Raw genomic sequence first — 576,716 nt, forward strand, 5'->3', positions numbered from 1 at the left:
ACTGCCTTGCCTTCCTCAGTGTGCTGAGGTGTTGGGTGGGGTAGCGGGCCTTCAACATCTGACTCGACCAGGCAGGTGAGGCAAACAGGGCCAGGTGTGAGGAAAGTGACTTGCCTGAGGTCATACCTCAGAGGACAGGAGCCAGGCTCTGGCCCGGCTGGACCTCCTCCTCTAGCCCCCGAGTATTTCCCAGAGTTGGAGGAAGGAGCAGGATGGAATAAGGGTGATAGCAAACCTCTTGAGCGCAGGTTGGGACAGAGTTCTTGCTCACTGCTCGGGGACCCTGATGTCCAGGCAGGCCTGGAGAAGAGGGGTGTGTGTCATCACAGCCCCCATCTTCTCTTCAGGTGTCCTGGCCTTGGCGGTGCCTGGACACATGGTCCACCTCATTTGTCTATGCTCCAAAGTGAGGGAGATGGTTCTGGATAGGTAGGAAGGTTGGGTTATTTTAATTTTCCTCCTATTTTTTCCAGCAAGGCCTGTGATTATTACATTAATCTTCCAGGCGAAGTTTTTACGACCAATCCCTCGCTGACTATGAGAAGTTTCTCCATCCATTACAAAGAGGGAAACAGATCCTGGAGGGGAGGAAAATATTTGTTACATCTTATCAGGCTGACACACAATCTAACAACAATTACAGCAGCCCCATTTTTTGCACTATTTCAGCTCCAGCGTGAAAAATTGTTGTAATATTAAAGTGAGTCAGGGTGGGGGCTGGTCACAGGAAGTGGCTGCTACTCCCTGTTCTGGGCCCAAGTGCTCCGGGCACCTCCCAGCAGGCCAACTGGAGGCCAGGAGGAGTGTTTGCATGTAAATCCCAGTTCCGGGTTCCTGTGCTAAGTGGCCCCAGTGATGCTGGAAGAGTTCCCAAAATGTAGCAACCCTGGTCCTCGCTGGAAAGCCGCCTTGTCCCCTCCTTCATCTTCTCAGTCAAAATGCCTTCTGACCGCCACACCTCTTAGGTTGTAACCCCCTAGATTGGTTCATAGGGTATTTTGTTTTTTAGGACTAAACAGATGGTGGCGTCACACCAGAAAGTGGTTAACACTTTCTTGGTTAACAAATCTTTCCTAACCATTTTTCTAATAAAATGCAGCTGCATGATGGTAGGGGTCACACTCCTTGTTGGCTTCTGTGTCTCAATCCCCAAGGCCAGCAAGCATCTGCTAGGAAAGCGGTAGCCACCGGTCACCCAGTATTGCTCAGCACCTCCTGGGGCCAGCCATGCGCTGGGCAGCTGTACCTACCCCAGCAGCCCTGCTGTGGAGGGGTCCTGGGCAGAGAGGTTTGATTGTTTTGCCCTTGGTTCTGATGAGGTTAGCCCCTTCTGGTCTTTGAGCTGTTATTTCCTCAGCCATAAGATGGGGGCAGTCATGTCCCATAGATGGGTGTGAGGACACAGTGGGGTGACCTGTGGCTCCATCAGGCATTCAAGATACTAAAATTCAGTAGAGTTCCCAATCCCTGTCTGTCCTGGGAGAGAAAGCCACAGCTTCACCCCTCAGAGATCCCCCATGGGGGGACCCCTCTGTGTTAAGGCCCAGTGCTACAGCTCAGGCCCTCGCAAGCTCCGGAGCAGAGAGGAGGGAACCAGGGAAGGCGTGGGCTGTGTTCCTCCGAGACATCAGCTTCGGAGAACATTGTGCCTGCCTCTCTCTGGGCCTCTGGGACCCCCATACCCAGTGAGGCCCAGTCAGGGCTGGAGCACCCAGAAGGGAGAAATGGCAGCTCCTCCTCCCCGGCCAAGTAGTAGCAATCGTCAGGCCAGGCCAGCCCTCCCTTTTGGTCTTTGGGAAACAGGTCCACTCCGAGTGTCCACCTTGGCCCACCTGCTCCTCAAGCATCCTTATCCATCTATGCACCACCCTCACTCACCCCTCCTCACAGACGGTCACCTTCCTAGTCTCCAGTGTGGGTCCGCTCCCTACTCCCACTTATTCCGGGGATAAGGCCCGAGAAGGGTGACTGCGCAGCTCAGGGCGCACGGAAAGCCGCGCAGCAGGGCCGGTAGTGGGGAAGGGGTAGACCGGCCGCGGGGGCTGGCTGTCGGCCCTGCTGGCCTTGTCGCCCCTCCCCGTCACTCGGCGGCAGGCGCGGTGATTAATGGCCGGGCCGCACGGCCCGTGCCGCCATCAGCGCGCGTCTCGGCAGCGATGGATGCAGCTGTCAGGCCGGCCCAGCCCGCGCTGACCTCCGGCCCCAGCCCGGCGCGATCAATGGGCAGTGCGCGGCGGGCGGCGGCTGGGCTGGCGCGATAAGATGGGCCGATGTGCGCCCGCCGATTGCCCGCTCCGTCACCCGCCGTCGCCGTCACCGTCACGCTGCCCGCGCGCAGATCGGCGCCGTCAGTGCTGCGTGATTAATGGGGACGCGGGGAGCCGAGGGGAGGGCCCCGGGGCGCGGGCGCGCGGACCCCGCACTGGAGGGACGCGTGGGTGCAGCTGGCCGGCAGGGGGTGCTGGCTGGGCCCCTTAAGCCCACTGTACCACCTGCCGCGAGCCTGGCGGGTGCTCCCGCAAGCACACTGCGCCCTCACACCCCACACTAGCGCGGGACACAGGGGACACCGAGGGGTGGCGCGGTGCAGGTTTGGGGCACATGCCCACAGCACCTGTTCACAGGGGTCGAAGCGCCTAGGACAGGTGTGGGGGACACAGGAACGAGGGCTGGGGCATGAACTTGTACAGCGTGGCCTACTGCCACGGTAGGGGGCCTGCGTGACTCAGGCTGACTGCAACAGGGCGGGCCCCGTGGTCCGGGAGACAACTAATGTGACCTGCCTGGCCCAGGCCTCTGCCACCAGGGCTACCAGCCACCTCGGCTTGTGCAGTCCCTTCCCTACTGACTTAGCAATCTTTGAAAGCCCCAGTCTGACCTTGCCAGGCTCCTATTCAAAACCCTTTCATAGGTCCCCATGGCCCACTTGACAAATGTCAAGGCCCGCAGGCTCCTGGCCGCTGCTCTTCTGTATCTGTGCCTGATGGGGACACCCTGCCACTCTTGGCGCGTGGTCACTCTCGTTCACCCCATCCGCCTCTGGTCGGGTGACGCGAGAAGAGCCGGTAGGATCTGCCAGCGGCCTGTCTACGAACCTCCATCGAAGTGACCCGCCCCCAGGCCTCCCCTCGGGGAAAGAGCCAGGCCCCCGGGGAGGGTCAACCTGGGAGACAGCCACCAGCCCCACCACTCACAAACTGGAAGGAGCCGTGAGCTAGGTCTTAAGAGAGGGGCCCTGAGAGCTTTCCAGAAGAGGTGACAGGGGCGCAGGGTGAGGACCGCCGCCCCAGGTGGCGACGGCTGGAGCGAAGGGTGGGGGGTGGGTGAGGGCCAGGCAGGCGGGAAGGGCTGGCGCGGAGACCGAGTGGCCGAGGGCAGCGCGGGGGAGGCGCGGGGAGGGGTGAGGGGCCCCGCTGGACCTATCCGGTGGGGGACGTGGTCTCTGAGGCCAGCGGTAGCTGGGGCAGACCTGGCCTCCACTTTTCCACTTCGCTAAGGTCTGCGCAGCCTCCCCGCGGCAGCACGGCCCCCGACGTTGCGAAGCCACAGCGCCTTCGCGCGGGCAGACGCACAGAGCGCCTGCCCCGCCCCGCCCCAGCAAGCTCCGCCCCAGCGTCCTGCCAGGAGGGGCGCGGCCAAGGCCGGCCTAAGACTTACCGGGTGGGACTAGGAACGGTTGCTTCCCAAACGTGGAGGCTGAGACCAGGGCGGGCAGGGAGCAAGTGTGTGTCCAAAGGTGCGTGCGGGTAAAGGGCAGTCCGGGAAAGCTTACTGATCAGGGCTTTCAGTTAAAAAAAAAAAAAATTTTATATATATATATATGTACACACACACACACACACACACACACACACACACACACACACACACACACACACACACACACACACACACACACACATGTATTTTAATGGGTAATTTAGATCATGGTTCCCACAGTGAAAATTCTCTTCTCCCCCTGCCGTCAGCCAGCATGTTCCCCTCTTCTGAAGCAACCTGCCTTACACGGGTGTACCCCTGAAGAGATGTCCTGTGCATATACAACCAACACACATGCACAGTATGCTTCCCACCATTTATGAGAAATTTCAAACAGAAGAAAGGTGCAGGCATTGTACAGTGACCACCCATATACACCATCCCCTAGATGTATCCGCCATCCTTCAACCCATTCTTACCCAGTGTTTCATTCATTTCAAAGTAGGGTGCAGACATCAGTACACTTTGTCCCTAAATACTTAAGCATATATATATCATTACCTAGAGTTCAATATTTGAGCTTTTTTTTTAAAGGTTAAATTTATACATAGTGAAATGCACTAATCCTAAGTGGACCATTCCATTAATTCTAATGAAAACCAAACCCTATCAAGGATGTTTCTGTCACCCTGGAAAGTTCTCTTGTGCTTCTCCCCAAATCTCTGGCACACTAAAGGCCAACACTGTTCTGGTTTTTCTCACCACAGATAAGCTCCATCTGCTCTGGAAATTCGTAAAAATGGGATCCTATATTGTGTACATACTCTTTTGGGACTGGTTTCTCTTAGTCCACTCCCAGTAATTAGATCCATGCTTTTGAGATTCATGCATGCCTGTCGTACCTGTAGTTTCTTTTTGACTGCAGGAGATTGTATGGGTAAACTACCCCTCATTTACTCATCCATTCCCACTTGGACCATTCCCACTTTTCAGCTTTTATGACTAGGCAGCAATGAACATTCTTGTGAAAGTCTTTGAGTAGGTGTGTCATTTCATCTCCCTTGGGTAAATAAATACCCAGGAGTGGTGTAGCTGGGTGTAGGGTAGGTGTATGTTCAGTTTCATGAGAAATTCCGGATATGCAGTCTATTTCTTAACCCCTCTACACTCATTTAAAACACAAATATTAGCATACAACATGCCGCTTCTTGGCATTTTCCCCCTTGGAACAGCACATCTTGAAGAAATTCTTCTTAGCATATAATGTCCTTGTAGTTCCTTTCCTTGGGAGGGAGGTGCTGAAATTTATCCAGCCCCCTTCTCATTGGCCTTTAGATGTTTCTAGACTTGATCTGGGCTTTAAAGGATTAGCAGGAGTTTGTCAAGCAGAGGGAAATTGAGAGAGCCCTAAAGGCTTAGCAGACCCTGCGGACCCCTATTGCCAAGGCAGGAGTTTTCAGAGGGTAGAAGCTTCTGCCCCATTTACCCCTAGGGGCTCAGTAATGTGTTGAGTGGAAAGGAGTGGGTGACATGGAGTCGTGCTGGCCACAGGCTCTGGGGAGTAGCAGAGAGTTTGGGGCAAGGGCGAGAGGTGGGCAGTGCCACTAAGGGACACTTCTGGGATTCTCCAGAAACAGGCACTGGCGGAGCTGGGGGGTGCTGAAGTTCAGGCTGGGGCTTTGCTGATCCTCGCACGTCACAGGCTCATCCCCTGGCTTTTGGCCTGTGTGTTGGGGGGAGTGGGGTCTCCAGGTGGAGGGACTGGAACAGGTGTGCCAGCTCAGGCTGAGTCTGCCCCCGAGCCAAGCTTCTGGGAGTGCAGTGGGCTTCCGAGCCCCTCACTCCTTACCCCAACTAGGCCCCTGTGGGAGGTAGTGCCGGCAGCCAAGCAGGAACAGTGCCCTTGGCTTTGTGTCCCAACCCTGCTGCTCAGTGGTCTTGACCTGGGCCACACTCTTTACCTGGTCCTCATGGGGTGGCATGGGGACTGGGATCCTGTGTGGGAAGTGGCCTGCAGAGTGTCTGCCCCGGGGGAGAGAGGGGCCTGTGTCACCACCAGCTGGGAGCAGGAGAAACTCCTGGCTCTGGTCCCCAGGACACAGCTGGGAGTGCTGGGCAGAGAGGCCCGGGGTCCAGCCCAGCATCACGGGCCAGAGTCTGGCAGCCTGCGCACACAGGGCTCTGGGGTGTGGCTGGCCTGGCTGCAGGCCCAAACTTTCCAGACAGCAGGAGGGGCAGAGCTTCCCTGCAGTGGGAGCTCCCCTGACTCGAGAATCTGGAGGTCAAAAGGCACCCTGCCTGCCTCAGCATTTCACAGCACCTGCTTCCCTGGCTCCTGCCTGCAGTCACGGACCTCCTCTGGGCTGGCAGAGTGCAGGGCGGGCCTGGCCACCTGTCTCAGAGTGCAGTGTGGCGCATGGCTGCTGTGGTCCTCCACAGGACCAGGCTCCAATACCCGTTCCTCAGGGGGCCCCAGGGGGTCATCCTGCCCTGGCCCACCACCACCTCAGCAGGCAATTTTCCAAGACAGGGTCTCAGGATGTACATGGAAGCACTGAGGCTGGAGCCCAGTGAAGAAAACCCTGCCGCCTTTCACTTGCGGATCACTAAGGAAGCCCTGGGCCCAGGGTGGTGGCAGTGGGCCTGGGTGAGACCTTGTCTAGGATGAGCTTGTCAGCTTTGAAATCCAGGTAGAGGAGGAAGTTTTCCCCTCACTTCACCCTGGGAACATAGTCCGCCATTCAGCATGGCATGGAAACCCTTGGGAAGATTTCTTTGTGTGGCACCTTCTGGGGGACAGCCACCTGCCTGCCTCTGCTGCCCACACAGAGCTGGGGTGCGGGGCCGCAAAGACCCTCCTGGCTGAGCTTCAGGCTCGGCTGGTCAGTGTGGGATGAGCCCTGGCTCCTGTGGCAGCCAAGGGCAATGGTGCCCCTGGACCTGGCTGTGAAGGGGACCACGAGGCGGGCACATTCACCGGACACGTCAGTCTACTCCCATGTCCCAAGGACCTCGGAGCTGCCTGCATGCTGGCCCAGCTCCAGGGCTTGCACACCCTGCATTTCAGTCTACAGAACATCTGAGTGTGCTGTTTGGTGGCACCACCAGAAGGCAGTTTCCCAGGCAAATGCCTGAGGAAGAATGTCCCTCTAAGGCAGGCCTTGGCACCCCTGAAACCGGGCCCCACCAGCCACAGGCACCCAGCTTCTCCCCATGCTGGCCTGCTCAGTAGGAACTGGGAACCGAGCACCAAGAGCACATGACCAGATGTCTTGTAAAAAGTTGGCTTTATTAGTCACGTATTTACCTTATCTCAATTATGCCGTTTTGGCATCCACAGTGACAGTCCCCTGGAAGCCAGGGTCAGCCCCCACCATGACTACTGACCAGGACCTGAGCCACGCAGGGCCCAGAGTGGTTTGGGGCTGAACAGACCATGTGTTGAGGAGGCACCAGGTCTCTGCTCAGGACTGGGTCTGACAAGGCCACATGTGTGATATGGCGGTGTGCCCTGGACTGAGAGCTGGCAGCTTGCCAGGCCCATCCTGATTCTGCCACTGCCCACTGGGTGGCTCTGAGCAAGCTGCTTCTGGTCCTTGGGCTGGTCTGTTTCCCTCTCAGTGCTGCCAGTGCGGCCCCCTAGGGGATCTCCTGACTCAGGTGCTGAATGGTGACCTGGCTCTGCTTTGGAGGCCGTGCCTGCTGGGGCAGGTGTCTGTGCAGGGGGATGCTGTTACCCCCAAACTCCCTCAGAACTGGGGCACCCTCCAGCAGGAACCCCCCGATTCATGGTGCCCACTCTGCTTCCGGCCACCATGCACTGCCTGTCCCGAGGGGCCTGAGGGTCACAGGAAAGTTTTCATTCCTAAGATCTAAATCACCCGTTATTGCGGACAAAACTTATTTCAGACATAACTGTGAGTCTTTTTATATCAAATTATGGAGCAACCTACCCAACAAACTAATTCTCTGACCCTCATTTTACCACAGATCTCAGGCCTGCACCCTCCTCTCTGCTGGGCAGTTCTAGTGGAAGCTGAGAGGAGATAGGTGTCATCTCGTGGAAGCTGAGAGGAGATAGGTGTCATCTCGTTATTTACTTTACCTGCATTTGGTCCTAAGCATGATAAAAAAGTTCTAAAAATATAAGTGGGACATTTTCACCTGAAGGTACCAGTGGCCTGTGACGCCACTGTGCTGTCCTTCAAGTCTGAGTGCCTGCCCCAGGGCCTCCCTCTCTTTTGGAAAAAGCTGTCCTAAAACTACTTATAAAAGGGAAAACAACTGTGTCTTCCAGAGAAGCAGTTTTAAGCCGGATATTCCTACTCCAGACTGGGAGGGGGCCCCGTGAGTGAGTCACCTGCATCCACCAGGAAATGCACGGGTGCTCCCAGCCTCAAGCCCTACCACTGGGACCAAATGTAGACGTTTCTCAACAGTGTTTGTGCTTCTAACAGGACATCCCCTGCCTGGGGAAACAGCGGAGGCCAGAGCGGCCACTTAGGGCACTGAGAAGGTGCAAAGGTTAAAACAAAAGTTACATGGATGCTGGGGGACATTTACCATCCCCACCTCTGGCAGGCACTGAATCAAATCTCACTTTTGCAATCCTCTTGCCAATGCCAGAAGGAAAGAAAAATTTCAAATTGGAAAATGTCTAGCACTTTACAAAGTGGAATGAAAGAACATGGAACTCAAAACCAATACTAAGAGGCAGCCTGTACGCCACAGCGCGCTCCCTGGGACGAGCAATCCCACAGCGAGGGGCCGCTCCTCCGGCCCCCGCAACGCTGGAGCCGCCTCTGCTCTGCTCCAGGGAGACCCGGCTCAGAACAGAAGTGCCCCCATGCTGCCGACCTCGCTCTGCTCCTTGACGAAGATTTCAAAGTACTGGTAGATGATCGTGACAGCAAGCAGGATCCCGGTTCCAGACCCGATGGCGCCCAGGAAGTCAGCCAGCACAGAGAGGGCCCCGATGCACAGCCCCCCGAAGGCCGCGGCGGTGGGGATATACCTGGGAGTGGAAGACGGGTTAGCTGCGTGCCCTGTGCAGGCCCTCTGGCCCAGCCCGGCTGCTCCACGTGCTCCCCCTCCACGCTCAAGCCGCACTCCCTTACAGGTCTCTCCACGACCTCCTGGGAACGGCCCCCCTCACGCACCCTCGTCTGGACCAGGGCTGTGCCGTCCTGTAAGTCTACATGATCACGTGGAATTTTGAAGAAGTAAAAAATATCACATTGTGACTCCTCTCATGTTAATTACAAATTGACATGACATTCTGGATATATTGGGTTAAGTAAGTTACCAACTTTCCCCGTTCCTTTTTACTTTCTTTCTTTACACATAACTGACATAGGCCATTACTGTATTTTAGGATTTATCTTATTTCTTAAATGTGGCTCCTAGAACTTTAGAAGTTTCATTTGTGGCTTGGGTTATATTTCTACTAAACAGTGCTGCAAATCTAAAGACTTTGGAGAATTCTTATGTAGAGAATAAAGTTGCCCACTGCCCCTGCCAGGGATCAGAAAATGAGCTGAAACTTGACACACTCTTTTCTTGTGGCTCCTCAAGGTGACGGCTGTGGGCTACATACGGCCCACCAGACAGACCAGGCCTGCCACCTGCCACTGAAGTTTGACAGGGACACAGCAACACCCGTTCATTTACATACATCATCTATGGCTGCTTTCAAGTGACAGCAGGAGAAACGGGTCATTGTGACAGAGACGACATGACCTGAAGAGCTTAAAATACTAAGGCCAACCCTGCTACCCAGAGGCAGCTGCCCTGGAAGTGGGCAGGAGGTGCAGACTGCGAAGTGGCACTGGGCCACCACAGGTGCTCCCTCCTGCCACAACCCCATGGCCCTGAGGTGCTGCAGCCAGCCTCTCCTCAGCGCCGCCGCACATGGGCCCTCCACCTGTGCCTGCACAGCAGCTGGTGGTGCTTGATCCCTCTCCCCTCTCTGGGGACTCTGCGTCCAGCACTGACCTTCCTAAAGGGATCCCCGGCTCTGTCCCTTCCCAGGAGCCTCAGCCTCATCTGCACTGGGACACCAGCCCTCTAGAAGGCGCCTGGCCCTGTTCCTGGAGGACGCCCCCAGAGCCCGGCCCGCACCAGCACCGGGGAGGTACCAGCGCCCTGGCCACGCCATCTTGTGACCTCTCCTTGCTGAGTGGCTAACTCTCTGAGGAGGGGGACTGTACACATTTCTTTTTTATCTCCGGTCTCCAGCACTTAGCAAGCTCATCAACGTCTAAGGACACAGGACCTTTTCTAGCCGGTAACCCAGAGATATGATTTCATGAACCAAAGTCCCCCAGGCCAAGCCTGGGGAGTGAGGGTGGCACTCACCGGTTGAGCTCATGGACCATGGATGTCTCTCGGTGGCCTCTCATCACCATCTGCTGCTCTTTCAGCTGCTTTGCAACCTGCAGGATGCCCACCAAAGGGGATGGTGTTAAATTTTAAAGCTGAAGGGAAAACGGCCATTTCATGGTGGTAGGCAACAGCTTTTCCTCCTCCACGCCTAGTGACACTTATATGCTCCCGGAGTCCTGTGACCAAGTCTCACCTCCCAGCTTGGCTCCAGCTTCCCAGACCGGATGCTGATATACTGCTGGGCTCTGTCTTCAGCCATTACTGCTTTGCAACTGCCCTAGTGTCTGTCCGCTCACAGACCTCTTCCTTAAGAGGTGACAAGCTGAGGCCCCTTACACCAGTAACAGATGGGAACTGTGGCGTCCCTGCTTAATTACCCCTCTAGAAACTGTGGCCCATACTTACATCTTTTGCAGAGGAGCCTGAGACCTCAATCCAGGTCTTAGAGAAGAAAGCGCACGAGCCCAACATGAACACTATGTACACAACGGCATGGACGGGGTCTTCCAACACAGAGCCAAAAGACTCTGGGGGGGACAGGTAATAGCAAAGGCCACCAACTGGATAAGCACGTGCCGGGCCCCCGGAGGAAGTATCCTGAAAAGCATCAGAGAGCCTGTGAGTGCTGCTTCTGTGCACCTTCCGGGCAGCACAAAGGTACCCACCAGATGAAAGCATAAGCTTGTTCAAGTGCCCCCAGTGCCCGAAAGGGACACATGCTCAACCTCTAAAAGGCACAACTAGAAAATACCTTTGGGTAAAATACTTGGTCACGAGCAGACACATGGCGCATGCATTGCGACCTGCCACAGTGCTCAGACTGACCCCCGAAAGCGGCCGTACTTACAGACCAGGTGCCCAGCAGGCTGACCAGCAGGTTGCCACTGAAGCGGGCCGACAACATCTGGGAGATGACATACAGGTTGGATACCAGGGCAGACTGCAGGATGATGGGGATGTTGGACGTGTAGAAAAGCTTGATGGGGTAGGTGTTGTACTGGCCTCGGTACCGGGCTGACTTGATGGGCAGGTCCACTCGGAAGCCCTGAGAAGTCAGACAGAGCCTCATTCCAGCTGCTGGGCAGAAACACAGACCAGCCGGGGACGGCCAGGCTCCAAGGGGGAGCACGCTCCTGGCATAAGTTCAGGGCCCTCAGGGCCCTTCCTTACCATCTGCTACACTTGGGGACACACAGACAGAAGGCCCCCAGAAAGGCTTAAACATGCACTAAAGCACAACATAGAAAACAATCCCGATTTTGTCTAAAACACAAAGTCCACCACTGTATGTCCACATCTAAGTGGAATACATGAAGCCTGGGACACAGGCCTGAGTCCTGATACTGGTCCCCTCTGATGCTGACCTCCCCTGCACTTGTCAGAGAGGCACACCCTGCCGTCCACCTCACACCCCAGAATAGCTCTTTAGGATGTTTTTAAAGATAACACAGAAAACCTAGGCTTTTCTAAGAATACAACCTCGCCCTCAGAAACCCTTGGAAAAGAGAAAAGTTTTCTTTTACATTATTTTTACAAACTCCAGTGCCTAGCACAGGGCTTAGAATATAGAGGATTTAAAATAAAATCTTCATGACCCAAACTCAGGTACTTGCCACGCCCCTTAAGAGTTAGCTCATTATTAGGCAGGTGTCTGACTAAAGGTCTTGGCTGAAGGAACGGACTTGTTTGGCGTCAGAAAAAGCATCTTCACAAGCATTTTAAACTGCCTCTTCAACTGCCGTCCCTTCTTTTCAGTAGGTGTCAGAATGCAAAGCGGCCAATCAAAAAGTACAGAGATTCATTCAACTACAGAACAGTGACAGGCCGTCTAGGTCTCTCCTGCAGAAGCAAGTTACACAGACCAGTAACTGGAAAGGTAAGAGCTCTCCCAGGGGAGGTCTTTTCTAAGACGGGGCTAATGCCTACAAATAGTCAATAGACTCTGGGTAAGAGAGTGACGAAGTTTTAGGGTTTGAGAATGTTAGTGTCTCTTGAACTAAGTAAGAACTTAAAAACAGAGCCTCCCATCCAAAGGAACAAGTTTCACAAAGATTAGGTCTGCCTCCACTGTGTAGTTCAGGCAAGTGCCCAGGACTCAGAGGGATACACTTACTTGTCCAGCTTATGTGGAACTTGCTCCCTTTAAATGCCATGTCATTGTTTCAATATGATGCACACAGCACCCTGGGGAGCGGGTGTGGCATACAGAGCAAGGCCTCTGGGAAACATAAAAGCAGACCATCAAACTCCAAGTGCTGGGCATGGACACACCTGGAAGTAGATGACCACCGCAAAGACGAAGATGGTGGCGATGAGGTTCATGAGGTTGGGGAGGTTCTGGCGGTAGAATGCTTCACGAAGGGCTCGGACCTTGTCGGTGCGCGTGGCCAGCAGGTGGAACAGCGCGATGATGGCCCCTTCAAATTCCATTCCTGTTGGTGAAGGAGGGACCACGTGGTAAGAAACACATGACTGCATTCAGCTCTAAGCTTCTTAGTAGCTCCAGCAGGGAGGAATACAGAATTAGTTACACAACTCCTTAAGCAAGGAGACACAGCGGCACATTCCGTACTCCTATTTCTTCAGTAGTGATTTCAATCTGCAGACATGGGCTCTTCTAACTTCTAGAGTGGACCGATCTGTTTTGGCACATATATGCATCAGTGGCCAGCAGGTGGGTGAAGTGACACTCAATTACACAATCATAAAGGCAGGTCTGCTGAGGGGGGTGCAGGGCCGCCAATTCCCCTTCCCGGGCAGTATGTGCATCACCACAGCTCTGGGGGAGGCTGCCCCCACAGGTGGGGCTCGGACTCTGCCCCTTACACATGCCCCACCACGGGGCTGACCTGAATCAGAGTTCTCGCCCTGCCATGAGAAGGTGAAGGAGGCAGGCCCAGATCAGCGCCGGGGAAACCCAGCCAGGAAGCAGAGCACGCTTACCCAGAGAAGGAAGAAAAAGAGCAAGTGTGGGTACCCGACCTGAGGACTGGGCAGCAGAGGGACGAGTGGGAGGAAGCGGGGAGCACAGGGCGCCAGTACAATCAGAAGTCTTATAAGCATCAAGAAATTTACTGAAGTTTAAAAAAAACTAGCAGAAACAAGTACACTGCACTACTGCAGCCTGTGCTGCTCTGGATGGCAGCTGCCTGGCCCTGCACAGGAAGCCAGCAGTGCCCAGGCCCCAGTCTCTGCGGGGGGCTCAGTGAGGGTACTGGGAACAGTACATGGGGTACCTCAACACTGCCCCGGATGGCCATGCCCTGCTGGTTCCCCCCGCGTGGAACACTGCTCCCCCACGTGGTCACAGGGCTCCTTCCCTGTGAGGGCTTCTTTCCTGGGGGGCGGTCTTCTCAGTGACAGGTTCACCCTGGGACGCCCCTCCTGGCATTGCCACCTTGTCCCTCCGCCAGGTTCTTGGGGACCCCGCGGTGACACCTGATGTGTGTGTGACAGGCTCACTTCCCCTGGACGCACAGCACTCAGGACAGCTGACGGCACCAGTCCCTTCACAGGCTCCTGCTGAGCGTCTGCTGAGTGAAGGGCGATGCCAGTCTGGCTCTAGCTCTTCTCATTTATCACCTCTGGAACTCACTACCTGCTGAACCTCTGGCACCAAGACAGTTTCCCAGTGCTAAGTGCCACTTCAGGGACAAAAGCTGTCTGTGCCTGCCCTGTCCCTAATCCCATTCTGGGGTGCTCAGCCCCCTAGACAGAGCAGGGCTCAGCCGGCAGGGTGCCTTGGCGAGCCAGGCCCAGCTGCAGCAGACTCCCTGATGCAGCTGCCCCGCTGCCTTCTCAGCCCTCTGCCCTCCCCAGGGTCCAGCCCCGTGGCCCTGCTCCCTTTCCCCGCACTCCGCAGGTGGGCTGCTTTCGCAGTGGCGCTCCCTCCGTGCAGGCACAGGGCTGTGCAGTCGCCCTTCCCAGCTGCACCTCCTCTACAGCCAGGCCCCAAACACTGTCAGATGACAAGCCAAAACCCCCTTTGCTTCTCAATTTCCCATCACCCCTGCATGGCCTCCTCTCTCCTAATGCCGTCCTTTTCTCCTAATGCCTCGCCCACTTAAGATGGGCTGGCTTGTCAAAAGCCGGGTGACTCAGCATTACCTAGCTGTGTTCCTGCTTGCTGCCCCTCCACTCCAGGGTGAGCCAATCCTTCCAAACTTGGTGCCCACTGCCTCACTGGCCTGCTCCTGAATGGCAGGTGGCTCCTTGGCTGATGGCTTCTAAGCCTTTGTTGACCCCCCAACCCTGTGGGGGGCCAACATAAACCTACCTATGCTGAAGAAAACTCTGCAGACACAAACAGAAAAATCAGAGGGATGTACCATAACATGCCAGAAGTTTTGTCGGGACGGGGTAAATTTGTCTTCTGCTTTGCACACACCAGGGCCTTTTTCTGAAGCCTGTGCCCACGGAAGCCCAGGGCCTTACCTCGGCCGGTGTTGACAGTGGTGGGGCTGAATGCCTTCCAAACGATAGTCTCACAGATGTTCGTGGCAATGAAGAGGGAGATGCCAGAGCCCAGGCCATACCCTTTTTGCAGAAGTTCATCCAAAAGGAGGACAATTAAGCCAGCGACAAAGAGCTGTGAAAAGGATAAGTACAGACACCCAGACAGTTAGCACTCCCCATGGGCATGGGTCTTTCCTTCTTCAGTATAAATGCTGGAGGCTGAGTCGAAATTGGATGAATTTTTTCCCTTTTTCTGGTGAATTCAGAAGGGTGAACATTGGCATGCACTGGCTTCTCAGTTTGCTTTCCTTGTGTGCACGTTCACATTTGTTATTTGGGAAGCATGAGTGTGAGCCCAGTAGAGGGGGTGTCAGCGTGACTGTTACCTGTATGGTGATTAACAAGCAGATTCCAGCCCCCATTTCAGAAGGGTCGCCGTACATTCCCGTCATCACGTACACAATAGACTGGCCAATGGTGATGATCATGCCAAACACTAAAAGTGGAAAGGGAACTGCTTACAAAGTGGGACGCTGCCTGGTCCTGGAGAGATGGTTACTGAACCCCTGCTGTGCCAGACAGTGGGGAGAACAAAAACAAAGAACATGGATGGGGGCTGCCAGGACTGGCCCGAGGGGTACCCAGGTCACAAGGTCCAGGTGCGCGGTAGCTCAAATGCCATCTGATGGCGCACTAGCTCTGCCCTTCCACCTTCTCCTGAATTCCCTTTCCGTCCTGGGATGGAGGAGGAGAGGCGAGCCCAGACAAATCTGGTTCTTAGGAAAGGCGACCAGGGAGCAGAAGCTACTGACGACAATGTGAGGTGGAGGCACAATTTGGGGATGTTACCATCCCGCAGCACCCAAACTCGGGCTGGAGGGCTGGGGTCCTGGAGGGCTGCCCTGCTCAGCTACACGCCGGGGCCGCACTCCAGGCTCCTCTACGAGGTGTGAGTCCAGAGCACAGAATACCATCTCTGGTGCCAAGTGGCCCCTTCCAGCCTAAGTTTAATGTGTTTCTGAAGGAAAAGCCTGGTGGCGCCGTCAGTTCAGTCACCAGTCCCATTTGTAGTCTCTGCCCCAAAGCCCTTCTGGCCTGACAGACACTTTCCTGCTGTAGACTCCCTCTCTTTCTTTTATCTCATTACACGTCATGTTAGGCGTGATGGAACCCAGTCTATGATACTAGACGGGCCTCTCAGGGTTGGGGATGTAGTTTCAGCTTTTCCACTTATTTTGCCACAAAAAATAAAATTTGACTCCAACATGACTTTTAAAAAGTGCTCAGTGACTGAATTCTCAAGGCTGAAAATTTTCAAAAAATTGTCTAAGACCAGTTGATTTGTGCTTTTGAAAAATAATGTATGAATGTATTTTTAAATCCTGATTTATGTTTGAAACTGACAGGCTTAAACTCGATCAGCCTTTCTTGCTCCCTTATTTAACTGATCTGTGAAAGATGCAGGTGCAGAAGAAAATATGGCTTCATAGGAAAGTATCACCTCTTAATTAATCCATTTCAGTCAGTCGAAAGCTGAACACTGATTAATTCTGATGACTGGTCATTGTTACTAGTGACCCTTACTATTTGCTAAGAGGCAAATGCCATTAGTATCCCCATTTATATAGATGAAGAAAGTGAGATCTAAGGGCTGCCATCTAACTTTGCCCGATGTAGGGGGGGTTAGGAGTAGAGCCTTTTAAATTTCCAGAAGAAAAACATCAGTTGCCAAAATGGGCCAGGCGCTGGGATGTGTCAGACACCATTCCACTCTTACAATGGCCTTGAAGAACACAGCACCTTCCTCTAGGTGGGGAGGAAATTGGTGAGGGAAGGGCACCGACACCTTCCCCTTGCCTTGTCCACCCCATCCAGTGTGCCTGGCACCTCAGCTCCTCTTGAAGGGCTCTCCTGCTGACACAGGCCATGGAGCACTAGAGGGCTTGTGTACCAAGGAGGATACCTTGTACCAAAAAACCCTGTAATGATGCCCCAAACTTTATAGCAAATTCAAATTCACAACTATAGAGCTCTGAATATCATTGAACATCTCACTTACACTTCTGGGCTCCATTGAAAAGAGCTCGGTCTTTTGGGGTGTCACCAACTTCAATTATTTTGGCACCAGCCAAGAGCTGCATGATGAGGCCGGAAGTGACGATGGGAGAGATACCCAGCTCCATCAGTGTGCCTAGAGGAAGGGGAGACAGGGCACAGCCACTGTTAGTTTGGGAAAGCATATTATTATGAAAATAAACGAGCAAAATTTGACTGTGTACCCCTTATACAAATCCATTGTGTTTCAGTTTGCTAGGAGCATTTCATTTAGAGAATAAACCCAAAATATAAACAATTAGAGTATAATTTAATTCATACTGTTGAGTCTGCCTGGCAACATCTTATTCTGCTTAGGAAGTCACATGGCATTTAAACAGATTGCTGTATTGAAATACACCATAAACAGATTCATTCTGGTTTTATAGAGATAAGAAAGGTTCGTCTCTTCATCAGTTAATAAAAAAGGCTAACAGCCAAATAATTCCCAGAGTCTGAGAAGGAAACCTGTACAATTGTATCTAGTTGTGAATAAACCTCTACTTCCATTATGCTAAAATGAGCTGTACTTCCAACCGATTCGGAACTTAATTGGGACTATCTTTAAAAAGATAATCAAAAGCAGTATCAACATAAAGGTTCCAAACCGTCCCTTCTGTAGGCAGCTGCTTAGCACATACAAAACACTTATGTATTTTTTGGACATGTATGTGTAACCTACAGATATGAAAAGGATGCAGCTAAGAAACAAATTACATAGTCTAAAGACTGTTACCAAAACAGGAGGGAGGCTAGTAGAAATGTCATCATTTCAGTTGTTTAAAAGACATTCTAGTTTGTCCATGTTTTTTACGACGGTGTGGACTTCTCTTGTTATTACCAGTTCTGTACTACATTCAAGTGTTAATTCTAAATATGACAACATGCCTCTGTGCTGAATCTGGCATTTGCTAAGGCTATTTGGCACAGCACACTGACATTCTTCCCAAACACTCTCTGAACCCCACATAAAGCTAAGGCTTGTCATTTAAAGGAGGTGAGTCAAGTCCACACTGGACAGAGGGAGGCACGGCGGAGGGGCCTACCTCTGTTGGAGGCTAGAATCACTCTCATCCAGTAGAAGGGGTCGGCTGAATCTGAAGACATGATACCGAAGAGAGGGATCTGGAAACAAGCAGAGAGCGAGCAAGTCAGAGCACGTGTCTCCGGCCCACTCCAGTCCCTTGCCCCGGTACTGGAACGTGAAACCTGTGCCTACCTGACAGCACACCAAGAAGATAAAGAGGGTGATAGCGGTCCACAGCACTTTCTCCTTAAACTGAATCTGTAGTACAAGAGAATGAATTAAGGCAACAAGTTATTTTCACATGCAAATACATACAAGGAGACTCGTGTCAGACCCCATTCTCTGGCCATCAAAGGGAGCCTCGAACACTCCAAACCATGTACCAAACATAGGCAACCAAACCTAACAGCATGTACTGCATACTTTCTACGTACATATGCAAACACTTCCATGTGCATCATCTCATTTAATCCTTGTAACACAAACAGTGGCATCATCTTTATTCTACAATGAGAAAACTGAGTCTTAGAAAAGCTCAATAGATTTGTCCCAAATCCCACAGTGGAAGTGAATTCAAGTCCAAAGCAGTCAGCATTCACTGTTCAGGATCAGACCCAAGATCAAGACTGTTGCAACAGAAAGGGATTCCTAAATCAGAGAAGCCCTGATGACAACCAAGCCATCAATTTCCATTTGAAAGGATATTGTAAATGACAAACTCTTGTAATTCTGGAGTCAACTAATTTGGAGTCTGTGATTGTTTGGTAGTGCTAATTTTCTGTGAATTAAGGGCAAAGCAATGTAATAGACAATACTGGGGGAAGGCAGGCAGAGCTGTATGTTTAACCTACTACTAGTTGCATGGGTTCGTATGTGGGACAGAACCCTATCTGAAACCATTTCACAGATGGCTGATAAATATGGTTAGAGATGTTTACACCCTTCTACCTGCACTGGGCCCTCTGGTACTAAGCAGTAGGGCAGGAAGTCTTCTGGGTCTTCTGTCTCTAAAACCCAGTGTCTTCACTGGCACTTGCTGCCTACCATGGCTTTTTAAAGGGCTTAAGAAACACACTAATTATTGTGGACTAAGGATTCTGATGTGGAAATACCTTGTGAGTGACAGTAATAAATGAACAAAACTATGTTCCTAAAAAACACTTTTTGAGGGGAAGAGATGTGTTTGTGAGCACGAAGTCACATCTCTTCCGGGAATGGCAGATGGAGTCCTCTGATCGCCGTTTTGCAAAGCCACAAGACAAGCACACAAAGTTGTTGGGCACTCACTGTCCAGACACTCTGCATGAAGTCGGGGTGAAGTCACAGAACTTACTCCCTCTTGACGATGCTGCCCTTCTCCCCCATCACCTCATCCCGCCCCTGGCAAGAGATTAGGAGGCCCAGGGAAGGCAAGGCCCCTTCAGGCTAACCAGTAACTTAACAAGCTTGTATTGAAGGGCAAAAAAAAAAAGTGGCCGGTTTTTATGAGTCTTCTTTTTTATAATAACCAAGTCTCCTCTTCCAGATGCACCCACATCCAACTGCAGTATTTCAAAAGCTCTACCTCTTAAACAGCCTGAGTCCATTCTTGCTTCTCTCCCAGCCCACTCCCATGTTCACCCTCTATTGCAAAAACCTCTAAACCACTCAAACCCTCTATTCTACTTTGCAAGCAGTTTGTGAATCTGTCTCGCTTCTCACTCATCTACCACTGCTGCCCACCGCCCTTCATGTGCTACCAACACTAAGCTTACACCTAACACCCTCCTGCTTGTTGTCTTTGCCTCAGCACACTGTATATTCCTTATGCCCAGAAACCCTTTCCCTCTCAAGAAAACATCCTCTCCTTCACAACCATCAGACATCACATCTTCCAGAGCCAAGCCCTTTCTGAGCCTCTGCTATACCCTGCACACATCTCCACAGCCCCATCTACCCCCCTTAGTCACAAGGCCAAGGTCACACAGCCATTACGGGACTGTATGAGGGTGAGCCCCAGGCATGTTTGGCTCCAGAGCCAAGCCCTTTCTACTGTGCTGCCCGGGAAGGAAAGGAGAGAACTTTGCATATTGCCTACAAAGGCAGCCCGAATGTGGGTCATTTACATAAAATGATTTTAAACTGAAAAAAAAAAAAGACTCCGAGCCCCCAAGTGTCCAAGTTGATGTCAAGTACACATACACATATGTGAACAGGGAACAATAGTCTGAAAAGACTGTAAAGACAAAAATATCTTCCTATTCGTTCTCTTTAATGCAAGAACCTAATGTAACTTTGCTTCGTTGTTAATAACCTCCCTCAAACACTATCTTGGGCTGCAGCTGTGTAGCAGCAGAAATTCTGATAAAGTTTCAACATGGCTCTACACTTCTCTTTCCATGTTTTAATGTGCCTGCTGTAAAAAGCAGGATTTACAAAATGTCTATTCTCAGCAACTTGACAGTCTACACAAACGGTGCAAGCTCACTTGTACAAAACGAAGTGACTGCTCTTAGCTCCTTTCAGCAGCTGGATACAAAGAACAACCTCTAGAAAAAAAACAACCTATGATCCGTCCCTGTTGGAGGTGAAGGAGGAAGAGTAATTCAATCTGAGGATCCTAAATGAGGCTTTTTGAGGCCTTATTCATTAACGGCCAGGATCCATTTCTGGGACAGGGCAAACCGGAAGCTTTGTTCACTGGAGTAACCTCCAAAGATGCTCCAAATAAAGGTGCAAAGCCCCACAGAACCAGGTCACCTTTCGACAAAGCTCAGGTGTGTACACAACTATACTCCTGGGAGAAGAGAGGAAGAGAGTTTCCATTTGGTGTGTTGAAGCCATTTTTAATTGCACTATAAACTTCAAGTGCCCAGTTTCACGTAGCCTTCTTCGGCGGCGATTCGCGGAACTTACCTTCCTCTCCGGCTTCTGAATTTCCGGCAGGATGACACAGAAGGGCTTGATGACTTCCAGAAATTTGACTTTGGTGGTAGAAACAAAAGCAGAGTTAGGCACAGAGAAGCCTTCCGCGCTCCCCAGGGAAGCCTCCCGCCCAGCACGGAGTGGACCAGGGCCAGGGGAGCGGGCCACGCTCGGGGGGCGCGCAGGAACCCTGAGGGCGACCGGGGACGCGGGCCTGGGTCTGCAGGGCCCCGGGCAGGCCGGCGGGTGGGCGCCCGCCCGGACCGCCGAGCGTTAGGAGGACCCGATGCGTCCCAGCGGCGCCTGTGCTGCCCGGAGGGACTCACTCGCCATGGCGGCGGCTGCTCGGGCTCCGTGTCCCGCTTCTGCTGCGCTCCGCTCGGAGGGAGGCGACGCTGCCCGCGGCCCAGCCTGCTCGGGAGCGCAGCACCTCCGCGCAGAGACACGTCAGTGTTAGCACCACGGTGAGCGGCGCGGGGCGGGGCCGGGCCGCGCACTTCCGCTTCCTGCCACGCGCCTCAGGCCGGCCGCCGAGCTGCACCGGCTCCGCCGGGACAACAACTCCCGGCATGCAGTAGGGCTCCCGGGGCCTGTCGGGAATACGATGCCCAGCGGCGGGACGCCGGCACTGGGAGTGTGCTGCAGCGTGGACTTGGTGAAGCGGGAGCGCGCGGGCGTGGGCGTGTCGGGGGGCGGTGCACCCTGGTGGAAAAACTGAGGCAAAGGAGCGACGCAGTCTGCGCGCGTGGCGCGGGGAGCGAGGCGGAGTCGCAGGACACTGCTGCGCTTTTCACAGTACTTAGAACTCTTAGGATTAGTGAATAGACTGTAAGCCCCTTTGAGCAGGAGCCTTGTCCCGGGGCCGACGGAACACCCTGACATGCTGGAGAGCCTGGAGTTTCTGCATAAAGTTTAGAAGAAATTTGGATGTTTTAATTTGGTACTAAGTTATCAAATTTTTATTAATTGAGGATAAAGCAAAACTGATCTAAATCAAGTAATTCTCATATTTTTCTCAAACTTTATTTTCTATCACATATCAAATATCAGAAATGCAAATTAAATAATGAAAGTTGAATCTTGATACACACCTTTAAGTGCCAGAGCTGCAAAACGATTTGGAAATCAGCAGGTTCTGTGTGCTTGCTGTAATAGAAACTGAAATGGAGTGGTTAGCCATTTGAGAAAAATATATTTGAAGAGTTTTGGCCTTAATGATATTTTAATTGAAACGTCAAACTTTATTTTAGTTTTTATGATAATGTTTTAATTATTAGACCTGATATTTCAGCGAGCAATGTAACAACTGAATATATGTAAACTGTTGTAGTTTGGGCTGCTATGACAGTACTACAGACTGGATGGGTCATATAGAGCAGAAATTTGTTTCTCCCAGGTACGGAGGCTGGAAGTCTGAGATCAGGGTGCCAACACCTGATCAGTTTCTGGGGGGACCCTGCTTTTGTGCTGCAGACTGCTGACTTCTCTTTGTGTCCTCGTGGTGGAGAGTGGAGCAGAGGAAGCAAGCTTTCTTGTGACTCATAAAGGGCACTAATCCTTAGGACCTCATCTCATGCTAATTATCTCCCAAAGGCTGCACCTTGAATTACTAGTAATTGGGAAGGGATTTTGGAGAGATGCAAACATTCAGTCCATAAAGAAGGAAATTTTGAAACAAGTGGAAGATTCAGATATGATAAAAAAGTTACACCGTTTGAAACAAAATGAAGTATCAATTCTAAGAGAAAAACTATAGGATTATCCAACAGATAATATGAAAAGGTATTTGACAAAAGTGAAAAATGTAATGAACTTGTAATTATTCCAATTTATTGGAGTTCTAGAATTTGGCTAACAGGTTTGTGAAGCTCCATGGATTGAGGGTAAACAAAAAGTAGTGAAATAAGCCAGCTGGTTAAAAGGTCTTTAAATAAGTGATTTTTGTCATTTAGCCAGTAATAGAAATACTGACTATATAAAAGCCTCAAACTATTTTATTAGGTTTAGAAAGTGTTTAAATGTAATTGCTGTTAGTTCATCAGTAGCTGAGGATTCAATACTAAACAATATCATTGATATTAGGAAAAATTTCTCAACTAAAAAATTCATCTAGTCACTATCAATAAATTGATGGAGAACTTGTTGGGAGAATTTGATGTCATTCCCTACGACCCAAATCATGACTCATGCGGGGACAAAATTTGGTGACAGCTGCATCAAAAGATGACTAATTTTCCTAATATAAACAAATGATTTATTTACTCTTACTAGAATGATCTGAAATCTATTTTTGCTACAAGTTATATTACTTAGTAAATACTTAGAAAATAAGCCTGAGATTAAAACTTTTTGACTTCCATATTGATCTATACATTGATATTAACTTAGTTCAGTATTTTGAATATCATATCTGCATAAGATAGCTTGTGTTGTTTTAAAAAATCTAGAGATTACTTGAAACCCAAGTTTTTTACATTCCTACATGGCAGAATCAGCTAAGTTGGAGATGCTCTTTAGGTTGGTCATGAGCTCCCCAGCTTCCCACAGTTTCCACTTTATCCCGTCACTTGTCTGTCTCTGTGTGCATTCGAAATTGTGCTTCGGAGTTTGAAGCCTGGGCTCCTGGCAGGATCCTGGTTGTCATTTATTGAGAAACGAGGACGGACACGAGTTGTCTCCCCTGCCACAGAGTAGTGATTGTGTGGGTGAAACAGAAAAAGAGGAAGAGAGGTGAGTTTGATTTAAACATACAGAGTTTGGTGCAGCAATTCATCCGAGAGTAGAGGAGGGCGGAGGAGAGCTGGTGCTTGGAGATGAGTTAGGGCTTGGAGGAGATCTGTGTCAGCTTCTATGAGAGCCGATGAGATGTCCAAGAGAGAAGGTACAGTGAGCAGTCAGAGGTACGGAAAGGCCTTGGGAATGGGAGTCACCCACGTGGAAGGGTGGGAAGGAGGCAGAGCGCGGTTGGCAGGCGGGACAGTCCGGTTCAAGAAGCTGAAAGGCCCAGCAAAGTGGGGTTAGTCTGGCAGGTTTGGTGGTGTCCTGCTTAGAATGTAAATTTGTCTCTTGCTGCAGAGATTCCAAAAAGCAGGACCATCAAGAGGATGAAGCCCCGGGAGTATGCAGAACTCGAGCTCTGTGTATCATCGCTCCCCTCCCTTTAGGGGTCTGCTGTTGCCGACACCCAGAATGCAGGGTGGCCCCTCACCATGTCCACGCTTTGGTACACCATGCCTTTTAACACGGCCTGGAAGTCGAACACATTACTTCTACTCACATCCCATTGCCTATAATCTTAGACATGGGACCACACTTACCTGAAAAGGAGGCTGAGAAATGCAGTGTTTATCCTGGAAGGTTATTTGCTGGCTAAAAATCAGAATTACTGTGGAGGAAGGGGACAGTGTGTACTAGGAGATGGCTGTCAGTCTGTCTATCAAGTGAGGAGCAGTGAGGCCTTGAGGAGAGAGGGGAAAGATGAAGAGGAAGGCTATGACACAGCCATGATCAGGGGAGCAGTCATTGCAGTTGTTAACATGTTGCAGATGCGTGGGGAGCCAGAAGGTCCAGGGAAAATGGCGTCTCGGCAGATAGAGGCCTTCCATTGTTTCCGAGGTGGAAGTCCACTGGAAGGAAAGAAAGGAAGGATAAAAAGGTATGCACTTGGAGACCTGACTCCTAGGGGAGAGTTCAGGAGGCTTTTCCTATTTCAGAGGTCAGAGAGTGCATGGACAGTATGGCTGCTTGGACCAGGGGTCCACCAGAGAAACACAAATAGTAGAGTATCTGTCTACCTATGTGTCTGTGTATGTTTGTATGTGTCTGTCAATCACCTATCACTGTCTCTCATCTATCATCTATATCTCATTCATCATCTGTATATATTCTATCTCTCTCATCTATCGTCTATATCATTCTCTGTCTCATCTGGTATCTATCATCTCTCTCTGTCATCTATCCATCCATCCACCCATCTACTGAGAGATCGTTTCAATGAATTGGTTGCTGTGACTGAGGGGTCTGGCTGGGCAAGTCTGGGTTCCCTAGGGCAGGGCCCACAGGCTGGAAATGCTCAGGCAGAAGCTCTGAGCAGCCTGCAGGAGGTATTTCTTCAGGGAAGCCTCAGTTCTGCTCACAGGGCCTTTCCACTGATCGGGTGAGGCCCACCCACATTATGGAGGATAATCTCCTTTATTTAAAATACCTGATTGTGGATGTTATCAACATCTGTAAGACACCCTCACAGCAACCCCTATTTGCTTGAATACATGGGTACTGTAGCCTGGTCAAGCTGGCACATAAAATTAATCATCACATTGCTTAATCCAAATTCAAAAGCTGGGCACAGCATGTTAACATAGGAATTACCACCAGATACAAGTCAAGGAATTTGGGTTTTGGATCTGAGAGGTACCAAATAGAATTTTTTCTTTTTTTCTTTTTTGTGCTGGAAACTGCTCCTTTACATTTTTTTTAATTTTTATTTTTTAATGCAATTTTTGTTACATCTTCTGATCTTCTTGTCAAGTTAAAAAAAGAACAGAACATCTTTATTCCCAGCACCTAGAATTAACATTGCGAACAAATAAAGATTGTGTACAGACAAGGCCTGGTGCCTAATGGATTTGAGGATTCCCTGCATTAATTTCATCACTCCCCTGGGTCATTCAGAACTCTTTCAGTTGTACATGACAAAACAAAACAAAACAAAACAGTTTGAATAGGTGTGAGAAAAAAATCCTGGAACTTTTTAGTTCATGTAGATGTAAGCAAAGATGGATCTCAGGGTTCAAAAAATATCAGACTCAATTTCTCTCCATCACTTCTATGCTGTCTTTTGTACACAGGCTCCCTCCTCAGAGTGACACTGGAGGGAGCTAGGCTCCATGGTTTCAAGTCCAGCAGGAGAGATTCTGTCTTTTCTATAGTTCTTAAGAAAAATCCTGGATTGAGTTTCTTTGGATTGACTCCTGCTAAGTGTCCCTTCCTGAGCCATCATTATGACCACATGGGACAGAATAAACTAGTCAGTTTGGATGAGTCTCATCCAAATCACATGGATTGAGAATGTGCCAGGAGTGTTTCCATAATGGGAAATCAGGGCAGTGCTTCTAGGAGGACGAGGTGCTGGGTGAGCAAAGAAGAACGCATATTCCTACCTGTCTGCAGCTTGCCGCTGTGCAAAGAGCATTTGATATGGAGCCCACAGACCCCCATTCCCATCCTGGCTGGAATATTGAATAGTCACAAAACTTAATTAAAATCTCTGAGTCTCAGTTTCCTATTCTGTCAGAGAGAGGCGATGATAGCCTTATGGCGTTGCTAAGATTAAGTGAAATCATGCCTGTGAAAGCACCGGAGAAAATGCATGGTCTGGGCAGCCTAATGTTTGCTAATTTCCTTTCTATTAATCCAAGCCTCTTTGAAGCATCCAGATGCAAACTCACCTTTCTTCCAAGACAAAGTTACTGTCATAATAATGATTACACTGGCTATCACTTCCCGTTTGCTGCTAGGCATTGCTGGGTGGGGCCGCCGGGTACGCAGCTCCACGTGCTGCCGATCACAGACTCCAGTGGGGATGGCGCCACCTGGCGGCGCCGTGCAGCACTGCTATTTCACCCGCTAAGTAAGTCCTCACTGACACTGTAAAGAAGGTACTATTATTAACCTCATTTTACAAAGAACTTTGTAAATTAGAGTAAGGAACTTGTCCAAGGTTGTTTAACCTATGGTTGGAAACCATACCCTTTGGGGATATTTTACTGTGGCTTTCTAAAAATTTATCTCAGTATACAGAATTACTCTGGTCTTCCCGCAAGGGTTGGGGAGGCAGAGCCGGAGGACAGGCTATTTCATTTTTTAAAGCCATCTCCAAACCCCACAAAGTGAAAAATGTTACCCAGAACGCTGGAGCTGAGAATCCCGCCGGCTGTCCCATTCACCATCCTTAGCTGCTAGGAAAGGGACCTAAACAGTCTGGGGCGCCTTCTACCTCTTGCACGTGATCTGAAGCAAAAAATACAGCACTTGTGAAATGTGTCCGACTGACAAGGTTTGGAACCACGTGGTTTACTTGTTTACTCAGTGGATAAGGTCTGAATGTGGCAGCAGATGTACCTTCTAGGTCCCGTCAAGGTCAGATGGGCTGTTTCTTGGGTCTTCCACATGAAATAAATGCTCATAATTCTGGGGACTTCCAGCACATTTGTTCCCACCTTGCTCCCGCTGTGGCCTCATAGGAAGAGAGCTGTCTGCTGTCTTATTTTAGGATGGTTTGATTATGTTGCAATGCTTCTCCAAAGGCCAAGAGCCCTCACAAAGTTGTTTACTTCAAAACAATGATTTCAGATACTTTTTAAGAAAACATTTTATGACTCACAAGTAAACCCAGTTTTCCAATTGCAAGGCTTCCATGACAGGTTTTGCCAAAATTTGCAGTGGCTTTCTGTGGCCTTCAACACTTAGGCCTGGGGAAGCATACACTGAGTCAGATCCAGACCATAGGCTCTGTGTGATACTCAACATACTCTTATAAATACTCACCGTGACTCCTTATTTGTTCAGCTGACTTAATGACAACTCAGCTATCAAGAGTGTAGCTGAGAGTTAGTAAGCCATAGGGGACCCCCAGATGGCCACATGACTGTCCCAGAGTTCACTTTAGAAAGAATAATTTCAAAACTTAATTGCTCTTGTAGAGCAATCTACAGTAGTATGCATGTATTGTTTTCTGAGAGATAAGTCAAATACCATAATATTCACCCATTTAAAATGTACAATTCAGAGGCTTCTAGTATAGTCATACATTTAAACAAACATCACCTTGACCAATTTCAGAGCTTTTTCATCACCCCAATACCCATAGTTGTCAATCCTCATTCTATTCCCCACTTCCACTCCCAGCCACTGGCAACCACTAATTCTGTCCTTACGGATTTGCATTTTCTGGATAATTCATATAAATGGAATTAAAGTATGTAGTCTTTTGTGACTGGCTTCTTTCACTCAGCATAACGTGTTCAGGCTTTATCCATGTTGTAGCATACACCCGGACTCCATTCCTTTTCATGGCTGAATAATATTCCATTGCAGGGCCCATGAACTAGCACATTATTTTTTCATTTTTATTTTTATTTTATTTTATAGTATCTTCTATTAAAAAGTTTAAAACTTCTGTGTAGTCATAAACTCATGTTTTTGGGGTTATTTCTGTGGCCTTATTTTTATATTTAAATCTTTGCTCCATCTGGAATGTATTCTGGGGCAAAAAGTGAGGCAAAATCCATGCATTGCTGTTGTTTGCTCACTGGCCTCCTGCAACACCCCCACTTCACTCCCATAACCATGCTTCCTTCCTTCTTGCTGTCTTTGCTGCTGCATGGTTGGGCCTTTCTTATATTCTTCCTGGGTTATATGTTAAATTCCTAACTCCTCTTCACCTTTTTTTAAAAAATTAATTTATTATTTTTGTCTTACATTATACATGCTACTCATAATACCCCCTTTATTCTTCCCCACCCTTTTCCCTCCTTACCCTCCCATTCTCCCCAGTCTCTTTCCCTTTGGTAACTGTTAGTCCATTCTTGGATTCTGTGATTCTGCTGCTGTTTTGTTCCTTCAGTTTTTCCTTTGTTCTTATACTCCACAGATGAGTGAAATCATTTGGTATTTGTCTTTCTCCGTCTGGCTTATTTCACTGAGCATAATACCCTCTAGCTCCATCCATATTGTTGCAAATTGTAGGATTTGTTTTCTTCTTATGGCTGAATAATATTCCATTGTGTATATGTACCACATCTTCTTTATCCATTCATCTACTGATGGACACTTAGGTTGCTTCCATTTCTTGGCTATTGTAAATAGTGCTGCGATAAACATAGGGGTGCATCTGTCTTTTTCAAACTGGAGTGCTGCATTCTTTGGGTAAATTCCTAGAAGTGGAATTCCTGGGTCAAATGGTAAGTCTATTTTGAGCATTTTGAGGAACCTCCATACTGCTTTCCACAATGGTGGAACTAATTTGCATTCCCACCAGCAGTGTAGGAGGGTTCCCCTTTCTTCACAACCTCGCCAACATTTGTTGTTGTTTGTCTTTTGGATGGTAGCCATCCTTACTGGTGTGAGGTGATATCTCATTGTGGTTTTAATTTCATTTTTCTGATAACTAGTGATGTGGAACATCTTTTCATGTGTCTGTTGGCCATCTGAATTTCTTCTTTGGAGAACTGTCTGTTCAGCTTCTCTGCCCATTTTTTAATTGGATTATTTGCTTTTTGTTTGTTGACATGCATGAGCTCTTTATGTATTTTGCATGTTGAGCCTTTATCGGATCTGTCATTTACGAATATATTCTCCCATACTGTAGGGGACTTCTTTGTTCTATTGATGGTGTCCTTTGCTGTACAGAAGCTTTTTAGCTTGATATAGTCCCACTTGTTTATTTTTGCTTTTGTTTTCCTTGCCTGGGGAGATATGTTCAAGAAGAGGTCACTCATGTTTATGTCTAAGAGGTTTTTGCCTATGTTTTTTTCCAAGAGTTTAATAGTTTCATGACTTACATTCAGGTCTTTGATCCATTTTGAGTTTACTTTTGTATATGGGGTTAGACAATGGTCCAGTTTCATTCTCCTACATGTAGCCGTCCAGTTTTGCCAGCACCATCTGTTGAAGAGACTGTCATTTCCCCATTGTATGTCCTTGGCTCCTTTATCAAATATTAATTGACCATGTATGTTTGGGTTAATTTCTGGAGTCTCTAATGTGTTCCACTGGTCTGTGGCTCTGTTCTTGTGTCAGTTCCAAATTGTCTTGACTACTATGGCTTTGTAGTAGAGCTTGAAGTTGGGGAGTGAGATCCCCCCTACTTTATTCTTCTTTCTCAGGATTGCTTTGGCTATTCAGGGTCATTAGCGGTTCCATATGAGTTTTTGAACTATTTGTTCCAGTTCACTGAAGAATGCTGTTGGTAATTTGATAGGGATTGCATCGAATCTGTATATTGCTTTGCGCAGGATGACCATTTTGACGTTATTAATTCTTCCTAGCCAGGAGCATGGGATGAGTTTCCATTTGTTAGTGACCTCTTAAATTTCTCTTAAGAGTGTCTTATAGTTTTCAGGGTATAGGTCTTTCACTTCTTTGGTTAGGTTTATTCCTAGGTATTTTATTCTTTTTGATGCAATTGTGAATGGAATTGTTTTCCTGATTTCTTTTTCTATTGGTTCGTTGTTAATGTATAGGAAAGCCACAGATTTCTGTGTGTTAATTTTGTATCCTGCAACTTTGCTGTATTCTGATATCAGTTCTAGTAGTTTTGGAGTGGAGTCTTTAGGGTTTTTAATGTACAATATCATGTCATCTGCAAATAGTGACAGTTTAACTTCTTCTTTACCAATCTGGATTCCTTGTATTTCTTTGTTTTTTCTAATTGCCATGGCTAGGACCTCCAGTACTATGTTGAATAACAGTGGGGAGAGTGGGCATCCCTGTCTTGTTTCCGATCTCAGAGGAAAAGTTTTCAGCTTCTCTCTGTTCAGTATGATGTTGGCTGTGTGTTTATCATATATGGCCTTTATTATGTTGAGGTACTTGCCCTCTATTCCCATTTTGCTGAGAGTTTTTATCATGAATGGATGTTGAATTTTGTTGAATGCTTTTTCAGCATCTATGGAGATGATCATGTGGTTTTTGTCCTTCGTTTTGTTGATGTGGTGGATGATGTTGATGGATTTTCGAATGTTGTACCATCCTTGCATCCCTGGGATGAATCCCACTTGGTCGTGGTGTATGATCCTTTTGATATACTGTTGAATTCTGTTTGCTAATATTTTATTGAGTATTTTTGCATCTACATTCATCAGGTATATTGGTCTGTAATTTTCTTTTTTGGTGGGGTCTTTGCCTGGTTTTGGTATTAGGGTGATGTTGGCTTCATAGAATGACCAACTTCATCTTTTGCATGTGAATATTCAGTGGTCCCAGTATCATGTGTTAAACAGACTTTTGTTTCCCTCAAAATTCTTATGTTGAAACCCTAACCCCCAGGACCTCCTAATGTGACTGTATTTGGAGACAGGGCCTTGAAATTGTAGATAAAGTTAAAATGAGGCCATTAGGGTGGGCCCTAGTCCAACATGGTTGGTGTCCTTATAAAAGGAGGAAAGTGGACATGCAGAGAGAAACCGGGGATTCATGCACAGAGGAATGGTCACGAGAAGAGGCAGCAGGAGGGTGTCTGCAAGCTGAAGAGAGGCCTCAGAGGAAACCAACCCTTCCAGCACCTTGATCTCGGACTTCCAGCTTCCAGAACTGTGAGAAATAAGTTCTGTCATTTAAGTCACATAGTCTATGATATTTTGTTATGGAAGCCTGAACAAGCTAATACAACGGGATGAAATGGGAGTGGACTCACGAGCCATTGATAGGTAGGAGCCACATACCCTCCACAGCCAGCCCCAAGGTGAAATTTCTGACTTCTCCTCCTGCAGTGGTTGATAGCTTGCTTCCTGGTGCTGTCAGCATTTTCCCCTGGCACCGTCCTGTCCCCTTTACTACACTGACAAGGCCTGAAAACACAGGGCCCACAACAGATGGAAGCGCCTCTGGTGAGGTCAGTGGCATATAGTGGAGTAAGAACCCCCCTCAAAGTTTCTCTTCCAAAAAAGCCACAAAATGGTCAAAAATGGTCACAAACCAACATATACAGAAATCTGGAAAGTAGCCAAGGCTTGCAGCAACCTGGGTGAGCTTTTTCACATTTATTCAAGAAAAGCTCCTTGATTGTGATAAAAGGGGTGAGACTTTAATGTCCATTGGCTTGTCTTCTTACCTACTTCTCACATAGTTGTGACCACATATCATTTGGTACATGGCTTTTTTTATCTTAAGTCAGTTCTCATTTTTAAATATTTCAATATTTAAATAAGTATTCTAAATACTTTGAACAATTCATGTTTTATTTTCCTCCTGTTACATTTTTTTCCCATAAGCCTCATTTGAACGCTGTACCCATAGGCTGCACATCCAGGGAGGCACAGTGATGATTTCCCTAATGTTGTGGGTTTAGGTTGTTCACAGTTTTTTTCTCCCTATTATAAATCAGACTGAGATGGATTTCTTCATGACTAAAATGTTGCCTATATATCCCGTTATTTCCCTAGGAAAGAATTCCAAAACTGGGAATTTCTGGGTATAAGAAAATAGTAATTTATCCTCCATTTTCCCATTGTGCCAGCACATAAGGTGGTGAGAATTCTGTCTGGGCTTGCCCGGGCTTACCCCACCTTATTTCTAAACATCTCGACCCTCCCCCAAGGCAACAGGCGGAGGGGATCTGCCACAATAAAAGGCACCACTCTCTGCACCACGCTGCTGCTCTCTCTCTCTTGCTCTCTCTCTGTCTCTCTCCCCACCCCTCCTCTGGGGCAGCCACTCTCTCTTTTAGATAATAAAGTCTCTTGCCTGGGCCTGTGTCTCCCGAGTCGTTCTGGGTAAGGAGGGTTGCGGCGAGATACCCTTTCATTGGTGCCATGACTTCGGATGAGGCTCTCCCATTGACTTTGCTCTTCCCCCGGGAACCTGAGCTGCTTTGGGAACCCTCACTGCCCGATCCTCCTCCACAGGCTCACCGTCCATTTTCCCAGTTGCTCATCTTCTCGCCCAACACCGGCCTTCGATTTGGTGAGTCTCCCCTTCATGGTCGACTTATATGTCCCTTTGGAACCTGGGAAGTGACCGTTGAGTGTTTGGCACCCCCAAGGGCTCCTCTGGGACAGGGGCACCCTCAACCATGACTTTCAGAGTCACGGTTGATTTTCATAGTCGACCCTTCTCTGCCTCCCCATGGTGAGAATCCTCATCCACTGAGGCCCGGTCTCCCTTTATCTTCGTATCTACTTGACTCGAAAACTCCTGGTACCAGGTACCGAGCCTCCCTGGCATTTTCGCCTCGACCCCACAGTTAGAGGTGACGACGACTCCCTAACTGTGCCTGGTCTTCTCTGTGACCTTCTCAATTGCTCAGGGATGCCTCAGCGACTTCTCAACGGTCTCATTCTCACCATGGGATCTGGCCCCTCCGTTCCCACAGATTCATCGCTGGGGTGCTTACTCAATAATCTAAAGCCCCTCTACTTCACTCCAGACCTCAAACCTTTTAAGCTTGTTCACTACTGTAATGATATCTGGCCACAATATTCCTTGGACAATCAGTCCAAATGGCCCCCAATGGCTCTTTAGATCCTAAAATTCTCCACGACTTATACAACTTCTGTGAGCGTACAGGCAAATGGAAAGGGATCCCATATGAAGGGTCCCCACCAGTAAGATGGCAAACTTCCGGCTTCTCTTCGGGGTCCTCAGTTCCTGCTGGTGCCACCTGAAGCCCAATCACCTCTCGCCCCCCTCCCAATCCCAGCACCTAGCCAACAGCCACCAGCCCCGTAGAAGTGACACCTCAATCAATTCATGCCCCCTCCTATATAACCCAGCACCTTTCCCTAATAAAGCGGAACTCTCCGGTGAATTGCTGCTATGTGTCGCTCCTTTCCTTTCATTGGTGCCGAAACCCGGGAGACGGGACACCCCAACTGGGCCCCGTCTTCCCCCGACACCAGCAGCAGCTTGCCCTCGTCCTCTTTTTCCGGTGCTGGCTCATCACACTCACCACTCCTCTCTGGCCTTTAGGTAAGTTTTCCCCCCGGAGTGGGCCACTCTTCCCCGAGCTATCGCAGTGCCATTGACCGTGATCGTCCGGCAAGGCCCTGACGCTCGGGGATGAGGAGGGAACGCTCCCCGCCTCAGGCCTTCACGGCTGCGTCGGACCCTCAGGCCCCTCCCCAAACAGCCATAAATCCCCGCCTCAAGCCTTTACGGCTGCGGCGGACGCTCAGGCCCCTCCTCCGACAGTCATAAATCCCCGCATCAGGCCTTCACGGCTGCGGTTGACTCTCAGGCACCCCCCTCCCAACAGCCATAAACGAGGTGACTCCTTTGTAGATGAGAACGCTCCCTTTCCCCCCCCTCCTCCTTCTGCTCCGTCCGCCGAAAATGCCTAGCGCTAGGTACCTCGTGACTACGGCACTCTGCCTTCTTAGGGAAGTCTGGGTGACGACCCACACTTCCCAAGAAATTCCGACTCATACGAGTTTCCGCAGACCACCAAGGATCATCGGGGACGCCCTTTGTCTCCTTGTGGTCTGCTTCCAGTCCGAGGATCTCCGTTCGTCTTCCCCTGTTTGTCTCCTTCTCTGTCCTTTAGCCATGGGAGCCTCCTCATCCCTCCCTGAAAGTTCACCTCTTGAATGCCTGCTTAAGCATCTGGCTACCCTCTCCCTGATGCCTGATATAAAACCAAAACTTCTCCATAAATATTGCTCCCAAGATTGGCCGACATACCCCCTAGACAATAAAAACCAATGGCCTGCAGGGGGAACTCTTGATCCTAACATCACTCGCGATCTTTTTAACTACTGCCAGCGCCTGAAAAAATGGAAGGAGATTCCCTATATCGAAGCTTTCTGCCTCCTCCTCTCCCCGCCCCCTCCCAAGTTCTCCTAGCCTGCAAGCCGCCGCCCCCGCAGAAGCCTCCCGTTCACTCCCTTCCCCTTCTTCTCCTACAACAGCCCTTCTCCCTTCCTCCCCAACCATTTCCTCCCCCATCTCACCTCCTCCACCTTCATTCCCTGCAGATTAAGCCTGAGCCTTTCAGCCCCCCTTTAACTAGGTCCCAAGAGCCTCCTCCGTCTTTGCCCTCATCACCTGTTTCTCCCCTTTTAGGGACCACCTTTGTCTTCTCACATGTTTGTAGGGAGAATGGGAAAGCACCTTCCCCCATGTCTGAACGCAGCATAGGAAAGCACAAGCTAGAGAACAACCGGTGCAGTCCTTAGAAGTTATCTGTCCACAAAAACATATCTTGCCAAGACTCCTCACTCTGAAAATAGGGAGACCTTGAAGATGTGTAGAAACACCGCCCCTGCTTCTAGCTATGCCCTTCCCCCACTTGCCGATGTGGCAGGAATAGAAAACAACGCATTCCATAAGCAATTAACTGGAGCCCTGCTGTAGCTCAGTAGAGCATGGGACTCTTAACCTCAGAGTCATGAGTTCAAGCCCAACTAAAGCAGCAGAGGCAAGCAGCTGGGCTACTAGCTGGCGACATGTGGGTCTGATTCTATCTTTCTTTATTTTCTTTGCCCCCCTTCTGCACTTCAGGACCTGCTCGACTAGGCACGGCTAGACTGCGTCACTCCCCCACAGACTGAGCCAGAACCCTTCAGGCCCCCTCAGACTCAGTCCCGAGAGCCTCCCAAAATTATCGCCCCCCTCCGGGAAGTAGCAGGATCCGAAGGCATCATGCGCATTCACGTCCCTTTCTCCTTAAGAGATTTAGCCTAACTAGAGAAATGCCTAAGTTCCTTTTCCACTGATCGCATGACATACATCAGGGAGTTTCAATAGACCCTCCAGTCTTACAGCCTCACACATCATGACATTTTCATGCTCCTGGCCAATACTCTCCTCCCTGAAGAGCGTAGACGAGTTTAGGACTTCGCCCAAATGCAGGCTACTGAAACCCACAGGACTGACCCCACCTATCCCCCTGGCCCCACTGCTGTCCCCGAACAAGACCCACACTGAAATTATAACACCGCCATGAGTCTCCGCTCTAGAGATATTTTTGCCTCCTGCTTAATAGCAGGTCTGAAAAAGGCAGCTTGTAAAGTAGTCAATTTTCAAAAGCTCCAAGACATAATTCAAAAGAGAGATGAAATCCCCTCCGAGTTCTTAGACAGACTCACTCAAGCCCTATTACAGTATACCAGCCTGGACCCAGAAACACCTGAAGGAAGACATGTCCTTATGACATACTTCCTAGCTCAAGGCTACCCCGACATTAAAGCTAAACTCAAAAAGTTAGAACAGGGCCCCGCTACCCCACAGACTGAGATCCTAACAGTGGCCTTTAAAGTCTTCCATAAGCGGGAGGAGGAGAAAGAATGCCGTAAACAAAAGGCTGATCAGGCCAATTTCCAGATGTTGGCCCAGCTGATAAAACCACAACCTGGGCGCCCCTCTACAAACAAGCCCCCCAAGAGCTTGTTTCAAGTGCAGAAAAGAGGGACATTGGTCAAGGGTGTGCCCCTCCCCCAGATCTCCTACCACCCCATGCCCCAGATGCCACAAAAAGGGCCACTGGGGGTCTGATTGCCCAACCACCCGAAGGGGAGGCTGGACGAACAACCCCCATCCTAAGCCCGCCGTAGTGGGGCTGGCAGAAGAAGATTGACGGGGCCCGGGGGCTTCTCGCCCGACCATTTCCATCACCAAACAGGAGCCCAGGGTTACTTTAACAGTAGACGGTCACCCCATCTCCTTCCTCCTAGATACAGGAGCCACCCTCTCAGTCTTGTGAGAATACCGGGGCCCTACCACACCAGCCATTACTCCTATAGTCAGAGTAGGAGGTAAACAGATTTTCCCATTAAATCCCCCACCCACCCTTTTATGCACAATCCAAGACAATCCCATACCTTTCTCCCACTCCTTCCTGGTTATGCCCCAGTGTCCCATCCCTTTATTAGGACGAGACATCCTTTCCCTCCTCCACGTTTCCATAACTATATCCACTCCCACAGCCCCCAGTACTCCCTTTCTGATGGCCCTCATAGCCGACGACCCCTCTCTACCCAATGAAAGCTCTGGTTCTGCCCTCATACACCCTGTAAATCCCAAAGTTTGGGACATTACAAGCCCCTCCGTGGCCCTATGTCCCCCTGCCTCTATCAAATTATGTGACCCCTCTCAGTATATCTGTCAGGCCCAATACCCCCTAACCACTTCAGCCCTCATAGGCCTCCAACCCATCATTCAAGCAGACCCACTCACTCCCCATTTAATACCCCCATATTAGCTGTTAAAAAAACCAACGGATCTTGCCGCCTTGTCCAAGACCTTCGCCTCATCAACATAGCCATTGTCCCTATGCATCCCTTAGTTCCAAATCCATACAGCCTCAGCATCCCACTTCTCAGTCCTAGATCTCAAAGACATACCCCCATATTAGCTGTTAAAAAAAATAACGGATCTTGCCGCCTTGTCCAAGACCTTCGCCTCATCAACATAGCCATTGTCCCTATGCATCCCTTAGTTCCAAATCCATACAGCCTCAGCATCCCACTTCTCAGTCCTAGATCTCAAAGACCCATTTTTCTATCCCTCTAGACCCCTGCTTCCAAGATTTTTTCATCTTCACCTGGATAGACCCATACACAAGACATTCTAAACAACTCACTTGGTCAGTTTTGCCACAAAGCTTCCAAGATAGTCCCCATATTTTTAGATAGGTCCTAGCTCAGGACCTCAAACAGTTTCATCATGATCACTCCAAGTCCACCTTATAATACATAGACAATCTTCTACTCTGCAGTCTCTCGTGGGAACAGTCTCAACTTGACACTGCCTCCCTACTTAACCTTCTAGCTTCCAGAAGTTACTGAGTATCCCCCGTCAAAGCTCAAATCTCTTCCCCTCCTATCACTTACCTCAGATTCCTTCTATCTCAACAAAGAAAGTCCATTACCTTAGACAGAAAATGGCTCCTCTCTGACCTGCCCATTCCCAAAACCAAGACAAAAATCCTTTCCTTTCTAGGCCCTTTCTAAGCCTAACTAGATATTTTAGAACGTAGATCCCTAACTTCTCCCTGCACCCTGTTGGCAAGACCCCTGTACAACCTCAGCAAGAGCCCCCCTAAAAAACCATTATCCTCCTCACCCCGACACTCCTTCATTAAGCTCCGTCAAGCCCTTGTAGAAGCCCCAGCTCTCCATCTTCCTGATTTGTCGAAGCCCTTCTCATTATACATTCATGAGAGGTCCAGTCAAGCTCTAGGAGTCCTAGGCCAATATGCTTTGCCCCAATAGCTTATATCTCCAAGCAATTAGACCCCACAGTTCAGGGATGGGCCCCCTGCCTACGAGCATTAGCTGCTAGACAGCTCTTGCAGAAAGAAGCTCATAAACTGACATTCAGAGCACCCCTTATCATTCTGTCCCCACATCATCTAAAAGATCTCTTAATCTACAAAAGTTTACAGACTCTCCCTCCCTCCAGACTCCTGACCTTACTGTCCTCTTTCCTCCAAAATCCTGTTCACCCCCTTTGCCATCCATACCCGAATCATGACTTTTTCCTCCTTTACTGCTCTCTCGCTTTTTTCCCTCATTCCTATTGTCTTCCCCACCACCCCAGCCTCCTTTGTATGGCGATTCAAAGTCAGACAGACTTACGCACAGCATCAAACAAAAGTTACTGCCCTCATTGCCACACCAGACTGCCCTCTGAAAAGCTGCTCTGAGCCTTTATACCTCCACTTTCCTCCCTCCACTGAAGCATTCACTAGCATCTACCCTTATTCTCCCTACCTCTGCTTCCTCTATGACCAAAGACAAGCCTATTGCAGGCGATGGCCAGATACCTACAGGAGATGTCCCTACTAGTCTTGCACCATTCACTACATGAGTAACTTCCAGTACCCACAGTATTACTCCTCCAACCATTTCATGAAATATCCCAATGGCTCATTCTCCTTATCAATCCCAGATCCCTGGGACTCTCGATGGGCTGCCAGAGTCACAGCCTCAGTTTACTATGGGGGGTCCTTGACCCCCCACAGTACCCTTCATATCTCTCGAAAGTATGTTCCCTCTCATTCCCAGATCTCTCAAGTTGCATCAGATAGCAGACATTCCGAAAAAGTCATTATCCAAACTCTTGATAGCGCCTCTTCATCTTCTTATCCCCACCCCTCTTCCCATTTCTCCTACTCTTCATTACAGCTCATTCAGGACACCACCATCTTTCTCAACCACACCCTTAACACAGCCAATTGTTTCTTGTGCGCATCACTACAGCGCCCACTGCTGGCCGCCGTGCCCCTTAATATTTCCAACTACTCCTTCCATGCAGAAAGACAACCCCTCTGCCCCCTGGCAGACATACCCCTATGGGAACCAGAATACGCAGATAATCTCACCATCCACCACTGCGTAAGCCCAACTCCACCCCCTTCCAGCGCACTTCACTGCCTCTCTATCTACACCCCTACCTCTGGCTCTAAGACTTTGACGCAACCGGGACACTTCTTTTAGTGTAATAGCAGTCTTTTCAACTCACTGCCGCTCAACTCCGATACACCCTGCATTCTCGTCACCCTAATCCCACAGTTAACACTTTACAGCATGGCAGAATTCCTTGAGCTCCAACCTCCCTTGCCCTCGCGCACAAAAAGAGCTGCTTTCCTTCCCATCATGGTCAGTAGCTCTTTGATCACCTCAGCCATTGGGGCAGGGTTTTCGGGAGAAGCCTTGGGTCACTCTCTATAGGCAGTTAGAGATCTCAACGCCAAACTTGAGGGAGCCATGACATCCACTGCCTATTCTCTAACCTCTCTCCAAAGACAGGTCACTTCGCTAGCTAAAGTCACCCTTCAAAACCGGCAGGCCCTAGATCTGCTTACAGCCGAGAAGGGCGGCACCTGCGTCTTCCTCTGGGAAGAGTGCTGCTATTACATCAACGAATCCGGCATTGTAGAAACTGACATTACCAAACTCACCGACCTTGCCTCCAGTCTCCACTCTGCTTCCAATTCCAACCAATTCTCGTCAATACTAACAAACCCCCTCCTCACCTGGCTCTGGCCCATTGCAGGCCCCATAATAATCATTCTTCTCGCCTGTCTCTTCTTACCCTGTATAATAAAGTTCATCAAATCCCAAGTCAGAAAAATCTCTAATCAAGCTTTCAACCAGCTTTTACTTAGGAACTACCAGCTTCTGGCCACAGAAGATCCCTCACCCTCACGTGACCTCCTCACCACACGCTGAGATGGACCCCTCTCTCCACTGGAAACTGTTCCTGGAAACAATAGCCGCAGACGCCTGGCTCCTGACACCCATATCCTCTTGGCCAACCTATGGTTACAGGGAACCTTCATTGATTTCCAAACCTGAAGAAGTCCACATCTACTCGTCCTTACTGTGGGGAGTCCTATGAACCCTTTCCTCCCAATCCTCAAGCCCTCACTCCCTTCTCCACCCCCGTTCAGCAGGAAGCAGCCAGAGAGAAAGCAACATCCACAAACCCATAGAGGAGAAAGGGGGGAATGAAGGGTCCCCACCAGTAAGATGGCAAACTTCGGGCTTCTCTTCGGGGTCCTCAGTTCCTGCCGGCGCCACCTGAAGCCCAATCACCTCTCGCCCCCCTCCCAATCCCAGCACCTAGCCAACAGCCAACAGCCCTGTAGAAGTGACACCTCAATCAATTCATGCCCCCTCCTATGTAACCCAGCACCTTTCCCTAATAAAGCGGAACTCTCCGGTGAATTGCTGCTATGTGTCGCTCCTTTCCTTTCACCATATATCCAGGCTTTCTCCTACCTCTGAACCAAGCTCTCTCTCTGTCCCCCCTGTAATCCTAAACACCTACTACTTGCCTTAAAGTCCTCACCCTCCAACAAACCAGACCCCACTTCATCTTCTGACTTTGACCCCACTGATGAATCCCCACCCTACCAACTCCAAATCCCCATGGCACCTCCTCTTTCTCCTCCTCAACCACCCAGTCTGCATGGTGCTGCCGAAGAAACTGCCCAGCCTCCTCCCCCTCAATCCCCATCCAGTTTCCCATCACAAGCTCCCGTCAGGGGTGGGGCAACAATCCCACCTCCTCTACAGCAACCAGTTTCCCTCCCATCCCAAGATCCCCTACCAAGCCCATCTGTCACTCGTTCTCGAACCCAGATCCTAGCCCCACTACGGGAAGTAGCTGGTACAGAGGGCGTCATTCGGGTGCATGTCCCTTTCTCTCGCTCCAACCTATCTCAAATTGAGAAAAGATTAAGCTCTTTCACCTCCAACCCAGCTACTTACATAAAAGAGTTTCAGTACCTAACTCAGTCGTATGATCTTACCTTTCATGATATTCACATGATCCTATCCAACCCACTTTTGCCCGAGGAGCGTAGGCGAGTCTGGGAACAGGCTAGAATTCATGCTGATGAGGTTTGCCAAACTACTTCAGCTCATCCAACTGGTGCTAAAGCAGTTCCTGACCGAGACCCTAATTGGAACTATAATACGGCAGGGGGAGTCACCAATCGAGATCAATTCATCACCTGTCTCATGGTGGGTCTCAGGAAGTCAGCCAATAAGGCCATTAACTATGAAAAACTCCAAGAGATTATTCAGGATAAAACTGAGTCCCTCTATATTCCTAGACCGCCTCACCAAAGCTCTTTTACAATATACAAACCCAGACCCTGAGACCCCAGATGGGAGACAATTATTAATGACCTACTTCTTCACCCAGAGTTTCCCCGACATTAAGGCTAAACTTAGACGTCTAGAGAATGGACCATTAACTCCTCAAGCAGAAGTCCTGGCAGTGGCCTTCAAAGTGTATAATGGAAGAGATGAAAAGGCCCGCAAACAAAAATATCAAATGATGGCTAAGGCCTTTCAACCTACCCCAACCACTGGTGCTTGGGTATCCTCACTTCCTAAGAAGCAGCCAGGAGGGCCTCCTGGTCCATGCTTCAAATGTGGTCAAACGGGTCATTGGGCCAGAGCCTGCCCAAATCCCCGGAAGCCCCCTAGTCCATGCCTTAAGTGCCATCAGGAGGGACACTGGGCTGTTGACTGTCCTTGCACACCAAGAGGTGCCAGGCCATCCAGCTCTAACACTCCACACATAGACCTTCTGGGTCTGGCAACTGATGATTGAGGGGGCCTGGGACTCCTACACCTGACCACTACCATCACTGTACAGGAGCCCAGGGTAACCATTGTGGTAGCAGGTAGGCCCATCTCTTTCCTTTTGGACACCGGGGCCACCTACTCAGTCCTGAAGGAGTTTTGGGGACCTACCTCCCTCTCACAGTCCTCTATAGTTGGGGTAGAGGGCACACCTCATCAACCTTTACAAACTCCCATGCTTCACTGCATCTTCAGAGGCATTGCCCTCTCTCACTCCTTTTTGGTAATTCCCCAGTGTCCCATCCCCGTTATGGGAAGGGACCTATTACACAAGGTTGGAGCTTCCATTACTTTCGCTCCCGCACCGCTCCTCAACCCCAACTCACCTTCAATCCCACTTTCACTCGCCCTCCAACCTGCTGCAAACCTCCCTCCCTCTCCTTTTCCTCTGCCACCCCATCTGGTCAACCCTGTAGTCTGGGACACCCTCACCCCCTCTGTGGCCACCTGCCCCCCAGTAATTGTCAAACTTAAAGACCCCACCTCTTTTCCCTCTCAACCTCAGTACCCGCTGCCCCTCAAGAGTTCACTGTGCCTGCAGCCAATTATCCAAGAACTTTTATACAAACGGCTACTACGACCAGCCAATTCCCCTTTCAATACTCCTATACTGGCAGTTAAAAAGCCTAATGGTTTTTACAGGCTTGTCCAGGACCTAAGAGTAATTAATGCAGCCATTGTTGCCATCCATCCTGTGGTCCTTAACCCCTATACTTTATTGTCCACCATTCTGGCTTCCACCACTCACTTTTCTGTCCTTGACCTCAAAGATGCATTCTTCACTATACCCCTCCATCCCAACTCTCAAAATCTGTTTGCTTTCACCTGGACCAATCCTGCCACCAGACTTCTACTCAATTGACCTGGACAGTCCTTCCCCAAGGCTTTAGAGATAGTCCCCACCTTTTTGGACAGGCTCTAACAAAAGACCCCAGATCCCTTACTCTCTTGAGCTCCACCCTCCTTCAATTTGTAGATGATCCTGTGCAGCCCCTCCCTACAAACCTCTCAACAGGATACTATTCTCCTTTTAAACTTTCTCTCAGACCACAGCTATCAGGTCTCACCCTACAAAGTTCAGCTGTCTGTGGCTCAGGTCACATACCTGGGAGTTCAGCTCTCCCGCGCTACAAGGCCATTACCACAGACAGGAAAAAACTTCTCCAAACTATGCCTGTTCCAAATAACAAAGATGAAATTCTCTCTTTCCTGGGTCTTGCTGGGTTTCTTCCTTCATGGATCCCCAACTTTTCACTCCTAGCTGCCCCCCTATATGAAGCATCCCTAGGACCTCTTGCTGGTTCCCTCCTGATGCCTGTGGTAAGCCCTTCTATAGACTCCAGCGGGCCCTTCTACAAGCCCCCGCTCTGCACTTGCCTGATCTCACACGTCCCTTTTCTCTATATGTCTCAGAAAGGCAGGGCTTTGCCCTGGGAGTTCTGGGACATATGTTAAGACCCTCCTTTGCCCCAGTTGCCTATCTTTCCAAAAAACTAGATCCTACTATTCAGGGATGGGTTCCTTGCCTGCGAGCCCTAGCAGTGGCTGCCGTCCTCATTCAAGAATCCAAAAAGCTCACCTTCGGGTCACCCACAACTATTTTCTCCCCTCATCCTCTTTCTGAACTCCTTACCTACAAAGGCCTGCAGACTCTTTCCCCCTGCAGGATTCTATCACTTCAAGTTGCCCTAGTTGAAGACACCTCCCTCAATTTCAAAACCTGTCCCCCCCTTAATCCCTCCACTCTTCTTCCATTACCTCCCGATCCACAGGCAAGATCACAAGCCTCCTTCCATAACTGTTTACAAACTCTAGATGAACTCCTACCCTGTCCCTCCCACATTCAGGAGGGCATCCTTCCTCAGGCCACATACACCTGGTTTACTGATGGCAGTTCCTTTATCCATGAGGGTGTTCGATGGGCAGGATATGCCATTGTCTCTCTGGACAAAACTACTGAGGCAAAGCCCTTACCTCCTAACACTACAAACCAACAAGCAGAAATTGCCCTTACCTGAGCCTTCACTTTAGCTCAGGGGTCCTCTCTTACTGTCTATACTGATTCTAAATATGCTTTCCATATCCTGCTGTCCCATGCAGCAATCTGGAAAGAATGGGGACTCCTCAACAAGGGCAGCTCTGTTGCCAACGCCAAACACATTATATCACTGATAGAAACCTCACATCTTCCAACAGCCATAGGCCTAGTACATTGCGGCTCCCATCAGTCAGATCAGTCATCCATCCCCCTTGGTAACAACAGGGCAGATGAGGCAGCCCAAAAGGCAGCATTAGCCCTTGTAATAGGTGCCCTCATTCCAGGCCCAAAAAAAATCCATTCCCACAACTACCAGCCCGCCTTCCACTGAGGCCATACTCTCCTACTTACATCACTTATTCCACCCTAACCTCCAATCTTTACACTTTCTCAAAACTTACCTGCCTCTTTCTCATTCAGAAACTGCCTTCCTCAAAACACTCACCACTTCATGCAAAATCTGTCAAAAAGTCAATCCCAACTCACCTTCTCAACCACCCGCCTTTCCTACCCATCAAGCATGAGGGCTCATTCAGTCTGCACCTTCCGAGGCATCCCATTTACCCATTCCTTTCTAGTCATACCTTCCTGTCCTACCCCTCTGTTAGGATGGGATTTGCTCTATAAGTTAGGGGCCTCTATTTCCCTCCTACCTTTTAAATGCTTACAGGATGCCAGAAACTCCCTCATTGCTTTGGTCGGTGAAGGAGAGTTAGACGACGGGGACCTGAGTCTCCCAGCTCCCTGAACTGCTGTCAGTCCGGTCGTGTGGGACATCTCCACCCACCACACCCCGGTTTTAATATGCCTTAAAGACCCATCCTGCTTCCCCTCTTGGCCTCAATTTCCTATTTCGCAGGCTAACCGAAGGGGACTACAGCCTATTGTTAATCGTCTGCTCTTGCAGGGGCTTTTAGTGCCAGCTAACTCTCCATGCAATACTCCCATCTTGCTGGTAGAAAAGCCTTCTGGAGCATATCACGTCGTTCAGGACCTCCGAATAATTGACGAGGCTGTTATTCCCATACACCCAGTAGTGCCTAACCCATATACTCTTCTGTCTCAGGTCCCATCCAGTACCTCTCATTTTACTGTACTGGACCTTAAAGATGCCTTTTTCACTATACCTCTCCAGTCAGACTTGCAGCCGCTATTTGCCTTCATGTGGGAAGACCCTGACACCAGTTGATCTAGACAATTGACCTGGACTACTCTACCTCAAGGTTTTAGAGATAGCCCCCATCTTTTTGGACAGGCCCTGATGGAGGACCTCTTGCAACACTCAATGGGCGAGACTACTCTCCTCCAACACGTAGATGATCTTTTACTTTGCAGCCCCTCAAAGGAAGCCTTGGTCCTGGACACCACATCCCTTCTTAATTTCCTGGCAGACATGGGATACAGAGTATCCCCTGCCAAAGCACAGCTGTCTCTACCCCAGGTTACATATCTCAGGCTAACTCTAACTCCCACCACTAAAGCCCTAACGGTGGACGGAGTGGCTGTGATTAAAGCTCTCTTGCCACCTACTTCAGGAGCTGAGATACTATCCTTTCTAGGATTGGTAGAGTTTTTCAGACACTGGGTGCCTAACTTTGCCCTTCTGGCCAGACTGCTTTATGCGGCTGCCACGGAGACTCGTACTGAGCTGCTAACTTCACTCACCGAGTTGGCTTCTGCTTTCAGTCAGTTGCGGGATGCATTGCTCTCATCCCCCCTGTTGATGCTCCCCAACTTAACTAAGCCCTTTGCCCTATATACAGCAGAGAGGGCAGGGGTGGCAACTGGAGTGCTGGTACAGCCAGTGGTACCATCCCATTGCCTTTCTCTCCAAACAGTTGGATACCACCGCCAGGGAGTGGCAGCCTTGCCTCCGAACCCTGGCAGCTGTGGGAAGTCTGGCCCGAGAAGCCCTGAAATTAACTCTCCTACAGCCCATTATTGTGTAGTCCCCACACCGGTTACAGCATCTTCTGAGTCATAAATCCCTGGCCTCCTTGAGTCCTTCAAGAATACAAGAATTCCATCTTCTGTTCATTGAGCATCCGCAAGTAACCCTACAAGTCTCTCCACCCCTTAACCTAGCCTCCTTGCTTCCCATCAGCGATCAGGTGGATCAGCCCACTCATTCCTGTGTAGAGGTTGTAGAGGCTCCTAGAAAACCTAGAGAGGGCCTTCAAGACGTGCCCCTCGAGGACCCTGACTTGACTTTTTTTGTAGACAGGAGCTCGGTGAAGGGGAGTGACAGGGTGCGTAGGGCGGCCTATGCAGTGGTGACACTGTCGCAGGTGCTGGAAGCAAACCTACTCCCATCTGGGACCGCCTCCCAGAAAGCCGAATTAATGGCTCTTACCCGGGTGCTACAGCTGGTAGCCGGGAAGAGGGCCACAATTTATACTGACTCTAAAAATGCCTTCCTAATTACACACACTTATGCTGTGATTTGGAAGGAAAGGGGCTTCCTTACCACTAAGGGAACCCTGATCATCAATGGTAGGGCTATCAGCTGCCTGCTACAGGACCTGAAAGAAGTGGCCATCGTGCATTGTAAGGGACATCAGACTAGAAACAATCCAGTAACCAGGGGTAATGCGTTGGCAGATGCCATGGCCTGAAAATTAACATCCGGGTCTAGTCAACCCTCTGTGCTGTTTCTTTCCCCCTCTCTATTGCCCCAATTCCCCGGTGACGAACAGCAACTGCTTCTACATCAAGGGGAGATGTTGGGAGATCAGGGATAAATATATTTCGGGAGATGAATTGCCCTCCCCCAAGCCCAAGGCAGAGATATCATATCCAAAATTCATCAGTTTCTACCCATTGAGCTGGAAGCCATGCACCAGTTTCTCTCCCCTATAGTTGCCCCTTATAGTCTCCGCAAGGCCATAGATCAGGTGCACCAAGCCTGCACTACTTGTCATCATGTCTCATCTCAAGGTGCTCTGAAGATCTGGATAGCCCTCCACCAGATGAGAGGAACAATCCCTGGACAAGACTAGCAAGGTGATTTCACCCACATGCCTAAGGATAAAAAGCTCCGGTATTTACTAGTTCTGGTTGATACCTTTTCAGGGTGGATTGAAGCCTTCCCCACCAGCCAGGAAACAGCTTCGGTAGTGGCACAAACATTAGTAGTGCACTAATCCCCCGCTTTGGCCTGCCTGTCTCGCTACAGTCAGACAATGGGCCTGCTTTCGTCTCTCAGGTCACTCAGCTAACAGCCGAGGCTCTCAATATCACCTAGAACCTCCATATACCCTACCACCCCCAATTGTCAGGTAAGGTTGAAAAAGCTAACGGTCTCTTAAAAAACCAACTAACTAAGCTGTCTCTAGAAGTAAAGCTCTCGGGGTCCGATCTTCTCCCCGTCGCTCTCACTTGTCTGTGTGCTGCCCCCCGGAGACTGGCTAGACTAAGCGCATTTGAGCTGATGTATGGCAGGCCCTTCTTACTGAGCACAGGCCTGCCCACTACCTCTCCTCCTTTGGCCTCCTACCTTCCTTACTTTTCACTGTTGAGACATCTTCTCAGGGAACATGCAGACCAGCTCCTACCCCAACCTACGTCATCCAACAACCCAGGAGATGCAGCGATGCTTCAGCCAGGAGACGAGGTACTTCTAAGAGAACTCCAGCCAAAATCCCTCCAACCCCACTGGATGGGGCCTTATACAGTAATCCTCACTACGCCCTCAGCAGTCAAACTACACGGGCATTCCTCCTGGTATGACCTTTCTAAGCTCAAATGGGCGCCCAGACACGATGATTGGGTGTCTTGTTAAGTAAGTCCCCTTAAGCTGCAAGTTAGTCGTGTCAAGTACAACCAGCCAGATGAATAGCCTGGTGGTCTCCAGGCAGAGTTATTCTGCATAGAAATTTAAGCTCCAACTAACTCTTTATAGAATCAATTGAAAAGTAAGCACCCAAAGTTGTCCACGTGTAAGTTGTGAGGCACCAATTCAAATACCAGTATACACAGACATCTTAAACACTCTCTCAAACCCTACGCTGTGCTTTCCATATGACCAAGTCTCTCTTACATGTATTTTCCAGTCCGACATGTATGGGGGATGTCATCCTGAATTAGACACATGTAGACTTCATGCAGTAGAAAAAACAGCAAGAAGAGTCTCTGACAACATGTTCTTCAGAATACAAGATAAGCTATACATTACCATTAGTGACCCATGAGATTCATGCTGGGAAAAAAGAGTACAGGGCAAGCTATATGATAGTTACCAATAGTCCCCACAGAGCACAATATACATCAAGAGAGAATGGACCACTGTAAATCCTACCCTCACAGAAGTTCTAAACACCCAGGCTCAAGTATCAAGTAATATTCTAAAAACAGAACAGGCTCTAAAACAGAAGATTCACTCGGACCCCTACCCCCACTCTCTACAACCAACAGGAACACCACTTTCCTGGGCCGGAGTCATTAGAGAAACAGTGCAATTTCTTAATGCTTCACATATCCTCAGCAATGTGTCCGATTGTTTCCTCTGTGCCTCCCTCCAACGCCCCCCAATAGCGGCAGTTCCCATTAGTTTTTTCCAGGCTTAACCAGTAAACTCTAAAAAAAACTGCAGCCTCCCTTTAGGTGAGGTACTGATGTAGAAAACGAGCCTTAAGCCTGAAGCTCGACATAAGTCTGGGGCCACCAGAAAACAGCACAAAGAACCATCGTCCCCACTAACCTGCTACCTAACCCAGCCTTCCACCATCTCAGAATTGTCAATGGGAAGCCAATGCTGACAACGAGTAACCATAGACACTCCAATCTCCCTTCAAGAGGGCAAGTTCTTCTAATGCAATAATACGCTTACCCAATACATCAACAGCACCACCAGTAAGACCCTGCTTTTCAGTGATGCTGGTGCCCCAACTAACTTGTACAGCAAACCTGAAGTAAGACAGGCACTAGACGAATAGTCTATATATCAAAATACTAGACAGAAGAGGGCGGTTTTTCTACCTGTGCTAGTGGGAGTGAGCCTAGTTACTGCAGTGGCCGCGGCCGCCACAGGGGCAGGAGCGTTAGGCCATAGCTTAGTCAGTTCTCAGGGTCCAGCAAGTCAATTGGTGGCATTAGACGACAGAGTGAGCCTAACCTTGGGAGAAACCTCGACCTCCCTTATGTCCCTCCAACGACAACTTACTTCCCTTGCCCAGGTCACCCTTCAAAATCGGCAGGCCTTAGATCTACTTACCACAGAAAAGGGTGGAACCTGTATTTTCTTGCAGGAAGAAGGCTGCTACTATATCAATAAGTCTAGAGTCATAGAACAAAGTTTAAAAAAACTACAAGGACTACAAAAAAACCTCCACCAAACACGAGTACCTAAAAGCAGCCCTTATGAGTAGCTTCAGTCTCCCATAATGGCCTGGCTAATGCCTCTGCTAGGCCCCTTAATAACAGTTTGTGGTTTACTCTTAATTGCCCCATGTGCTTTCAAGTTCCTTCAACAGCGTGTGGCAGAAATTTCACACATAAAAGTTAATCAACTGTTGCTGCACAAGTACTTGCCCCTCCCAACTGAACCTCTTCCTGCTGTCAACCAGCCTTAAACCCACCCTCCTACAATGCCCCTTGTCAGCCAGAAGTAGCCAGATCAAGTCGTCACCCATTATGACCAAAAAGCTAGAATGTAAGGCTGGAGGCACCAGGGGAAGGAGTGAGCCTGATAGACAAGCTCAGGCCTCACCAAACAAGGCGAAGAGACCAACAAGTTCCGGTCTGACAACATTCCAGAGCCTGATCAGATAACATTCGAGTAGTGGTAACTTTCCAGTACCTGGCTAAAGGCCAATGAGAGACCTCCGTGTACCCTAGGTGAGCCAATCCTCGCACCACTGTACACCTTTGCTCTCCCTCCCCCTGCCTTCTTTAAAAACTTGCTGCCTGCCCTACTGGGTGTGACTTCCCTGGCCTGTGTTTCAGACCAAAGAACATCACCTGGGAATTGTGTTCAAATAAACTGCCTGGCCCTTTGTTGCCTCTCTTAGCCTGCTTATTTCAGTTGGAATTTATTGAAATTTATCTTACAGGATAAAGGAGCCTCAGTGCAGGGGCTCCTTTGTGCTGTTGAGCTTTCCTGTGGTCTCAAGGGGCAGCGGACACTGAGCTGGAAGCCAGCAAGCCTGCCCTGGCAGGGCTCAGGAGGGGCAGGATGGGCAGCCTGGACTGCAGCCCCGGGGACGTGGGGACGAGACAGTCTGGGGCCTGCGAGGCCAGGCGGTGAGACCTGAGGGATGGCGGGAAAGAGGGAGAGAGGGAGAGAGGGGGAGAGGGGGCGAGGGAGGGAGGGGAGGGGAGAGGGAGGGAAGGAGTGGGAGGGAGGGGGAGGGATAGGAGCGGAGGCAGGGAGGGAGCGGAGAGCAGGCGCCATGCGGCCCTCTCCTCCACTCAGGGTGGGACCCCCGGGCCCCCAGCACCTGGCGGGTGGGGCGCCGGGACCGCTCCCAGTGCTGACGCCGCCCACCCCCTGCCACGCCGCAGGCACCCTGGGCGGCCGGGCACCTGGGGGCTGGGTGGTCACCGTGCAGACCTGGAGCGGCAGAAGCAGCTTAAACTTCGGGTCTCAAAGGAAACCGCGGGGCTCTCTGCCGGGCTTCCCGGCCCCTGTCCTCACCCCTCCCACACACACTAGGGGAGGAGGGGCCCTGGGTCCGTTCTGGAAGGAAAGAGAACAATCAGGTTCCCCGCGTGCTTGGGAGACGTACATGATCCTGGGACAGGCTCATGTGCCACCTGCGCCTGCTGCTCGTGCCCCCCTCCCACCCCCACCCCGGGCCAGCACGTGTGCCTCCCGGGACCCTGCGTGTGCCGCCTGTGGCCCTCCTCACGCCTGTGCAGCCTCCCGGAGTGGGCCCAGTCAGGGAGGGTGCCCCACTGAGAGGCGGTCACCCTAGAGGTTCTCAGCATTATGCTGGTGCAGAGGAAGCTGCTCGTGCCCGAGGTTGAAAACCAGTGGCAGGTTCCTGGGCTTGGCCTGAGGGGGCCTGTGCAGGGGGCGCGGGGCGAGCACCCAGGTGCTGTGCTCAGCGGTGGTTCGGTGAGGAGACCAGAGGCCTCATGGAGCCAGCGGTGGGAATGCCCCTGGCTGCCTCTCGTCCCCTCGGTGGCGGGGCTGCAGGCCTGGAGCCGCTCTGAGGTGCCCCGGCATGGAGCCCGGGTCCACGGCGGCGGCTGAGCAGATCCCATGTGGCTCAGCAGGTCCTGGGTCCCGCCGAGCACTGCTTCTTCCCAGGGCCGCTGCCTCCCTCTCCTGTCAGTCAGCGTACAGAGGGCAGGGACGTGGACAGCACACGGATAGAGGCCTGCCCTGGGGCCCGCTGAACTAGTGTCTTAATATTTCGTAGTTCCTTTAATTTGGACTTCTCAATGTCCCTGAGAGGGGACAGAACCATGTTTTATTTTATTTTTAATTGTGGTAAAATACATATACACAGAACTTGCCATCTCAGCCACACTTAAGCGTACAGTTCAGAGACATTAAGTACACTCACATTGTGTGCGACCACCTCCCCCCTCCCCTCACCCGTCCATCCCCAGAGCTTCCCAGACTGAAACTCTGCCCCCACCAAACACGAACTGCCACCTCCCAGCCGATGGCAGTCTCTGCTCTACTTTCTGTCCCTAGGAGTGTGACGATGCCAGGGACCTCACAGAAGTGGAATCACACGTATTTGTTATTTTGTGTCTGGCTTATTTCACTGAGCAGAGTGTCCTTGAGGCTCATCCATGTCCTAGCATGTGTCGGAACGTCCCTCCTTTTCTTCCTTCCTTCCTTCCTTAAGAATTTTCCTTCATTAAGGTCGAATAACATTCCATGGCATAGAGAGACCATATTTTCCTTATGCACTTATCCATCGATGGACACTCGGGTTGCTCCCACCTTTTGGTTGTTCAAAATAGTGTTCAAGGCCCCCACTTAGGGGTGAGACACGGCTTTGGTGAGCCACGAGGTCCAGGTCCCCACGGGGAGAAGAGGGGTCATGACGTCAACAGAAGCAGCGATGAGGCCAGTGGGGGCAGTGATGGCGTCAGGAGGCGAGAGAGTGGACCCAGGGCTGTGAGGCTCCGACCTCCTAGGGCCTCCAGCCCTGAGCTCCTGAGCCAACCTCCTGGTCAACGCCTGGCGGCCATCAGTCATGGGAGAGGCTACCAGGGCCTTCTAAAGCCATAGACAGTTAATAGCTCCCTTTGTGTACCCAAATTACCCCCAGCCGCAAGTTTTGTTACAAGCAGTTCACTAGCAGGAGCCCAGTGGAAATCAGGGTGGGCCTGAAAAGAAATAAAAAAATTAGGGTATGAGCAAGAGAGGAAAATCACGGTCATTATCTTGCTTCCCGAATCCCCTTGTCCTGTTTTTGACTGTGATCAGTGGCCTTCACTTCCATAATTCCCAGGCATGGGTGGGAATGTGAACCCACCTCACTCCGCCATGGTCACCCATCCACATCCAGTCCCATCCCCGCAATATCTCCGGGGCCCACCCCCCACCATCACTGCCTGGCTGAGGCATGTGGTCCCTCAGGAAGTCATTCGTCCCTCCCAGATGGCTGTCCGGTCCAGCCTCCCCAGGCTGCTAATGCTCTCCTCTCTGCTGCTCAATTGTCCTCTACAGTGTCTGTTTTCAGTTATGACTAGGTTTTGCTATTTATTACAGAAAACCCCGAATACCAGAAGCTCACCCATGTTTTATTTTCATTTCTGTCACTTTCAGGAAGCCTAGAGGTAGTCATTCCAGGGCGGCAGCCATGTTCCCTGGTTTCAGACTCCTAGCTTAGACTCTGTGTGTGGCACCTCATAGTCCAATAGGGCTGCTCAAGCACCAACCATACATCTACATCCCAGCTAGCAGGAAGGTAAAAGAGGAAAAGGTCACACTTTCTGCCCTTAAAACCCTTTCTAGAAGTCACACAAACTTCCATATATATCTCATGGGCCAGAATTAAGTCTATTATCTAAGGTAAGACTGTCACATGGCTGCAAGGGAGGCTGGGGCACATACAGCTTACACTGAGTAAAGTCCGCAAGCCTTAAGTGCAGCTTGATAAATGTGTACATATGTCTGTACCTGGGTCACCCAGGACCAAGACAGAGAGTGACCTTCAGTGCCTCAGCAGGCTCCCTAGTGTGGCTCCCAGTTTTGAGATCTCCCCCAGGTAACCACGATCCTGACCTCTGTTGGCACAGATGACTTCTGCCTCTTCTGGAACTTTGAATACACCGAAACATTCAGCATGGTCCCTTGTGCCTGGCTTCTTGACCTTATGTCTGTGAGATTCATCCCTGCTGTTGCATGGAGCAAAAATATACCCTTTCGAAAAATGCTCTGTAGTATTCCACCACAATTCATCAGTTCTCTTGTTGATGAACATTTGGATTATTTCCAGTTTGGGGCTGCTATGAACATTTGTGTGCATGTCTTTTTAGGGGGGAGCAGAATTGCTGAGTCTAGATATGTAATCATTATTTCAGGTGGTCACGTATTGAGCTCAAATCCATAAATCCATAGTATCCCATTATTATGGAAGAAGAGAACACATACTGGGAACTAACCAGGAATCCTATGGTGCCACACTGTCTACATTCGAAAAACGAACCATCCTCCCATTCCCACATGCAGCTGTCTGCAAAGACCACCCCGCCTCTCTGTCCAGCCAGAGCTCCCACTCTGCCCTGCCCTCTCCCTGTGGTGTCAGATGCCTCCTTCCTGGGGCTCTTTCTCACACTGCCCTGTCTCTTGGGCTGTGCCCTCCTCCTCCTTTCCCCCCTGCAGCCTCCCCTCGTTCAATCATCCCCCTGAGCACAGCACAGGTGTTACCACCCACACACAGCCTGGCCCCCAAGGTGGAACCAATTTCTTTATGCCATTGGCTTCTGTGGTGTGATGTATCTTGGCAAATCCATGGAGCAAATCCACCTTGTTTAATTACCTCATAGCACCCCAGATTTATAACTAGAGGCGTCCTTAGATGTCCTGAAAGCCCACAGCATCTTGTCCAAGTACCTGTAAGGTGGCTGATCCCTCATCTCAGTATCTCCAGGTCTTTACTTCCCCCTGCCTATGTTCCCCTTTCTCTCCCTTTCCTTCCCTGATACATCATTTCAATAACTAAGAACTAATGTCCTAAGATGTAAGAGAAAAGACCTGAAAAGTTCTCATCACAAGAAAAGAATTTTTAAAAGTAATGTGTGGTAACACATGTTAACTAGACCCCTGTGGTAATCATTTTGCAATATATACAAAAAAAAAAAAAAGAAAAAAAAAAGAATTAATACCCTTGCCCCTCTGCCTTTCAAAGCACATGTCTGGTGAAACCTCAGCTGCCGAGGAACCAGCCATCTGCTTTCTCCTCCCTGGGCTGAACGTTACCAGGCAGACTGGACCCGCCGTCAGCCCACCCGACCTCAGGCGGCCCCCTGCTCTGCCCAGAATGTCTCCCTCTGTTTCCTTGGTAGTTCCACACTTCTAATCTCTGTGGTGACTTCCCCACCCCCCTTTTAAATACAAAAGCATAATTTACATACAGCAACATTTTTTCATGTATGGTTCTGCAAAATTTTGACAAATGCATACAGTCAGTCATACAATCACCACCACAATCAAGATACAGGAGTTCCATCATCCCAGCTTCCCGGGGCCCTTCTGTGCCTAAGCCCTCCCCCACTCTCAGCTCCTGCTGATCACTGATATGTTTTCTGTCCCCTGTGGTTTCGCCTTTTCCAGAATGTCACACACATGGAATCATAGTATGTAACCTTTTTGACACTGGCTTTCTCCACTCAGGACAAAGCATTTGAGATTCACCCATGTTGTTGTGCATCTCAGTGGTTCATTTTTTGGGGACAGAGTGGTATTCTGCGGTACAATGGATCCCAGGTTATTTATTCATTCACCAGGTGGACATTTGGGTTGCTTACAGTTTTGGGTAATTACAAGAAAAACCACTTTAAACATTTGTGTACAGGTTTTAATATGAAACTGGATCTTCATTTTTCCTGGGTAAATATCTGAGAGTGGGGCTGCTGGGTTATAGGTTTCACCAAAAAACTGTTTCCAGAGTGCCTGTACTCTTCTGCATTCCCACCAGTGTTGTATGAGGGGTTCAGTTGCTCTGCATCCTCACTAGAAATTGGTCATGTCAGGTTAATATGTCATTCTAATGTAATATGTTATCATGGCTTTAAATTATATTTTTGTAATGACTAATGATGTTTCATGTGCCTATTTGTCATCCATGTACCTTTTTGGTCAAGTATCCTTTCAAATCTTTTGCCCATTAAAAAAAATGTTTTTGGGGTTTTCTTATTGAATTTTAAGAGCTCTTTATATATTCTGGTTAGATATCCTTTATCAGATATATGTTAATGGAATAGTTTTCTCTGAGTCTTTGGTTTGCCTTTTCACCCTCTAAACAGTGGCTTTTGAAGAACACATAAGTTCTTCTTTTTGATGAAATCCAATTTGTCATTTTTTTCTTTAATGAATTGTACTTTGGTCACATCTAAGAAGTCTTTGTCTAATGCAAGGTCTCAAAGACTTTCTCCTGTATTTTGTTCCAGAACTTGAATAGTTTTGTGCATATATTGAGGCCCATGATCCGTCTTGAGTTAGTTTTTGATTACATGTAAGGTCAGTGACTTTATTTTTTAATTTAGTTAATTTTCATGCAAGTAATGCATGTACAGCTTTGAAAATACCACATGTCTTAAAACAAAAGGCAGAATCCCATGACCCATTGTGGAGAAAGGGAAGGTTCCTATGGCTAGGATTCTCACCTGGCCCTGGTCGGCTAGCCCACTGCACACATGTGGGCAATACTTTATTATTGACTCTATATAAAGAGCTCTGCCCCGTGCTCTGGGCTGCACGGCTGCAGGAGAGCAGAGGCTGGGTGGGGCAGCGCCTAGGAGAGACTGAGATGGCTGCACGGGGCAGAGGGGCCCAGAGGCAGGGACGCTCCCTGCATGCAGACTCGCTCTTGAGTGGATGGGATTCTAGTGATTGATCTGCCACCATGGGAATAAAGTTGGATATAAACTCTTTCACCCCGAGAACATTCCGCCGTCATTTTCTCGGTCTCATTGAATCCATAGTGAACTTGCCTGGGGCTGAAACCCATTCGCAAGACACCTAACTCCATTTCAGATCCCCATTCCTCAAAGACAACCATTATCAACTCATTTAATTTTTTTCTTCCTGTATTTACCTTCGTGTCCCTTGCTTATACTTCTCTTATTGACTTTTAACTTCAGGCACTTTCTACTGACTTCCTACCATGGAAAATTAGGTTCCCTTTCTTACACGGCTCTTACCCCCACTCCCACCCCTGGGGTTCCAATATAGCTATACCACCAGTTTGGCTAATTCAGTGTGCAGTGTTAAGGTCATCACGACTATTTATATATTAAAGGCAAGCAAAATAGTGTTTTATGATTCCATTGCCATCCTCAGAATTTTTTTCCCCTCTTACACTTAACAATTCATCTTTTTTCCATTTGTTTGGCCCCATAGTGCCTGTCTCTAGCCCCACAGTCTTTGACAGACTCTACAGTACCTCTCAACGTAGTGAAAAAATCAGGTCCCTTGTAAGGGTTCTGTTTGTTCAGATCCCCGCCTGCTCCTTTGCGTCCTGTGCCGACTGGTGCCCTCAGGCCCACAGCCCACTGGCTGGGCTGGGACTGCTCCTACCAGGGATGTCCCTGCGTGGCTCCCGGGTGCTGCATATCATTTCTTGGACATCAAACCTTCCTCTTTCCTGGTGAAGTTGCCCTTCCTCTAGCATGCCAGCTTGTGTGCCCAATATAAATGTTTTCTTTCTACTTTCGCCCTTGGGTGGGCATTCAGTTGCTCTATAGAAATATGGGATGGAAGTCAGTTTTCCTCAGTGTTAAAGTTGCCACCACTGCCCTTGAGAAGTCTGAAGCTATCACGATGGCTGATTCTTTGTGTGTGTCTTTCCCTCTCCCGAATCTTCTAGTGGAAGTGGGGTAGACGGGGTGCAGGCTGGCAGTCAGGGGCCTCGGAGCCAAGTGGGGGAAAGGGTTGGGCATTTCCTCTTTCACTCTCAGATGCTCTCACAGCTTCCCTGTCTTCAGCTGGGCCTCACTGCCCCATCCAGCCTCCTCTGGTTCATTTCTCCCGACGAAGGGTTGCCTACCAATAAAATACACTTAAAAAAATCTGGCATGCTCAGTTAAATTTGAATTTAAATTTCAGATGAGTAATGATATTTCAGAATAAGTGTGTCCCATGCCACACTGGGGACATACTTATGCTAAAAAATACTGTGTGGTTTATCAGACATTCAAATTTAGTTGGGCATCTTGTTTTTTAATTTGCCAAATTCAGTATCCAGAGGGCAACTTCTTTTTTCCTGCCAGGGAAGGTCAGTCACCTCGTTGAGAGGGCTGGGGGAGGCATCTCTGCTAACTACTCACAGGCTTTGATTTCCAACCCAGATTTCTATATAGCAGCCCAACTGTCAACCAAGGGTGAAGGTCACACGTTTCAGTCACACCAGGTCTTCTGAGCCAGTCCTTGGGTTTCCAGCTGCTCCACACCCGCTACCTTCACAGGGACTCAGGACTCCAGTCCCCGCGGCTCCCTCTCCCACCCCAGTAAGCAATGGGCAGGGAGAGGAAAACGAGATCCCTCTGCTTGTCTGTTTTCCAAATTCTGGAGTTAGTTAACATTTTGGCTACTGTCTCTTTCCTTTTCTCTGGGGCCTGGTGGGTTTATACGTCTTTATTCTTAAATTCTTGTTTCAGTGGCATGTCCTGAGAGAACAGAGAGAAGTTTTGGAGTAAACTTTTGGTAAAAGATACACAGAAAAGCATGCAAGTCATGGGTTCAGAGCTCAGTGAATTTTTACAAAATGAACACAACCATGTCCATTCATTTCCTACTGTCTGAGGCAGCTGTGGTCACACTCCAGGTCAGGACAGATTACACTAAAGGCATTAAAAATGAGATCAGCAAAGGGAACAGTCACACGGTGGGAGGCCCAGGGGAAACGGGCCTCCTCACAGTGGGCTCACACGGGACACACTCAGTTTCCTCTGCAACACGTGTGCGATGCTGCCAGTCAGGACTAGAGATGCAGTGGCCAGTTTTCTTGGAGACTGATCATGTAGGCACCTTCTGCCCAGCATGTAGTGGAATTCTAGATGCCAAAAGGAAAGCAGGTGTTCAACATAAAGCGTATTTATTGTTTGCATAGATAATGAGGCACAAAGAGCCACTCTTGTCAATCAGGGAGTGGGAGCCTTTTGGAAATTGAAGCTCCTAGATGCCAGCCAAGGCCAGCCTGGTAGGCAACCTTTTCAAAAGATAATGGTCAGGCCTGTAATGTTAGCTCTTTTCTGCCCCCAACCTTCACCTGTCCCCCAGGTCCATGTTGCAGAGACTAAAGTCTAGGCCAGTGTGGCCAAGAGGTCAGAGGCTCCTTTTTCCCACCCAGCTCCTGTTCCCGGAGTAAAGGCTCTTCTCAGGCATGACGTGCAGAACACAACAAGGTCCCTATTCCGGTTACTCCAGCTGGTTCATAGGGTGGGATTCCAAGCCAGGAGAGGCAAGCTGAGAAGCCAGAGGCTGCTGCCCCCACCAGGCACCCTGTCCACAAGCACGTGGTCACTCCAGGAGACTCCCTCCCTCTGCCACAAATATTCATGGAGGCTTGTCACGGGCCAGGCAAGCAGGGCCGGGGATGTGAGGCAGTCAGGCCAGGGAGCTCAGTCTGGTGGGACGGCAGCCCCATACCTAGATCAGTGCTCCCCTGTGGACTTTCCAGTGGTCCCACCGGGCTGATGGGAGTGGCCACAGAGACAAGCCTCGGGTTGTGAGTTTCTCGAAGCAAGCACAGTATACTGCCTGTGGGAGAGTTTGGAATGCTTGGGGTCGGGAAGCGTCCAGGCGAAGATGGAGTCTGCTGTCTGCCCTGCCCCACTGCACTGTTCTCTCTCCCTGTGGGGTGCCCGATGAGGTGGGAATCTTTGTCACCCATGTTGTTACTTTTATTATATACATGCACATCTCTAAATCATATATAGTGTCATTTTGCATGGTTTAAGCTTGACCCAAGTGGCACAATCTAAAATCTGTGACTGGTTTCCATTTAGTACTGTTTCTGAGATTCATCCAGGCAGACATGTGTCTGCTGGTTTGTTCTGTTTAACTTCTGCAGGGGGTTCATTGGGTAGTTGCTGCAAGAGTATTTATCCATTCTGTTGAGGGGCATTGGAGTTGTTTATTTACACCCGCCCCACCATGACAAAGACTGCTGATGGGAATACCTAGTGTTTGCCAGGCGGGTGGTATGGGGCAGGGGTTTCTCCTGAGTCTGTACCTAGGAAGGCTGGCAGGGATTTGCACCTACGGCTCTATCAGGTCATGCCAAGCCATCTCCCAAGAGGTTGCTCTACACTGCACTCCACTGCATGCACCGTGCCATTGGGGGTCAGGGCGGCACCCTCAGCCTGGCCAGTCAGTCTACTTTCTGCCAGCGGTGGGGGAGGGACGTGAAGTGGTATCTCTTCCCCGTTGGAATTTGCTTTTCCCTGAATCCTAACAAGGTTGAGCACCTTTTCATTTGTTTATTGGTCACAGCAGGGTCCTTGCTCATTCTTGTCTCCCATTTCTTCCCAATTTGCTTTGCTTGTCGTCTTGTAACCTCTGTTACCCTGTTCTAGACACGTTTTAGGGACTTTATTCTTTTTCTTGCTTCTCCGGACCCCACCTGTCCGGTGGCGTCGCGAGCTTGCTCTGATCCTGCAAGGTGGCTCCCCGACGCTCAGGGAGGGAGCATGGTCCTCGGGTCAGGGCTGCTGCGCCCACGCCTCACTGCAGGAGCGCTTGGCGTCCAGCCACCAGCCGGGGGATCGGTTCACTGCCCGCCGCCCGGGAGCCGCGTCTCCGGGGAGGGCGGAGGGCGGGGCCGGCGCCCAGGAGGGGGCGGGGCCTCGGCGGGGCCCCGTGAGTCCCAGGTGTGGCGACTGGGGAGCCGGCTCTTGCTACCTGGGCTCTGCCCCCCCAACTCTTGGCCAATAGGACAACGACCCCTGTCCTGCCTGAGGGCCCTGCCGGGGGCTGGAGTGTCAGCCGCCTCCCCTACTAGGTCCACGTCCATTTTCCACGTGGCTCTCGGGTTTTCTTCTCCATATGCTGTCCTTCATACTACTTTTAAATGAACCAAAAGCAGTTCTGGCAGCGCGACCTCCCTCCTCCAGGGATCCTGAAGTAATTAGCGTCCTCGGCTCTGGGGTCCCGCGTGCCCCGTGTTTCACACCCTGCTGGCAGCGGCTGCAGGCCCCCGCAGTCTGGTCCGGGCGGGGGAAGCCGGGGGAGCTGACACCCTGCACAAGGCGACCCGGTTGGGTGGCTCCGGTGGAGAGGGCCAGGGCTGCAAGGCCGAGAACTGCGGGCCCCCAGGAGTCAGCCAGGGCTGCTGCTCAGAACCCTGGGGTGGGGGAAGAGTGGGCCCGTGGTTGATGGGCGCAGAGGGGCATCTGGGTGTGAGCCCCGCCCCCAATGTGCGCCCTGCTCTGTGACCACGGACAAGCGGCAGGCTTCCTGTTTCTGAAATGGGAAGGATGCCAGCATCGGCTGCAGGGCTGGGCATGCTGCTGCGCACCTCTGGGGTCTGAAGCACAGGGGAGGTTGGGGGGTGGGGGGTGGGCGGGGCTGGACACCCAGCCTGGAGCTGGGTGTGTTAACTGTTATTGATCATATAGGGAAAAACCTCCAGCAGGCAGTACACAGTGATCTGCAAGGATGCAAGAATCTTAGTGTACAGCTGTGTGAATCCTGACACGTGTACACACACACATAACCATCTCCCAGAGCAAGATCTCAAACATTCTCATTAATTTCCCCCATTCACCTATTTCACCCATTCCCCACCCCCTCCCCATATGTATTTTTCTTTAAGACACTATAAGTGCGGAGTTCAACTGCTATACAGAATATAGAAAACAGAAATCTGTTTTTTCCCTCCCATCCCTGATGCCTGTCTCCTGGTTCCTATAGTCCTGGAGGGATGTGCTACATCAGCTTCTTAGGACCCCCTACCTACACACACTCATATACATACCTATGAAATATACACATATTGGGAAAATGCTTAAATCTTCCAACCCAGAAAACCTCTTCACAAAAGCAGGAGAGAAAGAAAACAATTTTGTTAGTAAATAAGCATGGAATGGGGCCGCCATGTGGATGGCAGGCAATCTGCTAAAGAGATTGCAAAGAAAAAAGATAGCCCACCCTTCAGACAGCCTGGCAGACCCACCCACTGCACATGTGGGAGGTGCCTTCAGCCAAAGGAAAAGGAAACATCTATCCTTCGATAAGCAGGCAGTTGGTACCTTGGGGCCATGGCTTGAAACCCCTTAGGAGAGGGGAGGCAGGATAGGGGAGGCAGGATGCACCTTCCGGGACTTATGTTTTAGAGAAGGCCCTTTGGGCTCTGAGAAAACCAGTCCTGGATGCAAAACTAGCAGGAGCCTCACTTAGCTTTTAAAACAGATTTCCATACATCTCAAAGAGACAGGGATAGCTTTCACCATTTCAGCTTTTCTAAAGGAAATGCTAAAGTCGGGGAGAGGGTATCATTTCCCTTTTTTTGTACCAGATAAGATTCATTTCTTTTCTTTATAGACTTGTATTTACCCTTACAATGCACTGCCCACACCATACACAAACACACATACATACATACACATGCATACACTTATACAGCCATACCCACACTTACACACACTCTCACACACATATACCCATACCCCTGTATGTACACACACAGAAGATATATGCTCACTCATATAAATGCATAAACACATCTACAACATCTACATGGACATGCACATATTTTATGTGTGTATGCACATGGGTGTGTGTGTCTGTGCAAATGGGTTCACGACCTTGTTCACATCCCACAGATGGAATCAGGTTATGTACTTAGTTCTCTGTCCTGCCTTTTCATTCAACATTGTACCACAGAGGGTGTCCCTTCTCAGTCCAGGGAGAATCATGATAATCTGACCCCTAACCTTTTTGCATGCCAATACTCCCCTAGGTGCTTTATCTGTATTCATACTTCTCACCCCATATTCCAAGAAGTACATCCTACTATATCCCCACTTTGCAGAGGGGGCAATAGAGGCTCAGAGAGGCCCAGAGGGACACAGCCAAAGCTGCTTCCTGTCCTCAGGAAGCAAGGCATCCTGCTGCATGCAAGCCTGTGACTTATTTAGCAGACCCACCAGAGCAGGGGGAGCGGGCCAGGGAGAGCGCACTAGCCCTGCTCAGCTGTGTGGATTTGTGCCCTGTTCTGCCACCAGCTCCTGGGTGGCCTTGCATAGGGGCCTGGAGTTGCCCTTTGGTGGGTGAAGGGCATCAGGGCCAGCTCCAAGCGCTGCTGGCTCAGATGACCCAAACCTGCTGGCCCGTTAGCTCCTGAGACCTGAGGCCCACCCCCAGGCTCCACTGGAGGCTCAGGCGTCCAAGGTCTTTCCAGCAGTAACAGGAAGCCACGTTAGGCACACTGAGGGCACCTGCTTGTTGACCCAACCTTTGTCCTCATCCTCAACCAGGACCCTGGCCAACCCTCCCTCCATCCTCTCCTTTCAGTTGTTAATTCTGGCTTAGAGTTTATATTATAAGCGGGAGTAAACACCAGTCCTGGCTGAGCATGTAGTGACCCACGGTTAATTTCCTCTGACACAGCAATTCAGTTTCTCTGGGTTAATGATTACCTTACTGTTGTTAGTATTTTTCCATCTTGCTTAGTCTTCTGTGTTTGGAAGAGACTAGAGAGGGAATTTTCTAGAGCACAGCCTGGACTTTGGCAGATGCCCAACAAGTGCGTGTGGCCAGAACGAGGACATCTTGATGTCGTAAGTGTGGAGGTGGAGAAATCATGACAAAGGGCACCGGCTGCTGCTCTAGCCTCTTCATCACTCCCCACGGGCCTGGCCTGCACAGCAATCCCGAAACAGGTTAGTTTCATCCATTTGTTGCAAAAGGGGAAACAGAGGCACTAAAGGTTCCGGGTCACAGAGTAACTGGCAGAGTGGGGTGGTGCAGGACACGGCCCTGGAGGGTTGCGAGGAGAAACAGTGTCCAGTGCTCCGTGTGTCAGCTGGCAGGGCAACTCCCTGGGGTCAAGCAATGCTGCCCCCGGGCCCAAGGGTGGTACACACACTGCCTCAGTCCATCCTCCAGCATCCTTGCAATTGAGGCAGGAATTCTTAGTGCCATCATCCAGGAAAGGACATGAAGGCTGGGAGAGGGGGCAGGGGAGTGCTACGGCCGCACAGCCAGGGGTGGGGGCTAGGACGGGAACTGGCAGTCCTCAAAGCACTGCCCAAGCAGCCTGGCCTCTGCCTGGCCTGGGGCTTGCTGTGCGGCATCCTGGCTGCTCATAGGCAGGGTGGCGAGCTGGGAGCCCTCGGCGCCTCCAAGTGCCCGCTCCTTGGCCTGCGGGTGGGAGAGTGGGAGAAGGCAGGAGGGTGGGGCCCGCCAGCTGTTCTGAGACAGAAAACTCTTTTTGGTGGGGAGGGGTGCTGATTAGAAGGTATGTGTGCTCATATCTTAATTCCTTTTTTCCTGATTGAAAAGTCATGCATGTAAAGATTGGAAACCACTTAGGTATAGTTGGTGCAAAATGCCCTATAATTCGACCCCAGCTGAGATGATCACTGCTGACAGCTGGTCATGTTCTGCATGGGGTCAGTGGTCTGCTTACTTTCGGTTTTGACTAGAATATTCATTTGATTTTTGTACTTGATTTATATGTTGATCCCACATTTCTCCTATTATTATTATTATTTTTATTTTTAATAAAATGCTGAAGTGGTAGGTAGATGCAAGATAAAGGTAGAAAACATAGTTTAGTGCTGTAAGAAGGCAAATGTAGATGATCAGATACCTGGATGCCCCACCATTTGGTCTGTCCTGACCCTGATTTCCCCACTTGGTGATCTTAGTTGGCATGTGCACATTAACTTCATTTTTTAAACCAGTTTATAGTAATCCATTAAGTGGCACAATGGTTATTTATTTAGCAAATCTATTACCGATGTCCATTTAGAGAAATTTTTTTAAAAAGATCCAGCCTCCTTAATTAGAGAAGTGAAGATCACAATAACAAGAAGGTATCATTTACAACCACCCTACTGACAAGCAGAGGTTGGACAAGCGCAGTGCTCCTGTGACCCCCTTACTCTGCCGCTGTGATGCCGAAGCAGCCGGAGGTGATCCATACATGATGATTGTGACTGTGTTCCCATAGAATTTTACTTACAAAAATGGGTGTTTGGTGGGATTTTCAGAAAATAAGTGTTGAACTACTGAGAGAGAAATAGCTAAGAAGTGACTCAAGATTATAAACCATCAGCCAGGCATGCACAACTCACCTCCCTGCGGTGAACTGCACCACCTTGTCCCTAGCTGCCCCAGGGACCAGGACTGTCCGCGGCCTCTCTTTTGGCAGGGGGACCAGGTGTGGCTTTGGCAGGGGAAGGAGTATCAGGAGATCTGTGGCTGCAAGTACTTCAAGGAGCCCGAGCATGAGGGAAACTCATTGGGCCGGTTAGAGCCTAGCAAATCCTGTGCTGGCTCACCCGGTGGCTCAAGAATGTCCCCAGGACCTGGCTCTTTCTGTCCCCTATCCCACCCCCTTGGGGATGACTAGGGATAGGCAGGGGACCAACAGCAGCCTTCTGGGTCTCGTTCCTCCTCATGGCAGGAAGTTGGCCACCGTTCAGGGCACTTGCAGATTTCAAAAGACGCATGGGAAAAAGAGTCCATCTCTCCCCCGACACCTCTTAACGAGCAAGAAACCTTTCCTAAGAGCCCTCTGTGGACTTCCCTCTATGCCTCTGGCCAGAACTGTGCCATAAGGCCGCATTAAACTAACCATGGAGAAAGGAGCAGGGTTCTGGGGCTGCTTCGTGCTCGGCAGGATTTACCCATGAGTGGGGCAGAGTCCTTGGGGCTGGGAATGAGACGTACAGGCATAGCTGGGGGCACAGCCAGGGTCGGCTGAGGCTGGCAGACAAGTGGGGTGACTTGACTGCACCCCGATGCCTCGCCTTTCTCCTGGTGCCCCCCAGTCGGGCCTGGTGTGAGCAGCAGGGCCACCCCGCTGGTGGGCTCTCTAAGGAACCCTGGTGGAGGGGGCGCACCCCTTGAGAGATTTTTCTGGTTTTTGCTTTTGGCCAACTGGCTGTTCTCTTGTGGAAGAACTGGCATCTCTCTGCCCTGTGAACCGGCCAGCACCCCGCAGGCACCCTGCACTTCCCGCTGCACCGGGTGCGCTGTTCCAACCCGCACTGCGGAGCTGCGGAGGCCACCTCGGCTTCCCCGACTTGGGGTCCCGCGAGCTGTCACTGACACAGGCCTGCCCGTGTCTGCTGTCACCCTGCTCGTCTGCGTGGGCTGTGGGGTGGCTGTTGAAGGGCCTCCTCTCCTTGCCTTGCTTCAGCCGCCTTGGAAGTGGGGCCACTGCTGCCCCTCGCCCACCGCATGCGTCCTGGCCTCTGAGGGCCGCCCCCCCACCATCTCCTGGCTGTTCATCCCCCCACCCCTAGGCGATGCCCAGACTTCCTGGGCACAGGAACCTCCTCCTCAGAGGAAATTTATATCGCATTTGGGAAATACGACCAAATGAGAAAATGCAAGCCATCCTTCATTAGTAAAACTTTATTTTGTAAGTTCAAATTTGAAGCATTTGCTTGTTAGAAAGTCGAACAGTGTCGCTTTCCTGATGGACACAAACTGCGCCCCGGGGAGGCTGACAGTGGAAGCGCCCTGGTCATCCCCCTGCTGTGTTGCTCAGGGTCAAGCAATCCCGCCTCCCCAAGACTGGAAGGAGGGAACAGTTAAGTTTTATGAGTCCTCCGGGCGATGACGGGACACCCTTCAGCTAAAGTGGAAAAAGGAGGGGTGGGGAAATGAGGCTTCAAACTGGGATCTCTAACGATATCCAACACGAGGTGGGCGGAAGGGTCTTGTCTGTAATTACAAACGTGCAGGACAGGAAGCACCCAGAGCCCGGAGCAAATACTGACGCAAAGCCTCGCTTGTTCATCTGATGCCCACCGCAGCTGCCTGGCTGCTGGCTCTGGGAAATGAAGGACTGTGTCCCTGAAATCCCAAGAGATTCCACTCAAGTCCCGGGTTGTTTGGGGCGCTCTGCTTTGAGAAACGCTGGTTTCAATGGTTACGGTAATAAAAACAAGAGCGGCTACGGAAGGTCTACTGTTTCTGAATCTAGCCAGCACTTTGCTCGGCACCTTCTCACTCAGTCCTCACACCAGCCCTATGAAGCATTTTTCTTTCCATTTTGCATTTGAGGAAAATAAGTTTTTGAGAAGGTCATTTTGTCCACGGTCACACCACTAGCTAAGTAGAAAAGCTGGGGGCTGGAGCCTAGATTTTGTACCCAGTGCATCTAGAAGATGTATCATGACACTCCCAGAAGGCCTGCCTGGTCCAGGGAAATGTGGCAGCTTCTGGTTTGTTCCAGCAAGTGTGGCGGTTCTGTTACGAGGAAGTGCGGGAAGCAGAGACCTGGTGGCCCCCAGCCAGCATAGTCCCCCAGGAGGGTCTGCTCCAATTTTGCAGCAAGGGAAAGAATGCAGAGATTATGGCCTCCACCAGGAAGAAGGCTTAGCTTGCTGAAATTCAGATTCCTAGACATGCTCAGAGAGGCAGCTTTCAGATGGAGAAATGCTACCCCACGCTGGCCACACCAAGGTGCACCCATGTGCCACATACCGCGGTGGCACCAGGGCACAGCTACAGAGAGACAGGGTCCCTGCCCTCCTAGCATCCAGCCTGCTAGGGGACAACCACGCTGGTCTAAGTGGTCCCCCCTTAAGGAGTCAGCAACAGGTTTCCATCTGGACCTGCCTCTGCTGCCTGGTGGAGCAGCTGGAACCTGGGCACCCGGGCTAGCGGTCACCACAGACCCAGCAAAGAAGTTCTGCAGCAAAGGAGAGCTGTCTCAAGCCAGGCTGTCCCCCTCTGGGAAAATGTACTGACCACTCCTATTTACAAAAAAGCGCCGTGCAATGTGGAAGCCTTGAGAAGTTGTTGAAGAACAGCTACCAAATGCATTCTTTGAATCCACTGTGCTTCCAGAAGTATAGATAGTAAGTAAAATGGATGCAGTTTCCCATGTGCTGTTTAAATGTCATCTCTGAAATACATTTTGGGAGTAGCTGCTTTCTGATTATGCTCAACTGTGGGCTAAAGAGGTGGCTCCATGCTTTCCCTCCAGTGTTGGGGAAGGTACTGCCAAGGCTGGATCCAAGAGGCAGCAGGCAGCCGAGGCGATGTGCCTCCTGTCCTCCACGCAGGGCCCCAGCTGCTGCTGGTCTAGGCCAGTTGTGTTTAGCCAGGGCCAACCTGCAGAGGTGTGTGTGCTGAGAGCCAGTCAAGGGCAGTCCAGTCCAGGACACTTACCAACCCCAGGGAGGGCTGGGGTAGACCTCCACTTCTCTGTCCCTGACGGGCACCTGACCCGGGGTGGCATTCCTCCTCTCACTGCGGTGGGGCCTGAGTGCCAGAGCCGCTAGGAAACTGTAGCCCACCGCTAGCTCCACTTTGCACAACGCTGCCACAGTAGAAGGGTATATTCTGCATGTGAATGGACAGTGTTAAGACTGAGGCCAGAACAGAGCACAGAGAGACATCTACCCTTAACCTCACAATTTTGAGACTGTGCTCAGAGACCACGACCAGAGTCCTGGGTCGGCCTGGTATTGGTCATTTAGCTACAACCAGCTTTTCCAGCCTCAGTAGCAGAGTGTGTGGCCCAGGCCATCTGGCCGTGCTCTGTGCCTTTGCTCAGCTGTTTCCATGGCCTTACCATGGGACTGCTTCATCCTCATTCTTGGAGGCCCAGGTAATGTTCGGTAACGTGCCCAGCACTGCGAGGCCCCTCCTTCCCCTGCACTCCTGTGGCACCCTCCCTGTGCACTTGTGCCATGGTCACACTCAGCCTTGTAGTGTCTTGTCCATCTTCACCAACTGGAGGTCCCTGAGGGTGGACCGTACACACTGAGCACCCAGCACACACTGCTTTTTTCACATGGGCCACTATGCATGCAACACACGTCCTGGGTGCGGGTGGAAGCTGTGGGCTCTCTGTTCCTAAAGCCTCCTTTGCAGACAAAACAGAGGCCGCAGAGCAGTGCTGACCTCAGTGCTCACTGCCTTCTTCCACCAAATCTGAAGGCGGGGGGATGAGGTCTCGGGGATTCATCCTGGCCACCAGGCAGACATCATAGCTGTCATGCATGAGGACATTGACGGCTACAATGTTCCATTGGTTTTCCCATGGGTCTAGCTCCAAGATTTCTTTGGAGATGACCTCATGGCGGTCTGAAAAATAGCAAAGGAGGAACACAAAATATCATGGGGGTGTTAAATTCAGAAGTCATCATCACCATATTAAACAACTTCCTCTAAAAGGCATTATGCCCCCCAAATGAATTGAAAAGCTGAATAAACATACTTTAAATGGAAGAAACAGTGTTCCTGACATTTATAAAACTAAGCAGGCCATGTTGCAACCCACATTCTGAATTTATTCAAGACATACTGACAGAATGTACTATGTTTAAAGCCGAAAAGCAGTTCCAGGGCCATGTTAATGAGTTATTGATAATGTGAGCAAAGGATGAAGTTGTCCTTATTTCTACACCACAAGAGGAGGTACAGCTGGAGGCATGTGACTTCGGGTGAGTCGTTGACTTTCCTGAGTTTGTTTCCTTGCGTGCAGATAGGGTTGCTAATACACAGCCCTGAAACAGAGAGCGCACACTCTAAGTGGGTAATTTCAAGAGAGTTCAGTGAAGGGACTGTTGGAAAAGTGTGGGCAGGGTCTAGGAAGGCCACAGGGAATGGCACAGAACTCCAGGATAAAGAATAACAAGGGCCATAACCACCCCTTGACTTGAAAGGCAACAAGGGGAAGGAACGGGTACTGGAATTTGAGAGGGCAGCTGCCTGGCAGGAGTGGACTTGGGTAGTGGAAGACAGATGCAGCCACCCTCAACCACCCCACAGGGAGCCCTGAAACAGAGAGCGGTAGGGAGAATAAATTCCCAACTCTACACTCCTTTCACCTAACAATTTCTGCTCTTGCCTCCCCCTGGCTGAACCCAACCAGAAGCCAGAGTGGAAAGCAGCCCACGAATGCACCCTGTACAGGTCAGCTTCACAGGACACAGGGCATGATAGGAAAGGGACAGTGTAAGTTCAGAGGGGCAAAGGGAAGATTTCCAGCCTAGATGTCTATTTCACAACTTCATGTTGATTAGAGGAAAAAATGTGGGTAAAAGTGCCCCGTCCTGCCGTAAAAAGTCAATTTTTGAAAATGGTTCATGTGCTTGTAAAGGATGTATATTTTGTAGTTGTTGGGTGCAGTGTTCCATTTATGTTCATTAAGTCGTGTTATTCAGCTCTTCTACATATTTACTGATTTTTTTGTGGGTTTATTCTGCCAATTACTGAGAACCATGTTAAATTATCCCACTACAATTATGGATCATCTGTTTCTCTTTTTAGTTCTGTCAGTTTTCAGTGTGCACATTTTGAATGTTATTATTAAGTACATACAAATTTTATCATTTAAAATTTATCATTATGAATGATCCTCTTATTCTAGAATAAGTTCCACCAGAATTCTTTTGACTAATATTATAAAGAGTAAAGAGTATGATTTTAAAAACCATTTTGATAATCTTTGTCTTTTAATTGGAGCATTTAATCCATTTACATTTAGTGCAATTAATGATCTATTTCAGTTTAAATCTACCATCTATTTGTAGATTGTCTGTCCTTGTCTCACTTGTTTTTTTCTTTTCTCCTTTAATGCTGTCATTTGGATTGGCTGAATATTTTTATCATTCATTTTCTTTCCCTCCTCTGATCTAAGAATAATAAACCCTGTTTTTATTCATTTGTTGGTTATCCTAGAAGAAACAAAACAAAACATGCATACTCAATTAATCAATATCTACAGATAACCAATACCTTGACCCTCCTCTTAGAGGGCCTCAGAATAGTTTAATTATATTTACTTCCCTTCCAATTTATTAGCTACTGTTGATGTGCATTTTAATTCAATGTATTTTTTAAACTACTCAGTACATTGTTATTATTGTGTTATACAGTAAATGCTCATTTGGAATTAATCCACATATTTACACTTAGATTGTTCTTTGCTCTTACTTGTATCTTAGACTTTTCATCTGAGATAATGTGCCTGAAGTATGTATTTTAGAGGATCTTGTAGCAGTTCCTTTTAGCTTTTGTTTGTCTGAAAATGTCTTTTTTTCACCTGCATTTCCTGACAGAATTTTCACTCCCCAAACACCAAAAAATAGTAAAAGCATACAGTTCATTGTATGCTTACTGTGTACTGGCTGCTTTTGAAGCACTCTATTAAATCATCCTCATAATAAATAACCTTGTGGAGCACGTACTATTCTTATCCCTATTTTACAGATTAGGAAAAACTTAGGCCACCATGGTTAAAAACATGGCAGATGTCCAGTTTAACTGTTCCGTCTTCCTGCTTGTTTCTCTAACTAAGGTGAAATAGCCTTTTCTGTCTCATTTATTGCCTTGATCTTGGAGTGTGTCTTTTATCATTGCCACATCCAGGTTGTTGTTTTCTGTTAGGTGGATGAAGGCTTCTAATGTCCTTACTGAAATTAATGCAGTCTGGCACCCTTTAAAACTTAAGGGCAGACAGAGTTTTCTTCATCAGCTTTTCTTCCTTTTGCTCATTTCAGCATTTATTGGGGAGACTTATTTTTTGAAAACCATGTATGCATATTACCATCTTTCCTGGAAATCTCTTACAGAGAATGAAAATTATTGTATTAACTGGGAAGTAAAGAAGATATGCAGTGCATTTTCTTCACTACAAAAGCTCTGAGAGTTTCCTGGACTACAGAGCTGCTGTGTGACTGGAGATCTGGGCTCTCGAGAAGAACACAGAACAGTCAAAGCTCCTACCCAGAATCCCCTGATGGCCTCAGGGAGCCACCCTGGGTGCTGGCTTCAGTTTCTACCCTTACAGAGCTCATAAAATGAGGGAACAAGGGTTGGCATTTATATTTACTTACTTATGTGAATTTGGATTCTTGAAATATTAACACACTTAATAAGGAGAAAGCCCTTTTCAACTGAATCATTTTCCAGAATTAGACACACTTAATGCAACAGCATCTTAATTATTAAAGGAATTAGGAAGGTCTCCCTGCATCCCACCCCCTCCACCAGTAAGCAAGTCAAAACATTATTTTACATGAAGTAAATAAATTATTCACATGATTTTTTTGAGTTAAATAATGAAATGTCAACAAAATTCCATATGTGCTATAGACTGTCTTGGGTTGGGCCCCCAAGTGTTTTTTTAGGGGGTGCTCTCTGTTGTTGGAGGTATGTCAGTGGAAACATTTGAAAAGCACACATTAGTCTAAATTTCATCCTTGAATTCACTGAGGTTATCATAAAACTGACAACTAAGGGTTTTTTTAGTCCTTTGTAGAATTTTTTTTAAATCTCCTCTTCAATGAATTGCTAACTTGCCATTTCATTCATTACAGGAATATTATTGAGTACATTTCCCATTGCCCTATATGAAGCTATAAGAGAGGCTTCTTCCATGCTTAAAAGATGTGCATCTTCTAAGCAGTAGTTCCTTCTTCCTTATGGACACTGCAAATCTATAACAGGGCTTGCTTTCCTTTTTGCTTTGGCCCCTAGCAAGATCAGAGATAAAAAATAAATCAGAGATCATATGTACATATATATGTATCATATACAACTACCACATTGTAGATGCCCAGCGTGTGGGGACTTTAGGGACATTGGCGTACCAACCTAACCCATGTTGTGCTTGATTTTATTTTTCTATCTTTATTTTCCCTTCATCCCATTTCCTGATTTATTTTAATATCTATCTTATTGTGTTGTATGCATCTCTATAAGCTATATCAAATTTCAGTCTCCCTGACACTTTTCTGATCCCTTAATTTTTGGTCCAAAGAGATGCTGGGGAGTTGCCTTAGCAAAAAATGAATAACAGTCTTATGATACATACACACATTGTAACACTATACAGCTGTAAACATGAACAAGACCCCAATTACCTGATATGGAATGATTTCTGGGAGAGATTGTTAAGCGAAAAAGTTAAAATGCCTAGTTTTAAAGGACTTCCTCACACATTGCCTATCAGTTGTAAGGGGAAAACACAACTATATATAGTGGTAAAACTAGACAATCTCTTGACCAGGTGAATAAAATTAACATAGCCTCTGAGGCCTGATTTGCCTCTAGATGTGATACCGTGAGAAGGACGTAGCAGTTATGTGATAGTCTGGCCAGGGCTATTACATGACCTGAATTCAATCACAGGGAAACACAAATCAGATAGCCCTCAAATGAGGAAGATTTTATTAAAAAGGGGAAAGATTGTATTATTTTAACATGTCAATGTTATAGAAGGCTAAAAGCCATATGGAGAAATATTCCAGAATTAAGGAGACCATGAAGACATGTCAACAGGACACAATAGCTGACCCTAGACTGGTACAGAGAGGAAAAAAACCTGCTATAATGGGCTTTATTAGATCAATTGAGAAAATTAGAATGCTAAGAGTGGAATAAATAAAACTATGAAATCAATGCTAAAATTTCTCAAATTGTTAGTCATACTGTGGTTATGTAAGAGCAAATTCTTATTCTATAATCTCAAGTATTTAGGGGTGAAGACCATGAAGCATGCAACTCACGTATGGTCAGAACACAATCATATCTGTTTGTGTAAGAATGTATATACAGACATAACCAGATGTACAGATTAAGTGATTGTGCGAATTTTAAATAAAATAGGGAAAATGTTAACAATCGTGAATCTGTTAACAATTCAACAAGTGAACAACTATTCACTTAGCAATAAGTACGTGAATAGTTAACAATTGTGTATTCATATACCTTTTAATTTGGCAACTTTTCTTTAAGTTTGAAATTATTTCCAAATAAATTCTTAAGAAGAACAGAGTTCTGTAAATTCTTTTCTCTCATGGCCATTGTGATGTCAATGTTGCAAACAGCAATAACCAATCTCAGGCCTTTTCTGCTGCCTGAAGTCCAGCCAATAGCAGATTTTTTCAGCCTTTCCTAGCTTGCTAGTGCCTGGAGAGAAAATTGTCTTTCAGGCTTACAAATCACTGTCAATCTTTAAAATTTGCAAAGATTCATAAAACCTGTGTAGATCTATATGTCAGCTCAGCACAGCACAGAGAATGAGTTCCTCCTCTCAGATCTATTCTACAAAAAGGAATTCAAAGCCAGTGATCACGTGGTAAGAAGACGCTGGTGTTAGATGAGACAATCCCGGTCGGCTAAAAGCTGAATCTGTTCAGATGTATGTTCTTAGTTAAAAGTAACAAATTTGTTTAGAGGTGGGTGGTTAGGATGGTGTAGGAGAAACTGTTAGCAATGTCACCGACACATCGGCTGTCAGCTACATCCCCTCCTGCGATCACTGCCCCAGAACATACTGACTACATCCGCCTGCTCACCTCTGCCTGAGGAGTGCCTCTCAGCTCACGTGGGGCACATCAGGAACAAAGAAATCAGTGTGAGGATAAATACCTCTGACCCCTCATTCACTGGGAGGGAGCAATTCTGAGGCGTATTCCACACTGTCCCCCTGAGTTTTCCAATGTGACTGAGCCCTGGTGCCCCACAGTGGTCCCCTGCCAGGGAGCGCTCTTTCCTTTTCTCTCTCTCCTCTCCTGGTGCTTCCCAGAATGATTTTTACCCAAATCCTTGTTTCCATGTCTGCTTCTGGGGAAGCCCAACCTAAGACAGATGATTGCTTTTTAAAAATTAGAATGAAGCCAACTAGTGTGGAGGGAAAAGAACAGGTTCCGTGGTGTGGAACGGGGGATCAGTCCCTTAGTGGTCAGCTCTCCCTCTGTGGCAGGAGGTCCTACCAGCTGGAGGGTGTTGCCTTCCTGATGGCCCAGGCATGTACCAACCCCACAGTCCACTGCTCTGGTGTGAGAACAGGGCTGGACGAGCAGCCGGCAGGGCAGGGGAACATGATGGCCGTGGAGCCACCCTGCCCTGGTCATGGGGGGTCCCTGAGAAGAGCACGGATGGAAGAGAAGCAGCAGGCTCAGCATGAGGAGCAGTAGAAACACACACCTGTGGGCTCCTCTCAGTAAGAGTTTTGGAACCTTTCAGTTTCCTCCTTTGCTTTGTGGCCAGGAAGTTTAACTAAATTCTGGAAGTTTTTTCCAGGTTAGGTGTCTTGCTAATGGGTTTCAGCCCTGGGCAAGTTCACTGTGGATTCAGTGTGACCAAAGAAATGACAGCAGAACGTTCTTGGGGTGAAAGGGTTATACCCAACTGTATTTCCATGGTGGCAGGTCAATCACTAGAATCTTGTAATCCCGTCCACTCAGAGCGAGTCTGCACGCAGCAAGCTGGTATCTGCCTCTGGGGCTCTCTGCCCCTGCAGCTGTCTCAGTCTCTGTCTTTGGCACTGCCACTGCTCCAATCTCATCTCTGCTCTCCTGCAGCCTTGCAGCTGTGCCACCGCATCACCCAGAGCACTGGGCAGAGCTCTTTATATAGAGTCATTAACAATGCATTGCCCACATGTGTGTAGTGCTAGCCAACCAGGGCCGGGTGAGAATACTGGCCACAGGAACATTCACTTTATCCACAGTAGGTTTTCTGATAAAATTACCCCCTCTACTCACTACTAAACATGGTTTTAGTTTACTGCATCTATGCTTATTCTACAAATTGCCTCATAAATATATGGTATTGTGAGGGGAAATGGAAGTTCCTATGGCCAGGGTCCTCACCTGACCCTGAACTACTTGATGATGTAACTGGCCTGCTGCTAGGCTACTGCCTCCACACCATGGGCAGTGAACTATTATTGACTGAGTCACTATATAAAGAGCTCTGCCCAGTGCTCTGGGCAGAGGCAGAGACAAAGCAGGGCTGCGGATCTGCAGACTGCTGGAGGTAGACATGATCCTAGTGCTCGACCTACTGCAGGGAGAACAAAGCCAGGTAATAAACTCTTTCATCCCAGGAATGTTCCATTGTCATTCCTCGGTCTCACCGAATCCATAGTGAACTTGCCCTGGGGCTGACAGGTATATGTAAGGCTAAACAAAAGTAGCAACTCTCCTTCAGGATATCACAATTTCAGTTCAGTTTCTCCAGGGAGAACCAACAAGATCAAGGGGATAACAGACAAATTCAATCTGACTATATTTATCTTTGTAGTCAATAGTCCTATGAACTAAGTAAGAAGTTGATAGTATAGTTAGTGGCCACCAAAGCTTTGTTGTTTTCTCAACTTTTATTTTGAGAAATTTGAAACAGGCAAGTTGAAAGAACACCACAATGAATATCTAGAGACTCTACATCTTGATTCAATAATAGTTAATCTTTTCCCATATTGTTACTTCCCCCCATGTATACATGGACACACACACACACACACAACACACACACACACATTTTTCTCCTGAAACCCTTAAAAAAGTTGCAGACATGATACTTCATCCCTAAATACTCAGCATGCTTCTTCTAAGAACAAAGATATTTCTTCACATAATTATTTATCATATCTAAGAGAAAACATTAATTCCATAACATTAAATAATACCCTGTCCACATTCTAATTTCCCCAGTTGTCCCCAAAATGTCTTCCATAGCTGTTCTTTTCAACCAGAAGCCAGTAAATGTTCACACATTCTATTTTGTTTTCCTGTCTCTTGGGTTTCTCTTCATTTAGGAGGGCCCCCATCGTTTTCTCCTATAACATTAACTCTTTTAAGAGTCTGAGCCAGTTTTCTTGTTGAGTGTCCCATATTCTCAATTTGTCTATTTCCTCATAGGTTCATTTAACTTGTTCCTCTCCTGTGTAGTCCTCATAAAATGGAAATCTAGAAGCTTGACTAGATACAAGTTAAGCATTTTGGTGGAGGTTGGGGGAGCACGAATCCCTCCTGTAGTATCACACAGGAAGAAAATACTATACAACTACCTCATTACTGATAGTTATTTGGTTACAATGGTGGCCATCCAATTCTGCCACTGTAAAAGTAGATCTTTTTCCTCATTGTAATTAGTATTAGTATTGTGATCAGTATTGGGTAATGCTTTGGTGTCATGTTAGTCTCCTGTTCTTCATACCCTTTTGATTAGTACTTTTAGCATCATTGATAACTGTGCCTGAACCAATTATTATATTAGGAGTGGCAAAATGATGACTCTATCTAGCCTATCATTCCTTCTACCTTTATTAATTGGATTTTATTTAATTATAGTCAATTTTAACTTTTGATGTTTAAATTATTCCAGATTTGACCAGTAGCTGCTCTTTTAGGCCAGCTTCTCTGTCTTTTAATAGGACTCTTTGAGTCTGACAGCTCACTTGCTTTCTGGCATAATGAATTATCATAAGCTCACTTTGCAGTTCCATGCTCCAACCTGAAATCTGCTATTTTCCTAAGGAGCATGACTACATTCTAAGAAGCTGGCTCAAACCATTATCCCACTAATGTAGCAGCTTCCTATTTTGCCCTTATTTAGCTCCTTCAAGGCTGGGACTGCATACATATTCATATCTGAACCTCTGGAGCTTAACATAGGCTTAATACCTATCAGGCATTTGATAGAGGTTTGTTGAATGAATGAACAACAGACATTAGCCAGGGCAGTGGTTCTCAACCCTGACTGCATATTAGAATGATCTGAAGAGCTTTTAAAAAATACTGATGCCCAGGCCCCATACCCAAATGCTCCGACTTAATTGGTCTGGCATGCAAAGGCAGTTTAGCCTACTGGTTGAAAAATTACAGACTTTGAGGCCAGACTATCTGGGTTTGAATCCCAGATTCAACATTCATCCTCTATGTTGTGACTGCTTTAGGTGGCTTCAGCTTCTGCAGTAATCTGTAAGAGAAATGACAGTATCTACCTCAGGCTGGTGTGAGAATCAAATAAACCAATATATGCAAAGTACTTACAGCAGCCCTCAGCAGGCACCTGTTAGCTGCCCATTTTATCCCACACTTGTAAGGGACACGATTAATTTTTGAAATGATTTCCCAATGCATGATGTCTTTTTGATAATTCAGGCTGTCCTCTGCAGCCTTCCCAGCATTAGTAGCAGGTCACAGGCTGGACTGCAAAGGACAGAGGGTTGGTTTGAGGGAGTTCTTGCTGGACATATGAGGGAGGCAGTGGGCTTCTGCAGTCATGGGTGGAGGAGGGATGGAAGTTATCCCTGGGACACTGGAACTTATCTAAGGAAGATGGTGAAATGTGTCAGATGGGTTGAAGGGGACTGAAAGCACAGGGACTTCGGAGTGGACTCCATTAGGGGACCCTGCCAGAGCCCTGGCCCACTTTGGGAGCTGGTATAGAGCTGAAATGAAGATACACCAGGCTCCCTCAGCCTACTCACCCAGGTCCTGTGTTACCTTGGAAGGGAGGGAAGAGTAGCAACAGATCATAAATAAGTGTGTGTGCCAACTGGCTGCTGCAGAGGGTAGGGGGTGAGGGGACCCTGTACCAGAGAGCTAGGGGGAAAGAGATTAAAAACAGAGGCTGGAAGGAAGATGCAGGTGACTCTCAAAGAGCTAGTAGCTGCAACAAGAGCCAAAGTGGGGGCTTTGTCAGTGGGGAGCCTGCTGAGCCCTCTGGGAGCAACCCCTCTCTAAGGGATGTACATGTATCCTGGGGGCACAAAGGAGCCAGAACACTCGGGAGGGGGGCTTTGGTATTTAGTCCATCATGATTATCACCAAGAGGCCTGCTGTCCAAGTCCACCAGTCCCTTGTAAGGCGGGGCTTGCATATATCAGGCATGGGCACAAGAATCTGGCAAGGCCAGAGTGTTGTCATCTCTTGGAAGCTCTTAGGAGCAGGGAATAGGTTCCTGCCACTAGGTGTCATATGCTACCAGTCTTCTCCATTTGTCCCTGGAAGCCTAAGTTTCTGTCCCTGGAATGAGCCATTCCTTCCTCTTCCACTCAGACCCCACCTGCATATTCTATCCCTTAGGGCAATTCAGCTTAATTCTCATTAGTGTAAAACTCAAAAGCTATGCTAACAAACTGGATAACCTAGAAGAAATAGACAACTTTTTAGAAAAATACAACCTTCCAAGGCTGACCCAGAAAGAAACAGAAAATCTCAACAGACCAATTACCAGCAAAGAAGTTGAACTGGTAATCAAAAAACTATCTAAGAACAAAATCCCTGGACCAGATGGCTTCGTCGCTGAATTTTATCAAACATTTAGTGAAGACCTAATACCCATCCTCCTTAAAGTTTTCCAAAAAAAAGTAGAAGATGGAATACTCCCAAACTCTTTCTATGAGGCCAGAATCACTCTAATACCAAAACCAGGCAAAGACACCACAAAAAAAGAATATTACAGACCAATATCCCTGATGAACATAGATGCAAAAATACTCAACAAAATATTAGCAAACTGAATTCAAAAATACATCAGAAAGATCATCCATCATGATCAAGCAGGATTTATTCCAGGGATGCAAGGATGGTACAATATTAAAAAATCCATCAACATCATCCACCACATCAACAAAAAGAAGGAAAAAAACCACATGATTACTCCATAGATGCTGAAAAACCATTTTGCAAAATTCAACATCCATTCATGATAAAAACTCTCAACAAAATGGGTATAGAGGGCAAGTACCTCAACATAATAAAGGCCATATATGACAAACCCACAGCCAACATCATACTGAACAGCAAGAAGCTGAAAGCCTTTCCTTTAAGAACGGGAACAAGACTCTCCCCACTTTTATTCAACATAGTACTGAAGGTCCTCGCCACGGCAATCAGACAAAACAAAGAAATAAAAAGCATCCAGATTGGCAACGAAGAAGTCAAACTGCCCCTGTTTGCAGATGACATGATATTGTACATAAAAAACCCTAAAGAATCCACTCCAAAACTACTACAACTAATATCTGAATTCAGCAAAGTTGCGGGATACAAAATTAATACACAGAAATCTGTTGCATTCCTATACACTAATGATGAACTAGCAGAAAGAGAAATCAGGAAAACAATTCCATTCACAATGGTATCAAAAAGAATAAAATAACTAGGAATAAACCTAACCAAGGAAGTGAAAGACCTATACCCTGAAAACTACACGACACTCATGAGAGAAATTAAAGAAGATACCAATAAATGGAAATACATCCCATGCTCATGGATAGGAAGAATTAATGTCAAAATGGCCATCCTGCCTAAAGCAATCTACAGATTCAATGCAATCCCTATCAAAGTACCAACAGTGTTCTTCAAAGAACTAGAGCAAATAGTTCTAAAATTCATATGGAACCACAAAAGACTCTGAATAGCCAAAGCAATCCTGAGAAGGAAGAACAAAGCAGGGGGGATTACGCTCACTGACTTCAAGCTCTACTACAAAGCCACAGTAATCAAGACAATTTGGCACTGGCACAAGAAGAGACCCATAGACCAATGGAACAGACTAGAGGGCCCAGCTATAAACTCAAGCATATATGGTCAGATAATATATGATAAAGGAGCCATGGACATACAATGGGGAAATGACAGCCTCTTCAACAGCTGGTGTTGGCAAAACTGGACAGCTACATGTAAGAGAATGAACCTGGATTATTGTCTAACCCAATACACAAAAGTAAACTCAAAATGGATCAAAGACCTGAATGTAAATAATGAAACCATAAAACTCTTAGAAGACAACATAGGCAAAAAGCTCCTGAATATAAACATGAGCAACTTTTTCCTGAATGCATCTCCTTGGGCAAGGGAAACAAAAGCAAAAATGAACACATGTGATTACATCAAACTAAAAAGCTTCTGTACAGCAAAGGACACCATCAACAGAACAAAAAGGCATCCTACAGTATGGGAGAATATATTTGTAAATGACATATCTGACAAGGGGTTAACATCCAAAAAGCACTCAAAAAGCAAATAACCTGATTAAAAAATGGGTGGAGGATATGAACAGACAATTTTCCAAAGAAGAAATACAGATGGCCAACAGGCACAGAAAAGATGCTCCACTTCACTAATTATCAGGGAAATGCAAATAAAAACTACAGTGAGATATCACCTCACACCAGTTAGGATGGCCAGTATCAAAAAGACTAAGAATAACAAATGCTGGTGAGGATGCAGAGAAAGGGGAACCCTCCTACACTGCTGGTGGAATTTAAGCTAGTTCAACCATTGTGGAAAGCAATATGGAGGTTCCTCAAAAAACTAAAAATAGAAATACCATTTGACCTGGGAATTCCACTCTTAGGAATTTACCCAAAGAATATAATTTCTCAGATTCAAAAAGACATATGCACCACTATGTTAATTGCAGCACTATTTACAATAGCCAAGATATGGAAGCAACCTAAGTGTTCATCAGTAGATGAATGGATAAAGAAGACATGGTACATATACACAATGGAATACTATTCAGTCATAAGAAAGAAACAAATCCTACCATTTGCAACAACATGGATGGAGCTGGAAGATATTATGCTCAGTGAAATAAGCCAGCTGGAGAAAGACAAGTACCAAATAATTTCCCTCATTTGTGGAGTATAACAGCGAGGCAAAAACTGAAGGAACAAAACAGCAGCAGACTCACAGACTTCAGGAAGGGACTAGTGGTTACCAAAGGGGAGGTGTATGGGAGGGTGGGTGGGGAGGGAGGGAGATGGGGATTGAGGGGGTATTATGATTGGCACATATGGTGTGGGGGAGATCATGGGAAAGACAGTGTAGCACAGAGAAGACAAGTAGTGACTCTGTGGCATCTTACTACACTGATGGACAGTGACTGCAATGGGTTATTAGGGGGACTCGGTAATATGGGTGAATGAGGTAACCACATTTTTTTATGTGAAACCTTTATAAGAGTGTATATCAATAATACCTTAATAAAAAAAACCCAAAACTCAAAAGCTGATTACCTGTGGGGAGAGAGGGAAAGACTCTTGTTTCTTGAATAACAGCTTTCTTGAGATATAATCCACATAACATAAAACTCATCTTTCAGAAGTGTATCACTCAAAGGTTCTTAGTATAGTACAGAACTGTGCAACCACCACCACCTAATTTCAGTATTTTCATCACCTCAATAAGAAACCCTATACCCATTAGCAGTCACTTCCCATCCATGTTTCCCCTGCTCCTGACAACCATAGATCTACTTTCTATCTACCCGCAGCTGCCTGTTCTAGAAAGGTCATGTAATGGAATCATACAGAATCCTTTGTTGACTGACTTCTTTCACTGACCATAGTATTTTCAAGGTTCATTTATGTTGTAGAATATGCCAGCACTTCATTCCTTTTCACATTCATTAATTCTATTGTATGAATGCACCACATTTAATTTATTCAATTATTAGTTGATGCTTGGGTTGGGGTGTCTCTACTTTTTGGCTGTTACAAATACTGCTGCTATGAATACTCATGTACAAATGTTTGCATAGACATGTTTTCAGTCCTCTTAGGTACATACTTAGGAGTGGAATTGCTGGGTCATCTGACAGCTCTATGGTTACCCTTTTGAAGAACTGCCAGGCAATTTTCCAAAGCATTAGCACCATTTTACATTCTCCCTAGCAGTGTAGGATGGTTCTGATTTCCCCAGTCCTTGTCAACACTTGTTACTACCTATTTTTTCTATTCTAGTCATCCTAATAGATGTAAAGTGTTTTCTCATAATGGTTTTGATTTGCATTTCCTGATGGCTAGTGATCATTTGGTTACATTCATTGGGGTATTGTCTATTCAGGTCGGTTGACAATTTTTAAAAATGGGTTATTTTTCTTTCTATTATTGAGCTGTAAGAGTTTTTAATATATTCTAAATACAAGTCTCTTATCAGATATGTGATTTGCAAATATCTTCTCCCATCCTGTTGGTTGTCTTCTCATTATCTTGATGGCACCCTTTGAAACACAAGAAGGTTTTAATTTTGATGTACAATTTATTTTCTTTTTTGTTTGTGCTTTAGTTATAACTAGGACATCACTGCCTAATTCAGGACTACAAGGATTTATGCATATGTTTTCTTCTATGAGTTTTACAGTTTTAGCTCTTACATTCATGCTTTTGATCCAATTTAAGTTCATTTTTGTGCATGTGTGAGGTAGGAGTCCAACTTCATTCCTTTGCATGTGGATATCCAATTACTTCTATACCATTTGTTGAAAAGGGGACACTTTCCTCATTGGACTGTCTTGGTATCCTTGTTGAAAATCAATTGACCATAATATAAGGGATTATTTATAGACTCTCAAGTGTATTCCATTGGTCAGTGTGTCTAATGTTATGCCAGTACCACAAAGTATGGGTTAATGTAGATTTGAAGCAAGTTATAGCTTTGAAATTAGGAAGTATGAGTCTTCTAACTTTGTTCTACTTTTACAAGACTGTTTTGAATATTTGGGGTCTCTTGATTCCCCTTTTTTTCATTTGTTGGGTGTTTATAGCATGGAAGATGTTGGATTCTACCAAATCCTTTTTCTACACCTACTGAGATGATTTACCTGTTTTTATCCTTTATTTTACTAGTATGGTATATTACATTGATGAATTTTCATATAGCGAACCAATGTTGCATTCTGGGGATAAATCCTGCTTGTCATGGTGCATAATTCTTTTGGTATGTTGCTGGATTCAGTTTGCTAGTATTTGTTAAGGATTTCTGCATCCCTATTCCAAAGGGATAAAGGACTGTAGTTTTCTTGCAATGTCTGTCTAGTTTTGGTATCAGGGAAATACCAGCTTCATAAAATGAGTTGTGAAGCATTCCTTTCTTTCCTATATTTTGTAAGGTTGTGAAGCATTGGTATTATGAACTTTGACCTTTGGACACAATGTTGGCTTCCTCACTCTGTGTGGAGGTGGGGAACAGAGGTTTTCTTTTTACTTTTTTGTTCCTGGTGAGTCCCAATACTCTGCCAAGAACGGTGAAGAGTCCGTGACTTGACAAGTTAGCTTGCTACAGTTTCATGGACACAGATAGATGACATGAAACTCGTGAGTCAGAGATGAAGGACAGCATCACTTATAGTAAATAGCAGCAGTCAGTGTATGGGCATTTGTAAATGCCGGTTATTTGAGACCAGGTTCCTACAGGGCAACATGAAGAGTGTCAGGTGGCACTTGTACAACTGGTGGGCGGCATTACAAGAAAGGAACTCTAAGCTTAGAGAACCTGAATCTTTTATAATGGCCAGTAAGCATGCCTGTTCCTTGCTATGGAGGGAGACACTATCCTCTAAGCCTGTCTGTTATGCACACATGCTAAACAAGATGGTCCAGGAGAAGGATAGTCAGTTTCTCTGCTCACAAGGCATGTAGAAATGTATGTGACCCACAGAGAATATCTCCCAACAAACTTCCCTGTTAATTTTTCCTTAATACTCCTTTCATTATCCCTCTGTTACACATACTGTATTTTAAATTTAGTTTTTGTTTTATCAGTTATACATGCACATGATTTAAAGAGTCAAAGCTTAACACAGGATATTCCTTGAAAACAGTTGTCTCTTACTGAGGTAGGCTAGAATAGGGAGCACAGGGAATCAGGGTTCAAATCAGAAGGTATGGGATAACAAAGTGCTTACAAAGTACAAATTAACAAGATGCTCAGGGTTCAAAACAACAGGTACAAAACAACAGGATGCTTGTAGACCCAAACATACCAAACTAAAGTCTTAATGATCTGCCTACCAAGTCAGTTTCCTCTTAAGAGGAAACATTTTCTCTTTCCCTCACCAGGCATGTGCAACCCAGCCCATTAGGTGAATCACTCACCTCTGCACCATGCATATTCCAAGGAGACCCCACCCCACAGCAGACCAGGTTCCCCATGAGAGACCCAGCTTGCAGTCCCCATGCTGCTCACCTCTCCTGCAGGCCCGCATGTACCTCCTGCATGTGTGCTTTTGCTTCCGTGTGCTCCTGTTTGCTGCCACCTGCTCCACCTGCTCGTGAATTCTTTCTCCGTCAGAGTCAAGAACCCTTCCAGGGGTTGAGGTCTGGCCTAGCTGGCAGGGAGATCTCCTCGCAACACTACCCTAATTCCTATTTGCTGCTGCTCTTTTAGTGCAGGCTGACCCTGCTGGCGCTGAGCACTGATGTTGATATTTCTAACATCAACAGTTTTCTGTGCTACTACCACTTCTTGATTTCCCAGATGAAGGCATTAACTCTTGACTTCCACTGTGGAAAATGGGGTTTTAGCTTTCTTTCACATCCCCACAACATCTGCCTACTTTCTGTTTCCCCATTTTCCCAGGACAGTTACAGCATAATTTTGTTTAGCTCAGTATTTAACATTTGTATGATTAGACATGATTATAAAAGCTATTCATAGAAGATCCTCTCTACAACTGTGTTTAATTCATTCCCTGGGTCCCATGTCTACTCTTTCTTGGTTTATATGTTTATTTTGGTGTAATATATCCTAATAAAAGGGCACAGAGGAGGTGCATTTTTTGAGACATTGCATGCCTAAAAATGTGCCTTCACATTTAATTAATAGCTCAGCTGGTATAAAGGTGTGGGTGGGACATAATTTCCCCATAGAACTTTTGAGGGAATTTGCTTCATTTTCTTCTAGTGTCCAATGTCATGGTGCCATGATTCTTGACATTTTGTATGAAACTTTTTGTTTTGTCTCTGGAAGCTTTTCGGATCTTTTATGTGTCCCTAGTGTTCTGCAATGTCACCACAAGGTGCTTGGTTTGGGTTCGTTTTCATCCACTGTGCTGGGCGCTTGGTGTGTCCTTTCACCCCAGTGACTGCTGCTCTGGGAACCTTTCTTCATTACTTCATGGACAACTTACTCCTCCTCCATTTTCTCTGTTCTTTTTTTACTGGAATCCCTTTTATCCAAACATTGGACCTCCTGGACTTAATTTCCCTTTCTCCCCCTTCCATCTAATTGCTGTTGCTCTGCTTTCTGAGAAGTTTCCACTATATCCTCCAAATTTTCTACTATGTATTTAATTTCTGCTGTCTTATTTTTGACTTCAGAAAACTCTCTTAAATATCCTCTTCCTGTTCCACAGACACAATATTTTCTCTCATCTCTCTGAGGATATGCCTTTTGGCGTGGTCTCTGTTTCCTCCAGGTTGCTTTTGTTTGTTTTGATTTCTGTCTTCTATATACATACTTCCCTCAAATGCCTGATGAGCTGTTTGCTCACCTTTACATGTGGGATACCATGGAAGATTTTTCTGCGACGTCCTCTTCGGGATGATTTGGCTTCCTAATTTTAGGGCTGGTCGGATCCCCAAGGAGTCTCCCAGTCCCCCGTCTGGGGCCAGGGAGAGGGGATCTGGGGATCTTGGCAGTCACTACACAGCTGTTCACTGATCTGCCTGCCTGGATGCCTGGCCTCAGCGGCTGCCCTTGACTTCAGTGCTCACTGGGGAGGAGGAGAGGCTTTACTGCCCCACGGAGAGTTGGGCGGGAGGCTCAGGGCTTTGTCTGTCACCTAACCCTCATGTTTCCAGCATCACCTTTTTCCTCTCCTACGATTATCTGTTGCCGCCAATTGCTGAGACTATCTGGGGTCTGTGGTGCTGACGGAGTTTTTGTTTGTTTGCATCTCCAGTTGCCAGAAAGTTCAGCATTGAACTTTCTCAGGTCTGGTTGATTAGTATTCATTCATCTGCTTTCTAACTTCCAAAATCTTGTTGCTGTTGTCCTCCCTCTTCTTCTGTTTGTCTGACTGTGTTTATTCCATTTACTGCCATTTTAGTGAGGTTTGAGGAGGAAATTGAGGTGTTCAAACTATTATTTTAACCAAAACCAAATTACTATATTTATTACATGTTTTTGTATCTGTCATTCCCATCAAATGTTGAACATCTCAAGACTGTATTCCAAATGCCTGCAAACAGTATGTTTCAATATATTTTTATTCAATTAACTAAATAGATTAAGGGAGATTAATTTTTTGACTCAGTTCTCTGAATAAATAAATGAGTCGAGTAGGTTTGTGTCACCCAAGGAGAGAAAATGCAGTGTCTGTTTTTGGGTCTGATGCTGAGATCTCCACTTTATAACAGGCATGCTATTATGCAATTGTTCCCTTTTTCATACAACTACAGTGATGATCCAGTCAGTGAATCCCAGACAATCTAGCATCTTAGAGCCTAACAATTAAAATGGAATTTGAAAGCTCATTTACTAAATCCCTTTCCTTCGGCTGGAAACATTATTAGTCCATTATCATACCAAGAAAAGAGGCTGGCTCATGGTATAAGTTTAGAGACATTTTAAAAACTAGAAGCTATCAAATCTCTAACTCAATATTATGCAAAGAAAAAAAAAGAAACAAGTCAAAACAGAGTATCTTCTCAATCCTTAGACACTAATTACCACTCCATCCCTCTGGAGGTGCTGAGGCTACCCACCATATTCTCTGCCCTTCTTTTCTGGTCAAGAGAAGCCAAAAGCCAGAGGGTGGAGCTGGAGCAAGTGATGAGCTGGAGGAGAGCCCTCGCAGGTGAGGGGGTCTCTCACCTGAGTCCCCATACCCCCTCACACACAGAACTCCAACAAGGGCGTACTTCTGAGATTTCCTTTCTGTTCTGGGTTTCTTGCTACTATTGATAGATTACTCCCTTCACACAAGCATGTGGTGTTTAATATAAAAGATATTAAAACAGTTTTTAAAAAACCTCTTGGGTAAGTCCTCTGAAGTACAAATAAAGAAAGAAAAATTAAAGCTTTTTGTTATGGGAATTTTCAAGCACACACAAAAGTAATAAAATAAAACCCTAGGTGCCCATTATCCAGCTTTAACAATCACTAACATTTTACCAATGTTCTAAAATCTATTGCCTCTCTGACCCCATTTACTTTTGAAACAATATTTGCTGGAGGAGATTAAAGCAATTTCAAACAGATTATCATTTTCATCTATAAATACTTCTGAGCAATCTCTAATTGTTAAAAATGTTCTTCTTTTTTCTTTCCCTTTTATATAAAGCTACAATGCCATTATTATCATAACCTATCAATGAACAATTCCTTAATATCACCTAACAATCCAGCCCGTATTCAAATTTCCCAGATTACCTGAGAAATACTTTTTATTGATTTGTTTGAATTGAGAGCCAAATAAGGCCCAGTCATTGTACTGGGTTCACATAGCTCCTAAGTCTCTTTTAATTTGTAATGAAATTTTACTCTTTAATTTACAGAGAATTACATGCTTTAAAATGGAGGTAGGCTTCTCAAGGGCCTTGCTTTGCAGCAGCGTCAGCTTTATTTTAACCCGACACACTTCAAAGTTGTAAGTGCTCTTGAGGCATGATTTTCATGGGTATATACTGGCCTAGTGTTTCTATCGGTGGGGTTAGAATTAAACAGTTGGTCATTTTTAATGTAACTGCATTCTGCCTCATTGGCTGCTGCAACCCGTCAAACTTTGGAGGGAGCTGCTTATTAGATTTGCACACATTTAAAAATCCCCCTGGTCCATTATAAAAGTTATAAATCCATGTGTAGATTGTGATGATGGTATAATTTGACATAATGGAAACAAAGTTTGGTGAAGTTTGGTAATATATGCATTAGGCATTATTTTAGAAATGCTCTCAAGCAATTTATTGCAAGTGGCTGTAATGGAGAAGGAACCAGAGTCTCTTGATCAATAAAGACAGGGATAAAACCCAAAACTGGTCATTATTCTATTTGTACCTATTTTTCATGTTTTTAAATCTCTCCTTTAGGCATTAGCCTTTCCTCTCCCATTTTTTCTCTCCTCATAAATAAATAATCTTTGCTGAGTATGTGCTATAAGCCAGACACATTATAAACTAGACCTCATTTAATTCTTACAATAGCCTGTGGAGTTAGCTCCATTTCATAGATGGGAAAACTCAGGTTCAGAGGTTCGGTGAGTTGCTCAAGGTCCTTGAACTCTAAAAGGCTCACACTGCTCCCAAGACTATTATTCCTTAGTGACCGGGTCAGTTAAAGGAGGTCGAAATCAACACCAAACAAGGTTACACAATATTTAAAATTAGACCAGTACCTGCTCCGTGGAAACCCCCACAGACATACAGCTTCCCATCCACAGCTCCTGCATTGGTAGAATTGGTTCGAAGTGAGAGCAGGGGACTTGGCATAGGTGGGCCCTCTCTCCAAAAGTCCCCATCAGGGTTATAGATCTCCACCACGTCAAGGCACTTTCGAACTTGGCCTTTGTCTTGACCTAAGCAGCCAATTCCACCTACAGAGAAAGAAACGAGATGAGCAAGAACTGGAACTTTATTGTGGCTAGCACCCCCTCCCTGCTGTGGTTTGTATCACAGATTTATCAGTCTTGACTTTCCTTTCTTCCTTTTTTTTTTTTTTTGCCTGGTACTACTTCTAAAATAATCTCTAAGCAGTAGTGATATTTACTATGCACTCTATAGTGAAATGTAATATTTTTATTCACAGTGTTCTCTGTTTGTGCTTATGCACGAAGCTGATTCCACTGCAGGCTTTATATTCTACAACATCCAAGAGTGGTTCACACAACAAGCATCCCCTTCAGAATAAGAACTTGAGGTTTGAATGTGGGGGTAACTCGCCTCTGACCTCCGCTTTCTTGCTGCTTGTTGGCAATGATTTCACTGATGTACTGGCTGGGGATATGTGCTTCCCATTCCTCATCATACAAGACTGTATCTTCTTCTCTCCTTGTGTTGCACGAATTTCTCCCCAGCTAGGGAGGGATAGTTTTTTGGTATATTTCAAGTTTGGGGTCAAAAGGAGGCCCCAAACCAAATGCTCATGCATCTTCCATTTTTGGATGATACAGTTCATTCAATAGATATTTGTTCATTGCCTCATATGCAAGGCAATGTGCGAAGTGATAAGGGGTTTAGAATGATGAATGTCATGTTTTGTGAAATTCATGGGATGGAAAGGGCCGTGTATGCAAATAAACAGAGAACATCATGACAAGTACTTTAAAAAGGGATACAAATTAGACTCAGAAGTCCAGAGACTGTAACAAGTAACAGAAATACCATTTATGTAATTACGGCTTTAAGTTCAACCCACCCTAGGAAAAGTAATTGTATAACGATTTCCAATCCACTGCAGTAAGAAACACAAGTTCATCTTCGGCGATTTTTTGGGTCTCTTCTTTTAAGTCCCACAATGAAAGGGCTTCCATGCCATTTCCTGACCTGAAAGATGGATCTTGAGTCTGTGGTGGATTCCCCAGAAGGACACGTGCCCACACGTGCAGACACTCCCCTCATGACGGACCTCATTCCATGCAGAAGCAGTTCGATGACCCTGAGCTGCAGTCAGAAAGACTTGAAAGTGCTGGTCTCAGGCTAACCAGCTCTCTTTACCATAAGGCAGGTCTTACAAGCATCGCTGCATTTGTGCTAAGTTGACTGGTGCTTGGCTCTGTTATTTATAGTGTGAAAACTAAGGGCATCCTCACTGACTTGGTGTTGGGAGGCCTGCAGGGGGGCGCTCCCATGCCCTACACCTTTCAAGTCATTTCACGGTGGTTACTTTCTCCCCAGTAGAAGGAAGAGTTTCTGCCTCCCTGAGCATTAGTCCAGCCAATGAACAGCCATTGACACAGGACTCCTAGTTTCCTCCAATGGGCTTTTTGCTTTGAACAGCCCTAAAGGAGCCTCCTCTCCTTTGTCCTCCCGACATGCACGTGGTTTTGCCCTAGCTTGCTTGTTCCGTTACAGTTCCCTGCTGATTCAGAATAAGCCCATTTTGTTGGTAAAATAACTGACAGTTTTAGTTTTCAGGTTAACAACAGCAATATCAAAAGGAAAGCTAAGAACTGGGCTGAGCTCATGGCATTCCGGAATGGGTCATTTACTGAGAAATTAATCACATGCTGTTTCACAGCATTACTTTCACTGTTGTTTAACACCTTTACCCACCTGCACTAATCAGATGGTGTTCTAGTTGTCATCTGTTTTTCCATCTTTCTGTAGGACTGCGTCCCAGTACCTAGCACGGTGCCTGGCCTGAAATAAATGTATCTGAAATAAATGAATGGGAAATCTAACTTCTCTTATGCTTTCTGTCCAAGTGGATGTATTATTGTAAGGTTATTGAGGACAAAGGCACTTTTAACACATCTTATATTTCACAGTGCCTCGCACACAGTACTGAATGAATCCAAGATGGATGCGAACAACTTACTTTCACCGTGGTTGGGACTTAGGCCAGGTATAGGAGGTGATGAAGAGGGCTTTGGAAGAAGTCTTTTTTTTCTCTGCTTATGGAGCCTGGCCTGTTTCCCGTCGCAGTATGAATCCAGGGACTGAGACTGTGAACTCAGGAAGCTCTTAGCTGCTTTTTCTGTTATCCGACAGTATAAATAATTTAGTCCGTTACAGTGCCAAGTCTGAGCTGCAGCGTGTCCAAGGAGGGGACACACTGGCCTCGGTCAGCAGCACGGCGCTGTGCGCTCTTTCAGTGCGGCGCTGTGGTAGCTGGAGGCTTCTTAGTCCAAGAAACAGCAGAATTTCCTACTTGTGGGGCAAGAAGACGGCCTTGAAGAAGAGGATTGCTCTGTAGCAGTTAACCCTGGCAACCACCCATCAGGTACGAACGAGGCGATTTAGTTACCTGTTCCGCAAGATCCCAGAGAGAGATTACAGACTGGTTTTATATTAGAACCATTTTAGACCAGTAAGTAGAAGCAACCAGGTTAAATGCAAGACACCGGGTGCGGGGGAGAGGGGGTTCAGGCTGGGGCACATGGAGCAACCGATATCAGAAGTTTCACGTAAAAGCCCATTAGAAAAGCTTCCCCAACATAATGCATATAAAGAAGGGGTATTTAGTTTTTCGGCTTTTGAAATAGAGTGCTTGTCATTTCGATTCTCTGTTACTAAGTGTATACAGTCATAATACTCGGCCCTCATTTTACAAAAGGAACCTTTTAAACTCGTGTCCTTTCTATTTGGTTGGCTGACGGTTCACACGCTCCGCTGGAAGGGCCCACCGGCTTACAGGTGCTCTGCCTTTGCTTCTGACCATTAATGCCGGAACGCATGTCTCACTGGATGTAATTCTGTGTCCCCCTTGGATGTAATTCCACAATCAAGCACGTGTGCGGCATCCCTCTATTAACCACAGACTTAATAAGCTTAAGTTGAAGGTGAATCCTGATTAGATAAATAATCAAATAAGAGCATGATCTTTATTAATAAGTCAGCACCAGCACTACAAGAGAATTCTTTTGATGAGAGAAATCCTAGGGTAGGATCCACACATCTGTAGAATTTTAATGAGATACCACCATATCTTTAATTTATATGCTATCAGAAACTGTGAGCCTGACTTTCCTTTATTCAAAAACAGACAAATGATTAGAAATTTATCTTTGCAAGTCAGACCCAAATGGACCTCAAATGCAAAATGTATCTTATTGTTGTTTGATTGGCACAGGGGGAGAAAATTACAAGAGGACAATGCCTCCTACTCCTCTTTTTTGTTTCTACAAGGATGACAAACTGCTCCTGCGTTTGGCTATTACGGATTCATGTTTTTCTGTGGGGTGCGGGAGGAAACCTCTTCCCCAAGTGAAGCCTGGCAGGGAGCTGGCTATGGGCAGAGGGGCCGTGGTACCTCTCTGGTGCTCCCCAAGGACTTGCCATCCATGGGGACTTGAATACAGTGTGCGGCTCTCTGCTTCCTCCTGTAGGGCTGCCTTCAGGGGGAAGGCGTACTCTGTTCTCCCTTGACTGGATCCAGACGGGGTGGGGGGAAACTCTGTAATCCCTCTGACAGTCTTCCAAAGTTGCTGGCATTGCTAAATAAGCTTTAGAGCTTTAGTAAATACATTTACTGTTGTAGGCTCCCATGTGTCACAGAAAAAGCATGTGGGCTTTTGGAAACAGACCCAGTTTATACGCCTGTGTCACCACTTACTAGTTGGATAACTTTGGTTCATATAATTTTTCTAAGCCTCAATTTTTCATCTGTAAATTAAGGGTAATATCAATTTCATAAATTGCAAAGATTAAATGATTAGATAACTGTAAAGAAGGAGAGGGGCAAGGAGGAGCTCACATTTGCTATACACCTATCCACAGGCATTTATTCTCATGTGCTGCATGTAAACAAAACGGCTAGCATGTAGTAGTAGGGTCATTCTTTCCCCTTCATGTCCCAGGAGGTTGTAAAATAAAACCCTCAACTGAATTATTTGCTATGCCTATAACTGCCGGCTTACTGACTGGATGGTCAAATCTCTCTTAAAAGTTTCTTTTTCTTTCAAGTTGGAATGGAGACAGTCAGGTCAAAGGGCTGAGAAATGAGCTGCACCTTCCTCTCAGCCTTCAGGTGGGGAGCAAAACTCCCAAGTAACTTGTTTGGTCATAAACATTTGAGAGAGGTGGGAACTGTCAGGTGACATCATGGAAGCTAGAAAAGGATTTTGCAATCTGTACGCTTCCCGGAGTGAAGCTGGCTCACACCTCTGAGTGGATGGGCTACTTTCTGACTTGAATGTCAAATGCAATCCATTCATGGCTAATACAATGCGGCGACAGCATCATTCTGCTCTGAGTTTTTTCTTTTCTGATTTAAGAGTTCCAGATTTGGGGCTTAAGACCCTAGAAACCATGGACCTAGCTCCTTGTCCCTTTCTTAGTCTAACACAGGGGTCTTGGGTATTTTCAGAGAGAAGTCCTGCAGGACGGGGTTGAAAGCAGGCTTACCCACCTTCTACAGAATTCTGGGGTATGCCAAGCAGTGCTGGTGGGCAGTGTCTTGGGCCTGCAGAACATGGGACGATAGTCCTCACTTGTATTAAGGCCCTATAAAGGCCCTCTCTGCACCTGCTAACCCTGAGTGGCCTTTGCCAGCTCTTTCCTGCCAGGCTAAGAAAACAATCAATCTGCCTGCACTTTGTTCCCTCCTCATAACAGATTACCACTAAAATAAAATAAAAGAGCTGACAGGGAAGCCCAAGGTCCCTTTGTTAGAGCTTGACTTGGCTTGATTTTGGAGGGAAAGTCAAGTGTTTGAAGTATGTTACATTTCCACTGGAACTGGAGTTGAATAGAAAGTTCTGGCACTGAGTGCTGGGTGCCAAATAAGCTGCAGTTACAAAACTGCTGTGCCCATAGGATTCTGAATAACCTGGGGCTCTGTCTCCACCCCGGATTGGGTCTTGGGTATTTTCAGAGAGAAGTCCTGCAGGACGGGGTTGAAAGCAGGCTTACCCACCTTCTACAGAATTCTGGGGTATGCCAAGCAGTGCTGGTGGGCAGTGTCTTGGGCCCGCAGAACATGGGATGATAGTCCTCACTTGTATTAAGGCCCTATAAAGGCCCTCTCTGCACCTGCTAACCCTCAGTGGATTTTAATGTGCAAGTCAAGGCTGGGACTTACCCGTCCGTTCTCTCAGACCTGGGCCCCTCCTCTCCTCATCTCTTCCCCACTGTCTTTACCAGTTTGTCCAGCAGCTCTGGAGGCTGAGCCCAGCCAGGGAGAACAAAGGGAGAGCCTGGGAAGGGCGGGGAGGAGCAAGTTTAGTGGATGACCCATAGATGTCCCTGCAGTCAGAGGTGACAGGGCTCAGGGGCCTCCATCCGCCTTGTCACCACCCTCCTTATCTCATCAGCCACCCAGTTCTGTGGATGGTAGTCCCCCCAGCACTTCTCATTTCTTCCCCTCCTCCAGTGGTGTAACCCAGCTTAGGTAACCCAGCTCTCGCCTGACTCTTACGATCGCCCACTGTCCCTTCTCCCTGCCGAGTCCCCCCTCGCCTTGCGCTTCAGGCTCTCGGCTCCGTGCAGTTCTGCAGCCAGGTGAGGCTGTTACCTCTAGGCCTTTGCTTAGGCTGAGCTCTGCCTGCAGTGGCCCCTCGTGTTCCTCAATTTGATAACCTCTTACTTCTCTTCCAATGCTCGGTTCAAAAGCCACCTTCCCAAGAAGGCTTGCATGTCTCTCTGTGCAGAATTGGCCATTCCCTCCTTTGGGCTTCCCCTGTCCTCTGACCTATAAAACATATTGCTCTTACTTATTTTCTGTGTGTCTCCCTATTTGATTAGTTTGCAAGTCACTTGGGAGCAGAATAATATCTGATTCACATCTGTATCCCCAATGCTTTTTACATGGTGCAAAGCGTCAAGAAATAAAAATTTAATCAAATACATGAATGGGTCAGCTCCTCACCCTTATCCCAGATATCTTTTTTTCTTATACTTTTGAGACAAAACAAAAAGTGATGACTGGTTTTCCAGAACAGAATATGCCAGGCCCTGTGCCCAAAGAGCTGAAAACTCACTTCCTGACAGATTATAAAAGTTATCTTAAGGAATCTCAGCCCAGACATTGTGAGAAATTGTTGGTATGGGTCTGTTGGTGGCTCATCTTTCCCCTAGGTCTGCCTGCCTAGAGAGTCATTAACTTCTCCCAACGTGGCCCCGGCCCAGCCTAACAGGATACAGGCTGGCTCTCTCTACTAATACTTTTCTGAAGTGGCCCTGCAAGAACTATTAATCAAGTAGATTCCACAGCATAAAAATGCAGACACACAAGATGTAAGTCCTTGAAGGCAAGGTGTATAAAATTACATTCCCTGAGGTGCTAACCACAGTGTGTTTCTTCTAAAGGATCCAGACACCATTTGTTGAATAACTATTAAAGAAAAAAGATCATAATGAATCTTTGGCATATTTATCTTGTACATAAACAAAATGATTTATAGAAAGTGATTATTTGTGCTCATTTCCATATTTACCCAAGAACTGGTAGAGGAAGGGAGTGATAAAAAAATATTGTATATATGAATTAGGATAAACTAATAGAAAATAATGCATTTTACTCAAAATGACAGGGTTTTTTGATATTTTTCTCTTTAACGCATCGACATTTTTGTGTTTCAGCTTTTATGATGTTTTAAAACATGTATCACATTATTCTCTGCCTTAGTGAACTGAAAATATCAATATAACTTAATGTTTTCTTAAGGATTCAGAAGTAACATTATGATCTGTTCTCATACCTAAGATTTGCTTTCTTGAATGAATCCTTGCTATTGGTGTGACTTTTAGCAATTTACCTCTTTTGCATAAAATCAAAGCTTAGAATGTACAGTTACACAACCCTTTAGCTCTGTAACATTATGCTTTTCTGCAGATCAGAGGCCAGGACAACCTTCTCTTAAGATATTTCTCACCTATTCTCGATGGCATTATGATTATAGTTCACCAGGGGCTTTCACACTATCAGAGCTTCCAAATATTCTCTGATTTCAGAATCACAAACACTTTAAGCTTTTAGTTAATTTTAAGCAATCTACAAGTAAAATTTGGATATCCATTTCATGTTTGTACTAGGTATCAGAGAAGAACAAATTTAAGACTTTTTGTCCATAAGATGCAATCTATTGGGAAATCAAAGACAAATACAAAACCAAATGTAATACAGCATTATAATTATACACTGACTGAATAATGTGCAATTTCTAACTAATTGTCACATGAAATGTGGGACTGCCAGCTTTCTGTGAAATTTTAGGATATCAATGATAAAAATTACAATAGTTAAGTTGCAATTTGGGAGCCACAGGCAAACTTTGGTCTTGTAGAATACTTAGTTCTGGGCGTCCTGTTGAGAGTGCCAGAGGGAAAGTGACAGAGAGGGTTCCAGATACTATTGAAAATGCATTTCAAAGATCATGTGATTAACTGGAAATACATTTCATGGATACTCAGCACAAAAACATGGTGAGCCATTCAATCCAGTTCAAAGCCACTTCTGAATCCTTAGATTCAGCCTTAGATTCCAAGTCTTCTCTTAGAAAAAGGAGGCACTGGGAAATTAGCCTTATGTCTTTGGCCATTGTAAGAGCCTATTTCTTTCCTTGTCCAGTAGAAGCTTAAGAAATGTATATCTAGGCCCAGAATTCTCTTGGAATTAGGTCAGCACATGCCTAACAGCCTGCTCTGATAACTTGCAACACCAGGGTCCTCTGACCACACAGCCTCCCCCATCTTCCTGGAACACTCGAGTTCAGGGCACTTTCTGGGGGAACAGATGTAGTCTCATTCATCTCTACTTCTCTTCTCAAAGGCATCCCAGGGCTTGGCTTATACAATTTATGCTTAGTAAATAATTCGAGCATATGATACCTCCATTAATGTATTACCTCCTCACTTCCCTCACAGTATCTGTATTTCTCCAAGTGCAGGCCTATGATCACTCACACCAGAATTGCCCTGGATGCTTCCTATAATTCAGATTCCTAAATCCCACTTCAGACCTACTAACTCAGAATTAACCACGGGTGAGGGCCAGGAACTTGCCATTGTATTAAATAACCTAGGCAATGTGAGAAACATATATATATTATTAAATGCTTAGAATTTAATTGAAAGAAAACAAAAGGCAAGATCTTACCACACGAACCTGGGTCCTCTCATCTCATAAAATGACTCACCTCTGCTGTGATCTTTGAAACGCTGCCTGCTCTAGGCGTCACTCTGCCTCATCACCCTAGGGGCCTTCCGTCTGGAATCAGACTTGGAGGGCGCTGCTGTGTCGGCGAGCCAGCGAGGCCCAGCGTGGTCTCCCGGGGGACGCAGCGCCAACAGTCCGGGACATTAGCTGGGAGGGAGACTCCCTAATGGCTGGTTCCCCAGACGGGGAAAGAAAAGTCCCTACTTTAAAAATTCTCAAGACCTGTCACTCTGATGATTTCTCTCTGTGTGTGTTTTACACGATATAAGATTAGGACAGAGATGAGAGGAGTCAATTCAGTAAACCGATATTCACCAAGTATGTACCACCTAAGCCAGGCCCTTGACCAGCTTTTTGAAGAGACGCCGGTATTAGTAAGGCAGGGTGTCCTCCCCTGGACGGTCTGAATATAGCGTGACGAGAGCAGCAGGCTGGGGACAGCCAGTACAATTAACTCTGACCCAGGGGTCACGCACACCACCAAGAGGAGATGGCCTCTTCGCCGGACCTTGAAGGATGTGGAGGAGTTAGCTAAACAGAGGAGGAGAGCGAAACTCCATAGGAGGCGTTCAGGAAATAACTGTCCACACCCCCACCCCCAGCCTCGCTGGAGTTTAGGTTTTGTGGGGTTGGGAGGGAAATGGCTGGAGGAGGCGGGGCTGCAAAGGCCGGCTGGGGTCAGTTCGCGGAAGGTCTAAACAGTTCCACAAATAGAGTCTGGTGTTCGCTTTCCAACTTTGATTTTACCTGACCTGTCAGGCTGAAGCAGCTTCTAAATATAATTTGACTTCTTAAAAAACACTTGATGGAAATTCAAAGTGTGTTTATGAATATCCATTGCCATTTCAGAAGCAAATATTATTTATTCAAAGGTGTAACAAACAGTATGAGATCTAAAATGCTTGCCAGTGTATTTCACAAAAACTTTTTTCAGAGCGAGAACCCTACTGTCATATTTGAATCCGTGTTTTATGACCAAGGCACTCAATGAGAGCTCCTGAGTAGGTTTTAATGAGGTGGAGCCCAGGTTTTATCTTTCTCAAAACTTTACTAATAGGAGTCTGCATTTAATTCATTTCCTACTTTATTATTCATAAAAGTAGAATTTAAAACCTTGAAAACAAGGAGTTGACATTTTCTCGTGGCAACAGGGTATATTAACCTCAGGTTTGGGACTGCCTTTGTAGAAAACTTTCATTTTAGATTAGATTTTTGGATTAAAGTAGCTTAACTATCTCTTACAATGAGCTTTCACAGTACAGATGACAAAAATATTTTTCTTAAAAAAATAAAGCATCTTAAAATGCCTGGCCTCGAACAGCACCTGACATTTGGTCTCTTCCAGAGGGCGCCAGCAGGTCCTGCCGGTAGGTACACAGCACCGTGCCTTCATGTGTTTCCTAAGAAAAATGGGTACGTTCCCAAGAAAGCCCTCAACAAAAAATCTGAAATGAAAATCAGCTTGTTTTAAATAGCTGGGCTTTCAAAAAGGGTATCATTTACTCATAAGGCTTATATAGATTATCTGAATTATTTTATGCTTTCCAGGAAGTTATTCAACATAAGAGTCAATTACAGTGTTGTAAAGCTGACAAAATACATACGTAACTGCATGAGTTACTTAAGCAAACAATGCAGCCATATCTTTTTATGTATTTTTATATTCAGGCAATTTATAGATTTCCAAGAAAAACTATCCAATGTCTGACTAATATGCCTCTTGGCTAGAGCCCTAATTTCAGAAGCCGTTTCCACCTAAATTCAAAATATTCATGGTATCTGTGATAACATTTTCATAGACAAATATTGTCATAGAAATTTAGCACAGATTTTAGCTGAGGCCAATATTCTAAAATCTTTACAACTCACATCAAACCTCCAGGGCCAGTGTTAGCCACAGTGTTCAGAAGTTTAATGTTTTCATCTTTGGTTTCTATGGGAAGAATACATTCTGGACAATATTTTCAGAGTCCCTCATGTGAAAATGTGTACATACTCCACACAGAGAAGCAGGTGTGTGAACGTGCAGTATGGCCCTGGTGCATATTTACAGTGGGAGGGAATGGAAAAGCAACAGTCCTCTGACCCCGAATGCACGAGGGCAGAGTGACTCCCGCGCAAGGTCGGCCCCTCAGAGGGCCATGTGGCCAGCACAGAGATCTGTCAGGAGGAGCTTATTCCAGGCTGCTACAGTTAGTGGAAGGATCTGGCTGAGCACTACAAGGGAAGTAAAGCATAACTGGGCCCCTTGTTACTTATTACAAGTAATAATGATGATGAGAATGATTATAACTATCACTTATAGGGCACTTACATATATGCCAGGCACAGTACTCCTCCTTTGACATGATACTCAACAACTGCATGGGATGACAATATATTATCATCACCCTCATTTTAGGGATGAAGAAAACAGACCCTGAGAAATTAAGCCACTCACTCAAAATGGCATGGTGTTAATAAGTTGCAGAGATGGCAGAAGGATCTTTTCTTTGTATGTCCTACTTGAGGTAAAGAAGATGCCTGGGAAATCTTGTACAGATGGTGTTAACTCAGAAGATTTATAAAAATCTAATAAGGTAAAGGCAAGGGCCATCAACCAAATGAGCCAGATGATCCCTCATGCCTAAATCTCTCCCCAGGGGAGTTCGATGCTTAGGGCTTTCGGGTCCCTAGTGCTCCATTTAACAGACTTTAAGCCAATGCCCAGAACGCAAACCCTGCACAAAGCAAAAAACAACAACAAAAAAGATGAATAACAATGCTGTGACAGGGACCTTGAATTTCATTCTGAAAAACTGGAGACATGGTTAAGGATGTGGCCGAATGGCCTAACTGTAGGTACAATCTGTATGTGTGCATCATTGCTTGCCTGTATGATCTCCTATGTGCTGGGCTGACAACAGTAAGTGGAGAAATGGAAACTGAACAGTGGGAAGGAAGGGAAGAGCTACCGGAATACAGTCACTGGCCTTCTAGCTCAGGGGGCAAATAGTCCTACAAAGTTTAATGGCCAACATACAGCACTCATACAGAGGAGCACAATTTTTGATGCTCATGAGGTTTATTTTTAAACATTTATGGTTGACAGCAATCGACGCCCACTTTTGTAACAACACTGCAAAATCCAAAGTAAACTCCTGCCCACAATCCTTTATAAGATCATCAGTCAATTTGCTCAATGAGAATATCTCTGAACAACGAGCTATTCTGGTGCTTATGTAGGCACTAAATTCAAATTTTTTGATTTCAGATACTTGATGGTAATCAGTAGTTGACATTTAATTGAGAAACAGACTAAATTAATATGTACTCATGAAGATATGAAGGCATTAAAGTAACTCAACCTAATCTTTCTCTACCATGCTTTAACTTCTACAGATCCGGGTGCCAAGTGTATCTTTCTCTTTTTTCTTCATTTGACTAATTCCTACCTGCAGTGGGTGAGTTGACTCTCCACTGTGTTCCCACAGGTGTGCGCTTAATTAGATGCACAACTCATCTGTCTACATCTTGTCTAGTCCATGAGCTCCTCCTGAGCATAGACTGTGTGTTTCATTTCTATGTCTTCAGCCTCCAGCCCGGGGTCTGACATATCATGTGCCACAGTAAGTATCTGTTGAATCAAATTACAGTATAAGAGAATACAATCTCTCTTCAGTGGAGATTATTAGTCTATCTGACACCAATGTTATTCAACTGAATTTCGCCTGTTATTTAAACAGGCTTACTTTCCACCGAATTATTTGTCCCCTCAATTCTGAACAGCCAAACTTTGCTTGTTTTCATTCATCTAGCTCATAAGAACTGTTTTCATCCATAAGCCTCTTGATACTTCTTCCTCCCCATCAGCCCAGGGCCCTTGCAACCTCCTTCCCATTCCCCTCACTGAAATTATTTGCATTTCTATACCATATTTCCTTCCCCCACTATGTGTATTTTCCCCTACCCCTGTACATCTTCACACCCCTTTACATTTGCATTTTAAATAATTAAATTTTATTTTATTGTGATAAGAACACTTAGTATGAGATCTGCGATCTTAAATCTTCAAGTGTGTAATACTGTATTTTCGACGACAGGTACAATGTTGTGCATTAGCTCTCTCTAACTTAGTCATCTTGCTTAAATGAAACTCTATGCCTGTTGATTTAGTAACTCCCCACTTCCACCTGCCCCAGCCCCTGGCAACCACCATTCTACTCTTTGATCCTCTGAATATGACTATTTTAGAGAGCTCAGACAGGAGAAATCCTGCAGTATTTGTCTTTCTGTGACTGATCTACTTCACTTAGCGTAACATCCTCAAGGTTCATTCATGTTGCTACATATTACAGACTTCCCTTCCTTTTTAAGGCCAAGTAGTGTTACATTGTATGTATATAGCACATTTTCTTTATCCATTTATCTGCCAATGATAACTTAGGCTGCTTCCACATCTTGGCTATCGTGAATAGTGCTTTCATGAACATGGGAGTGCTAATATCTCTTTGAGATCCTAATTTCAAATTTTTGGATAAATACTCAGAAGTACGATTGCTGGATCATATGGTATTCCTATTCTTAATGTTCTGAAGAACCTCCATACTGTTTTCCACAGTGACGGCACTATTTTGCATTCCCATTAACAGAGTGCGATTTCTCCATATCCCTGTCAACCCTTATCCATGTGCAAAAAAAGAAAAATGAAATTGGTCCCTTATATTTATATAATACACAAAAAACAGCTCAAAATAGATTAAAGACTTAAATGAAAGTTCTGAAACTGAAATTCCGAGAATATGTAGAAAATCTTCATGATGTTGGTCTTGGCAATGATTTCATGGGAACAACAACAAAAGCATAGGCAACCGAAACAAACAAATGGGACCACATCAAACTGAAAAAAAATGAGTAACTAACAGATAAGGCAACCTATGGAAGATAAATATTTTCAAACCATACATCTGATAAGGGGTTTGCAATTTCTGGAGAAAATATTTTTAAACCATACATCTGATAAGGGGTTTGTAATTTTAATTTTTATGCATATTGCAAATATTATTATATCAAGTCCATATACCAGTGCACAAAATTTAAAAACTACAAAATTACAAGAAATCTCATGATATTCTTATCCAAACCCCACCGGTCAAACTATAAAGCTGTTCTCAAATTCTCATGCTAAGAGAGAACAAAGAAAGCATAGATATTGAAAATAGACATTCCATCCAAGCCGTAATTTAGCTATTGCCTTGGCAAACCTTTTTTTTTTTATTAAGACAGAGGGAAAAATTAGGTAATTTGATTTTCAGCTCCTTTCCTTTCTCTGCCTAACCATCTGGCATATACATCAACAATGTAGTGACTAAAATGCAGGTACTAGGAAGAAGCAGAGACCTCACTTGCTTCAATCTCTAGAGAGAGAATTTCTTAAAGACCCAGTCAGACTTGTACATAACGAACTTCACATATTCATCCATTTTGCCTCTCAGCTTGGATTTTGTGAGAAGGTCCTAATTGCATTATATTATATGTTGAGTTACTGTCCTCACCCTCAGCTGACTTAAAGACAGAACCAGGTATTTTCTAAGGGCCTCTATGAATCACTTAGGATGGCTACTGAAGCAGCCTTAGTAGAATGGCAGGAGGAAAATCAGCAACCTCGATGTAAGGAAGGAATAACAAAGAGGTAGAAAGTAAGGCTTTGACTGATTCTGGTTCTGCTATGCCACTCACTAACTATAAATTTAAACAAGGTATTTAATCTGAGATTTTGTTCTTTCCCTTTTTTCCTGTTACGAAATTATGAAACAAACGTATCATACAAAAAAGAATTGTCTTAAAAAATGAAATGTATAAAACACATGTATAGCAATTATTCCACTTGTTGGTACGATGAAGGTCATGGCAGACTAATGATCCTAATGCAACTAGAAAAGATGGGTAAGTTGAAAAAAATCATATTTTTCAAGATATTGGAGAGGTGTATAAACAATAAAGATGAGATGAACTAAAATTCAAAAGAGGAAAGAGGCCTTCCTGAGCCATTTTCTGCCCTGGGGTTATTTGCTAATTCTGGACCAAGGCTAAGAATTGGATTTGCCACAGACAGGGGGACTCTAGTGAGGGAAAGAGAAACCAGAGGAGTTTGGGGAGTTGTGTGGGGATGGTGTGACACATTGGAAACTAGAGGATCTGCAAACAGGAGCCTCAAACCTTTGGCCAATTTTCTACTAAAAATGAGGCAATCTGGGATTCTAGGCCAAATACTTGTAATGGTCAAAGAGAGATCTTCCAGAGTTGCATGGTTTGTAGGAGACCAAATCCAGATAAACGAGGGAACCTGCCACAATTAAAAGGTCTCCCTCTTGAGATATTCTCAGGTTTTATCTATCTATCTATCTATCTATCTATCTATCTATCTATCTATCTATCTATCTATCTATCTATCTATCCATTTTTATTTATTTTGATATTGTTAATGTACAATTACTTGAACATTATGGTTACTAGACTTCCCCTATTATCAACTACCCCCAAATACCCCATTACAGTCACTGTCCATCAGCATAGTAAGATGCTATAGAATCATTACTTGTCTTCTCTGTGCTATACTGCCTTCCCCATGTCCCCTCCCCCCTACATTATGTGTGCTAATTGTAATGCCCTCTTTTCCCCCCATCCCTCCCTTCCCACCCATCCTCCCCAGTCCCTTTCCCTTTGGTAACTGTTAATCCTTTCTTGGGTTCTGTGAATCTGCTGCTGTTTTGTTCCTTCAGTTTTTTCTTTGTTGTTATACTCCACAGATGAGTGAAATCATTTGATACCTATCTTTCTCTGCCTGGCTTATTTCACTGAGCGTAATACCCTCTAGCTCCATCCATTGCAAATGGTAGGATTTGTTTTCTTCTTATGGCTGAATAATATTTCATTGTGTATATGTACCACATCTTCTTTATCCATTCATCTACTGATGGACACTTAGGTTGCTTCCATTTCTTGGCTATTGTAAATAGTGCTGTGATAAACATAGGAGTGCATATGTTTTTTTCAAACTGGGCTCCTGCATTCTTAGGGTGAATTCCTAAGAGTGGAATTCCTGGGTCAAATGGTATTTCTATTTTGAGTTTTTTGAGGAGCCTCCATACTGATTTCCACAATGGTTGAACTAGTTTACATTCCCACCAGCAGTGTAGGAGGGTTCCCCTTTCTCCACATCCTCGCCAGCATTTGTTGTTGTTTGTCTTTTGGATGTTGGCCATCCTAACTGGTGTGAGGTGATATCTCATTGTGGTTTTAATTTGTATTTCCCTGATGATTAGCGATGTGGAGCATCTTTTCATGTGTCTGTTGGCCATCTAAATTTCTTCTTTGGAGAAGTGTCTGTTCAGATCCTGTGCCTGTTTTTTAATTGGATTATTTGCTTTTTGTTTGTTGAGGTATGTAAGCTCTTTATATATTTTGGATGTCAGCCCTTTATCGGATCTGTCATTTATGAATATATTCTCCCATACTGTAGGATGTCTTTTTGTTCTACTGATGGTATCCTTTCTGTACAGAAGAAGTTTTTTAGTTTGATATAGTCCCACTTGTTCATTTTTGCTTTTGTTTCCCTTGCCTGGGGAGATATGTTTATGAAGAAGTTGCTCACATTCTTGGCAACAAGAAGGTGTCCAAGAGATTTTTGCCTATATTTTTTCTAAGAGTTTTATGGTTTCATGACTTACATTCAGGTCTTTGATCCATTTTGAGTTTACTTTTGTGTACAGGGTTAGACAACAATCCAGTTTCATTCTCTTACATGTAGCTGTCCAGTTTTACCAATATCAGGTGTTGAAGAGGCTGCCATTTCCCCATTGTATATCCATGGCTCCTTTATCATATACTAATTGACCATATATGCTTGGGTTTATATATGGACTCTCTATCTGTTCCACTGGTCTATGGGGTCTGTTCTTGTGACAGTACCAAATTGTCTTGGTTACTGTGGCTTTGTAGTAGAGCTTGAAGTCAGGGAGCATAATTCCCCCTGCTTTATTCTTCATTCTAAGGATTGCTTTGGCTATTTGGGGTCTTTTTGGTTCCATATGAATTTTAGAACTATTTGTTCTAGTTCATTGAAGAATGCTGCAGGTATTTTGATAGGGATTGCATTGAATTTGTAGATTGCTTTAGGCAAGATGGCTATTTTGGCAATATTAATTCTTCCTATCCATGAGCACAGGATGTGTTTCCATTTATTGGTATCTTCTTTAATTTCTCTCATGAGTGTCTTGTAGTTTTCAGGGTATAGGTCTTTCACTTCCTTGGTTAGGTTTATTCCTAGTTATTTTATTCTTTTTGATACAATTGTGAATAGAATTATTTTCCTGATTTCTCTTTCCGCTAGTTCATTGTTAGTGTATAGGAATGCAACAGATTTCTGTGTATTAAATTTGTATCCTGCAACTTTGCTGAATTCAGATATCAGATCTAGTAGTTTTGGAGTGGATTCTTTAGGGTTTTTTATGTACAATATCATGTCATCTGCAAACAGGGTCAATTTGACTTCTTCCTTGCCAATCTGGATGCCTTTTATTTCTTTGTGTTGTCTGATTGCTGTGGCTAGGACCTCCAGAACTATGTTGAATAAAAGTGGGGAGAGTGGGCATCCTTGTCTTGTTCCCAATCTTAGAGGAAAAGCTTTCAGGTTCTCGCTGTTAAGTATAATGTTGGTTGTGGGTTTGTCATATATGGTCTTTATTATGTTGAGGTACTTGCTTCTATACCCATTTTGTTGAGAGTTTTTATCATGAATGGATGTTGAATTTTGTCAAATGCTTTTTCAGCATTTATGGAGATGATCATGTGGTTTTTGTCCTTCTTTTTGTTGATGTGGTGGATGATATTGATGGATTTTCAAATGTTGTACCATCCTTGCATCCCTGGGATAAATCCCACTTGATCATGATGGATGATCTTTTTGATGTATTTTTGAATTCGGTTTGCTAATATTTTGTTGAGTATTTTTGCATCTATGTTCATCAGGGATATTGGTCTGTAGTTTTCTTTTTTTGTGGTGTCTTTGCCTGGTTTTGGTATTAGAGTGATGTTGGCCTTGTGGAATGAGTTTGGGAGTATTCTGTCCTCTTCTACTTTGTGAAAAACTTTAAGGAGGATGGGTATTAGGTCTTTACTAAATGTTTGATAAAATTCAGTAGTGAAACCATCTGGTCCAGGAGTTTTGTTCTTAGATAGTTTTTTTGATTACCTATTCAATTTCTTTGCTAGTAATTGGTGTATTCAAATTTTGTATTTTTCTAGAAAGTTGTCCATTTCTTCTAGGTTTTCCAGTTTGTTAGCATATAATTTTTCATAGTATTCTCTCATAATACTTTGTATTTCTGTGATGTCTGTGGTGATTTTTCCTTTCTCATTTCTGATTCTGTTTATGTGTGTAGACACTTTTTTTTTATTAGTCTGGCTAGGGGTTTATCTATTTTGTTTATTTTCTCGAAGAACCAGCTCCTGCTTTCATTGATTCTTTCTACTGTTTTATTCTTCTCAATTTTATTTATTTCTGCTTTAATCTTTATTATGTCCCTCCTTCTACTGACTTTGGGCCTCATTTGTTCTTCTTTTTCTACTTTCATTAATTGTGAGTTTAGACTGTTCATTTGGGATTGTTCTTCTTTCCTGAGGTACACCTGTATTGCAATATATTTCCCTCTTAGCATGGCCTTCACTGCATCCCACAGATTTTGTGTTGTTGAATTATTATTGTCATTTGTCTCCATATATTGCTTGTTCTCTGTTTTTATTTGGCCATTGATCCATTGATTATTTAGGAGCATGTTATTAAGCCTCCATGTGTGTGTGGGCTTTTTCATTTTCTTTGTGTAATTTATCTCTAGTTTCATATCTTTGTCATCTGAGAAACTGGTTGGTACAATTTCAATCTTTTAAAATTTACTGAGGCTCTTTTTGTGGCCTAAGATATGATCCATTCTTGAAAATGTTCTGTGTGCCATTGAGAAGAATGTGTGTCCTGTTGCTTTTGGATGGAGTATTCTGTAGATGTCTGTTAGGTCCATCTGTTCTAATACATTGTTCAGTGCCTCTGTGTCCTTAATTATTTTCTGTCTGGTTGATCTGTCCTTTGGAGTGAGTGTTGTGTTGAAGTCTCCTAAAATGAATGCATTGCATTCTATTTCCCCCTTTAATTTTGTTAGTATTTGTTTCACATATGTAGGTGATCCTGTGTTGGGTGCATAGATATTTATAGTAGTTATATCCTCTTGTTGGACTGACCCCTTTATCATTATGTAATATCTTTCTTTGTCTCTTGTGACTTTGTTTTGAAGTCTATTTTGTCTGATACAAGTACTGCAACTCCAACTTTTTTCTCCCTATTAGTTGCATGAAATATCTTCTTCCATCCCTTTACTTTCAGTCTGTGTATGTCTTTGGGTTTGAAGTGAGTCTCTTGAGGGCAGCATATAGACAGGTTTTGTTTTTTTAATCCATTCAGTGACTCTATGTCTTTTGATTGGTGCATTTAGACCATTTACATTTAGGGTGGTTATCAACAGGTATGTACTTATTCCCATTGCAGGCTTTAGATTCGTGGTTACCAAAGGTTCAAGGGTAATTCCCTTACTATCTAACAGTCTAATTTAACTCACTTCATGTGTCATTACAAACACAACCTAAAGGTTCTTCTTTTTTTTTTTTTCCTACTTCTTCCTCCTTCATTCTTTGTATGTTACGAATCATATTCTGTGTTCTGTCAATCCTTTGGGTGACATCTAGTTAGCCTTAGGAATACTTCCATCTATACAAGTCCCTCCAAAATGCACTGTAGAGGTGGTTTGTGGGAGGTAAATTCTCTCAACATTTTCTTATCTGAAAATTATTTAATCCCTCCTTCAAATTTCATGATAACCTTGCTGGGTATAGTATTCTTGGTTCAAGGCCCTTCTGCTTCATTGCATTAAATACATCATGCCACTCCCTTCTGGCCTGTAAGGTTTCTGTTGAGAAGTCTGATGATAGCCTGATGGGTTTTCCTTTGTATGTGATTTGTTTTCTCTCTCTAGCGGCTTTTAAAAGTCTGTCTTTATCCTTGATTTTTTGCCATTTTAATTATTATATGTCTTGATGTTGTCTTCCTTGGGTCCCTTGTGTTGGGAGATCTGTGTACCTCCATGGCCTGAGAGACTATCTCCTTCCCCAGATTGGGGAATTTTTCAGTAAGTACCTCCTCAATGACACTTTCTATTCCTTTTTCTCTCTCTTCTTCTTCTGGTACCCCTCTAATATGAATATTGTTCCGTTTGATTGGTCACACAGTTCTCTCAATATTCTTTCATTCTTAGAGTTCTTTTTTCTCTTTGTGCCTCAGCTTCTTTGTATTCCTCTTCTCTAATTTCTATTCCATTTACCATCTCTTCTACTACATTTAATCTGCTTTTAAATCCCTACATTGTATGTTTCATTTCAGACATGGAATTTTTTAATGATTGAATCTCTGACTTAAATTCATTCCTGATTCTCCGAATATTTTTCTGTACCTCCATAAGCATGTTTATGATTTTTATTTTTAACTCTCTTTCAGGCAGATTGGTGAGTTCAGTTTCATTAGGCCCTTTTTCTGGGGTTTGTGAGATTTTGGTCTGAAGCACGTTCTTTTGATGTTTCATAATTCTGTGTGGTGTCCTCTAGTGCCCAGAAGCTCCAGTCTCTGGAGCTTCTCAGCTCCTAGAGTGAGGCTGGGGGTCATAAGGGAGCAGAGCTGGTGCCTGAGGGGAGGAAAGATCTATTTTCTGATTCCCGTCTGTGGTGCCTGTCTCAAATGTCAGAGTCAGTGGGCCAAGCACACAGGTGTAAGCCTCTGTGCTTTACGTCTCTATCTGTTGTAGGCTGAATCTCCTTCTGGCTGGCCTGACACCAGTGCAGTGATTGCCAGTTTGCGAACCAGTGCAGGCAGGCCAGGAGGAAGGCACAGCAGGTTGCATATCACAGTGGGGAGCCTCAGAGCTGAGCAGGCAGCCAGGGGGATGGGGTGCCTGAAGCTCCTCAAAGTTCCCAACCAGCTGGGCAGAGCACACCCAGACAACCTTGTCCAGCTCTCCCCTCTCCTGTGCAGCAAGCTCCGTGCAAACCCCACTCCTTCAGCAGCCCTCTTGCTGCTAGCAAGCCTCTCAAACCACCTGCCTTTCCCTTGCCCCAGAGCAGCCGGGTGTATCCCCTCTTCCACAAATGGCCGCAATCTGTCTCTCAAGCACTCCACCTGTCTGAGCTTCCCAACGTCCAGAGCACTACACAGTGTAGGTTTCTGCTCCCAAAGTAGACCTCCAGGGCTCGATGTTCAGCAGTTCCAGGCTTCTACCAGCTCCCCTACTCCATTTCTCTTCCTCCCCCACCTGTAAGCTGGGGTAAGGGAAGGGCTTGGTTCCTGCCAGATTAAGGCTTTCGTATATTACCCTGTGTTCCTGAGGTCTGCTCTGTTTGTAAGGTCTACATGCAGTCTGGTTCAGCCTTCTTTCTTGTTGCTGTTTTAGGGTTAGTGGTAGCAATTAACCATACTTTCATACTATTTGTAGTTTTGGGAGGAACTCTCCATCTCACCTCTCATGCCACCATCTTGAATCTCCTAAAAGCTGTTTTTAGAAAACTCCTACTGTGTGCAGTGTACTGTGCCAGGAGCTGGAAGCAGGCTTGGCACAGACCCCTTTTCTGCTTTTGCTTTATGGCTTGAGGGAAAATAGCCCTCTTCCCTGAGGTACAGCTGAACTGGTTTGCATGCAGTCACCCTACCCGGCAAGACTAAGAGGGTAGCCCCAAATTTCCATGCAGGACCGATATCACATAAACACACAAAATCTCTAGCCTTCCCCAGAGATGAGCTATTGTCAGGTTTTGAAGCTGTTCTGGGAGGCTAAAGAGCTAAGCTAAAAAAAATCAAAAGGGAATAACTGAATTCCCACAGTCTTTCAGGATAGAGGTCTTCCACAGAGATCATGAAGCTGTCAATCCAAAGCCTGGAAGGACCATGCCACAGGAACAGGGACTAACCACAGGTGGCCTGAGTGTTACTAAGGCTGCAGCTCAGCCCTGGTGCAGCTCAATCCCTGTTTTGATTGAGGCAACCAGTCCCCTCCTCTCTCTGAACAATGAAAGGCAGAATCTTCTCTGGTGGGAGACAGTGTTGGCAGTCTCTTTGGTTTTCTTCCTGTTGTTCAGCATACAATAAAAAATTACCAGACATGCAAATAGGCAGGGCAAAAGAACTGACAAAAGAAAACAACACAATAGAAGCAGACTCATGAACTATCCAAATATTGGAATTAACTGATAAATAAAATAACTGATTAATAAGAAAAAGAAAATTGAGGAAAAGATAGACAAAAGGGATGAGAAAATTGGAGAAATTCACCAAAGAACTGGACTCTATGAAGTAGTAATAAGGTGGACATTTTAGAACAGAAAAATATAGTATTTGACAATAAGAACTCATAGGATAGGTTAACAGTAGTCTAAACACAGTAGAAGACAGGATAAGTAAGCCTGAAGATAGCTCAGTAAAAAGTATTCAATCTGAAGTATAGGAAGAAAAAAGTATGGAAAAAGAATTCACGTAAGGTCATCAGGGACACATGAAATACATCTAAAGGTCTAACATACAGCTAACTGAAGTCTCACAAAAAGACAGAAGGGAGAGAATAAAATGGGAGCAATATTCAAAAAGATAATGGCTGAAAATTTCCCCAAAGCTATTGAAAACATTATTCCATAAATTCCAAATGCTCAGTGGACCCAAGCAGAATAAAAACCAAGAAATCACACTTAGGCATGACACAGTAAAACTGTTGAAAACAAAGGTGAAGAGGAAAATCTTAATGGAAGCCAGAAAAAAAGGTACATTACCTTTAAAGGAACCACAATAAGACTGACATTTGCTTTTTAAATAAACACTATGAAAGGCAGATGCAACAGATGGACATATGTAAAGTGCTGAAACAAAAATACACTGCCAATCTAGAATTCTATAACTAGCAAAAATTTGCTTCAAAAATAGATAACTTTAAAGCCAATTTCAAACAATAAAAATCCAAGAGAATTAATTACCTGATGACCTGTACTACCAGAATATTAAAGAAAATTCTTTAGACTGAAGATAAATTCTCTGTTGGAAGGTTAAAGCCTACAAGATTAGGAAGGAATGAAGTGCACTGGAAATAGCAATTTTGTGAATAATAATGTTGTTTAAACAACAACAGCAATGATGACCACAAAATAAGGATACGTAAAATATGTGGCAACAAAACTACAGTGGGTAGAGGGGAATGAAAGTTCTGGTCAACTATTATGGCTGGAATAAGGTCTGCCATTTTATTGCTTGTGTTCTGTTTATTCTCTCTGCCTATTGGATTATGAACAAGTTTTAGTTTTCCATTTTAATATACTTATTGAAATTTGACTATATGTCTTTGTAGTTTTTCTAGAGGTTGTTCTTGGGGTTAAAAAATACATACTCAACATTTCAGTCTCCTTAGAATCAATGTTTTACCACTGTAAACTTCCACCTTATAGGTCCCTTTATCTTCTCCTCTTTATGCATACATAAAAATTTTACATATCTTTGTACATTGAAAACCCCATCAGAAAGAGTAATAATTTTTGTTTTCAATCAAACATATTCTAAAGAACTCAGAAGGAGAATATCCTAAACTATTTACATAGCTGTTTACCATTTTTGTTGGTCTTATTTCATTCCTGATGTTCCAAGTTTCCTTTGGCCATTATTTCCCTGTCTGAGGAGCTTCCTTTAGTGATTCTTTTAAAGTAGATCTCCTTGCTATGTATTCTCATGCATTTTAGTTTTCCTTCATCCTTGGATGCACTTATTTAATCTCCATATCCAAAGGATATTTTTGTGAGATAAAGAATCCTAGGTTGACAGTCCACATCTTAAAAATGTTTTCCCACTGCCTTCTTGCTCTCATGGTTTTTGATGAGAAAGCATCATGTTTTCATGTGCTTACCAGACATATACCTTTGAAATGCCTATTCAAATCTTTTACCCATTTTAAACTGTGGATTGTCTTCTTGAGTTGTAAAAATTATTTACAAGTTATTTTAATTCTGTATACATATCCTTTATTAGGTATATGATTTGAAAATCTATTTTTCTAGTCTGTGATATTAAGAAAATTATTCATTTTCTTGATGTTGCTTTTTTTTTGCAAAAGTTTAATTTTGATGAAGTCTAATTCAATATTTTTTATGATTGATCATGCTTTTAGTACTTTTGCTTAATACAGAGTCACAATTTTTTTCCCCTATATTTTCTTAGGTCTAGGATACATACTGAGGCTTTTTTTTTTAGCCTATGGTGTGAGGTAATGGGCTAAGCTCACTGGAATATATATAGAGATATCTAATTGTCTTGGAACAATTGTTGAAAAGTTCATCTTTCCCCACTGAATTGCTTTGATACCTTTGTTAAAGATCAACTGAGTATAAATGTAAAAACGTATTACTAGGCTCTCATTTCTGTTACATTGATACATCTGCCTATCCTTAGGCGAATACCCCTATGTCTTAACTACTGAAGCTTTATAGTAGGTTTTTAAAATGGGCTAAGTTCCTCAAACTTCCTTTTTACAAAATTGTTTTGTGTATTCTATGTCCCTTGTATTTTCACATAATTATAGGACCAGCTTTCCAGTTAAAAAAAAATGCTCGGATAGGCATTGCATTCAATCTATAGATTGACTTAGAGAATTGCTATCTTAACAACAATGAGTCTTCATATATATAACCAAGGAACATATCTCCATTTATTTAGATACTTAGCTTTCTTGGGATTGTTTTATAGTTTTATGTGTATGATTCTCACATTTTGGGGTTAAACTTATTCATTTGTATCTTATTTTTTTGATGTTTTGGGAATGGAATTATTTTCTCGATTTCAGTTTTGAAATGTTCATTGCTAGCATATAGACCATACAGTTGATTTTTGTATACCAATCTTATACCTTGTGACCTTGGCTAAAATTATTAGTTCTTTTATCTTTTTTCCTTTTTTAAAGCTTCCTTAGGATTTTCCACACACAGGATTATATGATCTGTGAATAAAGAATTCTAATACTTCCTTTCCAAACTGTATGCATTTAGTGTCTTTTTCTTGCATAACTACATGGACTAGAACCTCTGGTTTATTGTTGAATAGTAGTAGCAAGAGGAGGCATCTGTCCTTTGTTCCTGATCTTTGGAAGAAAGATCTGTCTTTCACCACTACCATGTTAGCTATAAGTTTTCTCACAGATAATTTTACAGGTTGAGGAAATTCCCTTCTATTCCCAATTTGTTGAGAATTTTTATCATGCATGGGGGCTGGATTTTGTCAAATGCTTTTAGTACATCAATTGGGGTGGGCATTTGGTTTCTGTCCTTTACTAATATGGTGTATTACATTAAGTGAGTTTTGGCTATTAAACCAACCTTGCATTCCTGCAATAAAACCCACTTGGATTCAATTTACTTATTGTTTCCTAAGGATATTTTATGGCTTATAATAATTATTTTTCTATTGCTAGATTCAGTTTGCTGTTTCTTAATGCTTTTTGAATCTATGGTCATGAGGGATATGGATCTATAGTTTTCATTCAATTACAATACTTTATTTCCTTTGTGATTTTTTTTTGGACCCAAAGGTTATTTAGAAATGTGTTAATTTACAGATATTTGAGGATTTCCTAATTCTTTTCTGTCATCAATTTATAATTTTATTGTCATGGTCAAAAAATATACTTTGAATAACTTCAATTTTTTAAATCTATTGACACCTATTTTAGAGCTTGGCACAAGATTTACTCAGGTAGGTAAAGTTGGTTGACAGTGCTATTCAAGTCTTCAATAATTTTGTTGATTTGCTGTTTAGTTGTTCTATAAATTATTGAGAGTGGGATGGAAATCTTCTAAGGTGATTCTCTGTTTTTTGCCTCATTTTTTGAGGGGTCTATTGTGTGTGATACATTTATAATTGATATTATTCCTGATATATTGACCATTTTATTACTATGAAATTTCTCTATCTGAAGTAACAGTTCTTGTCTTGAACTCTATTTTGTCTGATAGTGATATAGCATCTTCAATTCTCTTAAGGTTACTATTTGCATGGCATGTCTTTTTCTATAAAATGATAGTAAAACTTTCAACCTATTTGTGTACTTGAATGTAAAGTGTGTCTCTTACAGACAGCATGTATTTGGTCTTATTTTCTTACTCAGTTTGAAATCTCTGTCTTTTGATAGAAGTGTTTCATCCATTCTCATTAAATGTAATATTTGATATGGTTGGATTTATATCTGCCATCTTGTTATTTGTCTTCTGTGTATCATAACTTTTTTGTTCCTCTGTTCCTCCTTTACTGTTTTGTGTTTAACATTTTTTAAAGTACCATTTTAATTCTTTTGATTTTTAAACTATTGGAAAATTTTTCTTTGTCATTGCTCTAGAAATCACAATGTGTATGTTACTTTATCACAATCTACTTCAGGTTAATACTGGCTTAACTTCATAAAAATATAGCAACTCTGTTTCAATATGTTTATATATATTTCCTTCCTCCCACATTCCAATTTTGTTATATATACCATATCTACATATATAATAAACCCAACAATATAGTTCCACAAATTTTGCTTTATATGCTCTTATATCATTTAAAGAAATTGAGAAAAAAGAAACATTTTTATTAAATATAAAAAGTCTATTATATTGACCTACATATATATCATTCTCAGTGCTTTTCATTTCTTCCTGTGGATTTACATGACTATGTAGTGTATTTCATTTTAATCTGAAGGATTTTAGTCTTTCTTTACTATTTATAACTCTGTTAGCCACAAATTATCCCAGTCTTTATTTATCTGGGAATGTCTTTGTTGTTCCTTCATTTTTGAAGAATAGTTTTCTGGACATAGAAGCATTCTTGGTTGAGTGTTTTCTTTCTTGCAACAGTTTGAATATATTATTCCAGTGCTTTCTTGCCTCCACTGCTCATGACGATAAGTCACCCGTGGAACATAGTGTTGCTCCCCTCTATATGATGTGTCATTTTTTCCCTTGCTGCTTTTAAGAATTTTCTTTCAATAGTTTGTGATGTACTAAGTTGAGGATTTCTTCTGTGAATTTATCTTAATTGAAGTTTGATGAGCTTCCCGAATCTGTACGTTAATATTTTTCCCTCAAGTTTGAGAACTTTTTGACCATTATTTATTTGAAAAAAATTTCCTGCCCTTTTCTCTCCTTTTGGGATTCCTGTAACTATGTTAGTAGGCTTTCTGTTCTTCCATGTCTCTGAGGCTCTGCTAACTTTTATTCAAATTTTTCTCCTCTCTTCTTCAAGTTACAGAAGTTCTATTGATCTATTTCACATTCACCAATTCTTTATTCTGACAATCTCAAATTTACTCTTAACAATTATAACTTACAACTTTTGAAATTCCATTTGGTTCTTTTCATTTCTATTTCTTTATTGATGTCACTGTGGAGTCACTGTCATCACATTTTCCTCTAACTCTTAAAAATGGTTTTTGTTTATTCTTGAAACATATATTTAACAGCTACTTTAAAGGCTATGTCTGCTAAATCCAACATCTGGGCCCACTCAGAGACAGCTTTCACTGAATGCTTCCCTACCACCTCGAGCATGGATTACATTTTCCCACTTATTTTCCTTTGTATGTGTTGTAAGCTTTTGTCGGTAACCATACATTTAAAATAAAATGCTGTAGCAGTTTTAATTCTGATTTTTCCCCCTGAGGTTATTTTTTCCTGCTTTTTGTTGTTGCTGTCATGTTTTTACATAATTCACTTGAATTTTACCTGCCTCCTCTGTGGTTTGCTCTGTTTCTGTTCCATTTTTTAAAACTCTCAATTTTATTTTTAGCCAAGGGGCTACTCTTACTTCTTCACACCTCAGTGGCTAGTCAATGGCTAGTTGCTTGTCTTCAAACACCAGTAAGGCTTCCACCCTATCCTGGTGGGTCTCTGGGTGTGTTGGGAATGCATTCAAAGGTCAGGTAGTTTTCAAGTCTACCATGACTTACTTTCTTTCTGGCCCTCTTAGCTCTCCTCTGTATATGTGCTCAGCCATCCAGCCACCCAGGTGTGTGTGAGGCGCTTGTGCCCTGTTGGGGACATGTATTCAGGCCATTAAGTGTAAGGGTGTCTCTATGGTGGTTTTCCCCATGTAATTTACCAAAAAGACATCATTTTTATTCTACATTTAGCCTAGTTGTGGCCCCACATTGAGAGGAAATCTCATTTTTGTTCAACTGATACATCACTTTTATGCTACTTTTGAGTACCTCCAATTCTGATATAATTAGAAGCTGGGCCCTCCACTCCCTTGAGTCTATGTCTATCCTCAGCAGTCTATCCTAGGTTAGATGTGGTCTCTCTGGGCCTGGACACAGCATGTGGTAATAGCAAAGTAACCAATATATATCCCGAGGAGAAACATAATTATCATTACAAGCTAGTCTCATAACTGAGGGAGTCATAAATTATGTTGCATAATGTTCTTGCTTAAAGTCCTGAAACTATTAATATCTGAGTGCATTAATTATTCTGCTTCATGCTGTGCAGGCAGCCAAGAGACGATGGCTGCCCTTTAGCAAAAAAAAAACAACAACTAACTCTTCAAATGCTTGGTATGCTTTTAGCCCATATTTCATGTTTTTGCCAGTTAGCCATCACTGTGGATGGGATGCAATAAAGAATATTGGTATACTTCTCATATTACCTATTATCAGTCCAGACAGCCTCCTTTTCTCAGTCTCATTTTTTCCCACAGTTATGTGGGCGAGGGAGGGAAGGTATAGAGGATGGAGTTAGGGAGATGGAATGTGCTTAGAAGAGCAAAGAATTTCACAAAGAGGAAAAAACAAGGAGTGGAGGAGGATAGGGGAAATATAGGGAATGTTCTAGAATTGCTTTCGCCCACCTTAGTGGAAATGAACTTTCCCCAATCCCTAAGAGCTAATGCAAGGCCACACATATTCAACCAAAAAAAATCCAAATAGCATTCAAATAAAAATTTCTTGATAACACCGCTACAGAGATTTGGTGGGTGAGGCAAAATGAAGAGGCCTGGCACAATGTGCAGCATTTTCCTACCTATGGCGGTTTTCTCTCCAATTAGCATAATCATAGTTGGTTGCATAAACTCACATTTCACCCACTAAAGATGGCCCAAGGCTTATTCCCATTTCAAAATATTTTACTTGGTAGTGTATATATGGATGTATCACGACTGTTCTTGCATTCCAAGAAATGTGAGAGTTCCATAAAAATATTTTGCTTTCAATAAGTCAATGGACTTTCATTTAATCTTAACTGTGCTCTAGAAAACAAGAAACAAAAGAAGATCTTTGGCAGGTTATGTATACATTTGACTGGGATGCAAGAGGAAGGAAGAATATTTCATTTTTACTGAGGCAAACTGCTGAGAAAAATAAGAGGTTATATTCTTTTTGGCAATCTGCTTCTTACCCAAAACATAAATCTCACTGTTGAGGACAGCTGTACTGAATCGGTACTTGGAGTACTTCATGGGTGCCCGCTCCGTCCATTGATCTTGGCTGGGGTCATACTGCAACAGTTTGCTGCTTAATCGGTCAGGTTCTTCATCAGGAAGATCCATCTGTATGAAATATGACAGCCAGTATAACAACATACCATTTAAGATCTTTTGTGAATCCATGAATGCAATTAATCAAAGCGGACAGCAAAGAGATAAATAGAGGTTAACTGTAGTGGCTCAAACAGACCACATATTGTGACTTGGGGTTATAAGTACACTGTCAACATCAGAGGAATTTGTATGCTGCAATAAAGGGGCTAAGCGTTGGGTTATAGCAAACAATCTGGGATCCAAGCAATGAGACAATATAGCATGTTTTAAAAAATGAAGCAGCTGCAAAGCCTTAAAAATGAAACCAAGCTTTCTTGAACAGTATGTGAAGTGCAATTTTATTTTACCAAACATTGTAGTGGTAGATTTTAATAATAATATGAGAAGCTAATTTTAGTAATTTATAAGGCATTTTTCATTATAATGTTTTCTAATCCAAATGGAACAAAATTACAGAAACATTTTAGTGTTTTAGTAGTAAGAGTATTTTTATACCATAATTTTCACTGATAATATAGGAATGGTCTGATTAGATTTTCAAAGAGTATGGATTAATATAAATTACTTAGTTATTTCATGTATTTTACCTATACATACTTTAGTGACTAGAGACAGTACAAATTGAATGACAGTGTACTCTTACATGGATGTATGTGGCTTTTCCTACTCATAAACTTCAGGTGAAGAGATGATCTTTATCTACAATGTGTCAGGAATTTTTAGACTTCATGTTAAGGATGCTTAAGTGTCTTTTGTTGCAGATGTAGGTGTTCAACACCTAAATAATTGCCTTATCTATGAAAGTTGTATGCAATTAATTTTAGTTAACTACTTTATATCAGGAGTTATGATCATCATGTGCAATCACAACCCCGTGTTATCTTGCGATTTAATATGTTGTATTAGGAATAGGCTAGCAAAAGCTTTTGTTAGGCAATAAATATCGACAAGTCATCTGTTTAAAGATATTATAAATTAATACCAACATTATTCTTTTAATTCTCCTTCCAATTTAAGTATTTAATCTCTATTTTAGTGAAAGAAAAGCAAAGAAAGGCTTCTAAGTTGCCTTTGGAGCTCATGCATGCAAAAATTGATATGTAATGGCTAGTTCTGAAAAAGCTTACTTACAAATAATTTGTCAAGTTTCAGCCACTAGTTGTGATTCTGTATGACCTTTTGCTACACTGCACAAATCTAAAGATGTATTAAATGTGAAGTTTATGTTTTAAAAACAGGTATGACATGCTATAAATGGCAAAATCCAAGCTTAGGCAATGAATGTGAGAAGCATCTGTTTTATCATGAAGCATATCTGGAGAAACAAGAAATGAAAGCAGCAAAAATAAATTTCCTTGTTATGGGGCTTGGACGATGAACTAGTAAGATTATTTTTTATTGGAAAAACTGGATGGCCAGGGCAGGAGGCCGCTGGAGTGATACTCCCCTGGGAGATCTGAGGCCCCGGGAGGGACACCCAGGGGAAGAAAAGGTCGCCGTGGTCACGCTCCAGTGACTTCTCAGTTTTGCTGTGCCACCCCTTGCCGGGCTTCAATATAAACAGTACTCTGGTGCTCTATCTGCTCATGCCCAGCAGAAGATGTAAAGGGTTTACTGTGGAAATGATTGTGCTATCACAGAATGAGTACTGTTGAGTTTCAAATACGGAAAGGACCAAAGAGCTACTTGCCTCACTCAGGCCATACAGCTTTTAAGCAGACAGAAGTGGACGAGGATCCAGCCTCTGCCTCCCACTTAGATGCTCCCTCCAGATAGTTCCTCAGCATGAGCACCTCTCATCATTAGCAAGGATGGGAAGGATTAGAAAGAATACAGCGAGAATGCTGAATGAAGTCATTTCTATGAATAACATGCTTTAAAATTCATCCTCCCAAATGGCAACATTTGAAGATCTTAAGTTTAATATTCTATAAAATGAAAGGCATTTCACCAAAACTTGGGCCATACTCTTGCAGTGTTCAACAACTACATTTTTTTTTTGACTTTTTTTTTTTTTTGAGAGGGCATCTCTCATATTTATTGATCAAATGGTTGTTAACAACAATAAAATTCAGTATAGGGGGGTCAACACTCAATGTACAATCATTAATCCATCTCAAGCCTAATTCTCGTCAGTCTCCAATCTTCTGAAGCATAATGAACAAGTTCTTACATGGTGAACGAATTCTTACATAGTGAATAAATTCTTACATGGTGAACAGTACAAGGGCATTCATCACAGAAACTTTCGGTTTTGATCATGCATTATGACCTATAAACAATCAGGTCAAATACGAATATTCGTTTGATTTTTGTACTTGATTTATATGTTGATCCCACATTTCTCCTATTATTATTATTATTATTATTTTTAATAAAATGCTGAAGTGGTAGGTAGATGCAAGATAAAGGTAGAAAACATAGTTTAGTGCTGTAAGAGGGCAAATGTAGATGATCAGATGATCAGGTGTGTGCCTATGGACTAAGTATTAATCCAGGCTAGACAAGGGCAGCAAGACATCCACGGATGCAGAAGATTTCTCTCAAAGCAGGGGGGGGTGAGGTTCTGAGCCTCACCTCTGAACAACTACATTTTTAAACACAGCAGCCAGACTCAGCATAGCCATGCCAAGTAGGTACACAAGAAATTTCTTAACCTGCGGGGTCCAGCCTCCCATCACATAGAGTTTACTATTGACTGTTACCACAGCATGACACGCCAACTGTAGTGGAAGGGGAGACACCCTTTTCCAGTTGTCCCGGTCTACAGAGTACTTATCAACACAGTTTGTAATAAGATACTGGTGCTTAATTTTCATCTGTCCCCCTATAACATAGAGGTCATTATGGACACTGCCCAAAGCATAGAGCTCTCGAAATTCAGTTGTGCATAACTTTTCCCAAAACTGGTTTCCTCTATCGTGATACCTGTGAATTAACAGAGAGAGAACCAGGATTAGTGTTAACATGAAAACAATTTACCCAAGTAACACTCTTCTTTTCCAACTAAAATCAACCAAACTTGGTTCTTCTAATTGGAGAGGAAAAATCATTAAGATAGGGATACAGGTTTGCACCTCTTTTTTTTTTTTAAGAAGACTGATGAACAAAATATCTTCATAGAAACAACTAACCACCCAATATAAAAAAATAATATATTGAAGAAGTCTAGATTATGCAGGACTAGCCTTCATTTCCTAAATCTGGGGAAGAAAATCAAGAACAGGGACCTTTCAGCAAAGCACTGGTAATTTTACCTTAAGAGAAAATAAAAACAAAGGTAGAAAAATGTCTTACTGTGTGGACAAAAAGTCCCATTTAATACATTAATCAGCTTTAGAGCACAGAATCTTGAACAGTAGATTCAGAGATTTCTAATGGGATGGTGTAGGGTATGTAGAATTTTAAGGATTGTCCTTGCAGTTCTTTTGGCTTAGAACAGAGTCAAGGTGTATAAAAAGGCACCTGGAGGTAGGTGTTTGCTGGGCATTTAACAGCTATCTTAATCCTTCAGGTGTGGTAACTTCAGTAATTTCTTCCATGAATAATTATGTTGGTCTAAGAAGGGTCTTGGGAGGTGGAAACTGGGATATACTGTCTCTCAATACCTCCTAGAGTTTAACACATTAACTGTGTGTGTGTGTGTGTGTGTGTGTGTGTGTGTGTGTGTGTGTGTGTGATTATATAATCACCAAGTATACTGTGGCTATTCTTTTGCCTCTTGATAACGGTAAGTCTATTTTCTCCAGTCATTCATTGATTTGGGACACATAGTCTGAGAAGGACAAAATACTTATGGGGATAATGGGATAAGATATGCGAAGTTATATCTGTTCTAGAAAACCCAGAAAGAATAACTGAAATTCAAAACGAAAACAAACAAAAACCAGGAAAATATGGAAAATAAGAAAAAAAAAGTTATGTTTGGAAACAAACAAAGAAATTATGATTGTGTTCTGTACAGAGTACAGTTTTTAAATATGGACTACTTATTATATCAAACATTCAACAACTAATCATGTAAGAGGAGGTTTTTCTCAGTTGTTCTAGGCCAACTCTTACATTCTTCCCCAGGGATAACTTTATACTACAGGCTTGCCAGGGAGGCTGGAAGATCATGCTCTTTTCCTAGAGGGCATGCCTGGCTTGTCACAAACAGAATGTGGAAATGTAACAAACCTCGTGAAAGCACCTCCTTGTGATTCTGGGAATGAAACTGAAGTCCTGAGAATCACAGATGATATTTTCACTACTACTTTTAATTTACATTTGAAAGAAAAAGGAGGATTAGGTAACTATAGGTGGGGGATACCGAAGTAAAGCCAATGGATGGATATATAAATACAACTAAAAATGGGTTTTGAGTTTCTGAGACATGGCTTAAGAAAATAGGCCAAGAATGAAATACATCTCAGAAAGGCTGGGAAGTACATGTTTGCTGGGCAACTTGCCAAATCTGATTTTCGTTTAACATTTTGAACTGAACATGGGGACTGATAATGCCCAGATAAAACTATGAAACTCTTTATTAAGAAAAATGGATATGACATAAAAAAGAAAATAATGGTGACAAAAGCATTCGATGTTTGCAGAGGTTGACAGCTTCAAGACGACACTTACATCCTCAGCTGTTTGTACACAAAGTATGAGAGAGAATGAAACGAGATGGAAAGGCCTATCTTTTTTTTTAAAGAAATGACCTACTAGAGTCTTTATTTATAGAGACCTACTAGTCTGCTTTATTTTAAGTCAAGAAGAAATATATATGCACGTAACTCTATGAACTGTAGGTAGAGGAAAATTGAAAAGCACTAGGCAAAGAGGAAAGAGCTAAGAAACAGAAGAGGGTAGGGTAGGAATGTACCACAAGGTGATAATTTCTTACACAGATCACAAAATAGGCACGAAGTGACCTTTAGTAGTGCTGTAAGATTTGAACTATCCAGACATCTGCTGGAAGTCCCACTTGAGGCCAAAGCAATGCTTCTGGTAATTGTGTGACTTGCCTTGCTGACAACTTCATCGCTGGAGGAAATGAGGAGGGCAACTGATACTTGTACCCTAATTCTGACTAAGGCAGAAGAGCTGGTGGGTGATGAACCTGCTGAGTTTGGGATGAGTGAGAAGCAAAACATGGGGTATATATTTACACATACACCAGAAGAAAGGGAAGAAGGCTTTAAAAAAAATTAAGAGGAAAGATGTTTGAGGACCAAAATAGAAAGGTACACTGACAGGGTTAGACATGTATTAAAAATAGATCTGACGGCAGAATTGTGGACTGTTTTGATAAGGAAGAAAAACGCTATTTAAGGACCTGAGGTACTTGTACAAGAGGCTCTAAGGAGGACAGAAGGGCACCTGGCCAAAAGCAAGTATAAAGCACATGGCACGGACCTATGACAGCCATGCCAAGAAAGCCCAAACTCCTTCCTGTAAGCATCTCTGCTCTGGCTCTGTGCTCTGTAATCCCTGATCACTCTGAGGAAGGCTGCTTGGGCTGCTCACTGACATGCTCTGCCACCACAGGCACAGGGCTGGGTCACTCATCCAGGGCTCTGCATCCTCTCCTCTATATGACCCGGGGAGATGAGACATGCCTTCCAAGTGCGAATGTGAAAAGGGGACAGGCCCATAGCTTGAAACACACAATGGAATGCCAAGAGATGACAGAAGAATAATAGACCTCTTAATTCTTTCTTTGTTCCAACTTCAATGTCAAGAATTACTTTCTGTGTGCAAAGTGTGCATAAACCCTGCTAAGAGGGAACTGAGAGAGGAAGGTCACTGAAGGACAGCTTCACTATCTAGTATTTATTCCGTGTGCATATTTCTTCCTTATCCAGTTAGATTTAAGAGCTGAATACTCACTGAATTCTTGCTGAATAAACAGTAAAGGAATGTATGCATCCTCACATACAAGACCCAGATGCTATGCTACTTCTTAGCAGACACTCCTGTTCCTCTTGCAATTCTAGGATTGAAGCACTTTTAGGTGACAACATTTTACACTATTAGAGGTTTAGGAAAGATCCACAAATGAAGGATACTGAATGAAAGCTGACAAGTAATTAGCAATTTTTAGATAAGAAAAAAAGTTACTTATTACTCTGAATAAAAACTAAAAAAATTCAGTTGAGGGGAGTCAGTATTAGTAGACTTGTGTTGTTAAAAACTGTATCAAGTGTTTCAAAAACAAAGCAATTACACCCTATCATATGGATAAATAATGAAAGCTAAGGGTGTAAATATACAGTGGGATCATATGTGCACTTAGCTTATGTAAATTCAACTATATGTTCTTAACAATTAAAAGGAGAGAAAAAGAATTTTCAAAGTATTTCATTAGGAATTTTACATATATGAAAAGTATGTCATTACAGGTTAATTCTGATTACATGCAAGTTAAGATGTGACCACTCTTTGACCACTTTCTTCTATGACTGCTAATGTCAATGCAAGATAATTAAAACCCATTTACCAATACATTGCTAGATACAAACCTATAGATTTCAACATTCTTGTTCTTTTGTCTAGAGAGTTTGGAGGCACTTGCTTCTCCAGCTACAATTATAGCATTGTTCTCCATGACAACACCAGTACACACGGTTCCTAAACCCTCTCCATACTTGGGAGACGAGATGAAATAGGTCTTCTGTGACGTGGGGTCGTAACAAAAACTGGCATCCCCATAGTTCCTGTGCCTTGACCTGATTCCTGACGAATTGTTGCCAATGCAGAGCAAAAGGCTAGTAGTCTCCATGCCGTAACGAAGATTTGGGGAGTGTGGCTGGGGGGTCTTGAGGGCTTTGAATGCATTTTGAATTATGTCGATGCAGTCCGCATCACACAGAAGCATTGTGTTCCTTTTCAGGGCTTGTCTTAAAAAGGAAGGATTTACAAGTTCCAATCTGACTTGCTTCAAAAGCTCAACAAGATGCTCGGTGCGCAGTACTGGGTTATGATTTACCCATCTCAGAACTAAGTCCAGAATGCTCTCCTCTCTGGATATGTTAAGGTCATCCGATTTAATAAGCGTCAGAAATTGGTACAATTCAATTTCCAGGATTTCTTCATGTAAGCTCACCTCAGCAAAGTGTTGATACAAGTATTTCTTTGAGTGGTCAGATAAATCTTCAGCTCCAATCTGCTTTGCAAAATAATAGATACCTACACAGTTCGAAGCATCCATATGGTCCATCATGTATTTTTGACACACACCGAAGATTTCTTCCATCTGCATAAAATAGGCAGCCATAGCTACGGTCTGTACATTGGCATTATTGATGTCCAAAGCCGCGTTGTACATGTAATTTAATATCACTGATATGCTTTCTGCTGTCATGTCATACAGTATGACTTCCCTCTGAGTACATTCAAGGAGTCCACAGGTGAACATGGCTTTGAAATAAGGACTAAACGTGGCGAGGATCAGTCTGTGGCAAGGAAATCTCTCCCCTTCCGCTATGAGTACCACATCAATCATTTCTCCTAATTCTTTCATGTTCTTAACTTTATTCAGTAAATTCAAGCTATGCTGGCATTTTTCTTTTCCCTCGGTCTTGTACGCCATGATACACCCTCCAATGTTTCTAAGTAAGTCTTCTTTAAATTTAGTTTGATTCTTGAGGGGCTGTTTGCATGTCTAATTTCTCACAAAACAACAGAGATGTCGTGTAACATTCCTGAGGGAAGGAAAAGAAGCTGTTTTCTTCTAAGGAAAAAATTATCTGTAGGGAAGGAAAAGAAGCTGTTTTCTTCTAAGGAAAAAATTATCTGTAGTTTAAATATACAGCATTAGTACTAAGAAGTATTTGTAAATAAATGATTCATTCCAGAGTAGTAACTACAAGTAGACAACTACTTGTATCTAAAGACAATGTCATGATTCTATATATGTAAACTATGAACTAACAATACTTTCCTAATCAGCAACAGAGATTTTTCTAGAAGGCTGGGAAGTCCTCCCTCAAGTTGAATGTGATAAGATGGACACATTTTTAATTCCATTTCTGGTCACCAAATACTGGCAGAGGGCATAGGGGCATTAGGTAGCACTCTCTCTCTGAGGAAACAGCATTGCTGAAAAGGTTATGTACAGATCGCCAAAAATGCCCTCAAACGTTATAACGGCCAATGCACAAAATCATCATGGGGAGTAGGATGGCTGGAAAGTTCACTGAAATTCTGCTCAAACTTTGCTATGCAGCAAATAATTCAAAACATTATTTGGAAAGCACAATAAAATTCCGCTGATCTGAGAATTCACTCTACTTGACACTGACAACTAAATCATCCTAACTCAGAAAATGCACAAAAGCCATCCTGTTTTTCTACCCTCTCTGTACGCTCAAAGACCGAATCACTTCTAGCTTTTAAAAAGCACTCGTCTAATTAAGTCTCTTTAAGCTAGCTGTCTCATTTTCACTTTCCTCAGGGGAAGTGAAACAGGATGTTTCAAGGAAGTTAATTAACTGTTTTGATTTAAAGAAGGACATTTGTAGAGTCAGAAACCCTAATATAAGGAGATCTCAAGTCTGTTACCCTTTCTAGTTCTTACTTGGCTGCAAGGTGCATGTAGTAAGAATAAACATTGATGATAGAAAGGTCAGTAGTGGGAGTTAAGAACAGAAGGAAGCTGATAATTTCAATAACGTGAAAGCAAAATTTGTCCATTGCAGTTTATAAATTTTCTAAATTTCTGTAATCCTGTAAAGGATTAGAAATCTCATGTTTCTCAAAGAGACATGGGGCCATTTTCAGTGTTGAATTAAAGTTCATTTTGGGAAACAAGTGTTAGGCATGACAAGAATGTCTAATTATAAAATGGCAACAATAAAACCTAAAAATCACTGTGCTGAAGTATGTGGAATTTTAACAAATAGCCAATCTTGGAATCTGCATACTTGAAATAGGAATGAAACACTTCTTGCCAGCTTTTCTGGCATTAATGGTTCAATTTTATTTCATAAAATGGTTAAGACTTTCTTTGCAAGGGCTTGCAGGTTGAAAGTGAACCTTGGCTTTTTGCTTTGTTTTAGATTTTTACAAAGAGAATCCAATTATGTGTAATTAAGAGGTCATTATATTTCTGAACTCTCCTACAACACATCATGACTAGTCCAAATCATACTATGCAGGCTTCTTTATATATAAATACATCATATCAACTATATAGATGATAGCTGTTACTCTGAGCTGAAAAGCATAAAAGCTTTCATCTAAGAAAATATTTTTAAAAATTTTACTATTTCATTTGTACTGATATACCAGAATTGCTCAAAGGATACCAATACTTAAAAGCTACAAGGCCAAGTGCACTTTCCAGATAGTTCAGATGCATCAGTTCCTACAGCATTGATCTTAATGTTGCTAGGAAAAAATGAGATGCTAGGGACCCGAACGTTATGACCACAACCCTAGGATTTCTCTCTAAGGCAGGAACCAAATCACCTTTGTTTAACTTTTTCACATAGGCTATTTAAATAAAAACCCAGGTGGCATTAGTTTCAGAGAGAGGTTAAAATGGAATAATGAGCTGCTTGTCTTCTTTATACACACGTTATAGGTAGTATCTTACAGACAACTTTGTTGTGGACAACGTTGGGTTCCCCCAGTATCCCACCTAACCTCCCTTGGAGCAAATGGGGTGGTGCTGATTCCCAGCCCCCGCACCACTGTGTCTGATTCAGGGACAGGTATGAGACACGAGACTGGCAAAAGCAGAGTGAAACACAGGTCTCTGGTTCAATGGTTGTGGGCGTGCATGTGCTGCATAGATGAGAGGGGTCTGCAACTGCTGCAGCCATGTCCCCATAAGCCGGCATGAGGATAAAACCCGAATGGGGAAGGAAGAGAATCCAGACTATGGAGTCTGAAACACATCTTATAGCCATGTTTCAGTTTTGAGAGGCAACCCTTTCCCTTTATTGTTTAAGCTAGTTTGAATTGGGATTGCTGTTATGGGCACTTAGGAGTCTTTACTAGTATAAGTGGCAAAGGCAAAAATATGGAGAACAGGTTGTCTAGGCTAATGGCAATGATATAGTTTGTAAAATTCCACCTTTGTTATATTCCCATATTTTCTATTATTACATGGTCAAGTAAAAGAGCCTTTGAAACCTCTACTTATATTCATTTCTCCTTGATAGAAGGGCAATGATCACTAAGTCACCCTCTTGGTTGCCCTTTCTTCATTCAGTGGTCACAGCGTTTGACAGGAGCAGGAACTGAATCTTGAGCCCAGTTCCATCAGACACCATCTGCACTCAACCCCTCCATCTAGTGTGTCAGCAGACTAGGGCCAGAGAGTAAGTACTTCACACTCTGTAGGCCACAGGGGGTCTGTTTTAACAACCCTGCTCCACTGATGTAATACAAAAGCAGCCGCAGGCAACACATACACAAAGAAGCCGGCTGTGTGCCAATGAGATGTTTTATGGATACTGAAACTTGGATTTCATATGTCATGAATTATTTTTCTTTCTTTGACTTTAAAAGCCACTTAAAATTATAAAATTCATTCTTAGCTCATGGGCTATACAAAAACAGGCAGCAGGTCAAAGCCTCCTGCTCTACTGTTAGAAATAAATCCATTTCCTAGATTGTGAATAGGATGATATCCTGCCTGGGTGCCTGTGCTCTGCTTCTGTGCTTAAATGCAGGCAAAGAGTTTTGAGAATGAGCATATTTTTAAAAAATCATGTGGTTGCCCCCAAGATTCCCAAATACAAATCAATTTCTTAAACAAATACTTAATTCAGATGCAGCTTCTCTGCTCCAACACCACCACAAATACTTTTGAAAAAGAAATAGCTGTTTCAAGCATTCTGAGAAACATTTTAAGAGTTTTTTAGGTTGGTGTATGCATTTGTTAAGTATCGCTTCCTTCCAACTGCCTTTTATACAACTCCTGAAAGCTACTCTAATTGCTATGGATTTACAGACCGACTGAATCTACTGATGGAAATCCTGAAAACGGCCTGGGCAGTTAAATCAGCCACCCTAGTTCAACCGTTTTCAGCATTTCTTCTTATACATATAAGGTGCATAGAAGACAGTGTCCCTGCAGGTGGGGGTTTTCAAATGAGATAGTCCTGGGTTTGAGTCTCAGTTTAGCCACCTACTTGCTGTGACCCTAAAATTATTTAACTTTTTTAAACCTTGGTTTCCTCATCTGTAAAATGGGGATAGTGCATATAAATAAAGTACTTGGATCAGTACTTGACACACAAGTGCTCAGTAAATGGAAATTGTTTGTTTACACTAGTGTTGCATCATGTAGCTCAGAGGTTAGAGACATAGGCTTTGGCTAGGCTTACTGAGGCCTGGGTTTGAATCGTTTCTCTACTATCCAACATGAGCAAATCTCTTAGCCTCTTTCAGCTTTCTGACCTGAGATTAGTTTTAAGAATTATTTAAGGATAATTAAGAGAATTAAATGAGGCATCACATGCAATATATAATTTGCTTGGTAAGAGTTGCTTGCTAAAGCTGTAAGCAGGATATACCTGTACAAATAATCTTCAAATAATAACAATGTTTGGGTCCATACACAAACTGCTTGTGGGCACAGACACAGCTCTTAAATAAAAGAGAGCTGACAGCAATTTCTTCTTGTAATGAGGGCATAGAGGGCATTCTCCTTTCATCAGCAAAACAAAATTATATAAATGTTCTCAATGATATGAATGGGAAGTTATTCTCTGCTCCAATTTTTAAAAGACTGAACTGGTGCATTCATATTAATAGTACCCCATAATAATGGAGAAAAAAATGAGTGGCAAAGATAAACATAAATCACAAGAATAAAGCCTAATTACTCTGCAAATCTAAAATGCAGTTATTCCCATATCCAGTAAATTTAGCTTTGAGAAATAGACTGCTACAGATTTTAATGTGGCATAAAAATGTTAATTTTCTTAAACTGCCAATGTTTTGCTTTTACAGTGTTTGCTTTTATAATCTTTACATTATCTTTAAAGTTTCTACTTTTTCTAAATAGTATTTGACACATGACCATGCCTCCATGTTTTGCCAAAGCTAAAACTAAATTCGTAGCAGTACTGTTTGCAATAGCAAAAATTTGGAAATAAGCTAAATACCCATTAACAAGAGAGAACAGACACTGTAGGCTATTCACTCAAGAGAATATTGCACAGCATGAAAAAAGAATGAACTAGAGCTACATGTATCAACAAGGATGAATTTAACAAAAATGATAGTGTGTGAAAATGACTGTACAAGAAAAGATGCAGCCTCCCATTGATATCATGGTTGAAACATGCAAAACAATGGTATATTCTTATTCTAATAGCATATATTTTAATAGAGTAAATATAGATGATATATTTTGACAAAGTAAATATAAATAATTGCTATATCTGGTAAAGGATACATGGGAGTTCTTTGTACTAGTTTTAGAGCTTTTTTGAAGTTTGAAATTATATCAAAATAAAAAGTTAAGAGTATCATATATTCTTTAAGGATAATATAACTGTAGTGTAATACAACGAAATGGAAGGTAATTATAAACATCCAATTCAGATAGTGGTGGTTACCAGTGGAGGTGTGGGAGGAGGCGGATGCAATTGTAGGGGAGTAACGAGGACTTTCAACTGCATAATTAATGTTCAACTTCACAGCTATATGGCAGTTACTCAATACATACTTTATTTTTTATGCCTTTTTACATGTCTTAAATATTGCATAAACTAAGTTGGAAAATAAAAAGTTGTAGTAACATTAACTTACAGCTTTTGCAAACCTAACCCATATTGTAAGTAAGCCATGTCTGTTTTTTGTGGAGAGAGAGAGAGACAGACAGACAGACAGAGAGGATACATAGGTACATAATGAATTTTCTTTTAACTCATCAGAGTATATGCAACCCAACTTATACGTGATTGGAAAATATAAAAGCTTACCACCTACTTATCCAGTCTGAATAAGAACTGCTTTGGGGGAAAGGCAGAAACAGTTTCTCCCTACTCCTGCTCAGGTGGGAAAAATAGTTACTGGATTCCCGAATACGTGTGCATTTCCCCCCCGCTCCCCATAGAAGGTAGGTTATCATATGAAATGATAGAATTAGTCAACAGCAAAGCCTCAGTGAAAAAATTGAAGACCCGAGAGATGACTTGGACAGGGACCTAAATTCCAGCATCTAAAACTCCCTCCAACAGACTTCGTTGACAAGTCAAGGAATGCAAACACAATACCAGAAAATGAAGTATGTCCTGTTTCAGTGTTTTAAACAAAACCCTCTGTAAGTTGGTGACTATCATGCCACTACAGGAATCACTACCCCACATTTAAATAAATTATCCTGAGCCTATTTCACCAACACTACCCCTCATTTAGGTCCTTCTAGGCACTTCACAATCCAGCATCTCTCAACCTTTGCTACTTTGTTTTCTGACTTTCCTCCCTTGTATTTTTCAGTCATTTAGTAATGATGACCCACTTAAATTCTAGTGCATGAGTTACCTTTACACATATTGTTTTCTCTGTCTGCAATATCCTTCCCTTTCCACCTGAAAGAGCAGCTTGTCCTTGCTTGTACCTTGACTATAGATGTTGCGAAGTTGTAACAGCAACTGATTCATGCACAGGCCTGCCTCCCCTTTCATGGGTGAGCAGATTGAGGGTGGGGACTCATGTCTGAATCATTTCTGTATTCTTACTCATCTGCCTGCCATGATGCCTGGCACATTAGAGTTATAGAATAGTTTGTAAAATTAAATGAATGCTTTGCTTGGTCCTAAATTACAAGTTCATGACCTTTTTTTTCCCTTTATGTTTGATACATGTTCATAAAACAACACCTGGTTTTTTTTTCTACATATAAAACTCATGCGTAAGTCTTCCAGTTGCTATCCTTTCTCGTCCAAGTCAATCATCCAGAATCATTAACTTGATTCCCTTGCATATAGCCTGATGCAAGGCTATACTGTGACACCTGCTTAATTATCACTCCTACTCTCAAAATTATTTCTCAGACACCAGGTGCTCTGATGATTGGCCCCATTCTTAGAGATCCGCAAACCCAGCTGCTCAGCTGCTTAGACTTTATTGTTGTTGCTGTTAAATTGTCAACATGCAAATTTGAAACATTCCAGCATCTATTGAAAAAAGCTGGGAACAGTGGACCCTTAATTCCCATGGTGACAACAGCCTGCTGGACCTGAGTAGCCAGTTGCCACCTCTCAGATGTCACTTTTAATGCCCCAGCCCCCAGCCCCATCGAGATCTGTCAGTCATCATTTATAATTTTCCTTATGCTGTTGCTCTTCTCACCCTGCCTCCTTCAGTTTTCCTGCAGCCATTTAAGTTTGTGACCCTTGGTTTTTACCATTACATCCCCATATCCTGTTTTGTTTCAGCATCACTATCTTTCACAGAAAATGGCTCAGAACACCTGCCGCGCCCTTGTTGCGCTCTGAGTCTCCCACTAGAATGGAAAAATACCTGATTCATTTCATAGCAATAATACATCCCACACAGCAGCATTTAATAATGGCCAGGCCTGTGGATGATAAAGCTAAGAAAGCAAGGCAAGTTTTCTTCTGCATTTCCTTGGAGTTCACCTTTTGCGTTCTCACCATGATTTATACTTTCCAAAGTGCTTTCATATGCAAGATACAGTAGCTCATTAGTTCCTATCACCTGCGGGGAAATGCAGGGCAATTATAGCGTTGCTTTAAAGTTTAGAGAGTTGCCTGGGGTTCCATCACAAGTTTATTGAAGCATTTTTTTTTAAGTGCCAGGCGCTGTTCAAGGTTCTAGGAAGACAGAGTGCCCCTACCTTTATGGAGCTTACAGTCGGCAAAAGATCAGGTAATTCAGAGAACTAGGCACGCTGTGAAATGTATTCATAACGTGCCCAAAGGCCTGAAGAGGCCCCTGGCTGGGCAGACGTGGGCTGCAGGAGGCAGCGACGGCCGGGCGGGGCCCTGAGGGCAGGAGCTGCCGCGGCCACCTGCAGGGGCGCGGAGGGGCCTGTAAGTCAAGCTCCCCGGTGAGGCCCCGGCTCCCGGCCGCGACTTTCCTCCACTGGCCTGCACCTACAAGGACCCGCTTTCCCGTTACTTCTGTTACTTACGGACCACGGGCCCCCTCGCTCCTCAGAGGCCGCCCGCGATGGCGCCGCGACCGGGCCTGGTGGCCACCGGGACGCTCCCGGGTCGGGAGGGCCCGGCGGGCGGCCAGCGGGACTGGCCCACACTGCCTAATATGGGCTTGTGCCGGCCGAGTGATATAAATAGACGGCGCCGTGAGGACAGGGGACCCGGGGCCCACGCCCTGCGGAGCGGGAGGGAGGGCGCTGGCAGCAACTCTGAGGTGACAGGTGCTCGCCATCGCCGCCTCAGGCGGCAAGGACCACGCCGGCACAAGGGCCGCTCTGCGCCTGCGCGGGGCAGGCCGCGCTGGTTCCAGACGGGGACTAGTCAGCCCGGAGCGCCGCTCTGCGCCTGCGCAAGTCGGCCCGCGCGGATCCTAGACGGCAAGTCCGAAGGCCGCTCTGTGCCTGCGCGAGCCCTTCCGCGCCAGCCCGCGTGCCAGGACGACTAAATGTCAGTGAACCTGGGCGAGGACACAGTCTTAAAAAGAATCTGGACATGGTATTTTAAAAAGCGACAGATCTATCCATTTAATCTTCTTATAAAATGACAAACGACAAAAACCCCTGTGTGTCATCTCATTGAATGTAGCCCAGGAATAGGGTTGCCAGGAGAAATCCTGATGTTAGTGCCTAGTTTCATGTAAATTTCAGATAAACAACTAATAGTTCTTTAGTATATATCCCAACTATTGAATAGCCAATTCACATTTAACTGGGTGTGGGATTCTGTTGTCTATTCTTGATTCTGTTGTTTAATTTGCTACATCTGGCAACTTGACCTACCATCTGTGAGCATGGTGTCCTTCCTGCTCAAATGGGAGGTTTCCTAGCAGCCTGAGAAAGGACTGGTCAGCTGTGCTCAGGTTTGGGATGATATGGACAAGGGGAGTGTTCCCTTGAGGAAAGTGTCACAGAATATCTACTATGTGGATAACACAGAAGTATTAGGTCAGCTAATATAAAACAAATAATTTGTTTTTGGTGGCGGTAACACAAATATTTTTTTTTTGAGAGAGCATCTCTCATATTTATTGATCAAATGGTTGTTAACAACAATAAAATTCTGTATAGGGGACTCAATGCACAGTCATTAATCAACCCCAAGCCTATATCTCAACAGTCTCCAATCTTCTGAAGCATAACAAACAAGTTATTACATGGTCTTACATAGTGAATAAGTTCTTACATGGTGAACAGTGCAAGGGCAGTCATATCACAGAAACTTTTGGTTTTGATCACGCATTATGAACTATAAACAATCAAGTCAGATATGATTGTTTGATTTTTATACATGATTTATATGTGAATCCCACATTTCTCCCTTATTATTATTATTTTTAAATAAAATGCTGAAGTGGTAGGTAGATGCAAGATAAAGGTAGAAAACAATTTAGTGCTGTAAGAGGGCAAATGTAGATGATCAGGTCTGTGCCTACAGACTAAGTATTAATCCAAGCTAGACAAGGGCAACAAAACATCCATGGATGCAGAAGATTTCTCTCAAAACAGGGGGGGTGAGGTTCTAAGCCTCCCCTCTGTTGGTCCCCAATTTCTCTCCTGATGGTCCCCCTGCGACTGTGCCTGTCTTAGGTTGTTCCTCCCTTGAGGAATCTTACCTGTCTCTGGCTAACCAGTCATCTTCCAGGGCCATACAGGGAAATGTAAAGTTGGTAAGTGAGAGAGAAGCAATATTCTTTCAAAAGGTTAGCTTTTTACTTCTTTGCAGATTTATGCCCTGTGGCTTCTATGTCCAGCATTTGTCTTGAGGTATCTTTACCACTTGGAAGAATTACGATACTCGGTAATTTTCAATATGAGGCACTAATTCTACTAAAGTGTTATAATTAGGAAGGAAGAAGAAAAGCTATAGAAGTAGCAGATGGAAGAAAACATGGGAAGATGGATTATTTCTTTGACATATCTTCTTGTAGAGTAACATAAGCATGTATAGGTTTTAAACTACTAATTAAATTGCGCACATACATTAACTTAATAGGAATACAGCTACATAACAAAGGCAGACCTACAATTACCAGCCATATCCAGTGAAACCAAGAAAACCAGTTAGGTACCCTAGGCATCTGTGAAAACTTATCAATGATATGATGGATATTATCTAACTGAATTTGAATAGTTTGAGAAAAATCAGACAAATTAAAACAGCACATTCCTGGGAACTGTTCACATCCCATGTGTTCTTTTAACAGTAGATAGTTTATAGTTGCACGATTTTGGAGCACTGCAACTTGCACTTCTCCTAATTCTTGGTTGAGTTCTGACAGTATAGATCCAGTCAAATTTGTTGTTTTACTGTATGCACAGGCCAGCTTAGATATCTCCTTCTTCATTCCAATGGCAAGTCCAGGAACCGGTGGGATGACTGCAGTTACAACTGCAGCAGTGCCAGGATCTTTGTTGAAGCTTTTTTGATGTTCATCTTCTGGAATGACTCTTCCAGAGGATGTTGATGTTGGAAGTTCTTCTTCATATTGTATCTTAATTCATTTTCTGTGTAGCCAAATTAGGCTTTGCTCCCCTGTTAGTCCATTCTTGGGTTCTGTGATTCTGCTGCTGTTTTGTTCCTTCAGTTTTTCCTTTGTTCTTATACTCCACAGATGAGTGAAATCGTTTGGTATTTCTCTTTCTCTGCTTGGCTTATTTCACTGAGCATAATACCCTCTAGCTCCATCCATGTTGTTGCAAATGGTAGGATTTGTTTTCTTCTTATGGCTGAATAGTGTTCCATTGTGTATATGTACCACATCTTCTTTATCCATTCATCTACTGATGGACACTTAGGTTGCTTCCAATTCTTGGCTATTGTAAATAGTGCTGCGATAAACATAGGGGTGCATCTGTCTTTTTCAAACTGGAGTGCTGCATTCTTAGGGTAAATTCCTAGGAGTGGAATTCCTGGGTCAAATGGTAAGTCTATTTTGAGCATTTTGAGGAACCTCCATACTGCTTTCCACAATGGTTGAACTAATTTACATTCCCACCAGCAGTGTAGGAGGGTTCCCCTTTCTCCACAACCTCACCAACATTTGTTGTTGTTTGTCTTTTGGATGGTAGCCATCCTTACTGGTGTGAGGTGATACCTCATTGTGGTTTTAATTTGCATTTCTCTGATGACAAGCGATGTGGAGCATCTTTTCATGTGTCTGTTGGCCATCTGAATTTCTTCTCTGGAGAACTGTCTATTCAGCTCCTCTGCCCATTTTTTAATTGGATTATTTGTTTTTTGTTTGTTGAGGTGTGTGAGCTCTTTATATATTTTGGATGTCAACCCTTTATCAGATCTGTCTTTATGAATATATTCTCCCATACTGTAGGGTACCTTTTTGTTCTATTGATGGTGTCCTTTGCTGTACAAGAGCTTTTCAGTTTGATATAGTCCCACCTGTTCATTTTTTCTTTTCTGTCCCTTGCCCAGGGAGATATGTTCATGAAGAAGTCACTCATGTTTATGTCCAAGAGATTTTTGCCTATGTTTTATTCTAAGAATTTTATGGTTTCATGACTTACATTCAGGTCTTTGATCTATTTTGAATTTCCTTTTGTGTATGGGGTCAGACAGTGATCCAGTTTCATTCTCTTATATGTAGCTGTCCAGTTTTGCCAGCACCATCTGTTGAAGAGACTGTCATCTCCCCATTGTATGTCCATAGCTCTTTTATCGTATATTAATTGACCATATATGTTTGGGTTAATGTTTGGAGTCTCTATTCTGTTCCACTGGTCTGTGGCTCTGTTCTTGTGCCAGTACCAAATTGTCTTGATTACTGTGGCTTTGTAGTAGAGCTTGAAGTTGGGGAGTGAGATCCCCCCTACTTTATTCTTCCTTCTCAGGATTGCTTTGGCTATTCGGGGTCTTTGTTGTTTGGTAACACAAATTTTATCTTTCACAAATTCTTACAGTTCTGGAGGCCAGAAGTCCAAAATGGGTTTCACTGGGCTAAAATCAAGGTGTCAGCAGGGCTGTGCTCTGTTCTGGAAGCTCCAGGGAGAATCTGTTTCCTTCCCCTTTCCAGCTTCCATTAACCATCCTCTTTCTGTAGCCTGGCCTCTTCCTCCATAGAGCTGAGTCCTTCTCACATTGCATCATTTTCTGCTTCTCTCTTCCATTTTTTTAAAAACTGTGGTAAGATATATATAATATAAAATTTAGCCATTTGAACCGTTTTTAAAGTGTATAACTCAGTGACATGAAATACATTCACAATGGTGTGCAGCCGTCACCAGAATTTTTTCCATTGTTCCAAATAGAAACTTTGTACCCATTGAACAGTAACTCCCTATTTCTTCCTCCCTCACCCAGGACCTGAGACCTCTATTCTACATTGGGTCTCTATGAATTTGCCTATTCCAGGCACCTTATAATAAGTGGAAACACATAGTATTTGACTATATGTGTCTGGCTTATTTCACTTAGCATGTGTCCTGAAGGTTCACCCATGTCGTAGCATGTGCCAGAATTTCATTACTTTTTGAAGTTGAATAATACTCCATTATATATATTTATATATATAAAGTCCACTAAAACATTTGAGAAGCTCTTCATGTCAATCCTTGCATGCATTTGTGTTTACATGTACATATTTACAGTTATTTGGTAAAACCACAGTCTCCCTTTCCCACATACATCTCTTGAACTGTTAGCCTCATTTTGGTCCTGCTACAAGCATTTATATTCCTGCTTCTGGTTTTGTTGCCCGGATATTTGTGAAAAGCTAAAGAGGCTTTCTGAGCTCGTTTTGAACGTCGTGATTGGCTTTCTATTTGGCTACTTTAATTCACCCCTTTCATTTGTTTCAGGATGAAGTGGGACAGGGTGTGAAGAGCTAGGGCTTGGGGTCCACAGGATCTGTTGGAATCGGGGCTCTCATTGAGAGACCCTCATTGATTCTCAAAATATCCATTTGCCAAATGATTAATGGAGGATTAATATTATAAAATACACTGATTTGCCAAAAACTTGTTTAAGGAAAATGCTTCCTGAATGTTATATAAAAAAACAATAAATTGTATGCATTTACTCAGCAGTGGCCCACTGCTCCTTCTGTACTGCTGATTGCTCTCTTTTCTGTGGTCTTTTCCCTTCTCTTTCTACTCAGAGCTTCATTTTCAGACTTTGCATTCTCACAATGTTGTTTTCCTATGTTTCTTTGGGCAGATTTTGCCATTCTGGTTTAACTTATTCCTTCATTCTGGCCCCTTGAAGCTGACTTACCCCTGACTTACCCCTTTCCAGCTCCCTTTTCCTATGGTTTGCCTCTGGGCAGCTTTTCCATGATACAGAATCACTTTTCTTCTCACACATGTAGTCCCACCCATGTCACCCCACCTTTTACAGGGCAGTGCGCACCTGAAATTCCTGACTCAGCACAGTCTGGGTCTCCTCTTGAATGATGTCTATGACTTGGCTTGAGCAGTCTCTTGATTAGGCAAAACCAGGGTCCTAACAAAAACAATAAGCAACCAACCTGTGTTAATTCAAACCCCATTCAACCTCCCAGAACAGCCTGTCACAGAATAACAAGTGGACACGCACCAGTGGTATCAGCTTTTTTTCCCTCTCCATGTCTTCAGTCTACCATCCTGGTGCAGTTTTCTGATGTATCTTATTGTTTGTGGAGTGATATTTTAAAAATGTTAGCTGGTTCTTCCCATCTCCTTCCTTCATCATATAGCTCTGTATGATGCTTTGCTCTTTGCCATTTCAAATCGTTTAAACTGCTTTAGGTTTGTTGCTTCCAGGAGAGATTAGGAGATTAGGACAACAGAAAACCTGGGGTGGGTTGAGGGAGATGAAAGAAATGCTGTCTTCTGATTCCAGAAGCCCAGACCCTTTCAGGAAAGGAATGCGTTATTGACATTTGTAAAACAGTTGAGAGAAAATCTAATTTATAGTAATGAAGCCTCTTTCCATATCCCCTTAATAGTAATAAAGAAGAAGGCCTATATCCTGTTATGCTACTCTACAGGTGGGGAGGTTTTTGAAATTTGAAGAGAGGCAATGGATGTGTCCCTCTCCGAGAAGGGCTTCGCGGAGGCAGGCAAAACCCACAGGGGGCAACTACTCCATATTGTGCGGGACAGTAAGTGCTCCAGGTAGCTTATCCCTGAGGCCCCATCAGGACGGAGAAAGCTGCTGAACCACAGAGAACCACGCAGGCAGGTACATGGAGGCCCTCACGCAACCCAGGACCCAGAGCAGTGGCCCTCTCCCTGGCGTGTCAGTGCACAGATGACAGACGTTGAGCATACAAGGCATGCCCCTTTGCCTGACTCCAGTGCCTGGGTAAGACATCCCCACCCCCCAGGTTTAGATGCAACTCTGGGGAAAGGGGATGGTCTTGCTGTCCTGGCGGCGTGGGAACTTCAACTAGAACTCATTAATACTAATAAAGAGCATTTCGTGTGCATTGTGGTGTTAACCTTAAATATGAAACTCAGTTATTTTACCAGCAAAAATGGGTATATTCAGGAATAACAGAGGATTGCAACTCAGGGAAAGCAAGCTAAGGCAAAATCATAGGCAAGTCTGGAGAACGAAGGAAAGCGGGGAACCGGAAGGGGCTGTTATAAATGAAAGTTCATTGGAGGAAACGGGGAGTTTGGTGTCGTGGCTTTTCATTGGCTGAGTTGGGACAGTCTTTCAGTGGCTGGGTTGTTGCTGGAAGTGGAGGAAAACCTTCCTCCAGCTGGTAGTAAATTAGGAGCTAAAGCGGCAGTTGCCCCATCTTGCAAGGTCCTTCTCTTTTGATTGGGTCTGCAGTTGAACACCCACGGTAGGGGGGTGAGAGCGCCCCCTGCTGGCCCCCCAATTCCATATCCAAGAGTTTTCCCTTTATTAATTTTCACAGTTGTTTGTGCACTGCAGAGTTGGAGGGCTTGACATAACACAAAGTCTGGTGCAGAAAAATGAGCAATAGCAGAAATGGTTTGTCACCCTATGGGAGATGGGACGTGCAGAGAGATTTTTCTTTCATCCTGAGTTTCAGCAAGCAACAAAGAGCAACTTGAGAGATGAGAAACAGCAACTACATTTATCACTACTATACTATATGACTGACTGACGTCTTTTGTCTCTTGTGAGTCCCCTTCCCCCGTGGGAATGTGAGCTCCTTGAGGGCAGGGATTATGTCTGTCTTGTCCACTGCTGGATCCTCAGCACCTTGAAGAGTGCCTGGCACTAAGTGGGTGCTCAGTAACTATTTGTACAGTGAATGAACAAATGAGTGAGTGCGAGTTCTTAGTTGCAGAGTGGCATTCAGTCTGGCTAGTCTGGCAGTGCCACAGAGCCAGACCAGGTTGTCAGAACACCAGAGGCAGGGTGTCCGGGGGTAACACCGAAGAAATGCTCCCGCCACCCACTGCTTTGTCCTTGTGAGGGGATAGGGCTTCAGACATTTCCACAGCTGCCTCACACGCTCCCTTCTCAGAAGACCTTGATTCCCCTCCAGGTGACTTGACTTACCTCCACCTCCAGGTGTCCTGCATCTGCACCCTGGCTTTGGGGAGGGGGCTAGGAAATGGCGTTTTAAGAAACAAAATCATTCATACTTTCCAGCTCCAATAGTTGGAGGGTTGGGGTGTGTATTGTCACACCCGCCTCGTCATCCTGAGGTTTGTGGGCTCTGATAAATGAAACCCCCACCAGCTGAGAGGCCAGAGGTAAGTGGTGTCCCAGAGAGAGCTGGGGTAACCAGGTGGGGGACAGTTCAGAGAGCGCAGTGGGAGGGACTGGGCACTGAAGGAGGAATGGAGAGACGGGTTAAGGAGAAGCAAATACAGAGCACTACATGGGGATGGGAAAGAACGGAAGTCTGGGGACTGGGAGGCTTGACCTGGAGCTTTGACTTCCGCACCTGTGAGTAAGGGAAGGTGGGGGTTCTGCAGTTGCAACACCTTCATTTTTTTGTTCTTACTGGCTGTTTTCTGGTCTGATGGGGTCAGAACGCTATTGCCTGTGTTCATCACATGGCGCTTACTCCACATACCTTCATATTGTAACCACACGTTCATACCTAAGATATTTACCCACTATCGTGAAAGCTCCCAGAGGCCAGGAGCTCGGTCCTGCCCACCTGCATGGCCCACTTCCATGCCTGGCTCAGGCCCTCTGGAGACAGACGGTCAGGGAAGGCTTACTCGTTTGGGTGATGGAGAGGCAACACTGCAAGTTTCAGGGTGGCCTGGAGACAGGGCCTGGCATATCCCAACCTGGCTCTGCTGCAGAAGACCTCATGGCTCACAGGAGTGACTGAGATTCTTGGACTAATTTATAGGCAAAATGGTAATGCATCTGCCTCACATCCAAGTCATTAGGAGGATGAAATAGGCGACTTGATGGGTGTGAAAGTGTTTCGATAAACTGTACAGTACCTCGAAGTCATTTTCTCCTTCTGTGTTATTAAGTGGAAAATGCCTTTCCTCAAAGATCTTGAAAATGGGACAGAAAGCCATCTCTTACTGATAATATTTATTGTGTTCCGTCTTGAGGCAGAGGTATGGACCATATTTCTTCTGGAGCCTCTTTCCCTTTAAGAATCCATCCCAGGGAGGCTTGGGGAAAGGAGTTATTGTCTGTCTACTAAGCCACATTTTCCCACTTCTGTGATGATAAACCATGCTCAGGCAGCCCACCCTTCCGGTATTTGGGGCTGCACAGAACTTAATCTAATAGAGTCAAGGGTTTTTGAAAGGTCATGGAACCTCCTGGAAGCCAAATTTTTTTCCACATCCCAAGATTATTTCATTTTCCTCCACAATGAAATCTTCAAATCCTGAGTATATGAGTAACCAAGTCCTGTTTTAGGCAGCATCCATGTAGTTTAACACAGGCATGACTAATTGTGCGTTACTAATGACCCAGTATCTTATACACTGTGGAAGTTAAGGTGTATCGCTGTATCCACTCTAACATGGACTCTGAATGATAGTTCCTAAAGAGGAAAGAAGTTAATTTTTCTTTCACACATAATTACAGGGAATGAAGGAGAAAATGGGGCAGTGTGGGAACAAGTTAGACTGCAGTAATACCAGGCTTCTACATTTTATGGCTTCAAATGGTAGAAGTGTATCTTTTGCTTATGAAACAGCCCCAGGCTGGTATTTCCTCCATTTAGCTGCTCAGGGACTCTGGCTGATGGCAGATCTGCCAAGGTCCCCAGATCTCAATCTCCTGGTCAGCTAGATGGAAAGGAGGTGGGCAAGGGTGCATAAGAGGTCTGTGGGTCAGACCAAGAAGAGGCAAACCTCACACGGTTCACGTCCCATCGGAAAGGATGAGGCCACATGGCCACACATTGCTGTGTGGAAGGTTGGGAAAAGGAATCTAGCTCTGTGTCCAAAAAGAAAGGGAAAAGAATTTGGGAGGGCCAATAGACATCATCACAGACTGAAGGGAAGCAGAGATGTTGGGTGCAGACCAGCACCTGTGAAAACAGGACATGAGTTCCTCAAGATGTTTGGAAAGTGTAGTTCTAAGAACAATTTGGGAAGTCCTGCCACCCATACCCCTTTGGGGAAAATCAGAATGCAAAATTAAAGGTTCGATGAATTCTGCAGTAAAGATACAAAGCATTTCCTAAACATTCTAGATTCTGGGACCTTTGGTCTGTGATGTGAATATGGGTCCAAGTATGATGCAACTAAGGCCCTCTGGGACCCTCCTGGGAAGCTCTGATTGGGTGGAAGAGGACCCAGGGCAATTTAAGGGTTTGTTAAGATAGAAACTTTAATCTCGATAAAAGCAAAAGCTGAGACACCATTGGAAAGGGTGAGATGCCAAACGTTCGAGGGGGAAGAAGATGGTGGGATCTGGGCTGGAGAGGTCAGAAACCACAGTGGAGGTTTTCTTCCGAGAAGAAACTTCGGTCTGAGAATAAAGCTATGGAGAATCTCTTAAAAGGACGGAATGTTCCAACTCGTTCAAAGACTCGGTGATGGATGGCAAGCTCCTAAATATGTCTTATCAGTCAGCACACGATTAGATTTTGTGAGTAAGTCCCTGTGAGTAAGTCCCTGTCTCCCAGACCGGGTGGAGACAGCTGTGCGAGCCACAGGCTGGCCGCGCCGTGAATGCCGGCGCCCTCTCATCGTGACCGCGCAGGCCCCCGCCGGGCTCTGACGAAGACCCCTGGCGGGGGTGGGGGGCTGGGCGGTGCCTGTGCCCGGTGGGTCACGTGGGGCCTGCAGTTTGCGGAGCCTCTTGCCGGCTTTCTCATTGTCCCAGGGTGGCAAATGGTGAATAACGGGGTGGCCCGGTAAGCCGGTGAGAAAGGCCATTGGACCCCCGCCCTCTGGCTTCCTGTTATAATGGCTGCCTCATCACCCTATGGTTATGTCCCATTTGCTTCTTTAGACAGTCCCCGAATTGCTAAGTGGGTCTTCTATTCTTTTCTTGATAGAGTTTAACAAAAGAAAGCTGGTAGACTTCTGATAGACTTCTCCCCCCATCTTTCCTATTATGGATTAATTGCATCCCCTAAATTCATAGGTTGGAGACCCAACTCCCAGTAACTCAGAATGGGACCTTATTTGAGATAGGGCCTGTACAGAGGTAATTAAATTGACATGGGGTCATTAGAGTGGGCCCTAATCCAGTAGGATGGGTGTCCTTATAAAAAGGGTAAGCTTGGAGACAGGCAGGCCTACAGGCAGAATGCCATGTGAACTTGATGGCAGCCGTCACCAGTCAGAGAGGCCTGGGACAGATCCTCCCTCAGCGCCCCAGCAGGAACCTGCCAACACCTTCATCTTGGACTTGCAGCCCCAGAACTGTGAGAGGATGAATTTCTGTTGTTTAGGCCACTAGACAGGAGTACTCGGAAACTGATACATACACCCGCCCTCAAGCAGTCAGTTAATTCTCTGAGTGGTGGTGTTCAATTTGCTGTAAAAATGCCCTAAGGTGCTGTATTGCCTTCTTATCCATGAGGATGTCATGAACAACTGAGTCAAAAACTGCCAAAATCAAGATGCACTCCACTGATGATCAGTTCTATAATTTACTGTAGAAAAGAAAATTAGGTTATTTAATTATTTAACCTAATTTGCACATATTTGTTTATTTTGGTGGGGTAGTTGATGTTGATAGAGATCCTCACAATCTTTTCTCAGTGCTCTGAAAATACATTCCAGAATTTTTCCAAGGATCAATTTCAAGTTTACCAGTCTACAATCATCAAAATCCACTTTTTATCAGTTTCAACACTTGCCCATCAGGAGCCTTATCAGACCTAAGTTCCTTTACTGTGGCTGGATACTCCTGTCCTACTGGCTTTCCTATTTTAGGGGTTTTTTTCTTTCTCCTTTAATTTTGAAGGAATTTCAAATATACAAAATAGTTGCAAGAATATTGCAATGAATTGTCATTTACCTTTCACTAGGTGCACCAAGTACCTTTCTGCCACATCTACTTTCTCTCTCTCTCTCTCTCTCTCTCTCTCTCTCTATATATATATATATATATATATATATATATATATAACATTTATGTTATATATAATATATAACATAAATGTTATAAATGTAATTTTATTTTTTATTTCATATATAATTTTATTTTTATGTGTATATTTGATGTTCAGCTACTTGACCCTTTGCTCTTAAACATTATGTCCATAATCCTAAGAACAGGAATATTTTACATATCCATGGTATAATTATCAAAATTATAAAATTTATTATCAATAACAAAACTATTATCATACATGCAATCTATAGTAACATTTCCCTAAGTCCTAATATTTGCATAAGCCCTAAATTATCCTTTGTCCATTTTCCCTGATCTAAGATCATGCTTGTATTTACTTGTCATGTCCCCGGTCTCTAATCTGGAACACTTCCTCAGCTTTTCTTTGCCTTTCATAACTCTGACATTTTTGAAAATTTCAGGCCAGTTGTTTCGTAGGTTCATTTGGTGTGGGTCTGTCTAATGTTTTCTCCTGCATGTACTCACGTTATGCATTTTGCCATACATAGGTTCAGTTTTAAGAGCATTCTCTTCTCTGAGGAAGATTTGAAGAACAGTAGTGGCTGTGTGCAGTGATTCGTCTATTATTAATGTTTGCATTACTCTTCCCTTATAAGAGAACTTTCCTTTCTTTGTTCTTATTGTTATCATGGTTTTAAAAGTCTTTTTCCATGCCTTTAGCAATTTTCTTCCTTGTAGGTCCAAACAGCATCTCAATCCTCTTGACTAATGCTGAAGATAAAACTACATTTTGGAATAAACTATCCCTGTCTGGGTTTGGATCCTGGTTCTGTTGTTTACCTACTGCTGCTTCTTGAACAAGTTTATCTAATATCAGTGAACTTGTTTCTGTATATATAAATGTGGTGAATTAAGCATGCCACTTGCAAGACTATTGAAGAAGATTGCATTCACAGTGACATAACCATGGCACGAAATGTGTGTAAAATGGTGTCTGATTTTCCTTTCCTTCCTTCAGGCTCCAGGCCTGGTCTCTGTCCCTCATGTAGTGTATGCCAGAGCACACTACCTCAGTCTCACCTTTAGCACGGAGATACCTTACCACCAACCGAGTGTTAGCTGCTGAGGGTCCATAGCTCAGTCCCCTTCTGGACTTACTCTAGGCCCAAAGAAACTGCCTTGCCCAAGATTTCTCCCCCTCCTCAGAGGCAGTCTGCACACAGACTGGTCATTGATGGGGGTACAAAGGCCCTCAGTTTGGGATAACTCTGAAGGGCCTTCCCAGACCCAGTGTCTCCCATGGGTTACATGTCTTTCATTAGGAAGTCTCTGATCTTAGATTTAGTTTGTCATTCATTTTGGGAAAATGGCTATATTGAAAAACGTCTATTATAAAATATTCTATCAGCACAGAAAAGCTCAAGGAAGTGAGTAAAACTTACCCAAATTCCCTGTCTTTTTGGAAGTGTTCTCCCATCCATCAAGGTGTGTGTGAGTGTGGGTGTTGTATTTTTAACAGTGGCAAAGACTGGTGGTCCTTCAGTGTCCTCCTCTCCTATTCCCAAAGTAATACCATTTCTCTACATGACTGCCTGGAATAAAGACTGTATCTCCCAGCCTTCCTTGCAGCGAGGTATAGACATGTGACTTAGTTACAGCCAATGGCATGTGAGAGGACGTGGTGTGGGCCTCTGGTTGGGCAGGTCCTCAAGGAGGAAGGGACAAACCCAGCTCTTGCCCTCTTTCCCCTTCCTACTGATGACAGTACTGAAGGGCCTTTTAGCCCAGAATAGCAGACTGTGTTATTCTTGATTTATTCATTTTAAAGCTGTATGTTGACCCCATTTGGTTTTGGCAGTTATTTTGTTTCAGTGGTTGAGGTTGGGAGTGCACTCACCCCCTGTGGCTGTGGGCACCAAGAGGCTGAACTGTGCTCAGATTAGAGTTGAGATGTCTACACACATGCATGTGGAGGTTTCAAGAGTGCTGTTGTCTATGTAGTCTGGTCCCACCTAGGAAAGGACTTTTTTTTCCTTTTCTCACCTCCAAGCTTGCTTAGAAAGTCCTACTCTCATTCCCTATTTCAAAAATTTTTATGAATAATTTTATTTTATTCCAACATTGGGTTTTAAAATTTTAAAAGGTTTTTTTGTTTATTTATAAAAGTATTATATTTGATGACAAAAATTAAGGAAATACCAAATAGCCTAAAGAAGGAAATAAAGATTATTGGCTTGAAGTTTGAGATATAAATGATATTAAACAATAACTTTTTCCCCTGTAATGCATTATAGATATTCTCCCGCTGACTGTTGTCTTTTAACTTGATGGGATTTTTGAAAGTTCTGTTGTTTTCTGGGTTTTCCAATATGGGTACAGATGCTCTTCCTATCCCAAGGTTATCTTAAAAATGCATCTATATTTTTCTTCTATTGTGTTTATGGCCTTGAATATTTAAATCTTTTTTTTTTGACCCATTGGGATTTATTTGGTAAAGAGTGATGTGGGGATCCAGGTTCGTTTTATTTTTTTCCAAGTGTTAGTTATTCCAATCTTGTTTATTTATTATTCCATCTGGAGTGTTCTGATATGAGATTCTAACTTTCTGCTCTACCACACTTCCTTATTTATTTCTGTCCATTTCTGTACTCTCTTTTTTTCCTGCTGGGCTGTGTATCCTGTCTCAGTAACATCTACTTTAACTCCTACAGCTTTATAATATTCTTTAACTCATGGTAAGTTTCTCTTCTTTTTCAGCATTTTCTTGACTACCTTGTACATCTATTTGTCTACTTCAATTTTAGAATCATTCTGTCAAGTTTCCAAGAAAAATCACTTTGTACTTTTATTTAGAATTGCAAAAAACCGAATATATTTTTTTTGGGGGGAAATAATTTTATAATACCGAGTATTCCGATAAGATCCAGACTCCCTTTCCATTTGTTGGAGTCTTCTCTTACGTCCCTTGGTAGCATTATTTTTCTTATTGTAAAAGATGCTCTAGCTTTCGATCTGAGGAGATCTCACTGAGGGGCAGTACTACAGGCATAAACCATGTGTCATGTACTTTAGAGAAAATTTAAGAAAATTTTAAGGACAATTTGGATGATAGCTGATTTCTCTGTACATGTGTTAGGGGGAGAAATAGACAGGAGCAGGGTGGAGAGAGAATAAAGCCAGTAAAGCCCACTTTAAGGGACTCAAAGAGTTAACCAGATAAAACCAGAGAGCCAGAAAGGACTCAATGAGTTAATTAGTTGAACTTTCAAAGGCCAGGAGTGACTTAGAGTGTCCAGATAGTCCCCAAATAAAGAAAAGTATCAGAGCGCAGCCCATGTTTTCATTGTACCAATTAGATCATGCCATTGTAATATCTACTTAGCCTACAAAAAGGCCCAGCTTATTCTTTAACTTAACCTATATGCTGTTCTTCCTCTTCTTCCAGCTCCTTAATCAAGTGACTTTGTAATCTGCACAGGAGACAGACCTCCAAAGTGTAAAAAGAATGCTGAAGTGTTAACCAACACAGTCACCTAAATAACCCTACTCTTAACAAAACTTCAGAGGAATTATGAATTACCTGTATACATCATGCCTTATGCTGACTCCTACCTACAAGGCCCTATAAAACCCAGACCCTACACCCTTAAGCATGCCTCCTCTCTGAGGCTGCCCGCAGTCCCCTTTCTTTGAGTGTGTCACTCTATCTGTCCTACTCCAGACAAGCAGGGAGGGGCTGCTGAGAGCTCTGATTTGGGTTTCCAAGTTCCCGTTGCCTGGGTGACCCGGACAGGACTGCAGTTGTGCAATTGTGCTCCTTAGTAGCCTGCCTGAAAATCTCCTTTCTTTGCTTTTGGGAAGTTCCCAGAACATCATCTCACTCCACCCAGTGCTCTTTAGCTTCCCCAAATCCTGGGGGTAGGGACTTAGTTCCCACACCATGCAGATTCAAGTGGCCACCGGACGCCAGGTGACCCTGGCTTTAGGAGTTGGCAAGAGATTTGCCCTCTGCCAAGCAGGAGTTCAATGAGCTTCCTTTTCTTGTGTTTGTCTACTTTACTCTGGCCCACTCTTCTCTTGGAGTGTATTCAAATATTTACATTCTGCTTCACTACTGTATCTCTGCCTTTCAATTCTTTGTTGCAGTGGGGACAAGAACTGAGGAGAATAAACTCAGCCCCTAACACATGCAGACTTTGGAAACCAACCCTTGTGGGTATAAGACAGTGCATGCTATTCCAGTGACCTCTGGAGGACCAAGTGGGCAGAGGCATTTTTCCTTCTTGTTTTTACTTTTGTGTTTGTTTTGAAATAACCCTAAATTAAGATAGTGATCGCAAGCCCAGTCTCATGCCCACCTGGACAAGTTGCAATGGGCAAGTGCTCAAGAAGCCAAAGAAAAGACATGATGTACTAGACATGAGGGTTTATTGGGACTTACATACAGGGAGTTCAGGAGCGGCTGGCTGGACGAGGCTGAGCACTGATCCTGTAGTTAGAGGGGGAACTGATTAAATGGGATGAGGAGACAAAGGCTGTGTACATACCAGAAAGGGCATGTGATTAATAGCCACTCCGTATATCTGTCAGAAGGAGTTGCTTTTGCTTGACCAGCACCCTTACGGACAAAACCTTCATCAGAGGGACCTGGATTTCCTCACACCAGGATGTTCCGATTGATAAGGCAGGTCTAGGTTGGCCAGACCCACGTGATTAACATACCACAAATGGTGTAGGTGCCCTGAGGGAGGGGTCATGTGGACATATGGTTATCATCAGACAATAGGTTACAAGTGGGCAGTGCTTGTCCCCACATAAGCAGAGTACAATTGAGAAAAACAGTGATCTATTTGGATAACATTTAATCAACAGTGTTGATGTAGTTTTTGGTGCTATGTAATGACAAATGGAAAACTCTAGAGACCAAGTGATCTCTGAAATAAAAGGGTTTATTGAGCCTTTACAGCTGCAGCCAGACGAGGACTGAGTCCTAGGACAGGAAGTATCTGCTTTACCAGCACCAAGGCCAGTTCACAGAAGCAACTTGTCTGCCAAGACTCAAGAAACAGGGCACAACATGTCATTAAGACTCAAGAAACAGGGCACATTTATGAGGGTGTCCTACAGAAAGAAAGTGTTGTGAATTCACATTGACCACAGGGAAGGAAGGCAGGCTAATGCAAGGTGGGGAACATCTGGGGCAGGTGCTCAGTCCATACACCCATTTTGTAGATGGTTGATGATGATGGTCAGACACTAGTCACATGCAAGGAGGATGCAGTGGTCCTGGGGACCTTCTAGATGCTTGTTGAAGTGACTTCATCCAGGAATGTGGAGTTCCTGGTTAGCTATGGCCCATGGCTATTGACTGATGACCTTCCCTTATCTCTCTCTATCATTCTCTAGCCTATGTCCCTTAATTTAGGACTTTTTGCCTTCAGAATTTTTGCCTTGTAAGTAATTTGCCATGATTGGCTCAGTGGTCCTCTGGTTTGTGAGGAGCTCCCTGCAATGCCATGACTTCTGAGGGCAGAGGTGCTGTTAAATTTTGAGCCTGTATGAATCTGCTTTACTCCAAGTGATAGGCTATATGCAGCCACAGCAACGATCAGGTTGTGAGAGGCAAGATACAGTTTATTACCAAAAAGAGTTAAAAGGTGTCTTGTAACCTCAGCCAGTGCCAAAAATAAACAATGCTCCTCCCTGGAACACTTCAGAACTTTGCCTTATTATTGTGGGTCCAGTCACAAGTTCTAATCAAAGACCCAGTGTTGTGGGGTGTATAGCAAGATAACCATGGAGTCTTTCATAGGTTAGAGAGACTTTGTTCAGCTGAAGCAGTGTTTTCATTGTAATTATTTCTGACCTGTTTAGTGGCTTCCTACCACCCCGCCCCCCAACCTTGATCTTTTTCTTCCCTTCAAGTGTGCTTTAGCCATAAAAAGGTTACCAACCACTGGGTAGTCAATTAAGGGAGAAGGTGGAATTGAAATAGAACTGTGTAACTGACAGAATGATTCATTACTTTGTAGGTCATTGGAAAAGAGCAGAATTTCTCAAACTGTGTTCCATGAGCCCAGATTAATCATACAAATGGCCTAAGCACAAAAAGTTCTCTGGGTTCCAGGGCCAAGTTGGCTTAGGAAATGCTGCAATGTTAATTCCCCCTCTCCGAGCTTTACAATGTACATTAGCATATTAAAAGCTCTGAGAAGTACAGCAGTAGAGAATCCAGTGTCAATTCTGCTGAGTGATTAAGCAAGTATATTCATACTAGGCACAAGTTGCTCTTAGGCCAACCAGGTTTCCCTTAACACCAATTTTGGAAGAGCTAGACGAGATTTAATAGAATTTCACCTCTTCTTTTGCCCCGGGGTCCAAACAGCCCATTAAAATGTGTGCAGTGTTGGAATACAAGATTTAGATTTAATGAAGTGCAATCAAAGTCAAATTCCACTGAAATAGAATTTTGTGTATTTATTCATATCAATGTTCTATCTAAAGTGCATTAGACAAAAAAAAATGGTGGACCTCTTAAGTCACACAGCACTTTCAGAAAATGACCTTCTGATGCAGTTACTGATTAATTTATTCAAACAATAGGTATTAAGGGACTTCTGAATCTTCAGCACTGTGTTAAGGAGTGAAAAAGCTAAAGATCTTTTACAGTCTGGGAGTGGTAAGGGATAAGAGAATTTGGGGAATACAAGAAACCCAGGGGGTTCAGATGGTTCCTAGCTACTCCCTGGGCAAATTCTGTGATCGTCTTTGGATGGCTGTGGGAAAAGTTCCGCCAGAGGCTGAGAGGGTCAGTGACTCAAGTCAGAAAGTAGGTCGTCTTTTCACTGGGGCCCTTGAGGGTTTTGCCAGGCACACAGACACTCACACTAAATTCTGACATGTATCAGTTCTCAATGACAATGACACTGCTGTGTAGCAAACGACCTCAAAACTCAGTTCCTTAAGACAACAGTCATTTATTATGGCAGGTCTGCTTGGGTTGATCTGATCTAGGGCCAGCGGGGTGGCCCTGCTTCAGGCTGCAGTGGCTAGAGCAGCTTAGCTTACTTCAGGTCTGTGAGTCAGTTGGAGCATCTCTGCGCACATGTCACTCATCTCCTTGGACCAGTGGACGGACCAGGCGTGTTCTTATGAAAACGGCAGAAGCAAAACGATGCAAGCACTTTCAAGCCCCTGTTTGCACCTCCTCTGCAAACGTCTCATAAACCGAAGCATGTCAAAGGATAGGACAATATACCTCGCTCCTGTTGGGTAGATATTACCTGGAAATGGGAAGTAGGGGATAGTTGGAACAATAATCCAGTCTGCCACTCTATGTAAAGGACCCCCTAAGAATCATGCTGGCTTCCCTTCAGGAATGCAAATTCCATTCAGGGCATCTGGGACCTCAGCTCTGGCTCCTGGATATGAGAAAGTTAAGTCTGCTGCCAGGGCTGGCAGCTGACTGAATATCATACAGCAGCTCAGAGATGGAATTTTGGGTGATGAGCAGGCTGATCCCCGAGCCTATATATTCTATCCACACCCTTCTCCTTTTCAGACTCAGGCCCTGGCTGCAGATAGCACACATGGTGACTTTGTGCAAATTAGAAGGTCACTCCTACATCCCACCCCTGCCTTCATGAGCCCCTCTTGAGGGAACCATAGGAGGATGAACTTCAACCAACCAACTGACCAACCAAGAGATGGCAGAGGAAACTTCAGAATAGGATTGAATTTTGAAAACATTGAACAAGAGACTTAAGGTAAAAGCAAAGAAAGGAACAAGATTAATGGAATAGAATGTGGGATAGACCCTGCAAAATGGCCCTTCTCCCACACTGATCTGGTCTTGCCATGGGACTCATTTGGTCAATAGTAGATGTAAACAGGGACTTGAAAAGTGCTTGTCTATGGGGGCTTGCCCTTGCTGCTGGAAATCCTTCTGCCTCCATCCGAACAAGCCTGGGCTAGCCTGCTGGGTGATTAGAGGCATGTGGCTCTTGCCTCAGCTGACATCAAGCCCACTGCCATACTGTGAGTGAGGCTGTAGCCAACTCCAATACTAGGCCACATCGCCAAGCTGGCCCAGAGGAGCTGTTCAGAGGACTTTGACAAACAATCAGTGTTCACTGTTTTAATCCACTGCGTTTTGGGGTGTTTTGTTAAAAACGGAAAAAGCTAAGTGATGTATATACCAATGTATATGCCTTGGAAGGTAAGATAGATTGCCTTGTCTTTAATACTGTAGGGAAAATAGAGGTTATGTGGCCAAAATCCTCACCTGATCCTGATCTACTTGCCCACTGAGTACGTGCGATGATGTAATACTCAGCCTACTATGCACGCGCATGCTCGTATACCTGTTGGCAATAAGCCATTATTGCCGGGGTTGCTATATAAAGAGCTCCTCCCTGTGTTAGAGGGAAGCAGGAGAGCAGAGGCTGGGAGCAGAGACAGCCTGGAGTGGAAGCAGCACCCGGGGCAGAGTCACTGGGCCTGATGCAGACAGGGAGACTTGCTACTTGCAGACTGCCGGGTGCAGACGTGATTCTAACACTCGACCTCCTGCTGTGAGAATAAAGCTGGTATGAGCCCCTTTTCACCATCAACGTTCCGTTGTCATTATTCGGTCTCACTGAATCCAGGGTGAACTTGCCTGGAGCTGAAACCCTCTTTAACCTGGAGCTACAAATACTGACCAATCATGTTGTCCAAATCTAAGAATATTTAAGGATAAAAATATAAACATTAAGAAAAACAGTATTAGTAACTAAAATTTGGTAGCGAAAGATAGGAAGGGGTGAAGGAAGAAGAAACAAAAGCTAATTCTATTGTTCACTTTTTAGGCAAGTGAAAGAGGAGATTATAGGTTTTATATAAATATAAAGATAAGCACTAGAACAGAATGCAAATCTAACTTAACAGATGAAGAACTACAATAAAGAGTAAAATATATTACAGATATATTAAAATAATGTATCATTTTATTGATTCTTAAGATTGAGTCAGTTGTAAGATCACTGTTTTTTTAGTCATCACTGTATAAGGAAACAGTGCTGCCACTTGAACCGTGGTGCCGCGTCAGTCCCTGAGACACATCCCGATTTCAAAGATTTAAGATGTGGAAAAAGTGGCAAGAAATTGTTACAAAGTATTTAAAAACAGAAAATATCATACAAAATATGACAGAATCATATAAAATAAGACCAAACACATGCCATACTAATAAATATAAATACAATTCTCCCACTAGAAGAAAAATATTTTTAGATCAAGTCATAATGCACAATAGAACAACTACAAATAAAAGCATGTGCAAGGGTACAACCACAAAAATCCACAGTGTGTGTTCGTGTGTGTTGGGGGGATGTGCAGCATCATGATGTGAGTATAAAATCTAATATAGAAATATAAACTATAAATACATGAAAGGTAAAATTCAGGCCAAAAGTATTAAGAGAAAAGCTGGCTCCTGATACTAATGGATACATATGACCATGAAAATATAACAATTGCACATATCTCTGCATCAAATAGTAGCATCTTCCATTAAATATAAACTAAGGAAATACAAGGAGAAAGACAAACACATTAAGAATAGATTCACCTATTTCAGTAAAGACAGATTATGTTGACCAAAATTGTATCAACTCCATTAAATATTTTGTAGTCATTATAAATGAAGATTACAGAGTTCTCAGGGTAGAGTTTACAACATGAGAAAAAATAGATCAAACCTGGGTGGCTGGTTGTAACTTGCAAACTGAGTATTTAGAGGTGCACAAAGATCAGAACAGCCACAGGGACGTATCCTTCATTGTATGAGTGAAAAGAATTGTGAAGCTGTAGATTTTAGCAAATTGTTTTGAGGTTTAAGTATTTAAGAAAAGTGCTAATTAATTCTTTAGTTTAAGTCTGTATGTTCAATATAGAGAACAGCTATGGCAATTCTAACCTACATGAAGGTCCATGCAGGGACATTCAAGCATGAAATACAGTGATTTATTAATTAATTCATCATATGACTAACCTCAGAGCATCTGAATTAAAACAAAATCTGAAAGGTCAAGCATGACAATGAAAGTGTAACCAGGACATGGAGTCAGACATTTGCTCATTGTTTTCTGTGCTCTAAACATTAGACTTGACATGGGAAAAATATTTCCTACTAACCATTCTTTCATTGTAGTCCTTAGCACTTAGCTAAAAGTCTGCAGGTATCTGAACAAATATATTAAGTTCCCAGAGAATTACAGACTTCCAGGATGGCAGGGGTGGGGCAAGGAGGAGGATAAAATAATGGAATTCTGAGGAATCACTTGGTTTCAAACAAGGAAACTAAGACAACTCAGGTTGTTTAAATGTCTTGCTGATGGTCTGTAGGGGAAATGGAAGTTCCGTGGCCAGGATCCTCACCTGATACCCATTGTGTATGTGCAATGAGGTAATATTTAGCCCAGTGGGCAGGTGCATGCTTGTATACCTGCTGGCAATAAGCCATTACTGCTGGTGTGGCTGTAAGAAGAGTTCCAACCGTGCTGAGGGCAGAGGGAAGCAGGAGAGTTGATCCTAGAGAGGAGAGCAGAGCCCGGGGCAGAGGCAGAGGTGGATGGGATTCTAGCGCTTGACTGACCACCGTGAGAGTAAAGTGTGCTATGGGCCCCTTTTTACCTCAACGTTCCATTATCATTATTCGGTCTTACCGAATCCATAGTGAACCTGTCTGGGCTGAAACCCTCAGGCAAGACATGGTTACATAACTATGTGAGAGCAGAGTTAAGATTAGAACAAAATTACTACTTTCCAGGAAGAAAAATGTTAAATTTTTTCCAGCTCCACAGATGCAAATATCATTAAACTTAGAACCACGCATAGTTTAGGATGAATATTACATTTCACATATACACTTTATAGGTGTTAATATATCCATGAAATGTTGCCAATATATCATTTTTTGAGCTTGTAAGAAGTCTTGTGCAGAAGTCCCATTCTTTAGTACTTTATATCTTTAATTTGGTTGCTTCTTCTATAATATCACATTAATAGAGCAGCAGGCTTTGTCATTGGGTGTCTCTCCTGGCCACTGGTCCCTTTTCACTCTTGCAGCTGTTCTGCCAACCTCATTTCCTTACTGGGAATGTGTCCAGTCGGCTGTGGAAAACAGAACCCAAGAAGCACAAAATTGAACAGTTGCATACATTTATTTAAAAATAACAATGCATGCAGGGCTTCTTATGTTCAAAATCTTCTATACACGTGTTTCAAAGCCAAAGCACACCAAATTTCCAAAATAAAGCTTGTGGAAACATTAGCAGGCATGTGTGGACTCAGAAATCTGATGGTCCCCAAAAGCAGATGTGAACATAAAATGCTGTGGAAAGATGCAACAGTATTTTCCAAGTTAAACAAATTTTCACAAACAGTAAACATGGTAACTGGATAAGATCCTGGGTCAATGAAGGGAACCAGGGAAGAATCGAAGTGCAGCCTACAAATGGATGAATGCTGGAAGATTTGGGTTACATACATTTATTCAAAACTACTGTAAACCACCTATAGTGCTCCCAGGACTGCATATAATGGATTGTTAAGGTTATTAATTGTCTATATGTTGATTTCCATTTTATAGATTCTTTGTAACTAACCTTTAATCCCAATCTTGGCCAGTTACAGCAGGTGCCCAGAATATGCCTGGGGCTTTCCTGACTGCCCACCTGGAACATGCCTTTTATTTGTATTTTTAACCTCAGCTGGAGATTGGGAATGGGAGGTCATTCATTACCACTTCAAATGTAAGATATCTATGTACGGTTTTTCTGTTTTGAATCAAATAGCTGTTTTGAACTGTGAATTGTCATTGCTATTCTTCTGCTATGGCTTATTATCCAGAGGATTTTCTGTCTTGTTAAAATATAATACAATCTAATAGATATTCAGGGATTTCTAATTTCTCATGTTGTATTTGGACTTCAATAGAATACTATATTTAGAAGCCATTATACTATTTTTTATTATATTTTATGATGATTTTTATATTTTGAGAAGCTTTTGAGTGTTTTTGTTGAATTTTACTTTCCTCCAAATGGACATTTTGCAAGTCCTGTGTCCTAGGAAGGGCTCAGGATCAAAGGAATAGGGGAAATGGATAGCGTGTGAACTTGAATTGGATTGGCTGTAAGACACAGCTATTGGGAAAGAAGAAGCTGGAACCTATTCTGGGGGCACCAACCCAGCTATAGGGTAGGCCCAGAGGAGACAGGCAGTAATTTAGTTTTTAATGGTCAGTTATGTTAGTAACCTTGAACTGCCCTATTTGATGCAGATATTCACTTATTCAACAGACTCCCAGTCTGATCATGATGGACTAGTTGGTATTTGACTCAACCTTCTATGACTGATAACTATTAAAAAATGGAGGAAACATAAGAAACAATGGTTTTCAGGCATTGAACAGTGGTTCACTTAGAGCCATGATCGTTGAGCTAAGGGAAGTACTTGAGATGACTTCTGTGTTTACATCCGGCCTATTGCTTGGGGGTGATTTGCAAACCACAGTGCAAGAACATTTAGTCAAGTGAAGACTGGCAGTCTTCTAGGCAGAGGAAACAGAAAGCAGAGACTATGGCTGCTAGGATGGTTGCAATTTGTGTTAGGGAACCATATGGGAAAGAGCAGCTGAGAAGGAATTCCTTAATGCTATATAAGGTTTCCCTTCAGGTGCTTGGCCAGATTCTAAATTGAGCATGTTTAGAGCAAGATGCCATAAGGCCTAATAGAAAACACCTCCAGTGGAACAGAGAGTTGAACAAATAATTCAGAGGTCACATAGTGCTTAAGAATTTCAACCAGCCAAGCCAGAGACTTTGGCAAAAATCCCTGGCATTTAATTATAACTGAAGAAAAGCCATTAAAAGTAAGAGTCATGCCATGGGAATAAGGGTTGTGCCTTATGACTAAGAGAAAATTGAAATAGGCCAGACTGGAAACCAAGCCTCAACAAAATTGAGGTGGTTTGTCAGTCACCCTGAACAACACTCAACACTCTTTAGAGGAAAATAACAAAATCCAGAGTCTCTATTAGGAATCACACAATGTCCAGCATATAGTAAAAGATTACTTTTATATGTGAAAAAGGAGAAAAATGTGACTCCTGACTAAGAAGGAAAAAAAATACAGCCAAAAGAAGCAGGCCTACAGATGAGCCAGATGTTGGAATTAGCAGACAAGAGCTTTAAGATAGCTGATAAAATATGTTAAAGAATTTAACATATTCCTTATATGGCTGGAAAAAGTTGACAAAATGAATGAATACATGAAAATTTTAGCAGGTAAATGGAAACTAAAAAAAGAACCAATTAGAAATTCTAGATCTGAACAATTTCTGAAATGAAGAACCATCAGAAGTGGTGCTTAACACAGACTGGACACCAAAGATGAAAGAATAGGTAAACACAGAAATAGATTATAGAAATTATCCAAGTGAAGCACAGAAAGGAAAAAGAACTAAAAAAAAAAAGCAAAAAACAGAGAGCTGATGAGCTATTAGTTAGTATTAAATTATCTAATACATGTACAATTGAAATTCCAGAAGGAAAAAAAAAGAATGGAGCAAAGGAAACATTAGAAGAAATAGTGGCTAAATATTTCCTAGAACTGATGAAAGACATCAGCCCATGGACCCAAGGAACCCAGTGGACTCTGAGAAGGATCACAGAGAAAACCTAGGCACATTGAAACACATCATAGTTAAACGGATGAGAACCAAAAATAAAGAGAGAAATCTTAAAAGAGGCAGAAAAATAAAAACATTACATTCACAAACAATAAAAAGACATTAATAATAACAGCAATAAAGACATTGCATCCAGGAAAACAACAACAACAAAATGATGGTGGTCCATCAGAATTAAAGGAGGTCACAGGTCAAGAGAATGACATCTTAAAGTGCCAAAAGAAAAATACTGTCAAACTAGAATTCTAAATTCCAGTGAAATGTCTTTTAAAAACGAAGATGAATTAAAGGCATTTTCCAAAAAAACAAAGGCTAAAATAACTTGTTGCTCATTGGCGTGCATTACAGAAAATACTAAAGGAAGTTCTTTAGGATGAAGAGAAAAGATCCTAGTTGGAAGTGCGTATCTTCAGGAAGGGATGAAGAGACCACCAAAGGTAAATATGAAAGAATATTTTTAAAAAATACACTTAAGGAAAGCAATATAGAGGCTCCTCAAAAAATGAAACATAGAAATACCATTTGACCCAGGAATTCCACTCCTAGGAATTTACCCTAAGAATGCAGGAGACCAGTCTCAAAAAGACACATGCACCCCTATGTTTATCGCAGCACTATTTACAGTAACCAAGAAATGGAAGCAACCTAAGTGTCCATCAGTAGATGAATGGATAAAGAAGATGTGGTACATATACACAATGGAATATTATTCAGCCATAAGAAGAAAACAAATTCTACCATTTGCAACAACATGGATGGAGCTAGAGGGTATTATGCTCAGTGAAATAGGGGGGGCAAAGAAAGAGAAATACCAAATGATTTCACTTGTCTGTGGAGTATAACAACAATGCAAAAACTGAAGGAACAAAACAGCAGCAGACTCACAGAACCCAAGAATGGACTAAAAGTTACCAAAGGGAAAGGGACTGGGGAGGGTAGGTGGGAAGGGAGAGGTAAAGGGAATAAGGGGCATTATGATTAGCACACATAAGGTGGGGTGGGGCACACGGGGAAGGCAGTATAGCACAGAGAAGACAAGTAGTGACTCTATAGTATCTTACTACACTGATGGACAGTGACTGTAATGGGGTATGCAGTGGGGACTTGACACTGGGGGAAATCTAGTAACCACAATGTTGCTCATGTAATTGTATATTAATGATACCAAAAGAAAAAAAATAGAAAAATACACTTAAGCAACTACTGACCATTTAAAGCAAAATAATAGGTATACAGAATGATTTATATCATCTGTAAAAGTAAAATATATGATAATATCAATCCAAGGTAGCATATAAGTTAAGGAGACATATAATGCCTAGAGCAACCAGTAAAGAATAACATGAAGAGTTATAACTAAAATCCAATAGAGAAGATTAAAAGGAATACTAAAAAATGCTTGAATAATTCAGAAGAAGTCTGGAAGGAGAAATAAAGACAATAAAGGAACAAAAGGAAAATAAATAGCAAGGTGGTATACTTAAATAGCAAGATGAATAACTTAAATGTAAATGGAATACATTTACGAAAGAAAAGGCAGAGATTTTTACATAGAAAAAAGGAACATTGAATGCTAATGTTTACAAGTCTCTAAATATAAATACAGATATAGATATAAATATGAAAATATGTAGGTTAAAAGTAAAAGATCAGGAAAAGAAATAGTTAAATTATAAGAAAGCTGATACAGCCATATTAATGACATTGCAGTAAAAATATAGCTGATGTGGTTGTGTTAATATTTGCATGGATAAAGAGGTACTTTTTATAATGATAAAAGGGGTAACTTATCAGGAAGTTATCTCTCCTAAAGTGTGTGTGCTATTTAATGACTTTGAAATATGTGAGGCAGAAATTAATAATACTAAAAAAAGAAATAGTCAAATCCATATTACACCATTCTTTTCCTAAATGAGAAAACAAGCAGAGAAAATATGAATAAGGGTATGTAAAATTTGAATCATACAAACAAACAATTTGGCCTAACAGACCTTTTAAGAACATTATATCCAACAACTGCAGATATGCATTATTTTGAAATGATTATGAAACACTTGCCAAAATGGATCATATTGGGGGCCATAAACAATTCTTAATAAATTTCAGTGATTTTAAATCAAATAGATTTTTCCATGTGGGAAGTAAACTAGAAAAACCAACAAATAGATAATAAAAAAACCCCTAGTATTTGGGGATTAAATAATATACTTCTATATAATGTAGGAATTTAAGAAGAAATCATGAGATATTAGAAAAATCTTTTGAACCAAGTTCATTTAAAAAATACCACACATTTAAAATTTAGGTCTCAGCTAAAGCAGTTCTTGGAGGGAAATTTATGGATTTAATTGCATATATGAGAAAAGAGAGATTTAAAGTTAGTGACCTAATTATACCTCAAGAAGCTAAAAAAAAGAACAAATTAAACCCCAAAAAAGTTGAAAAAAGAAAATAAAGTTCAGGGCAGAAATCAGTGATACGAAAAACAGGCACTCAAGAGAGATAGCCAGTAAAGAAGAAAAGTTAGTTCTTTGAAAAGATTAATAAAGTTGACAGAGAGAGAGAGAGAAATACAACATAACAGTTACCAATATCTGGAATGAAAAATGGTGAAATAACTATAGATCTTAAAGATATTAAAAGGATACAAGAAGATATCATGAACATACTGAAAATGGAGAAAATGCTTTGAAAAAAAACACAACTGTTCGAATCTGATAAAGAAGTAAAAAACACTTCAGTAGTCCTGTTTGTCAAAGGAATTAAATCTGTAATTTAAAACCTTCCACATTCGTGAATCTACCAAAGTTTTAAAGAAAAACTTATGTAATGTAAACTCTTCTACATAAAAGGGGAGGGGAATGCACTTTCCAACTCATTTTGTAAGGCCACCTTAATGCTCACCTGAACCTGATCAGGACAGCACACACATACAAAAAGCCCCACAGTGACAGATCAATATGTCATGAATAGAGATGCAAAAATCTTAAACAAATAATGCACGAAATGAAATCCAGGTATATATGAAAAGGATTCTACATCATGACCAAGTGGGGTTTATCCCAGAAATGCAAAGTTGGTTTAACCTCCGCAAATTATTCCACTACTTTAACAGAAATAAAGAGTCCAAATGATTACCACAATAGAGAAAGCACTAGATACAATTCAACCCTGCTCATGGCATTCATTCATTCAACAGATATTTACTAAATGCCTTACATGGGAATCAAAACTAAGTGTCCCATGAGCTTACACTAAATAGGAGAGAGATGATAAACCCAAAGATAGAGATAAGACTATAAGGAAAAATAAACCAGCAAAAATGCATAGTGATTGATGGTCGGGGAAGCCAGCTACAAGAAGGTGACATTTTATCAGATGCCTGAACAGAGTGAGTGTCTTGGTTTTTCTAGTGCTACTATAACAAAGTCTTATGAATTTAGTGGATTAAACAACACAACTGTCTTACAGTTCTTAAGGTCAAAACTAATGACCCCTTTTTACCTTGTAATCAATCAAAATGCCCTTCCTTACATGATGGTTAGGCAAACTGTAACACATTTGCACCATAGAATACTACTCAGCAATGAAAATAAATATCTATTGAACCATGCAATTATTTGGGTGAATCATCAGGCCATTACAGCTGAGTGGAAAGAAAGTGAATGATTTCATTGGTGTAACATTCTCAAAATGACAAAATTATAGAGATGGAGAACAAATCTGTGGTTACCAGGGGTTAGGAATTGGGTAGGACAGTGCATGGGTTTGACTATAATGGGGCAGCACAAGGAAGATTTTTATGGTGATGGAGTAATTCTATATCTTGATTATTGTTGATTTTACACAAATTTACCCATGTGATAGAACCAGACACACACACTGTGCCAGTGTCAGTATCCTGGATTTGATGCTGTTCTAGAGTTAGAGACTACAGTGCAGTATATACGTAGGTACCCATTTGTGGGGAAGTGGATGAAGGATACGTGGAAACTTTCTGCAGTATATTTTCCATTTATGGAGCCTCTCTGTACCGTATTTTTAACTTCCTGTAAATCTGCAATCATTTCAAATATTTAAAAATGCAAGGAAATGATAAGCATGAAATTCAGAGAGTTTGCTTCTAAAAGTGCAGAAAGAAAATAAGCACATTGTAGAGCCAAGATAATGAGAAACATTCTCATGCTGGGGGCTGGGTGGTGGGTTCATGAATATTCATGGGGTTTTTATGCTTTTTTTTATGTTATATATTCTGGGTGGGTCTCAAGTATTACATATTAAAAATATAAGGACCATTAGATTAGTAAAATTCCCAGTTGTCATTCCTTTATAGGAGAAACTGGTTAGGGATATTTGGGGACTTGGATCATCGTGACTCCCAGGACACGGCTCTCATGAATTGTCATACCTGGTATGGTGTTGAGGCTGGTTCTTCTCTAAATGGATGTGCCTAAGGGTACCCAAAGCTTTGAAGCATCCTAAAATATACGAGCCAGATCTGAGAGTTAACTCTAGATCACATGTGCAAAATTACTCCCGATTCTGGATTTGACCTATATTAATTTGGGGCAGCTCTGTTCCTTAGTGATTCATAATCAAGTGAGAAGTCAAAACTTCCGGAGTCCTCAGTGAAGCAAAGCCTCCCAGAGTCCCGTGGTTTTTTTGAATCAACTTTACATAAATTCAAAATCTTAACCTTTATTCCACTTACGTTTTATCTTCTTCTACGTGACTAGCCTACCAACGTCCTGAAGTCTTTCTTAGAATGTGTTTGGGTAAAATATTATTTTTCATAGTTCAGTGTGTCATGTGGAAATTTGATTATCCTGTTATCATTTGTCGTGTCTGTTTCACTAATGTAATTAGACCTTTTCATGAGTGTCATAGCTGAGACTCAAGTCCAGGGTTTTGAGTATCCCCATTGTGGTTTGGAATTAGCTAATTAAAACCTCTGTCTGAATTCAACCAGTTTCAAACCAATCAAAAATTTGTCATTTATCCTTTATTTTTGTAATATGTGCACAAATATATTATGAGTAACTGATGGCACTGAATTATGAATTATGGATATGAAATACCTTCTTTAAATAAGCTTTATGATAATCTCATTCTAAACATATAAAAAAAGGAACAGGAAAGATCCAAGTAGATAACAGAAAGCAGCCCACTGTGGGGCAAATGGAAGTTTTCACTCAGAATTTCCCACCTGGCATTAGTCATTTACATACCAACGGATGTTTTACCACAGCAGGGCCTCTGCTGATCTGGGGCAAAAAGTGGAAAGAAAAACACCATTCCCGCCTCCCGTCTGCTCCTGGTACCTATTGGTTTAGTGCCTGCCAGTCACCAGGGCTGCGCCTATGGAGTTCCTGCTGGGCGGGGCGGGCAGGAGGAGCGCGCGTCGCTGCGGGACGGGGGAATGGTGCGGGCCTGGCTGGCAAACCGGGGCTGGCTGTGAGCAATAAACCCCTTAAACCCAACCTGCTGTTCCCCTTTCCCTCTTCTGGTTTCACAGGATTCATAGGGAACTCGCCCTGGGCCGGGGAACCCCTTACTCCTGGAGCTACACCCACCCTTCCCTCTGATCAGTTCTCTGTTGTCATCATCACCACAAGGGGACCTGACTCTCAATTTCATTTTCTGGGAAGTAGTTTTTCCATTCATCCAGAAACATTTATTTACTCATTCTTATAGAATAAAAATTCGAACTATGCAGAAGGCTGAAAAGTAGAAAGTAAATGCCCCCTGAAGCCCCATTTCCAAACCCAGAGGATAACCATTAACATGTAGCAATTTCTTTTCATCTAACCAAACCTTTCCTTCAGTGTGCACTGTATCAGTAAGATCCTTCCAGCTGCTGTCAGTGCAGGTGAGTTCTGCACAATTCAGGCAATGCTTTGGCTTAGGTGGTTGAAAAGCCCAGAGGCAGGATTTGTTTTGTAAGAGGCTTGATCAGAAGCTCAGGAGTGTCACTGAGACCTGATTTTCTCTCCCTCTTTCTGCTCTGCTTTTGATGGGGTTGTCATTTCATCTTTTTTAGCTGTGCCTGAGGCCAGGTGACTCTTTATTCAGGTCCAGTGGGGAAGAGAGCACTTTTTTTGTTCAATATTTCCTGCAGAAGCCCTGGGATTCACTTGGATTGAACTGCTTAAGATTAAACCCTCAAACTGTATGTAAGAGTAGACTTGTATGTTGCATGTATTCAGTCACTTGCTTTTCTATTTAATGTACCTTGGATGTCTTTAGCTCTGGGACTTGAAGACACGAGGAGAAGACAAGTTGCTGAGATGACAGTGTGAAGTTAGGCAGCATGGGCTAGTGGGCAGTTTATGGACTGGGTGCTAATGGCTTCTTGACTTGAGTTTGCTTATAAACTGGGCATCTCTTCTGTACCTTGGTTTTCAGGTGTGGAATGAAGGGGTCACTGGACCCCCACGATTCCAGCTCAAAGATATCACGAATAAGCCCAGGCCTTCATAAAGACACCTGTTTTTCAGTTTTATGTTTTTAAATTATTTGGGGAATGAACCAGAGTGTTAGCTACAATAACAATTATAACAAATGTGTCATAAACTAGACAGTGGTTCTAGTCTCTGAGTTATTTTACTCAAACAGTTTCCAATGGTCCAGGGACTCCCATGTTTGGGAAGGGACTTGACAGCTTTCAAGGACTGACATGGTGCCAGCATGTCTCACATGATCTTTGGGCCCCTCTTGGGTTTCATTTCTCTTCTGAACTAAATGTTTTTCCCTCCGGCCTTCTTGACTCTCATCACAAAGTAGTTTGGCTTATTTATAATCCAGGATTTAAAGCCATTGACCTGAGCCTCACACAGTCCAATAAATGGATCTGGTCCTAACTGCTTGGGAAGCAAAGCACATACAATCCCAGACCCGCTTTCCTTGCAGCCTCTCCCTCTCTATCCATTTTAGGTTTATAAGGACCCAGTTGCAAGGGATCTGTGGAAATAGCTGTTACAGTGGAGGAGGAAGAGAAGCAGTTCAATGACTTCTAGGAGGAAAAGGGTAGCCCCATATTGGGGCTAAGAAAAAACCAAGCCTGCAGAAGCTAAGTATGAGGGTAACTTCCTCAAAAAATACCTAGTTCAGAGAGCTGGGAATTGGCTTTAAAGGAAGTTCATGCCCATTAAGAGAGAACAAGGAAGTTGGAGTGCAGCAGAGGAGCAATACATGGCCGAGACAGTTTAGCAGGGCCTAGATTTGTCACACGGGTCCATTTCATTACCAGTTCGGTAGGACACTCCCTTGAATATAAGTGTGGGGTGCTGGAAAGAACATGGGCTTTGATGCCAGGAGACTGTAGGTTCAGGTCCTGCTTCTGCTCTTTAATAATCTTATTACCTTCTGCAGATAATTTAACCTAATTCAGCTGAGGCTCAGAGAGGTTAAGCAAGTTGCCCCAAGTCACACAGCTAGAAAGAAGACTGCAGGGGTATAACTAGGACTCTGGTTTGTCTCACTCTTAAGCCCATGCTCTTCTCATAGAGTGCTTGTCTATACCTGTCTGGGTATAGACATTATATTCTATGCTGGTGATAATATCATAACAACTGAAGTTTATTTGGTGACAACCATAATAAATGGTTCCAGACTCAAGTGTTTGTATTAACTTCTGCAAATTTACTTGAAACACTGTATGTAAAACCACCAGTCCTGAACTTGTATATACCTAGGGTGTGGTATCAAGAAGAAATTTCATTTTGTGTGCATAAAGCTTGACTCTGAAATATAAATCAGTTAGGTGCTATTGGCTGCAGTTAACAGGAAATCTAATTTGGATTTGTTTAAATAAAAAAGAAATGTGAGGATGCTGAGGTAAATGGCTGTCCAGATTTACAGTTGACTGTCCAGAATGGGATCAGCCCAGGGGCTCCGGCTTCATTTCTCTGTTGGTCCCTAGCTGTGCTATTTTGAGTGTTGTTTTCTATCAACATTGAAAGGAAGAGACAGTGGCTCTTTAGGAATGGCTTTCCCTGTGGACCCACAGCAAACCTCCTGTGCACCTGTGTGTCTGGCTCTGTCACAGCCAGGGGGAAAGGAAGCAGTTCATGGTAGCCCATAGGGAGAGGGCAGAAGGAGGCAACCAACTTTATTGTGATAAAATACATAAGACCCCATTTAAACCATTTTTAAGCATCCAATTCAGTGGCCTTAAAAACATTCACACTGTTGGGCAGCCATCCCCCCATCCATCTCCAGAACTTTCCATCTTCCCAAATGAAACTGTCCCCATTAAACACCAACTCCTCAACCCCCTGCCTGCTGATAACCTCTAGTCTACTTCCTGTCTCTAAGAATTTGCCTTTTCTTGGTAGTGCATAAGTGGAATCACACAGCATGTGTCCTTCTGTGACCCGCTCACTTCACCAAGCAATGTCCTCAGGGTTCATTCATGTTGTAGCCTGTGTCGGCACTTCCTTTGTTTTTAAGGATAATATTCCATTGTATGGATGGACCACATTTTGTTTATCCAGTCATTGATGGACACTTGGGTTACTTCCACCTTTCAGCTATTGTATATGGTGCTGCTGTAAACGTGGGTGTGAAGTATCTGTTTGAGGGCCTACTTTCCATTCCTTGGGGTGTATACCCACAAGTGGACTTGATGGGTCATATGGTAACTCTGTGTTTACCTTCTGGAGGAACTGCCAAACTTTTCCACAGAGGCTGCACCATTTTATATTTCTATCAGCAATGCACAGGGCTCCCAGTTTCTCCACATCCTTACCAACACTTGTAATTTTCCATTTTCTTGATAAAAGCCTTTCCTAATGCATGTGAAGCGGTGTTTCTCTTTCTTATTATGCTGTTCCCACACATTTTTTCAATCTGATGGTTTTTTTTAAAAAGTTCTACATATGCTAATTCTTTTGAAAGTTTATTTGCCTCATAAAATTATAAAATAGGTTGTGATTTTTTCCAGCTTTATTGAGATATAATTGACCTATAATGTTGGTAAGTTTAAGGTGTCCAGTATGTTGATTGGGTACATTCATGTATTGCAAGATGACTACCACGACAGCACTAACACCTCCATCCCATCACATAATTACCATTTCTCTTCTGTGGTGAGAACATTTAAGATCTACTGTCTTAGCAGCTTTCAGTATATGACACTGTATTACTAGCTAATAGTTACCATGCCGTGCATCAGCTCCCTGGCACTTATTTACCTTGGAACTAGAAGTTAATACCTTTAACCACCTCCCTTCAATCCTCCCTACCCCCATCCACTGCCTCTGGTAACTATAAGTCTCATCTTTTTCTACAAGTTTTGGCTGTTCTTTTCATTTTGTTTTTAGAGTTCGTATACAAGTGAGATCACACAGTATTTGTCTTTCTTTGTCTAACTTACTTCACTCAGCCTAGTGCCCTCTAGGTCCGTCCATGTTGTTGCAAATGGCAGGAATTCCTTTTTATGGCTGAGTAATATTCCATTGTGTCTATGTACTACAACTTCTTTATCCATTCATCTGTCCATGGACACTCAGGCTATTTCCATGTCTTGGCTGTTGTACATAATGCTGCTGTGAACGTAGGGGTATAGATGTCTTTTCATGTTAGTGTTTCCTTCGGATATATTCCTAGAAGTGGAATTGCTGGGTCATATGGTAGTTCTGCCTTGAATTTTTTGAGACTCCCCCATACAGCTTTCCATAGTGGCTTTACCATCCCACCAGCAGTGCACAGGCTCCCCTTTTCTCCACATCCATGCCAGCATTTGTTATCTCTTGCCTTTTGGATGGTGGCCATTCTAACAGGCATGAGGTGACATCTCATTACAGTTTAGATTTGCATTTCTCTAATGACTGGTGATGCTAAACATCTTTTCATATACCTGTTGTCTTTTCATATATCTTTTTTTTTTTTTTTTTTTTTAACTGGTCATTGTTTTTTATTTAAGAAACATACAGTCATGTTTTGTTCTAACTTAAATAGTTCTCTACATATGGTTAACTCTGAGTCTGATTTTTTTTTTTTTTTTTTTTTTTTTGAGAGGGCATCTCTCATATTTATTGATCAAATGGTTGTTAACAACAATAAAATTCAGTATAGGGGGGTCAATGCTCAATGTACAATCATTAATCCATCTCAAGCCTAATTCTCGTCAGTCTCCAATCTTCTGAAGCATAACGAACAAGTTCTTACATGGTGAACGAATTCTTACAGAGTGAATAAATTCTTACATGGTGAACAGTACAAGGGCAGTCATCACAGAAACTTTCGGTTTTGATCATGCAATATGACCTATAAACCATCAGGTCAAATATGAATATTCATTTGATTTTTGTACTTGATTTATATGTTGATCCCACATTTCTCCTATTATTATTATTATTTTTATTTTTAATAAAATGCTGAAGTGGTAGGTAGATGCAAGATAAAGGTAGAAAACATAGTTTAGTGCTGTAAGAAGGCAAATGTAGATGATCAGATGATCAGGTGTGTGCCTATGGACTAAGTATTAATCCAGGCTAGACAAGGGCAGCAAGACATCCACGGATGCAGAAGATTTCTCTCAAAGCAGGGGGGGTGAGGTTCTGAGCCTCACCTCTGTTGATCCCCAAATTCTCACCTGATGGCCCCCCTGCGACTGTGCCTGTCTTAGGTTGTTCCTCCCTTGAGGAATCTTACCCGTCTCTGGCTAACCAGTCATCTTCCGGGGCCATACAGGGAAATGTAAAGTTGGTAAGTGAGAGAGAAGCCATATTGTTTGCAAAGGTTAGCTTTTTACTTCTTTGCAGATTTATGCCCTGTGGCTTCTATGCCCAGCACTTGTCTCGAGGTATCTTTACCACCTGGAGGAATTATGATACTCGGTAAATTCGATATGAGGCACGAATTCTATTTAAAGTTTGTAATTAGGAAGGAAGAAGAAAAGCTATAGATGTAGCATATGAAGGAAACTTGGGAGGATTGATTATTTCTTTGACATATCTTCTTGTATAGTACCTTAAGTATGTATAGGTTTTAAACTACTAACTAATTTGCACACACATATTGACATAATAGGAATACGGTGACATAAACAAAGCAAATCTATAATTACCAGCCATCTCCAGTGAAGCCAAGAAAACCATTTAGGCACCCTAGGCATTTGTGAAGATTTATCTATGATATGATGGATATTTTCCAACTGTACTTGAACCATCAGACAAATTAAAGCAGCCCATTTCTGGGATCTGTTCACATCCCATATGTTCTTTTAACCATAGATAGTCTATAGTCATGAGATTTTGGGGTGCTACAACTTGCACCCCTCCCAACTCCTGGTTGAGTTCCAACAGTACAGATCCAGTCAAATTCGTTGTCTCACTGTATGCACATGCCAGCCTAGACATCTCCCTCCTCCTTCTTATGGCAAGTCCAGGAGATGGTGGGCTGGATGCAGCCACAACCGCAGCATCGTCCGGATCCCTGTGGAGGCTTTTTGATGATCATCCCCCGGCACGAGTCCTCCAGAGAGTGCTGATGCCGGAAGCTCCTCCTCATATCGTATCTTAGTTCATTTTCTGGGTATCCAAGCTAGGCCTTGATCTTCTGCATAGAAACAAACAGACCCTTTGCCCACACTTTGACATGCCCTCTATACCACTGTGCAGAACTCATTGGAGGTCAGCACACAGTAACTGCTTTTTTTTTTTTTTTTTAATTAAGAGAAAGGAATATTATCAGAAAAGAGTACCTCCATAGCTGATCATCTGACACCCTTTAAGTGATCAACATTAAGGATATTTAAAGCATGCGTTGATCTTTGATTTACCAATAGTTTTATCCTGTTAAGGAGTAATCCCCCTTTTCTTTCTTTCTTTCTTTTTTTTTTTTTAAATTTTTAATCTACACTTACCTGAAGAATACTATGTTTACTATGCTCTCCCCTATATCAGGTCCCCCCTAACAACCACATTACGGTTACTGTCCATCAGTTTAGCAAAATGTTGTAGAGTCACTACTTGTCCTCTCTGTGTTGTGCAGCCCACCCTCCCCTTTCTCCCTCCCCCCCATGCATGCTAATCTTAATACCCCCCTTCTTCTTCCCCCCCCTTATCCCTCCCTGCCCACCCATCCTCCCCAGTTCCTTTCCCTTTGGTACCTGTTAGTCCATTTTTGGGTTCTGTAATTCTGCTGCTGTTTTGTTCCTTCAGTTTTTCCTTTGTTCCTATACTCCTCAGATGAGTGAAATTATTTGGTATTTCTCTTTCTCCGCTTGGCTTATTTCACTGAGCATAATACTCTCCAGCTCCATCCATGTTGCTGCAAATGGTTGGATTTTTCCACTTCTTATGGCTGAGTAGTATTCCATTGTGTATATGTACCACATCTTCTTTATCCATTCATCTACAGATGGACATTTAGGTTGCTTCCAATTCTTGGCTATTGTAAATAGTGCTGCGATAAACATAGGAGTGCATCTGTCTTTCTCAAACTTGATTGCTGCGTTCTTAGGGTAAATTCCTAGGAGTGGAATTCCTGGGTCAAATGGTAGGTCTGTTTTGAGCATTTTGATGCACCTCCATACTGCTTTCCACAATGGTTGAACTAATTTACATTCCCACCAGCAGTGTAGGAGGGTTCCCCTTTCTCCACAGCCTCGCCAACATTTGTTGTTGTTTGTCTTTTGGATGGCAGCTATCCTTACTGGTGTGAGGTGATACCTCATTGTAGTTTTAATTTGCATTTCTCTGATAATTAGCGATGTGGAGCATCTTTTCATGTGTCTCTTGGCCATCTGTATTTCTTTTTTGGAGAACTGTCTGTTCAGTTCCTCTGCCCATTTTTTAATTGGGTTATTTGTTTTTTGTTTGTTGAGGCGTGTGAGCTCTTTATATATTCTGGACGTCAAGCCTTTATCAGATCTGTCATTTTCAAATATATTCTCCCATACTGTAGGGTTCCTTTTTGTTCTATTGATGGTGTCTTTCGCTGTACAGAAGCTTTTCAGCTTAATGTAGTCCCACTTGCTCATTTTTGCTGTTGTTTTCCTTGCCCGGGGAGATATGTTCAAGAAGAGATCACTCATGTTTATGTCTAAGAGGTTTTTGCCTATGTTTTTTTCCAAGAGTTTAATGGTTTCGTGACTTACATTCAGGTCTTTGATCCATTTTGAGTTTACCTTTGTATATGGGGTTAGACAATGGTCCAGTTTCATTCTCCTACATGTAGCTGTCCAGTTTTGCCAGCACCATCTGTTGAAGAGACTGTCATTTTGCCATTGTATGTCCATGGCTCCTTTATCAAATATTAATTGACCATATATGTTTGGGTTAATTTCTGGGGTCTCTAATCTGTTCCACTGGTCTGTGGCTCTGTTCTTGTGCCAGTACCAAATTGTCTTGATTACTATGGCTTTGTAGTAGAGCTTGAAGTTGGGGAGTGAGATCCCCCCTACTTTATTCTTCTTTTTCAGGATTGCTTTGGCTATTCGGGGTCTTTGGTGTTTCCATATGAATTTTTGAATTATTTGTTCCAATTCATTGAAGAATGTTGCTGGTAATTTGAGAGGGATTGCATCAAATTTGTATATTGCTTTCGGCAGGATGGCCATTTTGACGATATTAATTCTTCCTAGCCATGAGCATGGGATGAGTTTCCATTTATTAGTGTCCCCTTTAATTTCTCTTAAGAGTGACTTGTAGTTTTCAGAGTATAAGTCTTTCACTTCCTTGGTTAGGTTTATTCCTAGGTATTTTATTCTTTTTGATGCAATGGTGAATGGAATTGTTTTCCTGATTTCTCTTTCTATTGATTCGTTGTTAGTGTATAGGAAAGCTACAGATTTCTGTGTGTTGATTTTGTATCCTGCAACTTTGCTGTATTCCGATATCAGTTCTAGTAGTTTTGGAGTGGAGTCTTTAGGGTTTTTTATGTACAGTATCATATCATCTGCAAATAGTGACAGTTTAACTTCTTCTTTACCAATCTGGATTCCTTGTATTTCTTTGTTTTGTCTGATTGCCGTGGCTAGGACCTCCAGTACTATGTTAAATAACAGTGGGGAGAGTGGGCATCCCTGTCTGGTTCCCGATCTCAGTGGAAATGCTTTCAGCTTCTCGCTGTTCAGTATAATGCTGGCTGTGGGTTTATCATATATGGCCTTTATTATGTTGAGGTACTTGCCCTCTATTCCCATTTTGCTGAGAGTTTTTATCATGAATGGATGTTGAATTTTGTCAAATGCTTTTTCAGCATCTATGGAGATGATCATGTGGTTTTTGTCTTTCTTTTTGTTGATGTGGTGGATGATGTTGATGGATTTTCGAATGTTGTACCATCCTTGCATCCCTGGGATGAACCCCACTTGGTCATGGTGTATGATCCTTTTGATATACTGTTGAATTCTGTTTGCTAATATTTTATTGAGTATTTTTGCATCTACGTTCATCAGGGATATTGGTCTGTAATTTTCTTTTTTGGTGGGGTCTTTGCCTGGTTTTGGTATTAGGGTGATGTTGGCTTCATAGAATGAGTTTGGGAGTATTCCCTCTTCTTCTATTTTGTGGAACACTTTAAGGAGAATGGGTATTATGTCTTCTCTGTGTGTCTGATAAAATTCCGAGGTAAATCCGTCCGGCCCCGGGGTTTTGTTCTTGGGTAGTTTTTTGATTACTGTTTCAATTTCTTTGCTTGTAATTGGTTTGTTTAACTTTTGTGTTTCTTCCTTGGTCAGTCTTGGGAGGTTGTATTTTTCTAGGAAGTTGTCCATTTCTTCTAGGTTTTCCAGCTTGTTGGCATATAGGTTTTCATAGTAGTCTTTAATAATTCTTTGTATTTCTGTGGAGTCTGTCGTGATTTTTCCATTCTCATTTCTGATTATGTTGATTTGTGTTGACTCTCTTTTTCTCTTAATAAGTTGGGCTAGAGGCTTATCTATTTTGTTTATTTTCTCAAAGAACCAGCTCTTGGTTTCGTTGATTTTTGCTATTGTTTTATTCTTCTCAATTTTGTTTATTTCTTCTCTGATCTTTATTATGTCCCTCCTTCTGCTGACTTTAGGCCTCATTTGTTCTTCTTTTTCCAGTTTTAATAATTGTGATGTTAGACTATTCATTTGGGATTGTTCTTCCTTCTTCAAGTGTGCCTGGATTGCTATATACTTTCCTCTTGAGACTGCTTTCGCTGCATCCCACAGAAGTTGGGGCTTAGTGTTGTTGTTGTCATTTGTTTCTATATATTCCTTGATCTCTATTTTGATTTGTTCATTGATCCATTGATTATTTAGTAGCATGTTGTTAAGCCTCCATGTGTTTGTGAGCCTTTTTGTTTTCTTTGTAGAATTTATTTCTACTTTCATACCTTTGTGGTCTGAAAAATTGGTTGGTAGAATTTCAATATTGTGGAATTTACTGAGGCTCTTTTTGTGAGCTAGTATGTGGTCTATTCTGGAGAATGTTCCATGTGCACTTGAGAAGAATGTATATCCTGTTGCTTTTGGATGTAAAGTTCTATAGATGTCTATTAGGTCCATCTGTTCTAGTGTGTTGTTCAGTGCCTGTGTGTCTTTACTTATTTTCTGCCCGGTGGATCTATCCTTTGGGGTGAGTGGTGTGTTGAAGTCTCCTACAATGAATGCATTGCAGTCTATTTCCCTCTTTAGTTCTGTTAGTATTTGCTTCACATATGCTGGTGCTCCTGTATTGGGTGCATATATATTTAGAATGGTTATATCCTCTTGTTGGACTAAGCCCTTTATCATTATGTAGTGGCCTTCTTTATCTCTTGTTACTTTCTTTGTTTTGAAGTCTATTTTGTCTGATATTAGTACTGCAACCCCTGCTTTCTTCTCACTGTTGTTTGCCTGAAATATGTTTTTCCATCCCTTGACTTTTAGTCTATGCTTATCTTTGGGTTTAAGGTGAGTTTCTTGTAAGCAGCATATAGATGGGTCTTGCTTTTTTATCCATTCTATTACTCTATGTCTTTTGATTGGTGCATTAAGTCCATTTACATTTAGGGTGACTATTGAAAGATATGTACTTATTGCCATTGCAGGCTTTAGATTCGTGGTTACCAAAGGTTCAAGGTTAGCTTCTTTAGTATCTTACTGCCTAACTTAGCTCGCTTATTGAGCTGTTATATACACTGTCTGGAGAGTCTTTTCTTCTCTCCCTTCTTATTCCTCCTCCTCCCTTCTTCATATGTTGTGTGTTTTGTTCTGTGCTCTTTTTAGGGGTGCTCCCATCTAGAGCAGTCCCTGTAGGATGCCCTGTAGAGGTGGTTTGTGGGAAGCAAATTCCCTCAGCTTTTGCTTGTCTGGGAATTGTTTGATCCCACCATCATATTTAAATGATAGTCGTGCTGGATACAGTATCCTTGGTTCAAGGCCCTTCTGTTTCATTGCATTAAGTATATCATGCCATTCTCTTCTGGCCTGTAGGGTTTCTGTTGAGAAGTCTGATGTTAGCCTGATTGGTTTTCCTTTATAGGTGACCTTTTTCTCTCTAGCTGCCTTTAAAACTCTTTCCTTGTCCTTGATCCTTGCCATTTTAATTATTATGTGTCTTGGTGTTGTCCTCCTTGGATCCTTTCTGTTGGGGGTTCTGTATAATTCTATGGTCTGTTCGATTATTTCCTCCCCCAGTTTGGGGAAGTTTTCAGCAATTATTTCTTCAAAGACACTTTCTATCCCTTTTCCTCTTTCTTCCTCTTCTGGTATCCCTATAATACGAATGTTTTTCCTTTTGTATTGGTCACATATTTCTCTTAGTGTTGTTTCATTCCTGGAGATCCTTTTATCTCTCTCTATGTCAGCTTCTATACGTTCCTGTTCTCTGGCTTCTATTCCTTCAATGGCCTCTTGCATCTTATCCATTCTGCTTATAAATCCTTCCAGGGATTGTTTCACTTCTGTGATCTCTTTCCTGACATCTGTGATCTCCTTCCGGACTTCATCCCACTGCTCTTGCATTTTTCTCTGCATCTCATCCCACTGCTCTTGCATTTTTCTCTGCATCTCATCCCATTGCTCTTGCATTTTTTTCTGCATCTCTGTCAGCATGTTCATGATTTTTATTTTGAATTCTTTTTCAGGAGGACTAGTTAGGTCTGTCTCCTTCTCAGGTGTTGTCTCTGTGATCTTTGTCTGCCTGTAGTTTTGCCTTTTCATGGTGATAGAGATAGTCTGCAGAGCTGGTACAAGTGACCGCTGGAAGAGCTTCCCTTCTTGTTGGTTTGTAGCCTTTTCCTGGGAGAATAGCGACCTCTAGTGGCTTGTGCTGGGCAGCTGTGCGCAGACAGGGCTTCTGCTTCCTGCCCAGTTGCTTTGGGGTTTATCTCCACTGTTGCTGTGGGCTTGGCCTGGCTGGGGCTGTTCCTCCAAAATGGTGGAGCCCCGTTAGAGGGGGAGCAGCCAGGAGACTATTTATCTCCGTAAGGGGCCTCTGTGCTCCCTGCTGCCCAGGGGGTTAGAGTGCCCAGAGATCCCCAGATTCCCTGCTTCTGGTCTAAGTGACCTGTCCTGCCCCTTTAAGATTTCCAAAAAGCGCTCTCCAAACCAAAACAACAACAGCAACAATGAGAGAGGGAACAGAAAGGAAAAAAAAAAGAAAAAACACGCGATTTTTTTTTTTTTTTTTTCCTCAGGTGCCGGTCCCAGGCACCCGCGCACTGGTCCTGCTGCCCTGTCTCCCTAGCACCAGGGTCCCTGTCCTTTCAAGGCTTCCAAAAAGCACCCACCCACCGGTCCCGCAGGGAAGGAACGCTCAGTATTCTTGGTCCTCAGGCACTGGTCCCACGCACCCGCTCACCAGTCCCGCCGCCCTGCCTCCCTAGCACCGGGGTCCCTGTCCCTTCAAGGCTTCCAAAAAGCACTTGGCAAAAAGAGAGAAAAAAAAGGGGAAAAACGCGCGATTTCTTCCGTCCTCAGGTGCTGGTCTCAGGCACCCACCCACCGGTCCCACAGGGAAAAATGCGGGATATTCTTTGTCCTCAGGTGCCGGTCCCAGGCACCCGCTCACCAGTCCCGCCGCCCTGCCTCCCTAGCACCGGGGTCCCTGTCCCTTTTAGGCTTCCAAAAAGCACTCGCAGAAAAGAGAAAAAAAAAAGGGGAAAAACGCGCGATTTCCTCTGTCCTCAAGTGCCGGTCTCAGGCACCCGCCCACCGGTCCCGCAGGGAAAAACGGGGGATATTCTTTGTCCTCAGGCGCCGGTCCCAGCCACCCGTTCACCAGTCCCGCCACCATGCCTCCCTAGCACTGGGGTCCCCGTCCCTTCAAGGCTTCCAAAAAGCGCTTGCCAAAAAGAGAAAAAAAAAAAAGGGGAAAAACGCGCGACCTCCTCCGTCCTCAGGCACCGGTCTCAGGCACCCGCCCCCAGGTCTCGCAGGGAGAAACGCGGGATATTCTTTGTCCTCCGGCGCCGTTCCCAGGCACCTCCTCACCGGTCCCGCCACCCTGCCTCCCCAGCAACGGGGGCCCGTCCCTCTAAGGCTTCCAAAAAGCGCTCGCCAAAAAAAAAAAAACTGCTCCGGTTTCTCTCCACCCGCCGGGAGCCGGGGGGAGGGGCGCTCGGGTCCCGCCGGGCTGGGGCTTGTATCTTACCCCCTTCACAAGGCGCTGGGTTCTTGCAGGTGTGGATGTGGTCTGGATGTTGTCCTGTGTCCTGTGGTCTCTATTTTAGGAAGATTTTTCTTTGTTATATTTTCATAGCTCTATGTGTTTTTGGGAGGAGATTTCCACTGCTCTACTCACGCCGCCATCTTGGCTCCCCTTCATATATCTTTTTTAGAAAAAAATCTATTCAGGTCTTTTGCCAATTTTTTAAATTGGATTATCTGAACTTTTACTATTGTATTGCTCCCTATTAAAGCTGTGGGCCAAGTATGATTTCCCATACACAGCCAAAATGGGACAGAGTTCTCAAAAAGGCCTTATTAAACATCAAGGAGAACAAAAGAGAAAACCAGGAACACATAAGCAGCATAGAAGGAATTACATCTACTAAAGATCGTAGTGTACCAGATCTGCTTGGGTTGCAGGCCCTGTGCCGTTCACGTCTTCCTCCCCAGCCCCCAGAGGCTGGCACAACTAGTCAGGCTCTTGACACAGGCTCTTATTTCCGTGCTCCTGGCCTGTGTCTATGTGGACAGCATTGCCAGCTACCACAGTCAGCCTCTCAGACTTGCCGCGCCGCTCACTGCCTGGCCAACAGAGTGGCTCTACCTCCTCTGCCTCCAAGGCCTGTCTGCTTGGTTCTTCATTCCAGATTGACAGACATCTCAGTCCCCAGGTGACAGGCAAGGCTTCAGGGCCCACATGATGAGGTACTTCACTTTTCAGAGAAGACCAGGTCCGCGGGATACAAGTCCAGCGGAGAATGACACCTGCCCACATGCTACCCACAGCATCCATGCACGTGTGTGATGAGCACATCACCACGGCAGGTCCCTCTGCAAACATCTCAAACTGTGAGCCTGCTGGGTTTATTCTCCGTGATGCTCTCTGTTGATGTCTCACCTGGTGTTTCAGGTATCTATGCCTGAGTAACAAACCACTCCAACACAGTGGCCTAAAAAGTAGCAGCCATTCATTTTGCCCAGGCATCTGGGCAGATGGTAGTCCTTGCTTGACGGCTCCTGTGAGATTGTAGGCAATCAGTGCCTGGGGTGGTGTTGTCTTGAGAGCCTTTTCAGTCACCTGTCTGGCACCGGGGCTGGGAAATTGAATGGCTGGGGCTTCCTGGGCATCTCTCTGTGTCTTTCTGTCTCCACCTGTGTCTTTCTTTTTCATATTTCCACAAGTGGTCAGACTTCTTTCATGGCCACTGAAGCCTCCATTCAGTGGTGGCCTGTGAATCTCTGCATGTCCTTGTAATATCACGGCTTGGGTATGAAGGGGAACTATTAATACTCAGCCCTAAGGAGCATACAACCAAGACCATAGCAGCTGAAAATCTATATAATCAGGAAGATTTCAACAAGGCATCCAACATGTAAGGTTGGATTTTCAGTCTTTGATTTCTCTATCATGTCTTTAATACCCATATGCGACTTCCTGAGGAACATGCCCAGGACTCCTCCCGGCAGGACTAGGAGGGGGTGAATCTGGGCCTCCTGAGTACCTGGGAGCTGGCGAGGAGCACAGTGGTCGGTGGGAGGCAAGGCGCTGTGACCGGGGCCCTGGCTGCCTGCATTTAACTCACAACTCAACCACACCCAGGGTGGGCTTCACGCAACTTTCTCAAACCCTTCTCAGCCTCCTTTGAAAAATTAGAATCCAAGTAGCACCAACCTCATGGCTTTTGTGAGTAACAGATTAGACATTTCATTTAGAACAATGTCTACCACAGAGTAATGCTCAAAAAACAGTTAGCTGTTATTACCATTCGCATAAGATCTTAGAACTTTTGCCACGAAGCATTGGATTTTTATTGAAGAGATTTTGGCCTGACATCCCTGGCTCTCAGAAAACGTTGATGCACATACGAGTAGACATAAATAGAAAGAAGGATAAAAATGTTCAGATGAGTTTGACACAAAGACAATTCTCCTTGAGCAATTATGAAGCTATAAAAAGAACGAGCACAGTGTTGGTCTTCTCGACACATTTCCAAAACAACGTGGCTCAAGGATAAATTACAGTACAGACAAGTACTAAGGACCCTGGAAGCGCCTTTGCACAATCCTACAGAAGTTTCAGGGTTGAACACATTTTTGGCAGGAAGAAAATTTGTCAAACCAGCGTGTGGAAATTGGAACTGGCCAGACTGAAACAAAAAGCAAACATGTTTCCCCATTTTGAAGAGGCATCAAGGTTGAGCTCTGCAGATGTTGTCCGGGATGAAAGAAAGCACAGTCCCCTGGCTAGAAAACAAAGGCACATAATTAGGTTATGAGGAGCTGGGAGAAAATGGCAAAGAAAAATTGTAATGCAAAGCATGATGGATGTTGTCCTGTCACTTGGAGCTGCTGGAACGCAGCAGTGGAGCAAAGTAGCGCAATGATGCTTCTCTCCCAGGTTGCCAGGCAGAGAGGTGGCAGCACATGCTTTGGTTTTGTATTTTTTTTCCTTGGCAAAATTATGTCAGGTTTGTGGAATGGATTGTCAAGTCATCAATAACGAAAATAAAGTGGCTATACCACTGGGAGGCACAAATCTGTCATCCTGTTGAGTAGAAATTTCCTGTTACTCATTTACATTTTGAAAATGACACGGGGGTCTTCTTGAAGGTTCATTTACATGATGGCAATCCATCCGTCTTTGAATACACGGCTGCCAGGTAGTCTGGATTTTATTTACACTGAGTCGGTGCTAATCGCATTTGAAATCATGATTTATGTCACAGTCAGGCTCAGCTCAAACCATTCACCAAGGAGACTCACTTTGCTGTTCGTTCTGCAAAGGGTGCAGTGTAGTGGTTTGGTTTGGTTTGGTGGAAGTTAGTGAGTGTTCTTCGTAAGTCGGTGTGTATTCTGTTTTAATGTAGTATTTTAACTTCATATGTTTTCAGCATTATAATTTTGTACCTAGATGAGAAATGATTCAGATATTTGAACAACCAAGTTATTTGCAGCATATTCTTTTCTTTACTGGGGGAGTGATCAATCTAATTTAACGGAATAACCATGGATATATGGAGCATATATTTGCCATGCCTTATTAAAGAGAAACTACTAAGGTATTTGAACCATTTTATTGAACAGAAGGAACAAACATGTATAAAATGTGCAGGTGTATGTTTTAAAAAATAACTTTGGAGTGCTAATTTGGTAAACTGGCTGCAGAAAGACTGGAGGTACAGAAACCAGTTAGGACATTATTTCAGTGGTCTGGTTAGGAGGCAAGGAGCACCTGAGCCCTGGCAGTGGTGGTCAGTTGGAAGCAAGGGGACTGCTGGATGGACAAGAGACCTCTGAGTAGAGCGAATCGTGAACACGGGAGAAAGTCAGGGGACGGAGGTTAGACAGGGTGTTTTACACAAGACTGCAATCAGACTGACAGGTTCTTTCCAATATCATTTTTCTTCACTAAGAGTTGCTACCATGCTTAAAAATCAAATCATTATTATAGTAGTACTTAAAAACTCTTAAGTGTCCAGTGAATTGTTAGTGCTCCTGTGTTACCGTGTTAGTGAGCTGTGTTGGTGCTGTGCCCCCTCTGTGCTTGGTCAGTGCATTTAGAATGCCAGAATTTTTAAAAAATCACATAATCAGAGTTTCATAACGATTTGCATCTAAATGATTCACATCTTATATACATATAAGGTGTACTTGCAGATCAAATATTGCTGGAAGAAGTTAAAGATCTAAGTGGAGAAATAGACCACGCTTATGAATTGGAAGTCTCAATTTAGTTAAAATGTAAAATCTCCCCAGGTTGATTATAAATTTAATCTGATCTCAGTCAAAAGCCCAGCAGAGTCTTGGTGAAAACTGGTAAGTGAATTCTAAAATGCATATGGACTGCAAAGAACACAGAGCAGCCAAAAGAATCTTGAAAAGGTACAGCAAGGCTGAAGACTTCCTGCAATCTGACTTCAGGACCTACTAGAATGCTAAAGTAATCAAGAAAGAGCATAGTGTTGGTGTAAGAATGGACAGATGGGTTACTGGAATAGAAGAGAGTCGAAAAATACAATCACACATAGTCAATTAGTTCTTCAGCAAATGCTGCTGGAACCCAATTTTTAAAAATGGGCAAAAAACTTAAACAGACACTTCAAGAAGAAGAAATTAAATAGCTAATGACACATGAAGAGATGCTCATATGTTAGTCACCAGAGAAGGGCAACTTGAAACCAAAATAAGGTCCTATTATGCCCAATTGAATGGTTAATATTACAAAGACTGACAATATCAAGTGTTGATAAGGATGTGAAGCAAGTAGAACTCTCATATATTATTTATGGGACTATAAAATGATATAACCACTTTGGACAACCAGTATTTTCTGATAAAGTTAAGTAAAAACCTACCCAGAAATTCTACTTCTAGGTTTTACCAAGTGAAAAAGTATATGGTCATAAAAAACTGGAAACAAAACAAATGTCTCATTAGGAGACTATATACACAATTTGCAGCATATCTGTAAAATGGAATACTAATCAGTAATAAAAAGGAAAAAACCACCAACAGGAACAGCATGAATGAATCCTCAAACCAATATGAGCAAACAAATCTCAAAAATAAATTGAGCCAAGGAAGCTAGATGCAAAAGAGTACACACTGTATGATTCTATTTATGTCAAGTTCTAGAATAGGCAAAATGATCTATGGTGGCAAAAATCAGAGTAATGCTTGTTTGGAATGCAGAGAATAGACTAGAAGTGGGTACACAGGAATTTTCTGGGGTGATACATGTTCTACATCTTGATCCAGTGTTAGTTGTATGTGTGTAGACATTTTTCAAATGAACTGCATACTAAGAATGGTGAATTTCACTGTATGTAAATTTTACCTCAATAAAAAAATGCAAAATCCCCAAAGAATAATAGTTTCATCTAATATTTTTATACAAAAGGTATTTAAAAAGTCTTCTGATGTAGGACTCCCATTAATAAATCAGGAAGCAATAATAACTACCATCCCACATATCAAAATTAAGAAAACATGGATGTGAACAAAACTGTGTCAAGGAAAATGTATAACTTTTACTGTTAAATATGTGGAACCATATGTCACCATCTTGGATGTCACCCCACCCTCCCATTGGCTTGTAAGAAACCTTAAAAACTTGTTTTCCCCAGTAAATGTTTCCAGGGTTTAATAAGAGAGGAGGAATTATAATTCTCTTGATCACCCCTGATTTTAAGTTTCTGCTTCCACTAATTGGGTGATCTCTGTTATGGGTTCTTCTTTCTTGGGACAGCATCCATAAAACCACATGTTTTTAACTCTCCCAAGCAGCTTGTGTGTAGAGGCTTTGTGTCTGAAATTTTGAAGCCATGGAGCAGATTAATTGATCAACATGCTTCAGTGGATCTTCCACTGTGTTTTTTCTAACATTTGGTGTCCATTATCTGGCCATGTAGCTGGGCTGTCTCCTTTCCACCTTTAATATTTTCTCATCTCCTCCTTAGCTTCCTGTAATCCCCAACACTCTTCATTTGCTAGTTTCTCTCCTTAGCAATCTAGGCTAGACTCTGATATGTCTAACTTTTGGTATGTCAAATAGTCCACTAAGGTACTTTACCAAAGTCCCTGTGAGGGAAGTTTTTTTCTTTTGATATCATTAATATACTATCACATGAGCAACATTGTGGTTACTAGATTCCCCCCATTATCAAATCCCCACCACATCCCATTGCAGTCACTGTCCATCAGCGTAGTAAGATGCTATAGAATCAATACCTGTCTTCTCTGTGCTATACTGCCTTCCCTGTGCCCACCTCCCCTACATTGTATGGTGCTAATCGTAATGCCCCTTTTTCCTCTTCTCCCTCCCTTCTCACCCATCCACCCCAGTCCCTTTCCCTTTGATAACTGTTAGTCCACTCTTGGGTTCTGTGAGTCTGCTGCTGTTTTGTTCCTTCAGTTTTTTCTTTGTTGTTATACTCCACAGATGAGTAAAATCACTTAATACTTGTCTTTCTCTGCCTGGCTTATTTCACTGAGCATCCATCATGTTGTTCACTCTAGCTCCATCATGTTGTTGCAAAGGGTAGGATTTGTTTTCTTCTTATGGCTGAATAATATTTCATTGTGTATATGTACCACATCTTCTTTATCCATTCATCTACTGATGGACACTTAGGTTGCTTCCATTTCTTGGCTATTGTAAATAGTGCTGCGATAAACATAGGGCTGCATATGACTTTTTGAGACTGGGCTCCTGCATTCTTAGGGTAAATTCCTAGGAGTGGAATTCCTGGGTCAAATGGTATTTCTATTTTTAGTTTTTTGAGGAACCTCCATACTGCTTTCCACAATGGCTGAACTAATTTACATTCCCACCAGCAGTGTAGGAGGGTTCCCCTTTCTCCACAACCTCGCCAACATTTGCTGTTGTTTGTCTTTTGGTTGGTGGCTATCCTAACTGGCATGAGGTGATATCCCATTGTGGCTTTAATTTGCATTTCCCTGATAATTAGTGATGTGGAGCATATTTTTGTGTGCCTGTTGGCCATCTGAATTTCTTCTTTGGAAAAGTATCTGTTCAGATCCTCTACTCATTTTTTAATAGGATTATTTCCTTTTTTGGAGTAGAGGTGTAGGAGTTCTTTATATATTTTGGATGTTAACCCTTGTTGGATATGTCATTTAAAAATATATTCTCCCATACTGTAGGATGCCTTTTTGTTCTGCTGATGGTGTCCTTTGCTGTACAGAAGCTATTTAGCATGGTGTAGTCCCATTTGTTCATTTTTTATTTTGTTTCCCTTGCCTGAGAAGATGCATTCAGGAAAAAGTTGCTCATGTTTGTATTCAAGAGATTTTGCCTATGTTTTCTTTAAGAGTTTAATGGTTTCAGGACTTACATTCAGGTCTTTGATCCATTTTGAGTTTACTTTTGTGTATTGGGTTAGACAATAATCCAGGTTCATTCTCTTACATGTAGCTGTCCAGTTTTGCCAACACCAGCTGTTGAAGAGGCTGTCATTTCCCCATTGTATGTCCATGGCTCCTTTATCATATATTATCTGACCATATATGCTTGAGTTTATAGCTGGGCCCTCTAGTCTGTTCCATTGGTCTATGGGTCTGTTCTTGTGCCAGTGCCAAATTGTCTTGATTACTGTGGCTTTGTAGTAGAGCTTGAAGTCAGTGAGCGTAATCCCCCCTGCTTTGTTCTTCCTTCTCAGGATTGCTTTGGCTATTCAGAGTCTTTTGTGGTTCCATATGAATTTTAGAACTATTTGCTCTAGTTCTTTGAAGAACACTGTTGGTACTTTGATAGGGATTGCATTGAATCTGTAGATTGCTTTAGGCAGGATGGCCATTTTGACAATATTAATTCTTCCTATCCATGAGCACAGGATGAGTTTCCATTTATTGGTATCTTCTTTAATTTCTCTCATAAGTGTCTTATAGTTTTCAAAGTATAGGTCTCTCACTTTGGTTAGTTTTATTCCTAGGTATTTGATTCTTTTTGATGCAATTGTGAATGGAATTGTTTTCCTGATTTCTCTTTCTGCTAGTTCATCCTTAATGTATAGGAAAGCAACAGATTTCTGTGTATTAATTTTGTATCCTGCAACTTTCCTGAATTCAGATAATAGATCTAGTAGTCTTGGAGTGGATTCTTTAGGGTTTTTTATGTACAATATCATGTCATATGTAAACTGTCATATGTAAACAAGGACAGTTTAACTTCTTCCTTGCCTATCTGGTTGCCTTTTATTTTTTTGTGTTGTCTGTTGCCGTGACTAGGACCTCCAGAACTATGTTGAATAAAAGTGGGGAGAATGGGCATCCTTGTCTTATTCTTGATCTTAAAGGAAAAGCCCTCAGCTACTTGCTGTTAAGTATAAGGTTGACTGTGGGTTTGCCATATATGGCTTTTATTATGTTTAGGTACTTGCCCTCTATACCCATTTTGTTGAGTTTTTATCATGAATGGATGTTAAATTTTGTCAAATGCTTTTCAGCATCTATGGAGATGATCATGTGGTTTTTGTCCTTCTTTTCGTTGATGTGGTGGATGATGTTGACAGATTTTTGATTATTGTACCATCCTTGCATCCCTGAGATGAATCCCGCTTGGTCATGGTGTATGATACTCTTGATGTATTTTTGAATTTGGTTTGCTAATATTTTGTTGAGTACTTTTTCATCTATGTTCATCAGGGATATTGGTCTGTAGTTTTCTTTTTTTGTGGTGCCTTTGCCTGGTTTTGGTATTAGAGTGATGCTGGCTTCATAGAATGAGTTTGGGAGTATTCCCTCCTCTTCTACTTTTTGGAAAAGTTTAAGGAGGGTGAGTATTAGGTCTTCACTAAATGTCTGATAAAATTCAGTTATGAAACCATCTGGTCCAGGCATTTTGTTCTTAGGTAGTTTTTGATTACCAATTCAATTTCCTTGCTGGTAATTGTTCTATTCAGATTTTCTGTTTCTTTCTGGGTCAGGCTTGGAAGGTTGTATTTTTCTAGAAAGTTGTCTAGTTCTTCTAGGTTATCCAGTTTATTAGCATATAATTTTTCATAGTATTCTCTCATAATTCTTTGTATTTCTGTGGTGTCCATGGTAATTTTTCCTTTCTCATTTCTGATTCTCTTTAGGTGCATAGACTCTCTTTTTTTCCTCATAAGTCTGGCTAGGAGTTTATCTGTTTTGTTTATTTTCTCAAAGAACTAGCTCCTGCTTTCATTGATTCTTTCTTTGTTTTATTTTTCTCAATTTTATTTATTCCTGCTCTAATTTTTATTATGCCCCTCTACTGACTTTGGGCCTCCTTTGTTCTTCATTTTCTAGTTTCATTAATTATGAGTTTAGACTGCTTATATGGGATTGTTCTTCTTTCCTGATGTAGGCCTGTATTGCAATATACTTTCCTTTTAGCATGGCCTTTGCTGTGTCCCACAGATTTTGTGGTGTTGAATTATTGTTGTCACTTCTCTCCATATATTGCTTGATCTCTGTTTTCATTTGGTCATTGATCCATTGATTATTTAGGAGCATGTTATTAAGCCTCCATGTGTTTGTAGGCTTTTTCATTTTCTTTGTGTAATTTATTTCTAGTTTCATACCTTTGTCATCTGAGAAACTGGTTGGTACAATTTCAATCTTTTAAAATTTACTGAGGCTCTTTTTGTGGCCTAAGATATGATCTATTCTTGAAAATGTCCCATGTGCAGTTGAGCAGAATGTGTATCCTGTTGCTTTTGGATGGAATGGTCTGTAGATGTCTATTAGGTCCATCTGTTCTAGTGTGTTGTTCAGAGCCTCTGTCTCCTTTCTTATTTTCTGTCTGGTTGATCTGTCCTTTGGAGTGAGTGGTGTTTTGAAGTCTTCTAAAATGAATGCATTGCATTCTATTTCCCCCTTTAATTCTGGTATTACCAGTTCCACATAATGTAGGTGATCCTGTGTTGGGAGCATAGATATTTATAATAGTTATGTCTTCTTGTTGGACTGACCCCTTTTTCATTATGTAATGTCCTTCTTTGTCTCTTGTGACTTTCTTTGTTTTGAAGTCTATTTTGTCTGATGCAAGCACTGCAACACCTGTTTTTTTCTCCCTATTAGTTGGATGAAACATCTTTTTCCATCCCTTTACTTTCAGTCTGTGTATGTCTTTGGGTTTGAAATGAGTCTCTTGTAGGAAGAATAAAGATGGGTCTTGTTTTTTTTATCCATTCAGTGGCTCTACTTCTTTTGATTGTTGCATTCAGACCATTTACATTTAGGGCGATTATTGATAAGTATGTACTTATTGCCATTGCAGGCTTTAGATTCATGGTTACCAAAGGTTCAAGGGTAATTCCCTTAGTATCTAATAGTCTAATTTAACTCACTGAAGGTTCTTTTTTTTCCCCCTCCTTTTTCTTCCTCCTCCATTCTTTATATATTAGGTGTCATATTCTGTAGTTTTTTCCTATCCCTTGATTGACTTTGGACGTAGTTGATTTGATTTTGCAACTGCTTAGTATTAATTGTTCTACTTTGCTCTGGTTTTATTTCCCCTGGTGACATCTGTTTAGCCTTAGGAGTGCTTCCATCTATAGCAGTCCCTCCAAAATGCACTGTAGAGTTGGTCTGTGGGAGCTAAATTCTCTCAGTTTTTGCTTATCTGAAAAATTTTAAATCTCTCCTTCAAATTTAAATAATAATCTTGCTAGGTATCTATTCTTGGTTTGAGGCCCTTCTGCTTCATTGCATTAAATATATCATGCCACTCCCTTCTGGCCTGTAAGGTTTCTGTTGAGAAGTCTGATGATAGCCTGATGGGTTTTCCTTTGTATGTGATCTTTTTTCTCTCTCTAGCTGCTTTTAAAAGTCTGTCCTTATTCTTGATCTTTGCCATTTTAATTATTATATGTCTTGGTGTTGTCTTCCTTGGGTCCCTTGTGTTGGGAGATCTGTGCACCTCCATGGCCTGAGAGACTGTCTCCTTCCCCAGATTGGGGGAGTTGTCAACAATTATCTCCTCAAAGACACTTTCTATTCCTTTTTCTCTCTCTTCTTCTTCTGGTACCCCTATAATGCAAATATTGTTTCTTTTGGATTGGTCACATAATTCTCTCAATATTATTTCATTCTTAGAGATCCTTTTTTCTCTCTGTGCCTCAGCTTCTTTGTATTTCTCTTCTCTAGTTTCTATTCCATTTACCATCTCTTCTACTACAGCTTATCTGCTTTTAAATCCCTCCATTGTATGTTGCATTTCAGATATGAAATTTCTTAATGACTGAATCTCCATCCTAAATTCATCCCTGAGTTCTTGAATATTTTTCTGTGCCTCCATGATCATGTTTATGATTTTTATTTTGAACTTTCTTTCAGGAAGATTGGTGAGTTCAGCTTCATTTGGCCCTTTTTCTGGGGTTTGTGAGATTTTGGTCTGAACCAGGTTCCTTTGATGTTTCATATTTCTATGTGGCACCCTCTAGTGCCCAGATGCTCTAATCTCTGGAGCTACTCAGCCCCTGGAGTGAGGTTGGGGGTCGCAGGGGAGCGGTGCTGGCGCCTGGTGGGAGGAAAGAGCTGTTTCCTGCTTCCCGGCTACAGTGCCTGTCTTCACTGTCAGAGCCAGCAGGCCAAGCATACAGATGTAAGCATCTGTGCTTTGCATCTGTAGCTGTCATAGGTGGGGCCTCCCTCTTCCTGGCTTGACGCCAGGGCAGTGACTGCTGGTATGCGAGCCAGTGCCATCATGTCAAGAGGAAGGTGCCCCCAGCTGCGTATCACAGTGGGGGGCCTCAGAACCGAGTAGCCAGCCAGGGAAATGGAGCACCTGAAGCTCCTGAAAGTTCCCAACCTGCTGGGCAGAGCACACCCAGACAACCTTGTCCACCTATCCTTCTGCCGTGCAGCAAGCTCCATGCAAACCCTGCCCCTTCAGTAGCCCTCTCTCTGTTAGGAAGCCTCAAAGACTGCCTGCCTTTTCTTGTCCCAGAGCAGCCAGGTGTGGATCCCTGTCATCCACAAACAGCTGGAATCTCAGTCTCTCCAGGTATTCCACCTGTCTTAGCCTTCCAACCCCACTAATCTCCAGAGCACCATGCAGTGTAGGTTTGTGCTCCCAAAGCAGATCTCCAGGGCTGGGTGTTCAGCAGTCCTAGGCTTCCATTTCATCCCTGCTCCGTTTCTCTTCCTCCCCCCTGGTGAACTGGGATGGGAGAAGGGCTTGGGTCCTGCCAGATCAAGGCTTTGGTACGTTACTCTGTTTTGTGAGGTCTGCTCTCTTCTCTAGGTGTATGCAGTCTGGTGCAGCCTTCTTTCCTGTTGCTCTTTTAGGATTAGTTGTATTAACTATATTTTCATACTATATGTGGTTTTAGGAGGAGTTCTCTGTCTCACCTCTCATGCTGCCATCTTGAATCGATCTCCTTTGTGAGGGATTTTAAACTGTTGAATACCCTCCCTTTTATCTGCTTCCACACAAAGAAATACATAAAATTCTCACAAACATCTTCCAATTGGGAAAAAAGTAAATGGAGCATGAAGCTATATAGCCCTGGGGAAGAGGGAAGGAAGGTCTTTGGAAGTGGGAAATCTTACATATCACCACCAAGTTACAGAGGAAGCCATAAAGGGCCATTTTCTAGGATTCTTTTCTGTTTTACCCAGAGCACTGAGAAAATGATTCAAAGCCCATAGGATGAAACATACCTCTGTGAGGATAGTCGTTTTAGTTATAAGACGTTGAATGAGGGCTCAGAAGAGGGAGTGGTGCTCAGAGCCCCATAAGGTCTTTAAGCAACTCCAGCTGGCTCAACACTGCCCCCTACCCACACCCTGCAAGTAACACAAAGTTTAATATAAAAAACTCTTAGGCTACAGATTGTAGCTCAGAGAGGAAGAAAAATGAATGTTAGATCAGATGGAAAAAAATATCAAGGAAGACTTATCCACATGCCCAAGGGCAAATAGAAGACTTGGAAAGATGGGCACCACCATAAACATCATGAGCATGTGCAAGATGAAAGGAAACAACGTGCAGAGTGCAAGTTCACAGCAACAGAAATGCAATACAATATTGTATGGAAATAACAGCCAAAGAACACAGTCCAGAAGAAAACATAACATAAGGAACTGAAGAAAACGTCCATGTGTCTTTCATGATATGGAAAAACTAAAACAGACTGTGAGCTCAATAAAACTAGCTCAGTATTGAGGAAATAAAATAATAGAGATGAAATGGAAAGAGAAACAGAAAAATAATGAGACTCCAAATGCTATTGCAGATTTCATTAAGTAATTTAGAAAGAGCAAGAATCAACTTCCTGATATAGGAAAAAAGGTTTGAGATAATCACAGTAATTTCAGCAGTAAAATAACAGAGACTAATGTAGTTAAGGAGAAGGTGGTAGATTTGAAGGATTGACAAAATGAACCAGCATGATGATGACTAGCGTATCTCAAATACAGAACTCAAGACATTGAACAGAAAGAATATTCATAAATATAATAGAGAAAAAAAATCCCTGTAGTGGAGGAACAATGAACATTTATTCATAGGGGCACATATTGTTTTAGGAGGAAATTTATACAGAATCATCCATATCTTGGACTTTGTTAAGTTATTGAACTTTAAGATTAAAGACAATTCATCAGGCATCCATCTACATGGAAACACAAGTCACTTACGAGGGAGGACATCACTTTGGATTTCTCCACAGCAGCAGTGGGGCAATACTGGTAATGTTCTGAGGGAAGAAAGTGTGACCCAAGGTAATTATAGCCAGCCAGCGAGTTCTTCAAATAGAAAGAAAATAGGAAGTCACACTCATACATGAAAGAATCCAAGAAATACTGCATACAGCACTTGTAGAAAAATGATTTGATTATAGATAGAACCAAATGATGGAATGAAAGCTTTTCTATTTTTATGTATTAAAAAAAGAAAAGGTCAGTGTTATGTGTTACATCTACATAAACAAAGAGTAAAACTAAGCAACTGGAGAAATGTCTATAAAACTGAATGTAAATGCTGTAACACTTGACAAAATAAAGATGAAAACAGCTAACAAAATGCTGGTGGTGAAAGAAGTAAGGAAAAAATCATGTTTCATATCAAGGAATCAATAGTTTTTATCCAACATTGACACATATAGATAAAAACATAATCCAGTGTTCTAAATGTTTTACAATTTTAGAGAAATCTTTTAGGGACATCTTATAAAATTTTTTTTTCTAAAGTTCAGCAACTCCTTCAATTCCAGATTTTATTCTTTTGTTAAAGCCAAATATTAAATACAAATCATACAACTTAGATATATCTTTGAATGTATGTCCGGAATGATATTCATTCCACGTTAACGCTATTTTCTTTTCCTGCTTGGTGGGATTCGGCACAGTGTCTTGGTTTTTTGTTTCTGTTTTTATCTTCTTTTAATTTTTCCTATATTTCTTAAATTATCTAATTTTTAATTTCTATTTTTCATTTTATGAAAGCTTTAATGAGATGTTGAAATAAATATGAGAATGGCCAAAGCAATTCAGAAGAGACAACTGCAAAGAGAGGTGACTTGCCCTACCAAATACTGAAACATAATCACGATACTGCAGAAATGAAAACAATCTGGTACTGAAGGAAGAGCTGGTAGCTATGTCACGGAAACAAAGGGAGTCTATAAACCAACCCATGCTTAGAGGAGAATCATTGTCTGCTAGCTATGGCACGTTAGATCAATGGGATTCTTTAACAATTATGTTGGAAAAAAATTCTAGATATTTGACAAATAAGTTAAAACACTATCTCATATGACACTATCTTGTATTAAGCAAGTCCTTAATACTTAAAAGAATTAAGTTTAAAAAAGGAAAGATAAAAGAAAAAAATAAGAAGAAGAAGAAATTGTAGGTAATTTCTGGATAAAGAACACCTTTATTACTATGATACCTGAAGAAGAAACAAAAATGGTAGTAAGATGGATTACTTGAAATTTTAAATGTTATGTGAAGAGCCACCAAAAAGTGATTAAAATCAAATGGGATATGGGGAAATATAAATAATAGTCCACTAATTAGTATCTTTAACATATAAAGAATTTCTGTAATTCAACAAGGAGATGAATGCCATGAACAGATTAGTCATTAAAAGAAGAAACCAAAATAAAGTAAAAAATGAAGTGAATTTTAATTTTTGTGGACAAATAAATACAATTTTAAGACTGGGTGATATCAAGTTTGTTTCATACTATCAAGTGAGCAATTAAAAAAACTGGATAACATGCAAGGTAGATAAAATTTTAGGGAAAGGGCACTTTGCCACACTTTCAGGGGAACTATAAAATATACAATTTTTAAAGGATGACTGCAGTATATTGCATCAAAACCTTAAAAATATACAGAAATTTTACTTTTAGGAACTTATTCTAACAATGTTGCAGCCTTGTTCCTGGTAATTGAGAACCTCTCCCCAACTAAAAAGATACCTCCCCCTAGCCCCTCTGGCCATCCACCCAGAGAGATGACGGAACTTACCTACTTACTCTTTTCCCTCCACTTATCCTATAACATAGAATTTTGTGTAAGTCCCATTATTTTTAGGTTGCCAAGTTTATATTGCCTACGTCTGTTTTGTAATTGTAAGTCTTCCATGCTCTGACTATAAAAACTGAGAGCCAGTGAACATCGTTTACCCCGCAATGACTGTGGAAGTATTCCTTCTAGAATTAAGAAAAAGTTCCATGGGCTGGGCTTCCCATATGTTTTGACATGGATGTAGCCCCAAAGCCTAGAAGAGAACAGTGCTTGACACACAATAGGATTCAATACATATCTGAATAAATATTTGTTGAATAAATGAATGCTAAGTGGTATGATTGCATCCATTGGGAAGACAATGTAATTCTGTGCCATTAAAACTGATGCCAGAGGGAGGCCAAGGGACCTTGCTTAGGATACAGCTTCCTCCCTCCCCCCACAAAACTGCCCCAGAATCTCTGGAAGAGCCTGTGGGAATTTGCATCTTTAATATGCACTGAACGTGATTCTTCCACACTGAAGATCAAGCACCATCATTCTGCTGATCCTGTATATTTTCATTCCAGCCTCATTCATTTCTTCTGGGTCACATACAGCTGACACAATTTATTGTATTCCCTGCTGTCTTTTTATCAGAGTCTTTCCTGTGTGTTCCCAGAATACCTCAAGTAGATTTCTTTTTAAACATAGAAAATATGGGCAATAAACACCGACTCCTTGTCTTTTTAGGTATCTTTCTCTTACTTTGGTTTTCATATATGCTGGGGGTGGCCTAGAATTCTATGATCCAAATTCTTCACCCTGGAATTCTGGTTCATGGCTCCATTGCTGTCTTGTGTCTCGTGTTGCCAGTGAACAGCTTGCTGGGAAAGCAATTCCCTCACCTTCTAGAAAAGCTCTTCTATCTCTCTGAGGCTTTTAGGATCCTCTCTTTATCTTTTAGTTCTAAATTTTCACCAGGATTGGTCTGCCCATGAGAGTCCATAAGAATGAAACCCTGCTTGGCCCCAGCTTTCTTTCAGTGTGAAGACCCTGGTCCTTAGGGCCTGGGCTGAAGACAAGGGTGTGATGCTAGCACCCGCTAGGCTGGAGGTGGGCAAACTTCTGAAAACATGAAGTCTTCAGTGAGCACTTGAGGCTCTGCAGGCTGGGTTGCCAGCCAGAGGGTCTGTGTTGCAGCTGCTAGTAGCCACTGCAATATGTAAATGCATGAATGTGGCTGTGTTCCAATAAGACTTTACTTATGGACACTGAAATTAGAATTTCATGTATTTTCATGTGTCACAAAATATTATTCTCATTTTTATTTTTTCCCAACCATTGAAAAGGCTTTCATAGCTTGCAGGCTATATGAAACCTTATTTTGCCCAGCCCTGTTCTACGCCAACAGAGAAAACACAATATAGCATTTTTTGCAGTTGGAGAGGGTCTCTTCAGTGTGTTTATTTTGTTTACTCTGTATGTTTTTTCTTTTTGTCATTAACATCCTCTTTCGTAAAAAAAGATTCTTTGATTCCCAGATAATAGGTTGTCTTTTAAAGGATAAGCAAGCTTGTGATTGCCTATGGGGCTACTCTGCTAGTTCCAGGGCCTTGCACGGTCACAGATTCAGTCAGGTAGGCCTAGGCCCTCAGATTTTACAGGATTATTTAGACAATTATCATGAACAAAAGAAGATAAAGACCTAACTGTATGGGGCCCATAGGTAATAAATTACTATATCAGAAACCCATCTCATGGAGTCCCATGTTTTAGTGATGATGTGACTGATCACTCCCATTTCCAAAAGGTATGGAGGGGCTGAACAGGATATACACTCATTACTTCTAAAACTATTTCCCTTAACGTCATTGTTTCTTTCTCTTCCTTCTAGAATTCCGTATAGCTGAATATTGAAGCTTAGATCTTTCATGCCTGAATTTTTTTCCAAATGAAAACAGTTCTTTCATCTTTTCCATCTCTGTCTTTTTGCTCTACATATTGGGAGATTTATTTGACTTGATTTTCCAGATCATGAACCTGGTGATCCCCCATGCCCATCGTGTTCTCTGTGCCCACTGAATGTCTGATTTCAGGAAGCAGTTTCTAATTTCTAACAACTTTGGGGTTCTCATGATGCCTTTTCCACAGCAGTAAATAATGCTGTGCATGCTGATTAGATTCTATCCTAAGTATGTCCATACTGTGGTCTCTAAATACCATTCCTACAGAAAGGAAATGAGGACTCCTGGGAAGAAAGGCTGATTCCAGGTCTGCAACAGGGAATGTGCAAGATGAACCTGCCGCAGTACATGTGGCCAAATAGCAGGCATAGTGAGCCATGGCCAAGGCTGTCTGAAGGGCTCAGGTGCCAGGATGGGGAGGCTCCCGTGGACTAAAGACGACAATCGGAGCATCAAAAAGTCCTTTGTAACTATGCTGGAAGGAAACGTGAAATACGTTAAAAGAAATGAGTTCATAATGGTAAAAATACAGCATCCCCCTTTTGGAGTATCCTGGAAAGCCAATTCTTCTTTTCCTCTTCTTTTCCGCAAAAGAAGCAAACACTTATCTTGCCTTTGTTATGTAAATGGCCCTTCTGTTAACCAAACAGTTCATGAGGGAAGCTTCTCGTTAGAGGTGTCTTCCAGCAAATAAATGAAGGAGGAATGATGGGATTTGAAGGCATTATTTTGCAACATCTAAGGTACTGATGGATTAGTCAATGATCGTCAATAGTTGCCAACACCACGAAAAGAGAGACGGCCCGACAGGATGCGCCTCTTAAAGGAAGTACACGACACACTCCCTATGAAATGTCTTGCCCCCTGCCAGCCAAAATCAAATCTAAATCTAATAATGCTTACCAGTCTTCAGAAAGTGCTTCTCAGTGTATCTCTCTTTTTATTTTTCTTTGGTTTTTGAATCATGCAAGTATAGTACAGATATTAAAAGTTAAAAATGAAAATAAATTTAAGATTTGTATTGTATTTTTCTCTAGCATCCTGAATCACCTCCACGTCCTTCAGGATCTTTAGTTTCTCTCTGTCTTGCTCGGTGGTGGTTTTCCTCCCATGGCTGGTGACCATTAGTGGCCGTGCGTATTTATTCAAGAAGGATGATCCCAGGCAGCGTTGGCTCTTCTGCTGTGGGCTTCTGCCCCCTAGTGCCGGATGGCAGGCTCTATGTGAACAGGACGTGGGAGCCCATGGTGGGCAAGGGACCCCTGCATGGCACAGGCCGGCAAGCTAGCTGGCTGGCTGGAGACCCCACAGGCACTGCAGCCAGAAGGGCTGTGTTCTGCTGTATCCCAGTCCTAGGCTCAGCTAGCTTACCTCTTTGTACTGCATCCTTCCCCTGTGTCTGTGCTCTTCTCTCTTCTCACCAGAAACTTACGTGGGGCCCTCCCCTTTGGAGCTCTTTTGCTTCTAGTAACTGTATTTACAGAGAGGAGGGACTCTCATTTTCCCGGCAGTCCTGCGTGCAGCTTGGATGTCCTGTCTCTGCACCTACTGATACCCATCACAGGGCTTCTGCAGGGCTGCCTTGGGAAGAACAACCTCAGTCTCTGCCCTGATGTCTCCATCCATGGGTCTGCAACTGCTTTCTCCCTTCCTAGAATTCCTCTACATTTCTGGTGTGCAGGGGGCACCCTTTCTTGTCTGCCAATGCTATTACAGCTCATCAATTACAAGAGTAATTTTTTCTCCCATCATTATGAAGTGATCTCAGGGAGCAAGGACGGCAGATGTGTGAGCTCCGGAAACAGGTCCCAAAGACCTCACCTTACAGCATCGTGATTCTGCCTGTCCGTCAAGGCAAGGGCACACATGACCATTATATTCATTTGGGAAGGCAGGGAAATGGGATATATCTAAGTGAGGTGTCAGAATCCATCAGTGTTCAAGAAAAAGAAAGTGACCTACGGATTTCAAGCAAAGGGGGACTGGCAAAAGAAACTGGTTTTCAACTAAGGAAGAGCTGGAGGTGCATAAGGAAGGACGGCCGCTGGTGCCGAGAGGCCAGGGAGAAGAGACGTTGCGCGGTCGCTATGGCGACCGGGCTGCCTGCTGGTGGGAGCTGAGGTTGCCTCTGGTCCTGTAGGTGGCTGGCACCTGCCTTCGGTGTCTGTGTCGCATGAGCGCCCCCCACTGGAAAAACCCAGCTGGAACATTGCTCTCAGGGACATTTGGACGAAGGGGTTTCTTGCTTCCAACTCTTCCCGCGTGAGGGAGAAAAAGAAAGCGTGGAGTTGAAAGACCAAGAGGTTGACTCCCTTGCGGCAGCAAAGCTCCATGTGGAATTGATAGTAAGACCTCGAGTGGCTTGCACTGGGGGTTCAGCAAATAGCCCAGGGGACGGACGGCCTGTTTCAATCTCTGCCTTTGAGCAGCACAGGGATCGTCTTGCCTCAGTTTCCCCGTTATAGCAGTGCTTAGAGCAGCATTAGGTTGTTATGAGAATTAAGGAGATAATACAGGCACCGCCCTTAGAACAGTGCTTGGAACATTCATTCTTTTAGTTGCTTTTCAAATGATAGGGCATTCAGAGAAGTGATTCCATTAAAATTATTGGTTGGCAGTTCATTTTACAGAAGAATATTTTGATACCTTGCAGTGAAATAGCTCATGTGTTCAAAATCCATAAACTCCTGGGAAGTGTCTCTGAACAGAGAGCCATGTGAAGGGAGATGTGTTTGCTTGAATTAGACCATGGATCTTGAGTTTTACCCATTCTGAGTGATTATTTTTCCACAGACATTTTGTCTTACAAAAATGTTTAAAATAATACTAATATTAAAAGATTTTAGATTCATTTTTACTTGCACCCTTCTCTCAAGAAATGCAAAATGCTGATTAAGAAAAAAAGAAAAAGAGTGGAGGTTTTAATAACTGACCATACGGTATAGAATGAAAACTGAATTTAGAATTAGGAGATTTGGATCTGAATCTCGACGTTGCCTCTTACTAGCTGAGTAACTTCAAGTCACTTAAATATTTCCTACTTTTATCTTCTTTCACCATGAAGTGAGAGGGAATTGGATGAGGCAAATCCTATAGCTCCCCAGCCCTGTTCAGTTATGGTTCTATGTTAAACTATTGTATGTTGAGATCTAATTGGTTCAGCCAAGAGATACGGCTCCATACATGTGTGTAATCAAGTTGCCCACTGATGAAATAAAGACCACTTGAGGGTAAGGGGTCTTACTTTGAGTCTCAAAGTCACTGAGGGTGCAGTGTTACTGCCTCATTGTCTCACGTGCTGTGGATCACATCCTTTCCTGACAGGTGCTCAGCTGCCGAGAATTATCTGTAAACAGGGCTGGTTTTGTAATTAGTACGCTTTACTTTAAGAAGGCAAGGTAGGTATAGGATATGTTTCTAAATATGAAATGATCAAAAGAGTAAAAATTAATGATTTTCCATGTAAAATAGATTTTCTTTTCCAAAAAAGACATCCCATTTTTAAAAATCGAAGTATTGCTGAATACAATCTTATATTGGTTCCAAGTATATAACACAGTGGTTCAACACTTACCCATATTATTAAATCCTCACCCCCACTAGCACAGTTATTATCTGCCAGCTCCCATATTGCTTTTTAAATTTCACAATCTCCTGGGCATTTTTATAAATGTCTGAAACATGCATTGATTTCCCCCACAGTGTTTCAGGAGGGCTTGGAGAGCTCTGCCACTTTGAGAACAGAATTCAAACCTCTTAGCATGACACAAAAGATAAGATCATGATTTGACCTGTCTTCTCCATCCCTACCCCTCATCCACCCCAAAACTTCCCATTCTGGTCATTAAGGCAACTCCTAACCATTTCTTAGTGCCCTCTGTGTCCCCACTGCCTTGCATAAAGCAAATGGTCCCCAGCTATTTGCTAAATGGACATCTCAATTTTTGATCTACATTCATGTTCCAGACTAGAGGACTTGGAGACACTAGTGACCAAGGGCTGCTGGGTTACCTTAAATGAGTGAACAATATATTTGTTACCCCACAGATGCACCCGGCTAGACCAGCAAGGAAGGCAGCATGAGCCAGCAGGCAGAGGTCCGCACATTGCGCTGGGGACAGGTAATGCCACACAAGTATTCAGGCCTAGTCGATCACTGGCACCATGGGGCCCCTCAGGCAGGAACCTGGGAGCTCCAGTCTACCCCTCCTGTGGTTGTTGACCTACACATTTCTCCCCCCAGTATTTTGTTTTGAAAGTGTTTAGGCATACGTCAAAGTTGAAAGAACTTTACAGAGAACTCCCATCCATCTATCACTTACGTTTTTTTTTGTTATCATTAATCTACAGTTACATGAAGAACATTACGTTTGCTAGGCTTCCCCCTTCACCAAGTCCCCCCAACAAACCTCATTACAGTCACTGTCCATCAGCGTAGTAAGATGTTGTAGAATCACTACTTGTCTTCTCTGTGTTGCAAAGCCCTCCCAATTCCCCAACCCCACATTATACATGCTAATCGTAATGCCCCCTTTCTTCTTCCCCACCCTTATCCCTCCCTTCCCTCCCATTCTCCCCAGTCCCTTTCCCTTTGGTAACTGTTAGTCCATTCTTGGATTCTGTGATTCTGCTGCTGTTTTGTTCCTTCAGTTTTTCTTTGTTCTTATACTCCACATATGAGTGAAATCATTTGGTACTTGTCTTTCTCCACCTGGCTTATTTCACTGCACGTAATACCCTCTAGCTCCATCCATGTTGCTGCAAATGGTAGGATTTGTTTTCTTCTTATGGCTGATTAATATTCCATTGTGTATATGTACCACATCTTCTTTATCCATTCATCTACTGATGGACACTTAGGTTGCTTCCATATCTTGACTATTGTAAATAGTGCTGCGATAAACATAGGGGTGCATCTGTCTTTTTCAAACTGGGCTGCTGCATTCTTAGGGTAAATTCCTTGAAGTGGAAATCCTGAGTCAAATGGTATGCCTATTTTGAACATTTTGATGAACCTCCATACTGCTTTCCACAATGGTTGAACTAATTTACATTCCACCAGCAGTGTAGGAGGGTTCCCCTTTCTCCACAACCTCACCAACATATGTTTGTTGTACAGATGTACCGTACAACATGAATTCTGAAACACTCCCATTTTTTTCTTTTCTTATTTTATGCAAACAATGTTATTCACATCCATCTTTGATGTCATCATCCCATTTGCTCACAAGCAGGTCTTCAAAAACACGTCATCTTCCTCTAGGTTGTTTGAGTATCTCCTAGGTTGTTTGTCTTTTGGATGGTAGCCATCCTTACTGGTGTGAGATGATATCTCTTTGTGGTTTTAATTTGCATTTCTCTGATAACTAGCGATGTGGAGTATCTTTTCATGTGTCTGTTTGCCATCTGAATTTCTTCTTTGGAGAACTGTCTGTTTAGCTCCTTTGCCCATTTTTTAATTGGATTATTTGCTTTTTGTTTGTTGAGGTGCATGAACTCTTTATATATTTTGGATGTCAAGCCTTTATCGATCTGTCATTTACAAATATATTCTCCCATGCTTTAGGGTACCTTTTTGTTCTATTGATGGTGTCCTTTGCTTTACAGAAGCTTTTCAGCTTGATATAGTCCCACTTGTTCATTTTTGCTTTTGTTTTCCTTGCCCAGGGAGATATGTTCATGAAGAAATTGCTAATGTTCACATCCAAGAGATTTTTGCCTATGTTTTTTTTAAGAGTTTTATGGTTTCATGACTTACATTCAGGTCTTTGATCCATTTTGAATTTCCTTTTGTGTATGGGGTTAGACAGGGATCCAGTTTCACTATCACTTACATTTTAAAGTATTTACTGTGTACTTGCCTCATCACTGATCTGCCCATCTGTCCATTACTCTGAACGAGTCCAGGCTAAGTGATGCATTTCATGCATCAGACTTTACCTCTAGACGCATCAGCATGGATATACCAGGAGCTGGAGTTCCATGTTTGCTTTTTCTTTGGAGGTGAAATTCACATACAAAACCCCATTTTCAAGCAAATGATTCACGAGTTCTGACAGATGTATGCACTTATCTAACTCAGACCCTCATCAAGACACCATCCCCCAGGGAGTCAAAGGTACGGCCTTGCTGTTCTGAAATGCATCCTGGGGATGTACCGTACAACATGGTGACTGTAGTTAACACTGAACTATGTATCTGAAAGTTGCTGAGAGCGTGGATCTAAAAGCTCTCATCTCAAGAGCAAAGATTCTGTAACTGCATGTGGTGACAGGTGTTACCTACACTTACTGTGATTTGCAACATATACAAATATCAAATCATTATGTTGTCCACCTGAAACTATGATAATGTTGTGTGTCAGTAATATCTGAAAAAAAGGAGCTACAATCACCCCCAGAAATTCCTTCTTGTTCACTCCAAGTCAAGCCCTGCCACTACCCCCACCTTCCAGGGCAGAACTCTGCTGTGGTTTCTGCACCCAGCCCATCTGGCCCCTTCTAGAACCAGTAACTGGAGTAACAGAGGATGTACTCTTTTGTCTAAGACTTACTTCAGCCACCACAATGCGCGTGAGAGTCATCCACGTATTGCATGTGTTTTTATTGTGGACAGTAGTCCGTTGTACAGGCACCACGGGTTGTGTATCCAGTCCCAGCTGAGGGACACCTGGGTTGTTTCCAGCTTGGAACTATTATGAATAGAGCTGCTATGAATGCTCTTGCACACGTCTTTGTGTTGACATGTTTTCATTTCCCTTGGTGAACAGTGCTGGGTCAATGTATGACATTGCCAGGTCGTTCATTGCTGGGTCATGGGTGAGGCGTGGGGTTTGTTGTATAAGAAACTGTCAGACATTTTCCCAAAGTAGCTGTATTATTCTACACTTAGACCAACCATGTGTGACAGGATAGTCACCCTGTGCCCTTTTGCTGGCATTAGGTGTGGTCAGTCTTTTAAATTTTAGTCGTTCCGGTGGATAGGCTGTAGATTTTTGGACCATGATGATGTCTGGAAGGTTCTAGGGGAGGAGCATGGCAGCCAGGAAGGGAGGTGGGCCCTCAGAGGGCTCAGGGAAACAGTATTTACTAAGGCAGAAGCAGTGACTCTCCTGGCAACCTGCCATGGCCGTGCCAGTGGGCCCCACCCCAGCTAAAGGGCAGCTCTGTCTGGAGGTGAGGAAACAGATTTTTATCATCACCCTGTCACCACCTTGGGGTGTAACCTGAGGCTTTCCTATCATTGAACCCCATTTGTCCCTTCTGACATAGGAGGAGATTGAAATAGATCATTTCCAAGGTTCCCATCTTCTTTTAAATTTATTAAATACACTGTAACCAGATGACCTCATTGTCCATGGAGTTCAGACTTCCCAGGCGAGGACTTGCTGGGGAGAACATGCTCTAAATCCCCTGCCCCAAACTTCACAGGAAATGTGTGAGTGCCCAGGAGGGATTGAGTTTTAATCTGACCTAAATCCTGAATGAAAATACTATTGGATGGTAAATCTTTGGGGTCAGGGCTTTATAGTTCATTTAAGATGCAGTTCTAGACTCTTCAAATTCTATAAGAAGCAAAGACTAAGAGAATTTCATGGGAGAAAGGATGCAATTCAAATTTTTTGCCTTGACTTCCCAATTAGCCTGGGTGACTTGCCATGACACAACCCTACAAATTAGGCAATCCTCTGTTTTTCCCAATGAAAGGATAAAAATAAGTTTCATTTTTGCTCATTTGAATGTATAAACTTTTAGGGACATTGATTAGTCAGTGACCTACTTGCATAATTCAGTTATACACATACTCAAAGCCACATACAGTATATGAATTCTGAAACACTCCCATTTTTTTCTTTTCTTATTTTATGCAAACAATGTTATTCACACGCATCTTTGATGTTATCATCCCATTTGCTCGCAAGCAGGTCTTCAAAAACATGTCGTCTTCTCTAGGTTGTTTGAGTATCTCCTCCTGAGTCTTTGCAGGTGACTGAAACCTTCAAACATTTTGGAAACTTTCATTTTGGAAATTTTTAACATATAAAAAAGAAAAGAGAATATTTACCAGTTTTGTCAATTATAAACTAATGGTCTATTTTGTTTCACCTGCCCCTCCCCCATGTTGCAATAGATTATTTTGAAGTAAGTCTCAAATATCATATCCCTTAATCCATCAATACCATCACATGTCCCATGTTCATATTCCCCTCCTTAACTCACAAATAATTTTTAGATTTGATTTATGTGAATCAGGGTCCATATATTCACACACTGCATTTGGTTGGTAAGTCTCTTAAATCCCTTGTACTTTACAGATTCCCCCTCCATCTTTTTCATTTTGTACTTGCAATTTGTTTTGTGAAGAAATCAGATCTCTTGTCCTGTAGAGTTTCCCACATTCCGTATTTTGTTGATCTCACACACACACACACTGACCCTGTTGGTCCAACACCGTCATAGTACTCAGTATCCTGCATCTCCCAGTTTTCGTACGGACATCAATTGTTCCTGAGGTCCATTTTGTGACAATGAGTGGCAAGGTGGTGAGGCTCTAATTCCATCGTTTCTTTGTTTGCTGGGCTTCCCCTACAAGAAGATGTGCCCCTTTCTTGACTGTACGATCATCCCAAAGCAGAGTTCCTGTAGATGTTTGCTTTTTTTTCTGTTTTCCAGTTTTCAGAATAGTGAGTTAGTTTTCAAATATCCTCCAAGGATGACAAATGAGATTTTTAAATCTTGGTCTCATTTTGATCGCATGGGTTCTAAACTATCTTTCATGAGTCTGTTCTTTCTGACGACTAAACTGCTACATTTTTGGCTGGTGCGAACCTCTTCAGAGCGGCTCCTGAATCCTTCTGACATGACCCTGGGTTCAACAAGGTGCTGCAGGCTCATCTTCTCTATTTCCCATTCCAGATCTGGAGTTGGCTGATGTCCAAGGAGCCTTGCTAGGCTCCGAGTAGGAAATGGCATTTAGAGACGGCAACCTGGGTGCTGGGGTGCTCATAGCTACTGGGTGGAGCACTGCCAGACTTGGAGCGCTTCTAGCTAGGAAACACTTTATTCTTTGTAAGAATAAATATGTAATAAGTTTATAATGATAATTTTCATTCAAATGAAGGATTATGGAGTTTTTCCTTAGCTTGTTAGATGCTATCTTTTTTAACAGAAAAGTCTGGTTCCTAGTGATATTCCTTGCATACTTATCTACTATAGATATGTGCACATGTTTCAGAATCACACTACCAGTATTATTACCAACTGTGTGATTATTGAAACACATAAGATTTCTTTGCACTGGTTTTGTTTAGAGTGTCTCTTTAGAGGGTCTCTCACTGGGAGTGCAAATTACTGTTTCAAAGTCAAATCTCAAAACCAGATATATGTGTAGCTTCCGTTCCTGTCTCCTCCTAACCTACTAGCTTTTGGGTTTTCCTTCCAAGGTTTATACATATAGACACACACACATATATAGTCATATACATGTATTCATATATACATGTATTCATATATGTTTGTGTGTGAATATATATATAAAATATAAGCACACGTATTCCCCTTTTCTTAGATAAAAGGCATCTGGTCTGCTGTACATAGTGTTCTGTCCCTCACTCTTTTCACTTATCATAACAGCCTTTGGTAGGAGATCATGTCTTCATGGCAGAAGACAGTGCTCACTCTTGCTTATAGGTGCATAGTACTCCACTGTGTGGATCTACCCAGTTTATCCAACTAGTCCCAGTCGATGGGCATTTGGGTTGTTTGCAATCCTTTATATTACAGATGAAGCTGCAAAGAGTGGCCTTGGGTGTATGCCTCACTGAATGTACTTTGTCTTCAGCCTAGACTTGCAGAAGTTGTAACTGGTCGAAAGCCGTATGAGTTCCCTAGATATTGCTGGATTCTCTCAGTGGGAGTTGTGCTTTTGCATCTTACCAGCAGTGCGCAAGAATGCCTGTTTCCCCACAGCTGCACGGACCGAGTGCATTGGCTTCCCAGTCCAGTTTGAATTTGCCTCTTATGCTGTAGGTTGAAGCTGAGGTTTCAAAATCTTTTTATTGGTGACTTTTTAGAGCACTTTAGAGTCAGATAGCTTTATTTTCTCTACCACCAGGGCATCTTGGCCCAGTGCAATGGCTTGTGGAGGGCCTGAGTGGTCCAATGTGCAGGCGGGTAATACTTTAACATTTGGATCCTGGAGAGTCAGAAAAGTATGGTCTTGCTCAGGCTGCCGTTTTTGGGAGTGGACTGGAATACTTTTGCTGTTTCATCCTGTCTCACCATTAGCAAGCCCTCCACATCCTTGAAGGCACAGCTCAACTGTTCTTCCCACCATTAAAGCAGAATTAACTTCCCCCTCTCCTGCAAGACTCTTATCCTTGGCCTTTCTTAGCACACTGACCATCTCCCCATGTGGTCTCCTGAGCTGGGCACGTTTCAGTGGTGTGAGCTCCTGGGACGGCAGGCACCTTACCCTTTGCATCCTCAGATCTCCCACAGCACCTTGCAGGATGAAGGGTCCTCAAGTTGCCTGGGAAGGGCCTGAAGGAATGTGCATGGGGAGAAATAATATGTCATAAATATGAGTGTCTGGGGAAGGGCCTGATCAGTAAAGCAGGTGAGGGCTGTGTTTCAGGGAAGTGCTTGCTCTGAGCTGTAAGACTGTCCACGAATGAAGCCACCTTCCTCTGAAGGAACACACAGAAAGCCGCCTGTGGAGAATATCATACCCAACGGGGGTGTTGGGGTGTTGAAAGAGTAGCTGCTTTAGAAATATGGGAATCAGAAATCTGGTCATATGGAAAAGAGCAGCTCATTAACATGTATCAAGTATGGACTAGGGGAGGGGGCGAACTTTTTAATATCCCTGAGTGTTTGGGTCACTGGGCAGGAGCCCCCCACCCCCCGCAATTGTAAAATGGCATAGTCTCTGTGTTCCCCACCTGTGCATCCTCAGGTGCCTTTGCATGAGACCCATACCCACTGAGATCACCTCAGATTTTTACCATTTTCCAAGCAGGCTTCTCTGTTTAGGAAGAAAACTTGTCAGCTCACTGCCATACTTGGCAATTATATTTAGTTTAAAAATAATAGTGCTTATTTTTTCAATTATAAAAATGATACATGCTCATAATAGAAAATGGGGAAGTATTAAAAACTAGAAAGGAAGAAATAATTATACATGATTTCACTGCCTGAAACACCCACTGTTAACATTTTAGTGGGTTTCCTTCCTGTCATTTTCTATGAATATTTATAACTGGATTCATTTTCTGGGTACATGCTTATCTTGCACTTTAACTTAAAGTTGTAACATGAGCATTTTTCCATTATGAATAACCATTGTAGATATTTATTCTCTAGCTCTTTACCTGAATCCTTCAAAAATGTCAGTGAAGTTAAAAGTGTATGTAGTTTTCTGTTCACCACAATGAGCAGCAGAAGCTCATCGTAACAAGAAAATCAAAGATGACAAGGAATATATCATTTTGAAAGGATGTTCTTTATACCCCCTCCCCTCAGAAATAATCACCATCATTGGTTGAGTTTTTCTATACATATGTTGCTATTCATATCTTCATATATACATACAATTTTGGTATTTGTGTGCTCAGTGCCTTGTGAGGTAATCCCAAAGCTAGGTGAGCAGTGTGAAGAATAAAATGTAAAGAGCTCTCATATGCCAGCCTCTGTTCCATTCCTTTCCCCAGAGACAATGACAGTTAAGGATTTGGAATGTGCTCTTCTCATTGTTTTCCTGGGCATTTTTGTGCATAAGAACATGTGCATTTAGGAATTGCTGATGCCTGCTTCTGCAGTAGAGTGGCACAATGGAGCACATGGGAGAAAGATGGCATGGCTCTCAAAGCCATGTGGCTTTCCTGTCTGGTGTTATGCCCAAGAATATGTTAGTTTGCTTGGCATAGGGGATTTGCAGATGTAATTAAGGTTACTAATCAGTTGGCCTTAAAATAACAGTGTTATCCTGCATTATCTGGGGGGCCCTAAGGCAAGCACATAGACCCTTCAATGCAGAAGAGGAAGTGGGCCACTTTCAAGTGGATCTTGGAAGTTCTTATCACAAGAAAAAGAAATCCTGTAACTCTGTATGGTGATGGATGTTAACTAGACTCATGGTGGTGATCAAATCACCATATACACAAATATGAATCATTATGTTGTACACCTGAAACTAATATAATGTGATATGTCAATTATATCTCAGTTAAAAAAAACAGAAGAAGAAAATATAAGATATAGGGGGCCATGTGGCAGGAAACAGGGTCCTCAGCCCTACACCACAGGGAGCTGGATTCTGCCAGCTTCCTGGAGGAAATGGAAGCAGGTTCTCCCCCAGAGGCTCCAGATAAGAGCCTGGTGGCCAACAAGTATTTCAGGCATGTGAGCCCTGAGCAGAGAATCCAGCCATGCTGTGTCAGACTTCTGCTCTGCAGAGCTGAGAGCTCATAAATGGGTGTTAAGTTACTACACTTGGGATCATTTGTTATGCAGCCTAGAAATTAAATACAGATTTATGTTGTGTTGTAGACATTATCTGGCTCTTTGCAGGGAAAGTTTGGCAACCTTGTACTACAGCCCCCAGTTCTCTCTCTCCACCCAGATTTCCTTCACCTTCACCCCTTCTAGATGTCTCCAGGGCCCTAAAGACCATCTTCGTATCACTCCTTCCTGCTTTTTCAGGTTTTGTCTGTATCTACTGATCCCCAGTCTGAAAATTAAGGTCAGCCCTATTTCCCCTCCAGCCCATCCCTCACACCCCCATGGTTGTTTTAGCTTGATTTTGATTAAACCGATGATCAGCGTTCACATTATCCTGCTGTGCACATACTATTCACAGCTATGAAACTGCCAAATGAGGTAACCTATGATTACCTTTTCTATTCCTGCACAACTTTTGTTTTCCTTGGTGTTAATAACTGTCTTTCATTTTCTTGTGTTTGGTTTTCTATGAATTTACAGTTAATTTAATCCCAAACCTTTACACCTTGGCTGTATGTCCTCACAATGAGGTCTCGTGCACTAGATGTGCTATCAGTTCACCTTCCTGAGAAAGTCCCTTCTGGAACCTCCCCAGCCACTCCGGTCTGGGCTGCTGCCCCTCTGTCCCGGAACGTCTCTTCAGCGCGGTCTAGCTGATGCCCCTTCCTTTGTCCCTATGTCGGGTCTGCTGTTCCCTGTATCCTAACGCCTTCCCTTTTTTTTGAGAACATCCTCCAGGAGCTTCTTGAGAGAGGATGTGCAGGAGGTAAATTCTCTGAGAACTTACATTGGAAACCATCTTTATTTTAGCCATGCCCTTGACTGAGAGTTTGGCTGAGGAGAGACCCCTCTAGGCAGAGATTTTATCACAGGATGGAGAAGGTTGCTCCACTGCCAGCCAGGCTGCCTTTTGGTCTTCAGAAGTTCAATGCTGGTGTGGGTAGAATAAAGCCACTGCCCCAAAGAGAACCCTGGCCATAATCCCTGGAGCCTGTGAACAGGTCACTTTACATGACAAAAGGGAGTTTGCAGGTGTGATTACATTAAGCATTTGAAACTGAGAGATTATCCTGGTGGGTCAAATGGAATCCCATGGGTCCTTGTAAGAGAGGGGCAGGAGGGTCAGAATCCGAGAAGATGTAAGAGTAGAAGCAGAAAATGGGGTTGGGGGACAGAGGACTTTAAAATGCTACACTGCTGGCTTTGAAGAGAGATTGGCCACAGGCTAAAGAATGCAGGCGATCTCTAAAACCTGGGAAAGGCAAAGAAACAGATTCTGTGCTCAGGGTCCCTAGCCTACACCATGGTTTCAGCCTTGGTGATTTCCTTTGGGAAAATCCTTTGGTATTTCTGACCTCCAGAACTGCATAAGATATCAAATTTATGTTGTCATAAGCCACTGGGTTTGTGGTTGTTTTTATAGCAGCATTGGAAAGGTAATACAAAAGTCACTCTGATCCTTGATCCTTATTCCTCAGTCTTTCTCCAACTCTGGAAGCTTATAGGATGTCTTCTGTCCCCAGGGCCCTAGGGTTTGGGGATGTAGGCCTCTGTGGGCACTTGGGGGCTCTTTGCAATGTGGCAACTCATCTTCTGGGGGGTCTTTTAGACACCCCCCCAACTCTATCCCACCCATTCTCTGTTTCATTCTCATCTGCCTGAAATTCCTATTATTTGAATGAGCGTCACAGACTAGTCGTTTAATTTTCTAAACTCTTCTCCTTTATTTTCCAACACTTTCTGCCAAGTTTCTGATCTTAGTTTTATCTCCTAAATGTTCTCTTGAGCTTTTCACTTTAGCTCTCATGATTTTAATTTCCAAGAATCCTGTTTGTTCTGCGAATACGAGTTTTTCTCACACCCTGTGTCTGCTGCACGGTTGCAACATCTTCTATCTTTCAGAGGATGTTCGTGTTCTTTTTGTTCTAAAGCATCCTCCCCACAGACGTCTCTGTTGTCTCCAGATTGCCATTCCCTGTCTCCATCTTGGTCCAGGCCATCCGCGTTTCGGTCTCCAGGTTTCATATCTGGGCTTCTCTCCGATGGCCGCCGGCCCCGGATGACCCCTTTGTGCTCGGGAATGGGGCATTGACACGATCGCTGGAAACCCGGGACCGCGGTGGGGCCTGTCCGCTCTGAGCTTCACTGCAGGGTGGGGTGGCCAGGTCATTTACTTGGGGATGTACCAGTGTCCTTCCTCTGATTCCATCCAGAAAGACCCTCCAGCCTCAAGGTGAAGCCTTCTGGAAACTGAATTAGGAGGAGGGCTGGGGGTTCCAGCATCCAGTATACATCATCTTTGTGTCCTTTTGATATGACAACACTGGCCTCAATTGTGCCTGGTGTCCCCCAGTCCAGATTTTTTTCCTCCTCCCTCCCAATAGAAATTTATTGTCCTCTGCTAGATTGGGAGAAAGGCAGTCCTGGACGATGCAGGGTGGGGAGGGGTCTGAGTGACCCTCTCCTCAAACCCTGCTCACGGCCCCCATCGTCTCCTCTGCCGCCAGAGCCGCTCAGAGCCTCTCAGCCCTGGGGATCCCGCAGGGTAGGCCTGGTTGGCCCAGGTCTCTCCCCACTGCCAGCTCAGGACTCGTCTTCCCGGTAGGTGGGCATCCCATGGATGGCTCTTCCCCTGCATTCCAGCCTCCAAAGGTGTCTAGTGTTGCCTCCTTTCCTGTTGCCTCTCCCAGCACTTTATGGCTTTAAAGCAACCTTTTCACTGGCATTGAAAGGGGCCTTGGAAGGAAGCAAAGCAGATGCGTGTGCTCAGTTCTTCTACCTCTAACTGGCATACCCAACCTATTTCGCACATTAAGAGAATACCTTTTTTAACATCTCTCTCCTTACAGAACAAAATTCTTTTCAGTAATAATCATGAAATGATAATGAGGAAGAAGAAGGATATCCAGAAGAGAGATGCTGAGAAGATGAAAGATTTTCTCTTTTCTCTTGTTGAACTTGGTGTATAGAACCATGTCAGACACACAAGCAGACACACAGGGGAAAATCAATGGCTTGGTATTTTCACTTACATTAATTTTAAAGATGGAGGGATTTATATGGCATGCATGTTCTATTTCAGCATTTTAAATTCTAAACAGAAATTAAAACTCCAAGTCATGACATAACAGAATAACTGAACTGACATAACCCAAATCCTCTTCCTTCCTTTGTGAAATCACTGTGCCAGCCAACATTGTTTATTTTGAATTTACTGTGTAAAACAGGAATATGCAGTGCCCACACCCGGGATAGGCTAGAGATTGGAGCCCAAAGAGGGTGTATGTGATTCCAAACATGTGAGGAGTGTTTACAGCTGGGCCTGCCTCCCCTGGAGGCCAACGTGTACCTGGAGGTTCTCCAGATTAACCGGACAAGCGGCCACACTGCACTGCCTTGAGGACACACATCACATTCTGGAAGTTTCTTAAATTATTTGCAATGTAAAATTTGACTACTCCAGGTACTGCTAGGAGCTCTCACCTCTGTTCTCTCACTATATGTAATTGTAATCGAGTCTCCTTTGCTGGGTCGCTTTAGTGATAGTCACTGTTTGGCAGGTCCCTGGTGCCAGCAGTTAAACACTGAAACAGAAAAGCCTGTTGTGTGTCTCTGCATCCTCCAGCTGCATGGAAGTAGATGATTTCTACAAACAAATGGGAAAACAGAGGGCTTGCAAATCCCCCAGAGAGGATTCCTAGGTTCTCCTCCATCTCCAGTGGCCAGAATTCCTGTCTTGTTAATCATGAGCCTCTGTTCTCAGGCTCAGCCTTGCCATAAGCTGCTTGCTGGATTTTGATCCCTCTTGTGGAAATCCATGTTTGTCTGAATGTATTTTACAAGACATTTATTTGCTCCCTTATATTTCTAGAAGCCTCAGCTGGTAAACTTTATTTGGTGCATTGTTATCAGTGTCCCCAAGAGAGGCAGTGAGGCTGACAGCCCTCTCTTCCCTCCTGCCTCATCTACTGTCACTGGGCTCACTGTGAGCAAGAGACCGTTGGTTTTGGGCTGAGTGTTTATGTCCCCTAAAATCCATAGGTTGAATCCTAAGCCCCAGTGTGATGGTATTAGGAAGTGTGGCTTTGGGAAGTGATTAAGTAGTGAGGGTGGAGCCCTCATCAATAGGTCAGTGCCTTTATAAAAGGACCCTGGAGAACTTTCTAGTCCCCTTTCTGCCACACGAGGACACAGCAAGTCAGCCATCTGCAACCTGAAAGTGGGTGCTTGCTGGACCCCAATCATGCTAGCATCCTGACCTCAAACTTCCAGCTTCTGGAACTGTGAGAAGTACACATCTGTCATTTAGATGCCATCCAGTCTGTGGCACTTTGTCCTGGAGGCCAAAATGGACTAAGACGTCTTGCTTTTTTTTTTTTATGTAAATACTTTTATTTATATTCCACATGGTCACTGGAAGAAGCAACAGGTCAGTAGAATCCAGAAGCTCTCTTGAATACATTGCCTCAAGTCAACCTCTTGCAGAAAACTCACATTCTTCCTCTTCAAAACATCTTTCCCCCAATGTTTAGTCTGACAAATTTCAAATCCACCTCAAAAATTAACAGTACAATGAAAAATTATACAAACTGTGCCAATTTGCCAATTGCCAACATTTTGCCACGTTTCGTTTTAGCGTTTTCTGTCTCTCTCTCCATACTTAATCACAGACACACATGTAGAAAAACCATTTGAAAACAAATTTCAGTAATCATGTTTTGTCTCTAGGTATGTCAGCATGTATTTCCTAAGAGAAAGGACATTCTCTTATGTAATCGCCACATGATTATCTCAATGAATTTAATAAATTTAATTTCAAATTTAGTTTAATGAACTAACTTAATAAATTTAACCTCCACACATGCTATTGTTATTTAATAGAGAGCTTTAAATAATAATTCAGTTTCCCCCATTGTCCCAACAATGTCTTTCACAGTTTTTTGATGAAAGATTTAATCAAATACTTGCATTCATTTGTTGTACTGTATCTCTTTTTAGCTAGAATAGTTCCCCTTCCTTTGTGTGCACAGGTGCATGGATGTGTATGTTTGCGCTTGTGTATTTCATGATACTGATATTTTCCCAGGCCAGTTGTTTTAGAGAAGGTCCTTCAATTTTGGTTTGTTTGCTGTTTCTTCACGATTAAATTCAGGTCATAGGTTTTCCGAAGGATGGTAGACGTGATGCTGTGTCCCCAGTGCAGCACAATAGGTGGTACATGATGTAATTTTGTCCCTTTATTACTCATGTTAGGACTGATCACTTGGTTAAGGTATCATTGCAAAGGTGCCCTTATCTCTTTGCAAGAAACTGGGTTTTAAATCCTTTCTTGGGGTGTTGTTTCTGTCCAAGTGCTATGCACATAGCAACTGACCATCAGGGGCCTGAATTAGACAGGAAGCAAATACATATTGAGCTCCCTCTATGGGTCACATATAGTATCCCATTTAATCTGCCCAAAAGGGTCACCATTGTCCTGATTTTATAGATGAGGTAGTTGAAGCCAAGAAAGAGAAGTGATGCGTCCCAAGTAAGTAGCCCCCTGAGCGAGACCCTAGGATTCAGACCCAAGACGGTGTGAAGCTGACATCTGCTGTCTGCCTCCTCCCTGCCTGCCTTGCCTGCAAATCAGATCCTGGGTCCTTAGTCTGTGGCAATGCAAACGTGCTGATGACTTGCTTCTAGAAATTTGGGCAATGGATCCAGTGGAGCTCGTAAAATTTCACAGGCCAGAGATGTCACAAAGCGTCCTTTAAAACAGTGTCAGAATTTGTGCTTACATGAAACATGTGATGGGCGGCAGTTGCTTATTACTTGACAGCACTGAGTAACCTTTCACATCCTGACAATCCCAGTTTTGAGAAATCAAAGATCACTATCAGGCCGGCATTCATAATAAATCAAGCAGAAAGTGCAAACCTATTACATCAGTTTATCCCAAAGGCATTTCCAGAGATCAGTGATGCAGCCTGCGGAGGCAGAGGCTAACAGCCCCTAGAGGCTCCACTCTCCCCTTCTTGCTCGTGGAAAGAGGGTCTTCCCCTTTTAACTGGGCAGATAGATGGCTGGCTCCCTATGTGGCTGCCCAAAAGAAGAACTACACTTCCCAGGCTTGGTTCTTCCAGTGTCAGTCAGCCAGGTGAGTGGGAGGTGCCCTTAGCAGGTGTACCCTTAGCAGAAAGAGGTTTGTCCTCCCCTTCCCCTTCCAGCCAGGACACAGATGTGAGTATATGAAAGTGGCAGAGGTGAATATAGAATGCTCTGTGACTATGGTAGTGGTAGGGGTGAGTAGAGGGAGCATGTTGACCACCCCCCTCCTTGACAAGGTAGAACACAGAGATGGGGGATGTAAAGTACAGCTGTGCCTTGGTGGGCCCTGTGGACAAAGGCCACCCTCCTGGCATGGCAGGGCACCAAGATGGAAGCAGCCTGGGTGTCTGGCACTGAGAAGCCTCCCTGTCAGTCCTAGGCTGCTCATGTCCATCCCATTGTGCGTGAGAGAAATAAACGACTTTATTTATTTATTTTGGTATTATTAATATACAATTACATGAGCAACATTGTGATTACTAGATTCTCCCCATTATCAAGTCCCACTACATACCCCGTTACAGTCACTGTCCATCAGTGTAGTAAGATGCTGTAGAGTCACTACTTGTCTTCTCTGTGTCGTACAGCCTTCCCCGTGCCCACCCCTACATTATGTGTGCTAATTGTAATGCCCCTTTTTCCCCTTCTTCCTCCCTTCCCACCCATCCTCCCCAGTCCCTTTCCCTTTGGTAACTGTTAGTCCATTCTTGGGTTCTGTGAGTCTGCTGCTGTTTTGCCCCTTCAGTTTTTGCTTTGTTGTTATACTCCACAGATGACTGAAATCATTCATATTGTCTTTCTCTGCCTGGCTTATTTCAGTGAGCATAATACCCTCTAGCTCCATCCATGTTGTTGCAAATGGTAGGATTTTTTTTCTTCTTATGGCTGAATAATATTCCATTGTGTATATGTACCACATCTTTATCCATTCATCTACTGATGGACACTTAGGTTGCTTCCATTTCTTGGCTATTGTAAACAGTGCTGTGATAAATATAGGGGTGCATATGTCTTTTTGAAACTGGGTTTCTGCATTCTTAGGGTAAATTTCTAGGAGTGGAATTCCTGGGTCAAATGGTATTTCTATTTTGAGCTTTTTGAGGAACCTCCGTACTGCTTTCCACAATGGTTGAACTAATTTACATTCCCACCAGCAGTGTAGGAGGGTTCCTCTTTCTCCACAGCCTCGCCAAGATTTGTTGTTGTCTGTCTTTTGGATCGTGGCCATCCTAACTGGTGTGAGGTGATATCCCATTGTGGTTTTAATTTGCATTTCTCTGATGATTAATGATGTGGAGCATGTTTTCATGTGCCCGTTGGCCATCTGAATTTCTTCATTGGAGAATGTCTGTTCAGATCCTCTGTCCATTTTTTAATTGGATTATTTGCTTTTTGTTTGTTGAGGTGCATGAGCATTTTATATATTTTGGATGTCAACCCTTTATCGGATCTGTCATTTATGAATGTATTCTCCCATACTGTAGGATGTCTTTTTGTTCTACTGATGGTGTGCTTTGCTCTACAGAAGCTTTTTAGTTTGAAATAGTCCCACTTGTTTATTTTTGCTTTTATTTCCCTAGCCCGGGGAGATATGTTCATGAAAAAGTTGCTCATGTTTATATTCAAGAGAGTTTTGCCTATGTTCTCTTTTAAGAGTTTTATGGTTTCATGACTTACATTCAGGTCTTTGATCCATTTTGAGTTTACTTTTGTGTATGGGGTTAGACAGTAATCCAGTTTCATTCTCTTGTGTGTAGCTGACCAGTTTTGTCAGCACCAGTGTTGAAGAGGCTGTCATTTCCCCATTGTATGTCCATGGCTCCTTTATCATATATTAACTGACCATATATGTTTGGGTTAATAACTGGACTCTCTATTCTGTTCCACTGGTCTATGGGTCTGTTTTTGGGCCAGTACCAAATTGTCTTGATTACTGTGGCTTTGTAATAGACCTTAAAGTTGGGAAGCGAGATCCCCCCTGTTTTATTCTTTCTTCTCAGGATTGCTTTGGCTGTTCAGGGTCTTTTGCGGTTCCATATGAATTTTAGAACTATTTGTTCCAGTTCGTTGAAGAATGCATTTGGTATTTTGATAGGGATTGCATTGAATCTGTAGATTGCTTTAGGCAGGATGGCCATTTTGACAACATTAATTCTTCCTACCAAGAGCATGGGATGAATTTCCATTTATTAGTGTCCTCTTTAATTTCTCTTGAGAGTGTTTTGTAGTTTTCAAGGTGTAGGTCTTTCACTTCCTTGGTTAGGTTTATTCCTAGGTATTTTGTTCTTTTTGATGAAATTGTGAATGGAATTGTTTTCTTGATTTCTCTTTCTGCTAGTTCATCGTTAGTGTATAGGAAAACAACAGATTTCTGTGTAGTAATTTTGTATCCCACAACTTTGTAGAATTCAGATATCAGATCTAGTAGTTTTGGAGTGGATTCTTTAGGGCTTTTTGTGTACAATATCATGTCATCTGCAAACAGGGACAGTTTCACTTCTTCGTTGCCAATCTGGATGCCTTGTATTTCTTTGTGTTGTCTGATTGCCATGGCTAGGACCTCCAGAACTATGTTGAAAAAAAGCGGCGAGAGTGGGCAACCCTGTCTTGTTTCCAATCTTAGAGGAAAAATTTTCAGCTTCTCGCTGTTAAGTATGATGTTGGCTGTGGGTTTGTTGTGTATGGCCTTTATTATGTTGAGGTACTTGCCCTGTATACCCACTTTGTTGAGAGTTTTTATCATGAATGGATGTTGAATTTTGTCAAATGCTTTTTTGGCATCTGTGGAGATGATCGTGTGGTTTTTGTCCTTCTTTTTGTTGATGCAGTGGATGATGTTGATGGATTTTCTAATATTGTACCATCCTTGCATACCTGAGATGAATCCCACTTGGTCATGGTGTATGATCCTCTTGATGTATTTTAGAATTCGATTTACTAATATTTTGTTGAGTATTTTTGCATCTATGTTCATCAGGGATATTGGTCTTTAATTTTCTTTTTTTTTGTGGTGTCTTTGCCTGGTTTTGGTATTAGAGTGATGCTGGCTTCATAGAATGAGTTTGCAAGTATTTCCTCCTCTTCTATTTTTTCAAAAACTTTAACGAGAATGGATATTATGTCTTCTCTAAATGTCTGATAAAATTCGCAGTGAATCCATCTGGTCCAGGTGTTTTGTTATTGGGTAGTTTTTTGATTACCGATTCAATTTCATTGCTGGTAATTGGTCTGTTTAGATTTTCTGTTTCTTCCTGGGTCAGTCTTGGAAGGTTGTATTTTTCTAGAAAGTTGTCCATTTCTTCTAGGTTATCCAGATTTTCATAGTATTCTCTAACAACTGTTTGTATTTCTGTGGTGTCCATTGTGATTTTTCCTTTCTTATTTCTGATTCTGTTTATGTGTGTAGATTCTCTTTTTTTCTTAGTAAATCTGGCTAGGGGTTTATCTATTTTGTTTATTTTCTCAAAGAACCAACTCTTGGTTTCATTCATTTTTTTTATTTTTTATTCTTCTCAATTTTATTTATTTCTTCTCTGATCTTTATTATGTCCCTCCTTCTGCTGACTTTGGGCCTCATTTGTTCTTCTTTTTCCAGTTTCAGTAATTGTGAATTTAGCCTATTCATTTGGGATTGTTCTTCCTTCTTTAAATAGCCCTGGATTGCTTTATACATTCCTTTTAGAACTGCCTTTGGTGTGTCCCACAGGAGTTGGGGCTTTGTGCTGTTCTTTTCATTTGAATGACTTTATTTTTAAAGGCACTTTTATTTGGTGGTATTGTTTTAGGATGGCTGAACTTATGACCAAACCAACAGCCAAGGCCACAGTCAAGTTCATCCTACCCGCATTTCCTTCCTCCTCTCTCACTGAGGTTCTCCAAGGACGCCCTACCCTTCCCTGCATGTGTCTGCTTAGGAGTTCTGTTCATGGGGCCTCCTCTGCCTGCCTGTGTGTTCCCTGCACCCCACCCTCTTCCTGGCAAGCTCCTTCTTGCCTTCCCATAACCCCTCCTCCAGAAGCCTTCCCTGACTCCCATCCTTTGTCAGGGAGGATTCATTTTTTTCTCCTCTTCGAGCCCACATTAAAATGTCCAAACATTATTAGCACTTAGCCCATGGCCCCATAGTTACTTGTTTACATGTTGATCTTTCAAACTAGACTGTAGTTTTTTTAAAGTCAAGGCCATATTTTATTCATTTTTGTGTCTGCAGTACCAGAATTGTAAAAGGCACTAATTGGTCTTTGGTGACTGGATGAATGAACACAGATGATATTGTGTATATATACTCATATAAATCCTCATTTAATAAAAAATGTTTCCTTCTTTACAAGATACTGCTTGTGAATAGCACACCCATTCCTCCTACAGAAATTTAAGGAGCATAAATTCACTATTATGTAATTTATAAACCAGGGGAGTGATTATACATTGCCTGAAAACTTGGATTACACATTTGTTAGGCCTCCTGAGCAGTGATCCTGTAAATGCCCCACCCCACCCCCGGTATCGCTGTGCCTGCAGAATGTAACACCCGCGCCTCTGCTCCATTTGCTTCTGTTTCATTTCAGCTCAGTGCAGGTGATCCGAGCTGCAGTACTGGCAGTTTCCAGAAAATGCTCTGGTGTGCTCACAGCTAACAGAGACTGGCATATTCTGTCTGGGAACACCATACAGTTCAAGGAGTTTTCTGTTCTGTTCCAGTGGGTACCACATTCTACTTTTCTTTTGTTCTGTGCCAGACATCATACCAACACTAACTACTCAGCACATGCATTTTGTACTAATTTTGTGCCAACGTCTATACTGGTAAATAAAAAAATGTAAATAAATAAGTAAAAAAAATAAAAAACAAAAAAAATAATAAAATTGTTTTCCCCTCTAGAAATACAATATTAACATTTCCTAGGTTTCAATATGCAACTTGTGTGACAAGTCCTGAAGCCGCCCTATGTCGATGGCACTCTGCTGGAACAGGTGCCACATCCATTCTGCATGCTTCTTGGATGGTGGCCTCTGTCTAGCCTGGATTTTATTTTTGCACAGATTTATCTTAAATATTCCTAATTTGTAAAAATCCTACAATTATCTCCCTCCCCTCCAAAATTCCATGGCCCAACTTTATCCCCCAAACTGTGGGTTTTAAAAATTAATTGAGAGCATGGATTCTCTGAGCATGCAATAATAAAGAACATAGATGCATATATATTTATGTGCTTATTTGCTCATTTTTCTGTCTCCTCCAGGCAGAAAAGAAGCTCCAATAAGAGGAGGCATCTCTGTTTAATCTGGCTGTATCCCCAGCACCTGGCCCATAGGAGGGGCTTGATCGATCTGTGGAGTGTCTCTTGTAAAGGTACTTGCGGTATTAGCCGCCTGCTCTGAGCGCGCATGTCTGCGCCGATGAGGGAGGTAAAGGCTTGCTTTCGGCGCTTGCCCCTCCCTGCATTGGCTCCTCGCCCTTCCCTCTGTCAGGCACGTGGCACTCTGTGACTGCCAGGCGCCCCCTTGGCTGCCGCAGCAAGCTGGCTCTGCTATGATGCGTGCGTGCTGGGATTTCTCCCTTACACTTCCAGGTGTTCTCTCGAGTGAATTAGATTAGCTAATTTGCACAGAAGATGAGCTGTTCAAAATGCAATAACTGTTTTGGAAATGAAGGTTATTTTCTGAAGATAGTGTTTTTAAAGCACATTTTAAAATCTAACCAAGAAGGGGCCAAATCAGACTGGGGTGTAGCTAAGTAGACAAGGAAAGCTGGTAGTTTCTAATGTAATGAAGCTATCAGAAGGCAAGGAATTGAGAGAGAGAGAGAAAGAGACAGGGAGGGATGGGAGAGGGCAGAGGGAGGGACTGCATATTGCTCCGTTTTTAACAAACACAGTCCGAGTGCACAAATGTATACTAAGCCTCTACTATGTGCTAGGTGCTCTTCTAGAAACCAGGACAAGACAAAGCCCCTATTCTCATGGAATGTTCATCCACCATCGCAGCTGTCCAAGGGAAACAGAAGGAAATAAAATATGCAAGCCCCATGTGGAACATTAAATTTTCTAGTAGGCACATTGACAAAGTAAAAAGGGGAAAATGAAATTAATTTCAAAAATAAATTGTAACTAGCCCAACATACTGGGTTAGTCTAAATGTATGGTTTCAACACGTAATCAATATAAAAATTATTAATGAGATACTTTACATTCTTTTTTTAATGCTGTCTTCACACTCCAGTGTGTATACACTGCTCAGTTCAGACCAGTCATGTTTTCAATGCCCCACAGCCACACCTTTACCCTATTGGAGGGTGCCATTCTAGATGATAAACAATAAATAAAGATGTGATATGTAATAAGTATACTTAGGAATCATACAATTTTAGTACTGAGAATTGTGACATATTATGAAGCTCTCACAATAGTAAGGGTATTAAGAAGAAAATGTAAACAGGACCATGAAAGAGGATAAGGGAGCCCTTGGCCAGGGCGGGAAGAGCAGGCTTCTCTGGGAGCGGAGGCTGGAGGGAGGCAGGGAGGGGGGCCCGCTGAGAGTGGAAGGAGAGCTTCCCAGGTGGAGGGCCCAGCGAGAGCAAAGGCCCTGAGTCAGGACCCTGAGTGGAGTATTCAAGAAGGTGGGTGCAGCTGGGGCACTGGAAGGTGAGAATGGGGGGACACGGCTTGGGCCCAGCTCCACAGAAGCTCACAGACTGGCCAAGACATTCGGCCTACCATCTTGTCGTTGGAGGACATGAATCCATGCTCATGTCTCCCAGATGTCCCATTTTTTTCCACATTGGAGGGGACATATAAAAGCCTTTCCCTGATGCTGTCTTAGGATCTTAGCACTTTAGATGTAGTTGTTAGCATGGCTTTTCTTTCGGGGTGCCTAACAGTTTCTATATTACAATGACTGCCATGAATCCATGGTGCTCTGGACACATGGACACCACGTCTGGGGGTTGGAGGGCATTACATGCCAATACTTACCCAAATGAAGGCATTTTCTCCCATAAAGGCATGGTGTCACAAGTCACTAGTACACTCTTGGAGTATCTTTATTTCAAAGGTACTATAATTGTGCTTGAAAAGACAGTTATAAATGCATTATCGGCTTTGCTCTAGTATCAGATATTTGGAGGGTTTTGTCTTCTTCCTTAACCGAGGAAGCCTGACTTAACCAGCTCTTCCTTGTGCTACTGATCAACTCAATTCCCTACACTCTTTGAACACCCACTGGTATTGTAGTGCTCCCCAAGAGCAGCCCTCAAAGTTGTGCATCAGGTGAGCATCACAATGGAAAGAGCCTGGGTTCCTGAGTGACCACATGGAGCAGAGAAACCACCTGTGGGCCGGCGTGAGCATCCCCAGGAGGCTGAGTTTTTGGATAACCCTCTGTGTTTCTTTCTGTAGGCTTCCTCGGTGTTTTACAATGGGATTTTGTCACTCTTTCTCTTCCCTTTTCCTTCTTTCCCAAACCCTTCTTTTGCAAAGCCCTTCTCAGCCTTGCTCTCTGGCCTTCCGGGATTGGGAGTCAGTATGTATGGTCGCCTCCACTTCCTGCTGCTGAGCATGATCACTCCCAGAAAGTGATGTAAGATGTTTCTGGGCTCAGTTCTACCCCTATCTGATGGTGTGACTAGGGTTCCTGTTAGTGTGGGGCTGCTGGCCATATGAAAACAACTTTTCTTAGCTCTCCCCAAAAGAAATTCTAAATGTTACTACCTCTTATAATAGCTTTCCCTGACTAGTGGCTCCCTTCCTACCCAGGCAACTATCTCTTCATGATCTGGCATAACTGTGCTACTTCATTTCAGTACCATTTCGGGGACTGTAGCAATGTTCCCTATTGTTCTAGCTTAATTTCTAAATAAACATTTATTTTAGAACTGCACGTTATTGCCAACATTTTTGAACTTGGTCTTTGTGATCTTCTTTGGATGCCAGAATTTGAAGAATTTTGTCTCTCCCAGCATTTTGCCCTGCTTTGTCACATGCCCAGGCCCTCCCTCTGTTCTTATGTCTCTGAGCACAGAGGGGCAGTAGCCCAGATGTGGGTTGGTACACATCTTTACAGCTTCATTTTTGCATGTTCTTGTGTTGATGTATCACATAAATACTGAGGCAGGAAAGAACTAAACAACTTAAAAGGGCTGAAAGGGCTTCCCACTAGAATAGCAACAGTTCAAATACCGTATTAGTCAGAGCAAGTAATGCTAGCTGCTGTAACAGGCAAAAATTCAATTCTCAGTGGCTTAACGAGTTAAGAAACAGGTTATTTCTCATTTGCTTCAAAGCCCAGTGCAAGTTGGTGGGGGGTCATAGTTTCTCTGCTCCACATGTCATTCAGGAACCCAGGCTCTTTCCAGTTAGTATTTCTCCACACTATCTTCTAGGAATCCTCAACTCTTCCTTCACCCTAAACTGCAAGGGTGTCTGGAAATGTAGTCTAGCAGTATGTCAGTGAGAAGGAGGAGTGTTAGCAATCTCCACCACAAATATGGCTTTACTTCATTGTGTATATCACAGTCTTGTTCCATGCTGCATAGTTAGGTAAGCCAGGGGTGGCTTCAAAGGCATAAAAAATGCATTTGTTCTCAGCAGGTTGCCTTAAGTTACTTGGCCAAAAAATGTTGGAAGTCCAGCATCTAAGAGGAGGGGCCTGAGAACTCAGTACCAGTGGTTTTCTAGTATTTCTTGTTTCCTTTTTGACATCTAGATCTCTATCCCCTTTAGAATTTGTTCTTTAGTAAGGTGTGAGCTGTGGATCCAATGTTATCTTTTTCCAAACAACTAACCAGTTGTCCAGGGCTATTTGTTAAAAAGTCTGTCTTTGCCCCAGTGATTTGAGAAGCAATCTTTATTAAACACCAAATCCCTATATGCGCCTTGGTCTGTTTTTGGACTTTCTGTTCTTTTCCACCAGTCCATTGGTCTATTTATGTGGCAGTATCACACTGTCTGAGAAGGTATTGCTTTCATGTCTGGCAAGGCATTCTTGCCTCTCAGACATTAAATACTATTCCTGCATTTTAAAAATCAAGAGCTCTTGTATCAACTGGCTAACCCCACAGAGAAACTTTTTGCAATTTTTTTGAGATTGTTTAAGCTTTGAATTAATTTAAGGAAAACTGGCATATTTATGATGTTGTCATTCTATCCAAAGGCAAGGAATGTGCTCCCATTCATTCACATTTTTTTCCTGTGTCTTTTAAAGGTGTTTAATATGGGTTTGCATATTGCTTGTTAGGAATAAGTTTTCCTCCTAAATATTTTCCTGCTTTGTCATTATTGTAAAAGGGACTTTTCCTTAATATTCTCTAATTGAGTATACATGTTTTATATAATATATTTAAAAAATATATATATATTTATAACATGAACTAAATATTATATTTATATATTTATGATAGTATAAATTAAATATTAATTGTTAATATAAATATTTATAATAGTATATATGTTAAATTATATACATGTATTTTTTAAAGGCTATTGATTTCTATGTGCTGATTTTATATCCTGCTATCTTATGGATTTTTTTTTAAAGATCACTATTTTTTACCTGCAAAGTTCTTAGGAACCACCTAAGGAATATTTTCAAAAAGAAATGCTGAGACTCCTCCCCCGTCTAAGGTTGGCAGGAGAATGTCAGGGGCAGGGAGAGTTTGGATGGTATTCTGCTTCTCTGGCCAAAACCCACTGATTGAGACCTGGAATGTGAGCAGCTCAGATCCACGTCGGATCAGAGCAGAGTCAGAGCTAGTGGGCTGGGCTGAGCAGTGCGTTCGCCACTGTGTGTTCGCCAGAGGCCGGCACTCTCAAGCACTGGGGAAAAGTGAGAACCTCAGAGGGACCCCCAAAAGGGGACCAGGACGGTGACTGTAGACACTTGCAGGTACTTATGTATTTACGTGTTTACTTTTGAACTGCAGGTTTAGGGGGCTGAGCCAATCACCCCTCCCCTGCCATTTCATGCTACTTTATCACAGTTGATTCTTTCTTCTTTTATTTACATTTTTCTTCTCTCGTATTGACTTATTATTTTATTGTTTGCTACTTATTACTTTTTCTTATTGCTTTTCATTTATCATTTTCTGTATCTCCACATCCCTCTTCCAACTGTCCTTCCAAGCAAATATCACACTTCTGTTCTGTTTATAGCTCATGATTTTAAAATATATTTTGTGTTTGTAAAAAAGCATGTAAATGGGAGAGTGTTACAGATTCCATTGTTTTTGACTTTGTTCACTCAGTGCTTGTAAGATCCATCCTGTTACTCTGGGTGCATCTGACCATTGCTTTGAATTCTGCAGGATGTTCCATGGTGTGTTCACTGCCCCAGGTGTGCCACTCAGGATGCAGGGCCAGTCCCCCACAGGGACTGTGCTGCCCTGCCTGCCCTGGGCCTGCATGAGACTGTCCTGGTGGGGGCCGGCCCCTCCTGGTGGGGGCCGGCCCCTCCCAGCAGCCGGGTGGCTTTCCTGTAGCCCCGCCCCTGCCACCCTGTCCTTCGGCTCAGCTGTCACCTGTTGCTAGGCTAATCCAGTCTAGTAGTCAGGGGCATTTATTCATTGTTTTGATTACTGATAATTTTGAGCATCACTTCAAAATGCTTATTAGCTCTTTGAGATTCTGTTTCTATAGATACCCCGGTCATGTTTTTTGCCCATTTACTCATTTTATTTTTCCTTATTAGGACAGTTGTCTTTCTCTTGTTGATTTTCATAAATTATACTTTTCATAAAGTAATCCTTAATTTGACTTGGGTGATATCTTCTCCTTTTCTTCATCTTCTCTCTTTGTTGAAAGGAAATCCTTAATTTTGATGTAATCTATTTTTTTTTTTTAATTTTACAGTTTGTGTTTTTAACTTTTAATTGAAGACATTCCTCCCTTCACTTGGTTAACAAAGATATTGTCCTGCATTTTCTTCTATTAACTTATAAAGCCCTTCACTTTTGGGCCTGTAACCTGTGTGGCGGTAGGTAGAGATTCAGTTGTGTTTCCCAGTGCCATTCACAGAACCATCTGTCACCTGTTTCTGGCTCTTTTGTGGAGAGAAACTAGCGATTCACCCACATTTGTATCTGGGCTGAAAATATTATAGTTAATTGTACACATGTCCCTATATGTAAGTCACTCATTCTGTTCTTTTGGCTATTGTTAATGAATCCCTTTGTTTTAATAGTTTCAAGCCCTTTTAGATATTGAAAGATAACATTTGGATCCTGGTACACTAGGGTGGCCAGATTTAGCAAATAAAAATGTAGGATATCCAGTGACATTTGAATTTCAGATGAACAATGAATATTTTTTTAGTCTATGTCCCAAATACTGCACGGGACATACCTATACTGAGAACTTTCATTGTTTGTCTGTGGACTTTCATTGTACAACTTTCATTGTAAATGTCTCTGGACATCCCACATCTTATCAGGCAGCTCTATCATCCATCCCATTCATAAGCCCTGCCCAGACTGCGTTGTCTTGCTCTCCGTTGTCCCCACTACTAACGAGGGCATTAATTATGCACTATTCCTGGCTGACATGGCTTGGTTCCTGACCTGAGTCCTTCCAAATCACCTGTCCTTAAATGAGTATCTCAGTATTTCATCTAAGGGTTTAACTGGACTAACGCTTCTCAAAAGTTAACTTGGTTACGATTCACCTGGGAATCTTGTTAAAATGCAGACACTGGGTCAGTGGGTGTGGGTGGGGCCTGGACTTCCGTGTTTCTAACAAGCTCTCAAGACAGGCCGATGCTGCTGGTCCGTGCACCGTGCTTTGGTAATAGGAACTGCCGGGTCCTGTCATGGCCCTGGGGCCCTGGGTGCTCAATCTTCAGGCCTCTGGGAACCAGAGCAAAGCCTGGCGTGGCCCACATGCTCCTTTCCTCCGTGCTAAAGCCCAGAAGGGGACAAGGGCTTGAGCTGGAGAGAAGATAAGCTGTAGGCGTGCTTGTGACTCTCCCGGTCCTCACACGTCCTCTCCGATTGTGGAAGGCGGGTGTCCACATCACGTGGTTTATTGTGTGGACTCGCGCTTCATCCTTGGGGGCCTCTCCCTCCACACACACGATGCCCCCTCCCAGGCTGGCACTGTCTGCTTTCTTGCTCTGGTCAGGCTGTGAGTCATGTGTGGGCGCGGATGGTGGCGTGGAGCTCCACAGCCCAGCGTCTCGCACAGTGTCCGGCATATAGCAGCTGCTTCATGAATGCAGGTTGAAAGACTGAAAGGAAGCATAAATGAATACTGACTTCTTGGTCAACACTGTCCTTAAAGTAATTTTGGATTCACTTTTAAGGGCTCCCTGTACAGGACTGTCCTGCTGTGGCTGTTGGCTGTATTTCCTGAGGGGGAAAGAGTCCTCGGGTGATTTCCTCGGTTTCTCGTTTTTCTGTTTCCCAGGCATCAGCTCCGTGGTACCACCTTCCCCCACCCCCACTCTTGGGGACTTAAACGTGCCAACTTCTTGGCTTGACATAATTCCTCTTTCCCAGTCTTCCTGCTGCTGAGTCTTCTCTGCTGGTCTGACGAGACTCTTGTTTTACTCTACTCTCGGCTCTCTCTGTCCTCCCTGGACACCTCTACAGCATGCCTCTCAGTTCCCATTGCCCAAGGCTCCAGCCATCTCTCTCCCTGCTAGAAAATTCCCCAGTGGTTTAAGGTTAAGGATAGGTTAAGTCAGTAGGTTCAGTCATATCTGTTGAGGTTCTTTGATGGCAAGCAAAGGAAATCAAATCTGGCTGACTTAAACCCAAGGGGACTTTATGGTGGTCTATTGGGGAGCTCATAGAACACAGTGGAGATTGGAAGGCCAGCTGGGAAACCATAGATTGCGACCCAGGATATGCAGCAGGCCTCTGCCAGCAGAACACCCAATCTCCTTGCCCAGAAAGCCTCAGAAAGAGAGAGTGCTCTCTGTGCCTTCCATCCCATGTCACTTGGCTCAGGAGTTAGTCAGAGAGGGTCCAGGGGCCTTCTTGGGCCCTGAGTCTTGGCTCAGGCACTTTGACAGCTGTCACAAGAATCCAACAGTGGTGAAGGGTTCCTGAAAAGGAAATACAGCTGCTGTTAGAAAAGAACAAGTGTTACCTGGTGGTCAAAAAACAAACAAGCAAATAAAAGAAGGCAAATGTCCATGGATTTGAAGGAAATAAGAGGGAAAAATCTGACACAGGTCTGTGGCAGGGTTTGGGTGAGAGACCCCAACTGCCCTAATTCCTGGTTTCCATTTGATTTTCACAACGGAAACTCTACGAATCCCCTGGGAACGAAAGGAGGTGATAGAAATACTATACACAGTTCAAAAGGAGGGGCCTGGACCCTTGTTCTAATTCAGATTGTGCCACCACATGCTTGCTGTGCAATGTTGAGCAAGTCACCTCACCTCTCTGGTTTCAGTTGCTTCACCTGCAAAATGAGGGCTATAGATCAGATGATGTCTAAGACACCAGCCAGCTGTAAAGTCCACCCCCAGGCTTGCCAGTTTTGCTTGATATGTAGAGAAATGTACACCTAAGCTTGTAATAAGGTAACAAGATTTCATAAGACACAGGTTCTCACATGTGTGGCATTTGAAAAAGGCAATTTGGAGGGGAGAGTTGGTGCTCTGTTATAAACAATAATGGTAATAATTATAACATGGCTCACACATAAAGCATTTGCTATATGCCAAGCATTGTTCTAAGTACTTTAATGTATTAATTCATTTAATCTTCACAATTCTAAACAAATACTATTATTACTTCCACTCTACTGATGAGGAAACTGGGGCACAGAGAGGCTAAGTAATTGGTAAGTCCACGAGCTGATTCCTACCCCAAGGTCTGTGTCCTTTACAAGCATGCCGCATGGCCTCTTTGACCAAAACCAGCCAATTAAAAACAGATTAGAAAAAAAAATGCTGTCATTTAGAAAGCTGTGTAGTATGATTCTGTCCCCACCAGCCCATGCCTCTTAACCTTGCCTAGATTATCTGGAAATATCTATACATATGCAGCAGTTTCTGCATAGTTACTCAACCCATCACTGGACTTCCCCTGCCTAAACATAACCACTGCCTCATTTGCTTTCAAAGACTAAAACTTAACATTACATTGATGGCATTGACTTCAAAAGAAGTAAAACAGATTTTTCTCCAAAAAAAATGAAGTAGGAGGATACATGGGTGGTCCACCACTGTTACTTGCTAGCCGAATCCATTCTGCTTGTGCTTGGAATGACCCCACTGGAATATTTTTCAGCGTGTATAGCTTTTAACTGCTCCATTAACCAGACTAGTCAGTGGAAGAATTTCTCCTTTACGGCCAAGTGCAAAACTCATTACTGTGACTGGGCCCGGTTGCTAATTGCTGATGTCCTGGACTTGCCGAATGCGTGGAAGGAAGGTGGCATGTGGGTGGGAACCTGTAGTTTTGGTAGAGTTGATTGTACTTAATGGCCTTTCCCAGTAGGTGCTTAAATACATAGTGGAAATAGAAATTCACAGAATGACTGCCTCTGAGAGCTGGAGACCATGTGGGCAAATCCTTACGCTGACCAGCAGGGGCTGAAGCCCAGAAGCTCAGGCTCAGGCCGAGCGGAAGGGGCCTGGACCAGGAACCGCAGTGGCAGATCAGAGGCAGAGCAGAGGTTGTGGGGGGGTGCACGCCCACACCAGTTCTCCCCCCAGGACTCCACCCTGTGTGTCCCCTGCCTGTTACAGCCACACCCCTGACATTATGACTTTGCGTTATCCGTGTCCCACGTACACTGTAAGTTACTTAATATCCTTCTTTAAATCAACCTGTAACAGAGTGAAAAACTTGGCATCTCTGCCTTTCCATCATCTCTGTCTCCTTTGCTGCCTTGATCTTTGGGTCATGAAGCTTCTGCTCAGCACTGCAGCCCTGCCCACGGGCTTGTCAGTCGTCAGAAGGGATCCTGCTCATGATAGAAGATGGCTGCATCCAGCCCCTTACCTGACACTCGCCTCCCCGAAGACATAAAGAAGTCTGTACAGCAAGGATGACTGGATGGTCAAGGACGTGTAGGAACATGTCCTGACCTGTGGTGACAAAGTGACAACTAACTAAGGACAAGGGGCTTCACCACCCTTCTCAGACCCTTGCTGACCCTGAGGTCAGTTGTCACCTGCTGACTGCACCCCTGCTTCCCTGATATAAAAGAAGACTGCAATCAACCCTGAGTTCAGAGGGCACTTAGGACATTGGCCCACATCTTCTTGGGCTGCCAGCTTTCTGGATGAAGTCACTTTCCTTGCCCCAGCACCCCGTCTCTTGACTTACTGGCATGTCGTGAGGCGAGTGGCACAAGCTTGGACTTGGTAGCACACCCATGTTTTAAACTTCATTTATTTTAATAGGAAATGAACAGTTCCCACAGACTTAAGATAACTCCATAAATAAAATGAATGAAAAGAAAGTCCAGTGGTTAAAAAGGGAGACGGGCAAGCACTGGAGTGTTACAGACACGTAAAACCCAACAAAGACTTTGCTTGTTACTCATCAGAAAGCTGAGCGAGAACCGGAGGGGGCTTCCTCACGAGGAGGCCGAGCAGCATTTGACACCCTGGGCCCTGAACACCTGCATCTATTTCCCGGACATTCCGGGTCCATGTACTAGTCAACAGGAGGGAACACAGGAGGTGAACGGATCAGGTTCAAAGGCTGCTCTGCCACGTCCCCACGTGTGACCTTGGGCCAGCGAAGGAACCAGGGCAATTTCTGCAGCTGTAAAATGCCATGCTAGAGCCAAGCCCACAGGGTCTTTGCATGTAGTGACATCCCTATTTTGGTTCCAGAAAATGCAACATTTGCTGAAAATGCACTAAAAAGGCTAAACATTCACTGTTATGTTTTTTCCCGTTTAACTGTTAATGGCCAAGGATGGGCAGCTGAGTGCCTTCAACCGCCACCCCTGCCCTTCCCCTACCATTGCTTCTGATGATGTTGGCCTCGGTGTCCATGGAAGAGTAACTTGGAGGGTTGAGTCAGCCCTCAGGAGCTTGTCTGCATCCTCGCATGTTGTGGAACTCATATTCATTTAATTCTCAGCAGCCCTTTTTCAACCATGGGCATGAGTGGCCCCAAATCTATACAGGAAGAATTTGTGAAAAAGGAATGCAACACTCTATAGGAAAAACAGGAAAAGAGGGCCAAGGTAGAAATGATTTGGGAAAATGTTTATATACATTTCAAGTTAGACTAAACAGCAGGATGAATATACCCCCTCATAGCAACATTAAGAATATTTATGACCTCTTTATTTACAGCGTTGGGTACATCCTATACATTTGTCCTATCATTTGTAAATTATTTTTTGTAGATAGTGTATTTATTACAAAGTCTTTCTTTTTTCCTTTCTCTTTGCATTGGAAAAACCCAGCAGTCTTCCCAAGTAGGGAGAAACCCAGTTTTCCCCTCAAATCTCCTTTACTTTTACTCAGAACAGTTCTGATGCTCCTGGTCGCCAAATGTGTGTGTGGAGTTTCCCACACCAAGCAGTCTGTGACATCAGCTGGGTGCCCTATAATTTAATGCACTACCTGGAGATAGTGGGAAGCTCTAAAGTCACAATGCAAATGGCACGGGGACAAAGCAATCATTCACTGGGGCCACTGAGTCAACAACACTCCACGCCTCGCTGAGGAGATGTTTCTCAAGCTCTGACCTGAACACCTATGCTTAACAGTTTGGTTCTGACTTTTGAAACAGCCCAGCAGCATGGAGCCACCGGAAGTTCAGTTACTCTCACTGCTCTTGGTTGGCCATGTGTCTTACTTGCTCCCTTCCTCCTCATAGGTGTTTCTGGCATGTTCCCCTCTCCTCAGACCACAGAGCATCTGTGGAGAGCCATGCAAGAGCTGGCAGGAGGGACTGCCTCTGGGGCCAGGGACCATGGCACAGGAATGGGAAGGAATTCAATGGGAATGTTTTAGTTCTCACGGGCACTTTTAACATCCCATATATTCCCTTATCTTAGTAATGGTGATATTTTCTTGCCCCTGATCTGTCAGGGGCCAGGCACTGTACTAAGTAATTAACCTGCACTATTCCATTCAGTTCCATGAACTGGACAGGAGTCTTAGTTATCCCCATTTTGTAGAGGCAGAAAGAGGGTAAATCAGCTGTCCCAGACTGTGTCCTTGAAGTCAGCAGAGCCGGGATCGGACCCCAGGCCATCTGGCTCCCAGATGCACAGACCTCGTGCCTGCACTCCACTGCCTCTTCCCCAGAAAGTGTCATGGAAGAGGTGTCTGCACTTGCTGTATCCACTTATTTTCCATTCACATCGTAACTCAGCACAGGCTGTCTTCTGCCCTGATTAATTCATTCACTGGGTTCTCTCTAAAGTCACAAATGGTCAACTGGTCATTGAATCTACTGGACATATCCTGGTCCTCTGGTAGGACTTCCAGACAGCATTAGATTCGGTTAGTCCTTTCTACTTAGAAGCTTTGGATCCTGTGAAATCCCACCTTCCTGGTCATTCTCCTCTGTCTCCATCTGATGCAAGCCAGAAACCTGAGGGTTTTTTTTAGATGGACACAGCAGAGGGCTGGGCAGGTGGGCAGATAATGCAGCTTCTGCAGGGGGCAGCTTCTACTCGGCTGTTGTGCAGTCACTGCAAGCCACAAATGTGGCCTCTTATTGCCCCCAGACTTTGGCCTTTTACAGGAAATCCAGAAGCCAGCCCTATTATGTGAAATGTCCTGGTTTTTTAATGTTGGCTACTAACTCAGGTATTTTTGAAGACCAGACTAAACCCCCGTAGACACAGTGCCCAGGCTGCCAGGTTACACCTCCACCTGCCCACTCTCCCAGGTGAGGGTATTCTCTCCCATGGATGCAAGGACCGCTCTGCTTCTGGGCCAGTTCTCAAGTCTCCAGCCTGACCTCTCTCTTCAGTTCTAGAGCCACCAACCCAGCCTCTCCTACAGGCCCTCGTTGCTAAGGCCCCAGGTGACTGTATCCCTCTGCTCTTCAAGAGAAACTGGGAATCTGGATTTGCATGCAAAATCACCAATTTTTAAAATTCAATCAAAAATTTCTTCTCAAAAGCAGAAGTACTTCTTCCTGGGTCAGATTCAACATCAGGGCCACCAAGCTGCCAGCCCAGGTTTAGTGTGAGCTGGCTGCCCACCAGGTGCTGTGCTGGGGCTCCATTGACATGATCTCAAAAACTGCCCTTGGCCAAGGCCTGAAGGAGGCATTCACGTTGGCCTGTTTCAGGTGAAGAGGCAGGGTCAGTGGGGTAAAGTAACTTGCCAGGAAGGAACCGGCTAGTCAGGGGAGCATATTTCTAAACTTAGGTATTTTTTTGCTTAACTTAATTTTCCCCTAAGTTTGATTGCACAATCTTACTTCTCTATCATGCACTCTAATTACCATCTCTGTTTCCAACCTCCACTTCTCTCCTACCAGGAGTGATTTATAATTGAAGTATACAGCAACCGAAATCCCTGTGAGTGCAAAAACCTGTAGAAGTTAATTTGCACATACTAAAATATCTACTAAGAGAAACGCCTGATTTTCTTGCTGTCTTCTGGCTTACTCCTTCTCCCTTTCCCCTCACAGGTGTTTCTAACATTCTCCACTCCCCTCAAGCCCCAGAGCATCTCTGGAAGGGCACAGTGAGGACACATGTGGGGCCAGAAAGACCCCAGTTTTACTTGTCTTGCCACCCTGCCAACCAGCATTGCTATGGGAGATGACTGTAGTAGAGTAATCCTGTCCAGGGACACTGGGGCCTGAGGTCTCTGTGGGCACGTGGGTAAGCAGGGACTACTGAGATAAATAGCTAGATACAGGACCTCTGCATCTGCATAGGCAGAGATGTGCCTTTCCTCCCACAAAGCACAACTAAAAACCTCGGACATTACATAGATAACAACATATGGAAACTCTGAAAGGTAGAGAGAGAAGGCGGACCAGCTAGGGACCTCCGGAACCGAGGAACGACCTGGTGATGAGTTTCCTGAGTGTTTGTTTTGCCTTATATGTGCCAGACTTGGAGCTAAAGAAGCCATCAACTCAGATATGCCATGAGCATATATCAAACAATATTCAACAAAACCTTGCTCTTTGTGGCCAAATGACCAGGAGAGGGAAAGCTGAACAAGACAGAGAACTTCAGACATTAACCTTTCTATACCAGTCACGCAACACAGAAAAGAATGTGGCCCACACCCACACCCACACCCTCACACCCATACAGGCTGAATGGGAAACTTGGGCTTCTATCTCCACCCAGAAGTAACAAGGCAACACTGCCACCCACCCAGCTCCTGGCCTGGAGCAGTGTCAGAGAAAGCCAGCTAAAACGGAAGGTCTTTAAAATAAGACCCAGAGTCTCACAGCGTAATACAAAACTGTCCGGTTTCCCATATAAAATCACACATCTTAACCAAGAACCAGAGAGAGACATTTGAATGAAAAAAGACAACCAGCATATGGCAACAGAAAAAACAGGTTTTTCAAGCAGCCATGATAAAAATGCTTCCATGAGCAAATATGAACACACCTGAAACTAATGAAAAATAGAAAGTCTCAGAAGAGGAACAGAAAGCCTAAATAAGAAGCAAATGGCAATTTTAAAACTGCAAAATCCAATAACTGAAATAAAATTTCAGTGGACAGGTTCAGAGATAGAATGGAAGGAACAGAGGGAAAAAAAATCAATGAATTGAAAGATAGGACACTAGAAATTACCCAATCTGAACAACATGGAGAAAATAGAATTAAAAAAAAAATGAAGAGAGCTGCAAGGATCTATGGGACTATAAGTGATCTGACATTCATATCATCAGAGTCCCAAAGGGAGGGGAGGAAAGAGGGTGGGGCTAAAAAAATACTTGAAGAAATATGGCTAAAATGTCCTCGATCTGGTAAGAGACGTAAGTGTGCAGATCCAAGAAACTGAACAATCCTCAAATGGTATGAAGTCAAAGAAATTCTTGCCAAGAGACATCATAGTCAGACTTCTGAAAACTAAAGACAAAGAGAAATCTTGAAAGCGACAAGAAATAACATCTTATCCACAAGAGAAAAATGATTTGAATGACAGTGTATTTATCAGATACCATGAGGCCAGAAGGAAGTGGTAAAGCATTTTTCAAGTACTGAAAGAAAATGATTTAACCACAAATCTATACCTATTTAGGAATATCCTTCAGGAATGAAGGGACAGTCAAGATATTTCCATATGAAGGAACACTAAGAGAATTTTTGCCAGCAGACCTACCCACAAAAAATGGCTGAACCAAGTTCTCTAAGCAGAAATGAAATGATATAAGGAAACTTGGAATACTAGGAAGAAAGACCATAACGAGCAAAAATATGGGTAAATATAATAGGCTTTCTTTCTCTTCTGCAGTTTTCTAAATTTTATAATAATAGGCTGATATGGTTCTCAATGTATAGAGAAGAAATATTTAAGACAATTATAAATGGGGGAGAGTGAAGGGACAAGATGGGATGTTAGGTTTCTATATTTCACTGGAACTGGTAAAATGACATCACTAAGCTATGATACATAAAAAATTAAATACTAGAGCAACCACTAAGAAGTCTATATAAAGAGATATTCTCAAACACAGTGTAGATAAGTAATAATGGAATTTTTAAAAATATTCTGTTCAAGTAACCTACAGGAAGTCAAAAAAAAGAAAACAGAAAAAGGAAATATAGAACAAAAAGTAAGAAAATAAAATGGTGGACTTTAGCCCTAACATAATAATTGTGACAATAAATGTAAATGGTCTTAACACCAATTAAAAGACAGAGATTGGCAAAATGTGTTTTTAAAATGATAAAATATGTTCTGTGTACATGAAACTCACTTCAAATACAATGGTCTCTGTAGAAAATCCCAAGGAATCTACAAAACCAAACAACAACAAAAACTAATATATGTATAATAAATGAGTTCAGCAATGTCTCAGGATACAAGATCAACATACAAAAATCAATTATATTTCCATACACTATAAGTGAACACATGGAAACTGAAATTAAAAACATATAACATTTGCTATTACTAAAAAAAATGTAAATCTGACCAAACATGTACAGAACTTGTATGCAAAAAACTATATAACATGGGTGAAAGAAATCAAAGAAGGCCTAAATAAATGGAGAGACATTCCATGTTCGTGGATTAGAAGACACAACACCATAAAAATATCAGCCTCCAGCAAACTTACATACATGTTTAACACAGTCCCTATTGAAATCCCAGCAATATTTTTTTGTAGATATAGACAAGATCAGTCTAAACTTTATATTGAAAGGTGAAGGAACAAGAATAACTAAAGTAACTTTGTGAAAGATGTATAGTGGAAGGAACCAGTCTATCCCATTTCAAGATAAGATAGTGATAGTAATCAAGACTGTGTGGTATTGATGAAGAAATAGACACGTAAGTCAATGAAACAGAATAGAGAACCCAGAAATAGATCTACACAAGTAGGCAACCTGAATTTTGACAAATGTGCAAAAGCAATTCAAGGGGAAAAGGTAGCTTTTACAACAAACTTTGCTGGAGCAATTTGACATCCGTAGACAAACAAATGAACCCCTATCTTAATCTCGCAGTGTATACAAAAGTTAACTAAGCATAGATCATAGACTTGAACATCAAATGTAAACTGTATAGCTTTTAGAGTCAAAGATCGGAGAAAATCATGAGATGTCAGACTAGGTAGAAAGCTTTTAGTTCTGGCACTAAAAGCATGATCCACAAAAGGAAAAATTGATAAATCATATCTCATCAAAATTCAAATCTTTTAGTTTGCAAAAGGTCATGATAAAAGGATGAAAAGACAAGGTAGAGACTGAGAGAAAATATTTGCAAATCATGTACCTAACATGGGACTGGTATGTAGAATATATAAAGAACTTTCAACACCTAACAGTAAAATCAAACAATTCAATTAGGAAATGGTCAAAGACAGGAAGAGACATTTCACCAAAATGGAATATCATGAGAAGATATCCAACAACACTAACCATTAGGCAAATGTGAATTAAAATCACAACATATTATCACTGAACACCTAAAGGAATAACTAAAATAAAAAAATAGTGATAACACTGATTGCTGACAAGGACGCTGAGAAATTATATCTCTCATATATTCCTGGTGGGAATATAAAATGGTATAGACACTCTGAAATACATTATGGCAGTCTCCTAAAATACATGCAATTTCTGTCCAGCAATTGCACTCTTAGGCATTTATTCCAGAGAAATGAAGACTCATGTTTGCACAAAAACCTCTACGTGAATGATTAAGCAGCTTTATTCATGATAGCCCCAAACTGGAAACAACCTGAAAGTTCTTCACCTGGTAAATTGTTAAACAAATTGTGTGGTATGTTCATACCATGGAATGCTCCACACAACAACCTGGTAATATTGAGTGAAAACGGGAATCCTAAAAGGTTACACACTGGGCAATTCAATTTATGTAATGTTTTTGAAAGGACAGAAATTTAGAAATGAAGAACAAGTAAGTCATTGACAGGGTTTATGGGGCAACGGGAATGAGAAGAAAGCAGATGTGGCTATAAAAAAGGACCATACGGGATCTTTGTGGTGATGGAATGTTCTGGATCTTGGCTGTGCCATGTCAATATCCTGGTTGTGATATTGTCCTGTAGTCTTGCAAGATGTTACCGTTGGGGGAAACTGCGTAAGGGGTACAGAACACTTCTCTGTAGTATTCTTACAACTGCATGTGAATCTGTATCTCAAAATAAAAAGTTTAATTAAAAAAAAAAGCCAGATACAGAATAGCACAAATCCCAATCTCTTAACCCCTAGGTTCCCAACCTGCTGCCCACGCAGCACATTCACATTTAGGTTAGTAAACAAACTAGAAGCAGCTCTTCAAGTTCTCAATCCCCATTTCTACTAGGGTTCTGCTGACAATTTAGCCAAAATCTGTCCTCAGAACTTTCACATTGTGTATTCAAAATCATGTGTTGGAGCTGCGAAAATTCAAAACAGCAGCTCTATAAGAAAAGGTGGCTTGGTGGGCTCTGGGTCCCCCACAATATCCAACAGCTCCCCAACTGCCCCCATTGAATTCCCATCCAGGTAAGTCCAATGTATTTAACGAGGCCAGAATGAAGGCCCACGGGTGGCTCGCTGCCCCGGAATGCTGCCTCTGGGTCACTTTGAGTGGGTTTTGGAAAGTCACCCCTTCTCTGCCTCAGGTCGGTGACCTGCTAGAGGTCAGAGAGCTGGCTGAGCTACTGGACAGCCCTTACAACCCAAGCTGCTTCTCAAAGGCTATTGTTTTATGTCTTAAGTGAGATTGCAGGCCCTAAACGGCCTGTAAATCCAGACAGTGTGACACTGAGATGCCAGTTTCAGTTTTTCTCAACATTACTAGAGTGGAAAGTTGCTTTCAAAAGACAGAAGGACACGAACACATGCTGAGGTCTGTGTGAGCAGGGCACACTTGTCCCACTCCAGGGGGAATTTAGGAATTGTTACCCCTAGTTTGCAAGTGAGGAGACTAAGGCTGGCAGCGCAAATGGAGGAGCTGATGCTCAACCCAGGTGGTCTGGACTCCAAGCCCAGTGCTCCTTCCTGGACATACCCCAAGCTCCATTGCCAGTTACTGGACAGTGTTCAGACCTTTCCTGGCTTGTGTAGAGGCACCAGAGGTTTTCTTGGGAGGCCCACCCCTTGGGCCATGGGGAGGGTTGCTAGGGATGGGGGTGGAAGAACAAGGCCTGCACCAGTCTGCCTCTTGCCTACCTCTTGGGGATTTGTACACCCCCAAACCCTAGCTTTAAATGTGCGTGTGTGTGTGTGTGTGTGTGTGTGTGTGTGTGATTTGAGTGTGTCTGCCTTAATGTGTGTGTCACCTGGGTATGCCCGGGACATGGGGACATGCCTATGTCTGTGTATCTGCCAGGGGTGTGTGTCTGAGTGTCCCTCTGTGTCTGTGTGTGTGCTTATGTGGGTTTGTGTGTCTCTGTGGATGTCAGGTGTCTGTTTCTGTGTACTGAGTGTGTATGTGGATGTGTAGTGTCCACGTGTGTGTATGAGGAGAGGTCGGCGTGCACCCGTGCACATGGTGTCCGTTTGCGTGCTATCCGCCTGTGGGTTTGTGCGCGCGTGCACGTGTGTCATCTGTATGTGTGGTGTGCGTGTGTCCCCATGTGTGTGGTGTGTGTCGTGCGTGTGTGTGTGTGTGTGTGGAGAGTCCTCCGGCGCTGAGACTCGGGAGAGCCCCGCTCCCTTAAGGGCCCCGTGACAGTCCCTGGGCGGCTACTCTGGGGCGCGGCCGCCGCCAGGCGCGGCGGGGAGGAGCGCGTGGCCAGGACCGCGGGCTGCACCCCAGCTCCTCCCCGCGGGCCGGGCACACGTGGGCCCCGGGCGCCGCCTCCCCGCGCCGCCCGCCGGTCCCGCGCGTCCCCACCCACCCTGGCTGCCCCCGCCGCCGAGCCGGCCCGGGGATAAAGTGGCGGCGCAGACGCCGCGCCCTGTCGCCGCGGAGCCGGCGGCGCGCAGCTCGACCCTGCTGTCCCCAGACGAGGACCCGCGGCGCTCGGGGAACGCAGCAGCGGCTCTCGTGGCCCCGGTAACTGCCTCCCGGTCCCCGCTCCAGCCTGCGAGTGCCGTCACCAGGGTGGGGAGCAGCCTCGGGCATCCGGGGAGCGCTCGGCGTAGGCTCCCGCGCCCCTTGGTGCGCGCGCGTGTGCGCGCGCGGGGCCGTTTGCGCGTGTGCGCGCGCGCCCCGCGGCTCTTTCGCACCAACCCCCAAATCAACTTGTCCCCATCAACTCCATCTTCCCAGTCCCCGCGTCCGCACGCGGACACCGGGAGAAGTCTCCTGGCTTTTCCTGTGGCATTTCCAGTGACAGCCGCGGGCTCCATTCCCCGTGCTGTCGGAGACAGGAAGCAAAGTTTGTCAGGAGCCTCGGGGGTGACTTTGCCTCGGGGAACCCGTATTTGTGCTTGTGCGAGGTGCCTCGGGGTGAGCGGAGCTAGTAGCCGGTTTCCCGGGCAGTGGCGCCGCGCTCCGTCCCTTCCCTGAGCCCCTCCAGCGATGGTCTAGGAAAAGTGGGGACAGGAACTCGTAGTGGAGATTCGCAGGCGCCGGTTCCCCGCCCTGGGGAGGGACGGAGCCCCGGAGAGCTTGTCAGTGAGAGCTGGAAGCAGGTTGCTGGGCTCAGCACCCCTAACGCCCCGAAAGGCAGGATCTGGGGATCTGGGTGAGGAGGCAGGGCGTGTGGTGGGGGACAGGGGCTCGGAAGCTGCTTGAATACTGCCCTGTGACCGCGGAGATGAGGGAACAGCCCTTACTTGCCTGATTCTCCATGCTGTGTGGTTGTGGAATGCAAAAGCCAGGACATGATGAAAACAGGTTTGTCATGGCATCTTTGGGATTTCAGACAGGAGGAATTAATTGGAGTGTCATCCACCCATTATTGTGCCCCTTTGAAACTTCCTTGGGGATTTTAAGATAGATGGGTCTTTTGCAGCTGGGTCTTTATACCCGCAGAGCTGACTATAATTTCCACTTGATTACAGCTAAAATAGTCTTTAAGATGAAGTTTCCTGAAATGATTTAAAATAAACACAGATGGAAAGGGGTGGGGGAGCTGTAATGAGGCACTTAAAAAATAAAGTGAGCATTTTCTGAACAACAAATGGGATTTTTCAGTCTTGGAGAGATTGCAAGAACTATATATTTTAAAAACAATCTTTGAAACGGAGGGTTTTTAAAAACTGCCTTTTAACAAAAAATGATACCCCAAACAAGGCTTTCCTCCTCTGTCTCTATGTGTTTTTAACATACTTCTGACTTCGGAATATGTCCACCTTTCTTTCAAGGACTTCAAGATCCTTTCAGAATGCCAGAGAGAAGTTCTCCCAGGCGGACCCCGCAGAGTGTTCCTTACCAGGACCTCCCTCACCTCGTCAATGCCGACGGACAGTACCTCTTCTGCAGGTACTGGAAACCCACCAGCACACCCAAGTAAGTCCCCCCACCCATCCACCCACCAGGGCTGCCCCAGGTGCGCATGGGGACATTCACGCCTGCCTCTCCTCTTTCTTCATGTAGCATCTCCTATGGGGCCATGTCCTCCATGACCTACTTCACATGCCGTTTTAACATTAGGCTGAACAAAGCTGAGATTTGTGCTTTGATCATCTTTTTTAAATTAAGAAGCAGGAGTTCTATTTTCATTATAACAACTAGGATACAGACCGTATGGCAGTTTTCAAAAATTCCACATGACTTTAGTTTTTGTACTGGAGTTGATTTCCTGTTGGATGGGCATTCCTTGAAAAGCAAACCCAGAAAACCATCTAATCAGATAAGACAGTCACAAAAATATATACATACACATATATATAGTGACCTTTGTTTTCATTTCCTGTTTGGTTATGAGCTTCAGAAGGTGTCATACATGTGCATCTAGGAAGAAAGTGGTCTGGATATTTCCTTCTGGTTTCTTGCCAGCTCAGTTACTTTGTACATTTACCATCAAGGATTTGTCTTGCTGTTAGAAGCAGGCATTGGGAGTATACACAGTAAGACAGCTGGTCTCTTGCTGCTTCCCTCCTCTTGTATGAAGCAGGGAAAATCCTGCTTGTTTGTGTTATTCTGGGAAAGAAATTATCTGTGGCAGCCGACTGGCCTTGAAAAGAGTGAATGTTTTCTGGTCCATGGGCATTTCACCTGTTCCATAGGCCTCTGGTCTCTGAGGGGACATGGTGTGGAGTGGATTGCATATCTCTTTGGTTTCAGTAATTACCCAATGCTAGCACAGCTATAAAATTTCTCCCATATTTTCAACAAGATATGTGTAATCCAGGTACCTGCACATTTGAAAAACAGAGGGAGGGACTTGTAAAGATGGGGATTAAAATCATAGCTTCAGGGCAGCTATTCCAACTGGCTGTGGTAATGAGCTGTTCATAGTTGCTCCCAGTTCTGGCAATGTCTTTCTTAAAGATTTTCTCTGGAGGAGAATATGTATGTCTGTATGTGTCAGATGCAGGGAGGGAGGCAGGATTGTTAATCATTAGCATTAATTCCCTATTCCGATTTAACTTGCTGTAGAATTGCATGTTCTTGGTCTAGTTCCTAACAACTTCGTGGTGTGTGCTGTGTTATTTGCTCAATAGACAAAAGGAGGACAAAGCATTCAAAGCCCAAGTTTCTAATGTCCGAGTCTCAGGCTTTGGGGGCTTTCTCAGTTGAGTGGGGAGGCTGTCCTAGTTGGAGGTCAGTGAAATAAAGAGGGCCTGCCACCCTCGAACGGACACAGGCCAGTGGGTGAGTGGGTTGGAAAGGGCCAAACTGGCTCCCCTTCCTGGGCTGTGAGTGGTTTCATAATACTTTTGTGGGGAGCTCTCTCTGTTCCCCTGCTTTTGCTCCAGGTAGAGATGGCAACCCCCGCATGGGTGAAACTGAGCTGTCTCTTGGAAGTCAGGGTTTGCGTTGTGGCCGGTGTGAATGGAATTAAGAATGGGGCAGACTGTGGGGGCAGTTGCACCCTGTGCTTTGGAAGAGACTAGCTGACCTACTTTGCCTCCACCCTCTGAAGATGGTGCAGATTCCCAGCCTCCCTTATGGAAGTGGGGTCTGCCTCTGTCAGAGGATCGTAAAAACATTCACAACCAACCCTGGACAGTCAGAAAGCCCTGGAGGCCGCTGGGTGACAGGTGGTAACCCTGTGGTTGCTGCACCTTGGAGAAGGGTAAGGGATCCTGGAGGAGGGATCCTGGCAGCCAAGGTGGTGGGGAGCAGGGGGCCTTAGGGCAGAGGGGTATGCCAGCTGGTGTAGAAGCATGTCCACATCTTAATAAGGAGACAGCAGTTGGGCAGGCCTTCCTTCTTGCACACCTGGGACATCTCTGCTGTTGTTTAACATTGGTGCCTGAGGCTTTGAGGAAGGGTCACCAGCAGCCTCAGTCTATATCCCTCTGGAGAGTGTCCTCCATGCCCTTTCCCTCAACTCAGCTCATGGTCCTCCCCACCTGCCTGTCAGCTGCCTCTGGCTTGTGCTGTTTTTCTGGTCAGTATGTTACCTCCACCTCCTTGGGCCCACCCAGAGCACCTGCTGAAACATTCTGCTGTCAGGAGACTTGCTGGGCTCCGGCACCAGCTCTGCAGGTGGCTCAGAGCACCGCCGGCTCACAGATACCATCCACAGCTGGAAAACTGGCTGAATCTGCTTAGGGAAACAAATTATGTTTTTAATAAATGCTGGCTTGCTCAGAATGGACCCTGGGAAAAAGAGAAAGCACTTCTTGCAGTCATTACAATGCGTGTGTCCAAACACATAAACAGTGCTATTTTTAATACAGCAGGCCAGAGACTCAATCTTTAGTTGTTACGAACTAGAGATTTTTAAACTTATATTTGGCAGTGTCATGGCAAATTTATGCTCGTCTACTACTATTAAAGTGATAACAGACATACACTTAACATAGCAGAATGATCTTGGTACAGAATCCTCTGGCTTCTGTACCGTCAGTTGTTATTCCTAACACACCCCTGAGCAACACGCACTTTCGTCTTTATGAAGTAGTGTTTTCCTGAACAATTCTCACATTTTTCTCCCTATGGTAAACAGTAATAGAATAATTAATTCTCCCTTGTCGTTTGCTCATAATATACCATCAGTGGGAAATAAATTACAGCTATGTATCCATTCCGAAACAAAAATCTCTTGTGATGCCCTGGAGGACTGGCTGCTTGATCCAGATTTGGTATCTTGGAATTTTAAAATACTGGTTCTTCAGCAAAATTCCACTGATGCTATGGGCAGGGTAATGAAGACTGGCCCTCGTGGGGGGTGAGCTGCCTTGTGAGCTTTTCTGCTTGAGCACCTTTGAATTCAGTCCACCAAGCGGCCCTCACTCCATTTAAAGATGACTTTAAGTTAACTTCTGAATCTTACTTAGCTGTCCCCAAACAGTGGCAGTGTACCTGGCCCTTAAGATGAATGTCTGACTGCATCACATCGTTGGGTGGAAGCTGGGGTGGCCTGGGACAATACTCAGTTTGATGACGTAGAACCCCAAAACACCCTCCTTTGAACCTGTATGGCCCAGAAGGCCGGAGAGTGCCCTGTAGTGGTGTGATTACACAGCTGCGATCCCCACCAGACACTTGGTTCCAGGCATGGGCCAGAGATTGTGTTCATCTGTTTATCCCCAAGGGCCGACGTGCAGCGAACCCGCGTGGAGTACCGTCTCTCTTTAGAGCTGGTACTTCCCGTCTGCTCTGTGCACTTCGCCTGGGGGTGGCCCCTGCAACTCCCAAGAGCTGACAAGCTTTCTTTTCTGTAACTTATGCTGTGGAGAAGACTGGTGTGTGCAGGGAGCTGTTTCAAAGTGCACTGTCCCTCTGCCTGCAGATGTCCTGAATGTAAACCTCAGGGACGTGAGCCCTCCCACCCTGCCTGGGGAGTCTCTGTAATTCACAAGTGACTCATCTTTGAAAGGTCCATTAGCATTTTGTTCCATATTCCCCTCCGTTTAATAGAGACCTTCCAGAGCACAGGCTCCTGGGGTTCCTTCTCCAGATCTTGAGGGCTTTGCCCTCTTCCTTTTCTCCTCTGACTCCAGTTTCAGAAACCTGGCTGCCCCTTCCCGCAACCCTGTGGCCACACCCTCGTCGTGGCGGCGCCTCCCGTTTCCCCCGCCCCGTCCTCCAGCCTGAGGGGCCCCCAGCAGTGGGCGCCCGTGCGGTTTTCAGGCCTTTCCCCTTGGTGACTCGGAGTTGGGCTTGGCGGGGGCACACGTGGCAGGGACGGACTAACAAGGCTGATATGGCATCCTTTCTGGAACCTTTCCAAGTTCTCAGAGCCATGGCTGTTAGCAGTGGCTATAGGATCAACAAGCCGCGGTCCCCGCCTGCCACCCCTCCCTGCTCCTTATTCCTTACTTCCCAGAGCCGGGCTCAGCGGACGCCCCCTACCCCTGCCCTGCCCTCTCCTGGATCACATCGATCTTGTTCTCCCGGAAGCCTTCACAATCTGTAGCTGCATTTCTGGGCGATGCCATCTTAGGACACGTCCTCCCACCTATGCAAATTTACCTGGAGGAGAAACGATTCCCCAAAGTTGGGATATATTTAAACTCTACAAAATCCTCCCTTCTGGACACCCTCATAATAGCTTCTTCACATGGGCCACCAGCCACTTGGGTGTGGCACCAGTGGCCCAAAAGATAAGGGCCCTTCCGTGCCAGCCGGCACCCAGACCAGAGAGCCGCAGAGGCTTTACCATCTGCCTGGACATGATTTCAATCCCCACTACCTTCTGGAAGTTTCATTCTCATAGATCAGAGTGGCTTTTCCCTGGTCTCTCCCTCTCTTCCAGTTTTTTATAAGTCAGTACTTAGTGCCTCCCCCTCCCACCCCCCCTCCACTTAGGGTGTTGGTTCAGTGTTCTGGGCAATGTTCTGTGGGTTTTGCTTCCGTCTTTGAGTGTTTCTGCCTCCCTGTGCAGCCCCTGATAACTCCTGCAGTCTACAGGACCCCTCCTCCCCCGAGAATTCTTGCCACCTGTGTGACTGTGTCACTGCATCACTCACCTCAGTGGATACATCCTCAGCATCAAACAAATTGCATCCTTTATGTGTTCCTAAAAGTAACTGTTTTGAACTCATTTCATCGGTCCCCATGGGTATGCGGACAGCCGGGGTCCCTGCCAGCCCAGCCCCATGGACCTTCGGCCTGACTGTGAGGAGCTGGGCTAGCTAATGCTCTCTGATTGAAGGCTGCATCTTCCAGACACTGTGTTGGGCACCAGGGTGGGGAGACGGCAGCAAAAACCCCTTTGTTTGACAAAGGGCTAGGGTAGATGAACACATGGATAATTATAATATGATGTGGCAAGTACCTAGAGGTAGGGACTGCTGCTAAGACATGTGGAGCCTTTGTGCAAATTAGAGGGCACATCCAGGAAGACACAGCCCTCTAGGGTGTGGCTTGGTGAACAGATCATGGGATAGATTTTAGTTCCTATTCACCCTTTCGGCCATGCCCTTGAATGCCATTCTACCCACAAGAGGGGCAAGGGAGGAAACTGAGGCAGAAAAGCATGGGCAGCATGAGATTTTAGGAGCCTCAGCAGCCTGGTATTACTGGAGCATAAAGCATGATGCAGAAAGTGGCAGGAGCCCAAAGCAGCTAAAGAGGTTGGAGGGGACAGACCCTGGGGAGTCCCGCAGGCCAAGCAACAGGCTTGGACTTGAACCTTCAGGGCTGCAGAAGTCACAGTCAGGATTTAAGCCAAGAAGTGGTGCAGTCAGACTTGTAACTTGGACAGCCCGGACTGGATGTGTTTGCATAATCCAGGTGAAGGGTGAAGAGGGCTGAGTCACGGCAGAGTGGTGGCACCATGGTTGTGGCAGTGGACAGGGAGATCAAAGCTGTCCAAATCTGATGGTGACGGGTGGTGGAGGGAGGGAAGGATGCTCCCAGGTGTCCCCCTGAGCGTCGATGTCCAGGGACCATGGAGTTCTCCTTCCCAGAGGGCGGCTTTAGATTACTCTGACGAAGGTTGGGCTGCTCTCTGACAGTGAGAACAGGTGGGGGCCCCCAGGAATAAACCAGCAGGAGAAACGGAGGAGAGGGAGCATAGCACCGCAGACCCAGTTACCAATAAAACGTGAACAACAGGGAGTTCAATTTCGTGAACATGAGAAAGAAATCATGTCTTCCATCGTCCCCCCACGAGGACTCAGAAATTCCACACCTTCGACTTGTATGTGTTATTCCATGAAACTTACACTTAAGCTCTGAGAAAGTGGACTTTACTACGTATTTTTATGGCAACATCGTCATTTTTAATCAGATTACATCACAACCTTTCAGTTGCCACCTGCATTTTCTTTTGCCTGTCTTAAGAATTTCCAGAAGTTTCTTTCTCTTGCATGAAGCTGCTAATTGTTTCTCTTTCTGATGCTTCCGCCTCTGTTATCGCATAGCAAACTGCCTTATTTTTAAATAGGGCATCACTTCTGGGCTTTTTTGTTGTTGTTTAAAGACTTTTTGAATAACAAAGATCTTTTGAAGGCAAGAGGAAAGGCCGGCTGCTGTTCTTGCAGTTCATTTTTCCAACAGCTTCGTTAAGGGATAATTTCTTCCAGTTGCTATAAGAATGTTCTGCAGATACAAATCTGGCTTTGTTTTGCAGTAGAGCCTAAGAAAAAAAAAACAGCAAAATAAGCTGCTTCCTGAATAGCACCGTTGTCCACCATTGTCTATTTATCGGCACCTTTTAGGTTTCAATCTCAATCCCAGATGCATTTTGTCCATGAATGCAAACCAAACTATTGGTTATTGTAGAAGAGGAAGCGGGCTTTAGTGGTGCGAATTTTTACAGCTGAGATTACAAGACAACCCTTGTCCCATATTTTAGGGTCGTCCAAGGTTCTTCTTGGTAGGAGGTTCTGTTCATTTCACACAGCCTTGTTCATTAGGGGCTGGGGGTGGGGATGCTGATGGTGGCCATCCACTGGGACTGGGGGTGACATTGTTCTCTATGTGTTTGGGGGCCTGACTGACTACAACAAGGGGCTGTGTGTAGCTGGGAGTGCTGCAAGAAGCACTGTGAGCTATGGGTCACTCTATTTGCAGCTGCCCCGAGTTCACATTAGCAGCCATCTCCTAACAGGCCTCTCTCCTGCACTGTGCTGACCGTTCGTTTTGCTTTTGGCACCTAGCAGATCCCGTTGTGTGCTGTTGTGGAAAGGCATGCCTCATTTCCCTCAAGGTTTAAATGAGCTGTTTCTCATGGGGTCACAGCTCTGTCAACATTCAGGAAGGAAGGAAGGAAGGAAGGAAAGAAGGAAGGAAGGGAGGGAGGGAGGGAGGAAGGAGAGAAGGAAGGAAATAAAGGAAGGGAGGGAGAGAGGGAGGGAGTTGGGTGGGGAAGGAAGAGGAGAAGAGGAAAGAACAGAAGAAAAGAAAGAGAGCTTGGAAAATGAAGTCCTTAGTTGATGTTAGGGTGAAGGGCAATTCGACCTTCCATTCTTTGGTCAAGCTTTCGAGAACAGAAATATGTACAAGGTTCCACCGGGCAGGGTTGATGGGTTAGCATGGAAGTCGTCCGCTTTGTGGAAGAGGGCAGGTGTTGGAGGCTAGCGGCCCCGGGAAAGGCTTTGATGGCTGCTGCTGGGATATGCCTCTCCCACCAGGCTCTCCAGTGTTCGCTTCTCTGCGCGCACAATGTGTCCCTGGTGTCCAGACCAACGGGCAGCCCTCGGCAGGAGCTTAATGAATGTGTTTTAATGAATGAGTGAGCCTGCTCCAGCAGGAGGAAAGGAGCATGCGAGCACGTCAGGAACAGAGAGGTATTTTCCTCCTGGGGGAGGAGCCCGCGCTGGGCACTAAGGTTTGCCTAGAGTTCCCCAACTCCCCCAAGCTGTGGGGACTTCCTAAAGTTGGAGGTGGTGAGTTTTAGGGGGGTTGGTCCGGGGACCTATTGACTTACCCGGTGTTTGAGCCTGCGCACCTTTCTGGAAAGGACGGATCACGGACCCCCCCAGATGCTCTCAGTGGGAGCGCTCCATAACCCGACCTCTGTGCCGGCTTCAGTGCAGATGGAAAGACTGAGGTTCAGAGGGTGAACACGAAGTCACCAAGGGGGCGGGCGTGAGGCTGGAGGGCAACCACCTAGACGGGTGCGCAGTGCTATCTCTCCTGAGATGTTCCCGTGTCTACGGGTTTAAACTGCAAGTTAGCCCCTCCCAGTAGTGATTTAAACAAATGTCCAGTTCGGGGCGGGGCTTGGAGAGGTTTTACTTTGCCAGCTCTCTTCCCACTGCCAGAAGCTGTTAGACAACCTCTGTCTTTTGGTGGTTCTGTTTTCAGTGGTTGGAGGTGTGTGGGCACCTAGGCAATGCCCCAGGAGGCTGACAAATGGTCCAGGAGGATGAATGTCAGAAAGATGGCAGGAGACTGACTTAGAGGACCCCAGAGGTGGGTGGGGGAAGGAAGGGGGTAAGTAGTAGGAGGAAGAGAGGCTCAAGAGGCCTCTAGGGAAATTAGAGAAGATTGTGGCAGAGGAGGTAAGGGGCCTCCAGACGACAAGGGAGTGGGTTGTGGGGAAGAATGGAAAGAGAGGAGCTTAAGGCCAGGGGAGACTGCACACTTGGCCGTACAGAGCCTCTGGTTTACTCTTGCCTTGTCAGACATGTCAGCATTTCCAGGCCATTCCCAGCCTGCTAGGTTAGATATGAAAGACCCCTGATTAGGAAATTACTGCCTGTACATGTTTCAGAAGTTTCACTTTGTTGATCCTGTTCAGCTGATCTGGAAGAGACATGTTTCATGGAAAACGGTCTCTCAGGAAAGCAAAGCAGGATGGTGCAGCATAGAACAGCACAGGCCCTGGAGCCCGGCCCCTGGGACCGAGTGGGCCCACCTGCACGCTGCATGGGCCATGAATCTGTTACCTGACCAGTCTCTGTGTCCGTTTTCTCATCTTTAAAACAGGGAATAACAGCACTTTTCTCCTAGGATGGCTGTGAGGGTTAAATACAGGGTCAGGGTCAATGCTTGGCATGTAGTAACTGAGTGTGAGTGTGAGCTCTTCTTAGTGTGACCTCCAGCTGACTGTCCTGTTGGTTCCGTGGGCTCCACGAACTGTGTGCCAGACTTGTTTGTTCCCCACCATTACCCCTTACTTTCTGCCACGCTCCTAGCAAACAGCAGTCACAAGACCTAGAGTGAAAGCAATAATGATCTTCATTAATTCCACCTTTACTGCTCTTTCCCATGACACCAGGTTTTTTCCCCAGCCCTTGGGTAATTTACTTGTTTTTTCTTAACAGTTAAAACCCAGTTCCATTTCAATGAGATCTCAGACTCCCCCAGTAAACTTGGATAGATGCCAGGCCCTTAGTTTATCAGGAAAATAAAACAAGAAAGCCGATTGGTGGTAAAACTCTCCTTGGAGATAACACAGGTTAATTAGACACTCTTCTTTTATCTCATGTAAAACTTCTGTGACAGTATTTGAGGTATCCCTCCTGACTGGCAAGATAACCAAACAATCCTTAGCACGCAAGGCTGGAAGTCAATGCAAAACAAACTTCAGTAAAAATATCCGCTCAGTTTTCAGTGGTTTGGGGCCTACCATTATTTCAGCCCTTGGCATGTATTTCTCCTGTGGTCCTGATTGTGTATCAGGTTTGTGTGGAAATATTTGTGCTGCAGAGAATGAGATTGTTTCTACAAACACCACCTTGCCATTTACCACATCTGCAGCGGGCAGGGTGGTCCAGGTGCATTTGTTACCTCTTGCTGTGTACCACCATTTATCTCACACACAGTTCTGTGGCTAGGCTTTGCTGAGCAGTTCTGTGGATCTTGGCTGGGCTCCCTCATGCCTCTGTGGTCCGCTGCTGCCTCTGCAGCACTGGCAAGCCCACTAGGGGCTTGCTGATCTGGGATGGCTTCACTTACGTTCTGGCATCGGCAGGCTGTTGGTGGGGGACCTCAGTTCTTCTCCACGTGCTCTGTCATCCTTCATCAGGCTATCTCAGACTCGTTCTTCATGTGACAATGTTTTAAGAGCAACAGGAAAGCAGACCCCAATGTGCACGCACTTTTCAAGTCTCCACTTGTGTCAAGGTCACCAGTGTCCCACTGTCGAGTCAGCCCTCAGGTGGTATGTGAAGGCATACCCAAGGAGCAAAGATAAGGGGAGAGAATATTTTGTGGCCTTTTTTTGAAGTCAGCCATGTGGGGAAAAGACCTTTGTGCTAAGAGCTGGGAAATCAGGGTTGCAGTTTTGCTTCTGACACTGCCTCTGAATAATGTTAGACTTTCAGCAAGTTCCCAGAGGGTTTTGCATTTTATGTAAGTTTAGAATAGTTTTCATCTTGCAGTGGTAGAGCATCCCATGAACTTCTCCAGGGCAGAATTCATGTGTCTTTTATTCTGTCTTCTCCAATACCCATCTGAATTACCTCCGTAAAGGCCCTATCTCTAAACACCCCATCATATTAGAGTTTAGAGCGTCAACATATGAATTCTATGGGGATACAGTACAGTTTGTAACAGTCATATTTGACATGATAAGGGATTTGGGCCTTATTATGTAGGCTGCTTGGGAAGCAGAGAGCCCGGGGTCAGGTAGGATTGGCTGTGTTTACATCTAGTATATTCGGAGCAACTGGGAATATCTCCCATGGCTGAACTCAGATGAGGATCCTGACTTTTCACATTTTTGCTTCTCTGTGATTTCATGGTGGACTTCCTAGCCTGTCCGAAGTTGCTGCAGATTTATTCTTTGCCTTGATGTCTTGTGTCTAAGGCCATCTAGTTCCAGCAAACTTCACTGACCAGGTTGGCCCAAGGGCAGCATTAAACACAAGAGTGGGAGCATGCCAGGGATAAACTCTGTCTTTACAGAATGTGCAGACCCGGTAGCTGACTTCTCTCTAGCCATTCCCCTTCTTTCTTTCTGATTGTTGTCCCCAGGGATAATGCTTCATGATTGGTTTTAATGGTATGTGACTACTCCATTCTCCTTTTCAAGTGTCATTTGCAGCTAGAGGGGCTATAGGACCAGTCTTCCACCTTAAGACACTAGAAAAAGAAGAGAAAATTAAACCTATAACAAGCAGAAGGAAGGAAATAATAAAGATTAGTGCATAAAATTAATGATATAAAGAATGGAAAAACAACAGAGAAAATAAGCAAACCTAAAAGTTGGTCATTTGAAAAGCTCAACAAAATTGACAAATATTTAGCTGGATTGATCAAGAAAAAAAAGAAGACTCAGATCACTAGAATCAGAAATGAAAGAAGGAACATTATTACCAATCTTTCATAAATAAAAAGGATGATAAAGGAATACTATGAATAATTGTATGCCAATAAGTTAGATAATTTAGATAAACAAATGTCTAGAAACTACCAAAATGGACTTGAGAAGAAATAGAGAGTCTGAATAGGCTTATAATGAGTAAACAGATTGAATTAGTAATCAAAAAACTACCCACAAAAAGAAGCCCTTGACTTCACTGTTGAAATCTATCAAACATAAAGAATAGTTAATATCCCTCACACTCTTCTAAAAAGAAGGACAAAAGGGAATACTTTCCAGCTCATTCTAAGAGGTCAGTATACCTGGATACCAAAAGCAAACAAAAATGTGCAAGAAAAGAAAATTACAGACCAATATTTCTTATGAATATTGATGCAAAAATCTTCAATAAAATATTGCAAACTGAATCTAACACCATAAAAAAGAATTATATGCCATTGCCAAGTGAGATTTATTGCAGGAATGCAAGTGTGGTTTAATATCTGAAAATTAATTACTGCAATTCACCAATTGGTAGGATAAAAAGAAAACCACACATGATCATCTCAATATGTGCAGAAAATGCATTTGACAAAGTCCAGCACACTTTCACGATTAAAAACATTGAACAAGCTAGAAAGAGAAGAGACTTTCTTCAGCCTGATAAAGAGCAATGATAAAAAACTCAAACTAATATCGTATTAATGAAGAAAGACTATGCTTCTCCCCTAACATCAGGAACAAGACAAGAATGTCCATCTCACCATTACTATTCAACATTGTACTAGAAGTGCTAGTCAGGGCAATTAGGCAAGAAAAGAAAATATAAGTCATCCAGGTTGGAAAGGAAGGAATAAAACTATCCCTATTTGCTGATGACATGATATTGTATAAGATCTTAAGAAAATCTTAAGGAATCATCTAAAAACTATTGAACTAATAAATGACTTTAAAAAGATTGCAAGATGAAAATACAAAAATCACTTGTATTTCTATATGCTTGTAGTGAACAACTGAAAATGAAATCAAGAAAACAATTCCATTTACAAGAGCATCAAAGAGAAGAGAAATTTAAACTTAGAAATACATTTAAGAAAATAAATGCAAAATTTATGCTCTGAAAAACTGCAAAACATTGCTAAAGAAATTAAAGAAATTGAAATGAGTGGAGAGACTTCCTATATTCATGGATTGGAAGGCTTAATATTGTTAAGTTGTCAACACTCCCCAAATTGATCAATAGATTTAATGAGATTTCTATCAGAATCCCAGCTGGGTCTTTCTATAAATTGATAAGCTGTGCCAAAAATTCATGTGGGAACTCAAGGGGCACAAAAAAGCCAAAACAATCTTGAAAAAGATCAAAGTTGGAGGACTCACTTTCTCTGATTTCAAAACTTACTGCAAAACAACCATAATCAAGACAGTGAGCTACTGGCATAAGGATGGAAAAGAATAGAGAATTCATAAAAACCCATTATCTATGATCAATAGATTTTTGACAAGAATGCCAAAATAGTTCAACAGGAAAATAATAGCCTTTTCAACAAATGATGCTGAGACATTTGACTATCTATATGCAAAACAATGAAGTTGGACCTCTTCCTCATACCATGTACAAAAATAAACTCAAAAACCTATAAGAGCTAACACTATAAAAACCTTAGAAGAAAACAAAGGAGTAAATCTTCATGATCTTGAATTTGACAGTGGTTTCTTAGATACTACACCAAAAGCACAAGTAACAAAAAAAAATGTTGATAAATTGGACTTCATCAGAACTAAAAACTTTTGTGCTTCAAAGTACACTATCAAGAAAGTAAAAAGGCAGTTCACAGCAGGGGAAAAAATATTTGCAAATCATCTATTTGATCAAGGAATTGTATCTGGAACATAAAAGCATGCTTACAACTCAATGATTAAAAGACAAGCCATTTAAAAAATGGGCAGAAGACCCAAATAACATTTCTTCAAAGAAGATATGCAAATGGTCAGTGAGCACATGAAAGATGCTCAACATCACTAGTCATTAGGGAAATGCACATCAAAATCACAGTGAGGTACCACTTCACACCCACTAGGGTGGCTATAATAAAAAAAAAAACAATAACAAGTATTGGTGAGGATGTGGAGAAACTGAAACCTGCATGCCTTGCTGGAGGGAATTTAAAATGGTGCAACCATTTTTGAGAACAGTCTGATAGTTCCTTAAAAGGTTAAACACGGAACCCTATGACCCAGCAACTCCTATGTATATACCCAAGAGAACTGCAGACAAACCCCAGTCCACAAGAACACTTTTACAGGAATATTCAGAGCAAGATGATTGATAATAGTCAAAATGTGCGAGCAGTCCTGTTGCCCATCAATAGCTGAATGGATAAATAAAATGTGGCATATCCATACAATAGAACATTATCTGTACCTACAGAGGAATGAAATACTGATAAGTCCTACAACACTGATGAACCTAAAACTGTGATGCTTAGTGAAAGAAACCAGTTGCAAAAGACCACATATTGTATTATTCCATTTATGTGAAATACCCGGCATAGGCAAACCTTTTGAGAGAGAAGGTAGATTAGTGGTTGTCTAGGGCTTGGGTGGGTGTTGGGGAAGTTGGGGGTGACAGCTAAGGAGTGTGGGGTTTCTCTTGAGGGGTGTTTCTGATGCTGGGTCTCTGCTGTTGATCTCAGCTATAGGGTCTAGGTTATAAAATTGATTGTGGCGAGGGTTGTGTTGCTCTGTGAATATACTCAAGATCATTGTATCATATACTTGAAGAAGGTGAGTTATATGGTCTGTGAATTATATTTCAACAAAGCTATTACCAACAAATGTAAATACCTAGGGAAATGAGTGAAGGAATATTATGCCAACATTTTAAATAATAAATGATGTTTACCCCCAAAATCTAATGGCACAGAAAGTTGCTTAGGGTACAATGATAACATAGAAATAAGAGAATATAAAGCTATGGTCTCAACCATATTAAAAATATAGCCATGGAAAGAAAACTAGAAATACAAATAGCGGCCATTTCCAGATTGTGGAATTGTGATAGGTAATTTTCATTTCTGTTTTTCCCACATTACCTAAGAGGAGTGGTTTGTGGCAAGACTTTGGGGAGCTTTATGCCTGAGCTGGGTCTTGAAGGATGATGGATTTGAACAAGGAAGGTGTGTTCCAGACAGAGGACTGAATAGCATCAGGAGGGGTGCAGAGCAAATGGCTGGAGCACTGGGGGATGAGGCTGGGAAGGCAGGTGGGTGTCTGACTAGAAAAAGCCTCCTGTGCTTTTTGGAACTTTAACTTGTAGGCAGTGGGGAGGTCTCTGAGGCTCCTTTTTTGGGAGTTGGTGGGAGTTAATACAGGGAGAAGAGCAGAGACCCTGTAGCTGAGATCAGGTGCAGAACCAGCATCAGGAAGCATGTAAAGCATAGAAAAAAGTGGGCAGAGCAGAGGGAGCATCGAGAGAGAGCACTGTCCCAGAAGGGAGAGCGGGGCTGTCCGGGCCGGCAGCTGGCACGGGAGTCTCCTCTCTCGGACTTTGGGGGTATCAGTAATAGGCTGGGAGTCTGAGGAGATGGCTGAGAGGATGCTGTCACAGCACCCCTTCCTGCAGCTCTGCTTGAATGATGCAGGGACAGAAGAGTGTGCATGTCAATAGGCCCCCAGCTTCCAGGTCCCAGGAGAGAGGGCCTGGATGTTCTACAGCATCTGTGACAGAAGAGATAACTGTTTGCCTCTAACCACACCCCCATCCATCCACTCATCCATCCACCCACCCAGCCATCCTTCCATCCACTCACTCATAAATCCATCCATCCATCCATTCACCCACCCATCCATCCATCCATCCACCCACCCATGTACCCATCCATCGATCCATCCATTAATTTCATTCAACAAATATTGAATGAGCACCAGCTCTATGCCAGGCCTCATACGGGGTCTTAAGAGACCGAGGAATCACTGAGATCCAGTGATCCCTGTGTTCTGAGAGCCCATGGTGGAGGGAGAATGTCAGGAAGGCGAGCCACTTGCGCATGCGCTAGAGCCCAGCAGGGCCCGGGTTCTACACCAGGAGCTTTGCCTAGAGAGCTTCACCAAGTATTCCCTCCTTGCAGCCCCACACTCATGCCCTGCCTGGCCATTTGGTACATTTAGAAATCTACACACCAGACCAAAGATGGGCAAGTTAGGCTCCATCTCCACAGGCACCAGTCAAGAGTTGGGAGATAGCCTGGCTGCACCTCGGAGGGCTGGGGCTTCCTTGAAAACATCTCTTCCTTGAATGTGTGTCTTTAAGCCTGTATCATCTTTGGGAAGAGGAAAGGTGCTAATCTGCAGAAAGGCCCAAGCCTGAGTCTGACACCTTGCTGGATACCTCTGGCCTACCTCCCAGGACCTCACAATGCCATGAGGTCATCAGCATCATTCTTGCTGTTTTATTGAGGTAGGAGCAGTCTTGGAGAGCCACATCCTTAGAGAGGCAGTCAGGATTTGAATCCACATCCGTTTGCTTTAAAGGCGCTGTTCTCTCTCCAACGCCAGGCTCTGTCTCATGAAACACAGAGCCATTCATATAATCAGCTCTGTGGACAGGTGCCATTTAATGCTCATGACCACCTGTGGAGGTAGAGAAGACAATCCCATTTTACAGATGAGAAAACTGAGGTTTGGAAAGGCCCAGCAGCTCTGAGGAGGTCCCATGTGGAATGTCAGGTCTGTGGTGTGAGCCTGTGGTCCATGGTCCGTCCGTCCTCCACAGGTGTCCAACTCCAGCGTCGGCTCTGAGTATGCCAGCCTGGCTGCAGCTGCCCGTGAAGGGAATAACTGGGTTCAGAGGCCTCACTGAGCCCATAAAATTGTGACTATTTCCCTTAAACTCATCACCATAGGCGCTCCTCACCTCTCCTGCATTCTCAAAAAATTCCTGATGGTTTATTGCCATCCGTTTGGCATTTCACCACCCAGAAGAACTCAGAACCATCTGCAGACTCAGAAAGTTCATGCTGTTCTCCTTCCAGGAAAAAAAAAAAATCGATGTTACATAAGATGGAACCCAGCATATTCTTATAGGAAACATCGGGCAGACGCTTCTCTGACTAAAGGAACTCCCCATTACCTCTACCTGCTATTTCCTGTTTCAGGCGCAAAATCACATCACAGCTGTCTTCTAAAATATTTTTCCTTGCAAAGCCTTGAAGAAGAATTTAAATGTGACCCATGTGCACATAGAATCGCCCCTGTCCAGGGCCTCCTCTGGGTCCTGTGGAGAGAGTTGCTGCTGGAGAGCGCACGGGCCTGCCTCCTGGCAGCATGCCCCTTTCACCTGGGGTTGTCCTGGGGGCCCTGGGTCCCCATACACCCTCACCCACTTCTTCCTGGTGCCTCTCCAAGGTTGCTGGCCTGCCCCCATTGTTGCCATTTCTCCTCCAAGGAACAAGCTCTTCCTCCACCTGCTCGTGGTAGGTCATTTAATTTTGTTGTAAGTAAAACTGGGTCTATTATTTTTGTGAGCGTGTTCATTATAAGACATTGAGAAATTAAGGAGAAATAGAAAGCACCCCAGGACAATCATTGTCAACAGTCCCAGGCCTGAGAAGTTGGAAAGCAATCCCTGGAGATCATCTGGTGCAGTCCCTCAGCTCTGTAGACAGGGAAACTGAGGCACAGGGCAGTTGGGATTGTTCCTTTGCAGAGATGAAGCCAGAAGTCGGCAGGCGAGGAAGAAAACAGCAGAGGGCTAGGTGACGTGGGGAAATGGGGACAGCTGACAAGTGAGCAGAGGGCATCAGCTGACTCTGCCGGGGTGGCCAGGGCGGCTCCGAGCCAAGGTGACATTTGAGCTTGGGTCTGGACCTGCTGCCAGCAACAGAGGCAGGCCTGGGGCTCTGCGCCTACCTGCACTGCTGCACTCTACCTGCCCTGGGGCTGGCCCCACTGCAGCGGCTTGCTTCCCCGTCATCCTCCTAAGACCGTTTTGCAGGCTTGCCTCCTAACTGACCACCTCTCATCCGGGTCATTTCTGTCCCATGCCTGGGTCCTCCATCTCTATTCCTGAGCGAGGCTTCAAATGCTTCCATGGGCTGCAGGGAGCAGCCCGGCGGTGAGGGGGGCCTGGTGACCCTCCAGCCCCGACAGAGCTCTGCTGCCAGGTCACCGAGGAAGCCCTGCATGCTCTTCCTTGCTCTGCTTCCCCCAGACCGTGGGTGCCGCCACACCACCTGTGTGATTTTCCATGCTGCTGTTTAGGTTAGATATCCTAGTTCTCTTCAACTCAGCTCTCTTTCTCACTTCAATTCTATTTTAAGAAGAGATGTTATTCTAACTCCAGGAATGGAAATCCTGTCTCAGAGGCCACTGATAGAAGGTGTCCACAGGAGAAACAAAACCAGGTGCTGAATTCCAGTCCTATGCTCAGCCTACCAGAAACCCTGGGCCTGCAGCCCCTCTCTCTGTCCTGAAAGTGGAGACTGGCTAGGATTCCAGAGGTGTTCAAGACAAATTGGCCCCTTGCTGAGACCCTCCCTTACATAGTCACCCATGGGGATGGGAAGAACTTAGGGAACAGGTAATGTTCTTGGTGCTTTAACGTAATTACATGCTTTGTCACCAAACCATCGACATTTATCCCAGGCACTGGCACCCGTGTGGGAGTCTAAGAGCTTGAGAGCCTGCAGAAGTGAGTTTTGCAGTCATACCAGTTAGGAAGGGTTGAGGATTTAAGCCATCCGTCCAAGAGACTCAGAATGTAGTCCTCTTTAAAAAGAAACTGGGGGTAGGGGGGAGACGGGGGCAGGGCTTGGCATATATGCACGTCTGCATTTAAAAGCCCGCCTATAAATGAGTGCTGTTTTCATTTCCCACGGACCTTGCTGGGACAAGAGAAGCATCCCAGATGGCACTGAGCCTGCATGCATGGCAATTGCTATGAGTCTGGGTGGTGCCGAGAGGATGCAGGGAGCAGGCGGAGGCCAGGGCTCTGCCCCGTGCGCTGGCAGGTGGCCCGCAGGTGGGTGCCCTTCTGCTGGGAGCTAGAGCAAGCGCAGGCCTTTTTCTGCATGTTAAGGAAGAGACTCGGGCTCAGAAAACAGAGCTCAGAGCTCCTTCACACAGAGGCTGAATCAGCTGCACCGACATCTGACCCCTTGGCTTTCCTTGCTGGGGACTTGGGGCAGCTGCGAAGTTCTTCATTAATGGACCACCCTTAAAGTCGTGTTGGTGACACACCATTAGTGATTTCCCAGAAGACCGGTTCCAATTATTGATCTGGCGGCAGCCTCTAAGGAACCCTTTGGCAGAAGAACCTTTTCAGAGCTGGCCAGGCTGCTGCAAGGGGCCTCTGAAGAGATTCCGCATGTTAATGAGTGGTCTTAATCTCTTGGCCTCATACAGCCCAGAACAGCTTTTCGATTAAAAATAAATCATTCTCGGAGGTTGCATCTCCCAAAGCATAGGAAATTTCTCTGAGCAGGACATATCTGATGTTGGAGGAATAATAATTTCCATATAAGTTTCTAACTTGGTTTATGTAAGGTAATTATGCACCTCATTTCACAGGGGCTGACCTATTTCTACACCCCTAGGAGATTACAGGAGGGAGGGAAGATGTGGGAGAGGCTAGTTAAACTTCACCAAGGAATCCAGGAGGTCACTTCTGTTCATAATCACGTTGAAGCCCCGGCACCAGCATTGTCCCCATATGTGGTCATTTTTTCATTTTATTGGCAGCAATAGGCATGCACGTTTAAGTTAGTGGAGTCCTCTTCTGACCAAATTCCCTTCAGTGTTTTTTTTTCCAGCTTTATTGAGATACAGGTAAAATTTGTTGAGCTGTAACTGACACACACACCATTGTGTAAGTTTCAGGTGTGCAGCATAATGGTTTGATTTACATATGTTGTGACATGATTATCACAGAGTCAAGTTAACATCCATCACCTCATTTTGATACAAAAAGAAAGTTTTGTTCCTTATGATGAGAACTCAAGATCTACCCTTTTAACAGCTTCCCTGTGTATCACTCAGCAGCAGTAACTAGTCGCCAAGCCCTACATCACCTCCCTGGTATGTGTTTATCTTGTAACTGGAAGTTTGTGCCTTCTGACAACCTTCCTCCAACCCTCCCTACCCCCACCTGCCGCCTCTGGCAATCCCACATCTGATCTCTTTTTCTAATGAGTTCTATTTTTTCCCTTCTTTTTTGTTTTTAGAGTCCACATATAAGTGAGATCATACAGTATTTGTCTTTCTCTGTGTGACTTATCTCACTTAGCATGATGCCCCAAAGGTCCATCCATGTGCACAAATGGCAGGATTTCCTTCTTTTTTTTTTAAATTAAATTTAATTTTTTATTAAGGTATCATTGATATACAATCTTATGAAGGTTTCAAAAGAAAAACAATGTAGGTGTTACATTCACCCTTATTATCAAGTCCCCCCGACACCCCATTGCAGTCACTGCCCATCAGTGTAGTAAGATGCCACAGAGTCACTACTTGTCTTCTCTGAGCTACACTGTCTTCCCCGTGACCCCCCACATACCATGTGAACAAATCATGATACCCCACAATCCCCTTCTCCCTCTCTACCCTCCTGCCCTCCCACACCCCTCCCCTTTGGTAACCCCTAGTCCCTTCTTGGGGTCTGTGAGTCTGCTGCTATTTTGTTCCTTCAGTTTGGCTTTGTTCTTATACTCCACAGATGAGGGAAATCATTTGGTACATGTCTTTCTCCACGTGGCTTATTTCATTGAGCATAGTACCCTCTAGCTCCAGGATTTCTTTTATTTTTATGGTTCAATATTCTTCTTTATCCATTCCTCCACTGAAGGACACTTACGTTGTTTCCATGTCTTGGCTGTTGTAAATAATGCTGCTATGAACATGGGGTGCTGTGAACTCTTCAACATAGTGTTTCTGATTCCTTTGGGTAAAGTCCCAGAAGTAGAATTACTGGGTTGTATGGTATTTCTATTTTGAATTTTTTGAGGAACCTCCACAGTGCTTTCCGTGGTGGTTGCACCAATTTACATTCCCACCAACAGTGTAGGAGGGCTCCCCTTTCTCGCATCTTCACCAGCACTTGTTATTTCTTGTCTTGTGGATAGTAGCCATTCTCATTATGGTTCTGATTTGCATTTCCCTGATGATGAGTGATTGGAGCATCTTTTCATGTGCCTGTTGGCCATCATGTAATTTCTTTGGTAAAATATCCACCCAAAGTCTTGAACCTCATGCGTCTAGTGTGTCTAGCATGGTAGGAAGCAATTCTGTGCTGTGAGCGATAGAGCCAAATCTCTCTGTGTCCCAGTCCTGATTATTTTTCATCCCAGTGCTTCACATGGCCTAGAATATATTAATTTGCTAATTATTTTGGCTCTGGCTCTAGACTGGAATCTCTACAAGAGGAGGGACTTTATCTCATTCAGATGTGTCGCAGAGCCCAAACTAATGCCTGGCATCTCTCATGGCTTCATCTTTTCTAGAAACAAAAAATGTTATATATATTTATATGCAAAATGTAAATATAAATATTTTAAAGGAAATAGATCTTTGGGAAATATTCCAGAAACTTGCATGCATCTGAACTGTACTCCACAGTTCTTACTACCAGGCTTTATAGGGATCTTGCATTAAAATGGATGTGAGGACAGTAAAATCAGGTGTGACAGGAGGACAACAGCTAACCACACATAAAAGCTGCTGGGGCTGACACAGGGTGACCTGGCTGGGGCTGTATCAGCAGGGAAAGATTTTGCCACGATGCTGGTAACAATAGCCAGCTTTGTGATATGTGGTTTATGTAATTGAATTCTCACTGCCACTGCTATTGTTATCCCCATTTCACAGATGAGGACACAGAGAATTCAGCAGCTTGCCCAAAGTCACAGAGTTAGGAAGTAACAGAGCCTGGGTTTGAACCCAGATCCACTTGCTTCTCCATGTATGAGGGATCATATTAATGAGAGCCTGCATTTGTTAAGGTACAGACCGAGCATTGCAGAAGAGAGACCCCCAAATTTAGTGGCTTATATAAGATGGAGATCTATGTCTGTCTTCCTTCCCAGTCCGGAGATGAGTTGTCCAAGTTGGCAGGGCCAGTCTGCTCCACACGGTCACTCAGGAGCCCAGGTTCCTTCCATCTTGTTGCTCCATCACCGCTTAGGGTGTGGTCCACGACCAATGCTAGGTTGTTGCCATTTCTGTGTTCTAGACTGTGGAAGGAGGAAGAGAGCAACTGTAAAGAAAGTAGATTGTTGTAGAAATCACATAGATCACTACACTCAGATTCCTTTGTATGTGATGATGGGTTAAGTTCAGAGAAGTTACATAAGCCCCTGGAATCATGCAGGTGAGGGATGGAGCCAGGATTAGGGGCTAGATTTCACGGGTATTGGAGTGGAATGGACAAAGCACAGATTCAAGATCACGTGGGTCCAAATTCTAGTTCGAACTCTTCTGCTAGCAAACAGCCTCATCCCTTTGACCTCAGTTTCCTTACCTGTAACGTTGGTGCTAAGGCTACTTATGTCAAAGAGCTACTAGGAGGAATACACTGGGAGAATGGATTAGTCTTTGGTAAGTGGGCACATCCTAGGCACACATATCCTTCCCTTCTGGCTTCTTCTGAGGTCCTGGTCTCTGAAAAATTGTCCTGCATCTTTGATGATATCCCATGAATGACCTGGGGGAGCACTGAGGCTATAGACCCAAGAAGCTAGGCAAGTAGCCTTGCCTGTCCCTTCAAAAACTCACTTCCTCGTGGGAATTCTGCCACCCTCTGGTCCTGACCCTTGTTTGTGGCCCTACGGTGGGACTCCCCCCATTCTTGCCTGCTCTCCCTGCTATTTCTCTTGGGTGCTCCCCAGCTTGGTGGTGTGATCCGTGGCCTCAGCTCATTGGAAGCACCCTGACCACCCCCACCCTCAGCCAGGCCCCAGTGGCCGGAGTACCCTGGGAAGGCTGTGGAGCAGAGGCTCTTAGGATGGGCAATCTTTGTAGAGGTGAAGAGGATGGGAAGCACCCCAGGGCCCTAGCAAAGGTGTGGGGCTGAGAATGAGTCAGATGTAGGAGCAGAGTGGTGGACGACTTTTGGCTGTCAATACAATAGAAAGCTGGGGTTTGTGTCAGCACAGATTTGAGTGGGAGAGGCTGGGGGCAGGGTGTAATCATCCAGGTCTGCAGGAATGAGGGCTGAGGGTGGTAACAGAGGGAGTGGGGAGGACAAATGTGAGAGAGGTGAGGGCTGGGGGAATCTGGGGGAGTTAGCTGGGACCTCAGTGTCCAGAGGCTGCTGCTGGAGTGGCAGGTGCGATCACAGAAGTGAGGACAAGGTAGGAGTCCAAACCAGGCCCCTAGGAGCCAGGGGTGACCGAGACTTGGGGCTCAGAGCAAAGCAGAGACTCAAAGCCACAGGGGAACCCACACAGACCTGCCTATGACAGCATTCCAAGAATTGCCCTTGGGCAATCTGATGCACAGATTGCTGGAAAGGAATCCAGACCTGTCCTGTTTTCTAAAGCCAAACTTCCTTTCTACCTAAACCCAAACTGCCTTGTGGTGGAAAGAATCAGTTTTCTCTAAACCTGATGAAATCTATCAACAAATATAATGAGCAGCCACTCTGTGCCAGGCATTGTTCTGAGCGGTGGAAACAAGGGAAAATAAGGGTGATTGTCATTGACTAGCAGAAACAATAAAGAAACAGGTTATTCCGGCCCAGGGATAGTGCCACAGCCAAGCCCAGGGATGAAGAACGACCGACTGCTCTGCTGGGAGAACTGAGAGGATGCCGACACCCCGAGGGTCCCATTGGAACTGAGTGTTGAATGAGTAGGAGCTCACTGGGCAGAGAGGAGGGAAAGGGTACTTCAGATGGCATGATCACAGTGGTGCAAGACAGTGCTGCCTGGGAGACTCAAAACATACACCAGGAGTGTTCAAACTCATCCGTAGCTGGAGAAACAGGAGTTCAAACCCAGTGAGATACCACTTTGCACCCATTTGACTGGCAAAAATGAAGTCTGCCATTACCGAGTGTTGACAGGGTTTGGGCAAAGGAATGTTTATCCATGATAGGTGGGAATGTAAATTGGTGTAACCTCTTTGGAAGACAATTAGTCATCAGCTGATAGAGCCGAACATCTCCATTCCCTACCCAGTGACTCTACCACCAGATATACATCAGAGACACACTCTAGTCTGTGAGCACCAGGAGACACTCCCAGGAATGTCACAGCAGCACGTAACATACCCGATCTGGAAACAAACCAAATGTCCACCCAGGAGGGTGGACAAGTACATTACAGAATATTCTTACACTGGAATATGATGCAGTAGAGAAATGACACACCTGAGCCACATCCCAAGCATACTGAGTAAAAGAAACAAGACCTGGAAAAACTGCTCAGGTGAGTCTGTTTACCTAAAATTTGAACACAGGGCAAAACTGACCAGATCATCGCTTACCTATGCACAGAGGTGGTTAACCTATGAAAAAAAGCAGGACATGATTATCACAGGAATCAAAACAAGTAGTGACTTCTGGGGTCTTCCACAGTGCCAGCAATGCCCTGTACATGGGTGTCCACTTTATGATGATTGTTTCACAAGCACAGATGAATTCACAATGAGAAATCACACCACCCTGCTCACCTGGCAACACTAAGCTTGGTGGCATTGTTCTTGGGCTGGGAACACACTGGGAAGGCTTCCCTGTGCCATAGAGAGAATTTGGTTTTACATTGTTTCTGGTTTTATGTTGTTTTTCTGACCTGAAATAGTTTAGGATATGAGTGATATTCAGAATATCTAAAATCTCAGGTATATAAATAAGCAATTATAGACAACCATACTAAAAGGATTGGGCTAGATCTCAGTGTTTTTGCCCCAGGTTTCTGCTTTCAAAGGCCTTCCAGCTCAGAAATTCAGCTGTGTGCAGAGCAAGACTAGACTGAGTCGTGAAAGGGCGAGAGGAAATATTATTTAGGAGACATGGTACTCTTGTGCATTTGGGCACATTTTTCTTTGCCTGCAAAAAGTGGGACTGTGGGTTGAGGAGGAGACTGGGCCTTGCTCTGCTGTGCCCAGGGCTTGTTGAGGACAACCACAAGGGACAGAAGAGAGAGGGGAGGTCCAGAAAACGGGAGGTTGGCAGGGACTCAGGAATGAATGTCCTTGAAGCTGAGTGGAGAGCAGTCCTGGGATATGTCCTCTGCAAAGAAACAAGGACAGAAGAGGGTGGGAGGGTGATGTTAATGTGGTCACACAGCCCACATAACAGGTGTGTACGTGGCATGACATGCCTCCTGTGCCAGGTGATGGTGTGGCATTTCATGCCTCTGTTCTGCAGCTTGACTGCAGACAGCCCAACTGATCACAAGCTCCTATGAGGCTCTGCAGAGTGGGTAGGCATGGCCTTCCAGAAGCTCTCAGCTTAGCAAGCTAGATAAAGCAGGCATCTGTGTGTCCCAGGGGAGAATGTGATAAGTACCCAAAGAGAGATGCTAGCAGTATGATAAATTAGGTGTTAAGATGCATCAAACTGTCCACCCCCCCTAGTTTTGAGCTGGTTGATGCTGAATTTGCTTTTGCACATTTATATGGAAATACATCTTTGCTGCGGCTTGTAATTTTCTAGTTGAATAACTTCAGGGCAGGCCCACTTTGGAATTTAATTATCCTTACACCAGGAAGGCTCTACTGAGGTTCAGTGCTCAGAAGACTGGATGGCTATAGACATCACGTGGCACTGATCGTGGACACCACTGGCTTCCGTATGTTGCTGTTTTGAGGGTTTTATGATAGAGAACAATCCTTTGATGGCCCAAGAATCAAGATGGAACAGGTCTCAAACAAATTTTGTCTTTTTACTCTGTGCACCAGGGCGGTCTCTCACCTACTGGATACCTAACCAGAGGTGTTGAAGCCAGATCCTCTGGATGCACCAGCTCCTCAGTGCTTCTTAGTGAAGGCCCAAGCTAAACATAAAGATCCAACTGTAGCTTCATTGAATGTAAGAGGCGTGACACTCCAAGAAATGGTAACATCATTCTTGGGAGAAATTGGGAATTGAATATACTCGCAACCAGCCTTTTCAAAACCAGGGACCAGTGGGGAATATAGGAGGCTGTCTGGAGTGTGATGCAGACTTCCTGGGGTTCCGCAGAACAGGGAGCTGTGATTGATTAGTAATGTCTGCTCTGAGTTCAGGAGGGGATAGTGGCCCAAGAGCCACATGTTTGTCGTTTCCTAGACACATCCCAAGTGCTGGGCCTTGTGTTGGGGGCTTTCCTCAATGTTCTCTCCATTCATTCTTCAGAGCAATTTATAAATTCTGATTTTATAATGAATTTTTCACTTCATAAATTCGCTAATTTGGTCTGGAAGTCATTGGTGGTGCTCTTCCCATGGGAAAATGTTGGTGGAAAGATGTTAAGGAATCAAAAGCAGGATCCCCAAATGAAACATACAGTGTGATTACAATGGTAAATTATCACCACAATTGAAAGCTGTAATTATAAACTTATAATTAAATCATAAGTAATGACAATGGCATTTTAAGGAAAGGAAGAACCTGGAAGGAAATATCTCCTAATGTTCACCCTGGTTATCACTGGGTGGTGAGATTTTTTGGATGAATTTTAATTTTCCTTATGCTTGTCTGTATTTTTCCATGTTTCAAAATGACCCACATTACTTTCTCAAACATACATAAATTACGTGTGTGGGTGTAGGTGTGTGCATTTTAAAAATATATAGAGAGAGAGATGTGGTGGCATGCATTTTCCACTTGGTAAATTCACCAGAAGCACTCGGCGCTCCTCTTCCGTGTAATTCTTAGTAGCTGCTTGGAGTGGTGCTACAGCCTTTGCTTCATCTGGACTGAAGGACTTGGGCAGGGACCCTCCTCATACCTCCCAACGTCTACTCCAGGATGAATCTTGACCTTCTTGGGAAGGGACGAGGGAAAGGCAAGAAATCAGAAACCCCAAAGACTTAGCATCTCCAAAGAAGGGCATCTTCCTGAGAAGTCATGGAAGCAATCTTCTTAGGAGGTGGTATGGCTACAAGAAATTTGGGGACTTTTCAACACCTGTGGCACAATCCAGGAAGACATGGGCCCTGTCAAATCAGAATGGGGACTCATGAGTGGGGAATATACAGACCTCTGAGAAGATCCCACGGGATCCAGAGCTGTTCCAATCGGGCGCAGTGAGCAAGATTGTGCATAGAGAGTATGTCCCCCAGCACCTGGCACAGAGGGACTCAAAGTGCATTGTTGTTATAATTTTTTAAATAAAATTATTTTTATATTATAACCTATAACCTAGACACACACACAGACACTGCCTATATTTCTAATGCTTTAATAACTTTAGGAGTTAAGCTAAGTGAGGTTTGTGGGAACCTGCCGAGCCAGGTCCTTCTTTCCTTCTCTGCAGACACATGAGACCTGACGGTGGCAGTGAGAGCTGCCCAGCCAGCTGAGGTGCAGGCAGCTGTTGCCCTGAAATGTGCCTGGTCGCACTCTGCTTTATTTCTCTGGTGGGAGCTGCTGTCGTTACTGTGCTAGAGCTGGCAAGAGTGCCGTCTGGCACGCAGCCAGGGGGAATGGAGAATTCCTGCAGGCATAGGTAGGCTGACAATCATCACCACGGCTCCCCAGTAAAAATATTTCAAGTCATGACTCCCAAGGGGATGGGGGGTGGGATGGGGGGCATTAGCCCCAACCATTTTTGGCTCAGGTGTGTCCACCTTGTGCGAGGCAGTATAAAACCCAAATACACAGACCAGGAAGCCAGGAGGGGTCACCTGCCATGTAACCAAAATGTTGTTTGGAGCCGTCTTTCCAAGTGGAAGCATCCTTTGCATGTACTCCAGTGACTCAACTTAGACTATCCTGACATGCACATATGGGCAAAAGCATTTATCAGGCAGGTGTGGTGCTGGACATTTTGAGAACATTGTTGTTTAATTTTCAAAACACCTGTGCAAGGCAGAGCACCTGAGGCTGTGAGTGACTCAGTGACTCTCTCACATACCAAAGGTAGGGTTCAAACCCAGCTAGATCTGATTTTTAAAGCTTGCCCCTTTTTCCATTACTCCAGGTTTTCTCTAACCCCTTTCCAGCTAATCTTATAAATACATGTTTGTGGACTGTGACCATGTTCTTCTGCCATATTATTTCTTTGTGAGTTAAAAAAGAAAATGAATGGGTTGATTTAACACAAGTGTCTTGAAGCCAGATTCATAGATATGTAGAGAGATGTCAGCATAGACCTGGGTGTGGTGAAGGGCCCCCAGAGGCTGGCATGATGCACCTGAAAGGGAAGGGAACCATACTCCTCCTTCCCACGAGGACAGACAAAAGCAAATGGACACGGCTGTGACAAGAATAATTTCCATGAAAGGTGAGCAAGAAACTCCTGGCCTCAGGAGCTCAGTCTTGGGCTAAATGGCCCACACTGGAATTAGAATGATGTCCTGGTCCTGGGAAGAGGCAGGGGTGGAATAATCAAGGAGCTTATTCAACGGTATAACATATGTAAAGTGCCTAGCTCAACAAATAAGAGTTTCTCTGCTTTTGCATAGTAGGGTAGCCAAAGAGATGCACAGAAATTCTAATCACCATGGGGTGAAATAGTCAGGACATGAAATTTGAACTCTGGTTGGGTCTTAGTTACCCAGGAGGCTACAGATTCTTCTCAGACTGCTTTAGAATAGGAGGATGTACAGACAAAAAAAGGAAAAGTTTGTGGGGGTGGGCCTTGTGGCTCTCTGGTGCCTGGGGCAGGTGGGGTGTACAGGATGAGCGTTCAGTTTCTTTTAGGTTCCAAGCTCTCAAATGATCCAGAAGCAAGCTTGTAATGAAAGGACAGCTCTGTGGTCTCCACTTCTGCTTGGCTTCTGTTTCCGAGAGCCTCTGAGTGTGGGGTGGGGGGTTTGTTTCATGAAAAGGAAGAGGAGGATGGGCTGCCCCCGGTGCTCAGCCAGACACACCCCAAGCAGGCACTCTGGGGGCCCCAGTGGGGAAGGGAAGAGCCGGTGGCATGGAGGACCAGGGTGTGGCTGGGAGCCCCGGGGCCATGTGGGAGCAGTAGGCAGTGTTGCCATGCCCACAGTGGTCCTGGGGGCAAGTGGATGGCGGGGTGGGGGCAAGGGTGGGGAGCAGGTATGGGAGGAGGAGTCTAGGTTCCTAGCCCAGGTCACATGCACAGGGTGGACAGGGGTGTGTGACAGGGTAGGGATGCTAAACTGGAAGGCCAGACCTTCCATGGGGGGTGGGGAGGAGGTTGTGCTGTGGGAAATACGGGGGTGAGAGGAATTGCTTCCACTGTGACCTCCCTGTAGGCTGTGGAACTGTGTTTTTTTCACAGGATCCTTGGATGCCCTGACACACTGGAAGTCTAGTAAATCCCTGATGAATGAATGAATGAATGACTCAGTACATTTATTTCGGGGCTGTAGGATAGAAGCAGACCTTCAGTAAGTCATCTCCAGTCAGTTTGGGGGTGTCTAATGTTCTCTATGAAGTCCTCCTCGGTAGCAGAAGCCATTCCCAATCGATCACCCCTCCGGAACACAAAGAGCCCCTCCAGCCTCCCATCTCCCTCCCCTGTGAGATCATTACAGTTTAATAAACTGGTCAAGAAAGAGTTTCCTTGAGTCAGATGTTCCTCCTGCAAAGCTTGGCATGTGTGTGATTTTGGCTAAATATTAAACCTCCCTGTGCCCATTTCCTAATTTGTAAAAATGGCATATAATAGTCATGCTTAGATCACGTCTAGCAATTGAGCGCTCACTACCTGTTGGGCGCTGGCCCAGTGTTTCGCATTATTGCCGTAATCCTTATGACCCCGGGAGGTGGGTGCTATGATTGGGGCCCTTTTCACAGATCAGGAAACTGAGACAGAGGGGTGGAACCACTTGTCCCAGGCCTGTGGCTAGTGAAGGGCGGACCCAGGATTCGAGTCCAGAGCCTCCAGGGCCTCAGGGCACAGGGCTCACTTCTGAAGCCGTATCTGCTGGCACTGTTTTTGTTGATCAGGGTGATTGTCAGTTTCTGTGCATTGCACAATCTTTACTGAATTATCTCATCTTGGCGTAGACAAGCTCTTCTGTTTTATAGTGTTCTTTATTGAAAATAAAAAAAATACGTGTAATGTGGGGGTGGACAGCAGCATTTGAGGTAAAATACACTAGATACAAAGCCATTCTGGTTTTGGGTTGTGAACATTTCAAAAGGGGCATTACACGAAAGAGCGCAGGAGGAAACTTACTGCGTGGTCTTTTAAAAATTCTTATAATTATCGTGTTTTCTCCTTGGAAGATGCCAAGGAGATCTCTGTTGAATATCTACTTAAAAACAAAAACAAAAAACTTAGATTGGTTTGGGCTTCGGAGGCGATCAGCCTAATTCCCGTCTTGTTCCTGAATCTTGACTCTCCCCTCCTGCAGTAGGTGTGTTCCCTGCCTTGTCGACCCCTCCCCAGAAGCCTTCGCACCTGTGAGCCGCTGGGGGGTGTCATCAGCGGTTGTCCTCCTGCATCTGGGGTGCTCTGCAGTCTGGGTCCTCGTCCCCCTCCTCCCAGCTTTTCTCTCTGGCCGTCGAGTGTCCTTGCTTCTCTCTCTGCTGAAGTCTTTGTAGGGTTGCAGACAAGGGCAGCCTCTCTCACCGAGGACACATAAGGGAATGTATTGGGAGGATCAGGTGCTCTCAGTACAGCCGGAGGGGCTGCAGGAGGGGTGTACAGACCCCTGCCTCCCCCAGCCCGTGGTTGTCTCTGCTCTCTCTGAGCCGCTTCATTCATTCATTCACACATTCGTGCATTTGCCCGGCGTTTGTGGAGCAGAGGCCGTGCCAGCTGCTACGACAGGACACCAGGATGAAAAAAGAAACCATGGTCCTTGGCCTCAAAGAACTCGGGGTTTACTTACACTTGATTAGGATGAGTGCTGGAGAAAAGAGCTGTAAGCAGAAGGGTCCCAGGAGGGAGCAGCTACCGCAGCCTCGGGGGCAGCGGGGGCGGACCACAGAGTTCACAGAGGGCAGAGTCAGACCTGTACCCAGTTGGACAGAAGTGGCCAGTTGAGGAACCAAATGTCCTTCTTTGACTGGTGTACAGGGTGGGAGAAGGGGAGGGCTGGGAGGCAGCTGGCCAGGGTGAGGGGTGGCCATGCATCGTGACACAACCACTGGGCTTCTTCTTCTTATTATGTAATCACGCAGTGGTCAGCAGGCACACTTGAGAGCCAGCCTGACTGGGTTCAGATTCTGCCAGGTTCACAACCTGCTGACTGTGTGGCCTCAGGCCAGCTGCCTCACCTCTCTGAGCCTTGCTTTTCTCATCTGTATAATGGGGGAAATGGCTGCACCCACCCGCTGGGGTTGTCCCGACGGTTAAGTGAGTTAGCGCTGAACACCCTTGGCTGAGTAGCTGGCCAAAGTAAATATCAGCTGTTGGCAATGGCTATTATATAATGCCTGACTCTGCGTCGGCATCCTGCTGGGTTACTTTCCATAAATTCTCTCTGTCAGCCCTCACAAAGACCCTGGGAGAGAGGCGTTATTGATCTGCTTTACAAATGAGAAGCCTATTTCTAGGGCCCTCTCTGAAATGTTAGACCCCTTCACGGTTTTGTTCTATTTCTGTCCCCGCTGGCTCTTGGTGCAGCAGAAGCTCTGCCAGAGGCGGAGAGGAGCAGGGTCACCCTGGGACCCTGGGGGAGAAGGACAACGTTACATTTGGATCCCAGCAGAGCCATCTGCCCCTGGTTCAGCTGCAGGAAAGGGGTCCAGCTCAGCCTCGCGGTCCCATTTTCAGGCCAGACAGCAAATGTGCCGGGGAGGTTTTTTAAAGTCATAAAAGGTTGGCAGTAACAGGCTTGGTGGATGTGAACCCATCCAGTTGCCTGAGTGGAATGTCTTGGAAATAAGGAAGAACACACAGCACCCCCTGCCCCCGGAAGAGGCCAGTGGGCACCCTCCCACCCGCTTGTTGGATGGTAGGGGTCGGTGGGCTGGGGTCCATCCCCTGGCGGGGTCAGGGGCTCCAAGTCTCCTCCTGAGCTGCTCCCTGTGGGAGGACCGCCTACTGTGTCCCTCTGACAAGTTTGTTTCCTCCAACAAACGCTTGGGTTCCTGAGTTTTTCCTAATAAAATGAGCAGAACGTCTCTTCAGTCGGCCTTGCAGCTCTCCCTTTAATGAGGCATCACTGTGGGAAGGGCAGGCAGGACAGGGGTGCCAACCCCTGCTAAGCACTTCCCGTGGCTCATCAACCCCTCCTGATGGCTTTGTAGGGAGGTGCTGTGATCCCCACTCCACAGATGTGCACACAGCCGGGGGAGCAGGTCCCGGCCAGGGCCACCGTCCTGCAGGAAACAGGTGGGGCCTCCTTGGTGGAGACGAATTCTTTTCCTCCCAACGCTGGCCTCTGTCCTTCAGGGCACTCATGGCTGCTGGCCTGCTTCCCGCTGCCCTTCCTGGGTCCCCGCCCAATGTGGGAATCGGGATGGGCCTCTCCGTCCAGGTGTGAGTGAGGCAGAGTGGGTGGCTGGAGGGGCAGAGGCCTCTCAGCCCTGAGCTGCCTTCGGGGACACTTTGATGTACTATCTCTCATTTCCTCTCGCAACCCCAGTGAGGAGGTGCCAGCTACCCATTTCACAGGTGGAGAAGCTGAGGTCCACGGAGATGCAGCCACCAGCTTATGGGAAGGCTAGAGCATGAGCGCAGGCCTCAGGACTGCAAGCAGGCCACCTGTGCCACCTGAGGAGACAGGCTCAGGGCAGCTGCAGGGTGCTTTCTTTGTGCTGGGCGAGACCCAGGGCGCCCCACACACATGTCCTCACCTATCTCAGGGTGCCCTCTGAGATCGGTGGTGGTAGATTGTCCCCGTTGTACAGGTGAGCAACAGAGGCCCAGAGAGGTGAGTCCCTTCAACGATGAATAAGCGAAGGAAGAAAGGGGAGAATTAATGTCTTGATGAAGAGACACTCTACTTCATCAGACCTGGGCACAGATATGCCAGCCTGGTTTATACATTCTGAGAAGTGCTGCAGCGTCTTCATCTCAGGCCGGCATATCCTTTATTGGGAGCTGCCCCGCCTCCCAAGGCTGGATGCCAGACGGGCCATCTGCTCCCAGGGCCGGGCCTCCCCCTCTGACAGTCATTGCCTTCTCCTGGAATGACTGTCTCCCAACTGGCTGCAGCCGTTAAAGAATTCCAGGAAAAAGATCTTCACCAGCCTCTTCTGCAACCTAATTTCTGCACTGTGGGTTCTGCCTTGTCTGCATAAATGGCCCTGCTAATCTGCTGCTGTGTTTTGTCGAAGTTGCAGAATGCCAGGGAAGAAAGGGAGGAACCCGCTTGCCTTGGCACCTGCTGAGAGCCCAGCCATGTGGGTGCCTTGACAAGCATCATTCTGTCTCCTACTCCATGCTCCGCATGCCTTGGGGGCTTCCCAAGGTCATATCAGGTCACTGGCCGCCTCCAAACGACTCTGTATGGAGAAACCTTGGCCCCTGGCTGCCCTCTGTCCTTGGGCCCTGCAAGCTCTGGCTGCCTCACCTCTCAGAGCTTATTGCTGTGTTCTGGATGCCAAGGACTTCATTCTGTGCCTGGCGTCCGCACACCTATGTTGCCCAGGGCAGGACCCTGCACCCAGACAGCTTCCATCCCACCCATGACTTGTCTCTTCTCAGCCTTAAGTTCTCAGCCTGAAAACCCTAATAGGTCTTCCCAGGCCACTCCGTCCAGGCCAGTAAGGCTCCCTGTGGTCCCCTGGCCTGTGTTCATGGCACTTCTTGGAGTATACACTTACATGAGTGTTCTCTGCTGAGTATCTGCCTGTCTGCTAGACTGTAAGCTGGGAGAGGGCAGGGCCTCTGCTCTTTGTCCCTCTCTGTGTCCCTGGGCCTGGCACATGATAAACTTTGCGTTGATATTTCCAGACGGTCTCAGGACCACAGCTGCTGCCATCCTTTGAACACAGGTTCGGAGCCATCAGGTGATTTGCCCAGGGCCACGCATGGTGACGCCTGGAATCAACCCAAGTCATCTTGGCTTCAGCGTTTGCTCTCTGCTCTCAGCCTCCGGGCAACTGTGATGTTTATTTACTCTATGTCTTGGTGCCCTGGCTTCGTGTTCATGCTGTTTTCAGGGCAGTATAATCATGGAAGTATAATCATGACGTCTTGTGAAACCCCAAAGGAGAAGTTCCAAGCGGCGGCCGGCATCCAGCGGTGAATGTGGAACTCCATCACGAGTGTCAGGCTGGGGGCTCTCCCTTTCCCCAGGGAGGCGAGCCAGCTTAGGACAGGGCTGGTGTGCCCATGGTGACAAGGTGTGGGGGCCAGGCAGGGCTAGGACTTGGGGTGCACCAGGCATCAGAGAGCCCAGGGAGCAGGTGGGACCAGGTCAGGATGACAAACAGTGGCTCTGCGTACAGCAGGTGTGTGGGACAGAGCTTCTCTAGGACCCTGCCCCTGGGCCCGAGCTCTGAACCTGGGGGTCTACAGTGGGCAGACAGGTCCCCAGGGTCATCCAGGCAGCCACCAAACTTGTGAAGCTCCCACTATGCGCCAGCATTTCTCTCAGCTGAGGATATAGTAGTAAATGAGAGACGAGCCCTCTGCCCTCCCGGGACACGCTCTAGGTAGGGAAGGCCCCAAAAAACCTGGCAATGGCTGGGGGATTTTAGCCAGTCACAAATGCTAAAGACCGTTTTAGTCCTGAGTGATCAGAAAAGGCCTGAGATCCAAATGAGAGGTAACATGGTCCCCAGTGGCAGTTGGTGCCGGGGCTGGAGTGGGGAGCAGGCTCGCTAGCCGCGTGGGGCAGCGGCCCGCACACCTGCTCTCAACCCCATGACCGCTGCTGCTACATTAACAACTTGAAGGCAGCCATGGCGAGGGCATTTACACCATGAAAACTGGCAAATGCTACAGATCAGGACCCTGCACCCCAGCTGCTAAACTCTGAACAGCACATCGAGTTGGCATATGTGAGCACCTGAAAGGCCAGGGCAGAGGGGAGGGGGGAGCTGAGGATGTTATCACAGAGGCAGCAGGCTTTGTTCTCCTGCAGCTCAAAGTCTTTGAAGGATTTAAAGCAGAGTACTGTGATTTGATTTTTACTTTGCCAGACAGATTCTACAAAACAAAGACTCAGGTCCGGGGAAGAAGTGTGGGGAGGGGGAGGGGAGGCTGATTTATCAGAACTGGGGGCCAGGCAAGAGCCTGAATCCAGGAACCAAGGAGAACCCCACTTCCCACAGCTGCAACTTAAGACCAGAATGAGTCAGAGTGTGTCTGACCTGGATCTGGTGGGGGAAGGGGGGCTGGGCCCGCAGGTGCTGCGCCGCCTAGGCAGACGCTGCTGCTAGCTGCAGTGGGCAGCCATGTCACTCTGCTTCATTTCCAAAGGCATGGCTGCAGCAAACTCCAGAAGCTTCTACATCCCTACAGTTGTAACCCATGGTTTACCAGCATGTTCCCCAGGGAGGTTAAGTGGCCCCAAAGTGGCTGTGTCTCCACAGACTGGCTGCATTCTCGCCACTGGCAAGTTGCACGTGGCATCTGAAGAACATCATTGCCCCAAGATATGCACTGAGATGAGGGCAGGCACTTCCCCACCTTGGCTGCCAGTCAAACACAGGGGCCCCTCTCCCACAGACCAGTTAGACCCAGTAGTTCTTCTGGGGGTGGGACCCAGCCTCAGCATTTTTGAAAGTTCTCCGGGTGATTTTAAGGTGTGGCCAAAGCTGAAAAGCACTGGATTAGAAAAAGTTCCTGTAAAGTGAAAGGCTAAGTATTTTTCCACATATTGCCTCAGGACTGGCCTCTATTAACAGGCAGTCCAGCACTGAAACAATGCCTTGTGCCCCTCCTTTGGATACTAAGTGGAATCCTAAAGTCTTTCTCCACCAATCTGGACCCAGCCCGCAGTGAGGGGCCGACCCGGCTCATTCGCTTGTCTGACTGCCTTAATTGTGGGCTGAGTTAACTGGGCAGCTGCCCCAGGCCCAAAGGATGTTAAAGTGGGTGAGCCATCCCTTCTGGAAGCACACCTCCTTTTGCAGATGGGAGATGATGATGACTTAGAGGTGTCAGCTATGCTCCTTGGTAGCTGAGAGAAATCCCATCGGCCGACCCCAGCAGCCCCTGGTGGGCAGGTGTAATTGCCCAAACTGATGGCTGATCAAGCAGAGGTGGCTGGACATCCCACAGAGCAGTGAAGAGGGTGTGAAGGGTTTCTTTTACGTTTTTAGGGAAAAGGCAGGGAGGAGAGATGCCAAAGGAAAAAGAGGCAAAGGCTGGTAGTTTGTGCCCTGCTCACAGAATAAGAGGCATCGCGAGGTGAAACAAAGCCGGGTGGTTCTGCCCCTGCCCAGCCTGGCAGAGAGGAACTGAAGGAAGACCATAGGCTCTTGAATGAGGTGATTATTTGCTCTGTGCACACTCACCATCCCTGCTCGGTGCTGCTAAACTGAGATACTGCTACCTGGGGCTCTGCTAGCAAGGTGGACAAGGCTCCTGGCTTACCTTGGTTTGGAGGAGAGAGCCAGGAACCAAGCAGTCAGGTGAATGAACAAAACAATGCAAACTGTGATGTGCAGTGAGGGGCCAGTGGAGGTCAGAAAGGCCCAAGGGAGGGAGGCCACTCTAGGTGGAACGGAAGAGAGGCCTCTCTGAGCTATAACATCTGTCCTGAGACCCAAGCAATAGGATCAGTTATGGGTGATCTGGAGGAGAGCACGCCAGGTAGGTGGGGTTGGCAAGGCCAAAGGCTCTGAGGTGGGAAGAACCGGTTGCTGCTGAAGACTGGCTGGAAGCCCCAAGTGAGGAGGGCAAGGTGGTCAGGAGGAGCGCTGAGGTGGGCAAGAGACAGATGGCTGGTATTCTGAGTCCACCGGAGGGCCCACTGAAGCCCTGAAATCTGAGCAGTGAATAATCTAATCTACATTTTACCAACTTGCTGTGTGACTTGGGCAATTTACCTAACTTCTCTGAATTTCCTTCTTAACTGTAAAGGAGATAGAGCATAACTAAGACTATTAGGGTTGGAAATCCTGTATGTGTAGTGAACAGAGGAAGGAACACGTAGTTAATGTTCACTACAGTGGCAGCTATCCTCCACCTCTTCCTCCTCATTATTGGCAGAAATTGGGTGGATATGGCTCACAGCACTCACTTCTTGCCCGTAGGAGACCCCTTAGGTCTTATGCTAAGAATATGAGTCTTGCCAATTGGATATTAAGAACCTAAATGCCTTCTCATTCGCCCCCCACCCCTGCTGGGCTGACTGGCTGGCGGAGAGGCTGGGATGAGCCGCAGCTCAATGGTTGGTACTGTTCGTGTCCCAGCGGGGCTCTGCCACGTCTAAGGCTCTCCGTGGGTACTGAGCACCCAGCGTATCTGGCTTCCACCTCCTGACGCTTGTCCTACACAGATCTTGGGTGTGAAATACAGCTATTTATTTTACAACCTCACAACCTTGGTCATTCATTCATTCATTCATTCATTCATTCCAACGGCATTTGCAGAGGGCCCACTATGAGCTCAAAACTGTGCCAGCCACCGGAGACCAATTGAGGGGGATGTCTCGGCGTGCCCTCAGGCAGGTTATAGTGGTGGAGGTGGGCAGAAAGCAGCCACCACCCCTGTAGCGGTAGCAGGGGATTACAGAAGCCCAGAGGAGAGAGGAGGCTTCACAGCCTTTCTGAGGCTGCAAAAAAAAATCTCAGAGGAGGGGGACCTGGAGGCTGGGTCTTGAAGGAAGGGGAGTTTGCCAATGGAGAAAAGGGGAAGAGAGGAAAAAGCACACACATAATAAAAATATCAACAGCCTATGGATGATGAGCGTGGAAGTAAAATCAACCCCCACAAATGCAAAGAGCTGCACGGCATTAAGATTCTTCTCATCACGAGGGACAGAAAGCCCAGTGACTTCAACAGCACAGCAGAAGGTGGAGGTGGGGGGGCAATTCCGGGTCCAGGTCCAGGTGGACTCAGGGCTGGCATGACACTGTCAGGTGTGGGTGTCCCCTCTTTATGTGGTTCTCCTCTGTTGGGGCGACTCAACCTCAGCTTTGGCCAGATGGCTGGGACCACCGTAGGCCCCCAGCCTCGGACGCTGAGGGAATGGAAGTGCCTTCCTCTGGCTTCCCAGCCAGAGCTCTCCGGTCAGCTCTGTTGGACCCAATCGGCATGGCTTGAGCCACTTACCTGTCCCCAAACCCCTCACAGTGGCCATGAGCACGGAGGGTCCTGGCTGGCTTACGTCCGGGCCTCCCAGGCAGCCAGCTCCGGGGAAACCAGCACAGGTGGAGACCCTGGGACCCTCACAAACGATGCCCCTGGAAGGAGATACTGTCATTATGTATCATTCGCAGATGAAGAAATGAAGCTTCATGTTGTGGGTACCTTACCTGAGAGCTCAGTGGAGAGCCAGGATTTGGGCTCTATCCCACGGCACCCTGAAGCCCAGCGTTTTAATAGCAATCACCTTCACTTACCCGATCAGCCTGTGATTTAGTCCTTGACTCATTGCTGATGCCGTGACAGCTCTGCGCTGCTCAGCCTGCAGCCTCAGTGGTCTGCCACCTTCCTAACTGGCCTCTCTCCCCCTGCAGGGCCCTCATCTTTGTGTCCCATGGAGCCGGGGAGCACTGTGGCCGCTACGATGACTTGGCTCAGATGCTGGTGGGGCTGGAGCTGCTGGTGTTCGCCCACGACCACGGTGAGTGCCCCAGGGCCCACACTGCTGGGCAGCACCTGGGTCTGGGGATCCCCATTTCGAGTCTGCCTCCCGCCAATATCTTTCTCCTTCCTTGGTTATTGTCTTCCAACTCTGCAGGGAAACTCAGAAAAGGCATTCTGCACAGGATACTTCTAAGTAAAAAAGAAACAGAGCTGTGTAAACAAAAAAGATGTCTGATCAGCAGTTTCTGTTGAGCCTGGAACTGAATGCAGGCTGATTAGAAACCTCAACTGCAAAAACACAAAGTCGGCATATGTTTATATAAGAACTTGCCCCAGGCAGCATAATCCTCTCTTACATTGATAAAGCTCTTCCTGTATAGAGTGGGGCCTAGTTTCCTCCCCAGGGATTTTAAATGGATGTACTCATGCAAGTACAGGTTAAACCCCAGTCTAACCACGCGACATTTATGAAGCATTTCAGACCAGAATAGTAAATGTCTCAAAAGGCCATATTGGTCACAAGAAAACCCCAGATACACAGACCTATGTGCACACATCCCCGGGGTGCATAACAAAATGCGCAGTAACCATCATACTGCAACATTCATGCCTAAGTCAGAAATGCACTTCCTTAATGGTTCCTGTGACATTCTCCACGGCTGGGAAGGCTCCCAATTCAGACCTTCCTTTGCCTAAGAGTCTTTAAAATGGAGAATTCCCTGAGGCTGAACCTGGTGATTTCGCCCCAGCTTCAGTGTGAAAGTCTCTCATCCTGGCCCAGACACAGAAACATTGCTTCTGTTTTATCTGATTTGAAAATATATGATGAAGTGATGTTGCCGAAGAGAGGGAGAGAGGATCATGATGGGGCCCTGGAGTCCCTGGAGAAGGGCCGCTTCTCCGCACAGACACAGTAATGCAGGGGGTGAATCACTCGCTGGGGCGTTCTGTATATAAAGACCTGCCCATCTGGTTTACCAAAAGCACTTTGTAAGCCAGGTATGTGCAGGCGTCCTCGTAACCAAAAATTTGACCAAATTCTTTCTTGTTAGGATTGTAATGTGCTGTGGCTCTTTGCAAACAATCCCAGAAATATTTATGAGACTGTTTGAGAAACACCGTTTGCAGATTATTCTGATTTTCACTGTGGGGACTGTGTCATTATGTACTTTGACACTTTGCACACCATGTAAAGGCCCAAGACAGAAATGACGTTTTTCTAAGGCATTTGTCACCATTAAAATTTGTTGCAATTGTTAAGTTCAAACTGAACAATATAGGGACATTCTGAAAGAAAAGCATATTTATACCATGCAAATGTCAACCACTGCCAACCAGAATTTCAAGCATGTGTTTTGAATCTTGGTGACAATTACCTCCTTATCAGCTACCTTTGGCCAAATCTGTGGGAGCAAGTAACTATATTTATTTTGTCTGACTGTGGAACTTCAAAAAACAGTTTAAAAAGGCTTCTTTTTTAGAGTCAAGGGAGAAAAGAAACAGCCCACCTTTTGATGTTTTCAAAATGCCATCCAGAACTGAGGCGTAGCTCTCAGTGACATTCTAAATATAGTGGGAAACCAGTTGATTTGGGAAACTAGTTGCTTATGTTTACCTGTTGTAAGTTCCTAGATTTATCAGTTTCTTCCAGTGACTCATGGGAAATCTGTCTGGCAAGTGCCAAAGAGAGGTGTTCTAGTCAAGAAATGAACCCAGTAGAATGCATGTGTGACTTCTGCCGCTGGACAGATGAAACTGACCTTATGAGTGGGCTGTCATTGTGAGGCTGGGGGGCCCGGTGCAGGCTGGAGAAGGGGACACTGGTGCTTAGTGATCTGTGCTTTATTCCTTTTGCTGAGAAGTGTAGGGTGGAGAAGGAGGGATTCGAACTGGGGATTGCTGGTTCTAAAGCCTGGCTTCCATGATGACACCATATAGATGGTTCAATATTCCTACCAGGCAGGCATGAATACGTCCAGAGACACACGCAGACTTCATTCTTTTCAGCACAACTTTTAAATTTCAGTAAAGCATATATGGGGACAATGTCAGGGCATTTATTGGGTCAGTTGGAGACTTACGAAGGATTAAAAACACAGGGCTGAAAAGGCTGCTCAAAGTCCCGTGGCCTCTGCATAGACAGGCCAGCCCAGGCCCCCCCATGCGTGCTACTGGATTCTTCACCCCGGACAGCAGAGGGCTCAGGTGCAGACACACCCAGGCCCAAGCCCCCATGGTGGTGCGATTCCAAGCCATGCCATCTTGGAAACCCTGTTTAACTATCCCAAGTCTTAGTTTTCTCATCTGTCAAATGGGCAAGATGGTGCTGTCATTAAGGGCTGTTGAGTGCACCGGGAGAGCCCAGCAGAGTGGGCTGCCTTCCTTCTCTCTGCCGGCTCTGTGACGCCCTCCAGCCAGGATGTAGACCAGCTGGTGCGCTGTGTACCCAGTGGGTCTCCAAGGCTCTGCCCAGGACCTGCTGAGCTGAGGCTGGGAGTCGTGGGCACTGGGTTCTTGTGGCAGGGTGGTGCCCTGTCAGGCCTGCAGAGGCTGCTGTGCCCATAGAATGAAGCAGTGAATATGAAATGCATCTGCTTGTGTCCGGTGCGAGCTCTTCTCTCTACCCTACACCGTTCTATATGCCATGTGGAGCCCAGGATGGAGAGGAGTAGAAGCATCATCTGTGTTTGTTGAATGAATAAAGGAGTTTATGATCCAAAATAGATCAGACCAGAAATGTTTTAAATATCAATAGTAAAACATCCACATGAAAGTATCCACATTAGGAAGGCTCTGCTGGGTCTCATCCCTGTGGAGAGAACCCAGCAGAGTGGCCACTGGAATTCTCAGTCTGGTGGCCAAGGCTGGGGTAGCCAGGGGCAGCTGTCAAGGGGAACTTGAAGTGATGTGGATGGGGGCTGGCTCAGGGGGCCACCACAAGGCCTGTGACTTAGGTGTGCCAAGGGGGGCTCTGCACCTTGGTGCACAGGTGTCCCCAATGCCTTGAGGACTGGCATGGTAGCTAGGCTTTGTCAGGTGGGTAGGAGCTTGCCGGAAGAGGGAAGGGGGTAGGGGGGGCGCCCGTCACTGTGAGCCATAGTGCTGGCCTTGGCTGCCCATGGACATCACTGCGGAGGCTTGAAAGGTACTGATGCCTGGGTGCCCTCTCTCCACAGAAACTGAGATTTCTCTGGTCTCTGACGTGTCTGGGGCTTCAAGACTTTTGAAATCACCCTTGGTGAATCTAATGTGCAGCCAAGGTTGGGAACGGCCATTCCAGGTGGAGGAAACTGTACAGACAAAAAACAGATGCGCCATTCCATGCTTCTGTTCAGGCAGAAATCCCGGCCCAGGGATTTTGCTGAGCCCTGAAGTTTAGCAGCAGGAACAAAGGGGGAGCGAGCCCCTGGCCTGCAAGGCGCAGGGCCCTCTAATGAGTCCCTCGGGACTCTTGGAGCCCGTGAAGGAATTCAAGCAGGGAGTGACAGGTGGGCCGGGGGAAGCTGGGGGTGAGGGGGGGACCCCAGGAGACCTCAGCGGCTGTCAGGAGACTGGATCCTGCAGGACAGGGCCCAGCACCAGAGGGTGCTGGCAGGCAGGGCTGGAGGAGCTTCGGGGACGTCTGAACAGGTGGAAACACCAAAGGATGGGATTTTCTGTGCCATTCTAAATATAGCACGGAGAAAACCAGGGCCCCTGTTTATGCGGTCCCTCAGTCACCAGCTGCTCGCGATGACTCACTGGAAAGCCCTCGGCCATACACACAGGCAGAGCAGCTGGTGTGACTGGGAGAGAGGGACAGGGAGCTGGGGCGGGCTCCCCAGTCCCAGAAGCCCCTTCCGTCCTGGTACCCAGACATCAGGCCCGCGGCCCCAGCCACAGGCTGCCGTCAAGGTGCCCTTCCCAGTAAGCTGCCTCCCAATTGCACATGGAAACACCCTGTTTGCAGGGACTGGAGCTGCTGCTCTCTCTTTATTTACAAAGTATAAAAGACCCATTCTCAACTGATTAACAGTGAATTAATTACCTACAAATATTTGAGGGAAAGTGTTAGAACGAGTTTTGGTTTTTTTTTTTTACAACTCAGCTGGGGCATGTGAGAGAGAAGAGGAAGTTCCGAGGGAATGTCCGCGGGTGGCGGTTCGCCTGGCCCGCTTGGTGAGGGGGCTGCCCCGTCCGAAGGGCGCTGAGGAGGCTCAGTGGGGGACGGTGCTGTTTGTGTGTCTGCAAACCGGAGACAGCATGGGGTCAAGGTCACCGGCCAGGCTGATTCTGAAGCGGGGTGCCATCAGGTACAGTCGCACACTGTGGTTTGAGATGTCTGAAAAATGTGTTTCATTTTCCCTGCCTTAGTAAATACGAGAGTGAAAATAACGTACGGAGTTGTCCCCTATGCTTCAGGGATTCCCGGGGCCACTGAGGATGCAGTGGGTGCAGGAGGATGTGCTGGGCCGCGCGGTGCCCTTTGAGGTCTCTGCAGTTTCCTCCCCCTCCTCCCCCGTCCTCCGCTGTCTTCCCCCACAGGCCTTGCCAGAACCTTCCATCCTGGGGGTCCGTCTCTGACACGCATTCAGTCACTTGCCTCGTGTACAGTGAGGATGGCGAATACATCACAGTGCTGGTGACAGTTACGCTGAGGCTCCTTTGTGGCTGTGGGATAAAAGGGGGAAAGCAGGGTTCTCAAGCCCCAAAGGCATCCGTGCTCCCGGAAGGCTTGTGGAAACCCAGATGGCTGGGCCCCACCCCCAGATTTCTGGATTCAACTGGGCAGGTTTAAAGGAGAAGGGGAGGGTCACCACAGGGGTTTCTTGGGTAGAAGTTTCTTTAAGGGACAGTGTAGATGTCATTGAAATTGCAGGTATTTGTAATAAGCAGCTTTGGCTTATACAATATTTTATTGATTATAGATGGTATAAGACTCTAATGTGTGCTGACTCTGTGCTGGGTGTGGGACTGTGGAAACCACAGGACGCTGGTCCTCCCTCCAAGGACCCCAGAGCCGTGAAGGAGACAGACTGGCTTTAAAAGAACAAGAAGTGAGGAGTTTATGACCCGGCTTTGGGGGAAGTGTGCAGGGACAAGAAGAGCCGGCGGGCCGGGTCTCCACCCTGCAGAGTGGCCGCAGGGAAAGTCTTCAGAGCGCCGACGCTGTGCGCTTGGACAGGACTCTCACTGAGCCTTCGTTTCCCCACCTGGGCCCGAGTCTGCATCTGCCTGGTGAGGACAACGTGACTGGGGCAGCTGCTGGGCACAGGACGAGGGCTGCCCACCCCCCCACAGACCCCTTTGCCCTTCATCATTAGACACTCTCGTCAAGGAGAGAAGCTCTGTTTTTCGGTTCCCTCAGGTTAAAGAGACAGTTTCCATCTTTTCTGCAGCAGGTGGCTCACACTTTATGTTTTATCTAATCCGAAAGCAGCTCAGCCCACGACGGGCAGTCCCTGCAGAGCCCGCTGTCCTAGACGCATCTTTATCAGCAGCTGGGGGCTTCCCTGTGGTGATGGCTGGTGTAGTCACTCTGGTCTTTCACCCACTGTTGACTGCATTTTTTAAGAAATTTAGAAAGTGATGGTGGGGAAAAATACCCCAAGAGTGCCGAGTTACTCATGTCTGAATCAGGCACGTGGTTTACTTAGCTTCAGTGAAGCGACAAAACCATGGAGCCCCTTTGCAGGCTGGATCCCGAGTCATGAGTGCTAAGGGCTTTGAACACCAAATGGATGCTTCTGGAAATACATTGCCACCTTTGTCTGCTCAGCACTGGAGTCCCTGATAATGTGCCACCTAAACAAAATTTACCCCAAGGGCATATTCATTCATTTGAACTTAGTCACGTGGGTGGGTGGTGATGGAAATACTTAGTTTTCTAATAAGGAGAATACAGATATCACTCTACGGTTTTCTTTCTGGAAGAAGGAGTTTCTGAAGTGTTTGAATGAGTCATTTTTTGGAGGATGAAAAACAGTCAACTTACTTCCTTGTGATGCTGTTAAAAAGGCTGAATAATTCTAGGGAAGGAAATTCTTCTCAGCACTACCGCTGCTCTTTGCCGTGGTTCAGAAACTGTGAGAAGATGTGCCTAATTGTAACATATGTGTGGAAATAAAGTGAAAACATAGACTAGGGCATCTGGAAGACCTGGGTTCCAGTCAGTTCTACGACTTACTTGCTGTTTGACCCTGCGCAACTTACCTAACCTCTCTGAACCGCAGTTTTCTTATCTATAGCAAGACAGTAATCAAAATGAAGGCCCAGTAGTTACCGCTGTGGGCATTAATTGTGCACCACGACTCTCCTGGGCATTTCCCATCCTGCTTCTCATTTATTCTGCAACACAGATCTATAGCCTAAACGTTTGTGTGCCGATTCTCCAGACAGAAGCTGGCTGGGGCCCTTCCACTCCAGGTCTGTGGCCCCTGAGCCCCTGTCCCTTCCAGGGCTGTTTCTCCTGGGAATGCGACAGAGCTGCAATTTCTCCTTAAGCTTCATGGAGTCCGAGGAGCTTGCTCTGAGGCCAGATGTTCATAAAGGAAAGTGTTTTCTTCCTGTTTCTTTCTCAGCTGAGTTCTTGCATCTGGGAGGAGAGGGAAGAACAGTGGGCCCCTAGGGCGGCGGGGCGTGGTATTCAGTCACCTCGGCAAACAGGCCTGGGGTGCCCCTCGGGAGGCCCTGGGCTGGGATTGGACATCCCAGACTTGGACAGGCCCTGCCTTTGCTCGAGGCACAGGTCATGGGTCAGGCTGGCTGACCCCGCAACGCCAAGAGTACCAGGCGGGAGGAACATGGAAGTCCATGTAGAGAAGGCCCCATGTGGGCTGATATTTACATTTTGACTGGGACACCCCAGGCAGAGTGTGGGTGGGAGAAAGGGCACCCTGGGCAGAGGCCAGGGCAGGACACGGGTGGGCTTCCCTGCCTCTGTGAGCCACAGCTGTGCCCTCCCACTCACAGAGGCCAGGGCACACGGTGGGATGGACACACCGGATTCCTCCCGTTGTCCAGGATCCATGTGGTTGAGAAGCCACAGTCCGGTTGGGTGGCCAAAGCCTGAGTTTGGAGGTGACCGTCCAGCCACATGGAAGGAGAGGCCAAGGGCCTTGCAGATGGCCTGGCCCAGGGCTCCAAGGCAGGGACTAGCTGCCATGAAATGAATCAGCTCCTGAGATTCTATCCCCATCTTCAGGCAGCTTAGCATTGTCCACACCGCCAAGGGTATCTCAGGTTTCTGGGGGCATCAGCCACCTCCCAACATTCATCTTTGTGCAGACACTGGACCAACGGCCATGGTGGGCTGAAGCCTCCCGGGCCCAGCCACCTCCAGTGCCGGCGGCTGCACTCTGTGGCCCTTGCCCTCATCTCCCAGCCCCAGCTGCCCTCTGTGCTCCTGTAGCAGCTTTTACTTATCTGAGCATAGTGCTTCTCCCACTGTGTATTTTTAGTTATCTTTTCAGGCGCTTGCTTCCCCTGCTAGACTCTAAGCAATTGTACATCGGAACCTTGCCTTCATTTTTTTTTATTCCTCTATCCCTAGCACAGCTGAGATTCTGGCCACTTACTGGGGGGAGGTATAAGGACTTTATGACATAAATAAGCTCAGTAGCTGCCTGGGGACAAGGCCCAGCTTCCCCCCTCCAGTAGGGCCTCCATCTCGGGGAGAATGACAGGATGGGGGAGCAATGTGAGGGAGCTAAGGGGCAGGAGGGGGAGGAAGGAAGCTAGGAGAGACTCCATGGAGGGCAGGGGCATGCTGTCAGAGCTCAGGGCAGAGGAGGAAATGACACTAACCAGGGTCTGGACCCGGTCAACAGCAGGACATGTCCAGGCGGGCCTTGTGCTTGGACAGCTGAGGTCCCTGCCTGCCTTAGGAGGGCCCGGATCCAGGCAGCCTTGGCTGAGGTGGCCCCTTGGGAGGCAGAGGGCACACTCCTGGGCATGCCTGGGGCCCCCTATTCCGGGCTGAGTCAGAGCTAGCCTTGACTTGCGAGCCCCCATTACCCTAATGACTGGACGCTGGCCAGGCGATTTCAGTTTCCCGTGTGGCCTCATGGTGTTGGGAGGGTTGATGGTTTCCACGGTTGTTGTATAACACCCTCAGTGTTCCAGCAAATGCTTGCTGGCATCTTAAAAAAATTGGAGATGACATGCCCCCTGGAGCCTTTTCTTCCCGGGCATGCCTGTTCCCTGGCCGCTGGGCGCATGTGTGGGCAAGCCTGGCAGAGGGCTGAGGGGCATCAGCACGTACCCTGCAGTGTGCCCCATGAGGCCAGCTCCTCCCCACCATGTGCCAGACACCTTCTAAATTTAATCAGTCAGCACCTGGCTTAGGCAACGCTGACCTTGGTTCAGTTTTTTTTCTGCATCTGCAAACACTGTTTTCCTAAACACATTCAAGTCAGGTGCATCAAGCTTGTGTTCCTGATCATATTAGGGACATGAAGACTTTTTAAAAGGGCCAACTGAGACCCAGGGCAAGAGGCGGGGAATGGCCAAACCTGGCATTGCAGGGTAGGAGGCAGATTCTGGAGCAGTGGCCTACGTTCAAATCCCAGCCCCTCCACTCACCTGCCACAAGGTGTGGGCAAGGGCCTGCCCAGGTAACCTTGGTACCTGGATATATAGCTTCTGCAGCCCCCATCTGAAAAGTGCTCAGAGCAGGACCTGCCCCAAGGGGCGCATCAGCAAGGGGTGCTTGTTCTTATATACACAGTCATAACTGAAGCTGAAAGGGTGATCGTAATTACCATCATTTATTCATCACCAACCAAGCAGTGAGGTGAAGTGGTCCTGTGGTGGGGAGAGGCCGTATTCTCATGCTTAGTGCAGGCTTCCTGGTCCCAGCAACAAATGGCAGGGCTCCAGGACCCCAGGACTGGGTCCCTGTGCATCTCCCTGGGCTTGGAAATTGCTGCCACTGCCCTTTTGTGAATTGACATGCAAAATAATTCTGTCTGTATGGAGAAAGACAAGTACCAAATGATTTCACTCATATGTGGAGTATAAGAACAAAGAAAAACTGAAGGAACAAAACAGCAGCAGACTCACAGAACCCAAGAATGGACTAACAGTTACCAAAGGGAAAGGGACTGGGGAGGATGGGTGGGAAGGGAGGGATAAGGGCGGGGGAAAAAGAAAGGGGGCATTACCATTAGCATGTGTAGTGGAGGAGGGGCCACAGGGATGGCTGTGCAACACAGAGAAGACAGGTAGGGATTCTATAGCATCTTACTACGCTGATGGACAGTGACTGTAATGGGGTTTGTGGGGGGGACTTGGTGAAGGGGGGAGCCTAGCAAACATAATGTTCTTCATGTAATTGTAGATTAATGATACCAAAAAAAAAAAAAACCACTGGTAGCTCCTTTAGAGCATAATCAGAACTTGATTCACACATCCAGAAGGTTTTACTTTTCTAGGAAGCAACAGCCACTAACTCCTCTTTCAAGAGTTTTAGTCAATGATGTGGAAAGCTGTCCTGAAACATCTGCTTTGTGGCAAGTGCAAGAATGCACACTCATATATCCTAAGGTGATAATCTCAATGGTTTAAAGCCCTACATATTAATAGCCAGAGACCACTAGCATAATGGCATTTTACATGGTATTTTAAGATTTAGCACTATTTTGCAAAAAAAAAACTGCAATAGAAGGGGGTAGACAAAAAAGAGAGGGGAAGAAAAGTCTAAATTAAGAACAAGCCTAAACTTTCCCCTTAAGCATGGTATTTCCACTCCTCTCAAAAAGACGTTAAGTTTAATTAAAATCTTTAGAGGACACTCCAGCAAGCAACAAGCACACCCAGCCCCCACGTCTTGGTCTAAAAGCAACCAGGGCTCCTTGGAGAAAGGACTAATTCTAAGACTGGGGCAGCAGACACACAAGAGAGCCTGGAGCACCTTATAATGCTACAAAGTTAGAAAATGCCATAAAAACAAAAAAGGTAATTAATGGAGGTATGTCAAAGGGACACAAGAGTCGACTGAAAGAGCTTCCAATGACCAAAGCTGGGACAATCTGAGCAACAAAATATAATATTGGACTGTACCCAAAATAGAAAATATTCATGAATACATACTGATATAAATAAATGACTGAATAAAATAATAATAATAATAATTCTGCCTGTAGATGGACCGGATAAAGGAGCTACTCAAGGAAATTTTAAAACAGGTCGGGCCAGGGCTGGCTGCATTAAACCCACCCCAGGGAGAGGCCCTGTGGCCCTTAGGCCTGGGGGAGGGGGCGTCATCGCCGTTGGAGCCAGAGCCTTTCTGCAGCGGAGCTCAAACAGCACGTGACCGGGAAATGGCCAGCCCGCCGAGCACTAAAAATAAATGGCTGTGATGCTGCCAACTGCCGGGCCGCACCAGGAGAACGCCGGCAGGGCAGCAGCCAGCGGGGTCCTCTCAGGCTTGAAAAAGGGCCCCACTGTGGCAGATGAGGTGCTGCCTCAGACTCTGGTGGCACTTCTTATACGTGCGTGTCACTAACTTGGAGATAATAAATAACCGGTGCACTTTCGTGACACCCTTCCCGAGGGTTTTCATAGCCTTTGCTGAATTTCATGCCCACAAGTTGCTTCCAAAACCAGTGGAGCAATCCTTGGCTTTGTTTCCAGAGGGTAGAACAGACCAGGAGCGGAAGGGCCAGGATCAGAATTCCAGCTCCCAGCTCAGAGAAGCCACGCTGTTGGTGCCTTGGTTTCCCTCCTATTGGCATTACAAGGAAGGCTTAAACACCAACCTGAGGGCCCCGCCTTGCCTGGGATACTCAGGGGCACTCTGGCCCTTGCCAAGCACCCTGGAGGCACCCCAACACTCAGTGCTTGCCTGGCCATTCAGGCACGAAGAGCTGTGGGTGTGAAGGCAGGGCCGGTCCGAGCCTGGAGAGCTGGGCTCCGGGGGCCAGGCCGGGGAGTGAGCGGGCAGGACCTGCAGGGACAGAGGGCGCCCGAGGGGCCATGCCTTGAGCTCAAGCTGAGCACAGCTCTGCCAGAGACTGGCTGCTGCCTGACCTCTCTGGGCCTCTGTTTCCTCATCTGCAAACAGTGAGACTGACTTGTCACACCGTGGGCACACATGGAAAGTGCTCCGAATGGGCCTGGAAAGACAGTGTGCGGTGTGCCAGGCCGTTCCATGGCTGTGGGGCTGCAGAAGGTGCTTCCTCTGGAGCCCGGTGGGCTCTTGCCTGATCCTGGAAGCAGAGCTTGGGAGCAGATGATCCTTCCTGCTGGAGGAGGAGGAGCCCCAGAGACACAGAATCCCACCCGGTCCCAGTCCACAGCCCCAGGGCATTGCCTCTACCGAGACACAGCAGCAGGGAAGAAGCATTTTGCCCGGTGAGCTCCAGAAAGCTGGGCAGCCTGGCCTTTGGTCTCCCCAGGGCTCCCTCCCACGCCGCGGGTCCCTCTCTCAGCATGCGTAGACACAAAACCCCTCTGCAGGCTGCGAGTTGCTCTGAGAACAGCAACCCAGCTAGCATCCTGCCAGTTCTGCCAGTTACTAGCACACAATAGCTGCTCAATGAATGTCTGCTGAATTACAAGGCATTTGATAGATACTGGCTTCTCTGGGTTTGTCCAAATTCAGAATCATGCATTGTATATTTCTGTTTCAAGAATACCAAATAAAGTTTTCCCACCTGGGAAAATCTGTCATCTCTGTGTGAGTGATTTTTCCATGATCACCACCCCATTTCATACTCACAGCAGTGGCAAGGCAGGCAGCGTGCCCAGTAGGGAAGCAAGCTCAGAGATGCAGAGTAACTTGCTCAAGGCTGCACAGCCATTGAGTGGCAGGGCCAGGTTCAAATCCCACACTCTTTCACCTTGCTAGTATTGTAACTTTTGTAAAACTGCTTTGGGGCGGGGTGCCGCAGGCTCTGCCCAACCGGTGGCACCTCTCTTGGTGCTGTTCTGTGAGCAGGCTGGCTTGCAGTGCGGTCCCCAGGCAAGTGGCCCTGCGGTTTCTGTGCCATCCGGCAGAAGTGCCAGAGCAGCTCCAGGAATAGCTCATGACACGCAGTCTGTTGGGGGTGTGGTGCCAGCTCCCCACTGTGCACCTTCTGCCAAGGCTCAGCTCAGAGATGTTCTGACTCCCAAAGGCGGCCCCCATGCCCAGGCAAGGACAGACACAACGTCAAGGGTCGAATCCAGGAGTGGAGACACAGTCTGTTGGTCCTGATTCCCCGGCTCCCACACTGGCAGAGTCAGCATGGCCCCGTGCCCCCTGCTAACTACATCCTGTGGTCCTCACACCAGGGCAGCTCCCTGTTTTCAGATTGGCCCACTGTTTCTGGCTGTGCAGCCAAAACTAGTCAGTTATCTCTGAGCCTCGGTTTTCCCATTTGTGTGATGGGCCTGAGGCTTCTGCTAGAAATTTTAAATCATTCACAGAACCCAGCACAAACTCCACATGTGATAAATGTAGGCTCCTGTGCCTGTGTAATTTCATCCCTTCCTTCTGCTCTGCTTTAGTCTGAAAGGTTGCACGCACAAGTGACAGCCCTCTCTACCCTGTCGCTAGATTCCTTTCTTCAGTGCGGAGAACCGAGCTGGCTAGGCAGGGCCTGACAGCAAAGCCTGTGAGCCTGAGAGGCAGCGGCCAGCTGTCTCTTTCCCCAGAGCCATGGAGAAGGGCTGGGTCATCTCGGCTCCATAATAATTATTTCTTTCCCCAGTTACTGTGCAGAAGTCACCAGATCAGAAAAACCGCTCAGAGGGTTTATTCAGTGGAAACTTTCTCTTTGACCAAAAAAGGAGAGGAATCATCCTGGGACCTTCATCTGCAGGCCAGAGGGGCAGATGCTGAGGCCCCTGGGCTGATTCGTGGAGGAGGGGCGGGCTGATCCGCAGTAGGTGCGGCTCTCGGCAGGCCCTGCCTTCCTCCCAGCGGACCCACCAACCCAGAGCGGCTGAGGCCACCAGGCTGCGGGGGTAGAAGCATCTCCATGAAATGGCACCGCTGCCGTGGACTTAGAGCCTCTCTGAGCACCAAACGACGTGAGATGTGGGAACACGCCTATGGTTAAGATTTCTGAATGACTGCAGGTGGACACAGATGTCCCTCTGGGGCACGTGACCCAGGAGGGCGGTGAACTGACCATTGAACACCTACTGTGTGCAGGGATAATGCTGAGAGCTTTGTCACACATCTGTTTGTGGGACAGGGGCCAAGAGAGCAATGAGGACCGGCCCAGAGACTCGAGACATCAGCTGGTGACAAGGTTGAGACCCACTGTTTCTGTCGCAGAACAGGGGAGCTGGTTTACAAGCATGGGAACCGTGTTAAACAGCTGTCAGGAGTCTCCTTGATCGATAGCACCCCCACCCGCACCGCCCCTGCAAGAATAACGTTGGCAACTTGCAGCTAGTGCATTTCTGCATGTCTTCAAGAATATTTCTCCTTTAGCAATTGCTTGTCACTGACAGGATTAATCGACTGGCTTCTGCATAAAAGAGATCTTATTTTTAAAGACCTTTTTAAAGAGCAAGAGAGAAAAGAAACTTGTGAGTAACTTCCCCCATTTTCCTCCCTCCACCCAACAAAACTGGTAAGAAGGAGACTGACACTTTGTCTTTTAAAGCTCACAATGGGATGCACCAGAAGAGAGGCGTGGCTGTAGGTTTAATTACATGAGGCATCACCGGCTCTGTGCAGGGGTCCAGGCAGACGGAGTTCCATTGGCTCAGAAAGCTTCTGGCTGTTGACATTTTGCTAGTTCCTTGACCTCATCGAGCCTCATTCATTCATTCATTCATTCACTCGTTCATTCTATAATTTATTGAGCACCTGCCATGAGCCAGCCTGGTCCTAACCACAGGAAATGCAGCTGTGAACAAGACAGACAAAAACCCCTGCCCTTGTCAGGCCGTCACAGACACGAATGACTTGAGACTATGTATCAGGGATAGGTGTTCCAGAGAAAGATGAAACACGGGAGAGATAGCAGTGGAGGCAGGGTACCATTCTAAAAAGGCTGGTCTCACTGTGAAAGTGGCAAGTGAACATAGCCCTGAAGGAGGGGAGGAGGAGCCATGCAGGGATTTGGGGGAAGGGGCAACAGCCAGTGCAAAGGTCCTGAGGTGGGAGAGTGCCTGGCTCATCAGAGGAGCAACCGAAAGACAGTGGGTGCAGCAAGAGAAGGAGGGAGAGGTAGATGAGAGAGAGGTGACAAGGGACAGGCCATGCAGGGCCCTGTGAACCTCAGTCTCCTCATTTGTAAAATAGAGATAAAAGACCTTTCACAGCTATTGTGTAGATTTGATGGCATTACATACACCGAGCACCTACACGTACAGTAGTCACTCTACCAATATGAGCAAATGTGCATTCCTTTCCAGCGCAAAAGTGCAGTTATAAGGGTACATACATATTCGTGAAGCTATACACTAAGATTTGTGCATTTAATGATATGAATCTCAATATAAAAAATAATAATTAAGAAAATGCAATTAGCTCTCCATTCACAGGTGTCAATGACATATGGCTAAACACAGCTGAGTCAGGGTGAGCTTGAGTTCACATCTACCCTGATTGGGGTCAAGGAGTGCTATCTTATTAGCAGGTCCCCAGCTTCATGACGGTCACAGCTTCCTTAGTTGTCCCCAATAAAGCCTCTGAGAAGAGGCTTTATTTTTTAGGGAGCTCAACAAAGAGTTTCTTTCTTGGATGGAATCCATTCAGTGGGGGTATATAACACAGTTCCTACTGGAGCTTGCAACTGGGCATCGTGCTTTGCGGGTGGGGAGTTCTGAAGTTAAGACATAAAATCCTTGAGGCCAGGAGGCATGTCACCAGTTGTATGTGTGTGTGTGTGTGTGTGTGTGTGTGTGTATTATGCATTATGTATTTTATATATAGGCATTGGAATGTCCACAAACAGCAAAACATCAGTAAGTATTTGTAGATTGTTGCTCTCCTGACTGAACCTATCAGCTCTTGCCATAATAATACTGTGTAACAAAGTCTGCCCATATTCATTAGCCCAAGACAACAATAGCTTTCTTTTTCTGGTGTGTATGTAAGTCAGCTGATACACGCTGGGTTTGGCTGGCAATCAAGGGTGGAACCCGAGATGATCTTAAATAATATCTTAATTATCTTAAATAATGATCACCTTTTGTTTTAAAAAATACATGTTTATTTTATGATTTTTATGTCAGTTAGGAATAAAGCCTGGCTGGTGGAATAGACATTGGTCATAAGAATGGATTAAACAAGAAAGAGTTAATTTCTGTCTTACTGAAAAGAAGTCCGGAGATATTCAGGGCTTGTGTTTTTAAATGTACTTTTTATTATTACTCAGGTCTGGTGAGGCCAGTAGATCAGGAGTTGTTTGCTATTGAAAAGACAGCTTGTTACGCAGAGTTCCCAGAGGAAGGGGCATGCCATGCCCCAATGGGGCCACACAGGAAAGCACCAGGTTTGGTCAGGAGGCAGAGGGAGCAGGGGAATGAGACAGGAACCTTTACTGTGGTTTCCATGGTGTCCATGGGAAGCAATGGATGAGGTCAGGTGGCTGAGCGGGCTCAGGATTGGTCATTTTCAGTGATTTCAGTGGGCTCTGGGGCATAGGGGCTGTCCCGAGTTGTCTGGTATCTGACTGTGTGATTGGGATAGGGGGCTATTGGCCTAGTGTAAGAGCCAGACAGAGTAGATGGGGAATGGTGGGCTCTGAATTGGTTAGTCTGCATATGAAAGGTGCCCTTGAAGAGAAGCTGTATCATCCTCTCTAGGAATTGGCTAGTCCTAGGAGAGGCAGTTCCCCCAGGGTCAGTTTGGCCCCAGAGGTCAAAATATCAGAATAAAAGGACATGCTCAATATACCCTGGGATAGTAGCTCCATTGTTATCAAGAAACCAGCTTTCTTCTGTGTGCTCTGTCACCCTTAGAGCATCTAGCTTTGAGTCACCCTCTCAGTCCAAGATGGCTGCTAGAATTCCAGCCATCATATCACATTTCTATTTCAGACATCAGAAATGATGACTATCTTCTTTATTAAGAAGACTTTCTGGAAATTCCAATTATCAACTTTCTCTTATATCTTAATGACTTATCTTAATGATGTAGTCACATGGCCACACCTGATTGCTATGGAGTCAGAGAGATAAAGTGCTTTAGCTAGGAACATTGCTAATCTGAATAAAATCAGGTTTAAGTTGCTAAGAAGAAGGGAGAGAATGCATGTTGGTAGGCGACTAGTACTCTCTGCTCATTACTCTCTGTTTATGGGAAGTGACTCTGGTGTTCCATTGTGGTAGTGTTAGAAAGTATCTTTGATGAATACATTTGATAAAAGAAAAAAGTGAATTCATGTAACAAATCTATTAGGTAAACCACAATACAGATGGTGTGTGGCCAGGATGAAGTTGGAAAGGGGGTACCCTGTGATGAAGACTGTGCAACTCTGAGTGCTAGGGGAGAAGTTTGGGGTGTGTGCAGGGACCCGCAGGGCTTCCTCTTCACTCCAGGGTCACAGCGTCACTGATATGTGCCCCCTCAAGTCCTCCTGTGTCCAGCTGCCCTGAGCCACACCACCAGCTCGTAGGTTGTCCTCTGACTGTTCATGGCGTTGGTGTGCCCCCCACCTGCACACATTCAGAAGCAGGCTTCTCTTCCTTGTGCTTGTCATGAGAATAGCCTGTGTCATGACTTGGCATCCTGTGTGGCTACCGTGCGTGGGAGACCTCCTCGGTGGGTGGTGGGGCAGGCCCTGAGGCATGGGAGGGCAGGCTGGCAGGAGAGGCATGGTATCCTTCCCCAAGCCGTGAGCATATATATATATTAAAACCTTTTCAATGTTTTAAAACATCCCTTCCCCTTTTCAAAAAGAACCGAGTGTAGCTACTGTGAACACAGTTTTAACTTCGGTCTGTCTACTATTCCAAGGTGATAGTGGCTCATGAGAAGTGAAATTGTTTGAATTGAGGTTTTATCTTCTGCTTTTCCTTCTGAGGCTGAGCCACAGAAGGGACGCCCCCGAGCAGAAGCTGCTGTGCAGGCTGAAGGAACAGCCCCACCTCTGAGGGCCCTTTCCACGGTCCCTCCCAGCTGCCACAGCTGAGGTGACCTAAACGGCCACCATTCCCCAAAAGTCTGAAGATGCCCCCAAATGCAAAAACACCCCCAATCTTGCCAAGCGTTCTCCTACTGAGTCCCCTACTGGGGCTCAAGGTGGATGTGTAAGATGGAATGTACAGCTGGTCAGGGGAATCTGACAGCTACAGGGGCGTGGGCCGTGCGGCCGTGAGTACATACGCTTAAAAATACATCTTCCAAGACGCCTACCCGAAAACCCCATTCATTTTGACATTCCCTTGTCTCCGCATGGCTGGTTTCCTCAGCTGTTGGGTGGGAGGCCGCATGGGGCGGCTGGCTGACCAAGCACGCCCCTCCACTAGCCTTCCAGGCCCAGGGTGGGCCTGCAGCCCAGCCCTCAGAGAATGCAGGCAAGCCTTCTGCCTCCCGGGCACAGCGTTTGGACCCCTGCTACCCACAGCCTGCAGGTCAGCCTGCAGCCCTCACTCAGGTAGAGCAGAGCTGGGCTCGTCACCCCACTGCTTCGGTTTGCACCTGGGTAAAGTGGGGATCGTCCTGCCTGCCGTTGGCAGGGCCCCTGTGCGGACTGATCCATTAGAGTACAGGGAGGCTGGGAAGCCCTAGGTGGGCATGCTGTTTTCCTAACACCACCCCCAAGGCCCTGCAGCAAGAGGCTTGAGCTTTCTCATCTTGCTGTTGAGGAAACTGGGACAAAAATGAAGTTGGGCTTTTTTTGCAATCTTGGAACATACTGGTATGGAGTTTTTTATATAATTTGTTCTTCCTTATTTTGCCTTTTATGGTTGTAAGGGTGACAGCAGGACTGATTTCCTAAAAGGGAGAGATTTGCTCACTGGGTCTAGACACCTCCTTCTCCCAAGGGGATCTGAGGACCCATGTGAGCTTGGTGGGGATGTGGGCAGCCGAGCCCATGGGTCATGGGGTTGGGAGGTCAGCTGGGCGGCCTCTCGCAGGCCCTGGGCTGAGTCCCCAGAAGGAAGTACTGGCCAGAGAAGGAAGCTCCGAGCAGCAGATTGAAACCGTGGCTTGGCTGGTGGGAGGGTGCGGCCTCCAGGTGCTGAAGTGGCCACGAAGTAGAAGGCACCGAAACTGAGCATGGGGACATGGGGCCTACGGGGAGGAGAAAATGGTAGAGAAGTGCCGCAGGGTGGAGGTCAAGGGGGCAATCCCCGAGGGCTGTGATGTGGCTGGGGGCAAGGAACCACCCAAGGGAAGACATGGCTCGTCAGGTCCCAGTGTGGGACTGGAGACCTGCCATCTTGTAGCCCGTGGCTTTGATGAAGTCGTCGGGCGGTTTCTGGGCCTCGTCTTGTTTGCAGAAGGAGCCTTCCTCCCGTGGACTCTCTGCCACGCTCAGTATTGTCACTATTCTCAACAAGGAAAGTGAAGGGCAGAGAGGTTATGGCATTTGCGCATGGCTCCCATGGCAGAGCCAGACCTCAGGCCCTGGGATGCCCAATGCTGATTCCATGAAGCAGAGCTGCAAATGCGCCCGGCTGGGCAGCTGAGCTGGGTTCTGCTCTCAGCAGATGCGCAGAGAGTCAGTGGGGCACAAGGGGCTGTGCAGGCTTGGAAAACCCAAGATCTAGGGCCAACGTGCCCGGGTTCTCAGAATTGCCAGGGACATTATCTTCCACATGGTCAGCTACAGGTGTGGAAGGCCACTCGCCCTCCACATCTGTCGTCCACACTTGTCTCACACCTCTGCCCATCCAAGCAGCGGCAGACCCCCTGGGAAGGGTTTCTTTTGTACGTGCTTCTGCAGCACATTGTGTCTCACATTTTTGTAGTGATTCACTTCCTAGTCTTCTTCCTGTAAGATCTGGTGTTTATTTTATAATGCAACAGTAGAGAAGTCTTTGTTTTTTTTTGTATGCAAGACCATGAACTCAGAGGAAGAAATCAATCAAGGACACAAGAGTAAGTAGATGGAGGGCAATGTTTTTCCCCTCTTAGGAAAATAGAACAACTTCAGCACACATGTTAATTTAGGTGAAGAGGTAGAGAGAAACCTTTTGGAGGAGCCCATTGCTAGGTGCACTTAAGGTTGTGAGAGGCAAGCGCTGAGAGGGAACCTGAGAGAGGAGGGAGGTGACAGAAACCAGAAAGTGCAGGACAAGGGAAGCTTGGCTGGTTCTGCAGGAAGGGTCGATTCATTGGTCTGTGGATTTTGGAAACTCTCCGTGTGCCACTATCTTCCTTTTAAAATGCTCACTCGACCAGTGGTTCCACATTTTGATCAGCGTCCTGGCGTGCGTGCACAAACCTTGTTTGATTGGAAGTCTGAACAGTCACATGCCCCCTATCAGAGGAATAGTTAGGCAGACTAGAGCCATTTACGCTTTGCTGGTTAAAAAGAAAGGGAGAGGTCAATAATTTTGGCTACAGAAGGGTCTCCAAGACATATCGTCCCGGGAAAAAACATAGAGTATATTTTAAAATAATGTTGTAAAAATAGTGTTTTTGGAAAGAAAAGGATCATAACAAAATTATACAGAGGTTCAGACATGTGAGTGTGAGTGTGCAGGAAAAGGTCTAGCAGCATAAACACCCAAATGATAACGTGGGCAAATCTGAGGCTGTTTTTGTGTATTTTGTAACTTAAAATCAATGACAGTTTCAAAATTAATAGATGCAGTGCTTTTGACCTAGTTCTTATTTGGGGCTCTTCACGTGCCACAGCGCTTGCCCTCTGAAAGGCCCCACTGTGGACTGGGAACCCCCAGATGTGCAGTACAGGAGAACATTCTCTGGGGGCCAGTTGAAGTTGAGCCAGGGTTTTCTTGACCAGCGGCATTTGTGACAGTAGTCAGTTCATCAATTATTGCTGTGTAACAAACCACCCAACACTGAGTGGCTTAAAACCACAGTCATTTATCAGGCTCATGGTTCTTCCAGTCAGTGAGTTCGTGTGGCTGTTGGCTGGGGCGATGGAGCCTGCGGGGGTGACTGGGCTGGTCTCTGTGACCTGGCAGGTTAGCAAGGTTTCCAGAAGCTTCAAAACCCTTTAAGCCTAGGCTCAGACCTGGTCAAATGTCACTGGGGTGGTCAAAGCAAGTCCTGAGCCCAGATGCAGGCGTGACCGGGAGGCCCTTCAGGGCACGCTGGAAAGGCGGGGAGAACTGTAGCCATTTTTGCAGCCAGTCTACCAAGTGATCAAGAAGACAAGCTTACAGGTGTGTTTCCAAGAAAGCAAAACTGGCAGAATAGAATGAAAAGCAATTCTTGGAGCTATTTCTGATAATTGCTTTTTCCATGCCAGGACGTCTCTGCGGCGGTGAGGGAATTGTCTCGATGGCTCTGACGCAGGCGGGCAGAAGCATCATTACTCTACCGAAGGGCTCGACTGTCATTATTTCCTCACCCCTCTACCCCCTGCTACTTAGCTCATTCATTTCCATACCCTCAACACCTAGCCGAGTCCTTGGCACACTAGCTAAATGCATAACGCACTAGCTCCAATTACAATCATTTCTCAAGAGCAGATGTGATGTAGGCTGATTGCAGAGTCCCGTGATTTTGTTTCCATGCTTTATGTATCTGTGCATGGGTACAAGTGGGATTTCTTTTTTAAAAGTGCCTTTGTTTTTTTTCCCTGATGACAAAACACCAGGTCATTGTAGAACTTCTGGAAAATGTTTTTAAGAGAACAAAAGAATTAAAATAACCTTAATCTGATTATTCAGAGAAAAGCAGTACTCCATTTTATAGTGCACCCTTTTAGCTGTCCATGTGTGTGTGTGTGAAGGACTAAGACCAGTGGTTCTGCCAACAGAATGGACAGATGAGCCGCTTGGTCCGCCCCCACCTGCCATTCCGGCTTACTCTCTGCTTCCCCCTTCACCCTGGCACTCTCTCCCTCCTCTTTGCACTTTCTCTACTTTTTTGTAAGTTGCTTCCGACCCTGGAAAACAGGAGTACTTGAAGCTTGATAGGAGCAGACAGGGACCATCTCCTTAACTGCACACGTGAAGAAGCAAAGGCCCAGAGAGGGCATGGGTCTTGCCCAGGGCTGCCCAGCGAGTTGGCAGAATGGGGACACTTGTGTCCCAGCCCGGTGTCCCAAAACACCCTCTGTAGTCTCCTTGTCACTCAGATGCGTCCTTTACAGCAAGTCCAGAAGAGAAAAAGGACCCTCAATTTCTCAGGAAACAAACTGGACACAGAGGTGGCTCCCCACAGGGCGCCTGTGCCCCTGCTCCTGCCCCCATCCTCACCGCACAGCCTGTTACCCATGGGGAGTCTCTTCCAGGGACCCCCCTCCCTACCCTGTCCCCTGGTCCCAGGTCCCTGGCTCCGCTCTGCTCCCCACCCACAGGGCTTCCATCTGGAGCCTCCACACGTGCTCCTGCCACCCAGGAACATGTGACCCAGCGGTCTGAATGGCTTCCTCTGTCACCTTCTCATCTTCACTGAAACATCACCTCTTCCCAAGACCGTCTCTGAAGCTGTAAACCCACCCCATCCACACACACACTCATGCATGTGACTCCCTACCATCCCCTTTGCTGTTTTCCCCAGGACGCCAGCAGACTTGCACCCCATTTTCTGTGTTTCTTGTCTGGTTCCACTGGAATGACAAAAGGTCTGTGCTTGGGGGACCCCACCCTACTGCTGACTGCTGAGCTCCTTCCTCAGCACAAAGCTAATGGTCAGTAAATGGCTGACTAAAAGGTGAATGGGATTTGAATGAAGGAACAGAGGAGGGCGTCGTGCGCGTTGCTCTGAGCACAGGCTCTCTCTGAATCCATCCGCTCTGAAGGCAGGAGAGCCAGAATGTTGCTCTGGTCCCCTCAGAATGGTTGCAATCCATGCTGGGGGTTCCAACTTTGCACCAGACCATAGACTTCTCAACACATTGCCATTCGCAGGCTGCAGAGGGTGATTGGGGCTGTGACATCGAGATAAGTGAGCAGCTCTCCATGGAAGGGGCAGGGGTGAGTGAGGTGAGGTATGTGGACTCGGCAATATCCACAGGGAGCTCTGGTGGCTGAACAGCAGTCTGGGAGGCGGGCAGAGGTGGGCAGAGGTGGGCAGAGGTGGGCGGATTCCAAGCAAGGAGAGTCAGACCTGCAGAAGAGCAGAGGCTGTGACAGTGACCCTCGGGCCCCTAACTGGGGTTGGAGCATCAGGGAAGGGATGCCATGCACAGTGGCCTGCTCGGGCTGCTGTGACAAACACAGACTGGCAGCTCGCACCAGACATTTATTCCACACAGCTCTGGGGGAGGAAAGCCCCAGGCCAGGGCTCTGGCAGGCTGGTCCCTCTGAGGCCTCTCTCCTTGGCTGGCAGACAGCCACCTTCTCCTGTGTCCTCACATGCTCGTCCCTGTGTCCGTGTCTGTGTCCTCATCTCCTTTCCTCATAGGGACACCAGTTCTGTTGGATTGTGGCCCCTCCTAAAGGCCTCATTTTACCTTAATTACCTCTTGAAAGGCCATATCTCCAAATACATCACACTGGTGTTTACAGCTTAAATTTATGAATTTTATGGGAGCCACAATTCAGGTCACACAAAGACACTGGAAGGCCACACCTGATGGGGAGTGAGTCAGTGGGGTGTGGAGGGCTCTGGGTGCTGCAGCTAGGGCTTGGGGTTTCTCCTGGGGGTTACAAGGAAGGAACAATACCCATAGGTTCTGGTGTTCAACCCTGAATTCAGAAGAACTTGTATTTAACTTGGATGTTCCTTTGAATGCTGGATGCCTCCCCATGGTGTAGAGGGAAAACCAACCAGAGACCATGGAGGGCGGGCACGCTTTTATGGGAAAAACTAAAATCACCTTCTGTGTAGTGCATAAGTGAGGTCCACAAAGTGTGATCACAAAATGCTTGATATTCATTGCCAACCACATTCAGTTTTGGTCATATCGGAGAATACTTCTCAGTCTTCGTGCTTATTCATTTATCCTCAATGGAACATCTTTGGGGTCCCTTCCCTTGTGACATCCCACTCTGTGGGGAGAGCCTCCCTTTCTGTGATGGGTGAGGTCACTTATCTTTGAGGGCTTGGGAGTCCATGCCGGTCCCAGGAACTGTGGGGGTGGAATAAGGCTCCTGTTGTTTCCTCTGAGACGGTCTTTGAGGAACTCAGGCAGGTATAATGACGGAAGCCTGTGCCCTGAGGGAGCCTGGGACCTTATTGCACACAGCTGTGCACAGCCACAGCTGGAAACCGCTGTGACTCCCCACTCGGGGCTCAGCTGCGCTTGAGACCCTGTGATCACTTCCCAGTGAGCCTTCTGGTTGACGTGGGGCAAGCTCTCCTGTGTTATTCAATAAACTATGATCTCTAGTTCCCATTAGTTCTCTTATTCTTGAGAATTCACTGTGGGTGTGCGTAGCTCTGGGTGGAAGGGGGTTTCAGCTCCAGGCAAGTTCACTCTGGATGTGATGAGATCAAAATATGACAACAGAACTTTGGGACTGGGTAAAAGGGCTTTTATACCCAGCATTATTCTCATAATGGTAGGTCAAGCGCTAGAATCACATCCGCCTTCAGCAAGTGTGCATGCAGCAAGCCCACCTCGGTTTCTGCCTCTACCTCTGCTCCAGGCTCTCTTATCTTCTAGCCTCTGCTGTCTGCCTCCAGGCCTGGGCAGAGCTCTTTATAGCAATAGGCAATATTGGTTTATTGCCAGCAGGTGTGGAAACATTAGCCCATGCAATAGGCCAATTACATCAAGTAGATTAGGGTCAGGTGAGGATCCTGGCCATAGGAACTTCATTTTTCCCTACAGCCTGGCACTTTCTAGATGTGGGAGATTCAAAGATAGTCTCAGGGGGTGTGGTTCTACAGTGGAGAGCTTAGGTACCCTGTTGTGTGACTACCCCAGGGCTGGGGACCCAGGGAGAAGTCGGGGTCCTCCTTAGGAGAGATTAGGTGCGTGGAGTTCCACGGAGTCAGGGGGAATGTTCAGAGGGGGGCAAGAATGTGTGCAAGGCCCAGGCAGGAGGAGAGCCTGCTGGCTCAGTACGTGGTGCCTGGGGCCTGGGGGGGCCAACTGCAGAGCCCTGGGAGAGTGGCCTTGGCTTCTGGCTCTTCCTCCAGGCCCCAGGCCATCGAGGGACGGGACCCGGAGAGGCACCAAGGAGCCTCCCTTTTCTGCTGAGTGAACGGGACAGACAGAGCGTGAAGGAGAGGAAAGAACTCAACACAAAGCGACCCCCCTCCTGGCAAGGACGGCTCCGTGAGCCATGGACTAGGGTCAGTCAGATCCGCAGACCTCTCCCTGTGGAAAATTAGGCAGGAGGAGAGGAGGAACTTGGAGGAACACAGGGAGGGTGATGTGTGGAGTTGTCACGTTAGAGGAGAGGAGGGAGGCGACTGCATGTGTGTTTGTTGGTTTTCCCCTTAGGAGAGTCCAGAAGACTGTCCCGCTCCAGCCAGACTCTGGTCCATTTCTGCGGCCCTGCAGCCCCGTCTTGGGGTCCTCTGGCACTTGCGCTCTGTCATTTCTGCCTTGCTGGTTTCCATCTGGGCCACCTCTCCTGAGCGCCTGCCCGCTGGGCGTCCCATTCTATTCGGACTCTGTTCTTTGCATTTGCTTCAGAAAAGTCAAAATCACTTTTGTTAACACGGTGGGCAGATCAGGACATTTCTAGGCGGTCTCTGAGAGCCACGGGCCCGTTCAGACTCTTCCTTCCACCCCCCGCGGCTGTCTGCTGCTGCCGCTCAGAGGGAGGGCTTGTCGCCGAAGCGGGATTTGCTCTGCGCAGCCTCTGTAAGGCCTTGTTGGGCCGGAGGAGGAAAGGCTGCGGCCTCAGGCACCTGAAATCCCCCCGAAGGATGCTCCGGGGATGATGACGGCCACGGGTGGGGAAAGCAGGGTCGCAGCCCAGCAGCAGCTGCCCACGTGCACGGCCGAAGCTCAGCAGCGGGTGGGGCCCCGGATCTGGTGCCGAGCCTGGGACCTCCCTGCTGTCTTCCAGAGACTCCGTGGCCACTGGGGGCCTGGTGTGGAGGCAAGCGCATTAGTCAAAACATGATCTACTTCATCATTTTTCTAACAAAAAAGATGACCTTAAGAGCACAGAGAAAGTAGTTAAAAATGACGTATTCTGTACAAGCCAGACGAGGACAGGAATTTGCCTGAGTTGGCATATTGTTACCCAGCCCTTTGGTATTTTCCCCTGCATTTGGTTCTGAGTATAGGAAGTTGTTTTTCATATACTAAACGTTTTTCTGAAGTCTCAAACCCCTGCAATTGCTGATCTTGTGGAGTTCTGTGATTTGCCTCAAGCATTACTGGGACTTTGCAGAGCATCCTGTTATTTTGTCACAGGCTTTTTATTCCTTGATCTCATTACATCCTGGAAGTTCCTGGTAATGAGTGCCTCTCCCCCACCCCACAGCTGTTGCCTGTTTATAAGACAGAGGCACTATCTGTATATTCAACTTTTCATCGGAAAGATCTGGGTAAAAGGTCTGGTGTTTCTGGATGATTCCAGCAGACCCAGCATCACCCAGAACCCCACTAGTTCATGAGACAGAAAATGAGGGAAGACCGGCCCCGGCGGGCAAGACCCGTGGGAAGGTGACCACTGGTCCCACCGTGGGAAGCAGCCTCCCTTGCCCTCCAAAACCAAATTGTTGCCCTACAATGTGATGCACAAGGAAGATCATCTTGCTAGACATCAAGAACCGTAGTTATGACACTTTTTGTCATGCTGTTTTCTTGTATTTATACAGTGGAGAGCAGGATGTTTTCAAATAAACCTTCTAAATATGAAATCCTGAGAATGCATTATTTCTAAAACGCCGCACCGTTAACAGCCTTTTAGCTGGTTACATTATAAAGCATGTTGTAACAGCTTAAAAAAAAAAATCTGAGCCAAAATGTGTTTCCATAGCCCATATGCTGAATTCTGGCATCTTTATACCTTTTTCAAGCTGTTGTCAATTAGTAAAGAAATTAATTTCCAACTTTATGTCCTTTGTGAAATCGAGCTCATGCTCGGATGCTGCAGGGAGTAACAAGGGATACGTTTTCCTCCGGTTAAAGGTGACTCAGTGGCACGGTAGCTGGCAAGACAAAAGCGTGTGGCTCCAAGTGGCCACGGATGGAGACCTGGACCATCAGCAAATAGAAGAGGAGGAAATGGCTTTTGTTGAAGCAAACAAACTCTCTTCCAGGCCAACAAGCTGTGATCTTGGACTTTTTGCCATATGCACATTTTTTTTAAAAAAGAGAGAGAGACAAGTGGAACCTTCATAATCAACAGCATTCCTCACGCTGCCTGGGGGACAGGCATCCGTGCATGCAGCCCTTGGCAGCGTGCAGCTCTTGTCTAACCCGGATCAAATCGCCCCCAGAGTCCCTTTTCCCTGGGACTTGGAGTCTCCCTTTGTTCCTATGCTCTGTGCTCTTGGGACCTAATAAGGACATTTTTAGCATTATTGGAATGTGTCAGCTGATGACCCAACGTGCTTTTCTGGTGGCAGCAAATGGACATGTGGCCTTGTGGCTTCAGGATGCAGTTGCTTTACTTTTCACTGGTCATCTGTTTTGGGTCCTTACGCTTTGGCATAGAGTGCCACCACCGATGGGATTTCTGCTGTTGGGTGTTACAGAAGTGCAGAAAACCAACCAGACCTTCCTTAGAAAACAGGCATTGGAACCGTGATAGCGCAATTCTAAACATCACATTGCAGCCTTCAGGAGGAAGGAAATCTGGGGATGCCGGCATCCTCGTTCCAGTGAAGCACTGAGATTGAGGACCAAAAGCAGAAGATGCATAATAATCACGGGGAAATCTGGAACCAGAGGACCATGGCTGGGCGTACAGGCCACTGAGCTCGTCTTCTGTCACTTCACATCTGGGTGCATTTGATTCAATTTGCAGTCATATGGATTCTGTCTGCAGTTGGGACTTCCAAATGAGCCAGCCCAACACCTGGATTATTTCATGAACCACTGTTTGGGTCACATACATATTTCATGGCTCTCCCTCTACCAAAGATGGAGAAATGGGTTGCCTTAAAGTGGGGAGAAAAAAACATATTACCTAAGCTTCATGTTCTTCAGACCCAAATAGTAGCTTTCCTAGGGTTTTGACCTAGAAACACACTGGGTTTGCCATCTCCTACTTAATAAACAAAGACGTAACTCCCCGGGCTGGCAAAGATGTAATGAAACTCAAACATCCTTACTTGGCCTGGGGATGATAAAAATTGTTCAGTTAGAAAACATTTTTGGTTCTATGAATGAAGACTCCCCAAAACATCTCTGGTAATCCAGAAATCCCGTTTTTGGCAAATGTATCCTAACTATACGTTTGTAAAAAGATGTTCATCTCAGTGTTATTTATAGTAGCAAAGATAGAGGCAGTCTCGGTGCCCTGCTATTCACAGCAAAGGGAGGCTGGATTTCATTCCCCTGATGGTAATTCCCAAGTACAAATCATGCAACAACGAGGGGAAAATATTCACGTATTTTATATGTTAGGGTAAAACTCAACTCCAGGCCCCCAGTACCTAACCAAGACCTGAGGCACAACAAGTATTTAGGAAATGTTTGTCAGTTGAAATGATCCGCTTTTACCATCTTCCTGGGCAGCCCTGGTAGAGAAATTCCTTGTCCCCTTCCCACACCCTTAGATATGCCCCTTGGGACCATTAGATAACAGGTGTTGACTGAGTGAGGACTCAGATCATACGCCCTGGCTCTTCTTGCTGGACGGCACACCCCTGGCTACCTCCTGCCCCTTTGGAAGGCACCGCGTCCCGCAGGACCCTGTGCCTCAGGGCAGAGTAAATGCATACCAGGTGGCTTTGTCTTGCCTGGGGGAGCTTAGGCTGGCTGGGAAGAGCCTGATAAGGCCATGTCAGCCTGCTAGGGCCCCACTGAGATGTGCAGAGCCTCCCGGGAGGCCACAAGAAATATGATGACTTTTGTGGGTTGTTAAAAAAGTAAGTGGTGAGCTATGAAGGTATCATTCTGCAGTTGGAGTTCTTTCTCTCAGCAGTGTCTTTGAGGTCCTCCCAGGCCTGTTCAGCCAATTCCTGCTGGCCAGCTCTGGAAATGAGACCAGACTTTAATAATACTTCTGGTGGGCGAGGGCAGGCGCGGTTTGTCATTCGTTGGTTTGGTTTTTATTTTTCATTTCTGCAACTACTCTTTGCTCTCTAATATTTACTGCAGCTAATACTTGACTCCCCTGTGCCCTGAGCACTTTGTGCCGATAATCTCAGTGAATCTTACCTCTGAAGAGGACTGTTATTACCCCCACTTTGCAGATGTGGAGACTGAGGCCAAAGAGGTTGGAAAGCCCACTTGAGGCCTCTCTCTGAGGGAGCCAGACCGCACCCAAGGAAGTCTAGTGCCAGAGTTGTCCTGCCCAATCCCACACTCCAGAGCTGCCCCGATGCTTTTCAGGTTTTCCCCAGATATCTGCTTTGAACATGTATAACCTCTAATCGGAGAAAGGATGCTGGTCCATGCATATGGGTGTTTTTCTTCATTGCACATGGTGCCTCCCGAATAGAAATCATTGCCTAGGGGAATGTTCTACATCTGCCCTACCTGTACAGCTGCTATGCATAACATATGGCCATGGGGCACTTAAGGTGCAGCTGCTGAGTCTGAGCATCGGAGTGTTTAGTGGTTTTCATTTTAGTTCATTTAAAGTTTAACTGACCCATGTGGCTGCTGTACTGGACAGGGCAATTTGGTGCTGCACATTTGCAGTCACACTGTGGGCTGGCATAAGGAACTTGGTGCCCTGCTGGTATAAAGGGACTTGGCGTCTCCGGGAGTGCCCACTTGTGCAGGGGCTGGGTGGGCAGCGGCAGGAACAGTCTATGCCTCTGTGCTGGGAGAAGAGCTGCATGCTCAGATGGCCATCTCTAACCTCTTCCCGGGCAGGGCCGGGAGGGGTCAGGGGCTCAAGCTAGCAGGACGCCTACAATCCTGGCGGATGGATTCCGCCAGAGTCCCCTGTGCCTTGTCCATTATTCTGACAAGACTGAGTGGGTGGAGAGTGTCTGCAGCCAGATTCCAGGCCCTGGGCCTCCACCCCCACCATTATCATGTGGGACCCCAGCAGCTCCTTAGGAAGCAGAGACTTGATTCAGAAAGTAAGGCTCCCTGGGCTGTGGCTTGCTCTTGCATTTGCTTGAGGAATGGACAAAAAAGACCTATATCACCTTTTCCAGACTCCCAGAAATCACAAGGAAGCCTTCAGGGATCAAACTCCCGCCATTCTCCTCACATACCAGCACTGTGTGCCGCATGTCAGTACATAGCTGATGCCGGTGTAGGAGCAGGAGGCGATTTCCCGGGACCCCGGGGGCAGCTGGTGATGGCTTGGAACCGAAAACAACGATGATCCAATGCCAAGAACACGGGCTGCTGCAGGTCCTCGCCCCGTCTTCATGATAACCTGATAACGTTGGTCTGCATTTATTGAGCACTTACTGAGTACCACCCACAGTGCTAACTGCCTGACACTCATGCTCCTTTAATCATCAGGCACCCAGTGGAGGGCACTTTGTGAGTGTCCCTGTGCTCAGGTGAGGTGAGACTCCAGACCTCTGCCCTAAACTCCAGGCCTCAATTGCACATCATTCTCTCTGGCTTCTGTCTCCTCATCTTTAAATTGAGTGGTGACACCTCCCTCCAGGTTTGAGTCATGATCAAACAAGAGGAGGAAACCCAGGTCCAGGAGACTGACATAGAAGTGCTTAACGAAAGAGTCTCTGTCTCTTTGCCTTCATAACACCTTAGCTGCATTTGAATTTGCAGTAGTGTTTATTCATTCACTTGTTCACTGAACAACTGTGGAAGGGGTGCTCACCCTGCTGGCCCTGGCTGGTGTGAATGCAGAGATGGACCTGTTCCCTTTCTGGGAGGGGAGTTTGAGCTCTCGAGGGCAGGAGCCATTTGTCATGGCTGATTTGCTCCACGACCCCATGCACGTACTCTCTGTGGTTGAGCAAATGCTGACCCACTTCCCGCCTTTTCTAAAAGCCCTGGGTTCCTGACATTGCGGGTTCTAGTTGCTTTGCATCTCCAAGGCTTCCAGAAAGCTCCACTTCTTAAATATTAAAACTATCATGTCTCTCATCCTGGAGAAATGAATTTGCACTTAAAGCAACTCACCTTACCTTGTGGAATCTCCTTTGGGGTTTCTTTTTTTTCTTTTAAATCATGTGTGTTACAGTTTCATTACAGTTTCATCAGAAGTTAAGTGTGGGTTGCAGTGTTTCTGTTTGTATCATATTTTTCCAATCCTAAGCCCCAAACAACTGTAAAAGCACTACATGGGAATCTGGAGGAGGACACCACAGATGTAACTGAATGTTTTTTCAAGGGAGCCAAAAGTCTGTTACATGTTAAACCTGGGCATTTTTAGTTTGAAGGAAACTGAGCTGGAAGGTCATTCAGTGCCTGTCTGTAAGAAAGCCGTGATTATTCTGAGGGTATAGACCGGTTTCCATCTCTCTGGAGAGCTGAGCGGGAGAAAATCCTTGTAGGTGTGAGAAGTACAGCTCAGACATACAGAAGACTCTGACGGAAACGAACGCTGAACACCAAGATAATTGATGACTTTTCTCCTCTGAAGCTGGAGGTAGGGATAAAGGGGATGGAAGGCAGCACTTGAAGACTTAGTATATGTCAGGGATGTTATACAATTTGTTTATTCCCCCCACAACTTTATGGGACACGTAGATGTCTCCCAGTTTTACAGATTGGCAAGTGACCAGCAGTAACAACCACCTTAAAATTTGTGTTTTATTCCCTTGCTTTTTTATTTTATGCTTTTATCACAGAGCCATGGCTCTAAAAATACATATTGTTCATTTTTGCTTGTATATTTTAGTTTTATATAAAATGGCTAAACTGAATACCTGGGCAGCCTTCTATGACTTGCTTTTCCACTTTATATTTTATTTCTAAGATTCAGCTATATTGCTGCAGGTAGCTTTAGTTTATCCATATTTCACTACTGTGGAATAATCCCTTTGCTACAATGTGTCCATTCTCTAGCTGTGACAGCAGGCTGCTGTGACAGTCTGTGCCTGTCTCCTGGTGCATGCACAGGAGTTGGGCATATGTATACCTGGGGTGGATTTATGTGATTGTAAAGTATGGAATTTGAATCTGACAGTTCTCCAAATTGTTTTCCAAAGTGGTTGTACCAGTTTCTCTCTCTCCTGTAACGTGTGAGTTAGTGATTCCCTATAAATTTAAAATTTAAATTTAGGACCCCTTCCCCACTCCTACAAGCATTTGTTCCACTTTGGCCCTCATCCACAAGTGGCTTTAATTCTCTCCCTGGATCTGAGGAGCTGTGACTTCCACCCCAGGCTCCTGCCAGTCTAGCCATGTGGTTCTCAAGACCAGAGGCTCCATAGTGATTGTCTGTCTTTATGGCCGGAATCACACGTCCCACAAGAGTCCCCCCTCCTGGTGCCTGTGGGTTGGCCAGGAATGCAGGGCCAATACCATGACTATGGTGGAAGGAAGTGTCTCCTTGCCAGGCAGATGTACCCAGGGAGACCAAGTCAGCCCTGCCAAGCTTCAGCCCCACCTTAACCCCAACTCCGAGGCCCTATTCCTCCCTGCTGGGAATTTCATCCACTCTGTCCCCAGGTCTGAGATTCCCTTACTCTGCCCTTCCCTGCAACCTGGCTATCTTCCCAGCTCAGCTCAGACAGTACTTCTCCGAGGAAACACTGGGTCAAGGATGCTGCTGAACCTTCCAGAGACCAGTCTTTATGTCTGTAGAGAAAGCTCACACATGTGCCCAGGGAGCTGCCCATGGGAAACATCTTTGAATGTGGCAAGCTCACAGACATGAGGTCTTCAGTAACTGTCGGTTGCTATTGCTGTGGTTAATTCCCACTCTCTTCCCAGCCCTGTGTTCCCACTGGACCCTGCTCTCAAATATTTGTGAAGGCTCCAGAAGGATGCTTCCTTGGGGCCTCTGTCTGCACGTCTGCAGGCGCTAAAGAGCTCGGCCACACGGTGAGTGTGACTGTCCGTGTGAGGTGCTGCTGATCACGCACAGGACTTGACTCAGGTGTGCGCAGCTCTGGGGACAAGCGCAGAGGAAAGGTGCCTCCAAAGCTGTGTGTTTTCACACCTATTGGGAGGGCTTTCTTTTCACGCCATCAGTGTCTGAGTCTTCTGCTCGCTGCCCCTGTCTTCACCGAGTTGTGACAGATAAAGTGCAGGATTTGACATCTGAAACTTGCAGGAGTCCTTACACCATCCCTAACTCACTGGGAGGCTGAGCTCTCCCATCTACCCTGAGGGTCAGTTTGCTCAGCTAGGAAATGGGGGAAAGAACCCCTAACTCACAGAATTGGGAAGATTAAATGAAATACACTCTGGGAAAAGAGCTTTGAAATTGGAAACCACCAGGCAAACATCAGGTGTTGTAATCTACTTTTTGAAAGCTTAATCTCTCCTTCCTTATTCAAGCCTGTATTTTACCAGCTTTTTCTTCCGTAGGAAAATGAATACTTGAGTAGAACCTGTTCCCTAAGAAAAGGGAAGTGGGATGTTGGTTGCTTCCTAGTCTAACACTCACAGGATCATCAGCTGTCTGGGTATTCCCCAGTGATCTCTTTTTTTTTTGCACATCATAGCTGCATGCAAAGTAGAAACACTTTGTATGAGACAAAGAGACTGGGATTATTTATTCATTCAACTCAGAATTATTAAGTGCTTATTTTTCATCAACCTCAGTGCTAGAGTTTTAAGGGTACCTGAGATTTATCTTAATCAGATTTGATAAGACACAAAGACACAGAAATGGCTGTCATGAAGGAAGAATTGTTATGCTTATAGATCCCTAGAAACGGGCAACATGGCACACCATACAGAGCCACATGGGGAAGCACCAGGGTCGGTCTGGGGGCGAGGGAAGCAAGAGGCTGCGGGCGAGGACCCTTTATTGTGGTTTCCTTGGGGCGGAACAGTGAGGCAGGGTCAGCAGGTTTAGGATTGGCTAGTTTGAGTGATTTCCATGGGCTCTGGGGCAGAGGGCCATCCCCGGTTATCTGGTCTGTGACCTTGGGTGAGTAAGGCAGGGAGCTAGAGGGAGACCCAGGGGGCTTTGGGGTGAGGCCACTCTGGATTGGCTGGTTTGCATATGAGTGGCTGACTCACAGGTGAATTCTTTCTTATCTCTAGAAATTAGCTGGTGCCTCCAGGGTCAGCATCAACCAGATTAAAACATCAAAATACAAAAAATAAAAAAAACATAGTATGTAGCAGAAGCAGGGTAAAGAAAACTTAAACTATGTTGGATTAAGGTCTGGTGCAGGGTTGTTTCTTTAAAAAAATATAAGGGAAAGAAGAATTTTAATTGCACACGCAGAGGAGCTCCACAGTAGACTCAGTCTACGAGGTGGGAAAGGGACTGTGTCTCATCAGTTATAGCTGGAATAGTGGAATTGAATCTCTTTAATGAGTGGCCATTATGGAAACACTGCCTATGAAACAATTCATTTCAACAAGTGTTTATAAAGCACCTGCCTCCTGCCCGTCCTGTGCAAGGGGCCCTGAGGAGTATGCAGATGAATAAAGTTAGATCCTTGCTCTCCAGGGCAGCCCTGGCAGATGGGGGCATATGCATGCGGAACCTCCCCTAGGAGGCCATGGCAGACATCACTGATTGCTCACACCATTCTGCCCACTGCAGCCAGGCTTGCCTTAAAATCCTCCATAGCATACCACCAACCACCAATCACAGCTGCTTGTCTCTAGGGACCCTTGGTCCTCAGGGGAGGGGTGGTGCTGGAGGAGAGAGGAGGGGAAACTCTAATAACTCATGTGTGGTGGAGACTGGCAATGCTTTGGGGTGTGGAAGGGAAAAAAATCGCACCTGGGTTGCGGGAATCGCAGCAGATTCCATGGAAGTGCTAGCATTTGAGGTGAGCCTTAAGGGGCATCATTCTTGGACTGTTGCAGAGGTGAGGGCACCGCCGTCTAAACAGCAGGGGGTCTTTTCAGTGGGAGACACAGGAGAGGAAAGGATGGAGGTGCTTTGAGGAACAGTGAGCAGGTGCTCTGAATGGGACTTGGAAAATGCGTTCCAGGGAGTCAGAGGGACCAGTAGGAGCCTTTAGTGGAGGCCCCAAATGCTGGGCTAGAACGTGTGGACCGAGTTCTGAAACAGCAAAGGTCTGACCTCTACAAGATCAGGGCAGCTTCCAGAAGAGAAGGCGACACAGTGCAGGGTGAGTTAGAGCCCGGGGAGCTTGGGGCATGTAGGAGATGTGTTCGGAAACTCTTGCCACTTAAAAGACAACAAAGGCCTCCCCGCCTGAGTGTGCTGTAGAAGTGCCAGAAGGGAGGCTGGCTCTGGAGGCTGTGGATCAGGATATCCAGGATTTGGGGGCCAGCTTGCATGGAGGAATGGAATTAAAGTCAAAGATGACAGCCCGTTTTTGAGCATGAATGGTTCAGAAGGACGATGGAGCCATAACTTAATGGGGAACCTAGGAGAGGAGCTGGTTTGGAAGCAGTTTGAGGAGCCAGGGGTCAGCAGGGGAATCCCTCTGACCGGGCGTTGGCAAGGCAGATCTGCAGCTCTGGAAGGAGCCCAGAGCTAGAGACAGCAGAGCGAGGAGATGTCCGCTAAGAAGAGAGTCAAAGCAGGGGGCTCTGGACGCGGACGAGGAGAGCTTGTGCAGGGACCAGGGACTTCTGCGGGTACCACATAGGAAGGCTAGGCAGATGCTATAATGTTAGACAGTAGGGGTTAACTTGTGAATAAGCAGAGGGCAGCATTGCGCAGAAACCCAGTAACAGACGAGACTCAGGTGCAAGGGAACTTTCCTATATGATAAGCAAGACCTCACCATTCAATGAAGTAATGAAGGGCCTTTTTATAAATTCCGTGAAGACAGTGAAGACCCATCTGCGTAGAGGTGGTCATTGAATAGCATTGTGAATGTACTAAATGCTACTGAATTGGTGTACTTCACAATGGTTAATTTATGTCATGTTATTCTTCCCGCAATTTAAAGAAAAACAAAGAACCATAGGGCCATTGGGAAAGAGATCCCTGTCTCACACCGTATACCTAGATAAACTCCAAGTGGATCAAGGATGGTGAGGATGATTGTACAACAATAATGTACTTAATGCCACCGAGCTGGACACTTAAAAATGATGAATGTAAATTTGACATTATGTGTTTGTTACCCTCCCCCAAAGAAATGAAACCATAAAAGAACTCACAGAAATATGGCTGACTTTCTTTATAACTCTGGAGTGGAGAAGGCCTTTATAACCAAGAACCAAAATTCAGAAGCCATAAAAAGGAGATAATTTGACTGTTTAAAAACAAAAGTCTTCCATACAAACACAACATAAACAAACTCAATGGACAAATGACCAACTAATAGACAAAGAGTTCCTAAATATTAAGAAGAAATATACAACCCTGATATTAAAAATTAACAACATGAATTCTCAGTGTACTAAAAAAGAAATAGAAGTGGTTCTTAAAATATGAGGTGTTCAACCTACACTTTCTCCCATCATATGGGCAAAAGTCCAAACACCAAACAACACGCTCTGTTGGTAAGGCTGAGAAAAATAGGTCCTTTCCTACCTCACTGATAGAGTAAAAGCATATCCCCCATGGAGGGGAAATTGTCAATATCTACCAAAATGATGTATGCAGGTACCTTTCAACTGAGCAGCCCTGCATCTGGACACATACCCTGAAGATGCACCTTCATAAAGGTGATATAAAGTGTTCCTGGGCTTGTCATTACAGCCAGCTGTCTAATAAATGAGATCAGATAGCATGCAAATGTCACCCTATAGCTCACCCACACAAAGGAGGACTATGCAGCAGTGAAACAGAATGAAGAAGAGCTCTGTAGCCTGTTTGTGATACCAAGCAATCTCTAAAATATGTTAAAAGTGAAAAAAAAAACTGGTATAGAATAGGATGGATGTGTGCATGCTACCTTTTATGTAAGAAAGAAGGAAAACAAGAATAGACATATGATAGATAGGCAGGCAGACAGATAAATAAGTAGGTGGGTAGGTACATGCATAGATGATAGAGGAATACTTTCCTTATTTTTGTGAAGAGGAGTGCTTCAAGGAACCAGAAAATAAATAAAATGATTAAACATATGGAATGAGGGGATAAGAATAGGAGCATGACTTCACTGGATGAATCTTCTTGTATATTTCTGTTGTACCAGGTAAATGTTTACATACTTGGAAAAGAAAATTACATTGCAAAAAAGCAAACCTTCTAGTTGGAAGCACATTTATTTTGAAATGAATGTATCTAATTGTCTGTCAAATCAGTAATATAAGGACACAGAAAATAATTATTACATTACTTGTAATAATTTAAACTTTAAACACAATACTCTGGCCATCTCATTATTGAACCATACTCCAAGGACTGGGGGAGAGGGAAGTGGGGATTACTGTTTAATGGGTGTGGTAGTCTTCTCGGGCCACCATGAGAAAGTGTCACAGGCTGGGGTCTTGAACAACAGAAATTCACTCTTGCATGTTCTGGAGGCTGGAAGTCCACGGTCAAGGTACCGGCAGGGCTGGGGCCTTCTGGGTCTGTCCTTGGCTTGCAGATGGCATCTCCCCTCCCCTGCCACTGTGTCCCCACGTGGTCATCCCTCTGTGCGTGTCTGCGTCCTAGTCTCTTCTTATAAGGACAACAGGCAGACTGGGTCAGGTCTCACCTAAATGGCCTCATTTCAACTTAATCACCTCTTTAAAGATCCTCTCTCCAAGCATAGCCACATTCTGTGGGGAGTTTAGGACTCAACATAGGAATTTGGGGGGCACACAGCTCAGTTCCTAACAAGAGAAGTACAGAGCTTCAGTCTGGGAAGACGAAGAAGTTTCGGAACTGGGTGGTGGTGATGGTCACGTGACAGCGTGAATGTGCTGAATGCCAGTGACCTGGACACTGAGAAGCCATTCAGGTGATCATTTTGGTGTTATGTATATTTGACCACCATAAAAAGCTAAGATAATTCTAAGAAAGGAAAACACTCCTCAGAGAGGCCAGGGCACTGGCGGTGGCTCTGAGAGGGCGCTGGAGTCACGGGCCATGCGTGACAGGGTGGTGGTGGGCGGTGAGCGCGTGGTGAGCGCCGGGCAGCAGTCGGGTCCCGGCGATGACAAGCCTTCACCCCTGCTGTCCAGGAGATGAGTGATGGTGTCATTATTACCATCACAACTTCCCAGCAGAGGCAGCAGGAAAGGTCTGGGCAGATCTTCTTACTGTGTGGTCCCCGTTCTCTGGGAGCTTTTATTTTCTGCCATTTTCAAACCACCACTTAGCTGTTTGCAGCCGAATCAGGAAGCCGCAGCAGCCAGCGCATCGTTCCTATAGTGACTGATGTCCTTCAGCGAGGGCCGACGTGCAGAGACCCTAAGTAAAGAACAAGGGGAGTGAACAGCACAGATATATGACAGATAATAAACTCCAGGAGGAATATACTGTGACCTAGTTTTATGGCTGCTTCGTTGAGATTTCTGGCAAGCACACTTGACTATTTTATTTGATTTTATGTCTGTCATATTATCTTCACCAAAGGCTAATATTAAAACACAACCATGAGGGCCAAATGCAGAAAAGTCCAAGCCCCATCAGTCCTACTCCTGCCCACTCTGTGGAAAATCAGGCTTCACTTTCCATATGCCTGTCCCTTCTTTCTGCCTTGGAAACGGCCACACAGAAGGCTTCCTGGCTGTGTGCACAGGCTTTGTGACACTTATATCCTGGTTTGTCACTTCCTGGCTGTGTGGCCTCGGGCAAGTTCCTTAATCACTCTGTGCTTCACCTTCCTAATCTGTACAATGGGAGTGAGGGAACTGCCACTTTCAAGAGTGGTGGGTAATCCTGGTGAGGGAGCCGCTGAGCTTGGGCAGGAGGCAGCTCCTGGTAACCGGTTCTTTGGTCTCCCATTCCCTTCCAGTTGGCCATGGACAGAGCGAAGGGGAGAGGATGGTAGTATCTGACTTCCACGTTTTCATCAGGGATGTGTTGCAGCATGTGGATATCATGCAGAAAGACTACCCCGGGCTTCCTGTCTTTCTTCTGGGCCACTCCATGGTAAGTAGGCCACAGAACAGCCGGTCCAGATCCAGCCCAGACCGCAGCCCCCCAGCGGGTGGGAGGTGGAGAAGCTATGATGGCGAAGGGGCAGCCCATCCTGCTTGCCCCGTCCGCGCTCTGCCTGGCTGCCCAGACTCCCTCTGCAAGCTTTGCACTCGGAGCTCCCAGGCAATTTAGTGCCGAGGAAACAGGCCTGGTTGGGTCCTGGAGGCGGCCCCAGTGGGAGCCCGTTCATTCCCGTCCAGGGCCGGAGGCGCCAGGAGGTCACCAACCAGGCCTTGCTGACACGGACCTCTTCTCCAAGCCCCGTCGGCTCCTCGTGAGGACAGTGCAGAGGGCTTCTCAGGGTGGGGACAGCGCTCCGCCAGTGAGAAGCACCTACAGTGTGTCAAGACCCAGCCTGCCTGCTTCACAGGGTCTCAGGGCAAAGGGACGGAGGGACACAGGCTCCCCGAAGAGAGAAGGCCTCAAAGGTCGTTCAAAATCCTATTCACCTTTTAAATGTAAAAAGTCCGCTAAAAATCAGTCAATCTGATCTTGTGGAGGGCTCCTCAAACGGGCAGTCTGCAGGGCAAATCTACCCCGAGGCAGCCCGGACGCTGGGCTGAAGAGATTACTGAGCTGCTTGAATTTGAATGCCGGTGGGTCGGGGTATTTCTCACCCTGAGGCAGGGCTCCCACCCCCTTTATCACAGCCTGGCTCTTGCTACAGTTCTCTTACCCGCCTGGCCTCTGTAAGCATTTGCGATTTTCACCCTTGGTTCAAATTACCGTCAGCTCCAGCAAACAGCCACAGCCTCCCGCTTTCAGAACCATCCATGTCCACTAAGCATTTTTCTCGAGATCTAAATCTCTGGGACCTTTACTGAATCTGGACAAAAAAAAAGTGTAGCCATATCTTATTATCAGATTTAAAAAAAAATCTCATACGAAGCCTGATGGAATGGATGAATTGGGGGTCTGCCAGCTTTTGGCTTGAAACGAAAGAGGAATGTGTTATTGTTTAACTTGCAGCCCACAGGCAGAAACCTTATTTATATCTCTCTGAAATGTTTGCTCTTGGAAAACCCAGAGAAAAAAAAAACATGTGTAATAAAATAATTGCAGATTCAGTTTAGCCAACATTCGGTGCTGTCTATTCCAAGGTGGACGTCCTCTGGCTTGGCCGGGACTGCAGTTTAGGATTAGTTGATGGTGCTCATCAGAAATATACGTACTGGTGGAAACCTGCATGTGGCAACTCTGGCCATTTGTGTTGCAGGGAGGTGCCATCACCATCCTCACGGCTGCAGAAAGGCCCGGCCACTTCTCCGGCATGGTTCTGATTTCGCCTCTGGTTCTTGCCAATCCTGAGTCCGCAACAACTTTCAAGGTAAATGGACTTCCTGTTCTGTGACACTGCAGCAGCCTCCCCAGGACCCGGAGCATCCATCTGTAGCTAGAGTCTGGGGAAAGGCCACCGTCCTTGGACCTCATGCAACTCTTGTGTGAAGGTTTGGACGAATATCAACGTTGTTGCCACCAAGGTTCTATAGTTTCTAAAGTCAGGCGCCTTTTCCCCCAAAGACAAAAGAAAAATGACTTCCTGTTTGTCTGTTTTCTTGGTGAAAGTTAAAAGGAATAAGGTTACACGTGTTCAGAATCCAGCACAGTAACCTTTGTTAGCGAGGCGCATGCAAGACTCCAACTGATTCTCATTTTTTGCCAACTTCAGCCAAAAATGCATAGTGAGTGGGACTGTGGACAAGTTATGATTCAAAATAGAGTTGTATTCACTGTAGCTCTCCTCCCTTCCAAAGCACACACGTTCCCCTCTGACTCTAACTTTAACCTAACTCTGATGGTCATTTTGATTTTCTGGTTATAAAATTGCACAATGACACCCCCATAAACCCTCTTTGTCTGGAGCCTTCAGCTACTTTGCCAAAGCAAATAAGCCACCAGATACTACCTAGAAATGGAACAGATGCCTTCTCTCTCTGAGAAAGGAGATGAAACTGTTGACGGGCAGCTGCCTGGGGAGGTCTCTCCCTGTGCACCAGGTGAAACCTCAGCCTGGACTGGGGAGGGTTCTTGACTCTGATCAGGAAAGAATTCTCAAGCAGATCAGACAAGTGTAGGTAAGGAAGGGAATTCAATAAAGCGAGAGCAGCAGGGAATGGCAGCAGCCCTGCAGGCAGCAGAGAGTAAGGAAGAGCAGAGGGGGGAAAGGGAAGCTCACTGACCTCCTGCTCAGCATGGGGCAGATCCCTGGCCAACTCCTGAAGCCAGGGTCACCTTGAATCTGCACAGCATGGGGACCAAGCCCCTACCACCCCAGGATTTGGGGGAGCCACAGAGCACTGGATGGAGTGAGATAGGTTCTGAGAATCTTCCAAAACAAAGAAAGGAGATCTTCTGGCTGCTGCTAAGGAGGACGATCCTACAGCTGCAGACCTGTCTGGGTCACCCAGGCGACGGGAACATGCAAGCCCAGACTGGAGGTCTCGGTAGCCCTTCCCGACTTGTCTGAAGCAGGAGAGAGAGTGAAGACTTGTGCTTAAGTCTAGAAAATAGAATGCACCAGCAAAGTAACAAAGATGCTTATCCCCAGAAGAGCATAGAGACAACACAGTAAGTTGAGCAGTGAGATGTCTTTATTTAAGGCAAAAAGTACACATTCAAAGAAAGGGGAGTGTGGGCAACCTGAGAAAGGGGGTACACTCAGAGGCTTAGGATTCTGTCCTTTGAGGCTTTCCAGGATTGGGCAAAGGGCGGGGGTGGGGATAATAGGCTTGACAGGTGGTCTCATGATGTCCATCTCCAGTGAGAAACACTGTCACCATCCATAGTCCTCTAGATGGTCTGTAAGATAAACTTAACACAAGGGATTTCTTGACCCTGTTCTTCTCCAAGAGGGTGGTTATCCTCAAGCAGTGGGTATCACTTAGGACTGCTGGCCCTGCCTTAAGATAGGGTGGGTTATTGGCTGATTACCATAAAATACTTTAGGAATCTTAACCTCCGAACTCCAGGGTTTTTAAAACAGACTCTTAGCTTTAAGATGGTGTCCCTCCTGTTCTTACTATATACTGTTTATGTCTCGGCATTTTTCATCAAGGCAGGAAAAATTAATCACGATGCTGCCCTTCCTCAAAACCATGGCCTCAGCAGGGCTGCTTAACTGTGAATGTGCACTGACAGGTCACGGATCTGTCCTTGAGGGGCATGAGGTTTAAGAGAGAAACATAACCAAATGAGAGTGGAGAATCCCAACCCTGTGGACCCCCAAGGCACGCTTGATCCCTCTCCATCTCTGGGTGGGGGCCGCTGCCTCCTGGGTCAATTCTCAGGACTCTCAAAGGAGATCCAGGGGTGAGGTGGGGTGTCTTGGGGCCACGGGAACTGGGCAGCCATCAAACCATGGACCTACCCAATCTTCCCTGGCCTCACTGTCAAATGACAGCAGGATCACTTAAATAACTGCCTCAGCTCTGATGCCTTGTGTGCTCTCCAGAGGACCCAAATTGGGGACAGTGTGCCAGCAGTGGGCCTTATAAAAACGTCCTGAATGTGTTCCTCCTGCCCACAGCCACAGACTTATTCCTGGCCCTAGAAACGGGGGGGCAGGTCCTGTGTGTAAGGGCTTCTGGTTAGATACAGACAGTCTCATGACTTTGAAAAGGCGATGGGCTGAGCAAAAGGAAACCCTGGAATTAGTCAGTAGTTTAACCAGAGAACAGTGATTTCTTAATCCACTGAAGGAGAGGGATGCCTGGCTCCTTTGAACTTTACACCAGTGACTTACTGAAATGGGCTGCCATCAGTAAATTCCAGAGTATGTGGGACATCAGTGCAGGTGGGAGCCAGCCTGCCCAGAAATGAAGGTCATGCAGGTAATGCGGGGCTGGACTGCCTCTTGGTCACTTACATGTGCTGTGACGGTGATGATATGAGAGGCCAAACCATTCCAGGGTTCTTGTCCAAGCAGAATAAGCAGCCCGGGGCCACAGCAGGTGGGGTTCCTGTGATGTTTCACTCAGGACTCATCATCACCCCAGGGAGAGGTCACGACCTCGTTTTACCCAGTGACACAGAGGCTTGGGCAGGATGGGTGATCCACCAGGCCCATATACCCTGCGCAGTGGATTTGAATCTGGGGCTGTCTGCTCCCAGGCCAGGATGTTCCCTGACAGAGAAGAAAAGGGATGTCTTCTGCAGCAGACGTTAGAAAAAGCTAGGGTCTGTGGGGCTTTTCAGATGAAGGACCCATGGGGCCTGGCCACTGGGCCCGCAGGGGGAGCCAGCATGGTTTCTGCCAACAGTCGCAGGCTGAGGCAGAACTTCTGGGCTAGGCCACCAACGTGACCTTTCAGAGCCTTGTGCTAATAGATCACCTTGTCAAATCAGGAGCCAGTTGTCCCCGGGGGTTGCAGGTCTCCTCTTATTAACCAAGACAAATTAGATTCCCCATGGCCCCCACACCCGAGGACACACCCCCTTTTACTGTGAAATCTGTTGCTGGGTCCTGGCAATCTTGACTGACAAGTCTGTGATTCATGTGTCTCACCGCCCCCAGATGACCTGCTTACCCTGCACACATCCCGTTTTGTCTGACAACCTCCCTAAAAGCATCTTGTAGAATCTTCATTTGAAATTCAATTTAAACATTTTTGGAATAGTACACTTACACAGTTTGAAATTCGGAAGAGAAAAAGAGGGCCTACGTCCTCGTTGGAGGTGAGCAGCTGGCATTAGCAGTTTATGCTTCTACTGTGGTTGCACATCAATGTCTTATGCAAATGACAACGTGCTCTCTGCGCGTTTGTTTTGTTCTTTTGGCTGCCTTGGTCGTTTTGCTTACGGATACCTCTTGGCGCTCCTTCCTGTCAGGACTAACAAGGGTCCTGCTGTAGGGAAGCGTTCCAGATTAGGTGGGGTCCCGTGGACTGAACTTCGGGTGGCTTCCCCTTGTTCGCTTTTACTGACCCCAAAGCTGGACAGATGCCGAGAGACCACCTCTGCTAAGAAAGTGGAGGCACGGGAGGGGGCCGTTCCCTGGGTGGAGTCGCACTGTCGGGGGCCCAGAGCTCAGCTCATCAGCTGTTCATTCAGTGGATCGTCTCTTGACACGGGGCTCCTGCTGGAGAGATTCCCAAAGTCATACACGCGGGCAGCATGAGGTGCCTGAGGCTTTGAGTACAGGCAGGCATGTGGACGGTCACAAAGCCCTCACCTTGAATGAGGGGAATGCCAGATCCCCCCACCACTAAATCCCACACACATCCAGTTCTTCCCTCCATGCCCCGTTTCCAGCAAGCTGGCTGTATTTAACCTGGAGAAGGGGCCAGGAGGAGAGGGGCTCGGCTGTCAGTCTGGGCTAAGAATGCAGTCGCACAGGGACAGTGACAGCAGGAGAAATTTGGAAACAAAATCCACGGCATCAGAACAAGTTTCAACTGTTCATGAGGTCACTTCATGGGGTATCAGTGTCCCATGTCCAATGCTGGAGAACCCGACAAACAGAGGACCTGGGGCTGCCCAGCTGGCAGGGCATCTGAGCTAGATGCGGGTCTCCTCACCTGACTTATCAGTATAACACAGGGTAGGGTACAGGGTGAACAGCCTCTTCCTTATCTGGGAGCCATGGGCAGGTGACACCGACATCCCCCTGGGCAGAGCCTGGGGTCAGGGTGGGAGCTCCACCTGCCAGGAAGGTCATCTTCTACATGACCTTCTCTGCCTGTTGCCTGAAGGTTGTCCCCAGGGTCAGGGATGCAGGAGCCAGCCCAGTGCTTCCAGATGCTTCCAGACCCCTTCAGCCAGGGCACCTGGCCAAGTAGGGAGAAGAGCATGGCTACTATGAACCTAGCACGTTGTGGGTAACACATACTGTCTCATTTCCTCTCTGTCACCCACCCAAAGGAGGGAAGATTGCTCCCAATTTACAGACAAGGAAATGAAGCTGATAATCCTTCCACATCAAGGCCCGCTTGAGCACCAGCTCTGGCAGGTGCCGTGGTCCGGGCTCTCTTTCACCCTGAAACACACCCAAATTGGCTTCCTTTGACTTTAGCCTACTTCCCCTCTGAATGTCACACATCTGTTTTTAGTCACTAGAATTCCGAAGGCCCTTGGGGGTGGGGGTGGGGGAAACAGGGAATTACTCCTCTTTCAAACTTCAGGTAAAATTGGACTTAAGCTGTGATCATGAACTGGCCTGTGGATTTGGCAGCCCTGATGCACCACGAGGAGTTGTTACTCTGTCCCGCAGGCACCTGCACTAGTTTGATGGCTTCAAATGTCTAGACACTTGGGATAAAAGGAGCATGTCATCTCCCCAGCACATCTTTGGGAGCCCCTGCTATGTGTTAGGCACTGGGTGTGTAGCAGTGGGAAGTGTCCTGTCCTCCCCAGCGTGGCTTACCCAGAAAAACACAAGGCATTTTGCATTCCCTGTCTGCTGAGGGTGCCCTTTCCTGCCCCAGAGAAGATCAGGCTGTCCCCGGGCCCTTGCACTGATGCCAGCCCCACAGAAGGTGGGGAATCTGACCTCCTTTTGCACAGGTCAACTTACTGGAGCCACTTTGGAGGATGGTGATTGTAATTACCTCCCTCATGTAAAATCTTTCACTGTAGAAGCTTAAAAATGATCTTAGGGAGCCATTAAAACCTTTCAGATCAATAAAGGTATTTGTGCAAGTCACTAGCATTTAAAGTGATGAGTGCTGCGGTTAATCGGGCATCACGCCAAGGGAGGTCAAGGGCAAATGACATACTCTGGTCTCTTGCTTACCAGGAGATGGACCTCACTTCTGGGGGAGTTGTCCTCTTTTGTGGGTGACATAATTTTGGGTTTTTCTGTGACTGCGACATTGGTTGCAAAGCTTCAGGTCATGCATTTCCCCAAGTCCCCCCTGTGAATAATGTCAGCACACGCTCAGTCCGCCAGCACATATTTGGTGAGCTGCTCCTGGGGCCAGGAGCCAGAAGCGCAGTTAGAGGAGCTCTGCGGGAGCCAGGTCTTCCCTGCAGCCTTCCCATAACAAGCCTCCTTATCCCCATTTTAAAGAAACTGGATCATAGAGGATCATAAACTCTCTCCAGGATGCAGAATACATATTTGCTTGCCTCTGAATTCCCAGGTCTTAGTCTTCGACATCATCACCTGCCTTTTCCAGGGCTGGGGGCCAGTGACAGTGCATCCAGGCAATGTAGGTCCCCCCAGATTGTCCTCAGGCGATCAGACCTGGCATCCCTGTCGAGTCGGGGCCATGGGGGCTCTGTGGTTGCCCAAACCTGACTTAGTCTGTTGAAGTCTTGATGAGGGGAGGGGGTCACCTCAAGTGGGGCCTGTCCCTCTCCTGAGCAGGATCCGAGGCTCCCTCCACACTCCTGCAGAAGAGTTTGGTCGGAAAGGCAACAAGAATGCCACTGTGTTGGATTCCCTTTGCCTTGGGAGAGCTGCACCCCCCACTCTGCTGCCAGCGTCCTGTGTCTGCCTTTGGAACCAGGTCGTGGGGCTCTCACGGTAGTTGGTGGTGGCTGGGCAGCAGCAGCCTCTTGGCAGTCTGGACAGAACTGATCTCTTTGGGTGTGGGGTCTGTCCGGCGCTTTCTGTCCTGCTGCTTCCTTCCCACATGACCTGGAGAACCCCTGTCCACCCATGGGCTTCCTTCCTCACTGTGGTCAGCCCGCTGCCTCTGCTGAGTTCTTTCTGCTCCCACCCCACCTTTCCTCCTCCACCAGCCCTTAGGCTAATGAAATAAACAAGCCCAAAGAACAGCGGGGCAGAAGAATATCTGTGCAAAGCATCCTACCCTACCTGCATCTTTCTTCGATCTTTTGTGGGGAAGAGGCTAAGCACCTAATTTTTTTAAGCCATGACATTGTCACAAGAGGATCTGCCACTACCCAACTGGGTCTTGTGAGAAATGTGGCTTGGAACTTAAATGCAGGTTTAGAAAAAGAGCTGAGGGTCAGAGCTGTCCAAACATCTCTTATCATGGCTCCTTTAAAAGGGCAACTTGCTCTTCAGAGACATCCCTGTGCCATCACACACCCACCGGCCTAATGGGTGTGGGTCAGAAATACTGTCTCTACTCGGGCTGCACATTGGAGCCACCTAGGGAGCTTGGAGGGAGAAAACACGGATGCCAGAGCCCCACCCTACCCCAGACAACTCGATCAGAACCTCTCAGGCTGGGCCCTGGGATGGGATGTGCATGATGCGTTTGCCCCTCAACCTTAAGGGCCCATATGACTGGCCTGGGGGTCCTGTGAAAGTGCAGACCTAATCTATACCCCAGAGTCCCCAGGGGCTGCCAGGGCTCCTGGCCTTAGAGCACAGGGTAGGGGTGGCAGTGCCATCGAATATCAGGAAAGGACACCCGATGGGTGTGTGGTGCCCTAACCAATATGCTAACTGGACTGCAGACACAGTAGGTCCAGGTCAAAGCACTGTCCTCCTGGGAAGACGGGGAGCCGCAGGCACTTCTGGACCCTGGCTCCCCACGTCTCCCTCAGTGTTTCCGCTCCCTGCACCTGTCCTGGGAATCGAATGTCTAACTCGGGCCCCTTCTGTGCCCTCTCAGGTGTTAACTCAGCCAGGGTTAGTGATCAAGTCCACGCTGCGACCTTCTGGTCCTAGGGGGATGCCCTGCAGGGAGGGCTGAGGGCCAGGACACAGCCGAGCAGGTGGAGGGAAGGCTGTGGGACCTGCTCAATGCAGTGCTGGAGCGGAGAGGTCTGACCCCTCATCTCTACTGGTGAAGGAACAACCAGTTCTGGTTACTAGGACACCAGTCTCTCCCCCTCCCCTCCGCCTGTAGTTGTATTGTTGTGAGGTGGTCCTTCTGGGCGCGTGCACCCATCCTGAAGGCCCCAGCACCCTTGGGAGCGCTCAGCAGCTGCCACCCACCCAGTCCCAGTGGTGGGACACAGACGGCAGCCCAGGCACCTGCCACCTCCGAGCATCATAACACCTTGCCACGTCCTTTCCTGTTTGTGCTCTGGGTGATGGGCCATTCGCAGCTGCAGGAGAGTCCTCACCGGGACTTGGCTTACTGGACTGGAAGGGGGAGCTCAGGTGGTCCACTGATCTGCCAGTAATTGTTCAGTTCCCTCTCGGGATGAAACCCTTGTAGCGTTCATTTCATGCACAGCGAATTATTCTCCAGAAATGGCCCTCCTCTTGTATTTTTCTTATTAAGTTCTCTACCCAACAGCTTCCTGTAGCTGCAGAAAGCTCCCCTGTGGTGCTGAGAGAGAGGACAGGACAGGTTTTGCCCCGGCATTCTCTCCTGGAGGCAGGGTCCCTCCTAGCTCTCCGGTCCTCTCACACACCCACCGTGACAGCAGGTCAAGGAAGCTTCAAGCCACAGCACTGCGTTTTCTAGTCTTTGTCAAGGCTAAATTGTCAGCATCTTCCCCTGGAAATGGAGATGTCAGAACTTTGGGGTATTACATTTTGGTTTAAGTGCCAGCAGCATGAGCATGGGATCAAAGATGTAGGTCAGTCAGTCTCTTCACAAACAGCCAGCACCCTGTGTGCCGGGGTCCATGCAGAATCAGCTGATGAACAACAAAACATAAACTGTTGGCAAACGAGAAATCTGGTGGTGGGCTTAGGAGAAAAGGAATCAGGGCTGTTGCAGGGTGAGAGCTGAAGTGGCATGTCCCTCGGCATTTTCCCGGCTGTTGGCCTTCTAATCTGGGCATGGGTCGAAGCTGGCTTGGAGAGAAACAGCCATGTCCTTGAGAAGACCATGGTGGGCCGAGGAGGCAGACTGGCATTTACACAATGGACCATGCCACACAGCTGCCCAGTGATTCCTGGGCATGGCAGGAATCCTGTGTCTTTCCAGGGAGCTGTGGTGACTGTCCTAAAGAAAAGCAGAATGTCTAGAAGTCTGTTCTGTGAACTTGGGGAAGCACATTAAGTTTTTTCCTAATAATGTGGCCCCTGGGCCACTGTTTCTGAGGAGCTAAAAGTCACCCTCCTTATACAATTGGCACCCAGTAAAGGCCATAGAGCTAAAGCCCATTGCCTCTGTGGACTGGCAAAGTGCTTCTCATCTGCTGCATTTCCTCTTCATCTAAACATTGTTTTAACCTTTGAAATCACAGATCCCCACCCCCGAATTTAGGTTGCCAGAGGAGCCTCCTTTTTGGGGCTTGCACACATTTGATCCATATTTGGGAACACCCAAATCCTTTCCTTTTGTAGAGCTCCCAGAATCCCAAGCCCTTCCAGTCCTGTTCTTGTCCACGGAGCTGGCCTCCAAGCCCCACCTTGACTCTCGAACCTGCCCAACAGATAGTGTCCACCCCAGAAGGCTCCAGACTGGGTGGCCTGACTCAAAGCCCTAATTTGGACTTCCCTATATTTCTACCCTGGGTGGTTCCAAGTCAGCCCAGGGCTTGGCATAACACCTGGCATGTTGAAGGCCGCATTTGTCACAAGTGGAGTTTGTTTGCCTGGATTTCACGCTTGGGGCGCTGTGAGCTAGAATAGCCTTAGCGGCAGGGGCTGAGAAGTGGAGAGTCGACAGTTTGGATCTCAGAAAGGCACCCATATTCCTTTGGGAAGCCTGATCCCTGCAGTCTGAGAAGCACTGCAGTGAGAAGTTACATCACACCCGAGCAGTCCAAAGAAATAGGATATTGTACAGCTCTGAGAGTACAGGGGATTTGGGGGAAGTGCATGGCAGTGTCTCCATGGAGAACGTCGGGCTGGTGCCTCTGAGCATCCATGTGGATGGCTAAGCCTCCCCGCTGCATTCAGAGAGGGAATGATGAAGGCTGTTTGGCATAAAGGGAGAGAGTGCCTTGCCGAGACCCTTGCTCCCCTTCCAGCTGACGCGCAGTGCGGTACGGAGCCTGTGTCCTTGTCTGTAACACGAGGATAAGCCCTCAGCTCACAGCATTTGTGTCAAGATTAAAAGACGGCACCCAGCACTGTGCTGCCACACCACAGATTGTTCCGTGGTGTGTGTTCGCGCCCCACCCACCAAGGGTACTGAGGGGACATTGCTTCTTAGCTCCATGACGTGCGCCCTCAACATGGGCCGTGAATTCGCTGCTTGCCACCTTCCGTGTGATTCTAATTTCAGCATTTCACAGCTTACTTTGAAAATAGCATCTCAGCCCGGAGTGTGTGCACAGTGCAAAAATGAGACTAGCTGCCCCCCCTCACCCCCGTGGGAGGAAGTGTGAGGCCCAAGTTCACCAGGTCCAGCAGGAGGGATGGGTGGGGTGGGATGGCCCATATGTGCTTCCAGCTCAGGTTCAAGGACCGCAGGGGGAGCACCTATTGTATGCCAGGTGCTTTTGCACAGAGTGGTTCTCTGGGGGGGCCCCTGGGGGCTGGGGAGATGGAGGATCAGTGACGTTCAGACCTCACGTCCAAGGGCACAAGGGACCACAGCCCGGAGCCAAACCGGGCCTCTTTCCATCTGCCGCACATCTGTCTGCTAATCAGACTATTGACTGTTTCTGTCTTCCTCCAAGAGAAACCAAGGCAGTCAACAGGTGCTTTCTGGCCAGAGCAGGCTCCCCAGCTGTCTCCGAGCCAGCCTGCGTCACGCTCAGGTGACCTGGCAACTCTGCTCCAGCTGGGGCTTTCTAGGGCCCCTGGAGAAGTGGCTGTGCCCAAGTGCTCAGCGAGGCAGATCCTGCAAATAATTCACAATTACAACCGATAAGGGACTGCAGGGCGGGCGACCGCACAGAATCCAGAGCAGGCAAGAAACAGTCGTGGCATTCCCGCCATCAGCCCCGGCAGCCCGCCTCCCACCCGGCTCAACCACGGCAGATCCGCGCCAGCCTGGCTGGAGGCTGTGTGAATCAGAGCACAGGGAGTCCTAGGGTGTTCAGCCCTGGGAAATGAACCTACCTGGCTGGTGTTCAGCCTAGACATCACTTTCCTCAATTTACTGTAAATTGTCCTCTGGGCAGAGGTGGGTGTGGATCCCACTGAACTCACACCCTTGTTTTCCCTCTCTGCTAGGTCTTTGCTGCGAAAATCCTCAACTTTGTCCTGCCAAACCTGTCCCTGGGCCCGATCGACTCCAGTGTGCTCTCTCGGAATAAGACAGAGGTGAGAGTCCTTCTGGAAACCTGGGGTTACTTGGGGGCTGGTGAGGGAGTGAAGGCAGCCGCTGAGTTTTAACTGTGTCTGTGGCCTTCTACCACCCTTTCCCTGAGCTCTGTGCCTCGTGATGGGGACGTGAGGATGTGTGAGGCACCGCCTGGCTGCAGGGGTGGCTGGGAAACGGTGAGTGATCGTGATGCCTGAACTGTTTCCTAAACACACAAATCTGCTAACCGGATGAAGCTGCATATGTATCAGCCAAGTCTCTTTTGGTTGCAAGTGACAGAAACCCAACTCAAAGTGAAATTAGGCAAAAAGAGGGATTTATTGGTGAATGTAACTAAAGGGTTCAGTTGGATGGATCCAGGGGCTCAAAGTGTCATTGGCCATCTATCTCTCCCCAGCTCTCATATCCCCTGGTTTGGTTCCATTCCCAGCCAAACCTTCCCCAAGGGAGGCACAGATGGCCACCAGCAGTGTTACGGGAGGAAGCCCAGCAGGAAGACAGCACCTCTTCCCAGCATAAGTCTCAGGACTGAGTCCTATTGACTGATTGTCCAGGCCTGAGTTATTTGTCCAGGAAAGGAGGTAGTGTCAACCCCACCCAACCTCCTGGACTGAGAGTAGAAAAGGGCAGTTCCTGGCAGGCAAACTGGGATAGTGGTAGCAGAGGGTGGAAGAATAGATACTGGTCAGGCCAAATATTCTATGGGGACGGGAGTGGTGCCGGGGCTGCAGGAGGATCAGAGGAAGAGGGTTCCCAGTGGTGCTAACAGCACCATAAGGACCCAGCAGGAAGAGAGGACAACTCATTTGCAGGACAGCCAAGGGTTTGGTTCAGCCTCAGTATAAAGGGCAGTGGGCGGGTGGCTGAGGTCAGGTCACAAGGCACCTCGTGAACCCAATCTCCCAGGAGCGACTGACCTGCTGGGAATACACTTTAGCCCCCCAGGCAGAGCTGTATCCTGCCTTCTATAGAAGCAACACCAGCTGTGAGAAGCTCAGAAAAAAAAAGGTGGCTTTGGGGGAGACAAGCTGGGAGGTTGCAACCAGGCACTGAGGTCAGACAAAAGGTCAAGTAAACTCGTGTACCTGAGAGGTGAAATGGGTTGTCTGAGGTTGCATGGCTAGTAGGGGCAGAGCTGAGTCCTTCTGAGTGAAAAGCATGGCTTGGGTGTCTCCTTCCAGCCTGTGTTTACAATCATTACAGTCTTTTTCCTGTTCACAATGAGTGATCCACACAGCCTGTGGCTGGAAGCCACCACCCTGCGTGCAGGATTCATTGTGTGAGGGGGATCAGCACAGGGCAGGGGCTCCTCCACCTGCCAGCAGCCGCATAGAGGCTCTGGCTGGAATGTGCAGTCTCTAGTAAAGTCAATCATCTTTGCAGCAGCTGCGCTAGGACGACGGTGGGTTGAGAGCGAGGGGGGCCTCCCTTTGAGACCGTTAAGACAACACATCCAGGTGCAAAGCCACATTGTTCATTTTACCACCTGAAAACACATGAGCAAAGGAAAGGGGAAAAAAAGAGATTCCAAACCCTTTTTGTTTAAAAGTAGCAAATTTCAGAGCTCATTTCTCATTTTTGAAATAATGGAAAATTCCATCGAAAGCCTCATAAAATGGGAAGAGTCTGGTGTGAACATGAGGCGTGCAGACCCTCCCCTTCTTGGCTCTGTCCCTGCCCGCATCCCTCGGTTGCACACCATCATTTAGCAGGTGTCGTACTGGTCAAGTAAAAGGGGTGATTCTTTGGAAACACTAGTGAATTTCCTGGTGGGAAGACTTGGAGGAAGGGAGGTGGCTGGTCTGCCTGCAAGCTGGACTCCAGTCGGAATAAATAAGGAGCAAGGGTTTGCATCCTTCAGCAGAGAGAATTCGCCCCTCGCCTGTCGCCACTCTGAATCTCCCTTTGAACATTCTGCTGAGCTTTAAAAATAGCAACGGCGAGGGAGAAAATGTGTTCAGAAAAGGCACCCCCCCCCAGATCTAACATCGGGGTGTCTTAAGGCACATCTTTAGCTGAGATCTTTCCTGTGGAACCCTGCAGCTATAAAAGTCTCAGAAGGAGAAGAAACGCTTGCCTAACAAGCTTCCTAAAGCAGGACAGTGGTGGATGGGGCCGCGGGCTCAGGATGAGGGGGTGTCGCAAGCTCTCTGGGAAGGCTTGGGAGCCCGTCTCTGGGTAAGCAGGCTGGCTCTGTCGTTCGCATGTCAAAAACGGGATGTTTGTTTGGGGTTTGCTGTGGCAAGTGTTCTCACAGCCCACCCAGGACTGTTGGCGCGACTGCCTGCAGGAGCCTTTCCTCACATGCTGCCAGCCCACATTCTACCCGCCTGTGTGAAGCCTCTGGGAGCAAAGGCAGAAATGCCTTGTATTGTTTCAGTGTCATCCACCACATGGCTTCTTGTGCCCTTGTTCTGTGTCAGATACCCTCGCCCTTTCGTCTCACCAAAGCCCCGAGAAGTCAGTCTTGTTACCAATATTTGCATGTGTGGAAGCTGGGGCCCAGAGAGGGCAAGTCACTTACCCAAGGATACACAGCTACTATGTAAGGAGGTGAGCCCAGATCTCTCTAGTCCAGGCCAAGTGCTTTTGGCCCTAAAATCTTGAGAACAAAGAAGTTGCTACTCAGACATTTTTTATATTTGTTAACACATTTAGAGCCCCTGATTAGAACACGGGAGTACTGACATTCTGCTCTCAGCACTGGGGTTTTCGGCATGTGATGACTCCCTCCCACTCTGAAAATCCTTGAATGTTCTAAATAATTCTCCGGTCAGGAGGGCTGAGGGGAAGAGGTGAGGAGGGGAAGGTGCCTCGGATCTCCTTGCATCCCCAGACCACTATGACCGTTCGGTTACTCAGAGACAGAATGCCAAGCTTTCCAGGCCCGGCCCTTTGGCCCTGAGATCTGGGTACAAGCCCGGAGGAAGCGCTGCTGAGCTCTGGGCACACCCTCTCCTAGGGACAGCCACTGTTTACATACCGAGGCGATTTGTCTTCTAGACCCAAGTCTCTGTTCTCTGTAAATACGCACGCTGGCAGGCCATATGGCAAGTTCTGGGCACCCAGGGAGCTGTAAGGAGTGGCCAACTCTGCTTCCTTCCATTGCACTAGGTGGGTACCCCTCCAGACCCCAACTCAGGATTCCAGACGTGCCCAGCATCAAGGATTAGGCCCCCTACCCTTCTCTTCCCTCCACACCATCAATACAGACTGCCGGGGGCCATACCTGCCCATGGCCCTCAGAAGGCTCCTGCCAGGTCTTGGAAAGTTCGGTCATCCGGAGGCTTTTGACTAATTGTAACCTCAGCTAAAGATAGGCCGTAGCCTCCCACTCTGTCCCCAGGACACAGCCTCCCACAGAAAGTCTGCCTTGAGAACCGGTTATTAACTTTTCAGGACACTTGGTTTGATTAGCTGATTTTTATTTAGTGACTTTCCATCATTCATATCTCATATTCCCCACAAAAGATTTGTCTATTTGAGGCAGCTAACAATTTACCATTGCCTAAAAAAAATAATAACGAACTATATTAGACCATCTCTTGTTGTGTGTATCTCCATATGGGGGCAGCTGGCGGGGAGCTACGTCGGTCTGGGGCCCTGCGCACGGGGGCCTGTTGACTGACACCCACCTGCCCCGCCCTGGATGTTTCCTGCCCCCAGCCCCAGTCCCACCTGCAGCTCTGGGAGAAGCAGCTCTGAGCTCACAGGAGGCAGATGCTGCAGGGAGGCCGTGGAGAGACTTCCAGGATAGTCCCAGCTGCCAGCCAGACCCAAGACAAAATGTGGCACCTCCCTGCCCCGTAGGCCCAGCTAAGCTTCTGTCCCAGGTCCTTTCACATGGTTCTTGTCTGGCTCAGGAATTTCAGCCACCAAGGTTGGGTACCTGCTCCGGTGGTCGGAGCAGAGTGGTGGACCCCTGGGAAACAGGGCTTGCTTTGGCCAACCAAACTGGGGAGACTTTCTGCCCAGTCTGGGAGACCCCTTATGTCCCCTCTGCCAGCCTACAGATGGCACGTCAAGTCAGCAGGCTTTCACAGAGCTCGTGCTTCAGGCCAGGCCACGAGCCAGAGGCTGGGGACACCCAGTGAGTCACTCTGTCTTCTGGGGTCACAGTCACAGGGGAGGCCTGCACATTAACTGTTCTGTGTGAGGACAAAGTGGCACACAGAGGGCCCAGGGGAGGACACAAGCCTTCCAGCAGAAGGGCCCGAGTCTGGACCCAGCTCTCTGGCCCTGTCTCTTTATGCTGCAGTGTGACCTTGGCAGCCACACTTAGTGCCACTGTCCTCTGGCCCCTTGGGGGCTCCAGGCTGCAGCCTGGTGCAGGTGGATGCTGGGTAGATGGGAACTGTTGTTATCATAGCTGTTTTTAAAGAGGTGTCAGCAAAGTACAAGAGGCTGGGGGAGGGAAGTGCCAGTGTCACCAACCGTGTCTGGGCACCTGTCAAGGGGAGGAAACAGCTGAGACTCGAGGGGAAGGGGTTTGTTGGCAGACAGAAAGACTGGCAGGGGAAGGGGGCACTATGGATCCTGGAAATGTCAGGGGCAGGCCCCAGTCTGGAGGGACAGAAGATGAACACACAGAAAAGGACAGGAGCCAGGGATGGCACACAGTGCCCCTGGGGAGAGCAGGAGATTTATGGAGGGAGGGGCAGCTGAGCTGAGTGCCAAAAGGGAGGAGAAACTCTACAGGCAGCCAAGGCTGAGGGGACACTGTGCAAGGGCACCAAGGTACAAGAGGTTGGGGGAGTGTGGGGGACAGGAAGGTGAAGGGCTGGCTGTAGCCCATCACATACTCTCTGGCGAACCACAGGAGCAGTTTGGATTTGGCCCTGAGGCCGGTGCAAAGCCTGGCAGGTTTCTCTGGGAGGAAGGAATGGGAGAAATCTAAGTGTGGTGTGCAAGGGATTGATCTGGGTGCTGTACGCCAGCTGGGGGAGAATGGTGAGACCCAGGAGCAGATGGCACATGGAGAGAAGGAGCTCAAGCTGGCCATACCAGGCAGTGCTGTTGCCAGTGTCCAGTATTTCTGTATTCAGGCCCATTTCTATGGTAAATTCTTATCTGCATTTAGAATATTCCATAAGGCTGGCACTGGTGAGAACACAGCCCAATAAGCCACAGGGAAAGCCATACCAGGCAGCTCCAAAGAGCTGACCTTTGGGAAATGGCTGGCTCTTTCATATCTTGTCATCCTTTGTCAAATGAAGTGATAAGGGGCCTTCCCCTGTAAGGCTCTCAGCGTCATCTGCGCTGGGGACAGTGCCTTTGCCAACACCGGCCAGCAAGCCCGATGCAGAGGCACCAGCTGGCTCCCACCTGCGCACAGCGGTGCTGCTTCCCAGGCTGGGTTGGAGGAAGGCCGGCCCGCTCTTGCACCCATTCATTCAGCCAGCATTTCTCGAGGGCCACCTGTGCTGGGACACAGCACGAGGAGGACAGATAGAGCCTAACGCTAGAGGCTGACACTCGAGCGGGGAGACAGACAGATGCACAGACACCTGACTGAAGGCCAGGACGAGTGGGCTGGAGCGGGGCGGCTAGCCACGGGGACCTGAGGAGTCTGGAAGGCTTCCCTGAAGGGCAAAGCCTGACCCAAGGCCTGAAGGAGGGTCAGGTTAATTATATTAGGAGAGACGGGCTGGAAGCCACCATGGGAAGGAAGGGGTTTTCTCTCATCCGATTCTTGCCACAACAGATTGTATCCCCTGCCATTCAAGACAAAGGTGGACAAGGAAGAGATTGTCTTTGCAAAGCCATGCCAATTCATTTCAGGGTTCCCACGGGTTTCTAGATTTCACAGAAATCACTTGGGTAGAGCTGTTGTGCACTCCCTCTCCAGTATGCCAGAGAAGGCTATCTGATTTCCCTGTGGTGAAGAGGGATGGATTAAGAGAGATCTAAACAATGAGGAAGGAGGTGGGATCCCAAAGCTCAGGTGAAAGGGTAAGGCTTCTATGAAATATGCAAGGGGATTGAGGGAAAGAGGGTCAAGAAGACCCAGCTGTACACACATCTGTAGGTACCTGAGGAGAAACCACAGATTAGGCCTGTGGGGCTGTATTTATATGTGAAGTCAGTGGGGGGACGGTGTGCAGGGGCACAGGGGTGCACATGTCTGTCTCTGCCCAGGAGGGTACCCCCATCTGCTCTGGCAGTCTGTGAAGGGTGGCAACCACTGGGATCCACCAACTCACTTCACTATCTATCAAGCCCAGATGTTGCTGATCCTCACCAGGGACCCACCCCTTTCTTTCTGAGGAGTGCCACCCCGACGGCTCTTGGCTGTCCAGGCGCACAGGACTCGCCCTTTCTTTCTCCTCTGTAGACAAGTAGCCTAACCTGGTGAATGGTTCAGAATGCTGATGGTGGAGTCTGACTGCCTCGGTTATTATCCTGGCTCTGCCCCTTACTTGCTGTGTGACCTCAGATGAGTCACCTAGCCTCTCTGAGCTTGTCTCCTCATGTGTAAAATGATAAGAATAGTAGTTCCTACATAGGCTTCTTGCAAAGGTTTTATTGAGAAAGCACAACTAAAGCACTTAATATAGCACCTGGTATAGAGCTGAGGGTTCAGTGTGTTAGTTATTTTTAATATTATTCCAATTTAAAATGTAATTTTGCTTTCCATCACAGATTTTTAAAAAAAATAGATCAAAAGGTTTGACTGTAGGGGTGGGGCCTAGATTTTGCTCAACCAAAAGTTTAAGAAAGCTAGCTGTGGATTGCAGCTGTATTTGCTATGCTTCAGGGCAAAGTTTCTCCCCACAGAGAAACAGTGTACAAAAGTCAGAAGCCCTGCTCGGCCTGCTCCTAGCTGTCATGTTCAACCTTGCTGGGAGCCCTCAGAGCTCCAGCAAACAGTGGAGGTACTAGAGGATCAGCAAGACCCAGGCAGGGGGCTGGGCAAATATTCACAGCCTGTGAAACATATAACCCAAGAGGAATTCTCCAGGTCCCCACTGTGGGGAAACTGAGGCCCAGGTCGGAGTAGAGCCCCAGCCAAAGATGTGTGGCTTGGGGTCTCTGAGGCAGAGAGGCCTCCAGTGCAGAGCAGCTCTCCTCCCAGTGCCAGGGTCAGATGCAGGCCGCACATCCACGCTGCAGTGAGCCAGACCCTGGGCCTGGCGCTGGGGCTGCATCATCTCACTGAATCTCCCTGGCATCCTCGGAGGCACTGACACTGTCACTCCCACTGTACAGATCAGCAAACTGAGCCAAGAAGAGAAGCTCCTTGCCCAGATTGCACAGCTAGGGAATGTCAGGGCAGGGTGGTCCTTCTGTCTCCCGTCTTCTTCATATTGTTCCGTCAACCTCCAACCAAGAAAAAAGACTTCAGACCTCAGCCAGTGGAGGACCCCCTCCCCAGGCAGAAGTCTGTCATCTGGAGCAAAAATGCAGCTATGTGGACCCGGACCCACAGCCTCCAGCTGATATGGCCCCAGCAGACACTGGTCTTTGCTGGCAGGAGCAGCCATGGTCCAAAAACTGCAGGCAGGTGGCTACGAGAGATGGTGCCAAAGTCTGGGGCTTCATTGTGTGTTTTTAATGAAACTTGTAATTTTGAGACAGTTCTGATTCACACGCAGTTGTGAGAAATCACACACAGGGATCCCGTGCACCTTTCACTCAGGCCCCCACAATAGGTACATCCTGCAAAACTGCAGGACAACATCACAGCCAGGTTGCCGACATACAGTCAAGCCACAGGACACGCTGTCTTGCTTAGCCATGTCCACGTCGCTTCTGCTGCCCCATGCCTGACAGCCACTAATCTGTCCTCCAGTTCTGAGTTTGTCACGTCAAGAACGTCATGGAAATGGACACAGACAATAAGTCATCTTGTGGGTGTGACTTTTTGGTCTTTGGTTTTGGGTAGGCTTGTTGTGCTGCCCAGGGCTCTGGGCTTGAGCCTGGTCTCAGAGGGAGAGCCCCATGCACCTCATTTCCTTCCTGGGGGTGACAACACATGCTCCAGCCCCACGGGGAGGGCCTTTGGTGGGCTTAGGTCTTAAGCTGTCAAAAAAACAAGGCCCCGTCATTGGGCCAGAATGATTACAGTAAGGGGCGCTTTGGGCCCTCTGAGCCTCAGTTTCCCTGTGTGGTTTGGCCTTCCTCTTCCCCCCTGGTTCCAGTTTCCCCTCTGCCCTTCACCTCCTGCCCTGGTTGTGGTTCACACCAGGGGCCTGCCCTTTCCCGGACACATCTGGCGGCTCCTTCCCCAGGCCCAAAATAGGCCATTGTGTAAACAGGGCCTACGTGAGCAAGACATGGAAAAAGAAGCCAAGAGCAGGAAGCTGCTTGGGCCATCAGAGCAATGAAACCCAGGAGCACCCTCCCTGAGGGACCTCGCCTGCCCCACACGGTCTGAGTCAGCAGGGCAAGGTGTCAGGCTGCTTTGGGAAGGAGGTGGTCTCTTGCCCTCTAGCTCTGTGTGCTCACAGGACATGCGCCCTGAAACCAGGGGTCTGCAGCACGAACGGAGCACTGGTGTTTCCCGGGTGCAGCCCCTACTCTCCCTCTACTCCCCCATGTTCTGGCCAGTGGGAAGAGGGACAGGGCAAGGCTGGACACGCCTTGACCACAGGGTGCACGTGGCTCTGCTGCTCGCTTCCTATTGGTTAGAGCATGGCCACGTGATCACACCTTGCTCAAGGGAGGCTGGGAAATGTGGTCTATTCTGGGCGGTTGTAGTCCACACTAAACACCAGGTCCTGTAATGGAGCCCAGGAATGGGTAACCGAGGCTGTTTGCTCCTCTGCAGAGCGGGGGTGCTGAAGGCCGTTGCTCAGACTGGGCGCTTAATGAAGGTTATGAACACTTCTTGCCAAACACATAGGAAGAGCTCGGCAATTTTACTATTACTTCTTTTCACTAAGTGAGATCCTGCACGTGATGCCCGGCACTTGTGGGCCACAGAGTGTGTGCCTGGCCAGTGGGGCCGCAGTGGCCATTGCGCTTGTTGGCGTCAGTTCTCAACAGACTCCGAGCTCAGGGTTCTCTCGTGGGCCCTCAGCTCTCTTCCCAAACAGGGCTCCTGGCAGACCCTGAACAGCTCCCGCTGCGGCCATGCACTGCCCGTACACCGCCCCTGCCAGTCTCCTGTCCTCTCTGCCCCCAAACAGATGGTCTGGCCCTGCAGGATTCCTGCCAGCTCATCTGCAGGAAGTGGCTAATCCACCTCGTGTGGCTTTCCACAAATGGCCTGGTTTGCCGTGCTCGGTCCCCATAGCATGGGAGGAATCCAGGGATGGCAGGGGTGACCCAGGATAGCCTGCCCCTCTCGGCATGGATCCGGAATTCTATCTAAGGCCCTGAAGGGATGGTAACAGAAGCAGAGAGGTAGCCCCCGCCCTTGGAGAATCAGAGGGGGAACACAGTGGATACTGGCGGCCATCCCTGCACTCCTTGTCCCCGGGGAACCCTCTGCTCCCTCACCCAGTCCTGACACCATGTGGCACTTCTCCAGCCAGCTGAGAACCCATCAGCAAGGATGAGGAAAGCAGTGAAGAGGCGGCATGGCCTCACACATGCCCATATGGGCCTCTGAGAGTTCTAGAAACTTCTCACCCATATTCTATGGGGCAGATGCCTCATCTTGGGCCACAGTGCAAAAGCAATTCACTGTCCCCTTAGAGGCAGGAGGGGTGAAGCCAGAAATTTGGGCCAGGGAGAGCAAGAGCAGGGTGCAGGATGACCCCCAAAGTCTGGGCTACATTCTCAGCTGCAAGCTGGGAGAGTGTCAGAGTCAGGTCCTTGGCCGGCTGATGGTTGAGGAGAGGTGACCAGCCTCTGGCAGGTCTCACAGAGTGGCAGACAGGGCCGAGGACGTAGAGATGGCAGAGGGGCATCCTGTCAGAGGGGCAGGGCAGAGGGCACAGAGGAGGAGCCCTGCAGCCCAGACCTGCCTTGAGCTTCAGTCCTCCTGAGGTTCCTGGGGCAGCACCCAGCCAAAGCACCTCCAGGGCCTCCTCACATTTTCCAGAAGGGCCTCCATGGATCCCACAGTCTGTGTGCCTCTCAGCCACTCCAACCAGGCGGACACCAAGTCACGGGAGAAAGAAGAAACAAAATCCACATGAATTAACACAAAAACATCCTCAGAGTTATTCCTGAGGGAAATCATCAGAACAAAGATATGATACTGCGCTGTTTTCAAAAATACAAATTAATGCTTGAAACTGTCAAGGGGCACATGCATAGAACAAAGCCTGGAAGGAGAGGCACCAAAGACAGGGCAGGTGCTGGCCACAGAAGGACTGGGCACGCTGCAGGCTCTGCATCCCAGACAGGGCAGGCTTGAATGGAGTCAGCTCTTTGGGCCAGAGCAGCAGGAAGAGCTACCAGGAAATAGGTCTGGGCCTGTGGGTAGAGTGTCCCCTGCCATGAGCTGATGGAACCCTCTCTTTCTTCATCCAGGTCGACCTTTATAACTCAGACCCCCTCATCTGCCGGGCGGGGCTGAAGGTGTGCTTTGGCATCCAGCTGCTCAACGCCGTGTCGAGGGTGGAGCGTGCCCTCCCCAAGCTGACACTGCCCTTCCTGCTGCTCCAGGGCTCCGCTGACCGCCTGTGTGACAGCAAAGGGGCCTACCTGCTCATGGAGTCTGCCAAGAGCCAGGACAAGACACTCAAGGTGAGCAGCTGCCCAGACCCCCCTGGGCCATCCGCGGGTCAGGCAGCTCGGATTGGGGGCCGGCCCCGTCCCACCGGGAAGTGACACCAGGAGTAGGAAGCATCTATTAATTCTAAGGGAGTATGTGAGTCATTACCTGATTGTTCACATGAATGAGCTTGAAAGGAAGAAGGGGAGAACACTCAGATGTCATGGTCAGAGAAAGAACTTGCAACCAGGCACTGAGCAAAAACAGGTAAAAAAAAAAGGGGGGGGGTGTCTTCAGCTTTCTCATGTCCAGGGTCTTAGGGCAGGTGTGGTGTCTGGCCTCCCCGAGCCTGGCTTCGTGCACCAGCAGCAGCTCCCAAGCGGCCACTGCCCCCAGGAACTGGGGATGCAAAGGTGAGGTGGGCTTGGCAAGATCTGGTCTGCAAGGGAGGCTTCAAGAGCATATCCACAGAGGGGCCATGCCTGTGGCTTAGCCTCAGGGCATTCAGAATCAGGAGACCCTGGTGGACTGACCCGGAGGGCCTCGTAAGGTGGCGAGTGTTGTTTGGGACTCAAGACGTGTGGTTTTTTTGCTCAGACTGAACTGGGAAGAGGTGGCTCTTTGTGGTCAGCAGGGCAGACCACAGCCCCAGAGCGCAGTCCTGACCATCATGTCCCCCGCCGTGCCCCCACAGCCTGGCAAGAGCCTGTGGAGGCCCTGAGTGTAGGGCTGTTTCCCACTAGGTCATAAAGAGAACAGGCCAGTCATGGCAGACCCAATACCTGCTGAGCAGGGAGTCTGTATTTGAACTCAGCTCCTCTGCCTGACCCACTGGCCCTCTCCAGGTGGCGCTGTGCTCACAAGGGTTCTCACATCTTAGCAAACTGTCAGGCGCTCCCCTCATGCCATTATGAGTCTCAAGCCCTGGCCCACACCAGCTACTAGATGTGGACTCATGGGTGACGATAAAGAAAAAGAAAAAGGAAAAAGGGAAACTGACTGGGCTCAGAGAGCAAGTCGAAGTCCCACGTCCCCCACGCGTCCCGACGGGCTTAGCAATAAACAAGTGACTGACAGACTGACGCTGGAGAGGGTCAGGGCCCAGAGGAAATAAGACAGGGCGAAGGAGGGGTGGGGCTCAATCCTACGATCTGGCTGTGACAAGAGCAGTGGAAGAACATTCCAGAACATAGGAAGGGCAAGTGTGAAGAGTGACATTGTAAAGACCGTGGTGTGTGCAAGAGCCAAAGAAGGTGGGTGCGGCAGTGAGCCGAGCTGGGAGGGGTGGTGTGTGATGGGGCAGCAGCCCCTGCAGCATGAGATGTCTACGCTTTTTCTCTTAGTACGATGACAAGCATAGGAGCATTTTGAGCTGGGGAGTGACGTGCACCAATTTCTGTTCTCCAAGCACCCTCCCTGCTGCCATGTGGAGGTTAGAGTGGAGGCAGGGAGACCAGTGGATAATGGGACTTTGACCAAGGCATGGGGTGGCCTGTGGCAGTGCAGCAAAGCTGGAGAAGGCCTGGCGGAATGGGGGAGGCTGAGGCTGCAGGCAGTGATGCTGACGTGATTCAGGGTGAGCCCCAGGGCTGGGCTGGCACCAGTGAGGAGACCGAGACAGCCTGTTCTGAGATGGGCAAGATGTGGAGAGACAGACTTGGGGTCTTTCAAGAGTTCCATGTGGAGATACCTCTTAGAGCATCCCATCCAATATTTGGAAAAAGAATGGAAAGCAGGAACTTGAACAGTTATTTGCACACCCACACTCGTAGCAGCATTATTCACCATCACCAAGAGATGGAAGCCACCCAAGTGTTCATTGATGGGTGAATGGATAAAAAAACAAAATGTATGTTCCCTCCATACAGTGGAATATGATTCAGCCTTAAAAAGGAAGGAAATTCTGACATGGCCTACAACACAGATGAGCCTTGAGGACACCATGCTCAGTGAAATGAGCCAGTCACAGAACAACACATACTGTGTGATTCCACTTCTGTGAAACATCTAAAGTAGCAAAAAAAGGACAGAAAAAGAGAGTAGCATGGTGGTGGCCAAGGGCTGGGGAAGGAGGAGGGAGCAGCAGGAATTTAATGGGGACAGAGTTTCAGTTTTGCAAGACGCAAGTTGTAGAGATCTGTTGCACAACAGTGTGACTATAGCTAATGCGACTGAACTGTACCCCCCAAAATGGATAAGATGGTACACATTGTTACGTTTTTTACTAGTTTAAAAAAAATGGAATGTGGAGTTACCTATGAAAAATGTGAAAGGAATAGGAAATAGGCAGTTGGATATAGATGTGTAATTTCAGAGAGGTCTGGCTGGAGATAACAGTTCCAGGGTCACCAGCACGTGGACAGGTTTTAAAGCCGCAGGACAGGAGGAGATTTCTCGGGACAGACAGCGGGCCTCGTCTACATCCTTAGGCTGTGCCAGCCTGCAGAGGCCGGTAGGGTGGTGCTGTTGAGCCCCGGCAGAGAATGAGCAGCCAGGGAGGTAGGAAGAGAGCCGCGCAGACCCCCAGGGGAGTGGGTTTCTGGAAGGTTGGCACCGGTCGACTTCTGAATGATGCTGAGGAGTCAGATCATGTGAGAGCAGGAAGTGCCCCCTGGCACCACCGTCACGGGGGTGGGGGTGGAGGTGCCAAGGCAGCCGCTGCAAGTCGGTGGGAGCGTCAGTCAGATTGGAAAGAACCGAGGACCACATGGAAGGCGAGGGAGGGAAGACAGAAATCCCCCTTCGGAGATGGAGGTGTGGACCGGGTCCAGGGCTGGAGAGAGAAGCGCTAGGACACTGTAGGGCGTTTTCACTTATTGGAACCATTATGTGCCCCAAAGGACTGACACCCTAAGGATGGGAGTCCTCGGGGCGTGGGAGAGGGTGTGCATGGCCTCCCTCCCTGCCCTTCGCTCCCTAGGCCTGATTCCTGTCTCTCTGAATTGCAGATCTACGAAGGTGCCTACCACATTCTCCACAAAGAGCTTCCTGAGGTGACCAACTCTGTCTTTCATGAAATAAACATGTGGGTCTCTCAAAGGACAGCAGTGGCGGGAGCAGAGTGCCCACCTTGAGCACACTGGCTGGGTGGCTGTCCCTGGCCGGGGAAGCGGGCAGACAAAGGGCAGAAGCTGGCTTCTCTGATGTGGCTTGCCAAAACAAATCACAAATTGGAGGAATTCCTAGCATAATTTACTACCAAAAACTATATATTTTCTTGTCATATATTCGGCTGTCCGCCACCAGACCCACCTTGAGGGGTAGACATTTTATCCCAAAACAGAGAAGGGTCACAGACCGTGTCCCAGAAAGGGAATGTGCTGAAATGTCCTCAAACCAAGCAAAGCCTCTGCCCCACCTCTCCCAGCTCCCCCAAGGTTCCCAGGAATTCCTGGTGTGCCCAGGGCCCCTGGCTGCAATAACTGGAGGACTGTCCCCTCCAGCACCCATCTCCCCCTTTCCCTCCAGATGGCCTTGCTCCGTGGCCTTTTTCTGGCCCCGTGCGGCCTCACATGCCCTCTGAGGCCCAGAATATGCACAGTACTTCCTCAAAATGAGTGCCCACCAGTGACCCGTGTCAGCTCCTTGCCAGGGGGAGCAGGGCTTTGGGAAGGGACAGGCCTGGCCCTGAGACAGCTCAGCAGGGACCTACTCCTTCCTGCTGGGGTGGAGGTGCCTGCCGAGTGCTGTATATATTCAGGCTGCCTTTCTTGACGTGACTAATTGCCTGCTGCTCTGAGAGGACAGTTATATTGAAGATGAAATGTCTAATATATAATGTATATTCTAAAGCAGAGACTATTTTGGTGGGGGGTGGGGGTGGGGGTGGGACCCTGGGGGAGGGGCTTGAAGGCCGGGGCCTCAAGGGGGACAGGCTGGCCAGGGGGCCCTGTGCTCCTGGCGTGACGGTGGAGTCCCTGGGAAGCAGGGCCCGCAGCACCCGCAGTGGTGGCCTCAGGCCGTCCCCGGTCCCGCCCGCCTGGGCCCACAGCGCCGGGGGCCTCGCTGCTGGCCGGACAGCTACCCCTGGTGGCAGAAGACAGCCCGGCGCTGTGGCCCGGCCCAGGCACCGCAGGGCTGGCGCGGCCGGCTGGCAGCTCCCGGCCACCTTTCTCAGGTGCCGTCCCCACCCTGCCCGCCCTTAGCCCTCACGTAGCGCCAGCAATAAACGGGGGTCAGCGCCCTCCGGAGCTGTACGGCCACCGTCTAGCGGGCTCTCTGTTACCTCACGCGGCTCCTCGTGCAGAGGACTCCGGGCGGGGGCGGAGCCGCCTGCAGTCCGCAGGGCCCCTGCCGGGCCCTCCTGCAAGGAGGCTGGGGCCCCACTTCCTCCAGTGGCTTCCCCCTCAAGCCCTGTGCTTCTGGGGCTTCTTCAGGTCCCCAGAGAGGGGAGCCCCTCCACCATCCTTCCAGGGATCCTGACCACACCATGGTCCAGCCAAGAGCTGGTCACCTCCTGCTGGCGGCCCCTGGTCCCCAACTGAAGGTCACGTTTGCCGAGGGGCCAAGGTTTGCGTTTCCCACCCCCCAGAAAGGGGCAAAGCCCCAGCATCCAGCCCAGGTCCCACGGAGAGGGGTGCCATAGCCTCATCTGACCTCTCTGGCTCCTCTTTGGAGGCGAGAGATGTGAAAAACGCGCCGAGAGGGCTGGACGCCCACCTGCTCTGCTGGGCAGCGGTGGGAATGTTTCTCAGCCCAAGACAAGCCGAAGCTCCACCCACAAATCCCAGCCCCGAGACGCCCCCAGGCCAGATCTGGGACTCTGCCTGGGGCTGTGCTAGCACGTGCCACACAAGCCCCCGAGCCTCCCATACGCTGCCCAGAAGCATGTGGTGGCCACTCCGCTCCCCAAATTGTCAGGCCCACAGTTTGACCAGGTTGCTTGCAGGTGCATGAACTTGTATGACAGCTCATACAGACAAAGTCAGCCATATTTACATATCTGGTCAAGTAATAGCCTGTATTAAAAAGAAAAAATATTTGAAACTGGGACAGTCTATCTAGGAGATGGGACAGGGACATGGCCATGCCACGCCCACCTGCTGAACTTGGGGTGGGCCTGGGAGCCAGACACCAGCTGTAACTGGAGCTCACACAGGACCCCTCCAGGGCAGTATGGCCCTCCCATTCTTGGAAAGCTGAACAGGTCTTGAATTGAGTTTTTTCTCAATGTTGGCAGCTCCATGCGGACCTTTGGAGCTTTAAGGTCATACCTTCACCACAGCACCACGGAGATGGGTTTGGAAGGGAAGCAGGGACACACATGGCCTTGCCTTGAGAAGGTGGGAGGAGGGCAAAGGCTATGGAGTGCCCCTGGGGGTGCAGCTGATCTAAACCCAGGCTGGGGGTTCCGGCATTTCAGGACACTTGGCCCAAGCACTGGTGTGAACACAGAATCTTCTCCTGTACCTCAGAGGCCATGCTGGTCCATACAGAAGGGGGTGGAATGCCTGCAAATCTTTTTAGGAAAAGATGCCACCTGCAGCCAGTGAGGTCCAACCGCCAGGCCCATTCCTTTGCCGTCCTGCGGTGACCCCAGCCTCTCCCTCAGCTTCTGGGGGATGCTGGGGGTCACGGGGAGAGCACAGGATTCTATGAAAGCCTGCCAGGCTCTGCTCAGCACCCTGCAGCAAGGCCCACACTACTGCTAACATAAACCCATCAGGATCACCGTGATTTTCCAAGCAGGTTACAGTTTGCTGTTGTCACTGAAGCTCAGCCACGTCCCTACATGTATACTATTAGTGAGGACCTGGCTGTCAGATTAGGTGTATTAAAGGAACTGATGTATACCACAGCTAATCCTAATAAACCAGATGTTTACTGAATGGTGGTGTCCGTCTGTCTGATTCCCTTTTCAGAGGTAGTATTGAGCGTCTGGGCTGAGCCAGCATCTGCCATAAACCCATGTGTGTGGATCTGAGTTCTCTCCTCCAGACGTGGGGACTTCTACCCCAGGAGCAGACTCCATGCCTTCTCTCTCTTCCAGACTCGGCCACTGCTGGGTACCCATGGATCTGGGCCTCCCCTGGCTCTGGGCTCCGTGGCTGAGCGCTTCCCCCACAGCCCTCGGGGATGTTTGGTACGTCCAGAGACAGCCTTGATTACTCCACCCACGCGGGCTCCACCTCCGACCCGTCCATCTCAGCTTAGGGAACCAGCTCTCTGGCCCTGCAGCCCCGAGCCCCGGATGTCCACCTCCATGCCTCGGGCCCTCCGGCCCCTCCTGCTGGGTGGCAGCCTCTTTTCCCAGCCCTGTTTCACCACCCCTTCAATATTCCCACTCAGCACAGAGAGGGTGTTAAATGAGTCAGACACTGGCCCTTCCCGCTCAAAATGCCCCCACGGCTCCCACATCACCCGGATGAGGCCCTGGGCTGTGACCTCCCTGCCTGTGTTCCCAGGGAACCCCGCACCTGCAGGCCCCCACATGATCGCCTCCCTGCTGGCTACCTTCTCGGTGAACCTTTCCTGGCCATCCTAAAATCCAAAACCCGCCCTGGCACCTTCCCTGCTTCCCCTCCTCCAGCACGTGTGTCACCATCGGACAGCCTCGCGGTAGCTCTCTGACCCCCCACACCCTGAGCTGAGCTGCAGGAGGGCGTGTCCCTGCCCGGGACCTCTGTCTGGGGTCCAGAGCGTCCCTGACAAACACCTGCCCAGTGAGGGTGGAGGGCAGGTGGGCTGGGGTGGGGGAGTGCGTGGAGGGCCCAGTGCTCTCTGGCCAGGCACGGAGCTTGGCCCTGGGGTCATGGACACAGGGCCAAGCCACGTGGCCACCCAGGGGCCCACACTGGGAAGGGCCCCTCCTTGGGTTCAGTGCCCCACTGTTGCTGTCCTCAGTGTCTCAGTTGTGTTTGGACAAGGGCCCCACAAACACAAAGCAGGTCCTGTGGGATGGCCAGAGCTGGCCCTGCCCTCCGTGCAGAGGCCCCTGGGATGGCATTAGACTTGGGCAGGCCCTCATGTTCTACTTAGGCCTGGCCAAGTTCTACCCTGAGCCTGAGCCAGACCTGGGCAGTGTCCCACCTTTGTAGGCTTTTCCTGCCTCCTGTGAGCAGTCAGCAACCATCAGAAGCTCCTACTGAGCGTCCCTGATGTGCCAGGAGCCTCCATGCTGGCCCTGTGGCTGTCCCTTAGAACGAGGTCAGAGTGACACCAAGTTGTCACCTCACAGCTGTGCGGCAGGAAGAGAGATGGTGGGAGTCTGCAGCAGGCCAGCCAGCAGCCAGCAGGCTCTCCAGAGGCAGTCCTGTAGTTGAGCACACAGAGGAGCAGGTGGGGGGTGGGGTGGTTGCATGGGGTTCCAAGGGGCTCAGGGAAAGGCCTGAGGGGAGTTCAGGTGGAAGGAGCTTAGGCTGGTCCGAGAACTGAGACTTCTGTGACGGCTGGAGGAAACCAAGGGCCCCCCAACCGCAGCAGTCAGCCAAGCAATAGTGTAGTAAAGGGAGCTCACCAAGTAGGTGCAGCGCCGGGAGCAGCCACAGGGGGGAGCCAGCCGCCCTACTGCAGGGTACAGGTGGAACCCAGGACACAGCCTCGACCAAAGTGGAGGCGAGCTGTGGAGGCAACTGTGCCTCCTTCTCCTCCCATCCCCTCTCACTGCCCTGCAGTCTTCAGCACGAGGCTTCCAGCCGGTGGTCCAATATGGCTTCCCCAGCTCCTGCCACAGTGGCCTCATTCCAGCCCATGGGAGGGGAAGAAAGGAAAAAGTGGGTGTGAGCTTTTTAAGGAATAAACCAGAGACCATTGTACCTAGTATTTAGCTCACATCCACAGCTAAAGCAAGGGAGGCTGGGAGAGGAGTCAGGTCCCCGAGGAGAAGGAGGGGCTTAGATATCAGGGGGACAGGCTGTGCCCAGGAGCCTCGTGCGTGCATCCAGACTTCCAAGGAGAGGCGGCCGGGTCTCGGTATCTGCCTGGAAGATGCCAAGAGGGTTGTGAGAATGAGCTGGAGGTCAGGCAGTAGGACAGGGAAGGGGAGACGGAACCAGCAGCTACTAGAGAGGCCAAATCCACAAGGTTTGGTGCCCAGCCACCTCTGAGGGCCAGGGGATTGGGACAGAACAGAAGGAGCACATTGTGCGTCTCTGGAAGTCTACAGACAAGGTTACAAAGTATGTCCCAAACCACGGCTGTTCCATCTTCAGGAGAGGGTGAAGTTCACATTGTTTGAGCCCCATGCCTGCCCTGCCAGGAGGTTCCTTGCTGCTCCTGACCTCTACACCGGCTTTAGCTGGTTGGCACTGTGGCTCCCGTTTAGACTGATGTTAGAAATGACATACACCTGTATGGGATTTATTCCCAGAGGAAATAATGTTTAGATAAAAGGGTATTGACAAGATGCCTACATGTCAGAACATGTACCAGAGAGTCACCCCAGCTGGGAGGAGGGAGCTTGAGAAAGAGCGGGCTGTGCGTCACTTCAGAAGGATGCAGAAAGAGTTTTGAGCAGCCAATAAACTTAAGACAAATGTAAAGAAAGCCCAATATGGATATAAGCTGCTTAGGTGACCTCCGGGGAAAGAATGTGAACCCTGTAGTGCTCAGCCAATGAGGACCCAGGGGAGGGGTTCGCGGGCTAAGGAATAAATAGCTTGTTGTGATCCTGAGGGTGCCTGCTCACCGTGACCCAGAGGGTGCCTGAGCAGGACCGCCATTAAAGCCTCGCTCCGCTGTTCTGACTCTGTGTCCACTTATTAGGGTCGGACCAGTGAGCGCATTTCTCACAAATGATAAGTAAACTGAGGTTCTGTGGGCCTCAGTGATTTGCTCAAAGTCCAGGAGAGACGCTGAGCTCCAGCCCACATCTCAGGACTCAGGTGCAGGACTGCTCGCTGCCTCCCCGAGAAGGCAGGCAGGGGAACAAGCCCCAGGTGCACAGGGCCACACTGCCTCTCAGACCTTGAGCCACCAGCAGGGACTGGTATTGCCTGAGCGTAGCCTCCTGGGAGATGCAGAAACTCCGAAGCTCTTGGGCCGTAGGGCTTCCTCCTTCAGAAGTGTGCTTCTGAGGCCTGTTTGGACTTTTCCCCCAAAGTGAGAAATGTTTATGCCTTCAGAACGTTTGTCCCCAGGACTAAAGGTGCCCCTAACCCAGGGGAGAACACTCCCAACTTTGTGATGCCAAAGGCTGGACGGCAGCCTTACCCCCCCTTGGGTTCCTGTCCACTGCAGTGAGATGGGGCCTTGAAGGCTATGTTGGAGTTTTCCAGGCAGCAAATAAAAAAAGCAAATACTTCATTCTTCGTTCCTTTTTTTTTTCTTGTATTTTTGTGTTTTTTGCACGTGGAAGGGATATTCTAGGATGAGCAAAACAAAATTTTCTTTGTTCATTATAGACTTACCTCATGTGACAAATGTTTGGGTCAGGGCTGGGACTAAAGGGTGGCAAGTGAGGTACTCTCTTCAATTTAAGGGGGTACAAAATCTTAATAATCAAGGTAATATTTTCAAGTATTATTTTTTAAAAATCAAAATTAGTGCAAGAATATTCATGAAGAGCCAAATACTGACATTTTGAATAAAGAAAGGCTCCAGCTTACTGACCCTCCTTTTGCTTGGGCCCCAGCAAGACTCAGCGCAGCCCTGCGAGGGCTCCTCGCCACCCCCGCCTTCAGCCTGTTCCCTTCTGGGGCCGGAGGGGGCGCAACACGCCCTCCCTGCAGGACGTGGTAGGGAAAAGCGGTGCTTATTTTCTATTGTTCCTTATTTTGTCAATGTTCAGTTGGTCTATTCCCCCATCTGTGAAAAATGTGGGGAGTTCTTGAGTTGGAAGAAGGCGTGTGTATTTCCTAATAAAATTTATGGAAACAATTTTTCATTCAGCAGTTTTTCACTTAGAGGCAGGCAGGAGTGAATTAAAGTTATGTGAGGGCGAGATGTGCCCTTGAACCCTGAAAGGAGCACAGCCCTGCTGTGAAAACCAAACCCAAGTCCGATGAGACGCCGACTCTCCCTCAGCCACTCCTGCGTCCTTCTGGGAGCGCGGCCGTGATGGCTGGGATGGGGGAGCCACCGAGGCAGGCAGACGGACCCCTGTGTGCACTGACCGCCTCTGAGGCCACAGGAAACTCCCGTGCATTACCGTGACTTCCTCGCTGCTCAGTGCGGCGGGCCGTGCATGGGGTTTCCTGTTCATCTGCAACACCGCCCAGCACCTTCCTACCAAGAGCCTTTCCTCACCTTCAACCCACAGTGCAGACAACACGAGGAAGGGGTGGCGTGGCTGGGGAGTGGCATGCAGTCCTGGGGACCGGCCGCCCGCCCCACGCTGTCCCCGGCTGGCACACCTCACCGTTCTTGCTGTCTGTGAGCCACTAGGGTATCAGTTCCAGAGTATTCTTCCTCAAACCCCCTTGCTTACGTTTTTGCTTAAAATGTTATAAAACTATATAATTTCAAATAATTTCTGTAAAAATGATGGGTTTGATGTATTAGTTTTTTCTCCCCCTAATATCTTGTAAAATAAATGCATAGTAATTTTAAACATTTTCGTTTAATGTTTAAAACCTTACTGCATATACCTTGGCACACGTGGGGCCAGTGTGTGGTCTGAGGTGAGCCCTGCAGCTCTTGGGCCACGGGCCAGGCCCCGCCCTTCCTGTTTGTGTGTCCCAGGCTCAGAGCAAACTTTCAAAGATGCAAGTCAGGCCCTGTCACTCCCCAGGGCGGAGCCCAGCATCTAACAAACACAGCAGGCTCACTACCACCTGTGCTGTGCTGAGCCCTTCACAGGTGGTCACTCACTTACTACCCCAGGCAAGGGGGGTAGTCCCTAGTATGGTCATCCCCATTTCACAAATAGGAAAACTGAGGCAGAGTATGACCAGGCAGGAAGAGGCAGGACCAGGGTGGCAAGTCTGGTCTCCGGCCCACCGACCTCTCCCGCCTCATCGGGCATTGCAGGGTCCCAGGCCCTTGCACAGACCCTCCCCTCCCCCAAGCTGATCCTGATCACCACTCCTCCCTGCGAGCTGCTAACTCATCCACCTCATCACTGACTCATCCCGGTCCTCGGAACCGCATGCTTCCCCACATGACCAATGTGCCAGACCAACACGGATGAAGGGCACGGTGGAGGGAAAGGAGAAGATCCTGAAAGTCTGGGAAAATGACACAAAAGTCAAAAGGCACGGAGGGCTGGGAAACAAATGCAGGGGGGCCGGGATCCCAGTGTGAGGAGCCTGTGGGGACAGTGAGCTTCCTTCTCTCCCGGAGCAGTGGAGCCCAGGCATGCCTTGGGTGGCGGGGCAGGATGGGGGTGTGCGTGGGAGGGGTGCATGCAGGGCCCCCTGAGAAAGCCACCTCTGCCCTCCCTGATGTCACAGCTCCTGCGGGAGGGGTCAGGAGGGCCTCCCCAGGAAGGAGGCTGCTCTTGGGATGAGGGAGGTTGGGGGTCAGTGCCAAGCCCCCTCCTGGGACAAGGCCCACCAGTGGGGCGGCTAGTCACCCAGACTGCGGCTGGTGTCAAGGGCACCTCCTCCAACCCCACCCACTTCTCTGCACCCACTCCTCCCTGGCCCTCATCCTGGGGCTGCTCCCCCAGCCCTGCCCACGGCCCAGCCTCAGCCCTGCACCTGTCAAGGGTATAAGCGGCATGAGCATCCTTTGGTACAGAGGTGCTCAATAAGTGAGTGCTGAGAAACATTCATGGCTCAGAAGCCAGGCCCTCCCTGGTGCGGGAGAAGCAGCCTCTGGCTGCTCAGTCGGTCCTCCCCAGGGCCACTGAGGGTGGGCAGGGGGTCGGTTTGGCCTCACCACGAGGAGCCCAAAGCATCGGGAAGGCTGAGCCCAACTGGGAGACCTCAGGGCCTCTACAGAGAGGGGCTGCCCACGCAGACCCACGGCTCCCCACGGAGTCCCTGCTGGGCACCCAGCACCCTCACGCTGGAGGAGGTGCCCTGACTGCAGAGCTGCTCCCCACGGCCCTCCCCAAGTCCTGCTCCTGTGCCCTGGACGCAGGCTCAGGCTCCCATAGAGAATTCAAGCTTTATTGCCACACAGATTTCCCTGCTTCTTCCGGGCCAGCTCCGTGCCTGGGAGAGGCCGGCTTGGCTGCCGGGAGCCTGCCAGCCAGGGCCCGGAGAGCAGGGGTGAGGTGGGGAGGGAGGCCCTAAGAGACCCCATCCCAGGTTTCCCTGAGTGGTGCCCAGCCCCAGGGTCTAGGGGGCTGGTCTGTGCACTGGGAGAGGGGATTCATCCAGGGGCGACCGTCCCCCGGGCAAACAGGGGACAGGGAGCCCCCCGCTGACCCCCCTTGGCTCCCACAATGCCTTTGGGTGCAAGGGGTGCAAAGAACAGCTGCGCACACAGCCACCCACGTGTGTCATCCCCAGGGGGCCTCTCGCCCAGAGGCGATCAGCAGTCCAGGCCGATGGACACCAGCAGGTCCTCAAGGGCCCGGAGCCGCTGCTGTGCCTCCCCGATGGCACTGTAGGTCTGCACTGTGCTGGCCACATGGAAGCGGATGTCATCCACCAGCGGAATGGAGTCCGTCTCCTGCCGGGCCGCCACTGCCGCAGCCTCCTCCCTCACAGCCTCTGCAAAGTCCTCCCGCTCCACCAGCTGTGGACGGGCGGGTTCAGGGCTCAGGGCTCAGCGCTCCGGGGTGCCTGCCCTCAGCCGGCTCCACCTGCCTTGGCCCCACCCACGGGCCTACCTTCTCGATGACCTTGGCCATGTACTCGGTGCACTGGTCCTCCAGGCGCACCAGGCGGAACAGTTTGGCCACGCGCCACACCCCCACCACACTGTCCTCATCCAGCAGCTGGGCCAGGCTGCGGCCACATAGCCGCTTCAGGCCAGGCAACAGGTACATGTCAGCTACACTCAGAACATCGTAGGCCACCTCAGGGGGTAGCTGCAGTGAAAGGAGGGGTGAGGGCAGGTGTGCCCCAAGTCACCAGGGCCTCAGGCCCAGCAGCAGGGTAGCTGGGGAAAGGGTGGAGGAATCCCCTACTCATGCCCCAGGTGCCCAGATCCCTGCAGGCACCCACACGATCTGAAGGGGCCCAGGAGACCAGGGTTCCCATGCCTGGGGCAGGCTGGCAAGGTGCTGGCAGAGGCAGGAGCCCCTGAACCACACAGTCCTGGGCTTTCAAATACTAGCCATGGGAGCCTGGCCACACTGTGCCTCGGATTCCTCTTTGTGAGGTGCAATCGTGCTTGCCCCAAAAGACTGTCAGAAACCAGAAGGTGCAGTTCAAAACCAAGGCAGTACCCTACTAATGGCTGGAGTACCCTGCACCCTCCCACCTGCAGAGGCTGTGGGATTTAGGGCTCACCCACAGCTATGCCCTGCACTGGGAGAGGCCATGCACTCAACTCATGTCCAGACTTTGAAGGACCACGGGAGCTGGCTGAGGTGGAGCACACAGGACCTTTGCCAGATTGTAGGAGGCCACGCACGGTGTGCTTACTCATGCCAGGCACTTCACTGGTGCTAACTACCCATATTCCTGTCTCGTGGGGGGCGGAGGGGCAGAACGGAGGCATGGAGCCATTGAGGAACTAGCCCAAGACCTCACAGCTCGTGAGGGGCTACCTCAGTGTCAACCCAGGTTTGCAGCCCAAGTCCCACTTTGGGCCGGCCATTAAGCATCTGCACTCAGGGTGGCAGAGCTCCTAGGGGTTGCAGGGGTGGGCCAAGCTGAACACAAGGTGGCGGGGCAGAGAGCTCGACCATGCTGCAGATGTGAAGGAGAGGAGGCAGGAGGCATGGAGGCCTGGTGGCCAGTGGACTGGCAGGACGGGGGCACTGCAGGAGGCAAGGGAGGGGCTGCCACTTGGCCCAGCTTGTCCCTGTGCCTTCTCCTATAGGAACAGAGACCCAGCCAGAGACCACCCTGCCCAGCCTGCCTTGCTGGCAGTATAGCCACTGACCAAGTTCTCCCCAGCGCAATGTGAGAAGTGGTGCGTGAACTCCCACCTGGCCCACACGGGCCCTGCCTTCCCCTCCCTCTTAAAGTAGGAGTTGGGCTGTACCCTGATCTCCACATGCAAAGAACAACACCCCAGGGTTGGATGCCCTCTATGAGGCCCTCTGCCTGCTTTTGTGAATAAAGTTTTATTGGAACACAGACAAACCCACTCATCTCTGTACTGTCGACAGCTGCTTTTGCACAATAGCTGAGCTGAGCAGCTGTGACAGGAAGCCTATAGCAAACAATATTTACCACCTAGCCCTTCAAAGAAAAGGTTTGCTGCCCCCTGCCCTGGGGAATGTCAGGGCAATGAGATGGAGGGGACAGCCAGCTGCCTGTCCTGGGACACTCTCCTCAGACACGCAGACACAAAGGAGAAACAAACTTCTCTCTTAAGTCACCGTGGTTTGTGCGCTTTGTTGCGGTGGCCTCTGCTCACCCCCCACAGCCCCCACAATGCACACCGTTAGCCCTGTCTACTGCAGGATAGTTAGGGATGCCCCAGGGTAGCAGAACTGGGGGCAGAGCCCAGAGCCCTGGGAACCTGCAGGCTTGGGCTCCCTGCTTTTGTGAGAAGTCAGGGTTACTGACCCCACCCACCCTCCAGCTGGAAAAGCTGGAAACTCCAGGTAGCTGCTACTATGTCCCCAAGTATCATGCTCATGTGGGTCTTATTACTCATTCCTGCTCTGGAATCTACCAAGGTCACTCTGCCTGGAAGAAAACTCCAAATGGGTCCCACACTCTTTCTCCAACCTCATGGAAAACTCACCCCAGAGAGCCACTGGGGACCTGAGGACCTGGGCCCTCCCTTTAAGCCCCGTGGTGACTGTTCTGTCCCGCCCCCAGCCCCGTGCCCTCCCGGTGCGCGCAGCTGCCTGGAGCCCGCACCTCCGTGTGATCACTGTATATGTAGTAGAGCACGTGGGTGAAGATGTCGGGTGAGATGCCGTGCAGGGTGACAGCTGGGAGGCCACCCGAGGCCTCCAGCCCCTCATTCTCCTGGAAGTGGTCGTCCAGCAGGGCCCGGAAATAGTCACTGCGGCCACAGAAGAAGGCCTGGGGGAGGCTGGGCTCAGGAAAGGCAAGGGCCAGGGCTTGTGCTCAGGGGAGCCAGCCCGGGGCTTAAGGCGAAGGAAGAGGGGATTCGGGAGAGGGACGGCACCTTGTGGCAGAGGAAGCTGCAACCGTCCACTCGGAAGCAGACGTCAGGACAGCTGTTGAAGCTGTCAGGGCAAGGGAAGGGCAGCTCCCCGAGATCACCCTGGGGGACAGGGGAGATGCTGTCAGCACAGGTAGGAGAAGGGAATGTGGCCAGCCCCAGCCAAGAGCCCATTCTAACCTGAGCCTGGACAGGTGGACTGCAGCCCCACTTGCAGACTTAAATACAAAACAAACCACCACCAAAACAAACAACTAGGCTCAGAAAAGGGAAGTGACTTGCTCTAAGTTGCACAGGGAACTGAACCCCAGTATGGGACTTGCCTTCTACAGCCCCATCCCCAGGCCCAGCCTCAGGCTACCGGATGCTTACTCGGAGCTCAGGGGGCAGAGCACAGTCGGCCAGCAGGGCCATGTCCCCCCGAAGCCGGGGGTCTGCTGCGGGGGGCTCGATGGTCAGCACCTTCACACACGTGCCTGGCTTGGATGCCACTGCAGGGAAGACAGCACAGCTACAGAGCGCTGGGTGGGCCCTGCCAGGCCAGCCCCAACCCCCAGACTCCGAAGCCTGGACGCACCAAACTCGGACACCTTCTCACACTTGGCCTCCAGGTCACTGAGCAGGTCCCACAACTGGCACTGCTTGGCCAGGCGCTCGCAGTCACTGACGTGTTCCACACCCACGTCCAGGCGGCCTGTGGGGGTGCAGTGTGGGGGCTCAGGCCCAAGAGGGACCCTCAGCTCTCCCCAGGCACAGTTCCATAAGAGGTGGCCTCCTGCCCAACCACTTGGCTACAGGGCCAGGACTCCCAGGTCCACATGCTGCCCTGGTTTCGCCATCCTCAGTTCTACAGGCCCCAAGACAGATGGAAAGGGGCTCAGTTTGTTGGGGGTACAAACTCTTCCAGAGCAGACACACCAACTCACTGTCTCCCAAACCAACCCAACCCAGGGGCACCTGGACAGAAATGTGGCCCCCTCCCAGCTTCCCCATCTGGGCCTGGAGTGTCACCTGTGTACAGGTACTGCAGCAGGGCCCCAAAGGCCACAGGATTGATCTGTGGGCAGAGACAGCCAGGGGGAGGTCAGAGGCGGCCACCCCACACAAGACCCCTGCCTCCCTCTGCCCCCGGGAGAGACGGACCAGTGGGTGCCTGAGGACCACAGTGCTCTTGCCCTTCCACTTGGTGTCCAGCATGTTGGCGAAGTAGGTGCTGCGTGCACCCAGGACGCAGCGATGTGCCCGGAAGGGCTTCCCGTGCACCACAAAGACCACGTCGCTGTGGATGCCTTGCTCCAGAAGCCTGGGGAGGGGTGAGCTGAGGGAGGGTGCTCAGCAGTGCCTCCCCTGGTCCCGTCCCTCCAGCTCCCATCCCATCCCACAGACAGAACCTCAGCCCTGCTGCACGTGCCCCACCTGCATCCCGCTCACCTCTGTAGGAAGTCGTCATAGTAATCCCGCCTCCTGCAAGAGGCTGTCACCTGCTTGTAATCTCGCAGGGCCCTGCGGATGGTATCACTCAGTGCCCCATAGAGGCAGCGCTCCCCGTCGAAGGTATTGGCCTCGCAGCGGGCTCCTGGGGGCAGCAGGGCTCACCAGTCAGAGAAGCCACGGGCCTGCAACCTGCAGCTGGGCTGAGGCCTCAGAAATCCTAATCTCCCTCTCCCTTCCCAGCTCTTCCCCACACGTGGGGCCCATAAGCCCTGGAGACTATTTCCACTTTACCCTGGGCCTACTGTGACCCCAGCATCCTCCCTGCCGAAGCCCCAGCACACAGACACCTGTGAACTCAAACACACACACACACACACAAACATACTTACACATACCACAGCCTACACAAAACATATCAGGCTCAGAGACTGGCGCTGTTCTATGCACTGGGGACACAGCCATTAAGTAGACAAGTCCCTGTCTGCAGTGAGCTGACACTTCAGAGGGGCAGTGCACAGTAAACAGCTTAACCAAAGATATTGAGTGCTATGAAGAAAAGTAATGCAAGACAAAGGACAACAGCGGTTGCAGCTGCCATACAGGGAGGCCAGGGAAGGTCCCTATGTCAGTAACAAGGTGCAGAGAGCTGAACATATACAGAGCCTGCCATGCAAAGATCTAGAAAGGGCAGTCTAAGGAGGGGGCACACCAAGTGCCAAGGTCCTTTGCAGGAGCAAGCTTGGGGAGCTAGAGACAGGGACTGGAACAGCAAGAACACGGGGGAGCCAAAAGAGGTGAGGCTGGAGTCCTGCAGAAGCTTATAGGCATGGCAAGGCATTCCAGTGTTTAACTAAATGCAGAGAAAGTCACTGGAGGATTTTAAGCTGGATCAGACTTAGATCAACCCGACTGCAATATGGAAAACAGACTGTAGGTGGGGCAAAAGGGGCAGCCAGGAGAGAGGAGACTAGCCTCGCTTCCAGGAGAGATGCTGTAGCTGGGCTGGGCCGTGGCAGAGGAGATGGGAAGGGGACCGCGGAGAGGACAGGTTCTGAAAGTAGAGCTGACAGTACTTGCTGCTGGTGTAGGGCATGAGGGAAAGAGGGCTCGCGGGTTTGCAAATGCATACCCATGCCTCTGAGCCCCTGCACTCATGTCAACACACATGCACACACAGCACCCCCGCCCCATTCTCTCACCATTGGCCAGAAGGTAGAGTACCAGCTCCTCATGCCCACAGAGGCAGGCGTAGTACCTCGGGGAGGGAAGGAAGGCATATGGAAGACAGGTGTCAGGACTGAAGCCCCCTACCCCCTGCCTGCCCTGACCGCCCATCCCCTGGGCACTCACAAGGGGGTGCTGTCCCACTTGTCCCGCACGTTCACCTCCACATCTCGCTGCTCCAGCAGGTACCTGGGCGGGAGGTCAGAGCCTGGGTCAGGACAGGGTCATGGTCTTGGAGAGGAGGTCCGTGCAACAGGAAGGTGACCAGCCCTTTTGGCTGAGGGACACCTCCCCCACGTGAGAGCAGGGGACAAGAGAGCAGAGCAGGAAGGGCACACAAGGCAAAGGGGCCAGCTAGACAGCGAGTGGAGGCCAGAACCCTAGGCAGATGGCAGACACTGGGGCTCAGGCCCCAGGGCTGAAGAGGCTGAGACGCTGGCCTGGAGCGTCTGGCAGAGGTGGTGGTGATGGGCCTCTGCTCCTGGCAGAGCCCTCTGACTGTTGGGGAGACCGGAGGAAGGCAGACCAGGGGGAGGCTGCCGGTGTCCTGGTGCTGCGGGAGCGTGAGGTGGACAGGCTCTAAAGCATGGAGGTCAGGAGACAAAGGTGGGCTGTGAGAGGGCAGGGGGCTGGCTCATCGATGTGACAAAGCCACCGAGGGGCCACCTGGGGGAAACGTCCAGGGTGTCCAGGCAGAGCTCTGAGCTGGATGCAGCTTCAGGGGTCAACTAACTCCTACGTGGCCTGGGTGCTAGGAAAGCTGTGGGGGTCAGGAAGCCTGGGACTGGCCCAGGGGAAATGGGAAGTGGTGGGTCACGACCAGAGAATGGGGAAGGGTCAAGAAAGGTGCCTCCCATCCCAAATGGGCATTCCTCCCTCCCCGTCTGGCCCATGGAGATGGCGATTTCAGCGACAGATTTGCTTTAGCTGCACTTATGAGTTTTTGAATCCCCGGGGACAAGAAGCCAACTGTGGGCCCAGGGGTGTTCCCAGCGCCAACTCCAGGGCGCATCCCTAAGAGGAGCCAGGCCTGGAGTTCCAGACCTGCCCCTGGGTCTGGCGTCCGGACCCAGGGCGCGACCCTCCTCTTCTCTCCGCTCCCCTCTCCCCCCCCCGGCCTCCGCGCGGCGGTCCTCTCCTCCAGGGAGCCCTCCGGGGCCACAGGCAGTAAATCACCGCTAGCACACGCCCCGCGCTCCGGGTTCGGAGCCGCGGCAGTCCCTGACGCCTGTTGGCGAGTGACCAGCGGCACATCCCCGGGCGCTCGCGCTGCGGCAGGGCAGAGGCGCGCGCCCCTCCCGCTGCCGTCCCTGCACGCCCGCGCCAGACGCGCTCCGAGGGCGCCCCACCCGGGGCCCTCCCGGGACGGCGGGGTCCTCACCGCACTCGGCCCACATCCCCCTTCCTGCAGCTGGCGAAGAGGTCGCTCGTGTCCATGGCGCAGAAGGCTCGGACCCGTGGCGCAGAAGGCTCGGACCCGGGCCGAGCGACCTCAGGCGGCGGAGGTGGCGGCGGCGCGCCCGGGCCGGATGTAAACACGGGGCGGCCCCGCCCCGCGCCCGCCCCCACCCCCGCCCCGCTCGGCAGCGGCGCCTGGCGCCCGGAGGACCGACCCGGGCCCCCCCCACCGCGGAGCAAGAACGAGTCGGGCAGGCGAACGGGCTGGGCCCGGCGGGGTCTCCGGGCGGGTTTAATCGGGTTCCGGGGCCGGCCCCTGGGGCGTCACTGGGGTGGGAGGGCTGTGCCGAGGCTGTTTTGTGAGTTGGTGGGAAGCGGGAGGCCCCGCACCCAGGGCCAGGCTGCGGGGGGCGGCCGAGGCCGGGAGGGGAGGGGAGGCGCGGCTTCTGCTCCGGGGCCGCCCTGCTCGTCCTGGCGCAGCCCCAGCGGGGCGAGGGCATATGGCCTTGGGGGTGCAGCGGGTCGGAGCCGCCCTCACAGGTGCGTGTCCTCCTCGAACACGTCCGAGTCCTCGGGGTCCCGCTTGCCCCCCATGAGCGCGCTCCAGCCCCCCGGGCCGTTGACAGCCCCGCCGCCGTTCAGGCTGGGCTGCTTCTCCTGCATCTCCGACTGGCTGTCGCTGGCCACGTCCAGCGTGGGGTTGTCGTGGCAGCCGTTCTCTACGAAGCGCAGCTCCTCGCCATGCGACTGCGGCGGTGGAAGAGGGCCGCTGGGCGAGCGCCGCCGCCCCGGCCCCCACCCGCCGGACAACTGCAGGCACGCGCCCAGGAACCGGCCTGTGACCTTGAACAAGTCACTTCATTGTTCCTAACCTGGTCTGTAAAACCCCACAGGGAATGCCCAGGGGACCGCCCACGGATGGCACTTCTCTTCTGTTCCCACAACTCAACTCCTTAAAATAATTCTAATGACCTTTGCACTAAACAATCCCGTGGCCTCCCTGACATCATATGATCCCTCCCAACAGACAGCCCCCCACCCCCAAAAAAGACTTCTGGCAAACATGTGGGGTGTGCCTGGCCCCTCCTTTGGGGGAAACTGCAGGGATCTGGAGCCTCTTCCTGAACCTGGGCTCCGGGTGGGTTTAATGGGGGTTCCTGGGTCACCTTGCCCCAGGAGGAGCTGGTGCCATGGAGGTCCCATGGGTGGCCTCCTCACCCCTAGCACCTGTCACAGGGCTGGTGCCCTGCAGAGGGACAACTGAGTGCCAGAGTCTAGATGGTGGCTTCACCCACAGTACTTGTCCCAGGACAGTGACTGCCATCCCACCTGCACACGAGGACACTGCATACAGATGACTGCACTAGTGGGCACGCAGTCCTCCAGTCCGCCCCAACGCAGGCCCCTTCCCCACCTGCCCGCACACTCACCACATGTTTGAGCTTAGGCAGCCGGCGCTGCCAGCAGTTGTAGAGCAGGCCCAGCACGATGATAATGACACAGATGGCACCAATGACCACCAGCACCACAAACAGTGTTCCGTAGTCACTGCGAGCTTGACTGGCCCGTGCCTGGCAGCTGCTTGTCGTGGAGTAGTTCTGGATGCCAATCTGAGGGCAGGAGGAGCCGAGTTTCTCAGCTGAGGCCCCAGGTGCCATAGCTCCCCATGGGGCCTGTGGGGTTGGGGCTCAGGGACAGGGGACAGGCTTTGAGAAAGAGCTGGCGCACTCCTGGCTCCTGAAGCCCCCTGAGAGACCTGCACCTGTACTCATCAGAGTCTATGCCCTGTTCCCATCCCGCTCCCCTGAGGGCAGCCCAAGACCCTCTCACCCAGGCCTCCATTTGCAGCCTTCCCTCACATGCCCATGGCTCTGCCCTGAACCCGATCCTGCCAGCCAGAGGTCTGGCCCTAAACCCACCTGGTTGTGGCCTTAACCTCCCAGTGAGGCTGCCAGTCATGATCGAAACTAGCTAGAGCCCCCAAACTTATCCCTAGTGGTTCAAAAAAAGACACTTAAGGGCACACACTTGCCACTACTACTTAGGTCCCTGAAATAGCTTCCACCCTGGGGCAAGGGTGCTCTGGCATCATCTGGCCACTGAGGGCCAGAGACAGTGCAGGGGGTGCTAGGGACAGCCCCACATTCTGGGCCAACCCTAGCATCCCAGCTTCCTCCCCTTCCCCATTGGAGTGGTCCCCAATGGTGTTTGGTCTCCCAGCACCTGGCCCACACTGCCAGGTGGGCCTGCCTTCTCTGGCCAAGAGGCTGCTGTACCCCTGCTGGGCTGGGCAGGGGCTTGCTCCACAAAGCAGCATCTCAGGCAGAGGGAATTAGGGAAGGTGAGGTGCCACCCTCATCAGACAGCAGGTGCCATGTGAGGGTGCTGTCTGCTGCCTCCCAGGGCAGAGACCTGAGAGCCTCCTTCTACTGTGGGCTGTCTTTTCTAAGGCCAGGTATTCAGCTCTTGGTTTCTGAGAACCGCCTGTGTATTTCTAGTGCTTTTTATTGACTCTTTAAGTTATCAAGAAACAGTTTTTCTTGCTGGATTCACCCACCAAAGAACTCACTCAACGTGCCCTCTAATACACTTCCAGACCCAGCAAGTCAGTCTGAATGAAAGGTCTAGTAAGGCCAGAATACCCAGGGGCAAGGAGAAGAGGCAGGAGGGTCTGTAAAAAAGGTCAAGGCCAGCCCATGGTTCCACCAGTCCCATCCCGTCGCATTCATGAACCCAGAATTTCACAACTGGAAAGGCCCTCAGGGGCTGTCTGGGTGGTTTACAGATAGTACTGGGTGAAAGTCCTTGGCTCTGGATAGTTCAGGCCTGGTCTAAAGCTCGGCTCTACCACGTACTAGCTGTACAATCTCAGGTGAGTGAGCTCCCTTCTCTGGGCTACAGCTCTCATCTTAAACAGGGCACCAGCAGCACTCACTGGGGGGCCTTATTTAATCGTCACCAACCCGGAGTAGCTGTAAGGCTACATGAGAGAGCCCAGTGCAGTCTGCACTCAGGAAGCCGTCTGCACTCAGGAAGCCGTCAGCACGCTTATCATAAAAAACAAAACCACCCCTGCACCCTGCATGTACGAGATAAGGAGGCTGCGCCCAGGGTCCTGCTCCGCCCATCCCTGCTGTCCAGCACTGCAGAGCCCTTGGGAAGGAAGAGGTCTCATGGCAGGGCTTTGGGTTTCACGGTGCGTGCAAGTGGTTTTGCTGGAGACAGTGGCTGTCCTCAAGGAAGGAGGTGAGGGACCTGAGGTCTTCCCTTTCGGGGAAGGTGGAATGAGGAGCAGGGGGCCCACGGGGACCTGTCCCACCCACAGGCCCTGGCTCTGCTCCATGCGCGGGCATGGACGGCAGCACAAGTGAGGGTGACCAGCCTGTCTCCTAGGCCCAGGGCTTCAGGACCAGCGAGCCTGCCACACTGGTTCAGTTCGCCTGTGGAGATGGCAGAGCTGTCCCCTGAGTCCTGAGCCCCGTCCCCCTCCCCAAGTGGTCCCCTGCTGGCTGAGCAGCACTAAACTCCCATGGGAAGTGCACGGTTGATGGATTCTGAAGCATCCATGCCTCTCTCTTGTGGTTTCTGGCTCCACATCACACTCACTCACCTCACTGGGTTTCTGCACAATTCTTTGCCCAGACGTGGTGCTTCTCTAAACGTTGTCTACCCAGAAAACTCCCACGTCCCTGTCAAGGCCTCCCTGAGAGTCCCCTGTCGTCTGTGCCCCCTCCCTTTCCATCCCTGGGTTGCAGCTGCTGTGTGGCTGGTGAGTTCTCATGTTATCTCTTCGTGGCAACTGTATCTTAGACCTGAAGAGGTGCTGCCCAGAGCGAGTCTGTCTTTTTTGTTCTTCCGCACCTCTGATGCAGGTACCTCCCGCCCTCAGGGAGGCTGCCCTGCTCCCAGGGCTTACGGAACAGGAGAGGAGCGTGCCTTACCTCCACCAGACTCCTGCGGATGTCACCCAGCATGGAGAGGACATCTTGAGTGGGCACCACCCCTGGGGGCAGATACCATCATCAGTACAGCCTCGGTCACCAAGGCGTCCCCATAGGCTCCTGGTCCCTTGGATAGCCTTGGCCTGGGCTTTCAGAGCCTCACTCTGGCTCCTGGCCTCACGTGCATGCACCCTACTCTCTCTGCTTGCTTCCCAGTGGCTGACTCTTGAAAAGGGATTTAGTGAATGCCCCCTAAGCCCCCCGCAGCATGTAGTGCGCATCAGCCTCTGCCTGGGCAGAAACCAGACCTCTTCCTTCCTTTTCCCAATGTTCACACCCCACCTCTTCTCCAGATCTCACAGGTTTCAGTACCCACTGAACCCTAAACCAGGGACCTGGCCAACACCTCACCCTCCTCTCCGAGGGGGCCACGTTCAGAAGCCCTGTGTGCACACTTCCCCGGAGCTCTGCGGGACACCTCCACGGCCCTCAGGAAATGCAGCTGGGTCACAGGCCTCCCATCTGCCACCTTCCTGCTGGCCCTCCCTGTGTCTGGGCACTGCCCCGCTCACCCTGCTCGCCCACTAAGGCCATCAGGAGGTGCTGCTCCTTCTCGCTAGGCTTGCTCAGGGAGATGTGCCAGGCCCCGTGCCGGCCACTGCCGTGGCGGGGCAGCACCTCCTCCACCAGGGCCAGGAGCTGCAGCCCCCGGTGCTGCCGGAACACCTCCTGCAAAGGCAGAAAGAGCATCCCACGCTCAGTGAAGGATTGGGCTCCACTGACCCCTGCCCCTCAGCTAGCCCACCTCTGACTTCTGTGCAGCAGCCAAATGCTGGAAAGGCCATCTGGCCCCTTGGGGAGGGGGCTGCTCTGGCAGCTCGGGGGACCACTGGGAGGCTGTGAGCACGGCCTCTGGGTGGGACTGTGGTAACACCGAGATAGACCCCCATCTGTTCCCTATAGGCTTCCAGGCACTTCTTCCTGCCTTGGTCTCTCACCATAAGGAGGGCATGGCACCTGCTCAGAGACACACTTGAGCTGGGGGACAGAAGTGCCACATACACAAGTCCAGGAAGTGGGTGCAGGACTATGGAGACCCCTCATCATGCCTCAGAGTTCAAGTGTATAGTGCAAGGAATGAATATATATATTGGGGGTACAAGCTAAGAGATGTATGCAACCACACAGCCACCACAGTCCAGGCAGAGAGGTGGAAAGCAGTCTACCCAGGCTCATCGCTGGCCTGTCACTGCAGAGATGCAGCCCAAAGGTGGGGAGTTGGGAGAGACATCTGAGCACTCTTATGGTGGCCGTGCTGACCAGAACAGAAACAGATGGTTAGAATGGCAATCCCCAGAGGCAGGGCCAGGACAGGACGAGGAGCACACAGAGGCTTCTTTCTCACCCGATGTGCTCTTGTAGTATTTAGATTCTCTTGACCTTGTGTATATGTAATTCCATAATTTAAAAACAAAAGCAAGAGGCCAGCACTGAACAGGAACTGAGTGAGTGGTGGGGGCCCATGCAGGGTTGGAGGCCCAATCTGGGAAGAGACGCTCTGTTGGCCCTGTGGCTGCTCCCCACTCCCTGTTGCCCCCAACCCCTGACGCTTCTCCAGCAGCCTTCTCCCTCCTGTACCTAGAAATCACCAGTCCCCTGCTCCTAGCCTCCAAAACTCCCAGCCGACACCCCTCTCCCAGTTGCTCAGCTCTCTCCAGGGCCCCACTGTGGGGCTGCCAGCCAGGGCTGCCCTCGAGGCACAGGTACTCCCCAGGTGACCCCTGTGGGGCCCTGACACTCAAGTCTTTCTGCTAGAGCTCAAGCCAAAGAGCTTCCCCTAGTTGTCATAACTACCTAAAGGCTACCAAGGTGACTGAGTTCCTTGTTACCATGGCAAGTGTGGGGTGCAGGCTCAAGCCGTGGCACTCACTGGCCTAACGGAAAGCCAACTTAGCTTTGAATTTGAAAGACTGGTACTGGAGAAAGCCACGAGCAAGTGGGAAAAACCTAGTTCCTGAAATAGCTCATACCATCCTCATACATGGGTGTGTGTATGCATGTGCGTGGGGAAGGGGTGCATGCCCACACCTGCCTGAGCAAGGTGCATGAGCTACCCAGTAGCTCCACCGCTTCCAAACAGACACCCTTCTGCCGTGGGCAGTGCCACCCCTGTGCTGCAGCCCTGTGCTCCACCACATGTGCATGCTCCACATTGTGGGTCAAGCTGTCTCTCTGGCTTAAGCCCACAGACCCACAGTGTCAGTTCTGGGAGGGTCTGATGACTGTCTATTTCATACTACTTATTTTGTAGATGGGAACTGAGTGTCAGGGGCCTGGGGGAAAGCTCTGGCTTTGGGATCAGATAAATCTGGGTTCAAATCCTGGTTCTGTCATTTATTAGCTCTGTGACCCTTAACAAAATAATGCTCCTCTCTGAGCCTCAGTTTCCTCATCTGAAAATGTGGGTGTTGGCCCTTATATTGTGGTCTTACTGTGAGGATCAAAAGAAAAGTAAGTATTCAATCACAGGTGCTAGGACAAATGCATATCCCAGTGGAAAAGAAAATATATACCTTGACTCATACTTCACACCACACACCAACTCAGTTCCAGATGGATTTCAGATTTGAAGCTTTTAGAAGTAGCACAGAAGGTTATCTTCATGACCTTGGAATAGGCAAAGCTTTCTAAATTGGACCCAAAAACACTAACCATAAATTTAAAAATTGGTAAGTTGGACTATTTTATGATCAAGTTTTAAAAAATTAAGAACTTCCATTTATCAGAAGGCACTATCAAGAGAGTGAAAAGGCAACTCACAGAATGGGAGAAGATATTTCAGTATAGATATTTCAAGGAGCTCTTACATCCAGAATATATAAATAATTCATGTAAGTCAATACAGAAGTCAGATAACCCAATAGCTAAATGGGCAAAAGACTTGAATAGGCATTTCGCTGAGAAGAGGCTATCCAACTGGCCAAAACTCACATGAAAAAGTGGAGAACTATAGCAGAGAACAAGGATAAAGCTAGAGGCCTCACAGAACAGTCCTTTCAGTGCAACAGGGACTCAACACACTTCCCATGCACCTGGAGGAGCTCTGCCATCTGCTCCTGTCCATGGGTTGGAGAAAAAATGGTCACCTAATCATTTAAAAACCCAGGCTTGCACTTCACCTGGGTGTGGAGTTCAAATTTTCAGTCCTTTGTGGTATAGAAGTCTAAGCAAAGAAATTAAGATTAAAGCTGGCCTAGGACTATTGAAACTCCTGAAATGTCCCTGAAACTCCTTCATTGGAATTCTTTCACAACCTGGGGCTGAAGATGAGAACACAATAATAAATTATGAACCATACAAGGGAATAAGATACAAATACAAAAAAAACCAGGAGAACTGGAATCCCAAGATGTGGTGTTACTAAATATATAAGATCATCAACTAAGCATGTTTAAATTAAAAAGATCAAGGAATAGAAACCATAATGAAAGAGAACAAACTGAATAGGGACGGGAGAGGTTTGGGGCCAAGTAGAAATTCTAAAAATATAAAACATTTATCTCTACCAGAGACTCAATGGATCACTCGCAGAAGATTAGACACATCTGAAGAGAGTTACTAATTTAGAAGACAGAGCTAGGAAATCAGTCAGAATGTATCAGAAATATTTTAAAGAGAGAGAAAACACAGAAGTGTTGTTAAAGAGACACTGCAGGTAGAAAAATAAGGCCTAACAAACTTCTAATATGAATTAAGTAGAAATGGGAATTGGCAATAATCTAACAAACTAGATATGCAATCCCACATCTAGGAATTTACTCGGAAGACACATCCCAACAATACAAAAGTATTTGCATGCACATTTATCTACTGTAGCACTGTAAGCAACTACAGAACACTGGAAACCTCCCAAATACACAAAGGACGTTTAATGGATATATGGAGTATTATTAGTTGTAAAAATACAATGGTTGAGAATCGTCTCTGAAATTGATGTAAAGTGATTTCCAGAATATCTTGTTAAGTGAAAAAAGCAAAATGCAAAAGAGTATTATTAAGGGCTGAGTTGTGTCCCCCAAAATGCATATGCTGAAGTCCTAACCCCTAGTACCTTAGAATGGGACTGTATTTGGAGATAAGGCCTTTAAAGAGGTGATTAAATTAAAATGAGGAGACAGAGACACAAATACCCACAGAGAGATGGCCACTAGAGGACACGGGGAAGACGGCATCTGCAAGCCAAGGAGAGAGGCCTCAGGAGAAGCCAACCCTGCTCGCACTGTAGTCTTGCACTTCTAGCTTCTATAACTACAGGGAAATAATCTTCTGTTCCTTAAGTCCCCAGTCTGTGGTACTTTGTTACAACAGCTGTTGCAAACTAATAAAAATATAAATAGCATGCTACGTTTTCTGCAAGAAGGAAAAGAAATTGAACATCTATTGCTTATTTCTATGAAAAGAAACCTACAAAGGATAGCCAGAAACTGAAGAGACTGATTACCTAACCTAAAAGGAGTATGTGCGAGGGGAGGACCAGATGAGGAAAGGGGCATTTCTCTACATTTTTTTTGTATCATTAATCTACAATTACATGAAGAACATGATGTTTACTAGGCTCCCCCTTCACCAAGTCCCCCCCGCATACCCCTTCACAATCACTGTCCATTAGCATAGTAAGATGCTGTAAAATTTCTACTTGTCTTCTCTGCATTGTAGAGCCCGCCCTGTACCGCACCCCCCCACATTATACATGCTAATTGTAATACACCCTTTCTTTTTCCCCTTATCCTTCCCTTCCCACCCATCCTCTCCAGTCCCTTTCCCTTTGGCAACTGTTAGTCTATTCTTGGGTTCTGTGATTCTGCTGCTGTTTTGTTCCTTCAGTTTTTCTTTGCTCTTATACTCCACATATGAGTGAAATCATTTGGTATTTGTCTTTCTCCGCCTGGCTTATTTCACTGAGCATAATACCCTCTAGCTCCATCTATGTTGTTGCAAATGGTAGGATTTGTTTTCTTCTTATGGCTGAATAATATTCCATTGTGTATATGTACTACATCTTCTTTATCCATTCATCTACTGATGGACATTTAGGTTGCTTACATTTATTGGCTATTGTAAACAGTGCTGCAATAAACATAGGGGTGAATCTGTCTTTTTCAAACTGGGCTGCTGCATTCTTAGGGTAAATTCCTAGAAGTGGAATACCTGGGTCAAATGGTATTTCTATTTTAAGCATTTTGAGGAACCTCCCCTTGCCAACATTTGTTGTTGTTTGTCTTTTGGATGGTGGTGATCCTTACTGGTGTGAGGTGATATCGCACTGTGGTTTTAATTTGCATTTCTCTGATGACAAGTGATGTGGAGCATCTTTTCATGTGTCTGTTGGCCATCTGAATTTCTTCTTTGGAGAACTGTCTGTTCAGCTCCTCTGCCCATTTTTTAATTGGATTATTTGTTTTTTGTTTGTTGAAGTGTGTGAGCTCTTTATATATTTTGGATGTCAACCCTTTATCAGATCTGTCATTTATGAATATATTCTCCCATACTGTAGGGTACCTTTTTGTTCTATTGATGGTGTCCTTTGCTATACAAGAGCTTTTCAGCTTGATACAGTTCCACCTGTTCATTTTTGCTTTTGTGTGCCTTGCCCAGGGAGATATGTTCATGAAGAAGTCACTCGTGTTTATGTCCAAGAGATTTTTGCCTATGTTTTTTTCTAAGAATTTTATGGTTTCATGACTTACATTCAGGTCTTTGATCCATTTTGAATTTCCTTTTCTGTATGGGGTTAGAAAGTGATCCAGTTTCATTCTCTTACATGTAGCTGTCCAGTTTTGCCAGCACCATCTGTTGAAGAAACTGTCATCTCCCCATTGTATGTCCATGGCTCTTTTATCATATATTAATTGACCATATATGTTTGGGTTAATGTTTGGAGTCTCTATTCTGTTCCATTGGTCTGTGGCTCTGTTCTTGTGCCAGTACCAAATTGTCTTGATTACTGTGGCTTTGTAGTAGAGCTTGAAGTTGGGGAGTGAGATTCCCCCAACTTTACTCTTCCTTCTCAGGATTGTTTTGGCTATTTAGGGTCTTTGGTGGTTCCATATGAATTTTTGAACTATTTCTTCCAGTTCATTGAAGAATGCTGTTGGTAATTTGATAGGGATTGCATTGAATCTGTATATTGCCTTGGGCAGGATGGCCATTTTGAAGATATTCATTCTTCCTAGCCAGGAGCATGGGATGAGTTTCCATTCATTAGTGACCTCTTTAATTTCTCTTAAGTGTCTTGTAGTTTTCAGAGTATAAGTCTTTCACTTCCTTGGTTAGGTTTATTCCTAGGTGTTTTATTCTTTTTGATGCTATTGTGAATGGAATTGTTTTCCTGATTTCTCTTTCTATTAGTTCATTGTTAGTGTATAGGAAAGCCACAGATTTCTGTGTGTTAATTTTGTATCCTGCAACTTTGCTGAATTCCGATATTAGTTCTAGTAGTTTTGGAGTGGAGTCTTTAGGGTTTTTTATGTACAATATCATGTCATCTGCAAATAGTGACAGTTTGACTTCTTCTTTACCAATCTGGATTCCTTGTATTTCTTTGTTTTGTCTAATTGCCGTGGCTAGGACCTCCAGTACTATGTTGAATAACAGTGGAGAGAGTGGGCATTCCTGTCTTGTTCCCGATCTCAGAGGAAAAGCTTTCAGCCTCTCACTGTTCAGTATGATGTTAGCTGTGGGTTTATCATATATGGCCTTTATTATGTTGAGGTACTTGCCCACTATGCCCATTTTGTTGAGAGTTTTTATCATGAATGGATGTTGAATTTTGTCGAATGCTTTTTCAGCATCAATGGAGATGATCATGGTTTTTGTCTTTCTTTTTGTTTATGTGGTGGATGATGTTGTACCATCCTTGCATCTCTGGGATGAATCCCACTTGGTCATGGTGTATGATCCTTTTGATGTATTTTTGAATTTGGTTTGCTAATATTTTGTTGAGTATTTTTGCATCTACGTTCATCAGGGATATTGGTCTGTAGTTTTCTTTTTTGGTGGGGTCTTTGCCTGGTTTTGGTATTAGGGTGATGTTAGCTTCATAGAATGAGTTTGGGGGTATCCCCTCCTCTTCTATTTTTTTGGAAAACTTTAAGGAGAATGGGTATTATGTCTTCCCTGTATGTCTGATAAAATTCTGAGGTGAATCCATCTGGCCCAGGGGTTTTGTTCTTTGGTAGTTTTTTGATTACTGCTTCAATTTCGTTGCTGGTAATTGGTCTGTTTATATTTTCTGTTTCTTTCTGGGTCAGTCTTGGAAGGTTGTATTTTTCTAGGAAGTTGTCCATTTCTCCTAGGTTTCCAAGCTTGTTAGCATATAGGTTTTCATAGCACTCACTAATAATTCTTTGTGTTTCTGTGGGGTCCATCGTGATTTTTCCTTTCTCGTTTCTGATACTGTTGATTTGTGTTGACTCTCTTTTCCTCTTAATAAGTCTGGCTAGAGGCTTATCTATTTTGTTTATTTTCTCAAGGAACCATCTCTTGGTTTCATTGATTTTTGCTATTGTTTTATTCTTCTCAATTTTATTTATTTCTTCTCTGATCTTTATTATGTCCCTCCTTCTGCTGACCTTAGGCCTCATTTGTTCTTCTTTTTCCAATTTCGATAATTGTGACATTAGACCATTTATTTGGGATTGTTCTTCCTTTTTTAAATATGCCTGGATTGCTATATACTTTCCTGTTAAGACTGCTTTTGCTGTATCCCACAGTAGTTGGGGCTTTGTGTTGTTGTTGTCGTTTGTTTCCATATATTGCTGGATCTCCATTTTGATTTGCTCATTGATCCATTGATTATTTAGGAGCGTGTTGTTAAGTCTCCATGTGTTTGTGAGCCTTTTTGCTTTCTTTGTACAGTTTATTTCTAGTTTTATGCCTTTGTGGTCTGAAAAGTTGGTTGGTAGGATTTCAATCTTTTGGAATTTACTGAGGCTCTTTTTGTGGCCTAGTATGTGGTCTATTCTGGAGAATGTTCCATGTGCACTTGAGAAGAATGTGTATCCTCTTGCTTTTGGATGTAGAGTTCTGTAGATGTCTATTAGGTCCATCTGCTCTAGTGTGTTGTTCAGTGCCTCTGTGTCCTTACTTACTTTCTGTCTGGTGGATCTGTCCTTTGGAGTGAGTGGTGTGTTGAAGTCTCCTAGAATGAATGCATTGCATTCTATTTCCTCCTTTAGTTCTGTTAGTATTTGTTTCAGGTATGTTGGTGCTCCTGTGTTGGGTGCATATATATTTAGAATGGTTATATCCTCTTGTTGGACTGAGCCCTTTATCATTATGTAATGTCCTTCTTTGTCTTTTGTTACTTTCTTTATTTTGAAGTCTGTTTTGTCTGATACCAGAATTGCAACACCTGCTTTTTTCTCTCTGTTGTTTGCATGAGATATCTTTTTCCATCCCTTGACTTTAAGTCTGTGCATGTCTTTGGGTTTGAGGTGAGTCTCTTGTAAGCAGCATATAGATGGGTCTTGCTTTTTTATCCATTCTATTACTCTCTGTCTTTTGATTGGTGCATTCAGTCCATTTACATTTAGGGTAATAATTGAAAGATATGTACTTATTGCCATTGCAGGCTTTAAGTTTGTGGTTACCAAAGGTTCAAGGTTAGCTTCTTTAATACCTTACTGTCTAATTTAACTCACTTATTGAGCTATTATAAACACAGTCTGATGATTCTTTATTTCTCTCCCTTCTTATTTCTCCTCCTCCATTCTTCCTATGTTGGGTGTTTTGTTCTCTGATCTTTGTAGGAGTGCTCCCATCTAGAGCAGACCCTCTAAAATACCCTGTAGAGGTGGTTTGTGGGAGGCAAATTCCCTCAACTTTTGCTTGTCTGGGAATTGTTTAATTCCTCCTTCATATTTAAATGATAATTGTGCTGGATATAGTATCCTTGGTTCAAGGCCCTTCTGTTTCATTGCATTAAGTATATCATGCCATTCTCCTCTGGCCTGTAAGGTTTCTGTTGAGAAGTCTGATGATAGCCTGATGGGTTTTCCTTTGTAGGTGACCTTTTTTCTCTCTCTGGCTGCCTTTAATACTCTGTCCTTGTCCTTGATCTTTGCCATTTTAATTATTATGTGTCCTGGTGTTGCCCTCTTTTGGTCCCTTGTCATGGGAGTTCTGTGTGCTTCTGTGGTCTGAGAGGCCATTTCCTCCCCCAGTTTGGGGAAGTTCTCAGCAATTATTTCTTCAAAGACACTTTCTACCCCTTTTTCTCTCTCTTCTTCTTCTGGTACCCCTATAATGCAGATATTGTTCCTTTTGGATTGGTCACACAGTTCTCTTAATATTGTTTCATTTCTGGAGATCCTTTTATCTCTCTCTGCGTCAGCTTCTATGCGTTCCTGTTCTCTGGTTTCTAGTCCATTAATGGCCTCTTGCGTCCTGTCCATTCTGCTTTTAAGTCCTTCCAGAGATTGGTTTATTTCTGTAGTCTCCCTCTGTACTTGCTCCTTTAGCTCTTGCATATCTCTCTGCAGATCCAGCAGAATGTTCATGATTTTTATTTTGAATTCTTTTTCAGGGAGACTGGTTAGGTCTGTCTCTGTAGATCCTCTCTCAGGGGTTGTCTGGACTATTTTGTACTGGACTAAATTTTTCTGCCTTTTCATGGTGATAGCAGTGGCTGAAGGCAGGTTGCGGGTGTGTCATCTGGGAGAAGAAAGTCCTTTCCTGCTTGCTGGATGCCTTGCCCTTCTCCACTGCCTGTGTCAGTTACCCGCACTCCTGGAGCAGCCACCGGGTTAATCCCTAAGCTGCTGTGGGTGGGGTCTCCGTCAGAGCAGTGCAGAGCCCTGCAGGGAGTGACAGGCACGCTGGGTGCACTCCTCCGCAATAGCGGCGCCCCTGTAGGGCAGCTGTGTATCAGCAGCGGCCTCTGGGTCTGGCCCAGGGGGCTGTGCATCGGGATGGGTTTCCAGTCGGCTGCTAGAGGCACAGCTGCTCCCTCTGGCACCACTGCAGGTGCGCGTGGGCCTCTCCCATGCTCCTTTGGCACCACTGCCGCTGGCATGTGCAGGCTGCTCCTGGGCCACTCGGTCACCGCCACCACGGGCTCACATGGGCTGCTCCCAGTCCCCTCTGGCGCCGCTGCCCCCAACGCGCACTGCCACTCTCCCACTACTGGGCCAGTGTGTCGGTGTCTGTCCCAGTTGGGGGAATGACTGGCAGGCTGCTTAGTGCCGTGAGGGGCTTCAGAGCCGCACTGCCACCCAGGGGGTTAGGGCGCCTAAAGTTCCCCAGGATTCCCAGCTGTTGGCTAAGTGTGCCGGGACGACTTCGTCCAGCTGTGGGGTCCCTGTCTCTTTAAGACTTGCAAAAGCACTTGCTTTTCTTTTGTCTCAGGGCCGTCAGTTGCAGGGACCCGCCCACAGGTTTTGCTTTTCCGTTTCTCTAATATCCAGCACCCCGTGCACCTTGTGTTTGCGCTCCGGGTACGGATTTCTAGAGCTGGTTGTTTAGCAGTCCTGGGCCTTCACTCCCTCCCCGTTCTGACTCCTTTTTTCCCGCCAGGTTCTGGGGTGGGGGGGACGTTAGAGTCCCGCCTGGCCGGGGCTTGTATCTTACCCCCTTTGTGTGATGCTGAGTTCTTGCAGATGTAGATGTAGCCTGGCTGTTGTACTGTATCCACTGGTGTCTCTTTTAGGAATAGTTGTATTTATTGTATTTTCATAAATATATATGTTTTTGGGAGGAGATTTCCACTGAACTACTCATGCCGCCATCTTGGCTCCACCACCCTCTCTACATTTTTGAACCATACAGATGTTTAGAACCACATTAACAATTTACATACTTAAAAAATTAAACAAGGATGAGGGAAAAAAACTGAAATTGAACACAAACAGAATCAAACAAACCTAATTAAATTTCAAATATATAACTATACCCAAAGGGGAAAGAAATCTAACTCAGGTAACTTCTGAGTAGTCTAAAAGATAAAAGAGACTGCAAATAAATACTGACATTTACTTAATATGTCTGTTGCTGCAGTGATATGGGTTAAAAATTCTGAAACTACTTTGTGTATTCTAGAACTGGACAAATGAGTAAATATACTGAGGATGTGGGGAGACAGGATTATGTGAGCAAAGCCTGATACAAACAAGGCACAGAACAAGGCAGGAAGAACCTGATGGTGATGGATGGGGTATGGAAGCACTGAACTCATTGTTTTAAATATGTATGCGTACATATATAAACACATATGTATACATGCACATGCATTATGTATACATATCTGTATAGCTGTGTATCTCTCAGCTTTTCCTCTAAAAGGGCCTAGAAGCAATGACACTGCAGTAGCCACGAGCACACCTACAGTCCAGATGTTGGTTTCTAAATACCTTTCTTCATCAAAAGGAACCAGGGCTCCTTGGAGAAAGGGCTAATTCCAGGGTAAAGTCAGGAAAGTACAAGATAGCCTGCAACATCTGCTCATAAGTATGTGTATGATGTGCACACTGTGTAAGTATGTGTAATGACAACTCAATGCCCTCAGATGAAAGATTAATCCCTCACTCAGCTGTTTGAGACCTTGGTGATCCAGTCCTTTGTGCTGAGGTGCTCTTTCAGGATTCTCACTATAGGATGGGCAGCATTTTCATGCTGTTTTGCTTTTCTCTGTTGTGCTGGGCAAAGGATCAGGTCCTTGCACCTCCACTACAAAGATTTCCTTTTGCCTTCTAGAACTCAGAGACATTATCTCTGATTTACTACTTTATCTTTCTGCTTCCTCTCCTGGATTTTCTTTGCAGGCTTCTTTGCAGTTTCTTCTGTATATATTATCAATGATATCTCAGGTAAAATAGGAGAACAGTGAGTCTGCAATACTTTTTCCAGATCTTGAGAATCAGATCCTTGGAACTGAAGCTCTATCTTGCAAGACTTTCCCTGAGAAACTGTCAACACTTTTCACCCTATCTTTTTCTGAACATGTATTCTCTGTATAGTCCCATCATTTCTCATTTACCATTACTCCTATACTATTCAACAATGTCAAGGTTATTGAACACACAGAAAGGCTGAGGAACTGTTGTTCCAGATTAAAGGAGTCTAAAGAGACATGACAACTAAGTGCCATGTGTGATCCTGGATTAGACCCTGAACCAGAAGGAAAAAAGCTATAATGGACATTACTGGACCACTGGTGAAATCTGAATAAGGTCTATAGATTAGTTTTGGGTCAGTGCTAATATACTGATTTTGGTATCTGTTATTGGAAAGAATATTTTGTGGTTGTCCAAAAGAATATTCTTGTTCTGAGGAAATATATGCTAACGTATTTAGAGGTAGGAGCAAAATGGAATGATGTCTTCAACGGACTCTAAATTGGTGAATCTGGCTGAAAGATACATGTGATTTCTTTGTGCCATTATTTCTATAAGTTTGAAATTATATCAAAATAAAAAGTTACCAAAAAGAAGAACATGAGGAAACTAAAGACATTTTTACACAAACAGATGCTGAGATAACCTTGCAGTAAGAGATACTTAAAGGATGTTATTTCAGGAAAAAGGAACCTAAATCCAGAAGAAAGGACTGGGGATGTGAGAAGATGAATGAGCAAAGAAATGAATAACTATGTTGATAAAACAAAATAAGTATTGACTATTAATAATACAGACTAATGCTCCACATCACTAATCATTGGAGAAATTCAAATGAAACCCCTAAGGACACTCCACCTCATACCCATTAGGATGGCTACTATTAAAAAACAACAATAGCAAATGACAAGCATTGGTGAGGATGCAGGGAAAGTGGAAGCTTTGTCCCTGTTGGAAGGAATGTAAAATGGTACAGTCACTGCACAGAACTAATGGCAGTTCCTCAGAAATCTGAACATAGAATCACCATATGATCCAGCAATTTGACTTCTGGGTATACACCCAAAAGAACTGAAAACAAGGTATTGAAAAGATAGTTGTACACTCATGTTCATAGCAGCATTATTCTCAACAGCCAAGCAGTGGATGCAGCCCAAATATCCAATGACTGATGAATGAGTAAACAAAGTATGATCTATACATATATGGATACTATTCAGCCTCAATAGATAAGGAACCTCTGACACAGGCTATAACGTGGATGGATCTTGAGGGCATTCTGCTCACTGAAATAAGCCGGTCACAACAGGACAAGTACTGTCTGATTCCACTTAAATGAGGTCCCCAGAGAAACACTTACAGAGATAGAAAACAGAATGGTAGCTGCCAGGGGCTAAGAGGGGAGGGAAGTTTAATAGGGACAGAGTTTCAGTTTTATAAGATGAAAAAGCTCTGGAGATCTATTTCTTAACAATGTGGATATACTTAACACAACTATACACCTTAAAATGGTTAAGATGGCAAATTTCAGGTTAGATGTTTTTTACCACAACAGAAAGAAACCATAAAAATAATAGTATAATTAGGTGGATATTGGATATCAAATACTAAATGAGAATAACAAAGAAGACAAAAACAGGAAGCAGAATGAAAGCACGTTTATGTGTCATTTGGACAGAGATGAGAGATACTAGCTTTAGAATTTACTGTTCAAGTGTGCATACCAAAAGTTTAAGAGTCCGAAGTGGCCATATTGATAACTCTGAGTGCCAGTTTCCAATAACAGGCACGAGGGTGGACAAATGTTGCTTCCATTGCCTGGGGGAAGGAACATACAAGATGAGCCTGGAGCATCTTATTGCACCGGAAAGTAAGGAACCTACCGAACACTAACAGGTGGGCCAAACGGCCTCAGAAGGCAAGTCAAAGGGGCTTCACCGGCCGAACGCAGGGAATCTGAGCAGCCATAAGAAGGGCCACGAGGGATTAAAATACATCAATTAGGGTCAAATCCACCTGTCCATAATGATGCTGGGAAAAAAGAAAGCCACTTCACTGGTCACTTCTGGATTAAACACACTCATGTACTTTCTCTTTTCCCCCAAACCCACTGAAAAAGAATAAAGAATTTTTTTCAAGGTCTAAAACCGCAAAGACGAAAAACAAAATAAGAAAGAAGAGGAGAGAACAGCAACAAAACCTGGACACTGGAAGTAGACGGATGAGTTAGAATTTCCTGATTTAGCCCCAAAGAGCTGAATCCTGGGCCAAAATGGGAAAAGCTGAGAAGCTATCAGTCTTATACCATTGAATCCCCCAAATGCTCTGAAATAAGCAGCATTGCAAGAGGGGATGAAAATGGTACTCAAGACAGGAGAACTGTTGGGAAATCTGCTTAGGAAGCACCTGGGTCCCTAACTCCTTTCAACACTCCACTGCCAACCAATGTCTCCTCTTCTTGGCAGGAGACTGGACGTTTATTCTTTCAAGGGGGTAAAATAGATGGTCTCTGACCTGGAGGACACTGGGCACAACTGTGGGAAGGGGAGTGACTTTACCTCTGCACATATGTTCCATACTGAGATGCCAGCCCTCTCCCTACCCTGGCTCCCAGAACACTGGCAAACTGCCCTTTGCCTCCCAGGAGGACAGGAGTTCCTTTTCCAGAACATCTAATAACCCTGGAGGAAGGACCTGTAAGTGCTGACAGTGGCTCAGCCACACCACCTTCCCGAGGCGCTGCATTAATAAACCCCATCACCCAGCTCAAACCTCTTTCATGGCCCTCCTCAAACAGTTCTGAACAAAGGCCACCAGAGATTTGAGGAGTGTGCACGTGGGAAAACTGAGACAAAAAGTAGCAAATGGAAAGCAATCTAAATGGGGAAAAAAAACTTAAAAAAGCTCTCCCAATATCCTCAGAGATAAGACATTGCACACATGAACAAAACCACTCCTAAAGATTATGCAGGTCGGGGGCACTGCAAGAGCCCCAAGAAAGCTAACTGTAGGGAAGCACTCTTCTCTGGACATGAGCAGGTGCCGCATGACCCCTGTGTTGGGCTGGCCCCCCACTGTCTCCCAACCTTCCCTGCGGCTGGTGCCCGGCCTAGCTCGGCACTCACACAGTCTATGTTCTCGGTCATGTTCAGAATGATGTAGTTTTTCCCCGCTAGGTTGCTCCACTCTTTGCAGATCACCTGTATGATGACAAGAAAAGAAGGGTGACTGTCACCGGGGCATAAGGAGGGCATCTGATGAGAGCATCAGTAGGAACACTTGGAGAAGCTAGAAGGTGCAGGATAGGTGTAGGTTTGCGACAGCTAAGTGGGAGTGATACACCCAGACCCTCTGCAAGGTGGCATGCCCAGGACCCAGCCCAAGGTTCACAAATCCAGATGCCTCAGGGACAAAGCAAAGAATGTCTCAGGGAGAGGTCAGGCGTGACACCCAGGAAGTAGGGACTGTGTCGAGGAGGCCAGACTGCCCAGGGCCCACCCCAGCTAGAGGCTTCCAATGGCAAACTTGTTTGTGCTGTTCTGCAGGCCAAACGAAAATATGCCTATGGGCTGACGTGCAGCCGACAGCTTGGACCCACTCTCCCTTCCGTCTGTGTTGGCGGGTGTGAGCGCTGACTTGGCATGCATTTGCACCAGGCAGGGACTGAGGAGAGCAGAGGCAGCTGCACGTGCAGGGCTGGGCACTGGGAAGCATGCAGGGACAGCACAGCTCAGGCACCAACTCTCAGCCACTATTCTAAGCAGTGAGAAGGCCAAGGGTGGCAGCTGTAGCGCCTCAACAAAACCAGGCCAGGGCACCAAGCTTTTCCAAGGCTTTTCCCTCTGCCTGCAGTGTGCTGAGACCACCTGTGGCAGGGCTGGGAGGTGTGCAGCCCAACAGTGCAGCTGGGGTTCCGCATGCTGGAGAGGAGCCTCACATGTGGAGGGGCAGACCCTCCCTGCACTCTGTGCAGCCAGGGTGACTGGGCTCCGCAGGGAAAGGTGCAGCCCCAAGGCCCACATGCATCCCAACTCTACCTGAGTAGAATCCCAGGGTATTCTGGACTGAACTTCAGCAGCCTGCCCTTCTTGGGGCTGCTGGCTGAGGTCTTCTTGCCCCACAGTAGCAGAGGAAGGTGTCAGTTCCATGCTTCGGGGGGCCAGTGGGAAAGGGGCTGAGTCTCCAGGATAGAGGGAGTCTTCGTCGGGGGCCTCAGCCCCGCTGGGAGCTTCCGTTAGAGGGAATGAAGCCAAGGATGGCGCCTCCCCTTGCTTGCCCGCCAACCCCGTGGCTCCCACGGTGGCCTCCTCACTCGCCTCCTGAGGGGCTTCAAACTCTACCCCATGCCCTGTGGCCGGCAGCACTGTGCCCCCTGCCTCCCGGCTGACGACGTCCTGACCCCCCAGGGTCACTGTACCGGGGGTGACAGAGGGTGGTAACAGGCTGGGCTCCATGCTGCTTCCCACCTCCACACCAGAGTAAGCGTGGTCCCCAGAATCTTCATGCCTGTGTTTGGAGGCCCCTGGGGCCTGGCTGCTGCTGGTGGGAGCAAAGTCATGGGCCTGAGTTTGAGCTGCTTCCTGGGGTCCACTCACAGGCAGCAGTCCCTCCTCCGCCTCCTCTTCCCTCTCCACCGCCTCCTTCTGCTCCTCCTCCTCTTCTTCCTCCTCTCTGGGACCCATATGCCAGGGCGGCTCCACCAGGTTCATCTTGGGCAAGGGAGATGGGGGGCTTGGCATCTCCTGGCCCTGGCTGGTGTCTTCTATGGGGCCCGCCTTCTCAGTCAAGTCTGGAAAAACATAGTCTAAGGGACAGAAACACAAAGTTCACTCACTAGTTCCATCACTCACTGGTGGGTTCAGTATTCACTGAGCTGATGATATAAAAGAGCCCTGAGGCCCACAGGAAGGTAGGGGGGTGAGATAACTGGTCCCTCTAGAAAGGAGGGGGAAGCAAGGCTGGATGGGGACCAGGGGCCAGCTGTGGGGAAAGGGGCCATGCTAATCCTCGTTTCCTTTATAATACCCACACGACTATTATGCAGCTAAAATCCCATGAACACAGGAGTGGATAAAGTATAGGGAAAGTTGTGTGCCTGTGCCCCTCAGACACAGCCATTGTTAACAGTTTGATCTTCTCTAGTGTTTTTATAATGTGCTTGTATTTCCTCATCTGGGCATTTCACCAAGAAGACCCCATAACAACCATGGGGTCTTCTTGGCAAAATCCCCTAATGAAGTCTGAGAATGCTCTGATCACAGGAACAGAGGAGACCCATAGACTATGACCCCTGTTCCTCAGCTATGCTCTTATTCTGTAATGTAAAAGAGGCAAGGTGAGCTAGAGAGAGGCCAGGGGCTGAGCCCAGAGGTTTCTAGAGACTTCCAGAACTTACAGGGTCACTGCTGGCAGTGGGAGAGGGAATTTCTATTCTCCATGCTATTCCTCGGAATTTCATTTTGAAGCAGGGAATCTGGCAGACCTCCTAGAGACCAGGACATTTTCTGGCTCTTCAGTGAAACTTAGGCCTCTTCAGGATAACAACATACAGAAATTACAGACCAGCTATGCTGCAAATTCACTCGAAATAACACAAGTCATATCCAGGTAGCAACTTTTATTGGCTGCCATTTTGTCTCAGAATAATAAATATCAAAGACAGTTTTAAAATATTCTTCATAAATGAGAGGTGGGAATAACTTAAGGTGGTGAACTGAGCCTACTCATTGTCCTCCTTCTCCTCCAAAATTCCTGTCAAATGAAGGAAATTTTTTTCACTGTCAAAATGAAAGTTTCGAAGGTTTAGATAAATTTTATGGGAACATGGAAAGCAGATGAGATCACAGGAACAGATAACCCCTCAGCCAAAATAAACATAAGAACGATAGCAGTGTAGGAAGAAGGTGTCTTAGCAATGAGGGAGAACTCTGTGCATTAGCAAGGAGGCAGAACACAGACCTTTCATGGAACAGAAGATAATTTGTAAGTTCTAATTATTATCCTCAGAAAGACCCAAAGATATTACATCCCTAAAATAAGAATAATCTAATAAGAAAATCAACTAATCTTTTAAAAAGTTCTTTGAAGCTTAAATTCAGTTGTTGAAATGTAAAAATTCAACAGAATGGCTGGAATAAAAAGTCAAGGAAAGGTCTACAGAGCAAAAGCAAAGAGAGAAAAGTTAAGATATAGACAACCAATGTGAGAAGTCTAGAAATATGACTTCCAAAAAGAACCAATAAAATGGAGAGAATAAACAGCCAAACAAAGAAAGTTTCCCAGGCCTGGCAGTTAGCATGAATCTTCATACTGAAAGGGCATATAAGCAAGATAAATGATAAAAGACACACCTGGCCTATTCTCATGACATTTCAGAATTCTAAGGGATGAGAGAAGATCCTAAAAGCTCTCAGAGAAAAGAAAAAAAACCGGTCACCTATAAAGGAACAAGAAACAGAGTATCAAATTATCATCAAACTTCTAATTAATAACAGTAGATTGCAGGAAAGGAATTGAAAATTGCATTAAAAATTGTAAGCCTATTTTAAGCTTGGAATTTTATACCCAACTAAACTATCATTACAAAATAAAGACATTTTCAGACATGTAAGGACTTTAATGGTTTTACTATCCATAGATTCTGAGAGAGTTACTTAAGGAAGTTATCAAGAAATCCAAAAAAGAAGACATGGGAAATAAAGAAATATGAGAGAAATGTCATGAGAATAAATCTCGGGATGGAAGATGGACAGCAGGACTAGACAGCAAGTGTTCAAATCAGAACAAGGATCCAGAGGGTTCTGAGAAGAAATATTACATGGAAAATAGATTTTCTATAAGAAAACATATAATTTTTAGAAGCTGAATGATCTTAGTGATAATTGAAAGCCTATTATATGTAAAAGAATACTAAAACATCCTACCCATCCCATTTTTGTTAATTATACCCCTTTTGAATAGCAGAGACATACCAACTTGAGTTCTCTCCCTGCTCTTCCCCCGTGTATACACTGTGGGAAAGCTCCCTATTCCCCATGCAAAGCAGCGAGTCGTGTCCATGGGAGAGGCCTGCTGGTGCAACAGTGACCACAGAACTGCTGAAGAGACCCACACCAGTCTCTAAATATGAGCGGCCTAGTATTACCCTTATAACTGTGAAAGAACAATGAAGACTCACAGGACACTTGAGGACAGCCAGGCTCATGAAGAGGCATAAAGGTGAGCAAAAGCAGAGCATCTGACCTCTAAGGGAAGAGTTCATCTAGTAAACAAAAGAGAACTTAGAAAAACTTATTAACACCTTCAGAGAGATTCAAGAGGAAATTACACCCACAAATTAAGTATATAAAAGAATAAAAATATGTCACTTCAAATAATTTTATAATAGATCTGTTTAAACTGAAATTCAATGCATTAAAATGTAATGGAAATGGGCTGGATGACCATTCATGGGAACACTATGCAACACAATGTCAGATGGGTACTTGGGAAATGCAGCATATAAAATCCCTTACAGTCCTGAGACTTCAGGATTAAATGAACCTGGCAGCACTGTGCAAAAATCAAATGAAGGAGATTAATGAAATTGGAAAAAAGAAAGGCGCATTACAATGGTTCAGGTGAGGGAAACGTAGGTGATGACACTGGAAATGAGAGATGAATGGATTCTAGAGATGACCCAGAGGCAGAACTGATCAAATGCATGAGTTGACTAGCTAACAGGAAGAAGTGAGTGCTCTAGCTGATCATGACAGCAAGCATGACATTAAAAGAAATGGTGGGGCTAGAGGAAAATGCACTGGAAATGCTCAAGAGACACTTGAAATAGCCAAGAGATTAGATGGAGCCTGGGATGTGGCAGGAATGTGGTGGGTGGCAATGCAGAACCGGCAGGCAGAATCCCACGGGATGCAGGAGTTCCCGAGGGCAAGCAGACCAACACCAGCCCTCTACTCAATCTGATGCTGACTTCCCCAAAGTTGGGGTCTCTGCACCTCCAGAGAGAGCCTGGTTCCTAATAGAATCTGCTCAGCTGCTATGTCCCGTAAGCTGGCCAAGAGTACTCACACTGTGGATGACAAGATCTGGGAGCCAGAAGACTTAGCCGGCAACTTACTTGTCAAAGCAATGGTCAGCCCCTTGGCTTCTTGAGCTTCAGTTTTTCATATAACAAGTGAGGGTGCTGGAACAGCTGATTTCCAAGGTTCTTTCTAGCACTGATATTCTATGCTTTGGAGACAGTTTGGATAAATGTGCCTTGCACACCAATGGCGTTAAAAACAACTCATCTACAGTCTAAAATAAGAATAAAGTAAGATTCATGAGATTACAAACTCTCATTGACAGGCAAGGTGATTTTCTTCATCTCTATGTTCCCAGCACCTAACACAGTGCCTGGCCCAGAGGAGAAAGGAGAGGAATGTGTGTTGACTGAACTCTTGACTCCCATCTTCTGCCTCTTAGACCCAGAACCTATCCCCTTTGGGGAGAGAAAAGAGCCTCCATCATGACCCAAACTTCCCCGTTTGCTGTCCTCCTGTCCCCCTAAATGTGATCACTTCCAAAGACTCAGCCCTTGACACACCATTTCTGCACTGATTGCAAAGACTTCATCTATTGCCTCTATGCTAATGGCCTCCAAATTTACATCTCCACCAAGGCCTCACCCTTGTCCAGTTTCTTCCCTTGACACATCACTAACAATGCTCCGTGATGCTTGGAATCAGCAGGATTTTTTCCTGCTTTTTAACCACCTCTCATAATCCTAAATTATTTCTTTTCCTTAGTTCTACTGCTTATCAACTATATGGCCTTGGACATGGTACTTAACCGCTATGCGTCTGCTCTTCCTTCTCTGTAGAATAATAACGGCACCTAGCACTGGTATATCATGGACACTGTGGGGCTTCTGCCAGACCTTACTAATTTTTGTTATTCTCCCACCTCCTCCTCCTGTTATTAACATCGTTAAAGGCATTATTATATTGTAAAATCATAAAAAGGAAAATAGTACCATTCTGGAAGTCTGCTCCACAGGCTGAGGAGCAGGATAAGCACTGAGTGATAAGCCCAAGAGAATCCACAACAGGATTCTGGGCAGGTATTTATGCAATATACACATATGTGGGCAGGGCAGGAAAGGATGGATCTATTGCCAAGTCTAGACGGATCTGAATATCAGAAATGCCTACACCAGAAACAAGAATTTAATGCAAGGCCCAGCGGGGGCACAGACTAGGAACCAAGGGTGTGTGGGGAAGTGGGACATGAGCAGCTGTGGGACAGACCCCCATGGGATGACAACGGGGTCCTAGGAGAGTGGTTAGAGGGACTGATCCAAACCTGAATGTGGAACTAGCGAGCAAGTAAACCAAGCTTTATCCAAGAGGACAGCCATGGTCTGATGAACTCTGAAGATGCAATGGCATGTCTATGACACTCCTGCCAGAAATGCAGACCCTGAATTTAATCCCTGGCAGACATGAGACACACCCAAGCCCCTCTCCTTCAAAAATGTCAAGGTCATGAAAGACAAAGAAAGACTGGAGAATTTTCCACAATAGAAGAGACAAATGAGGCATGACAACTAAATGTATTTCGTGATCCTGTAGTGAACTGGGAAACAAATCCTTTTGTTTCTTTCCCTAAAAAGGACACTACTGGGAACACTTGCCCAAGTCTGAATACAGTATGTAACATTGCATCAACACCAACTGCCTGAGTTTGAGTACTGTCCTGTGGTTTTGGAAACGAATGTCTTTGTTCTTAAGAAGTACACACTGAAGAGTGTGGGTAAACGAGAATTGTGTCTGCATGGTTTAGAAAACATTACATGTCTATACACTATATACACAAATACAGGGAATTTTTTTAAATGTGGCAAAATGTTAACGAAGGGGGGGATCTGAGTGAGGGGTACATGGGAATTACCCTTGCAAGTATTCTGTAACTTTGAAATTCTTAAAAAATACGGAGTTACAGAGGGAAGCACTTCACAGGCTGGTGGCTTTAATGGGAAACAAAATCTTCCCTTGAGCCCTGGGGAAAATCAGGTCTCCAAATCACAGACTTGGGGTATTTTATACTAGAGCTACCAGAGGAGAAGAGAGACAAGGCGGGGCCAGGGCAGGCCACCCGGGACTAAGAGCCCCAAGAGGAAGGGACACAGATGCCAGGAGACAGGCGAGCAATCGTGGACGGGCTGTGCCCAGGAAGGGTGACCAGGCTTCCAGGCACTTGCGACACTGAGAGGAGGTCTCAGTAGTCACTAGGAGGGGAAAAGGAGTAAGCTGGCAACAGAGGAGGATGCCCCTCCTGGCCCATCTTCTTCCTGGACTGGGGGCAGTAGGGTCCCACAAGCCTGAGCACCTGTCTGGGGTGAGGATGAACCTGCAGAGCACTCTGTATACACCCCACATCTGGACACAGGCATGAACAAGCAGAGATATCCGGGAGACATGTTCAAGACTGTAAGAGCCAGTCAAAGCCTGTCCCTGTCCCCAAGACGGTAAGACAGCCGGACACTGAAGAGATGCAAAGCCCCACAGCCCAGGCCAGGCCCTCCATGGGGGGTGCTCCGGCTTGGCCCCAAAGCATGGGGGTGGGGGCCGGTCAAAGAGTGGCTAAGCTGCAAGGGGACTCAGAAGACAGCTGATTCAGTCCCCACACTGTCCATGAGAGACACCAGCGCGCCACCCAGGACCTGGTCCTCCGCCTCGCCTCCCAGGCAAAGCCAGACAACAGCGCTGTGATGTCACAGCGCCCCCTGGTGGGTTTAAAGGGAAACAAAATCTTCCCTCGAACCCTGGGGAATATCAGGTCTCGAAATCACAGACTTAGGGTATTTTATACTAGAGCACCCGTAAGATCATCATCCCCATCCTACAGACGAGGAAAGAGAGGCCCAGAGAGAGGAGGGTACCTGCTCCATGTCGTGACGATAGACTTACCATCGTTGCAGAGCTGTAAAACAGGGCTTGTGTGTGTTCTTTCACGATACCTCAGGGGTAAAAGGGCCTCCCCATTTTCTTGGTTGTCCCTGTTCAGCTTTCTTTCCTGGGGCTAAACAACCATAATGATTCCTTTTCCCAGTCCTTCCCATTGTCATTATTCTTCTCTTGTGAAAACTGGATTTGCCACAGTTTTAAGAGTCACCTCAAAATTAGAGTTGGGTACACGATAAATATTTGCTAAATGAATCATTGGAGATCACTGAACAAGATTCACTAACTCGAGGTTAACTGATGCAAAATGCAAGGTGAGATTTCCTGACTCTCTCGCACATCACTGGAGCTGATCACAGCGCTTAGGCTGCATTCTCCTCACTGAGGTGATGGGGCGGCTCAGAGGCAGCTGGAGGTCACTTTGATGAAGCTCCAGCGTCCAGACAGCTTTTTTTTCTCCAGGCCTTTTTTTTTTTCTTTTAATCTCACTATGGGGCTGGCTTTTGTTCCCTAAATAGATCATGTTGCATTTTCTTTCCCTCTTATATTTCATCAGTTTTGTAAGTCTCTTTGCCCAATTTATCAAGGTCACCCTGGACTTTGTATCTGCCTTCCAGGGTAGCTATAATCTCATGGATGACCTTTGGCATCAGCTGAAATATTAATGCACTGATTCCCCTGTTTAAGACATGGAATTAAAACAGGCATCAGGGCTAGTGGCTTTGTAAGATCATAAATGTCCCTTCAGGTTAATGTCCAATCACTGATAATTGTCCCCCGAGTACAACACTCAAGCCAGTTATTCAACCACGTGTTAATACAAAAACACTCAAAGAATTCACAGATTTGTATAAAACAAAAGTGCAAGGAAAGAAGCTTTCAGTATAATTAACAATGACTTTTTAATGGTCAACCTCAGTGGTCATCAAGGAAATGTAAATTAAACAAGATAATAAATTTTTTGGACTACGAACTTGACGATCTATGTATGTATTTAAAGATACCACCCAGTATATTGTTTAAATGCAGGAAACAGGCACTCAGTCTGCTGCTGATGGGAACAGAGATCGGGCCACATTTTGGAGGAGGGAGCAAGACAAATGAAAAGCTTTAAAAACAAACACTCTGAAACTACAATTTCACTTCAAGAAATGCACCCTAAGGAAACAATTAAGGATGTTCATGACAATTTGGTTTTAAGGATTCCCATCTTGGCACAGTTCACGTTACAAAAGACTGGAACCAATCTAGCTTCTTCCCGGGGGGGACTGACTAGAGAAATGGGAGCCCACCCATGCATGGGGTGCTGTGTCAACCTTAGAACTAAGGTTTGGCGAACTGCATTTGCTGGCTTGGAAAAATGCTGGTGAAACTGCAAGATATGAACTGTGATTTCATTTTTAATTAGAGCATATTTTATGTACTTCCCATATGGAAAAAAGTCAAGAAAGATATATGACAAAATGTTAATGTTAAACTTGTGAACTCTGGAGGATGGGATTACCAGCGGTTTTTATTTTCCTCTAATGTGTTTGCATTTTCTAATTTTCATATAATGATATCTATTACCAGCATAAAACAAAAATATTGGGTATTTTTAGTGTGTATCCACATGAAAGTACTTCTGTCAGCTGGGCTTCCTCTTATAAAACATGCCTGATGTGTGTACTGTGCCCCAGCAGGTCAAATCATTCTATAGAAGATAAAATTTCAACAAGGATTTGCTGTACAAAGACCTTTTCAGGTCCTGCAAGACAGCTGCTTTGATGATATGGCTTCTAAAAATGCAATAGTAATTAAAACACCTAATGAATGCTTTCATAAAGAGAAGGTGGTGGATCTTGAAGTAGAAATCTCAGATTTGAAATTCAGCTCTGCCACTTATTACCTGTGTAATTTAGTGCTTTTAACCCTCTCTAAGCCAGTTTCCTTAGCTATAAAACAGTGACACCAATCATGCCTGCTTTTACAGAATTCGTCAGGTTGCGGAGATGTAAAAAAAATTAGGTGAAAAGGATGCATAAAAATCTAAGCACTTTCTGAATGTTCCTTACTCAAGTGCATTGTGGCTTATGCCCCACCATCATTTCCTTCCCTTTTCTGTTACTGGCACTTCAGTACTCCTTTCAGGATGCAGGAGAGTGGGGCTCCACCCCCCAGCTTCAGGGGCACAAGACCTAGCCTGGGCCAGTCAGAGAACTCCATCCCTCTGCCATCAGGATTGGTTCAGAGACAGGCTCTTGACCCAGACCAGACTCACAAGCCTCCATCCTGAGACAAGTGCTGGGGAAGTGGCTGGGATTGCAAAGTGAAAGGAGATGACAACAGACCTACCAGGGGCTCTCTAAGCCACCACAGGGACAATCTGCCTAAGAATGAAGCCAGAAAGGGCGGGCAAAGCACTCAGGAGCCCAGCAGGTTCTGACCCCCACCCCCCCTCCCACCCCCCGGTTCAATACCTGGACCACCCCACCCCACCGCACCCCTGCAGCTGGGAACCGACCCTGGGCTCACCACTTACTGAGCCAGTAAATGCCCCCTTTCCACACAGGCCTGTGAGTCTGAGTTGGGTTTCTAGCCCTTGCCAGCCCCAGAGAGTTCTCTCTTCTTGTAAATGACAAATCAGCTTGTTCCCTAGGAAAATTAAAACTGCAGGCAGAGGATTTTATTAGGGAGATTAGAAAATGAAAGGGTGGAGGGCTACAGTAGGTGCAGGTCTTGGAATGAACAAGTAACCTGGAAAACTGTCCTTAATCATTAACAATTTTGCATGCATTTCATGGATCTGGCTGTAAGTCGCCTTGATGCTAGCTGGTGGAGCAGCAACTTACATTCCATTTCTTTTTCCCTACTTTGTTGAGACCACTCTTTCCACCTGAAACGGCAGAGAATCATATTTTAAAGCTGGAAAAGACTTCAGGCTATCATTGCCATGGTCTCACAGACACAGAGACTGAAGCCAAGATTAGCAAAGGAACCCACCTGTGGCACTCGCGCTCATCATGGCCAGGCAGACACTTGCCTGCTGCTTTGCCCTGGACCCCGAGGGTCACTGCTACGGGAGGAGAAGGCAGGCAACAGCTCCAGCTCTTCTAGGCCCAACAGACTAAAAATGAGGGGTATAACAAAGTACCAGGGACAATGAAACGGCCTGGATTCCTCCCTAACACACACCATCGAGGAACCCCCAGGGCAAGAACCCAGGCCACAGGGCATCACGGCTCAGGAGAGCTGATGGTAGGCTCTGCTCTGCCACACCTAAGCTGCGTGGGCTTAGGCAAAGCTCTCAACCTCTCTTGGCCTCAGTTTCCTCATTCATGATACAAAGATGGAACTGCTGTCTTGTGACCTCATGAACTGCTTGTGAAGTTCCAATGAGCTAACCAAAGAGGAAATTCTATGAAAAAAATGCATTATACATAATACAAGACATTATTGCCAGTCCCTGGTAAAGTCATGGAGCTGAGAGGCAACATAACAGAAAGACTCAAAGGTCTGGTACCTGACAACTTGGGTTTGAATCCTGGTTCTCACGCTTAGCAGCTGGGCAGTTACCTAAACTCCCTGAAACTAAGGTTGTTCACTGTCTCTTAGGAGAAACAAGATACACTTAAAAGTACCTGTGAAGATTAAAGGAGATAATATACTAAAAGTCCGAACAGTGCCTGGCACATACTAAGTGTTCAGCACATGGGCAGGAATCACAATTATTAGGACACCAGACCTGGGATTGGCTGTCCTTGCTGCTGCTGCACAGAGTTACTGTGTCCCGAGCGGCCGTGTTAGATGGCCTTTGGCACAGTCACTGTGGACTATGGATGGACTCCTTCCAACCAGAAAAGCAAATTCCAGGAGGCAATGCCCTCCTTCTTCCAGAGAACCCCAAGATGGGAGCCTCAGACTTTTAGGGTCACAGCAGAAGGCGGCAGTGGGGAGCCGCACACACTGTCCTCTCTGGGCTGCCTCCCCATGCAAATCAGCCCCACGCCCTGAACACTTCTGTCTCTGTCATGTCCTCATAGTGTGTTATCAAGGTGCTGGAGGAAACAGAAGCAGGATGACACTGTTAACACATATAGATGTTCCCTCTGCATGGAAGATTCAACAAAAAGCACTCCTTCTGTCTGGCCCACCACCCAGTGAGTGAGTGGTGCAGAGGCTGGTGTCAGCCCCAGCTTGCCTGCTTGGCATGTATCCCACCAGCACAGCCACCTGTGGTGGTCCTGCACACTCGGCAGAGCTGGAAGAGGCCTTGCAGAGGTTATATCTTTTGAGCTTGAAGCTGAAGGGTGACGCTGGGCAGCTGGGGTGGAGAAGAGCACCCCAAGTGGGTGGGGCAGAATAGGGAGTAGACAGGCAGTAAGGAGACACAGATTCTCCATCCAGCTCCATCACAGACCAAGTGTGACCTTGGGCAAGGCACTGAACCTCCCTGCCTGCCGAGCAGGGCTGATGACAGGCTCACTAAATGATACGCACTGGACAAGGGAAGGCGCCAAGGCCAGGGGCAAGGCCCGTGACAGACCATCAAGAGCAACATCAGCAAAGCTATGAGAACTGCCTTTACCCTGTGGGTCCTGTGCTTTCACATCGCCTTGGAGGAGAGACCGGGCTGAGGAGAGGCAGTGGCCTGTTCAGAAGATGAGCATGGAGGGGCCTGGACAACAGCGGCCCTGCTTCCTCCTCTGCTGCCCCACTCCCCCTGCAGGGCACTCTGCCCCACCTACAGCCCCTTACGCACAGCACACATGAGGCAGCACACGTGAGGAAGCTGTGGGGCTGCGTGAGGAGGCCGGATGTCCGCCAAGTGCCTGTGACATAGCTGGTACTCAATGAATGGCAGCTCTTTTTATTACTAAGACCTAGAGAAGCCAAGGGGAGAGGAAGAGAGAGGTGAGAGCAAGGGGGGTGGCACAGAGCAAATCTGAGGGGCTGGAAGCCCAAGGGCTCTCCCCTCACCACCCTGAGGAAGGCCTGAGGCCCTCTGAGCGACTGCTTGTCTTAGACCCGAATCTCAAAAGTCGGACAAAAGGAGAAGGCCAGAGGAAGAGCCCAGCACACACAAGGTGAGGTGGCGTTTCTTTTCAATGACAAGAGGACAGCTTCATCGGTGTGCGCTGCTGTGATGGGGGGGTCTGTCTGTGGGAAATGGCTTACATCCCTATCTCAACATCACACGCCAAAATAAACTACAGCTAGAATAAAGAGTTAGTGTGAAAAGTAAGCTTAAAAAAGGATGCAAAAAATAAAGGTGCATGTATCTCAGTGAGGGAAAGTCTTGTTTAAACATAAAGCAAAGAAAAACACATATAAACATTTAAAAACATTTCAATAGAAAGACTGTCCAAGCTTACAAAAAATTATGTGTATCAAAACTTATAATAAAAATAAAAGTAATTAATAAACTAGAAAAACATTTTCTATATGGCAGAGAGGTTTCTTTCTATCCTTTTTACATGAAGATTGGTACAGTGATGAGAAAAAGCCTCAATAGGAAAATAATGGAAAATAGTAAAACAGATAATATTTACAGAGTACTTATGACATACCAAGCAGCATGCTAGTGCTTTAACTATTATTGCATGTAAACCTCACAATCCTATGATACTACTTCCTAGATGAGAAAACTGAGGCTTAGGTTTTACTTGCCAAAAAGCACGAGATGCTAAATGGCAGTGCTGGAACTTTTGAATCTGCCGGACTCCAAAGCCTGCTCTTAATTACACTCTGCTTGAAAAGAGGTGTGAATGGTCAGAACATACATATTCCGTATGCACATATTTAAGTTTAAATGTACTAGTAATCAAAGGCCCTTGTAATTTTGCCTATCAAATCGACAAAGTTCTAAGTGACAAAATCAGTGGCAGGAAGGATTCAAGGAAACTGGCGTTCCTTCCACCTCCGGCAGGTATGCAAACGGGAACAGCTTCTCTGGAGGGTAACTTGGAAACCTTTAACGGAAGCCAGAGGAAGATTCACATTCTTTGTGCGGACTTGCTCCACCCCCTCCAGGCCTACTCTCCTCCCCTCTCTTTCCTGTCCTCAGCCCAGGCGGACTGGTGCAGTGCATTACATCAGCGGCCATGTCCCTGCTTCCTGACCAGACTCCTCAGCAGAGGCTGGGGAAGAGAGAATGACAGGGACCCCAGCAGGAAGCGGGGCAGAGCTGGGGGGCAATTCGGGTACTTATTCTCTGGGCTTCATCTCTGCTGGGTCACTGCTCTTGCCAGGACCACCCACCACTGGATCCTTGCAGCGTCCTCCCATCGGTCCCTCCCTTTGTCACAGTGGGTGTAGAGGCGCCAAGCACTCCGCTGCCACTAGCCCTGGACTCCTTGGTGGTTTGCCGATCCTCTGCCCAAAACTGTAAATTTGTTGCTCTATAAATAGACCCTCTTTGGATTATCTTAGTCTGATCCTATATTTTGTTTCTAGGTAGGATGCTGATGGATGTATCTTTAGACCTAGATAATTTTACTCTAGACATTTATCCTTAGGAAACAATCAGAAAGGTACAAAAATATATATAAAGATATCTGTAGCAGCATTGAAACTAGAAACAATATAGATATTCAATGGTAGGAAACTGGTTTCATACATACAATGCTCCACATGATAAAATACTATGTAGTCATTAAAGGTCAAGTTATAGAAGAATATCCAATAATGTGGAAATAAAATAGAAATATTTTAAGTGAAAACCTGGTATAATCTATGATTCCAGTTGTGCATATAAAAGTGACTGGAAGGATGTATCCCAACTATTAGTAGTAATTATCTTTTAGCTGAGAGACCGTGGTGGGTTTTATTTTCTTCTCTGTTTTTGTATTTTCCATATTTTCTACAATTGTCATGCTATCATTTTTGTAATTAGAGAACACAAATCTAAACTATTACACATACTAAGAAGAAAACTGAGGGCCAAGTTCCATAACCCCTGCCCCCTGTGCAGGCACACACACGATCTGCCGGCAGTTAAAACGGGCTCCAGCTGGCCCAGAATACTTGCACAGCTGCTGTGGCTGGAAGCCACCAGAGCCACAGTCAGTGCGGCCGTGTGCATCCCGGACGGGCTCTAGGCCTCGGGCTTGCTTCGGGCCCCCATGTTCATTAGCTGTGCTCTGCAAACCCAGAAACCAGCTCTGGGGCTTGAGCAAGGGACAAGCAATTAGAGCGCCTTGACTTGGGGGTTAGAGAGACCTGAGAAGGGACACAGGACCTACAACAGAGACAACACAGCACAGCATAGAAAACAAACAGAACCCTAGACCTTGGAAAGACCAGGTTTGAATCGGAATCACGACTGAACACCTGAACAGCTGTATGCCCTTAGGCATGCTTTTAAGCTGTCTCAGCCTGTTTTCGTGTTTTTAAAATTGGGATAACATTATTCCTTTCACAGGCTATAAGCATTATATTGAATTATCTGAGCACAGAATAAAGGCTCCCTAAACAGCAGTGAATATTAAGGAGAAAAGGGTCTCCTAGGCCAATAAGACACTGGAGTCCCAGGGACCCGGCGCTGATGGACAGGCGCACAACAGCATGGTAGGAGCCAGTGAGAGAAGCGTGTGGCTCATGCAGGGGAACGGTCGCATGGCATTCTGCCCAGACTGCCTCACAGCAGCTGCAATCCGCACACGCTTGGGGGAGGAGCTACCTGCAGTGGGCCCCAGGTCCAGACTGGAGTCGTTGAGCCCCTCCTCCTCTTCCCAGAAGTACTGTGGTGGCTGCAGGATGCGGGACTCTTCACTGTCTTCACTGGGGAAGCCCGAGCCAGGGGCTCCCAGGCCCGCCCCCAGTCCCATGGCCTCACTGGGCTCCTCCGCGTCCAGCGGCTCCAGGCCAGTGGGCAGCAGAAGGTCCAGCAGAGAGGTGGAGGTGAGGCCCTCTGGGCCTGGCTCATCAGGCCCAGCTGCACGCACACCCAGGGACACTCCTGTACAGACACGAAAACCGGACGATTATGAGAGGCCAGAGAGGATAGGCTGGCGCGGGTCAGACACCAACAACAAAGAACCAGGGGGCAGGGCTCCGGGGACCCTCCTGACACTCAGGGCCCGCAAGGGGGTTCCGAGATGCCGCCCTCATTTCAGAAAGGCCAAGCTGCTTCACTCTCGCTGTGGCAGGGGCAAAGGCGAGACAGAAGAGTGTGAGGAACTACTGACTCAGCACCCGCCAGGCATCTGTTTGCTCAGAAACACCCATCAGGCACCCACTCCAGGCCACCACCATGCCAGGCACTGGGGGCACAAACACAGCCAGGAAAGGGTCCCTACTTTTAAGGACCCCATGTGGATGTTGTTCCCCCAGCTTCTAATTTGGACTGAAAATTTTCCAAAACTGTATTAAGACCATGATTTGTGTTTCATCAATATGGTATACTGAACGCAGTCTTTAAAAAACCCTGGGAGGGGAGAGCTCAAACTCATCCAGTGCTGGTAATGACAGGGCTCATTTAAAATCTTGATCCTTCTCTCCAAATTTTCAAAGCAAATAAACAAATAGACAAAAAAATTAAAGGGCATCTTTGTTACAAAACAAACACATGAACAAGCAAAAACCAGAAAATTAAAGGGCATCTTTCTTCTCTCTCCTGCTCACCGAGGAGAGAAATACAGCCCTATCTGCCAGTTTCACAACTTAATTCCTAACTTCATTACAGGAATATTACTAACTTGCTACACATCTTCTGGAAAGTTGATTAAACCTCTACATCTAGTCTCCTCACCTGAAAGGAAGGTAGATAAAATGACCTCCAAATTTTCTTTTCCAAGACTAACATTCTTAGTCTTATTGAAGCAAAGAGAATTTCGGGAATTATAGGCTCTACCTCTGTGACCTGGCTTCACAGGTGTTCGTGGACATTTTTAGTGGTGTTCATAATAAAAACGAGAGCCAACATTATTGGCCTGCTAACTGCTCTGCGAGTGTTATCTGAGTTTTAATCTTAAAACCACCTTATGAAGAAGTCAGTCAGCATGGTTTGGCATGCACAAGCCCAGCGAAGGCCTCTGAAGAAAACGGACATTGCAGACTCAGAAATGAGTTCCACCAGAAATGGACAAGCATCTGGATTAGGCTGTGCACCAGTCAGACAACACAGGGCCACAAACACATCTAGTCATAATGAAAGCATCCAGGGTCGAGCATAAGGGACTTAACAAAGTACAAAGCGTGCAGAAGAGGATACACAGGTCTTGAAATCAGACACAGAAGGGTGTTCTAGTAGAGGGAGCTTGGCGCCATGAAAGCTGGCTTCCATTCCGGCTTCGCTAGCTGTGACTGGGGGTGAACTGCTTCACCACTGAGGCCTTAGCTTCCTCCTCTCCACAGGAGGACAATGATCCGGGCAGCCCTCACTGGGGTGGGGGCATCACATGAAGTCCGCTCCCTGCAGCACATGCAGACTGTGCTATAGAGCGCAGATTGTAGTCTATGAATGTTAAGTACTGTTATCCTATAGAAAGAACAGAGAACAGGGACCTTCTGGCCAGGAAAAGAGAACATTTAAGAAAGACAGAGGTCAGTATCTTCAAATACAGTAAAATAAAAGGTTGATGTGGATAATAAAGATCAGAATTATTCTATCAGACTTCAAAGAAAAAATGAGGACTAATGGGTGGCAACACAGGATAGCAAAAAGCCTTTATGCCTAGGAAGCTTGTAATGCTTAGGTCACCTCCACCCACCTGCCTAACTCTTATTACTCTGCTTCCACCTCTGCTTCTGAGAAGTGTGCCCTGGCCACTCCTAGTCTAGGCCAGGAACCACTCCAAGGACCTTGCCTTCTGAACCAACTACTGCACTTTTCTCCCTGAGCTGTGACAGACGGTCACACAGCTGCCTTTGCTGAGCTGTGAGCACGTAGCCAGGCGTCCTGTGTTGGTTCAGCCTTGTCATTCCAGTGTCTGGACAGTCTCTGAAATGGAATAGGGGCTCAATAGATGTTTGGATAAGTGAATGAATAAATGGATAAATGCCCCTCTTGTTTTACAGAAGAAATAACTGAGGCCTTGTGAGATGAAGGTCAGTTACTTAATAGAAGAGCTGTAATTAGCTGGCTTCTCTTCACAAAAAGGTCTTGCAGATGCTCCATGACGACCGGAAAGCCATTAATTGCTGGACTGGGCACGCTTCTTCCAAAGCAGTAGTAAGGGAAGACATGTCCAAGATGGCATAAATACAAATGCTGAGATTTAACGTGCAAAGGAAGAGGCCAGAGCTGAAGACTGAGCCACCCCTCCCCGCCCCGGCATTCTGCTCAGGGTCCCCGCGGCTGACCCAAGCCACACTGCGCCTCATGTGCAGACGTCTCTCCTCTTCTCCAAAGGCCTTATCAGTAAGGTGGCTCCCAATATTTTCACCAAGAATCCCCCTTATTTCTACTTCTGTGGGGACCCTGTTTTTGGAAATACTTTCCTTATAAACTGTACTCATTTAACAGTTATTTTCTAATTATACAAAAATTAATGGGACTCATGTAATACACCCATCAGATAGGCTGTCTGAACTACCATTAGTTTTAGATAGACTGCTGTGTCTTAGTGGAGGTAAAATTTGCCACAGACTTTCCATTGGAGCAGAATGCGGTCAGCCCCAGTTCCTCCTCTGGGACCAGGGCAGTGCCTGACCCCTCTGGAGACACAAGGATGAACACGAGACAGCCTTGGGGGATGACCATTGTTTGGAAAGTGTAATCTAAGTTTTATATATGATACCAGCTGACATAACAGCCCTAATTTGCAAAAGTGGTATGTCCAGGATAGGGGCAACCAACTATGTTCATCTGGAAAAACTCAGCTGATGAGAAATGTTTGTGATAATTAAATAACAGAAATGTTACAGGTTCCCAGGGCACCTGAGCATCCCGCCTTTGAGAAGGCCACGAACTCACATCTTCATCTCCATCCCAGTCCCTAGCTGGGATGTTGGAAAAGCCATGACTGCAGCCTTTTTAAAAGAGTGTGAACTGATTTTAAGAATTCTTGTATTTTAACCTCTACAAAACCATTAGGGTATTGAACACACATTGTGCGTGGCAGGAGAGAAGTCACTGCTATCTAGACCTTGGTCCGCTCTCCAGAACAGCTTGGATCTTGAAAGAACTGTCTACTCTCTGGAGGGAAGTCTGACTAGCAGTCCTGTACATTTCCCACCTCTGGGGATAAAATGTTTAATCAGTGAAGCCTTTAAGCAGAGGTGTGAGGTCTGCTGAATTCACTGGGTCTATTCCCTACCCTTACCATGACTTAGGCCAGTGCCTCCATTCCTGAACCTCCCCACCTGTCAAGTGGAGAAGCCACAGTCTCCCTTTCTCTTCTCTTCCTCTCCCTCCTTGTCTTCCTGTCCCAATGGTCTGATTGGAACGAGAGATTTTGATAATTCTGCTGAAAAGCTGTGCATGAAAAAAAAGGAATATGGTTTTTCATTCCTTCTCCAGTAACTAGTCCCATGTTCCTGAAGTTATTTTTCCCTGGGATGATTTTTTCTTTTTATAGATCTTGATGTTTCCAAAAGCCTTGGCAGTGGGTAACTACTTAGGTAATTATGAGAAGTTACTTATTTTCAAACTTCCCCACCAAAACAGTAGCCGAGACCTAACCATTCTGTGTATAATTACTTGTGCACTTAATAATTAATCTGCCTTAATCAAGAGCCCACCTGATTTAAAATTTCAGAATGGCACTCCTTGGGATTGATTCTCTTTTCTTCTCTAACACCTATAATTTCTTCTTTTTCAAGCTATAATTTTCTGTTACTTCATCACTCCCAACAGAGAGAGGAGAGAAAAGGAAGGTATATGAAAAAGGTTCAGGAATCAGACTCACAGAACAGAAAGTCTGACCCAAACGAACCCAGAAAGAGAGGCAAATGCAGCAGGCTTGTATCTGACTGGCACGAGCAAAACAAGGCCCTGGTAGTGCCCATGTTTTAGCTCCCCTGCAATCTGCTCCTGATCCAAACATCCTTCTCTGATTCCCACCATCAGCCACACCCCCTCCCCCTATCAGCTGCTCAGAGTCCAGATCTGCCTGAGCCCTCGCCAGACACAATATGGGAGCTGCCGGGCAGCATCTGTCATAGTCGCCCACACCCTTGAGTGTCAGCTACAACAAGAATTGTCTAGCATTCGTGTGCGTCTGTATGGGTCTGAGGAAAGACGCTGAAGGGTCCCTGCAGGGTTTCCACACAAAGTGTGTAAGAACGATGTAGTGCTAGATGCACATTTCGTCCAAGCACAGGAGCGATAACGTGCCTCACGCAGTGTGCACGGAAGGGGCTGGGAGGGAACGGAGGGAGCGGAGCTGTCCACAGTAATCCACGGCACACACCTCGTGAGGGGGCCCAGCAGTTAGCGACGGGTGCGAGTCCTGACTCATTTTGCTGGCCGGTGCTGTGGCTGTCACACAACAAAATAGCAGACGGACCGATACCCATCTGCTGACTCTCACCTACTTCCAAAGAGGATTAATGGTACGTGAGGACAGAAGGAGGTGTGTGTGAGTGTCTGAGACAGACGCTCATGGGCACACCAGTTCGGTCCTTACCCATCCTGGGTTCATGGTGGAGAAAAAGCACCCTTACTGAACTGAGCCTTTAAGGGACATGCTCAGAAGCAAGGGGCCTGTTTCTCCTCCCAGCCATTCTCACTGGGGTTCTGTCACCGTGGGGCCATGGCAGTGGCCCATCTCATTGCCACCATCAAGCAGAGCTTGCACCTCCCCTCAGGCAGAGACCCTTCACAAGTCTCTCCATGCACACATGTAAGCATACAATGCACCCATGTCTTTGGTGGCTAACGACATGAGAAGTGCCTAGTAGCCAGTGTTCCCTGCATACATCTACGAAAACACAGGCACACACATTATACTCCTGTGTGTCCGCTGGAAGCGGAGTCACTCAAGGCTACCTGATACGTGAGCGTGTACACACAGGCACACACACACACACACACACATCCCAGTACTTTTCTCCATTGACACCAATTAACCATCACACTTTATACTGCACACATGTCATCCTCTCCCCTCTGCTGTGTCCCCCACATGAAGATGCTGTTTGGCCATGTCCTTATTTGACCCACCCTTGTAGAGAGCCCTTTCCCCTATCCCCATTCTGTGGAGGCCTGTCTCATAAGCTGTCACATACCTTGCATGCACGCACCTGCCATGCACACACCTGAATCTCGTGTCTGACACTGGGAAGCCGTTCAGCAGGCTTGTCTCTCTTTCGGCCGCATCCGTTTCACACATGCTCCATCCCCAACCTGTCATCCACACACATCCCAATGCCCTGGGTAGCTACTGAATGGAAAGCACATCCCTGCTGGTCAGCTGCGCAGGGGCTATCCAGCACTGTCACTGTCACAAACAGAGACCTTTCGGTGGCTATCAGACCTAATAAAGTTGCCCAGCACAGTCCAGGACACGCATTCACAATGACACACCCCCACCTCCTGCCCGGCAGCACCACACACGTAAACACACCCCCACTGTCGCAGCAGCTGTGTGTAGGGGCTCTCTGGCTGTTTCCCCTTGTAGTCGTGGACACCCCCGCCCCATGCTCATTGTGGTGGCCCCGTGGGGCCTGTAAATGACCCTCTCATCCCTGCATGGCCCCACTGAGCTGGCAGGCAGGGTCCGCACTTCCCTCACCCACGCTCCCGCCCTGCCCGCATGAACCCCTGCACCGCGCCCCGGGGGCGTGTACGGGCGCGCCCGTGGCCACCCTGGGTGCCCACTCTCCCGCGCGTGCGTGAGTGTCCCGCGCCCTGGAACCGCGCACCACGAGGCCCACGCGGCTGCCCCACGCCCGGGGAGCTCGCGTGCCGCCGCCGCTCAGCAGCCCCGCCGATCCCCGCGCTCCCGCGCCCCGCGCGCCGGCCCCTTTGTTGGCGGTCCGGGAGCTGTCCAGCACCGCCGCCCGCCGCCGCCGCCGCCTCCCGGCCCCCGCCCTGCAGCCGCCTGCCCGCGCGTCGCACACTCACCCGCGGCCAGCAAGAGCAGCAGCGGCGGCAGCCGAGCGGCCCGCAGCACCCGGCCCATGGTGCAGCCGTCGCCGCCCGCAGCCACAGCGGCGCGGCGCCTCGGCCGGCGTCAGGGGCCGCGCGGGCGGCGGCGGCGGCGCGCGCCCGCCCCATTGGCCCCCGCGGCCGTCACTCAACTCCAGCCCCGCCCGGCCGCGTGCCGCGGGCGCGCCCCCGCGTAGACGAGGCGGGAGCGCGGGCGTTCTCCCCTTTGCCGCGGTCCCCCGCTCCCGCTGGCCAATCAGAGCCGCGGAAGCCTCTGGGGGGCGGAGTTGCGACCGGTAGGCCGCGGCCTCACACCTCGTGCCTGGTGGGACCCGTGGACACTCTCGGCGGCTCCCGGCCTCAGCCCCAGGGCGCAACGACAGGGGAGGGTGCGCCGGGGCTGCCCCCAGCCACTCTGCTGGAAACACGGCCTGCGCGCAGGCAAAGCGCGGTCACCTGCACGGAATGAGCCTGACCAGAGGGACAGAGGAGTGACCAGTGACGCTAAGGGGTGGAGAGTGTCGCTAGTCGTACATCAAGAGTTGAACGGGGGCTCTAGGAGAAGTGGGGTCAGAAAAGGCTTCCTGGGGGTACCTGAGCTGGGTGAGACATGAAGGCCAAAGTAAGAGAAGGACGAGCAAATGCCCTGGGCCAGGAGGGCGCAGAGAGCCAGACTTGGAGCTAGGCAGGCTAGTGCACACCTCACTTCAGACTGGCTCCGAGACCTCAAGCGAATCTCTTCTCACCTCTGTGCCCTGGGTGCCTCATCTGTGACATGTGGGTTTTGGGGTTTTAGACCGGTGTTTCTTAACTTCTTTCTGTTAAGCTTTTTGTCCCTTTGGCGACCGAAGTTCATCCATGTTTTGTTAGTGAACAAAACAGTCACAACTCCCACCCTCATTCAATCTAGGGAAGACAGGCTCAACACCACGCACATGACTGCATCATTTCAACTGCAGTAAGGTCTGTTGAGTATAAGGGGCTGTGAGACCGTGTAAAAGGGAAACTTGACACTTGCCTGCCTGAAGAAATGACATTTAAGCTAGCACCTGAATGGATGAATGGACATTTGGTAGGAGGTTGGGTTGGGGAAAGAACATTCCAGGAAGAGAGAAAAGCACAATGGGAATTTCTAAGTTTGAAAGGTGCTCAGCCACCTAAATGAACAGAGAAAAGTCCTGACCCTTTTGGAATTACTGCAATTTAAATATCTCCAGCAGCCATAATTTTGCTTTATATATAGTATATTTGGAAAACACTTTAAGATAAATTATTATATTGAATCTGCTTTCTCCTGAGCAATATCCTCACTCCTCAATCCAGGAGAATATCACTACACATTGTAGATGATCACAAAGGACTCTTCCAGGGCTAAATACTTAGGAGAAATAGGAGTTGGAGTGGAGGGGGGTAGGGAGAAATGGGTCCCAGGCAAAGAAAGAACATGAGCAGAACATACCACAGTATGATAGTACACAGCATATCATATTTAGCGGATGATGAGTTTCATGATGAGAATGGGGGCAAAAGACAAGGCTAGAAACATAGGTGACTTACTTACTAGTTAAATATCTTAAAATATTAAATCCTCATTTATTTTACTTTTCAAGTGAAAACAAAAAATGAATAGTCTAAAACATAACAAAAAGTAGTACCATAAAATTAGAATTTTTAGGTAAAGATATTTTTACATAATTCACAGAAGTACATCATGTCATTCAGCCTGTGGCCAATTTACACTGCACAGCCCATTTTTAGTCCATGGGCAATCTGGGTTCTGGAAACATAGGTGAGGACCTGGACATTCATCTTGAGTGTCATAATGAGAAGCTTGGACTTCATGCTCAAGAAATTCATTTCTTACAGAGGAATCATGGCATGATTAGTTCTGTATTTTAGACAATTCTGGCAGCAACTGGGAGGAAGGTCTTGAAATGGAAGAAGGAACAAAACAGCCAGTGAAGAGATGGCCATGGCTCCAGTGCAGGTGGTCAAAGTTGGACTGGGGCAAGTATGGCAGATTTAAGAAAACACTCCAGAAGAACTAATGGGACTCAGGCAATGCCTGAATTGAGTCGTGCCGGCTCTGGTTTTGGTGTTATTCTCTCTGCAAGCATAAATTAAAGGAGACCCACTTTATAACAGTTCACACGAAGAGCCCACCATAGGTAATGGCTGCAAAGTGTAAGGCGATTGTGGACTTTTAATATGAGTACAGTGTCCACAATAAGAAAGTTAGTGGTCCTGCTGTTCTGAACTGTTTGAACTTCATCAACATAGTGTTTCTATAGTAACCTTTTTTTTTAGGAAGGACCAAGTAACAGGAGAGAAATCCAGGAGGATGTCATGAAAACAATCGTTGAAGCAGAGCATTTGCCTAGGAAAATAGAAGACAAGGGTATGTCTAGACCATCATCTGTCTCCCTCCCTCTGCTAGAAGGAAGGAGGCATCCCTTCTTCATCAGCGGCCAGTTTTATCATCCCTTCTTTATCACTTCATCACAGGCTCATCACTACATTATCTGTCTCCTTTTCAAGGATGTCTCAAAGACATCCATTTTAGCAGTCTCTTTTCCAACAGTGTCAGCCTCCCTTCTGGATCATTCTCATTAGATACAAACATGACCAAGAACCCCTCACCTTAAAAAAAAATCATGATAACTGAGGAGATGAGTTCACACTGCTGGTACACTGAGTACATATGCCTGCTTTCCCCTCCTGCTCTTGAGTCCTGGAAATAATAGCAAAGATACATATACACATGTAAGTCCAAAACAGCACTAGAAAAGAAGATGGAGTCAGTCACGGGGTCTAAAATGCTGAGGAACCACCTGAAAGATAAAAAGCAATTGAGATTTAATTGATGGAGGAAACCGCAGCCCCAAATGCATATGCCCCCTCTGAATAACTCTTAGGTTAAAGAGTAAATCACAGTATAAACTTTAATCTATTTAGAAATTAATGACAACATGAGAACATTGCATATTAAAATTTATGCAATGCAACCAACAATTCCCAGAGGAGATTTAACAGCCACAAATACATTTATTAGGGAAAAAAAACACAGTAAATGAACTAAGCATTCAACTAAAGAAGGTTTAAAACACACAAATCAATAAATTTCTGTTTTTAAAATAAAAAAACCTAGTAGAACTGATTGCTAAAATTCTGTTATTTGAAAAGATGAACTGAAACAGTCAAACCTTTAGGGTCAAGATAAAAAAGAGAAGACATTAGGAATGAAAAAAGGTAGAAAACTACAAATAAGATTACAAAGTTAAATGCAAAACTTGGCATATATCAATAAAATTTAAAATGTAATTGAAATGAATATTTTAAAGGAAAACACAAAGTACTGAAATTGATTCAAGTAGTAGAAAAGCTAATAAACAAAAATGGGGAAAAATAAAAAGACAATAAAAACCCATCCTTAAAAATGGCATAAGGCCCCTTGGAATGAGTATCCTATCAAACCTACAAAATATAAACTCTTCCAGAACAACATTAGAAACTATCCCAACTTACTTTATGAGGCTAGTATAACCTTGATACCAAAACAACTAAGAATAATACGATAGGAAAATAAAACCGTAAGTCAATCTGCCTGAACACAGATGCAACTTTCATAAAGAAAATAGGAGCAGGTTGATTTCAGCAATGTATTAAAAATAATAATGTATCATGATTAAGTAAGGGTTATCCTAGAGATACAAGATTGGTTGAGTATTAGAGAAAGCCACTAATTTAGTTCTCTGTATTAAGAGAGTCAAGAAGAAAAAAGATCTTTTTCAGGAGATGCCAAAAAAGGGCATGCAATGAAATTTAGCATCTACTCCTGTTTAAAGGAACAAAAACTTAAGAAATAAACAAAAAGTAGAAGAAAAATGTTTTTATTCAATAAGTGGTATCTCCAGAAACCTACAGCAATCATCAACCTTACAGGAGAAACAGTAGAAGCATTCCCGTTTAAGGGAGGAAGAGAAAATGATAATCATTACCACCACAAATAGTGAATATTCTGTAAGAGACAATGTAATAAGTCATGATAAAGGAAATAGATGAAAAATATTGGAGAAAATCTGGTAAAACTAATTATTTGTAAGTGTAACTAATTACTTGCAAGTGTACCTAGAAAATTCCTGACAATCAGCTGATACAGATTGAAGACATTTAGTAAGAATTCAGCAAGATTGCTGTATATGAGATAACATACAGAAATCAATAAGTTTACTATGTATCATCACTAACCAATTAGAAAATATAATAGAGGAAAATATGCCAGTCACAACAACTATAAATAAGAGTAAACCAAACTAGATTTGTAAGAACTAAAGGAAGAAAACAGCTTCATACAATAGCAGAACAAAGGGGAAAATGTATCTTGTCCCTGGAGAAGAAGATTCAATATTGTAAAGATACCAGTTCTTCCCTGATTAATTAACAAATCTGAAGCAGTGCTGACCAAAAATCCTAAAAGAATATTTAATGGAATTTGACAGGATGATTTAAAACTTCATCTAGAACAGAAAATGTTTAAGATGTGTCAAGGAAATTTTTATCAAAACACAATATGAAATATAGAAATTAATGTGGTATTGAATCTGGAATAGATGCACAAATCAATGAAGTAAAATAGAAAGTTCAGAAAACAGACTCCTGTACACATGGAAATTTATGATAAAGCTTTTCAAAAAAAATAGAAGAGCAGGAAAACACTTCTTAAATGGGGAATGGCTATTCACTCAATAAATGGTGTTGTGTCAATTATATTTGAAAATATAAATTTAGAACCATACTTCATATAATCACACCAGTTAGACTGAAGAACAAAATATAATAATTTTTAAAAGCTATCTTAACTAATGGTAAGTAGTATAGGAAATATATTAACCAAATGCAAAGACATCAAGGAAATGATTGAGTTTTATAACTATATAAAATGAATACCAAACATTTAAAAAAGAATCAATACCAACTCTTCATATACTCTTCCAAAAAATAGAAGAGCAGGAAACACTTCTTAAATCATTCATTATATAAGGCTAGTACTACTCTGATACAAGAAACAGACACAGATATTACTAGGACAAAAAATATACAGGCCAGTATCTTTTGTGAATATAGATGCAGAAGTGCTCAATGAAGTACAAGCAAACAAAATCCAGCAACACATAAGAATTTTACACTATGACTTAATGAACTTTATCCCAGGAATGCAAGGTTAATTTAACATCTAAAAATCAGTTAATGTAGTATATACTGTATCAATTGAATATAGGCTAACACCCACATAATCATCTCAATAGACACAGAAAAAGCATTTGATGCAATTCAACACCCCTTCAGGGACTGTTAGGTGTGATTAAGTTAAGGATCTTGCAATGGGACAGTATCCTGGATTATATGGGTGAGCTCAGTGTAATCACAGGCTCCTTCTAATCGAAAGGGGAAGAAGGCGGGCCAAAGTCAGAGGAGATACGGTGATGGAAGCAGAGCTCAGAGGGACACAACTGCTGGCTTTGAAGATGGAGGAAGGGGCCACCAGCCAAGGAATGCGAGCAGCCTCAAGGAGCTGGGAAACACAAGGGAATGGGTTCTTGCCTGGAGCCTCCAGGAAGGAGGGCAGCCTGGCGGACACCTTGATTTTAGCCCAGTGAAGTCCATGTCAGACTTCTGACCTCCAAAATTAAGATACAACTTTGTATTATGTTAAACCAACTTGTTATAACAGCAATAGGAAACTAATACAAATGAAATTAAGACACTTCCATTTACGACAGCATCAAGAAGAATAAAATATTCAGGGATATATTTAATAAAAGAGTGCAAAACTCACTCTGAAAACAAAGTAAACATTGTTCAAAGATATTAAAGAAGACCTAAATAAATGGAAAGACATTTCATTTTCATGCTTCAGAGGACTGAAAGTGTTAAAATGGCAGTCTCCAAAGTGATCTACAGATTCAACACAATCCCCATCAAAATCCCAGCTGGCTTACTTTCAGGAATTGGCAAATTGATTCTAAAGGTCACATGGAAATTCACAAGATCCAGAATAACCAAACCAATCTTGAGAAAGAAAGAGTTGGCAGTAGCACAGGGACAAACACATCCTTGGAATAAGATGGAGAGTTCAGAAATAAGCCCTGTTCACAGTAGTGGTCAGTTGATTTTTACCAAGTGTGCCAAAGCAGGTCAAAGGAGAAAGAACAGTTTCTTTGAAAAGTGTGCTGGGACAACTGGATATTCATATGTAAAACAAAGTTGGACCCCTACATTACACTATGTAAAAAATTAACTCCAAATGGATCAAAGACATAAAAATAAGAGCTAAAACTATAAAATTATTAGAAGAAAACAGAGGGGTATATCTTCATGACCTTGGATTAGACAGTGGCTTCTGAGATGATACCAAAAGCACAAGCAACAAAAAAAAGGATACATAAATTGGAGATCTAGAAAATCAAAAAGTCTATGCTTTAAAGGACACAATCAAGGAAGTGAAGACAATCTACAGACTGGGGAAAAACATTTGGAAATCATAAATCTGATAAGGGACTTGTGTCTTGAATAAAGAACTCGTAATTCAATAAAGGACAAATCAATTAAAAAATGGGCATATCTGCACAGACTTTTCCAAAGAAGATATACAAGTGGCCAATAAACACATTAAAAGATAACTTATCTTCATTAGCCGTCAAGGAAATAAATGCAAATCAAAATCACAGTGAGGAAACTCATGAATAAGATGGCTAAAATCAGCAAGATAGTAATATGTGTTATACAAAATGTACAGAAATCGACTCTGATGCACTAATGATAAGAGTGCAAAATGGGGCAGCTGCTTTGGAAAACATTCTGCTGGTTCCTCAAAAGTCTTAACATAGAAAGGCCAAAGGCCCAGCAACTTCAATCCTAGGTACGTATCTAAGAGAAAAGAAGACATAAATCCACACAAAAACTTGTTACAGGGATGTTTACAGCAGCATTATTCATGGGTGAAAGATGGAAAATACCCAAATGTTCATCAGTGAATGTGTGGATAAATAAAATGTGGTCCATCCAAACAATGGAATATGATTCAGCCATAAAAAGGAATGAAGTACTGATCAGGCTACAACACAAGAGGGGCCTTAAAAACATTGTTACATGAAAGAAACCCATCACCAAACACCATATATTATAAGGTTCCATTTATAAGGGAAGCCCAGAATGGTCAAATCCATAGAGACAAAAAGCAGATTAGTGGTTGCCTTGGCCTGCCGGTGGAGTTGGAAGGAAGGGCAGTGACTGGTAACAGGTGTGGGGTTTTTTTGGTGGGGGCGGGGTGGTGAAAATGTTCTAAGATTGGTTATGATGATGGGTGTACAACTTTGAATATGTTAAAACCATCAAATTGTACATTTTGAACCATATGGTATGTAAATTACATCCCAATAAACCCATTATTTTAAAAAAACAAGTATATATAAGCATACACTTTATATTATCTGTAACATACACACACACCTATAAACAGTATATATGTAATTTAAATTTTATATATATGGTACCTCATCATTTGGCATCTTATTTTTTCACTCACAGTTATACCTCAGATTAATGCATTAATAAACTCATATCATACTAATAAAAGCTTTGATTCTCCAATTCTAAAAGACATAAATATGAAAGGAGAGCCTCCCCTTGGTTCCATATACCTCACCAGCTGTCCCACTTCACTGCTCCCTTTAAAGCCAGATCTCTCAAGACTTCTGCCTATACAGTTTCTACTTGCTTACCTCCCCTTTATTCTACTCCTGTTGCATTGAAACTGCTTGTCAAGGTCACTACCAGCCCCCATGTTACCACAAATACCGTATTTCAACTTAAAACAATCTGCCCACATTTCTAAACTGGGATGTGATGGTTACTGGCATCTAATAATTCTGAAAGTTAGCATTTTTGTCTTAGCACATAAAATAATGATGATTTTTGCAATAGATGACATCTGGGATTCAGTGAAACCTGGTTCAGTGGACAGCTTGTCATTTTACCTGATCTTTCAGCTACATTGGCCCCAACTGACCTCAAACTTCTTGAATTTTTTCTGGCTTCCATAACACCCTCTAACCCCTCATTTTCCCCCCACCTTTTGCCCACTCCTAAGTGTTCTTTGCTGGTTCAAATAACAGGCACTCAAGCCTCCGTGATGTTTCTCCTCTGCCCTCTGCAGGGTGATGACACCCAGCACCACAGTGACAGCTATCAGGTGATTGCTTACGCTTACAGCTCATGCCCAAACCTCTGCTCAGCAGTCCGGATGCCTGCTTCCCATTTCTACTTGGATGTCCAAGAGGCGTTTCCAGCCATATGGCTAAAACAAAGCTCCTGGTTCCACTAAACCCCAACCTGTTTCTCAAGCTAGAAGCCTAGTTGTCATCCATTGGTTCTTCTTTTCTCTCACTCATCACTGAATCTCGTCTAACCTCTCTAATACATCTAAAATGCACCCACTGTCCCCACCCCCAGTCCAGATCATTGCCATTTCTAGGCTACACTACAGCCTTTACTCAACTCTTGCACACTTTTCTCTGTTCAGTATGATTGGTGGTGGACAGATGGGAGCTGCCTGTAAAACACGCTGAACCATATTACTGTCCTGCTTACAGCCATCAAGGGCTGTCACTGCACTCCTACCCAAGGCCTTATGGGGCTTGTGTGCTATTGGGATATAAGAAATATATAGCCTGGTGACTATAGTTAATGATGCTGTATTGTAGATTCTAAAGTTTTTAAGGGAGTAGATCTTAAAAGTTCTTAATACAAGAAAAAAAGGTTTACAACCAAGTATGGTGATGGATGTTAGCTAGACTTACAATGATTTCACAGTATATACAGACATCAAATCATGTTGGACACCTGCAACTAATATGTGTCAATTATGTCTCAGTAAAAACAATAAAAAAGATCAAATAAAACTTAGGTTTGTAATCTTGGTTTCTAAAAACAAAACAAAACAATACATAGAGATAGATGTAGATATGTATATTTTTGGGTCTTTATCTCCAGCTCCTGGCCAGAGCCCCTCACAGTCTTGTATTTTCTGACTTGAGTGGGTCAGAAAATATGGATCCACAGGACGGTGGAGTAATGAACTTAACACCCTTAAGGTTGTATGAATCACAGAGTTTATTTTGCACTTTCCTCTCACATAACACTCAGGGGGAACACACATATCTGAAAGTCACACATATCAAGGATCAATGCACCTCATACTGGTCATGACAGACGGTTCGGGTCTGGGCTGTCCCTATCACCCTCTTGTCTTTTCCAAGGGGAAGGTGATGCAGCAGCCGGTTCCAGCGGAGTGATGATCCATGAGTGGGCAGGAGCGCGGGCAGATGAGCAGGAGCAAGCCTCGGAGCACGCGTCAGGGACCCCTGGGACAGGCTTGCTGCAGATGGTGTCCAGTCCCTCATATAGTCCAGTCCACCCATCTGGGGGTCAGAGATAAGAGGGGACAGTCCACATGTTGGGTTATCCAGTTCAGGCGTTCATGGCACACGTGACGTATGGAGTTACCAGGTCTGGGTGTCACTGGCGCTCCTTTTAGGGTTGGGTATGTTTACAGAGGCAGTCGCACAAAAACAGGCAAGTCTGACATAAGCAACTCCATACTGGACCCTCAGACCGCTTCCCTAAGAGGCAGGAGCGCCCTGCTGGAATGTTTGGGTGTTTGGGCTCTATCTCCTGAAAAGGCTCTGGAGTAACAGAGATAGAAGAGCCTCTTTTGTTATTATGAATAAGTAATAGGACCCTAAGGGTGGGGCCTGGTTGCCAGGGAACCATGTGATTAGAAGGTTGGACCTTTCAGCTCCAGCCCCTGACCTCTGGGAAGGGAGCCGCACTAGAGGTTGAGCTCATCACTAATGGCCAATGATTTAATCACTGTGTCTACATAACGAAGCCTCCATACAAAGACATAACTGAAGGGGTTTGGAGAGCTTCCAGGTTGGTGAAGAACATATCCATGTGCCAGGAGGGTGGAGCACCCCAAAGTCTAGGGATGGAAGCCTCTGCTCAAGGATGCTTCTGGACCTTGCCCTGTGTATCTCCTGCTGGCAGTTCATTTGTATCCTTTTATACCCAGTAATAATGAGTAATCTGTTGCTCTGGCTTCTGAGAGCCATTATAACAAACTTACCAAACCTGAGGAGGGGAGCATGGGAACCTTTGATTTGTAACCAATCTGCCAGAAGTGTGGGGGATCTGGGGGAACCAATACTCCCATGCAACTGGTGTCTGAAGGAGGTGATCTTGTGGGACTTAGTATTTAACCGTTGGGGTCTGCACTCCGGGACACCCAACCACAGAAAACTGGAGAATTGATGGGTGGGGAAAACTCACCTATCTTGTGTCACAACTGTTCTTCTGTAGAAGAAAACACTTTCCTTTGAACCTGCATGCCCTACACGGTCTGGGCCCTGCCGCCCACACACTGCTACACTTTGGGATGCCCACTCCCTCCCTGTGGCTGGCTCCTTCCCATCCCTCCCACTACCCACTCCACTGTACAATTGCTTCCTCGTGGTTCTCCCTGCCCTTTGCTGACAGGTCTACCCACCGACCGAGTGGGAGAGACCAGGTATGCTCGTTCCCCTTAGGGCCTGCTTATCAGGCTCTCAAAAAGGATTTGGGGAAGGAACTGAGTGGGGGAATTCAACATGCCAGTTTCATCAAGTTATCTTTAGGACTTTCACAGGAAGGACTCATCTTGGAAGGCCCCAGAAAGGAAACCTTGGACGACAGAGGACGCAAGACCATCTGTTAAATCTCAGGTCAGAAACACTAAGAATTGTAGGTGTCTACCCATCCCCGAGTCTGGCACTTCAGGTAGAGGCCGATGGCACTGCTGGCAAGATGAACAGTGTTGCTCTATTTGGAGGTGGGGCCAGGTGATCTCCAGTCCCATGGCTGTCCGAGGCTGTTCTCTGGTTCCCATGGATTCCACAGAGATCACAGGCAGCAGCTGCCAACTGAATGCCCAGGGAGAGCCAAACCGATTTTGCTTCTACACATCCACAAACAGGTCAGCTCTTCTAGCCTGATTTACCTCCTACCAACAGTGGAAGGCGGACTTCAGGGGAAGTCCAGGAAAGCCTGCATTAGGCCTATTAGGACAGGATTCAGATCAACAGAGACCAGTATTGAGATTTGACTTCATTTTATTAAAAATTAAAACCACCACAACAAAAACTGAATGTATGAACAATGAGAATGGGGAATCGGTCAGGCAGGAGAGAGCAGACTAACAGTAATGGTGATGGACTGTCCCGCTAGGGGACAACGGGGCTGTGTGGACAGGCTGTGCTCCCTTCTGCCCAGGCGTTTACTCACAGAGCCTATAGAAACCTGCAGGACAGAGCTCAGAAACACTCCAAATACCCTGACCTTGTTTTTCTGCCCAAGTGGCAGAAGCAGGCAGCACACAAAGTCATGCCAAGAGGGCAACAGTTCTCCCAACACCCTTATGTGCTTGGTCACCTAAACAGACTGGGTATCCTCAACATGGGATGCCAACCCAGGAAGAAGAGGGGACAAGCATCCCACAGCTGGCGCTGCCAAGAGAGAAACACCAGCAAAGTGGGCCCATCCAACATGGTGGTGCAAGATGCTCAAACTGGAGCCAAGGAAATGAACACCACCGCTCCTGGCCCCGGCCGCAGCCAGGACACCGTGGGGCAAGCCAGATGGTTCAGATGCGAGCCCTGGCCGCACACTTGGCGTGCCTCAGCGGTTCCATTTTGCATCCCTGAAGCTAGAGCCGCATCTGACTCCCCAGCTGGAATCCCGGTGAGCTATTGGGGCTGGCCGGCCTGGCCTCAGAACTGCTGCAGGATCATTTTCCGCCTCAGGTCGTGGCTGAACTTGTTCATCCTGAAGAGCTCACTGTCGTAAAAGGCAGAGAGGTTGTGGATGTTGATCTGACGAGCCTAAAACAGGAAACGTCAAGTGAGCCCTGAGTGGGCTGCCGCACATCCAGAGCCCTGGGCCCAGGGCACCGAGGCCGTTTGTGGGGACGCAGGCATAACGCAGAGCGGAGGCTCGCTGAGTAGGGGTCTGGAGCTAGATGCAGGGCTGAAATCTTGGCTCCCAACAGCCTGTGAACTTGGGCAAGCTACTTAGTTGCCCTGTGCCTGTCTCCCTTATAAAGTGGGCTGACAGGAACAGGCCTGCTCCTCTGGCTGCTGCCAGCCCATTATGAACACTCAATGAGTGGCTCTTCTGCAAGGCAATCCACATAATGACCAGCAAGGGCTTTCAGCCCCACCTCCCCATGACGGACAGCTCCCCAGGTGGCAGACCCCCACCGTCCCTCCCCTCCCTGCCCATACCTTGTCCACCAAGTCCTTCTCAGGAACTTCGATGGTGTCCTGCTGAGCCCCAAAGCGGTTGCGTTGGTATGTCACCTGCTCTGCCACTAACTGCTTCAAGATGAAGAGCAGCAGCTCATTGTTATCACGCCGGAAGGAAAGGTAGCGGGCGAACGTCTGCAGGGAGAACAGCAAGAGTCAAATGACAGGCCTCCCCACCAGGCCCCCAGAGTACCACAGGACGGCCAGCGCCCATTTCTGCGACGCTCCCATCGCCACCTGCCAGAGCAGCCAGGTCAGGGGTGGGGTGGCCAGGCAGGACGGCAAAGCCCGGCGTGCAGGCCGGAGCCTCGAGGCACCCAGCTGTGGCCTCCTGTGCTGGGCCCTGGGCCTCGGCTCACACACACCTTCCGCATGCTGCGCATGACGCTGAACTTCTGTGTGTCGATGAAGCTCTCCAGCATCACGCGGATGGCCATGTTGACATCATCTTCTATCACATAGTCACGCAGGTGGATTCGCGCATGGGCCTCCGCCATGCGGATCATGGACTCGATGTGCCGCACCGTGATGGGGATGCTGCTTGTTGCCTGGAGGGAAGGATGCGTCAGGCCCTCTCAGCCAGAAGAGGCAACGAACAGGAGATGCCTCACTGCTGGCGGCTGGACCTGGAGGCCCACCCAGCAGTCCCACTGCAGCAGCACTAATGGAACCAACCACAGGGTGAGCTCACACTTCCCGGTCCCTCTCCAAGGGGGAAGGTGCTAGTGGCTTGCCCTCACGCGCCTGTACGCTCTGCTCCCCCATCACTGGTGCGCAGCCCAGAGCCAGTTCCCTCTGTGGCCAGTGGCACTCAGTACTGTCAGAAACTAAGCACTGTGCCCTCCAGTACAACATTGAGAAAAGCAAGTTGTTTCTATGCAAACTAAGTTGAATGCTTTGAAAGGCCTAATAAAGTTAAAAGGTTAAAAAACAAGTTACTCTTATTAGGTGGGGAGATTACGGGGCCTGTAAGAATGCTACATCTCAGCGCCTGCCTGCTACCCTCAAATTCCCACTCCACCCAGTGGAAAGAACCAAACTAGCCCAGACCACGTGATCACTGGGGGATTTAGGCAGAGTCAATAACGACGTTAATCCGTGGCCCATCAAAAGACCTCTACCCCAGCAGGAGAGACAAAGGCACGCACACTTAAGTAAGCTCCACCTAGAACAAAAGGGCCAAGGCACATGTGCAGCATGTTCCTTGGGGCCGTCCTGCTCCGGCACCTCCTGACTGACCACATGGACGAGGCAGCTTCTGTGTGCCCCCTGGCACCCCGCCCAGTCCTCTGGCCACCCCTGGGCCCTCACCATGGACTCTTTCCTCAGGTCACTATACATCTTGGCCACCTTGTCCTGGTCCATCTGGTTGAGCTTGGGGTGGACCTTCTCCTTGGCATAGATGACATACTTCTTCAGCACTTCCTGTGGCAGGGGCTCCACACCGTACGTGTTGGGCATGGCAGGCTCCGGGGCTCCTCTGTGGCCCGGCGCCCTCTCCTCCTGGTTGCTGGGGTGGTGTCTGATGTGGCTGCCAACCACAAAACGGGCCAGCATCTCATCCTAAGATAACACAGGTGAGGGCAGGTTGTGGGGTGAGTCTCGTGACCCAGCGGGTACCTGAAAGCTGTATGTGCTTGAGAATGACATCCTCTTAATACATATCGTATGCCTACCAGATGCTAGGGGTACAAGAGGACTGTGACGAAGCCCCCAGGGAGCTCACCTCCTAGGGAGGGGACAGGAGACACACACAGTTCTTAAAATAACAGCAGAAAGTAAGATCTGCTATGGAGAGAAACAGGGCCGAGGAGACCCTCCAGCTGGCTGCCAGAGCCTCAGTCACACGAGTCTTCGAGAAGGGAATGCCAGGGCGAGAAGAGAGCAAGCCTGGCACCTCTGAGGGGAACAGAGGGTGGGGTGTGTGAAGGGAGCAGAAGGATGAGCACAGAGGTCCTGCAGGCCAGCAGCCACAGCAGGGGTGGCAGATTCTCTGCTGGTCATGGCAGAAAGCTGCTGGCAGGTTTTTGAAAGGAGACCCATGATCTGACTTCGGCTTTCAAAAGATGAGCTGGCCTCTACGTGGAGAAGCCTAGGTGGGCTGAGCGCAAAAGCCCAACACGAATCACCAGATACTGTAGCATCGCCGACTTGGGTTGTAGCAGAGAAGGAGAAAGAAGCAGGTGGCCACAGGCAGCAGGGCCAACAGGATGAGGGGGCCGAGTGTGTACCATGCTGGGTGTGTGGCCAGGGAGGGACTGGGAAGGAATGAGAAATCAAGGACCCGTGGGCCCAAAAACAAGAGTAGAAACCACCACATGCTGTGTGGTGCCCCTTCCCCGCATCGGGCACACCACAACCCCCGAGCTGCACTCTGCGTCCCGGAGACTTAGCGCACAGAGGCCAGGGCACGGACTGTGTACCTGGACTGGGTCCACCGTGTCCCTCACCACACACAGGATGTCGAAGCGGGAAATGATGGGCTCTGTGAGGTCAACGTTTTCTGAGAAGGTGAGCGAGGGGTCATAGCGGCCTCCTGTAACACAAAGGGGTCTCTCCATCAGGGCTCCTGCACCCCAGATGCTCCCCTCTTCACTGTTGAAAGTTCTTTCCAGCCCCACTTTGCTTCAGGGACAAAAGGGGAGAACGATTCTGGAAAAGGAACCAGGAGAGGATGGACACTCGGCCACTTAGCACAAGACAGAGAAAAGGGCTTTTCCCAGGAAACTGCCTGAAAATGGCCTTTATACAGAACACAACAGTCTCTCAGCAGGAAAACCCACGAGGAAGGTGGGCGAGGGTACCTGGGCTCTTCACTGCGGGCTGGCTGACACCAACAGTCAACTCCGCCCCAGCTCAGACAACGCACTAGATCCTTCTCCATTCTCTGAGGACTATGGCCAAGTGTGGTTCTGAGGAAACAGCTCAACACAAAGCCCTGGAGTCCCAAGTCTAGCTTCCATTCTCCCAGGCCAGAAATGGAGGAGAGAAAGGCATTCTGTTGCTCAGTTCCCTCCTCAACCCCGTGCCTGGCTGAGGGGTGCCCCGGGCTCCTGACTCCCGAGGGTGGGATCCCTCTGTGTGCTGTATACCCCAGGGGCTGTGGCACCCGGCATACCTATGGGGTTGGCGGCGGCGATGACGGTGCAGCGAGCCTGCAGGGAGGTAACAATGCCGGCCTTGGAGATGGAGATGCTCTGCTGCTCCATGGCCTCGTGGATGCTGGTTCTGTCCTGGTCATTCATCTGCATGAAACCCCAACACAGGAGTCTTGCCCTGACTGCCCTCTCGGATGAGGTCCCAACGCTCCCCATTAGCTAATACAGGCTCCCCCATGAGGGCTAAGCCAGCCACCCTGCATCACAGCAGTAGCATGGCCCAGGGGCCCACCTTGTCAAACTCATCGATGAGACACACCCCTCGGTCGGCCAGAACCAGGGCTCCAGCCTCTAAGGTCCACTCCCTGCTCACAGGGTGCCGCTGGACATATGCTGTGAGGCCCACCGCGGACGCCCCCTGGCCGGTGGTGAAGATGGCGCGGCTGGACACCTTCTCGATGTACTTGAGGAACTGAGACTTGGCCGTGCCCGGATCGCCACACAAGAGCACATTGATGTCCCCTCGCACCTTGTGCTTGCCACCTGAGGAGGTTGGGACGGCAGTGGGTGGGAGGGGCAAAAGGGAGGCACTGCTGGATTACCTCCAGTTTCTCAGCCTGCTTATTACAAATGGCAAAGCAATACTCTTTCTAGAAAGGGATGTAATACCCTGGGATCAGCAGTTCCCACTTCTGAGCGCTGACCCCAGAGAAACAGGTATACAAGGACGCTCGTATAAAGATGTTCTTTGTGAGCGTAAAAACTGGAGGTAAACCTTCTCCAACTAGAAGAAGGGCCAAATGCACTACACTGTGTGGACCATGACACAGTAACAGTAACTTAGGAGGAATTTGTTCTGTATGTGCCAACAAGAAAAGGTGCCTCGGGTGTAGGAAATACTGCTTGTCAACAGGAACATGCATAGGTAACAAAATCCCGTTTTCTGTGTAAACACAAATCTGTGAGCGTCCACATACAGGTCAGCTATGCACACACCACGCTAGTCAGAAAAGTGGGCTTCAGGGAGGGGGCCAGGATTAGACAGGCTGGTCAATGGTGCCTCCAGCCTTTCTGTGACTTCTAACAATTTAAGAGGATGTAACATAAATATACCTTCATGTATCATTTTTATAGTTAAACAGCCCAAGATGCCACACCCATGGGTTATGCCCCCCACCAATGACTGAGCCACACATCAGTCATCTGTCAACATGCTGGTTCTCCCCGGCCCCAAACTTTACAGTGCAGAGCCACCTTGTCTGACACCCCAAATGCTGGCTCCCACTGAAATGCCTACAGAGGAAAGGCGATGGTGCCAGGAGACGGTGTTCACCTGGGTTTTTGGGCTCCCCTCCAAACAGAGCCAGTGCCAGGCCTCTCTTGATGCCTTCGTGCCCGTAGATGGAAGGTGCAATACTGGCAAAGATCTGAAAGAAGGCAGGACAAGCCAGTGGGGACAGGAACCTCGGCCCCTGGGTCTGGCCAACGTGACATACTCAGCAGGTCACCCTGGGCTCCGGCCTCACGGAATGGGGACGTCTCCAGCCCACGCCACAGCCGCTGCAGGTCTCCCGGCCCCGGCGCCAACAGGCCCTCCCCCTGCTCGCTGGCTCTGGGCCTCCAACTAGTTGGTTCTTCCTGAGAACTACAGAACTTTACAGCCTAACAGAACCTTGGTCTGACCCCCTCTGTCCTGTTTCAGAAAGGATTCCCCAAGGTTGCAGAGCAAGAGTGGAGAGGAGGCAAGACCCAGGCCCACAAGACAGGGCACCGTGTGAGCAGAGGGTGGGCTCTGACAACACGAAGGCAGGGGGGCCCTCACACAGGCCGGGCCTGCCTAAGCTTCAGTTTCCTCAAATGGGAGAGAGAGAGGACACTACTCCGTTCCCAGGAGTGTGTGAGCGCTATGCTAGAGGTTTATAAAATGCCTGGCTGGGCTGTGACAGCAAAAAATGATATGGAGCATCTGGGAGATGGGTCCACCAGGAAGTCGTGGAACAATTCTCCATTTCTGTGCATGTGGGTGTCAGGGAGGGAAGGGGAGAATATCTTAAAATCTGCATGAATTTTAAAGATAAAGCAAGAGATATCAAATAAATGTCTTGCTGGTAGGAAGCAGCTTCCACCTCTACCTGCAGCACAGATGTGCTTTCTGCCCTGTGCACACATGAACCCCTCTCCTTGCACGTTGGAGCCAGGTTGGGTGGAAGCACCAGGCCCCAGGGGAATGGGGCACCGAGAGTGTTAAAGACCTGCGCCCACTAAACTGAGTCCAGCTCTCCTGCCTGCACCACCTGCCAGGCCAGAGAGTTGTTCCCTCTGGGATCCCAGGAAGAGTAAACTGGAACTCCAGGCGGGGGTCAGCAGTCTCTCCTGTGTATGGCCACACTCCACTGCCACCACAGTGGTGCCCCTGGAAATGACCCCTGCCATTATTTTTTTATAAGCAGCTAGGAGTGGAGGTCAGTTTCCACAACACGCACAACTTAACTGGTTCATTCCTTGGCCCTAAAATTTACTGCAAAACCCAGTCAAATGAGAGGCAGCACAGCATTAAGTGGCCAGCCCTGGTCTGGGCCTGGTGAATTGAGAGGACTATGTTTCTAAACACTTATTTCCCACTGAAACAAAGTCACACTTCCCACAGATTTTTTCGGAGAAAGGACCGATTCTAGGTGTGAGGCATGAAGCACACAGGAGGAGCCTGCAGGATCTTACGCTAGTAAGCAAGCTGTCAGAGACGACTGGGACCTGTCAACAGGATGCAGGAGCTAATGGGAATAGGCTCACCTGGCAAAAAATGGGAAACTCGGATCACCACCTGGATGCTAAGTGTAGCTCCAAAACCTCAATGAGTCCATTAATTTGTGGGGACACTGGTCACCCTGGGAGGTGAACCATTTGTGACTCTGAACCAGTTCATTATTTCAACATTCATAAAGGGAAATAACAAAGTATTTATCTTGGTTTGCCTATAGGAGCTCAGCCTAACATCACAGAGACAAGCAGACGGGGTCTGCTTCCTCGTTGAAGTCCACCCTGAAGTACCCTGCCACAGTCTCAACCCAAAAAGGAAAAGCAGCGCCCAACAGAAAAAGGCCCCGAGTCTGATGAAGCCTGCTTCTAAGGGCCAGTTTTCAGAAACAGGTGACAGAGGAATATGCTCAGCAAGGACATAATCAGGCACTTCTCGACTCTGAAAACTCAGCAGGAGAAACCACCCACTTTCTTCCACAAAAAATCGCAACAGTAAACTAACAGATGGAAAGGAGACCTGAAGATTACAAGACTCACAAGACAAATCAACAAACCACAACATGTGGGCCCACTTGGACACTGACTCCAAGTATTGTTATGGAAGAGAAAAAAGTTAAGATACGCTCGGAGAACCGTGGACACTGGACAAATAGTTGATGTGACGGAGCTACTGTGTGTGACAGTGGCGCTGTGGTTTGGTAAAGAGAGAGCCTTTTAGAGAGACATGCTGACACAGTTGCAGGTGAAATGCTATGTCTGGAATTTGCTTCAGAATGAGGGGCAGTGGGCATCAGTACTGAGGAAATGACTGGCCGTGGCTGACAAAGGGTTTACAGGGGTTCATTAACTCCACGTGCACGTCTGAAAATCTTTAAGATAAGAAGTTTTACAGCACGGGTCAGGACGTGGGCTATGGTGCCCCACAGAACTCATAATCACCAAACACTCACATGTATATCCTCCCAGCTGGGGCCACTGTGGGGTGAGGGAGCAGAGCGCAGCCATGCGGAGCAGGGACTGAAGCCAGCCCGCCCACATGATGACTGCATCTCTGCCACAGATTAGCTACATGACATGGGTAACTTAGGTAACCCCTCATGCCTCAACTGATTCATTGATAAGGGACACAGGTGACACCTTCTTGCAGGATCACTACCTGGAGGTTACCTTGACAGGGCCAAGTGAACTCTTTGTGCTCAGGGCACGAACTGACTCTCATTAAACCCTTTTCTGTCAGGTGTGTTGGGAAAGACAGCCTGCCATGGATCTCACATCCTCCCCACATCCTGTGGGCGTGCCAAGACTGCCCGGCCCTGGCTTCTCTGACCCAGACTGCTGCTGCCCAGGGCTGTTTTCACAGCGAGCTCCTTGCCCATTGAGATAACCTCTCTGTCCAGGACAGAGGGCAGCAGGCCCACCCCCTGCCTGCTATGCAGTGCAGCTTCCCAGGCTCGGTTCTCCCGTAAAGCAGTAGCTGCTCTCAGCGGGCCTCCCTGTGGGGCTGGAGGACAAGGAGCTACCACGCTGATGCCTATGGAGTTGCTAGGCCCCATCACTGACCCAGTTACACCCACAGGCCAGCTTAGTGGCCGCAGAAAGGGTAAAGTCAAACCCAGACCTGCGGGGTGACGACTCAGCAGTCTTCCACTGAAACAGCATAACTACCCTGGTTCTTCCAGGTCACAGAGGAGGAAAATCACCAAGCCTCAGGTCAAATAATTTTCTCCTAAATGACAGAGGCAGGACCCAGCCCGATTCCTTTGCACTGGAGCCTCATGCTCTTCATTCTGTGTGTGCACTTGGGATGCCCACCCATACACAGCGCCACGCAGCCACCATGAGCACCGCACAATGCCCAGGAGACACCTAGTGTGCCAGCCCAAAGCTATTTTTATCCTCCTTTGGTCCTCTACGCTTTTCACATATACTGCCCTGGGTGCTCCATCCAGTTTTTGTACAAAGAGCTTAAGTTTTGTTAACAACCTGAAATAATGACAGATAGCTGCTGGGCACTCTACCTGCTGAGCATTCACGTGTGTTCACCTATTTCATCCCTATCACAGCTCTGTGAGCACATACTTTCATCGTCTCCTTACTGAAAGAGACAGTTCATCTGATGATACAAAGGATTAGGCCAGAATCCAAACCTATGAAGTCTGGCTTCAGACTGCATGACTCTCCTGTCAGTTCTTTAAAATCAAAGGGTAAGGCGTGACACACATTCTATGAGGGACCAGGGCCCACAAAGTCAAATGCCCACAGAAGGCAGGCCAGGCTGCCAACTTGAGGTAAGCATGCTGGAGGGAATAAGGCAGTGAGTGGGTGGCTGGGGTGACCAGGAGGGGGTCCCAAAGGGCAGCAGCCCCAGCCCCAGTGGTGCTAGAAACACATAACCAGTACTGAGGGACACCTGGATTGGCAAAACCCTGGATGTCCAGATTTTTACATGAAATCTCCTGATTTCTAAAGGATAACTAATTCAAAAAGAAAAGAAAGTCACAAACCAACTGAACAAAACCTGTCAGGAGGCTGGATGTGGCCCACAGGCCACCACTTCACAAGCCTTGGGCTTAATAGTTCAAAAAAGTCTGATCATTTCTGGATCTTGTCTGTCATCTCTCTGATTTGTCCCTGAATTTGCTGACTGTGCCTTCTATGTCTCTGTCCAAGTTGTTGGTAGAGTATGTACCCTGACAGTGGAGGAAGGATGAGGCCAGTGCAGATCAACCCTCCCTGCTGTCACCCAGTCCTCCTTCCCTCCAGGGCTCAGGAAGGTGCCACGCAGTTATCCTCCTCTTCCACCCAGGGAACCACTGGGTATGTGGAGAGATATGTGAAATTGGACAGTCAGCACCTTGCTATTGGCATGTGTCTGCCTGGAGTTGTCGGCTAGATGTACAGGGGAGAAAAGCAGACAAAAGTAGCAGGAATGAAGGCACAGAAGCATGGCAGAGCCTTCCATGTTTAGGCAACAGTGAGTAGTTCTGGAAGTCTGGGGCACAGGCACACATGGCCTTGTCTGACGCCCTGGGTAACGTCCAGACCCCGTGTCTGCTCCCCTCTCGTCTCCAGGTTTCCCAGTCTCCTCAACCCACAGAGTGGGAATCAGTGGCTAAAAATCCAAGCAGAGGAAGGAGGGCATTAGCAGTGTGTCCTAGAAGCATGCCACTCTTCAGCATGTCAGGTCCTGTGCACATACTGATGTACGCACAGAGCATAGGCGGGGTGGAGTCTACCACCCCCGGAGAAACCAGCTCAAATCCTCCACTGAGACTGAAGAAGTATCCTTCATGTTAGCATGAATTTTCCTCTGGGAGTGGTAAGTGCAGAATAGTGGGTAGAAAAGAATCACTTTTTTTCCCATGTTAGCTTTTTCCCATGTTACTCATGTCATGAAAAGACCCTATTTGCTTTCTTATGACCAGGAACCCTGATAAAATGGGCCCCAAGAGGACCAGGACTATATCTGACTTCTTAACAAGCTCCCAGAACGTGGTCCCAGAAGGTGTTCAAGGACCTAGTTCTTTAGTTTGGTAGGACTGAAGTTCTTGTCTCCCAGTGTTGGGGAGACACCCGCCTCTCCCGCGAACACCCCCAAATCTGTGGCACACTAACACAAAGGCAGCCCAGGGAGACTTGACAGGTGAGTGTGTCAGACATGGCCCTGCCCTTGGGGAGTTCACAGACCACAAAGGGCAGGACGCCATTCGCTCAACAAGCCAATCAGAATGTGAACCGACCCCTGTAAACTGAGGGCCTGGCTCTCCAGCAGAAGAGCAGGGGCAAGAGGGCTCCATGGTTGTGCATGAAGTAAACACAGGGAGGGCTGACGAAGAACAGGAAGGAAGGGAGGAAGAACAGGAGGACCATGAACTTTAGAACCCTTAGCAACCTGGGAGTTGATGCACCCGAGTGGCTGAATAGACATTTGTCATTTGTATTTCTGCAACGTAAAAATCTCTCCAACCTTCAAGAAAAGGTCTACAATTAAAAACCAAACCGAAGCATATTGGGGAGATATTCTCCCCAGAGACTGTTGGTAGCAGTCACCCTAGGGACACCCACTCGAGGTGAGTTTTCCCGCTGCAAGGCCTCCCTTCCCACTCCGAGCTCGAGTGTGAGAGGACCTCGACTCCTTAGCAGAGCCCTGTCCTAACTGGGTGGGGATACGGGTCAGAGAGCTTGATCCCCGATGCCCCATTCGTGCTGCTCCCTGCAGTACAGGGCTCCTGTCTAGGCAAGTTTACAGGGCTGATGTTGGGAAGGAAAAGAGTAGGAAGAGGCCCAGGAGCCAGGTATCAGGACTGAGGTCCCAGGGGCAGCCTGGAGCAGCAGCCAGCCCCAGGTGCCCACCGCTGCCCCCTCCTCCTGGGAGACCACCTGCCTTCTCGCCGATCTGTTGGTCTTTGGAGAGGCTGGTGATCATCTTCACGTCCTCGTCAGTCAGCTCCCCCACGGCCACCTTGTTGTCCTTCTTGGCCACGTGGTTGGCTAGGATGACGGTGGCAAAGATGGGGAAGCCATTGGCAGTGTTGAGGGAGCCGTCGTAGTTGTTGTGGTAGATGCCGGTCAGCTCCTGGGCAGGGGGCACCATGCAGTCAGAAGGGCCAACCTGGGCAGCTACGGGAGCCAGGCATACCTCCACACCGGCCTCACCCAAGTCCTCCACGCCACAGGCAGCAGGATGGGAAACTCAGCACAACACAAAAGCAAAACTACTCTTCAACCCGACATTCCAATTGGCCGGCTCATTCTGAGGAGGGAAACTCTTCACCCAGGGATAAAGAACTGACCTCAGCCTGGTTCCCATGGGCCCTCTCCCCACCACAAAGGCCCACGCTGATTTCCTCGGCAGCCTGGCTCCCTCCTGGCCCGCTCCTGCCACCTACTATCTCGTCTCCCGGCTTGCAGCTGTCCACCAGGTCGGCAAGGAGAATAGCATCCTTGGAGCGGGGCAGCCGGCCGGCCGCCACTTTGCCGGGACTCTCCTGGATTCGGATGCGCTGGTAGTTCTGATAGACGGTCTGCGTGGGACAAACAGAAGGGCGCAGGGGCCGTCCCCGCGCGGCAGAGACTCTTATTCTATCACCTGACCTTGGGCACGGCCCTGAGAACCAGCAGCGTTATTTCCACCTCCTGGCTAGGAAACGGAGCCAGACAGCACTGTGGCCAGCACGTCAGTAAACCGTCCCTGCCCCTGCCTCCACCCCTCTGGAAGTCTCCTGACTGCTCACGATAGAGCACCTGTTAGAGGCCCAATGGCTGAGTCCTCGTGTTTATGGGTGCTGGAGCCAGGCTGCGTGGGTTCAGATCCTGGCTCTGTGGCTTGAGCTGTGTGACCCTAGGCAAGTGACCTCCTCTCCGCAGGCATGTCCTGAAGAACAGGGACACTAACACTGCAAATCCAACCTCATGGTGAGGACAAAATTGTGTCTCTCCTAAAAGACACTTAAACCAATGCCCAAGAAATATGAGCTACACTAAGTGGGGGCTCTTATTGTCAAGTCACCTGCCAGCATTGTGGTGTGTAATGTGACATCTACTATTTCACTTACTGTCTAGAAAAGAAGCCACAGAATACAGCCCTTAAAAGCATATGCTCTGGATCCAAACACCTGAGTTCTTATTTATCATTTGGGCCACTTCCTGCTGGGTGACCTCAGCCAATTTACTCCATTGGCAAAATGGGGTAACAGCACCCACCTTACAGGATGTGATAACAACTACACCACATATCACCTACCCACCACTAGGCACCCAGAGAATATTCCAGAAATTTCAGCTACGCTTTTGGATCCTCTACTAGTTACTGTCCAGGTACTTCAGAAACAGAGCTTGCAACTCTGCTCTTGTGCAACAAACTTCTGTGAAGGTGGACCCCATAGAGGAGGGCAAGTGAGACAGGGTCGGGGAAAACCCTGGACAAAGCGCGGGCTCAGCTCAAGTCCAGCTGTACAGCTGTCCCTCCCCAGGCAAGGTGCACTTGACCTCTTAAAGAAAACAGGTCTTTGGCTGTGGGCTGCCACAAGCATAACCTCCCAGGCACTCCATGGCAAGGCGGCTCCAGCGCGGGCCCTTCTCAGAAGTGTACAGCAGTGAGAGCTGGGCCACCAACACTCACAGAGAAGCAGTGAATGGAGTCTGGGCGTCCAGCACCCATCCTGTGATGACCCCTGCCCCCCGACCATACAGGTGAGGTCACTCAAGCATAAAGGCACCTCTGATGTGCCCAAGTCCCAAAGCCCAGAGGCTTTTGGCAGGATGCCCTGAATACGGCACAGTGTTTGAGGTGGTTACAATCCAGGGGCCCCCAAGGAAAGGCCCACAGAAAGGAAGGTACCAGAAAGTGTCAAGAGGCAGTCTGGATGGGACTGCAGCACCCCATGTCAGTGATGCACTGGAAAGCAGGTGCCCTGCTAAGGGGGCAGCTGGCAAGAAGGGGGCCCATTTGTCAGGCCGCACCATTCTCTGAGAAAAGCCATAAGCTTTGACATTTAAGTTGTCTGGCTTTTAAATATTGGCTTGAATTCTTGAAAACACCATGGGAACCAAACCAAATAGGCTGGCAAGACAGATCTGGTTCCCTCAGGCTGATTCCGATGGCAGGGAACGCAATTCTATACTGCCTAAAGCCAACCTGGCTGGTCCTCAGAAGAGCTATGGGGCAGGCAGGCCCTGCACGCTTGCCCACGGAAGGACAGTCAGGAGCAGGCTCTCACCTCTTCCATGTTGACTTCGAAGGGGCCAGCTGACTGGCACTCGGGGCAGGAGCCCGGCTTCACCTCCTGATTCTGGGACTGACAGAAAGGCCCCAGCACGAAGCTACATTTGTTGCAGTTGTATTTGACCAGGCTGAGCTGCGGCAGGACACCCGTGCAGCTGGTCACCACCCCACTGGTGCGGATCAGCTGGTTCAGATGCAGCTGCCTGCAGGGACCAGGGGATGTCAGGGGCCGGAGCCCTGACGCCTGACCAATGCCCTCTGTACAGGTCAGGGCATTCCAAAACACAATCCCCCAAATCCAGGGCCCAACCACCACCAGATCCATCCCATCACAGCCCTGTGCAAGCCAGGACTCAGGGGGCGAGGATGCTCCGTGGCCACAGCCCACCCAGCCCACCACCGCCTTCAGCTCACCTCAGCGAGCGCAGCTCCTCCACCAGGGGCAGGTGCGAGATGCGCACGTGGATGTGGTCAGTGATGCGGTCGTACTTGGGATACATGGCCAGCACAACCTCCAGGGCAGCCTCGTCGAAGATCTGAAGCAGCTCGGCCGGTGCCTCCGGGAGGAAGTAGGCCAGGACATGCTCCCTGGCCGCCAGGTCCTCGTAGTTCACCACCAGGCTCTCCCGGTTCTCTAGGGGCAGGTGAGGCGGGAAGAGAGACCAAGTACTGAACTCGGTTGGGGCCAAAGGAGGCGATTTTCATCTTACCACATGAGGAGGCAGGTCTGCCCACCCAAATACTTGACTTTGAGCTGGAAAGCCCAGATCTCACTTCTAGGTCCACCTTGCTTTAGCCAAGTGACTTGGTAAATGATAGATCTTGAGACTCAACTTTCCAATCTGCAAAGTGGGGATGTCACCTGGTACATGAAATTGCTGGGGAAGTAAAATAATGCATGTAGGGGCCCAATACAGCAGGGCTATAAACTCTAAATGCAGCCTAGGAAGAGAGAGGAAGGAACTTATGAGTCAACCATGTCAAATATAAGACAGAGGGAATGGAGGGGATGGCAGGGAACCAAGATTTGCATGGCTCCTTTTAAAATTAATTCCTGTCCCACAGAAATGCTTCTACGTTCTGATCAAAGTAGTAATCCAGATTTTTATGTAACCTGCCAAATTTTATTTTGCCAAAGAACACTTCTTGGCCAGATGTGGCCCCTGAACAGTCAGCTGGAGAGTTTCAGGGCAATCATGCGCTGTTTCTCGTATCTGCTTGTTTTTGTCTGAAGACAGACACCTCAGGCTTCAGGTCCAAGCTCCTGTCTATGAAGCAAGTCAAAAAATCCCCTGCACTTTATGTCTCCACCAAACAGGCTGCAGAAGCCGAGAGCCGGGGTGCAGAAGACACACCTTTGCACATGTCGCTGATGCGCTCCTTGAAAACGTTGTGGCCGTGGCCATCCACGTGGGTGCGCAGGAAGCTCTTGAAGCGGTGGTGAATCTCCAGCCGGGGGCCCGCCATGCTCACCCACTCGCGCACCGAGTGGCCCTTGAGGTCCTCCAGGTTCTCGATGCTCTCGATCATTTCCTCGTCCTCCTCGCCGTCCTCGGTGGCCCGCTCCACCTGGCGGCGCTTCCGGGCAGGGCGCCCCTCGTCCTCCTCGTCGCTGTCTAGGGACGGAAGTGATGCCTTTGAGTGACGTCTTCCTGGGATGCTGGGAGCCAAGGCCAGCCCCTCGGGGGTGCAGACATCAGCACCTACCGTACAGGAGCCCGGGGCGCATGCGGCCCAGGCCCCGGCCAGCCTCCCGGTCCCGCTGCCGCATGACTCTCTCCGCAGCTTCCCTCTGACTGGCTGTCAGCTCCTCGACATCCTCATCGTCCAGGGCCAGTCCCTCGGCCTCATAGGTGTCCAGCTCTGGGATGGCACGGTAGTCCCTGACAGAGCCCCCAAATGGACCCTGTTAATACCAGAAAAAGCAAAACAACCCCCTCTACCCGCCTCCAGAAGGCTCAGGAGCCCTGGCCTGGGCAGGCCTGAGGACGCTCCTGCCAGGAACACAAAAGGCTCAAAAAGGACCTGCAACAGATCAGTGAAGTGTGGCCTCTCCATGCGATGGAATGTCATACAGTTTCCCAAGGGTGGAAACATCTGACATGTGCTACAGCATGGAGGAACCTTGAGGACACTGTGCTCAGTGAAATGAGCCAGACACAGATGGACAAATACTGTGCAATTCAGTTTGGGAAGATGCAAAAGCTCTGGGTGGGTGGTGGGGATGGTCACAGAACAGGAATGTACCTAATGCTGCTGAACTGGACACTTACGTTGGCTAGGATGGTCATTTTATGTGAAGTGTATTTCACCACAATGAAAAAAAGTGTGGGGGTGTGTTCTCCACACAGTGCTGAGCGCGCAATTAAGAAAAAGGAATTTTGCCTTCAGGAGAAAGGCCTTCCAGAGAGCCAAGCCCAGCTCCACACAGGGAAGGGATGCTCCTTCCACCTTCTCCTTCAAGGCTGCCTCAACCCCCAGGAGTCCCGGGAAGGCCTGCGGTTCACACCAGCCAAAGCAGCCTCTTTGAAGTGCCCGCCCACTGCCCTCTCAGCTACTCCAAGACCTTGAAGGACCCATTTTCCACAATGGCAGCACTCAGATATGTGAAGGGGAACGGTGCCTTAACAAGGAACCCATGGAGAGCAAGCACCGCTTTCCTCCATGCGAGTCTGAGAGGCAGACATCACCCACGCCCCCGAAGGAGGAGGGAACTGAGGATTAGGTGGGAAAGGATTTTTGCCAGTGGCTGCTTGGCAGAGCTGGATGTCAAAATACAGTCGCACCACAAATGGCTGGCTCGTTCCCTGACATGGGCCTCCGCATAGCCTCCCTAAGACGGTCCTCTTGAATTCTCCCCCTTTTCTGGGTAAGTGGTAATTAGGAGAACTGATTATTTTTTTTTGCAGCAAATTGTCAAACTACACTCTCAGAAGTAATCCCACCACTGATGCCAGAAACAGAACCCAGAGCCAGGTAAATTTCCAGGCTGGTCTGTTTCTGAATTCTTACATGTCCTCAGTGTAAAGGTATCTGTCTGACTCTCCTAGAATTTTAAGTCACATGAAATGCCCTCAGATTCTAACTGGTTCAGAAAATTTTTTTTTTTGACAAACTGGACTTCATCAAAATATAAAACTTTTGTGCCTCAAAAGACACCCCTGAAAAATGAAAAAGATAAGCCACACATTGAGGAGAAAATATCTGCAAATCATGTATCTGATAAAGGACTTGTACCCAGAATAAATTCTAAAAAGCTTTACTACTCAGTAATAAAAAGTTAAGTAATCCCATTATAGAATGGGCAAAGGATAGGAAGACATTTCTCCAAAGGTATCCAAGTGGTCAATAAGCACATGACAGGATGCTCCACATCACCAATTACCAGAGAAATGCAGGTCAAAACTCCCAAGAGACACCACCTCATGCCCATTAAGATGGCTACTATCAAAACCCAGAAAATAGGAAAGTGTAATATAATCAAAATTTATGAGAACGTGGAGAAATCGGAACCTTCATATGCCACTCATGGGAATGGGGCAGATGTTTTGGAAAATGGTCTGGTGGTTCCTGAAAAGATTAACCATTGAGTAATCACATGATCCAGCAATTCCATCCCTAGATAAATGCCTAAGAGAACCAAAAACTTATGTTCATACAAAAATTTCACAGCATCATTATTCATGAGTCCAAAAGTGCACAGAACCCAAACGTTCCCAGCTGATAAATAAAATGTGGTCTATGTGTACAAAGCATATTACCTAGCCATAGAACAGAAGGAGCAGCAGTACACACTATCACATGAAGACGCCCCTTGCAAAAGGCCATTCATTACATGATTCCATTTACATGAAATGGCCAGAACTGGCAAATTTAAAAGGAAAGATTATTGTATAATGTAAGTAGACTGGTTGCCTAGGGGTGAGGATGGGGATGGGAACTAGGATTAACTGTAAACAGGCACAGGGGACCTTAAGGGGATGTATTTCCCAATAAGGAAATGTTCAGTTCCAGCCTGTGCATCTGCACAGTGCACAACAGAGAAGCTGCCCAGGGCTGATGTGTTCAAAGACTCCTTTTCTTCCAGTCTGGCATATACTGCACACACCCAGGCTCACCATCTAGGGTGCCAGCGCTTAAAGACCCGAATGGTCCAGGGTGCCCTTGAAAGCCCCTTGGACGGTTCACGGAGGGCACCCCCCACACACACTGTGCACTGTGGGTTGGCCTCATACACACCAAGTTCGGCGGCACTCCTGAGTCAGAGTAAGGAAAGGCCCCAAAGGAGAATCTCCATGAGCTCAGGTGTTCACACAAGTCTACTAATACCCACAAAACCTGGTCAGAAATTCAGGGTGAGGCAGCAGCAGAAATCTAATCTTGCTCACTGCTAAGGTTCCCCACTGTCTTAGCCTTAAACCTCGATAACCTGTAATACAAGTTTGTATGTTTACAAGTAAGTGTGAAAGCATCTAACACAGGGTCTGGTACAGATTAGGCACAATAAACATTTGGTGATTTGAATCTAAATCTTGACTCCTTCCCACCCTATATCTTTGAAGTTTGTAGAAAAACACTCAGTTGCCTGCTTCCCGTCCTTCCCAGCTGGGACCCCTGATGTGGTCCACTAGATCAGAGCCCCTTGTACCCCCTGGGGTGCACATCTCATGGAGGTGGGCTTATGCAGGCCCTAAGGTTCTAGTCTAAGACACAGCAAGTCATGTGGACCTACACTGTGGCTCCGTGAACATGCCTGCCTCTCCCCAGACCCTGCACCCAGGCGCACTCAAACACTGATTCGTCTGCTTTCCTAGCACTCAAAGAAGGCTGCTGGCTGGACACACAGTGGGCTCTCTGCAAAACTGTCTGTTGGGTGCAGGGCCTTGAATAAAAATACCTCTCCATGCCATCTCCGATAAGCTCCTCTCCATCCTCTTCCTCTTCCTCCAGGGGCCCCTCTGTGCCTAGTAGACCCTCGGACTCATCCTCAAATGGCGGGAGGTCACGACCAGGGCTGGAGGTCAAGGCATCTGTGCGTCGTGAGTTTTGCCCAGGGCTGGAGGCGAGAGGATCATTGCTCCGCCGACGCTGGGCCGGGCTGGATGCACTGGTGAAGGATTCAGATGATTCCTGTGAGAGAAGTACACAAAGGTGAGGGCTGACTTGGCTTCCTCTCTAAGGTGACCATGACCCTGTTCTACACTCCAAATCCCTTCCCGTGTCAAGGCTTTGCACTTGCTGTTACATCTGCATAGAATGCTCTGTGAGCCAGTGGCTTCCCAACAGACAGGTGCCAGCTCAAATATCACTTCCTCAAACTCAGCTCACTAATCACCCTGTGCTCCTCCATGCCAAATCATTTACGTACTTGTTCATCATTTATTCCTCCCACTTAAGTATGAATTCCCACCCATTTGAGAACCCACAACGTGTCAGGCACTGCGATAAAAAACGAGGTATCAGTGACCAAGACATAATAGATCTGGAATTTGCAGACTGGTGGAGGGAACAGACAATAAAAAACACAAGAATTACAATAAGAAGTGCACAAAGACATGAACTAGGCATAGTGAGGGCGCCCTATACGCGTGTGTGGAGTGGAGTGGATAAACCAGTGGCCAGGGCAGGCTGAGCCCCGCTTAGGCAACCCTGCGCTCCCAGGTTGGGGCAGGGGGTATCACCGGACAGCCTAGAGCGATGAGGGGCTCGTTGGCTTTGCAGACCCCTCAAGAGCAGAATAAAGGAGAGAAATCTGCTCCAAACCAGACCTCACGGGCCCAAGCTCATCTGGAGGACCGATCCCGGGCGGGGCGGGGGCAGGGAGAGGGCCGGAGGACCAGAAGCGCGCACCTCCGCGGCCCTGTTCCCGGCGCACGCCTCAAGCCTGCACACGAGCTCAAGCCCTGCACACGAGCTCAAGCCCTGCACACGAGCAGGCGCGGGGCCCACCCGCGTCCGCCCACCCCCACGTCTCCCGCCCGGCACACCCGTAAGCCCACAGGGACCCTCCGCGCGCCCGTAACCGCGCGCTCACCGCCATCGCAGCGCCGCGCACCTCTCCGCTCCTCCAGAACAAGCAGTTTTCGCGCGAAAAGTGGTTCACGTGACCTGCGTAAACCCGGGAAGCGCAGGAAAGAACATGGCGCCATGACGTAAGCGTCTAGTGTGTCAAGCAGGCGCTGGGGGGCGGGCCAGAAGGGAGGCCCTGCCCATACCGCACGAAAGGCCCCGCCCACACCCCCAGCTCTCCTCCCGGTGCCGGCCGCAGAGCTGTCCCTGGGCTCTGAGTTGCTTAACTGGCAAAGGTGAGGGAGCGGGAGGGGCGGGTGGGGGCTGTTTGGACCAGCCCCACCTGCTGGCTGTCAGACCCTGGGCACGCTACGGCCAGTTTACACGTGAGGCGACTGCACCAGAGCCTTGTTTTCCGAGGTGTTCTCACTGTCTTAGGAGCGGACTTTCCGTTTCAGCTTCTCCAAAAGCTCTCAGGCTGAATACCTCAGGCACCGACACAGCTCCAGGATTGCAGGAGGCCGCATCTCATGTTCTGGTAGCTGTCCTCAGCGCCTGGAGCAAAGTTGCAAAGATATTCCATATAGAACGAATGTTATTTGTGAAGATGTAGGGAGCTTGGCCCGCAGGGCAGGGATCTGCAGGCAATTCCTTAGCTCTGGTTGAACAACTTGGGATGCGCAGATAGGGACAAGACTTGAGGTTGGAGCGCCCAGGTGACAAACGCTGCAAGTCTTTCTTGGGAGCTGGAGCTTTATCCTGAGGGCAATGGGGAACCACAGGAGGATTTCGAGCAGAGTGAGATGAGAGCAGTGTGGGATTTAGGAGAATCCTTCAGCTTGCTTCTGCACGGAGGTGGGTCAAACCAGGTTGGAAGTGGTTGCTGCGCCTCTTCCTCCAGTTCCAGGCAGCTCGGATTAGGGCGGGCCCCTTGGTGAACAGGGCAGGCCTGGATCGCAGCCCTCTTGGTGCTGCTGTGCAGTGAAGGAGCTCTGATGGGGCCCAGGGCTGGGGCAGGAGGGGGATGAGGACTAGAATTATCCAAGAGATATTCAGGAGATGGAATCTGCTGGCCTTAGGGGTTGAGGACAACAAAAGGGACGCATCTAGATGACACCAGGATTCTGGCTTAGGAGACTGGGTGGACGATGGGAAACTCAAAAGGAAGACAAGTAAGTTTTGGGGGATAGGGGATGAGTGTATTTCCTGCTGTGTTGAACTTGGGCTCTGAGTGGAGATACCAGATACTGAATTCAATAACAGATCTGGGGCTTGAGAAAGAGTTTGGGTCACAACTGTAGACTGCCATGAGTGTAGCTAGATAATCCAAAGAGTGAGTGCAGTGAGAAGAGAAGAAAGCCAGGTCTGGGGCCCCAGAAACCCTAACAGTTCAGAGGCACAAAGGACACGGGCAGGAGCTGGGCTTCTGGGAGCTGCTGAGGAGAAGCCAGAGGAGACGGTGGGGCAGATTGTATTAGTTATCTCTTGCCGCATAACAAATTGTCCCATGATCTAGCAGCTTAAAACAATGACTGTGTATTATCCCAGTGTGGGTCTGTGATCTGGGCACAGCTCTGCTGAGTGCCTCTGCCTCAAAGTCTCTCACAGTGCTGCAGACAAGGTGCTTGTGGGGACTGCAGTCTCATTTGAAGGCTTGACCCTGGGGGGGATCCTTTTTCCAGGCTCTCTCCCATGGCAGGATTCAGTGCCTCCTAGGCTGTTGAACAAGGACTCGGTTTCACACTGGTGCAGAGGTGGGGGCCTCCTCCACTCCTTGCCACATGGGCCTCTCTATAGGGCCTCTCACTACATGGCAGCTGGCTTTTCCCAGAGCAGGTTTATGAGAGGGTGAGAGAAGCCATACAAGGCAGAAGCCATATTCCTCAAGTGACATCCCATCACTTGTGCCATATTCTGTTTTTTAAAAGCAACTGGCTAGGTGCAGCCCATTGTCATGGGGAGAGAATTGATTATTGCGGGCCATCTCAGAGGCTACTGACTAGATAGGCAAGATGACAGACAGGGTCAGAAGATGACAAGCTGCCAAGAGTCCAAGTTTGGGAGGACCAGAGCCATTGGTGGTGCCCGTGAGAGCTGGTCTGTGCCGAAGGGGTACTGGACACCACAGTGGAATGTGCTCGAGGGCTGACTGCAGGGAGGTGAGAAGGGTAAATGTGGACAGCTCTTTGAAGGAGTTGGCCGTGTGGTTGAGGAAGGGCTTTTGTGAGGGGAGAGGCCCTCTGGGCATACTGATGTGAGGAGGGTAGGAGGAATGCAAAGGTGGACCAGGGTGGAGCAGCCTCTGTTACAGCCCACAGTGGTCTGCCCGCTGGTACTCGCAGCTTGTGTCATCTCCTCCCGCACTGTACCAGAGTTGGTCTGTGTGGCCAACACTGATTGGATGTCACTGCAGAGATGAAGTTATGAAGAGATTGTGGCTTCACTCTCCTTCTCACTCTGAGGGGAGCCAGCTGCCATGTCCTGAGGACACAGGTGGCCCAGTGAACAGCCCCATGGAGAGAGGAACTGAAGACCCCAGCCAACAGCTATGTTGGACTCTCTGGAGCCACGCCACCTTGGGGTTTATTTTTCACACATCAGTAGGCATCAGGCCCTGGACATCATCAAGGACAGGTGTCCTCCTACCTCCTGGTTTCATGTCTTCAGCCTATGGCTGTTGTCCTCAAGGTCTTCTTATAGCTGCTGCTGCTCTGGACATTGCATCTGATCATTAGCTGGCTCATCTCTGGTCAAGCACAGCCTTTTCGCTTCTTTGTCAGCTGGTCATGAGGGCCCTCCAGTTGGCTGTAGGTGTGAATGAGGGAGAGGTGCTGATGTGACAGTGGTATATGACATGGGTCCACAACTGATCGCTTAGTCTTACAACAGATGGCTGCTGGGCCCACCTGAATTTGCAGCTTAGTGGGCCTGATAGAACCCAACTCATTAGGGCCTGCTCTGGCTTCGTGGTCGCTTGATGTACCCTAGTCATCTCTACCAGGGTCCTGTAGCTTGGGGAGGTGCCTTTTGAATTATATGTGGTTTTCTGGTGTCGTTGCCCTGGCCTTCTAGAACCCTAGGGATCTACATCATGGTTTCAGCACTTGGGCTTGCCAGAAACCTTAAACAGCATCTTTTTTACCACATATGCCTCTAATACCACAGGGTCTATTGTCCTGTGGCCCATGGGACAGGCCTTTCTTGCTGTGAGCCTCATTCAAAGCTGGAAGCCTTTGGGATGTATGGGTCAGAGCAGCATTCCTAGGTGTGGAATATGCCACCTCCAGAACCCAAAGAGTAAGTCCCAGCATTGTGCTTCCTTTCCTGTGATGGGGTGTACCACATTTATCCCTGACTGCAGAGGGGTGTCCTGGCATTCCCAGACCACGAGACCCTACCAATTTCACTGAATGCAAGCCCCCAGATTTTCACAGGGTTTATCTCCCACCCGCTAGAGCACAAATGTCTCATCAAGGTCTTCATTTACTTGTTTCCTCTTGTCCGTCCAGCCAGGTTAGCAGGATGTCTCCGGTGCAGTAAAGCAGTGCATTGCTCTGCAGATGTCCAGATGGCCAGAGCCCTTCAGATTTAATATGACAAAGGGTGGGAGGGTGACCACGGGCCTGGGGCAAGACCATAAATGTGAACTGCTGTCCTTCCCTGTGAAAGTCATGGTTCCTGATGGGGATGGCCAGATGGAAGGAAGGCCACGCACTGGACCTGAGGCTGTGTTGATCTGTGCTGGCATGACTTGCACCACTACTGTTTGGGCTGTTAGTTGGTTGAGTCCGCAGCAGACCTCTCCCATACCCTGTATTGTTTTAAGGTCAGACGGATGGATGAATTAAATAGGAATATGATGGGGTCCAGCTCCACACCCCCTGCCCCACTCAGAGGCTCTAGGCCTTCAACAGAAACACTAATCTCTGCCATTTCCCCCAGTTTGTGATACTGCCTTTTACTCACTTCTTGGCTGAGGTGAGATGGTGGGGGTAAGATTCAGGACTGTCACTTAACCTTCACCTCTCTGAAAACTGTCATCATACAAACCAAGTGTTATTCTACTGACTACAGAGTCTGTCCTTCTCAGTGATCAGTCAGGCTTCGTGGCTGGTACTTTGGCCTAGATGGTTCTGTGATGGCTGGGCCCTCTGTCTCTGACAGCTGAGCACTACCATCTTGTCTCTATTATTTTGGGATCCCCACTGCTGTCAGGAAGCCAGGTTCTGTAACAGCCTCTCCTACTGTCAGCCGTGTCCTCAAGAGAATGACCACTGCCCTTGAGCTTGGTGCCAAGCAAGGAACAGAACCCGGGTGTCAGATCTTTGTGTTTTAAACAACCATTCATTGAAATTCGCTGATGCCACACTCCATCCTGTGCGTAAGGGATACCGCAGTGAATAAGCTGCTGCCTCTGCCCTGAAGGAGAGGGGGTGGAATAGATACGCTGTTATTCCACAAATACAATCTCACAAAAACTCACGTGTGGGGCCCAAAACTCAGAGAAAAAAAACACAGAATCGTGCATTGTGATAGTAATAGCAAACTCCTCCCCACCCCCACCCCAGGAAGTCTGTAGTGTCTCAAAACACATAAAAGTAAAGGTTACTCATTGCACCACCACCCCCTCAGTTAACTCCATCTCTCCTCCTTCCTGGCACTCGGTAGGAGGGAAGTTTCCTGCCCCCCTAGAGGTTAGAAGTGGCCAAGGACTTGTTTTTGCCAACATGTGGGTAGGGATAATGCCTGAACTTCCTGAAGGAAACTGGGGGCTGACCTTGACTCTGCACAGCCCATTCCTGAAGGGACACATCAGCATGGAGCATAGCCTCTCCTGGCTGATACAGAAGCTGATCATGCCAACCACGGTCCAGGCTGGGAAAGTCCCAGCTAAACCAAGTCCCAAATGGTTACAAGGCAGTGACTTCCTTCCTAGTGTACAGGAGTAGGTGAAGACAAGGCCCGGTCTCCTTGCAGCTGCACTGGAAGCAGCTGTGCTGCCATGGGGTGTGTACCTTGGGGTTGCTGTCAGAAGAGGCTGCCTTCAATTTGCACCAGGCAGTGAGTCAGCCATAGGACATTGCAGGGAATGTGACAAGCATGGTTCTGTCCCCTGACACTGACGCTCTAGTAGGCGGAGGCTGATGACTCACTAGGATACAAGTAAATGAATATAATCATGTTAGAGAGATGGTGCTGGGAGGGAAAGAAAAGGGCATTATGTGACAGAGACTGGACAGCTACTTTTTAGCTGGGGTGTCAAGGAGGAAGTCATGTGATAGGGAGTCAGTCAGGCAAGGGACAGATGCAGAGATCCACAGGCAGGAACAAGCTTGGTGTGTGTATATATACATATTCAACGAAGAGAAACAGAAAGCAGTGTGGTTTGAGCACACTGAAGGAGGAGGAGGAGGGTGGGAGGTGAGGACTCCGAAGCAGGGAGGGCCAGACCATGCAGGGCTAACCGCAGAAGAGGCAGGAGTAGACACATGTAGATGTCAGGAGGGCGAGGACAGGGGCAGTCAGGAAGGCTTCCTAGAGGAAGCTGAATGCTAGAGGAAGGATTGTTGATGTTAGAGATGGAGGAAGGACAGTTCAAACCCCTGCGTCTTGATTTTGACACTTCCTGGCTGTGTGGCTTTAGGCAAGCTGTTTAACGTCTCAGGTGCCTCCCTTGTAAAAGGCGACTGATAATAGCTGGCCTGCAGGGTTGTGCAAATTAGTCTCTGCAATCTGGGTGGTGGTCAACGACGCCCGAGCGCTTTGATGGTGGACGTCCAGGCGGCGTAGCAAGCTGGTCAGAACGCGTCGTTCCTGGGAGGGGTGTCTCCTACCCTTCCTTCCTCACCCAGGTGACCAAAGGTCACCCGGCCGGTCAGCGACTGCCGGACGCCGGAGGCGGTGGCGCGCTAGGGGGCCGGTCTGCCGCGGCTCCTCCCCGGACCGTCAGGCCGCAGCCCGGCCCCGGAGAGGAGCGCTGGCCGAAGCGAGCGGGTCCATTGAGAGCTGCTGACAGCTGGCCAGCGAGGGGCCGAAGTCCTCAGCTCTCGGGTCAGCGATCAAGGCGTTTTTCCGGGTGAGAAACGGAGCAGCTATCCTCCCCCAAGTGGCTTTCCCCCAGTGCCTGCGTGCTGTCTCTTTAAGAGGTCAGCGGGCCGCTCCGCCCCTTAGGGATCTGAGTGGCTTCTTCCGTTGTTTGTGCCCTCTTTTAGGTGTCGCTCCACTCCTATAGGCTACTGGAGGCTTGGGGGCGGGCCTGAGCGCTACAAGTAGGGACTGTGGATGTTTTTGTAGTTTTGGCTGAAAGAAAAGGACGCTCCTGCCTTCCGGGTTGCTGCAGCTGGCAAGGGCTGCACGGTGTCCTGGGGGCCGGTGGGCCCTGCGGGCCCGACGAGCTGAACACTCTCGACGACGCCAGCTTGCCCCGATTTCCGTGGAGCCCGCCTCCCTCGGCTCTTGCGCGACGCTCCCCGGCCCCGTTGTCAGCTCCGCGCACGGGAGGCCGGAATCCCGGAGCCCCTGCGCGGTCAGCGCACCCACTACAGCGGATGGGCCGCCCTGGCGGCGGGGCCTGAGAACGGCCTGGGGCCCTCAGGTAAGGAGGTGACCCTCTCCCAATCCTGCCACAGCTGGAGGGGGGTCCTATCCCAGCGCGGTGAAATCCTACAGCGCGTGGGGCGCCTCCTCGCCTCTGCCCGGGCTGGGACCACCGCTCCATAGACGCCTCGTCAACAGCCGCTGTCCCCCGACCCCTTCCGGGAGGGGAGCTCCTGAAGCCCGGGAGCATCTAGTGACCCCCCGTGACAGCTGAGAAAGAGCCCGGCGTCAATGGGGACCCTCACCCCCATCGATTGGATGGGCGACCACCTGTCCCCGCTCCTTCCTCCGGGAGTGACCCCTTCCCGCTCAGGGCACAGCCTCGTAGGACACCCTTGGGGGAGCTTCAGAGGGCAAAGAGATTCCTGGGTGTAAGGACTAAAGGGAGAGGGGTTGGAACTGGGAGTCCCGCGGGGGAAGGGGCAGGGGAGGGAGTGCGGACCCTCACAGCTGGACAGAGTCTGGGGTTGTGGCCAGCAAGCAGAGCTGTGGACCCTGTGGCTTGAGCCTGTGCACGGGAAGATCTGGCCTGAGTTATCCCCCCACCGGGCCTGTGTCGCCATCTACAGTGTGATGGGGCCTGCCTCCAGCTTTACGGTGGCCTTCAGCAACCTGAAACGGGCCAGGGAGTGTGTTTTTACCCACGGGGGCCCATGCCGCGCCCAGCACTCTGCTGCTGGATTAGGGGAGGAAGGGTAGGAGTGACTGCCGCCTGGCTCCGCAGCAGGGGCTGTGGGGTCCTGCTCTCACTCCCCACAAGGTCTTGGCTGCGCTCTGCTGGAGATTCATCTGTCTGCCTCTTAGGTATTGTTGACAACTTATTTTGTGCCGGGCACTGTTCTAGGGGATAGGGTCATGAGCAGGCTGGGGTAGACAGCCGGTGAACCCATAAATAAATACACAGCTAGGGCCACCACTTGAGGCAGAGGCCAAGTGCTATTATTGTAAAGAAGCACAGGGTGTGCTAGCTGTGAGAGATGGTTCAGGAGGGCTTCCCTGAGGAGGTGGTCCGAATGTTGAGGTAATGGTGGGAGAAGAGCAAGCACAAAGTTCTGAGGTGGGAATAAGCATGGCAGCTTGGGGAAAAAGACTGAAGCCAGGGGCCGGGGAGTGGCAGACGAGCAGAGCAGCAGGCAGGGGTCAGGTCAAGTTGGGCCTTGAAGGCCGAGGGAAGGGGTCCAGGGTTCCCCTTCCTTCTGGGGAAGGAAGCTCCCGCCCAGGCTGCTGCAGTTTACCAGGAGGGGCCTCTCTAGGTAGTATCTACTCCCAGCTCTAAGGCTGTGGAGTAAGGGAGTTGGCCTCTGTCTGTGGAGGTTTCTCACCCTGTTTTGGTTCCAGGTTTAAAAGCTCAACAACCAGCTTGGGTTCGGAAGCAGAGGAACATTATAGAAACTAAGAACCACAGCTTCGTTCTTCTGCTCATGGTTTTCAGTCTTCCTCGGGGTTTCCCATCTAGCAACTCCCAGTCAGGTTCGGTCAATCCCACTGCATAGATGAGAGATGGGAAGCTGAGGCCCAGGAGGAGGGGCCTTGTCCAGGAGCTCACAGCAGACCTGGTACCTCAGGAGCAGAGCTGAGCTGGTGTCCTGCTCCACAGGCCGGCCTCGGGTGGAGGGAGTGTGGGAGGGAGGTGGAGGCCCATGTGGCATGGGAAGATGGCCTCCGGAATGTTAATGCGGTCAGGAGAGTCCCTCCCAAGTGAAAGAAGCAGCCATCCTCGTTGCCCTGGTCCTGACAGGTGCAGGGTTGCCCCAGAGAGCTCAGCTCAGTACTCCAGGACCTCCTCCTCTGACAATTCCCTTCCCCACCCGTTGTGTCTGCCCTCAGCTGGCCTTCCCTGGTCCTGTTTCCTGAGCCTGCAGACCCCGTGCTCTGCCACTGTCTGGATTCTTGCCCTCCCCCTCCCACCCTCGGGGGCCAGGAGCTTACCCATGTGGTGGGAGGAGAATGTGGGGCCAGTGCCTTACATTCTGTGCCTCCACACAATGCGCACAATACTAGGTCCCTCTCTCTTAGCGGCTGCCATGATGGTTAAGTGTGCTACCACTTGTAAAACATCCAGCCCTGGGTCTGTACCCAGTGGGCATCGTTTTATTTATTTTTTATTGCTTCAGTTATTTTGATAAGTGTTGACACAGAGTGGCAGCCCTGTTAAGGCTGACAGCCTCATAACTCAAGTGTGGTTCCCTGATCAGCAGAGCAGCGGGCACCACCTCGGAGCCTGTTAGAAATGCAGACTCCTAGCCCTGCCCCAGGCCTGCTGGATCAGAACCTGCATGTCCACAGCCCTCAGGTCTGAGAAGCACAGTCCTAGATGGAGCGTATAGCCCTCCGTGGGAAGGTGGAGAAGCTGAGGCCCTGGGGGGCCACCTGGCAAGTTGCTGCCTCAGGGTCTGAGCACTAGAGGCAGACAACCTGGATTGCAGGCCTGCCTGGCTCTGAGCGCGGTACAGTGGGGACAATGGAAGTACTTCCCCTAGGGCTGGGAGGGCTCAGTGAGTGTTCTTGCCGTGATTATAGAATTAGTAGGGGAATTGGTGGAGGGACAGCAGCTGACATTGTTCCTCACCCCAGACCCTGGAGCAGGTGAACTTTGAAGGGGGCCTTTGGACCTGTGAACCAAATCCTTCCCTCTCCATGTCCCTCAGGGAATAAAAGCAGCAGTTACCTTTGTATGGCCTTTTGTAGGCATTTATTTCTCTGGACTTGTTTGATTTTCTGAGCAGCCGTGTTGGGTAGGTGGTGTCACCATGATACTCAGAGAGAGGAAATAGCACAGAGCAGAGCCAGAAGTGCAACCCAGGTCTGCCCAAGACCATAACCTGTGTCAGCTGAAAGTCGTACAGTGGTAAATAAGAGGAATCAGACTTAAACTGATCTCAGATGAGAAGGGAATTTGTTGGATTTATAACTAACAAGCTCAGGGGGGTAGGACTGGCTTCAGGTATGGTTGCACCCAGGGGCTCACACGACGATCTATTTCCATCTGTCTCTCAGCTCTGTGTTCCTCTGTGCTGGCTTTGTTTTCAGGTGGGTATCCGTGTGTGTGTCAAAGTGGTACAGCTCTGGCTTACTGCTCTTAGCAGAAAATGTAGCTGTTTCCTAACAAATATGGCAAAAGTCTCAGGGCTGAGTCTCATTGGCCAGGCTTAGATCACAGGCCCATTTCTTAGCTTTGTAAAGGGGTAGTAGTTAGCTCTATCTAAACCTCATGGATAGAGACTGGGGTAGCTGAGGTTACCCCTGAGAAAAATGGGGTACTGGACAGGCAAAACCAAGAGAAGCCCCCCACTGTGGCTTCTCTTATTGCTGGCTCCTGTTCATCCCCACTGGCTCCTCTTTGCCACAAGGGCCTCTCTGTTCCTGCAAGCTGCTGGATGCTGGGCCGGCACCCCTCAGTCCTGCCCTGCCTGGGGCTGCTTGGCCCTCTGTCCCAGGCCAGAGCTGGTATCAGGTTGCTGGGACAGAAGACTGTCCCACAGGGAGTGCTGAGCAGGGTGGCTGCGGAAGCCCTGTCCTTCAACTCCAGTCACTTTCAAGTTAGCATCTCGGGTCACTGGAAGTCTTGAGGGAGGAGGCACACCCCCTGCCCGCTGTGACCTCCCTGTGTCCAGCATGGCCTCATGTGGCTGCAGGTTGGACTCACACCTTCAACGGCCACATAGAGGTGCAAAGAAGGGGGCCTTTCTCCTAGAGGAGACTTCTGCCATGTGACATCACATGCCCTTGCCTGAACCTGCCTCTGGCATGGAGAACATGCCCACCGTTTTTGACTTGGACCAGAGTTTCTCTGCAGGGCGCTCTTGGCAAAGGGGAGGACAAGCATTTGGACTGTCCCGAAGGTTGCAGAATATTTGGCAGCCCTGGACCCTGTCCATGAAAAATCAACAGCCCCCTGCCGCCTGCAGCCCCACTGTCAAACTGGAACACCCCTGTACCCAGCTGAGGGTCCGGGACTGCAGCATGCCTCGCTTCATGTGGCCCCACCCCAAACCACTGGCTTGCATTAATTGAGATTCCACTCCCAGTGCCGGGGAGGGGCCCCGCCTGTTCAGCAGGGCATCATGGAGGGAGTCAGAAACTAAACAGCACCTTGTTAGCAAGGAAGAAGGAGGCAGTGTTTGGTGGGGACCCCGACACAGTGTCAGCCTGGCCTCTGCAAAATACCTGACGTCTCAGGCCAGAAGCTGTGATATCAGCCTCCCCAGCTCTCTCCCCTCACTCCCGACTGGTGTCTGTGGTCTTACTGGCCGCGCCTCCCAGGGGTGTTCCAGATCCCTCCATCCACCCCAACTGCTACCACTAGTGAGGCCCTGTCCTCTCACCAGGACGGGCACAGCCGCCTCGGTCTCCCTGCCTCCACTCTGCCCCCGCTTCTGTCCATTCTCCACAGCAGCCTGAGTGATTCCCTCTACATGGAAGTGGGGTCCTCGGTCCTGTCACCTGCCTTCAGAACAGCCTTCTGCTTGCACTTGGAGTGAAATCACATTGTGTGTGGTTATGTGGCCCCACCAGCCTCTGGATTGCACCCCAGCCACTCTGGCCTGCTTTTTGCCCTGTGAACAGGCCAAGCCTATTTCTTTCCAATGGTCTTTGCATCCACAGTCCTCCCACTGGTATGCTTTTTGTACAGATTTTCCCAAGGCTGGCTCCTTCTCAGTTATTTAGATCTCAGCTCAGATGTCACCTTGTCTGACAACCCAGTGCAGAGCCGCACCCCTTTATATTCACTGGGCTTCCGGCTTAGCTGTTGAAACAAAGGCCAATGTCCATACTTGGGCCTGGCTCCGCTCAGCATCATGTCTGTGAGGTCCTCACTGCCTGTAGCAGTCTCTTCTCTTTATTTCTGCACTGTTTGAACTGTTTATGGAATGCTGCCATCTGTGTGTGCATTCTGCTGATGGTGGGCACTTGGGCTGCTCCTGGCCTGGCCTGTAATGAATGTGCCTGGAAGTGGAGACAACGGGTCATAATGCCAAGTCTATTCAAGTTGTCATTTGGAATGCTGGCATCTGTTATGTCCTGGTTCCCAGCCACACCTGGCTCGCCTGCCTTGGGTCCCCATAAGCTCCCTGTGAAAGTCCCTGCTGCTCTCAATGTGGACCCAGCTCCTCTGCTGCCATCCCTGAGAGTCCTGTGACCCGGGAGCCTGCCTCAGCAGCCCTGTGTTGCCAATATAGTGGCTCTTTCCCCCAGAGCCAAGGTAAGAAGATAGAAGATTATTCCTGTCTGTTCCATGGCAGTCAGTGTGCAAGCTGTCCAGGACATGCATGGAGGCCCTATCATGTCTGGGACCCAGACACCTTCTTATTGCTGTTATCCTCAATATGTGGCGTCTGTCTTGTGGTCTAATATGGCTGCTGTTGCTCCTACCACCACATCCCATATTGCAAGTGGGACAGGAGAAAGACATGACCTGAAATTGGCAAACCTCACCACTCATGTCCAACTGGATAAAACTCAGTTAAATGGCCACAGACAGTGTGGCAAGGGAAGCTGGGAAAGTACTCATTGTTCTGGGAAGCCACATGCAGGCTAAAATCCACAGGCTCCAGCACAAAAGGGAAGGGGGGACGTTGGGGGGCCCGCAAGTCTCTACTGTGTTCCCCATCATTCTGTACCACTCCTTTTTTCTTAGCACTTATCTCTGGGAGAAGTACAGTTTTTTTGTGTGCTGGTGGTTGGCACCTTGAATGAGGGCTTGTGAAAGTCCTGTGTGCCCAGTGCCTACATTCACCCAGGGTGCACAGAAGGTGCTCAGCCGTGTCTGCTGTGGTGGGAGAATGCAGGAATGAAGGGGGTACTTTGGTTGCTGTTCCATCAGTAGGGAACAGGGAAGGAGCCAGTTTCTTTCTTTGGAACTACTATGTGTCTGGCATGCTCTGTTTAATACTCCCTGTCATTGGCATGCCCACATATGGGGACGTGACCCCAGAGCCAGTCCATGGCCTGTTGGAGGGAAGAATGGAGGGTCCTGAGCCACAGGTCTTGGTCCACCTGCTACAGGATCCTCCATCCCTTTTGACCAGAGGCGGCATCATGTTCCATGACTTGGACCAGTAGTGAGGGTATCCCTGTGTCCCCTCTGCCCATCTGGGGCCTGCTGCTTGGGGGTGGTGCTGGTGAGGGTGCCAGCTCGGGTCCTGCTTGATCTGCAAACCCTTCCTGCCAACTGGCGCTGAGCACCCTGGGCTGCTCCCTGCTGGAGGGGAGGCCTGTACTATAGGCGTTTAAACAGAACACATCTTTTTAATTTTGAAAAGTTTACTGAAGTAAATCCCATACAGAAAAGTGTGCACATCACAGGTATGCAGCTTGATGAACACAGTGAGCTTGTCTGCGTATTTGCATACCCACCACCCAGATCAAGCATCCAGAAGCTGGTGTGCCTCCCCTCCACTCTGCACTTCGTCCTTTGCAAGGGGGCCCCTAACCTGGATCTCCACGGGGGTCAGACCGCGTGTCTGCACTTGGGCCTGGCTCTGCTCAGCATCATGTCTGTGGGGTCCTCACTGCCTGTAGCAGTCTGTTCTTTTTAGTTCTGCCCTGTTTGCACTGTTTATGGAGTGTTGCCATCAATGTGTGTATTCTGCTGATGGTGGGCACTTGGGCCACTCTGGCCTGGGTGGTTATGAATGTACCTGGAAGTGGAGATGCCGGGTCACAAGGCCCAGTCTGTTCAAGTCATTTGTGTGCAGGCATCTATTATGTCCTGGTGCCTGGCCACAACTGGCTCCCCTGCCCTGGGTCCCCCTGAGCTGTCCGTGTGGGCCCAGCTCCTCTGCAGCCACCCCCGAGAGCCCTGTGACCTGGGAGCCCACCTCAGTTGTCCAGGGTGGCTTCCAGGGCCCAGGACACCAGCTGTCCTGTCTTCCGGCTGGATTCCTAATGTCTCATTCCCAGCTCCTCCCTCTGCCTCCTATTCCCTCTCCGGGATCTGCGTGGAGGCCTCCTGCGCGTCTTCCTTGGTGCAGTGTTCCCTCCGTTTGCATCTTGCCTTTCCAGGGTGGAGCAGAGGAAGGCAAGGTGTTGTGGTCCACCTGAGGTGTGGCCCTGGGAAGCCGTGTGACCGCACACAGGTCACTCGGCTACCCCGGCGGTTCTGCGTCCCTGTGGAGGGTGGCACTGCGACTTGCAGTCACTGAGGACCGCACACGTCAGGCTGCAGGAGACACTCCATCCACATCGCTTAATTATTGTTCGCCACAACCTCACAGGGTGGATGCTGTCATTGTGCCCACTTCAGAAGTAGGGGAAACTAAGGCCCAGGCGAAAAGGAAGTAGGAATAGGCTGGGACGTGAATGCTGGCTCCTAGCTCCTCTGCTTCCTTCTCCCTTGACCCTGGGTTTGGAGGGACTCGCTGGGGTGACAGCAAGTGGCATGCATTGCTGGGCCCAGCACACAGATGGGCTCCGTCACTGGGGTGGCTTTTATTGCCTGGGACTTAAGGGACAGAGCCTGACATGAAGGGCTGGGCCCCTGTTGGGGCTTGGCTTGTGGCAGGCATGGGCGGGTGGGGGAGCGGTCCGCAGGCCCACTGTAGGCAGCCCCTCGTGTATCCCACGGGGAGCCTGAGACCCAGCGGCCCCAGGCACACAGCCCCTGCACTGCTAACATGGCGCCTCTCACTCCCTCAGGGCCGGCTGCTGGCGGGATGGACACTCTGGGGGAGGTTATTGGCCTGAACGGGAGCACAGTGCTGCCCCCGCCCCTGGCACCCAACCTCAGTGTGCCACATCGCTGTCTGCTGCTGCTCTATGAGGACATTGGCGCCTCTAGGTGAGGCAGGGACAGCCCCACAGAACAGGCAGGCTGTGTGGGGGGGTGTGGGGTGGGGGTGGGTGGGGCATGGGTGCACAGCCTCACCAGTGAGCCAGCCTCTGCTTCTATCTGCTAGGGTCCGGTACTGGGACCTCCTGCTGCTCATCCCCAATGTGCTGTTCTTCATCTTCCTGCTCTGGAAGCTTCCGTTTGCTCGGGCCAAGATCCGCGTCACCTCCAGCCCCATTTTTATCACCTTCTATATCCTGGTGAGTTTCACTCCAGTTGGTGACAGAAAACCCAACTCCAACTGGCTTAAGCAGAAAAGAGCATTATTAACTGCTTCTGTACTGGCCAGCTTCAGGTATGGCTGCATCCAGGGCATTGACGGATGTCAGCAGGACTTGGTCTTTGTCTGCATCCCTGCTCTTCTCTGAGCTTTATGTTAGATGAGTTGTCCGCTAGGGCATCATGGACAGCCAAGAGCAGCTTCGGGCGAGCTGACATCCTGCCTCCCTGCCAACCCCAGCACAGTACCTCTTTCCTGATGGTGCCAGCATAGACCTGGAATTGCCTCCGATTGGCCCATCTTGGGTCCCATGTTCGTCCCTGTAACAATCAGGGGAAGAGGCTCTTTGGAGGGTGAGGTTGGCCAGGTAATATGGACTGAGGAGGGTCATAGTCCTTGGAAGAAAACTGGGGAACCAGAACTATGGGGAAGGGGAATAGATGCTGGGAGGGAAAAAATGCTCACTGCAGCTTCCATCCATCCATCCATCCATCCATCCATCCATCCATCCATCCATCCATCCATCTGTCCATATGTCCACACACCCACACATTCTACAAGATCTCTTTGGAGCAGACTTACCACCTGTCAGGAGAGCCTGAATTTTCATCACTCAGTGGTCCTGTGCGTGTTGTCTGGGAGAAGTAGCAGGGCTGTGGGTGAGAAGACGGCCCCAGGTGCGGCCCCAGGTGCGGGGTGACCAGCTCCTTTCCTTCAGGGCTCGGGCCTTACTGACCGGAGTCCCCCTGTGGTGACTCTTACTTACCACTACTGAGAGCCGGGTGGCTCCCTGGTCCTCCTCTCTGGCCTGGCTCAGAACATTCCAATCGTAGGAGTGGGTAGTGGGCAGGCCAAGAGGCAGAGGAGGCTGTGGAGAACCTGGGGGGACACTGGTTGAGGCCCCAGGGACCCCTGCTGGAGCCCCTTCCCCTGTGAGGTGGCAGTGGGCAGGGTGGGGATCGAGGCCTGCTTTCCTCTCTGCTCTTTCCCGCTGCCTCTCTGACCATTTACTCATTTGGGTATTTACTCAACAGATATGAGGCACCCATTGCTTGTCAGGCAGATGTGTTTCCTCAGGGAGTGGGTGGGGAGGAAGGACCTGGGGCCAGTACCCAGGAACAGGGGGTAGGGCCAGGGAGTCAGCACTGCTCGGTAAGAGTGCACTTGGGCAGCTTGCCTTCCAAAAAGCCCACTGTGCAGAATGACCTTGGACCAGCGGCTTGGCCCTCTGGGCCTCAGTGCCTCCTCCGAGATGCATGCTGGCCACTGAGTTGAGCACTGAGTACCACGGTGGGCCCAGCTCCAGCCCAGGGGTGCTTGGCCTGCGGTAGGCACACCACAGTCTGTGGCTTCTGCCTCTGGCCCTGCTGGGTGGCGTCTGCTTCCAGTGGTTGGACACGGTTTTCATGGCACAAAAGATGGAGTGTGTGTGAGTTTGGGCTCTCTTGTTTGTTTGTGTCAGTGAACCCAACCTAAACTCACAGAAGCTGGAGACAAGGTAATTGGTGGGAAGCTGACAGGTCCTAGGGCTTCAGGCATGGCTGGTTCAGGGACTCAGTAATGCTGCTGGGGCACCATTTCTGCCTCCCTCTCGGCTTGGCTCCCTGTGATGGCCCTGTGTCTAGCAGCCTCTGCTCTCATGCTGGCTGGTGGCCCCAGCAGCTCCAGGCTTGCATCCCCTGAGCTTCCTTTCCCCAGGGCTGAACCTCATGTCCTGGGTGTGACTCTCACTGGACTTCCTTGCCCCCCGCCCCCAGCCCCAAACCAGGGGAATGGCATATGCTGAATGGCCAGCCCTGGGTCGCCAACCAGTCCCTGAAGCCAGGAGTGGTGGGTCAGCCCAAACCATGTGAAGGAGGAGAGGGCAGGGTAGAGGAAGGAGGCTCTAGCCAGAGGAAGGGGCTGATACTGGGCTGATAAAACCGCAGATGCCGAGCACAGGCAGTTCTCTACAAGCTCTGGTGCAGCAGCCTTCCCCAGGGTCACTGACGCCTCTTCCCTACAGTCTCCTTGCACCTAGCACCTATGTCTCAGAAGGAAATTCCTTAATACGGCAGTACTAGCAGCAAACGTGTACCTAGCCCTTATGTGTGCCAGGCACGCTTCTGCTACGTACCATTCTCCATTTGGTCCTCCCGACGGTCAAATGCAGCAGGCGCTGTTTTTACCCCATTTCACAGATGAGGAAACTGAGGCATGGAAGTACATTTCCTTCCCTGAGTTCACAGAGGCAGAAAGTGGCAGAGCTGGCGTTTGGACCTAGGCAGCCTGGCTCCACTATGTCACCCCTACTAAGTGTTCCAAGGTTGTTGGTGTAGCCAGGAAACTGATGCCTGAGAGGGGAGGGCCAGGCCTGAGGTCCCCCCACTCACCTGCATCCCACCCCTGACTTGTTCAGTTTGGAATCCTTCCCTTCTGAGGAATCAGGCTCCTGTAGTTGTGGGGAATGGGCTTGCAGTCCCCCGATTCCCAGAGGTCTGGGCCCCGATTCCACCACCCCACCCCCTCTCCCACCAGGTGTTCGTGGTGGCACTGGTGGGCATCGCCCGGGCCGTGGTGTCCATGACTGTCAGCACCTCGGATGCTGCAACTGTCGCAGATAAGGTGTGGCTGGGCCTGCCGACAAGGGGGCTGCTGAGCCCTGGGGAGAGGGGTGACTGGCCCCTGGCTGACACTCTGCCCCCTCTGTGTCCAGATCCTGTGGGAGATTACCCGCTTCTTCCTGCTGGCCATTGAGCTGAGTGTGGTCATTCTTGGCCTTGCCTTCGGTGCGTGTGCGGCCTGGGCCGATGCTCTCCCTGCCCCTCCCTGGCGGACACCTGGCTGGCTTCTGCTGGCTGACCAGCATGTTTCTTCCAGGTCACCTGGAGAGCAAGTCAAGCATCAGGAGGGTGCTGGCCATCACCACCGTGCTGTCCCTGGCCTACTCTGTCACCCAGGCAAGGGTGGGCTGGGACAGCCCAGGGGCCCCCTGAAGGGGCCGGGGATCAGTGAGGGCTGGGCACCCACTGCTTCTGGTCCTGGGTCAGGCTGTGAAATTTAGCAGGTGTAGTGTTCTCAAACTTTAAATGCACCTAAGGGATCACCTGGGGTGCTTGCTAACCAGGCAGGTCATGCCCCCAACCCATCCCAATCTTGTAGGTCAGGGTGGGGGCAGGGAGATGCCCAGAACCTGCCAGTTTAACAGGCAGCCCAGGTAGGGACAATGCAGGTCTGCAGACCTCCCTGAGAGCTGTGCATTCAGAGACCCCTTTCTTAGGTTGGGCAGGGGCTGCCCCTTGCCCAGCTCTACCCCCTGCCAGGCCTGTTCTGGGTGTTGGAGCAGGGAACTCAGGACCAGGCTGGGGAGCTGCGTGGATGGGGTGGACAGCTTTGGGGACTGTATGCCAGGGGGAAAGCTCCCAGGAAGAGGGCTTTCCAGGAGACAGGAGCCTGTGAAACCCTCCCCTGCCTGTCCCTACAGGGGACACTGGAGATCCTGTACCCTGATGCCCACCTCTCCGCTGAGGACTTCAACATTTATGGGCACGGGGGCCGCCAGTTCTGGCTGGTCAGCTCCTGCTTTTTCTTCCTGGTGAGGTGGCGGGTGTCCCCCCACTGCCTTGGGGGAGGCTGGGTGAGCCTCTGGGCTGGAGGCAGGGGCCCGGATGCCTTGGTTTGGGGCTTGCCTCAGCCTGGTGCTCCCCAGCATCCTTCTCAGGCCCTCTGTGCCCCTGCAGGTCTACTCTCTGGTGGTCGTGCTCCCCAAGACCCCACTGAAGGAGCGCATCTCCCTGCCCTGTGAGCAACTGGTGCCAGGCGAGGGGTGGGACTGGGCCCAGGGCAGGGGTCTGTTTGGGCCACTGTAGCCTAGAGCTGGAGAGCCCTGGCGAGAGGGAGGGTGGCCTCCCGGGGGACCCAGAGGGGTTCCAGGTGATATACTGGGCAGGAAGGGTGGAGGCCAGGGCAGGATTTCACGCCCCCTCACCCCCCAGCGCGGAGGAGCTTTTACGTGTACGCAGGCATCCTGGCGCTGCTCAACCTGCTTCAGGGGCTGGGAAGCGCGCTGCTCTGTGCAGACATCATCGAGGGCCTCTGGTACGCGGGGCAAGGCCGGGCTGGGGGCGACAGGGAGCAGGCTAGCCCCCCTTGGCATGAGGCCTCACCCCAACCTGCCCCTCCCGACCCCTCCAGCTGTGTAGATGCCACCACGTTCCTCTACTTCAGCTTCTTTGCGCCACTCATCTACGTGACCTTCCTCCGGGGCTTCTTCGGGTGAGTCCTTCCGCGGAGGGAGTGCGGGTTGGCGGGTGGGGGTCGCAGCCGGTTCTGGGGTCTCGCCGCCCACTGCCCTGCAGTTTAAAGGTTGCGGGCGCCCCCGCGTGGCTGCCGATGGAACTACGCCCTCAGCTTCTGCGCTTGCGCATAAGCATGCTGTGGCGTCCTGAGCCTCCCTGCTTCCTCCGTGCAGGGATGGCAAGGGACAACCGTGGTGGATGGGGTGTACGTGTGTACATATACAGCCGTGCATATGTATACATGTAGATATACACACGCGCACGTGCATGCACACACGTCCATGTATACACCTAGAAACATACACATATATATATATTTTATATGCAACAGACATACTTTCCCCACCAGAGATAGTAGCTATGCACACTGTTCTACACGTGCTGTTTTTCATTTAAGGATGGATTAGCTCATTCCTTAAGTGACCATTCATTGAGCACCTGTGTGCCGGGCACCACTGTAGCCATCAGACACGACAGGAACAAAGTAGACCCCAAACCCCCAGGCTCCTGCCGCATGTATTACCAGGAGAGGAACAGGGTTGGGGGAGTCCCGTGAGTATTTGGGCATGGGGCGGGGTGCACTTGTATGCATGTGTGTTTGCAGGCATGTCAGGAAGATGCGATGTTAAGGACATGTGGGGATTGAGGCTTGGACCCCTGGCCTGTAATGTGGTGGAAGGGCTGGCGTTTGCCCCCACCCCAAGCTTCAGGGTCTTCTTTGTACACTGGGTGCTATGCTTCCCCTTCAGGGCTATCCTGAAGACTGAGGGACTGGGCAGGCACACAGCGGGTAGTAACAGCTGCTGGGTGGAGGTCACCGCCACGTTTGCCGAGCATTCTGCGCCCCGCCCCGGCTGAGGCTACCGACTTATCCTATTCATCCTTGGCAAGGAGCCCCCTGAAGTTGATAGTTGCACCCATATTGGAGTGAGAAGGCAGGTGCAGAAGCACCTGCCCAAGCCCACACAGCCAGGAGTGCTGAGTTTAAAACAAGTCCTTGTGGCCTAGAGTCCAAGTGACAGGGCCTCCGGGTGAGCATTAGCAGCCATTAGCCCCTTTCCTCCCAGTCTGCCAGCCGTACTGCCCAGAGAGGGAGGGCCTTTCCTGACTCCTGTGGTGGGGCTCCCCTGCCCCTCTGTCCTCCCCACCAGCTCGGAGCCCAAGATCCTGTTCTCCTACAAATGCCAAGTGGACGAGACCGAGGAGCCGGACATGCACCTGCCCCAGCCCTACGCCGTGGCCCGGCGCGAGGGCCTGGAGGCGGCTGGGGCTGCCAGCACACAGTTCGACGTGGCCGGCGGGGTGGCCTACCTGGATGACGTGGCCTCCATGCCCTGCCACACGGGCAGCATCAACAGCACAGACAGCGAGCGCTGGAAGGCGATCAATACCTGAGTGCTGAGACCCAAGAGGAGGCCAGGGAGCAGAGAGTCCACGGGGAGAAGGGCAAGGCCATGGCAGCAGCCTTGTGCAGGCCCTGTCCTGCCCTCCCGGCCTCATGTTGCCCTCAGCCACCTCTGCTCTAGCTGGGGGCTACCTCCCGTCTCTACCTGCCATCTCCCTGCTCAGGGACATGGCCAAGACTTTGATCAGGACTGGTCTGGCCCTCCCCACCCCTCTGCCCACTCCCCATGGCACTGTGGCCGCCACAAAGTCTGCTCTGGTGGGTGGGTTGAAGTGTGTATATTTTCTTGATCTATTTTTTAATAAAAAGGAAAATGAGAGGAATGTGACTCTATGGGGTTCTGTAGGAACTCTGTGGCCAGCTCTGTTCAGGAGCCCGAAGGCTATTCTGAGGTCCCTGTGCGTCCCTCTGTGTCCTGGGCCTGGGAGAGCTTTAACCTGTTTAACCAAGGCCATTGGCTGGTGCCCAGGCCCTGGGCTGGCTGCCTGGAAGTAGAGAGTCGACCCCAGCCTCCCAGCCAGGGGCCTGTTTGAGTAGGGGAGACACACGTGGAAAGAGAACTGTGTCCCTGTGCGCCATTGCCCCTCCACCCCGGTGCAGGGCGTGGGTTTGGAGTGAGCCCTGTGGGTTCCGTCCTCTCTGCTCCCTTCACTCTGTCTTCCTAGGCAGCCACAGCTCTGGTTTTGGCCTCTGTAAAATGGGGATAAGGACGCCTGCCTCGCAAGGATATTTATAAGGATTAAGAGGTAGTAAGAGTGAATGGCTGGCATAGCGTCAGGGAACAGTAATAACGAATTATTTTTAGCCACTAGGATAGTGTGTGGCACATAGTAGGCACTCAGAAATAGGGTGGTAGGGAATGACAGTTATAATCAGGATGGGTGTGATGGGCTGGGTATGGGGATAAGTCAGCATAAAGCACTGGGGTGGTAAGACAGTAAGGGGAGAGGGGCTGCCTGTGTCCACATGGCTGCCACTGTGCCTAAGTCTGGCCTTGAATCTGGGCAGCCAGAGGAAAAGGGAGTTTCCAGTTATGTAACTCCCACTGCCAGAGAGAGGAGGTCCAGTGGGGCCATGGGGATGCTGAGGGTCCAGCCTGGCTCCTGTCTCCTCTGCCAGCTGTCCTTTCTCATGAGGCTTGTGCATGTCGGGCTGACGTGCCAGGCTCCCTGGGATCCAGGGCGCAGAGGGCTCTGGTGGGTGTGGGTCCCAGCAAGTGCAAAGGCATGGCCAGTGAGCTGGACTCCTGGCCCCATGGGACCACTGGGGGCTCCTGGCAGGCTTCTCCCAAGCTGCAGGTTTCGCTGCAACCTCTCAGACCTCGCAGTTTTGTAGATGCCCGTTAGGCAGGGAGGGAAGCCTGCAGGGCAAGTGCTGGGGGCCAGAGCCAGCAGCAGCCTCTGACGTGTGCGCCGATCTGCAGCCTGGGTTTGCCCCGTACAAATTACTGAGCAAACACCTGGGTCGCCAGGGAGGCATCAACAGAAGAAAAGAGGCTAGAGCCCACTGGTTCTGATTTAAGTTTGTTTTTTTAAATAGATAATATATGTACATGGCAAAAAAAAAATTCATTCAGTGCAAGGACGTATACAGTGGAATGGAAGGTGACTCCCTCTTACCTTGACATTCAGTTTCCCTTCCTCCCCCACTTCCCAGAAGTACCACCAAGGCCAGGGGCTTCGTGACCTTCCAGAAGTGCCTGTGTGTGTTCATGTGTGTACATCTATTAGCCGCTGATTTGGGAATGTACATAACCTGGACGTTTTCTCCACTTGGCAATTGATCATGGGATCATGGGTGGTGGGAGAGCTGCTTCCCTCTCAGCTGTGTACTTCATGCATATGTGGCAGTTAATTTAACCAGCTCCCTCAGGATAGACTTGATTCTACTGTATTTTGCAATAACAAAGCCATGACAAAAACCCTTGTAAATATGTTTTTGGTGACTCATGCAAGTGGACTTGCGGGAGCACACCATCTTCATTGGTTTTAATTGGTCTTACATCTTCTGGCAGAGTTGAATAGCTGTCCTCCAATACGTGTTCTCCTTTTCTTCCATTGTAATGGAATCCCAGATTGTTCACTGGATACACAACTGCCTGGAATGAGACTCCATTTTCCAGCCTTCCTTGCAGGTGGCTGTGGCCATGTATCCAAGTTCTGGCCAATGGGATGTAAGTGTGCATACAAACTCCTTCATGAGAGGCTAGGCTCCATTTTTTCAGCTAACTGGGATGTGGTTGCAGTGGCTGGAGCAGAAGCAGCCATATTGAGCCACAGTCATCTTGGGAATGGAAGTCTCATGGAAGTGCAGCAAGATAGAAGGAGCCTATGCCCTGATACAGTGGTACATTCATAATAGCCTTGGGCTTTCTACCTTCAAACAACTTCTTGGATGTAACAGAGAAATACATGTCTCCTTTGCTTAAGCCATTTTGAATTTTTCTTTTACAGCTGAAACTAGTCTGAAAGAACAGAGCCTTCAAAGAAGCTGTACTAGTTTTCACTCCTACTCACTGACCCTGGGTGCCTTTGTAATTTTCAGTCTTCCTGTAAAGCCCTGCTCATGTTGGATCTGCTAGGACCACAGCCCATGTGCTATGTCTGGGTGCAAACAGGCATTAAAAGGAGTGGCCAGGATGTGGGGGATTCTGGGAGCCTTGATGTGATGATGGAGTTCACCACGTGTAGCCAAATTTCAGTATTACCTCCCTCCTCCCTGCTGCTGCTGCTCAAGGACTTCGAGTGAATCCATGGACTTGTGGGCAAACACATCTTCTCTCTGACCCTCTGTTTCCTCATCAGTGACATGGGTTGCAGAGGACTGGTAGCCACCTGATACCCATTTTTATCCAACTGCACCCTGATTTTTTGGGGGTCTGTGAAGCACCCAGGGAAAAGGTAACATTCCCTAACCCTTTGCTGTCACTCATGTGACTAAGTTTGGATCAATGGGATGTTAGTAGAAGAGGGACTTTTGTTTTTTAAGCACCAATTGCTTAAAGGGAGCTGATTCAGCAAGGAGATGGACTCTTTTCTCCTCCTACCTTTCTCCTTCCTACTTCTGGAATGCAGATGTGAAGGCTGACTCTCCAGCAGCTGTACTGGATGATGAGGTGACTTTGGGAAGCTACTTATCAAGGATGGTCAAGTAAAAAGACAAAATATGGCATTGCCATACCAGCAGTGAGCTGCTACCAATAGACTTCTTTTACACAAGAGAAAGAACCTATCTTATTTACAGCAAACCCAATCCTAACAGAAACACATGGAGATCATAAAATTCTCTCCAAGGGGTCACTTGAGGGAGATGGATAATGTTTCAAGGTAATACTAATTTGTGTCTGTTCCTTTCTGAACGTCAGCCACCTTCTCACTCCTGTGTCGGTGGGAGTTTGGCCCTGGGGTCCAGGGAAGCCTGCTGCTCATAGGTATCTTCCTGGCTTTTGTTTCCAAATTCTTTGGGTAGCAGAGGGCAGCAGGGGTGTGTGGAAAAGAAGAGGTAGGAATCCCCTTGGGAGAGAGCTCTGTGTGCCCCTGAGGACCCAAGTTCAGGTGAGGACCCTGGAGTTAGGATCCTCAGCTGCTGCAGGTGTCTCCCAGCCTGTGTGGTACCGATGCAGCAGAGTTCAGAGACCTATGGGTCCCTGTGGCCAGGAGCACTGGGGGGCTCAGTGTGAACAGGTGTGAACACATGACTAATGGGTGTATTAGTCTGCTCAGGCTGTCATAGCAAAGTGCTACATACTGGGGGGACTTAAACAACAGAAATTGATGTTTTCACAGTTCTGGAGGCTGGAAGTCCAAGATCAAGGTACCTGCAGGGTTGGTTTCTCCTGAGGCCCCTCCTGCCCCTCCTTGGCTTGCATGCTGTGTCCTCACATGGCCTTCCCTCTGTGCATGTGCATCTCTGGTGTCACTGTGTGCCCAAATCTCCTCTTCTTCTAAGGACACCAGTCAGATGGATTAGGGCTTACCCAAATGGCCTTATTTTAACTTAAGCACTTCCTCAAGGACCTATCTCCAAATACAGTCTGAGGTACTGGGAGTTAGGGCTTCAACATGTGAGTTTTGGGGGGATACAATTCATCCTATGGCACTGAATGGCACTAAAGCTTCTCTCCCCCACATCCTGACACTGTGCAAGATCCTGGGGCCTTGACCGGATCTATGGGCCAGGCAGAAACCCCCCAGGAGTGACTGAGGTTAAATCTTCTGCCCACTCAGAAGAGTAGGGTCAAGTCAGAAATTAAGCAGCATTCTAGAAAATCACTTGTCTGGTTGTGGACTGGGATTCACAGCACCTGTGTAAGGGGGTTCCCTGAAGGGTCACCCACATTTTCTGCTTCTCCTCCTTCTGGACACACACATAGGATTATTGTACTTCCCTGCCCTTTAGGGAGAGGGGTAAAGCTATGGGTCTTACTTTGGCCAGTGAAATGTGCACAGAGTGAACTGCCAGTACATTACTCTGTCCTGCTGCAGAAATGTGGGAGCTCATATCCAGATACAGCCTCCGTCAGCGTGGGTTCCTGGGACACCTCCATGAGAAGAGTTCCTCAGCTAAGCTGCACTGAACATGGAGCAGACCCAGAAGGAAACCTTGTCCTGGAAGATTTGGGGCTGTTACTGCAGCATATCCTAGCATATTCTAACTGATACACGATTAAAGAATGTAGACCACTTGGTACATAGCAGTGCTCAGTTAATTTGATTTTGAAAAAATAGGGTGAGCAGGGTCTGGATAGGGGACAACTAATAGCTCTGGGGTTCATGGGGTCATCCCCTTATCCTGAGTCCCATGGGCCTTATTTTCAAATCTGGTGGATCTTTCTGTTGGCGTCACACAGAAGTTGGCCCCTGCTGTGTCTGGCTTCCCTTCCTTAGAGATGCCTGGGCCGGGCCCTGAACCCCAGTGCCCCAGGCTTTCCTCCAGCAGCCTTCCCTCTGCCTTGGGGATCAGACCTGTGTGTTCTTCAGGAGGAGCAGATGCATCGTGGTGGCACAGGCTCGTTTTTGGAGATGGTGCCTGTGGTGTTGAGGAAACACTGAATCCAGGCTACTGTTTATTAGTGTGTCCCCGGTACCTGTGCTGGAGGTGCTACCATTCATCTTCGAGAATGCCAGCAGAGGAAGTGTCATCTCCTCCCCTGGCAAGGAGTCACTGCTGTGCCCAAGAGGGGCAAACCCACTTCCCTCTTAATGAGCATGGAGCAGCCACCCAGCTTCCTGGGCCCGCCTCCAGTGATGCTCAGGTGGCCTGCATCTGCTGCCTGGAGGTCCAGCGCCCCGTCACCGAGCCCGTCAGAGGAGGACTCCTCTTCCTGCTTTTCCCAGGAGACCTGCGCCTCCCCTCTGCCTCCCCAGGGCCAGTGATCACGACAGGCACAGCCAGGCCAGAGAAGCAGCTGCTGATCCCTGGAGGGCGCTGCGGCGGCCACAGGCCTGTGCTTCCTCAGTCTCAGCAATGGATGTGGGGATGGCGAGGCATCAGAGATCCCTGCTTGGTCCTCAGCCCTAGTGAACAGATTGGCGTTAGCACCCTGGTGCTGAGTGGCCACCTGGTTCTCCCCATGGCCTTAAAGGAGGACTGGGCTGGAGACTGGACCCACACTCCCCAGAACTGCAAAAGCCCAGTAAATCTGAAAGGTTGTAGTCCTGAGCACCCTGCATCCTTGGGGATGTACGCAGAGCCTCTGCCCCCAGACCTGGACCTGCGCCAGGTCCCAGCAGGGGCAGAGGCAGGGCTGCTTGGGATTTCAAAGGGTTGCTGCCTCTCAGAGAGGGGGTGTCATCTTGAGAGGCAGTGGCCCTCATTTCACACCCATGTGTCATCCACTAGAGGTCAATCTGCCTACGTCTGGATAAGTACCCAGCAAGACCTGTATTCTTCCTGATCCCTAGTTTACAGATAGGGACACTGAGGCTTAGAGACGTGCAACTACTGTCTGGTGGGAAGCAGAGCTGGGAGGTGGGCCCAGGGGACAGCGGGTTGCCACACTGCACCACCAGCAGCACCAGGGATGGAGGGTGTGGAGGGAGCTGACTCGAAGGGTTACATCAGAGAGGAAGTCGGGGCCATTGGTAGGGCCTGTGCTTCGGAAGTGAAGCCCCACGTTGTGAGCTGGTCATCCTGGGGAAAGACGACAGGTGTTTGTTGTCCAGGGGGCTATGGTAGTGGCAGTTCCCACCGCTGTCTATGTCCAGGCGGCATTCTAAACACTCCATGTGGGCAGGTAGGATGCTCACTGCACAGATGGGGAAACTGAGGGGTGAGAGGTCACATGGCCAAACAGGAGGCAGGGTGGAGCTTGACTGCAGGCCTCTAACCACTGAACTGCACTGTCAGTGCTCAGAGAAACACCTCTCACATAGAAAGGGCTCTGAGCCTTGCCGCTGGGACCATTGGCCCAGGGTAAGGAATCCGCAGCCACTCCACAGCCAGTCTGGGGGTGCAGAGAGACCCCTAAAGCATCCCTGGTGTGCTTATGGCCAAGCTGGGTCTGGAATGCACACTGTTCTGGCACGGAGAAGACAACCGGCTCCCAGTGCCAGCTCTGTTTTTCCTCCCCTGTGATCTTGGCAGGGCCCCTCCCTCTCCAGGCAATGGTGTCCCCACCTCTACCATGGCACCAAGCATGCCTCCTTGGCCTCTAGGGAGCCCCCACCTCCCCACCCCCATCCCGGGCAGGTCCTGGCACCAGACAGCTTCGTCTAGGGGCCTGTCCCTCCGTTTCTAGGCAGGACCTTCCCCTGGGGGGGAACCAGTGTGGTTTGCGGGGAGGGGCCCGTGTAATTGGCCCTGTGGATCAGGAGGTGCCTGCTGGCCACCCGAGTGTGGCCAGCGTTTTACTTCTTATATTGTTTGGGGACAGTGACTCAGCTGAATGCGTCTAGCAAATCAAGACCCCATCACCCGCTGTGCAGAATGTTTAAAGCCGGGCTCTAGTCAAGATCTTGTTAGGTGCTCCAAGAGGCCCTGGATGCAAAATCAGTTCCGCTTGGCTGGGGCCAAATGGCATTCTAGGGAAGATGGGCCTGAATCGAGGTGGAAAATTTGAGAGCTGCACTGAGGAGACAGCCCTCTCCGTGGGTGGGGGCCTGTCTGGGCTGGAGCTGGGCCCTGGGCTGGCCTGGTGCACGTCTCACACGTGGGCCTGTCCCTGGAGATTGGTCCTGGAGACCCTCGACTCCTCCCACCCTCTCACAGTCATCCAAGTAACCCTTGTGAAGGTGGTCTCCCGGAAGTTTCCCGCTCTCCCCTCTTGCTCTCATTTCGTATATTGTCATCATCCTCATGAGCAGAGGTGGCCTGTGGTTGTGCTACAATGTTTTAAAAAATTAGTTGTCGGAATTTAAATACTAGATTTCACAAATATTCAGATTTTCAGCTTCTCAAAAAATAGTTCACAAGATGCAACAATCCCAGATTGGGGCATTTCCTGCCCCCTGTCCCCCATCTCCGAGCTCTGACAGGGCCACCTGGTCCGCATCTGTCACGTCTCCTGCCTGGCCCCTCTTTGTACCAGAATTTGAATTGTCTGAAAAATTCTAAGAACATGGCATAGAGGTGACCTCTCCCAGGCTGCCTCTTGTACTTCCCACTCTCGTCATTCTATAAACGTTTACTGAGCACCTACTATGTACGGGGCTTTGTGTTTGGCAGTCTGGACACAGAAGGCACAAGAAGGCACACAGAGAACAAATTACTAGCTTGTGTACAGTGGTCTTCCGTGCCCGGCTAGTCTGCTGATGAGAACTCCCTACCTCCTTGCCCTTTCAAGGATTGTCCTTCTGCCTCCTCAAGGCACCCGCTCCCTCAGTCTCTGCACAAGCCCAAGTGGGGCCCATGAGAGGCTGCAGTGATTGGTTCAAAGACCCACGTGACACTAGAGCAGAGCCAATCAGAATCACCGAGCTGCTTCTGGATTCCCAAGAAAAAGATGTTTCTTTCCGCAAGGTTGGCTGAGCTGTGTACTACGGGCCTGGAGCGGCTGTCACCCTGAGTTAGAGCATTCTGAAGATGAGGCTGTCCCAGGTCCCAGCAGAGCCTGCACAGTGGGCAAAGAACAGGAGCAAATCGTTGTCCCAGAGCCTGGATCCCTCAGAGCGTGAGTGCAGGTGCCCAGGGTTTCCAACGTGGCTCCTTTTTGGCTCAAACTAGTTGGAATGAGGCTCCTGTCCCGTGGAACCAGGGGAGCCCTGGCTGATGTGAGTGAGGCTCGCAGACGGGGAGATGCTCGTGAACTGCAGGAAGCCGGGAAGTCCACCTCTTCAGTGGGGAGGGTCATTCCACCACGGAGAGCTCAGAGGGAGAGCTGGTGCTGCTGAAACGGGGCGGGGAGGGGGCAGGACCTTCTGGATGACGAGCCCTTGAGCAAAGGCTGGTAGATGAGTGCTGATTTAAACAAGATGAAAGTATTGGAATCTTGGTTCCAATAATAAACCTAGGAGCTTCTTAGCTCTTATTAATGTTTTTTTTCCCATTCAGATGGCAATGGTCCTCTTAGGGTTTGACCCAGAAATTCTAGAAAATAATGGAAGAAATAACAAATGCCAAATTAAATATTATCAGCAGGGTGAGAACTGATCACATAAGACCCCTCCATCCTACAAGACTCCTTTGTACAAACAACCCTTCTAAGGACACTTTGATACTGACAGATAATAGTGCAGAATTTCACACTTTCACATCAGTCCCCACACTGAAGAGGAGAACATACACATTTTTTGGCAAATATTCTCAATTCACCGCTTATCAGAGCTAGCTTTAGATTCTGAAGAGTGCCTGTGTTTTTGCAGCTGTTGGGGAAGCAGAATCTTCCTTATCTTGCTGAGATTTCTTTTGCCAGTAGTTAAGGAGGGCTTAGAGTTTTCAAGGCTCAGTGCTGAAATTTCATTATTTGGCACAAAGAGCAAGGAGAAGAAAAATGCAGGCTCAACAAGCTTGAAACACACACTACGGAAGGAAAAGGAGCAGAAGAGACTTAGCAAGTATGGGAAGTGGAGCACCTGCCATTTGCATCCACGGTGGCAGAGAGCATGCTCCCTGCATCTGTGGGGAGCAGTGGGTCCTTGAGGCTGCTGTGATGTGAGTGGGCACAACCTGGAGGTTAGGAGGCAGCTGCTGAAGGCTGGAGCAGGGCTCTGTGATATCATCAGTGCCCAGGCTCCCTCTACCTTTCTGCTCTGCCATCTTTGTCTTGGCTTCCAGACTCAAGGGTGCCTCATGGTCACAAGACAGCAGCCACAGCTCCAACAGTCCTGTCCTATCTCCTTCCAAGTAAGAGGAAGAAATGGGTAAGGGTGCAGGGAGAAAAAGTCTGCTGTCTGTTGTTACCCCTTATGTTTGAGGGTCTTTTCCATGAGTGGCAGTTAACATCTTTCACTTCTACCTTGTTGGCCCGAAATTGCTGATATAGCCACCACACTGCAGGAGAGGCTGGAACATGTGGAGTTTCGATTCTCTTTTTTTGAGCTGGCCCCAATAAGCCAGTAAGAAAGAAAGTATATGGATATTAGCAAGGCAGCTGGCAGTCCCGCCACACATACTCCAAAATATAACTTGGTGAATCAACTGGTGGTGGCACGTGTCACTGGCGTGTCCCAGTTTTACATTTTCCCATAGTCCCTGAGGGATTTTAAAAACAACTTTATGAATTAAACATCACAGATACAATGAAATCTCCCATGTATCCCTCCCAAACTCCCTCCTCTGACCCCGCAGCAGGTGACTGCTATCCTACTATCTTGAATTTCGTGTTGATCAACACAGCAAATCAGTTTGTCTCCTTAAGCGATGTGGAGCACAGTCTTGTGCACTTTAATCAAGTGGGTTCATACTGGTCCTTTTCTCCCACAACTTGCTGTTTTCCTTCAATTTTTTTTTTTTTTGGAGGGGACATATCTGTTTGGAAATGTCTAGCTACTGTAGAGTATTCTGTTACATGGATTTGTTGGTGGTGACATTCAGGTAGTTTCCAAACTGGGGAAGCAAACTGTGCTCAGATGCACATTCTCCTGTCTGGCTTTCTGGTTTACACGTGCGTGTAACACTCTCTATGGTGATCTGGAAGAACAGAACTACTGGAGTCTTGGCTGGGGTCATAGGTGGATGCATCTTTAACGCCATTCGCTGCTGCCAGAGTTTTCTCCAAGTGGCTCTAGGAGCAGGGCCATGGCAGAGAGGGGGGCTCTCACACTGGGGTCTGTACCCCTTGGGGCTTCTGAGACCCTTTGAGGGGGTTCTAGGAGGTCTAAGCTATTTTCATAATAATTTAAGATATCATCCATCTTTTTCATGTTTATTCTGTCACGTGAGCACAGTGGAATTTTCCAGACCAGATATGTGATGTCAGAGCTCCGACAGCCAATGGGATGTGTGCTTTAATTTTAATGAAGATTCCATTTTGAGGATTCTATTTTGAATGTGAAAAATGTTGATAGACAACACTGCCATTCACAAAAGCTCTCCGGGGTCCTCAAGTTTTCAGAGTGGTAAGGGGTCCTGAGGCCAAAAAGCCAGGGACAGCCGAGGGAGAGACCCACCCTTTAGACACACCTGGCGTGGGTGTGGAAAGGATGCATGCTTGAGTTACGTGAGGGTCCTGGCAACTGCGTGGTCCCCTTCCCCTCTTCCCCCCTCCCCTTCCAAGTCTACCTCTTGGGACACTGATGACAAGCGACTTCCAAACGAAAACGCCTGCCTGTGCTGCCTGCCCCTGCCGTGCGGACCCTCGGAGGACAGCTCAGCTCTGGGAACCGTGGTGCTCGGATGCATCTTGGAATTCTCGGTACCTCTTGAACAACTGTAACCCGCCTGCACAGCCGGTGTTGGTTGCCAAAGGTGTGACATGGACCGGACCTCTCTGATTCCATCCCCACTTGGGGAAACTGAGCATGCAAGCAGAGAATGCTCTTCTGGGCTAGGAAGGTCAGCGAGGTGCAGAGGAGGCAGGAAGTCGGGAAGTCTGGGGCAAGTCGGACTCTGCTTCTAAGAGCCATCTGGGGTGAGTCATTCACCCTTCTGTCTCACTTTCAGATACACAGAAAACGTCAAAGACGGGACAAAGATCTTTTATTCTCTGGACAGTGTGAGAATAATGGTCGAAAGGATGCCCACCACCTGAAGACTTACTTGCATATTTCCCTCCAATGGCCCTTTCTTGCACAACTGCAAGGCCACCACCCAAAGCCACACGGATGGGGCTGCCATCGGATCTGCAGGCCCTGTTCATGTGCACCCGCTGTCCCAGGAATGTCCTCTTTGGCAAAAAGATCCAGTTCAGGACTACGTGGTGCCCTGGATTTTCCTGTGTCTTGAGTCTCCTTCAATCTGGAACAGCCTCCAGTCTTTCCTTGACTTTCATGACTTGTCTTGGAACATGAGTCTGTTTTATAGAGTAACTGCTTCCCAATGATGGGATCCGGGTGACCTGACTCAGAAGCTATGCCACAGGCGCGATGCCGTGCCCTCCTCACTGCCCCCCGTCGGAGGCCTACGGTGCCGCCCTGCCTCAACACTGCACTAACCCTCGTCACCTGGGTACAGAAGGAGGCACGGGCTCCAGGCCTCCCCACTCTTCCTAAGCAATGCGCCTGTGTGGGGAGGCACTTTCCCGGAGGGTACTTTGGGCCTGTAGAGACACGTTGCTCTTCATCCTCCTTTTACCGGGTAATTTCAGTATATCTTGATTCCACACCTTGGACAGTTGTGTCCAAGCTGATTGCCAAACGGTGACTTTCCAATCATATTGTTCCATTCGTCTACATCACAGGTTGGCTTCCACAGTAAGAAAAAGTGATCACTCCTCCGCATTCATTCATTCTTTATATTTATTGTATTTATTCATTTATATATATTAGTCAGAGGAAAACAAGGATCCTTTTGAGAGTAAAAGGAGGCACGATGAGTAATACCGCAGGGGTGACATGTGTGAGCCAGGACCGTCAGTGAAAGCTGGGCTGTGTGCTCACCCGTGACTGCTCTGTCCCCAGCCCGCGGCTGCAGGCCACAGGGGCCGCTCCGAAGGGGAGCCCGCCCACCCTGGAAGTCCCGCCCGCTGGGCGGTCGGAAGCCGGGCCTGGGAGGCTCTCCAGGCGCCTCCGCTCCCTCACCCCTCGCATCCATTCCATCACCAAGCCCCGCGGGTCCTGGTGCGCGCTGCCATCCCCTCCCTCTGGACCAACGCTGTCATTTCTATCCTCACTGCAGCAAGAGGAACAAAGGCAGCCCGAGTCTGCCCCTCCGCGTGTCCTCCCGCGGCTCACAGCACGGCTCCCGAGGGCCTCAGCAAGGCCCCCGAGGCCCCGGCCTCCTCACCTGCCTTACCTGGAGCCACATTCCCCGGTCTACGCTCCTGCACCCCGTGGGTCCCTCTAACTCTGAGCTTTCCAACACTAATCCGCCAGTCATTGAGGGTAGTAGATAATGGTGAATTTTTATGGTGGCAAAATAATTTTTTTACAACCACTCAAATTCGTTTGTAATTACATCGGGGCATTGTTTTGGCACCCCTCTGTGAACTCTACGCAGTCACGGCAACTAGGACCTGTGGACTCCCCACCTGCCACTAGAGGGCGCGCTGCAGCGGCTTCGCAGGGCGGAGCCCGGAGCGCGCTCTCTTGCTGACACCCGCGCGGTTCTCATCCACAGCGACCATCACGAACTCGAAGAACCCGTGAAACAAGCGTATATCTATCTTAGGCACGAGACCTGACATACTGCTGTAAAAAAAGGCTGTGTTTGTAGAAGCCAGCTCAAGATTCATTTACATATTTAAAAATGTTTTATTTGGAAATTTAATGTGCATCCAATATTGAATATCATCTTTAAATGCTTTGTATGTTATTCTTGTCACGCTTTATGTATAAACAAAGTGTCATCTTTTTCTCACCATGTCTCACGGAGGTTGCACTCCACACTCCCCATTTCTTCTTGCCCAGGTGCAAAAGGTGGAATGTCCAGCCCCGGGACTCCAGCTGATCAGGGGCTTTGCACATGCAGCTCCCTCTGCTTGGAATGTTCCTGTTTATCCACCAGCCTCTGCTCAAACACCAGTTGCCCTTGACCCACCAAAGAAAGTATGTGCCCCTGCTACTTACACTCAGGTGTTGGCTGGAAAGACATGCGCATAGCTCCTGCCGTGGGCCAGGAGCTGCCCTGAGGTACTTTATGTCTGCTGGCAGATGAATGGGGTGGACACTGTTTCTACCCCTATTTTACAGATGATGAAACTGGCTGACAGAGTTTTAGTGGCTTGGCCACCACATTCATCCTCCTGGTAAGTGATGGAGCTGTGAGTCAAGCCCAGGCAGTCTGGCTCCAAGCCTGTGCTCTCAGGTGTGTTCCACTGTCTCCTCCATGCACCACCCTTTGTAACGCTGCATGCACTTACTGTATTAGCTGGTTATTGTGATCTCTGTCAGGACACCTAGTACGAGGCCTGGTCCTTGGTGGGCACTCAATAAATACTGGTTGAATGAATGAAAACACTTTTATTCCTTTAGATGACCCAAATATCCACCTCACTCTAAGTTCCCCTTTCATGGAAAGAAGGAGTATAAGGCTGGGGGAAGTCAGAAGCCCTAGGCCTACAGCCCAGGACACTGATAGGTGATGGATGTCCAGAGGGCAAAGATGGGTCACCCTGGGCTAAGCTTGTCAGAGGAAGCCAAGGAAGGCTTCCCTGAGGAAGTGGCTTTGGAATAGGTTTTGCAGGATGTATAGGAATTCACTAAAGCATGGGAATCCAGCCTGATAGGATCTGGGGTCTGAAGGACCATCTGTGGTGAAGGTTCAGTCTTGGCTTCAAATGGCCACCCTTCATTCAGTTTGGGAGGGCCAGTGCAGGAAAATAGAAACAGCACTGGGGACACTGACAGATATCTGTGTACCAGTGAAACAATCACATATTTTCTAGTCATCCCTTTTGCAAATCATTTTGTGCTTTTCAAAGAAAAGTAAGTCAAGTCTTGTTCCCTTTGACCTGTCTCTCTTGAAATAGCTGCTTCTGGTCCCCAGCTCCTTTATTCCTCTGTGGCTGGAAGCCTTTTGGGGGGCCTTTCCTTGGAGACTGCTGCTACTTTAGGGGTGGGGCAACTGCTGAGTGATGTTGACTGCTGAACTCTTCACTGCTGGCTGTCAAGTGAGCAGATGTGGACAGGGACATGGTGGGCAGGGCTGTGCCCAGAGAGGAGCTGGCAGAGCTGGGCAGGGTGAGCAGGAGAGCTGGCCCTGATCTCATGGTGCAGAGGTAGCCTGTAGTCCAGGCTGGGCAGCAAGAGTGCCATGGTCCCTTAGGTGCAATGATGCTTCAGGGGTGGACATGTGATCTACCTGGTCCAGTCAGAGGATCCTATGCTGTTGTTTAGGAAAAAGAGAAAGTGCTGGGGTCATGAGTGGGAAGCTGGGGGCCCGGAGCTGGCAGCAGGCTGTCTCTGCCTCCATGTGCGAGGGCTGACCGGAAGTGCAGCCAGCTCAGAACAGGCCAGAACCAGGGGACTGACGTATATGCCGAATGGATTTTTCAGTGCCTATATCCACCTGGGCCCAAGGTCCTGGATTCCCAACAACTGGAACTTCTCCCCTGCTCTGTAAAGCCAGTGTGGGCCAGCTTTCTCACCTAGGCCACCAAGAGCGACCAGGCTGAGGCATGTAGACCCTCCGCCAGCTGTGTCCAGAGCAGAACAGGCGCTGGGGACACTCCTGCATTTTCCCAGCTACTAGGCAGAGGAGGGGTAGTGTGGAGTAGTTTCAGAGACTAAAGGTGGAGAGAAAGCACACACACCCATCTATGCAAAACCAGGCAGCAGACTCGCTTAGGTACCTTCATGAATCTACAGGCACAAGCCTACAGACACACGATGGAAACACACACACAAATATTTTTCAAGTGGTTTAAAATATGCAGCCCCCAGTAAGTACACACCCTCTGACCTAGAAATTCCACTTCTGGGAAGCTGCCCTGAGGACAGAATAAAGGATGCGTGCCAATACTTAGTTTCAAGGACTTTCCCTGCAGTGCAGATTGAAATAAGAAAAAGTTGGCAACAATCTGGATTCCAGTGAGGGAGTGGTTAAATCCACCCACAGTGGCATGCTATTCAGCCCTCAAATGAAGGAGCTGTTTACTTATATGGGAAGATGAGTGTCATTTATTGTTGAGTGAAAAAATAGATAAAAAAGTAAAAAGCTTGTAAAATAGTTGGAATGCTCTGAACCCATTCAGGTAAAATAGGAGTCAGAATCAGCCTGGATTAGGGTCTAGGTTTCATTGAAGGCGTTCCTGGGTTGGGAGGACTGTGGTATGCTTCCTTGTCTTGTAGGACCCTGTTGTTGCTTTGTAGGTGGGAAAAGCAAAACCCCAATTTGGAAAAGGAGTATGAATTCTACACACATAAAGCCTTGTGTGTGGGAAAATGAGGTATGTACACAGACTGAGATGGCAGCATTGCTTATAAAGCACGGTATTGGAGACAACCTGCATGTCCAGCAATGGGGGATTGAGGAAGGGCATCAAGGGGCAGTCATTCACTGGAATGACATCGCAGCTATTACAAAGCTGAGGAAACTCTAGATAAACTGATGAGGAACAGTAGCCAAGATAGTGTAAGTGGGGAAAAATCAGAGTGGCATTTATAGTATGCGATCATCTGTATAAAAACAGTTTTATGCATGTATAAACATAAAATATCTCTAGAAGGAACCACAGGAAACATAACAGCCTATGCTGGTCCAGGATCAGGGCGGGAGAAAGGGAGGCTCATGTTGACTGCAAAACGCCTGTACCTTGAATTAAAACCCCATCTGTGCATGTTCTGTATTCAAAAGCATGACTTAAACATAAAAAAGGAAGCACAGCCGTGCTTAGGTAAGCACACAGCAGAGAGGTCCAAACATGCTGGCAGGAGCACCTGCTCATCCCAGCACCCAGGCAGCACCCAGCAGACCCACATGTATCTGCATGTATGGAGGCTCAACTCCATGCTCCCCTTCCTTGTCCCAGACCTGCAGGTGGTCGAGGCCTCACATGGGGCTGGGATGGCAATGCGGGGGCCATCGGGGCAGCCAGGAACGTGGCAGTTCAGTGCTCTGCCTCTTTAGTTCCACTGGCTGAAATGCCAATTTTCTGCTAGGCTGGCCCGGCTGCCGCTGAATTGCTTCTGTTAACAAACTGCACCGAAGAGCAGAGCAATTAGGCAATTAAACTGTTTTAAATTGAATTTAGAGCCCTGATATTTCCCTGGGAGGGTGGCCTCTTGGCCTCACCTCTGCCCTGTGCAGTGGATGGGACATCAAGGGGGCTAAAGGGCAGGGGCTGGTGACGATGCCTGGGTGGGGACTGCTCAGGGCAGACTCCAGACATGGACACTTGGCCCCATGGCCCTGTGACATGCAGCTCCTCTGGGCTTGTCCCCGCAAGCTAGAGTTTGCAGGCTCTGCATTCATTCATCCATTTATGTATTTATTAATCATCTATGTGCCAGGCACTGTTCTAGGTGCTGGGATTCAGCAGTGAGCAGAATGGACAAGATCTTTGTCCTCTGGAGCCCATATTCATCAGGGGAGACAGATAATAGAGTAACAACACATAAGCAAGATAGTTCCAGAATGAAATGGGAAGGCAGGAGGAGAACAGATGGGGAGCAATGTCAGCTAGAGGAGTCGGTGACGGCTTCTCCAAGGAGGTTACATTCCTGCTCAGAAGCTGAGGATTGGAACATGCAGACATAATAAGAACTTTGTAGATCAAGCAAACAGGAAGAGCAAAGGCCCTGACTTATGACCTTTCCCCAATCTTGGCTAATGTGGGCAGGAGAGCCTGGGGCTTCCCTGCTCTGGCACTGCTCCTGTGAAGCTCACAGCAACCTTTTGGAAGGGATGTGCTTTTGGTGTTGCTCAGAGAGGGAGAGGGACTTGCCTGAGTTACCCAGCAGGGGCGCCACAGGAGCCAGGATGGCTCAGCCTGAAGAACAGGCCTGGTCTTCAAGTTCCCATGTGGCTTTCTTTGGCGGAGGGCGCAGGTGGACCCAAGGGCACAGCCAGGAGCTGGGAGGCCCTCCCTCTGAGGGAGGAGGAGCTTTGAGCTAAACCATCTGACCCTGGAATGCTCTGCCTCTAAGGGGCTGAGCTTCCTGTCTTGAGAGGTATTCAAAAAAAGGCCAGGCAACCAGTTGAGAGAACTTTATAGAGGGAGCTCCTGTGCTGAGAGGTGTGGGACCATATTAGTGTTTTCCATCTGTTGGCTGGGGGCGGTCTCGGGAACTGGAAAGTGGTGTGCCCACTGGTGCGTGACACCGGCAGGGCACTGGCCTCTCACAGCCTCAGTTTCCTTGGCTATAAAGTGGAGGTAACGGGGGTTCTCGCTGTGCGCGCTGAAGGAGCTAAAGCGTGCAGTCCCTCAGGCAGCGCCCGGCTCGTGGCAAACTCCTGGCCTGCGGAAATGTTGGGTTATTTTAACAGCCCTTGGGTTCTTCTCTGCTTCCTTTTTCATTTCTTTTTCTTTTAATTTGAAAACTTCAAAACATGTATGTGATGAATAAATAAAAAAATATCCAACCACTCAAAGTGTCAACAATAAAAGGCCAGAGTCTCTGTCCTTGGCCCCTGGTTCCTCCTAGCGGTCCCGGGTGCTGGCATTTTGGAGGGGTTGTCCATCCAGGCATACTCCATGAATAAGGAAACGTGTTTTCCCAGGCAAACTGTAGCATTCTACATATACACTTTTCTGCATTTGGCTTCTTTCTCTTACTTCTCAAAGCCATATATGTTGATTTAAAAAATTTTGATTTCTGAGTAGAAGACATATTCTCACAGAGTTAAAAAACCACAATGATCCACAGTGAGAAGTCTCACCTCCTCCATGCACCTGCCCACTCACTCCCCAGACAGGTGAGTGCTTGTCCTGGTTTCTCAGCGATCTGTTGAGTGTTTCCTTACCCAAATACGATTACACACAAACAGGCGTTTTGGCCCCATATCCCTTTCCTGCACAAGGCCTCACATATACATAGCTCTGAGTGTTGCTTTTTCCCCTCTTCACATCTACCAGCATGCAGATCATTGCCATGAACAGCTGTGAGGTATTCCGCCATGCACCCAAAACAGACTTTCTGTAACTGGCTCCTGGGTGGGTTGTTTCCAATTTTTCACTGTTATAAAAACAGCAGCAGTGGCTTCCCGGATGTAACTTGAAATCGCATAATTTCTTGGTACCCGGCATGCCCTGTAGGACCTGTGCTCGGCATGGTTCTGGTGCTGGTTCTTAGGGAAACCAGGGCAGACAGATACAAACAGCCTCCTCTCTGGAGGGTGTCACCTTGAACTCCCACAAACAACACGAGGACCTGTCCCCAGGGTGTCACCAACAGTGTGTTGGCACCTGATGAAGGTGGCATTCTGATAGGGGAGAAATGATATCTCAATGTCATCGATTTCCATTTCTCTTACATGTGTGAAGTGAGGCATTTGTCATATAAACAAATGCTTTTTAAGTTTCCTTTTCTTTATAAACTATGTATTCTTGTACTTTACCCATTTTTCACTGGGTTGTATTTTTTGATTTCTAAGAGCTTTTTATATATTAGTTAAATTATATAAAACTATGGCCCATGGGCTACATCAGGCCTGCTAACGTTATTTTTTTGTGAATAAAATTCTACTGGAGCACAGCCACACTCATTGCAGATCTTTGGATGCTAGTGGCAAAGTTGAGTAGTTGGTGGCAGAGACCTTATGGCCTGAAAGCTCAAAATATTTCCCATGTGGCCCTTTTACCCAAAAAGTTTGCAGATTTCTGTATTAGACTCTGTGATATGAGTTGCAAAGATTTTCCCCAGTCCTTCATTTATCTTCTGACTTTTTTCCTTTAGCTCCACGTGCATTTTAAATATTGAGCTATTTACTTGAACATCTTTTAATAGGGCTACAATCTTGATTTTTGGAGGGTTTTATCTCTCCAAACCATCGTCTTACTGGACCCTACAGTTCAGTGTTAAGATGTTTCATTCCAGAGCGAAAAGGAAATGAATGGAAAAGGCAGATTTAAACTAAAACTATCTAGAAATTGTTGGAGACTTTGGCACTTGCATTCTTACTGCTGAGATATTAATGGTTGGAGAGCCGAAGATTTTAAGCCAGGTGGGTTCGTGATGACGCCTGTTTTAAAGATGTGGGAACCGAGGCTCAGAAAGTCCTGCAGCCCCGCACCCTGAGTGGACAGCGCTGCTGGACAGCCCTGGCGCTGGGCCTGCCTCTCTCCCTGGTGACCTTGGCCGTGTCCCAGTGAGGAGCCAAATCAGAGAGGGGAGGGCCTGCCGAAGTCACAGGACCAGTGACCCCAGGGCGGGAGCTGGATGTGCGTCTACTTCCCATACGCTGCTCCCCGCAGCCCCGGGGCGCCCCTCCCAGGAGCAGGCGCCCGGGCGCGGTGCAGCCTCGGAGCGATTCTCGGTGCGGACAGCAGGGGGCGGTGCCGCACCGGGCACGGCGCGTTCGGTTGGTCGCCGACGGGCCTGCCGAGGCCCCTGGCGGTTCCGCACTCCGTGGATCGAGCAGCGTGCGCTCTGCTGCCCGGTCCCAGACGTGGCGGAGCGCTCGCTCCGAGGTGCACCCACACCGCCCTGCTTATGCCCCGACTCCGGCCCCTGCTCCTCTCCCCGAACCCATGCTCCCTCTGTCCGGCCCCCGGGGCCTCCCTCCGGCTGCATTTTCTTGCCTGGAGATGTGGGCATGGAGACAGGCTCTCAGGGTAGCAGTCGGGCCTGCCACTGGCCTCACTGCAGAACGGAAAGCCCACCACTGAGCTCCACGTCAGCCCTCCAGGGGCTCCTGTCCCCTTAAAGTAGAATGCCGACGCCTTACCGTTGCTTAAAGTCCCGCACGAACGCCCTGCGCCAGGCTGACAGCACCTCCCTCCGCGGTGCTCTGACAGTCCGCGAGTCCGTCTTCTTTCCGGTCCACCGAAGCGTCAAGGCTGTGACTGCCTGCAGGCCTGTACTCCCCTCCACCCGGACTGCCCTCCCTGGTGTCCACCCCACCTCAGTCCTGATGTGCCTCCCTCAGAAAGGTCTCCTCTGACCACCGGATCTGGAGCTGTCCCAATTCCTCGCTGGAGGTTTCTGTTCCACTCCCAGGCACCCCCACCCCCCAATGTCAGGGGCAGCCCCCTCTCAAGACCAAGAGCACTTTGGCCTCCACTGGTCTCTGTCCAGTGTCAGGGTGCCTGGCACATGGCAGGGCCTCAGTGACATGGGAGTGAAGAGTGGGCACTGCTCAGATGGCCTGGAGTCCATAAGGCCTCCATGCCATAGTCTGGGACACTGGCCATAACCTCAGCCTACGCCCTTGGGGACGGGGACCCAGGTCTGCTCACACTGGCTGAGCACTGTGTGCCAAGGGCTACTCTTGAATCAGCCGATGAGATCTCCTCACAGCCTGCGAAGCACGTCTCTGGGTTATGGAGGAAGCTCAGAGAGGTGCAGCTGCCTCACCCAAACTCACACAGACAGAAGGCAAGGCGGCAGAGCCTGAATCCAGAGGGACAAGCTGCCCCTCTCCTGACCTAATGGGCACACGGGATAGGAGAGCCCCGGAGAGTGTCGCAAGGCCCCTTCAGTGAGCAGATGGGAAACCGAGCCTGTAGCCCGAGTGTCCCAGGTGCACAGAGGTGGGGTTGGGGCTCAGTCAAGGGGTCAACAGGGGGCACACTTGTTTCCAGTGTCTCTCCAGAAGGACTCCTGGGAGTGAGTGATTGAGAGACCCTCCTGGGCCTCGGTTTCCCCTTGGGGGATGGTCCCATCATGTGAGGGCTTCTGAATGCACATGTTGAGAGCTGGAGATGGATGTCTCAGGTGGTGGTGGTGAGCAGAGGGGTTGCTAGTTCCCTGGGAGAGTCCCCGGTGGACAGCCCCCCTCTAGCTGTGCAAGGGAGGGGCTCGCAGTAGCCAGTGGCCCAGCCGGAAGCAGCCAGGGGTGCAACCCTAGATGCTGCGGGGCTAGGGGGAGAGCATGAACCAGGGCCAGGCCAGGGGTGATCTAAAGGGGAGCAGCTGGTGGCGCCAAACCAGGCTGCCTCACCCCCAACCCCACCGCCCATCGGAAGGGGCAGCCACGGCCTGCTGCCAGGGATGGTTATCCAAGAGATGCTGGAAAGCCGAAGAATCTTTTATGTGAAGTTTTCCAATTGTTATATGCTGTGCTGGCAACTGATTCAGAATTTAAAAACTATGCAGGGAAAACAAAGACCTCTCTGGGCTGGATTCAGCTGGAATGACAGGACTCTGTCTCTGCCAACATTAAGTTCTGGTCATTATCACTTTGGTTCAGTAACCTCTACTTTCTGAGCCTCAGTTTCCTGATCCATTAACTAGGCACATCACCACCTTGTGGGGATAATGTGGGCCAGTGGCTCGGCCACACGGCCTCCTTGCTGGAATGTAAACAGCCCCACACATTTCAGCTGGTCCCCTGACTTTTGCACCTACTGTTCCCTCTACCAGGACCCCTCCCACCTTCATCCCCAACACTGTGGCTCCATCTGGCCATTCAGGTCTCAGCTTAAATGTCATCTCCTTAGAGAAGCAACCTCCAAGCCAACACTATCTCTGTGCTGTTAACTCTCTTCCTGCAGCACACTGCATCAGACCTTAGGGCAGGCCCCCCAGCCGTATGTGTGTGAGCCCCATCTGTGCTGTCCATTATCTGTTCATTCCAGCATCCCCAGAGCCGAGCTTGGGGCCCTGGTCCACATTGTAGGTTCTCAGTAAATGAATGAATGGATGGATGCGTTGGCTGAGGATGGTGGCTGTTTCCCTTCCTCGGGAGATCCAATTAGCAGAAAGTCCCTGAGTGCCAGTGTAGCAGCCAGCCGGGTTAGCGCAGCAGCCATCGGCCCTCCCCAGCAGCCCAGGTCCATCTGGAGGCTTTGTTTAAAGATGCTGAAATCGGCAGCTCAGCTGTAACGCCAGAGGAGGCACAGCTCTCCCAGGGCCACAGGCCTGCCCTGGCCCAGCGTTGCTGGGCTCTGCAAGGAGAAGCTTGGATTTAGGACCGGCTGGGTCCTAAAGGTCGTAGGTCCTGGGGCTGACAGACCCTAGGGTCCGCCCTTCCCTGCAGACTTAGAGAGGGCAGGGGACTTGCCCACTGTCACATAGAGTGAAGAGAGGGGCAGGCACTGGCTTAAGCCAGGGAAGGTGGGGGGTCTAGGTGGCAGGGCACAGGGACTTCTGTCTTCCTCGGGGGTGTGTGTGACAGACTGAGCCCTCCTGCCCTAGCTCAGACCACCGTCCCTCCCGTCTCCTGCCCAATGGGCACCAGGGGGCAATGTCTTAGCCTTTTAGCCCTTTAATGTGTGCCCAGGGGCCTCAGGACCAAGTCCACATGCTCAGCCAGGGGTCGGCTCTGAGGTCCTGCAGCCCTGTGCCCAAGCCCCGCTTCCTCTCGCAAGCCCGCCACGCAGCCTGGCTGCACTTCCCGATCTTGGATCTTGGCCCCAGCACCCCTTGGTCCCCGCATCCTTCAGGACTGGGTTCACTGTCCCTGCCTCCAGCAGGCCCCCTCCCCAGGCCGGCCCTCTGGGCTGTCCGTCTGGATGGGGCTGGGACCCCCAGGGTCCTACAGACCTAGTAGGGTTTCCTTCCGCACTGGGAACTCCCTGGGGACCTGCTCACTCATTGCACAGCTGAGCATAGGTAATTTATTTATTACCCCATTGTTACAGCTTGTGTCCAATTTTACTCTTACAATTAATGTTGCAGTGAATTTCTCTTTCTCCCCCCTACTCCCTCCATGCCAAAAATACAAAAAAAAAAAAAGGAATGCACGAATGAGTGAATGGATAACAAAATCCAGCACTGTTTCCGGAAGCCTGGGACCCAGTGGGGCCCTGTCCTTGCCTCCTCTCCAGCCCTCCTCCAACATCTGTTCTCTGAAGAAATTCTGCCATCTCCACCTCCAAAATGCACTCGGAGTTTACCTCGCTCCTCATGCCCATCATTACCACGTGGCCTGGGCTGCCCTGCTCCCTCTCTCCTGGGCTTTTGAAATACCTTCGCTCCTGCTTTTGCCCCCACAGCAGCCAGAGGGATCCTGTTAGGACTGAAGTCAGACCCACACATCCATGCTCCTACCTTCCTCAGAGGAAAAGCCCATAGAAAAGCCCAGTGCCTCTCAGGGCCCGTGGTCAGCCTGTCTCCTTGGCTGTCACTCTGCTTCAGCCTCACTCATCTCATACGCCAGCCCAGCACATGCCAAGCACAGCCTTGCCGCAGGGCCTTTGCGTGTGCTGTGCTCGGTCTTCATGCTTTTCCCCAGGTCCCCCACTCACTTCCTCTGGGCCTCTGTTCAAAAGGCTCCCCAATACCTTCCCTGACTGCTGTCCATCACACTAGATCCCCTTTACCTTGTGGCTTTTTATATTTTATATTTTTGTCTATTCTCAGCCTCTCCAAGTAGGATGTAAGGTCCACGAAGGCAGGGCTTTTGGTTGCTTCATTTCCTGTTGTATCCCAAGCTCCAAGGCAGCACCTGGCATACAATAGGTGCCCACTAAATTCTTGTGGGATGCATATATAGATGCCAGGTTGGGCAGGAGGGCCTTGGGGCACTGCCTCCTTCTTTCCTCTGAAGCCTGAGTGCCCAAGTGTGGCCATGCCCTGGGCCCACACCTGTTCGCTGGCATGGGACATGCCAAACGTGGTGCTTGTTTCAGCAGAGTGCTTTTCCCCCTGTGTTGGAGGGAGAGGCTCTGCTGTGGAACACAGTGCCGCATTATGGGCCACCTTGGTGACAGCTGAGTACTGCCGCTATTGCTGGGTGCATGAGGCAGGCCTGTCACAGTATTTGTTTAACAGATAGTGCCTCAGCCAGGCTGCAGACACAGTGCTGCCAAGAGGGAGCCTCGCGCCCTGCTGGGCTCCCTTGTGGGGCTTGGTGCACACTGCCCCCATTCCAGTGTGTCTGGCCTGGCCGCCTTGCTAGGGTGTAAGCGCCCCCCTGCCTCTGCCTCCCTGCCTCCTTTCCAGCCCTGGCTCGTCTCTGGCCCAGCTCTGACTTTTGCATGCACAGGGCCTTTTGAAAGATTCTTGGCTCCCCAAGACCTGTGGCCAGCACTGGGGAGCTTTTCCAGGATCCCAACTTCTGAATATCCTGCCACACAGGATCCCTTAGGACTTGGCCAGGCCCTGCAGCCTCAGACTTCTCACCTCTCTGAGCAGGGCCAGAAGCAGGGAGACCTGAATCTAGCTGTTTGTCTATTTGACTGTCTCTTACTTGTCTGTCTGCCTGTGTATATCACTGTCTGACTCTCTCTCTGCCTGCCTGGACTTCCTGGTGTCCCAGACACTGCTTGTCTGTCCACAGACTGTCCCTTCCAATGTTCTCAGCAGCCCATTTCACAGATGAGATATCCAAGGCCACACGTGCCCACCCAGCATAATCCCGTGATCCCTGTCTGGCTCTCACCCACCACTTCTCTTGCAAGACTCGGGGTTCTGCTCTCCTTATTGCCCCTGCAGCTCCCCTTATCTCTGCCCTGCCCCCTGCTTAATGCTCTGCCCCCAACTCGAACCCGTCCCCCCTTATGGCCACCTCACCTGCACAAGCCACCTTCCCCAGCCACTCCAGCCTGGCATGACGGCGCCTACCTCGCACTCCCGCAGCTCAGCCAGTCTGAAACACACAATTTACCACTTAATTATACACTCTGCTCACTAATTATTTTGTGCCTTATCTCAACTTGCGTGAGCTCCTTGAGGCAGAGCCCTGCTCTCGGCCTGGCACAGCCCTCCTCACATGCAGGGCTCCTGGCTGCCTGGGCCAGGGTATTAGAGGGCATGCCCTGAGCCGGGAACTCACCGTGTTGGCACTAGTGGCCAGGCCTGGGGCAGGGGCAGCCAGTCCATTCACTCTAAAAATACTCATTGGATTCCTGCAGTGAAACACAGGATTCCTGGAGTCGACTATGGGAGATGGACTGAGACCAACAGTCCTGGACACATCTGGAGCCGAGACGGGGGTCTGACCACCTCTTATTCCCCCTTCAGTCCTTGAATCTCCTCAAAGCCTGCAGCCAAGCCAGCAGTGGGGTCTTGATTCTGCCCCCAAGTCCACCTAGAATTGCTATGCCACCAGCTCCACACCCATCATGCTAGTCCAAGTGGCTGTCCTCTCATCTGGATCATGGGCCTCCTCACGGGCCTCCTGCCTCCCCTGGGCTCCCGACAGTCAATCCTACCCAGCAGTCAGAGGAGGCGTCACTAGCCTCCCAAACCCTGCTCCATGCAGATCAAAGTGGAAGACTGTCCCACCCTCATGGGCTCCACACCGCCCTGAAATTTCTCCACCGCTTGGCCTCCTCCCTGTCCCTGGAACATACTGAGCTTTGTGCCCAGGTGCCCGCGTGGCTGCCCCCCCAACCTTCATTCAGGCCTCTGCTCAAAGGGCACCTCCTCAGTGAGGCTGCATTAGCCAGGGTGTCCCCCAAACCAAGAGGATGTGTGTGTACAGAGAGAGAGAGAGAGAGAGAGGCGTATAGAGGAGGAGAGAGATTCTTGAGGGAACTGGCACACGTGGTTGTGGGAACTGACCACTCTGAAGTGTTTAGGCCCCAGGAAGATGATGCCGTGGTGGGAGTCTGAGTCTGAGGGCAGGACTCGGCCTTCAACTGCTTGGATGAGGCCCACCCACATTCTGGAGGGGACTCTACTCCTCCAAGTCTACTCATCTAGGTATTAATCTCATCTAAAAAAACACCTTCACAGCAATATCTATACTGGTGTTTGGCCAAAAACTGGGCAGCATGGCCTGGTCAAGTTGACATGTGAGATTAGCCATCATGGAAGTCTTCCTAGTTAAAATGGCACCTACAGGGCATGCTGCCCAGAGGCTGCTGTGTGGGTGAGGGCCTTCATGCCCCCAGGTGCAGGGAGCTGTCTTGCTGACATCACACCCCGCGAGTGATGGCTGGGGGTCTCCTCTCAGCAGGGGCGGCCCTGAAGGACTGGCTGGCTGCACAGCCTCGGGCGGGGCAGGCCAAGGCTTCTGCTGTGGGTGTAACACGGCATGCTCCTCCCTGCCCGGGCCTGCCTGCTCCTCCCCGTGCCTTTGTGTGCCCTGAACATTTGTGTGCCCCTCAGATTCCTGTGTTAAATCCTAACACCCCATGTGATGGTGTTTGGAGGTGGTTAGGTATGAGGATAGAGCCTCATAAATGGGATCAGTGCCCTTCAAAAAGGGACCACAAGGCTCCCTTGTCCCTTCTGTCACGTGAAGACACAGAGAGGGGAAGGCGTGTATGAACCAGGAGGCCTGCCCTCACCAGAACCCAAATCTGCCAGCACCTTGACACTGGACTTCCAGTCTCTAAAACTGAGAACAAACGTTGGTTGTTTGTAAACCAGCCTGTGGCACTTTTGTTAGAGCATCCTGAATGGACTAAGACACCCTCCTGTGTCGACCCAAGAGCCCTCCCTAACTGCCCCCCTACCCCTCTCGGTTTCTGGACCCTCTTCCCAATCCTGACCCGGGACCGTTCCATCCTCATTGCCTGCTGGAGTCTTTCTTCGGTCACGCTTCTTTGCCTGGAGTTGACCTGCTAATTTGGTTGTTTGTATATTGTTGGTCCCCTGTGCTGGGATGTAGACCCCCTGGGGCAGGGCTGAGCCAGGCTGTCACTGCTGTCTCCCCAGCACCCCAATGCCTGTTCCCTAAGCACAGGGGTACCTCATTTTGTTGCACTTTGCAGATACTGTGTTTTTACAGCGTGGAGCTTTGCGGAAATCCTGCATCAAGCACATCTGTCGGCACCATTTTCCCAACAGTATTTGCTCACTTTGTGTCTCTGTGTCACATTTTTGGTAATTCTTGCAATAATTCCAATTTTCATTATGATTATATGTGTTGTGGTGATCTGTGATCAGTGATGGTGACTCACTGAAAGCTCAGATGAGGGTTAGCAATTTTTAGCGATAAGTATTTTTAATTAAAGAATGCACATTGATCTTTTTAGACATAATGCTATTGCACATTTAATAGACTACAGCGTGGGGTAAACATAACTTTTATTTGCACAGGGCAGCCAAAAAATTCACTTGACTCACTTTATTGTGATATTCGCTGTGTTTTGGAGGTCTGGAAGTGAACCCACAGATAGGCCTGCATTTGCCTCATAAACAGATGGATGAGCAGCTGGCTCCTGGGCCCTGGTCACAATGGAGGCCCAGACTCCCAGAGGCCGGGGGGAAGCTGGACCATCAGGGTACAGCGTTGAGGCAGGACCCTGCTCACAGGACAGGCTTGGGTTCAGGGTTCAGGCAGAGCCTGGTGGGTGTCAGAGTGGGGTGGGCTGCAAGCCCGGCACAGAGCTGGTCTGTGGGGCCAGTTGCATTTCTAACACTCCTATCCCACAGGCTCTACTGCAGTGTGACCTTGTCCAACTCTCTCAAGAAGAGGTGTCTGATCTCCTGCCCCTGCCGCTGGCCTTGCTCCGGGGGCCTTAGTGATTCTCCTGTCATCCACAGGTGGAAGAGCGGGTTGGAAGGTGCTGCCTTGGTCTCTGGTACACTTGCTTTTGGAATGTTTCTCTGGGAGCCCAGCTGCCATGTTGTGAGGAAGCCCAAGCCACACAGAGGCCACACACAGGGACCTGCCCGGTCCATGATCCTACCTTCAGGTTGGCCCGGCCAGGCCCCAGGCTGGTAAGTGATGCCGCTTCTGGCGATTGCAGCTCCCAGCCTTCAGTCTGCCCAGTTGATGCCTGAGACATGGACAGCAGAGTCTGGCCACCCCATTGGGCTTTGGCGGAATTACTGATCCACACACTCAGAGCAGCACGAAATGGTTGTTGTTTTATGCTACTAAGTTTGAAGTGGTTTGTTAGCCCAGCAAAAGATAACTTAGACAGAATCCAGTCCCCCCAGATGCTCCCCACCCTGGGCCAGCAGACTGCTCCTGCTTTGTAGAAGTGTGCAGAGAGACAGAAGGCATGGAAGCCCCAGGATGGATGGAGGAAGGTGGCCTGTCCACCCCTGCGTGGCTTGGACCAAGAAAAGGCCTGCAGGATTCAGAGAAGACTCAGGCTTTGAGCTCCACCATGGTCTGGGCCTGGTCTGACCCAACTGTGCCACCAGGACCAGCATCCTTGCCTCCAGGAATCCTGCACAGGGGTCTCCAGGACCAGAACATGTGGGGGCCTGCTGTGTGCCTGGAGTCAGCTGGCATGAGATGTTCTGTTTGTGCATCCCCCTCCGGAGGCGCCTCCACTTCTGCGAGTGGGTGGGTTTGGGTGTGGAGGGTCCCTGGAGAGCAATTGTTAAGGCTTTCTGCTCCTTCCAGGGAGAGGGGCACCTCTCAGTGGCCTGTGTCATGCTTTCTCCCCTGAACATCTCCCCTCTCCTCTCCTACTCCTCCCCCATCACCGAGGCATCGCCACAGGTCTCCCAGCTGCCTCTGCTTCCTCTGCTTCCTCCCTTGGCCGCTGCCCTCTGTGCACACAGGTGCCATCAGGACTAACGCCACACAGCCCAGCCTGCTGTGTTTCGGCCTAGCACTCCTCAGGCTGCGCTTTGCCTCTGAGAGAAGGTCCCAGCCCACAGTCAAGGTCGTGTGTGACCCGCTGGTCTGCCTCTTCCTCCTCTGGATTTCTCTCTCCCCTGTGAACCCTTAGCTGCATCATCCACCATGTGGGCACCAGGCACCCCTGAAGTGGTGTGCTGAGAGGGCGCCCACCTCCTGGTCTTGTGCCTTCACACCACAGCTCAGTGTCATTGTGAGAAAATGACAGACAAACCCGAATTGTGGGACATCCTGCAAAACACCTGGGAAGTGCTTTGCAGATGGGTCAAGGTTGTGAAAGGCCAGGAGCCACAGAGCCATCTCAGACCAGATGACCAAGTGTGACTCGGGGGCCCGGACTTAGTGGTGAATGGGGGAAATCTGAACCTTAGGTAATAGCGTTGGCCAGAATCTATTTTTCAGTCCTGAGACTGGCATGCACTGAGTCAGCATTAGGGGAAACTCCCGGGAGGGCTCTCGGAAACTCTGCCATCTTTGCTGTCCTTGGGAAATCAAAAATTATTTTACAACAAAACATTTAAAAACTCCAGACATTTAAAGATTCTTCATTTCTAAAATTGTCCTGCACTCTCATTGTAATAATTCAAATCAGCAGAGCCTGCCCCCGCAAAGAGAAGCCTGGTGTGTGGACATCCCTCCAGGTTTTGTGCATACATTAACGTATATTATTCTCATTATTTTGGTTCCATCACAGGGGGGCATATAAAGCATATCTGTCCTGCCAACCTGTTACCCCGGGATGTCCTCCAGGTCCAGCCATCATTAATGGTCTCAGACATAAATGCACATTTGGAATAGACTTCTCCATAAGTTTATAATTTTTGGGCTGACTTTGTTTCAGAGCAGATTAGGTAGATGCTGTGTGTACCTCACAGTGTGCTTGGTGAGTGCGCTCCTTCCAGGAAGGATGGGGCAGGCGTTACCATTTTTGTTCTAAGCTCGTGCTTGCACTACCTTCCACATTTGCTTCACGGGAACCTACTTAAGCCACTTGGTCATTCTTATTTATTACTCTAGGGTGTGTTTAATTAAAACCAGAGTATAATCCACAGATCCCCTTAGCCTGGTGATACACTGAAAGAGAATGAACCTGTGTGAGCGAACCCCTGCATTCAGGCCTCTCCTGGCGGGGACGTGGCTGCCTCACACTTGGGCCTGTAGGGCCACACAAGGGCAGAGTGTCACCTCCATAGGATGTGCTAATAAGCTGCTTTCTCTCTACTGTTTTTGAGAAACATACATACAAAATGGATATACCTGTGGGTGTGCATAGGAATTCTAGATATTCCTGTAGCATACTTGCCATGGCTTGGCCAGCATGGAGGGTTGGTGTTCCATTCTGGGGACCCTAGGCTGGATCACCCCAGCCTTTACCAGACAAATACGTCCTCTAGCCTCTAGGAAATCTCCTGCTTCCCAGGAAGCCTTGCCCGATCCCCCAGGCTGAGTCAGGCACCCCCACCCCATTCCGGTCCCCCAGCCACCACTCTCCTTTAGGACATGATGCTGGCCGGAGTACCAGTCAGGAGGTTCGGGTCACCCCCCTGAGGCCTGGGGACAGCCTCTGGTCTCTGTGCTCACACTGCCCAGCACAGGGCTTGTGCTGAGGGAGTGGGGGAAGAATTTAGATTTGCAGAGAACACAGAAGCTGGTGGTCATGGTGGGGAGACGTGCGGCCCAGGCAGGGCCAAGAAGGAGCCCTGGGTTGGCCTGGCCCCAAGCTGTGGTGCCCCAATGTTTCCATGCCAGTGAGGGCACCACATCCATCCTGATGCCTGACTTGAAAACCTCCCTCCTCCACCCCATGCATGAAAGGCACATGATCCTACACCTGCCATGTAGCTCAAATCTCTCCCCTTTCCCCACCCCCTCACTGCTCCCTGGTTCCCTGGCATCCCCTCTAGACGTCCACCCAGAATTCATGCCACATGCCACTCACTGGCCCGATCTTTCCATGGCTCCCACTGCATTTAGAATAAAGATGACATCCTGAGTAGGCGTGAGGCTTGCCTGCTGGCCCGCATCTCCCTAGGTCCTCATTCACTGGCTGTGCACCAGCGAAACTGCTCACCTCCCTTCATCCCTTGCATACCCACGTCTTCTTTGCCCTTTGCACCTGCCTGGAACCTCCCCACCTCTGCCACGGCCACCCCCACTGGAATGCCATCTCTTCAGGACTTTTCAGCCCTGAACTAGGTTAGGGCCTCCTATTATAAGCATGATGTCTTCATTTTCCACTAAACTAAATGCCACGAGGGCAGGACAAGCTATCATCTTCCAGTAGTGTCCCCAAACACCCAGTGATTTATCAGTTAAGGCACACGTAAATGAACAGACGGGCGTAGCAAGGAGCTGGCTGGACAGCGGGGCAAAGCCCTGGATTCGGGCTCAGATGGTCTGCCATTGGAGATGACAGCTGAGATCAGGTGTGGGCTGGGCGGGGGTGGGAGGTGTACCTGGAGGGCGTGGCAGAGTGGGCAGGGCTGGAAGCGATTTTCCTTGGGTGTCCAGGTTTTCCCTCCCCGGTGGGCGGGCCCTTTTCTCTGTTCTGGCCCAGGCAGGGTGGTAGGCCGGCCCCTTTTTCCCTGCAGAGAACTCTCATGGAGCCCGGAGCCGGCAGCGTGTGCTGTACACCTGTAATGTGTTTGTATGAATCAGGCCTGTCTGTCACCCTGAGCTTTGTGTCTGTCTGGATCCGTGCGGGGGTGTGCGTATTTGTATACGAGTATGTGATTGTTTTGGTGTGATGGGTGTGGGTGTGATTATGCAGGGGGACCTCTGAGGGACTGTGGGGCGTGTCTGCAATGCTCTGAGCATGTCTGGGGGTGTGGGGGTGTCCCCACTGCCTGCAGGGCTGCATGTAGGTGGTTTCTGTGTGCCACCCATGTCTGGGTATTTAGGGACCCCCACTGTGGGGCCCACCAGACTCTTCCCTGCTCCCCACTCTCCTCCAGCCCCCAGTTCCATCACCTAGCAACCGAGGGACTCAGCATGGTGGCCTTGAAGACAAACACTGTATCACCGAGAGAAGAGCTGTGTTTGGAGCCGGGAGGGTCTCCAGACCTTGTTCAGAGCAGAGCCTTGTTCCTGGCCTCAGGCCCACAGAAGGGCTGCCTTCCCCCACTCACCCCTCATCACTGGACAGAGCTGTCCCTCCAGTGCCCCACCCACCCCTGCCATCCTCCGGGGGCAGGCAAGGACAGGTGCTCGTAGACACACTCACTGCTCCAAACCTGCCCCCCCAACTCACCAGGGAGTCTCGTGTGGGCCTCAGCTCTTGGGGTATGAGAACAAGATGGGTGTGAACACTGAGTGTACCATCTGGGAGTCTCAGGTCCATAGACTGAAGCCGACCCTGAGCATGTTCTGGAGAGGGCAAAGCCATCCCGCAGCCGGGCGAACAGCTCCCAGAGCAGTAGTATCTGCTGATCCAGGGATGGGGTTTCCTTCCCCAGAGGCTGAGCAGCTTTGGGGTGAAGGACTGGTGGTCCTGGGGACAGGAAAGGGAACACCTCCCAGTGCCTCTCAGGGGTCATCAACGCCCTGTGAGACCTGGCATCTCCTGGGGTCTCCAACCTTGTCCCAATGTACTCCATCCCCAGGCCCCAGCCCCGGCCTGTCCTTTGCTTGCTTCCTCGCCTGCCCCATTTCCTGCTCCCCAGCCCTTACTGTGCTCCCCTGGGAGCACTACCTTAATATAGCACATGCACTTACATGCTCCTGGGGACTCTGACCAGGGACAGATGGGTTCACTGTGGAACCAGAGGGGCATGAGGAACAGCATTCTCAACAGAAGGAGGGGCAGGGGAAAGGCGGCGAGGGGACGAACCTGGTGTGCGGCTGCTTGGAGGGGGCACAGGGAGTGGCAAGAGATGAAGCTGGATAGGGAAGGATGTCCCAGAGTCCCTGGTAGGAGAATGGAGGGCAACCCGGAGCCATTCAGGGTCCTGTGCAAGGGGAGGGCACCTCCAGATTTGTGCTGTCCAGTGGTGCCCACCCAGGTGCATGGTGTGTGCACGCATCACACCAGGATTATTGGGGCAAGGTGACCCCTTCCCGCCCAAGCAGGAAAGTATTTAATATGGGGAGTTAGGGGCTTACAAAGTCACTGGATCACAAAGCTGGAGGACTGGCACTTGCGGTTCTCTCGTGTACCAACACAGAGCTTTCCAAGAATTGGGAGGTTGTGTCCCAGACTGGAAAAGTGCTGAAAACTGCTGCAGATGTTCAATGTTTGGGACATTTTTTGGCTCTCAGTCAATATTTATGGAATGAATGTATGCATGCTTTCAAACATTTATATCACATGGAACCATTTTTTCCAATTTAATAGTGATTTATTAAACAGATCAACAGAATAGTAAACAGCGTCATCATTGTTGACCTTTTAAACCTAAATACAATCTTTGGGCTTTCCTGATCATTACCCTTATGAACACATATGGATATAATCAATGTAAAGAAAATGACTTTGCATTCTAACCTCCTTTTCTTAACTTTTTATTCTGAAATAAATTTAGATTTATAGGAAGTTGTAATGATAATATAAAGAGGTCCCTGTACCCATCATCCAGTTTTCCCAGTGATAACATCTTATTGACTACAGTAATTTTAAGACCAGAAATTGACATTGGTATGATGAGTGTATCTAGTTCTTTATCCTTTATCATGTGTAGATTTGTGTAACCATTCAGTGATCAATATATAGAACCATCTGTCATGCTGCCTCTCACAGACATAACCTCCCTCCCCTCACCATTTCTAACCCCTGGCAACCACTCACCTGATCTCCATCTCTGTAGTTTTTTCACTTCAAGAATTTTATATGAATGGAATCATATACTATTTGAAATTTTGAGATTGGCTTTTTGTACCCAGCATAAAGCCCTTGAAATCCACCCAAGTTGTTGCATGTATCAATAGCTTGTTCCTTTTTGGTGCTAATACAGGCGTGCTACAGTTTGCTTAAACATTCACCTATAGTAGGACTTTTGGGTTATTTCCAATTTTTGGCCATTGTAAATGAAGCCCCAATGAACAATTATCAACAGGTGTTTGGGTGGATGTAAGGTTTCATTTCTTGGGGATAAATGCCCATGAGTATGACTGCTATGTTGTATGTTAATTGCATATTTTGTGTTTTATGAAAGTGTTAAACTATTTTCCAGAGTGGCTGTATTGTTTTACATTCCCACCAACAACCTATGAGAGTTTCTATTGTTCCACACCCTTGCCAGCATTTGGCATGTTTCTTTTTACATCTTTTTACTTTCAACCTCCTATATCATTAGATTTGAAGTGAATTCCTTGTAGGTGACATATAGTTGGGTAGGTTTTCTTTTTTGTCCACTCTGTCAATCTCTGTCTTTTGATTTGTGTATTAGACTGTTTACATTTAATATAATCATTGATATGTTAGGATTTAAGTCAACCATTTTATTTTGTTGTCTTTTGTTTGTTCCCTGTTTTAAATTTCTATCTTCTTTCTCCTGCCTTCCTGTGGGTTACTTGAACCTTATAAAAAATTCCATTTTGATGTGTATATATATATATATATATATATAGTGTTTTTCATTGTAGCTTTATACAGATTTTTGAAGTGATAGTCTAGGTATTATATTATGCATTCATAACTTATCGCAGTTTACTGATGTTGAGATTTTATCAGTTGGAGCGAGGTATAGAAACTTAAATCCCTTTATGTCCTTGTACTCTCTCCATTTCTAATATAATTGTCTTAATTAGTTCCTCTGTATACACTGAGAATCACTTTAGATAGTATTATAAGTTTTGCTTCAATTGCCAAACATAATTCAGAAAACTTAAAAGATGAAACCTGTATTGTATTTGTCCATATTTTTTGCTCACTGTGTTCTTTCTTCCTGACTGATGTTCCAATGATCTTTCTTTTAACTTTTGTTTAAAGAACTTCCTTAAATTATTCCTTTAGGGTGGGTCTGATGTTAGCAAATTCTCTGTTTCCTTTCTTCTGAAAATGTCTTGATTTTGTCTTCATTTATGAAGGATATTTTCACTGGATATAAGATTCCAGGTTGACATTTCTTTCAGCACTTGAAAAATGTTGTGCCATTTCCTGGTGGTCTGTATGGTGTCTGATGAGAGATCTGCTGACATTCAAGTTGTTTTCTCTTTATGCGTAAGATGTCATTTCTGTCTCACTGCTTCCAAGATTTTTTCTTTGTCTTTAGTTTCCAGAAGTTTTAATATGCTATGTCTTGGCATAGATTCCTGTGCTCTATCTTGTTTGGGATTTGCTCAGCTTCCTGAATCTGTAGGTTTAGGTCTTTTGCCAAAATGCTAAAAAGCCATTGTTTCTTTGAAAACTCGTCCAGTCCCACCCTCATCTTCTTTTTCTTCCTGGGACTGTTATCATACTACTGTTAGATATTCTGTTACAGCTCCTTGGCTCCTTGAAGTTGTATTCATTTTTTTACAGTCTGTCTTTTCTTTGTTGTTCAGATTAAGTTATTTCTATTGCATTATCTTTAAGTTCATTTATTCTATCCTCTGTCCCCTCTGTTCTGATGTTGAGCCCATCCAGTGAGTTTTAAATGTTGGTTTTTGTGTTTTTCAGTTCCAAAATTTCCATTTGGTTCTCCTTTACAGCTACTATTTATTTGCGGAGAAATTCTATTTTTTCATTTGTTTTATTTGTGTTTGTTGTTGAAAGCATGCATGTTCATGATCTTTGTCTGCCTTAAAATCTCTGTCAGTTAGTTCTAACATCTACATCCTCTGGGGTTGGTTTCTGTTGATTGTTTTTCCTCATTCAGGCTGGGATTTTCCTGGATCTTGGCACAAAAAGTGACTTGCAATTGAAACTTGGGCACTGGGGATTTATACCATGAGATTCTGAGCCTTATTTAAACCTTCTGTGTTAGCTGGCCTCCTCTGATGCTGTTCTGAGGGGGAGCGAGGGATGCTGCCTCATTGCTGCCAGCTTAGCGGTGGAAGTCTGGGTGCCTCACTAGGCTTTATTTGACCCTGGGGTGGGAGGAGTTTCTTGGACCTTCTGGGCAGGGGGGCACCTTCCAGCTCCCCACTAGGCCTCCTGTAATATGGACCTTGCTGGGAGGGATGCCTCATTACTGCATCCCTATGGCCTCCACTGGTATTCCAGGGTAGGTGCCTTGTTGCTGAGCTGTGCTGGAAGTCCCAGCTCCCTGTTGGCCTCTGATGGCCCCCCAGTGAGGGAAGGATGTCACCTCATTAGAGCTAAGCATGGGTGGAAGTCAGGCTTTCTATAGGGCCTCTGTTGGCCAGAGTGGGGGTGGGACCTCATTTTTTTTTCTTGTGTTGTTTAATGGTGCAGCCTGGTTATTGTTGAAATGTTTTCTGGGCTGCCCCTTTCCTGGCCCTTTACCTGGAGGGAGGAGGATCCTCTTGGGGACTTTTGCCTGGCCCTGATGGTGTTTCTAGGTTGCTGGGTTCTCCAGCACCCAGGCTGGGATGTGTGGGGCCACAGGCCATTCCTCTGGTCTGAGGTCCCTAACTGATCTGCTTTCTTCTCGCTAGCACTCAGAGGGTTTTTAAAATTATTTTTTATATACAATGTCCATGACTTTTAAGTGTACATAGTGAGAGGAATACAGAAAGTTGCTTATGTTCCATTTTCCATGTGTGGAGTCCCAGTAGTCCCAGTACCCAGTTGCACAGACTACCCTTTACCCCAATTTCCCTCAGGACTCTCATATGCATGACTGGTGTTCATACTGGTCATTTGCTCTAATTGTTCCATTTCTTATGTCAAAATATTCTCATGAGGTGTTGGAACACAACCTACCTTGTGTGATGCACTAGGGTGCAAAAAGCAGAAGGCCAAGCTCTGTGAAAGGTCCCCTGAGCAATGTCTGTCATTCCTGACTTTGGTCCCCCTCACAAGAACAACTAACAGTCACTCAAGAACAGACACCACCGAGAGACTCCTAGCACATGGGGTGAGGCTGAAGCACCCCCTGCATCTCAGAGCCCAAGACAGACCAAATTATCAGGGCAATAGGGGTTGCTATACATTGACCGCATCTCCTGTCTCCCATGCTGGTGCAGCACCGTGTGGGGACGTTACCCTTGAGCCTCCAGTTCCTCCTGGGAAAAGAGAACCTGGCAGTACCAGTCTCTACAGCATTGTGGGCCACTTTGTCAGAGCCCATACACCACAGGGATTGCAGGGATCTGCAGGCTCAACCACTACACTGACTATGATGGGCAAGAGGGAAGGGCTTGCGACAACCAGCACATGGATCTCGGCAGACCTCACCTGCCCCAGGACATTACCAGCAGACACACCCAGAAACCCAAGCTGATCTGACTGGTGAGGATCTGTCTCTGGCAAAGCTGACCTGTATAAGGTCTGCAAGAGGAACTCTATTACTCAAATGTACAGATATCAATGCAAGGAATCAAGGATTCTATGAATAATCAGGTAAACAGGACACCTTCAAAGGAAACTAATTCATACATGTCCAATAACTAAAGAAATGGAGATCAGTGAGCTATCAAAGAATTCAAAATAATCCTCTTAAGAAAGTTTAGGTAACTACAAGAAAACAGACAACTAAATGAAATTAGGAAAGCAATGCATGAGCAAAATAAAAAGTTTGACAAGGAAATCATAACCATCAAAAAAACCCCAAACAATTCCAGATTAGAAAAATATAATAACTGAAATAGACTCAGCCATACAGAAGAATCAGTATTCTGATTATAACACAGGATGTTACCAGTCAGAGGAGAGAGAAGAAGAAAGAACTAAGAAGAGGGGAGAAAGCGCAGGGGAATCATAGGACACAATAAAAAGAAACAATATCTACATTATGGGAATTCTAGAAAAAGAAGAGAAAGAGAAAGGGACAGAAAATATATTTAAAGTAATAATGTCTGAAAACTGACCAAACCTGGGAAGAGAAATGGACATCCAGAACCATGAGGCCCAAAGGACCCGAACAGATGGAACCTGAGTAGGGAGATAGCGAGACACATTATGATTAAGTTTCCGAAAGTCAGAGACAGACGTGACCCTTGCTCATAGCGGCGGCGGCAGCCGGAGCCAATCCTGTAGCTGGGGTGGTGCGGCCACAGCCGGCCGAGCTGGAGCTGGAGCTCTCGTGGGGGACATCACCCAGAAGGGATATGAAAAGGAAAGGTCGAAACTCCTCTCACCTTACGTCCCACAGACACAAGAAACTGACTCAGCAGTACAGAAAGAGCATAGAAAGCAGACACCTGCTTCACCTGCAGCTCAGACTTCCGCCCCTTCTAAGTACCACGGAACACCATCTGGGGGAGCCAGGGATCAGCGGTATCGATCAGATATCCGCACAGAAGCAGTTCAAGCTGCACTGGCAAAGCATAAAGAACGGAAAATGGCTTTGCCCATGCCAACCAAGAGGCGGTCCACGGTTGTGCAGTCTCCTGCGAATGCTTGCACACCTCCTGAGGGCTCTCTGAGATGCCAAGCTGCGCTCTCTGCTGCCTTGCAACAGAGTTTACAGAATGCTGAGTCCTGGATCAGCCGTTCAATTCAGGGATCGTCCACTTCTTCATCCGCATCTTCTACGCTGTCCCATGGAGAGGTCAAAGGCACCAGCGGGTCCCTAGCTGAAGTATTTGCCGTTACTCGAACAGAGAATTTCTCTGCTCCCCCTGACGTCACTACAACTACCTCTTCTTCATCATCATCTTCCTCAGTATGCCCAGCAAATATTGACCTGCCCCCCTCGGGGATAGTAAAAGGCATGCACAAAGGGTCCAACAGGTCCAGCCTTATGGATACAGCTGACGGTGTTCCTGTCAATAGCAGAGTATCCACAAAAATCCAGCAACTTCTCAACACTCTAAAATGACTCAAAAGGCCTCCCTTAAAAGAATTTTTTATGGATGACTCTGAAGAAATTGTGGAAGTACCTCAGCCAGACCCTAATCAGCCCAAGCCTGAGGGATGGCAGATGACGCTTGTGAAGGGAGAGCCGCTAGGCGTCATCTGTAACTGGCCTCCTGCTCTTGAGTCTGCCCTGCAGTGCTGGGGCACCACTCAAGCAAAATGCCCCTGTCTGACAGCACTGGACGTGACAGGAAAACCAGTTTGCACTCTTACCTATGGAAAGTTGTGGAGCAGAAGTTTAAAGTTGGCCTACACACTGCTTAATAAACTGGGGACCAAAAATGAGCCTGTGTTAAAACCTGGAGACGGGGTAATTGGTTTTTTGGTTTTAAGGAAGTAATGTTTTACTGTTTTCTAATATGCACATTCTGGATTTTTAATGTACAACAACTCAATTTATATAACTCTTAGAAAATGAAACTGTTTTGATTCTAATCCATGTTAGGCCAATGCCAGGTGATAATTCTTGCATTCATAGACTAAAGGAAATTCACATGTCCCTTTCTCTAGCTGCTAATTAGTAAACTCTTGAGGTGCTAATAAAAAGAAAGAGAAACCTAGTCTTTCTGCAAGGAAATATTTCAATATTCAGACAACAAAAGTAGCAACAAAGTTTATTCTGTTTTGTTTTTTCTTTAGAAAATGCCCCATAAAACTTTTTAAAACAATTTTCTGCGGTATTACATTGAAAAAGAAAGGACACCCTAGGTGACTTCCAAGAAGAAAGAGATTGGCATCATTTAACTACTTCTTTAATTGGAAGTGACATTAAAATTTTTCTTTTTTAATATATGGAGGTTTTTTCCTCTTAATGACTTCCTAAATATGATTACTTCTTACCTCAAACTTACTTTTCATTTGGAATTTATATAATGAAATACCAACTGCACAACAGACTTTTTTTTTTCATTAAACTATCTCTATTTGCAGAAGATATGATTTTTTATTTTCTACCATGTGCACCAATCATGATACCCCATAGTCCCTTTCTCCCTCCTTCTCCACCAGACCTCCCTGACCCCTCCCCTTTGGTAATCACTAGTCCCTTTTTGGAGTCTGTGAGTCTCCTGCAGTTTTGTTCTTTCAGTTTTGCCTCATTGCTATACTGCACAAATGAGGGAAATCATTTGGTATTTGTCTTTCTCTGCTTGACTTATTTCACTGAGCATAATACCCTCTAGCTCCATCTATTTTGTTGCAAATGGTAGCATTTGTTTCTTTCTTATGACTGAGTAGTGTTCCATTGTGTATATGTATCACATCTTCTTTATCCATTCGTCTGCTGATGGATACTTAGGTTGCCTCCATATCTTGGCTATTGTAAATGGTGTTGCAATAAACATAGGGGTGCATAAAAAAAAGTCAAAGACAAAGGATTTTAAGAGCAGTAAGAGAAAGGAGAAAATATAACTACAAGGGGATCCCCACAAGGATATTGGGCAGATTTCTCAACAGAAGCTCTTTAAGGATGATAAATTCAAAATACTGAAAGAAAATAACTGTCAACCAAGAATTCTATACCCAGAAAACTTGTGCTTCAGAAACGAAGGAGGGATAAAGACTTTGCTGAACAAACAAAAGCTGAGGGGGTTCATTACCAGCAGGCCTACCTTACAAGAAATGCAAAAGGGAGTTCTTTGGAAATGAAAAAATGCTAATCAAGATAATAAAAACATAAAAAGGTACTGTTTATCTCAGTGGTAATGGCAAATATACAGTCATGGATTATGCAATATGGAATAGTGGTGCATAACTCACAACTCTAGTTTAAAAGTTAAAAAAATATAGCAAAAATAACCATAAATACAATCTATTATTAGTTACACCATATAAATGTAAATTTTAACAGCAGAAGCCTAAAATGTGAGAGAAAGAAATAGAAGTGTAAAGCATACAAATTTTATTGAAGTTAAATTATCAGTTTAAAAATAGTGTCTTATAAGTTTAAGATATTTTTTGTAAGCCTCATGGTAACCACAAGGGAAAATCTTGTGGTACTTTTACAAAAGAACATGATAAACAAGTCAAAGCATACTGATACCAAAATTCACTGATTAATTTTATTAAACATTTAAAGAAGAATTACAATCAATCCTTTTCAAACTCTTCCAAAAAATAGAAGGGAAGGAAACACTATCAATGGGACAAAATTCAACATCTATTCATGATAAAAACTCTTTTAAAAATTTAGTCACAGAAGGAATGTACTTCTACATAATAAAGGCCATATGTGAGAAGCCCACAGCTAACATCATATTCAATGGGGAAGGGTTGAAAGCTTTTACTCTAAGATCAGGAACAAGACAAAGGGGCCCACTCCCACCACTCTTATTCACCATGGTGCTGGAACTTCCAGCTAGAGCAATCAGGCAAAGAAAAGAAAGAAAAGGTGTCAGAATTGTAAAGGAAGTAAAATTATCTGTATCTGCAGACACAGTGATGTTATATATAGAAAATTCTAAAGACTGCAACAAAAAACTGCTAGATTTAATCAATGAATTCATCAAAGTTGCAGGATCCAAATTAGCATGCAAAAATCAGTAGTATTTCTATATACTGATGATGAAATTTCCAAAAAAGAAATAAAGAAACCAGTTCCATTTATAATAGCATCAAAAACAATAAAATACTTAGGAAAGGTCCCTTGGATCTCAGAGGAGAGGTGGAGGCTGGAGGTAGCAGCTGGGCAGGGGCTAGGCTGGGGTCAGGAGAGGCTGGTGTTCAAGCAGGAGGCAAGCCAGTCCTTGTGTTCACTGACACCAATATCTTATTCTGGCTGTAGTCACCAATTATCCTCCCAAATCCATGGATTTATCTCCTCTCCAAATTTCCCAAAGACATCCCCCAACTCCATCCAGGCCAGTGTCCATCCTATCCAGCATCCTGCCATTCTCACGGTCACTTCCTTACCACTGACCAGGCCATTCTGCTCTCCAGGAAAGCCTTTCCTCCTCTTCTGCACTCAGAGGCCACACAACTCCTGGGCCACCTGCTCCTGCCCAGACTTCCTTCCCCTGGTGCCTGCATGTCTGAGGGCATCGCAAACCATCACAGAACAAGTGTGGTGACTGTGCTGGGGTCTCTGATCTGCTGTGCTAGAGTCCTGCCAGGTCACGTTCTAATTTACATGTGTTCAATGTTCCTGTTGAGAGGGAGAGGCCTGTTTCTTTACCTGTCAGCCTTTGCCTTGGTTCCTACCAGGTCTTAACCTCTCCATGGAAAGGAAGATGATATGTTAAAAGTAAATAGAAACACAATGAGTTAATTAAGAAGGAGTTAATTTAGAATTAAGAATTTTTAGGACTCAAGGCCTACAGTTTAAGGGACATTTTTCTTCCTGTAAAACAGAACTATTGGGTACAGTGAGACTCATTGCAAGTGGTCTCACTTAGAATTTCATTCTCATTTCACATATACAAGCACTGAGGTTTTTTGAGGTAAGAGACTTGCTGCCACAGGCTATGATGAGCACAGCCAGTGAGCATTCAGCTCAGGGTACCTATAATGCCTTTACTGTTGCTCTGCTATTCTGTGGTCTAAGATGGCTGCTGTAGCTCCAGCCATCCCATCTGCATTTCAGACAGTGGGAAGGGAAAATCATGATCTTCTTTTTAAGAGTGCAATGCAAATTTACCCTCATTTCTGCTCATGCTTCATGGGCGAGTATTTAGACACAAAGCCACAGCTAGTTGCAGGAAATGCTGGGAAATGTAGACATGATTTTGGGAGACCCTGCATCCAGCTGAAAATCTGGAGTTCTATTGCCATGAGAGAGACATTGACAACAGATACTAGAGGACAATGAACAGTTTCTGCTTCATCTTCTAGGTGTGACCAGTGGAGTACTGGTCAAGTGCTGTGTATTGGCTCAATCCAGAGCACACTAGCACCTAATTCACATGAGGCCTTGGCTTGGGCCCCATGGAAAATACAAATATGTGTAAGACTAAATAGCACAGAGAGGTCAGAAAAGGGGAAAAATAGCATTTATTGAAGACTTGCCATGTCCTAGGCTAGATACTTTGGATCCATCTTCTCTTTTAATCTTCATGACTTTGCATCACCATTGTACATCCGAGGAACAGTCTCAGAGAGATGAAGTGTGTCTTAGGTCAGGTTTCCTGGGAAATGGACTGTGGGATGGAGATTTGTATGTGGGAGGTTGTTAGGGAGTACATGCAGGATCAACACTTTTGCGGAGAGAAGTAAACAGAGCTGGGCAGAGGGAGCTGTTGGGCTGTGATGTGGCCACCACAGAGGTCTCAGCCACAGAGAGCTGGGATGGCCCTTCAGAGCTGTCCTAATAAAGGACAGCTTTAGTTCTTCCTAAACAAAGAGGCAGGACTTTGGACCCCTCACTGGCCAATCACTGCATGTGGAATGCCCACTCCAATGTCCCCTTCCCCTCTGGAAGGGGCATGACCTTGGTCAAAGCAGTCATCATCATCTTAGACAATTCCCAGGGACTCAGCAAACAGCCGTCCACTTACAATACTCCTAGCCTCTGGGGAATGAGCACCTTCGTCCAGAAGTGGCTGCACAGGACAGTGTTCCCTACACAATGACATACTCAAGGTCATATAGCTTGCTAGCTCAGAGATGAGATTCCAACTTAGTTCTGTCTCTAAAATTCATGTCCTTCCTCACATCCCTTGCTGCCTCCCAGAAGGCCATGGAGGTGGATGGTGCTGGGGAGGGGGCGAAGGGCCTGGGGCCTGGATTCTCCCTGACCTGCTGCTCCTGAGGATGGATGAGACAAGGTCCTCACTGCCCCTGGGCCCCGCGATGGCTCCACCCTAGGCTGTCCACTCCTCCCCACCCTGTCAGCATGTCCCATCCATGCTGCCCTCCATAGTGGGCTTTGGACACCTCACACTCACTCCAGTCTCAGGGCAGTCACTTGCTGTCCCTTCTGCCTGGAGCACACCCCCTCCAGCCTTCACATGGCTTGCTGCTCTAGGTCATTAGGGTCCCAGCTGAACTGTCACCTTCTCCAGCCACCTTGTGTAAAGTCATCTCTACTCAGTCCCTGTCCATCCTGTTATGTTATCCTCCTAACATTTAGGTTTCTCTAAAATGATCTTTTATTAGGCTCCATGGGTATGGACTGTCTCCCCTACAAGGTGAGCTCTGCCAGGGTCTTGTCTCTCTTGTTCCCCACTGTCTCCCCAGTGCCTGACACATAGTAGGTGTTCAATGAATATGAGTTATCTAATGGAATGAATGAATATATGAATGCAAGCATATAAATAATCCTCATCCAGGGAAGAAAACACTCAGGCCTACAAGGAACTGCCCAGACTGGGGTGTTTGAGGAGGGGGCATCCTTCCTCCCAGCTGACCTCACAGGATGTCATCCTCTGTCTCAGTTTCCCCAACTGGAACCAGCAGGGTGGTACAGCCTTCCCATCTGTAGGAAATGTCTCAGGGTCCTTTGGGAGGCCATGGCTCCCAAGATGAGCCGGTCCAGGTTCAAACCCTGACTCCAGTCACCCTCTCCACCCACCCCTGACCTCCTGGAACCTGGCGCCTGTGCCTGTGAATGTGTTACATGATAACACCAGCTCCCTACAGGGCACATGAAGGGGAAAGGATGGATGGGGTATATCAGTTTGCTGTGTCTGCCAGAACCAAGGGCCACAGGCTGGGGGCTTAAACAACAGATATTTATTTTCTCACAGTGCTGGAGGCTGTAGGTCCAAGATCAAGTGTCAGCAGGGTGAGTTTCTCTAGAGGCCCCTCTCCTCAGCTGGCAGTCGGCCGTCTTCTCTGTGTCCTCACATGGTTGTCCCCCTGTATGTGTGTCCTGATCTCCTTCTATACGGACACCAGTCAGACTGGATCAGGGCCACCCTGACAGCCTCGTTCCATCTCAGTCACCTCTTTAAAGGCCCTGCCTCCAGGTACAGCCACACCATGAGGTACAGGGGTTAGGAATTTGGGGGGGACAGGCCCTCTCCAAGGTGGAGAGATGCGCTGGCAATTCCAGTTTTTTCTTTTTGTTTTTTTTAGGATCTTGGCGTATTAAGCAGTGATGACATGCCTCAGCAATTTAAAAAATTAAAAAAATTAAATAGTTACGTTCACAAACTTTAAACACACTTCACACAAATAATACATTACAATTGTGCGAATAACAAGATAATTCCAATATTTTTAATAAAATATTCATTGCATGCATCACAGATGGTCTGTTCTAGCCATGGGACATGGTTTTTAAGTTCTGCAATGAGCAGTTTCTTCTTTTAATCTTATCAAGCATCTCCATATTTAGGGGTGAAATAGTCTAATACTTTTGACTCCCTGAGTCTGGATGACCCAGCCCTCATGACTGGCTCCCCAGGCACATGGCAGCGTTCCTGAGCAGACAGGAGCCTTCTCCCAGGCTGTCTTAGTGCAATGAGCCTCCCTCTGTCCCCTTCCTCACAGCCTGTAAAGTGTCTGCCTGGGCTGGCGGCCCCAAGGCCAGGAGAGCCACTCAGCCAGTGGGACGGCAGCCAGGGCCTGCTTGGGTAGCATCGCCATGGCAACGCTTTCCCCAGTCCGCTCCTCGCTGAGACCCGGGCATCTGTGGCCATGGAGACTGGTTGCGCCAGTGGTGCATCTGCATAGCAACCAGAGAGGTTGCGGAGCGCAGCTGGGCCCCGCTTCAGGAAAGCAGGTACACTTAGAGCTTTTATAAATCATTAAGGAGAAGATGGGCTCCTCGATGGGAAAACGGACAAAGGAGCAGACAAAAGACGAAACCACAAGAGGCTGATAAATATATGACAAGTGCTCAACATTACCAGCAGATCATACAAATGCAAATGCAAACAACAATAAGATACTTTTTTTTCTCACCAGTGAAATTGGCAAGAGATGAAGAAAACAAAAAGATAAGACCAGGTGTTGGGGTGTGTAGGGACGTGGGGATTTGCATACCCTGCTGGTCTGAGTGCACATTTGTAGAACATTTCTGGGAAGGCAATTTGGCAATATGTATCAAAAACCTTTAAAATGCACATACCTTTTGAACCAGCAATTCCAGTTCTAGTAATTTATTCCAAGGTAATAATTAAGTGAGTAAAGATTTAGCTACAAGTGTGTTCCCTGTAGAAGCAATTATAATGGTAAAAAGCTAGAAACAACCATAATCTGGAAAGAAAAAAGGTAGTGATTAAACCATCTATTTTACATTCATACAATGGAATGCTACTCAACCATTAAGAAATGTAGAAGACCATTTAATGACATCAGCTGCAATGCAGTAACATGTTAGGTGGGAAAGAACAGGTTATAAAACAGATATATAGTGCACAGCAGTTTAGGGGGCAGAGCATTCATGGCCATGCTCCCAGCACAGCATGCAGGTCCTTGACACCCCCTGTGCCTGGGGAAGAGGCATTCCCAGAAAGTGAAGCTGGGTGATCAGGATGAGGCTTGCTTACTGTGTGGAGAAGTCTGGCCTGGTAGGGGTCTGTTGGAGAAACACAAGGCAAACCAGGACACACATGAAGGCAGTGCAATCATCCAGAAGAAAGCTGCAGCTTGGGGAGAGCCTGGGAAGACCATGAGACCGAGGCCAAGAGTTTTGTGCTTTCTCATCTTCCTACTTGAATCTCTAGCTTGTTCAAAATGGCAGCATAATGATGTAAACAATCATCAGAAACGTAAAAATAGTGAGAAGCCATATAGAAATAATAGAAGTTAGAGACCTCTCAGGACATTCACTTTATTTAACATAAAAGAACTCAAAGGAAGACAAATCCTGTGGAATTAGGTCGATTTGTTAGCCACAGTACATTTACACATGAGGCAATTCACAGGGAGGGGATTATTACGTATAAGGTCTGTGGGCAAGTTTGGAACCACAGTATTAACGGGCATCAGAGAATTTGTGACAAAAAGTGTTCAGATCATTGATAGGTGAACTCCATCTGAAGTCTTTTGGCCATTTCTGATCTTTTCTGGCTTTTGCCAGCTCATGGTTTGTCTTCTTTCTCTAGCTATATCTTTGTTGAGATCTTGTGTCTACTTTGTACTCTTGTTTTATACTGGCAGTGACTTCTTTAAGTCAAGGTAATTTATGATGTAAAATTCAGTATCTGTATTCTGCTGCTCAGGAGCGATATGTTTTCTAGTGAATGATACATCCTGTCAGATAATTTTTTTTCTGTGAGATTTCTCATTTTGAATTTATTGTAATACTTTATGAACATCTGGTACTCAATTATTTTTGATTACTCATCTCTGCATAAGGAAGTTTTCACGGTCAAGCTGTTTATTACAGATTCAACGGAGGAAAGCAGGCTTGTACCCAGGTTTGGCTGTGTTAATGTGTGCATGTGCTCCTTTCGGTATTAACTTGTCCCCTCCTGACAGAGCGGTGAGCTGTAGGCATGGTGGCAGAGCAGAGTCTCTCATCTTGTCATATGGCTTGGTGGCTTGTTGCAAATATGGTCTCCCTCTGTTTGGAATTGCTTGTGGGGCTCAGCCCATGGTTTTTCAGACCGAAACTGAGAACAGAGAAGATATGGCAGCATAATGATGTAAACAATCATCAGAAACGTAAAAATAGTGAGAAGCCATATAGAAATAATAGAAGTTAGAGACCTCTCAGGACATTCACTTTATTTAACATAAAAGAACTCAAAGGAAGACAAATCCTGTGGAATTAGGTCGATTTGTTAGCCACAGTACATTTACACATGAGGCAATTCACAGGGAGGGGATTATTACGTATAAGGTCTGTGGGCAAGTTTGGAACCACAGTATTAACGGACATCTTTTTTTTCTTCATCAAAAAGGATTTTGGTCTTAGGTTAATAAGGATTTTGGTTCTCACTTGGATACATGTGCCTTGTCTTCTCTTTCTGATACCTGTAGCCTTGGACACTTTCTCTGTGTTTTCTCCTACATTCCTGCTCAAATTGTATTGCTTTTTTGTACCTCAGCTATTTTTTGATTCGGTGTTTCATGTAAATCCCAGTTTGATCCAGGTAAAGTTTGATTTTCTTGCTACTTTGAAGAGATTTCAGTGAGAAGAGGAGAATGCCAACTTAATAGGGCTATTTTCAAGTCTTGTTTGTATTTTAAAATTTTGTAACAATTTTGCTGCCAATCAATGTCATCCAATCTATATATCATATTTAGTACAGATGATAACAAATTCATACCTAGGTCTTTAGAAAATACAGATTTCATGAAAAACTTCTAGGTTATTCACAGAGGTTAAATGATACTGTTTTATCTTAGAAGACAGTGTAGGTTTCATCACTACAGAGCATGTTGCTATTTTCATTCTCCAACAATCTGCCTTCTTAGTTGGAAAGCTCAGGAAACAACTTGAGCTGATTTACTCAGAAATAGATCTTGTTAAAAGGATACTGGGTATCTCACAGAACTGAAGGAAGATATGCATGATTGTTTTCAGGGCTCAATCCCTGGATGCTACTCCCGGAGTCCTGCTACGGGACCTGGGACTGTGCCTCCGGCTCCTGTGTGCTTACTGGTCAGGCAGAGCCTGGATCGTGAGTGCTTGCTAGCTCTGGGCAAGGCTGGGAAGCAGAGTCCTGGTTCTTGGCTGGTTCAGTAAATAGTGGGTGGGCTATGTCTCCTGCCAAAACTCATAAGGCAGCAATTTGTCACTCCCAGGAGGGTGTCTTACATGTTGCTGTAACAAAGATACCATACACTGGGTAGCTTAACAACAGAAATTAATTTTCTCACAGTTCTGGAGGTTGAGGTGTCCTAGATCAAGGAAATGAACCAGACTGGCTGGTTTATTTCCTGGTGAGGACTCTCTTCCCGGGGTGCAGGATGGCTGCCTTCTTGCTGTATCCTCACATGGTGGAGAGACACCATCTCTTCCGAGTCTCTTCTTATAAGCACATTAATCCCATTCAGGAAGGCTCCATCCGCATGACATAATTACCTCCCAAAGACCATCCTTCCAAATGCCATCACATTGAGGGGTAGGGTCGTAGTGTGAGTTTGGGAGGGACACAAACATTCAGTCCATAGAGGAGGTGGTTCATTTGCTAAGAAGCAGAGCGAACAGATTTTCTTCACTACACCATTCTTTGACTACCCAGGGTCAGCACGGACTTTACCTTCCACCCTTTCATGTATTGAAATGTACGTGCACTCTTCCTGCTGGCACAGTACAGCTCTCTTTTAACCAAAAGAATTCACCCCTTAAGAAGAGGGTCTCCCCAAATTTCAAAATACATGTGTCTGTCCAAGCTCTGGGTCTGTCCATGCCCCTCTGGAGACATTCCTTCAAATGTAGAGAAAGGGTTCAGATGCTAGTTACCCCAAAAGAATAGAAGAGTCCTGAAACTGGGTCTAATTACCAATCTCGAAGTAGGACTTCAGTGGGATCCCTCTGACTGTTTCCAGTGCATTTTTTTTTTTTTGGAAGCTTTCTTCACAAAGGTTTTATCAGCTGTAAGGAAATTGGTGAAGGAGCAAGCTGTTCCCTGGCTGAGATGAGCTTAATCCTCACTTGTAATTCGTTTGGCATCTGGCCAGCCAGTGGCTTTGTCTCTGCTATGAGAATCGTTGTGGGCATAGAAAGTGACTCTTCCTAGGTCGTTCTTGGTGCTGTAAGAACAAGATGAAATAGCCCATCAATGGCAAGGAAGACATTGCTGTGCAATGCGCTGGGAATGTGACGGCATCATCCCAAGGCAGTCGTGTCACTGTTGGTCTTAACATGCTCTCGATTCGCCTGCATATTCGCTCTGAGGTCATGACGCCCCCTGTAACGGCAGCCTCTCTGCAGTGGTGGTTCCTGGAATCCAGATATTAGATCAGAGCTTGAAGCTTAGCCATCCGCCGGCTCCTCCCTCCTGCCCACTGGCACACCTTCACTGTGAGGGTGCCAGCTCACTTCCGTTGTCATCTGCGGACCCCACTGGCTGGGGAGTCACCTGCCATCAGTCTCCTGTCTCTCATGTCCTGTATCTGCTCTGTCCCCAATGGCGCCCCACGTGCCCCCACCAGTGCCTTGCCTTCTGTGAGGACTGGCACAGCACTACTCCTGAAAGCCATTTACTGGCCAGATGCCATCTTTGAATGGTGTATCTCTCTGAATTTTCTGTTCTTCGAAAAGAACTGGGGTCCTGCCAACAAACCTGGGTTGGTTGTGCACACTTTCATCAAACAGAATGTGCCCATAAGATCATAAGCAGACTGTGCTGAAATTGTAGTAGTGAGATTTGGGCCAACAGAGAACCATGTCTGCCTGAAGGCTAATGGAGAGTTTCGGTGACATTTCAAAAGTGATCTGGAGAAGGCTGCCTGATCGTAGCTCCTCGAGTCCCTCTGGGGGCTGGCAGTCGAGTAGCTGCACAGTCCCAGTGCTGTGCCCAGGTGAGGGAGACGACAGAGTGCATCAGACTGCATGCACAGTGAGGCTGCTTTAAGTCAGGGTCCCAGGGGAGGGGACCTCGGTCACACCAGCACGCACACGAGGCATTCTCTGTCCACGCCCGCCTTGTGAATGTGATTCTCCCACCCAAAGTGGGAGGCGGGAGGGCTCATGGCCTCGGGATACCTCTGTTTTTCCCAATTGCATGTTTAAAATAAAATAAAAATTAAAGTTAAAAAAGAACTTAAGATGATTTTGATTAGAAAGATACACGCACGCATAGGAAAAACTATTAGAAGGGTGTAAGACAAAATGTTACCAATGGTTATCTCTGGTTAGGGGCATGTGGGTGACTTTATTTTCTTGTTTTGGCTGTTTTCCACTTTTTAAATGCTCTGTGGTTTGGTACAACATGCACTGTTTTTCGGATAAAGGAAAAAAACAATTAAAAAGTTGAAAAGTATCAACATTTGGAGATGTAGACTTATACAACCAATAAATTAAGGGAGCATTTATTCACTTTATGAGAGAAAATTTTTATAAAAAACAATTTAAACAGAATACAAGAAAAGCTAGCTCTAAAGGAAAACACTGACACACTGGACTATAGTAAATACATACGGGATACATTTAACATATGTAAAAAATACACATATGTGGAATATGTATTGGAATATATCATATTAAAATTAAGAAATTCCATACATCCAAAGACACCATAAAAAAAATGGAAAAGCAAGCCTTTTAGGTTTCAGTGGGGTTCACAGTTCTGTGGATAAAATAAGCACTTGATAAATATTTGCTGAATCTATTAATAAAGGAATTCACTTGGGGTTTCCTGAAGTGGCAGAGTCTCCAGTGCATTTTAAATGAAATCACCGAAATGTGATTAGCATCTCCTTCCTCCCTCCGCCCATGGGAACGAGTGTTCCGGCTGCTGCTCTGATGCTGAGTAAGTCACGGACCTCTCCTCCATGCAGGCCCTGCCCAGCCTCAGTGTCTTTATTTGGAAAAGGGGAATAACAGCCACCTGCTAGCATGCTATTTCACTCTTTGTGAAAAACGTTCGGAAAGTGTAAGCCGCTGCTGAAGAGTCACAGTGTAAGACTCAAGAGTTTTTGTGAATAGGAAAGAAACAGAGGTCGTTAAAGTAATTTTTCATTGTGAATTGTGGATACATACAGAAAGCTGACCAAACAGAACAGTACATCTGAGTGAGTCACCACAAGGAAAATATGCAGGGAGCACCCCACCAGGGCGGACGTGGGACACTGTGGGTACCCCAGAAGTTCCTTCGTGCCCCAAACAACCACGACACTGACTTAATCGCTTCCTCTCTTGTCTTTATGGTGTTATTGCTATACTAAGCTTGCATCCCCAGAACATGATCATTTAGTTTTGCTTGTTTTTTGTTTTTTTAAAAATCTTATTAATTTTTTAATTAAAGTATTACTGATATACACTCTTATAAAGGTTTTACATGAAAAACATTGTGGTTACTATGTTCACCCATATTATTAAGTCTCCCCACACTTCTTGAAGTCACTGTCCATCAGCATAGTAAGATGCCACAGAGTCACTACTTGTCTTCTCTGTGATACACTGTCTTCCCCATGACTAGATTTGCTTGTTTTTAAAAAATATAAGTGGGATCCTGCAGTTTGCTTCCTTTTTCGTTTGGCCTTGTTTGTGACATTCATCCATGCTGTTGTGCTGTGCATTGTCATTGCTGTATGATACTTTTTTGGTTAAGACACCACAGTTTACATTTCTGTTTTCCTGTTGATGGGCATGTGGGTTGTTTATAGTTCAGAGCTATTATGAATAACAGGGCTGTGAACACTCTTGTGCCTCGCTTGAACGCAGTCTGTATGCTGCATGCACTCTTGTGCATGGGCACATGCTTCCACTGGGAACAGTCTGGAGTGGAATTTCTGGGTTACAAGGTATGCATATCTTCAACTTTAGTAGATAATGGTAAACTGGCTTCCAGAAAGTTGTGCCCATTTACACTGTTGTTAGCAGTGTGTGAGAATGACTGGTATGCCACATCATACCAATACCCAATATCGTCAGAACTTTTAATTTTAGCCCGTTCTCATGGGCACGAGAAAGAAGGGTATCTCATTGTGGTTGGACTTTGCATTTCTATAATTACTAATGAGTTGAGCATCTTTTCATGTGTTTGTTGATCTTTTGGATATTCTCTTTTGTGAAGAGCCCATTCACCTCTCTTGCCTATTGTTTTGTTTGTTTTTTCTTTCTTATTGACGTGTAGAAGTTCTTTTCATATTCTGAATGTGAGCCTTTTGTCCTGCATGTTGCTAATCTCTTCTATCTGTAGCTTGCCTTTTAACTTTATGGTGTGTTTGATGTATAGAAGTTTTAATATTAATTTAATACATTCCAATATGTATTCCATATATAGATACATATATATATGACTACATATAATTACATATATCATATATATGATCATATATAATATATGAAAATATATAATCATATATAAAATGCATTCCAGATGTATTTAATGCATTCCAATATATTAGTGTTTCTCATTAAGGTTAGGTTTTCTTGTATCTTATTAAATTTTTTTCTTAACCCTGATTTTATGTATGCTCCTGTATTATCTCCCAGAAACTTTATTGTTTTACCTTTTATATTTAGATCTACAATTCTACCTGGAACTGATTTTCTTATAGATGGCGTGAGGCAGGGATCAAGTTAAATGTTTTTCCTCATATGGATAAAGAATTGTTTTAGTAATATTTATTAAAAATTATTCCCCACACCCTGTCCTGAGATGTTACCTTTTTAAAGGACTAAATCAAGCATCTGATTATATGTGAGTTCATTTCTAGACTGTCTTCTGCTCGATTGATCTATTTTATTATCTTTGCACAGAATCACATTGTCTTAAGTAATGTAGCTTTAAAATAGGTCCTGATATCTGACAAAGCAAATTTTCCTATTTTGTTCTCCTTCTTGGTTATTCCTGGTCTTTTAATCTTTTATATAAATATTTGAATCAGCTTGTTAATTTCCACAAAAAACCTGCTGGGATTTTTATTAGTATTGCATTGAAACTATACCTCAATTAGAAAGAATTTATATCTTTACAATATTGAATCTTACAATCCACAAACATGATACATGCCTTCATTTACTTAAATTTTCCTTAATTTTCTTTGTAAGTATTTCATATTTATTGGTGCTATATAGTGGCATTGTTTAAAATTTTTTATTTTTGTTTGTTACTGATCTGTAGAAATTCAGTAGACTTTTATATATTGACTGTATTAATTGTAATAATTTATCTAGAGATTCCTTTCTATTTTCTACATACATTATCATATAAAACAAATAATTCTAGTTTTATTTCTGTTCTCTTCCTTATCTTTTATTTCTTGTTCTTGCCTTGCTGTGAAGATTAGAATCTCTGAAAAAATATCTAATAAAAGTGGTGACAGGGAGCACCTTTGACTGATTCCTGATTTCAAAAGGGAAAGAATTCAACATTTTATTCTTAAGTGCAATACTGTGTTTCTTCATATCTACTTTCTCAGGTTAAGAAAGTTTCCTTCTACTCCTGCCTGATAGATTCTTAAATTAATGAACGTATGTTAAATGTGATCAGTTTTTCTTCATTTTTAGAGATGATTATATATTTTTTTCCTACTCTATCATGTTAATATGGCAATTTCTAGATGTTAAACCAACCTATAATATTTGGAATAAATCTGATTTGGTGTGATATGTCACTGGATTTGATTGCTAATATTTGATACGGGATTTATGTTCTTGAGTGATATTTCCCTTCTCATAATGTTTTCTTGGGTTTGGGTATCAAGTATGTTCCAGTCTCATAAGGCAAGTCGTGACGTGTTCCTTTTTTTCCTTCTCTGCATTTAAGTTTCTGGTAGAAATTGCTGGTGAAGCCAGCTGTGTCTAGAATGTACTTTATGAGAGATTTTTAATTATACTTGCAATTTCTTTAATAGTTTCTTGACAGTTTAATAGAATCTTTAATAGTTTGTATTTTTTCTTCTTCCTCCCCTGAGCTCTATTGAGGTATAATTGACAAACAAAAATTGTACATATTTAGGTTGTACAATGCAACTTTTAAAGGGCATACAGTGTGATGATTTAACATACACTTATTGTGGAAAGATTACCACCGTCAAATTAATTAATGCATCCATCACTTCAAATAGTTACCATTTTTGTATGTGATGAGAACACTTGAGATCTACGTTCTTAGTGTATTTCCAGCATCCAAATCAGTATTATTAACCATAATCACCATGCTGTACATTAGATCCTAGAACTTACTTGTCTTGTAATCCAACATCTGTGCCCTCAGGCTAACATCCCGCCATCTCCACCCCCTGTCCCGGCGCCCACAGTGTCACTCCCTGGCCTGTGGATTCTGTGGGAGCCACTCTGACCGTGAGGGGCCTGAGCTGAGTTACAGTCGGACTGAGGTTGGTGACCTCTCTCCACGGGCTCAGACGCACTTGGGTCTCTGGGTGAACTGGAGGGTTTCCAAACTGTGGCTGTGAAAAGCTGGAGCCAAGTTACTCTTGTAGGACTATTTTAGGATCTGCAGTCAGACTGAGGTCAAGAGGTCTGCCCCAGGGCACAAATGGGCGTCTCTGCTGCTTAGTGCCTGTTGGTAGGACTGGCTGCCAAGAGGAGCTGGAGCTGGGTTATGGGCTGCGTTCGAGTGCACAGCCAGGACCCAGGATGGCAGGCATGTCACCCTGGCATGGGTGGGTGTGACTCCTACTGGGTTCCTTGTTGGACAGAGCTGGTGGCAGGAACAATGTCAAAAGGGGCTGTTGCCGCGTCCACAGAGAGTCTGGGTTCTTCCTGGGCCTGTAACTGGCACCCACAGTCAACAAATCTGCCAGTGAGCATAGGCCTTCTCAAAGTGACTGTTTTGTGGGCTCCACTTGGGTTTCACAGTCTCCTACCTGGATCTCAATGCCTCCAAAAGGGCATTTTTTGTTGCTTATGGGGAATACGAGCAGGGAATCCCTTATTTTGCTGATATCACTCTCTTGTATTTCTTGTGTCAGCTATGGTAGTTGAATTTCCAAAAAGTTCACATAATTACTTTACTAGTGCTCTTAATTTTTTGTGTGTCAATTTGGGTTCACACCTGGGGTTACTTGCTTTCCGTCTTCCCTCCAGTATCTCATGTCAGTCAGGTCTGACGGCAACAAATTCTCAGTTTTTGTTCATCTTGAAAAGTCTTTATTTCACCTTCCTTTGAGAAAGATAGCTTTGCTGGGCACAGGACGCTGCATGGGCAGCTTTTCCTTTGAGCACTCTGCGTATGTTATCCCCTGCCTTTGCCTCCCTTGTTTCTGCTCAGCAGTCAGCACAGCACTTAACCTTATTGAAGTTCCTTTGTAAGTGATGAGTCATCTTTACCTTGCTGTCTTGAAGATCTTTCTTCTTGTCTCTGACTTTCAGTATTTGTACTAAGGTGTACGTGTTTGTGAATCTCACTGCAATTACCCTACCTGTAGTTCCCTGAACTTCTTGGATGTGTAGGTATTGTTTTTCACCACATTTGGGAAGTTTCTTCAACTATTTTTTCTTCTATTATTTCTTCAACTCTTCTTTTCTGGCCCCCTCTCTCTCCTCTCCTGTTACTACCATTATGTTTATGTTGCTGTGATTGGTGACATTGCTTATTTTTAACCTCTGTTCATTTTCCTTCATTCCTTTTTTGTCTCTGTTCTTTGGCTTGCATGATCTTTATTGATGTACCTTCAAATTTGTTAATTCTTTATTCTGCTAGTTCAGGGTTTACTGTTGAGCCCCTCTAGTGAGGTTTAAATTTCAGTTATTGAATTTTTATCCCCAGAATTTCCATTTGGTCTTCAAAAAAAAAAAAGAAGAATTTCTGTCTCTTTATTGATATTCTCTATATGATGCAGCATTGCCAAAAAACCTTTCTTTACCCCTTTAGTTATGGTTTCCTTTAGTTCTGTGAACATATTTATAATGGCTATGGCAAAGTCTTTTTCTGTTAAATGTAATATCTGGTCACTCTCAGAGGCAATTGGTTTTGCCTCCTTTTTGGAATGGTATATGGGTCATACTTTTCTATTTCTCTGCATGCCCCATAATTTTGTTGTTGGAAATTGGACAACTTAGGTAATATATTATAGAGCTCACCTCCCTATTCCAGTGCTTGTTATTGTAGTTTGCTTGTTTACTTTTTTTTTGTGTGTGTGCATATATTTTTATTTATTTATTTATTTATTTATTTATTTATTTATTTATTTATTTATTTTGTTTGTTTACTTTTTAGGGATTGGCTGGAAGAAGGGAATCCCTACCTCTCAGCCAAAGTCACTTGGGACTTAGTCCCAGAATCAGGTAGCTGGGGATAGGATGAGAATTGCTGAGTTTCGGCTCCTCCTGGGAAGAAAGTTGTCTGAGGAGGAGCTGAGGTGGAGGAGGCAGTCTGGAGTGGAGTAGGGTGGGGGAGGGGAAGAGTGGTTAAATACCACACACTTTGTCTTTCTTAGCAAATTCTTGCATAATTTGCTATTTACCCTTATGAGCATTTCCAGAGCCTTTAGGTTGTTTTACTTTTATCATTTTCATCAAGATCACTGGGGAGTAGGTCAGTAGAACTCTTCACATTGTCATTCAGGGAGTCAGTCTCCTACAGCATATGTTCTTGACTTATGAAACTTTACTCAGTATTTTTATCCCTTTCCTGGACAATGCAAGAACTTAGATCCCTTCAACCCATTTTCCTACTTCCTGACTTATTTGGCATTGTTTTGTGTATTTTAATTCTGTATCCAATAAAACTTTCACAAAGACACTATTATAACTATATTATACAGTCAGTGCTCATTTAGATTTACCCACATATTTATCATTTTCATTGTTCTTCTGTACGCCTGATCATCCATCTGAGAGTTCCTTCTGTCTGAACATTCTGAAATATTCGTATTAGTGTGAGTGTCTGGATGGTGATTTCATTCTGTTTTTGTTTGGCTGAAAGTATCTTTACCTCACATTTATTCTTTTTTATATTTTTTCCAACTAACCACCTTTATTAATAAAGATTTTTTTAAGTGTACAATTCAGTGGATTTCAGTATGTTCGCAAAATTGTGCAACCATGAGTACTATCTACTGCGAGAACTTTCTATCACCCCAAAAAGAAACCCCAGACCCAACAGCAGTCATGCCTCTCTCCCCCTTCCCCATAGCCCCTCGCAATCATGAGCCATCTTATTTTAAGGAAACTGAGGCCCGGAGATAGCAGTGTCTTATCTAATGTCACACTGTCAGCCAGTAGCAGAGCCAGGACTAGAGCCCAGGGTTCCGGACACCCAGTCTGCTTGGTCAGGCAGCAAGTCTGAGCTTTCTTTGGCACCCTCAGGCAATCTCTGGTGGTGACATTAAAGAGCTGCTTAGCAAAACCCAGATAAATTAAGTCTAGCAGGTAAGATGTGACTGTACCATCTAGCTATGCCCTTAACTATGCAGAGCCTGTCTGTACCCAGTGTGGAGCTGAGGGCTTTCAACACACAGGAGACACACCTAGAAGTCATTTCCAGTGTGTATGCTGCCTTCTACCGTAGCCAGTGTCCTTTCATAGCTGGGGATGCCTTTCCCCAAGTGACTGCATGGCCTCCTCTCTTCTCCTTCAGCACCTCCCAAGGGCCCCTTCTCAGGGAGGCCTGCCCAGAACACCTTATATCAAAGTGCAAGCAGGCGTGCCCTCCCTGCTGGCCTTCCTATCCTCCCTCTAGGTAGACTCTTCCTCCTTGGCACTTACTATCAGCCAGTGGGCATACTGGATCCTTTGCTTGTTTTCTGGTTATTGTCTGTCTTCTCCTACTTGAGTGGCAGCTCCATGAGGGCAAGGATTTTTGTCTAGTTTGCTGTTTGCTATACTCCAGTTCCTGGAACAATACCTGTTATGCAGAAGGTGCTCCATGAATATTGGTTGAATGAATTCATGACTAAATGAATTGTTTGCTATTATTCCATTTTGTTCTTATCAGCAATAGTCAGTGGGGGGGTTCTTACACCCATTTCATAGCTGTGTCTTAGTCCCTTCTACCTCACATTCATTCTTGAATTATTTTTCTTTGAGAATGGACCTCTCAGATGGCTATGGTTTTCATTCAGTATTTGGAAGGTGCTGTTCCATTGTCTTCTGGTTTTTATATACTCTGTTGGAAAGATAGCTGTCAGTCTAACTGTTGTTCCTTTGAGGCAATACAGCACTTTCCTCTGGCCACTTTTAATAGTTTCTATTTATTTTTTTGTTTTTTGTTTTCTATTTTTGTTTTTGTTTTTTGTTACTATGATGTGTTCAATTGTAGTTTTCTTTTATTCATTATGATTGGGCTTGTGGGGCTTATGAATCTGTGGCTGGATGAGTTTCATCACTGTTGGTACATTTTCATAATTTACTTCTTATGTTATCTTCTCTTTGTCCTTTTTCCCTGTGGTACTCCAATTAAACATATGTTAGATCTTCTCATTATATTCTCTTTGTATCATCTCTTCTCTCCTATGCTATCTATTCTTTTGTCCTTCTGTGATTCATTCTGGTGCTTTCCTTTGACCCTTTCTTCTGATTTATTAAATTTCTTCAGTTGTGTGTACTCCAGAAGTTCCCAGACTTTTTTGAGTCACAGTATCCTTAACACATTTTTAAATTGAGGTACATATAATAAAATGCACAAATCTTAGTGTACAATTCAATGAGGTTTGATGTGTGTACACCAACGTACCATCACCCAGGTCAATATATCAAACATTCCGATTTTTTTCCCTTCATGTATTTCACTAATCCCCCAATATACTCCCTTGTGTCTGCTCTCCAGTGTCTATCAGTCTATTTCTGTTTTGTTTGCCTGTTTGTTTGTTTTTTAGATTCCACACATTAGTGAAATCACGATTTTTTAAATAGTGTTCTTGGCCAAAAGAAATACTCAGCAGTTCTGTTTATTAAATAGGTTCACACAACTGAATAACTATTTATGCCATCACTACTTAGCAAATTTTCCAGCACTGCACAAATAGATTCTCAAACTTTGGAATCAGATTGACTTATCCTAATTTCCTGTTACACACTGACTTTCATGCAGCAACTTCTTCGCACTGCAGCAATCTCTAAAAACCCAGCTTTGCAAAGATTGTCCCTGAAAGGAATGCAGCCATCTAATGTTGAAACTGGGAACTGCTTTCAGCCAATAGTTTGTGTAGTGTTCAACAGCAGTCAATGGTTTCCTTTCAAAATGTCAAATATCCTGCAGCACTCCTGTGGTTTCACTGTGGTGCTCTGGGCTACCTTGGAATACAGTTTGAGAACTTTGTGTCTATTCTTTAATTAAACTTATCCACTATATTCTTAGTTTCAATTACTCTATGTGCATTTTAATTTTAGAATATCTATGTGATTCTTTCTCAGATATGCTAGGTCCTATTTAGAGAGTTTTCAGTTTTCTGCCAAAATTCTCTATCTTGTTCTTGAACATAATAACCAGCTAGGTTTGAGAGACAGTATCCTAGAGGAACCCCCTCCATTGGATGTGGGGGGTCCTCTACTTGCTCAGCCCTCACAGGACACCTGAATGCCACTCAGATTTCCCCATGAGGTGTGATCCAATATCAACTCATTATTGTCAGTAGCTCAATCACAGCGTCTTAACTAAAACAGTCAATGAATGTGACAGGAGGCAGCAACACAAGTCACTAGTGAATTTTAAAGTTTTTCTTCCATGTTTCTATTAATCAGTCAGGTCTAAGTTTTGTTTTGTGTTTGGCCTTTACTTTCCAAAGATGGCCTTATATCTCCTTTCTTACATGCTTCTCTGCAGTGTTACCTTGAAACCCCCTTTGAGAGATGGAGCTTAACTCTCTCCCCTTGAGTGTGGGTGAATCTAAGATTGCTTCAACCTATAGCCTATGGCAAAAATGATTCAGTAACTTTTGGAGGTGGGTCATGAGTGGCCAGGAAGCTGCTGTATTGTTTGTAGGGACACTCACGTTGGAGGTTCTGAGCTGCCATGGAAGGAGTCCAACCTTCTTGAGGAGGCTGGGCCGGAGAGGTAGGTCCTGGGCAGGTGCCCCAGATGACTGCTCATCTGGGCCTCCAGCATATGGCAGCAGCTACTGTCAGCCACGTGAGTGAAACCACTGGAATGTTCAGCCCATCTGAGTCTTCATAGGGCCATGGCCCAGCTCATCTCTGCCGCAAAATTGCATGGAAGACCCTGAGTGAGAACCACCCAGCAGAGCCCTTCCTAGAATTGTAGACCCACAGAATCATGGGCATAATAAATGGAGATTGTTTTAAGGCACTTTGGGTATAATCTGTTATGTAGCAGTAGTAATGAAATACACTGCAGCATCATTGTTTCAGCCCACAAATATTACTGAGTGCCTCTTGTTTGTCCAGCTTTGTGTTGGGTGGTGTGGACACCCAGTGAGAAGGCTTTATGCCTGCCTTCAAGCTCTTACAGTCTGGTGGGGGAGATGGCCAACACAGAGGAGGAGGATGCAACATCCTATGTGTTATTTTTTGCAGTGGGGACTGTTACTTGTCCCTCAATATCTATTTTCACCTGTTGTTCCATCATAGCACTCCTGACTGGTGGCTGTACACAAGGCTCTCAGAATAAAGACTACATTTTCTTCTCTTGAAGCTGAGTGTGGACAGGGGACTATGTTCTGAGGTGTCAGAGTATAAGCTGAAGGGGAGTGTGCAGCTTCTGGGAAGTCTCCTCAAAGGAGAGACACATACCCTTCCCTCTCTTTCCTCCTTCCAGGTGGCTGGAGTGTGGATGTAATGGCTGCAGCCCGTGTCAGGAGGTGAGAGCCACGTAGAGAGAGTAGAGCCCTGGGGAAAGGAGCCTGGGCCTCTGAGGCCCTCGCAGCCTGGGGCCATCCACCTGCAGGGGAAGTTAATTTCATCTCTTTTAAGCATTTATTTGGGGTTTCAACTTGCCCACAATCTAACCCCAATAGTGTGCGGTGGCTTTTTTGTGGTTGTGTTTTTCTCTTGTCTTTGCCTCTCTGTGCACATTAGCTTCAGGGTCTCCTGATGCTCGCGACTCCCACCTTCAGAAGTGACTGAATGGCTACCCCAGCTACAGTGTGAAGGCCTCTGATTGGTCCAGTGTGGGTCCAGTTTCTGCCCCTGGACCAATCAGCTATGTCCAGGGAGGTAGGTAAAGAAGCGCAGATGGAGTTTGGGGTCCCAAAAGCACAGAGAAAGGGGAGCCCGGTTGTCAGTTCTCCCACAAGGCCCCCACGCTGTGCTAACGGCTCCCTGCCCACCGCCCAGAGGGAGCAGGGCCCACTCAGCTTGTCATGCCACCTGTGGGCCGTGACTCTGAGCCATGTCCCAGCCTCCAGGTCCTCCCACAGCTGGAACCTGCCAGCCCAGGAAGCACAGATGGCTGGTGGAAAGCGTGGGTTCTGGGCTGACTCTCCACATACCTGCTGTGTAAACTGGGCATCACCTCTCAGAGTCGCAGTTTTCCTCATCTGTTATATGGGGTTAAGAGCAGTACCCCTCTCAGAATGCTGTGGGCATTAGACACACGGAGCATTAAAGCACTAGGCATTCTGTCTGTCACAGGGGATCTTCCCATCTTACAACGAGGGGGAGCCCCAGAGGGGGTGCGATGGGCTCAGGACCCCTCCCTCCCCAGAGCCCAGCCTTCGGCAGCCTCTGGCTTTCCTCCCCTGTGTCCTCTCCCTTCTCCCTCCTCGGGGAGGGGGTCCCCTCTGCTAGTGTGACCTGGCTCTGCCTTCACGCTTCACCCCGCTCCAGTGTGAAGCCCACCCCCTTACCTCCCTCCCTTGCCCAGAACCATCATTCCTTTTTCTTGCTTGTTTTTTGCTTTTTTTAATGGTAACATATGCATAAAATAAAATTGCCCATCTTAATCGCACATTTTTAAGTGTGCAGTTCAGTGCCATTGAGTGCATTGATATCGTTGTGCAGCCATCCCACCATCTAACTCCAGATCTTTTTCATCTGCCCGAACTGTCACTCTGTCCCTATTAGGCACTCACTCCCCTGCCCCTCCCCCAGCCCCTGCCCCCCACCCCTCTCCACTCTCTGTCTCTGTGAATGTGGCGACTCCGGGACCTCACAGAAGTGGAATCACACAGTCTGTGTCCTTCTGTGGCTGGCTAATTTCACTGACCAGTGTCCTCGAGGCTCATCTGTGTTGCAGCCTGTGTCTGAATGTCCTCCCATTTGAAGCCTGGATAATATTCCACTGGGTGGAGAGACCACATTTTGCCTTCTCACTCATCTGCCAGTGGACAGCAGTGCCATTTCCCTGCCCTCTGCTGAGCAGGCCAGGAGCTGAGGCTCCCTTGAGAATCCTCTCCGATGTGCTAAGATGTTTCCTAACTGAACATCCTGGCAGAGATAGGCATCTAGTTGGGAGCTTTTAAGGCTGTCACTTCAGACTTGAATGGGGGCTGGGGAAAAGGCAGGGGCCCATGGGAGGGGGCAGCAGGGCCCATCCCAGTGGGTGGTAGGGAAGGGCGTTTATAAAAGGAGGAGGGAGGACGTGGGCAGAGGGATAGGGGGACTGCCGTGCAGGCGGCACAGAGCCTCGGTCACCCCTGCAAGGTACCCTGGGCTGAACGCCACCCTGCAGAGCTGCCCTGGGCCCGGCCAAAGTGACTGGACCTTTCTGGGGCCAGGTTGTTGGATGTGGGCACCCTGGGAAGAGCATGACCTCCTGCCAGGTGACAGCTGGTCACACACCCTACAGCTGGGTGGCATGCCCTTCCTGGACAAGGGAGCAGGGCGAGGCATGTCCAGCCCACCACTGTCTGCTCTGGTCCTTAGAGTGCCATCTGCTCGGGTCCCCAGACAAGATGTTCCTCTCAGGCCTCTGTGCCCTCCCCCCTCACTCATTACTGTCCTTCAGAGGATGGCCCAGCAGCATGTGGTCTCAGCCTGAGCACCTACTCCAACCGGCAGCAGGGGGCTGCCCAGAGTGAGGAGGACTACGAGGCTGCACCTGGCTCAGAGGAAAGGTTGTTCTGACAGATCAATGGTACCTGCCATGTGCCTGGGAGGACACAGTGGCATGCATGCCAGGATTTTTTGAGGCCTGTGCTACACTGTTTTCTCTCCCTGCCCTGCTTGCCTCTGGAAAACCTCCCTCTGACCTCAGCCTGCTGTCCTTCCTCCTCTGCTTCCCCCCTGTTCCTCTGACCACTGCCTGATGAAGAGGAAGACAGAGGGACTTGAAGTCGGAAGGCAAGTAAGATATTGATGGCCAAAGATACTGTTCTCTGTGCCTTGGTTTCCCCATTTGCACACAGCACTTGCCCTCTCTCCCAGGACTTGGTGGTATGAGGATCCAGGCAGGTGACACTGACAGGAGAGAACTGTCCGTCTCTGACCCTGGGTCCCAGGCAGCCACGACTTCCCTGATGGGGCAAGTGTGGTCTGAGGTGGGAAAGGCTGGTGAGCTGGCTGGGAGCGGAGGGAGGAATGGGGTCTCCAAGCACTGCCAGGCTGTGGCACTGCTCTGGTGTGGTCCCCAGCACATGCTCCCTGGGGTTCAGATGCACGGCTGCCTTGCAGACCAGACACAGGCTTCCTGGGAATGGGAATGGAGGCCACAGCCTGGTGCTGTCTGCATGGGTGCACACTACCAGCTCTCTGCCCTCCATTGCATGGATGGGGAAACTGAGGCCCTGAGAGGGCAGCGACTGCTTGAGGCCAGGACCAGAATCTAGGCTGCCTATCTTTCAAGCTGCTGAGAAAAAAAAAGCCCTCAAGCTTTCCCTTCCCAGGTGCCCTCTGCCAAATGCAGGTGTCATCAAATAGAAGAGGTGTGGGATTAGGAGCCAAGATGGCGGCATGAGTAGGACAGTGGGAATCTCCTCCCAAAAACATATATATTTTTGAAAATACAACAAATACAACTAATCCTAAAAGAGAGACCAGAAGACACAGGACAACAGCCAGACTACATCCACACCTGCGAGAACCCAGCGCCTGGTGAAAGGGGTAAGATACAAGCCCCAGCACGGCAGGACCCGAGTGCCCCTCACCCCAGCTCCCGGCTGGAGGAGAGGAGTTGGAGCGGGGAGGGAGCCCAGGACTACTAATCACCCAGCCCTAGCCATCCGCACCAGAGTGCAGACACAGTGCATGTGTGGGGTGCTGGAAACTAGGGAAACAGGGCAGCAAGATCTTTGAGCGGGTCCCAAAGCCGGCGCCCCTGTGACAAAGAAAAGCGAGTGCTTTTTGAAAGTCTTAAAGGGACAGGGATGCCACAGCTGGACGGAAGCATCCCGGGTCACAGTCCAGCGGCTGGAAATTCCAGGGAACTCCGGGTGGACTAACCCCCTGGGAAACAGCTCTGAGACCCCTCATGGAGGTAAACAGCCAAACAGCCCCCTGTCCATTACCCCTCCGGGACCCTGCCATAGCAGATTTGCAGCCTAAGGCTGGCCATGCCCACAGCAAGGGACCTTCCTCCATACTGGCCGGGCAAGATACAGAGACCCAGTCTACACTCAATTGCCCAACACAAGCCACTAGGGGTCGCAGTTGTCCCAGTAAAGAGGCCAGGAGCAAGTGGAAAGCCTTAGCTCTCCCAGCTGACAAAGCCAATAGCTCAACACTGCACCTATCAACATGAAAAGGCAAAAAAATTTGACCCAGACAAGACTAACCCAGACATCTGCTACATCTTCCCCTGAAAAGGAACCCGGGGATATAGATTTAACCAGTCTTCCTGAAAAAGAATTCAAAACAAAAGTCATAACCATGCTGATGGACTTGTAGAGAAATATGCAAGAACTAAGGAGAGAGAATACAGAAATAAAACAAGCTCTGGAAGGACTTTAAAACAGAATGGACGAGTTGCAAGAGACCATTAATGGACTAGAAAATAGAGAACAGGAACTCAGAGAAGTTGATGCAGAAAGAGATAAAAGGATCTCCAGGAATGAAAGAATTTTAAGAGAACTGAGTGACCAAACGAAACAGAACAATATCTGCATTATAGGGGTACCAGAAGAAGAGAGAGAAAAAGGGATAGAAAGTGTCTTTGAAGAAATAATTGCTGAAAAATTCCCCAAACTAGGGAAGGAAATGGCCTCTCAGACCACAGAGGTACACAGAACTCCCATGACAAGGGATCCAAGGAGGGCAACACCAAGACACATAATAATTAAAATGGCAAAGATCAAAGACAAGGACAAAGTATTAAAGGCAGCCAGAGAGAAAAAAAAGGTCACCTACAAAGGAAAACCCATCAGGCTATCTTCAGACTTCTCAACAGAAACCCTACAGGCCAGAAGAGAATGGCATGATATACTTAACGCAATGAAACAGAAGGGCCTCAAACCAAGATTACTGTATCCAGCACGATTATCATTTAAATATGAGGAGAGATTAAACAATTCCCAGACAAGCAAAAGTTGAGGGAATTTGCCTCCCACAAACCACCTCTAAAGGGCATCTTAAAGGGACTGCTCTAGATGGGAGCACTCCTAAAAAGAGCACAGAACAAAACACCCAACATATGAAGAAGGGAGGAGGAGGAATAAGAAGGGAGAGAGATAAAGAATCATCAGACTGTGTTTATAATAGCTCAATAAGCGAGTTAAGTTAGACAGTAAGATAGTAAAGAAGCTACTCTTGAACCTTTGGTAACCACAAACTTAAAGCCTGCAATGGCAATAAGTACATACCTTTCAATAATCACCCTAAATGTAAATGGACTGAATGCACCAATCAAAAGACAGAGAGTAATAGAATGGATAAAAAAGCAAGACCCATCCATATGCTGCTTATAAGAGACTCACCTCAAACCCAAAGACATGCACAGACTTAAAGTCAAGGGATGGAAAAAGATATCTCATGCAAACAACAGAGAGAAAAAAGCAGGTGTTGCAATACTAGTATCAGACAAAATAGACTTCAAAATAAAGAAAGTAACAAAAGATAAAGAAGGACATTACATAATGATAAAGGCTCAGTCCAACAAGAGGATATAACCATTATAAATACATATGTACCCAATACAGGAGCACCAACATATGTGAAACAAATACTAACAGAATTAAAGGAGGAAATAGAATGCAATGCATTCATTCTGGGAGACTTCAACACACCACTCACTCCAAAGGACAGATCCACCAGACAGAAAATAAGTAAGGACACAGAGGCACTGAACAACACACTAGAACAGATGGACCTAATAGACATCTACAGAACTTTACATCCAAAAGCAACAGGATACACATTCTTCTCAAGTGCACATGGAACATTCTCCAGAATAGACCACATACTAGGCCACAAAAAGAGCCTCAGTAAATTACAAAAGATTAAAATCCTACCAACCAACTTTTCAGACCACAAAGGCATAAAACTAGAAATAAACTGTACAAAGAAAGCAAAAAGGCTCACAAACACATGGAGGCTTAACAACACGCTCCTAAATAATCAATGGATTAATGACCAAATCAAAATGGAGATCCAGCAATGTATGGAAACAAATGACAACAACAACACAAAGCCCCAACTACTGTGGGATACACCAAAAGCAGTCTTAACAGGAAAGTATATAGCAATCCAGGCATATTTAAAGAAGGAAGAACAATCCCAAATGAATGGTCTAATGTCACAGTTATCGAAATTGGAAAAAGAAGAACAAAAGAGGCCTAAGGTCAGCAGAAGGAGGGACATAATAAAGATCAGAGAAGAAATAAATAAAATTGAGAAGAATAAAACAATAGCAAAAATCAATGAAACCAAGAGCTGGTTCGTTGAGAAAATAAACAAAATAGATAAGCCTCTAGCCAGACTTATTAAGAGGAAAAGAGAGTCAACACAAATCAACAGAATCAGAAACAAGAATGGAAAAATCATGATGGACCCCACAGAAATACAAAGAATTATTAGAGAGTACTATAAAAACCTATATGCTAACAAGCTGGGAAACCTAGGAGAAATGGACAACTTCCTAGAAAAATACAACCTTCCAAGACTGACCCAGAAAGAAACAGAAAATATAAACAGACCAATTACCAGCAACGAAATTGAAGCGGTAATCAAAAAACTACCAAAGAACAAAACCCCCGGGCCAGATGGAATTACCTCGGAATTTTATCAGACATACAGAGAAGACATAATACCCATTCTCCTTAAAGTTTTCCAAAAAATAGAAGAGGAGGGAATACTCCCAAACTCATTCTATTAAGCCAACATCACCATAATACCAAAACCAGTCAAAGACCCCACCAAAAAAGAAAACTACAGACCAATATCCCTATGAATGTAGATACAAAAATACTCAACAAAATATTAGCAAACTGAATTCAAAAATACATCAAAAGGATCGTACACCATGACAAAGTGGGATTCATCCAAGGGATGCAAGGATGGTACAACATTTGAAAATCCATCAACATCATCCACCACATCAACAAAAAGAAAGACAAAAACCACATGATCATCTCCATAGATTCTGAAAAAGCATTTGATAAAATTCAACATCCATTCATGATAAAAACTCTCAACAAAATGGGTATAGAGGGCAAGTACCTCAACATAATAAAGGCCATATATGATAAACCCACAGCCAGCATTATACTGAACAGCGAGAAGCTGAAAGCATTTCCTCTGAGATCGGGAACAATACAGGGATGCCCACTATCCCCACTGATATTCAACATAGTACTGGAGGTCCTAGCCACGGCAAAGAGAGTAAACAAAGAAATACAAGGAATCCAGATTGGTAAAGAAGAAGTTAAACTGTCACTATTTGCAGATGACATGATATTGTACATAAAAAACCCTAAAGACTCCACTCCGAATCTACTAAAGCTAATATCGGAATTCAGCAAAGTTGCAGGATACAAAATTAACATACAGAAATCTGTGGCTTTTCTATACACTAACAATGAACCAATAGAAAGAGAAATCAGGAAGACAATTCCATTCACAATAGCATCAAAAATGATACCTAGGAATAAACGTAACCAAGGAAGTGAAAGACCTATACCCTGAAAACTATAAGACACTCTTAAGAGAAATTAAAGAGGTCACTAACAAATGGAAACTCATCCCATGCTCTTGGCTAGGAAGAATTAATATCGTCAAAATGGCCATCCTGCCCAAAGCAATATACAGATTCGATGCAATCCCTATCAAATTACCAACAACATTCTACAACGAACTGGAACAAATAGTTCAAAAATTCATATGGAAACACCAAAGATCCCTAATAGCCAAAGCAATCCTGAGAAGGAAGAATAAAGTGGGGGGATCTCACTCCCCAACTTCAAGCTCTACTACAAAGCCACAGTAATCAAGACAATTTGGTACTGGCACAAGAACAGAGCCACAGACCAATGGAACAGAATAGAGACTCCATACATTAACCCAAACATATATGGTCAACTAATATTCGATAAAGGGACCATGGACATACAATGGGGAAATGACAGTCTCTTCAACAGATGGTGCTGGCAAAACTGGACAGCTACATGTAAGAGAATAAAACTGGATCACTGTCTATCCCCATACACAAAAGTAAATTCGAAATGGATCAAAGACCTGAATGTAAGTCATGAAACCATAAAACTCTTAGAAAAAAAATAGGCAAAAATCTCTTAGACATAAACTTGAGTGACCTCTTCTTGAACATATCTCCCAGGGCAAGGGAAACAAACACAAAAATGAACAAATGGGACTATATCAAGTTAAAAAGCTTCTGTACAGCAAAGGACACCATCAATAAAACATAAAGGTATCCTACAGTATGGGAGAATATATTCAAAAATGACAGATCCAATAAAGGCTTGACATCCAAAATATATAAAGAGCTCACATACCTCAACAAACTAAAAGCAAATAATCCAATTAAAAAATGGGCAGAGGAGCTGAATAGACAGTTCTCCAAAGAAGAAATACAGATGGCCAACAGACACATGAAAAGATGCTCCACATCGCTTGTCATCAGAGAAATGCAAATTAAAACCACAATGAGATATCATCTCACACCAGTAAGGATGGCTACCATCCAAAAGACAAACAACAACAAATGTTGGCGAGGTTGTGGAGAAAGGGGAACCCTCCTACACTGCTGGTGGGAATGTAAATTAGTTCAACCATTGTGGAAAGCAGTATGGAGGTTCCTCAAAATGCTCAAAATAGAAATACCATTTGACCCAGGAATTCCACTTCTAGGAATTTACCCTAAGAATGCAGCACTCCAGTTTGAAAAAGATAGATGCACCCCTATGTTTATCACTGCATATTTACAATAGCCAAGATATGGAAGCAACCTAAATGTCTAATAGTAGATGAATGGATAAAGAAGATGTGGTACATATACACAATGGAATATTATTCAGCTATAAGAAAAAAACAGATCCTACCATTTGCAACAACATGGATGGAGCTAGAGAGTATTATGCTCAGTGAAATAAGCCAGGCAGAGAAAGACATGTACCAAATGATTTCACTCATATGTGGAGTATAAGAACAAAAGAAAACTGAAGGAACAAAACAGCAGCAGACTCACAGAACCCAAGAATGGACTAATAGTTACCAAAGGGAAAGGGACTGGGGAGGATGGGTGGAAAGGGAGGGATAAGGGCGGGAAGAATAGAAAGGGGGCATTACGATTAGCATGTATAGTGTTGGTGGGGCACGGGAAGGGCTGTGCAACACAGAGAAGACAAGTAGTGATTTTACAGCATCTTACTATGTTGATGGACAGATGGACAGTGAGTGTGAATGGGGATGTGGGGGGGACTTGGTGAAGGGGGGAGCCTAGTAAACATAAAGTCCTTCATGTAATTGTAGATTAATGATACCAAAATTAAAAAAAAATAGAAGAGATGTGGCCACCGTGGGGGTGCTGCCCGTGATGTTGAACCATGGCGTCCAAGCTGCCATGGCCTCTTTTTATGTTTGATTTGCCTCTTTCACCAAGATAACCGCTACTGCACATGGCATTGCTATGTTCAAGCACTGTTTTAGGTGCTTTACTTACCGTGGCTTATTAATATTCCAAGTGATTCTGTGAGATGGGTGCTTTCATGATCCCACTGTACAGGTGAGGAAAATGGGCACAGAGAAGCTCAGAGACTTGCCCAAATGTCCAGCTGGTGCGTGGTGCAGCCCGGATGTGGACTCAGTGGGACTGCCTTTCTGGGGCCACTGCCCACCCCTCTCACCTCGGGTCCCTGCTTGGATTGCATGCTCACACTCCCTTGTGCTGGGTGTGGCCAATGGGAAGCCATGGCAGAGGCCAGAGGGTGGGAGGGGAAGGTCCTGGCATTTGTCCCCTGCTCCCTCCTGCTGTGCTGTTGTTCACGGGTGGCTGCATCCTGGTCCCTCCCAGAGCTGTAGCTCCAAGCTCTCGTTAGGTTCACTTTAGGGTCTCCCACTTTTCTTCCATGCCCTTCTTTCAAATCCTGCAAGAGGGAGGCAAGTTCTACAAGCTCTCTGGTGGCCAGGGAGGGGGAGAGTGGGCTTGGGCTGGGGAGGTGACATTTGAGAAGAGACCTGAAAAGGAGCCAGCTACGCATAGATGAGGGGCTGGTGGTGGGAGAGCAATCAGCTAGAGGTGCAAAGATCCTGAGGTAGGCATGTTAGGGGCATGCTGGAGAAAAGCACAGAAGCCAGTGGTGGAGAGGAGTGAGGGGTAAAGTGGTGGGGGAGTGAGGTCACGGGGAGGTTTGGATCCAGGAGGGGTGGCTTTGGAGGGAAAGCCAGGGGCTGAGTGCCTACTGCATTGCCTGAGATTCCTCCTGCATGCGGTGAGCAGAGATGTGGAGGCAGTTAAGGAAGTGTGCAGTCCTTAGGGGAGTCCAGGCTGCAGTGGGGGGCTCCATCATTGCTGAGCTGGTACTGAAATAACAAATAGTATCAGCACTCACGTTAATACAGAGTGTGGGGCCGTGGGTTTCCGTCTTCTGAGGCTGGAAGGCTGCGGTCACCCACTGCAGGAGGGGCTTCCAGGCAGCTCAGGGGACAGGGGTGAGGGGCCAGTCTGCAAGGCCTCGCCCTTCATCCTCCCACGTTGGTTCTGCCGATAAGAACTGCCAGCCTGTAGCCTGTGCCTCGTCTTCTGAGTTCGTGCAGTTGCCTGCCGGCGCCAGCCAGCCCTTCCTGATGCCTGTCGTGCCCTCACTCTGACATCCCAGGTCCTTTCATGCTCCTATTTCCAGTGATGGGATGATTGTCATGCAGCTCTACACTGAGGACCCCCACACCTCAGAGATGCTTGCAGGACCCCCCTGAGTCAATAGGAGTGAACCCCAGGATGCTTGTTGAAACCCCTGGGAAGAGGAGTTCTTTCTCCCACTCAGGTCTCTAAGTTGAGGAGTGTAACTTGGAGCTGCTAGACGTCACCTCGGCCACCTCCTCCCGGGGGACAGGCTCCCTGAGGAGGGCCGACTTAGAGGGACACAGAAGGGAGAGGCGGAGGGGCCCTGAGCCTGGAGGACGTTCTGCCATCTGGATCCGGTTCACTCTGGTCTTGGAGAGGACTTTTCAGTGATGAATCAACCCAGTGTCTAAGGCTTAAGCAGTGAGGTTGGGAGTCTGTCTGCAGTGGAAAGAATTCAGACTAATGCACGAAGATAGCCAAGCCCTGCTCTGGGTGGGGAGGGCCAGGGCACCTCACCCTGGGTGCAGCTGTGGGCCTGGCTGTTCACATGGGCGTGGCTCTCTTGCCTGGCTCCTCCCACCCCCACCTGCCCCAGTCTTTTCTGGGTCCCCCTGTCCTAGCAGCTGCTGCCCTTCCCTGATCTAGGTTGTTGTATATCATGTCTGTGGCTACTCTCTGGGCTGCGACCTATTGCTGCCATTCTATCCCAACTCCAGCCCATGTTCCTGGCTCCTGTGCAAGTAAATGGCCGCATGGCCTGCACCTGTGGTGTGGGCGCGCAATGCCTTCAGTGGCCATGAAGCGGTGAGTGCAGAAAGGGAGAGCCACCATGCTGAGAATGGCTGAGCGGCGGGGTGGGAAGGGCCTCCAGAACAGCCTACTTCCAGATGACTTGCTAAGTAAACAATCAACGTCCATATGGTTTAAGCAACTGTCCCACCAGCATCCTGCCATTTATAAAGCTTTCCTGACTAATGTACCAGCGAAACCACCCCATGGACTTGCTCGAACATTCATCAGACACTTAATGAAAGGTTTACAGAGGATTCCCTGCCTGCTGACACTTTATCACATTTAATTTCACCTGCTCAACATCTTTTGAGGGTACAAATTATTATCCCCATTTGACAGATGAGGATGTAGGTGTATCAGGGTGGCCCTTGTTGCCGTAGCAGATAAAAACAAATCTTAGTAGCTGAACACAACTGAAGTGTCTTTCTCACTAATGTAAAGTTCAGTGTGTGGTTGTGATGGGGCTAAGTGAGTCTGCTCCATGCAGTGATTCGGGGACCCAGGCTGATGGAGGCTCTGACACCTTCAATACATATCTTCCTAAGTCACCCTGGGTGTCGTATCTGACAGGCAGACATGGGAAGAAGATGTGGAGGTCACACAGGCAGCTTTACTGCCCAGATCTGGGTGGGGTGAACATCACCTCCACCTGCTTATGTCCACTGGCTACACCCAAGGCAAAGGCACAATGTTCAGCTATTCATCCTTGTCCAGAGGAAAGGGACACGGGTTTGCTGGACTGTTAGGCAATCCCCACTCCATGAGGGTTGGTGGGGAACTCATAACTTGCCCAACAAGACTCTCAGGTGACTTAGGGGAAGACCATGCCTGCTCTGTGTGCTCAGGTGTCCAGAAGTCCAGGTCCCATTTGGGACATGGTGGTATGCAGGGCCAGGCACTGCCCCAGGACCAGTCTTCAGCAAACGCAGATGCTCCTCCAGGCCTCCCATTATTGGGGCCTGTTCTCCCACTTTTACCATTTCTGGGCAGAATATTTTACAGCATCTAGTTAACGCTTCCAGTCTACATGCTTAGCTTATGCAGGGAAGGCTGTTGGGAGTGGAGTGAGAAGACACAAGGGTGGGAATGCGATCTCTAACCAGCTGCGCTGCTTCCTTCACTGTGAGGCCTTAGGTGGGCTCCTCAGCCTCTCTGTGCCTCAGTTTCCTCATCCGCAGAGGGCATTAATACTATTTCCATGGTTGCTAGAGGCTGACGAGTTGGTACACAGAAAGTACTTGGAACTCTGGTGAAAAGCAAGCGTTGCCTGAGTGTGTGACTGAAACGTCACAAGTCTGCTGGGCTCTGCATTGTGTCCATTTTACTGATGAGGAAGGAAATGGAGGCCTCAAGGGAGAGTCAGGGAGTTTGTTCCCCCTCCTGCCATTCTACTCTTGCAGGGGTGGCTTGGATTGCTTGGGGGCCACACCTCACAGGCTGTGGGGAAGGTCCCACTCACCGGCCTCCTCCTTTGCAGCTGCCTTCCCCAGAAGGTCCTTCCCTGCCTCCAGATTCCTGAGTGCACCCACCGAGGGCTGGACCCAAGGCAGGCCTGGGCCTGCTCCCTCCTCCAGCTCTGGGCTCCAGCACAGTCACATCACTGGCCTGAGCATGGTCTGTGACCTGTCACTGTCACTCACCCCATGTGCAAAGCCCTCAGCTCTTTCTTCACAAAGCTTTCTCCTTTCTGCCATCTAGGAACCAAAACCCTGGGCCAAGCTATTTGGGGAGGCTCAAACATTTGCAGCAGAAAGTGTTAGACCTCAAGGATGGGGATGCCCCTGGGCAACCTTCCTAAATTGCATCTCTTGTCTGTTTCTCTTCTCCATAACAGGCTAACAGCTCTTCAGTATTCCCGGTCCTGCTTTCTCCCTTCTCTTCCTCCTATTTAGTCAATGAATTTTTATTGAGCACCTACTACGTCACAATTTAAAATGAAGCCACGGTGATAAAGCGTGGAGTGATGCTCCAGGCAAAGGCACTGGCCAACGCAGAGGCCCTGGGGCAGAGTGCGCCTGGCTGGTTTGAGGAGCGCCAAGGAGGCCGGAGTGGCAGAAGCAGAGCTCATGAGGGGGGTGGAGGGCGGAGGGCTGAGAGGTTACAGAGTGAGGGCTGGGCAGGCCAGGAGGGCCAGGGGCCTGAGCGTGCTGGGAGAGAATAAGGATCCCAGGGGGACGGGAAACAGGATCAGGGTCACGGGTCAGCAGGGAACAAAACAAATATCCTTGCCCTCATCTCTGCCCAGACATTCTAAGGGGAAGAAAGGAAAGAAATGAATTAAAGAAGAAAATGACTGTTGACTGTTAGACTAAGGTGAGGAATCCCGGTGGGGACAAAGAAGCGGAGATTGGTAGTGGGAAGTTCCAGGGGCCGGGGGTTTCGAGAACAATAGAGTGGTCGTGGGTGGCCTCTCTGAGAAGCAGACATTTGAGCAAAGACCCCCAAAGACGTGAGGAGTGCCCTTGGGGGATGCAGGTAGGAGCGCTCCAGACAGAGGGAAGGCAGGGCTCCGCCCAGGGTGGGGCGGCCATCACCGCTTTCTCCTGAGTTGTTCTCCCTCAGGTGGGGACTTCATGAAAAAATGCATGCGAAAGCCTTCAGAAACCTAACAAATGTTACAAAGAGTTATTTGTATTATTCATTCCTGCTCGAGATCGTCTCAGCCATGGCCAGAAAAACGCTGCTTAACAAACCACCCCCAAATGGAGTGGCCTTTGACAGCGAACTTGCTTTTCACCCAGGAGTCCAGGATCAGCAGGTGTCCGGCTGATCTGGCCTTACTACCAAGGCTGGGGCTGCATCTCCTTCCTGCCTCCCATCCTCCTCAAAGCAGTGGCTTCCCAAGGCATGTTCCTCTCACGCATGAGAGCAAAACCAGCTAGGCACGTGTGGTTAAAGCTTCTGCTCATGTTCATGTCTGCTCACACACCTTTGGCCAAACCCAGCATCGGGTGAGTGTGAAAATATACTCTGCCTCCAGGCGGCACAGGGGGGGTGAAGGCCTGGGCAGAGTGATGCAAGGGCTGGTAAAGCTTTTCTGTAAAGGGACAGTAAATAATTTTGGCTTTGTGGGCCATGTGGTCACTGTCCCAGCTATCTAGCTCCACTGTGGGGGTGTGAAAACAGCCCAGACAGTATGTAAACAGATGGGGGTGGCGGTGTTCCAATAAAACTTTACATACAGACACTGAAATTTGGATTTCACAAAATTTGCTCTTGCTACAAATTGTCATTCTTAAAAATTTTTTTCTCCACCACTTTAAAATGTAAAAACCATTCTTAGCTGGAGGACTGTACAAACAGAAGTGACAGGTGGCATTTGGCAATAACTGCCCACCACTTCAACAGTGGCCTTCTTACCCACGCCTTGCCCAGGGCTGCTCGGGGGAGACACAGGCAGAGCAGCCAGGTACAGGCCACAGAAAGGATCACAGGTGCCCTGCCTGGGGAGCGGGAGGGTGTCCCATGCCTACCCTGGCAGAAGGGCATTGTGGGGGGGTGTCACCTGTCATTTATGGGGAGCTGGAGGGAGACTGATTTCTCAGCAGGCAAGTGAGGAGCAGGTGAGCCCCCCGGTGAGGTGGTGGGTGGGAAGGGGCTGCCCAGATGGTAAAATACTGGATGGATCTGAGTAGGTCTTGTGTTCTTAGAGTCTTGATTACTCTTGTTATCATTTCCACTGTGTGTGTGTGAGCATGTGTGTGTGCATGCATGGACTTCCCCACCGCGGAGGATCTCAGCTTAGACTTGTCTGCATTCCCAGGGCTTCTGGAGCTATGGATGCGTCTGAATGGTGTCAGTCTGGGTCTGGTTCTTGGTGATGTGGGTTTTATGATGCCACCTGGGATCTGAAGCCCCAGGACACAGGGGGCACTGCACTGAGCTCCCTCCCTCAAGGTCGCCTGGATGTGTGTCTTCCCAGGAATCCAGACTGTTCAACAAGTCCCTGTGTTCCAGCAGGGAGGTCGCAGGGAGGAGAGTCGGAGGGCATACGGGATTGTACCGTGGCACAGGGGCTGGTGTGGGGCTGGGAAGCCAGCAGCCCGCGGTTACTAACAGTGGTGCAGTTAATTGAGATGTGTGATCTGTGATTCATTCCCTGACCTGGGACCCTCAGAGAATTGTTTAAGCATCGCAACAGCTTGTACTCTTAGTCCCATTTCACTGATGAGCAAACTGAGGCAAATGGAATTTCGTAATTGTCCAGGATTCCCATGAAGGACCTGGTGTGGCTGGCAGTTGCACCTGGCTTAGCTGACTCCCGAGTCAGCTTGCTGTTTCCTTTTGTTGCCTTGTCTTTTATCAAAAGCAGCATTGATGAAATCTGAGTGTTTATGGATCAGCCCCAAACCCAATGCTTTGTGTGTCATTCACTCTGCTCCCGCCTCCCCATCTGTCTTTCCCTGCACAATAGCAGGCCCCTCTGCACCCAGGCTTTGTTGTTAGGAGAAAGAGTCCATCTCATGGTGAAGAGGCTTTTTCCTTCCGGCTTTGCTGGGTGTAAACACCCAGGGAGAATGGCTTCTCTTGTCTGGCAGACTGGGGGGCGGGGGACCGGCGAGGCAGGGCCCAGGGCTGGGCTGGAGGGGAGGCAGCTGCAAGGCCTTGTCCCTTGTTTGGGACCAGCCTGTGTGCAAACAGCTCACAGTCCTGGGGATCCCAGGGCCCAGCTACACAGCTTCCTTAGCCAGGGTCCCTCCTGCGGGGTCCTTTCTGTCTGCTAAGACCCCCCTGTCCAGCCAGGACACTCATTCACTGGGGTGGTGGAGGAGCCCCAGGTTCATGTGGATAAACCCACTCCACATTTATCAGCAAATCTGCATTAACCCTTGTTCTTTGAAAACAATCTTAGGCGGCAACTCTTCTGCCATTTTTTCATATGAAAACATTTAAAACAAAAAATCAAAAGAATGATTGAAAGAAATCTGATAACCCAATCATTGCTACAGTTCCGCCACAGTTGCTGTGTCCTTCTCTCCCTCTGCATTTCATCTTTGTGGAACTCTCTGAAAGCAAGTGGCAGACATCATGACATCTAAACCTCTCGGCCTGCACCTTCGAGAATGGGGTTTGGGTAATGTGGGGACCTCCATGGACCCCCCAACCCCGATTTGCAAACACCCCATCCTGGGGCTTCTCATGTTTCCTCGCCTTGTTTCCCTCCGGACAGCAAAGCCCATCTGCGTGCCGGTGGGGCTGTGCCTGGGACCGGGCCACTGCCCCAGGCCTCTGCTGGAAGTCCCGGGAGCCCAATGACTGCACTCTGAGGATGGCAGACCCCCTGGGAGCTGGAGAGGCCTGTGATGGCTTCGGACCCCAGGGTCCCACCAGGCCTCAAGCCCGGAGAGCCACTCTTGTTTTTTGTTTGTTCGTGAGTTTATTTTGTTTTACTTAAACCAGTTTGATTTAGGTTCTCGTCACTTGTCACTCACAAGTTGTGAGTGATGTAATTCCAGCACCTTATCCCCAACACGTCAGTTATGTAAAAGCATTACTAATGAGACTCAGTTCAGAATGACCTGTGAGAGCATTTTAATAATAAATTTGGCCATTATAATAAAGTGTGCACTTAGGTACCTCAAGTGACCAAGGTAAACTGTGACACCTAATCTCCATACCAAGTCAATGATAAAAGAAAAGATTCTAGTTATTTGGTGAGTAAGGTTTTGGGGTGATAGGGGTGCCACGTGGGGAGGGGGTTCTGAGTGGGTAGCAGGCCACTCACATTTGGGCCCCAGTGACTCCAGATGACTTGAGACCATGGATCTGGAAGTGGTTTGTTTGTGATAAAAGTTAACTGGTTCCTCCAATCTGTTGAGACCTCTGCCTCTTTTGCTTAGAAATATGAAAACAATTCAAAGAAGAAATTCATCCAAAAAGAAAATTAAATGTGGTCCATTCCAGGGGCACAGAGGTGACCAATGCTGGGGGCCTTTCAACATAGCATAGTTCGTCTGCTGTTACCTCTCACATCCGTGAAATGGGCTCAGGGGTCCCTTGGACCCACCCATTCCACACACTCAGGACCTCTGGGAGGACAGGCCCCTGAAGACGTCTTTGTGCCTCCAAGAATAAGGGTGCTTCTAACACGAGACTGTCTTCATGTCCCCTATCCCACAGGTGCCCCTGTGGAGGCACATCAGCATCGGCCATGTCTGCTTAGCTTTCCCTCTCCATGGCCCTAGTGGAAATTGTTGCCATCGTTAGCTCATTGTAACAGTCTGCCTGCCTTTGAAAAATCAAAGGGCACTGAATTCAAGGCTGGCAGAACCTCACATTTACAGGATTTTTCTTGATTCAACTTGTAGGAGGTTTTTCTGTTTTATTAGTTTCTCCTCAAAGCACCAGGTCTGGTATTTATTACTATTTTCACTGCTATTACGTTCTCTAATTTATTCATTGGCTTTTATCTTAATTATCTCCTTTCCCCTGTTTTCTTTTGGGTTTGTATTTTTCTTAAAAATCTGAGGTTGTTAAGACAGGCACAGTCGCAGGGGGGCCATCAGGTGAGAAATCGGGGAACAACAGTGGTGAAGCTTAGAACCTCACCACCACCCCCCGTTTTGAGAGAAAGTTTCTGCATCCGTGGATGTTCTATTGCCCTTGTTTAGCTCGGATTAGCACATAGTCTACAGGCACACACCTGATCATCTACAATTGCTCTCTTACAACACTAAACTATGTTTTCTACCTTTATCTTGCATCTACCTACCACTTCAGCATTTTATTAAAAATAAAAAAAATAATAATAATAAAGGGAGAAATGTGGGATCCATATATAAATCAAGTATAAAAATCAAACGAATATTCATATTTGACCTGATTGTTTATAGTTCATAATGCGTGATCAAAACCAAAAGTTTCTGTGATGAATGCCCTTGTACTGTTCACCATCTAAGAACTTATTCATTATGTAAGAATTCGTTCACCATGTAAGAACTTGTTCGTTATGCTTCAGAAGATTGGAGACTGACGAGAATTAGGCTTGAGATGGATTAACCATCGTGCATTGAGCATTGACCCCCCTATACTGAATTTTATTGTTGTTAACAACCATTTGATCAATAAATATGAGAGATGCCCTCTCAAAAAAAAAAAAAATCTGAGGTTGTTGGCCTCATCTGTTCATGTTCTCTTAGTGTGTGTGAGTGGCTTTTTGACAATAGAAGCGTTTAAAGTTCCATGCCAGCCTCTGAGGCTGCTGGGACTGTCCAGAGGTTTCGATATGTGGGGCTTTATTTTCTCTGCTTTCTAGGTTGTCTGCTGGGCCCTTATTTTCTCCTTGACCTACATGTTATTAGGAGGGTAGTTTTAAATCTCCAATTTTCTTTCTATTTTTAGGAAGTATTTATTTCTAGCTTTATTATATCTTGGTCAAGAGTGTTGTCTCTAAAAGAAATCTGTTCAATCACTTAGACATTTGCTCTGTGACTTTCTTTAGAATCAGCTTTCAAAGATGTTTCCTAGACCCTCACCCAAGGGGCATGTTCTCTGTTTGTTGGGTAAAACAATGAATGTTTATATATTAATTTTATCCTCTTAACTGTATAGTTGATGTCCTCTGTGCTTTTTTTTTGTTTACTTAGGTAAAAAACTTTTAAAGTCATTTTAAAATGGAGCCAGCGTGGCCACTGTGAGAGAAACTGCCTTGTTCATCTCTGAACTGGGCCCAAGCCTCTGCAAAATGGCAATTATTTTAAGCAATTGCTTGAGAAGTTAGTGGGAGAATAGACATCCTGACCACAGGCTGGATGGATGGCTGTGGATTTTCTGAAAATAAAATTGGAAGTTTATCAGTATATAACCCACAGTAGCTTAACATGTTACAACACCCATAGAAAATCATTTTTTTCTTTTCTTCGACTCATATACTTACTTCCCCTTTTCTTTCCTCATAAAACTCCGTGCTTTTATCCTATGAGCAGAAATACAATTTAGGTATCTGCCTGCATCTGCGCCTCCCGAACTGCAATTCTTTAATCCCGGGTGAACGCTATGTGTCTCTTTCAACGGCTCTTTATTTTCAGGCTGACACTTAGTATTTCAGAGGGGTATTAGTGAATGAAAATGTCCCCCCATAATCAGATTTTTCTGTCTCGTTTTATTTGTAAGATTTTAAAAAGTGTGTTCTTTTGCCATGCGGCCCATGAAAGTGTGAGGAAAAAGGAAGGCCGTGAGGAATGGCAGCTTTCCGCGCTTACCCAAGAGCGTGGGCCCTGGAGCCGCACGGCGGGGTCCAATCCCAGCTCGACCCTCACTGCCTGCACAGCTTCTCTGTGCCTCAGTATTCTCATCTCGAGAATGGGGACTGGGACCCTGTTCACTGCAGGTGGCCGTTAGAGGAAGAAATGAAATGCATTGCACGTGTGCCTGGTACACAGTGGGTGCTTGGTAAGTGAATGCTGGTACTGTGGGCATTTTTGCTGATGCAGTGGGCCTCCGAACATCTGTGATGTTGGCTTTGTCTGCTGTGAATGTTGTCATCCTTGGTTTCTCCTGTTTGAGTTCAAACCAGACCCACGCGAACACACAGGAGTCTGACGCCTTCCCCGTTTCCCTCCGCCTGGAGTGGAGACCTGAATTGCACCCTTCCGTCCCCCACCCCTCTCGGAACCCACTGAGCCTCGTGACCACGGGAGAGGTTCTTTCTCTCCGACCTGGGTCGTCCCCACTGGCCTCCCCCAAAGGCTCCCAGCCAGCACCCCTCCCCAGGGCTCTCTCTGCTTTCCCTTCCCTGCCTGAAAAGCGCAGACTCGGGCCATTCCTCTTCTGCGTGATTCTCTCCCTCCTGGTGAGATCGTGCTGGTCCGGAGGCGTCCACCTCCCGCCAGGCCTCCCGGAATGCTTCCGTCTCAGCAGGAGTCGGATCAAAGCGTGCGTGTGTTCCAGACTTCGGACCTTTGCCCAGAGGAGCTGACCCAGGGTGGAGGGTGTTCTTGCCGGATGCGAGAAGCCCGCTGGTTTCCTGCGAGCCGAGGCTGCTGGCGGCCCGGAGGCGGGATCTAACCGACTGCAGGGGCAGCCCCTCGCTTTGCCTTCCCTCCCTCCCTTCCTCCCACCCTCCCGTCCTTCCTCCCTGTTTCCCTTTCTTATTTCTTTGATAAATAACTTATTAAATGTCTACTCTGTGGCATCAGGCCTGGAGATAAAGAGTAAAAACCGATGTAGTCACTGAGTGACCGCGGTCACTCTTCAGAACTGCTGGGATGAAGTGGACAGACCCCACCCTGTGTGGGCAAGAAAACCGACCCACCACCTTTCTTGCCTGGGGCTGGCGGGAGTGCGAGTCAGTACACCCACACGGGAAACTGTTGGCTAAAGCTGAACACACCTTTCTCACAACCTGGCAATTCCACACCTGAGTCTACACGCAACAGGAATGCCTAGATGTTCAACAAAAGACTCATATGAGAATGCACATGGCATTGTTACCCATAATAACCCCAAACCGGAGGCATCTCACGTGGGTCAGTGGGCTAGACACACTTGGGTATATCCCTAAGATACATGGAATATTATCAGCAACGAGGACCAACGACCTGCAGCCATGGCAAAGACACGGATCCACCCTCCCAGAGAGCACATGGGATGTGCCTAAGCACCTAGAGCACTTCAGTGTTGGCAGAGTGAGTCTAGGCTGTTGGAGGTCTGGATAGTGGTTGCCTTTGGGGGGCTGCTGATGTAAGAAGTTGCTGGAGTGTGGTTGTGCTGATGCAGGTGTGTCTGCTGGCTTACACAGGTTTGTACGCTAAGGGGGAATTCAGCCACCAGCACACATATGACTTGTGTGTGTGCTTCTTAGTGTGTTGTACAAAGGATATAATAGAACTGGATAAAAAATAAGATAAAATAAATAAAAAGACGTGCTCCCTGCCCTTTTGGAGCCGATCTTCATGTGTCTGGAGGTGGAGCAGAGTCACAAAATTGCACATGTTCACCAGACTCATGTGAGAATGCGCGTGGCATTGTTACCCATGATACTCAGGGCGTGGATGAGGGTTCGAAGGTGATTGCATGGGCCTGCCCTGGAAGGGAGGCCACTTCCTGAGGCAGTGAGAGCTGAGCTGCCAGGAGGCAGGACCAGGAGTTAGAGCGGTAGGGTGGAGGCAGTGGGGGAAAGAAGAGACCCCCAGGGTGAGATGACAGCATGTGCCCAAGTCCGAGGTGCAGGGGTCCTGGTGGGCCTCAGGCTGTCCGCCCGGGATATGTGTGGGGCTGCTGTAGGAGGGGCCGGCCAGCCAAGCAGGGCCTTGTGGGAAATGCTCTCATCTTTATAAAGAGGATGGGAAACTCTCGAGGTGCTTTAAGTAGGAGATGTCTATGTGTGTGCAGCAGAGGGTGTAGCCGGGGCTCCTTGGGGTACATACATTCCAATCCCTGGGTTCCTTTGTCCATCTGATCCTATGGATCTTTCCAGGTCAGCCTTCAGTGACTGATTTCTGCTTCCCTCTGGTGGGGACCCTCCTGGGGGCTGGGGCCCCAACATGCTGACTCAGTTCTTCTTCCACCCACCCCTCTCCCCAGCACCCCTGGGGTGGCAGCTGCACCACTGTGGTCCTCCTGCTGAATCAGGCCCGGGGCCCTCCCTGCCAACCCCGGCTGCTACTTTGCCTTCTTCTGCTGCAGCTCAGGCAGACATCTGTTACTATTTTACACTGCTCAACTCTCTTTCTTGAAAAGGTCATATAAATGAGCGTCAAAATACAGTGAAAACAAATGGTCTCCCACCCCTGACACCTAGTTCCCTTTCTCAGAGGTAATGACTCTTGCCAGTTTTATGAGCATCTTTCTAGAGCTATTTTATACACACACACACACACACACACACACACACACACACACACACACACACACACACACACACCTATTTTCCCCCACAAATGGTAACATGTCATACAGAGTGTTCTGCCTCTTGCCTTGTTAGCAGTCTTCCTGCCAGGTTATTTCATATCAACATACACAGATCTGCTTCCTTCTTTTTAAAATTGCTGCAGTGGGCCCTGCTGTACAGATGCACTATAGCTTACGTGGCTTGCCCCTTCGGGTGGGCACTAAGATTGTTTCTCTGTCCTTTGCTGCCCTGCCATCTTTGTACATACATCTCCATGTTCAAGTCCTTGTACCCACACAGGGGAGCTTCTCAGAAGTGGATGCTGGATGCTGGGTAAAGGGCATGTGCATTTGGAATGTAGACAGATATTGCCAAGTTGCCCTGAACAAACAGTGTCATGTCTGTTTGCATGTATGCTCATCAAGCAGTATATTATCAAACATTTTGATATTCATCAATCTAATGGGCAAAAATGGCAGCTTCTTGGATTTGTGTGTGTTATCACAAGTGATAACAACCCACTCTCATATGTTTAAAACTTTTATTTCTTTTCCATTTTTTTCTATTGTTTTTCTTAGTGATTCATAGGAAGTCTTTATATATGAAGGAACTTGATCTTTAGACAATTGTATCCATCTCTTATTATTCCTTACTCAGGAAAGCTGGCAGCTTTGTACAGCAATTATAGTCTCATACATTTCCAGGAACAGATGCTGGGGGACATCTGAGGCCCTTCTTAGTATCAAAAGCTCAGGGGCCCCAACAGGGCAAGGCCTTAGCACCTAAATCACTAATCATCTTTCAGAAAGATCTCACTGGCAACTTGAGTTCTTGAGCCAAAGTGAGACAAGGTGAAGCTAAATTCTACCCATGTCTTGGAATCTGAGCATTTGAACTCTGACAAAGGCCTGACTGGCCTGTAGTTTGCTGGGGTGCCTGACTAATTTTCCCAGCCCATGGTTCTCTGGTCCTGGCTCATATCCTTCCTGTGGAACTTCCAGCCTTATCTCATCATAGTCCCCTGTCCACTCAGGCTCTTCAGTGGGTTCCAGAGCACCTGGTTATTATTTCTCAGTGACGAGAAAGGGTCCAGGCATCAGTCACACTTCCCCTACTTTAGGCTGGTTCCTAACAGCAGAGCCTGAGAGACCAGGATTCAGTGTCCTTGTGGGAGCTCTCAGGGGACACCTGACAGGGAGGATGTGCAAGGACATGGTCTTGAGCCTGACCCACTGGCATTAGCAGGAAGCATTCTGGAGAATAAATCTCACCAGAATTGTCTTGACTTGAGGGGAAAGGAACTGAGCTTTTGTGTTCCCCACAACTAGGCATGGCTGCCCCCTCCCACAGGGGTGTGGGGGAGGGGCAGCTGTAACCTTCTAGGTGTTTCCACCAGGTGGTGTCCATCAGTCAAGGGAAATTCTCTGCAGAAGGTCATAGTTGTGAGCCCAGGGAGTCCCTGGGGGTGCACCAGCAGGTAGGGGTGCCAACAATGTCTATGGTACTTTTTTAAGTCCGACACAGCTCCAATCTCTGCAGGTGGCCTGGGTGAGACTTTCTGTGTACAGACTGAGTCTGGCCCTTACTGCCTGATTCTTGACCTCCCAGATTCTCTCCCTGGGGAACATCTCCCCACTTCCAGCTGTCTCTATCACAGTGTCCTCCACGGAGCACCAGGAGCCCTCTGTGTGCTGCTTCACAGCCCCATGAGCTGGGGGCTTTCACTGAGCCCTGAAAAGGGTGGGTGTGTTAGGAAAGTTAACTCCAGGCAAACACGGACAAGGTAAGTCTCTCTCTTGGGCTGTCCATGGCTTCCCTGTGTCCAGGGCACTAGTGGACCCCTAATTCTATACCATCTGCACTGAGGCACCCCAAGTGTGTTATCAGGATGAGTGTCTACATCCCAGTTGGTGAGGTAGCCAGTGCAGGGCATAGAGGTTTGACAGGATGTTAGAAGGTGGTATGTGCTCTGTCGGAAACATCAGTGAGGAAGGGGAAAAGGGACTGTGGGGTGGGGTGGGGTGGGTGGTCGGCGGGGGACCTGAAGAGCAGAGACCTACAGGACAGAGGCTGTGGAAGAAAGGATGTCCCTACATAGAATGGTGGGGCAAAGGCCCTGGGGTGGGAGTGCTGAGGTCAGGAAGGGGTTGAATGGTTGGAGCATGGTGAGTGAAGGGAGAGGGGTGGGGGAGCAGACTGGGAGCCTTTGGGGGAACATGGTCTTGCCAACCCAACTCCATAACCACATACGGATGGATGCTATCAACTCCCACATATAAAGGGGAGGGGAACAACGAGGGCTGCTTTGAAGCCCCCTCTCCCTTAAGAGTATGTCGCCGCACCCCATCTTCTGCCACCCCCACCTCCTCCTGCTCTTGTCTGGAGTCTTCAGCTGCCTGGACGGGCTGATAGGGCTCTGGCTCTCCACCTGTCAGGCCACGGTTGCTCCCTGGCTCTTATCCCTCTTACCCACGTAGCTAGAAGCAGGCATGCTTCTTTGAGAAAAAGTAATTTATTTTCTAATTACAAAAGACGATGAGGTTGAACAAAGGGAAGGCAGCTCAGAGCTCAGTCAGAGGGTTGCCAGGGTGTGTGGAAGGAGGAGCATGGATGGGCTCAGGCAATGTCTAGAGCCGCGGGCTGCTGGGTGGGAGACCTGGGTTCTATTCCTGGTCCTGTCACTTATTTGAAGACAGGGGGCCCACCTGGGAGCTCAGTTAGCCATCTGTGAAATGGAATGTAGAGTCTGTGACTCCAGGGTCTTTCCAGTGGTGATAATCTGTAATTTCGGGCACCCACTTTGGGAATCACTTAATCATTCTTGCAAATTTCTCTCTTTCTCTCCTCTTATATCTTTACTCCAAATGCAGCCTCTCCCTACCGCTGTGGGGGAGTAGAAACAGGCATGCAGTCTTCAACAAGCTATGCCTGGTTTGGGGACTCAGCCTTGTCATCTGTAGAATGGAATGAGCAGAATTGCCATGAGGGTCGCTGGCCAGGCACTCAAAGTAACAGGGCAGCAAGCCTGGCACACAGAGGGGCACCCGGCGCAGACGGATGCGGCTCCCTGTCCTTCCCTTCCTCCCAGTCTCTCTGCTCTCTCCCTCGATTATGAGCCACACTGTGGGAATTCTACTGACAGCCTCCAGCACACAAACAGCATTTTCAGCTTGGTCAGTTTTCTTTTCTGTGACCCTCCCATGGAACTTCTCCTGTCCTCTCCCTGCCTCTCGCACTCCCCGGCTCTGCCTGACCCTCTTAAACAAATGCATGGTCAGTGTGAGTTAGGGGAGTGGAGCCTGCTGAGGAGATGCAGGTGATGGAGCCAAGAGGGGTGGCTGGACACCTGGCCCTGTCTCTGGGGAGAGAGTCCTAACCATGAAGGTCTGGCCCAGAGGGAGCAGCACTGGGGACTCAACAAGCTGGGGCTTGCTTTGAATTGGGTCAAAGTGGGGTCACCAGAGGCGGTGGTGAGGTGGGAGAAAGGTGGCTTTCACCTCTAGCAGAACTCCTGGATCTAATCTGCCTGGACTCTAATTGGTCCTGGTAGGTCACCCTCCCACCCCTGAGCCACCCACTGTGGCCTCACTGGCTAGTGCTGGCATCACTCAGTGCTGCTTCAGTGGGCATTGGCAGGCTGGGGATGGTCCCTGCAGACATCCCTCTAGCTCTGTGCTCCCCACTTCCCTCCCCGACCCCTCCCAGGGGCTCATTTCCGATGCCCTGGCTGTGATAGGGGTTGCCCTCTGTCCTGAGCTCCAGTGTGCTCCCCTCTGTCTCCTTGGAGCCCTCCTGCTCTCCAGCCCTTGTAAACACAGGGTCTTCCTGTGTTAAGCCCCAAAGTGACTGTTTTGGCCAAGCTGGATTGAGTGCCCGCCCCTCATTGGCAAGGGACAGAAGCCCGACTCAACTGGTTTAAGCAAAAAAGTCTGGGGATAAAAGAGTCAGTGCAGCATCTAGGGGCTCAGAGAACATCTTCCAGTTTCAGTGTGGCTCCATTTCTCACCTCTGTTTCCTCTGGGTTTCCATCACTCACTCACTCTCCCATTCGTCCCCTAGTGGTAACAAAGACGGCTGTCAGCGGACCCCTTCTCCATCCCTCCTGCTCTGGCTGCCAAGAGCCACCTCGCCTCGCCTAAAGTCACAGCCTTCCCCTTGGTGGCCCAGACCCAACTGCTGATGGATGCGGGGATGAAAAGGCTTGCCCCCCTTAGTCCAACTCGGGACAGCCCTGAAGGGGCTCCTCTGGGTCGAGGGCCCCCCACGGGTGGCTGAGGATGCTGTTTCTACCTCTGCCTGTGCTGCTGCCCTCCGCCTTCGCAGCCCATCCCCAGAACCCCTTTCCTGAATGTCCGACTCACTGAAATCCATCTCAGAGTGTACTTCCGGGGGAACCAAACCTGCTTCAGAACTGATGATCTTGTCAAAACCAGCTTAGCCAACCCCGGTGAAAAGGAAGGACCTCCTCTTTCCTCAAAGTGTGGCAAAACCTCAAGTCTGATACTCTCTGCCTCTGAAGGGCTCTGCCTGGGTCATGTAGTGTGACTGGGAACCAATCACAGTGACAGGGAGATACAGCAATCTCATTGGTCACACCTGGGCATCTGGTCAACCTAGAGCCTGGGTCTATTGCCCACCAGGGACGTGGGATGTGGAAGGAGGCGAGCTGAGGTGCCATTCCAGAATGAGAGAATGGATGCAGAACCCCAGCTGTCCTGGCACAAGCCTGCCCTCAAAGAGCTTAGACTGAGGATGGAGGCAGCAGTGCAGGCCTGAACCAGGGGTTGGCAGGGCAGGGCCCCTCAGGATTGGAGGGAAATGTTCCTTTCCTGGCCCCCAAAAAGAAAAGTGGAGTCCTTTACATCCAGCGACTTTCCATTTGGAGAGGGGAGCATTTCATGTGGGGCGTGAGCCCAGTTAAAGATTTTGCCATTGCCTTGAGTGGCTGCCACTTGGCCAGGAGCAGCGACACCCATTCCCACCACAGGCAGATTCTGCCCCACCTGCCAGGAGACCCTGAAGCCGCCACTTGATCAGAGGCTGCAGCTTTTTCCAATTAGTCACCCAGGTGACACACACCAAATCAAAGTCGACACTCCAAATGGGCCAATCAATAGCTCCATTTTCCCCTTCCCACTGTGGCTGGGGAGGGAAAGCTAATTTATGAAACCTTTTTTTCCCCTCACCTAGCAGGCACAAGAAAGCCCAGAGAAATCTGTTTCTCCATTGCCCTCTGAGCTGGCCGATTTTTCTCTTCCCATCTCCCCTTGGGATGTTTTGGGAAGCACCTCTAGGGGCAGCTGGGTTCCCACCTGGTGACGCTGTGGTCCATCCCCAGACCCCTCCTGTTGCCCCTCTGCGGTCAGAGCCAGCTCCCTGCTCCCTGGCGTGGCGTCTCACCTTCCCTTCCCCAGCTGAAGTGCTGTCCCCGGCCCCCAGGGTGGAGATGGGACATCTCCTGGGCACAGGACATTGGGGGGAGGCTGCCCCACCCCCATTGCCACCACACCTCGGCCGTGTGGGTGGTGGGCCACTCCACTCTTCCCCAGAGCCCCCCTGAGCTCTGGCCCCAGAGGTCCCTCATGGCTGACTATGTCACCAGGTGTCCCGGAGGTGCCTCAAACCCACCAGGCCCCAGGCTGGGCCCAGGATCCTCCCCACACCTGTTCCTCCTCCCTGCCCTCACCTTGGGGAATGGCCTCAGCTTCCACCTGGTTCTGGGGCCAAGAATCTGATATCACTCAGGACCCCTCTCCTTACCCACCTCACATTGTCACCAGATGCTTCCCACGGTCCCTGCCTCCTCTGCGTGCCTGTGGCTGTGCCCCACTCCAGGTTCATGTCTTCCTCCAGGACCACAGCCATGGCTCCTGATTGCTCTCTGGGCTTCAGACCCTCTGCGCCACACCCAGCTCCCAGCTGGGCCACCAAAGCACCCTCCCAACCTTAACTGTGACCATACTGCCCCCTGCTGAAGACCACCCATGTCTTCCTTGTCCTGTTGCATCTCGATTTGGACCCTGCTGGTGATGCTCCAGTGCCTTCCGTTGCTAAGCCCTTAGGCCTTTGCCTGTGTGGTTCCTTTTGCTGGGAGTTCCAGCTCTGCTGACATCCTGGACCCACCTCTCCTGGAGAACTGCCTGCAGGGGCCGTGAGTGTTTGCCTGCCTCCCTAGACCGTGTGGCTCCTGGGCTGTGGCCTGGGGCCCCTTCCCCATCACCTACCGGACAGCAACCTCATGAACCTGCACAATCAAGACTCAGCACATTTTGTGGGCCAGGAGTTGGGTGGAGGCTCCTTCCAACTTAGTCACATGCGCTGTAGGGCAAATTCTCCCCTAGGGACCAGCCTCACCCATGACCAAGGGCCTGGCTTGCAGGTGGGGCTTCTCTGGCCACCAGGCAACCTAAATTGTGGTCTCAGCAACCTGTGGCAGGCTGGGCTTCTCTGCCCAGAGTAGCTCACCCTCGGCACCCCTTACCGGGGACTGGAGGCTGGGCAGCTCTGATTTCCCATCCCGTCAGCCCCAAACCCCCTGCCTAATTAATGCCCAGAGCGGCCGTCTGCTGCTTTGCTCTGTCTCTCTCCGACATTTTTCATGTCTAATCCACCAAGGAGATCTCCTGAAGGCTTTGAAGTCTCCGGGCGCAGGAATAAAGATGTCACCCTGGCACACACAGCTCTTCTTAATGAGGACGGGTTTGATGTGGAAGCTGTGGGCCAGGAGGGGAGCAGTTTCCTGTCCCCCCCCCAGATCCCCCCAGGCCCCGCATCAGGGTGGCCACAGCGCCTGCAGCAGGCTGGCAGCGGGGGAAAGCCTGGTTTGAAGCAGCTTAGGCTAGGAGGGGTTCCAAGAGCGAGTGGAAGTGGATTGCTCTCCTGATGTCCCTCCTCATCCCTCTGGGTCAGGGACTCTCACGTCCTGTTGCCCAAACCCAGAGACCAGAGGCCGAAGAAGTAGTGCCAGTGAGGGAAAGGTGCAGAGAATACAGGGCACTTTGGGGGCAAGAGATGCAACTTGGGGCGAGGGGCGAGGGGGATGTGCCTAGAAGAAACAGGGGAGGAGGTGGGGCCTGGGGTGGGGCTGCAGAGGAGGTGGAGTCCTGTGGGGGGAGCCATGGAGGAGATGGAGCTTGGGTGTGTACTGGGGACTAGGTGGAGCCTGGGCACAGGGGATTCCGGGGGGAGATGGAGCCTGTGGGGATTCTGGGGAGGAGATGGAGCCGGGGGTGGGGGGAAGGAGGAGATGGAGCCTGGGGTACTGGGGGGGGAGATGGAGCCTGGGGTACTGGGGAGGAGATGGAGTCTGGTGGGGGTGCTCAGGACCTCCAGGCCAGCCTAGGCTCCAGGAACTGTATTTGACCCACACTTGGTTACCATTGTTCTATGTGTTTAATGTCTGATATGCCTAGTTTCTTACACAGATAACCTCATTGGTCCTCATGACGTCTAGCAATTAAAGCCTGGTATCAGCCCATCTTCCACAAGAAGAAACTGAGGCACAGACAGGTCAGGTCCGCACCCAGGATTCTCCCCAGCAATTCACCCAGAGCCTGTGCCGCTTCACCCCCATCCTGGTGCCTCAGCTCAGCTGTCACCCACTGCTTGGCTGCATTTCCGCTGGGCTATCAGCTCTGACCTAAGCTTCAGTTTCTTGGGAGTGTCCTGGGTGTGGGAGGGGCTCCCCAGTGCTCCCGGTGAAGTCAGCCACGGGGACATTCTCTATGCTCGCCGGACTTCAACTCCCGCCCCTCGGAGGTGCCTGCCACTCTTCCTTTCAGCATAGCATCAGGCCACCTGCCGTGTGCCAGGACCCTCCACATGCATTAGCTGGACTCTGGCACCTCCACACGCGTGAGCTCAGACCTCTCCTAATGAGCCAGAAGGTAGGTACTGTTATCCCCATCCTACAGATGTTGAAAAGGAGGCACAGAGGGGCTAAGGAAGTTTCCCAAGGTCACAGAGCACTTGGCGGGGGACCAAGTCAGGATTCATTCTCTAATTAACTTGAGTATAAGCGGGACCCTGGGATTCCAGGTCCCCCACCGAGAGTGGGGACTGGGCCAAGGCTCAGCTGACCATGTGGCTATGGCCACTCAGGTCTCGGGGTGCTCCCAGTTTAGGGTTGTGTGGACTGGCCAACCTCTACCCACATAGAGCTTGAAGAGAAAGGCAGAGCTCAGAACAAAAACCCCTGCCCTCCCCAGTTATCCACAGGGTTCCAAGGGGCCCTAGCATCCCGAAGGAAAGTCACGTGTGGAGCCACGAGGGGAGAGTCTGTTGGGCAAGGCTGAGAGAGCCACAACAGGGGTGGCCACAGGTGGACAGAGCTGGGGGGCAGGCCTGGCAGTGTGATAGCAACCTGGGGCCTTGCAGGCCTGGAGTAAGGCAGGTCCTTTGTTATGGGGCTTGGCCAGCCTTTGATGCTTAGAAGTCCCCATACCCCAACATTCTGACCAATCCTGTTTTTGCCAGGCATGTCCCTTTAGCCTCACACAAATCCTCTCAGGGAGATATTACTGTACCTAGTTCTACTGAGCAAAGATCAGAGACGTTTGGTGACTCCTTTGAGGCTGCACAGCATCAGTCTCCCTCCCTTTCTTCCTGTCTCAGTCCCATTTACTTACTGGCGCTGTTCGGGCCCACTTCCCAAATAAGCAACTTGCACTTGATCCTTGTCTCAGGATCGGCCCCACCCTAGACACCTTAGCATATGTCTCATGATCAAGAGAGACCCTGTCTCTGTCTTTGTGTAGACAGGTGACACTGCTATGGCCAGACTGATTCTGACCTAATGGAATGCTAAACCTTCTCTCCCGGCAGACCTGAGATGACCCCCCCAGCCTCTGATCACTTCCATCCTGGTTGCGACTGGGCCCAGTCACCTCAGAACTCAGCTTGCCGCCTGCATGCTGACATGCTGGCCCTTCAGAAGTAATTATTAAGCACTTGCTGTGTGCTGGAGCTGCACCTACCTCTGACTGGCAGGGAGTGACTAAGGAATGGTGCCCTTTCTGATGGCTGCAGAGCCCCTGCAGGGGGAAGGGGGTAACCCTTGGGGAGGGGCTGGGACCTGCAGGGTCCCCTGGGGCTGTGGGTGCCCTCCACCCACTGGCAGCAGGGCACGGCCCAGTGTCATTTCCAAAGTGCTCCAGACACTAAGGCCCCCTAAGGAACTCAGTCCAGGAAAAGTCAACGGGTTGGAGCCAAGGAAATGGGTGGAGGACGTCCGCCTGTATAGTGCAACCCCTGTGCAGAAGCTCTGGCAGGCTGTCTTCCCCAGATGCCTGGGATGGTGCCCTGGCCCCAGCCCCTCAGGTGGAGCTTCCCCTTAGAAGCATATGCCCCCACCTTCCTCATCTGGAGACCTCAGCCCTCAGCTGGCGTGATCAGCTCACGTCCTTGCTCAGACACTTGCGTGGCTCCCCGTGAAGGCAGGATGGAGCCTGTGTATTCGTGTGGCCCTGAGACACCACGCCATGGCTCTGGCTGCCCTGCAGGCCTCCGCTGAGATACATATGCTCAGATCCAGCAGAATCTTTGGAACCCCGTCAGTGCCTTTGTTCACCCTGCCTCCTGGCGTCGGCCCTCCATTTCCCTCCTGCTGTACCCTCCCCATTGCTGCCAGTCTAACCTCACTGCATTGATCTTCCAGCACAGCTTACAGAAGCAAGCACAGACTCCTCAGCCTGACACTGTGGCCTCCCTGACTTAGGCTAGGTCTATCCACCCCTTCTCCCTGCTTTTTGTGCCCTATACCGAATCACCTGTGGTCTCCAGGATGCGCCTCCCTGCCTTCTGCCATCCTACCTTGGCACATGCTTATGGCTCTTCAGGGGGCTGGACTTATTGGCTCAGAGACCCCTTCAGCGTTCCCAATCTCAGGAAGGCCAGTGTTGCAAACAGTGTTTTCCCTCTGTTATTAAATGCCGCCCTGAGCCACCCCCGAGGCTGATGCCTGAATGATGGGCAGAGATACACTCCCTCCACTGGCCAAGTGCTCCTGGCGAGAGCTAATCCTCCCCCGTGCATTCTGATGGGGACACTGGGTGAGACAGGAAGGGAAAGCCCACGGCTCGCACTCAGGCTTGTCACCCACTCAGGCTTGGAGGCTGAGAATGGGCTGGGAGCAGTTTTCTGACTGACAACAGTATCTCTGTGGAGATATCCAGGATGATCTACCCAGGTGTGAAGGAAAGGGCATTTTGGGCTGAGCAGTTTTGGAGGCAGGTAGGGATAAAGTGCAAGGAGTGGCTTCTGATGGCATGTCAGCTTCAAGTTCAAAGATATGGGCAATGAAGGGAAGACTCTGATTCTCAGAGAAGAACTTGGGGTGAATTAAAATGACAGCTTTACTTCTGCAAAGGCAAAAACACAACCCGCCCTCCCCCCAAAACCCCAAAACAAAACTACAAACCACCCATAAATACTGTGAGAGGCAGATTATAGCATTGTGGTGGGCAACAGGGACTCTGGTACAAGAGTATACAGGCTCACGTCCTGTCCCGGCCGCTTATTTGCTGTGTAATCTTGGATACGTCTCCTACCTTCTCTGTGCCATGCTTCCCTCAAAACAGCAAAATGGAAATAACAGCAGCGTCCAGCTCATGGTTGGCTAATATGATGGATTCAACGAGTTAATACATGTTCTGAACACTTGTCTAGAATGGTGCTATAGTAAAGTACTTGTACTATAAGCTCGGAAGGGATGACTAAACTATGGTCCATTCATGCTACACAGCACTGTACAACATTTACAGAGAATGAATCAGTGCTGCACATGTGCACAGAGATAGGCGTTGACACTTGGGGTGAGCGAGAATGTTGCAAATTAATATATACAACATACCATTTATCAGAGAACACCGAATGAGAACACATTCTCTCTATAGGAATATATATATACATGTAAATTAATAGAAATTAATTAAATTAATACATATGTTAATAGGAAAGATCTGGAAGGATATGAAGTGTGCCAGTATTTGTGATGGTTTGTGGGGAGGTGAAGATGGCATTGGTGGTGGGTTCTCGGGGGGAGGGACAGATTCTGGGTGTTAGTGGACATGGGGACTTGACTTTATCTGTGGTGTTCAAAAGGAGAGTGTAATTACTTGTATAAGGACAAATGAACTTATAAGAAAGAATGTGGCTACTGTCCGAGAAGGGTACAGGGTTACAGCCCTGCCCTTGGGCTGGGGGTGGAGGCTGGCTGAGGTGGGAGAGTGAGGAATGCACCAGAATCTCTGTGAAGAAATACCTAGTGTCACAGCACCTCTATATTATACAGTAAAGTCCTGTTTGGACGATGAAAGGAAATTAGTTGTTTTTCTTGTAAAAGAAACAACAGGAAGTAGAGCTAAACAAATCCTCCAGGCGGTGGGGTTTGGATTTAAAAAGACAGAGACACCAAGGTGGAGGGTCAGCCTTGTCTTGGTGTGCAAGATGTTGCTCTGATCCTGTGCCGCCTCTGTGCAGCCAGATCACCTGCATTTTCACTGCAGACACTTAGGCATTGAGTTGTTCAGGTCACACTGTAGGAAGAGGCAGGTAAGGGCAGGGACCCAGATCCAGGGGGCTTGATCGCCAGTCCATGCCAGTATGTCCATTGCACCACTGTCCCTGCTGAGGCGGCCTGGGTTTTAGACACCAGGAATCCCTGCCTGTCTCTGCCACTAACCTCTTTTTGTTATTTTTCTCAGTAACAAGCAGACCTCTCCTTTACTGAACACTTACATGTGCAAAGAACCTATGAGCTGCATCTCATAAATCTTGCAATTATCCCAGGAGGCAGTCCATGGTAGACTGATTACAAAAATGGATCCAGGAGCTCATCCATCCCTATATCTATGCCCTTTGCCATGTGAAGCCGCCTCCATCAAGCCCTGGAGGCCCTTTGCCCACCACCGACTCTGGGCTGGCCTGGGACCTGCTTTGGCAGGTAGAATGTGGTAGAGGCAACAACATTCTGGGTCCCAGCCAGGGTCCCACGAGGCCCTGTACATTTCTGCCTGGCTCCTGGAGCTGCCCGGCCATCTCGTGAACAAGCCTGGGCTAGCCTGCTGGAAGATGAGGGACATGTGGCCTGGTCACCCGCTCCCCCAGACGACAGCCATGTCACCAGGCACGTAAGTGAGTCACAGCTCAAGCTGAGCTGCCAGCTTACTGCAGAAGCATGATTGATAGATGGTTATTTTTTTTAAGCCTTTGTTTTGGGATATTTGTTAGGCAGCATTGTTTGTGATAATATACAACTGATGCAGTATGCCTCAGCCCCCTAAGACTGAAAAGGAAGCTGTCTCAGAGAGTTTGAGGTGCCCTGAGGTGGGCTGGCTGGGTTTGAGTACCAGTCCTACAACCACACTTTGAACTATGGACTTGCCTAGGGAAGCATAAGATTTGTGTCTGTTCCATCTTCAGCATACAAAAAAAGGCTGGAAGATTCTGTTTCCTGCTCTCCCTATTTCTCCTGCTGTATTTCAAGGCTCCAAGGACAATTCACCTGTGACGATGCTCTGGAGAGGTTCCACACCCCCTGTCCCCACCCTGAATTTCCATCTTGGGGAAGAGCGCCTGCTTGATTTGGTTCTGCAGGTCAGGCAGGCCCCAGGGAACCGGAATGGGGGGAATATGGGACTTTATGGAGTAATTATAGGATTAGGCATCCCCCTCGAAATTAAATGCTACCTCTTTACCTTCCAGAGAAGAATCCCACCCCCCACCTGCTACCATGTAATTATCGGGTGAATTACTCTACGGAGGTCTCTCGGTAATTACGGGAGGAGTCAGAAGCCAGCAGTTCTTCCAGTCATTAGAACCGAGGAATTAGCTTTCATTGTGTAAGCCTGCCGAGCTGCCGCCGCGGTGCCAGAGAACAGTCCTCCAGCACACGGCCAGCGGTGCCCCGTGCCTTCTATCCCCGCCCTGCCACCTGCCCAAAAGCAGGCTCTGTGCAGGACAGTGGAGCCCCACGGCACAACTCCGGATGCCCTCTCTGACCGCCCCCCTCCCAAGTCGAATGGGTACCTTCAACGTTCAGAATCACATGCTCTCATGTCACCAAGAGATAGTAGAGTGATTAGAGCAGAGGTCTTGGGGGCACATTTACCTGGGACCAGCCACTCACAGCTAGATGCCTGTTTCCTTCCTCAGTTTCCCCATCTGTAGTATGGGGTGGTTATCAGTATTAAATGAACTAATGAAAGATATGCAACATCTGGCACAGAGTGAGCTGAGGAAGGGTTTGCTTCTAAGATGAGGGTGTGTGGAGCCGGAGACCGCATCCCTGAAATGTTCAGCTAGAAGCAGAGAAGTGGGTCTAGAGCAGGTCCTCTGCCTGGGCTGGAAGGGGCAGCAACCACAGAAAGGAGGCAAATGGGGCAAGAGGGGGATGTAGGGGTGGATATGCTTGAGGGTGGGCTCATGCCAGGGGCTGGCCTGTCACTTCCTACAAGTGGTGCCGGCTCACTCAAAGGGACCAGAAGGGACAGTGCCTCCTCCCCTCCCCCCATTTCCTGGCCAACTGTGGCCAAGACCTCAAACACCTTGAACTCAGCCCCACTGAAGAGGTAGGCAGGGCTCGATCCACAGGGGTGGCAGCTCCTTCGAGCCCTGTATTGATGAAGGTCCAGGGCGAGGAGCTGGAGAAGGAGAGGAACAAAGGAGAGTCTGAAATGTGCGTGGAGAGCAGAGCAGACACACTCTGTTTGCCAGGGGCTGGCACACCCACTTTGGGAGTCCCTTCTCCAGTGCTAATTTGCTGGTGGCCTTGGCAATTTGCTTTCCCTCTCTGAGCATCTCTGAGCTCTGGGGCAAAACACCTGCAAAATAGCTGCACCTACTTCTAAAGATTGTTGAGAGCATTCAGGTTGCTAATGTGTAACATACACATGGAGAGAAAGTGATCAGCCAGTGCTCCACAAAAACAAAATGAGCCAGTGTCTCCTCCCTCCATAGCCTTGGGTTCTGACTCATCAGCCTCTCAAATTTCCTCCTGTCCTGGATGCATCCTTTTGCAGATTCCAGCTGAGATCAGCTGGGGCACCCACATTCCCGAATCCTTGGGCTTGGATGAGGCACTGCCACCAGCTTCGCAGGACCAGGCCTGGCAAAGCCCGGCTGTGGAGCGAACTTCAGGAACCTGGCTTCTCTGTTTTTTTGGACACAACCCTTCCTCCTGCCATCCCACCCCAAAAGGATGTGCTGTGTCTCTGGTGGTGGGCACTCAGCCTTGTGGCACCCTGTCACATAGCTGGGCAACTCTGGCCACAGGATTTGGTCCCCAAGATGTGCTTGTGAACAAGGAGTGACTAAGGCTTTTTGGTCTGTCCCAAACTGGGTTCTTTCTCAAGGCTGGGGATCCGTCACCCATGATGTAGGTAGGTGATACTCAAGGACCTCAGGGGTTTTGTCAGGCTTGTTTCTTACTGGCATTGTCCTCTGACCCCTGCCAACATGCTATTCACACCTCTTCCTTCACACACCCTGTCCCCTCTGCCTTGGGCCTCCGAAGCTGCCTGGGGAGCCTCTGCCCGTCCTTCCTCCATGGCCTGTACATCCCTCTCAGACTGCTGATGGCTCTGGCTTCTCTGTCTGTTTCTCCACTAGGCTCTCCCAGTCTGCCAGCTTTGGGGGACAGCAACTCATCTCTGGGGCTCCACAGCTGGCATGTGGCAGGGTCCAGCAGGTGTGGGCAGAACTGACGGAGGAGGAGAGTGTGGCTTTGGTACCCAGCCTTCTCCAGCCTTGGCCCCCTCCCCCTCCTCTGTCTCCTCACCTGTCAGTCTTGTTCCTTCTCTCTCCTTAGCAGGGACTCTTTCTGAGCTTGCTGTGGCCAGCAAATGGCAATCTGAGGCTCCCTGCTGAGCCTCGTTCCTTTTCAACCCACTCTTCCTTGCATCGCATCGTCATTCCAGTCAAGCCGAGGCATGGAGTGAATGAGGCAGCCTCTCAATTCGAGCCTGGTACAAAGAGTATTTTGATGTTTTCATTTCCTTCTACTTCAATAATTCTAGAAAACACATAGATTTGGTGCAGTTTCCAACAGGCTTTCTAACTACTTTTTGAAACTTTGTGTTGGTTAAAAAGTGTATTTGCAGTGGGGTGTGATCTCTGGTAGGACCCTGGGGTGTGGATGCCGCTCTGCCCAGGGGACTAACTCATTGCAGCCCCCAGACTCCCCCTTTTCCCCTCTGCTCTGAGTTATGTGCCAGTCGGGCACACCAGCTCACTAACGCACCATGCACCATGCCCTAGAGTCCTCTAGGTCAGAGCTCAGAGATGCCCAGAGAACAAAGGAACCCAGAGAAGCTGGGCAGCAGGCAGAGGCCGGGAGCTCTCCGCGGTGCTGAACACTCCCCTGCCCCCATACAGGAGCAAGAGGATTCTAGACTGATGCACTAATATTCAGTCTTTTATCCAGCAGATGTTGATTGAGCTCCTAACACAGGCCTTCATTGTGCTAGGTACTCAGGACACATCTGACATAGTGCACTAAGGCCACTGCCTGCAAGGAGCTCACAGACTGAGGACAGTCAGCAACCCCAGAACAGCATGAGAGGCACTATGATTAAGAAAAGACTGGGCAATGGGAGACAGCATTAGAAGAATGTCTAGCCCAGATTTGGGGGGTGGTCAGAGAAGGCTTCCTGGAGAAGGCGATATTTCAATTGCCATTAATGGTGATCACAAACGATGACGGAAACTAATGAGAGTTCCAGAGGGAACATCATATTCAAAGTCCTAAGAAAGGGTTCAGTGCAGTGGCTCAAGGACGCAAGCTCAGGGACCACTTGTACTACTTACCAGTTGCACAACCTTAGGCAAAATACTTTACTTTCTGGGTTTCTGTTTTCCCATCTACAAAATATAATGCAACTGAAAAGATATGCTTTTATAGGGTTCTTGTGAGGACTAAATGTTTTTAATAAGTGCTGAGTACTTGAAACTGTGATTGGAATATAGCAAGTAGCAATGAGTTTGGATATAGCAAGTAGCAGTGAAGGCTGGGTTGAGGGGGACACGGTGGCTGGGGAGGACGGGGAGCAGTGGGCTGGGGAGCCATGAGGCCTGAGTCTGCTGAGCTGGCAAGGCAAGAGGAGCAGGGACTTGAGAGCCAGGCTGGGAGCCAGGTTTAGGCTCAGGGCAACTGGGACTGTCAGCAGGTTAGCTGTGTGGACAGTGGGCTGGCTGCTAGGGCCCAAAAGTCATGGTAGTGTTGGTATCTTGGGTGGGGGCAGTTAGGAGATGTTATTGTTATCTAGACAGGAGCAGATGTGCAGAGGGAGGAGCAGGGACTGGCTGAGGCCACCGCCACATGTTCTAGCTTTGGTGACAGGTGGATGCGAGGGGCAGGCATAACTGTGGTTATACATCTTTTAAAAGGCAGTCTTTATTTTTCACAGCCTTTTTTTCTTGGTTCCCCAGCAACAGGTTTCCTGGAAGAAAATCCCTATTAACAACTATAGCATGAATACTTCTATATTCTTCTTTGTGTTAATAAAATCCTGTACAGACATGCATAGCTGTACATAGGCACTCACAGAGTATTCTGGCCATTGTTTTATAAAGCTGGGATCATATTATACACACTTATCTTCAAATTGCTTTTCTCACTCAACAATACTGCACAGAAATCCCTTTAAGTCTATTGGTGGAGAGTTAATTAACTTTTTTATAGGTTGCCTAACATTTCGTGGCCTGACTTTTCCCTCCTACCCTGTGTCATGGCCACCTCAGCTCCGGCTCCTCCGTCTCCTCCAAGCCCTGGAACATGCCATGCTGTTTCACACCTCCAGGCCTGGGTGCAGTCTGTTCCCTTCGCCCAGCCTGATTCACACACTAACTCCTACTCATATTCTCAAGGTTCACCAGCAGCCTGTTCTCCAGGACAGCTGGCCAGTGGGGCTGGGGGTGGCTGGGGAAGGTTGGGGCACAGAGGTCATGTGGCCGGTGAGTGGAGAGTTAACATGGGCCTCCTAAGCAGGCAGAATTTGGTCTTGATCCCAGAGTGGGGGTGCTCCTGGAAGGTTTGAAGCAGCAGGATGACTTGAATGACTGTGTTAAGAAAGCCTTTTGCCAGTTAGGGGCTGGAGCTTTGTGGGAATCTGCCTGCGAAGCATAGAACCCCAGATCCCTCCTCTGTCTCCAGGACCCCCCATTCTGCCACCCCTCTCCTTGCCCACAGATCATCCACTTGCTTCTCGTCCACTGCTGTCAAGATGGGCCTTGGTTGCCTCCTGCCCCCCTTCCCAGGCCATGGGGCTTCACAGCTGATCCCTACAGGAAGCAGCCAGACAGTAACAAAGCCATCAGCCACCAAGGTGGGAATCACTGGAAGATTCTGGTTGGCTCACATCTGCGCTGTCTGTGCTCTGTCCCCTCACTTCCTGTCTGGCAAACCATGGTGTCTTCTGCGGTTTGATTTCCAGGAGCAAGCATCCCCACCGACCCAGGGTTCCGCTCTTGGGGTGCTGACAGCAGACTGCAGACAGAAGGTGGCCTCTCTAGTTTCCCAAACTCTGGAAGGTCACTCCTCTGGGCCCTAGCAAAACTCATTTTTACCCCCTGTCCCCAGGTCAGAGTGACAGACACATCAGCAGTTCACAGGCAAAGGTGTCCACCAGATGTGGTAATGTGAGATGGAACTGGGCCAGACCTTTTGTGTAATAGTCCTGTTGTACTTCTAAGGCTACCCAGGTTTCATGGCACGTATACTGGGTTTCTAGTTATAGTAGGGATATAGAGTTTCCTTTTTCAGTAAATGTATTTACGTGAAGAAAATCTTAAGGAAATACCCACAGGAGACGCTAGTTGGGGCAGGTGGCTGTAACCTGAGGAAGATCACTTTAGGGTGCTCCTAGCTGGGGGTGCCTGCAGGGTCTTGTGGGCAACCCCCACCCCCCCAGTGTTTGGTAAAACTATTAAATTGTGGGTCATTTCCCATAAAAATCTGTATTTTTCTGGCTTCTTTTAAAAAAATCTGAAAACTGGGCAAAGCTGGGCACGGGCCCCTCCAGGGAGGGGCTCCCTGGCTGGGAACAGAGTCCCCCAGCCAGGGCCACACGCTGTCTGTTGAGGCCGCCCTTGCCAGCTCATTTCACGGATTGTGTTTCTTGACGTCCACGTGGGCATCTGAGGCCTGTCCAGGAGACAGTGCGGGCTGGGAGACAGGGGCGTGGATGGTGGACGCAGGGCCTCTGGGCGTCCTCCTGGGGTGGGGGGACGAGCTCGGCCGCCCTCCGGACCCGGACCGCCCGAGAGGGTCACCGGGCAGCAGCGCAATAAACCCCGAACAGGACGCCTGGATTTCGGTCCTGGCGCTGGCAGCTGGCGGCTACAGTTCCCTCCTTCCTCTCTGCCCTCTCTCGGCCTCAGTTTTCCCGCTGCGCAGCGAGGGGACCCCGGGGACTGAGAGCGCTCTGCAGTCGGACCCTCCGGGGGCGGCAGGGGGCGCTCCCGGCCCGCGGGAACGCGCGACAGCCGCAGGACAAAGGCTGGGGGTGCGGCGGCGGCCGGCGGGCGCTATCGGCCGCGGCCCGGGTGTGCGCAGCCCCGCGCCGGGGGCGCCCGCTCACCCCTGCCCCGCCCTGGCCCCTGCAGTCCGCAGTCCTTTGGGTTTCCGTCCCTCTCTCGTCCCTCCCGCGTGTCTCCCCTCCCCCACTTCTGCGCGTCTCCCCGTGTCTCCCACTCCATCTGCTTTGTCCTTCTCCTCTCTACCCTGGGGTCTCTCCATATCTTGTCCCGTCTCTGAGTCGCTGTGCCTGCCTCGTGTGTCTTGTCTGCATCTCTGGCTCAGATAGGGGGGACCTTGGCTCTTTGTGCTCCACGAGTCTCGGAGGCGATCCCTCTCTGTGTCTCTGGCTGCTCTCCCTTCCAGAGGTGGCTCTGAGATCTCTGGGGCGGGGGCCGGGGATCAGGGGAGCTATGTGGGCACGCGGCGCCAGCCTCTACCTCCCACTGCCCGTCACATGCACCCCTGGAAACAAGCCTCTGAGCAGCTCTCTGGCTGCCCACAGACGTCTCTGTGACACACTGGGTCTTACTCGGGCTTCCCCTCTCTCCACACAACGGCCCCCTGAATCGCCCAGAAGCTGGGAGCCGGGGCTCACTCTCTGCTGGTTCTAACACCCACGTTGTAGGCTCCCCGAGGCTGAAGGCACACCTGGTGTTGAAGGGGAAAGGAAGCCATTCAGGACTAAGGGCTGGGGCCAGGGCACCCTGGCTGGCCTCTGCTAGGTTCTCACAGCCCCTCCCTGCCTAAGATTCTTCCCCTGTCTGTCTCCAGTTCTCCAGCTGAATTATGAAAGTGTGGCGTCTGACGTTTTCCAGCTCCGATCATTTAGGTTCTAGCTAAATGGACTTAAAATCCCACACTCCTGCTTATTACCACCTTTTAACAGCAGGTGCTTTCTGCACTTCTTAGGGTAGGTGTCAGCATGCCTGTTTTCCGGGTAAGGAAGACTGAGGCCCAGAGAGCTGGTGCAAGGAAGCAGAAAGGCTGCTGTGCTGGTGGCCAGAGAGCTCCTGGCACCAGCTCTTGGGACCATAGAAGCACTGGGTAGCCACCCTCGTTTGCTGTGGCCCACATGATTCCGTATCTGAGAAGTTTTCCTTGTACCTTGGCTGTGTTGGTTCGAGCCCCTGAAAAGTAGACACCAAGATGATGCAGTCAGAATTGCAAGGGATTTATTTTAGGGAATGCCTGTTAAAAATAAAGGAGAGAGGTGGGGCACAGAAGAGCCTCACACCTCATCCCAGGTCTGAGCCTTCTGTAAAAGGCAAGGGAAGGAGAGAGCCCTGAGAAGGGCCTGAGCTCACAGCGTAGCTCTGGGCACGTCAAGCCGGTGTGGTGCAGAACTCCTAGTAGACTGCGCATGGTGGGCCCTGCACTGAGCAGTAATGGCAGGCCCCGCTCCTGCTGCACACTCAGTTTTTAGCTAGCGAAGCCCATGGCCTTGGTCTACTCCTGGGGTAGGCTATGTAAGCAAAGTGGATGGGGGCTTTCAGCTAAATGCACCTCTCTGGGCAGGTTCTCTCTGCATTGGAAAGCAGAGGGATGCAGTTGCATGGCTGGGACACTATTCCAGAAAGAACATGGGATCCGGAGCCAGCCAGACCTGGCGCTTCCTAGCCAGGAGATCTCGGGAAAGTCTCTGAGCCTCAATGGCCTCATCTATATATTACCAGATGGTTGTCTTAAAGATCTGAGGTCCTGTAGGTAAAGTGTTGGGCAGAAACTTGACAGTAGACACATTGCAAAGGTGGCTGCTTTTAGATAATTTTTCTTTGAGGAGTTGGTATATCCCTATCCTCCCCCCAGGAGGGCTGAGAAGCTCCCAGGTACCACCTGTACCTCTGTTTCCTTATCTAGAAGAGAGGGGACCAACGATAGTATCATCTTCACTGGGGTTGTGCATGGATTAGGATGGGGTGATGTGCACTGAGCACTCAGCACACGGGCGGTGGGTCATCAGGGCTGAGTCCCCTCCTTCCTTCTCCATATGTGTCTTTTTGCATTTGCTTGCTCACCATGACCAGGCACCTGCCAGGCCAGGCATTAGCTCACTTGTCCACTCAGCATCCTTAGAAGTGGGGGGCAGTGGTATGCTCATTTCACAGGTGGGGAGACTGAGCACAGTGACTATCCCCAGGGTGTCAGTTAGCAGACGGCAGAGCCAGGGTTTGAGCCCCAGCCACTACCTGAGCCAACCTGGTGGCAGTGTTAATGTTGTCTGTGGGCTTCAGAGGGATGGCGCATTAACCAGGATGGGCAAGGCACTCTGGCCTCATCAGGGGCAGGGGGCCATAGGACTTCTCAGGACCTGCAAGATGTGGCCAGAGCTCCAGGCTTGCCCAGGAGCACTGGGACCCAAGAGACAGCAAGGGCCATGTCCAGAAGCCCTGAAGAACAAGGACTTGGGACTTGACCTTGAGGGCAATGGGCGGCTGTGAAAGGATCCCAAGTTAGTGGACAGGAGGTGTGAGCTTGGGGTGGGCAACAGGAGTGCGGGCTGCAGAGCCGGGCTCCAGGTCAGGAGGTGACAGAGGAGTCCAGCAGCTGGTGGTGGCCTGGAACGACATATGCCCTGCCCCATCTCAAATCAGGGTTGCTGCACGAGAGGAGGAAAAGTTGGGAGGCTGGAGCTGGGATTTCAGGGGGCCTGGACAGTGGGCAGGTGGCCACCTCCTTTCTGTGGGAAGATACCTGGGTGAGCCTGCTTCCTGCTGGCCTTCCTTCCCTGCCATGTCAGTCCACATACATGGGGAAATCCAGCTTCAGATGGAGGTGTGGAGAATGGAAGGTGAGAGGCTGCATCTCTTCATCTTACTCCCTGGGGCTTTCAGTCCCAGTGTGGCAGGTGGCTCGCATGACCTGGTGCAGCGCCCTCCCCTCTGCACCCCTCAGTTTTCTCATTATTAAGATCAGGTATTTTTCAACGCACATGTATGGAGCTTCTGTGTGCCAGGCACTGTATTAGATGTTGGGGTGAATGAGTCAGATAGAAACCCTTGGTCTAGTGGGGAAGCCAAATGTAAAATATATAATAAAAAAGTAAAATATAGAATACATTAGAAGGTGATAAATGTTAAGAAAGAAATACACAGCAGGGGGAGGGTAAGAAGTGTCAGGGTGCTGGCATTTCAGGTAGCATGGTCAGGGCAGATCTCGCTGAGACATCACTTGAGCAAATATGTGGAGGAGTGAAGGTGTGAATGGGGTGGATATTTGAGGGAAAAGCATTGCAGCCAGAGGCACAGCATGGGCAAAGGTCCTGGGGCAGGAATGTGCCTGGCATCTTCCAGGAAGAGCAAGGAGACAACTGTGATGGTGCTAAGTGAGGGAGGGGGAGTGGACTAGAAGGTGGGGACAGAGAGGTGAAGACGGGCTCAGGCATGCAGGATCTTCCAAGTCATGGAAGACCTTGGCTTTTACTCAGAGTGACATGAGGCCATTAGGGTTTTGAGTAGAGAAGTGTTGGGCTCCAACTTACATCTTAAAGGGATCCTCGTGACTACTGCGTTGAGGGTTGACGGTAGGAGGCTCAAGGGCAGACTCGCAGACTCAGCTAGGAGGCTGTTGCAATAATGCAGGTGAAAGATGGTGCAGGCTCTGTCCAGGCTGGTAACAGTGGGGGTGGGCAGCAGGGGCCAAATGCTGGGCAGAATGACTTAGTTGAACCATCAGGCTTGAGGATTCAGCTCCTCACTGAGCCTTGTCATTTTTCTTCCTCTTGGAGGCTCTAAAATTTTCTGGTGCTGCTGAACTGGCATTTACATTCTTATGACTTGCTCACTTGTGCATTCATCCACTCGCTCACACCCTGTTTTATCTTCTCCATCTCACACTAGCCTGTTGATTTAAGTGTTAATTGTTCGTCTCTCCCACTAGAATATGAACTCCAAGAAGACATGGCCCTTGTCAAAATTGTTCACAGCTGTGTCCCCAGAGCCCAGACTCAACCTCTGTTTGTCGAATGATGGAATGTGTCTACTGAGAGCCTGATTTTGTTTACGTGGGGAGATGACATGTCCTTGCCCTCTAGGTGCTCCCAGTTGTGTGGGGACTGGCCATGGACTGGCCATGTCATCAGAGCTGGTGTGGAGAAGGCATATGGGGTTTGGGCCAGGAGCAGGAGGGGATGGGGGCAAGCACAGACCTCCATCTTTTCAGGCTACACAAAAGGGGTCCCTCAAAGGTTGCAAAGTCAGGAGACGCACGTGAACGAAGTGCCGGCTGCGAGCCCACAGGGAGCAGTTATGGGACACATTAGGAGCTCGGGTCTCATTTGGCCAGACTTCAGGTTTCATTGCTGGAACAGGACAGAACAGGCGCCTGTGGCTGAGCAACGCCCTTGGCTCCTGCTTGGCACTTGCTGGTCTAAAGCCTCTGCTGCCTTTTTGGCATAGAGAGCAGCCCTGGGCTGGCATGTGCTCACGCATTAGACCCTTTAACCAACTCTGCGTGGTCAGCACTGTTGATCAGCTGGCCAGATGCAGGATGGGAAACAGAGAGGTTCAACAGTTCACCAAGGTTGCCCAGCCAGGAAAGGATCTGATGGCTGTCTGAGTTCAGAAATAATGTTCCATCTGCTTACAGTGGTGCAGAAACATTGCCCCATGGCTTTCCTTCAAGCCTCTTTTCTTCACTAAGAGGCTGCAGAGACAAGCTGCCTTGCCTGTGCAGCCGGGCACTCTCCCCAGCCCTGGCCCATGGACAGCGGGCTTGGCTTCCCTTGGCATCTGCATCTCATGCCTCAGCTGCCACAGATGGCTGCTCAGTGGGGCTGTGCCCACTGTCCTGGTTTCTGAGGGACAGATCTCCAGCCTCAGAGGAGGGTCTCTGCAGGCCCCTTGTCCAGGACAAGGCTCCCTGGCAGGCAGCACTTGCAAACACAGAGGCCCTGCAGGGTGGGCAGCACCCCAGATGGCCTGAGTGCTGGTACGTGGAGGGAAGGCACCGCCTTTGTTCCCGGATCAACCAGCTGCTGCACAGAAGCCGCTCAAGCCTGCTGGCATCAGTCGGCCTTTCTGCCTAGGCGTGGGCAACCTTCGGCAAGTCACATCACCTCCCTGGGCCTCGGTGTCTTCAACTGTGAAATGAGGGAGAGTTTGGCTGCATATGCTCGGAGATGAGCTTCTGGCTCGGACCTTCTGACACCGTCCCTGCACTCTCACTGATCTCCTTCATCCTCTTGAATATATACATATATATAGTCGTTCTTTTTGCTACCACATCAGAGTGAAATTAGCAACATTTGGCAATTAATGCATTTTCTCTCCAAGACTCAACTCTTAAACAAAATTCTGAGTGTTTGACTTTCATTTTAAATAGGTGGCTGTCAGGAGGAATTACATGGCTCCTAAAGAAACACACAGACATTATAATTAAAGAGATGCCAATCTTGACAGGTGGTAGGAGAGGAGAGGGGATGTGACTGTGAGAATGGAGAAGGGGAGAAGGGAGCTCAGGGCCCAGCGGGGTGAGAGGACAAGCCAGTGAAGTGACCCTTCTGGGCGAGGAGCTTGGTTTTAGCATTAGCACCCAGGGGACCACTGCTAATAACAACGAGGACAAGGACAAGGCTGGGTGCCTTACACCCTGCAAGGCACTTTCTTGACCTCTGTCAGGATCCACGACATTCCAGAGAGCTAGATTTTATTAGTCCTATTTTGCAGGTGGAACAACTAAGGCCAATAGTCAGAGCCCTTACTGCAGCGCAGACTGATAATCCCCCATCCAATTTGAGCCCCACCCCCAGACCAGGCATGCACAGCACCTGTTCTGATCCAGCTTGAGCCCACCCCTGGCTTTGGGTGACCCAGAGAAAACCTCTCTTCTGCTGGGAGCACAGCTCCAGGCCACCAGGCCTTAGGGAAGGAGGGCCCTGAGGGGTGGTTGGGGGGACCCTGCTGACCTGATGGGAATCAGCCCAGGGAGTGGGATGAACTCTGGCGCAGAAGCTCTGAGGGGACCACCATCGTGAGTGGTCCTGCCTATCCCAATGCACTGGAGCGCTGGATAAATGTGGCCCCTTCCCTTTGGGTGCTGTCCCCAAGGAAATAAACCACCTTGGGTGGTTCTGGGCAGACCTGCTGTCCACCTGAGGCAGGTCCCTGAGGGTCGGGTTGTCCAAGGAGCAGCCTGGCCTGGACTCCCTGTGTGGTCATTGCAGGGTCCTCCTCCAGCGCCCTTTACCTGTGCCTCCCCGGACTCCGGCTTTGTGTGAGATCTCATGGATGCAGGGCCTCTGGCCCAGGAGCTCAGCGAAAGTGAGCTTCCTTCCCTCTTCCCTTTGAATCTTACTTCTTTCCTCAGGCTGGCTGGCCTTCCTTCCCCTGCCCACAGCACAGGCTCCCCCTCTGACAGGCACCTCATTAGCAGAATCTCTGTAAATAACGCCAACCAGTTAGAGTTACAACAAGGTAGCTCATTAAAGGCCCTCTGCTTGTCTCACTTCCCAATTAGTGTTTCTGCGGGTGCAGCCGCCAGGATGTCGTGTGACAGGGCGCCCTTGACATGTCATGGGGCCCCAGCAGCCGGGATCACCCCGGGGAGTGGTACTGGCAGCTGCAGGGCTTGAGAGGGCAGCACACCTCCCCCTGCCCTTCAGCTGCCCAGAAGCCCTGGGGGTCAGGCTGAAAGACTGGGAGGCGGGCAGGCCCCAGTGCTGGCCTGGGGGAGGGCACAGCTGCTCTGCGCCCCAGCAGGGGCCTCCGACCAGAGCTGTTTGGGCTGGAGAATCTGACCCCAGTCCTGAGCCTCCTATTTCCCCTACCACATTCTACCTTCCTGGTTTCCACGCCAGATCGCTCCATCAAAACTTAGCTGTCCCGTGTCCCTTCTTCTCAGAGTCTTCCTCTTGGATGACCTCAAACTTTCCCACAGCAGCTTCTGGGGACAATACTCTTCTCCTTGGGTGCTGAAGCCACTGCCGACCAGAACAGAGGGAATCTCAGGCCAGAGAGGAAGAGGATAATGTGCCAGAAGAGGCTGTGGGATGCAGGGTGATGATGGCCCCAGGACAAGCCTAGCGGATTGCAATTTTTATCCACATCTTTTACCCACGAAGTAACAGGCTCAGAGGGGTTTAGACACTTGCTCCAGATTCACACAGCTGGTGGTCTAGAACCTGTCTCAGGAGCTGGGCTCTGATCGAACCCAGTGTTGTTCCCCTAAGCCAGCAGGTCATGGGAGCAGAGGGGTCCTTCTGTGCCCCCCCAAACCCAGCAGAGGGTGCACACTGACCCCTGTCCCATCTTTGCCCCAGCTGGGTTTTGCTCCACCTAACCACACTTCCTTCGGTTTTTTATGTTGGGTCTGCACTTTCTGTTTCACTTTGGGGAGGAAACTGCTCCCAATTTCTCTCCCTCTCACTGAATCGATAGCTAAGCTGGGCAAGGCAGAAAATGAAATTTACATTCAATGGTTTCCATGGCAACCACAGCCCCAGACCAGCTTCTCCTGCTCTTGGGGCACCGTCTTCATCTTCGAGAAGAGCCAGGTATCAAAACCTCAGCTCCCTGAGATTGTGGCAAGGGTTTTAAATAGAACTCAAAAGGGCTTGAGTCCCCCTGCCCAAGGGGGAGGAGCCCTCCGTTTTTCAGTGTGCTGGAGGATAAAATCACTGTACCATCATCCTCAGTTCCACGGTGGTTAACATTTCTTAAGCTCTGCTACATATCAGGCTTTGTGCTAAGCGCTAAAGCATTATTTCCTTTCATCTTTGCTTCAACCTTATGAGGTGGGTGCTCCTGTTATCCCATTTTACAGATGAGGAAATTGAGCCAAGGAAATTTTATGAGCCTTGCTCAATGACTCAAAGAGTTAGGGCCCCCAGAATGGAACCTACATTTGCCTGAGCTCTGAACTTGTGGTCTGGAGCATTCTGCAAGGGGAGAGTGGCACTCGGAGCCCACACTGGGCACTCAGGTGAACTGAACTCACCTTCTGCTCTGCTGCAGTCTGCAGAGAGGGCTGTAGCAACAAGACTGAGGGCACAGGTCTGCAGCCAGGAAGGCCGATGCCCTTGCACATGTCTGTGCGTTGGTCTTTAGCCCTGAACCTGGGATTAAACGTAGTGTCTGCCTCTTCAGGGTGCTGAATGGATGAAATGAGGTACAAACCTGGGAAGTACTCAGGGTAGTGCCTGTCACACAGCCAGCACTCAGTGTTAGTAACTGTTATATTTGCCACTGGGGTGGGAGACAGTCAGCCATGACCACACAGTGTCTGTGTGCTGGAGAGATGGGGAGATGCCTGGGGCTGTGGGACCCAAAGGAGGTAGCTAACCATGTCTGGGGGCCAGAGGAGCTTTCTGGAGGATGCATGCTGTAGGGAGGTGGGGTTGGACATTTGAGGCAGAGACATTGGCAGGGTGGAAGCAGGGTGTGTGGCACATGGGGTGAAGACTAGTGTGGTGTGGGCACTTGTCATTGCTGCCAGCTCAGCATCGACTCCTTTTCCCAGTTTTCCTGTTGGAGCCAGTTCTTCTCCCATTCTCAGTCTACACCATTCTGGAGGGGCTGGGTCCATGCCTGGGCACAGGACTCAGTCCTAACCAATGGGAGACTTCCACGTCTCTAGCTGTAGTGATGGGTTGGGAGGTGGGCACATGGTCCAAGGAGAGCCAGCCACAGTCAACATATGTCAGATCTGAGATTTTTGCTGGTGCTGTGAGGGAACAAGACTCCTTCCTCTGGCATGGCTAAACTGGTGGGACGCAATCCTGAAGCTGCCAGGGGCTCTGTTTGCCACTGTGAAGGGAGAGCCTACCTGGGAATGAAGCCAATACGGAAGAAAGTGTAGCTTATTAGTGGCAAGAGATGGATTCTTGGCAGTGTTCCTTGATCCAGCAGTACCTGAAGTCCCAAGGCTCTTCTGGCACTGGAGTCAATAGATCTTTTTATTTAAGCCTGTGTGAGATGCGATTATGCAGTTTACAATCAAAAGAGCCGACCTTAATACAGGAAGCATGAGGAGGAGTGGGCCGAGAGGATGGCAGGTGCCAGGTCACCAACTCCAAGTGTCATACGGAGGGACTTAAGCTTGAAGGTGATGGAAATCCTTGATCATACGCAGAGCGCTGATATGATCAGCCTGGGCTTTTGAAAGATCCTCTGGCAAGAGTGTGCCCGCGTGACTCACAGCAGGCTGGTGTGGTGGACCAGGCATGGGAACATGGGTCTGACCTAAGGCAGGGTGTGTTAGTTCCCACCACAGCTCTGACAGACCTCCACAAACTCTGCAGCTTAACACGACATGCATTTGTTACCTCACAGGTCTGGGGATGAGCGGACTGACATGGATCTCTGAGCCCAAATCCAGGTGTGGGCCGGGTGGCCTCCCTCCTAGGAGACTTCGGGGAGTGTCTCCCTCCTCGTCCTTTCGTGCTGCCTGGGTCCTTCGGCTTGTAGCCACTTCCTCCGTCACAGAGCTCCTTTCTCCAGCCTGCCTCTGTCATCGCTGACCTGCCCCCCAGGCTCTGGCCCTCCAGCCTCCCTCTAATGAGGACCCTTGTGATGGCACTGGGCCCACCTGGATAATCCAGGACTGGCTCCTCATCGCAAGATACTTGACTTAGTCACACTGCAGTGTAAGGTGACATTCCCACATTCTGGAGAGTGGAACGAGGACATCGTCAAGGGGAGATTATTCAGACCACTGCAAGCCAGCAGGGGGATGGAGGGGAGCAATGGATCAGAGACACATCAAGGAGGCACAGTGACCAGGACTCCATGGAAGACTGGGACTGGGTGCTGGGGGAGAGGGTGTTGTTTCCCCAGGCACCCACAGGGCACCATCTGAAGTTTTCCAACAGTTTGAGAGAAGGCGGGTCAATGAATCAAGTGTGACTAGAGTTTTACCAGATATGTGGGTGCAATGGGTATATGACGACAGTACAGGGATGACAGGGGTTGAAATCAATGATCCCGAAACATAAGCAGGGACGAGAGGAAAGTGAAGACAGAGCTACCAGGTCAGAAGGTGGAGGTCAGGAGTAGAAGTAACCCACCTTTGCTGAGCGCCGGCCGGGTGGCCCCTGTGCGGGTTGAGCCGCGGTCCATTTCTTTTCAGGAGCCCTGCCCCTGCTCATTCCCCACTCCACTTGGAAGCCTCAGACCCAGCAGGTCCCAGACCCTTCTCTGAGCTCTCCCACCCTGCTCCTCGGCGGCCTTCCACACCCACAGCAGTGTGGACTGAAAGCCACTGTGGACTGTCCTTCTCGGCTCCGCTCTTTCTGTCACAGCCCCACCCCCAAAGCTGGTCACCTCCCCCTTCAGAACACTGGCGGAGTCTGGCTGCTGTGAACCTCCACGCTGTACCAGGTGACACCGTGTCTGGCCTGGATCAGCACGGCAGCTCCCCCACGAGCCTCCTTTCCCCTTGGTCTGTGTCCCACTTGCTCCTCCTCTGCCCCAAACCCCGCGGCGAACCGCACCCTGCTTGGAGGGAAACCCAGAGCTGACGCTGGCCCAAGACCCGACAGGCTGGGGCCCTGTGCCACTTGGCACACTCACCTGGCCCTCCCTCCCACCTCATCCCAGCCACTCTGGCTTCTTCATGGTCCACAAATGTGCTAGGCTCACTCTGACCTCAGGGCCTTTGCATCTGCCTGGGACCCTCCTCCACATGGCTGCATAACTTGCTCCTTCACCTTGTCCAGGTCTTTATGTAAATGTCACCTTCTCAGTGAGGCCCTTGCTGACTGTCCTGTGGAAAACGATAGCGCTGTCCCGCACTGTTTCAGCACTGGGGACCTGCTCTGCCTCAGAGCCATGCACAGAGGCCACACAGGTGCAGGCTCGAAGCACACCCTGAGTCTTTGCAGAATGGCCTGTGGTCTGTCTGGAGCACAGGAGGATGAAGCCAGGAGAGCCACTCCCTGAGGAGGCCCTCTTCCTGGGGCGGCGGTGGGGAGCAGCTCTGCCTGCCTCCTGGCTCCCATGACATGTGGGGCCCTGTCCGAACAGAGCCGCGGAGCGGAAACCATCCAGTGGCAGCGGAAGTCCTCACGTGTGGGCGGCCCCCAGCTCCCACTGAAGCCATTGTGCCCTATGGTTTTGGTGTCTGTGGGGTGCAGTGTGCAGGGCAGGACCCTGGGCACCTGTTACCTCCTACACCTCTCCCTTTTGCTGTCTATGTGGGTTACAGACCGTCTGAATCTAAAAGTGGCCTGGTGCGCCTCTACTGGCTGGATCAGTCAGCTCTTGCTGGGTGGGCTGTCAATCACCACTGTCATAACTGTGCATTTTACTCTTGTTTCGTGATTTCTACCTCCATGAGGGCAAGGATTTTGGCCTCTTTTCCCCTGGTTCAGGCCCAGCTCCTAGACCTGGGGCTGGTACCCAGTAGGTACTTAGTAACTATTTGTTGAATGAATGAAGGTGAGTCATCATCAGGGCCATTTTGCAGAGAGGGAAACCGAGGCACAGATAGGCAGCAGCCAGTCAGTGGCAGAGGTGGGGTGTGAATTCCGCTCCAGAGCATGAGCTCTCAGGCTTCCGGTTGGGTGGGAGGCCCTGAAAAGTCGAGAAACATGTGTGACAGAGCTGCCTAGAAGGCCCTCAGGAGCATGTGCTTCAGGTCCAAGGCTTAGTGGATTTCTGGTGCTGACCCTAAGGGTGTGGCCCAGGGGATGGCAGCCAAGATGGAGCCCAGGGTGCTGGATGACGGCTGTCCACAGGGTCACAGAGTCACCAGGTGGAAGGAGGGGTTGGGTGGAGAGGAAGCCTGCAGGCTGAGGCCAAATCCTTTAGCACAGGAGCTGGAGTGGGACCAGCGGGTGATGGCCCCCTGGGGGAGGGCAGAGGAGCCTGGGACAGTGGCCCTCAGTTGGGTTGCTGGGCAGGCCATTCTCTTTCCAGGGCCCCTTAAAAGAGCCACCGCAGGGCCAGGCAGGTGCATGCTGTGCTGAGGGTGGGGTGCCTTGTCTGTGGGGATGTGGCCTCTCAGCTCCTGCCTGCTGACTCCAGGCAAGAACTGTGTCCCAGCCTTTCAGACTTGGACTTTTCAAGAAAACCGAGAATTCGGAGTGCTAAATGTGAAAACTTCCATTTTCTGAATGTTAACAACACAATCAATTTTACCCCTAATGTGTTGACTTTCATATCTATTCCCAGGGAAGAGTCCCATCCTCTCTGGCCCATGTGCCCAGGGTCCACCTCTCCCTCTCCCAGCCCAGAGCAACCCCCATCATTAGCTTCTGATACTTTTTTCAAGGCATCATTAGCATAAATGTACAGATAAAAGTGTAAGCTCCTCCACCTCCTCTTCTATTAGATTTAGATAAGAAGTGGTGCATATGTGCTGCTCTGAGCTTACCTCGCCTGCGGTGGAGCAGCCTGGACACCTTGTCATGTGTGTACATGCAGAGCTGCTGCTGTTCCTCCCCCGGCGCCTGCGGAGGACACACTACTGTGTGGAAGAAGGTGCCACGGTTCATTTAACCCTGTGGCTCTTATCCGGCAGCGAGTGTGCCCTGGCAATGTCTGCAGATAGTTTTGATTGTCACCACTGGGGTGTGTGTGTATATATATGTATGCGTGTATATGTGAATATGATGTGTGTGAGTGTGTGTGTGTGTCATACAGAGGTTACAAGTCAGGGAAGCTGCTAGACATTCTATAATGCACAGACATCCCCACAACCAAGAATTATCTTGTCCAGCTGTGGTGGGCGAGATCAAGATGGCAGAGTAGGAAGATCCTGAGCTCACCGACTCCCACGGACACAGCAAAACTCATTCTCTGAGAACAAACTAAGACTAGCAGAACGTATGTTACACAACTAAGGCTATAAAGAACAAACCACATCAAGATAGGTAGGAGAGGCTGAGACATGGTCTAGTCAGGGCCCACAGCCCTGGTGCAGTGGCCACAGCGGGATGGGTATCACGACCAGAGAGGCCCTCCCTGAGGGAGGAAGGGGCCAAGCCGTGCATCAGGCTCCCCAGCCCAGGGACCTGCACTGGGAAGATGAACCCCTGAAACATCTGGCTTTGAAAACCAACGAGCCTTATGTCCAGGAGAGTCAAAGGGCAGTAGGAAATCAAGATTCCTCTCTTAAAAGGCATGTACACAGTCTCACTTGCTCCAAGTCCCAGTGCAGAGGCAGCAGTTTAAAAAGCACTTGGGTTATACACAATGGGGATTCATTGACTAATTTTAGGGCACATGCCAGGGGGGCAGGGATCTGTTGGAACATTCTTTGTGAATGGAAGTGCTGGAAGTACCATTTTCCCCTATTCCCCTTCTACGTAGCTGGCTCAGTGCTGCCACTCTCTATCTACTGAGCAAGCACCACTTGCCCCATCCTGGTGTTCTTCTGCAGACTTACCCTCCCTAACTTGCCCACCCTTCTTCCAGGCAGCCTGTCTCTTCTTGTCATATGCAGCAGGTTGCCTTGCTGGCTCTGGCTCTGGAGCCCCTCCCAAGCAGCCCCCTGCCCTGCCTTACCTGGTAGCCAGTCTTGGCCAGTCCCAGAATCTCCCTAACCCAAGTGGCACCTGTCTTGGAGGGTTAGCTCCATGTACTAGAGTGCCTGCAACAGCTGAAGCTGGTCTCAGCTAGATGGTCTGGGGGACAGCCTAGCTCACCAGCATGCCTGTAGCAGTGTGGCCAGGCCTCATAAATAGTCACACTGGAGACAGCCCCACACAACCAAGGCTGCATCAGTTGCAGCCCAGCCATAACAGGAGGGTGCACGCAACCTCCACAGGGGAGCAGCCAGCTCAGGTGGACCAGGAGGGTTTGCATTGCTGGGCCCCACAGGATTCCTTCTATGTAAAGTCACTCCTTCAAGACTAGGAGACATAACTGATTTGCTCAATGCATAGAAACAAACAGACAGTTAGGCAAAATGAGGAGACAGGAATGTGTTCCAAACAAAACAACAAGACATAAATCAGAAAAAGAACAACAACAACAACAACAAATAAAACAGAGATAAGCCAGATAGAGAGATAAAGATTCAAAGTAATGGTCATAAAGATGGTTACCGAACTCTGGAGAAGAATGAACACAACGAGAACTTCAACAAAGAGATAGAAAATATAAAAAAGGATGAATCAGAGCTAAACAATTAAATAACAAATGAGACATACATAAGAGGGAATCAACAGTAGATTACATGATGCAAAGAACAGTTCAGAATTCTGGAAGACAGGGTAGTGGAAATTACAAATTTTGAACAACAACAAAAAAAGTACTTAAAAATGAGAATAGTTTAATGGATCTCTGGGACAACTTCAAGCATACTAACATTCATATGTAGGGGTTCCAGAAGGAGAAGAGAAAGGGTCAGAAAACCTATTTGAAGAAATAATGGCTGAAAACTGCTCTAACCTAGAGAAGGAAACAGGCATCCAAGTCAGGGAATCACAGAGTCTCAAATGAGATGAATCCAAAAAGAGCCACTCCAAGACACATGTAATCAAAGTGTCAACAGTTAAAGAGAGAGATTTTCTTGATCTTAAAAACGTCAAGAGAAAAACAACTAGTTACATCCAAGGGAACCTCATAAGGTCATCAGTTGTTTTTTCAGCAGAAACTTTATAGGCCAGAAGAGAGTGACACAATGTATTCAAAGCATTGAAAGGGAGAAGGCTTACAATGAGGAATACTCTACCCATAAGGTTTTTGCTCATTATTGAAGGAGAGAAAAGGAGTTTCCCAGACAATCAAATGCTAAAAAATTAATCATCACCAAAGTGGCCTATGAGAAATGTTAAAGGACTTCTGCAAATGGAAGAGAAAAAGCTAGAAATAGAAATAAGAAAACTATGAAAGAAAAAAACCTCACTGGAAGGTAAACATGTAGTAAAGGTAGTATATCAACCACCTACATAGCTGGTATGATGATTAAAATACAAAATTAGTAAAATCATCTAGACCTATAATAATTAGTCAATGCATACTCAAAATAAAAAGATGTAAAGTATGACATCAGAAATATAGTATGTGGTGGTGGTGGGAGTAGTAAAAATGTAGTGGAAGTCCTAGCCACAGCAATCAGTCAAGATAAAAAAAATAAAAAGCATCCAAATTGGTAAGGAAGAAGTAAAACTATTGCTATTTGCAGACAACATGATACTATACTTAGGAAACCCTTGAAGACTTTACACACACACACACACACAAACTATCAGAATTAATGAATTCAGTAAAGTTACAGGATACAAAATTAATAACATTAATCTGTTACATTTCTATACACCAGAAATGAGTGATCAGAAAGAAAAATTAAGAAAACAAACCCATTTAGAAATGCATCAAAAAGAATAAGATATCTAGGAATATTTAATCAAGGAGGTAAAAAGACCTGAACTCTGAAAACTGTAAGACACTGATGAAAGAAATTGAAGATGACACAAATAATTGGAAATATACCCCAAGATAATGGATTTAAGGAATTAATATTGTTAAATTGTCCATACTCCCCAAAGCAGCCTACAGATTCGATGTAATCCCTATCCAAATACCATTTTTCACAGAACTACAAAAAATAATTCTAAAATGTGTATAGAACCACAAAAGACCCTGGATGGCCAAAGCAATCTTGAGAAAGTAAAACAAAGCTGGAGCTATTATGCTCCCCTATTTCAAACTATAGTACAAAGTTATTGTAATTGAAACAGTGTGGTACTAGCATAAAAACATGCACAGATCAATGGAACAGAATAGAGGGTTTAGCAATAAGCCCACATTCATACAGTCAATAATCTTCAACAAAGGTAGCATGCATATACAATGGGGAAAAGACAGCCTCTTCAATAAATGATGCTTGGAAAAATGGACAGCTACATGCAAAAGAATGAACCTGAACCACTTTCTTATACCATATACAAAAATAAAGTCAAAATGGATTAAGGACTAAATGCAAGACCAGAAACCATAGAATTCCTAAACAAAACATAAGCAGTAAATTCTTAGACATTGGTCCGAGTGATATTTTTTTGAGTCTGTATCTTCAGGCAAGGGCAACAAAAGCAGAAATAAACAACTAGGACTACATCAAACTAAAAAGCTTTTGCATAATGAAGGAAACCACCAATAAAATGAAAAGAAAACCAGCTGAATGGGAGAAGATATTTGCAAATGATATAACTGAGAAGGGGTTAATAACCAAAATATATAAAGAACTCTCACAATTCAGTATTAAAAAATCCAATTAAAAAATGGGCAGAGGACCTGCATAGACATTTCTCCAAAGAAGACATACAAATGGCCACCAAACTCATGGAAAGATACTCAACATTACTAATCATCACTAATCACTAATCATTTGCAATGCAAATCAAAACCACAATGAATTATTACCTCACACTTGTCAGAATGGCTATTATCAAAAAGACAAAAAACAATGGTTGGTAAGGATGCAGTGGAACAGGAACTCTCATGCACTGTAGGTAGCAATGCAAAATGATGTGGCCACTATGGAAGACAGTACAGAGGTTCCTCAAAAAATTAAAAATATAACTATGATACAGCAATTCCACTTCTGGTATTTATCAGAGAACAAAAGCACTAATTTGAAAAGATACATGCACCCTTGTGTTTATAGCAGCATTATTAATAAATCTGAGATATAGAAGCAACCTAAGTGTCCATTGATAGATGAATGGATAAAGAAGAGGCGGTACATATATACAATGGAATACTACTCAGCTATAAAACGTAATGCAATCTTGCCATTTGTGACAACATGATGGACCTAGAGGGCATTATGCTGAGTGAATAAGTCAGACAGACAAAGACAAATATAACATGATGTCACATATATGTGGAATCTAAAAACAAATGAACAAACAAAATAAACAAAACAGAAACAGATTCATAGATTCAGAGAACAATCTGGTGGTTGTCAGAGGAGGGTGGGGGAGATGGGAAAAAAAGGGGAAGGGGATTAAAAGGTATGAACTGTCAGTTATAAAATTAATAAATCACGGGTGTAATGCATAGCATAGGGAATACAGTTAATAATATTGTGAGAACTTTTGTGTAGTGACAGAGAGATTTATTGCAATGATCACTGTATAATGTATATAAGTGTTGAATCACTATGTTGTACACTTGAAACTAATATAATATTGTATGTCAACTACACTTTTAAAAAATGTTTTACTGTCCAGTTTCAATAGTGTTGAAGTTGAGAAATGCTGACTTAACTCATTTAGGTTTGCCATATTCAGCAAATGAGATGATAGGACCTACTGCCTGAATGTATACTTACAGTATTATTGCTTATCTGAAATTCAGATTTCAATGGACATCCTGTATTTTATCTGGCAACCTTAAACCCGTCCCTAATTGTTGGAGGCATGGGTTATCTCCAATCTTTCACTATCATAGTGTAACAGTGAGTGTCATTGCAGATCTCATTTTGTTCTTGTAAAGTATATCTCTAGGATAACTTCTTCAAAGTGGAATTGTTAGAGCAAAGATCAAAATTTTTAATTTTGTACATGTAATTTTTGTCTAATATCTTTTCATTTGGGTTATATGAATTTGTATTCCTACCAGCAATGTATGAGAGTGCCTGTTTACCAACAGCTTTACCAGCAGAGTGTACTATCAAACTTTGGGATTTTTGCCATTTTGATTGGTGGGAAATGTGAATATTTTCAAAACATTGTGAGCAGATACTGGTGGAAAGTGCAAATAAGAAAAATTTGCCATATTCAGCCCATGGCAAGCCAATTTGCTGGGTTCCCTGTATGCCTCTTATCTCCAAATTTTACTATAGCTCTGTGAAGTGAAACTTTCAACTCAGAGAGGTTAAATAACCTGCCCAAGCTCACGCAGCTGGTGAGTGGTGGAACATGTCTATGATCTCCCAACCACGCTCATGGAGCATTCATACTCAGGTGGTCTAGGATGTGCACAGTAAGCCCATCCACTCCTCCCAAGTCTCACTTGAACCTCCTCCTGGTTGCATTATCGATCACCCATTTAGAGGAGCCACTTGTCGAACACACATGGCATTACCAGCTACTCTGGCCCAAGAGGGAGTGTAGAGGGCCTTGTTGAAGGCTGGACAGTCATGTTTGACTCAGCTAATTGGTTAAATAGATTCTTCTACATGTGCAGCATTGAACTTTCTGCTTCAATAAGGCATAATATTAATTATAATTAAACCTCTGAAGGCTTGGCCACACATTTCCATTTTCTGAGCATGTCCCTTGATCACGGAGTTTATATTCCCCTGGGACAAGGCCACTGGGAAGAGCTGTCCTCCCTCAGGATTCTGCCTCCACTTCCTTCCCTGAGCAGGGGAAGCCCCTGGGGAGAGAAGGTATCAGGAGAGGAGAGGGAGGAAATGCATGTGAAGTGAGGACCTACTATGTGCCAGGACTTTCTACACATTGTTTAATTTAGTAACAAAATGCACACTTAAATCCCTGCTTAGGAACTGTAAACACCAGTCAGAAAATTAAGAGGTAGGGTGACATAGCTGCCAAGGGCAGGGTCAGGACCTGCCTGACCTCAAAGGCCATGGTGGTTGCTAGGAAAGAGTATAAAACCCAAATGTGATTTATTCCCACTAGGATGTTTAAACATTTTAACAGGAAGGTATTAACAAAGGGCCACGTGTTGGAAGCTGCTCGGGCTGAGAGTGGGGGTGGGGGAATTGATAAGGGCCTGGCGACAGCTGTTTGAGTTTTTTAAACCTACCAATAAGATTAAGACAAATGTAAGGGAAAGATATAACTGGCTTAGGCGACAGCCGGGTAAGAATGTGAACCCTGTGGTACTCAGCCGATGAGGACCCAGGGGAGGGACTCGCGAACTAGGAGATCAGGTGTGCCTGCCCACCAGACACCAGATCTTGCAAGACCCTCATTAAAGCCTTGCTCCACTGTTCTCTTTGTCTCCGTGTCCACTTATTGAATATGGACCGGTGAGTGTGTTTCTCACATGGTGACATCTGCAATTTGGGGCCACCTAGCACCCACTCCTGCCTTCTGGTGACAACACTTTGATTTTCCTTTCGGGAGCTGCCCTTCCCCACTCAGTGCAAGTCGGGTCGTGCTGACCCAGCCCCGACCCTTCAGAGCACTCCGTGCCTCCGCCAGACCCCTGGATCAGGGATGGACATGTGACCCCTGCCTGCCCATAGGTTTAATTCTGAGACTTTGATTGGAGAGTTGGGGGAAAATGACACTCTCCTCCTAGCTGAGTCAGGAGCTGGCAGAGGCCCCCTGTGCAGGGTGAAGCCGGCACTGGGGCAGGCGGGGCGGGAGGAGGGGGAAGAGGGGCCATGCATGGGATACCCACATGTGAGTACTGCCATGCAGCTGTGCCCAGGGGAGACCACCCTCGGTCTCTTGAGTTATTTAGACCCGTACATCATTAAACTCTTCTCGCTTCTTCTCATCCCCTCCTCGCTCTCTCTCACCTCCCGTTCCTTCCACCCTCTCCCCCTCTTCCTGCACCTGCTCCTCCTCCCACTCTCCATTGTCTCCTCCTTCTTGCATAAGCCGTTTTGAAGGGCTCAAACACATTTCACGTCGGACTCCAGCTCCTAAGAGGAGCACAGTGAGAAAGGCCCTCCTGCCAGCTGTCTCCGACCCAGCTTCCTGCCTTACCTGCCCCTGGCTCTGACCTGTCTCCCTGCGACGGCCCAGTGCTTGGTTCCTCTGATCCGTGTTTCTGCTGTCAGGCTTCTCACCTGTTGGGGGCTTAGGCGCGCACCTCTGGCCTCTTCCTGCAGCCCTTCAGCCTCCTCACAGCTGATTGTCCCAGATGCCTTTGGCCCCGGAATCCTCGCTCAAAAAACCGCGAGTCACCCCCATCCTGGAGCTCTTGGAAGAGTGGGAGCTCACTTTGGCATTAAGCCCAGACCTAAGGCAGCAGGACGGGTCCGGCTGTCCAGAGCCTGCAGCAGTGAGAGAAAATGTAACACTCACACATGCGTGTGTGAACACACTGTGTGCACATACAAACACATGTCCCCGCTTTATCCATTTGTGTACATACCTGGGAGTCATACTTAGAAAAATAACGGGGGTTGTGTGATTTTTGTTTGCAATATCTTCCTGAATTACCTGAGTTTTCTAAAGTGAGCATGCATTATCTTTGCAAATTGGAAAAATATATATTCATCATTGTACTGTTTAAAAGTTAATGGCAAAGGTAAAACTTGTGAGCAATTGCAAAAAAAATTGTAAAAAATTTCAAATGAAATTTAATCAACCAACGCTCCCCAGAGTGAATGGGAGTGCTCACGTTCTCACAGCTATTCCAGTAGGAGACACAATCAATTCTCATAATTTTTACCAATCTAGGGGACAAAACCTGGAATTAGATTTTTTAATTTAATTTGTAGGTTTCCTGATTAGTGAGACTCAGCTTCTTTTGTTTATGCTTGTTTGTTTTTCCCTGTATGTGCATTTCCTGTTTATATTCTTTGCCATTGTTTCTGCTGGGCTGTTTGTGTCTTGCTTATTATGTGAGGAGTTCTTTATCTCTGGGTAATAGTGCTTTTCCTGTAATAAATGTTTTAAGTGTTGTCTCCCAGCCTGTCATTTGCATTTGAAATCTGTATTCTGCGTCTCTTCCCAAGCAGAGCTTTACACTGGGTATTCTCGTCTTTGGTCTTGCTTAGAAAGGCTCTCCCAGTCCCAAGTCAACCGATTTGTGCCACACTTTTTCCTCGTGGATTCTTTGTGTTCACAACTGTGATCTATCTGAAATTCATTGTTGTAGAGGCTGGTGTCTTGCCAATGGGCTTCAGCCCTGGGCAAGTTCACTATGGATTCAGTGAGACTGAAAAATGACCATGGAATGTTCTTGGGGTAAATGGGTTTATACCCAACCTTATTCCCACAGTGGCAGGTCAGTCTCTAGAATCCCATCCACTCAGAGCAAGTCTGCATACAGCAAGCTCGTCTCTGCCCTCTGGGCTTTTCTACCCCTGCAGCTGTCTCAGTCTCTGTCCTCGGCACTGCCAGCCTCTGCTGTCCTGCAGCTGTGCCACCGTGTTGCCCAGAGCACTGGACGGAGCTCTTTATATAGAGTCATTAACAATGTATTGCCCACACGTGTTTAGTGAGCTAGCCAACCAGGGCCAGGTGAGAATCCTGGCCACAGGAACCTTCACTCTATCTGCAGCTGGGAAGTAGAATGCCGATTTTACTGTGTTCACAATTCCACATATTCACTAAACTGTTCTGAAATTTTTGTGATATTTCGTTGCTGTTATTATTATTAATTTGGGGGCTATTCTTGTGCCTTCTACATGAGATTGAGGAACCAGCTTGTCAAGTTCTACAGAAAAACTTTGTTGGGTTTTTGATAGCTGTTTGTGGGAAAATGGAAGATCCTGTGGCCAGCATCCTCACCTGACCCTAACTACCTGATGATGTAACTGGCCTGCTGCTAGGCTACTGCTCCCACACCTTAGGCAATGGGCTATTATTGACTGAGTCACTATATAAAGAGCTCTGTGCAGTGCTCTGGCGGGGAGGCAGAGATGAAGGAGGGCTGGGACCTGCAGACTGCTGGATGTGACATGATCCTCTTGCTGGACCCACCTCAGGGAGAACAAAGTCAGGTAATAAACTCTTTTACCCCAAAAACCTTCCATTGTCATTCCTCGGTCTCACCAAATCCATAGTGAACTTGCCCTGGGCTAAAACCCTCAAGCAAGACACTGTTACATGGAATTAATTTATTAATGACTATATTTATTGATTACACACCCAGGGTAGGGCACTGAGTTAATTACTACATCACATTTCATGACCTGCTATCATCATCCATGCACTGTCTTTTTCTTATTTTATATTATTTTTTCCTTTTTCCCCTGAGCCCAGCTCCTACCAGTTTGATAACTGTCTTTAGATAGTTATTAACCCATATGAAATATTCAATATCACTTTATGTCAACATATTATGCATTTTTTTCCAATCATCATGATGGGAAACAAATGTTTTAAAGCATGTCCATGTCACTCTCTGTATATAAAATCACTGGCTTCCAGCAGCTGAGTAGTATTTTCTTGGCAGTATCTATCATAGTTTTCTTGAGCAGTCCCAGTGATGGATGCCATGGTGCCTCCAGCCTGCTGATTCCACAAACAATGCTTAGATGAACTTCCTTGCCTGGGTCCTCCTGTGACTATCTGCTCATGTTTCTCGAGGGCCTGCAACCAGGAATGGGCTTGCTGCATCACTTAATTTTCACTACATGCTGTCTGATTGCTCTTCAGATTGGCCACACCCATTTTCACTCCCACCCAAGGCGTGGGTCTTCCTGATTCCCTGTATCTTTGTCAGTGCAGGATATTTTCTGACTTCCTAATTTTTGCCTCTGTGATGGGGTAATTGTCTGAATGTGTATTTTTTGATTACGAATGAAGTTAAGCATCTCTCCATGTACTTAAGAACTATTTGGGCTTCCCTTGCTATGAGTTGCTTAATCATATCCCTTATCCTTTTGCTGTGAGGTTGATTATTTTGTTGTTAATTTGCAAGAGCTCCTTGCATATTCTTGGGCCTTAGACACACTGCAGTTTATCACTTGGCTGTATCTTTGCCTATGTGTCTTTATGCAATAAAAATGTTTCATTTTGATATAGTCGAATATATACGTTTTCTACTTTATGATTTTTGCTTTTATGTCTTGTTTAAGAAGTCTTACTTCATCCTTAGTTTACAAATATAGTCCCTGTCATTGCTTTTTCTATTAGCTTTACATCTTTATCTTTTGCATTCCAGTTCACCTTAATACCTGATCAATATATACTTTGAATATGAAGTTCCCTTTAGTATATGTTCAAAGTTAGGGATTCAACTTTATTTTGCCAATATAATGAGCCCATTTCTCCACTACTGTCTTCAGCACTGTCTTGAACAGAAGTGCTTGGACAGGCATTCTTGACTGATTTCTGATCTTAAAGAGAATATATCTAGCATGTGTGTAAAGGATGGAGGACTGTGGGTCTGGGAGTACAGACCTTATCAGGTTGAGGATAAAGTTCTTGGAGTTCTTGTCATGACTAAATAGGCATTGGACATTAATAAATGCCATTTCTGTGTCTATTGAAATAATTGTGTGACTCTCCTCATAGGCCATGAATGGGTAGATTTCATTGGTAGGTTTTCTAATAGTAAACTATCTTTCCATTTCTACCTACAGGTATGTTACTTTTTTTTTTTTTAGGGCGGCCTATTGTTTATTTTGCCAAGTAGACATTTAAAAAGGAAAAACAATCCCTTGCCATCACATCGCTTTGTAAAGGAAAAGACATTTTAACCCTGCAAATGAAGAAAATAATCTCCTAATTGAGGCCAGTCCTTTAAATAGAGTAGCTTAGTGCAGAGTCGTATGGCTTTTATGTCCCCCATTTCTTCTGGGCCTGGTGAAACAGTCATGGGCGAGCAGCACCTGTCTGCTAGTGGGCACTGAAGTGAAGCTCACTGCCATGCTGGCAGGGGGCAGGGCTGGAGGCTCTTGTCAGGGAAACAGCTTTAGAGGCCCGCAGTTTCTGGTTAGAGGCCCTGCACCACCAATTTCTCTTGGACAAATGACTGGTTCTTTCTGAGCTTCAGTTTCCTTTCAAGTAGGGAAACCAGTAGCCCTCAGAAAGTTTTGTGGGAATTCAATAAGAAAAATGTATCAGGCACCTAAATATAAGTTACCTGATACTGAATAAATACTTAGTAAATTGTGCTTCATTCCTTTCAGAGTGAGTTTTTCTTTTTTTCTATTTGGGTACTCTGCCCATTTTTTATTTGGATTGGCTTATTTATTTATTTATTTATTTAGATTTTGTTATCACTAATCTACAATTATATGTTTACCAGGCTCTCCCCTACACCAAGTCACCCCACAAACCCCATTACAGTTACTGTCCATCAGCATAGTAAGATGTTGTAGAATCACTATTGTCTTCTCTGTGTTGCACAGCCCTCCCCTTTTCCCCCACACCCCACATTATACATGCTAATCATAATACCCCCTTTTTTCTTCCCCGTCTTTATCCCTCCCTACCCTCCCATTCTCCCCAGTCCCTTTCCCTTTGGTAACTGTTAGTCCATTCTTGGGTTCTGTGAGTCTGCTGCTGTTTTGTTCCTTCAGTTTTTCCTTTGTTCTTATACTCCACAGATGAGTGAAATCATTTGGTATTTGTCTTTCTCCGCTTGGTTTATTTCACTGAGCATAATACCCTCTAGCTCCATCCATGTTGTTGCAAATTGTAGGGTTTGTTTTGTTCTTATGGCTGAATAATATTCCATTGTGTATATATACCACATCTTCTTTATCCATTCATCTACTGATGGACATTTAGGTTGCTTCCATTTCTTGGCTATTGTAAATAGTGCTGCAATAAACATAGGGGTGCATCTGTCTTTTTCAAACTGGAGTGCTGCATTCTTAAGGTAAATTCCTAGAAGTGGAATTCCTGGTTCAAATGATAAGTCTATTTTGAGCATTTTGAGGAACCTCCATACTGCTTTCCACAATGGTTGAACTAATTTACATTCCCACCAGCAGTGTAGGAGGGTTCCCCTTTCTCCACAACCTCACCAACATTTGTTGTTGTTTGTCTTTTGGATGGTAGCCATCCTTACTGGTGTGAGGTGATATCTCATTGTGGTTTTAATTTGCATTTCTCTGATAGTCAGCGATGTGGAGCATCTTTTCATGTATCTGTTGGCCATCTGAATTTCTTCTTTGGAGAACTGTCTGTTCAGCTCCTCTGCCCATTTTTTCATTGGATTATTTGCTTTTTGTTTGTTGAGGTATGTGAGCTCTTTATATATTTTGGATGTCAAGCCTTTATTGGATCTGTCATTTACGAATGTATTCTCCCATACTGTAGGATACCTTTTTGTTCTATTGATGGTGTCCTTTGCTGTACAGAAGCTTTTCAGCTTGATATAGTCCCACTTATTCATTTTTGCTTTTGTTTTCCTTGCCCAGGGAGATATGTTCATGAAGAAGTCACTCATGTTTATGTCCAAGAGATTTTTGCCTATGTTTTTTCTAAGAGTTTTATGGTTTCATGACTTATATTCAGGTCTTTGATCCATTTTGAATTTCCTTTTGTGTATGGGGTTAGACAGTGATCCAGTTTCATTCTCTTACATGTAGCTGTCCAGTTTTACCAGCACCATCTATTGAAGAGACTGTCATTTCCCCATTGTATGTCCATGGCTCCTTTATCCAATATTAGTTGACCATATATGTTTGGGTTAATGTCTGGAGTCTCTAATCTGTTCCACAGGTCTGTGGCTCTGTTCTTGTGCCAGTACCAAATTGTCTTGATTACTGTGGCTTTATAGTAGAGCTTGAAGTTGGGGAGTGAGATCCCCCCCACTTTATTCTTCTTTCTCAGGATTGTTTTGGCTATTTGGGGTCTTTGGTGTTTCCATATGAATTTTTGAACTATTTGTTCCAGTTCATTGAAGAATGTTGTTGGTAATTTGATAGGGATTGCATTGAATCTGTATATTGCTTTGGGCAGGATGGCCATTTTGATGATATTAATTCTTCCTAGCCAAGAGCATGGGATGAGTTTCCATTTGTTAGTGTCCTCTTTAATTTCTCTTAAGAATGTCTTATAGTTTTCAGGGTATAGGTCTTTCACTTCTTTGGTTAGGTTTATTCCTAGGTATTTTGTTCTTTTTGATGCTATTGTGAATGAAATTGTCTTCCTGATTTCTCTTTCTATTGGTTCACTGTTAGTGTATAGGAAAGCCACAGATTTCTGTGTGTTAATTTTGTATCCTGCAACTTTGCTGTATTCTGATATCAGTTCTAGTAGTTTTGGAGTGGAGACATTAGGGTTTTTTATGTACAATATCATGTCATCTGCAAATAGTGACAGTTTAACTTCTTCTTTGCCAATCTGGATTCCCTCTATTTCTTTGTTTTGTCTAATTGCTGTGGCTGGGACCTGCAGTACTATGTTAAATAACAGTGGGGCAAGTGGGCATCCCTGTCTTGTTCCCGATCGCAGAGGAAAAGCTTTCAGCTTCTTGCTGTTCAGTATGATATTAGCTGTGGGTTTATCATATATGGCCTTTATTATGTTGAGGTACTTGCCCTCTATACCCATTTTGCTGAGAGTTTTTATCATGAATGGATGTTGAATTTTGTCGAATGCTTTTTCAGCATCTATGGAGATGATCATGTGGTTTTTGTCCTTTTTATTTATATGGTGGATGATGTTGATGGATTTTCGAATGTTGTACCATCCTTGCATCCCTGGGATGAATCCCACTTGGGATCCCTGGGATGAATCCCATACATGGTGTATGATCCTTTTGATATGTTTTTGAATTTGGTTCGCTAATATTTTATTGAGTATTTTTGCATCTATGTTCATCAGGGATATTGGTCTGTAATTTTCTTTTTTGGTGGGGTCTTTGCCTGATTTGGGTATTAGGGTGATGTTGGCTTCATAGAATGAGTTTGGGAGTATTTCCTCCTCTTCTATTTTTTGGAAAACTTTAAGGAGAATGGGTATTATGTCTTCTCTGTATGTCTGATAAAATTCTGAGGTAAATCCATCTGGCCTGGGGGTTTTGTTCTTGGGTAGTTTTTTGATTACCGCTTCAATTTCTTTGCTGGTAAGTGGTTTGTTTAGATTTTGTGTTTCTTCCTTGGTCAATTTTAGAAGGTTTTATTTTTCTAGGAAGTTGTCCATTTCTTCTAGGTTTTCCAGCTTGTTAGCATATAGGTTTTAATAGTAGTCTTTGATAATTCTTTGTATTTCTGTGGAGTCTGTCATGATTTTTCCACTCTTGTTTCTGATTCTGTTGATGTGCGTTGATTCTCTTTTTCTCTTAATAGGTTTGGCTAGAGGCTTATCTATTTTGTTTATTTTCTCAAAGAACCAGCTCTTGGTTTCATTGATTTTTTTCTATTGTTTTATTCTTCTCAATTTTGTTTATTTCTTCTCTGATCTTTATTATGTCCCTCCTTCTGCTGACCTCAGGCCTCTTTTGTTCTTCTTTTTCCAATTTCGATAATTGTGATGTTAGACTATTCATTTGGGATTGTTCTTCCTTCTTTAAGTATGCCTGGATTGCTATATACTTTCCTCTTCAGACTGCTTTTGCTGTGTCCCACAGAAGTTGGGGCTTTGTGCAGTTATCATTTGTTTCCATATATTACTTGATCTCTATTTTAATTTGTTCATTGATCCATTGATTATTTAGGAGCATGTTGTTAAGCCTCCATGTGATTGTGAGTCTTTTTGTTTTTTTTGTTCAATTTATTTCTAGTTTTAAACCTTTGTGGTCTGAAAAGTTGGTTGGTAGAATTTCAATCTTTTTGAATTTACTGAGGCTCTTTTTGTGGCCTAGTATGTGGTCTATTCTGGAGAATGTTCCATGTGCACTTGAGAAGAATGTGCATCCTGTTGCTTTTGGGTGTAGAGTTCTATAGAAGTCTATTAGGTCCATCTGTTCTAGTGTGTTGTTCAGTGCCTCTGTGTCCTTACTTATTTTCTGTCTGGTGGATCTGTCCTTTGGAGTGAATGGTGTGTTGAAATCTGCTAAAATGAATGCATTGCAGTCTATTTCCTCCTTTAGTTCTGTTAGTATTTGTTTCACATATGCTGGTGCTCCTGTGTTGGGTGCATATATATTTATAAAGGTTATATCCTCTTTTGGACTAAGCCCTTTATCATTATGTAATGTCCTTCTTTATCTCTTGTTACTTTCTTTGTTTTGAAGTCTATTTTGTCTGATACTAGTACTGCAACACCTGCTTTCTTCTCCCTGTTTTTTGCGTGAAATATCTTTTCTCCATCCCTTGACTTTTAGTCTGTGCATGTCTTTGGGTTTAAGGTGAGTTTCTTGTAAGCAGCATACAGATGGTCTTGCTTTTTTATCCATTCTATTACTCTGTGTCTTTTGATTGGTGCATTCAGTCCATTTATATTTAGTGTGACTATTGAAAGATATGAACTTATTGCCATTGCAGGCTTTAGATTTGTGGTTACCAAAGGTTCAAGGTTAGCTTCTTTAGTATCTTACTGTCTAACTTAACTTGCTTATTGAGCTGTTATAAACACTGTCTGGTGATTCTTAATTTCTCTCCCTTCTTATTCTTCCTCTTCCATTCTTTATATGTTGTTTGTTTTATTCTGTGCTGTTTTGTGCTTCCTTGAACTGCTTTTGTGGGTAGTTGATTTTATCTTTTGCCTTTAGTTAGTATTTGGTTGGTCTGCTTTCTTTGCTGTGATTTTATTTTCTCTGGTGACATCTATTTAGCCTTAGGAGTGCTCCCATCTAGAGCAGTCCCTCTAAAATACCCTGTAGAGGTGGTTTGTGGGAGGGAAATTCCCTCAACTTTTGCTTCTCTGGGAATTGTTTAATCCCTCCTTCATATTTAAATGATAATTGTGCTGGATACAGTATCCTTGGTTCAAGGCCCTTCTGTTTCATTGCATTAAATATATCTTGCCCTTCTCTTCTGGCCTGTAAGGTTTCTGTTGAGAAGTCTGATGATAGCCTAATGGTTTTTCCTTTGTAGGTGACCTTTTTCCTCTCTCTAGCTGCCTTTAAAACTCTGTCCTTATCCTTGATCTTTGCCATTTCAATTATTATGTGTCTTGGTGTTGTCCTTCTTGGGTCCTTTCTGTTGGGAGTTCTGTGTACTTCTGTGGTCTGATCAATTATTTTGTTCCCCATTTTGGGGAAGTTTTCAGCAATTATTTCTTCAAAGACCCTTTCTATCCCTTTTTCTCTCTCTTCTTCTGGTACCCCTATAATATGGATATTGTTCTGTTTGGATTGGTCACACAGTTCTCTTAATATTGTTTCATTCCTGGAGATCCTTTTATCTCTCTCTGCATCAGCTTCTATGCGTTCCTGGTCTCTGGTTTCTATTCCATTAATGGCTTCTTGCATCTTATCCATTCTGTTTATAAATCCTTCCAGAGATTGTTTCATTTCTG

General features: G+C 47.4%; 7 protein-coding genes across 42 annotated transcripts; 2 read left to right on the plus strand and 5 right to left on the minus strand.

The window, feature by feature from the left end:
* Nucleotides 1-6,969: 6,969 nt before the first annotated feature.
* Nucleotides 6,970-21,046, minus strand: SEC61A1 (SEC61 translocon subunit alpha 1). Its single transcript, XM_073231124.1, has 12 exons — nucleotides 20,890-21,046; nucleotides 20,555-20,622; nucleotides 17,852-17,917; nucleotides 17,679-17,757; nucleotides 16,598-16,729; nucleotides 14,925-15,034; nucleotides 14,518-14,671; nucleotides 12,355-12,515; nucleotides 10,931-11,128; nucleotides 10,489-10,680; nucleotides 10,057-10,133; nucleotides 6,970-8,713 (listed from the first exon to the last, which is right to left on the minus strand). Exons 1-12 carry the CDS (start codon nucleotides 20,894-20,896, stop codon nucleotides 8,527-8,529), a joined length of 1,431 nt encoding a protein of 476 aa, XP_073087225.1. The 5' UTR covers nucleotides 20,897-21,046; the 3' UTR covers nucleotides 6,970-8,526.
* Nucleotides 21,047-50,978: 29,932 nt separating this feature from the next.
* Nucleotides 50,979-132,079, minus strand: KBTBD12 (kelch repeat and BTB domain containing 12). 14 transcript variants are annotated; one of them, XM_073231133.1, is made up of 7 exons: nucleotides 131,806-132,079; nucleotides 123,206-124,432; nucleotides 119,360-119,630; nucleotides 116,561-116,711; nucleotides 87,612-87,809; nucleotides 83,485-83,599; nucleotides 71,243-76,457 (listed from the first exon to the last, which is right to left on the minus strand). In XM_073231133.1, the coding sequence occupies exons 2-7, from the start codon at nucleotides 124,273-124,275 to the stop codon at nucleotides 76,415-76,417; spliced, it is 1,848 nt and encodes a 615-aa protein (XP_073087234.1). In that variant the 5' UTR covers nucleotides 124,276-124,432; nucleotides 131,806-132,079; the 3' UTR covers nucleotides 71,243-76,414. The 14 variants fall into 14 exon arrangements, with proteins under 14 accessions (XP_073087239.1, XP_073087233.1, XP_073087230.1 ...); XM_073231134.1 differs by having other exon boundaries at nucleotides 83,462-83,599; XM_073231138.1 differs by lacking the exons at nucleotides 71,243-76,457; nucleotides 83,485-83,599 and adding an exon at nucleotides 50,979-51,709 and having other exon boundaries at nucleotides 131,806-132,075.
* On the plus strand, nucleotides 62,407-341,246 carry MGLL (monoglyceride lipase). Of its 11 annotated transcripts, none has more exons than XM_037023681.2 (10): nucleotides 62,407-62,431; nucleotides 216,328-216,437; nucleotides 236,931-237,075; nucleotides 274,530-274,636; nucleotides 312,590-312,726; nucleotides 313,991-314,101; nucleotides 324,719-324,808; nucleotides 335,235-335,450; nucleotides 335,716-335,831; nucleotides 338,367-341,246. In XM_037023681.2, exons 3-10 carry the CDS (start codon nucleotides 236,951-236,953, stop codon nucleotides 338,413-338,415), a joined length of 951 nt encoding a protein of 316 aa, XP_036879576.2. In that variant the 5' UTR covers nucleotides 62,407-62,431; nucleotides 216,328-216,437; nucleotides 236,931-236,950; the 3' UTR covers nucleotides 338,416-341,246. The 11 variants fall into 11 exon arrangements, with proteins under 11 accessions (XP_036879576.2, XP_036879570.2, XP_036879583.2 ...); XM_037023688.2 differs by lacking the exon at nucleotides 62,407-62,431 and adding an exon at nucleotides 215,660-215,784; XM_073231148.1 differs by lacking the exon at nucleotides 62,407-62,431 and having other exon boundaries at nucleotides 335,235-335,282; nucleotides 335,370-335,450.
* A 6,149-nt stretch (nucleotides 341,247-347,395) lies between these two features.
* On the minus strand, nucleotides 347,396-354,716 carry ABTB1 (ankyrin repeat and BTB domain containing 1). 8 transcript variants are annotated; one of them, XM_037023875.2, is made up of 12 exons: nucleotides 354,545-354,715; nucleotides 353,290-353,352; nucleotides 353,139-353,194; nucleotides 351,937-352,081; nucleotides 351,649-351,823; nucleotides 351,517-351,562; nucleotides 351,083-351,199; nucleotides 350,878-350,996; nucleotides 350,509-350,607; nucleotides 350,235-350,402; nucleotides 348,080-348,280; nucleotides 347,396-347,985 (listed from the first exon to the last, which is right to left on the minus strand). In XM_037023875.2, the coding sequence occupies exons 1-12, from the start codon at nucleotides 354,598-354,600 to the stop codon at nucleotides 347,779-347,781; spliced, it is 1,452 nt and encodes a 483-aa protein (XP_036879770.1). In that variant the 5' UTR covers nucleotides 354,601-354,715; the 3' UTR covers nucleotides 347,396-347,778. The 8 variants fall into 8 exon arrangements, with proteins under 8 accessions (XP_036879770.1, XP_073087242.1, XP_073087243.1 ...); XM_073231141.1 differs by having other exon boundaries at nucleotides 351,649-351,808; nucleotides 354,545-354,714; XM_073231142.1 differs by lacking the exon at nucleotides 353,139-353,194 and having other exon boundaries at nucleotides 351,937-352,008; nucleotides 354,545-354,716.
* Nucleotides 354,717-354,822: 106 nt separating this feature from the next.
* On the minus strand, nucleotides 354,823-395,445 carry PODXL2 (podocalyxin like 2). 4 transcript variants are annotated; one of them, XM_037024045.2, is made up of 8 exons: nucleotides 395,327-395,445; nucleotides 388,997-389,275; nucleotides 374,431-375,197; nucleotides 373,519-373,593; nucleotides 359,075-359,231; nucleotides 358,503-358,564; nucleotides 355,992-356,171; nucleotides 354,823-355,308 (listed from the first exon to the last, which is right to left on the minus strand). In XM_037024045.2, the coding sequence occupies exons 1-8, from the start codon at nucleotides 395,382-395,384 to the stop codon at nucleotides 355,096-355,098; spliced, it is 1,791 nt and encodes a 596-aa protein (XP_036879940.2). In that variant the 5' UTR covers nucleotides 395,385-395,445; the 3' UTR covers nucleotides 354,823-355,095. The 4 variants fall into 4 exon arrangements, with proteins under 4 accessions (XP_036879940.2, XP_036879939.2, XP_073087254.1 ...); XM_037024044.2 differs by having other exon boundaries at nucleotides 354,823-355,404; XM_037024046.2 differs by having other exon boundaries at nucleotides 355,134-355,397.
* Nucleotides 395,446-406,539: 11,094 nt separating this feature from the next.
* MCM2 (minichromosome maintenance complex component 2) lies at nucleotides 406,540-426,515 on the minus strand. Its single transcript, XM_037023607.2, has 16 exons — nucleotides 426,362-426,515; nucleotides 425,225-425,457; nucleotides 422,035-422,210; nucleotides 421,683-421,943; nucleotides 420,742-420,961; nucleotides 420,323-420,530; nucleotides 418,493-418,627; nucleotides 417,988-418,179; nucleotides 412,180-412,273; nucleotides 411,139-411,389; nucleotides 410,867-410,993; nucleotides 410,172-410,284; nucleotides 409,060-409,311; nucleotides 408,114-408,296; nucleotides 407,728-407,883; nucleotides 406,540-407,325 (listed from the first exon to the last, which is right to left on the minus strand). Exons 1-16 carry the CDS (start codon nucleotides 426,365-426,367, stop codon nucleotides 407,215-407,217), a joined length of 2,718 nt encoding a protein of 905 aa, XP_036879502.2. The 5' UTR covers nucleotides 426,368-426,515; the 3' UTR covers nucleotides 406,540-407,214.
* A 5,245-nt stretch (nucleotides 426,516-431,760) lies between these two features.
* Nucleotides 431,761-446,985, plus strand: TPRA1 (transmembrane protein adipocyte associated 1). Of its 3 annotated transcripts, none has more exons than XM_037023611.2 (12): nucleotides 431,761-432,412; nucleotides 432,549-432,931; nucleotides 440,572-440,713; nucleotides 440,832-440,964; nucleotides 443,502-443,588; nucleotides 443,680-443,752; nucleotides 443,844-443,923; nucleotides 444,448-444,534; nucleotides 444,704-444,764; nucleotides 444,959-445,061; nucleotides 445,158-445,238; nucleotides 446,413-446,985. In XM_037023611.2, the coding sequence occupies exons 3-12, from the start codon at nucleotides 440,589-440,591 to the stop codon at nucleotides 446,654-446,656; spliced, it is 1,074 nt and encodes a 357-aa protein (XP_036879506.1). In that variant the 5' UTR covers nucleotides 431,761-432,412; nucleotides 432,549-432,931; nucleotides 440,572-440,588; the 3' UTR covers nucleotides 446,657-446,985. The 3 variants fall into 3 exon arrangements, with proteins under 3 accessions (XP_036879506.1, XP_036879504.1, XP_036879505.1); XM_037023609.2 differs by having other exon boundaries at nucleotides 431,771-432,412; nucleotides 444,448-444,558; XM_037023610.2 differs by having other exon boundaries at nucleotides 431,771-432,412; nucleotides 432,631-432,931; nucleotides 444,448-444,558.
* Nucleotides 446,986-576,716: the final 129,731 nt, after the last annotated feature.

The sequence above is a fragment of the Manis javanica genome, chromosome 3 (genome assembly GCF_040802235.1).
Source record: "Manis javanica isolate MJ-LG chromosome 3, MJ_LKY, whole genome shotgun sequence".
NCBI classification, from domain to species: domain Eukaryota; kingdom Metazoa; phylum Chordata; class Mammalia; order Pholidota; family Manidae; genus Manis; species Manis javanica.

Coding starts and splice junctions, on each gene's coding strand:
- SEC61A1 (XM_073231124.1), bottom strand. Junction 15,035..16,597: donor TTTCAATGGAGCCCAGAAGT/GTAAGTGAGATG, acceptor TTCCACTTTTAG/TGTTTGGCATGATCATCACC. Junction 12,516..14,517: donor CACTGTCAACACCGGCCGAG/GTAAGGCCCTGG, acceptor CTTCACCAACAG/GAATGGAATTTGAAGGGGCC.
- KBTBD12 (XM_073231132.1), bottom strand. CDS start 124,275: ATGGCGTACAAGACCGAGGGAAAAGAAAAATGCCAGCATAGCTTGAAT. Junction 116,712..119,359: donor TGGGAGGCTGGACCCCGCAG/GTTAAGAAATTT, acceptor TATTTCATACAG/ATGGATCTTCCTGATGAAGA. Junction 87,810..116,560: donor CAGTGAGATTTATGTTTTGG/GTAAGAAGCAGA, acceptor CTTTCTCTGTAG/GTGGAATTGGCTGCTTAGGT.
- MGLL (XM_037023677.2), top strand. Junction 314,102..324,718: donor AGTCCGCAACAACTTTCAAG/GTAAATGGACTT, acceptor CCTCTCTGCTAG/GTCTTTGCTGCGAAAATCCT. Junction 335,451..335,715: donor GCCAGGACAAGACACTCAAG/GTGAGCAGCTGC, acceptor GGGTGTCTTCAG/CTTTCTCATGTCCAGGGTCT.
- ABTB1 (XM_037023875.2), bottom strand. CDS start 354,600: ATGGACACGAGCGACCTCTTCGCCAGCTGCAGGAAGGGGGATGTGGGC. Junction 351,200..351,516: donor GCTGCAGTACCTGTACACAG/GTGACACTCCAG, acceptor GCACCCCCACAG/GCCGCCTGGACGTGGGTGTG. Junction 348,281..350,234: donor TATACAGTGATCACACGGAG/GTGCGGGCTCCA, acceptor CTTTCACTGCAG/CTACCCCCTGAGGTGGCCTA.
- PODXL2 (XM_037024044.2), bottom strand. CDS start 395,384: ATGGGCCGGGTGCTGCGGGCCGCTCGGCTGCCGCCGCTGCTGCTCTTG. Junction 373,594..374,430: donor TACCCTGGGATTCTACTCAG/GTAGAGTTGGGA, acceptor GTCATCATACAG/GTGATCTGCAAAGAGTGGAG. Junction 358,565..359,074: donor GGCCTTAGTGGGCGAGCAGG/GTGAGCGGGGCA, acceptor ATCTGCCCCCAG/GGGTGGTGCCCACTCAAGAT.
- MCM2 (XM_037023607.2), bottom strand. Junction 422,211..425,224: donor ATCGGAGATGGCATGGAGAG/GTATTTTTATTC, acceptor GGGCTCTGTCAG/GGACTACCGTGCCATCCCAG. Junction 421,944..422,034: donor GCGCCCCGGGCTCCTGTACG/GTAGGTGCTGAT, acceptor TTCCGTCCCTAG/ACAGCGACGAGGAGGACGAG.
- TPRA1 (XM_037023609.2), top strand. CDS start 440,589: ATGGACACTCTGGGGGAGGTTATTGGCCTGAACGGGAGCACAGTGCTG. Junction 440,965..443,501: donor TTATCACCTTCTATATCCTG/GTGAGTTTCACT, acceptor CTCTCCCACCAG/GTGTTCGTGGTGGCACTGGT. Junction 445,062..445,157: donor GACATCATCGAGGGCCTCTG/GTACGCGGGGCA, acceptor CGACCCCTCCAG/CTGTGTAGATGCCACCACGT.